A 576,716-nucleotide genomic window follows, 5' to 3' on the forward strand; every position below is an offset into this window, starting at 1 on the left:
CACTAATAGCTCAGGCTTGTAATCCTAGCTACTCAAAAGATTGAGAATTAAGGATCTCTGCTTGAAGCTAACCTGGGGCAGAAGACAGCATGAAATGTTTATCTCCAACTCACCAGCCAAAAGTTGGAAGTGGAGGTGTGGCTCAGATGGTAAAGCATCAGCCTTCAGCAAAGAAGCCAGTTCAGAAAATATGAGGCCCTAAGTTCAAGCTCTCGGGGACCATATATCAATATTAACAGTGTCCAAATTAATATTAACCCTTGTATGGTTTTCAGCTGTCAAAATATAAACCGCTACCTTCATTTTCCATCTGCATTTCACAGGATTTTTGCACCATGTTTGGGAAGAAAAAGAAAAAGATTGAAATATCCGGCCCATCCAACTTTGAGCACAGGGTTCATACTGGGTTTGATCCGCAAGAGCAGAAGTTTACTGGCCTTCCGCAACAATGGCACAGCCTATTAGCAGATACTGCCAACAGGCCGAAGCCGATGGTAGACCCTTCATGCATCACTCCCATACAGCTGGCGCCCATGAAGGTATAGTAAAGACTCTGGTATTGGTGTGGCTCAAAAAGCATGCTCTTAATGAATGCATTGGTCTGTCTTTATGGACAAACTATCAAACACCCAAACCACGTGCTTTATTCAAACATCCACATATTAGTCACCATTATAATATGCTGCAGCATTGTGTTTTATAGCAGATCCAAAGAAGACTAAAGTTCCAAGGTCTGTTGGTGTACCCTAGACTGGCCTGGAACTTTTTTTTTTTTTTTTTTTTTTTTTGGTCATAGGGCTTGAACTCTGGCCTGGGCGCTGTCCCTCAGCTCTTCAGCTCAAGGCTAGCACTCTACCACTTGAGCTACAGCACCACTTCCAGTTTTCTGAATGGTTTATTGGAGATAAGAGTGTCATGGACTTTATTGCCCAGGCTGGCTTTGAACCAGGATCCTCAGATCTCAGCCTCCTGAGTAGCTAGGATTACAGGCATGAGCCACCGGTGCCCTGCTGGCCTGAAACTTTTGACTCTCTTGCCTCACCCTCCCCCAACTAGGATTATATGAGTGCGCCATCATGCCCAGCTACACTCGAACCCTTATCCCTCTTGTCACAGCCTCACAAAAGGCTAAAACTCAGGGAGCTCTTGAATTTGGGTTCGGCCATGTGACTTAAATGGCCACTGAGATGTTGTAAAAAAAGTATGTCATGGACAACAAGGATTTCCCCTTGGGCTTTTATTATCACCTTAAGAACATACCATAGTGATTTGAGAAGAGAAAAGGGTGCTTGGAACACACCATCCTAGAATGCCTGCATCCTTGCATCCTGAAGCAGAGACTCTTCATTCTCCTCTTCACTATATGATGCTAAGTGTGGAGCTGTTTGCTATGTAGCATTATTGGACAACTAGCTGACACACTATCTTCTTTAACCCTTGAACCATCTTTTTCAAGTGAGTGGTATTAACTCTGTCTTTTAGGTCAGGAAATTAAGCTTAGCAGGACTGAATAACTTGTTGAAGTCTCCACATCTAACCAACTAGAAAATCCTAGAATTTAAACCCCAAATCCATCTAATGCCAGGAATTATTACAACACCCTGATTCTGATGATAAGGATGTGTTTATACATGAAAAAGTTTCACATGAATGATGCTAAATCAGAAAAAAAAATGAATGTTTTCTTTTTGCCTGGTTCTGGCTTTGATACTGTTGATACAACTGGCTCTTACACAGATATTAGGAGTTTTCCCAAATCCACAAAAAAAAAGTTAATGTCAGGATTGTAAGACAAGACAGGCCTTTGATTCTGGCATTTGAATGGTTTAGATTTAGCCCATGAATTCTCACTCAGTTGAGGATTTATGAGGATATCCTTTTATTATTTATCTTTTTGAAAGACTTTTTGTTATTGTATAGGTATACAGAAGGGTTACAGTTACATAAGTCAGGTAATGAGTACATTTATTTTTGAACAGCATTCCCCCTTCTCTTGCTTTCTCCCAATTTTTCCCTCCACTCCCCATTCACACGTTTTATAGTTCATTTTCAGCAGTGTTCAGTGAGTATCACTGCTGCATTTGTTCACGCCTTTTCCTACCACTTCTGTACTGCCCCCCATTACCTTCCTCCAAACAGATCAATTTACATACAAGACAAAAGGCACAGAGAGCAAAAATGGCAACAACAGGAAGAAAAAGTAAAAAACGAAAAACTTCTTGTTTCCATTTCTTGAATTTCATTTTGATAAATATCATTTTATATGATCATGTGAACATAATTATTGAGCCTTTGTGATCTTCTCCTATGCGTCTATCCCATGCTTCTATATTGTACCATTCATGAGGAAATGGAAAAACTTGGAAAAAAATTATATTAAGCAAAGTAAGTCAGACCCAAAGAAACATAGGTTGTATGACTTCCTTCATTTGTAGTGACCAAAATGTGCCCATAAATCTACAACTAAACATACTTGATGATAAAAGACAAAAATATATATACTTGGAATGTCTAGACATTCCACACAGTGACCAAAGAAAGACATCCTTTCAAACACCTTAACTGTGATTGCCTCAGGCGACATCCATGTGACTTTATTTTCTACTCATTGAGTACCCAGGACCTTCCTTTGACGGGCTGTTTCATTAGGCATGTAGTTCACGCCGTTGCCACCATTGAATCAGATTCTCTCAACAGAAAATGTCAATGAAAGCATTCGGCTTCACACGCACGCTGTTCATTCTCTGTCCACAATGGCTTCACTCCTCCTTGAGCAAACTATATTTGAGACCAAGCATCCATTCAGACCACACAGATAGCCTGCTCTGAACTCCTAACTCTTGAACTTGCCACCTGAGGAGAGTCATTATGCTTGGATAACTAGAAAATTCTACATAAAGTAAAAGGGTGTTCTCAGAAATGCTTTATTTGCCCCAGCTCTGCTTCCCTCCTGGCAGTAGTGACCTAATTAAAATAATCCTAAATCAAAGGGGAAGAAACTTTGTAGCTCTCTGTGTCTCCCACACATGCCTGCAAACTGAAATAGTTGTTTCTGTCTCTCACTTGGGCATCTTATAGAAATCGGAGCTGTAATCTTAGCTGAGATTTAGAAGATGGCAGATTAAAGTCAGCCTGGGCAGAAAAGTCCATGAGACTCCAACTTCAAAATAACCAGCAAGAAGCAGGACTTGAGGTGTGGCTCAGCTGGCAGAGCACCAGGGAAAGCAAGTGCAAGGTCCTGAATGCAAACTCTGGTACCTGCAAAAGCATATACATTTAATTACTTGAGATAGCAATTTATCGATTACCTATGAGGTTATCCTCCATCCCCTTGTGGCTTAGTGGCAGTCCCCTGCGGTACCTTGGCATTTGGTTTATGAAACATAAACCTATCTCCTTACATCATCCTCATTAGAGTGTGGTCGTATGAAGATTCTGTAGATTTGCCATGATTTTAAAAGCTCTCCTGGGGTTGAAGATTTGATCCCTGCTACTTTGCCTTTAATTGGTACATTCATTGTCTTCAAAGTGGAAGGAGGTTTTATTTGTATATGCAAATGTTCAAATACATAGTCACTAGTGATAGTTGTCTGGTCAGTGTACACCTCCACTGCACAGTTTCAGAGCACGCTTAGCCTAATTTGCTGGAAGCATCCACAGCTTTGGAATGTGTTGAATTTTCCTTCGAAATCCTCTGATCTTCATGGTTTTGTCAAGACTTTTTTTTTAATGAGTTAAGAGTGTATAAAGAAACATATTTCTAACCAACCTTGATGCTTCAAACTTTAGAATTAATAAATGAAAGCCAAAGAATTGACAAGACTTGGCAAATTAGCAACAACAGAGAGAAATTTGACCTGGGAGAACAGAGGGGAAGAAAGGATGACAACTAAAACCAACTGTGAAGTTCCTGTGATCGCTGTACACCCCAAGCCCGGGCTCCTCACCATCTCCTACGCCAGTGGGGTAGGCTCTGTTCAGGAAAATGTTGGTGCTGCCCGCAATGGGAGTGATGGTGTGTGTTAGACACAACAGCCCCGGTTGCAATTTGCTTTGCTGTGTTACTATTTCTCCAGCTTTAAACTAAGTCCACCCACTTGGTCAGCTTGATAACAGAAAAAGTCAAACAGGAGAGGAAAAAGGACAGAGAGAGAGAGAGGGAGAGAGAGGGAGAGAGGGAGAGGGGGAGGGAGAGGGGGGGAGGAAGGAAGGAGAGAAGAGAAGAAGGAAAGAGAAAGAACTTCAAAATAAAAAATGATCCATGCCAATAAAAATTGTTGGTGGTAGAGGTCCTTTAAGGTAGTGGGAGGTGTGGTTTGGGTGTGGAGATGGCGTTCACAGAGGAGTGAGCAGGCTGAGGTGGGTGGTGAACAATGGGAGTGGAAACAATATTAATAATCCTTTAACTTGTGTGAAAGACTGTCTCTAAATATATGACTCAGTCTGTGGCTGCTATAACCCAATGCACGAGGCTGGGTAACTTATAAAGACCAGAGGTTAATTCTTAACAGTTCTAGAGAAATCCAGGGTCAGTGAGCTCACTTCTGATGAAATCCTTTTTGTGCTGCGCCATCCCACGATGCGGGGTAGAAAGGCAACACTGTGTGCCAAAGTGGAAAGGGAGGAAGGGACGTCGGCCAAACTTCTCGCTTCCCCCCCATGATTCCACTCCCACAGCCTCTCACCCACTCCTGTGACTGCAGCATTATAGAACTCCCCGGAGCCCCTGTCTCTCCACACCGCTGCAGTGGAGATTACACTTCCAATACACATATTGAGGGCTACACTGGAGATCAGAGCTCACAGTAGTGAAACATCTGAATACATGTCACCTCTTATGCGCCTTACCCTGAGGGCGGGGAGAGGGGGGAGGGGGGCAGGATCAGCCTGTTTTACAGATTGGTGATCCCAGGCTCAGGGATTGGCCAATGGTCATAGACCCATCTAAAGGCAGAGTTCAAGCAGGGTGACCCCAGCTACTTAGGAGGCCGAGGCAGAATTCACTCCGGATCAGGAGTTTGAGATCAGGGTGGGAAATACGGAGAGGCTCCACTTCAAAGACAGAGAAGAAGGAGAGCTGAAGCAGGCTTCATGAAGCTCACAGGCCCGAGAGCCAAAGTTGTACGTTAGACAGCTCGTGGGTGGGTATGTGGATAGAGTGCGGCTTGACTTCTGCAAGGCTGGAGGTTCAATTCCCAATGAGAGTGGGAGAGAAGGGAGGGGGGAGGAAAGGAAAGAAGGGAAGGGAAGGGAAGGAGAGAGGAGGAAAGAGGAAGAGGAGAGGAGAAGGAAGGGGTGGAGGGAAATGAAGGGGAGGGAATGAGTTGGGGGAGGGAGAGAAGAGAAGGAAATGGTGGGAAGGGAAGGCAAAAGAAGAGAAGGGAAGGGAAGGAGTTAGTGATGGTGAGGAGCTAGCATCATAAATATCATGCTATAGGACAAGGATATGAGGGGAAAGGATGAACCTTAACTCCAAGAGAACAGATTAAGTTAGAAGAGCTCTGTCACACTTATCCTCATGATCTTGCCCAATCCCAGTCATTGCATGAAAATCCTTTTTCTATCTACTTCTGAAGCCCTCCAATTCTGTTATTTTTGAAATAATCAATCCTTCACTTGGTTGACTTTTTTTAACTCAACAAGCTCTGTGTGCTAGGATTTACCATTTGGGTTGATAACCAGACAAAGCTAAAACTTCTACAGGAATGGACCAAAGTGAATTCTCCTCATATAACTCTCCTAGGCCTTATTTACTTGTATAGCAAAAAACTTTATTTTTTTTTTTACAGGCACCCACAGGCAGTGGGATTACATACATTTCCATAGAGGCTCTCATTTTGATTTTTATTTCTTTTCTCCCTTTCTAGTGCCAGTGCCTTTGAATGTCTTTTCCTGCTTTGTTGGACCATCCATTCCATACATTGCTTAGTCACATCCTTTATCAACTTTCTTCTGTTGCAAGGATTCTTGTATTAGTAAGATTTTCCTTTCTCTTTGACTTCAAGTGCCCCCTTTGTCTGATATTTCTATTTCCAAACCTAATTTCTATTTGGTTGCATTCATCTTTTTGTCTCCTGATCAATATTTCTTTGCATAGTATTTGTGAGCATTAGCTTATAAATATCATGTAGTTATTTGGCTTTATGTCTTCAGTGCATCCTTCACTAGAAGAACTGGAAGAACTCGGTGCATTTACATTTAGTATCGTGACTCTTCTACCTGATTTTACTTGCTGTGCGTTATTTTATACTCACTTTTTGTACACTATGATTCCCACCACAACCTAGTACACTGGCTCTTTTCTTTCTCTGATGGGATTAGAGACAGGCAAAGCAGAGGCCACAGGTGGGGACCAAGGATCTAACACAGCTAAACTGTCTGGTCCCCACTGAGAGCTGTGGAAAAGCCCCCGCCTTCTTCTGAGGCCTCTTACATGCTCCCAAAATTCTGGATGACATCCAAGTTTCCTAAGATCAAATGCAACTATGTGGTGTTTATTTCTTCCAAACTTTCATTTTTACTTCTGATTCGCGTTACCAAAATTAAAAGAGAAAGAATCCAAGAAGAACCTCTGTCTACCTTCCTCACCGCCTTTCTAAACTACCAGTCCTGCATCACATGATATGATATGAAGATATTCATTCAACTAGCCATTTCTTTAATTGGCTTGTGTGGTTCTCAAAGAGAAGCTCTACCTGTCACCAAACAGATGCTCAATAAATATTTAGTGATTGATTGTAAAAGGCCCATAATAGTTCATCATATGTGTTTGTATATGCTTCAGTGATAACATAAAATATACTGAAGCTAGATTGTTGTTTTTCAATTTGATTACAATGTAGCAGACAGATAATATTTGGATACTTTTCAGATACTTTTTCATCAATAAAGTGATGTTAAACTTTATACATTAGACATTGACTCCATGTGACAAATGTTATTAATCTATTATTCACAAATTACATACCATATACTACATTATCCACAGTTAAAAGTTTGACTTATTACTGCCTTCCTTTTGAGCAGGTACACATATCATGTTTTCTGGACTATGTTGCCATCTACTGGTAATGCAGTATAACTACTAAGTTTACTTTTCATTCTGTTACTATTTGTTTAATTTATTTACATAGCTATTTAATTTCGTTTTATAGGTGCAATCTTTTCTAACACGGCAGATCGTCAATTTCAGGGCATCATTTAGGTGTTAAAGATATATTTGAAGCTGGGCGCTGGTGGCTCACCCCTGTAATCCTAGCTACTCAGGAGGCTGAGATCTGAGGATCAAGCCAGCTGGGCAGGAAAGTCTGTGAGACCATTATCTCCAATTAACCACCAGGAAGCAGGAAGTGGTGCTGTGGCTCTAGTGGCAGAGCACCCGCCTTGAGCTAAAAAGCTGAGGGACAGCACCTGGGCCAAGTTCAAACCCCACAACCAACAACAATATAAAAAAAGATGTATTTGGTGCTTCACGGTAAAATTGCTTACATAGTTCATTTTTTGTTTCCCATTATTTAGTAAAACAAACAAACAAACATTAAGTTTGTATTCTTGGGTTCTCATATAGTCCTTGAAAACTGAGTTTTAAGAAAACAATCACTCAGCCTCAATTTTCTCATGCTTCAATTAAGGGTAAACCTTTATTGTTTCTAGTGCCAGCACCTAGAACAGTTGTTATAGGAAAAAATAATCTAGAATGAATTAAAATACAGATTCCCAGGGTGGACCCTAGAGTTTTAATGCTTTTTCTTTGAGATTTCCTGTGTTTCCTTTCGCTGATGCCAGCTTTGACTGAAGTCTGGCTTTGTCTAAAAGTATGCGATGGCGCCACCTGGTGGCCATGAGCAATGTGTACAGTCTGACACTCGAATCGACTTCGAAAGGATCCAGCTATGGGCCGTGCTTTCGGCACTTCACTTTGCTACATCAGATACAGACGCATTGACACTTTAACTTGTCAATGAGCTCTAATGAGTGAGGTGGATGATCCATTGAGATGCATGTGAGCCATCAACTCACTTGTAGTCATTGATTCTGATCTCCCTCTTGATGTGTGAGTTGACCTTTCCTGGACTCATTTATGCCTCTCTGCTTCATTGTGTCTAAATCACACCGAGTTGCCACAGCCAAGCTTTTAGCAATCATTTACATAACGCCGAAAAAACTAAAGTAGAAGAATAAAGTAAAACACTTTCCTGGGGGAAAATAGCAATGTCCAACTCCTTCTAGTCCTGCAGCCAAAGAATTCAACAGTCCACCCACCACTCACACCACCACACACCACTAGATTTCTATCCCTGTTGTAACTGCCCACAGAATTGTCAAGGCTACCAGGCCCCTAAGGAAGGTGACATGCCTTTCTTGAATCATAGAATCTTGCTTCCCACATTGCAAGTCAAAATCCCTGGGAAACTTGTTAGATGCAAAGTCTCATACCCTGCTCAGGTAGACTTTTAACTGCTGCATCAGCACCTGCCTCTAAATGAGGTGCTTCAGTGATGTGTGCATGCATAAAGGTTCTAGACATACCACAACAGAGAACAGAAAGACTTAAGTCAGAGAGAACTGTGATAATGCTCTTAGTGTTCTGCCTCTCTGTTCTGGTACCAGAAGCCCAAATAGCCTGAAAGACTGTGTCCGTTCTGATACTGGTGACTTGAGTTTTCTCTCTGTCTTCTCTGCCTCCCATCTCTTGCTCTCTCCTTTTACCTTTCTACACGACCCCCCCCCCCCCATACACATACATATAGACACAAATATACACTCACTCTTGTTTTCTGTCATCTTGGCTAGAGACTAACTTGCTGAAGAAACAGCTATAAGTTTTGTCAAATTGATTTTCTGTTCTAAATTTCTAACAGTAACAAACCCCCCAAATATTTTTACATATAAATATTTGCACATTGCAAATATATACAGCTGAAGGCCAGCGACTCATCCCTGTAATCCTAACTACTTAGAAAGCTGAAATCTGAAGATTATGGTTCAAAGCCAACTCAGGTAGACTTTTAACTCTTATCTCCAATTAACCACCAAAAAGCAAGACGTAGAGCTGTAGATCAAGTGGTAGAATGCTAGCCTTGAGCAAACTGAAAGCTCATGGAGAGTACCCAAGCCCTGAATTCAAGCCCCAGGACTGACACACACACACAAAAAAAAGCAAATGGATGACTCAGTACCAGTGACTCAATCCTATAATCCTGCTCAGGAGTCTGAGATACAGAGGATTATGATTCAAAGTCAACCCAGGCAGAAAAGTCCAGGAGTCTCTCTCTCAAATTAAGCAGCAAAAAATGCTGAACTCCATGTTTTTTTCTGTCCAGCTTCTTGCTTGTTTTCACAATAGAGTAATGACTTCCAAACTTCCTATATGCCACACTTAAAATTTAATTTTGTGAGTTTGCCTTTTGTAAATAACATTTTATTGGAACACAACTAGACTCGTGCATTTATATATTTTCCATGTTTCCATGCTCTGCTGGCAAGCTGAGTCATTTCCTTGGAAGCCATGTGGACCACAAGGCCTAAAATATGAATTCTGAACTTGTACAGAACATTTTTGCGGAGCCGGAGCCAAGAACGAGGAGGCCTTAGAAGGTAGACCTCAGTGAGAACCTTACATTTGGATGTTTACCTCGTTTATTCCGGGTCAGAGTTTCATTATCTGGCATCACTGGCACTTTTCCATACTGGGTCACACTACCTTGTGCCCACAGGAGGTGGCAACATAATGCTGTTCTTTCCTGCTCAAAACATTTAAAGACGGGGATGGGATTGCTTCAGGATGGGCTCCCTGAGATGATCAGGTAATCAGTCATGTACAACAGACTTATAAAGGAAGTAGCCCCAAGGGCCTGTGGGAAACAGACAGGAAAATGAAGAGGCTGAGTGGTGTGACAACTTCAGGTAAATTCCCAGCACCATGCTGCTCTCTGGAGAGATCCAGAGCACAAATCATTCTTAGAGACCATCCTGCTTTGGGGTGAGGCGTCGGGCTATGACATGGTAGAGGAATAACTTTTGAGGAGTGACAAAAATCCAAACTCCTTCCCCTACCAGCAGGAGTCATCAGTTCCATGCTGTGCTCCCGGGGGAGATGAAAGAAATTTGTAAGTCTGGTTGACTCTTACCTATGCATCCTTTGAGGATGAGTGTCTTTGTCCAATCCTGCAGCTATAACATAATACTAAGACATGATAGAAAGAATCTAAATGGATTGCATACAGTTCAAGACACCAAAAAATACAAGATCAAGTTGCTTCCAAGATGGTGCCTTGAATTCTGATCCTCTCATAAAGGTACAAAGAGAAGGGATAGGGTCATTCATTCCCATCCAACCCTTTCATAAATTCACTTTTATATATCCTAAAGGACTCACTTCTTAGCGCATTAGGGCTTGAGTTTTAACACATACAATACATTCAAACAGTAAACATGAGTGACATGTACAGGTTATTAGACGCACAACACACAAATTCCAGGAAAGAGAAGGAAAAGCAAGAAGAGTTAAATCTAGGTGGATCTAAATAAATAATCAAAATCTTCTACAAAGATCAGAACAGAAATGCCTTGAGATCTTGCAAATATGCCACTACCTTATTCCTACCTATTATATCCTCTATTATTTTTGTTTTGATTGTGGGACTTGAACTCAGGGCCCAGGTATTGTCCCTGAGCTCTTCTGCTCAAGGCTAGTACTTTATAAGCAATTTGAACCACTGCTCCAATTCCGGTTTTTGAGTGATTAATTGGAAATAAGTCTCACAGGCTGGCTTTTAACCACAATCCTCAGATCTCAGCTTTCTGACTAGCTAGGATTACAGATGTGAGCCACCAGTGCCCAGCGATCTCCTTTTATCATTCAAATATAAAGTACATCTCTTGCATGCTATTCAACTAAACATTTTCAATGGATAATTATAAATAATTAAGATGCAAGTATGCAATACCACATAAAGATCTCTTTTTAACCAGGGAATGGAGCTACAACTACACCCCATAGCCAGAAGGGACAACCAAAGGCACAGAACCGTGGCAAACAGCCACATGCAAGCTCTGGTTCCTGGCAGAATAGCAGAGGATACAAGCTAATTCTTCCAAGTCTTTGGTGACAGTTCATCCTGAGTTTCATTGCGCTCTATGCATTCAGCTTTGTGTATATCAGTGTGACGTTCACTCTGCTACATCAAGCAAAACCCCCTTTCAGCCCTTGAGATTGTTTTTCATCTCTGTTAACACTAGGGGTCAGACATGAGTTTGGGAAATCAGTGTGCATCATTCTTAAAAGTTATGTCTAATTGAAAACAAAACAAAATACAACTTACCACACATGGCAAGGGTTATCTCAAAATGCAATTACTATTTCTATTTGATATTTGGGTCTTTTAGCTGTTATTTGCTATCTATTTTGCTGTTATTTATTATTCACGTGTCTTCTTTCTACTTGATTTGCATCTCATTTTGAAGAAGTTTTAAAGGAGATGTACTATCTGATTTGAAACGCCACCAACTAATATATGAGTTTTTAGGACCCCAAATGGATTATTTGAGAAAACTGTTTTGTTTTTGTTTTTGTGCCAGTTCTGGGCCTTGAATTCAGGGCCTGGGCACTGTCTGTGAGCTTCTTTTGCTCAAGGCTAGCACTCTACCATTTGAGCCACAACCCCACTTCTGGCTTTTTCTGTTTATGTCGTATTGAGGGATCGAACCCAGAGATTCATGCATGGTAGACAAGCACTCTACCACTAAGCCACATTCCTAGCCCCCAAACAGGTCGTTTTTTTCATGTTTTGTTTTGCTCAGGAGAGTATACAGGAAGCCTTGATGGCTTTTAATGTAGGCAGCTGAGGGTAGGCATCAGAGCTCAGGACCACCCTACTCAAGGGCTCATTTGCCTCATCAGTACTACAGATCCTGAGGAAGGAAAGTAGTGGTTTGCATGTACGCTTCCTTTGCCCTCAGCCTGGATCTATATGCAACTGTGAAGAAACTGATTAATGCTGCACCAGTAGGGAGGTTGGGAGAGGGGCATGGACCATCTCCACTGACGCATTTGATGTCTCAGACTCAACCCAAAGGCCAAGGAGAATGTTTTCAAAGTAGAGCCACTGGCTTACATGTATGAAAGCAAAGAAATGGAGAGACCACATTAATGGGGGAGACCATCTAGAGGATAATCCTCTCCCACTACAAAAGCATATGATAATCAATATTCTGTCACAAAAACCCCTGATGTTTGGCTGACAAGTCAAACCCATCTCTCATCCTGGATCCTTCTACCAGGGATCAAATGTATTTTTTCCTCAATATAGGCATGGTGAAGAGGCATCATTCATTCACCAAATCCGGAGAAGCTTTGCGTATTCTTCATCACATCAAATGCTCTTTTTTTTTTTTTTTTTTTTACACTTGCAACTCTATTTTTTTTTCTTTTTTTTTTTTAAATTTTATTTTATTTTATTTGGGAACATACTGTACAGAGGGGTTACAATTACATGGGCAGGATAATGCATACATTTCTTACCAAGCATTGCAGCCTCCTCCTTTGTTTACCCTTCACCTCCCTTCCCAGCCTCCCCCCTCCCCCCCACCCAATCATACCCCCCCTCCACCCCCCCACCGACATTGTAAAGCTGGTTTTGACATGACATTTTGTACTTCTCATTGTTGCAACAGGTCCACCTGAATCCTTAAACGACTTGTTTGTCCCCGTCTCCTCCACATGTTATACTGACATCAAATATAGTGAAAGCGGGAGTTACACTGTGGGGGAGGGACATACAAAGCAACAAAGAAATAATCTTATAAATGCATTAGAAACACATGCATGAAAGAAACAAAAACATTAAAATACATATTTGAGGGTTCGTTTTCCTAACATCACATTCTCTGACTTTTTCCGCTTGACTCATACCTATACTAGATATTGCAAATAAGGGAAACCATGGGACCTATGTTTCTTTGGGCCTGGCTTACTTCACTTAATATAATTTTTTCCAAGCCTTTCCATTTCCTAACAAATGGGGAAATGTCATTCTTTCTGATGGAGGCGTAGAATTCCATTGTGTATATATACCACATCTTCTTGATCCATTCATCTACTGAGGGGCATCTGGGTTGGTTCCAGATCTTAGTTATGGTAAATAATGCTGCAATAAACATAGTTGTGCTGGTAGCTTTAGTGTGGCCTTGTTTGTGATCATTTGGGTAAATGCCCAAAAGTGGGATTGCTGGGTCATTGGGAGCTCTATGTGGAGTCTTTTGAGGAACCTCCATACTGCTTTCCAAAGTGGTTGAACAAGTTTACATTCCCACCAACAATGAAGTAAGGTTCCTTTCTGTCCACATCCCCTCCAGCATCTGTTGTTGTTAGAGTTCTTGATTTTTGCTGTTCTAACTGGAGTGAGGTGATATCTCAATGTTGTTTTGATTTGCATTTCTTTTATGGCTAGGGATGTTGAACATTTCTTCATGTGTCTATTGGCCATCCTTCTTTCTTCTTCAGAGAAGCTTCTCTTTAAGTCTTTCGCCCACTTACTTATTGGGCAGTTGTTTCTTTGAGGATTTGTTGTTGGGTGGTTTAATTTTTTGAGTTCCAAGTATATTTTAGATATGAGACCCTTGTCCGTTGTATGGTTAGTAAAGATCTTCTCCCAGTCCGTGGGCTTTCTATTGATCTTGCTAGCTATGTCATTTGCCCTGCAGAAGCTCTGCAACCTTATACAATCCCATTTGTCCAACCTTTCTTTGATTTGTTGTGTTTCCGGGTCTCTATTCAGAAAATTTCGGCCTGAGCCAAGGAGACCTAGGGTTTCTCCTATTCCATCCTGTAATGTTTTCAGAGTGTCTGCTTTGAGTTCAAGGTCTTTGATCCATTTGGAGTTGATTCTGGTGCAGGGTGATATATAAGGATCTAGCTTTAGTTTTCTACATGTAGTTAACCAGTTTTGCCAGCACCATTTACTGAAGAGGCTGTCTGTCTTCCATTCTATTGTTTTAGCTCCCTTATCGAAGATTAGATGGCTATAGGTCTGTAGGTTCATTTCTGGGTTTTCAATTCTATTCCATTGGTCCTGAGGTCTGTTCTTATGCCAATACCAAGCTGTTTTGATTACTATGGCTTTATAGTAGAGTACATCAAATGTTCTTTATGACAATTATTCTTTCTTTCTCTTCATTCTTATTTCCATTACTTGTGGCACTGGATAATTGAGCTGCGTCCTAACAGTTTAACCGATTAGGAATATAGGATTGTCAGCCCCAAGCTGCCACTGATAATAGAACACTGTGGAAGTGAGCTGTCCTGCAATGCAAATTTAGCCCAAAGACTTCGGTAGCTTCCTATTAATTAGTTCACTTTAGACACCCCCCCCCCATTATCTTTCTTCTAGTCTGAGAATTTGTGCGTGTTACACACATATTGCTTTTTCAACAAGTACACTCCTAAATTGTACCAGAAAGGCATTTAACATTAAAAATCTGTGTTACCTGATTTCGAAATGAGACTGAAAATCAAACACCAGACGTTTCTTCTGATCACCTTATCCCACATGGAGACAGCAAAAGGTTTCTGGTGAACTTAAATCCTGTTCAGTAAAGAGCATTTCTACCGTGGGTTCTTAGATGGATTTGCTGTCCTCTGAGATCAGAAATCCTCTTATTGAAGCATTTGTGGAACCTACTTTTCATTTTTATTATTTCAAATCATCTCAAACTGTAAGCACCCTATAAAGAGCCTCTTGCTCTGAAACTGTTGAGATTAGGTTGTCAACCAGATGATCCATTGCCTTTGAACATCATAGTGTCTATTTCCTGTCTCTTATAGACGGGATGTTTGTGTGTTATTCCACAGGGAAACATTTGTATGCTGAAATGCTAAGCTCAATGTGGTCTTATTTTCAGGTACAGTGTAGGTCATGGGGCTCTGTTGTTATGAAAGACACCCAAGAGAACTCCTTTGCCCATCTGTCCATGTGCTCATCAGGACATCCATGATGGAATTGTCCCATTGACACTGTGGTCTCGTCTGTCTCTCATGTGCTTCCTGGAATTTCCTTCCAACTCAACAAGCTATGCTAAAGTTGTACTGCTTTCAGAAAAGCTCAGATTGGGACAACTATTCCCCCTATGTCTCTTTATGTAGGGAATACATCATGCTTCAGAATAGGATAGAATTCTAGAAAAACAAAAACAAAAAACAAATTTTAAAAAACCCAAAGAGCTGTTGTACAAGCTCCAGGTCTTTTTTCTCTGTGCCACATAATGCCCCGTTTTGAGCATTCCAGTGGCACTTCAGAAGAAGAACACTACCAAGGGCAGTCTCTTCTCATCCCCCAAGGGAGTGTCTGAAGAGTGTTTGTTGTGTGGGTGACAAAGGGGTGTAGTAGATAGCTCAGTGGAATTCACCAAACATGGATCCATCACAGATCACAAATTTGGATGCCACTGTCCTGGGGGAGGGGTTGGATTTATACCATTTAAGAGTAAAAGATTTAGGTCTAGAGGAATTTGATTTCAAAACCTGATTCCTCTACTTGAACTAGCTTTGTGACATTGACTCATTGAACTTTCATCATATCTCAGGTTTTTAACTTTAGGTGGTGATAACAATGCTTTCGGTCTTCATAGTTAGTTGAATAGATTGCTTTTGAAAATATATATTAAAAACTAGGTGGCTCACACTTGTAATCCTAGCTACTCAGGAGGCTGAGATCCAAGGATTGCAGTTCAAAGACAACATGGGCAGAAAAGTTACTGTGACACTCTTATCTCTAATTAAGCACTCAAAAAAAAAAAAAAAACACTAGAAGTGGAGCTGTGGCTCAAAGTGGCAGAATGCTAGTCTTGAGTAAAAACACTCAGGGATAGCGCCCAGGCCCCGAGCTCAAGCCCCATGACTGACAAAAAGAAAGTAGAATATGTAAAGCTAGTGGCACCTCCCAGATGGTAATGTATTTGTTTCTAATACTAGCAGTGAGGATGTTACTTACTATGGAGATTATATATAAGAGAAGACACTTTGGACACTGTTTCATTTGTTGTAACAACCATAAAGTTATCAGTAAATGTAGAAAAAAATGAATATAAGTCTGTGCAGAGACAGTGGATAGTTGACACAGTGAACACACACAGGAGCCATTAGTTGGCCAAGAAGAACACTGTGAAGGAACGGTCCTGAATTTTCTAATAAAGCCTAAGCTATTTGTGAGTTGGAGATCAGCTATAACAAGGTAGAAGCCTTCAGCTGCTAGTAAATGCTGTTTCTCTGATTTAAGTAGAGCAGAACTTGAATTCACCTGCAGGTAATAAGTAGAAAGAAGTCAGAGGAGTAGAAAAAAGAAAGCGGAGGAAGAATCAATAGCCATCCAGAAAATGAATGGCAGCCGCCATCCTACCAGCTAACACTTGCATTATTTTGTGAAAGCTCCATCTATCCAGAAAGCCATGGTAACATGAACAGGTAGATAGAGGAGAGTTGGCCACTTTCTTCTCTACAAGAATCTATAGTCTTTCTCTTCCCAGCTACCCTACCTACCAATTTGCTGTGCTGTGTGATGCTTCTGTGTTGAAAATGGCCCCTTGCAGTTTCCTGGGTTCTGGGCCAATACAAAAACGAGACTATATAAATCACCTTGGATTTTCCATGAAAGCCACCCCTGTCTCGACCATCTGTGACTTAGCAGAATAGGAGTGAAAAATGTATGAGTGATTATATGTTACTTTTGTTTGCTTGCTTTTCTGTTTTTGTTTTGTTGCCTCCTAGTTAACAAATTGATCAAATAAATACATATTTTTGCCCAAGAAAGCTCCATTTCATGTACATTTAAACAAGGTAGGGAATTCCTTGGACCTATTCCAAATTACTCTTTTTTCAAATGGAAAACAAACTTCAATGTATAAAGAGGGCTCTTTCTACTTCTTACATTTTGTTTAGATGCTTTGCTCACATTTGACTAATTTGGAACAACTCCAGATCACAGGTCTGTCCAATATTACATGCAAACCAAGTTTTTTTTACTAGCTCCCAATTTATCATGGTAAAGCTATGCAATGCAAAATAATAAGAGTAGAATGCACCGAAAAGAAAAACCTTTTGTGTTTCAAAAACTAACTGAGAAATCAACTTGAGGTTATATTCATAAAAACAAGTGTATGACGGGTGAGCATCTATGCTGGGAATTTCTCGGGCATGCAGGAACTCCTCACAAGCAGAATACAACAGGTGTAACCACAGGTGTGATTATTCCCTAGATTGTGCATTAGGGAAGTTAAGACACTCAGAACTGAACCAACTGTGGCCATAGAAATACCACATAGCAATCTTTTAATGGCGTATAATAGTAAACCTTTCTTTTCCATGCTTAGGGACAGACAGTTGCTAGGGTTATTCTACTTCAAGCTTTAGATCATGTGGGGTTGGTTGCAGGACTGACATTGGTTTCAGGTCTATTCTGGATGGCTCTCGCCATTATTCATGGATCAGCAACTAGCAGGACAGGTTCTTCTGAGGGTAGATCATAAGAACTCAGGGAAACTCGCAATGCACATGGCAGCCTCAGCTTCCATCAGCTTATGAGCATTCCAATGACCAGAGCAAGACATGTGGCCAACCTCATGGTGATGGATTTGCAATCTGTACTCTTCATGTCTCATTTCCCTACATATCTGTACATATCACGAAGTCACCTGCAAGGAACATGATCATTAATGGGAGAGAATAAAGATTCGAAGTGATATTCATTCAGCCTGCCTTACCACTAAAAAAGATGTGGAATCTTGGGCAGTTATTGTAACTTCTCTTTCCTCACTTTTAAAATGAGACAATAATAATAATACGTGCTTCCTGGGGCTGTTGTGTAGAACCAAAACAAGACATATGTGTTGCCATTCTAGCGATCTGGTGATGAATAATTAGTAAACTCTTTTGTTTTGAACCTTTTAATGTCCTCACTTCTTCTCTTCCATCCAGTCAGAAAGACCTTGTTTGCTCCCTGCAAGTTGTGAATTCATGACAGTCCTTCTTGGTCTCCTCTCACTTCTGGGACTAATTCGGATTGATCTGCTCATGCCATTGGTTATTATGGCAATGTTCGTGGGCTGTCCTTGCAGACTCTTGTATTTAGACTGTGGGAAAGGTAAAGGTAGACTAGATATTGGCTTTATTGTGGTGAATTCCCTTTTCTTAATGAGGCTACATAACAGCACCCTCTTCTAACTGACTTTTCCCAGTTCAGTATGACATAGCTCTGCAAGTTGGTATTGGCTCTGTCAGACAGTGAGAAACACTTCTATTCCCTCTTCACCTGCCTGCATTGGGTCTGAATGGGGCTTTTTGCCTATAGAGGGAAAGTTCTGGGTCTTTTCTACATGACGGTAGAAGACATGGTCTATCAGAAGAGTAAAGCTCTCCAGAAAAAGGAAGACGTCCCTTGAGCCATGCGTGTCCCTCAACTTTTCCCCTTTCTGTCCCATCCAATCAGCCCATTCCCTGTCATACACAGACGAGTGACTATACAGGAAGGAAGGAAGAAAGAACAGAGTGCTTGTTCTGGTGCAAGACCTTCCAGGCAAACAAGAGGGTGGCCGAGAAGCAGTTTCCTGAACAAAGAAACTTCTTTCCTGTCTTTCTGCTTTCTACTGAGTGGACACATTGGCTTAGAATTTATAGCCTGGTTTTTATTTATTCTTTTTTTTTACATTTTTATTTTTATTTTTTGTGAAAATACTGTACAGAGGGGTTACAATTACATGGGCAAGATAATGAGTACATTTCTTATCAAGCATTGCAGCCTCCTCCTTTGTTTACCCTTCACATCCCTTCCCAGCCTCTTCCCCCACTTCCACCCAATCCCCCGCCCCCCTGCACCAAAGTTGTAAAGTTCGTTTTTGACATGACAACTTGTACTTCTCATAGTTGCATCGGGTCCACCTGTATCCTTAAACGACTTGTTTGTCCCCATCTCCTCCACAAGTTATACCCACATCAAATATAGTGAAAGCAGGGGTTATACTGTGGGGGAGGGACATACGAAGCTACAAAGAAATAATCTTATAAATGAGTTAGAAACAAATGCATGAAAGAAAAAAACATTTAAATACATATCTAAGGGTTCATGTTCCTAACATCACATTATCTGACCTTTCCTGCTTGACTCATACATATACTAGATATTGCAAATAAGGGAAACTATGGGACCTAAGTTTCTTTGGGCTTGGCTTACTTCACTTAATTTTTTCCAAGCCTTTCCATTTCCTAACAAATGGGGAAATGTCATTCTTTCTGATGGAGGCATAGAATTCCATTGTGTATATATACCACATTTTCTTGATCCATTCATCTACTGAGGGGCATCTGGGTTGGTTCCATATCTTAGCTATGGTAAATAATGCTGCAATAAACATAGTTGTGCTGGTAGCTTTAGTGTGGTCTTGTTTGTAAACATTTGGGTAAATGCCCAAAAGTGGGATTGCTGGGTCATAGGGGAGCTCTATGTGAAGTCTTTTCAGGAACCTCCATACTGCTTTCCAAAGTGGTTGAACAAGTTTACACTCCCACCAACAATGAAGTAAGGTTCCCTTCTGTCCACATCCCCTCCAGCATCTGTTGTTGTTAGAGTTCTGATTATAGCCATTCTAACTGGGGTGAGGTGGTATCTCAATGTTGTTTTGATTTGCATTCCTTTTATGGCTAGGGAGGTTGAGCATTTCTTCATGTGTCTACTGGCCATCCTTCTTTCTTCTTCAGAGAAGTTTCTCTTTAAGTCTTTAGCCCACTTATTTATTGGGCAGTTGTTTCTTTGAGGATTTGTTGTTGGGGGATTTAATTTTTTGAGTTCCAAGTATATTTTAGATATGAGACCCTTGTCCATTGTATAGCTAGTGAAGATCTTCTCCCAATCTGTGGGCTTTCTATTGATCTTGCTAGCTATGTCCTTTGCCATGCAGAAGCTCTGCAACTTCATGCAATCCCATTTGTCCAACATTTCTTTGATTTGTTGTGTTTCCAGGTCTCTATTAAGAAAATTTCGGCCTGAGCCAAGGAGGCCTAGGGTTTCTCCTATTCCATCCTGTAATGTTTTCAGAGTGTCTGCTTTGACTCCAAGGTCTTTGATCCATTTGGAGTTGATTCTGGTGCAGGGTGATATATAAGGATCTAGTTTTAGTTTTCTACAAGTAATTAACTAATTTTGCCAGCACCATTTACTGAAGAGGCTGTCTTTCTTCCATTCTATTATTTTAGCTCCCTTATCGAAGATTAGTTGGCTATAGGTCTGTAGGTTCATTTCTGGGTTTCAATTCTATTCCATTGGTCCTGAGGTCTGTCCTTATGCCAGTACCAAGCTGTTTTGATTACTATTATAGCCTGGTTTAATATCAATAATGGATCATTTGTTTGTGCAAATAATTCATGTACCAGAGCACTCTGAAACTAAAGACCTAAAAAGTCACTCAAAGCTACACTGAAAGAAAAGGAATACATAAACATATAGCAAGCATCTTGTTTCTACGGAACAGACTCTATGTTGTTGGAAGGATGGTACTACAGGTTAAATGTAATTCCTGTGGGAACATGAATTTTTCCCTTTATTGCACAAATAGAAAAACAGCTCAAATCAGAGTATAGCACAATGACAGAGTGCCTATCTGTTATGCATGAAGTTCCTAATTAAATTACCACCACCACAGAAAAAATAAAAAGTAAAGAAATCCTAAATGTCTTATGAAATCTCAATGATCCCCCCAAAACCAAAGTGCTCTTGAAGAGGAAAATGTTGCATTGTACTGGCATAAGGGCAAATGAAAGTCCAATTGAACATAATTTTCCAAAAGTAAATCCAAGATTATTCATTGGGAAAGAATACTCTTTCCAACAACTGATACTGAGGAAACGATATCCACATGAAAAGAATGAAGTTGGACTCTTTTAACTTCTACTATACATAAAAATTAACTTGAAGTGGACCAAATACCTAGAAATAACAGCTAAAACTGTGAAACTCTTTGAAGAAAAACAGGAAAGAGACACATCTCAACACTAAATTTGGCAATCACTTCTGGGATATGAAACCAAAATCATAGCCAGAAAAACAATTTAAATTAATAAACTGAACTGTAAAGGCCCTATCAATATAGTGAAAAAATATGCCACAAAATGGGAGAAAATGCTTGCAAATCATATATATGTGTGTGTGTGATTCAAATATATTCATATATATGAATTTCATACATATATTTCATATAAAAATTGAATTACTATCTAGAACATATTTGTTAGACTCCACTACATAAAAAACAAAAACGAATAACTCAATTCCATTATGAATAAATAACTTGGACAGGCATTTCTCTAAAGAAGGTAGAAAGCCTTTGCTGTACTCATTACCTTGCCCGTGTAATTGTAACCCCTCTGTATGGCATTTTCACAATGAAAAAAAAGAGACACTAAAAAAAAGAAGGTAGAAAGCTGGACAACAAGCACAAGAAATGGGGATATACAAATCAAAACCATAATAAGAGGACAGAGGATATAGCTCAGACCCTAAGTGTGATCCTTAGCACCACTTAGCAGCAGCAACAAAATCACGAGGAGATACCACTTTATGCCATTATGACGGCTATGATTTATAAAACAATAATGCAAAATAACAATTGTTTCAAGGATGTAGAAAAATCAGAATCATCATGGGGTCTGATGGGAATATCTGATGCTATATAAAACACTTTAGAGGTTCCTTGAAAGTTGAAAGATACACTTAGTTAATGCTGCAGCAAATGCTACCTCTCAGTACATACTCAAAGGAATGTTGCATAGACTTAAACTCATGTACCTTTGTTCACACCAATATTCTTGATAGTAAAGGGATGAAAGCAATCCAAATGTCCATCAACAAATACATGGGTAATAACATGTGGCATTTATATACATGTGGAATATTATGCTGTCTTTTTTTAATACAGGACTAAATTTTGTGTAGTTAAAGCAAATCAACAGACCTTACAAATATGGTAAATGAAATAATACAGACATAAAACAATGCTGTATTCTATGATTCCACTTATGTGATGAACTAAGAATAAAAGCTTACATAGGCAGAAAGTAGATTAGAATTTACCAGGTGCTCAGAGCAGAGTTAATGAGTAGAGTTTCTGTTGGGGATGATAGAAAGTTCTGAAAACATTGTTTATGTTATAAATTGCATACTTAAAAACAGTTAAAGTGGCACTGTTTTAAGTTACGTATATTCAACTGCAATACTAATTTTAACAACCATGGATTGTTCCTCACAATTCTGCAAGTAGTCGCTTGGCCTGTGCCCAGCTGGCAGTTCTGGTCTCCTCTGGACTCACTCATCTGTCAGCTGCTGAGTCAGCTCCACGGCTGATTGGTCTAGGATGGCCTCAGCTTGGATGCCTTACTCTGCCCACATCTCTTTCATTTTTCACTAGTCCAGACTTGTTCTCATGGCAGCCTGAGAGGTTTCAAAGTGGCACAGCCGTTAGCATGACTTGGGCATGACATCATATTTACTGTTCTACCTGCCAGAGCATGTCATATGCTTGAACTCAAAGTCAAGGAGAGGGAAACAGACTACACAGTTAGATAGGAGGAACTGCTGAGTCACGTTGCAAAGGACTTGAAAACAGCCTGGAGAGGCAAAGTGGGACCATTTTTGGTATCACTCCATACCAGTTTTCCCTCCCAAGAGCATCTATCAGACTAGTTTCAACCAAGCCAGCTATAGTGCAGATTTAGCACTTTGTTGGAGTTGTAAGTACTTGGAACAGCTGAGACTTGGGAGAATCTTCAAAGCAACAGAATATTGGGGTTTGGAAGGGAGCAAGGCAAAGCTTCTTGGTACAGACAAGGGTAGCCTCAGTAAGATAAAGTGACGTGACAAATATTTTTAACAGTTACCAAGGATGGAACTTGTACTAAATCCAGATTGCCAAATTCATAGTCCAGTATTCTCTTTTGTCACCGTAGTGATGTCATTTTCTTGGGAATATGTAAACCCTAAGTCAAATAAATTTAATCTGCTCTTCAGAACCTTGTAACATGGGGTGTGCCCTGTATATAAGCAGCATATTAGAAGTTCAGCATCTCTCTTTTTAAAAAATTGTTATTGTAAAGGTGATATAGAGAGGGTGATGGTTACATAAGTCAGGTAACGAGTACATTTCTTTTCGAACAGTGTCAGCCCTTCCTCCTTTCTCCCAGGTTTTCCCTCCTGGCCCCATTCTGCACAAGTTGTATAGCTCCTTTTCAACACAGTGTCTAGTCCCTGCTGCATTTGTTCACTCCTGTTCCACAACTTTTGTGCTTCCCACTTACCATCCCCAAACAGATAAACATGTACAAGACAAAAGGTACAGAAAACAAAAACAGTGACAGAGGAGAAAACAAAACAACATCCTCCAGTTTCTGATTCTTTTTTTGGGAGGATGGTCTGGTTGTGGGCCTGAACTCTGGGCCTGGGCACTGTCCCCCAGCTCTTCAGCTCAAGGCTAGAGCTCTACCACTTGAGCCACAGCGCCACTTCTGGTTTTTTTTTCTTTTTGCTTATGTGGTGCTGAGGAATCGAACCCAGGGCCTCATGCATGCAAGGCAAGCACTCTACCACTGAGCCACCTTCCTAGCCCTAGTTTCCAATTCTTAAGAGTTCATTTCAGCCAGCTCTGCTTGGAGTCTCTGTGTTAGAAGCTAGCGGACTGATGTGTGCAGTAGATCTTAATAACAAACTGCATTAGGTTGCTGGTATTCAACCTGCATTGCTTATTCAAATGATCTGAGAAAGGTTTAAAACTACTGCTGCCTGGTCTCCACCATGGAGATCCTTCTTAGAGACCATCTGAGCATAAAAACTTTTGAAATCTCCCCAACACACTACGGGTCTTTAATCTTCCTGCCTTCCTTCCCTCCCCTCCCTTCCCCTCCCTTCCCTTCCCTGCCATTCCCTTCCCTTCCCTGAGCCACATCTTTTAGCTTTGGGGGGTTAATTGGAAATCAGAGTCTAATGAACTTTCCTGACTTAGCTGGCTTTGAAAATCAATCCTCAGCTCTCAGCTTTCCTAAGTTGCTAGGATTTCAGGTGTGAGTGATTGCAGGTGGCAAAGATATTAGTAGCTTGCCATCTAGTTTTTCCCTTGGTTTAATGGGCTAGTATTTCCTTAATAAGTAAACATATTGGTCAGTTGATGAACTTGCTCTAGTGTCAAGAGTTCCTAGTAGGATGAAGAAATTACTTAAGTGTGTTTTTACAAAGCATGAAGATTAAAAGACAGAACTTGTTATTGTGAACAATTAATTTGAAAGTTACTTTATAATCCCCTTTAAGTTTGCCATGAATGTGTGATGAAAGTCCACATAGCATTGTGGAATTGTGACAAGGAATTAATACAGCTAAATATTCAGGACAAAGATATCAATGATAAAAAGAAATGACAACAGGAGGTTATGAATGCGCAGGCCTTCTACATGAATATAATCTATAGGCTGTCTTTGATTTGTTTCCCCAAGCCTCTGGAGAGTTCAGTCAAATCATTACCAGATTCTTGATCAACAGAAAGCAAGAGAAAGAAAGCAATTTTCCCTGCAGGAAAGGAAAGGTTTCCAATTCTCATCTGTAAGTAAATGGTTCATGAGACCTTTCTGTGAGACCTAGTGACCTAATGAGTCAAGTCTGAACAGATGTTCTGAAGGTAAAAGCAGCCCTAAGTCTTATTTGTTTCTCAGGGTTTTTTGTTATTGTTAAGTCTACACAATGGATGGAATATGATTGTGGGCAAAGGAAATGAAATACTAATTCTTTCCTGATGTATATGTGTTGTATGTGTCCCAGATTTATCTAAGATATTTCCTAGGGAAGAGACTTAGAGATTTGCCACAGACTTCCAGAGAAGTGGATTCTTTCTCGGTGTTGGTGCAAGGGCTTGCTACTCTGTTACTATCCTGACAAAGTGAATGGGAGGATTGGTGAACTCTTCACAGCTTTCTACATTCTAGGCTTAAACTTGACCTCTGGGATATTTGAACACAATCATACTAGGATAAATATTATCTATCATTATGAAACATACACAGGCTAGGAAGATAATATCCCAGAGACTACTCCAGAGGTGTCCTTGGTCTGTAAATCGGTTGCTTTTCTATTTCTGCTTCTTTTCCTCTAAAACAAAAAGAAACCATAATAATCTGGATTTAAGAACTAAATAACATTTTATAATGTATGTACATAGATATATACATAGATAAAATTTATAATTAGTTTATATTTGAAGTGTATATATTCAATAGGTATATAAAATCATATGTGTAATATATATTAATGTATATGAAAGAATTAAGTGATTTTTCAAAATCTCTAAAGAATTGAAATAGTTTGAGTTTTGAAAAGTGAGCCACAGGAGTAAACAAAGAGAAAATTGTCTGCAGTGCTCCTTGGCCTTCAGTCAGTACATAAATCACATGGAGATTTTGATAAACTGTACATTGTGATTCAAGAGCTCCGCACAGGACTGAGACTGCATTCTACCAGGCTTTCTGCCACTGCTGCTGCTACTACTAGTGCTGGTGGTGGTGGTGTTCTGGGCCCTCTTGAGTAGTTACAGGAGAAATTCTATCAATATAATCCCAAGCATGCTCACACATTGAATTCTGGACACCCAGAAGCCCACCAGAGGTACAATTGGTCTGGAGAGAGGCTCTAGAAAAGCAAATTAAAGAAAGAGAAAGAGAAGAAAAAGAAAGAAAGGAAGAAGGAAGGAAAGAAGAGAAGAAAGAAGGAAGGAAAGAAGAGAAGAAGGGAGGGAGGGAAGGAAGGGAGGGAAGAAGGGAAGGAAGGGAGAGAGGGAGGAAAAGAGGGAGTGAGAGAGGGAGGTAGAAAGGAGGGAAGGGGGGAAAGAAGGAATGAAGGAAGGAAGGAAGCGGGAGGGGGGAGGGAGGGAGGGAGGGAGGGAGGAAGAGAGGGAGGAGAGAATGAAACAAAAACTAAAAGGTCAATTTGGGGAAGGAAGGAAGGATCACATCATTCTACATGTACTCATAGAAATCAAAGTAATGCTGTGGAGTTACCCCTTTTGCAGGTTTTTCTAGTTGGTAAAGAAGCACCACATTCGGGCTTGTGGAAATGTTAAAGAGATTGAGACTGTCCAGAGCTGCCAATTATTTTGCTGTTATTGCTGTTGGAGGCTTTCATTTGCTTTTTTCCACAGTGCTAGGTATTAAACCAAGGGCCTCATGCGTAGGAACTGTCAAGTCTTTTCCTTGTTGTTATTTGTCTGGGTGGTTTTTGTATGTGTTGTTTTGTGGTCCTGTGGTTGGAACCCAAAATCTCACCTTTTTTTATTTTTTTTTTTTGCCTTGAAATGGGCTGGAACTATAACCCTCAAGCCCTGCCTCTAAAGTGGCTACTATTACAGGTGTGAGCCACCATGCTCTGCTACTAACAATTTTTAATAGTATTAATAACATCATTTGTTAGACATTTGCAAGTTCCGGTAACTTTCGCCTTTAGTTTTCAGAGATGGGATTTCCCCTTGAGGATTCAGATACTTACACTGCCCAACATAGAGAACTGTTCTCTTTCCCTTGGACCTTCAAAGTTGGTCCATTCTGCATTATCTTTGCCTGTCAATCTTCTTCTTTTAAATAACCACCTACACAACTATACCTCCTGTAGTTGAGCACACAGTGCTACCAACTTGCTCTTATCCAGCCATGGTAATGCCTGGAAAACACCCATCTGGGGATGAATCCGGAGTGGCATGTTTCAGAATCTACCCTTAGAATGCTACACATTTGCTAGAGGAGCCCAGCAGCATTTGACTAGATGCCTTTCCAATGTATTTTAGCTAAGGAATCATTTATGTATAATAAAAGACACATCATAAACACAGCTTATTGAATTTTCACTGTGTGTGCATTCATGTCACTGCAACCTCCAGATCAGGGTAAAGAACATTGCTATCACTTCGAAAGTTCCTTTGGTGCCCTTTTCCTAGCTATCCCTCTGACTTTAATCACTACAGAGAAATATATGATGAACTACTAAGTATGATGGGTAACGCTGACCTTAGTATCTGAAGAGCTAAGATGCTTCACATTTCTGAAAGATTTGGAAGATATGGAATCCAGATTTCCTCCTCTCTTTCTTTTTCCCTCCTGGGGTTTACTATTTTTTCTTGGCATCTAAGACTAATCAATATCTGAAGTGAGAAGAACATGATTATAGCACCAATTTTATGCTTTAAAATGCTACTTAACCACCTAGCTTTTTATTTCCAGCTAGCAAGTTTTTTTTTAACATTTATTATACCTTCAAGAGATGACTTTCACATTTGTAATGACAGCTTGCGGTGCTAAGTTGGAGGGAAAAACAGAAATTAAGGTACTACAAGGTGAAATTTTGTTGAGTAAACATAAAATGAGTATGCCTTGTGCTTCTTCATACAGTGTATAAAAGAAAGCACATTATTTTGACCATTAGCATGATATATTAACAATACTTCCTTGAGTTCAATACCCCAGTACTGTCAAGAGAGAGAGAAGAGAAACGGAATATTCATTGGATGATGAGAAGGGAACCTTATTATTTCACTTTTTTTAACTTTTAAAATTATGTAATATGTTTCTACAAAAGATGAACTGAACCCAGGAATCCGTAGTTTATGTGTATAATCCTAGCTACCCAGATGACAGAGGGAAAGGATTGAGGCTTGAAGCCAGACTGGACATAAAAGTTCACAAAATTCTATCTTGAAAATAATCAGCAAGAGCAAGAGTGGAGATATAACTCAAGTGGTAGAGCAACAGCCGAGCAAGCATAAGGACACAAGTTCAAACCCCACTACCACCCAAAAACAAAACCAAAAATCAAAACAGATGTACTGAACACTTCTTGCATCCCATCTCACGTCTTTTAGGCTATGTTTATCACAACCATCACTGAGACAATCTGCCGCTCACCGCAGTTACACCCATTACTATTGACTTCTGCTTTTATGCCTGATGGCTTCTTTGTCATCACCTCGGGAAGTCATTCAGCCATCTTACACAGGAAATGGGAACAGAGAGAGAATGTGCCCGTTTGCATTCCTTCCAATGATCAGATCGAAGTCACAGTCTTCACAACTCTACAGAAAAGGCCCAGCCTGATATCACATACTTAAATTGACTTCCCCTTTTCTTCTTTTTTTATTATAGGAATATTTTTTAATTTCCTAAATTTTATTGTAAAGGTGATGTACAGAGGGGTTACAGTTACTAAGTTAGGTACATTTTTTTTTCCTTTTGAACAGTATCACCCCTTTCTTGTTCTCTCCCAGTCTTTCTCATTCTGACTTTTCTCACCCCCAAGGTGTAAAATTCATTTCCAAATAGTGTCTTGAGAGTATTGCTGCTGAATTGGTTCACCCTTTGTCTCACCAAATCAGATAAACTTATATACAAGACAAAGTATACAGAAATAAAATAAACAACAACAAAAGGGAATAAACCAAAAGCAGGGGAACAAAAACCACAAGCAGTACAATAAAAGGACTCTTGTTTCCATTTTGATAAGCATCATTTTATATAATATATGAATATTTCTTGACCTTACTTTGCAAAAGAATCTGCTTTTTTTATTTTTTAGCAAATATTGTTTAAGTTATCTCATTAAGTGCAGAGTAATCCATGCTACTAAAATCACGCTAGGGACATGAAGAAAATAATGTCCAGAAATATTTCCTCACCGCTAACCTAGCCAGTAAGCCAGAACCAACACGCAAATAATAGTAGAATACTCAGAGACAGTATTAATAATCTTTAAGTGACAAAAAATCTAAAACAAAAATCTAAACACTTCTACTGACTGATTGAACTTGGTGGCTTTTGTCCATGTGTTCAAAACAGCAAGAACCCCGCCTGCAAATAATTCTAATTGCTGTGTCCAGTTTGCAATAAACAGGAAGTCACTTTCAGGGAAGCAGCCTCCTGGGGAACTTGCTCACTGATTGTGCTGGCATCGTTATGGTATAGGAGGCAGAGAAAATTACAACCACTCGTGCATTTTCCAGTTAATGAGAAAAATCTTTGTTCCTGTAAAATCACAAAGCCTACATATATTCTGCTCCCTTGTCATTAGTGAAAAGCATAACAATATTTTTAGTTATGAAAGGAATGGGTTTATTCAGAATCCATATGATTGAAAAATATTAGAAATAGTTTGTTAAGAAGCATCTTTATAATCAGAAATCTTTATTCCCACTGTCCACTCTAAGAGATTCTGCCTAAAGATGTAGATCTCAATTGCTTACCACAATGGGTACTAAATAAAAGTATATATAGAAAATTTAAAGAGAATAGAATGCGCCCTTACAATGTTATAACGTCCAGTTTGGAATTGATATTTCCTTCTGTAAGGACCCAAATATATGATATCTCTTTTCCTTGTGGTTTGTACTCAGATGTTTCCAGTCACATGTTTTAGTACAAACAAGGACACTAATACTCTTAACAACAGGGTAAGAATTTACATGAACAGTTTAAAAGTAGCTACTTCCTAAGAGCATCTTGGTTTATTCTTCAGTTAGAAGAATGTTTGGCTTATTCTTATCCTGAGAAGCTTGTACCCAGGCAGACAAAACAAAACATACTCTTGATATGCAGAGAAGATACTGTTTTTAAAAAAGAAATAGAAGGTCTGATTAGGGCAAGGCTGTTAATTACACACTTCATTATTGTCAAGGTTAATACAGTGTATGAAAACAGAGGCACTTTTTCATCCATTCCCGGGGAACAAGGGGAGACAGCTGTTCTCCAGGACAGATCCATTATAGCTTATCACCAGCCGCCAGCCTGAGCAAGGAACACCATGAAATATGGCTGCTGTCACCAGGAGCCAGAACAGATGCCGAGCTGGTCCAGGGTACAATGGAAAAAAACAATGAGAACCACAGCTTCCAACTCAAATAGATTGGATTGCATTGATGCTTAATGCCTGGAGGTTCCATGGCATAAAATTCTCACAGTTATTGTATTATTGATTTTTCTTAAGCTGCACAATCTTGCTTTAATAAACATCAGTTGTTGGCAATAATAAATAATGGTTCTCTTCCGACACCTGATTAAACTGTGCTGGAAAAATTCTACATGTTTGGGTTCCATTATTAGTGTTTTACTGGTTATGATTTAGTATGATGAGTCAGGAGAACAAATACTCCTTTGGTTCTGGACTAACTGGCCTTCCTGGTCAAATAAGGTTTCCCTATTCTTCCTTTTTACTTTTTTTAGAGCTGGCTAAACAATTGTTTTTAGCAAGCATGTCCATTTTGGTTGCTCTTGTTTGTTTGCATTGAAATGAATGGGGTTCCAGAGAATTGAAATCGTCTACCTCTCAGGAAAAACTCACAGTCCAACAAAACAAATACTAAGAAGTTAATCTTTGAGATATGTGGGAGACCTTAAAGGAGGGAGGGGGTCAGATGAATGAAAAAGAGGAAAATGGGGAGAATGAAGTCATAATATTCATATCCTATGAAACTAGGAAAATTGAGGGGAGGGGTTGGGTTGGAAGGGATGGGGTAGGGAAAAATGAAAGGGGTGAAACTGATCAAGGTGCATTGTACTTAGAACCAATGTCTTGAATGGTAACCCCTTTGTACAACCACTGGAAGATAATATTAAATGATTTTTTTAAACAATGATATATTTGCTGGATGCCAGAGGCTCATGCCTATAATCCTAGCTATTCAGGAGGCTGAGGGCTGAGGATCATGGTTCAAAGCCAGCCTGGGCAAGAAAGTCCATGAGACTCCTATCTCCAATAAACCACCAGAAAACTGGAAGTAGTATTGTGGTTCAAGCGGTAGAGCACTAGCCTTGAGCTGAAAAGCACAGGGACAGCACCCAAGCCCAGAGTTCAAGCCCCATGACCCACCAAAAAAAAAAAAATGATATATTTACTTCATCAAGCAATATTTACAAATGCCCAAAGTGAGAACCAAGGAAGGGGAAGCCCTACTTTGAGCATCATTTTCTTAGTGCTTCTTCTGTTTTGTTTGTTTTTCTTATAGCTAGATTAAAATTTCTTCTTTTCAAATATCTCCAACAATAGGCTCAAGGCCCTATGGTTTTATTAATCTGAAATTCTGAGGGTTTCAGCTTCATAGTAGGTCCATAATGTTAAAAAAAAAAAGGGGGGGGGTGCTGCTGGGCACCGGTGGCTCACACCTGTAATCCTAACTGCTCAGAAGGCTGAGATCTAAGGATCACAGTTCAAAACCAGCCTGGGCAGGAATGTCCATGAGACTCTTATCTCCAATTAGTCACCAGAAAACTGGAAGTGGCACTGTGGCTCAAGTGACAGAGTGCTTACCTTGAGCTGAAGAGCTCATGGAAAGCCCCATGACTGGCCAGATAAATAAATAAATAAATAAAGTAGGTGCTGACATTATGGGGTCTTTTAACAGCCAAATCATGAAACCTATTAAGGTCATCATATTGGTTAACCATGAAGAACAAATTTACCTTCATTGAAAATGAGAAAACACTCAACAGAGCAACTCTCTGAACCAACCATAACATCTAGCGATTTACATATATATAATGTTTTATATATAAATATTTTGTGCTATTTTGTGTAGCATATATATTTGTGAATATACATATATAGAGCATATTCATGTGCTATTAATGTTGGCTCTTGTTATACTGAAAAGCATGTCTCAGCCTAGCATTATATTTGACAAATTACCCAAATTACAGAAAAAATGGAAAATTCATTAGTTGCGTTATTATCTAGTGTGAAATACAGACCAGTAGCCAAAACCTCAACTGAGAGTTCTTCAGCTCCAGCATCATAGGTTTCCGCCCCAGGCCTATAGAATCAGTCTATATTTTGAAAATCTAATGTTATTGATTATCAAACTGATATATGTTTAAGAAAGATACCAACAGAATACTGATCATGATTTAAAAGTATTCAGTTTCCTAGCTCCAATAAAGGTACATATTTCATATAACAATTACAATAAAGTCTTCAAGAAATTTGTGTTTTTTATCTAAAGTTACTAATGGTAATTTAAGTCTGGATCTTAAATCCTACTTCTTCCCATTTAAGTAGCTGGGATTTGTTTTCTATTGTTTGTAGCTTTTTTTCCCCTAAATGGCCTGCCTAATTTGAAAGTAAAGTTTACCGAGAAAATAGTTAAATAACTGCCATTTACTAGTGTTTTCTGAGTGCCAGAAATCAAGTATTAAACATACTATCTTATTAAGTCATCACATTAACCTATGAAATAAAGATTTATTCTCACCATTTTCTGAATTAATTTCCCTGACACCGGACATCATAAAACTCATAAGTGCTATAAGCCCAAGATTCAAAACAATGATAATAAATACTACATTTAAAAATGTTTCTTCTTCAATGGGCAGTCTATTTTTTTTTCTAAATACCATTTAGCTCATAGCAATGTTTATCTTTTTCCTCCGTTGTCAACAAACATAGACTTCCAGTTATTGAGTTAACCGCTGTAAATTTTCATGCGAGCTAAACATACTTCTCTGGACTTGCAGTGGCAAGTACATAGAAACAGCAGACTCTTAAGTTCTCAGACACAAGGACCCTCTAACATGATGCACAAATCAGAATGAACTGTTACAATGAAGGAGGGACAAGAAAAAAAGATGTTAACTTGACTAACATTGAGAAATGGAATTTTGAATGGAAACTGTAAAACCAAAGTCAAAAAGAACTAGAAGTAAATGCAATATTTTAGTTAGCAAGACATTTCTCATGGTAAAATGAGTCAGGAGTTCTGAATCTGCTGTGCAATGGTTGGGATGGAGGAGGTGAATGAATGAATGACAGATGGCAGGGTCTGTGTTTTTCACTCTTAGGAGAAAGCTAGACTGAGCCATGTGGTAATAGATTAAATTCAGAGGCATCAGTATGAAATCACATTGAGCTTAATATAAATAGAGGATGGATAAGTACAGTTTTATGTATACATGGGTTTAAGTTTATGTTTATGAATACCTATGTATGGTTTGTGCTTATGCTTATGCATTACATCTTTCCTTTTTCCATTCACTGAACCTTCCTTTCTCCATTTACTGCATGGGCCTATGAGCAATAAAACTGGCAGTAGACTAGAATCCAGACCATCGATTCAAAAGGACTTCTTAGAGTAATGGCTGATTTGCCAAAGTAACACAACAGCCAATCTGAAAGAATCCTCACTGACCAAAAGCTAAAGCCATTGATTCATAACAGCATTGGATCATAACCAAAGTATTTCATGAATATCAATGAATTCATCCATGCTGGTGAAAGTAAATGAATGGGGAACAATAAACATGTCTCTTGATGCCTTATGTAGATGAACCCTCTCTACCCTAGAGATATACAGCTTAACTCGTTATTCCTTGGGGGTGAAATGGTCTTTGCATTTTGCCTCCAAGGAGAAAGCTGGAGAGTATAGCTTATAGTGTAGACCTGGGAAATACTACCTCACCCAAGTGATCAGAGAAGCCATAAGTAATAAGTCATGTGAATGGTATATGCAATAACTAGAATGAGATGAAACTGCTACTGTTCTCTTCATTTTCTCCCCCAAACCCATTATTTCAGTGTAATCATGGAAAAGCATCAGAGAAAGGCAATTCTGCAAAATACCTGCTCGGTACTCCTTAAAATTACCAAGGTCTTCAGCAAGAAGGAAATTCCGAGAAATTGTGACAGATCAGAGAACAGCAAGAGACACAACCAATAAATGTAATGAGTTACTGTTGATGGTACCCTGGAGCCATGGGAAAAATTAATACAATTTTAATAAAGGTGGAGTTTCATTAATTAGCAATGTAAGATGTTAACTACCAGAAAAAAAACTGGGTGGTAAGTCTATGAGAACGCTACATAATATCTTCATAAAATAAAACACATATAATCTTCTAAAATAAAGTATATTTAAAAGAGGATAGACCCAGAGCATTAGTCCAGGACTGTTAGAAATAATAAATAAATAAGATGGTGTCTTTCAACATGAATACTTTGAGAAGAACTATGTGTAAAACATGACCTCTGGCACAATTTAGTATTCCTCTTCCCATCCGAAGTTGCATACTGTACTAACTGTGATGGTGTTGAATTTTTTGCCACTTGCTCAAAGGTATTTTTCTCTTAAAATCCTTGAAGTCACAACACTTTGTTCTTTCTTCTTTTATCCACCCCCGTCATATTTTGCTCCCAACCTCCTCATTATCAAGGCTTCACTGACTAGATTTTGCAAGTGGTTTGCTGTTTCTCTGTTCCTTGTATTCCAGTATAATTTTTGTTCATTAAAGGGAACAGTTTGTCACTAAGATCCAGGTACAACCACATCATTATCAAGCCATCCAAAATTCAGTGATGATAATATGTACAAGTGTGGCCAGGCCTCAGAAGTATTATAGTTATGGAGTTAATAAGAATATTGTATTGATCATGAATTAAACTCTACAAGTAATATCCATACAGTTCCTTATTCAGTTTGAAAAGTCCTTTGCTGTTGTATGAAGTCTCATATCATCATTTATATATGTCCTCCATAAACATTTTTAAAAGTGTACCCATTTCTACTTATATGACAATGATTAGTGGGGTTTTTTTTCCAAATCATTTGAATAATGTAAAAATATGCATTTTATAACCAAATCAGTCTAGATGGTTATATTTCATTATAATTAGCTCATGTGTTAGGTAGTTAGAATTTCTTTTATGTAAAGAATCAGGAAGAAAATATTTGCCAGTAAAATAAGACAATGATAACTTATGTTATATAAGTTTCTAAATAGATTTCTGATCAATGATATCTCAATGAGAATAAATAAGTACAAAGCTGATATTATTGTTTAGTAATTGATTTACTTTGCCAGTGAAACCGAACATAGTTTTTTTCTTCCTCAGTCTTTTGGAAAATGTGTCTAGGGTATTTAAAATATATTTTTTATTGTAAAGATACTATACAGCGGGTTACAGTTACATAAGCAAGATAATGAGTCTATTTCCTATGGAGCGTTGTTATACCCTTCTTTATTATTTCCCCTACCATCCCTTTCCTCCCCACCTCCCCAAATCCTCCCTCCCCTCTCCCACCTCCCACAAAGTTGTAAAATTAATTTTCAGCATAGTGTCTTGTACATCTCATTGTTACAATGGGTATTCTTATTTCAGCATTTTGTTATTTCCCTTCCTCTCCCCAAATTAGAAAAATGTATATACAAGATGCAGGACACAGGAAGCAAATACAGTGACAACAGGGGTTGTACCATGGGGGAAGAACATACAAAGAACCAAAAAAAATCACATAGTACATTATAAGTACATTAAAAAAAAAAAACAGCAGCAAAGATAAAACCTCTTGTGTCCCTATCTTGGGGTTCATTTTGCTTAGCATCAGGTTATATGGTCATATGTACACAGCTTTTGACCTCTTGTGCTTGTCCTAGACATATATTAGTTACTGCAGATAAGGGAAACCATGGGACCTGCGTTTCTTTGAGTTTGGCTTCCTTAATACAATCTTTTCCAAGCCTTTCCATTTCCTAAAAAATGGGGCGGAGGCACAGAATTCCATTGTATATAGACCACATCTTCTGACAATTTTAAGACATAAAATGTTTTCTTTAAGCAGTATTCCTTTGATTGTTTCCAGACAATCGTTAGAGGAAACAAGTCCTGTAAGGAATCTTCCATCAACGGCCTGCTGGAGGATTTTGACAACATCTCTGTGACTCGCTCCAACTCCCTAAGGAAAGAAAGTCCACCTACCCCAGACCAGGGAGCTGCCAGCCATGGTCAAGGTCACGCTGAAGAAAATGGCTTCATCACCTACTCCCAGTACTCCAGCGAATCCGACACCACTGCTGACTACACCGCTGAAAAGTACCGAGAGAAAGGTCTCTACGGAGACGATCTAGATCCCTACTATAAAGGCAGTCATTCCGCCAAGCAAAATGGGCACATCATGAAAATGAAACACGGAGAGGCCTACTATTCTGAGATGAAGCCTTTGAAAACCGACATAGCCAGATTTCCTGTCGATTATCAAGCACACTTGGACTCACTGAGCAAGCCAAGTGAATACGGTGACCTCAAATGGGGGTATCAGCGAGCCTCAAGTAGTTCCCCTCTGGATTACCCATTCCAATTCACGCCTTCTAGAACTGCAGGGACCAGCAGGTGCTCAAAGGAGAGTCTGGCATACAGTGAAAGTGACTGGGGACCCAGCCTGGATGACTATGACAGGAGGCCGAAGTCCTCGTACCTGAATCAGACCAGCCCTCAGCCAGCCATGCGGCAGAGGTCCAAGTCAGGCTCAGGGCTCCAGGAACCCATGATGCCATTCGGAGCAAGTGCATTTAAAACCCATTCCCAAGGACACTCCTACAACTCCTACACCTACCCTCGCTTGTCGGAGCCCACAATGTGCATTCCAAAGGTAATGTTTCCTACTTCTTACCTGTGACAGCTCCCTCCCCCGAAAAAGGAGGGGCTAGCCTTGTCTTCTTACATAATCAGAGTCCATAGAGCTTGCCTTGCTCTTTAATGAGAATCCCTATCAAAGCTAATCTTACTTCTCCCTATAAGCTCTAAGAACAAAAGCTTTGGGAAAAGGGATATATTTCACTAAAATCTGACCTGTGGGATTTCCTACAAAATTTCTGATTAAAAGGCAAAGGAAATTTTATTTAATCAAAAGGTTTTCCTGATTTGCCAATGACACATACTATAAGATCATATTTTTAACCAATGTACCTGTGAAATTCCTATGATTATAGGCCTTTTGAAGGGAAAATACAGGGATCGTTCTAGAACATTGATGTATCAGTTAGTTAAGATAAAAGTAAATCCTGATAAGGTGGTAAGTTGTTTTCCTTTTTTAAATTAGATTGGCTGTTTTTTTCTTTAATTCAAGGGACATTCTTGTATCTCTAAGAGTTTATTCTTTTCTATTTTTTTTGTAATGAAATAAGACTTTTGTGTGAAATTTACAAATTTTTTAAATTTGAACTAGCTGTTTGCTGGACCATTTGGGTATGTTTATTTTATTGTATTTTGTTGTGATTCTTTGTTGGCAAAAAACCCCAACATGTTAGCCATTGGCAATTTGTTTTGAAATTTAGCTCTTCTATGATTTCTCAAACTCTGAGCCATTGGAGATGTTACCAATCTGAAGCCAGACGTTACCAGTCTAGAGCCAGACTGTGCCATGAGGATATAAACCTCTAGAAATATCTTGGAGAACATGCAAGTAGTTAATTCCCTTGATAACCTTAAAATGCTTTTGTTCTTCACCTGGGCAGCAGGAGACTGAGGTTTACCTGGAGGTGTTGAAGCAACAGAACAGGATATGACTCATAGCACAGACACCACCTACATTTGAACTAAATACTTTCTCCTTAAAGTCTTGAGGGACATGAGAGAAAATTCTGGAAAGCAGTCCTACCGGGCTCCATGTGCTTTGTTGATTGTAGATAATATTTTCTCTTGCTTCTTATTTTTCATAAACATAATCCAAGATGTTAAAGAGAAGCCAGTGAGGAATATCTTAGGAATAACTTAAGCTATATTTGGGCAGGGGAAGGGGGGCGGTGAGGGGTAGGGGTGAGAATATAGCTATCAGGTTAGTTTCCAAAATCTAAAATTTAAAACAAATCCAGAGAAGTAAAGCCAAAACCTGTCCCACAGGTTAAAAATTTAAGTAATCACACTGTTTTTGGTTTTTCCCCTTCACGGTATTAATTTATTTGAACATTTTTGAGGGTATCATAAATGTCTTCATTTCCTCTCCATCTTACCAGGGCAATTGTTAGGAAGTGGTTTAGTTAGGCAACAGCTAAATGCTTCATATGTATATGTATATATATATACTCAAGGAAACTATGATATCAGGGACAACTACTTAGTTCTAGACTGAAATAAGCAAATTAACATGTCCTGTTGCTAGTATTGGCCATAGGAGTATATTTTATCTGGGAGTAAAGAATAGGATTTTGTATGTGAATATGGTATATGTGAATACAGGTGAGGGAAGCAGTTTCTATCATACTCACAGAGAACATGTTCACAGACCATTTTGGGCCACTGACATGCTTGGCTCATTAAATACTCATTTCTAAAATTAAAGTGGGAAAGTTGAGACATTTCACAGTGTTCATTTTTGAGATTCCAGGCTTCTCTTGAAAGGGAAAATCAAACAAAAAAGTCTGCTATCCTTGATCCACATTTTACTTAGCATAGGAGAATAGCTTGAGGTAAAGGCTGTAAACGGACTCTTCAGTTTAGGACAGGCCCCACCCCACCCATTTAATTTTTTTCCCCATTAGTCCAATCCCTTAGAGGCTTTGGGGACTTAACATAGTCTCCAACAGTCTCTTACTACTTATTTCAAAGAGGCTGAAACTGTAGTCCATAGAGTCACGTGGTATATTGAAACGTTCATAGCTGGCTGCGGACAAGAATCTAAGCCTGATATTTTTCCCCAGTCTAGCACCTTTCTAATATATGGTCCCATGTTATTTCAGGAGCTTATCTAAATTTGCCAGTAAAAATCATGATAAATCCTAGTGGTCACCAGAATTTTATAGGCTAAAAGGAAGAAGAGGAAAGCAGGCACAGGCTTCAGAATACAATTCTGTCCTGAATTCTAGCTTTGTCACAGCCAGAAATAATGCAGGAATATTGCACCTCAGGACAAAAAAAATAGCAGCAAATTTACCCTCTGAGAATATTTGCTGGGAGTTTTCAGCTCTTATTAGCCAGGTTTCCAAAGGAGCCAAGCCATTCCTCTGGGTAGCACAAGAAAACAGCTAAAAATTTCAGGAGCAGGTTTTTGTGGGAGGGTAGGAGGTAGGAAGCATGTTGATAATTAAGACGTAGACTTGATTAAAAATATAACATCTCTCTAAAAAAGAACTAGGGGACTGTGTCTTCAGAACCATACTCTTAAAAATCTAGCAATCACATTGGCTTTCCAGCTGAGGCAAGAAATAGCAATCACGACTCAGATAATTTGGCTTTGCCTCATGGAACTCTTTAGAGGAGTGTGGATATGATGTTCACATAGGAGAGAAAGCACAAAACCCATGTAAACCTCTAGATGGAGAAAAATAAGAAGGGGGAATAAGGGATGAGTGAGTGAGTGAGTGTGAGTGTGTGTGTGTGTGTGGGGGGGGGTTATATTTGAGCCTAAAGAAAATCTAAAACATTAATGATAATTTAAAGTTTAAAAGAAAAAGAAAAAAAAATCTTCAATGAAATGTACCTACCTCCCAAATTTCCATGTTAGCATGACAGATATGAAAAATGTTGGCGATCTGTTGATATTAACACTTTCTACTCTCCCCCACCCCCACCCCCACTCCCAGAACTGAGCAGATGAAACCTTGAAGTGGAGAAGAAAAGCCGAACCGAACTAAAAATACCCTTTACATCTCATGCTGTCAAGATTGCCCAATGTGGAAGGAGAATGCTTTCCCCTATCCACTGCAGATATATCTGCCTCACAGTCAGGGTAGCTGACCAGCAGTATTGTCACCATGCATTTGATGTTGCCAATTGGATGCTTTCCAAGGCAGCTGTTGGTTCATGGGTCTTGGTGTTGGCCCAACACTTGCATTCCTTACCTGGGCTGCAACCACTGAGAAACCTCTAGTGTCATAACAGTTGTTCTAGTTCATCAGAAACTCACGTCCCATATTGCTTTCCTGACTCCCATGGCCCAGTCACACAGAAGTTTATGTTTTCATTTTACTGATGAGAAGGCTCTGAACTAACCTGGTCATCAAGTCCTCACAGAACTAAGATCCAAATCTTGAAGTTTCAGTCCTTCACTAGATATGGACTACAAACCTGATTGCACAGGGCAACTTTTAAGAGAACCAACCCTTCAATCCACCTCTGTTCCATTCTCTAATACTTGAAGAAATGAAGTTGCATTCGCAATTAAATTAGCAGAGAATTCACCAATTAGTTTGCATCATCCTGTTTCATTTAGCAGTAAGGTTTCTCAACCTTGGCCCTGTTGATCCCAGTTTGTACCTGGTAAGTCATCGTGATGAAGGACTCTCATCATTGTAAGGTATTTAACAGTATCTCTGGCCTCTACTCACTAGATGCTAGAATCACCCTCCTTTCCTGTAGCACCCCAAATTAGCTCTAATGGATCTGGATACCACCAAATGCCCCATCAGCAGTAGATCACAAAACATATTTGAGGATATTTGAAGGTAGAGTTTTTGGAGACAAACCACGTGAGTTTTGGTCCAAATCATTACCACTTATTAACTAGGTGAGTAAATTTGCTCAATTGTTCCCACACTTCTGCCTCATCATGGTTGTGAGGGTTAAATAAGTTAATGAGTTAGAATAGCTTAATTATTAAGACATGTAACTTACATGTCAGTCTGTATGTAGCACATACAGATGATAAATTCACTATGTTCTAAACTTGGTGAGCAGCATTTTGCAGGCACTCAGTTTAGTCCTTACAACAGGTCTAGAAGAGTCCAGGTTTTTATGTTTTGCAGTTGAGGAAACTGAGACATCAAGACTAAGACATTCTTTAGAATATGAATGTCAATAGCTCTCTCTGGATTTAAAACCACATCCTTCGGATTCCAAAGTCTGTGTGTCTAGAACATTCCTACTTCCCCAGAAGAAAACTGAAGAGGGAGAAAAGTGGATATGAGGTCTTAAGACATAGTCACACGCTGCCAGCAGCCCTTATCTTGCTGGTAGGGAACAGGCAAAAATTCAGGGATGAATTTGGAATGCATAAGAAACACTCTCTACTTTCTGGCATTGGTAGAATGGAATTATCAAGTTCCCTCATATGAGCTAGGAGTAAAACTGATCTTTTTTTTGCCAGTCCTGGGGCTTGAACGCAGGGTCTGGGCACTGTCCCTGACCTTCATTTGCTCAAGGCTAGCACTCTACAACTTAAGCCACAGCGCCACACTTACGCCTTTTTCTGTTTATGTGGTACTGAGGAATCAAACCCAGGACTTCATTCATGCTGGGCAAGCACTCTACCACTAGGCCACATTCTGGTACCCTGGTATTGTGTATTTATTTGAATTAGGGAAGGGAAGGGGAACAACAGAATGGTGAGACAAAGGACAAGGGGGAACCAATACAACAGCCATATATACAAGACAATATGCTGGAAATGATCTGTACAACTTGGGGGTCCAGGGAGGGAAAGTAGGAGAAAAATGAGGGAAGAGGTAACAAGTTTGACAAGAAATGTACTTACTACCTTACTTGTGTAACTTAACCACTCTGTACATCATATTGACAATAAAACAAACAATTAAAAAAAAAACACAAAAAACTGAAACCACAAGCGGTGAAGGAACCATTAGGCGAAAAGATCCCTAGTACTTTCTTGCACACTTTTTTACCTTAAGTGATAATCTTGTTTGATCTTTTTTTTTTTTTTTTAAGATAGTCAGACACTGGGCACCAGTGGCTCACATCTGTAATTCTAGCTACTCAAGAGGCTGAGATTTAAGGATCACTATTCAAAGCCAGCCTAATCAGGAAAGTCATAATCTTGTCTCTAGCCAGCAAAAAGCTGGAAGTAGAGGTGTGGCTCAAATGGTAGAGGACCAGCCTTAAGCTAAAAAGCTAAGAAAAAGTACCCAGGCCCCTTGAACTCAAGTCATAGTACCAGCGCGCATGCGCGCATGTCCCCACACACACACACACACACACACACACACACACACACACGCACGCACAATAATCAGAAAATCGTTTTTTTCACTCATTATGGAAGAATACAAATTCTTGAATTTTATTCCAAGATTGAGCACTTATGAGCTATATGACACTCTCTATGTCTATTACTTCATCTGTACAGTGAATTTTAGTCCTTACTCATGAGGATTAAATAAGGGTAATAAACATGACAAGCACTCTGCAGTAGACCTTATTCCCAGGAATATTTCTTTTTTATTGTTATTGTAGAGTTGATACACAAAGGGGTTACAGTTATATGAACCAATTAATGAGTAATGAATACAATTCTTCTTTAAACCATGTCTCCTTTTCCATCACTCTCTTCCAATCTTTCCCTCCCCTCCCCATCCATAAGATAACCAGTTCATTTCCCACATAGTGTCTAGTGAGTGTCACTGTTGTATTCATTCATCTATGTTCTACCTTTTACGTGCCTTCTTTTTCCCTTCCAAATACAAACTAACAAACAAGACAAAAGGAAAAGAAAACAAAAACAGTAAGAATGGCAACTGAAAAAATCTCCCTTTTTCTTGGAGTTCATTTCATAGAACATTATTTTCTATGATCATCTGTACATACAGATTGAGCCTTTGTCCACCACTCCTATGCATATCCTCCTTTGGCATCTGTATGTGAATGACGAGGATCCTCTATAATTTATCATGTCCCAGTGTGTGTTTATTTATTTATTTGTTTGCTTGTTTGTTTATTCATTTCATTCAGTGCATTTACACAATGGAATTCCACTCATCCATCAGAAAGAATGATATGGTACCATTCCTAAGGAACTGGAAAGAATTGGAAAAAAATTATATTAAGCAAAGTAAGTCAGAGCTAAAGAAACATAGGCTGCATGGTTTCCCTCGTCTGTGGTAACCAGAATGTGCCTATAAGTCTACAAGTAAACACGTTGAATGACCAGGAATATTTCTTGTTGGGAAACATGTAACCAATCTTCTAATGCCAGCAACGGGAATGGTTTCTTTGTGTAATCTTTACCTATTTGCAACATACACATGACTCAAACATTGGACTGTCTTCCCTTTAGAGATGTGTGGGTTACAGAGTAGCTGAGTGCCTACCTCAAGGGAATACACAAATCTCACCGTCTGAGTTGGCCTGAGGACCCCAGCCTCACTACCAATGTTTTCTATACTCTGTCCAATGGAAATGAAATTCACAAACCTTCCCTAGCAACCAGAGGCTACAGTGAGCACTATTTATATACCTCCTACCCACAACTCCAGCTCACCTCACCACCTCTTCTGCATGGGGCTGCAACAGTGACCAAGGCTACGTCTCTAGGTGACCTACAGAGGTGGCATGTATAGGGGCACTGAGTAAAGAATGATAGATACAAAGAAAAGTATGGCCTGATTCCCAAGCCTTCTTCTTGTGGTCACCCGAGCAATAGTTTCTACCTTTTAGTAGCTACCATTTTTCTTTCTCTGCAAGGAAAAGCAATCGATAGAGTATGTTTAGTCTTCTTGATTCAGTGACTCATTTCTTGTGGCACATGACAGATTCAGCCACTGCTCTTTTTCTATTGAGGATCCTTTCAGAGACCCCTTGGGGTTCGATGTACTATGAAATGATAATTCTACTGAGGCCTGGTGGGCTACACTAAAAATCTGAAAGAGAAAAGAGAATCACTTTTATTTATTGCCTTTAGATTTATTTTCCTTATGTAAGGGCTCCTATAGGATGTACACTTAAGATTCATAGTGCATCCCAGGTGACTCAGTGCCACATCTTGATATCTGCCTTTGCTGATGGAGACTTTCCAGGTTCTCTGCATGATACATCTTCCTATAAAAGCTCTTGTGGTTCAAAGTATGTGGTAATTTGGTTGTTATGAGTGGGTTTCTCCATTACTAAACTTAAAACTAAATGAATCTCAGCGAGTATTGCCAATCCTCCAGCTCTCCCAGAGGCCCTGACACATTTGAACAGTATTTGGAGTCAATTCTCACAAGTTCAGAGTCCCTCCACAAGCTCCAGGCAGTGAGGGATGGCAGGTCAGAGCAATCTGCTCTTTAAAAGAGAATGCATTCTAGGAGTCTGGAACAGCAACTGTGGGGGGTTAATTGGATATGCCATTTCAGAGGTGGAGAGAGAGCCTGAAAAAAATAGTATGCTTGTGCATGCTGATCTTAGATTTGGTTGTTTCTTCGTAGAACTGGGCCTTGCCTATTTGCAGAGGTCATGAACTGCTTTTCTGAACTCCTTCAGCATGCTTTTGTCATATATTTTTGTAAGACAAGGAAGTAAAATGGCTTTCCAAACTTAATATCATTAGGTATCTGTTCATACATGCCTAAATGGGTAGCTGATATATGGCTGCAGGATTTTTCCGGCAAAATGCTCAACATGGCGGATAGCTTTCTGCTACATGCCATTTGGAAATCCAGACAGTGTGTCCAACCATCCAGAAGTTAACCTCCTTCTGAAGCACTCCCACATCAGATTTTTTAGAGGCTACCAAGGCCAGCCCATGATCTTTATGCCTTATCAATGATCGTACATATTTCTCTCTTTTATTACGTATACATTGAAATAGTGTACTGTATCCCCTTTGTCATCCAACTAGGGAGAATGTAAAATATTCACTAGGAAATAGGGCTGCTCCATTTTGCACATAATTGTGGCTGGGGACAAATCAAAGTTTGGATGCAATTGGAGATAAAATAATTCCTTAAGACCCTACAATAAGATAGACTTGAGCTCTTGTCAGCAGCCACCTTGGTCAGAGAAGCAGAGACTGGCTACCCAAGGGTGGAGACCTACCAGATTAGCTTGTTGGCTACAGGCCAGGCTGCACACCCCAAGGCAGAGTGATGAGTGGATGGTGGAATCACCTCCCATCCATTGTGTTTCCTGCCAGTGGAGGTTGGGGGGGGGGGGGGAACACCGGAATTGCAAAGCACAGCTAGAGGGCCATGAAACTTAATGTATCCCCTTTCCCTAATTATCAGTCTCAAATGTTTCATTTGAGGAAGCAAATTAGTGATTCTCCCTGGAGCTCTTGCAAGCTTCCCAAATCCAAGGCTGTCCCTGTTAACATCTTCCTCTGAGTCAAGTCAGGAACATTTAAGATGTCCTTTGTATGGCCAGATAATAGAGCACTGTGATTTGCTTTTTATCTCACCTTTGATTTATGCTGAGCAATAAGTAGCACTCAATCTGGCTTCTTTTTAAAGCTTTCTTTCTTTCCTTCTTTTTTTTTCTTTCCCTCCCTCCCTCTCTCCCTCCCCCTCTCTCTTTCTTTCTTTCCTTCCTTCCTTCTTTCTTTCCTTTCTTTCTTTCTTCTTTAGAAATGAGCTATCTCTTGTTTTATTATGCTCCAGCAAAAGTGTATTGGAGCATTACATCCAAGCACTGGAAGCATCTGCCTCCTATCTCTGTAACTCTCCATCCTTCACAGAACATTCCATAGTCTCCATTCTATGGGTGCAGTCTCCCACTGTGGCCACCTGGCACACCCAAGTCCTGGCATCATCCATCTATGGTCTCCTTGTTGTCAGTGCAGAAGGCCACGGTGACAAATAGATGCTGTGACAGGATTATTTTTCTTCTTTTCTTTCTCCCACCCTCCCCCTTGCTAAGGATTTTTTTTCCCCAAGCCTTGGCATAAAATGGTCAAAGGATGTTCTACTGCAGAATTCAATTTCACAGTTCAGTTGGGTCCTTGATTACACTGCCAAATTCAGATTAATGTGCATTTAACTAACATGGATCAGGGGAATTCTGGCTGACAGCCAGTCGTAATCGGAGCAATTGATAGCTGTGAGGAGTTTTATATCCTGTCCTCCCCAGTGCACTACTGCTGAAATTGATTGATTAAATGAATTCATTGCTATAATTATTTATAATTTTGATACATCGCAAGCCTATGTCTGACCCTATCCTTGGAGATGTTGCATTTATTGTAGAAGGCTGAGCTGGGAATTATTTATTCCCTTATAACACAGCCTTTTTCTCCTTTTTTTTACATTTTGAGTAGAGACATGAAAAAGTACATTTCTATAAGAATTAAGTCCTGGCAACTGAAAAATAATGGTGCATTATTAACCACTTCCAAAAGGAAGGAAACTGTGGCTGTGATGACTTATTCATGCTGCCAGTATTTTTAATGATTCTTGCAAAGAGAATTTTGCCTCCACATATATCTGATTTTCAATGATCATGAGTGCCCTCATAAGACTGGAGCTAAGCAGTTTGGCAGCCTGGACAATCATTTACAAAACAATTGATCTAGCTTCTCTGATTACATCCTGCCATATGGAAATCTTTCTTTAAACTATGTGGACTCCTGGCTTAATTCCTTAGGAGTTATGTGTTCACAAAGCACAAGATTATTTTTTTCTAGAGGAATAGGGATAGTCTTGGTGGTTTCTCTATTGTTTTCTCTTCTACATGGCAGTTTTCTACTCCTAGTCAGCATATAGAAACCCTTGTGATCAGGTCTGGCAAGGGTAAACCAGATATGTAAATTCCTTGGAAATGATTTTGAGCATGGACAATGACAGATATATTGGATTCACTTATTTAATAGCATCCTTTTCACTGGTCCAACACCACTGCATTGTCATCTGGCTAAATAATTAGATCCACATCTTTCTCACAGTAGCACGGAGAAGATACTCATATGAACTCCATGCTGGCTTTCTTTAGATTGGAGGAAAGGTTACAGAGTTCAAGCTTGACTCCTTTGCATATATAAAAGAGAATAGAAAAACAGATTCATAATTTATGTTTCACCTACTTCCACATAGAGACTATCTTGAGAAAGGAAACTTCAAAGAGGACAATTAAATAACTGTAAATTTGTTCAAGAACCATGTAAGTAAGGAGGAAGCCTCATCCCAGAAAAGCAGCTTGGCCTTTCTTCCTCAAAAAAAAAAAAAAAAAAAGCATTAAAGAAAGCTTGGACATAAATATGACAAAATACAAAGTTTTGCTTTGACCGATGCAGAAATGAAAATGATGAATTATGTGTATAGTTGTTCACTATTTTTTAAAAAAATATTTTGAGCTGATTTCTCTATGCCAAAACTATTTTTAAAATGAAAATGTCTTTAGTCCCATTCTACTAAGCATTATCATCCATCATTTTCTGGCCCAATTTTTACATCTTGCTCCAGGCTGCGCAGAATTCTTTCCTCACACATCTTTTCCTCTACTTCCCCACCCCATACTGAAGCATCCTTAGTAGGCTTAATCTCTGCAGTTGGTGTACACTCTGCTCGCCTATATCTTGGCCGTATCTCTCACTTATCATGGAAGCATATCTCTGTGAACTTACACAGGGCCCAAGTGCTAATGTGATTCTGACTGTGATTTAATCTTCATTCTAACTTCTGAATGAACTCTGGACCTTTATGTGTCCTACTTAAACACTCTGTGCCTCAATCCCCTTTCCAGTAAAATAGAACAATTATGGGGCCTATTGCCTAACTTGAGGTATAAATACAATAATGTTCATTGAGTACTTGAAAGAGTCTCTGAAATGTGGAAGGCAGCGATGGCCATTATCAACCTTAGTGTTTATTAGAGCAATCATTCCATGAGCAAAGTCCCTACTTGGGCTCCCAGGAAAATGTCAGAGCATTTTTATAAGAAGAAAAGATACTCGGTCTTGGTTATACCTGGTATGTAGGTGACAAGTCATGGTAGAAGTGGCAAGGAAGGCAAGAAAGCAGGCCTGTGTTGTCAGTGTGCTGAGCAGCTAGGATTTCCAGAAGCCTTCTACTGGGAGTACAGGTCAGACCCAAGGAGAAGAAGAATGGGGTTGTATGATCCTATCATGAATATGACAGCATTTTCCTCGCAGCACCTCACTTTTACAATAAGAAAACATGATGAGTTGCTACTTAATTGACTCCTGGAGTTAAAAAAAAATAAAAAAGACCAAAGCCTGTCAGAAATCTGTGGGCCTGGAATAGTATTCCTCTGGTATCCAAAGCTGATAGGTTATAACCCAAATGATAGCCACAGTTCAGTGATGCCCCATACAGCATCTCTCCTACACTTCTTCACAAAGTCAGAGTATATATTCCCTCACCTGAGCAGAACAGTTAATTCTCCTTTGAGTAAATCGAGATTGATTCTAAAAATTGTCTTTTATAGCAGTGGTTCTTCCTTCTTGCTTAAAGAATCTGTACCTCTTACCAGCAAGCTATGAGAGCCAATTGCAGCTTTTTGTCACCAAGACCTAATTTCAACGACATTTAGCTCCCAGCAAACAACTCTGCTTTCTTCCTGTAACCAGAAGTTGTCTTCTTCATGCAGGTAGGCATCCTCTGCTGCATGCCACAAGCTGGCTGTTCAGAGTTGACCCTAATAATGCTGCCTGACAAGAGACGGAGGGAGAATGGGGCCTAATGCTGTGTGAAGCAGTGTTTATGATTCCTAAAGGATACAGCTTTCCTGTCTGTAATATATCTACAGAGATCAGTGAGACCGGCTTGTGGAGAAGGAATACAATTTTGTTGCAAGTACAGAGCAAATTCTGTAAGAAAAACACAGGAAGGTGATAGCTTGCTTCAGGTTCCAAGACATGCCTCTGAGAGTATAAAAGTCAAAGATCTCCCTTCACCTTGCCACTGGCCTTGCTGGCTAATGAGAACTGTATTTAAAGCAACAACTCAGTTGTTTAATTACCCTAATATTTATTTCACTCCTACACATCTCTACTGTGTATACATGAGCACATGAATCAGCCTTTTTCTAATATACAGTATTTTAAATACAACATGCTATTTTTAGTGAACATTTTTATTTTTGAAAAGAATTTTATTGTAAAGGTGATAGAGGGGTTACAGTTACATAAATCAGATAATGAGTACATTTTTTTTAACAGTGCCACCCCCTCCCTCATTTTCTTCCAGTTTCTTCCCTCCTGTTTCCCAAGTTGTATAGTTCATTTCCCACAAAGTGTATCACTGCTGAATTGGTTCCCACTATTTCTATGTTTACCCTTCCCTCCCCAAATCAGATAAACCTATATATAAGACAAAGGGTACAGAAATCAAAAACAGCAACAAAAGGGAATAAACCAAAGGGGAAAAAATAAGAACTACAAACAGTACAATAAACAAATACAAATCTACAGGTAAACCCAATTGATAGTAAAAGACAAAAATTTACACGTTTGGACATGATTAATTAAACAGCACTAGAAACATTCACACAGTGACACCAAAGTGGGATATTCTTAGGAGAGGATCACAAGGGCTCAATAACTGTGTGCCATATGATCACGTAAAATGATCTTTATTGAAATGAACTCCAGGAAATGGAAATAATATATTGTTTAATATGTTGCATTCAAAAATATTTTGCCTGATTGTCTTGAGGATTCATATGCAGGAATATCCATGCCACCAGCACTTTGGGCATCTTCAATAAATAGTAACTCGTTTTACTAATATTACAGTTACCATTTATTCTCTCCTTTGGTAGAGTATGATGGGTTAGGACCTTAAACCACTTGCTTTCTTTACAGTGTCTCCCAAGATCCATTGAAAGCCAGACCTCACTGCTCTTCTTTCCTCAGTTGCACATGATGAGAGTTGTTACTCCTTCCACTGCCGCCTTTGCTTCCTTGGTATAACACTGGCCACTACTTTTTATATCTTTCTCAAGGTCCTCCTCCTGTTCTTTCTGGTCTCTAGATGTTCAAGTGTATGGACTGCCTTTTCTAGCCTCAAAGTTTAATACCACCTACTCAGGTTCTTGTTTTTAGCCTTAAATTTTTCCTGGACTTGGAGCAGGGAACATTTCCTCATGGATGTCAAATTCTTCTCTCAAGTTTAATGTGGTTATAGCAGAACTCTTGATTTCTTTTCCTGTGTCAGTTATATCTATTACTGTGTAAAAATATTGCAAAGTTTCATAGTTTAAAACAATTGTAAGCATTTATCATCTTATGATTTCTCTAATCAGGCATCCTATCACAAACTATCAACTTGAGTTCTAGAACAAACTGTCTCACAAAACAGAATGTATTACTGTTCATCAAATCCCCATTTCCCAGCCCTCTAAAAATAAGATATTCAAACTATTCACTATTTCACAATTTATGTATGCCAGGTGTTTGGAAAGGCTGAGCTAGTTAGTTCTGTCTTAGTATCTCTCCTGGGATTTCAGTCAAGATGTCACCCAGGGCAAATTATCTAAGAGCTAGGATCTCCTTCCAGGGTGGTTCACATGGCTTTTGGCTGAAGGCTTCTATTTCTAGCTAGCTCTTGGTAGTAAGTTTGTTCCTTACCATAGAATTTTCAAGTGCCCTCATGAGAAGGACCTGAAGAAAGCTAGAAAAAGTGATGAGTGACAAAGCAGAGACACTCTATTGACTGTTGTAGCCTTTCCCTTCTACCTAACACACACACACACACACACACACACACACACACACACACACACACACTTCAAGGATGCAAAATCTGAAGTATGGGAAAAGGCATCCGAGTTTGAATGTCTCCCCTAAATGCTGGCTGAACACTGTCTTCTAATGAGAGATGGAGGGCTTTCATTCCTGAATAGAAGGACTTCCTGAGTAGAGTAGCAAGTGCACCTTGAATAAGGCACGCTTGAATTAAAACACCTCTCTGTGAGCTCTGTTGGGAGAAAGGGTGCTGTGCAAGATGGTCAAAATAATTAGTTTGGTCAAAAGAGATCGATGGCATGCATGAAAACAGAGCAGTGAAACTTGCTGAAATTGAATGAAGAACGAGGGTATGGGAGAGTGATAAGGAGAAAGATTGGTTGGAATGCATTGTGTACATGCATAGAAATGTGAAAACGATATCCCACTCTCTAGAGAGCTCTCTATATTAGAACACTTCTGTGGTGCACAAGGTTAAGTAGGCGCTCACTCACTGACAGTGTCCCAGCTAGGTTTTCTCTTCACCTTTTGGTGTTCATTCTGCCACCTGTTGGTTTGGTTTTACATGGTATCTAGCATGTGACTGTTCTCCATTCATGCCTGTCTTCCCAGGTGGATTATGATCGAGCACAGATGGTCCTCAGTCCTCCACTGTCAGGGTCCGACACCTATCCCAGGGGCCCCACCAAACTACCTCAAAGTCAAAGCAAAGCAGGCTACCCCTCAAGCAGCCACCAGTACCCTTCTGGGTACCACAAAGCTACCCTGTACCAACATCCTTCCTTGCAGACCAGTTCCCAGTACATGTCTACGGCATCTTACCTGAGCTCTCTCAGCATCTCATCCAGCACCTATCCCCCACCCAGCTGGGGCTCCTCCTCAGACCAGCAACCCTCCAGAGTATCCCATGAACAGTTCCGGGCTGCGCTGCAACTTGTGGTCAGTCCAGGAGACCCCAGGGAATACTTGGATAACTTCATCAAAATCGGAGAAGGGTCAACAGGCATTGTGTGCATTGCAACAGAGAAACACACAGGGAAACAAGTAGCAGTGAAGAAAATGGATCTCCGAAAGCAGCAACGACGAGAGCTACTTTTTAATGAGGTAAATGGTGTCTTTGGGATCATCCTCTCGGTCCAATAGAATATGTATTTCTCGCTTCAAAAAGTAGCACATGTATGTTTATGAAGACATAAAAACATATTGAAAATAGAAAAGCAAAACTAATCCACTGCAATATTCTCTTCTAGTCTTCTAGTTCTCTTCTAGTGTTTTATGTGTATCAGCCACTGTGTTAAGCAGTAGACTAGTGTGACCTCTCAGCAAGCAACCCTATGAAGCAGAAAGAGGCCATTACCAGTGGATCAAGGAAATCTGAACTCAGATAAGTTAAGTGACTAGCTCAGGATCATATAAGTTGACAGCAGATCTGGGATTTAAATCCTGTCTAGCAGATTCCAGATCTCACAGTAAGTTCAAGGTGAATGGGATTTGAGCATCTTCCCTAGTCACTATTTCTCATCTTGAAATTTACAACCCCAAAATTGATTATTATAATATGGGCATTATATATACATATAAATTATTGATAACCCCAAAATTTTGCAAGTAGATATAAAGCAGCAGTTCCTGGAAGTTCCATCTTCAAGTTAAACTTTTTATACCTATATCATATGTAGCTTTCTTTAGGTTATTTTGTATTATCATAAACTAGCTATACAAAGTGGTTTCAATTCAACATATCATCACATTTAGTTTTCCCTTCCAAATACATTCTTTGTATTCAGACCAAATATTCCTCAGATTCAATACATAATTTTTCCTCATGAGAAATTAAGTTGGTCTCATATAGCCCTTCCTCTAATAATTATTCCTTTCATTCATTTATGGGACTCAAATATCAGAAAAGAAAGAAAGGAAGAGAGAGAAAGAGAGAGAGAGAAAGAGGGAGGAGGGAGGGAGAACGGGAGGGAGGGAGGAAGGAAGGGAAGAATAGTCAACTAAGGGTCCAATTTAAGTGCAAATCTTGCTGTAGTTCAACATGTTTTTATTTCAGTCTCTTTTTATCTATCCCTATCCCAATCGTGTGTGTGTGTGTATGTGTGTGTGTGGTTCCAATGTTTGACTGACCAGCCACTACAAATGTAAACTCTCTTAATTCTTCTTAATCCTACTCACTACCTTTGTCTATCCCAGCTAGCCCTTTGTCTATAGTAGATTTCCAAAGCAATTCTCCTGCAATCTATACCTCTCAGGTACAGGTGTGGTCACAGAAAATCAACAACCAGATTTCACCTTCACAAGTCAACCAGTGTTGTTCTCACTCATCCAGGTCGTGATAATGCGGGATTACCACCATGACAACGTGGTTGACATGTACAATAGTTACCTTGTTGGTGATGAACTATGGGTGGTCATGGAGTTTCTAGAAGGTGGTGCCTTGACAGACATTGTCACTCATACCAGGTAATTTTTTTCTTATTATGAATCAGACAGATAACACAAGGTGTTTATTATTCCCCTCTTGGCACATGACTTTTATGAACGCTTCATAAATTATAGTTGTTTGGAGCCAAGAAACACAAGTTGGCTTCTCCTAGGTGCCACCAATGTGTGCATTGCAGTGTTGTGCACATAGGGTTCTCTCATTGAATTAACATTCAGCCTGCCCTCAGAAGCTCCCTAATACCTATTGATTAAAAGTCAGCACTGTCAGTTAACAGATCCTCAGACTTCTCTACACATCCAATAGAGTGCTAAAATTGAGTTTTATCCACCTGAATTCTCATATGGCTAACGCCGCCACTTTGGGCATCTGGAGTGGTGGGATGGAGGTGGGGAGATAGAAGATCAAAGTTATAACAAACCTGTTAGGAGAGAGCACATCTTTAATTTTGGCTTAATACAGTCAAGTTCACCTTATGTCTATGGAAATGCGTTTGCACCTACAACTCAAAAGCTGACCAACTTTCCTTGGATTAATATTAGACCGCATCATTCTCAGCGCCAAGCCTTATATTCTAAAAATCATAGCCCAGAGACACCCCTTTCTTTGCATATTGTCCTGATATGGGCCAGCCACAAGGTTTCCCACAGAAGTGGCTTCTCTTGAGCATTAGAAAATATTCTTAAACTCATCTTGCTCTTCTACTATTTCCTTTCTAGAATGAATGAAGAACAGATAGCTACTGTCTGTCTGTCAGTCCTGAGAGCTCTGTCATACCTTCACAATCAAGGAGTGATTCACAGGGATATAAAGAGTGACTCCATCCTCCTGACAAGTGATGGCCGGGTGAGATTTTCATGTTGCATCCCCTCCACAGTTAACTCTGTCACATTGTCTGTCATGGGTATTATTCTTTTTATGAATGCTTTTTCAGGATTCTATTTTTCTTCCTAAGTCACAAGCTATTCTCCATACTTCCTAAAACATACAAAAAGGAAATTAACTCTCTATCCTCTTTGTCATCCTGTTACTCAGAATTACCTATGACTCGAGTTTGATGGATAATGTTCCTCTTTTACAATGAGCGTAGGAAGTAATGGCAAGCATGGGAAGTTCTTCATCATTGAAGGAGAGGAGGGGACTTTTCTAGGGCTGTGTCTATCCCCTTCCTGTGATTCACAGGGTATTGCATGGCTTCAATGCCTCTCAGAGATCCCTAGAATAAATAGATAACCAACTTCACTTGAGTAATTTGAGGAGAGCTTGTTAAAAGAGAGCTTGTGAACCACTGGACACTGGTGGCTCATACTTGTATTGCTAGCTATTCAGAAGGCTGAAAAGTAGAGAAAATTGTTGTTTGGGTTTTTGAGGGTTTTTTGCCTGTGCAGCCAGAAAAGTCCTTGAGATTCTATCTCCAATTAAACAGCAAAATGCTATACTGGAACTATGAATCAATTGGTAGAGCACCAGCCATGAGCAAACAAGCTGAGCAAGAATTCAATGCCCTGAGTTCAAGCCCTGGTACAGATAGACACACATACAAAGAATGGTTTACTAAAGTGTGAGCACATGTGGGAAAATAATAAAGAATAGAGTACCAGGAAAAGTTCAGTGTTCTAAAACAGACCAACAATCTTAGCACCCATTCTTGAAAAGGGGAAGTGGAGAATTAGCTGCTGAAACTTTGAAATAGAGGTTGTTAAATTCCGAGTTGCCTGGACACAGCACTACACAAGACTACATAGTGACCTTAAACATGACCTGAGGAATAAATATGCCAACTTCACTCTGCTCCTTGATTCTGGTCTCCTAGTGTTTTTACCGGCTCAACCCAGGCAGAAGCTACCAGTAAAGTCTTTGCTGTTGTTAGTCCAAAACCTCAGAATAAAGTATAGAATGATTCTGGAAGGACAAACAGGAAATACTGATCACATTAATGTATCTCCATGTTCCAACTTCTGTACTTCTCAACACTACATCCTGCATAAGGGATTTTATTGGAATGTGTTGCCCTAATAGGGAATGAAACATACAACAGCCAAAGAAACAATGAATTGACATTCCAGAGAAGGCTTACATGGAAGAGTTTGCAAGCATAGATTTTCACCATTTAGCCCTTCTGATACCCTGAAACTCCATCTGATATAACGGCCTTGGGATGATGGAGCCAAAATCCCTTTAATGTTTCTGGCTTTTATAATCCAGCAACTTCAGCCCTATGAAAATATGTTCATATTCATCAGAATTTTCCCAGGAATCATTAGAAGGTAGACCTGGGAGAAACAACCCATGCATTTTGGCCTCTTCTATTTTGTTTTAAAATTTCATTGCAGATAATTTGGTAGACTTAGAAAAGAACAGAAGACAAAAATAAAGATCACTTACAGTCTTATTGTCAATTTTCCCGTACTTGCATATACATTTATATATAATTGGCCATCTTGAGATAATATTTAATGAAAAGTTTATTTTTTATTTAATATCTTCAAGTAGTTTTACAGAGGGGTTTCAAACGAATGCATCAGTTTACAAGCACAATGCATTTGGTCAATGACACCCCTTTATCATTCTCCCCCATCTCATCCAACCCCAATTAATAGAAAGTTTTAATTTTGGAGAGGGGGGTCTGGTTGTGGAGCCTGAACTCTGGGCCTGGGTGCTGCCCCTCAGCTCTTCAGCTCAAGGCTAGAGCTCTACCACTTGAGCCACAGTGCCACTTTCGGCTTTTTTCTTTTTGCTTATGTGGTGCTGAGGAATCGAACCCAGGGCCTCATGCATGCAAGGCAAGCACTCTACCACTGAGCCACCTTCCCAGCCCCTAAGTACTGCTTTTTACATTAGTGTGGCTAAAAGTTTTTAAAGGATGGTATACGTTCAAGTATGTGTATCAGGGGCTGGGAAGGTGGCTCAGCGGTAGAGCACTTGCCTTGCATGCTTGAGGCCGTGGGTTTGATTCCTTAGCACCACATAAGCAAAAAGAAAAAAGCCGGAAGTGGCCCTGTGGCTCAAGTAGGTAGAGCACTAGCCTTGAGCTGAAAAGCTGAGGGACAGCGCCCAGGCCCAGAGTTCAGGCCCCACGACTGGACCCCCCCCCCAAAAAAAAAAAGTATGTGTATCAGTCATGTTTTGCATGTAACAAATCACTTAACACAAAATAGTAAAAACAACAATCATGTATTTGCTCACAATCTGTGTGGGTCATCAGTTTGAATTGACATGTATCTGGGACAGCTGGTCTCTGCTCCAGGTGTCATCAGCTGAGATCTCTGGCATTTGTGACCAGTCTACATTTGATGGCCTTCCTCTCACTTACCTAAATGTGGACTGCTTCTCAGGGAAGTCACTCAGTGACATATTCAATTAACACTCATCCCCAGGTAGAGCATTCCTGGCTAATTCTTATGGCAATGATCACAGGTTCTCATAAACAACAAGAAAAGAAAGTCCTAAATTTAGATGATAAAATCCAGATTTAAAGGATGAGACAGAGATTCCTTTTCTTGACATGCTAATGCATGTGGGTCCAGGAAGGAAAAGAAGGTGTGTCCCTGTTTTTTCTTTTTTGTTTTCTTTTTTTTTGGACAATATCTCATACAGAAAGGGAAGTGTAAGAAAATGGCAAGAATCCTCTCCTAGCCTGACTCATAGAACACCCAGGTGAGGCGCTATTATCTAAGAACACAATTTTCAAAACAATGAATTCATATGTAAATCAGCTCTGGACACTACTGACACTTACAGGAAATAAAAAAAAAAAAAATAAGTCAAATCCAAGCCAAGTTTTTTTTCTCTGTGTCTGGAGACTGGTAGTGTGGGCTTCCTTCCTGAAGGAACATATCTGATGTCAAAATCAGATCAAAGATGAATTGGCTAAAAAATTTATTTGAAGATCTTATGAAATAATTCAGCTGTCATTCTCAACGCCAGAAAACTTTGTCACAAATATTTCTTGAGCCCCTATGCACCTATAAAACTCACAGGGGAAGACCCATTATTGAATGGTGCAATAGTCTTCCATTCATTCCATAAAAATTTGCCAGGGATAGTTGACGGTTATAGGTCCTAAGGATGAATAATTTGAACACAAATTTAACTGAGGAGGGGGGAGTACAATAATAAGCGAACAACATCAGACAAGTGATAGTAAGTGCTAACCTTTCTGTAATTAGTTTAATCAGAGCCAGGAGAAAGAAGTGTGATAAGGTCAGAGCTCTACTATAGAGGACAGAGAAGGCCCCTCAGATACAATGACATTACAGGTCTATGTCAGAGAAAATTGTGTTCTGAGCAGAAGAAGCAAGCAGCATGTTGAGTGGACCTTGTGCCTCTTAGCTACATTGTTCAATCACATTTCAGAAGAGTGCACCATATTGATTCCAATGGACTTTTCCAGTTTCTACAAAGAAAGAAAATATATTTTTACATTGAAAAAGTAGAGAGGATGAGGGAAGAGGTGACACTCACCAAAATGTACTGGCTTGTTGAACTGAAATCCCTCTGTACAACTATATAAAGATAATAGAAATAACTTCAACAAACAGCGAAAGAGAGAAGAGTGGGGATGTACTATCTCTGCTCTAGGCAAGGACTAAAAGTACATTTTTAACTTTGAAAGGAACTGTCACACAAGTTTTCAGAGCGGATATACCACTTTACCTTATCACTAGCTGAGTATGGAGATATAGCTTTATCACTGTTTTTCATTTTAGTTATTCTTATGCAATGATTCATTGTAGTTTTAATTTGTACTTCTCTAATGTTAATTATAATGAAGAGAAATAATGAATACTTCATGTGTAGCATTCATTTTCAAAAAATGGCAACAATAATATCTCTTATCCAATGAATTTTTCTTACACCTTGACTTAATTCTCTTCCCACTGAGGAGACTTAATTCTTCTCTCCACTGAATCTGGAAGGGTTTAGCACAAAATACTCAACTAAGGTATAAGAAATAATTTACTTGGGGACACATTTAGAACTTCTTCTATTCTGCATTCTTGCTACTCAACAGATGGTATCTGTCCTAAGGCGGCAGAAAGAAGCTACTCTATAAATTGATAGCTGTTTAGTTTTGTTGGTGCCAATTCTGGGGCTTGAACTTAAGGCCTGAATGCTGACCTTGAGCTTCTTTTGCTCAAGGTTAGCATTTTATCACTTGAGCCACAACTCCACTTTTGGCTTTTTTTGGTAGTGTAGAAGAGATAAGAGTCTCACAGACTTTCCTGCCTGGGCTGGCTTTGAACTGTGATCCTCAGATCTCAGCCTTCTGACTACAAGATTACAGACATGAGCCCCCAGCATCTGGCTGAATTGACTACTTTTATTATGTCTCCACCTCCGTCCTTTAAGAATCCCTGATTCCTAGCTGGGACACATTAGAAATGGTTTGGATATTCTGTTTTAAATAGAAGCTCTGTCTGGCCCTAGACACCAGTCCTCTGGTGCTTGTATAACAAACTACATCTTCTTTTAGAGTGTGCAGTGTGCTAACTGTAGTTCTCTCTGCCTAACTGCAATAGGAAGACAGGGTGTTTTCCTAGGCTTCCAAGTTATACAATTCCATCTAAAATAAGGCTCATCCACAAGGCTGTGTGATTTGCTTTTAAGATCTGCTTAAAGTGCTTTATTATACTCATTACTTGAGTTCTCATTATCTACTTGCAGATTTATTTGGACAAATGTTGTATGCAATTATGCTCTCTTAGAAAATTGTCTCTTTTATGTACTTGGATGAGTAAAAAAAAAAATCATACAAAAGCACTTTACTCCTACAACAGAGGAACAGACCTAACTTCCAAGTGTCTAGTTTCAATTTCCTATCTTACACTTGGTTGGGAATATAATTATTAGCATGCCAGATGCTGAGAGTTTGAGGGTTGTTTTTCCCAAGTCAGCTAAGAGAAAACAGGATTAGAGACACTGACAGGCAAAGCTGCTAATACGAAAATGCTGATCCATTCACCTGCTTTAATCACTGAGATTTCTTAAATTTACAGGCAAATGGAATGTATAGGTATGATTGTTGCTCCTCTTCTATAGCTGTGGGTAGTTTTACACATTTGTTCACAGTTGAACTTTGGAAAAAATAAACACATATGCTTATAAGAGAGGCAGACAGACAGAGACAGGGTGAATACTCAGAGAAAAGCAAAGACACAGAGACAGTGTTTCCTGAAATGAATTCACCTTTCTTCACAGAACTAAACTTGCTAGATTCTTTTTTTAATGCTCTATTTTAATTCTATCCATTAAACTTAGGCTGCCTGAATACTGTAAAGTGTCTATCAAAGTTTAACAGCATTATGATAAAGCTTACCAGCTACCTAAAACTCAGTCTTTCATATTTACCTACTACCAGCACCCTTACTTCCCACCTTTGCTCTTACTCATGGTGGCCTTTGGTGGAAGGAAATGTGAGCCTTCAAGGTAATGAAGACAAGTCTCATCTTTTAACTCCTTTCTGTTCCTGGCCTTAGTTTACTTGGACTTTTCTGCTACCTGGTGATGATGACCATTTCTCTCTCTCTCTTTCTCTGTCTCTGTCTGTCTGTCTCTTTCTCTCTTTCTCTCTCTCTTTTTTCCTCTCTGAATCCAAATAATAACATTAATACAATAACACTAATACATTTGTCCATATTCATTCTCAGGAGTCTGTATCATTTCTATTATTGATGTTCATCCATTCATTCAGCAAACTATTTTCTGGACTTGTTTTGGGCCAAACACTATGGTGGGTCTTAAAGCTACAGAGATAGATATTTTTAAAGCTCAAAGAAGATTTAAGGTAAGATAAAAGAGTCAGGGGTGATTCTCATGAGTTCAGCTTCAGTGGCTAAGAGGATGCTGATGCCATTAACTGGTCCAGGAGAAATAAAGATGAGAGTTCAGATTTAGGAGTAGAGAGAAGAATACCAGGTTTAATAGAAAGTGTCAGTGTTCATCCATGTGGAAATATATGCTAATTGAATATTCAGAGACATACTGTTGTTTTTTGTTATTGTTGTTGTTGTTTATAATTGTTTGCTTATTTGTTGTTGTTGGAGTACAGAGGAATTAACCCAGAGCCTTGCTAATACTAGGCAAGTGCTTAACCACTGAGCTATACTCCTAATCCAAGATACAAGTTCTGGACTAAGGAGAGTATTCTGAATTAAGTATGGGAAAGAAAAGAACACTTGGCACAAGTAGCTGAAAAAGGAAGAAACAAGATTTGAAACCATAACTAAGAATATCCAATACTTAAGGTATAGACAGGAAAAGGATAGAAGGAAAAAGTTTAGAAGTTCATAGGAATATGAAGAATATGAAAAGAAGCCTCCTACCTTATAGACTTTATGTATGATCTACAGAAAGTTTTTTTTTTTTTTTTTTGTCAGTCGTGGGGCTTGAACTCTGGGCCTGAGCGCTGTACCTCAGCTCTTCAGCTCAAGGCTAGCGCTCTACCACTTGAGCTACAGCACCACTTCCGGGTTTCTGGTGGTTTATTGGAGATAAGAGTTTCACGGACTTTCCTGCTTGGGCTGGCTTTGAGCCTCGATTCTCAGCTCTCAGCCTTTTGAGTAGCTAGGATTACAAGTGTGAGCCACCGGTGCCGGGCTACAGAAAGTTTTAACTTCAAATAGTCATCTTAAACCATTGCAAATCAGGGCTGGAACTGTTGTTTTCTTTTGAAAACTAATAATTCTAAGTGGCCCATTGATGTTCTCTTCAATAATGACATCTGAAGTTCATAGCTGACCAGGAATTATGGCTCCCCAGAAATAGACATAATCCTAGTCCTTTCCAATATATAAGCCACCTAACAGTGCACTGTGTTTTTAAGCCTGTTCTCAAGAATATAGGACCTTTGTGAAGGAATTTTCAGGTTTTTTGTTTGCAGGGGGGGCTGGGAGGGGGAGATGGAATACTAAGAACTGAACTCTGAGCATCACACTTAAGCAAGTTTCCCAATATTGGAGCCACACTTCTAGCCTTTATGTTGTCATCTGTTTTTCAGATTTGATCTTGTACTTTTTCAACTTAGATCATGGTTCTCTTACCTCTACTTCTGAAGTAACTTGGATTAAGATATATGCCAGCTGACCTGTGCTTTTAAATACTTTTATGATATTAAAGATGAATAACCTATACTTATGCAGGGCCCTTGGAATGAACACCCTAAATGCTTCACAACCAAGCGTAATATACTTACACTAAAACATCATCTGTTATGTTAACTTGAAGTAAGAGGTTTGCAATTTAGTTAAATGTATTATTTGAGGCATATTGAATTTGTAAGAGTGTTTTTGTTGTTGGCCCATCATTTTTTTTAATACATGATGAAAACTGCAGGGATTTTGCAAGCCAACCTCTGAGTATACCTGTGTGGGATTTCCTTACTCAGCAGATCTGAGTAAACAGGATCTACGGGTCCTTAGAGGATGTGGCAACCTCTTCCTTAATGTTTCTGAGATCTGTTAATGAATTTGAATTTGAAATATTCTTGGTCCACATGCTGACGTGTACATTTATATTTCTATGTCCAGCAGGTGAAGTTTGCAAACTGTTCATTGGTCGCTTGCCTTCTTTCCTTTTCAGATAAAGCTGTCTGACTTTGGTTTCTGTGCCCAAGTTTCCAAAGAGGTGCCAAAGAGGAAATCCCTAGTGGGCACTCCATACTGGATGGCACCAGAGGTGATCTCCAGGCTACCTTATGGAACAGAGGTAAGGATGGAGCAGTCATTGTTTGAGAGGGGCGGGGCCCAGGATGGGCTCAAGGATCTAGTGGCCTTAAGACAATTGGTGGCCTCAAGAGATCATAGCAATGAATTCTCACTCCACATTTGACTCCTGCTTACTGGCTTGACTGTGGCAGAAAGGACACCAGCCATCACTTAGATTAGCACCACAGTATTGATCTAAGGGCGTTGACTGCAAACCTACAATGAACATCGGGGCAGGTGACAGAAGTGGCCACTCAAACTGTGGTCAAGCTTTCAGTGGCAGGCTCAACAAAGCAAAGCAGAACAACATGAACAACAGCTTGGCAGTGCACTGGTGACCGGTTACGATGTTACAGAGAAAAGAAAGAAGCCAGAGAAAATGCCATCGATAAAGTAATGCTTGAGCAAATAATATCTTCACACAGGAGAAAAAAGTAACTTATGTGACTATGTAACTTACATAACACACTCCAAATAACCTTCAATTTCTATTCCCCTGAAAAGGAGACAGTAACCTATTAAGGGGGAGGGATTGGATATATGCAAAGGATGAGCTGGAGGGAGTGGAGTGAAGGCCTTCTAGGAAAGAGAATACAGAAGCTCTAAGACTCATAGGCTATATAACTTAGGAAGGCCAAGATGTGTTAGCTGAGCTTAGTATGGTCTACTTATTGTGGTCCAGATAGATGGTGATTCTAAGTAGAGTCATGGAAAGATAAGTAAAAGATATCTGCCTATGTTCAGAGAGGCTCTGCTGTCCTTCCCTTTTGTGCTTGACCTCAGATGAGCATTCCATACAAATTGTTTTTACTCACGGAGATATCAGGAGATAAAAATCCTCTGTGCAGGTCAATGCAAGCAGTACAATAATAATGCAAAGGACAGACAAGAGGTGTAATGAGGCCATAATGGGAAATGACTAGAGCTGGGAATTTATAGCTGTGTCCTGCCTTCCATTCTTTACACAGACAGAAGCAATTGTCATCTCCTTTTCTTTTCTCTTTTCTCCAATGTCTAAAAATTGTTCATAAAGCCAGGTTCTAATGTGCATGCTGCTTCAATATGAGAAAATACCAAGGGAAAACTCCAATGTAAGCAGAGAAATCTAGTTTTAAAAATTAAATTAGTAAAAAAATAAATCAGACTATATTTTATACCATCCCATGTAGCTTCTTGAAGTTTGTTATGAAGATATCAAAAACTTTTATTATGGTTTAAATAAAATTTCTCCCCTATTTTCATAACATCAAATTTTAGGATTAAAATAAAAATCTTCCCTGATTTCACAGTTAGGTACAACAGTTAACCAGGTGAAAAGTAAAGTTCTAAACATTAAAACATTAAAGATATTCATTTGTTCCTAAATGGTGTGGACCTTTCATTACAGTTGTCTTTAAAAAGCAAAAAAAAAAAAAAAAAAAAGACTATTAGCAAAAATCTTGGAAAACAACCTGCAAGGTTCTGTACTGTACATGTTGAGAAGTGACAAGTACCTATTAGTTTATGAATGAGTTGGCTCTATTGGGTTCCATAGATGCATCCAACATTCCAGAGTGTTCCACTTGCCTGACACAACCAGTGGATTGTACTTCACAGGTCGACATCTGGTCCCTTGGGATCATGGTGATCGAGATGATCGACGGAGAGCCCCCTTACTTCAACGAGCCTCCCCTCCAAGCAATGCGGAGGATCCGGGACAGTTTACCTCCAAGAGTGAAGGACCTACACAAGGTGAGGAGCATTGCATGTTATGAGGTCTGGGACAGTTACTGGATCCCCTGGCTTCTCTGTTGTTTTGAACACTGCCCTATGATATCTAGTGGAGAGAAAGCTTTTGACTTTCCTGCATGGACTTTGGAGCTAACTCCAAATCTTTTTTTTTCTTCTGTTTATTAGTGGACCAGTGACCCAGCCTCTCCAAATCCAAAGCCTTTTTTTTTTTTTTTAAATCAAATGGGGGCGTAAGCTTCTCATCTCATAAAGGGCTGAGCCAGGTGCTGCACTCAACACTCCTTTACTACACACCTGTTACCTGCAGAGATTTCTAATTACTGGGACTATTTCAGCATGAGACCTCGGGTTTCCTGACTCTTGTGGACCTTGAATTCTAGTTTGAGAAGCAGATAATAAACCACAGGAAATAGCTAAACAAAATAATGGCCGTAATGACATGAGGTGAAGAGAGAACAAAGAGATGGTTTAAGTTGAAGAACAAGGGACACCTATCTGAGCTAAGATCTAGAGAAAGACGACACTAGTCGTACAAATAGCTGGGAGAAAATTATCCTAGGTTGAAGGGACAGAAATTCCAAGGACCTAAACAAAGAAAGAAGGTGTATATCGGTACAGCAAGGTGGGAAATTAGGCAAAGAGAGGATTTGTCAGACAAGTTGGCAAGGACTAGATTGTGGAAGGCAATAACAGGCATATTAGCATAATGTACATTAGGGATTTTCTAAGACTGGTCAAGAAGAATGAAGCTCAGGAAACAATGACAGGTCTAAGAATCTCTACTACTAGAATTGTCAGCTCTCTGCAGGACCTGCTGAAAGGTTCATGTCCACAGGACATCTACAGATCCTGGCCTGTCCACATTTACTGTCATCTGCTTCATGAGAATGAGAGAGAATGTTTGTGATTGAGTCTCTCCTTTCCTTTCACCCAAATCTTAGGAAAGAGCCTCAGTTGAATCATTCATACAAATTGTTTTGATTTGCATTTCTTTTACGGCCAGAGAAGTTGAACATTTCTTCATGTGTCTGTTGGACATTCTTATTTCCTCTTCAAAGAAGTCTCTCTTTAAGTTTTTAGCCCACTAATTAATGGAGTGGTTGTTTCTTTGAGGATTTGTTTTTGAGGGATTTAATATTTTTTGAGTTCTAAGTATATTTTAGATTTCAGGCCCTTGTCTCTTGTATGGCTAGTGAAGATCTTCTCCCAATCCCTGGGCTTTCTATTGGTCTTGCTAGCTATGTCCTTTGCCATGCAGAAGCTCTGCAGTTTAATGCAATCCCATTTGTCTAATCTTTCTTTTATTTGTTGTGTTTCTGGGTCTTTATTAAGAAAATTTTGATTTGTGCCAAGGAACCCTAGAGTATGAACCTGCAACAACAACAAAATCCAGTTGACTGCAATAGGAACTTGAAAAAGTTTAAATAATTTAAAAATGACTAAAGATGGAATGTATTAAAATTGTCCCATACTTATCATGCCAATGTTCTCCACGCCATCCATGTACAGTGGCAGCTTCAATCTTAATAGTCAAAACAGGAACTATTAAAAGTTGTTTCCCAAACGAGCAAACAATGTATGATATAATTAGACAGTGAACACTAAATGACAACGAAATGTGAACCTTTGTCAGATTTATCAGGAATGAATCTCACAGACAGAATGCTGAATGATAAAGCCAGAGTTCACAGCATATGACTTGGTTTCAGTAAAGCACAAACGTAAAGTATGTGCTTAGAGTTGAGGAGAGCAGTGAATTTTTTACTTATTTTCAGGAAAGGAGTCTGAGACAGCTTTTAGGGTATAGTAGCAATATTCTAGATCCTGATGTAAATATATGTTAAAAATCTGTGAGGCATTCACTCAATATGTATGCATGTAAACGTAGACAAGGTGTATTTCCAAAAAAATTATACAAAATTTAAGGTAAAAATGAGACCTCTGTCAGATGTCCTTACAGAAGCTTATTTCTCTTCAAGAAAGAGGAATCCAGAGAACCTAGTTGTATCACATATACACATATACACACATATAATGTATCTGTATATGTGAGAGATACGTATATGTCATGTGACCAAGACCCTATATGTATGATCACTTCATAAGAGTTGTTCTTATAACTACTCTTGCCATTGTGATTGTATCCAGTAAATGCATTTTCGTTTCCCCCAATTATTTCAAACTTGGGCTACAGTGAAGAAAACACTATGTGTTAATAATGACAATATTTACTTCTATTTCTGTAACATCTTTCTCCTTTAGATGATTTTCCAGAAGTTGTTGCTAGGATTAACTGGGAAGCCTGGCAGGGGACTAGGTAAGCTTCCTATTTTAGTTCTCAACACAGCATCTGTGTGTTTTCTCAGGTGTCTTCAGTGCTCCGAGGATTCCTAGACCTGATGTTGGTGAGGGAGCCCTCTCAGAGAGCCACAGCCCAAGAACTCCTTGGACACCCATTCTTAAAATTGGCAGGTCCGCCATCTTGCATCGTTCCACTGATGAGACAATACAGACATCACTGAGCTGAGGATTCTTATAAATGGCAAAGCTAGGTGAGAACATAAGAATAATTCAGGAGAACACAAGGAAAACCACAGAACATATACATGGCCTGTCCATTCAAGACCAGCTGACTGGTGGAACAGTGCCATGACCAGCAGGGTTCCACAGACCAGGGCATCTTCGTCTGTCTTAAATAGGCATCTCTCCACTGACAGCTGGCATGGTCATTGGGAGCATGGCTTTAAGAAGTCATTATTATATTTTGCAGCCCTTCATCCAGCAAATCAGAAGGACTCAGTACAAACTCCGTTATGATATATCCTAGCCACATGCAGGGTACCGCATAGGATTTTCTATATTGAAAGAATACTTTTCTGGCAAAAAAAAAAAGAAAGAAAGGAAAACAAAAAAGCACTTTTTTCTTAATGGTAGCAGTGTAATGTATTTTGCAATGAATTTGTAATTTTTCTGTACGATAGTTTTGATAATTTATAGTACTTTGATGTCACGTAGCCATTGTATCAGTTGAAGTAATACTTGTTTACTAGCAGGAGTTTGAACAAAGCCTTTCCTACTTTTTTATCCCTTTCAGAGAACCAACGATTCTTTAGGAACTTTGAATACTGAATGACTCTCAATCACCGTCAGCTTTAGTAGAATATCTTTCTTATCTTAACAAGTGTCTTATGTGATGGAAGAAGAATTAAGGGTGATGGTGGTGGTGTGCACATTTCATTTTATCCAACCAAAACTAATGAAATAAAATTTGAGCCACAGTTGCCACCAAATTATTCCTTGGGATAAAGCTAAATATGGTGGGAAAATTACTTTTTTTTTTTCAAGACTTCTAGTAGCAAAACTTTCTTTTTTCTTTTTCTTTAAGCCAGGATGTTCTCTTGGCACCTGCCCTTAAATGGGTACTATATCCCCTGTGGCCAAATTTCCCTCCCAGGGAGCAATTTCTGTACAAAGATCATTGGATACTGTTTTCCCAAATTGAATGTTTCACTGAAACCATGGGAATTCCAGGACAGTGAATAAGGCAAGATGTTTGGTTTCGTTCATCACTGTTTCTAAAACTTTGTATGCTAGCACACCAAACTCTTGTCTGTATTTACCTTTGTACCACGGTATTAATCACTTATTGTTCATGTATTGTGCTGGAAGTTTGAGCTGATGCAGAGGGTATTTTACCAGGTATGATCTGGCTTCAGTGGTGACCATGTTATAATGTGTTTCTGACATAGGAGAGTCGTGCTGCTGTCTAGATCTTCTTGAATGTTGATAAAAAATGAATGACTACTACATTTTTGTGTTGCTTGTTGGATGAATTTGCATGTTACCTGTAGGCCAATATAGATTTGCCTTTAAACTCTGGAAGAGCTACATAGTCATCATTAGTTTCTATTAATTATGCATCAGAGAAAAAAAAGCCATGTGTTATCAAACTGGAAAACCAGAGGCTTTTCTTAACGAATGACTTCACATTACTGTAACAAATATGAGTTTAAATTTGTAAAAATTCTCTGGTTTCTCTAAGAATAATTAAGAATTTTTGTAATTAGTAGGTTGGTAATTATTTATCATAGATTAAAGGAACAAAAGGCATAAAATGACCTTCTACTGATTAGGTTTTCAGGGCTTTTTTTTTCAAACTGGAGATGCTGTATCATGAATAGGAGCTATAATTTTTTCATAAATACAGCAATTCAATGTTTTATGTAAAATATTAAAGTTTTAATATAAGTAAGAATACAAGCAATTGAAATCCAGAAAATGGCAGTCCTAAACGTTCACAAAACAGCTGGTCTTAATTTAACTGGTACTATGTAAGCATAGAAAGAAAAGTAAAAGAAACTCTTCTTTGAAAACCTGAACAGATATTTAAAAAAAATTATTGCAGAAAATAGTGGATTTTGAACTCAAACATTTTTGACAGTGTCATGGAAACTTTTTTCTGTGATTTTTCTTATCATTGGATATTTTTTAAAGTATTCATTGAGTTTACCAAAAGTTACTGTAGCTAAAAATATGTGAGCACTCATGGCAGAAACTACACTTGCAAATAAAAATAAATGTTTGCCTTTTCTCATCATGTCATTGGGATCATCATGTCATGATTTTCTAAATGTGTCTGTCTTATTTATTTCTAATTCTTTTTAAGTAGTTGTACAAAGCAGTTGCTATTCAGTATATCCATTCATAAGTACAATGTGTCATACTGAGTGACCAAGGATGGTTTCTTCTGATCTTTGGAGAATGCAAATGAGTAGTTTTAAAGTTAGCCAGACTCTAGTAGCCCATACCTGTAATTCTACTGAGATCTAAAGACTGCAGTTCAAAGCCAGCCCATACAGACAAGTCTGTAAGCCTGTTCGCTCCAATTAACCATCAAAAACTCAGAAGTGGACTTGTGGCTCAAGTGATAAAGCTATAGCCTTGAGCAAGAAAAGCTAAGAAACAGCAACCAAACCTTAAATTCAAGCCTCCAAACTAGCACTAAATAAATAAGTGGATAAATGAATAAGTTATATGTAATATTATGATGACCCAATCTGAATAGGAACAGTTCCATACCCAGAAGTTACACATACTATTTGACCATTGTGTAGATACCACTATAACGAAAAAGTAAAACATTAATTCTAGAAAAAAAATTGACTTGAAATTCTTCTTTCCAAGGATTCTGAAAGAATTTGTGAGCTTTTACCAATGAAAGGTAAATAGATAGATAGATAGATAGATAGATAGATAGATAGATAGATAGATAGATAGATAGATAGATAGATAGATAGGTAGATAGGTAGATAGGTAGATAGATACAGATATAGATGGAGGTGTATTAGACAAAGTAATGTTGGCTCTATTAGTCTGAAGAGTATGCAGGGTCCATTCTCTTCCTTATGTGACAGGGAAAGCATTAATATTGATCTCATGAAATCCAAGAGGATACTTGGATAGAAGAGCTCATCTGGAAATTTGGGGAAGTGAAAATTCTCTGGAAATACACTGAGACAGCAAGATGAGATGAGACAGTTGCTGTATTCCAAGGAAGAGAAAAACAGGGGCAACCTCTCCCAGGCAGACTCTCAGCTTTTGGAGGTATAATGGAGGCACTGGATAAGTTCTGTTTGATGGAGTCCAGAAAAGTATGACTATGTCAAATCACTTTAATAAGTAATACGATGCCAAACCCACAGAGTACATTAGAGGCATTCACAATGGAAGGAGCTATGGCTGCATTTCAACAGTGAGATACAGCCAAGGTGGAGATGAAACTTCACATCACTGACACCAAGTTAACCCTAAAGAAAAGAGATTGCATTATTCAAGTGGCTTCAAGTGGAGTGAGCTCCATTTTCAAGGAAGAAAATGAATACAGAGAAATCCAATGTGGAATTGTGCAGAGGTTGATTTATGTTTGTAACCAGAAGTTTTCATATTTCTGCACCAAAATTACCCGGGGAGCATCACAGAACTGCAAACTGTAGGTTATTACTATAGAGAGTCTCAGATAGTCACTCTGGGATGACACCTTGGAACCAACACTTTTCAATAGTTTCCTAGAGTAATTCAATGGCAGAATGACTTTTTTCTTCTTTGACAGTAGTACTTGGGTTTGAACTCAAATCCTCACATTTTCTAGGCAGGCCCTCTCACCACGGAGCCATACTTCCCTGCCTTTTGCTGGTTATGTTTGAGAGCGGATCTTCCTTCCTACCTTGGCATGATCCACCCCTGCTAGATTTCCCATGTAGCTAGGATAACAGGTGTACTCCATCTCATCTTAGCTCTTTATTGAGAAGGAATCCCTCAAACTTTTCTGTTGGAACTCACCTCAGCCTCACAAGAGCTAGGACTGCAGACTTGAGCCTGACCCACCTGACTTTAGGCCATCTGGGTCAGGTCACTTGGTGTTTGTAAAGGTGGAAGATAGCTTTTTGGGTTAAAAATTGGCTTTTGCAGGGAAGTGTTTGATCCTAATGTTAATTTAGGCTACCCCCAGCCCCAACAAAATACTCTGCTATGCAAAGCAATCTGCTATGTCAGTGAGGACCAGCACAGATGATAGTTTTTAATATTGCCCCTCCAGTTTTTCCATTCACATTTCATTATGTCTCCCACACCCATGCAGCTTTACCAAGTCTTAGATAATGGAAAAAAAATTCAAAAAAGAAGTGGCTATAGTATAGAGAACTTTCTCAGGCCTCAGGTAATAAGTGACTGTCACTACTTCTTTGAAGCAGTTTTCCTTTCTGCTAAGAATCATGCTCAGAATTTAAATCAAAGTCATTGTCCCCTAAAAGAAACTTGCATGTGGTTCATTTAGCCTGGTGTGTTTCCAGGCAAACAGACCCCACTACCCTTTTGTGCTCAGAGGCATTTTTATTTAAAGTCCCAGTTTAAAAAAAAAAAAGAAAGAAAAGAAAAAATGATAGCTAAGGGGGTTAGTTGAGCATCTGTGTTTACATGTTTGTTTTCTTTTCCATTTCCTAACATGAAAACAATGCGAGAGCATTCACAAAACATAAGACAATGGCCACAGGCATAATAGAAGCCCAGAGCTTGGCAGAGGATACAGTTGGTGTCTACAGACTGTTAGTAATACTGGGAGAATATTGGACACAGACATGCTCAGACAGTAATGCCCTTACTCTGCATCTCAAGCTTCCCATTTATCTTTTGCAGTTCATTTTCAGGCAGAGTTGAGAGAAATAAGTCTGTATTCAAGACATATTAAACTGAGTTTAAGACAGCTCGATAAAAAAATGACATGGTAATTAATGATGATGATAGCAATAGCAGTAAATCTCCAGAATCATTTTTTATTCAAACCGTATATGATAGAGAGAAAAGTCCCACTCAGTTCTAAGAATTAGGAAATTTGGACTCTGGAAAGAATTAGGCAGCTTAGACTCAGAGATGCAGCCATATGTCAGTATTTTGAGAAGAGGCCTGGGAACCTGTCCTTTTCAGAACAACATGCTTCTATGTATTCAGATTTTTTGTCAGTGCTCTTTCTATGGACTCTATGTTGTCAAGATTATATGTAAACTCCAAACTAAGTCTGCACTGAGAAGGAGCTCAGAATGGTAGCAGGTGTTCATATTCTATGTCTATTGAACTCAGGAATGAGTAACAATCCCCAAACTAAAAATGAACAAATGTTTTGTTGGGGAAAAAAATAACAAAAGGAATTTTCATAAGTATGAAAAGTGAAAAGAAAATCACTTTTCCCAAGAGGCTTTCTCATCCTCAGAAACATCTAAGGCTTTTTTTTTAAAGGCATCAGAGAAAGGAATTGTGTCTTATGAAGGTCTAGCCACCTCTGTGTGCTCACTTCTCCACAAGTCCTTGTACCAGTCTAAATAAAAAAATATAAAGTTGTTCTTTAATGCATAAAACACTAAAAATAGAAAGGGCTTTTTAAGTCTGGAACATAGGATGAATGAGTCATAGATGAATAAAATTGAATTGATGGTTTTGGGGTATCTACTAACATCAAAAGTATCTCCTTTTCCTCATGTAAAATTTAAGAAGAGATTGCTCTTTTACTGGTACCAGACAGAAACCAAAGAAGACAAGCTAGAGAAGATCCTGGTTGAAGCAGCGAGCAAATGGGTTATAGAAGATTAGTGAGTTGGTATTTAGCAAAAGTAGCATGACATTTACCTGTCAGTATTTGAAAACATAGGGAGACGAACTCATTGGCAACATTGGTGAATATTTATGGGACATACAAGAAGGTTCCCACCCTTAAACTAAAGAAAAGGATTGGGGAAGTGGCGCTGTAGCTCAAGTGGTAGAGCGCTCGCCTTGAGCTGAAGAGCTGAGGGACAGCGCCCAGGCCCAGAGTTCAAGCCCCACGACCGACAAAAAAAAAAAAAAAAAAAAAAAAGAAAAGGATTGGCTCCACCCCTACTCTGTTCTAAAGAAAAGATTGTCATTTCTTTAGTTTTTGGTACATGACATTTTACTGCAAATAAAATTCAACCTAGATTACTAGGTCAAGTTCACATTTGTAATCCCTCCTTAGCCCCCAAGCCAAACTCAAGAGTCTTGAGTTTGCCAAACTCAAGACCAAGAAACATCAGAAACAATATTAAAACAATTATGAAAGATGGTGTTTGTAAAGTATGAAAACTACTTATATTTGCCCAAATAAATCAATGATTATATGTTTTTTTCACCTAGAAAAGTCAACTTCAAGTTGTGGTTTAGAATGTAAGTGTCGTCTGAGGCCTATAGGTGCTCATGGTACCACTGGGACATGATAGAACCTTTAGGAGATGAGGTTTAATAGTAGAAAGTTAGATAACTGGGTGTATCTCTGATGGAGCTATTGGAACATAGCCCTGTCTTCCCCACCTCACTTTGTTTCCCAGCCTCTGTGAGGTCAACAAACCAACCAGGTCATGTGCTTCTCTCATGATGTGCTATGCTGTCATAGAAACAAAACAACAAAGCCGAGGATCATGAGCGAAATTAAATCTTTCTTTTGTTATAAGTTGCTTTTTCAGATATTGGTTGCAATCATGGTAAGCTGACTAACACGTTTCCTTTCCTCTTTCAGAAAGTGAAAAAAAATCCAACTGTCTCATTTTTGCCCCCTGCATACCAAAGAAACTTTTTTTTGAGTTTTGCAATATTGTTCTAAGAAAGCAGCCAAAAGCCAGAGAGTAGTATGTTTTAATTCATTTTCAGAAAACAAAGTCACATGAATTGATTCTTTAGGTCCCCTTACCTTGGACCTGACAAATTATGAATCCCAAAGAACAGTGCATAGTTGCATTAGACAGGTTCTTGTGCTACAGTCATTGGTGCAGGTAGCAGTGAATCATTCCCAAGACAATCACTAGACATGCAGAATGCCAGCAAGAAGCATGGATCACTTTCAGGGGTCTTGCTGCAGGGAGCATGAGGTTGTGTTTTGTGTGCATTGAAATCTGTATAGGTAAGCTGACTGAGGCCAAGGGAGCAAAGCACCCACGATTCCTCTGAATCTAAAGAAGTCTCATTCCAGAGGAAGTATGTTTCCAATCCCTAAACATCAGGGCCAGATGCCTCTCCATGTGGACTTGTAGAGAGTCAAATCCAAGCCATCATGAGCATCAAAGCTGGCTGGCTCTCCTCCCCATCCTCTTATTTCCCAACACGAAGAGAGAAACTGAGAAATTACCATTCATCCCATGGGTTTAGAGCCACCCCTCCCCCCATCCCTGGGTTTAAGCATGGAAGCAGGCCAAGGGAGCCTCAGATGCCCAGGCCTGTGGGAGTGGAGCTATGTTGGTGTATCCTGTATACAAGGTGGAAAAGTGCCTTTGTTAGCTCTACCTGATCCAATTGGGGGACAGAGCACAGGAAGGCATGCTCTGCTGGCATCTAGCCCATGTGCTTGTACTGGGATCTGTCCCGAGGAATCTGCACTTGGTTGGCAGTCATTTTGTGGTGAACATGGTAAATGGCAAGCGTTACCACAATGACGAGGCCCAAGATAAGGCCCAAAATCAAGGGCAAGGTTTCTTCCAATTGCTCTCGCTCATCCACCGGGCATTTATGCTCTGAAATAGTAAAGAAGAAAATTGGTGAGCTGTAATCAAAACATTCAGAGTCACAATCAATTATATGACAAGTAAGCTAGAAATAGAGATAAAAGAGTCTCTCAAGGAGGCTGAGAATGTGGCTTAGTGGTAGAGTGCTTGCCTAGCGTGCATGAAGTCTTGAGTTCAATTCCTTAGTACCACATAAACAGAAAAAAGCCAGAAATGGCACTATGATGCAGGTGGTAGAGTGCTTGCCTTGAGCAAAAGAGGCTCAGGGACAATGCCCAGACCCGGGGTTTAAGCCCCAGGACTGGCAACAAAGGAAAAAAGAAAAAAGAAAAAAAGGAAGAAAAGAAAAGAAACTGGAAATGGACCTGTGGCTCAAAGTAGTAAAGTGCTGGGCTTCTGCAAAGAGACCAGGATCAGCGTCAGGCCCAGAGTTCAAGTCCAATGACAAACTATATATATATATATATATATATATGTATATATATATATATACACACACATATATATATGCATATATACACATATATATGTGTACATATATATATACACACATATATATATCCACAGGACTTTTACTGAAAATATAAACTAGAAAGAGCCAGAATGTCCATCACAGTGGAAGGAACTGAAATATATCCAATCAGTAAAGAACTTATATCCAGAAAGAATCAAGAGAAATTTTTGTTGTATTGGCAGTTGTCATATCTTGGTTTAGGCAATGCTTTGTTTTGTGTTTTTATTTTGCTTTTGGGGCCAGGGTCTTGCTTTGTTGTCCGAAGTGAACTTGAATTGTAATCCTCTGGACTTTAGTCTCCCTCTGAATGCTGGGATTATAGGCATGTGCCACCATGCCTACGTATGTGATGTTTATCTGATTCTAAGCATGAGTAAAAATGATTAAACTGTCCATTTTTTAACTTTTTATACTTCCAACATGCAAAGAAAAATACACATATATGTTCAAGTTATTCTACATTTTAAGTTATGTGAATTACACTAATATTTAAAGTAATAGTGGTTGATGAAAATTCACAAATTAATATCTCATGTAACTACCATCTAGATCAAGAAAGAAAATGTTTCAGCATTCCAACACTAAAACTCAAGATAGTTTAATGACCTTATATCTCTAGGTTACTTTCTAATGGTCAGATAGTTTGTATGGCTGACCAGATTATATTTTCTCAGGTTCATTTGCTCCTTGTGGGTAGCTAGATATTTTTTCACCAAATTTGTGAGTCATATCTACAAAATAACCTGCTTTTGTTTTCTTGGGGTTTTTGGTGTTACTATGATTTGAACTCAGGGCTTCAAGCTTGTAGACTAATGCAGTATCATTGAGCCATACCTCCAGCCATGTTTTACACTGGTTATTTTTAAGATTGAATCTTATTTTCTGCCCAGGCACTTGCTTGAGCAGCAATTGGCCTACTTGTAGCTTTACCATCATTGCTGGGATTATAGCTTTCTGCCACCTGTCCATCTTCCCATTAATGGAAAATGGAGGGAGAGCTTGGTAGAGTTTTCTGCCTAGTTGGCCTCTTACCATGACTCTCCCTATCTCAGCCTCTCATGTATCTTGGAATGCCAGCTGCACGATATTGTACCAAGCTTTGTGTTGCTGGGGGGTCATGTCTCAGGAGCTTTTCTGCCTGGGTTGGCCTTGAACCATGATCTACTTATTCTCAGACTCCCAAGAGCTAGCATTACAGTCATAAGCCACCAGCACCACACTTCTTTTAAGTCTGAAAGTCTTTAGAGCTTCAGCACAAAAGTGTTTTCCCAGATGGATAATAATTTGGATGGAAAGAATAATACCTCATACCCCAGCCCTTAAGAAAGATAGAAATGAAACTAGATGATGAATACTAGGTGGGATGTGTGTGTGTGTGTGTGTGTGTGTGTGTGTGTGTGTGTGTGTGTGTTTGAGAGGGGGACAGGGAGCTATTAACATCATTTATTTCTCAAAAAAAAATAGTCATTTGTTGCTTTAGGAACAAACTTGAACTAACATCACAAAAAAAGGAAAATACGGGAAAATGCCAAACTATGGATATGTGAAAATAATACAAAGAAGAAGGTATCAAGGATCATAAGAAAACCAAATCCTCCTTTTCTTTCATCAGGCAAATATAAGGGGCTTTGTGAGTTCCTTCTCCCTTTCTCCATCCCAACTTTTACAACATTCTGAATATTATAAGTACAATGGTATTTGGCAACAACCTGACTTCAACTGAGGCTGCCTGCAGTTCTCATCTGTCCTACTTATCATGAAGATACATGTGTCCTGGAAGGAAACACCTATATTGTTATGTTGGTTATGGAGAGCTGCCCTGACTCTTTGGGATCATACATAATAGGATGTCTGGAGTGTTTACTTAAAACTTAAAATATTCTTGACTGTGCAAAACTGTCCCTGAGAACTTTAGACAAGTTCGTACTGTAGAAGCAGAACATGCATTCCTGATGCCTGAGAGACCAGTGCTTCCAAACTCTGCCTCTATATTCCAGGACATATCTAGAATGTCTTCCAATGGCCCAGGTGTTCAACACTTGGCTCTTATCCAATGGAACAACTGGGAAGTGGTAGACACTTGCGGGGGTAAATAAAGCATGTTTGGAGGAAGTAAGACCATTGGAAGTGTGCCCTTGAAAAGCCTGTTGAAACTCTAACCCTTTGTCTTTGTCTGTCACTTCCCAGACACCATGAGATGGAGAAGCGCCCACCATGCATTCTTCTACCATGATGTACTGTGCTGCCATAGGCCCAAAGAAACAGGGTCCAAACTTCTAAAACTTTGAGTCAAAATAAACCTGGCCTGGCCTTCTTTTAGGTTGATTGTGTTACTTTGTTACAGTGTTATGTTAAAAAGCTAAAACATAATAATTTAGTCTCCGTCCTACTTTCTTTCATGTAAAACAATGCTGATGATGACCCACCAAAACAGAGGTGGTAGTATGTTGGTGCAGTTGTAATGAAATTGTGTGCATGTACTCAGAATAATGCTTCTATTGGCCACAAAATGACATAAGGTGACCAAGACAACTGACGTTCACATATTTGACTTTTTAAAAATAATTTGAGATATAGCACTCTATATACTTCTTTTTTGGTATATATGTATTTTAGCTGTGAGGACTAAGTAATAAGGTATAAATAACTCCTTCTCAAGATATGGATAAACTAACACAAGGCGAATATTTATCATTTCCCTTAAATACCACGTCATAGGTACTGTTGATAGTACTGTCAAGTATGAGCATCATTTATAAACCAGAGATTTGCAAAAGCAAGGATGAAAATTTCTCTCACTGAGATTTACAGTCCTCCTAAATTATATCCACAAACCCCATGAATTTCCAAGTTAAAATCCTCTGCAAGAAAATACCACCTACAGATTACAAAACAAGAAAGGCACCAGCTCCCTCCCAGAGAGAAGAACATCTCTTGGCTTAGTCCAGGCTACATCTGGCTTAGGATACTTCAGGACATCTGAATCCTTACCCACCTCTAGCCTATGGGGAAGTGACCTTTGCTCCGGATGGGCTCCCCTCTAGAATGCGTGACACAGAGGCCTGGGTGAGTGGTCTATGGCTGGAAAAGGTGACTACCAGCCAAGTCACTGAGAAAACCAGTAAAGGTGAGTTAGACAGCTAAGTACTCACTTGTGACCAGTTCCCTTTGCCTCAATTATAAACTTTGTATATGCACCAAAATCATATGCATGTTTTTGTACTTTTTATTGTAAAAATGCTGTACAGAGAGGTTATAGTTACATAAACAAGGTAATGAGTACATTTAACTCTGATGGATAGATGTGGCTTTTACTCTGTTTTGTTTGATGACCGTGGTATTTTAAAGCTGTATTGACTCTCTGAGACAAACTACATGAGCTCTTCATTATACTCCAAATGAACATCATCAGGGTGGGCAAAGAACCAAGATAACTGCTGTTTTGGAGCGCTCTGATATCTAAATGATTCCTGGATTGATGGAAAGACAGATTTGCTAGATAAGTATCTCTCTGCTGTCAGATGTGGCAGGAAAGAGGGAAGCATTTCACGTCTTTCTACAGGACTGGTTATAGACTCCTATAACTTTAAAAAAAACCCTATATTTTATAAGCTATTAAAAATAAGTGGCAGAGCACTATTCACAATAGCCAAGGTATGGAAACAACCCAGATATCCCACAATAGATGAATGGATCCAAAAAATGTGGTACCTATACACAGTAGAATTTTACATCGCCATTTGAAAGAGAAAAATAATGTCATTTGCAGGGAGTGGGTGGAACTAGAACAAATCATATTAAGTCAGGTAAGGCAAACTCAAAGAGACAAATGGCACATATTCTCTCTGATATATGGAAATTAGATTTAAAATGCACTGGGATTTGACAAATTATACAGGATTCTAGGAGTTCACACACAGTAAAACAGAGAATGGATAATTTTAGGAGAGAAACACAAAGGCACAATGCCCAAGTGTCTCTTCATATTCATATAAAATAATATGCATACTGAAATGAACTCCAAGATATGGAAACCAGAGACTTCTTTTTCCACCCTTTCCTTTTTATTTTAATTTTTTTAGCTTTTGATGTTTCTGTCTTTGTTAACTAGGTATGGTATATTCACATTTATATCTTTGTGAGGGTGGGAGGAGGAAAAGAAATCAAGGGAAAAGGGTGAAAAAGTATAGCCGTGGAGCTCACTGGACACTGATGAAAGTGAACTATACAACTTGTGGGTGGAGATGGGAGGGAGGGAACAGAAGACACTAGGAAAGGAAATGTACTCATTATCTGACTCATGTAGTTGTAATTCCTCTGAATATCACTTCTATAATAACAATAAGATAAATTAATTTTCAAAAGATCTAGTCATGGCTACAATAGCCACTGTAGTTTTGAAATAAAGCGATTTTGTGGGAAGATATGTATGCCCACACATGGGTACTGGAGTTTACACACAGGACCTGGGTATTGTCCATTAGTTTTTTTACTCAGGTTAATACTCCACCATTTGAGCAACAACTCCACTTCTGGCTTATTTTTTGGTTCTTAATTAGAGATAAGAGTCTTATGGAATTTTCTGACTAAGCTAGCTTTGTGGCTTTTACTCTAGATTTGTGTGTGTGTGTGTGTGTGTGTGTGTGTGTGTGTGTGTGTGTGTGTGTGTGTCTTTTACTCCTCAAGTTTCATTCCATTTCCAGAATAGTTAGGATTACAGGCATGAGCTGCATTTCTATTGGTAACAAAGTGACAGATACTGCTAACACGAGTACAGTTTGCTACCTACATTCATAGTTGAAGAGAATTCCAAATTGCATTTAGACTCATCGCATTCAGTATGCATTGTAGAAAATGGAGCTATACAATTTGTGGGTGGTGATGGGAAGGGGAAACTAGGGGAAAGTGAAGTAAGGGGTGACATTGTCCAAAAAGGAAATACATTCATTACCTGACTTATAAAATGATAGCCCGTCTTAATAACAATAAAATCTTTTTTTTTTTTGCCAGTCGTGGGACTTGAACTCTGGGCCTGGGTGCTGTCCCTCAGCTCTTAAGCTTAAAGCTAGCGCTCTACCACTTGAGCCACAGCACCACTTCAGGCTTTTTCTGCTTATGTGGTTCTGAAGAATCAAACCCATAGCCTCATGCATGCAAGGCAAGCACTCTACCACTGAGCCACTTTCCCAGCCTCCAAAATCTTATTTTTAAAAAACAAAAAAAATGCAGCTGAGAAAATAGCTTAGAGATAGAGTGCTTGCAAAGCATGCATGGAGCCCTGGGTTTGATTCCTCAGTACCACATACACAGAAAAAGCTGGAAATGGTGCTGTGGTTCAAGTAGTAGAGTGACAAACTTGAGCAAATGAAGCTCAGGGACAGTGTCCAGGCCCTGAGTTTGAAAAAAAAAAAATGAGTGGCAGATGATGTTATTGAGATGTAAGCACTGGAAATTAGCAATGATAAAAGTAATTATTATTGGATGTCACCATATACTAGGAATAAGACATACATCATATGCACTCTTCACCTCTCTCATATCCTTGGGCTTAAGTGTAACAGATACAGACAACGCCCATTCTTTCTTTGTGGCATTTATCATGTCTATATAGAGCCAGAGGATTTTAGTGATAAGACAGAACTCCCAGAACATTAACATCCATAAAATAGCCAATAATGAATGACTGTGGTGAGTAGAGACCACAGTTTTAAGAGGAATGATTCTGAGAAATGCCCTACACCATTTCTGGAGGACAGTACCTCAACATGGAGTTCTGCTGTCTGGCTACCAGGCCCTATGCTGAGGCTCTATCTTGAAGTTATCAACACAGTTCTCAGCTGTGTTCATAACTGGATTGGATTTCTTTCCCCTTTGCTGATTCTGGAGGTCCTGGTAAGCAAAGATCCAGGGTAGCACCTTTCTTGGTTGAAAATTGCCAGGTAAATCACTGATCTACATAACACTTACCAAGGCTTGACACACAGCCTTGTCTTGTGGATGGCATACAGAGAAAGATAAGCTGTATTCATTTCCACTACAGCACAGTTTTCCATGGGTGGCATCTCCCAATCTCACTGCTAGGAACCATCTTAAGAAGCTCATAGGGCCTGAGGATGTAGTGGTATAGTAGTTGTCAAGGAAAGGGATGGTAGGGGAAATATAAAGGAGGGTGTAACAATGCTCAATAGGAAATGGACTCATTACCTTGCTCATGTAACTGTAAACCCTCTGAACAATATCTTTACAATATATATATATATATATATATATATATATATATATTAAAAAAACAACTAGGTTTACTTCACAGCTCATAAAGTCAGGGTCTCCTTGGGCCTACATTTTACACATATATGGGTACATTTAACATTCACACAAGTCTGTTTGGCTCTTTATCCCTCTGAGAATTATAAAAAAAAGGTTAAGACTGTTGGTGGTGGATTCAAGGAAGAGGCACAGCGGCAGCTTTCCTGATCTATCATGTTTTTTTTCCTGACATTATCTGTCAAAGTTTCACTTAATTCAAACCATTACAATTTCTCAGGTTGCTTCTATCCTTCCTAGTGAGGAATTTCCCAACCCTTTACTGCTAGAAATCGCCCAAGCCTTCATAGGGACATAGTGTGAATTGATTGAAGAAGGCCAAGTTAAATTAACCTCAGCGGAGAAACATGGCGTGCCTTGAACTGCTGGGTGATCATTGCCATCCAGCTTGTGTCATAAATGAGCCAAAGGTGGTCTCGATATGCTGGCTGTTTATTTCTCTACTGCAACCTGAGACCCATTAGCTCAAAAGCTTGTTGGTATCAAATCCAAATATTTTTCTTTAATAGTCTGAATATGAAATGTTTAGCCATTTAGAGCCTGCCTGCTTTTGTATATCCCTTTTTTAAAATAAGTTTTTTATTGTGAAAATACTGTATAGAGGGGTTACAGTTACATGAGTAAGGTAATGAGTACATTTCCTATCAAGCATTGTTGCCTCCTCTGTTGTTTTTCCCCTACCGTCCCTGCCCTCCCACCTCCACAACTACACTCCCCTGCTCCCCCCCCCCTGCCCCTGCCTAAATTGTAAAGTTTGTTTTTCAATATAGGGTCTTGTACATCTCATTGTTACAATGGGTCAACCTGTATCCTTATTTAAACATTTTGTTTCTTCCCTTCCCCTCCTCAAATTATACTGACATCAAATGCAGTGAGATCAGGGGTTATACCGTGGGGGAGGGACATACAAAGCAACAACAACAACAAAAAAATCACATGGTACCTTATAAATACGTTAGAAACACTAGCAAGAAAGAAAAAACCACTTGTGTCGCTGTCTTGAGGTTCATTCCGCTTAACTTCATCTTATCTGGTCATATGTACATAGCTTTTGACCTTTTCTACTTGTCCCAGACATATACTAGTTATTGCAAGTAAGGGAAACCATGGGACCTATGTTTCTTTGGGTCTGGCTTACTTCCTCCATGTAGTTACAAGGCTCCAAGCCACCACTGCCTTAAGAACCTCTCTAATCTAATGACTCATCCCCCAACCCACTCACCTACCCTGACTTAGGCTATTCGGCAACACTATCTAAAGACATAAATCTTCCCCCTCCCCAGGAATCCCTTGCCTTCCTCTTCTTCTGTAATATTGTCCTCAGGCCATAAGCCTCCCTCAGTACACTCTTACACTGTAAGGGCTTCTCAGACAACTCCACCCATTAAAGTAAAGCTCCACCCATTAAAGCTGGTTAAATGGCACTGCCTCATCGTCCTTTAAATCCTCTCTATATTCTATGAGCTAGAAGAATCACTTGGAACTTCATCGTGGAGCATATTAGACCCTTCCCCAAGGTTGATTGAACCAGAGTTCACATAATAGCATCCATACAATGGTGCACACTGCAGCTGGAGATCCCTATGCAGGCTGCAATTAGAAATGTGCTGATTGAGACCTTCCTAGGGGGAATCAGTGGAGGAGTCAAGCCCAATGTGCAAAAGGGCCTTTTTGATAAAGACATCAATCCCTATTTAGGCTGTTCTCAGCTCCTGTATGTGGCTACCAATCCAGTTCACTGACCCTATTCTCATCAAGCCTATTATATAGGCAAGTGTAGACACTTCCATGTTCAACCTCCACGTACAAGGAATACCTTCTTCATGACAAACCCTTATGCTGCACTGAACCATAGCCATATTCAAACACACACAAACACACACACACACACATACACTCATACATGCAGTCCATGTTAGACGTAAGAGCAGACAGCACTCATACTCCACTCACACACAGGCATCTGCAGGATGTTGGAAGCTCCCTGAATTCATATTCTGGGAAATGGATTCCCAGTAACAAAACCTGCAAAGTTACCCTAAAAAATGAACCTTTGACATTCCAATAAATGGAATATAATGATCTCTTTAAAAACACAGTAGTAGGCAGGTATTAAAAGACTCAGTTAGCAGGAGCTCAGAACAAAAGATCACCTGCTACACCAAGATAGAAAATCCAGCAGTATTGACTAAAGCCTCCCCTCTCCCAGGAGGGTCAAGGCTTGAGCCTCAAGGCACCACACTAGAGTGAGTACACCAATTATTAGCCAGGAAAGCTTAGATGAGACAAGTATAATTTGCTTAAGCTTACTAAATTGCATTTGCAAAATTACAGGTGTTTAACACATTATGTTTACCAAGCAATGTTCCCTATCTAGAACCATGAAATGTATAAACTTGAGCCACATACACCCCAGCCTGCTTTGTTAAACACAAGATATCATTAACTTCAAGCAATGAGTCTTATTGAAAGCAAAGCAGCTCTGGTTCTTATTCAGTACTTATTTTTTGTTCTTGGTGCACAATTTTAAATATCCATTTGGTTTCTTAGTCTATGTAAACAGCTATAAGCACCAACTTAGAAATAAGCCAGAGTGAGTTAGGGTTAGATTTTTAATAAGGAATTACTAAAAGCAGAAATAATAACACCAGAAATGCCAAGAAGTAAAGAAGTGCCTAATACAAATAATCAGCACCCCCCCACCAAGCCACAGACACCATTAAAATGGTAGGAGCCTTGGACACTGATACTACACAGTCCAGTATTTTCCTAATGAATTTCTAGTCATAGATAATATGCCATCATAGTCAGTATTTCTAGTCTAAGAAAGACACTGTTACATTTCATAAACTTCTTCCATAATCAAACAGATCTTTAAATCTGTTAAGGTCTTGTTGCTGTGAGCTTACTTAGTTTCAGTCCCTAGAAAATACATTAGAATGGAATAACCTGTTCTTCCATAAGAACAGGTAAGTGTAGTAAAGTGTAGTATGATATTAGTAAATACATTGCATTTTTCTTTGCCTGGGCATATAAGCATTTGGAAGTCTCTATTAATTGAATCCTCAGCTTCAGAATATTAATGTAGTCTGAATTAATTGGACATCTGCAGTGATAGATTCTAATAATGCAGAGATAAGTAAAAACCAGGCTACTTTTTCATGGACAGTGTAAAGGTAATTCTCAAATGCTTTCTGAATAATCACAAAGCAGTTGTAGGTACAATTTATTTGTTATAGGTTGACTAGAAGCTTCATTTTATGAAAGGTGGACACCTTAAATAATGATAGTAGTTGTTATTTGTGAGGATTCCCCTATATTTTGATCATTTGAATGGCTGTGTTCACCTCTGATCCCCACCCAAAGGTAGACAGACATAAAGCAATTAGAATTTCTGTATGAAATTTTTATATATGTTCATATATGTATATATATATATATACATATATGAAAGCAAGAACTACTGAGAAGAGCTGATACATTTCAGCTTGCAGATTTTTCAGTCTTTGAAAAATTATCACAGAGACAGAGTGATTTCAACCCAGAACAAAACCAAATGGCAATATCCTGAGATCCCAGCAAGCTGCTACCTCATCCATCCTTAAAGTCAGCCATTGTTTCCCCATTTCTTGCCACTCCACCCCCACTCCCCACTTACCTTCACTGAAGACAAAATCTGAGATGATATCAAAGGGTTGGATATGAACGGCAGATAGGATCATGGTAACTGTCTTCTGTGGATCGCTGGAAGCCAGAGAAATGGTCTGCTGAGCCTGGCACTCATAGGACTTCCCAGCCGGGGTGACCAAGGCAGAAAGGTGATGGGAGTTCGCTGTGTGTTTCCCAGCTGCAGGGAAAGCACAGAGCGGTGTTGAGGTCCTTGCTGGCGGAGCCATCATTGCTCCTAACGCATTGCCTAACCCAGTGGGTACTTTGCTGTCAGTTCCAACTTTCCACCCCTCATATCCTTTGTGTTTTCATCTCAGGGTTGTGACTACAGAAATGGCATCAATTGGTGATAAAGAACAAAAAAGTCATTCGCTCTGAGCCAGGATATTAGTAGTAGTAGCAGCAGCAGCTGCTGCAGCAGTAATCGTAGTATCTTTAAACTGTTGTATAAAGAGGTTTGATTAAGCAAATCAGTTTATTGTACTTGCAATGCATCTTGGTCAATTTCACCCTTCCCATTTTGTTCTCCTTTAGCTCTCAGAACCCCACCCATATTATGTAGTTATGTACCCAAATTATGTAGTTCCATTTTCAGAATGTACATCCAATATAATGACTCTGTCCATTTGTCTCTCCTCTCTTTGATACACACCCCTGAAAAAAATACATTCCAGCAAGACTTCTGTTTAAATATTGATTTGGAAGTTCTTTTTCTGAAAAAAAAAGAGCAATAGGGACCTAGAAAAAATTATATTAAGTGAACTAAATCAGGCTCAGAGAGTCAAAGGGTACATGTTTCCTCTCATATGTGCAAGTTAGATCTAAGTTATGAGCAGTACATGAAAAACTGCAGAGGGTCATATGCAGACATACGAAAGTGAATTGGCTAAAATATGATCTACACAGTGGAGGATTCCAACGATGTAACACTTTTAACTTACAGCTCAACCAAATGAAGCTAGAACTTGGGGTGTGAGGAGTGAGGTCGAGGGAAGGAGAGTTAGACAAATGGAGAGAGGAAGGACGGGTGAAAACTGTCATTATATTCAAAGTACATACATGAAAATGATTCCAGGTAACCTGAGGGGAGAGATGGAGGAGAATGATGGAAGGGATGACATCGGTCAAGACAAATTGCACTCATAAATGGACATAATTGAAACTACTTAAAGATGCAATAGTATAACTGCGTAATGATCATTGAAAAATAACAAAAAGAGGGCGATAACTTAAAACATAGCCCTTTTTAGTACATGAAACCTGACAATAGTGATTCTAAAGACACGGGAGCACTGACTTAGTTTCCCGCATTTCCTACTAGCTCAGCAAAGAACAAAACATCTTTCTAAGCAAATACGGCTCATTTCTGCTGCACCCTGCACCTTGCACATTGGCATGCCCTTTGGACGGACGTCTGCCTTTGATCCTCCTTTTCAAGACTAAGTTTTTTCTTTTCTTTCTTTCTTCAGTGGGCTAATTTAACCAGGGGAAATGGTTGAATATGAATTTTGACGTGGAGCAAAAGACAATCCTTTTTTACTGCAGCAATAAAAAGGAATAAAAGAAGGAGGAGACGGATGCATTGTTTTTCTGTCTTCGGTTACAAAGAAAACCAAAACTCCCCCCACCCCCACCATTGTTGGTCCTTGGGAACTGGAAAGGTCATTTCAGGTGAGACACCTTAAAATTGTTGGAGGGATGTGGAGAAAAAGCTAACAAAGTAAGTCATGGAGTAAAGAATCCCTTCTGAGGTGGCTGCAGACTATGATTGGAAATAGGGTGCTCTGTGTATTGCCTGGTGTCTGATGTTGAAGGCCCTCCAAACCTGACCAAAAGAGAAATCACACTGTCCCCTTGTTTTCCTAGCACACAAAAGAAAAGGAAATGGTGCAGAAGAAAAAAAATGTCTTTGTCCTTCTCCTTGATCCTTTCAAAGCCAAATCACGAGGCTACTTAGAAGCCAGGTGTTCAGAGGACCGCTATTTCATTTAGAATCAAGCTCTGAGCTACTGACTAGTCCTTGTGTATGGATCAGGCCTGAAAACTGCTGGGCCCTCAGATCTCTTCCACCCTGGTGAGCAAGCAGGGCAGGTTTGGAGGTGACCTGGGGGAGCAAAGCCATAGGTTTCCAAGACCTTGAGCAATTTCTCTGCGCCTGCGCTCATTGCTGTGTCCACACTTTCCCAGTCTCCCTCCCCAGCCCTTGCAGGACTCTACTCACCACTGACTGCATCTTTAAAGTGGGTCTTCTCCGAAGAGTCGTAGACAAACTGTACCTTACTCATCCTCCATGTCACTTCAGGACCTTTGGAGGTGTTGTGACTTTCCTAAGCAAAAAGGGGAGGCGCGGGTCAATCGCTCTAATGGCTTCTTTGTCAGGAAACCCATAGGTCTCTACTACCCACACCCACTTGGAGTCTAAGGCCCCTCTTCTTTCCCAGCCTGGCAATTACCTTTACAAAGAGCATCTTCAGTGTGTAAGCTCGATCCACCCAGAACACCTGCAGCTCCGATTCATTGTGGCCACAGTGGCCTTTCACCTCTGCTCCTCGGGTCAATGCGATGTCAGCCTGTTCTGTGATCAGCTGGGAACACAGATGCCCCGCGCCCCCTCAGCGTGCCGAGCCCGAGGAAGGGGGGCTGTAAAAGGTTGTGCGTCCAAACTCTAGGTTGCAGGTTTGGGCGCTCCTTTTGCGCGCGTGCGTGCGCGCGCTCTCAGGTCGGAGAACATGCGCTTAGATTCTCTACGTGCAGACCCGGCCAGTAGGGAAGCAGAGAGACAGGGGTTTACTTTAAAAGCAGGCAGAGCGAGCAGAAGGCGTTACAAGCTTTAACCCCCATGCAGCATTCGGGAGCAGCCTAGAGAGGTGTGACAAGAAGGGAGGGCCCCCCTCCCAGGTCTTCCTGGGGCATTGAGGGAGGATGCCCTAGAGCCCCAAACTCTAAGACCAAGCTGGGGATGATGGGGGTCCTTACATCGACGTAATTGCTGGCCCACACATCATAAGGGACAATAAATCTGGCTGCAAATTCTGCCATGAGACACGTCGTCCCATTTTCTCGCACCACAAATATATCTTTTTCAGGGTTAGTGGAAAGTCCAGAAAGGTTTTCCACCTCTTGTTCTGCTATGATTTGAGCCACTGTATCTGCGGAACAAACAAAGCCATATGGTCAGTTTAGGACTCAGCCAGCCCACGCGTCTAGGGAACTACAGCGCAGAGCAGGAGCCGATATGGGTCTGAGGCTTCCTTGCGACAAAGTTCCCGGCTAGCAACTGTGAGCTTGGCAAAGCTTTTCTTTGCAACCTGGAGCTAACAAATTCAATTCTATGGTTGTTGGTTTATAACCAATATAAAATGTATTTTTTGAATTCGTGTTCATTTGGAATACAGCCGGCTTACCAAATATATATATATAATCTCCTGGGGGTTTAAAGCCAAATGTTTCTTGCCAATGCTGAATGCTGGAAACCCACAAAACCAGTCTGTCCAGTGCGCTTTCTCCCCCCCCCCCCCTCTCTCTCTCTCTCTCTCTCTCTCTCTCTCTCTCTCTCTGAGATATACCATACAGGTGTGTGGCTCTGATAGTAGTTCTCTGCCACTAGCAAGGAGTTCCCCATCCCCCCTCCATTATAAAGAAAAAGACCCCCCCCCCCAAAAAAAAACCCATCAAGTCCAGATTTTTAATCTGTGCTCTTTACTCTCAGTAATGAGAGCATGGAGCCCTCGGGTATCTCCCAAACACTACTCACGGAACAGCATCAGAAGCACTGGGAGTCCCTCACTGCCGAGAAACGCTCTTCTTCGGAGATCCATGCTTGCAATTGCAGCTAATGAGGCCAGCTGTGCTACTGCAGAGGCCGCCCGGAAAGGGAATCCCTCAAAGTCGCCGCCACTGGAGTGGGCCGGAGTGAGCACAGGGAGGGGGCCTAGAGGGAGGAGGGAAGGAGCCAGGAGCGCGCGGTGTGTCGGTGCCGCACCAGCCACTGCTGGAGGAACCTTGCTGCTGACTGCAGAGGCGAGAGGCGCGCGTTGAAGGAGCTGTCCACGTCTGCGAGTGCTGAATGGAATCCGGTTGTGTGGCAGGCAGGGTGGTTCTGACTAAGCTTGTGCAGCGGGCCAATGAAATTTGTGGATGGGAAGGGGGAACTCAAATTCTCCCTGGGTCTGTTTGCTGTCCTGCGGTTATATCTGCAAAGATGACTCTGTCTGGAGAAACTTAATGGCATCAGACTTATGGAATCTCCCTACCAGGTCCAGTTAGGACGTGGTTTAGACATCATACCACTAGAGTCCTGGATTCTGGAAATGTGCCTGGCTCCTGAAAGAAAACGTAAGGGTACAAATTGTGCCTGCGTTGGAGGAGGAGAAGGGGGCAGGAATCTAGAAGGAAGATGCTATAGCAACAGTCTCCATCATTTAGAGACATCTTTGCTCTCATTGAGCCAGGGATTAAAATTGAAGTGACTAATTTTTTAAATTTTTTACACTAAGTTGACACCTCCTCCGGTGGAAGCCATTAGACAATGAAGTGCGTCCACTTGGACATGTTGTCCTGTAAGTTCTTCTCTCTGGGCTCTGAGCTCAACAGAATCACCTTCTCTCCCCTCTCTCTCTCTCTCTCTCTCTCTCTCTCTCTCTCTCTCTCTCTCTCTCTCTCTCTCTCTCTCTCATTGGATTGTGATGTACATGAGCTTGAAGTTTATTAGGTCACCTGGGGTCTTTTAGGACAGGGAATTTAGAATTACACATTCAGTAATGTCACATAGTTATGTAAGAAAAACACACTGGTATTAATCTTAAGCTTCTAGTGGAACCGCAAAATAAATATTACTGGGATAATTCCCATGTTTGCATTTTTGGTAGCTTGCTTATTTTTCATTCTTGCTGTATAAATCGGAATACATCTCTTCGGGGAATAATCGCTCTGTTCTCATTAATTGTGATGATGGTCTGGTGTTTCTTTCCTTCAAGATTATATCAATTTGTGAATAAATAACTGTTGCCTTGGTAATACAATGTCATAAATGATGTCCTGTTTAAGGAAAACTTGTCAAAAATATCTACTTGTATTGTTTAATATAATCATCTATACAACTTTAGAAAGTAAGCAAGGGATGATATAGGCTATTATGGTTATATGTACCTCCAAATTGAGGCTCAAAAAAGTCAAATGACCTTCCCAAATGTTACATGGTCAGTTGAAATTAAAATAGAAATATCACATGCTTTAACTTTGTGATGATCATCTTAATTTTCCTTATATAATATTTTGACTTCAAAACACATACTATTTTGACTCCCATAAAATATCTTTATTAAATAACCAAGTGACAAGCTGAAACCTAAATTGCATAAAAAATTCACATTCCTGAAATATATAGAATGCCTATTTAAGGATAGTTGTGTCAACAAGAACAAAATTCTTCAAGCCCTCTATGTAATGGCTTTAGCTTTCAAACACATTTTGTTTCAATAATTATATATATATGTATATATTTATATATATACACACACATACACACAATGGAATTCTATGCCTCCATCAGAAAGAATGACATTGCCCCATTTGTTAGGAAATGGAAAGACTTGGAAAGAGTTATATTAAGTGAAGTAAGTCAGGCCCAAAGAAACATAGGTCCCATGGTTTCCCTTATTTGCAATAACTAGTATATGTCTGAGACGAGCAGAAAAGATCAGATAAGTTGATGTTAGGTGAAATGAACCCCAAGATAAGTATTCAAATGTTCTTTCTTTCATGTGATTGTTTCTAACATATTTATAAGATGATTTCTTTGTTGCTTTGTATGTCCCTCCCCCACGGTATAACCCCTGCTCTCACTGTATTTGATGTTGGTATAATTTGTGGAGGGAAAGGGCAGAAACAAATCGTTTAAATAGAGATACAGGTGGACCCATTGCAACAATTAGATGTACATGTCCTTATGTTGAAAAACGAACTTTACTACTTTGGCCAGAGGTGGAGGGTGGGGGGTGGAGGGAAGGGGGGATGGGAAGGGATGAGAAGGGGAAACAAAGGAGGAGGCAACAATACTTGATAAGAAATGTACTCATTACCTTGCTCATGTAATTGTAACCCCTGTGTACAGTATTTTCACAATAAAAATTATATTACTAGAAATTCAGATTATGAAGTATTAACTTGATACTCTTATTTTTATATATGTATTTGTGTATTTCATTAAAATTTTTCTCAAAAATTTTATATAAATGATTACCTAAAAGAGTAGACAAATAGGTGGATGATAAATAAAGTCAATTTTTTTAGGTAAGTGTAAGAGTTATAAGGCTTATATGCCTCACAGTTTGCATGTTAGTAATTATGGAACAATTATTTTCATACTGCAATTTGAAAATTATAAAGCAATGGCATGCAGATAATGAAGCATTTACTTTCTCTCTTCCTCTCTCTCTGCCCTCTCTCCTCTGTCCAGCCCCTCTTCTCTTCTTGCCCCTCCATCTTTGTTGCTTGCTGCTTTAATGAATAAAAAAGACATGTTTCAGTCTAGAGTTCAGTATGTGTTACTTTTGTGACCTTGAACAGATTTTACTTTTCCTGTCTTAAAACCTGGAATAATAGCTTAAGTAATGGCTAGTTAGATTAGAAGATCCAATGGATACAATATCATTCAAAACATGATACAAATTAATGTGATTCAGAGCTATTAATTGAATATCAATTAGTATTATTATGCTTAATGCCAAGATATAAACAAATATATTACAAGTAGGAGAGATATCTGTAAAGATTATAACAATTATTTTGTTATATTGCTAATTTCCTTACCATATAAATTGTTAAGAGATCAACTCAATTAACTCATGACTATTGCTTTAAAGCAAAACATTAATTAGGTATTAGTATTGATTATTGATCTTAACATGTTGCAAGTGATTTATAAATAAGACAGTGGTTCCTTTGAATGTTTTTCCATTTCCTTATTGATATTCTTTTTGGTTCTTTGTTGAACAAGAGAGCACCTATGTGAATTTAAAGCAAAAGAGAGTAATTTTAACCTTTTCTTCATGAGACAATCATCTTCAAATCATAATTCAATGCCATTTAAATCTTACACATTTTTAACTTACAAATACTAATTAATTTATTCACCTTTTCACTAGTTATTCTTACTTGCAATAGGAACAGGATCGTTAAACCTACTGCCTACATTAATTAATTAACTTCCAGGGCCTTGCATGCATGAGGCCCTGGGCTCGATTCCTCAGTATCACATAAGCAAAAAGAAAAAAGCTGGAAGTGGCGCTGTGGCTCAAGTGGTAGAGAGCTAGCCTTGAACTGAAGAGCTGAGGGACAGTGCTCAGGCCCAGTGTTCAGGCCCCACGACCGGACACCCCCCCCCAAAAAAAAAAAAAAAAACAGAGTTGACAAAAGACAAACTTTACTAAAAGCTATACTTTGAGATATTAAGATTACCCATATTTGATCCACTTTTTATTTTGTCAAATTTGAGAAATATCAACATGTACAACTGCGTAGACAGTAGCTCTGTCAGTTTTTAATCACTGGCGTGTTGATCAAGACAAAATGCAACAATAAGTGTGACCCAAACACACTGTAGATCCCCTAGATTCTTTAAAGGATTCTCTCCAAGTTGTGCATTTATTGAGTCAGTCTTTATGAATCTCATGTCATCTGATGATTGCTATTTTGTACAAATGGGGAAAAATCCAATGAAAAGCTTCCATTTTTGGCCAGGGAAAAATAAGTCTATGTGGAGGTGTTTAGAAAGACAGTCATCACATGAGAAGAGGGGTTGACATGAACAAAATGGGCCTGGTAGAAATGCTGGGTTCTGAAAGAACTGACACATTAACCTGGGGTAGAAGACAAGGAAAAGCAATGCAGATAGGAAAAATATGTGTTGAATAGATGAATGAATGCAGACATCTAATACCACATCAATTCGTGTTTATTAGATTGTAATAAAGGGGAAATTAGGCCACTGAATCCACACTGCTTTCTTTGACAATTTAGCCAGATACCAGACTTGCAAAAGAATAGCATATGGAAAGCTTGTTCCAAATAAAAGCAAACACTCCCAGCTGTTAGGTGCATCTTTTTACACAATCAACTCATATCCTTAGAATGAAGAAACAAAAGTATGAACATTGGGAAACAATACTCATTAGAAAAGCATATTTATGAGATTCAAATGGAAAAGTGTAGGCTTGGTTGCAGCTGAAATTTGATCATTGATGTTTCAGACCACATTTTAGTGTGAAAATGTACTCTGCTACCCTCCTCACACCATCAGTACCACCCCTCGCAGAAGCAAAAACAGACAGACATGTCAAATAGACATAGGGAAATTCAACCAAATTGAACAGGATGCAGAGTGGTAAAGCCAGCCATGACCATTCACCAAAACCTTTTCTTATGCTTAACATATATACCACTGAATATCTAGTTCATATTTCATTTTATCATTACCTTTAAATGGGTTTTAAAACATCTTTTCTGAGATAGAAAGAATTTTGAGTAGGAAATGAAAAATAAATTGATAAAATATTTTTCTTTTTGTTTATGCTGGCAAACATTAGGCTGTTTGGAAAAGATCTGAAAATGGAGCTTGGGCTTCAGTCTTCATGTTCTTGGTGCCATTTGCTGTATCCCATTATTTCATTGCTGTTTTCTCACATTTATCTCGAGAAAGTAAGACTGCTTCTGAAATGGAAGTGAGCAATGAAAGAAACAAGGCAGTAGAAAAAATACCCTCTGGGAGGCTAAGTTCATGTTAAGTCCTGAAGAAATGCCAGTTATGAATTTATTTTTAAAAAATGCCTTCAGCATAGAGATAAAAATCCTCTAGTAAAACCCTGGTGAGATGTCAGGCAATTATTCTTGAAATGTTCAGTAGCAAGAAATCCTATGCATCTTGCAAACCAGTAATCTGGTAACTGTTCCAATTAATTTTTGAGTTCCATATGTTATGTTCTAATGTATAGGGGCACAATTCATTTTTGCTTCTTAGTGGCAAGGCAAAGAAAACTTTGTTAATGTAGGGCAGGAGACCTTCCTGTAGAGTGAAAATAAGAATTATAAGAGAATAGTTTTTTAAAAAAATCTTTCAGAAGTTTTCTCACCCAGGAATAACTTTAATATGAGCCCTGAGTTATTAGACAAGCTGATGTACATTTAAAATTGTTTTCTAAACAAAGGGTACAGAAATCAAAAAAACAGTGACAAAAGGGGGGGGGGAAGAAAAAGAAAGAACCACAAACAGTACCCTTTGTCTTGTATGTAAGTTTCTCTGATCTGGGGGTGAGGTGGGAAGCACAGAAACAGTGGGATAAAGAGTGAACTAATGGAGCAGTGACACTCACTAGATACTATGCAAGTTAGGAGGGGTAGGGAGGGAAAAACTGGGAGAAAATGAGGGAGGAGATGATATACTGTTCAACGAGAAATGTCCTCATTACCTGACTTAAGTAACTGTAACCCCTCTATACATCACCTTTACAATAAAAAAGGAAATTTTGAGAATATTCAAATCCCTATAATTTCTTTTATGATGTGTCCTAGAGGACTCTTGTCACTGTATTTACTTTTGAAATGGTCTGTGGATGTTATTTGCATATTGCCTTGGAGATGTAGTAAGAGATATCTGTCGGATGGCTTTGGTAGGAAGGATGAGAATGGAGCTGAGAGCTACTGGTCTGGATGGAAGATGTTTTGGAACAGCAGCTGGAGTCCTAAAATGCCTCGGGTGTTCCATATGGTAACTTTGGGATTATTCTCTGTTTCTGTGAAAACAACACATAATGCTCTAGTATTAACAGCAGCCACAAAAAGAACTTGAAAGAGTGGATGAGAAACACAAGAGGGATGCGAGTCTCTAAGAAGTGACATGGTAGATATGAATTTATTTCCCCAGTAACAATAACATCTGGGGGGAAAAAATGGCCTTTACGTCTCTTTTCTTCAATATAGCTTTCCTAAGAAATACCTCCAAGACTGAATGTCCCATGCCCTTGAATAATATCAGTAGGAAGTGAGCTGAGAAATTTGTGTAGAAGGAAAACAGTTGAGAATTCTATCATACCAATGTAATATCTTTTTTCAGTATGTTTTTACTGTAACAATACTGTACAGAGGGGTTACAGCTACATGAATAAGGTAATGAGTACATTTCCTATCCAGCATTGTTGCCTCCTCCTTTGTTTTTCCCCTACCATCCTTTCCTTCCCACCTCCCCAACTACACTTCCCATCTCCGCTGAAGTTGTAAAGTTCCTTTTCAACATAGTGTCTTGTACACCTCAGTGTTACAATGGGTCAACCTGTATCCCTATTTAAAAATTTTGTTTTTTCCCTTCCCCTCCCCAAATTAGAAAAGTGTATATACAAGATGCAGGGCACCGGAATCAAATACAGTGAGAACAGGGGTTATACCGTGGGGGAGGAACATACCAAAGACAATGTAATATATAAACAGGAAGAAGGTGTACACTGCTTAGGACACATGGGCAGTTACCTGTGACCTTAACCATGGAATGACAAGGAAATGAGTAGAACTAGTTGTCCAGCAATTAGGATACTTGAGCTTGAATCTTTTTTATGATTGTTACAATACTTTCATTTTTGTATATTTATTGCAAACATGATGAACAGGGGTTTTACAGTCACATAAGTAAAGTAATGAGTACATTTCTTTATAAACACTGTTACCCCCTCCCCCTTATTTTCTCCCGCTTACCCTACCTTACTCTCCCCCCCAAGTTGTATAGTTCATTTCCAACATAGTGTCTAGTGAGTATCATTGTTGCCTTAGTTCATCCTTTGTTCTGCTGTTTCTGTGATTCCCTTTTCCTTCCATGGATCAAATATACTTATATATAAGACAAAGGGTAGAGAAAACTAAAACAGAAAAAAGAAATAACTGCATACAGAACATAATAAGAACCTCTTGTTTCCAATTCTTGTAGTTCATTTTTACATACTTCATTATGTATGGTCCTATGCACCTAGTAATTGGGCTATTGTGATCCCTTGGTAAGAATATCATGGACATATTCTAAGTTATTACAAATGAGGCGAAAGCGTGCAGCATGGTTTGGGGGCTGACTTTCTTTTTTTAATATTATTTTTTCTAGGTCTTTCCATTTCTTTACGAATGAGGCAATGCCATTCTTTCGGATGGAAGCATAGAACCCCATGAGTGTATATACTTCTCCCTGGGAATCTATTGTGTACTCCAGGCCTGACAATTCGTGCCCTTGGGATAGGAGACTCATGTTACTGCCCTGAGGTGTTTCACTAACACACATTGAGCTGGAGGTGACATCGGCCTGGTTCAGTGGCTGGGATCCCTGTCACTTGCCAGCTGCTCCAGGAATACAGATGGGAAAAGAGAAAGGAAAAAAAAATCAAATTTCAAAGATGAAATCTACATCTGGTCCTAAGCCAGGAGAGAGAATCCAATTATGAGGGTTGAGTGAATTCTACCCATAGCAGCAGCAACTGCAGTCTTTTCCTGTCTAGAAGAGAGAGAGAGAGAAAAAAAAAGAAGCAGAAAGAAGTTGAACACAGACAGTATGTCTTAGGCTCCTCTAAAATCTTTTTTCGAGCTCTTATGTCCAGGGCTGACTTGGCAAACCCTATGATCAAGCTGGGAGTACTGATAGTAAGACTTTGAAGCCAGGGCCAGTCACTGGGCTAGAAAAAAAAAGTCGAGACTGAAGGGGTGAAAATATTAAGGGATGTGTAAAGAGGAAAAAGGAAGCAATCCTGTTACAGGGTCGCTTCTCTCCTTTCCTTACCCACTAAACTCAGAAAATGTCCTCACCAAACAGCCAGGGATGTATCTTCATCTCCGTGCACTCTCCCGAAGTGCCACAGAGGTCCAGTCTCTCCAAAGAGCGGAAGACGGCTGCGCGGTTGGGTAAGGAAGGCGCAGAGATCCTTGGAGCCAGCAGCAGCTGGGTCTTTGGACAATCCCGAAGCCTGAGGCGGGTTTTCCAGCAGGACAAGCCCTTCACGCAGAGGAAGAGGCGGCACAGACTGCGGTGGAGTTTTCCAGGGCATGCCGATTCGTTTAAGACGCTTATTTGGGAAATCAGCAACCCCTTTGAAGCAGAGCACGTTCAGGCCCTGGGACCAAATAAGAGGATGTTGCCCCTCTGCGAGGGTCCGAGGCGTCTGCAAGCTCTTGGCTGAGCTGAATGACTCTCATCTTCACTCTCCAGGGAGCCCAGAGCAGGAGGAGGCTCCCAGCCAGGAGATGAGGGCTTTGTTTTGGTTCACCTCTTCCATCAAAGCCCCTCCTTCTGCCCCACACAATCGGGGGATGGGGGCCGCTAGAACAGAGGGCATTCTCTCTTTCTCCACCCAGAATAAAACCTAGTCTCTCACCATAATTGGAGTCTCCAGGGACAAACAAGGGGCCCCCGCCTTTCAGCTAAAGTTCTTCTCCCCAGAAGCAGCTAGTGAAGCCCAAATGCACTCCTAGGCGGGATCTCCGAAGAGTCTCCCTGGTGCGCAGCTCCACGCTGCTGGCACGACATTGGAGTCTAGTACCTTCTCTTGTGGATGGGGCAGATAAAAACTCGGGTGGGGTAGGGGTAGGGGGATGTCCCATAGCTGACAAGCACTGGGAATCACTCTGGACATTTTGAGGGATATTCCCTTCAACATAAAGATATATACTTCACCATGGGGGTGTGAAAGTACATTTGGCGTTTTCTCTTCCCTTCATGGTGATCTTTAGGACACAATTGCTGTTGTTACTATTGTTCAAAAGCAGATTTGGTGGTGCTCCAGCCTTGTCCTGACAGTGAGATCTCTCTCCTAGGCCTCTGTCACCCCATATGGCAGAAGTCTTCCTCTTCCCAGCAGCCCCTGGTAGGCGCCTGCAGGAGCAGTTTCCATACTCAAATCTGTTTCCCCAGGACTTTCTAATTCTCCATCCCTCCAACCCCCGCCGCAATAAAACAGCCCTGTCTGCGGAGTGCCATAGCCACGCACAGCCTTGTGAATCTCAACCGAAGCCAAACGCTCAAACAGCCCGGGATCTCCAATTTGCGGCCAGCCAAGCGCGCCAACGCAGGTCACCCTGAGGTCTCCAGCCCCAGCAGCTACCGAGGTGCTGTTATTCCCAGGTGATGTCGCTGAGGGGCACAGATGGGGAACGCCTCCGGGCTGCGCACCGGGAGCCAGCAGGGGTTCCTGGAAGCCCCCCGCTGATGGATCTTCTCATTTCCCGACTTGATGAGCTGGAACCAGAAATGGCTGGGCCGGTGGGGCTGGGGTGAGCGCAGAAGCTCTCTGCATTTGGATTTGGGGTTGGGGGAAGAAAATACACAGTTTAAACCAAACCTCGAATCCACCTCCAAAGGTCAGGTTATCCCTCCTTCAGTTTTCTGCTCTGGGTACAGGAAGGAGCAGGTTTTCTGTCGCCAAGAACGCTGGGCTGAGTGTAGTGGCAGTATGGGGAGCACGGGGCGCGCAATGCTTCTGTTTTGTGGGGGAACCCGCATTCACCAACATCCCTCCACTTGGCATCCTTTCCCACTAATGCTGAGGAGGGGGGTGGGGTGGAATTCACTCTTCAAATGCCAGAAAAGGGCCACAGGAAGGTTTGAAAGCCTCGCCTTCCTCTCTCACCCCATTGCCCTCGGGTCCATCTGAACTCCACAGCTGGCTGCAAATGAGGCATGGGTTCTCGGTCCATGCCTTCTGGGTCCAATTCTGCTGCAAGGCCTAACAAGGGCCAGATGTGTCCGACTTCTGAGCCCCTACCACAGGCGGGGAGACAGGCAAGGGACAAAGGAAGGCTGTGAAAGGATACATGGGAAAGTGCACGTTAAAACCCTGATTCTCCTCTGTTCGACTCTCCGGCAAGAGTTAGCAAGTTGTGTGCCTTTAGGGGGTGGACTAGGGGATTTGTTCAGGCAGTCTCTGTTCAGAGACTCTGCAGTCTCTGTTCAGGAGGGAATTAGAGCGAGTCTAGGGGTGAGGGGAGATTGGAAGAGAGTTCAGGAGGAGAGAAGAGCAGTTAGACTAAGAAAGTATGGGTAAGGTCCCTGGGAATTCCTGTTTTGTGCTTTTAGTGTCGTTTAACTCTGCATTTCCTCTCTCTTTGGAACTCCTATAGGGATCCCCACACTGATGCTAAGTCGGACTTTAGAACGTGATGAGGGTGTCAGGCTAGGAATCCCAATCTGGGCACATCACTTAGGCAATAAACTATGAAGGAGGAGCTGAAACAAGAGGACAATGGCAGTTCTGGAGAGGACCAGGGGACCACACCTGATTTAAGGAATCTGAACAGCATGCTGACGTCAAGTATGGCTTTTGGACCAATGACATCATTATTAAGTGGACACTGAAGAATCTCTGGCTTCTTGGGAGCCCTGTTGCTTCAGAACCCACAGTTTAGAAAACAACACTCGCGCATATTTAAGTTAGAAAAGGACTGGCCCCGTTTACAGACTTGGGAGTTTAATTATTAGCAACTTGTTCAGCCATGTTTCCTAGTCTTCATCTTCAGTCAAGGGCAGTTGTTTTGGAGGTACTAGAGGGCTCTCTGGTTCATTCATTCTTTCTTTTTTCTTTCTTCCTTTCTTTCTTCTTCCTTCCTCCCTCCCTTCCTTTCTCTCTTTTTTCTTTCCTTCCATCCTCCCTTCTTTCCTTCCTCCCTCCCCTCCTTTTCTTCCTCCTTCCCTTGTCTTCCTTTTCTTTCCCTTTTCTCCCCTCCTCTTATCTCCCCTTACTTCCTCTTCTCCTCCTTTTCCCTTTTTCCCTTTTGCTTAACATGGAAAATCTTTATTTCTTTTTATACAAGACCATATTTCTACCTGGGTAGACCTCTAAGATAGTTTTACTCCATGTAATAAGAAGGAGTTTTCATGCTCTGCTTTGTAGCTTTGTCATATTGTTACTTTATACTTGTTCTGATGTTGACTCGGAGATTTTAGTTGATGATCACTTAACTATATTCTTTTGGGGGATAATGAGGAACTTGTAGTTCATCAGAGAGGAGAGAGAGAAAGAGAGAGACAGAGAGAGAAAGACACACATACACACACACACAGAGAGAGAGAGAGAGAGAGAGAGAGAGAGAGAGAGAGAGAGCGCATTTTCCCCATGCTTTAGTCTTAGCTGACTTTGTGACTTGCTTTCACCAATAGAATGTGGTAAGAATGATGCCATGTGTTCTGACTGAGGGTTTCTGGGTTCCTAGGTCCTAGCATCTTCCTTTTCTGTCCCTTTGAGCTTCACTTTTCAGGTAAAGAAGCTTGAACTTGACCATTCAATGCTGAGAGGTCTTGTGTCTAGGGATTGGTCCAGACAACATTTCAGCTGAAGATCAGATGACATGTAAGTAAAGTTATAGTGAACATTCCACATCAGCTGGATTCCCAACCAAATAAATTCATATGGATGGCCTTACCCAATACTAAATGGAGCAGAAGGCATGGCCAGCTGAGTCTAGGCAACCTGGAGCAGCTTGGGAAATTATAAATTTTTGTTGATTCAACAAGTAGGTTTGGATTATAGTTGGTTATACGATAGCTGGAACAGCAGAAGCCAGATTCTATGAAGGCTTAAGAGCTTCAGAAATGAGTCCAGCTTTTAGTTCTAATTCAGAAGGAAGCACTACATGATTTTAGGCAGATGACTAATGCAATCTGACATACTCAAGGAGAATGCTTTTGTTACTGTGTGTAGGAATGTGTGGAAATGAGGTGGTTAGACTATTAAAGTAAGACATGACAAAGGCTACACTCAGGTTGGTTTTCACAACACTGTTGACAAGTTGTTCCATTCTGGCAGCATTCTGGAGGAAGAGTCAATTTTACTTCCTTAGTGATTACACCAAGTAAATAACACAAGGTGAATAAGAATCTCAAGCTGAGACCAAGATGATGATAATTCCATTAATGATTGAAATACCTAATAGCAGTTTAAGTCTTTAAATACCAACGAGTAGGACAGTATTAGGTATATATCAACTGGTGACTCTGACTTCAATTTTCAGGATGGTTTTTGGTATCTCAAGATATGGATGTATTGGTTTGCCCTATTCTACTTTCTCATAGAAATGCATCAGATCAGTGAATCCAAATTCTAGAATTTCATATTGAGAAGTAAATTTAGGAAAGTGCATTGTCTGTGAGACACAGTCTCATAGCTTTCTTGGCACCTGGCATGCCTATCTAGTGGATTTGGGATGATTAATGGATGATTGTTCATGACCCACTTATGGGCTGTTTCTTCCACTGTGAGTCATTTGAAATCTGGAAGGCTGGCTGGATTCCACGGAAATGGGAGCACTACCATCTTTAAGAAACAAAGCACTAGCCGGGCGCTGGTGGCTCAAGCCTGTAATCCTAGCTACTCAGGAGGCTGAGATCTGAGGATCGCGGTTCAAAGCCAGCCCGGGCAGGAGAGACCGTGAGACTCCTACCTCCAATAAACCACCAGAAAACCGGAAGTGGCGCTGTAGCTCAAGTGGTAGAGCGCTCGCCTTGAGCTGAAGAGCTGAGGGACAGCGCCCAGGCCCAGAGTTCAAGCCCCACGACCGACAAAAAAAAAGGAACAAAGCACTAAACAAAGTAGAACAGAACTCATAATCTAGACATCTCAAGAGGTTTTGATTTTGCTAAAATACAAACCACATTATAGTATCTAAATTCTTTCCTGCCTTCTGTCCTGTTGGCTAAAATCTTTGCAATGAAAAATAAGGTTTCGGGGCTGATTTAGCAACTAAGCCTGAGCTATGGAAAAATGCTAAGGAAACATAAAATGGAGGATGAAGCCATAAGAGCACTGAGAAAAAAATATACTGTAAGCTTCCCCATTTATGGGTAACTCCAGCCCTTCAGAATGGACCTAGGAATAGGAATTTCTCATAGGCAATCTCAATAAATAGTCAAATCCCAAAGGATAATTGTTGTTCTCACTCTACAGTTAATCTACTTTCAATCTATCAAAAGTGTATTTGTAACAGGTACTGATCTTCTGGTGGGGAAGTTATTTTTGCTGATGTATCAAGTCCTAATGTACTAGTAACAAACAAATATTTTGAAGACAAGGATATTATCTCTTTGCACTTTTCCTCATGTAATGGCATACATAAATTAAGTTATGATGGTAACAAAAACAGAGAACCATTGTTTCTTCCTTTCTAGGCTAATGTACTATGCTGTGGAACTTATTCAATAATTTCCCCCCTATTAGCCCACGCTAATAGGTTACCATGGCAATTAAATGCCATGTATCTTTAGCAGTGCCTTTTGTAATTGTAAAATGTCATGTGTTATTGTGATCATGATTTTAGGTATAAATATGATGATATCTGTCCCAGTGGAGTAGAGAAGATAAAGTTGGAGATTGGCTAATCAACAAAATCTATTCTTTTTACTCGAACCATGTTGCTGTTTGGCCTTGGATTCAACAGCTATAAAATGGCAGTAATGTTCTTCATTTGTCTAAAATATAGAGATTAAATTAAAGAGATCATTAACTGATGTAAGCGTGTTAACTTTAACATTAATATTTGGTATCTGCACTGGTGTGTGTTTGTGTGTGTGTCTATGTGTGTGTGTAGGCAAAAGTTCAAGATGCCTTTTTACATATATATTCTGTATAATTTCCTATTGACAGTGACTGAGACAGTGAATAACATTTATTTTACTTCCTTAATTAGGTGATATTTCTAGACAAAGCTGCAGAATTTTTCAGATACAATTAAAGTTCCAAATCAGTTCACTATGAGTTAATCAAAAGGAAGATTTATCTTGGGGGAGCCTAACCTAATAAAGTGAGTCATTGCAATGAATAGGCTTCTTCCTAAAATAGTGATAAGACAACCATTCTGTTGCAGGCCTTGACAAAGAAGGCTTCTATAACATCCAGAGGACTCAGAAAGTATGCAGGAAAATGAGACTATGAATTGCAAGCATTTTAGGGGTTAAGAACTACCCCTGACCAACTCCAGAAGAGGTGGGGGCACAGAGTTCTGTGAGGAACAGAACTCTGCAAACAAACACTTGAACTTGGAATGGGATCCTGTGTTTTAGGTGAGAATGAAGTCCAGACGACACTTTATTTCAGACTTGGGAGATTCAGCACAGATAATCTAGCCATGCTGTGCCCAGAATTCTGGCCTTCAGAACTCCTGAGTTAAGAAATGGGTTTGTAATCAGCTTATGATCATAGCAATAGAAGACAAATACAGGGTGATATTACTGTATGAATGGGACGATTGAGAGCTTGTAAGTTAATCATAGCAGATAAAATGCTTAGAATTAGTTGCTGATAAATATGATCTGGGCCATCAGTTCTGCATCCATACTAGAATGAATAATTGGGAAGTATATGGTAAGAGGAAGCATAGGAGCCCCCTACTTGAAAGAGTCTCATGGGTCTACATTTTCTCATGAAAGGAATAATAATATCCTGGAAGATACTGAGCATGTGAAGTTTGAGGGTCCATGTGGTGTAAGGTCATAAAGATTAAAAAAAAGAGAATGTTTTGAAAGTGAGGCTGTGGTTGACTATATCACCACCGTGGAGAGATTGAATTAGCATGTAGAAAACACCAAGGTAGTTTGACTTGAACAACACCAAGTGGGCATGTTAGAAGTCAGGAAGTGAGTTTACTTTCACATTTATTGTCCATTGATCTTTGACAAACATCAAAGCACTTTTTTTGTTGTTGTTTGTTTTGTCAGTTGTAGGGCTTGAACTCTGGGCCTGGGTGCTGTCCCTCAGCTCTTCAGCTCAAGGCTAGATCTCTACCACTTGAGCCACAGTGCCACTTCCTGTTTTCAGGTAGTTTATTGGAGATAAGAGTTTCATGGACTTCCCTGCCTGGGCTGGCTTTGAACCCTGATCCTCAGATCTCAGCCTCCTGAGTAGCTAGGATTACAGGCGTGAGCCATCAGCACCTGGCCATCAAAGCACTTTGATAAGGGGGAAACAGTCTTTTCAACATCAGTGTAGGGACAAGTGGCTTTCTGCCAAAAAAACAGAACTGCATTTTCATTATTTATGGTTATTTAAGACCTTTACTAACAGGTACTTACTATTTTTTCCTTTTTGGAGGGTATTGTAAACTTTTGTTACAAATTAAGTTCTTAAAAATCTAAACTTGACCAGACAGGACTACAATGAGATGCTAGAGATCTTGACCATGAGGTTTTATAGTCCAGTAAAACTCAATGGAAGAGAGAAATCACATCGCACTTATATTAGTGATACCCCCAGCTTGTAGAGTGATTTCTGGGGCTCTGTAAGGAGATTACTATTCCCAGTGCTATTGGCACAAGTAATTGGTGCATAACAAATTATCACAAAGTTCAGAGGCTGAAAATGTCATTCATTTGCTGTTTTCCATGAGTGTAAGCAACAGGTGGTTCTGGGAAAGTCTTGGCTGGCCTCAGACAAATCCTCATGGATCAGCTAGTGTGCTAGTCAGATGAATGAAATACCTCACCTCTCCACACGTGTCCCACAGATTCAGGAAGGCCGCTCTTCACACAGCAGTAACAGAGATCCAAGGGGAAGGAACAAAAATGTACCTGTGCTTATATCACGTTTGCTGCTACCCCATTGGTCATAGAAAATCACATGATCAAGCTGGGAAACAGGACGGAAAGGCATGAAAACATGGAGATATTAAAATGCAATCCATCTATTATATAAGCATGGCCTAATGCTATGTGTTCAATAGCCCAGTACTATCCAGAACAAGTTGAAAGTGGAGAGGGTAAGAGGGAACTTCTAATAATTATATGATCAATGAATAAACTAGAGTTTAATGCTGAAGATATGGGCAATATAAACATTTCCATGTGACTAGATAAGTTAGTAGATGTAAACTTATGAGTATCATAACCTGTAGAGCTTAATATTCTGTGTTATGAGCATCACACTTTAACAAAAATATTATATTGCATTTTCCAAACCAGAAGCAAAATGTTGAAATGTAAAACATTGTAAACCTTGAGAACATTAACTTCATGGCTTGTAAAAGGTAAACAGCCTTTTGATGCATTAGTTTAATATTTGCTCATTGACATTCTATCTTGAAGTTCATGAATGATCAGCGGTCTACTTCTCCTTTCTCCCGTTTTGATTTTGGTACATTCCAAATGATCTAAAGCTTTTGGGCCATATGATGATTGATTACAGTGTTAAATTGGCTTCTCATGGTAAAATTTTTCAAATTTTCTTGGTTAAAACTAAAAAAAAAAAAGAAGAAGCAGGTCAGAGACTCTTCCTTATCTGCAGTTTCTAAGAAAGTAACTCAAACAGAGGTGAGAAGTAGAAGAGGCATTATATCATTTAAATACATACAGATATACTATTTTTTTGAGAGGTCAAATTTTGGAATCTTTATTTTAGCACTAGCAGACTGCAAATGGCCAATTACAAAGATCTGCAGCCAGACATTTTATTTTTTTAATGTTAAACAGTGATGTTGCTATTTTATAGCATTTAATGGCTCACTCCTCAAATATTTTTCTTCCCTTATTCTAACATATGGAACAGAACTTTTTTTCATGAATTATCATTAAATAAGATGACTCATAAAGATCTATCAAGAGGGAACATCTTAGATTAATTGTCAGGTTAAAGATGTAATGATTAAAGTGTGTATTTGGGATCCTATTCAATGGTGAGTGAGAGATGAAGAAAAGTTGAGAGATAGTGTGATCTCTGCCGCACTCATCAGTGATGATGGGAAGCTATTTAGAGTGTGCAATGAGGCGTCCCTAAACCATCATCACAGATCAAATCATATGGGTTTTCTTCTCTCAATCTCTAGAGTCACTCTTAATGTTGATGGGTCCACCTGCTCAGTCACTGAGGGCCTTTTGTGATCATTGAGACGGATGCTAAGAGAATTGAGAAAAATTGAGAAGACCCAATGTAAAATTCTTATTTCAGATTTTCATTCAAGTTTTCTTTCCAGCCCAAGAGACCACACAGTCATACGCCCTAAAATATACTCACAGCAAAGAATTTAAACACTTATTTAATAGTCATTGACTATTTACTCTTACAAAGCAATTGAACAAAGCTTGAAGAATTAATCTGGAATGAAAGAAACATCTTTCATTTAAATGTTACACTTTAAAAGTGTAAATTACATTAAGAAAAATGATTCTGCCAGGTGTAGGTGGCTCATGCCTGGAACTACTTAAGAGCCTGCGATCTGAGAATTGCAGCTCAAAGCCAGCCTAGGCAGAAAAGTCCACGAGACTCCTATCTCTAATAAACTATGAAAGAGCCAGAAGTGGAGCTGTAGCTCAAATGGTAGAGTACCTTGAGTTGAAAAAGCTAAGGGACAGTGCCCAAGCCTGGAACTGGTACCAAAAACTAAAAATTAAAAATAAATTAAACAAGCACTGTTTGGGAGAAAAGGGAGCTTTGTGAAGGTAGTATCTTTGGAGGCTGCTTCTTCAGGTTTAAAGGACATCTTAGGTAAAGTTGCTAGAAAACGTGCATGCTGTGTGTTCGTGAACAAAGAATACTGATAAATTCAAGTTGGCTAGGAGAGTAGGTAGGCTGGGGCTAGAAGTGGATGCTGTTATCAGTCATTTTAACACTATTCTACAGATAACAGTGACTGTATTACCTACCAACAGAATGCAATATAATTAGAAGCTGCCACTTAAGGAAAGTTATCTGTGTGTGGAAGGCAACAAAACAAACAGGAAGGTTAGTCTTGGGTGTTATAGAATGAGGGAAATTGCAAAGAAGGAAGTTTCCCAAACAGTGAGAGTACAATTTATAGGATTTTTCAACAGATTGGCTATGGAAGTAAATGAGATAGAGCAGAACAACATTGCCCCAAGGTTTAGCACTGATTATGGACTATTAATAAACAGGGAGAGCAGATGGAAAAAGGGTATCTATTTTTTACATTACATTCAATGCACATATTGTTTGTTTACCTCTTGATAATCTGAAAGGAAGACCCCAGAGCTTTGGGAGGTAAGAGCAAAGTCGTTTACAGCTCTGAGAATTATTTGCGGAGAATAAATTGAAGGCATGTGATTGGAGGACATACCTAAGTGAAAACTTGAAAGATTTATGAATATGAAATATAGCTGCTTTCCCTTCTTGAATTGATTCCCAAAAAGCTCATTAACTCTGAAAAACAGCTGCAGAATCGATCCCTAATTTTGGTTTTTTGATAAAGAATTCTCTTGTGCCCTTTCAAATTTTTCCGCTTTAAGGCTTGGGGATTGATGAGTTTGTATAGTATTATTGAAATCTACCTATTTCATGGATTTCCAGGGGTTCCTATCTTTCACGTTTTGTCTTCTCTGAAATTGAGATGGGTCTTAACAGTGGCAGAACATTTGTTCAACATGTGTGAGGCCCTGGATTCTGTCCTTAGCTCTATTAAATAAAGAAATAAGTCCATAAAAGGAGGTTGAAAATTCTACCAATAGTTTAAATGGCAGCATATTTTCATTTTGTGAAATACACAAAACAATGGCATCTCAACTTGGGGCAATTTGGTACTTTCTAATGTTTCTCTGACTTGGCAAGCTTTTCTTTTCCATGAAGCCTTTTGTCTCACCAAAGAAGGAAGATGTATCTGCTTAGGGAAAAAGAAGTCTAATATTGTGTAGTTATTCTGGTTAGTCAGGAGGGAATAGTTCAATGTCCTCTCTAGTCTGATAGAAAGGGTCTAATAAGAATTGAGACTCAATATCCTGCCTCTTAAATTAGAACAAAAAGGCCTGGGTGTGGAAGAAGCAAGATAGTATAGAAATCAAGACTGTCTTGGGCCTCGGTATATGCCCAGAATATTGCTTGTTGGGGCAGAGCTTTAGAAAATGTCAAGCCTTTTGGAGATCAACACACTATAATGAGTCATATGAAACTGTAGCTGACAAACAGTCAAAGGAGGTGTTTTGATGCATGAGTCTCAGCTGGCATGTCTGGTTTCCATCAGTCCCCAAAGATCCAAGAGTTCTGTAAATCCCAAGAATACAACCAGGATAAACTATGTAGCAACCTTGATTTCTTTGCAGGACTATCATGGTGGTGTTGTAACTGCTCCAACAGCACAGAGACCTCATTCAACACCCAACTACCAGGAGAAAGATCTTCCCTTTAGAACCAGTTGCCATCAGGTGGAAGAGGCAGAGAGAATTCCTGAATGAGGAGGACTTCTAAAGGAGCATTTGACACTAAAGTGATTTAATATGCCCCTGGAATGAAGTTTTTAGTTTCTTTGTTTTACACTGGAAGACACTTAATAACTTTAATGTGCAGGATATTTCTTTCTAGAAAGAATGAAGGGATAAAGAGCAGTATAAACTTATAATACCAAGTAAAGTACATATTTTTATTGTAGATTTCTGCTGTATGTATTAATCCTACCAACCTGGATCGTTTGGAGCAAAATAACTCTAATACTCTGAGTTCAGGATATAATACTAGAAAACGTATTTATGGTGTCATAGGAGGATGAGAATCCAGAGAAGAAATGATTAACAGGAAAGCTTGTAGTATCTTTCAGAAGCAGACAAAAGGGCAAATTCAGTTACAAGTTACAGGATGGTGAACTTTCCCGATGTTTTTTCTTGGAAGAGGCTGTGTGATTTGATAAAGAAAATCTTGGAAAATGGTCAACCCCAAAGTGGCTACATTTTACTAATTATAATGTTTCCATGAGGTGAAAGTGTATAATAAAATGTAATATGGTTCTATTCTTTTACAGATCAGAAAACTAGGAGCTAGAGAAATTCTTGTAGAAATCAATCCAAGCTTACAAATATGAGAAGAAGAAAACTGAGTTCATCATAATTGAAAGTTAAGTAGAACTTACACATTTTGTGTCATTTGAGGTTAAGAGAAAGTAGGGAATATGAAATAAGTCCCCTTTTCAAACTAATGTACAGAGCATTTATGGAAATAAGGCAAAAAGGAAAATACCTTAGAAGCAAATACGCTGACAAATGTTAAATGTATTTTCATTTTTTTTATTAGAGAAGTTGGAAGTTGAATTTCAGTATTGATGGTATTATCATTTTCTCTGCTCACTTCAGAGGAACACATAGAATCAATTTGTACGAGCCTACACCACCTTTCAGTTGGTGTTTTGTGTCCTAAAATCAGTAATCTGATTAGTTCTAGGCTACCAGGTCTCCATGCACTCCTTTCTGACTTTGGCTGCATGGCTCACTCCCCAGTGTTGGACTTCTTCATGCACTGCCTGCGACACAACTACAGAAGGCGCAAGGACCATGCAGATGAACACTGTAGCAAATTGTTTGGCTATTTAACAGACATAAAAAGGTTATTTCTTGATATGAAATTCTGAAAATCTGCATAAATATTTTGTGTAAAATTAAATTAGTTTATGTATTTATTTTTCAAACTAGAACTTGAAGTATCAAGAATGCCCACATAATTCATATACACATATATATATATAGAGAGAGAGAAAGACTTTTTCATTATGCTAAAAGTCTTGATCATCAAATTATAGTCTGTGCCATACATTTAATCAGTATTGATTTGTCATTAGGTTAACTACTCTGAACCAATTAATCTTTAAATGGTGCTGTGTATCATGCAAATGTAACTCTAGTAGTCCTGTTTACTAATCTTGTCAAGTGACAATACTTAGATGATTGTTGCTCTATAACAGTGTGAATTAAGAAGTATAAATACTTTATACATGGTCACATTTACAAACGTTTGCCAATAACCACTCCATGATCTGTACAGTGCAATAGTGAATTGTAAAATCTGGACTCTGCAGAAGCAATTCCTATAAAGCAGTGTCAGATGAAAGCCTTCTCTTAAATGAACCTAACAGAACTCCCCCATTTTGAGCACTGATGAGTTTTGGCACAGATACACTTTTCTGTTATTTTTTTCTATTGTTCTAGTCATTTCCACAACTCTTACAGGAAATTAGCTTCATATGGCATGGTAGAAACATGGCACTTACTGATGAGGTAACTCAGATATAGAAAAATTCTGCAAAATCATTTCTCTAGTAGACCACTGCTTCTGCTGACGAATCTGTGGACAGAGTTTTTATTTTATCTCCTAGTGCATGCGCTTGCTATTTAATTGTTAATGCACTATTTTTGCTGCAGCTCAAACATGTTCTAATGTATCACAAAGCAGAGTTGTAAACACCAAGCTCATTTACTTGTGATGGTATCTTATAGCAAAACATGTTTAAGTTGTATTACCAATGGTTAAACTCTGCCTGACTGGAAAAGGAGATTTTTGTGGATTCATAGCTACTTTTGGTTGGCCAAGGATATTCAATATTTGAACTGTTAAATAGGAGAATATATATCATCTGAAGTCTCTGCAGTTTCAGGTAATTTCTTGTCTACACATAAAAAGAAACAGCAAGAAAACTGCTATTTTCCTTGGAATTTGTATTTGGAAGTTGGGAGTGATCTTCTGATGGTTTCTGGTTTTGCTGTTTCAATTCGAACTTTGGAGTTTCACACTACTGTTGCTGGTCTGCGGTCCATCTCGGCTTCCAATTTCACCATCTGCTGCATCTCCTTCGCCTGTAATATCAGAAACATGGCATTACATGTGGAAATCCTCTTCTATAGCACCTCACAACCCTGGACTGTATTCTCCCCTAAGTCTTATGCTGTCACTGTATTCTTGCATTTCGAAATGTGGTCCATGGCCACCAACATCTGCATTGCCTAGAACCTTGTCAGGAATGCAAAATCTTGGCTTACACATGGCCCACTGAAAACAAATATCCATCTCAACAAGACCCAGCAGGAAATTTTTATGTATATTCATCTTTGAGGATGATTGATTGGTCGCCACAGTTTTAGAAAAACTACTTGAAAAGACATTGAGTCAAGCATTTGGTATTTAGACTAAGCCAAGATCAAACTGATTTGGTTTTCACAGTTTGATACATTGCTTTGTATGTAGATAACTCTAAAATCAGTTCTAGAGTAAGTGTTGCTTATGTATGACTTGCCTGAAATTTCATGAAAAGTAATTTCCCAAGAATCTAATTGATAGAGAAAGTTAATTATGAATATATAGTACATTGATTTGATTCTAGTGGCTTATATTTAGAGCATTATAGAAATAGGATTTTAGAAATTTTATTGCTTGAACTCTGTCCTGAAAGCTCTTACTTCTCTGGGATAATTTTTTTAATGGATGACTAGCAAGTAAGCTATGTTGAATCCAATCTCATGAATTAAGACTGTCCCTGAGAGTGGTAGAAAGGAATCAGATAAAGGTAAGGTCTGGTGATAAATAATTGCTTGGCAATACAGGGAAAATAAAACAGTTCATTTCAACTTCTACTTTCCAACTGATGGTCTACATGCCTTAGCCAAAACCATATGCATGTACCTTGAAGGAGTGAGAAAATGTCCCGTTCCTTGTTTAGAGAATACTACTTTTGAAATAAAGGATATGTAAGAATGGAAACATGGAAGTATAAAGGTATCAATCAGAGGAAGACCCTGAAGTGTTCTGATGTGTCTACTAATGGAAGGTCAGAGGAAGGGGTTAGTTCATTCAAAATCATACTAGAAGCACTTAAATCTCCCAAATGAAGTCCTGTGACTGTCAGGCCATTCAGTGGTTTTCTTCTTATTATTCTTATATTGTGTTTTTCAATTTCAATTTGGTGAGGACAGATATAAAGAACATGCATCTATCTGCATAAGGTTAGAACAAATGGTTCCCTCCAGCCAGATAACTTTATGCCTGATATATAGTCATCTTCTACTAGAACAATGAAGAAATGGAGAAAAATATACAAACATGACACTATGACACAAACAGTATTCATAAGAGATGACAGTGAAACATTATCAGCACTGCAAATTAAATAACTTGATGGTCAATAGTCATAAAAAATTTTTCTATGTGTCTCCTCTTTAGCATTTAAAGACAATAGGGAATACAGTTTAGAAGGAAGAATCATGTGACATTGAAAGATTATTCCAAGAGCTAAGTTCTTGCCCAGCAAGGCGACCATTCATTTCCATTTGCAATTCTAGTATATACCTGGCTATTACAAACAGTCCTCTCTTTCTCAAACAAGTTTTTGCTCCTGATCCAAATAATAAATTACATGGTCACCTTTATGAAAGGTGATAGGAGTCCTTGGCAGACTGGACTTAGTAGAGAGCAGGACAAAAGATTGCATAACATCTGCAAACAAACCATTACTCTCTGTCATGGAAAACCATCAACAAACTTGCAGTGGTGTTCATTAAAAAAATTAACATATAAATTAGTCATATCAGCATTTATAAATGACCTGACTCTGTGACCCCACTTTAGTTGTAGTGGTTCTATACGACATGTATATACCACTGTTCTTAATGTCTGGGTTTGTCTTTACTACCATGTTTCCAGATCTGCAATTGGAAATGTTGGCTAACATGCCATCTAAAATGATTTTTTTTAAGATTTGGGGCTTTTCAGATTAAATATTAAATAGTTTCAGATTTCTAAGCATGAAATAGCCAAGCTGTTAAGTTCAAACCCTTGTGATATTAGTTATGACCAGATGTGAATCATAAATAAGACTGAACCCAGAATACTGATGTAGCTGAGAAGGAAAGCAATGTCTGCTTATCAGAATTTTGGTCCTACCTTGCGTTTGGGACACTGCATGACAGGATTTCAAAAGCTGTTTGTACAAAAATAGTAATGTCAAAATTGAGTCATACATACAAAACAAAGAAAATAAATGAGTACTGAAGTGAATTTGAGAAATGAATGCAAAACCATATATAGAAAAGCAAAAGGCTAAGAGTAAAACATGTACACACCCATCAGTGACAAACTTTCCCCAAGTCGATCTCAACAAAAAAATTAAAAAAAATTCTCTGCTCATCTGCCAGATGAGCAGAAAATTGAACCTTTACCTAGATCCCTTACTTCATTTAAGTTTTTCAATTTACATTTTATTGTTTTTGTGTTAATAGTGGGGCTTAAACTCAGGGCCTTGCACTCTCATTTGGCTTGGCTACTCAAGGCTGGTACTCTACCAATTGAGCCACAACTCCATTTCCAGGTATTTTTTGCTGGTTAATTGGAGATAAGTGTCTCACAGACTTTTCTGCTCAGGTTGGCTTCAAATCATGATCCTCTCAGATCTCTTGAGTAGTTATGATTATAGGCATGAGCCAGTGGTACTCAGCTCTTCACTTTATTAGGACAGATGACAAAAATTAATTTTTAAGACTTAATGGTGACAATAATGGAATTGTTAATGTTTGAAATGGTACATGTGAAGATGAAGAAATATTATGTGTTAGGGAAGTCTATGAGAAATTAGAACAGAAAAGAACAAATCACCAACATTTGGAATTTTAAGTGAATGACTGACCAAATAGGCTAGTCTATTAAGTGTCTTACAAACGACACATGTGGCCTGGATCCAGAATCAGGATAAAAATATATAACCTCCTGAGTTATTTCTTGACATAGTTCTAGTTAGTTAAGTACAGCCATTCATGTTTTACTTTGAAGATGATAAGAACCATATATAACAGTAGAAAAATATAGTAAAATGGGAACAAACTATGAAAGGCAATGTGAGAGGGGCTTTTTAAGAAGTCTTGAGGCTTAACAATGGTTTTAGAGACTGTTCTGGAAATCTGGAATTATATGGAAATTAAACTTTTAAGCTAGAGAAATATCTAAGGAGTTCTATTATATGGTTCTAGACCTTGAGTTTTAAAAGGGAAGAAACAGAGAGATGGTATCCCGTGTACTGCATCTACGAAAGTTGTGGCATACAGAATAATTGTGAATCCAGTGCTTCTGACCTTCACATTAAAACAAAAATATACACAAGAAAATTCTGGGACTCAATTAGTTATGGAACACATGGTCTTTACAGAGTAAAGCCTAATGCAGAAATTTTATATTTGTCAGAAGGGTCAATGTGATATCTTGATTTCTTTCCTCCCTTGAATGTCACTAAATCTTCAAGTCTCAAGTGTTTGAATGTTCTGTGTGTTCCCAAGCTTTTGTAACTCAAAGTATCAGTTGTGGGTGATAGACATTACTTATGACATATTCAACAGCAATGTATATTTTCAGAACAAAGGCCAGCCCAATTGGCTCCAATCAATACAACTATCAGTAATCTGCAAGAACTCTCATGTGGTTTGAATTACTCATGTATTCATATAAAAGCTCAAGGTGATTTCTTTATGCTGTTTTCAAAGTAAGGACAACTTAATTCTTTAGTTCTGATCTACACCACTATCATAGTGATGAGTAATTTTTAGCACATTTTCATTCTTTAGCCAAACTTGTTGCTAAGCAACACAAAAAGTTTTAAAAAGCTTCTTAATTTAGATAGTTAAAACATAACTGTTCCTTACCTTTCATCATGCCCTCCTTTTAAGGATGATTTTTTTTGAAGCCTCCTCAAAGGCATCTTTATCACCTCTTACCCCTCAATCACTGAAGTGGATTCTAACACTGCAGAGATGGTGACTTTACCCTTAATCACAGTCTTATCTTTCCCCAGGGACATTTTCTGAGAAGTACTTTAAGAGCAAAAACATAATTTATATCACGTGTGCCAGAATATGATGTATCTATGAGCTGGCCAAAAGAATTGGATCTATAGGTTCATAAGCATGTATGGTTTTCCTTGGGAATCAGTGCATTAAAGCTAAAAAAAAAGGAAATGTGAATAACTCAGAAGTATGGAGATGAATAACACTTCTGTCCATCAAAAAGTAAAGATTTTTTTTACCCAAATACACTACAAAATACAATTTTACAGTTTCTGTTTTACTTTCTTATAGATTCTTTTAAATATCAGTTTTAAGTATTCAGCAAAGGAGCCACTTACTCTGAAATAAAATATACCTTAGTATATTTTACTTTAAAATGGGAGAAGACAGAAAAGAATAATGTAGTAGAGTAGAACTTTATCATTTCTAAATGGAAGTAACTTATTTAGAAAGAATAACTTCCCAACCTAATTGCACCTAAAGAGTAAAATTTAAATGCTTACTGAGGGTCTTGTGGCTATAGAAGTCAGAGAAAACTCCATCAAGGTGAGATGGCTCTGGGGAAGACTGATGGGCTCACAGCATTACAGGCTAGAGCTCCTATGTGCTAGGGTATATGTAACTAACTAGCTGGAGTTTGGACTTTACTTCTATGTACTTCTCTTTAATTAGTTTTGCTTTGCTGGGAGAAAGCATCAAGAGGATAGCATCCATTCACTTTGGTTACTTGAACTTTTACAGAGGCACAAGTTCAGATCTCACTTGTAAACTTTAGGAAAATTTTATGACTTCATTTTCAGGTTGACATTGAAAAACTCATGGTTATTTGTTTTAACATAGAGTAGATTTCGAATTATAACGGAATGAAAATAGAGAAAACTCTTTAGTCTACTTTCCTTGAGAAATATTACTCCTCAAGTCTCCATAATATATTCAAATAGTGACTTTTCATTCCCTGCCCCCTAACTCTTCTCTCCCATTCCCAATAAGGTACTTCCTGGTTAATTTTTTTCTTTTGAAATACAGTAAAAGAGGGAGCAGATTCCTCTAGCCACCTTCCCATTTTGCTATTTAGGCCACCAGCTTTTGTAGATTTCCTATAGTTAATGGCTCAGGTATCCAGAAATTGCTTATGTCTTTCAACATATTTTAGGCAAAGTACCTGTTCATTCTGTTTCTCTAGAAATTCTAGGTGTTCCAGTTGGACTTTTTTCAACTGATCCATTTCTTTGGACTGCTTCATTGCGAGCTGTAAGAATAAAAAAAAAATCTGGTAAACTTTTGTTGTAAAGACTCATGGATGAAGGCTGAGTTATAAATTTAACAATTTAAATAATTTATATGGAGATCACAATTTTAACAAAAAAAATAGCAGTCTGAAAGCTGGGACACCTTACACGCAGAATTCTTTCTGGGAAGTCCTTTCTGGAAGATAGCAAGTGTACTTATATATAACTGAAACGAAATTTGGCTTCATTTTCTAAATAAAGTGGTGTCAAATATAATTTCCTTAAAGATCTTAGTAAAGGATTACTGTAGCTTCCTTGGAAAAGAGAAGCTGAAATGTTTTATGTACAGAAAATTAAGCAGATTAGAATTTAAATCTAAGCAAGAGGTAATGTTTAGGTTTTTCAAGGAAGATTACCAAGAAAATTATAACATACTTACTCTCTTTCTTTCTTCTAGAAACTTTTTAGTGTTGCTGCTGTTTAATTCTCTGACTCGCCTAAAAATAATGGAAAAAATAGTTGGAATGATACTGAGTGGAATTAATAAACTCTCAAGAATCAGTAATACTTCATTAATTAACTAGATAGAATTATGACTCCTTTTCTCTATTTTCATTGCAGCATTTTCAAAATAAACAACACAGAGAAACAAAAAGAGGCTCTCAATGTCCCAGGCTCAATTAACAAGTACTAAGGATTTGCTATATTCTGGCATTTTTAAAGAGAATGAAATGCAGCAAATATAGTTTAAGGTCCTTTTGTGCTCTTCCTGATTCTATTTCCCTCCTTCCTTTTTCCCAGAAGGCAATCATTGCTTGGAATCTGGTGTGGGCCTTTCCCTGTTATGATTTAATATTTTTACTTACAGATGAATGTATCTGTGTGCAATATATTTGGATACAAATCACCTGGAAGTTCTCTCTCTCTCTCAAAAACAAAGTAGCAAGTCCACTTCAACAGATCTGGAATGGGCCTAAAGGTCTACATTTTTAAAGAGCTTCCAGGCAATAGTGTTCCTGCTGTTTATCATTTCATGTATTTGCAAAATGTACCCAAATAGTAAAATACTCTGGGTTTCTTTCCAATTCAGTGACTTAATAACAGAATTGAAAAATAATTTTGACTCATTCGAACTAAAATCCAGTCTGTAATATACTTGAAAAAATGACAGAGTTATTCATGTTGTATGACATCCTGTATTTTGGACAAATGCAAATTTACATTAATGCCTTATTTTAAAATCATAACTGAAATAATTTGTTTTTGAACAGATGAAGATAGTATTATTTCTATGTATGGAAAGCCTTTAAACAAAGTCCCTTATCTCAGAAAGACATCCAGAGTTTGCCACATTTACAAAAACAAAATCAAAGAGAGGTACGACAGCATTACGTTGCAAATAAGGATTGGTACACATGATTTAAAAAAAAAAAACCTTCCTTGAGAACTCTCATTGTGATACACAAATAACACTCCATGTTAACTGAGGAATGTCTTGGCCAAAATATTCATTTCCAGGTCAAAAATCCTGTGGACTTTCCTATCTCCTTGGTAACTATTATTTGGAGATGGCATGAGGCTTTACACTTCAACATATTTTGACATTTCTTAGCATTGCTTGAAAGGTAAATGTGCTTTTTAAAAAGCAACAGCATTGAGGCAGTTGTATAGCAGCCCTCCTTGTTCAAAGTAGTAAGACCAGGTATCTCAAAATACAAGGTAGCTGGAGGGGATGTGGACAGAAGGGAACCATACTGCATTGTTGGTGGGAGTGTAAACTTGTTAACCACTTTGGAAAGTGGTACAGAGGTTCCTCAAAAGACTCCACATAGAGCTCCCCTATGACCCAGCAATCCCACTTTTGGGCATTTACCCAAATGATCACAAACAAGACCATATTAAAGCTATCAGCACAGCAATGTTTATTGCAGCATTATTTACCATAGCTAAGATAGGGAACCAACCCAGATGCCCCTCAGTAGATGAATGGATCAAGAAAATGTAGTATATATACACAATGGAATTCTATGCCTCCATCAGAAAGAATGGCATTGCCCCATTTGTTAGGAAATGGAAAGATTTGGAAAAATTATATTAAGTGAAATAAGCCAGGCCCAAAGAAACATAGGTCCCATGGTTTCCCTTATTTGCAATAACTAGTATAAGTCTGAGACAAGCAGAAATGGTCAGATAAGTTGATGTTAGGCGAAATGAACCCCAAGATAGGGATTCAAATATTTTTTTAATTTCTTGTGATTGTTTCTAACATATTTATAAGATGATTTCTTTATTGCTTTGTATGTCCCTCCCCCCACGGTATAACCCCTGTTTAAACTGTATTTGATGTGGGTATAATTTGTGGAGGGGAAGGGAAAAAACAAATCGTTTAAATAGGGATACAGGTGGACCCATTGCAACAATGAGATATACAACGGTTATGTCGAAAAATGAACTTTACAACTTTGATTTGGGGGGGGAGGGTAGGGGGAGGATCGGGTACAGGGGGGAGTGGGGGAAGGATGGGAAGGGATGGGAAGGGGAAACAAAGGAGGAGGCTACAATGCTTGATAAGAAATGTACTCATTATCTTGCCCATGTAATTGTAACCCCTCTGTACAGTATTTTCACAATTAAAAAAATACAAGGTAGCAGAGGAGTGAAAACATGGAAGTTCTACTTTGTGGCTTCCAAGTAATCTAACAGCTTAGCCTATGGTTCATTGAGGGTGAATGGCTTTGCTTATGGAGCTCACTGCCTTTGATCTTCAGAGGTGGAAGAAAACCAGACAGGTGAATGAATGTGTTATCTGTGATGACTGGCAACCAAGAACCATTAACTTCCTCTCTTAAGCATCACAACTACTGATGTTCTTCAAGTCCTCTTTAACAATAGCAGTTAAAGGTTCTTACACCTGGGACCTGCCTTCACTGGCCTTATTCAGGCCCCGTCTTGGTTCCCTCCTGTATCCACCAACTTCCCTTGGCTGAACATCTTTCTTAGTGAGACATGCACCTGAATTCCTGTGCTAGTCTCTCTTCCCAGAAAACCCACTCAGAACAAAGACAAACTTGAAAAACTTTGGCAGGAGCTTTGAAGTTCATCTCTGCTTGTCAAGAGATTAAGACATCAAGCTGGGCGCTCGGGGCTCATGCCTGAAATCCTAGCTACTCAGGAGGCTGAGATCTGAGGATCACAGTTTGAAGCCAGCCTGGGCAGAAAAGTCCCTCTGAGATTCTTATCTCCCATAAACTACTCAGAAAAGTCAGAAGTGACGCTGTAGCTCCAGTGGTAGAGCACTAGCCTTGAGCACCAACAGGCTCAAGGAAAGCACTCAAGCCTTGAGTTCAAGCTCCAGGACCAGCAAAAAATAAATAAGTAAAATAAAGAAAGAAATAAGAGAGCTCAAGACATGAATGGAAGAAGATTGCCTTCCTGCTATTCAGACCCTTCCCATCCAAGACTATGGATGATCAAGTGAGGTACTTGCAAAATAACCCCACAGAGTGCAGAAAGAAAGGATGTTTTAGAATTACACTGATTATTACATCATGTTCTACAAAATTTTTGTTGCAAACAAGCACACATGTACTGAATATAAATTTATTTTACTTGTAGTAAACAAATAGAAAACTTAGAGAACATACTTACCTTTCCCGTTCTGCTTTGTTCTTGATAGATTTATCTTGGCTGATGGCTTTGCTGTTTTCCATAGAAATCTTAGCCTGGTGGGCTCGCATTTCCTTGCTCTCTCTATGTATGAAACACAAATGAGATGAGGGTGGAGAGTCAGTGATTAATGGCTGCAAGGGCTTCACTTAGGGAAGGTGAAAGGTTCTGGAGAATGTTGGAGATAGTGTCCCCAAATGGGAATGAACTGTCACATACTTACAAATCGTTACATGGAAACCTTTTATGTTATCCATTGCATGCCTCTTCTGTCTCAGTAACTCTGGAAATAGGTTTCCTTTTTATTAGTATTATCAAGTTCATTTAGTTATTTTGTGTTTGAGAGAGGGAGGGACAGAGATCCAACTCATAGGAACGCTAATCTCTGCAGGGCAGTGGGCCATCTAGTGGTGAGGTAGCTTGTGGGGGCTGGTAACAATTTTTTATCCATCAAAACCAAGGCACCAGTAAGTGGCTCATGCCTGTAATCCCAGCTACTTAGGATCCAAGGATAGTGGTTGGAAGCCAGCCCAGGAAGAAAAAATCTGTGACACTCATCTCCAATTAACGACCAAAAAGCCTGCAGTGCAGCTGTGGCTCAAGTGCTAGAGCACTATCTTTGAATGAAAAAGCTCAGGAACAGTTCCCAGGCCTTGAATTCAAGCCCCAGTTTAAAAGCAAGCAAGCAAGCAAACAAACAAAACAACAACAACAGGAGTTTACCCTGGGTATGGCTGACTTTCCTACCTGTCATGGGACAGTTTAAGCTGCTGGGTTTGTTGCTCATGAGCATTGATTAGCAGCTTTCTCAGTAATTCACACTGCTGGTTAAGGTGCAGGTCCCGGATCTCTTGCTCCTCTGCACTGTGGGTATTGATCATTTCTGACCACTCTTTTGTGTGCTGAGCTACAATCTCTTTGACCTGTTGGAGAAAATGGAACAATATCATCTGGAATCTTCACAGTTCAGGTATGAACTGAAAGCATTATCATTCTTGCACTTCAGATTCCTCCCACCAATTTACTTGGAGAATCACTGGAAATCCACACACTGAACAAAATGATACCTACTGATGGATGGGGATTAGGAAGTCATTGCTTATTAAAAATCAATCAATTGCTTTGACTCAGTGTTTAACCATGCCTGGTATTTCACTGCCTAACTCACATTCCGCTTTATCTAAATCATAGGCTCCTCTACAAGTTCCACCTAAGCTTTGCTTCTATATGGCCACAGGTTGGAATAAAGTGAAGTGCTCTCCTCAATTACATATTACTGCATCCTCTCGAATAGACACTGGGGTAGGAAGTCCTCCAGTCCTGATAGCCATATTCTTTGCAATATGGCTGTGTAGTTCCTTTTGGTAACACATCACAGTTTCTCCATGAAATTACACTTGGCTAGCTTTGTGACTTCCTTTAGGAGATGAGGAGATAGTAAATCAAAGCAGAGGGAAACTGTTAGGTGATGTAAGCAGAGGAAAACTGTTTTCCCCTTTGTTGTGTTTGGTACCCTGTTGCTGAGCTTGCTAGAGACTACAAGTAATATACGAAAAGATAATCAGCAACCAGCCAACCATCAGATGCACACGTGAGGCCAGGAAACCCCAGCTGACTAGAGACACATGAGTGAGCTCAGCAAAATTAGAAGAACCACCCAGTAGACTATAGCCCAAACTTCACTTCACTGAGTTGTGAGCTAATAAATGGTCATTATTTTAAGGCCTTAAATTTTGACAGCTTTTTATGCAGCAAAAAACCCTAAGTATATTATCATGTACTTGGTCATGGTATCCAAAGAACTCCCTGCTCCAGAGAAGCTTACTGCTTCTATATAGTTCATATTATACCCCATGGATCGTATCAAAGTGAACATTATCTAGAACAGCATGGCTGGCTCATGTGTGCAGCAAGGTCATAGTGCTCAAAGACATAGCTGCCCACAGACATGAACACCAGATGGTTAAACCAAAAGCTGCAGTTGGGAGCTTTAAGGGTTTTTACTTTTAAATTAATTATTGCTGGAAGTTTTTATTTTTTTTAACCAAGCCTCAGTAATTAGGTCTTCAAATGTTCAAAACATTAGTTAAAGTGTTTCAAGCTTCTATTTTTTTCTTGTCGTAGGAGAAATGCAAAGATGGAGTAGGTTTTTTAACAAATACTTTCCCTCAATTTTGGGAGATTTTTGGTTATGTACTTACTGTTACTTCTTTTGAAAAATATTTTTATTGTAAAGATACTGTACAGGAGGGTTACCGTTCCGTGAGTAAGGTAATGAGTACATTTCCTATTGAGCACTGTTACCCTCTTCTTTGTTTTTTCCCAATACCCTTCCCTCCCCACTTATTGTTACTTCTATAGGAAAGAGTATTCTGTATTTTATTCAGTATTTCTTTTTGGTCTTTTTACACATTGTTTCACTTGATGCCTTAGAGTGGGATAATATAAATATTGCTAGCATATTTGTACACATAAGACAAAAATGATTTTCCATAAGGTGGATTTCCCAAAGGCAGCAAATTGGGGAACATATGAACCTCAGATCCCATCTTCCTATACCACTGTTGTTTCTGACATCAACACAAGTAGCTATTCTAAAGGAACTATGGTGTCTTCTGCAAGTCACCACTGTGGAAATGGGCATTTTCTCACCTTAGATTTGTGATCTGATGTCAGGGTCTGAATTTTAATTTCTGTTTCTTTCTTCATTTCAAGACAATTACTTCCCCTGAAAATAGAAAATTGCAAATGCATGCTAGAAATCAGATCTCTTCTAATTCCTTTAGCCTCTGTGACAGGGCTTTCTAATGAAAACAATATATTCATCAAATGTGGGATGCCCTGGCTCAATGGGGAGCATTAGTTTTTCTAGTAATAGACTGATACCTTACAAAATATTATCTGTATCATGATTACTCAATTCAATCACCACACAAAGAAACACTTCAAACTTAGCAATTATTTCATTGTTATGTCTGTTGTCAGAGTTTCCATTTTGGTTCCTGTTTTTCTTTGAGCTGATTTTTTTTTCATTTAGTCAATCAAATGTTATTTGGAATGAAAACTGGAAAATAGAGGTCCTCAGCCTTAAGTGAATTTCTAATTCTTCCATTTTGGTTGTGAAGCCAGATTTTTGTCTTTTAAACATGCCAATGAAGAAGAAAATACCATTTCTTGGCATCAGAGGGAAACTTTTTTTTTTGCTTCTTATTGTATCATAAATAGGAAATACATTTGAGGCAACTGCCCAGCAATCATTACTGCTGATTTCGGTGATTATGTTTTCTTTTCCATATGACTGTTGAAACAGGGACAGGTTCTGAGCTTCTGTCTTCAGCATGTATGCTCTGGTTTATTATAGCCCAAGTCAGAATGCTTCATTATATTGTGAATTGAGTATTCTTTCAGAGAAGCATTATTCAGAAACTTCAAAGTCTCTCATCAAATCTATTACTTCTCACTGACTGACTCCGAGTGTTTTTCTTCTGTCATCTGTCATTCAGTGGAATATTGCTGAAACATCCCCTTGTCTTATTTCTAGACACAATCTTTACAGCAAATGCAACAAAAGATTTAATTGCAACTTCTTATCTACTGGCATAAACTAAATATTCCTGATATTTTGAAAATCAAGATTGCATTTTCTCTTGTGCATTCATTTATTTATTTTCTGGGCTACGTAAAAAAAAAAATCTGTAATTGCTTTTCCTTCTCCTCCCATTCATGTTCTCTGCTTTGCCTTGAAGATGGTGAGTGAAAAACCCCATGAGAGACATACTGATATGTTTACTACAGAGCACTTGAACAAAGTTTGCTTTTTCACGTAGTCATTCCCTTCAGCTAAGTAGGAAGAGAAAGGAAACCTACAAGTGCTTCCTGAATTAGGATAGATGCCTGATAAACACATCATAAGTCTTTCAAAGGCAAAAATGCATTTAATCTACCCAAACTTCTACACATCCTATTTTGACAATATAGTCCAATGGTAGCCTACCATAGTTCCCCTGGGTGATTATATGGCTGACTAGGGGATCTGCCCAGCAGCCAAAGGTTATCCTACCACCTCTTAGTATACTAGGAAAAGATCCTCAAATTCAAAGTGCACATTCTTGTTATAAAGATAGAAATTCATAATTCAAATAGTCGTAGTCAAGAATTATCTATATTTATTTTAGAAACAGATTCCACTGAGGAAATCTCCAAAAATTATCACCACTTTTGACTTTCATGGATGATTTAGTAACTTGAAGAAAATATGTCTAGATGATCTTGATGAAGGACAGAGGGAAACTCTAGTTTGCTCTGCTGGCCAGAAGAAATCAACTGATGTCTGGTTTCACAGATCTTTTTGGGGTTTTGTTTTTGCTTTTGAGACAGGGTCTAAATATGTAGCGCAGGCTGGCCTTGAACTAGAGATCTTCTGCCTCAACCTCCCAGGTGCTGGTCTTACAAGGCATATGCCAATCATGCTTTTAATGAATTGTGGTTACTTTTATTCCTTGAAGTATTTAGGAAATACTCTTCAGAGTCTGGAGGCTGAGTGGTTTTCTTGTTCTCTCGTTTCACTCCTGGCGAAGTAAGACTTTGTCGAGAGATCTCCAACAATGCTTATTAGACTGACTTGGGAGTTAAGTGTAGAACAGGAGCAATATGTAGTAAAGGTCACTTTCATCCACTTTTAATCTTTGTGAGTAAAAATAATGAAGTAAAGATGTACTTTACCTATTTTTGGAGTTATAAAGGCATTATTATTGATTTATGGATTTAAAGAACTGCAGTATCCTTTTTTTAAAGCAAAGAAACTCTGTACATGGTGCTTGAGCCTAAAATGTCATTAGATTCTGGTTTAAACACATGAAAAGATAAAAGATAAAATGGGTGACATTGATCAAGATACATTGTAATATTAACTGATTTGTAGAATGGTAAAAACAAAACAAGACAACTTTGACATGCAATTATTCTAAGTGGAATGTAAATTAATGACTATTTTGGGAATAATTGGGAAAGTTAGCATAGTTAAATATTCTTATTCAAAAATCTTCGATTCTAAATGCCTGTAGTTTCTATTTGTAAAGACAGATGGATCTTGATCCATCTTTCATTAAGTAAGTCTTCTGAATTTAAAAAAAGGAAATTCTCAATATCGGTATCTACAAAACCCAAAGTATTTAAAAAATAATGACTTGTGAAACATTCTTAGAGAATATTATCAATTTGCAAAAAAATTTGCTCCTTAAAAATATGGTGTTAGAGCTTATTTCTACTTCTTTCAACATTCTTATCTAAAATGTCATTGGAAATAAGAAAATAACTGGAAAACAAAATTCTACAGCTGCTGATAGGGTTAGAAGTCCAGAAAAGTCATCATATGGCCAAATGAGCTGCGAGATGGCTGAGTTTGATCTAACTCACTTAAAATATGGATTGATCATAGTCAATTCATCATAGTCATATGCTACTTTTTTGAATGGCAGCTTCTTTTACAACCACTTAAGGATAAAAATAAAAGAAATAACATATGGATTGAAAAATATTCAAAGCAGGATGCCTTATTCTGCTTCTATGACATAGTCAAATCAATGACCAGACTGTGCATAATAACTATGCTTCCCAGTCAGTGCCTGGCGTGTGTGTGTGTGTGTGTGTGTGTGTGTGTGTTTAATTATATGAAGGTACCTCTTAAAGTTTGAGATCTGAGGTTAGGCTAGGTGTTATGTTGTTACTCACCATTGATCTCTCAAGGTAAATGACACTAGTTTCATGCAAAAAAGGAGAAAAAAAGTGACCTTTGGAACCAGAAATTGTGAGAAACATTCTGTTTTTAGACATTCAGTTTTCTAGGTATATCTAAAGCATCAGCAAATGAAAGTACAAAATGTAATTCTTTTCTCCCTTTCTTTACTATCAAAAGCTGTGGAAGGTGAGAAGATATTCCGCAGAAAGCTGAAGATAGAGAATAAAAATCAAGAGAAAATCCATTAAAGGAAGACAAAGCTGGGCCAAAAATTGTATTTCACAGAAATAAGACTGTAAGACTGCATAGACTTGCAGTATCTTCCCCAAGGGGAAAGTAGGTAACCTGACAGTGCAGACCCTTGTCAGATGATCAGATCAGCATCTCCTATGTTGTAATGTCAACAGTACCCTCTCCTCAATACCAGTCACTTCACAGGGCATCATTGTTATCATGCTACCCTTATCAAACATTCATAACTTCCCTTAAATCATGAGAAATACCAAAAGCCAAAAGGAGTCTCATTCTACAAAACAACTGAGAATTATTCTTCCAAAGTGGAAAAAGTCAAGAGACCATGAGAGACTGAGGATCTATAACTGACTAAGGGTACTGAGAAGTACGTAAATGCAATATGCAATTTCTAGGGTGAATCCCAAAGCAGAAAAGGGATATGAGGGAAAAAAACAAAACTGGTGAAATTTGAAAAAGCACCACAGTTTTTTGAACAGCATTTCACCAATGTCACTTTCCTGGGCTTATGATTATATTATGGCTGTATGAGAAGTTACCATTTAAGGAAGCAGAGTTAGGAGTAAGTGGGGGGCGGGGGGACATAGAAAAGGTGAACCACAGGGTTAACAAATATAGCTGTGGTACTCACTAGCCAATAAATGGAACATGAACTACAGGACTTGTGGGTGGGGACAAAAGGGTAAAGAATGGGAGAGATCAAGGTAAAGGGTGACATGGTTCAAAAAGAAATGCACTCATTACCTGACTTAGTCAACTATAATCCCCCTGTATATCACTTTTATAATAACAATAAAAATATTAAATAAAAATAAAAGAGTAAGTGGGAACTCTAGCACAGGGCATGTGGGCTAAAGTCCCATTTGCGTTCCTTAAACCAAAGACAATACTTAGCAATACTATGTTTCTTCCTACACATAGCTAAATATGATACGGTTTATTTTATAAATTAGTCTCAGTAAAATATTCACAACTATAGTGATAAAAATGGAACAATTGAAATAATATACTATAATAAAAGTTCTTTAAAGCTTATAAATTAGTATTTCAAGAAATTTCCTTTTAATATTTTTGGACTGTGGTCAACTGTGGGTAACAGATATACCAACATAATCAAACTGCAGATCATAGAGAAACTATTGTGTTTCTTCAACTTATCCTATAATTTTCAAGTTAATTACTTAGCATTATGTAAGAATAAGTTACCACCAATTATCAGAGTAGAGAAATGTTTTTTTTCAATTAGTTTTGACTGAGATTCCTTTGTTATATTTGAAGACGTTTTGATAAGTTACTTAGTTCCAACATCTCTACTGAGAACCTTCCTTAAACCACAGAAAAGTCAGTGAATGCCTTAGGCTGCTATGTTAGTATGTTTTAAAATGGCTCATGCTTTCCAGGAGGATTTTTAATGAGCCAGCATTGATGCAGTTATTCCTTGACCTTGGCAGACAGGTACACTTGGAAAAGATAAACTATAATAAGAAGAAAGCCCCTGGAAGGAAGTGAACAATCTTACCCTTTCTTCTTCATTGCTTTTTCTAAGATTTTCTCATGAGTTGACTTCTCTTTGTCATACTGAGCCACAATTTTGTCAACTTGTGTGCAATGCAACTTCTGCATGGTACTATGCTCCTGAAGGAAAAGAATTTACAGTTATTTGTTGGGTTTTTAGTGTGGCTGAGAAGCTTGACATTTGAGAAGCCAAGGATTAAACCAATCTGAGAACATCGCACACTCTCTCAGACTCCTGTCCAGCACATACTTTGTTGGGAATCCCCAGTAAGGGCCATCCTCAGCCTCAGAATAATAAAAATGCTGCTTCAAAAGGCAGCTCTGCTCAGAGGTAGCAGTGCTAATCCTCTCAAAGTCCTTTCATATACATGCACATCTTTATACATTTCCCACCTGCTTATCTTCATTTTTTAAAGAGGTCTTGCTATGTTACCTATGCTATTCTTGAACTGGGCTCAAGTAATTATAAGGCCTTAGCTTCCTGAGTAATTGGAGTGAAAAGCATATGCCACAGCATTTAGCTTACCCATTCATCATTGTTCTGTTGTCTCAGACATCTAGTCCATTGTCCTTTCCACACACTAGTCCCTAAAAACCTGTTTGGCCACCATATTGCTTCATTTTTGTCTAAATATAACTATCTGCCATGTGACATATTTCAAAATACTTGACACATTTTGGAATTTATTAATTTCAAGGAAAAAAATTAATTTCAAGGAAAAAATTCCTTGAAGACCATCCATACAGAATGAAGACTGTCATTATGGCTGCTACCATGAGCTGGACTTGAACCTATAGGACTGATAGTGTCACTGACTTCCTTATTAATGATACCAAGACTGTTCAGAAGCACTGGCCTTCAGCGTCACAGATATTTAAACTACTTTTTGTGACCTTCTTAAATCACTGAAATTAGGGTTCAACTCTTTGAAAACTGTTTTTCTCTAAGCATCATTTTCTTCCAGACAATAAGGTATGCAAAGCCCTTGGACAATTCAAATAGCATTGAAGTAGTTGTTTTCCTCTAAGTAAGCTATTCCTATTCACTAAATTTCACTTTACTCCTGTCTAAAATGTGGAGAGTATTATTTAGGTCTCAAGGATACTGTGAGGATTCAAGAATGTTCATAAAATGTGTGATGCCAATACATGTCTGATTGAGAATTCAGATTCCATACATTCCACAGAATAACAAAGTTAGTCCCATGTGTGTGTATTCAGTGTGGGAGAAGCAATTCATTCATAAGATTAGCATCACACACTTACGACTTCCATTTCTGAAGTGTAAGAGAATATAAAAACCAAGCAATGAGATGTAATCCTGATCAGAAATGCTTGGAAAAAGCAGCAGCACATGGTCACATAAATTACTGTGGCATGTTAGTCACAATGTAAAATACTTTATGGAATTCTGAAGGCTAATGCTTCTTTCACAGAATTACTGTGGCATGTTAGTCACAATATAAAATACTTTATGGAATTCTGAAGGCTAATGCTTCTTTCACAGAATGCATGATAAAGCTGTAAGAAAGTCCACAGAAATCCAGACAGTGGGCTTTAAGAAGACAGTAAATCTTCTTTTACATTCTATGATAATGGACCTTTAGAAAGTTAGAAGTTATTTTCTGCAAGGGAAGGTAATCTAATTTATCCAGTCATTTGGAATTTACTGGTTGGTGACTGATTTGAATCTTTTCTTCCTAACCAGAAAACGGATGGAATGAAGCCTAAGGCTTCTTAAGGTGAGGGAAAGGTCTACTAGGATCATTTCTAAGAAAGATGTCGTGTGTGCTGGGAGGTTTATTCGGCCACAGGAGAATTCCCAGAGTTCTCATAAATTTGCAACTGTATCTTAACATGTCTCCTAACTGCTATCCAAAAGGTTTCTTCTGAGTAAAAAAGCAAAATAAATAAATTTCAGAAGTAGTCTTCTGGGTGGGGTTTATATCACCTTGGAGGATGGGAGAGTGAGAATCAGTACCTCGCTAGGTGAAATGAGCAGACATTCAAGCTTGCTAGCATCTGTCTCCCCATAGTGTACGGGGTAAACCATGGCTAGTGACCCAGGGAACTGAGGAAATGAGCAGAAGAAAGACTTTACCTTTGCATGTTTCTTCTTTAAAGAATTTAATTCTTTCTGTTGTTTCTTTAAATGTTTCAAGTAAGCCTGTAAAGGAGGAGTGGGGAAGAAGATCTAAATTAAGTTTATTTTTCTTGGAGGCAGAATGACTACACTTAGTGAAAAAATACATTGTTTTATCAATAGATATAGCACAAGAGTGCTTGAGCAAAGGACAAGCGATTTTACCTTCATTTGCTTCAAATCTTCTATCCTTATTTGAGGGATAAGTTCAATACCTTAAAAGAAAGTCACACAAAAGTTACTCTGTATGTTAACAATTGGAGAAAATAATAGATGACACAAATTCAATTTTAAATCTTATATAAAGACCCCAAAACAGCTTTGCAGCTAAAGGATATAATATATATATATGTAAAGGATATAACATATATAATACACATATCTTATTATCCTTAAGTAGTTGTACAAAGGATTTGCCATTCAACAAAGCAGTTTGAATGAAATGCATCTTGATCAAATGTCATTCCTTTCATCTTTCTCCCTCATCCCTCCCAACCCCACTCCTTCCCTTGATTTTCTTAATTTTGTAGGATATACATTACATTTATGAAAGATATAAACATTTTAATTCTTATTGCAAAGCACTTAAGTAAACCATTAGAATGCTTAGTGTCTTAGTTTCCCTAGCAGCAGAAGATATATGCACATGTGACTTATTGAAGGTAGACTCAGGAGAAACTGCTCAGCAAGAAGCAAGGCCAGGTATTGGTGGATCATGCCTGTAATTCTAGTTACTCAAGAGGTTGAGATATGAAGGTCACACTTTGAAGCCAGCCCAGGCAGGAAAGTCTGTGAGGCTCTTATCTTTGACCCAGACAACTAGAAGTGGAGCCATGGCTCAAGTGGTAGAGGATAAGCCTTGAGCAAAACAGCTAATGAACAGCATCCAGGCCTTGAGTTCAAGCCCCAGTATGGGCACAAAAAGAGAGAGATAGAAGCAGAATAAGGCATGGCATACTTCTAGCTGAAACCCAGCCTCAGCCTGTCCTATGAGAGGTCCTCAGTATAAAAGGCACTTAGGAGAAACTTGATCTGGATAGAAGGAAATTTGGCTCCATGGGAGCCTGTGGAGAACTTCAAAGGTTCCATAAAATAATTCAGGCATTTCCAGGCAAAGGAATTCTCATAGTCTTGGTAATTCTGTAGAAGGGGCAGCTAGAATTTACAAAGAGCCAACACGAGCAGCTCAGGGATTGGCTAAGTGACCTCCATAAGGGAATCCGATCAGGCTCTGTGACACCTAATGCAGTTAGCTCTGCATTCATATGTGAAAGCATATCCTATCATACCAGTCCACGAACTCCCAACTCCATTCCCAACTTAATCATCACTAATGAATAAGACTTTTAAAAGGCATTATAAAATAATCAGCATTTAAGCCACATGTTATCTGAGTGCAGCAATGCCCTTAACACAAAGGAAATAATGAAATCAAAGCACTACATAACAGAATGCTGCCTTTAGTACCTAGAGTAATGTACCAAGTTATCTTGCTATCTGAGTTAATGCTAGGCCATAAGTTGTCATGGCAACCTCGGTGGTAGAAGACTCTCTAATGGGTTCTGTTTGACTGCAGATTTTCATCCGAGGCAAATAAAATGAATGCACACTCAATACTAAATTGATTTCCATTAGAATCCCAAAGGCCAGGTATGATACTTCAAGACAGATAGATATGAAGTCTGCATCAGATCTCTTTGTCTTTCAGTTCCGTTTGTTTTAAGATCTGAAGATCCAGTGTTGGGGGGGGAGGGGGTGTAAAAGTAATCTTGACTGAGAGAAATGAGTACTGAGAGCTCTGGCATTTTAAGATAGGATGTGAAGGATAGGCAGGAAATTTCCTGAACCCTTAGGTCATAATGTCGAAATCTACCTCCCTGCCTTATGGCAGACAGTGAGGCAGAGGCAGTATAGGATAGGGAAGTGAATCCCAGCATGGTTAAGAGCTTTATAATGTTGGTTATCAGTTCTCTTGCCTATAAAATGAACACACAGGATTGGAGGGTCTTGCACAGACCTCTAGAGAGCTAAGAAGTACAAACAGCTTGGCTGATGAGATTTCTTTTTCTTGTTTTAGTTTTGGTTCAACAAATTCCTGATAAACAGGAGCCTGAAACAATATATACTGCCCTCAATGGCATTTTTTGCACTGTTAGAAAAAGGAACAACATACAATTTAATTCCCCTTAGTGATTTAATTAAAAAATCTCATATTGCACCTAATCCATGCACATGGACTTTTCCATCAATATGCCCAGAGCAGCATGTCAAAGGCACATTTAATGATGGTGGAAATGTCTCGTGTGTGAGGTGCCTAAGAGCCAGCAGCTACACAGGCTGCTTCAGCATCTCGTGGGTAGGGAGCTCAAGTTTCAAATGTCTGAGGGTAAATTAAGTATATTTAGATAGTCACAGGTAGCTACAGGATACTATCTTCATACCAACCTCCCTGGGATGAAAGTGGGATAAGAGGCACACATTTTGGGATCTAAAGATTCGAACTGAAGTTTCAGAGGGGACATCATCCAAAAAAATGCACTCAAAACCTGACTTATGTAACTGTAACCCCTCTGCACATTGTCTTTACAATAAATATTTTAGAAAAAGAAAAATGTTTTTTGTTTTTAACAATATTTCTAAAACAATAACATGTCTTTTCTCAAATCCAAATTTCTAAGTTAGGTAGGAATTGGTTCCTTCCCTCCCTTCCTCCCTCCCTCCCTTCCTCCTTCCTTCCTTCCTTCTTTTTTTCTGAATTGGTTCCCTCCCTCCCTCCCTCCTTCCTTCCTTCCTTCCTTTTTTTCTGAATTGGTTCCTTCCCTCCCTTCCTCCCTCCCTCCCTTCCTCCTTCCTTCCTTCCTTCCTTCCTTTTTTTCTGAATTGGTTCCTTCCCTCCCTTCCTCCTTCCTTCCTTCCTTCCTTTTTTTCTGAATTGGTTCCTTCCCTCCCTTCCTCCCTCCCTCCCTTCCTCCTTCCTTCCTTCCTTTTTTTCTTTATCTCTCCCTCCCTGCTTTCCTTTCTCTCTCTCTCTGTTCTCTCTCTCCTTTGCTCCCTTACTCCCACCTTGTGTGTCAGTACTGGAAGCTGTCCCTCAGCTTTTTCACTGAAGGGAGAACCACATCTCTGTTTCCAGTGTTTTTCTGGTTAATTGGAGATAAGAGACTCTGGGACTTTCCTGCCCAGGCTGGCTTCAAGCTATGATCCTCTGATCTTAGCCTCCTGAGTAGCTAGGCTTATAGGTGTGAGCCATTGGAAACTAGCTTGGAGTTGGATTTTCTGACCCTCTTGTCTTTGGAATGAAAAGGAACTAACGCAGCCTGGGTGGGATCACTGCTGTGTGGTTGCCGGTGTAGAAGCTGTTCAGAACTTCCTTCAGAGATGCCACAGTGAACTCTGTCCACTTCACCCCTCTGTCCACTTCATGACCTCTCTACACAAGCCCTTACTTGTGCTCCTCATTCCCTAAGAGCTCTCTTTTCCAATTTCCTTCTGTTTCTTTTCAACAGTTGTTACTGTCCATCATAACAAGCATGTTTATCTCTGAAGTTGTCACACTGTTTTTCTAGCCAAGGTTTTTACCCTTATGTCCAGATATATCAGGCACAGCTCAAAGTCAAAGAATCTAGGGCCAGAATCATCATCTTCCTTACCAAAAGCAATTCCTCCTTTCAACTCTTTTACTTCTCTCACTATCAGTTTCTTCATCTTAATGCTTTGAACCATTTTTCTCCCTAAGGTCAAAATCCAAGCTACCATTTTATTTCTGTTCTGTTTCTTCTTCTTTCCATGTGATTACTTTCAGTTTAACTCAGGCCCTCCTTGTCACTCTGATTTATTTCCTAAGAAAAGAAATGGCTAGATCTTTCTTAGGCTCAGCTGCAGTGATGGTGAGGCATGGTTTCACCTGCAATAATCCTTCTGGCTAGCATCCTATAAACAGAATGTGATAAATGTGATAATAGAGGTATGAGTACCATAATTCCTAATGTCCCTTACCATCTGCCCTTTATACTGCATTCTCTGCTAAAATAGTACTAATCTTAACATTGTACATGGATCATTGTTCTTCATTGTCTCTTAAAGTGATCCCAGAATCCTTTGTAAACTTCTTACTAGTACCATGAGCATTTATGGTGCTACCTTCCTTTGTACCTAGTTACTTCCACATAGCTGACTCTGAAATGTTCCACTAGGATTCTCTCTGGGCCCTTCCACCTTTCTCTTCCTGTTTGAATCACATCTGTGTTTCAAGGTCCAAGTCAATGGCGATATTATCTGAGTCTTCTCTTGGATTTTAGCTGTAAAGAATATCTATGCTTTTTCTGTTATGAGTTGTCAGCCCACACTGCACCTGCTTGAATAGGCCATCATGTGGAGGTCTTGTCCTTATACCCCTAACCACTTAGTCATGCAAAGTCTCTGAAGATACACAGGCATAGCTTATTGAACTTAGTATTCGAGCAGGCCTCCAATAAATGCAACATAAAATGCATAAAATGCAACATAAAATGCAACATGTGTACATTCTCTTTTTCAAGTCACCGGGGGAGAAGACTGGTATAAAAGTGAGAGCTACTTGGCTTCTTCCATGCAGTCTGTCTTGGATACAAGGGTGAGTCAGCTCTATGCCCAAGCATGTTCCCTTCTAGAATGAGGATCAATTTTGTCCTCTAGAAACTAGTCACACTATGTTGGGTTTTTTGGTCGCTTACACTATAATTACTAACGTCTTTATGTACTCATGGGCATGAGGCAGGAAATTTAACACAACTTTCTGATTTTCCACTGTCTATCTCTATCTAAGTAGCAATGCTAATGACCAGGACTAATATGCAAAGCCTGTATCATTACCTTACTCAGTGTTCTTTCTAAGGGAGAACAGACAGACAGCTGCAGTGCCAGTACAAATTGGGCTACGTTTGTGTAGACTCATTTTCTAATTTGTTTCACAATGCTCAATGCACATTTGGTTTCCTGCTAAATTACTATGTTGCTTTGGTTTGGGAAAAGCCTGTCATTTCTTACCTTAAACTGAAAAGCACCGTGCGTTCTTAAGTGTATGAACAACTTGATTTTCTTATACCAGGGACACTGAAGTGTATAAATCAGAACTGTTTCTACTGAGTAATAAGTCATTACGAGAAAAAGAAGTTTTCATTATAGTTGGGAGAGTAAATTTCGTACATGATTCAAGGCCACGGTTATCCCAGTGTGGGATGGGCAGTGTTCAATCTAAAAGGATGTCAACTTTTGATAGCCAGCATAGTTGTTTCTTTACATACCAACTGGCTACATGGGACATGGAGCCTGGCAGATGGGACATATAATTCCATGTGATGACATCTCTTAGTAACCACATGGAAGTAGCCTTCAAATAAATATCCAAGAGTTTTACAAGTAAATAATCACAGGTACTATCTGTGTATAAGAGGAATTTAGAATTCCTCTATATAAAGGAATTTAAAAATATAGACCACTCCCTGTTCAGATAAGTACATGTGATGCTATCCAGAGAAGAGATGAAATTTCTAATAACATCCCGTGTTAAAGTTTCTTTTTGTCCATAAAGGGCACCAAGTTTAGATATAATATAAATCTATGGATTATGATACTGGTGCAGAGGTTCTAGCAGACAAAACACAAATGTGACTCGCTATTCAACACTTAGGGAAATTAGGCAGCTTGTCCAACAAAATATACTGCTTTACCATTGCTGGCACAATGAAAACTGACAAAACTGACAATCCTGAGTTCTCTCCTAGAAGGCACTTTAGAAAGAAACTGAAATTGACAAAAGAGATATAAAGAGACAATCACCCTCTCACCTTTCTTAGCTTCCTGTCCAGAGCCCAGGGCAGCTGTAGTTGTTGGTCTGAGTTCGGAGCTACTTTGAGGGGTCACACTTGCTTTGGCGGTGTTAGCTTTTCCTTTCTTGTCATTCTTGGAAGTGTCACTGGGCACATCGGCAATGTCACTCTGGAACAGAAACATTCAGACTGACTGACTCAAGTGAAAAAGCCGCTCAAGGTCAAACACCTAGCACGTAATCTTAGTGTACAGCTGGTACTCTTCATTCCCTGTCAGACTTCTACTGTGTTAAAGGATCTTTCTTTGCCTAATAATAGAGCTTCTATGGCTATCTTTAGGCTGGAAGGCAAAAGATCAAGACAAAGAAGGAAACTTAGCCTCTTTGTGAGCAAGATACATCTTCTCTTTTCTCTACACTGAGGAGTCTGGTAAGTAGAACATTTTAACACAAGGAAATAAACTCAAATAAACAATATAAGCATGCACTAGAAACAGAGCAAGTTGGGAGGCAGAGATAAAAAAAAGAAGCAAATATCACTTTCATTAATTCACTGAACTGTGTGTCAATTGGTATTTCAGGTATTGCAAAAGCATCCTATATTTTAAACTTTCCTCACCGCAGCATGAATATTTTCTATTTTAGGTCTAATGGGGCTGAGATCCCCAGATGTTTTATTTTTTTTAAGGTGACTCTTTTGTATATTAAAAGTGACCATATTTTATTAAACATATTACATGCTTGTGGACCCTTGAAGCCTTGTTGAATTAATGAAATCAGTTCTGAAAACCCTCTTAAAACTTGCTGTATTACTGCTTTATTTTGCTTCTGTAATCACTGACAACCAAACTCCCCAACTCAAATGACTTCAATCAACCGTTTCTACGTACAGTTTCAATACCCATTGCTCTCATTTGGTCTGCTCTCTTTTCCGTAATTGAAAGAAATTTCTTTGGATCTGATAAAGCATCCACAATATCTAGAAAGGAAAAAAAGTCAAATAAGCTGTAATTCTCTGCTTTATTGAATAAGAAAGCCAGCTAATAAATTCTTCAATAATCCTGAACATCTGTTAGGCTTTCTAAGTACTTTTCTACCAGGACTTATGACTTATAGACTTAAATAAGTACAACTGGATTCTGAAAATGAATAAAAAAGAAAAAGCAAGGGTCAGAGGCAGATAAGTTTCTTTAGTTTCTGACTAAAGTAGCAGGGGAAACAGAATAATCTGCCTTAGGTTCTTTACTCTTCATTTCTTTGTGTGACTTTCAGCCAGCCAACTAATGCCCTCAGCCAGTTTCTTCATTTGAAAATTATGGACGATACTAGCCACTCTATAGGGTCAGTAGGAGATTTCAACAGGAAGGTGGACTCAAAGCATTGTAGGTACCAATAGCACAAAGTCTTGTTTGTAGATATAGATATAGATAGAGGGGTTATCAATATAGAAGTTTATGGATATGAAGGTTAGCTAGTACATACTTAAAGCCAATTTTGCTTCCAGGGTAGATAAACTGAAATGCGTGTTTTCCCAGCTATAACTTGCACTTTTGAAACAGAAAACAATTTTTTGTGTTTTATAATGCCAAGAGTTCCAAGTACTTTTAGAGTTTCATATAATTTTGCATAATTTACCAACACTGTGGATGGAATAATTATCTCCTGAAAACACTACATAATTCACAAGTTTTAAAATTTGAGTTCATAATTTTTCCCTAGCAGAATCACCTACCTAATTACATTCCCAAGATCATTTTTCTCAACACACAGAATTCATAGAATTCAGTTTACATGTTTTGTTTCCCTTGTTATAACAGAAGATAACATTCAACTATACAAAATGGAAAACCAAGACTCCCTTTCTACCAATCCTAAACCCAAAAAACAACTACTGCTATACATTTCTTTCTACTTATTTTTATGTGGGTATATGCCAGTTCTGGGGCTTGAACTGAGGGTCTGGGTGCTGTCCCTGAGTATTTGCTCAAGTTTAGCACTCTACCACTTGAACCATAGCTCCACTTTCTACTTTTTGGTGGTTAATTTGAGATCAGATTCTCAGACTTTAACTATCTGGGCTGTCTTAAACAATGATACTCAGATCTCTGTCTCCCAAGTAGCTAAGATTAAAAGTATGAGCCACTGACACCTGGCTCTTTCTACATATTTTTAAAACTTCAAATGAGTTTATCACTTTTTACTTCAAATATCTTGGAAACACTTTCATATCAGCAATGCATAGTTACCACATTAATCGTGAGGAGCTGCTTAAATATTTTTCTGAATGGTAACAATTTCTTTGATCAGTTTACCAAAGAGAGACAGTTGTAATTCTTCACTTTTTCTCTATTAAATTATCACTATAGTGAATTTCCTGGAACATTCTGTAGCATTTTTGTATGGACATTTGGAGTAATGAATGAGAGTGTTTGCTCTATGGTAGTTACTGTCAAATTCACTTTCACAGGTGCTGTATCATTCATTCTCTTGTTTGTGGTCCAGGAGGAGTCTGCTTGTGGTTATAACCAGCAGCCCTTAAGAACATTTTGCCTCATTGTAATGGATGTGAACAAATTAGCTTTTAAGCCTTGCTGAGGACAAAAAATTAGACAATTATTTTGAGAAGTTAATATTATAAAAATGTATCTATTTTAAATCTTACAGAAATTTCAAGTCCACACCAATATAGAGGGAAAACTAAAAGAGTGACTTGTTATACTTTCGACAAAGATCTAATAACTATGAATTTTGACACATTTCCTTTGTCTCTTCTGAAATATGTTAAGGCAAGTTTAGGTATCTTGTCATTTCATTCTTAACCTTCTCTGGATACATTTCTAAAAAGGGCCATTTTGTTTGGAACCAGTCATACCAATATCATATCTGACAAAACTGATAATATTTCCCTACTCTGATGCAATATACAGCTCATCTCAATGTTTTCCCCTACATGGTTTCTTCATTTGAATCAAGACACAAACTTGACTCCACCTCTCTGACAAATCTCTTACATGTACTTTAACCTAGAAGTCTTCTACTATTTGTGAATAGATATGGTTGCTGAAGAGATGTCAGATGTCCTGTAAAGTGACCCACATGATGAGTGAATCTCAGTGTTTTCTTTTGTGCTACTTAGCTCTAAGGTTTGGATTCTCATTTTTGGAAACTACATTATAAGAGGTGCTGTGACTTCATAGGAGTCACACCAAGGGACATAAGCCTGGTGTCCCACTTGTGGAGCTAAGACTACTGAGCATCCTGCTGAGGTGACAGCTTGATCTCTGCAAAGCAGAGCTGCTTTCTCTCTTCAGAATCCACCTGCAATCTGCTGGTAATACTTCATTTCCCAATGACACTTTTAGTGGTGTTGACACCCTTCTTCAGCTGGAAAGGTCTGGGGAGACTGAGAGTCTGTTGCATCTCCATGGAAGGGCATAGGAAGTTAGAAAGGCTCTTTTGATGCCCATGTAGCTCCTTCCTGCTGAGAAGGCCTCTGATCTGTGGTCCTTGGTCACTTACCATGAGATGATGTATTAGGAGCACCCATGTGGTTTTCCTTGCTCACCAGAATGCCACAAAGTGGGTATCGTTAATCTCACTTTACACATGATGGTGTGATTTAACCAAGGTTTAAATAATCTCTGTCTGATTCCTAATGCCTCTTCCTTCCATTCAAAGTGAACAAAGTGAGGTTTAATTCATTCCTACTGAACTTTCATGCCTATCTCTGTAGGAGATACATCCAGTCTAGACATATTTGTTCACTCCTCCACTGGGTACATCTTCCCTCATAAACAATAATATATTTCAGGTGATGCCTCACAGTGCTGGCTTGTTAGGAAATAAAGGATTGTTTATTTTATTTAATCTAGAAGTCTGAACAGAGTATATTGAATTTTCAGAGTGATGAGATATTATTTCATTAAGAATAACAGATGAGTCAGGTACTCCTGTAATCTGAGCTACCCAGGCTGAGATGTGAGGATGCTAAGTTCAAAGACAGCCCAGGCAGGAAAGTCCATGAGACTCTTATTTCCAATTAACTATCCCTCAAAAAGCTGGAAGTAGAGCGTGGCTCAAGTTGTAGAGCATTAACCTTGAGGAAAAAAACTCAGGGGAAGTGCCAAGGCCTTGAGTTCAATCCTCAGAAATGGCACAAAATAAAAGAATAACAGATGATACTTTAATATTTTAAAACCAATAAAGCAAAACATTAAAGAAGGGAATGATATATAATCCTTCCATGTTAAAAAAGTCATTTTCATCTTTATGTATGTTGATGATTTTCCCCACAAGAATTCCCATTTCCCATAGCTTGTTTAATGAATAACAATTAATAAGTTACTTAAGCTGCTTTTATCTACTTATTTTTTTGGGGGGGGGGTCTGGTCGTGGGGCCTGAACTCTGGGCCTGGGCGCTGTCCCTCAGCTCTTCAGCTCAAGGCTAGCACTCTACCACTTGAGCCACAGTGCCACTTCCAGCTTTTTTCTTTTTCTGCTTATGTGGTACTGAGGAATCGAACCCAGGGCCTCATGCATGCAAGGCAAGCGCTCTACCACTGAGCCACCTTCCCAACCCCCTTTGATCTACTTATAATTGGAGCATTTAATATCTACCTCATTGCTTGGGTGAATTGATAATATCCCATTGGCTTGACATTTTAAACTACTGTGCACTGATAGATATTTAGGTGGACTTTCATTTCTTCAATGAAAGATGATTTCTCAAGGAATATCTTGGTGTAAAAATGGTATTTTCATCATTCTCTTTCATCAAAATTGAAGTTTTATAGTGATTCTATGCCTGATGGACATTCCCAACAAAATTAATTCTTAATAGGCTTTAAGAAAGCTAACAAAGAATAATTTACTGAAAAAAGTAAAGACTGGGAAAATAAAAAAGAATTAAGATATTGCATAGATTTCAATAGCCCTCTATCAAATTCTTGTTTATCCAGAAGCTCAGAAAGAGAGAGACCTTATTTATAAATAAGTTTGTTACATGTGTTTCAGTTAAGGACTGAAATGAGATCATTCTACATGAGGGTGGGCTCTAAATCTAAAGACTAGTGCCTCCTAAGAGGACTGATAGAGACAAGAAAAAGAAGGCTGTGTGGGAAAAAAGAAGACCATGTGACAACTTAGGCAGAGTATAGACTGGTGTAGCTACAAGCCAAGGAGTGAAGGGAGTCAGCACGAGGAAAGGAAGAATTATTTCCATATGGCCTCATAGCAAGCATGAATTTCAACTTTTGCCCCCTGAACTGTGAGGAATTAATATTAACATAGGAAATTATAATACTATCAATGAGGAAACTATTAATATTGCTTCAAGTCATCTAAGTTACCGTCACTTGTTAGAGTAGCCTCAGGGAATCTAACACAGAGGTGAAAAAGAAGCCAGTAAGCTCAGTTAATAACGATGATTGAGGAAAACAATGCTGCTATTAAGTCCTCTACACAGTCATGTGTTTAATCTGTAAAGACAGGTTTTACTAGTGTTAGTAGGGAGCGACCACCAACCACTGGGGTTATCCCAAGGTCATGAGTTACTCATGGGAAACCTCTATGTACGTCCTCTAATTTCCTCTCTGCTTACAAAAGTTTGCCTTCACTGTCAAGGGCAGATTGTACACAATTCTGATCTAGTTGGCTTCATAAGGAGTTCAAAGGAAAGTTGACAGATGTTCTTGTCAACCAGCTAATGTGGGATTTCATACTTGGTACTTAAATTTAAAAAATTGCTGTAGATTCATACCAACACAAACACTTCTAGAACTACTGGAACTAGATTCTGAAATTTCACCTTAGTGGAGTCTTATTTTTGAAATGTGCTATTTGGGATGTTTTATTTGCAGTTATGTATTACCTTTAAAAATACTTACATGGCCAAGTTCAAAAGAAACCTCCTGAACAACTGAGGCTAATAAAACTGTAAAAAGCTATGATCATAATTCTTTTATTTTGTTGGTTGTGGGGCTTTAACTCTGGGCTTGGGCCCTGTCCCTGAGCTCTTCAGCTCAAGGATAGTGCTCTACCACTTGAGCCACAGCACCACTTCCTATTTTCTAGTAGTTTGTTGGAGATAATGGAGATAAGAGTTTCACGGACTTTCTTGCCCAGGCTGGCTTTGAACCATGATCTTCAGATCTCAGCCTCCTGAATAGCTAGGATTACAGGCATGAGCCACCAACACCCAGCTTATGATCATAATTGTAAATACTACCCATCTTGACTAACTTAAAGCAAAACCTTCCTTTTATAGTATAAAAAATAAGGCATGCTCAAATTAGCTTAATGAGACAAATCCGAAGTTACAAAAGGACTAGAGGCTGTGAAAAGGATCAGGTTATAGGTTATTTGAAATGGGTACTTCATTCTGGACAAATAACAAATTAGATATCCATGTGGAGGCAGGGGGCCATTCACTAGAATTGCAGATCAATACTGAGGGCAATGTTTAATACACAGGAAAGTTCAATCAAAATGTCCAGCAAAGAGTGAAAGCGTTTGGAATTAAGGAGCCAAGGCATGTCTTGGCTTTTTTGGGATAAGTTTCCAAATGTTGACTCAGTTTCTCCTCTGGCTATAGGCATATACATTTGAGACAAAATGGTAGATAAAGCATATCATAAAAGGAAATTGATTTTTAGTAATCACATTTAAAGAAACGTGGAACAAAGAAATGGTTGTCTTCCCTCAAATACCTTATATTGTGGTATAACCATTTGAAAATGTTTATTTTCTCTTTGCCTAAGCACAGGAAAAGTGGGTGCTTTTTTGGCTACTGTTTTTGTACACTATTTCTGGGTACAGTGTTATTTTCACAAGACTGATCTCTCCCATATACTCTGTTTTTCCTCTCCCTTCCTCCCTCCTTCCCTCCCATTCTTCCACACAACCTTACAAAGTTGAAAGCATCAATTTAGGTGTCTTAAAGAACTAAAGAGAAGATAGCAATTCATTAGTCTAGACTTGCAGATATTTCTTGAGTTTCAGGAACATTTAGGAAAAATTTTAAAATTTAAACTTTTCTTTGAGCCATTTGGGTGCCTTCCAGGCTGAGTACAAACCTGACAACTAGTCTCCCCCTCCTCATCTCTATGAAGTTGTTCTTGGTCCTCTATTCCCACTACTATTATTTCTGTCATCAAGAGAAATAAACAGAAAAATAACGTATGTGTCCTTATTCACTACAAAATATGTCAATAAAGATCAATAAGTCCCACAGCTATGATTTTGGATTTGTTCTTTTAGCATCTACCAATGATTACTCATTTCCTCAAATACAATGCTCAGAGGACCATACTGTGCAGGAAGTTCTCAGGGTGTTGGGATCCCATGGTCAAGCAAAACTGGGAAATGTTTATGCTCACTCTTCCTCACTCTGCTCACAGGACATATCTGGGTACTTGGTAATAAGAAGCCAGTTTTAATTTGCCCAATCTAGCAATTCTTTTCTTTTCTGTTCCATCTCTGTCTTCTCTGTCTCTGTCTCTCTGTCTCTGTCTATCTCCTTCTCTTTCACCAATGCGAGGGATTAAATGAGGGCATTCTAGGCAAGCACTGTAGCACTGTGCTACAGCCCCTTCAATTTACTTTTTACCAAAATCCATCCTTCTCTCTTCCCCTCTAGAACTTTCCTTCTTAGAGTCCCTGCTAATATTTGTTGTAGTTCAGTAAAGACCATAAAAACGTCCATCTGAGTTCAATCCTCAGAATTCCTCCCCCCTCTACAAAGGATATCATTGCTAGCCTGATTATTTAATAAATATTTAATAAATTATTGGAAACTGGTTATTTAATAAATATTTAATATTTACATGATATTTTAGTGACCACCAAAGAGAGGACCACATGGGACACCATTGAGGTGCATCAAGAAGTAGTGAGATCCCATCCAGGAATGGACCTTAATTGAGGATTCTCCTTATCTGGAAATACCTGATCTAAGAGATAACCATATGTATTTAAAAAGTGATTGGAAAGATCTGGGCAGAGGTAATGAGACACACTACTCTTGATCCCAGGATACACCCTCAGTCATAAGAGAAACATAAAATGGAAATAGGCCAAGAGAAAAAGAAAGGAGCTGAGGAGGCTAATTCATCTTCTCTTACAGAATCAGCCCAGCTGCAGAAGAGAGACAACATCTCCAGCTGTAGAAACAATGGGTGGGGGACACTTCTCTAAGATCACAGTGCTAAGAAGCTCATACAACTCAGCTCAGGGAGACATTTCAATGCAGAGCTGATGCTTCATACATCGTGGAAACATCTCCTTCTCAGCACTTGGTAATATTAAGAGAAATACCGATGATAGAATTCCTCCAAAGCAACAGTGAGTGGGAAAAGGAAACAATGAGTACCTTTTAATTGTCTTTAGCCCTGAAACTGTTTACTGCTACAACAGCAATGGCTAGTGTAAAAGGCTGACCAGTGAATAAATACAAGTCATGGTGTCTGCACCCACAGATAAAGCAGCAAAGTCCACCCTAGTACCTCTAGTCACACTTGATCTGACAAAGGGAAGAATGGCTCTTTTATCACATCCTTACAGCAACCAACCTATTATTACTAGTACTAGTAGTAGTAGTATTTTGTAACAGTGTTGTGGCTTGAGCTCATGGCCTGGGTACTGTCCCTTAGGTTTTTGACGCTTAGGCTGGTGCTCACTCTACAACTTGAGCCACATGTCCTTTCTGGCTTTTTTGTTGATTAACTGGAGATATGAATCTTATAGACTTTCCTGCTTGAGCTGGCTTTGAACAGCAATCTTCAGATCTCAGCCTCCTGAGTCGCTAGGATTACAAATGAGAGAGCCACTGGAGCCTGGCTTGTATTTTAATTTTAGGCTTGAATGTGAGAGTGACAAACAATATTCTTTTTCTTTGTGTTCAACATGAAAAAAATCACATGAATTAAACCAAAGCTTGATTTATTCCAAGTCATTTCTCTTCTACGTGTTACTATTTTCTCTCTGTCAAAATTTACTTTCTGAAAAGCAGTTCCTCAATGTTCTTTAACCCTGAGACATTTCTGCTGTGGAACAGAACTCTGGAAAGAGTTCAGAAGGTCATGGTAACCAACTGCCATAGTTTGGATGTGGGTTGTTCCCTGCTGAAACTCATGATGCAATTTCATTGCCAAGGTAATGCCAGTGAAAGGCAGGAGCTTTAAAGATGTCCTTGTGTCCTGGGGGCTCCGCTCTCATTAAAAGATTAATTTAGTCCAGGAAAGAGTAGGTTAGTTATCTTGAGAGCAGGTCCCTTGTCCCTCTCCTCTCCCACTGGCTTTTCTGCTGTTCCACCATGGTGGACAGCAGCAGGACTTATAAATTACCCAATCTCAGGTGTTCTGCTAGAGAGAAAAAAGAAAAGGAATAAGACACCATCATTGCTCTGTCATTTCTTTGTGGGGAGTAATTACACTGTAGTAATGAGGAGAATCAGGTGCAATAAAATCCCTGCTTCTGTTTCCTGAGTGGTGAGCAAGGGGCATAGGCTGTGGGAACAAAGTCAGAGGGTAGCACTGGGCTCTAAACCTACCCTGTGCTGAGATGGTGTTGGGACAACCAGAGTACACTGTCTCTGAAGAGCCTCAGATGCAGGAGGGCAGGATTAATTATGAGCTATTGCAAACACAGCATATGTCACCATATGTTGACTACAGAGAGCAAAACGCCCCCACCCCTTCCATGAAAAAAAAAGTGGCCAGAAACTCCTATAAATGCCCATACCTTTTCTATGGAATTATCTTAACATGGAAAGCCATAAGAACATTTTTCCCCTTATTTATATAAAATGTTGCCACCCATATGACATTACTGAGTCAAAATAAGTTGTAAAATCATTTGGGAAATAGAACCGCTGCTACTTAATAAAAAATCTTACATCACTCATGTATTAAGAATTCTCAAATTTCTTAGAAAGGCATTGGATTAAGGGACTTTTCTTAGGATGATGAATTGTTTATTGCACAATTATTTACTGCTGGCATTTTACACAAACTAAAATGTAAGATGAGGTGATGAATTTAGATCTGGTAGACATTTTTTTCTTTAGCTCGCTAATCCTAAATAAAAATTTTAATAAAGAGGGATGCTATAGTCAACACTGTTCCAAGAGTCTATCTGATACTCAATTATAGGGTAGGGGAACTGCTGGTATCACTGGGCTTCTCGAAGAGCAATAAGAGTGAATTGTATAACTTATTCAAGGATAAATAGACACCCTACAGCATTTTTACAGAGTTGCTATGAAGGTACCACATAATGATTGCTCATTATATCTTTTAAGAAATTATTTTCTAAATCTATACACCAAAGAAATACTGTTTTACTGATTAAACTGTTTAAAAAAAAACACCTTTACCACATAATAGTTATTTGGCAATCTGAACCCAAAGCTTTAAGTAAATATATACTCCTTTGTGTGATAAATCTATTTCAAGGAATTTATTGCTAAGAAATGATGACAAACATTTGCTAGACTTTATATTGAGATTTCTTAGGTACAGTATTGTTCAGAATATTGCTTAGACTATGAAAATAATGCCTTCAGTCTCAATAGCCAAATTAAGGGATATATAAAGTGGGATCTTATGCAGCTGATAAAAATAAAAAAGGCATCTCATGATATGGGGAGAAATAAGTTCTCAGTTATATGAAGAAAACTAACATGAGTGTGAACAGTAAGATGCAATTTTAATCCCAAAGTAAAATAGAATCCAGGTGTGTTGGCTCATGCCTGCAGTCCCAACCACTGGCAGGATGATCACAAATTTGAGATTATGTTTGATAACAAGAATGTGTCTCAAAATTAAAATAAAAAATCCTAGCTATTCTTGGGGAATAGCATACTGGTAGAATGTTTGCCTAGCATGCACAAAGTTGTGGGCTCAGTCCTCAGCAATACAAATAAGTAACCAATAAAAAAATAGAAAAAGAAATGAGATTGGAAGAAGACAGTCCTTTCCTCTGGGTGGAGGATTTGTGGGTAACTCCTATTCTATTTTTTGTGCTAACAGAATCAGTGATATTCTTTCTAGCTACCTTATCTTTTACGGAATAAACCTGCCATACATATTTGTGAAGTAATGAATCTTCATTATCCACACAGAATTCTAATGCATATGAATAGCGTTATTTTTCTAGAAATTTCTCGAGTGAGATGGTATGGCTTCATTTTGGACTTGCAATCAGCAGGATATCAAGATACTAGGAAAACCCAGACTATAGATTGAACCTCCAGGGGTTCAATATGGAAGCAGACTGAATGTGGAACGTTAGCTTCAGAGATAAAATATGGACACATTGTTTAAGTGAAAAGGATGTAAGATAAAAAAATTTAGAAAAAGAGAATCCTCATATTCTTTTTTCCCATTATTTTCAGGTAAGACCTCTCAACCCCTTTCCATGCCTTTCATTTCTTCAGATATCAAAGAGATGACTAGAGAATTCTCAATCAACTGTCTTTCAATATCAAACCTGAGATTAAGACACTGGCTGCTGAGTCATGTTAAACACAGGGCAAGTATTTCCAAAACTTCTGGTAAGACTGGAAGCAGCCTCAGTGGCATGTCAGGAAAGAATACTTGCAAGATGATCGTTATGGAGATTAATTTGTATCAGACCTAAATATCAACACTGGCAGTTAAGTTGGACTTAAGAATACAGATATTTCTTCAATGTCTATCTATACACACCCACATCCATTCAGAACAAGTTCATATTTTTTTTACTCCCTTTATGTAAGTGCCTGGCAAAAAAGTAGGTGCTCAACAAACAGTCCCCCCCCCCCCTTTTTAAAAAAGAAAATGGCTTATTTCCCATGAAAAATTAATAGTTTCACTAGAAATTTAACCCATTGCAGAGGCGAAATTTTTGCATTTCCTCCTGTTAGGGCTTATGAACTATTAGACATTTAGTATGCACGTCCTACTTTCTGCTTTATTATTTTTTATTTATTATTATTGTAAAGGTGATTTACAGAAGGCTTACAGTTACATATGTCAGATACAGAGTACATCTCTTTTTGGACAATGTCACCTCTTTCTTTACTTCTTGCTTTTTAAGCTCAGATACACAGGACATGATTTTATCATCTGCTGAATCTTCAAGCCTCTATTATGGATGCTTTTATCCTAACCCTTACTGTCCGCCACAGCATCTACTATGGTTTCTTCTTCAATGAAAAACAATCTGGTGATGCGTTTCAGCACGGTGTAGGAATCTTATCTTTACAGACACACAAGTATTTTTAAATCTTGCTCTCTTGTGTCCTGTACTGAGCACTTAACCAGACTGTGTCTTTCTTCCTCTGCAGGTGAGGAAATGAAGGGTTTGCGAGGTTGTATCATCATCACCAGGCCAGCAGTGCGGAGTGAGGATTTGAACCTTGGGCTAAGTTGATACAGTTGCACTGCTCTGTTTCCCAGCAGTCCAATAAATTCTAAGGACAGAAGGGCTTCTGTGTCTTTCTTTCACTGTTACTATATGATTGTCAGCTACAAAATGTGATATGTTTTTGTGAACAAAATCCTATGACTTGATCTAGTTTTGAGTTTTTCCCATTTGTCATCTCAGTAAGGCCAAGGTAGATTGCTGACTGTTTTTTGTTGTTGTTCATGGTCGTTTTGTTTTGATGCCAGTCTTAGGCCTTGAACTCAGGGCACGGGGTGCTGCCATTTAGCTTGTGTGATCAAGGCTAGTACTCTGCCATTTGGGTCACAGCTCCACTTTCAGCTTTTTGATATTTTATTGGCGATAAGAGTCTAAGACTTTCCTGCCTGGTTGGCTTTGAACTGCAATCCTCAGATCTTAGCCTCCTAAGTAGCTAGGAAGACAGGCACAAGCCACCGCCACCGCCACCCCCTCTCCGTGCTCCCTGGCCAATGACTTGGTTCTTTAATTCAACTGAACTCTGTTGTGGATATGGAGGGAAATTCAGGCATGATAGCAACCTTGGAGTCTAAATCTTTTTGTTTTTTTGGTCCGGTTCTGGGGCTTGAACTCTGGGCCTGGGCGCTGTCCCTCAGTTCCTCAGCTCAAGGGTAGCGCTCTACCACTTGAGCCACTTCTGGATTTTTCTGTTTATGTGGTGCTGAGGAATCGAACCCAGAGCCTCACGCATGCAAGGCAAGCACTCTACCACTGAGTCACCTCCCCAGCCCAAGTTTAAATCTTTTAGTGATATCAATTAATAAGATACAGTTTCACACTATTTTTTCCTACTTTTAGTGGCAGTATAAATCTTCCCTTTATGGTGAGGCAATATTTATTAGACAGTATGTTAGAAATGAACTTTACAATGTGGGGGTGAGGGGATTCAGGGGAGGAAGAAAAGCAGGAGAAAATGAGGGAGGGGATAACACTGTTAAAACAGAAATGTACTCATTACCTTACTTATGTAACTGTAACCCCTCTGTACATCACCTTTACAATAATATATATAACTCTTCCCTTTGTAACACATTACTTGTAAAAATGATAAATAGCATAAAACTGTAATATTTTGAAGTAAGAACAGACTTGAAAACAATCTAAGTTTGATCTTTCACTTGTTCTTGGAAACCTGAGGTTACTCTACTCTTGACTTCTTTAAGTCACAGGGTGATCTGCACTGGCAGGGTGAGATGCCACTTTCAAGCATGGGAGAAAAGTAAGTCTTCTCATCCTGTAGTTGAATCTCACATATGTCATATACTATACGCAAAAGTTTTCTTACCTCCAAATCCATCAGGAACGTATGTTTTAAGAACAATATTGCAAAAAATTGTTGGCAGTGATAAAGGTTTGTTTCCCTCATTCCGAAGGGAAATGTGTCGGTAGCCTGCCTGGAGGCCATCCAGAGGGAGGATCCTCTGGCCAATCAGCCTGTTGTTGTCATCATACACTGCTATTCTCAAAACAGCCAGGTCAGGTAGGATCACCTGGAAACAAAGAACAGGGCCTTTCACTGGTTTTAGTCATGCAGCCTCCAAGAATCATGAATCTAGGACTCTGAACCAAATCCCTATTGGTTTTCAATACTCTTTTCTGATTAAAATAAATCCAGCAACCGTTTGCGTTCCTAAAGTATGCTATGTAAGCTATGATGCCCAATAGCTGACATAGGTTTCCTGGAAATTAACCCATAAAAAATGTTACTTAGCCTGGTATGTATGGCATTCACATTTATAATCCTAGCATTCAGGAAATAGATGTTGGAAGATTGCAAATTTGAGGCCAACCTACTTGAGATGTTATTTCTGTCTCTGTCTCTGTCTGTCTATCTGTCTGTCTGTCTGTCTGTCTGTCTGTCTGTCTCTCTCTCTCTCTCTCTCTCTCTCTCTCACACACACACACACACACACACACACACACCAATCTATTCCAAAATGAGGAAAGCAAAAAAAGATGGACTGTTTTAGGTAATGACTCCAACCCTTATCCTATTTCTCTACCCCACTCTATGGGTAAAATGAAGGTGTCCAATCTTAGAGATGGTCAGTGCTTGAGCAGGGATGAGAAATGGGGCTCTTCTGATCCTGGAGTCTACCTGTTACATGTGCTGGCATTTTGCTTTGGTTATTTTTAAATATCAATATTGATGTTTAAATCAATGTTTTGTTTTGTTTTATTTGCTTCCCAGTCCTAGAGCTTAAACTCAGGGTGTGGGCACTGTCCCTAAGCTTTTTTTGCTCAAAGCTAACACTCTACCACTTGAGACACAGAGCTACTTCCAGCTTTTTCTGTGTATGTGATACTGAGGAATTGAACCCAGGGCTTCATGCAGACTAGGTGAGCACTCTACCACTAAGCCATATTCCTAGCTTTAAATCAATATTTTAAAATATCAGCATATATGAAGAAATGTTTCATATCTGAACATATTTATATGTTAAATTAGATTGCCCTTTTTTGTTGTTTATTTGGCAGTATTGTCCTGCTTTTTCACTGGTCATTTTGGCAGTAGAGTCTCATAGACATTTTTTCTAAAGCTGGCCTTGAGCCACAATCCTCCACTTAATCTCAGCTTTAGCTAGTATTACAGGCAAAAACCACTGGCATCTGGCTTTACACTGTCATTATTTTTTTTACACTGTCATTATTTCTTGCACTCAATGTTTTGGACACATTTTGGGATATTAATTAGAAGAAGAGTAAGATAAGCACATTAATAAACATTGATTCAAAGGCATCTGTTCTTGCCATCCATATACTGAATGAATGGACATAAAATCTGAGTTCCTATATGACAGAGTCCCTATTAAGACAGAAAAATGTAACATAAAAAAAGAAAATCCAATTTGCTAACTCAAGAATATTTTTATTGGCTAAGAACAATCAGCGCATCTTGGCTGACCTGAGTACTGTGTTTAAGGTTATACAACGAGTTGCTGGCCTTACATATGGAGATGTTATTTAATTCCTGCTTTGCACAGATGAAAAGAAATCTAACTCAAATTCAGACAACTTCCCACATTCTTCTTCCTCATGTAGTGAAGGAGGGCCTTGGCCTTTGTCACTTTTGCCTAGTGACATTCACGCAAAAAGCAAAACCAACAATTAATATGAAGAAAGTAGACAAAAGCCAAGATCCTGATAACAGGGAAAGGCACTTTAAATTCTTAAGAACAGTGAAGACTGAACTCTGGAGAACAGTGGCATTTTGTTTTTGGGATCAGAAATATTACATAAAGAAAACAAGTGGGATATTTCTTTATTTATATCAAAATGCGGAGAAAACGTTCTGCATTTCTAGAAATACATGTCATGAATAATAATATTCATTATGCCCCAAAGTACTATTCCATACAAGCAACAGATCCAGCAACAAGAAACTGCAAAATAAAAATAAAAATGAGAGAAAGAAAGAAAAGAACCGCAAAAAATATAAATTAGGGAAAACAAACCCCATATGATATTTACTGGTCTTAGTTTGGATGTAACATCTTGCCTGACTTCTTGGATAAGGGAAGAGAACATGTTACATCCAAGGGAAAACCGTGCAGTATGTGAGGGTATCTACCTACCAGGATACACACTAATGAGAGTGCAAACCTGGAACCTGGGCATTGCCACATGGGAAGAGGGAAAGGAGAGTCAAAATGGGCCCAACCGAAAAAAATAATCATATAATAGCTACAAGAATTATCTATTAGAAGGAGGGAAAAGCCAGGCACTGGTGGCTCACACCTGTAATCCTAGCTACTCAGGAGGCTGAGATCTGAGGATCGTGGTTCAATGCCTGCCGGGGTTAGGAAAGTCCATCAGACTCTTATCTCCAATTAACCACCAGAAAGCCTGAAGTTGCACTGTGGCTCAAGTGGTAGAGCTCTTGCCTTGAGCTGAAAAGCTCAGGGACAGTGCCCAGGCCCAGAGCTCAAGCCCCATGTCCAACCAAAAAAAAAGGAGGAGGGAAAAAGAAGATATTATAGGTTGAATATCTATCCCAATGCATCTAAGTGTTAGACACTAAACACAGCTCCCAAAGTCATTAGAATAACTTTGACACATTGATAATACACTACCTTCCGAAACACAAATGATTCTTCATTGTAAACTGGATTGAGTCCATTGTTCATAACCATGCGAGTTCGAAATTCTTTCCGTATAGTGTCAGTGGGCAGCCCATACATATCCACTTCTACATACGTGCCAATTTTCTTATCTGATAAGAATTGCCCTGATATGACCTGCAGATCCATGGACAGAAGAGAGAAAAGTGAGCTATGTGTAACGATCAGAGATGAAGAGTAATTGAGAAATATAGCATTCTGTTTGATGGGGGAATTTTTTTAATTCACAAATTGAATACTGCATTAATTTGTTATTAAGCCAATTCATGGTTGAGTAACTAGTATATGCAAAAACTGTCTAGGCAGAAGTCTCATTACCTAAAACTGTCTAGAAAAAAGAATGGATCATACAACACAAAGAAAAAGAACCTATAGCATCACTGTCCTTTTTTTTTTTCTGTGACATGTACACTGGCTAGTTTTGACAGTGTTTTGTACAAACTGCTGTTAATTCTATCTCCTATAATGCTATAGAGTGATTATCTTTCATTTATCGTCCAAATGACTATAGCAATTTCTCAGTTTGCTCAAGTTATCATAGCTAAAAAGTCTGAAAAAATGTTTTTTAAGGTAAAACTGATATAAACTTCATATACAAAGTATACACTCAGATCAATTTTCACAAGTAAACACATCTATAAAATCATAAGCATTTCTATCACCTCCAAAGGTTTCTTTGGGACCTTTTGTTTCTAATTAGTGTGTACTAATTAAATGGAGGGGTTTTATGGTAGCATTTCCATACATGTGTTTATTTCGCATTAATTATATTTATCCCCTTTAGAATTCTTTCTTCTCCTTCTTCCCTAACCTTTTACAATTTTACTGTTTCTGGATGTAGTGTGCTTCAGTGATATTCACCCTGCATCATGGTTTTGCCCCTTTGCTCCCTTTGTTTCTTCTCAAAAATGTGCCCCTTCTATATTCATGGTCTATTTAATGATTTGTTTTAGGTCTAGATTTCACATACATATAAGAGAAAATATATAATATTTGTCTCTCTGAGCTCAGATTAATTTGCTTAGTTTGACGATCTCTCCAATTCCATCCATTTTTTTCTGCAAATGACTTAATTTCATTCCTCTTTATAGTTGAATAATAACCCATTGTGTGTATACATTTATATATATGGTATATAAATACATATGTATACACATATATACATATACACATATTACACACATATATAGTATCTACACACAACTCTACATGCTAATTACATACATATAGACATATGTGTTATTATACATGTGTGCATATATAATTTTCTTTATCAGTAGATGGGCATCTAAGCTGATTCTTCAGTCTGGCTTTTGTGACTAGTGCAGCATGTATCTCCATTGTACACTGACTTTCTTTTTCTTTTTTGGTGCTTTTTAAACCTATCTCTGTCTAGAGGAAACCACCGATTTATTTTGTCACTGTTGCTCATATTTTCCAGAATTTTTAAATAAATGTAATAGATAGTAGATACTTTTATGATTCTGAGTTTCATCCAAAGTAGCACAAAACGTTACCAGTGCAAAGAGATGTCTCATATACAAAAAGGATGTTTTAAGTTAAACTTGAGAACAATATAAGACACTTCAGCTTGACATTAAATATTTGAAGTATGATATCCCAGGTCATTTGTATACGTATTCACATTTACATAACCTGTGATGGAGAGGGACTGTTACCTGCACTGAGCAAGTGGCTGCAATGACCCCATCCACAGGGGTTTCGGAGAAGGGATCAAATGTCCTATCAGGCCGCCTCATGAAATCTGGTTTGAGAAGGTACCTGAAAGGAAAAGAAAGAGGCAAATGAGTTTATTTTCTACAAAGACCAAAACATTACTGATATTCTAAAATCTTTCCCATCTGTAACTGAGGAGCTAGGCTTTGGGGCAGAGAGGCCTAAGGATTGAAGAGCATGACCTATGGTATTATTCTGAAGAACATTAGACAACAAACACCTGGCCACACAGGATGTGTAGTCAAAGGGAAGACCAAGGTCCTTCTGCTTGAACAAGAAGGGCAGGAGATAACAAGTTTGGATTCAAAATTTTAGGCACACCCCTTAGTCATTTTTTTTTTTGCAGTTAGCTAACTTCATCTTTCTTTCTCTTCTGGACTAATAAAATCCAGTTTGAATAAGACTCCTGCAAAGCCCATTTGTCAGTATGTGTTTGGTCCTCTTCTTCCCAATGCTCTGATTTTGATTTCTTTCCAAGCACACAGCAATAGAGAATGCAGATTGTGTGAGGTACGTACATGGTAGGTGATTCAGGTAACAGGACTATCACTTGTCTGTGTGGATACTGGCAGAGCACCATCCATCAGGCAGGCAGAGGTACAACATGAACATTCTGCAGAGCCATTACTAACTACAACTAGTTAAAGACTCGATCTGGCCTGATTGTTTACAAGGCAAGCCACCATGAAGAACTTCCTGACAGTGAAGGGGAACTTCCTGACGTGGGCAGGGATAGTACTGCATGCACTAGATTAAACTACCATCCTCCAGGTTGCTGTCCAGATTACTTACTTACAGTGCTACTTGGGGGGAAAATGACTAGTTTCATTGAACCTCTTAATATTTCCGTGGAATTAACATTTCTCATTTCACTTTTTGATTCAGAGATTTTTACAAGTGCTATTCGAGTAAACTAGAACAACATTCATGGCATTACATAACTGCTATTTATAAGACATGCAAAAGACTCAAGAGAAAATAAAGTTTTATTCTAGATTAAATTCAACATTAAATTAATCTCCTTTCACAGGTAAAGATACACATATTTAATGCCTATGTCTCCTGTTAATGTCCAAGTGAGAAAGATCATTTACCTATCTCAGCTATAAAAAACCTTCAGTATTGAATTGGAAGGGAGAAAATTAAACCCTAGAATATGTATGATAAATTTCTTAACTTGTGGTTGAAAATGAAGCCATAAAGAAGGTATATTTGCAAATACAATCTATCTAGGAATTTCATTTCTTCTACCCTATGGCTCTAACCCAGCTTGCATTCAGCAACCCCTAATTAAAAATGACATGGTTTCATTAGAGCTGTAGGATGAAATCCTGAAACTAGGTGATGACAGTTCAAGTCACGTTACTCACCCACATGATCCATTATACTCAAATTTTCCCTGATTCAATTGCATCGCTAAATCTGTCAAGAGACAAAAATAATTCAGCATCTCATCTCTCAGGACAAAGAAGATACTGACAGAGTGATTTGAAGCAATGGTAATCAGATTATTCCCAGACCTGAAGGTCCCTCTCCTATACCAGAAGGTACTGCTGGCTCAGATTAAGGCATATCATTCTCTTCTAGATTGAAATGACCTTGTGTTTAGTTGAAATAAAACATGAACTGTGCTTTCATGGATATTATCCTGGAATTGCTTTAAAAATGGATTGAATACATGACTCATATGATTGCTCATATAATGTTGAAGATAGAGGTGTACAATTGCAATGGTTAGAGAGTATATATGTACATGCCTCATGACCCTAGAGGAAGGACACTCCAGAATACCCAGAAGGGTTAGTCTAAATGGGACACGATTAAAAAGACTACAGCATGAGCTAGGTATAGCTCACATAAAATTGGCTGACTTTTTTTTTCAGCAAGGAACTTAGAATTCATCTACAGGTGTCTATACAGGGCAATGCCTGACTTTTTTCTTAAAGATGAGTAAATTTTTTCCCTCTCTCATTCAACAAAAACAGAGTAAATGGACAGAATTTTTGGCTTCATCTTCAAAATACTGTGGTTGAATCTAACCACATGATAGACAAACATATAAGCTTGCCTAGTGAATACACTTTTCTAGAATCTTGGAATCCTTACCACCAAACCTCTGACAACGGAGAGCATAGCTTGACCCCCTGTGAAGTAAGACAAACTGACAGTACATTTTTGTTTGTTCCTGCCCCAAACATTTGGGATTGTGTAGGTACAGGGCATCATCTCATCTAATAAAGACTGTTCCCACACCATGTATGAAGGTGACCTCTGTGGGAGGAGGCTCCACCAAGGGTGAAAAACCATAACTGGTTCATAAAAGTCAAAGAACCTTCCAGTCAATCTAGATATCAAGGTGCAAGTATGGTAGAGCAACAGAAAAGTAAAAGTAGCTCCCCTTCCCCCACTTCAACAGACAAACCTGGGAGGTACTGTCTTATAGAAAAAGATTGCAAAAGATTCATCTACCAATAACCTCTATACTGGAAGCAGAGGTGTGGCTTCCTTGAACCAAAAAAGCCAAGCAATTGCACACAACCCTAAGTTCAAGCCCCAGTTCTGGCACATGAAAACAACAACAATAACAACAACAACAACAAAAGAAAAATAAATAAATAAATAATAGTGGCTGGCTTCTATCTCATTTTGATTTTGCTATCACAATTCTTAATTCTGGGCTCATACCATTTTGCCATTTTAGTGGAGTTTAGTCTGTAATATTCTGTACTTTTGTGGTACGGTACCACTTCTGTTAATCAGGGTCCAGGTACTTTCCAAGGGAGAAATGGCCTAAACTTACTCAAAATCCTAACCTTACTCAGATCCTTCTCACCCAATTCTGGGTCAGAAATCAAAGATAACAAATTTGAAAAAAAAAAAAAAAAAAGGAAGAAAAAAAGAAAAAAATAGAAGTTAAAATTTTAGACTAGGAAATAATTTGAACAGAATAGACATTTATGAAAGAAATTTGAATCAAAACATACTGTCTCCTACCACTATTTTATTGCTCTATTTTGGTCAGTTAATATCTCACAATTATCTAAATTAATGGAAATGTTGTTTGCCACATGTCTGGCTTTTTTTTAAGTGCTCAGAGTCAACTGATGGCCTCTGCCAGGATCACTCCTCCACCCCTCCAAGCATTCTCATGAAATTTGGGGTCACTGGACATCAGTGCCTACCTGGGGTTTGATAGTTCAGTGAAACCATCTGGCAGCCAGCGTTCCAGAAAATCTGAGGCATGTAATTACTGGAATCCACTCGGCCTCCCTTGGGGTAAATGCGACTCATTTGCCGTTTGTTGTAACTGTGTAACTTATTAAGGACATAAAAATAAATAAATAAATAAAATAAAAATAATACTAGAGAGATAAATGACAAAGAACTAAACCCACCCAGGCATAAGCCAAAAGTGACCAACATATAGCCAATGTGGAGCAAATGTCACATTGATAAATGGTGCTTAGGAGAAAGAGCAGGGTGCTCTGTGGATTCTGAGAACAATTCACATTCTGGTCAGTCTGTCACAGCTGCTGTGGTCTTCTACACAGAGTATTTTATTAGCTCTACCATCAAAATGATTGATGAGCCATTGTTCTATTCCAGAGACCACTGGCTAACCAAAAGGACACCACCCACCCCTACTTAGTATAAAAGGATACTTTACAAATTCAATTGCATGTGTCTTCAAGTAGCCAAGACCAACGGACTCATTAAAAGAAGACATGTTATAATGAATGTTGCGTTCTGTAAAAGAAAAGCCAAGATGATACATTCAGAACTCTGCCAGGAACCCCTTCCATAAAGACAAGCAATATATGTAATCACAACCCGAATCAGGAAACTTTGGTGGCTTCCATAGCCACCCCTTCTAATACACATGTATTTGATAAAAATGATGATAATAGCTTTTTTGGGTTTGAAATTATTACAGAAAAATTTATAAATACTTCATCTGTTTTGGAAGACTAGCACTTGATGAAAAGAAGCTTTTATAGCTGGACGCTTATGGCTTATGTCTGTAATAATATTTCCTGGGGAGGCTGAGATCTGAGGATCACAGTTCAAAACCAGCATGGGCAAAGTATGAGAGACTTTTATCTTCAGTGAACCAGCAAAAAACGTAAGTGGAGATAAAGCTTAAGTGGTAGATGCTGGTTTTGAACCAAAAGGCCAAGTGAGAGTGTGAATCTCTCTTGAATTCAAGCCTGAATACTAGCGGCAAAAAAGAAAAAAGGAGGGTATCAGTGGCTCCTATCTGTAATCCTAGCTGCTCAGGAGGCTAAGATCTGGGCATCAAGGTTCAAAGCAAGCCTGGGCATGAAAAGTCTTTGAGACTCTCTCAAATAACCACCAGTAAACTGGAAGTGGTGCTGTGGGTCAAAGTGATAGAGCACTAGCAAAATTGCTCAGGGGTACCATCCAGGCCATGAGTGCAAGCCCCATGACCAAAAAAAAAGTCTTGGGTTCTCAAACATCAGAGTGTAATTCTGCTTCACTGCTCACACTGAACATTGAGCCCATTGATTCCCCCCACTCTCTCCAGTTCCTGGAGATACTAATTATCCAGTATACATGCAAATACTATGCGTCGATAAATATGTACACATATGGAGATTTATTAAAAAGAAGCTTTGTGAATGCGCATGCAATAGAAGCAGCTAACGAGTCCTCAGTGTTGCAGAGCCACCGTGTGGAGAAAACAGGGAATGACAATACAACACAGGATCTATTCATAAAAAATGAGGTGAGGTGACTCCCCATGCCTGAAAAAGAAAATGGCAATTAAGTCATACCAGGGCTGAGTCACTAATACAAAAGAGAAGCAGACATAAAAATAGCCATTGCATTTAACCTTTGGTGTTACCTTCAGCCACATGGAAACCTTGAAACTTTACAGGTTGTGCGTAGTTGATCATTGTGGACAAATAGGGATGGATATTTGTGGTAGCACCTACGTATTTATAAGATGCCATCCATGCCTGCTCATCTTCTACTGTAACCAGGCCCTGTGTGTGAGCACAAGGAATAAGAACAAATAAGCCCACCATCTCAGGGAGTCTCATAGACAGATGCTGTGGAATACATTTCTAAAGGTAATGTGTGATTACACACAAACTCAAAGGTAAAAGATCTTTCCGTCCCTTCAACTCCATCAAAGAATTTGAAAAGTGCAATGTCTATTGTAGTTCCAACTGACGTAAGAGGAGGTAGTCAAAAAATTGTTCAGTTTATATTCCAGGGAAATGTTAAAGTTTCAACGAACTTTAAAATAGCTGAGACATTCTACTAGGACATCACAGGAACGCTGTCAGGTAAGTTCAGCTATTGTTATCACTCATGGTTTTACAAGCTGAGGCACCAAAGTCAAAAACAGTCATTCTCTCCAACTTGAGTGTGCAGGAAAGTCACCCGAAGAAGAACTTGCTGAAGCAGATTCCTGGATCTTCTGCTTACAGTTGCTGAAAAGAATCTGAGGCCCAGAATTTGCAATTCTATACCTAGTTCTCAGGTGCTGATGCAGGGCAGGTCTGAGGGGCAAACTTTATATGCTCTAGAATTTTAGGCACACGCATACATGGTCTATTGTATTTTAAAATGAGCATCGATTATTAAAATGGTCCGATAGCTTGCTACACCAGACCTATTGGAATTGCATTACTTTACACAGAGGGGAAAATACACATGTCATTTTTAATTTTTTGAGAAATCAGAACAAGGCTAACAGAACCATGAAAAATAAATCATTAAACACAACCAATATCTTGTTGAAAACTTTGCAAAGGTACATTTCTTTCACAGAGTAAATCTAGGTATATAAATGGCTTAGTCATATGATGTTGCCCATAACTAAAAATAATAGTCGTATCATTTCTTTTAACTGATGTCTTAAAAACCTCCCGAGCACTCTAGAACACCAAGCTGATTTTACCAATAAAACCTTGAGGCTAGTAATCAAAGAAAATAACTTCTTTATGTTATTTTTTTGTACCTTACCCCTAAACAAAGCTAGAAGCCACATTCATTCCTTTTGTGTGTTGGATGATAATAAATACCACCAGTGCTATCTGCTGAACACTAGGATGCACATTCCTGCCTGCCAAACTTCTTTATTATTATTTTGCTTTTTTGTGTGATACCGGGGCTTGAAATCAGAGCCTCACACTTACAAGGCAGATGTTCCATCTCTTGAGCCATTCTGTAGTCCTTTTATGTTGGTTAATTTTCAACATAGCATCTTGCTTTGAGCCCAAGATGGCTTGGATAATGGTTCTTGTATTTATGCTCTCCTATGTGATTGGGATAGTAGGCATATGCCACTGTACCCAGACATATGCTGGTGAGTATCACACTGTCTAGCCACTGGTAGAACCGAAGTTTTTGCTTCCAACCCCAATTGCTGCCTCCCAAGTAATAAGAACTATAGGTATGAGCCATCATACCCAACTCTTGCACCATCATAGTGTGTCATGGGGATTAGACTCCCATGGGGCACAGAAGACTGAAGCCTTGCAGATGGAAACAATTTAGCTAATAATTTTGCAGTGACCAAAAAAGTCAGTCTGTACACTCCTGGCTCTATGAAAGGAATGTCCTCATAAACGCTTCCAGGGAGCTCTACAATCAGATTTCTACATCATTTCTTCAAAGATAATAATAATATAAGAAGATAGGGTTTCATTCTAAACATGCTCAGACCCCCCAAGATAGGCAACATTTTGTAGAAGCTCTGAAGTCTGAGTGTCAATGTACAAGGCAAACTGCTGCCTGAGACTGCCATAGTTTCCCCACAGGTCAATGACCCACACACATTTACTTAGAATATACTGACCCTTGGGGAAAAAACTCTGAAGATGATTAAAGAAAATAAACGCATCACTTTACCTTCTTTATCATAAGGCCAATAGCTACAATATCAAATAAGACTCTAGAAACTATGCAGTGTGAAGCTAATTCATAATCTCTCATAATGTTGATGTTGACAGAACCAAGATCACCTTTCAGTTATGCTATAATTTCAATCTGATGAGCTATTGGGTCATTTTTATTTTCAAATTCAATGTGCTGATGATTAGGTAGCTCTCTCTACAAGGACTGAAATTTCTAATTTCAACTAAGAAAATACCTTGCCCACATGCAACACCTATTTTTAGGAAATTACCTGCTCTAGTTTTGTGATTTTTTTTTGGTTTAAATCAGGATTTAATAATTTTATCATTAGGATTACTTCTTTTCTATGAAAACATCTATCGTTAGATGGATAAGGTACATAAAACAAGCCTAAGAGGAGAATGTCTTCATAAACATTTTGGGAGAGGAGTATGATCAGATTTATCCATAATTCCTTCAAAATCCATATTTAGACAGTAAGAAGGTAGGATATCACTCTGAATATGGTAGGACCTACAGACCTCAAGGCCCTATTCAATACTAAGCCTGATATTCCATGGTTTGGGGAGATACAATTACAACAATGTTTAGTCTAAAAGGCCTATAATATTAGATTGCTGGCCACATGTTGGTGTCTCCTAACCAGAGTAAAATGTGTGAGAGAATTTTACCTTTTTGTTGTTTTCATGTTCAAGGTCATCTGAGGTCTAAATTAGAGAAAGAAAATGATTTGTTTACTTCTCTAAAGGGCAAAATTTCAAATTTATTAGTCATATATAATTTATCAAATATTTAAATAAGTATGTAAATGTGTTATTTTACTAATTTATTCTAATGGGAAATTGTTGATGACATAAAGCCATGAATTTAACAAAAAGAAATACTGAAAAGATGTGATGATGTAACTGGTTTTTATTCTAGGTGTTCATCTTAATGTTATGTCCCTCCTTGAGAGCCTTAACTTACATGTTTCGCTATAAAAATTTCATTAGTGCTTGTGTTATGGGGCTTGGGAAATGGATAATGAATGTCGTTATCTCCTCTGATATTTAAAGGGCAAAAAGTATGAGTGGTCACTTTTCAGTAAGTCAGCTTTCTTATCTCTATATTTCACATGGGTTCAATGATTATCAAATTCCTATCCAATTCTATTGCTAAATCCCTAATTCTACTAGGATAGTAGACAGTCTTCAATTAAATGATGACTTGACTAATGATTTTTTTTAAATTTTATGATGGTATGAACATGATATGCATCCAAGAGAAATTGTGCTTCAGTTGTGACCTTTGCTTGGACAGACAATATGTGGTATGATTTCTTCTTAAAACGCAGGGCAGTGACACTGAGTCATAAACCCATTCACTCATGTGATAGTGAGTGGAAACTAAGAGTACTCAGTAGTATCATGTGTTGCTAAGATATAGTATTTAGCTAAGTATATCAAATGTTAACTAATATTCTAGTTAAATATGTTAAATGCATTTCAAGCCTATGATACACTCAACTTACAATGGTTTTTTTTTTGTTTTTTTTTTTATCATAATCCCTTTGTAAGTCAAGGAGCATCTTGTGTTTAGCACTGAGGTGTTTGGGAAGTAATTAGGTTATGAGGATAGAGTCCTCATGGCAGTATTAGTGCCCAGACGAGAAGAGCTGAGGCAGAGTTTATTTTGTCATATTTCTCTCCATCCTAAGAAGATAGAACAGGGAAGAGGGCCTTCATTGGGAACTAACTGGCTGGCATCTTACTCTTAGATTTCTCAACCTCTAGAACTGTAAGAAATAAATTTCTGTTATTTAAGCCAATCAGTCTTAAGATATTTTTGTTATATCAACCTGAATTAGAACAATGAAGTTCTGCAACAGTCTTGAATCTTAGTAGGCATCTGGTAATCTCAATGTATTCACAAGTCCCACTGTCAGAAAAGGTAGGGTGCAATGTATATGCATTTGCTCATCAGTCAAATACATTTCCTTACTACTAAATCCAGCCATTTCCATCTTTGTCCACGCACTTCCTTGTTTCTAATAAAGAACCACATCTTCACATCATCATGATCTTTCCTACTCTCAGCTTCTTAAAGAACTACTGGCAGCTAACCTCTCCCTCCTGATTGGTTAATCTATCTCCATTACAAGCTGTTTGCAAACATATTCCACATTCATTCACCCTAAATATGACAGTCTCTTAACACCTCAAGTTTTGTTTAGCTACTGGCTCATTTCTTGCTTCCCTTCTTTGCCAAACTCAGAAACATGAAGCATGTTCTTCATTCATATGTCTGCTTTAGTTCTTTTTCTCCCACAAGCACTCCATTGAATCCTGTTTTCAAGGTCACAATTACCTCCATGCCACCAATCTAATGGACATTCTTGAATCTTCTTACCTAGCCATTCAACAGCCAGATATTCAATCCATTATAAACACTGTTCTCTTGGTTTCCTTGGTGTCCTTACTGGATTTCTGATTCACCTCCCTGCCCGCCTCCACTTTCTTTTGGGTCATGGGGCTGGAACTTAGGGCCTGAGTTGTGTGCTCACGGCTAGTGCCCTACCTCTTTGCGCCACAGCTCTACTTCTGATTTCTGCGGGTTAACTGGAGATAAGACTCTCATTGATTTTCCTGCTGGAGCTGACTTCAAAGAATGATCCTCCCATCTCAGCCTCCTGAACAGCTAGGATTGCAGGTATGAACCTCCAGCACCTGATCCCACCTCTTATTTGGACATCCTTTGTTCTTTTCTGTGAGCTCAGCAGGGCTCTACCTTAATCTTCTTCCCACAGCTCCCCATAAATCAACACAGATACTTCAAAGGCTTTAAATATAATGTCTCAAATTCTCAACTACATCTCTACTCGACCTGTCTTTTAGATACAGGTGTTAATGATGCTTGTGATGAGGATAATGACAATGAAGATGAAAATAGCAATGGTAATAGAAACAACTAATACTTTTATAGAACCTACCAAATGTCAGATACGATCCTAAGCCCATTGACTTTGCATATTAAACCCCATGAAATACTACTTCCTTCCTTTTGCAGATAAGGAAATTGAGGCACAAAAAGTTAAGTAACTTAACCCTGGTTAGAGAGGAAAGGAGCCAAGGTCATTAGATGTCAATGTTGAGCAAATCCTACTTGGTACTTTCACTGGAATATCCCACAGGCACCTCACATGATCTCTCCCATTTGAAACTCATGAGTTCTTTTCCATTCCAATCAAGAAACCATGGCCTTTCCCTGCCACCTCATTATTCTCATTATTTTCTTTTTAGCACTTACTTTCATTTTAATGAAAGCACGTATCACCGATTGAAGTGTATAACTACTGTTTACTTATTTACCCTCTGTTTCCCATCTGTTTCTCTAAACTATATGAAACCTATAGAAGCCATCTTAGGACAGGAAGCAAGTTGTTTTGCCTCTTTTAGGAAATTATTGTCTAGACTGTGTCTGACAAATAATAGGCACATAAGAATTCTTTTTCTTGGCTGAATGGCTAGAAATATTTTTATGCTTACTCTACATTAGGAAGAAGTTGTCATATCAATAGAACTGGTTCTTCAATGAAGTTGGGATGTTCAGGGGTCATTTTCCAGATATCCTTCAGCTTTATTGTTACTTTCTTCCTTCCTACTTCCCATAGTGCATAACAGTAATATTTAAAGTAACCGGCCAACTGGGTATGACTAATAAGTAATTTGTGTCTTTTTTTGTCATTTACAACATAACAGTATATGATACCAATTCTGGTACTCAGTAGAAACAATTAGAAGCAGAACGTGATTTCTCACATTTCATAACAGTTTCTATCCCTTCAAGAGTCATGAGAGACTATGTACACAAAGGCTCTGACCTTCTTGACGCTGTTTGCAACAGCTTCCTTGTGACCCAAGTCATCAGCAGAAAGTTCACTTCCAAATTTGAATTCAGGGTGAGCTTCCTCTTCTTGGTCAGCTGTGTAAAACACAAATGGAAAATCCATAAAGCCACACTGTAGTGAGCCCTGGCCACTGATCTTGTGCTGAACATTGATCCCAGAACCAACAGCTTGAAAGCAAAGTTGGGGTAACACTCATCATTACTATTATGCTGCCATTTTACCAACAGGTTAAACAACTTTAACTTGAAAATCCAAAGGACTTGGAATGCTCCTACACTTCTTGAGTGTGATGCCAGTCCTCAGATGGCTTTGCATTTCAAATTTTGAATTAAGAACACATATACATTTTTCTAATTTGGGGAGGGGAAGGGAAATAACAAAATTCTGAAACAAGGATATAGGATGACCCATTGTAGCAAAGAGATGTACAAGACAGTATGTAGAAAACAAACTTTACAACTTGGGGCGGGGAGAGGGGAGAGTGGATGAGGTGGGTAGGGAAGGGATGGTAGGGAAAAAACAAAGAAGGAGGTAACAATGCTTGATAGGAAATGTATTCATTACCTTACTCATATAACTGTAACCCCTCTATACACTAATTTTACAATAAAAAAACATAAAAAGAACACATTTCAACATGTAAAGAAAGTCTTAGATCTGAAATGATTTTGGTCCCCAGCATTTTGAATAATGGATATTCAACCTGTCTAGTCAAACCTGTCCAGCCTTTGTAAACTACCCATACAACAGTAAACACTTAATAACTAGTACTTTTAAGGAGTATGTGAATGCATGTTACTATTTCCTGAGTATGCTTGAGTACACAGATATACCATGCATACTTTTGGTATCCTGAGAGCCATGTGTCCATTTGCGTCTTAATCTAGCCTAACAATTGAACATATGCTATCACTAAGAACCTTTTCTATTTTGTACAGCCTCCAGTCAGGCCTGCCTTCTTGAACCATACTTGGTTCCTTTTGGCCTGCTGTGCTGATTACTTAAGTTAGAGACTGGAGCCACTTACAGACAGTAGGATCATATTATGCCACCAATGAAATGAATAGAACAAAAGCCAAGTATTACTTAAGGAAGCTAAGAATATATACATAACTGGTATGACAGAACCTCTGTGCTATTAAAGAGAAATGTGGTGGGTGATTCTGTCTTTTCAGGTGTTTTTCTTCTTGTACGTCATCCCATGTGATTATATCTGGGAAAAATTTAATCAAAACCTCAAGTGAATTTGGAAGAACATTGGAGTCACTAAAGGCAAATATTCATCTTTCCGGAGGAATAATGAAGAGATGTGTATAGAAGGTGATAAGTGGAGTCATATTGAACCTAATTTTAGATTTCTGTGTGTGTTCAGGAACTATCACATCTGACTTTCATCAGTTATATTTTCTTTGCTTTTAAAACATTTTTAACAACCATTTCCCGTTTTTGTGCACTCTTTTAGAGTCCTCTATATCAGAAAGAATGTCTTTTAAGCAATAAAAAGGGTCTGGAGTCAGACCATTCTAGGACTGAATTCTAGGGCCACTCCCTCTCCAACCCTAACTATTAGATTCTATGCAAAATATGGTACCCCTCTTAAGTTTCTGCTTCAGGTATCTGAAGGATAAGAATAATAAAAGTTCTTATTTTACTGTTAATATCTTACATAGTTTTGGTTACTCTCTATGAAACAACCTAAATAGATAAACCTATTTCTCTTATATTTTCAATACTTAATTCTTTTTTTTCTTTTTCTTTTTTCTTTGTGGTGTTCGTGGGGCTTGAATTCTGGGCATGGGCACTATCCCTCAGCTCTTCAGCTCAAGGTGAGTGCTCTACTGCTTGAGCCACAGAGCCATTTCCGGTTTTCTTATTGGAGATAAGACACTCACGGACTTTCCTACCCAGGCTGGCTTTGAACCATGATCTTCAGATCTTAGCCTCCTGAGTAGCTAGGATTACAGGTGTGAGCCACCGGCGCTCGGTGTCAATATTTAATTCTTAAATACTGTTCAAGTTTATTCATTTTTTTAAAAATGTGAAACAATGAATGGATAGAGCCACTCACTATATTTGTCAAAGACAGTTGCATTGATATGTGCCTCCTCTATGGTCCTCCAAGGCTGACTTTGTCACTCACTTACGCCCTTAAGCCTGAGCAGCTCTAAGGCTGTTTTGATGAATAAAATAGAAGGGAAGTGTGTTGTGCAAGATCTGTGAATATCTCTTCAATAAATTAGCAGTCCTTACTGCTTGCCTCTTGAGATATATATTTTTTGAACGATGCAACCATTCAAAAAGTAGCCACTAAGTTGTGAGACACTCAAACCATATAGGGGGTCTTCTGCTCAGGAGACCTGGTTAAGCTCGGAAGAGACAGCTGTGGGAATGAGCCATCTTGGCTCACCAGTCCAATCAAGCCTTTAGTTGATGCCAGCCCCGGACACCATCTGCCAGCAACTATATGAGAAACCCAAGGGAGAATCACCAAACTGAGCCCAGGTCACACAACAAACTGTGAGAGATAATTATAAAGTCTTGTTCTAAGCCTTTAAATTTGGAGATAGTATATTAAAGAATAATGGATTACCATTAAATGCATCAACTAACTAATATCAGACATCTTTGGCTTCATTGAACCTCTCTGACATAGAAAATATAGGGAAGTAAGCCATTATGACTTTTCTCTGGGAGTAGAGTTAAACTCACCATTTAGAGATGCACTAAAGTTATTTAGGAAGTATGTCCCATAGCTAGAAATCTTCAGTTTGTGAATTCTCACACAGCTAATTCTCACAGCTTTCAGGTTTTTAACCTATGAATCTAATTTTCTTAAAGTCATATTTCAGATGTTAAGATAATAAAAAAGAATTCCCATAAGTGCTTCTATAAATACTTGGGGCTAAATAATTTATTTAGCTAAATAATTTATTTAGCCTCAGGCCTGTATATACATCCAAGGCACTGTCTAATCAATGAACATCCAAGTTGTTTGGTTAGTCAATTCTCATGATACATAATGAACAAATAGTTTCCCCGTAAACATACCCAAACTCTCAAATGTTTTATCACCGTTCATATTTTTATTTTGCAGTATTGAGGAATAAACATGGAATTTTACTTATGTTACACACATATTCTACTGAGCTACACTCTCATCAGCAATTTTAACCAAAATATAGTAGTGGCTATATTGGTAAAATAAAGTAGGAATAAATAAAAGAAATGATAAAAACAGTTAAGTGAGGTGGCCTTTGCTGATATTATCTACTTATAATTCTAGCTGGCTATTTGAAGAAATTTGAAGTTGTTGGGAGTGGGAAGGGTTGGTTGTGCTATGAATTGAACTCAGGGCTTTAGTCATGTTAAATGCACACTCTACCCTTGAACAATACTCCTAGTCTGAACTTGAGATTTTAATAATGGCATTGAGTTTCCATTTCACATTGTGCATACCAACCAATAATTTAACTGAGGTTCTTTCACCATATGTATTTTTCATTCCTAATATCATTAGTAAGACTGGAGTTCCTGTTCACATAATGACTAGAGTTTATTATTTATAGAAATGGGTACTCTTTATTCCAACCTCCTACCTGCTACAGAAAATGCTTCAAGCTTCAGTGTCTGGCTATGAATGTCTGAACAGCTGAACACACAGTAGGAAGGAAGATGATTAAGCCATGTCCAGATAAACTGGAATAATACATGAAAATTTATTTTTAAAAAAGAAATGTACTCATTACCTTACTTATGTAACTATAACCCCTCTGTACATCATCTTGACAATAAAATTAAAAAAAACTGAGCCAGGTCCATCTAAACACACACATATGAATATTTTAGAAGTCTAATGCCATCTCTATAAAAAGGTCCAAGGAAAGAACTCCTTGTTTTCCCTGTTTCCAATAGAATCATGGTTAGCAACATATAACTCGCAGTAACAACTCACCACTTTCTATTTCCTCTTCATTATCATCCTCTAAGATACTAGCCGGGGCTGCAGACTCTCCGGCTTCCATCATGCTTTTCAAAGCTTCCAGCTGTTCTGTGAGGAAACCAAACAAGAACAAGATGGTGATCGATGCTAGATCACTCACAGAACTTGGCCTTTAAGATCAATAGCTAAGGTGGATGTGGACAAGCAAAGGCAGTCTGTTGTTTTGGTACCTACTGGCCATGTTCCTAGGGTCCCGCAGTGGCCACTGTCTTGCCTACTCCTGAGGTCTTGGCAAAAACTCGCCTTACGTACAACGTCTAGTGCATTGGGGTCCCTGGGTAAGGGTCACGAAATCACTAGGACACAGGGATGCAGTGGCAATTGCTGTTTGCACTCTGCATCCCCTGTGTCCTGGTGATTTCGTGACCCTTACCCAGGCTTAGGTCAAGCAGAAGAGCTACTTCCTCAGCTCCCAGGAGTCTGTGACATGTGTTTTGAGATAGGGAGAGAGAACATTTTCCCTCTCTAGCCTGGCGTTCCAAGAGCTTTCCTAATCCCAAACACAGTCCTCAGATAATCCTGAGGCTGGAGCCTGCATCATTCTGCCCCCTCAACATAGACCCTGAGTCTTCACACTACTAGAATATGGGTGAACTGCCCAAAATTCTCATCAACAGGTTTCGGATAAGAGCTAAAGATTTAAACAGGTAACAATTTCTCATAATTTAGAGAATGGCTCACACCATGATTTATGGGCAATTATGATTAAGTGATTGAAAAATGACATGCACAACACAATAAAACTTTGGGAAACAATTACAACTAACATTACTGGGACTATTATTCTAACAAATAAAGTGTAGAGCTCTTTTAAGCAAAATCAAGACAATAAAAGTATTTTTTGAAAGTGGCAATACATCTAAGGACAAACTGTAATATACAAATAAATTATTGATAAACATATCAGAAAAATAGAGCCTCATTTTTTATTCACTAAGTACTCATAAAGGCTGACCAACAGCCAACATTGATGATATTGCTGGAATGCAGGTTCTCAGATATGACAATGAAGAGAGTGTGGGTACAATTTTAATGAAGTATAACAAGACATATCACAATGTAAACTGAAATTTCTAGTTCTCATTTTTCCTCTAACTCATGGCATATAAGTATATACTGTATGGACTAAGTGATATGGAAACTAAACTTCAATGGAAACGCACCAATATTGCTCTGAAAGTATATGTAACATCGCCACTCAGAAGTAGTCGATTAAAAATAAATTTCTATGGCTTTGTATGTGTTTGAAGTTTGGTACTGATATTCCTCCATCACTGTTCTTCCTGCTAAGGATTGTTTCTGCTATTCAGGGTCTATGCATTTTGGGGTTACTGTCTCTATATCATTGAAGAATGTTGTTGTTGGAAGTGGCGCTGTGGCTCAAGTGGTAGAGCGCTTGCCTTGAGCTGAAGAGCACAGGGACAGTGCCCAAGTCCAGAGTTCAAGCCCCATGACCGACAAAAAAAAGAAAAAAAAAGAATGTTGTTGCGATTTTGATGGGTACCGCATTGATAGTGTGCCATTAGTAAGGAAATGGAAAGACTTGGAAAAAATTATATTAAGCAAAGTAAGCCAGAACCAAAGAAACACAGGTTGCATGTTTTCCCTCATTTGTTGTAACTAGAATGTGCCTATAAATCTACAAGTAAACACACTGGATGGTGAAAGACAAAAAAATACATTTGGACATGATAACTTATACGGGACTGTAGACATTATTCTTTGGAGAAGATCACAAAGGCTCCCTAGCTATGTGTGCATGATCATGTAAAATGATATTTATAGAAATGAACTAAGCAATGGAGATAAAAGGTGTTTTTTTTTCCTTTGTTGCTGTTTTTTTCCTGTAACTTCTGTTTGAAAGTTTATCTGTTTGGGAAGGGTCAGGGGAGACCCACAAAAAGTGCGACAAAGGGTGAACAAATGAAGCAGTGATACTCACTAGACACTATGTTGAAAAGGAACTATTCAACTTGTAGGGAGGAGAGCTAGAGGGAAAGCTGGGAGAAAGCAAGGGAAGAGGTGACACAGTTCAAAAAGAAATACACTCATTACCTGACTTATGAAAGTGTAACCCCTCTGTATATCACCTTTACAAGAACAATAAAAGAGCATAAAATAAATGTCATCCTAGATAGCTAAATTGCTCAAACAGATGCATGCGTGCTTCCATTTAGAGGTATTTGACTTACTTTTCTCAACTTCAGGTTTCAGCCGTTTATTTTTGATGAGTATTTTTCTTTTGAGGTCGTTGGGAGATGGCAAGGGCCGGCCTGGTTCAAGCTAGAGATTCATAGAAAAACCTGGATTAGATGGTTGTGCTTTTCACACTCATTCCCAGCCCAGAATGAGTGGCTGGGAGTTATATAAGCCAGCATCCACTAGATGGCAGTCAGTACAGTTTTACTGTTTCCTCCTCTAACCAAATTAGTCCAACTGTATCCAACTTCGTTTTGAATAATGCTGGGAATTGGGAATTCAGTTATCAGAAGTGTGAGCAGTAAGTCCAGCTTCCCCAGTGGTGTTGGGGCCTGATCAGGGTGTCTCTGATCAGGAGAGGGTCCTGACCCACTTCAGACCTTGTGCCTTTTAAGTTTCTGATACAATGCAAGAGATTGTTGAAACCCCTTGGGCCAAACTGGATTTGGGTTAGAGGCCTCCCTGACCTCCCTCACCAGCAGATGTCAAGATGTAGAGTAAGACAGCCTGCTACCCACTGGATGACTGAGCTAAATGCATGAAGTTGTGGCCAAGTGGTTCACTTGGAATCAAGGAGAGGTCTCAATTACTGAAATATAAATTTCACATTAATAAAATGTAAATCTATAGCATTTACATAAATAAAACCCATAGATTTTATTTACTCATATTTACATCTGCAAAGGAGATGTACCTCTGATTTACTGACCTCTGATTTATTCCCCATCCATCCATCCATCCATTCATCTCTACCCTCACCTGTCTGCCCTTCCATCCATCCACTCATCCTCAAAATCTATTTTTATCCTATGTAGGGCATGCATGTGTGTGCATTCTGCATCTAGCTTCAAGTGAAACCCTTTGCTAAAATGCTGGTTCCTATGGCCTGTCCAGTCTAACTGGTCCATTGCCCAAGAACTCCTCCAACAAATACTCAAAGTACCAGTGGCTATCTCTTTTTAGTTATACCTTTACTTTTGTGTCTTTGTTCCTGCCTCTTTAAACACTGAAAAGCCTCCGTTCAGAGAGTAGGTCTTATTCCCACTTACACAGCCTAGGAATCCTATAATCCCTTTCACAAATGTATATATCACTAAGAACACCCGACAAAAGCATGCATTTTCCTTCCACTATGAAAAAGGCAGAGGGCCCATAATAACAAAATAAATCAAGGCTGTTGCCTCGGCATCAGACTTTGAGACAAGGATTAAATGCACCACTAGGAAATGACTGTGGGGTGGTCCCAGCATGTTCCAACGGAGGAACAGGAAAGTGACAAAGAGAAAGTCCTCCATCAAGGGTGTGTTATCAAGCAAGTTATCACCTTGGGCAACTGGGGCTCAACCCTGCTGTGGAGTCCTGAGAGAAAGCAGAGATACTGAGTCATCTCATCTTGGGTGTGATGGAGTGTGCATGGAGGTGTTAATTCTCTGGCATGTCTGACCACTCCAGTAATGAGAGCAGATGCCAGTGACCCAAACTCATGCATCCAAAAAGCTGCAGGCACTAGCAACTGAGATCAGTCCAGTGTCAGGAAGACAGGAAGTGCTGGGAAAGATGGGCAGCGCTTGCAAAAACATGTCAAATAGAATCAGGTAGGGGAGAAAAGAAAGCCAACAACACTGTCCCCCTATTTTTTTTCTGATTCTCATACACATAAATTCCAGGAAATTGCTGAATTAAACCATGCAAAGTTTCACTTCTAACACAAAGTAAACTCCCTATTGCTAATCAATGTATTAGCCCGCTCTCTCCTGCTTCGAGCTACCATGATAACGGCTCAGGATGTTGAGGTGTCGCATAGGAATAAGGAAAGGAACTGGGAAAGCAAGATTTACTTCTGGAGATGGCTGCGTCAGAAGCCAAAAATCTGTTAAGCAAGCACACAGAGCAAACTGCTCTCTTTTTATACTAATCCATCAGGGCCTGCCCCTCCGCTTACATAGGCTGAATTCAGGTACACAAACGTCACAAGCATGGGGCTTAATTAACAGCATGTAACTAAAATTTAAGGAGCTTCTAACAGGATGTCTTAATTAAGGTTGAACAAGAAAAGGATGTAACTAAATTGTAATTAATATAGGTCAACCCACCTGGCCAAAGCAGGAACAGCTCAGAAAAACAATTCTCACAAAATGACAGAAGTGAAGCAAGCTACTTGGATAGAAAACAAATTTTTCTCACAAGGGGAAGGGGGAAGGGCCAAATATCTCTCTACTGTAGAATGCCTCATACTTCAGTTTCATCAACTGTCTCAGTTTCTCATAATGAACATCTTGAGCCATTGTAACAGTTTTAGGAATGGTAAAGATCATTACCATTTTAGGAAAGTAAGGAATTATCTGGAATGCTTATGCATTTTAAAACTTCAGGTAGTTAGAATGAGTTCAAAGACCCTACAAAGTTCCTAATAGACTAACAATCTTTTCTTTATGAAAAAAATCTATACATATAAAATAATGTTGAAAATTGTGCATATAATCTGGACTAAAGGTTTATTTTAGCATTAGGAACTTAAACTTCAAGATGCTGTGACATCAATTTGGTATAACACCACAATAAGATCCCATGAATTTTGAACCCTGGGCATGAATTTGTTTCTCCTGGAGAGTTTTCAAATATACCATGTTGGAGCTAGGCTTTGGATCCACTCATCATCCATACCTTCAAATAGGTGTCTCATGTCGTTGTTTGTTTGCTTGTTTTTTTTAAAATACATATAGCTAATATTATTAAAAGACTGTAGGACCTAGACTGTTGGCCTTTATGAAATTAAAAAAAAATGAGTCCCTAAAGATGTTCCAAATTAAACTTTATCAGATGTTTATTTTATGTCTCTCCTTACATCTCCCTCAAGCATGATAAAAGCTTTGTGTACCAAAGAATTTAAATAAATACTAAGTTCTTTAGCATTAGTTCTCCAGTGCCACTTGACCCTTCAAAAATGAATTTCAAAACAAATCCATTCATGTTAGAAATATTATTTGCTAAAAATACATACTGGATGTGATTCAAGGGCTTGTTTCAACAGGAGATCCCCAAATAGATCTTCGCAATATTTGGACATCTTGTACTGTTGATATTTGCTGGAGAGAATGAAGTAGCGTTTGTAAATTCAAATCTCCATTAACCATTCAAAAATAAGAAATACCCCATCCAAGGCAATTAGAGACACTTTCTCTACAAAATGCATGATTAAAATAATAATGTTAACAGGAGATAAACTTTTAAATACCACAGACTTTAACTGGAGCAATTTAGAAGGAAGTTCCCAAACTAAAAATTGGCAAGAAAAATTTTAAAAAAAGAAGTTTTTAAAGTTAGTGCCAAATTTCTCAGCTTAATGGAGCTTTGAGCTAGGTGCTCTAACCTTTGGCCTTCTGTTTAAAGCAAGCATTTCTACACCGGAAGATGACTTCCTTAGTCATTTTAGTTTTGCATAAGACTATGTGTCCTTAGTGGAGGATGGTTTGCTATGTAGTACTTCGCAAAACAAACTATTCAGTGATTTATAAAAATGTTCATCAAGAGTGAGGAGTAAGGATTAAAAAAGAAAATACCACTTAGGTACTTGAGGTACCTGCAATGATTTTCAAAGGAGAGAATCACAGGATATTCCGATGTGACAAATGCTGTTTCCTTGATAGCTTGGATTACATCCTTTAGAGACAAAGAACATTAATAAGGAAAAAGGAAAATAATTCAAGTATTTCAAACTATTCAGAGATTAGTAATTGAGCATTTCAGAAAGTTAATCCCAGCAGTTCAGACCTAGAAAAGCTATCTAACTTGAAATATGGTAGAGCCTGATGTACAATTAATGGTGATGGGCAAATGAAACTCAACGTTATCTTTTGCTTCTCCAGAGTTGTGATGCTTTCAGTTTACAAGGATTCTAACTAACTGAGCCAGTTTGTAATCTGCCAAGCCAGGTTCATGTGTGTGTGTGTGTGTGTGTGTGTGTGTGTCTGTCTGTCTGTCTGTCTGTCTGTCTGGCACCTAGGGATTTGTGCTTAGTGCTCTACCACTGGGCAACATCCTATTCTCCTTGAGGAGCCAGTAGGTTTTGGCATTGCAATATTCACAGGAGACCACTCTTCAATGGCTCCCACCTCTGGGGAAATGTGTTAGTAATAACATCTGTTGGAAGATAAAGGTATAGTTTAGTAGTACAGTGCTTTCCCAGTTAGTATGTGTGGGACCTTGAGTTCAATCTCTAACACCTCAAAAACCAAGTGAATGAATAACATTCATTGGAAGATTTTACTGACGTGCTTTGTGTTTGGAGGTTAGTCTTGAGCTCCCTTTCTTAGTTCAGGGTAGATCCCTGGGTACTGATGTGATATATAGAATAGCCTTTGTTTCATATTAGCCTAGTGAAAATAGGATCTGTCTGGAGTGATTTGTCTTTGGTCAAGAGACATGGGAGGTAAAACAGGGAAGGGTTCTGGATTCCCCTTGTATTTGGAATAACTTTTGAATGAGTTTAGCATTTTACCTCCTACTATCCCTGAAATAGAACACTTATCAAATGTTTGGTTCAGCCAAGTTTCTGCTTACCTCCAAGGGAAAAAAAATAGCTTCAAACCAGTACTACTGTTCCCAATTACAGGAACAAGTATTGTCAATCAGTGAATCAAGAAAATATTTTGTAATAGTTATCAAAGGAAGTCCACTGAGATGATAATGCTCAAGGTTAGATTACTTTGGAATATTTTTTTCAAGGAGAAATTAAACTATTCTGTATAAACTATTCTGAGTAGGATTTTTTTTTCAAAAATTGTCTTTAAGTACTTGTACAAAGGAGTTCCCGTTCAACATATCAGTTCATGAGTACATTGCATTTTGATCAATATCACTCCTTAGTCAGTTTGCTTATGTGAACATGGAACTAGATAAACTGAGGGAATGGATGAGGTTGGGAGAGATGGGGGCAAACCTTAGACTATTGTATTAAAGTATCTTTATGGCTGAGGTGGCCATTTAATTATTCTTGCTTAAAACTTCTTCCCAGGTGAAGATGTTTATGATCATAATTGTCCAGCTGAGTTAAAAACTTTGGTTTTCCCCTGGGTTCTTCTTTGGTTAGTCCAAGCTGAGAGAGAATGGCCTTCTTTTGCTATGCTTCATTATGAGACTCTCTAATTCTCTAAAAATGACCATTCTGCTGGTCAGTTTGGAATGGAACACAAATTCATGGATTCTCATTTGAACACACTCTTGTCTCTTCCCAGAAAGCATACTCTTAAGGCTTTGTGGATCAAAACTCAGCAACATCGTGCTTAAGAGAAATCATATCCAGCTAGTATCATGGGAGTGGTGTCTAGGTATCTGTGATTCTGAAAGACTCCTGAATTTTTCAAATGTAACTAGAACTGGGAATCATTGTTCCAGCTGTGATAAAATCTATGCCAAATTAAACCAATTCAGTAGAGACTGAAGTATCTGACATACTGGCCAACAATAACATTTGTTTAATTTTTTAAAATTAAGCTTTTGGCAGAATTTCATGAACATATTAAGGAATGCTCTAAGAAATTAGCCTTCAACTCATATTGGAGATCACCAAACAACAACAACAACAACAACAAAAACCATTACTGATCTATAGAACTAATGATTCCTCTCAAGGAAGATCCTTGAGAGAAAATTTCTCACTGATCAGATCTGGAAATAACTGCTTCTCTTTTCTGGATCCTGTGAATCACTTATTTCTTTCCTTGCACTGAGTCTTGGAAAGTGTGGAGGCCAATTTATGATCTGGCTTGGAAATTCATAAAATTTCTTGACAAGTATTTTTATGTCTTTTAACTCTTATTGATAAATCCTCAAACTTAGGATCTCCTACTGTTATTAATCCTATCGCTAATCTACTGCTTTTCTCTGTGCTTTTATGTACCATGAAATCCTCCACTAATAACAAGAAATGAGCAAACAAATAAGTAGGAAAGAACACGCACACCAAGTTTTAGTTAGTTTATTTTTAAGTCAGATCTCACTATGCTGCTTAAGCTGGCCTTGAATTTCAAAAAACCTGCCACCTCAGCCTCCCAAAAAGCTGAAACTACAGGTGTGCTCCACTATGCGTATCTTGAAAGACTTCTTACTTCTTTTATTATTATTATTTGGTAAGACTAGGAAGAGTCTTCTACAGAAGCCCCATTTGAAAGTAGAAAAAAAGAGCATGTGGGGAAAACTAAACAGAGGTAACTGATCAGATCATTAATTTCCTCAACTGAGAAGGAAGGAATACAAAGGGACAACTGTGTGCCAGTGGCTCATGCCTGTAATCCTAGGTATTCAGGAGGCTGAGATCTGAGGATGGAAGTTCAAAGTCTGCTTGGGCAGGAAAGTCCATGAGACTCATATCCAATTAAGTACCACGAAACCATAAGTGGCTCAAGTGGTAGACTGCTCTCAGGTCCAGAGTTAAAGCCCTATGACTGATCAAAAAAAGGAAAAAAAAAGAAAGAAATACAAAGGGATAATGTCTGAGAGAATGAATGTTTGTTTTTAGTTTGCTTCCATCTCCATTTTCTGCATTTTCACATTGTCTGCAAAAAGCAGTGATTATGTAATTTTAAGATGTACCTTAAAAAGGATATCTGTACACATTGCTTTCCCATGGGTTATTATGGGTTCTTGATCTTCACCTTTTCCATCCCAACAGTCAAGTTCAACACACCTAGGAACACAGTGAAATTATGATACCGAACCCTTATAATAAAAGTAGGCATACAAATTCAATGAGGAACATGAGAATTGTTTTCTGACAAAGCAGAAAATGGAACGAATTAAATGGTATGGCAATTTCATGGCATATTTGGGTTAAAACCAAACTGTTGTCATCATAAAGGGACTGTCTAAGTGATAGTACCTTTTGTGCAAGTAAGAGATAGAAGACATAGCCAGCAGTTCCAGCAGAATAGTTCTACATGAAATCTTTTGGCAACATGGTTCTACATGAAATTATATTGAGGATCAAGCAGCAATAAGGGAAAACTTGAAGATAAATTGGAAATTTGAATATGATTGGGGTTTAGCTGACATAAAATTTTAATTTTAATACTGTTATGTGAAATAATGTTGTTTTCACAATATTAGAAAATATTTTGGTTGATTCAGTGATTCCTCCTCAAGAATTCAGAAAAAGTATCTGAATGGAAGTAAGGATATGATTAATTTCCTTTGCAGTATTTCCATACACAAGAAAATAGTGAGTTAAAAAATTAAGTGCTGCTGAACTGATAACCAAGACAAAAATCATAAGGTGGTTATATTATTTCTTAATCTCAACTTTTAGCATTTTGTCACATTTTAAACCCGAGATATTTGCTTATTTTCTCTATTTTTTCTCAAAATACAGTAATTCCCTTTCCCAGAGAACTAAATTTTTAAATCTCTAACATTAATGTTAACTTTGCAAGCAGTTATAACCGGCAGAAAACTTAATATGACTTCTTAATACATACATGTATATCTTCTTTCTGTAATCTGTGGGGCATATATTGAATTTACAATAAAACCGTGTCTTTTGATCCACAGGATAACTCCAGACTTTTGTAAAAGAGCTGTTATCCTTCCTTACCCAAATTGAAATGATCAACACAATCTATTGAAGAGACGGGACAAATGTCTTTTTTATCTGATTATTACTTCCTATTTTGGGGGTGGGAGGAAACAAATTACACCAATCCTTCGTAGTTCATTTACCTGTGATTAAATGGGACAGTCCAGAAACAAACAGCTCACAATTTTTAAATTGCCTGTCATTGTGAGTGATGTGATGAAATCTTTACAACTCACTGTCTTGCCTGGGTTACAAAGCAGTCCACTGTCCAGAGTATCCACTAACACCCAGCAGCCTCTTAGGAGCCTTCTTGGTTAATTAGACGTTTATGGTATTACAGTGTTTAAGTAAACCTTATTTTGTTTAAAAATGGCCCCCAAATACTAAGGTAGTATTGCTGATGATTTTATTATCAGTTATTGTTGTTCATCTCTTTCTGTGCCTAACTTATAACTTCAGCTTTATCATAAATATAGGAAAATGAATAGTATATCCAGAGTTAGATACTATCCCTGGATTCAGGCATCCATTGTGGATCTTAGAACTTTCCCCTGTAGATAAGAGATGGCAACTGTAGGTTGAAGAGTATTATATACAAAAGACAACAAAACAAGTTGACCTCTTCATTTTCTAACCTGCAACCAGCCAGGAGAATTTGTCTGTACATTTCTACAGAAGACTTCCCACCGAACTGCCGGCCAGTAAGATAGGTGTTATGGGAAGAACTGATGAAGTAATGAGCCAGAGGGTGGTCCATTTCTTGGTAAAGTTCTAAACGATCTAAGAAGACTGGGGCATTTTCATCTGACATCAAGTATCTGCAAAATCCATCACTTGATATGAGGCCTGGAGAGAAAAGAACATCTTAGTAGCATTTTAGGCTCTAAAGATGCATGACTTCATGTATTATGCAGGGATGTGAGGTAGTTTTAAACAGTATGAGTAAAACCTTCCTTATAGTCTTATTGTCACAATCTCACTTTTCATAACCTGAATAAAATGACAGAGTTTGCATGTTGTAGATAACACAAAGTATTCTCCTTCCATAACCATGATGACCAAAGCTCCAAAATACTACTATGAACTGGGATGTCAAGAGATTAAAGGAACTTTTCCTAGCTCTGCATTTGCTACTTGCTTCTCATGCTCCTGGGTCTCAGCTTTCTTTTTACCCAAATGGGTTAAATACTTGTCCTTACAAGCTTCCCATGACCATCATGAATGATTAATGAGAATATGTATGCGACATGCCCTTTAACAATGGATAACATATCAATTGGAGGTCATTATTGTTCTCACTCCATTGAAGAAGCCACTCTTTCCTAGACTTGTGGCCTCCCTAGTGTGTGTGTGTGTGTGTGTGTGTGTGTGTGTGTGTGCACGCGCGCGTGCATGCTCCTATACATGCAATCCCTGGGTCTTGAACTCAGGACTTTAGCACTGTCCCTGAGCTTTTGGCTCAAGGCTAGTGTCTCCATTTGAGCGACATCTTCACTGCCAGCTGACTTGTAGTTAATAGGAGATAAGAGTCTCACAGACTATCTTGTATCAGCTGGCTTTGAACTACAATTCTCAGATCTCAGCCTCCTGAGTACTAGGTTTACAAGCATGAGGCATCAGTACCTGGCTGGCTTCCCCTAATTTAAAGCACTTTATTTTTTTTTCTAATTCATCTAAAAGGCAGAGTATGGGTCTAGTGAGAAGAGTATGCAAAGGCCATTGAAACGTGGCTCCAAGAACTGCTGTTCATTGCAATCACTGTTTTCTAACAGGGAGCAGGGCTCATGTGGTCACCGTGGGGCTGGGCATCTTCTTCTACCCTATCAATCATGGAAAGCCTCAGCTTTTATTTAAATATTTGCAAGTTATGAAATGCTTTCATACTTACAGAAATGCACAGCAAATAACATAATGTACAGTCATGGTCTTATATTACAGCTCTGTCAAGGTCTTAACTTTTTCTTTGCTTTGCTTTTTTTAAAAAGAATATAATATTAAAAATGCACTGTGGTGAGCTGTGTGGTCACTCCTCTTGAATTCAATTTTATCTTTCTTCTGCCAGGTCATAACCATTAGTGGACTTATGTGTATGACATTTTTCAAATGTTTTTTCCTTTTTAAATACTTACACATCTATCTTAGCAGTAGACCATTTTTAATGCTTTTGAATTTATATAGGTGATATCCCATGTGTACATTTGAAGTTGCTATTTTCATGGTATATTTGCTTGAGATTTTTACAGTGATTTAGTATCTATCTACCTACCTGTTTATATGTCTCGTTCACTTATATTTTATTAAATGCAAACTAGTCCATATATGGATATACTATAAACTTTTTTGAGTGAATAAATAATGGAACATTTATTAGCAGCTTACTTTGTGCAGGATCCTTGATATACAGAGATTAAAAATATAGACACCATATGGCTTTAGAGCTCCTGCTTCTGTGTAGGTCCCTATGTGTATGTGAGCATGGGTCTGTGCATCTGTGCATCCATGTGTACATGTGTGTGGAGTGCAGGCACATGTATATGGCATAAATAGGCACATGTCTCCGTGTGCATGCATGTAGTATCTGTTTATGTGTGTATGCATATGTATCTGTGGATGTGCAGGTGTGTGCTTCTTCATGTGTGTACATGTGTCTGTGAGTATGTTTATGCTTATATTGTGTGTGGATGTAATATCTGCTCATGTGTGTAAATGACTGTATATGTGTGTCTGCATGTGTGTCTGCATGTGTGAATGAGGCACACATTTACATGTACATGTGTCTGTAAATGTATTTATGCTTGTGTTGTTTCTGTGTACATGTGTATACTATGTGCAGATACAGAGACAGAGATGTGTGTATACATATACAACATGTGTTGAAGTGTGTAGCTCTCTGCATAAACATGTATGCATCCATTCATGTGCATGAGTGCATCCATGTGTTGGGTCTATATGTGTGCCTATGTGTGCATGTGTCCATGGGTGTGCATACCTACACATTACACTATAAACTTATTGTCCATTATTGTGTCAATGGACATTTAGGTCACCTCTAACTGTAATTGAAAGTATACCCTAGAAATATGTATATCTCTCTCCTAGAGTGTATTCCATCATTGACTCGTTTATTTGCTCATTCCTTCTAAGTACTTTAATGAACTGAGATAAATGCAGTGCTAGAAAAATCAGACAAGACCCACCTTCATGAAACCCACATAATTATGTGTGAGAGAAACAAGTAGCCAAACAATGTCATTAAATGACAGCAAGATAGAATGAACACCTTAGGGGAAAAGTAGCTGGAAATAAGGCTAGAGAGGTAGATAAAGACTGTATCAGCTAAACTTGATGTCTAAGTATTTGGGATTTTCTTCTAAGTATGTGGGGAAGCAAGTATGGGTGTTAAGCAGAGGAAAGCATACCTATCATTGAGTTTGCTATGACTGCTGTGTAAAGCATGGCATGAGCAAAATGGAAAAGATCCATCACAAGTCAACTGGCATTGTCCAGGGAGAGAGACTGGAGGCTGATATAGTTTAAGAGGAGTGAGATGATAAGATATGCTTTATTTGGAGGCTGTTACCTTATAGATTTGTTTATGGATTGGATACAATGTGAATGAGTGGAAGAAGTCCAGGATGATTCCAAGGGTTTTGGTTTAAAAAGCTGATTAAATAGAGGCATCAGTTAATGGGCTAAAAATGAAATAAATTCAGGCACAGGAAAAGCCAAAGCATGTTACACATGTGCATTGGAAATGTTCATTCAACATCTGAAAGGAGAGCTCTACTGCAGGCTTGTAGCTGAAGCTCAAGTTCAGACTGTAGAATGTAACCTAAAAATCCTATATATACAGAAGAGACACAAAGCCACTAGCCTGAGAGGAGCCGAGGAACAGAGGCCTGAAGCAGTGAGCTCTCTGCTACACTAACATCCTTAGTTACAAGAAATCTTTTAGCTTGATGCTGGTGGCTCACGTCTGTATTCTTAGCTACTCAGGAGGCTGAGATCTGAGGACTGCAGTTCAAAGCCAGCCTGAGCAGGCAATTCCATGAGGCTCTTATCTTCAATAAACCACTCAGAAAAGCAGAAGTGGCTTTGTGGCTCAAGTAGCAGAGCTCTTGCCTTGAGCTGAAGAGCTGAAGGATAAAGCCCAGGCCCAGAGTTTAAGCCCCATGATGGACCAAAAAAAAAGAAAAGAAAAGAAATCTTTTAGGGTACATCACTATAAGTGGAGGTTCTGGCCTAACAAGATGCATATTTTCTTCTGTATGAGCTACTGCCAACTGCCACAATGCTTGGACCTATTTACACTCCCAATAGAAGCTTATTGGTATGCCTTTTGCATCACATATTTCCCCTCCCCCCCCCCCCCACGTTAGTGATTGACGTTAAACACTGTCATTTGTGAAAGGGTGAAGCTACACTTTTGGATGGTATCAGTGGTAACGGTGTGCACATTTAGGACTTGGAAGGACAGGAAAAAATAACTAAAGACACACACCTATCACAACACTTATCACATTTCCAAATAACAGGTGAGTCTTTCCTTTTGAAAGATAACAACTGCCTTCAAGGCAGTAGGCATTTCTCACTCAGTTTTGAATTTTCGACATCCAGCAGAGTGCTTCATACCCAGTTGGTCTTCTACACATTAAAAAAAAATGGATAGTAGGCTGTAGGGGTTCAGTGGTACATAGTAGGTTTCACAAATGCAAGGCACGAGGTCCAATCCCACCAACCCAAAAAGAAAAAAAGAGGTGGAGAGAACAAAAATACCAAGATATGACTGGATGAGCTCCACTGTCTTACCATCAAGGAAACAGGCCTAGGGAATTAGTCCTTCGCTTATGGTCTCACACAAGCCAGACGGTAGCAATCAGAATCGCATCAACAATGGGTGGGATTGGGAGAGATGGGGAGAATGATGGAAGGGCTGACATTGACCAAGATGCATTGCACTCATAAGCTGAATTGAAACTCTGTTGGACAACTACTTCAGAGAAAAAAAGAATAATTGCATCATTTCCCACTGCTCTTTTGCTATCACAGTGTAGAAAACTTTTGGCATTCAGAATAAAGATGAACAGGTAAGGAGTGATAGAAACCTGTAGCCCTATTTACAAAGTATAAATACAAAACCCATCCAAGTGAAAACTTTGATGGGATGTAGTGGACCAGGCATAGCTATATATAGGTTCTAAATGAGTATAAAGAATATATAAAACCTTCACCACAGTCACTGACATAGGAACAAACGAGAATCCATTCTGAAAAGCAAGAAACCAAGGTCCTGAGATTTATGGTCACACTGGACAGATAGAACTTAAACTTTGACCTCCTTTCCACATCTGCTGAGACTCAAGGGCAGTGACCATATAGCACTTCTCTTCCATCCTCCTGCAGGCCTTTCTTCCTGCGACAGCACCAACAGTCAATACTCCTCTTTATCTGACCACTATTTAGGAAACACAGTGATTCCAAAGTTTCACTGAAAGGGGCACAGGTGCACAAATGCCAACAATTTGCTAAAGTGACTCCCGACTATTTGATTTCCTACTCGTTGTTTTTAAATCTTCCACTCCTGAAGTCAGAGGAGAAATGAGGGGCATGTCAAATCCTGTTATACTTTTAGTCTTGGAGAAACAAAAGTACAAGTTTCTAAGTGGCAGAAATTATTTTCCAAGACTGAAAACAGAGACTGTATTTGGCATTTTTATATTTTAAGCAGTACATAGAACTGAAGTCTAATATTGTAAGAAAGTACATGGTTGGGGAGGGAATATCACTGTAGTGCATGATAATATTCAATTTATGATACAAAATATCAGGTAACATATTTCAGGCTGCATGGAGCAATTTTGATGGCTACTCCATGGCTTTGGGGAACTCTACAATATGTAAGATACCTTCAATGAAAAAAATCCAAAGGTGTTTAAAGCCTCATATTTCTTTGTTTCAAAGGAAACATTTTTATCTATTTTCATTACCTTTTTTCTTTAAATCTTCATCAGGTTCATACATCTCGATGATCTGCATTGCCCTTTTAACATCATAAAATGGGAATAAAATTTCATTCAGTCGAGGATCTCGTTGATGCTATGATGGATGAGAAAACAACTCCATTTAGGCTGACATTGCTCACCCAGAGGCATTTCATATTTGCAAGCAGATAATTTCCTAACCCATATATATCTAATTACAAAGACCAGATATCACTCATTGCCTTCCTATCTTTTCTCCTAAAATATATTTTTAAGAATACAAATTTGGAAATCCTATATTGGTTCCTCTTGCTGACCAAGAATGGAAATGTGGGATTTTTTTCCACATTCAAAAATTTAAAAAAAAAATTGTTTACTATTTCCTATACCATAAGTAAGGCATTTGCCATAAATATATATATATATATATATATATATATATAAAGTGAGGTAAAATATTAAATATTAGAAAAAATAATTTAATTAAGAAGCAAGATATCAAAAAATCTTTCATATATATATAAACCGCTCATATGCTAATTTAAGTGCCAAGAAAACCCAAAATAGTAGCAACAAAACTCCAAGAATTATGTAAGAAAGTAACATTTGATCTCTCTGTGTTAATAACATTTCTTGGGCACTCAGCAAATTTTGCTTTTGTGATTATTTTTCAAATTAAACCAATTGTAAAAATGAAAATTAATTTGCACAAGGATATGTACAAGCTCTAAGCCATATAAAAATCTGAATTTAACTATCAGTACTTCAAAAACACTTTTGCCCCTATAAAGTAACTCATTTTGCCCTGAAAATTTGCCCAGGCAGAGAGAGAGAGACAGAGACAGAGACAAAGAGACAGAGAGACAGAGAGAGACAGAGACAGACAGACAGACAGACAGAAAGACAGAGACAAAGAGAAAGAGAGTATATGGATAAGCTAATTTGGGAGGCTGGCAACATTCTCCTTTTCAATAACTACTTAAGGTATTTCTGGTACTGGGGGAAACACCAGGGACAGTGATATCATTCTGACTTTCTGAGATAGTAAAAAGTCCATTCACTACTTAACTACAATCATGCAGGTGCATGTGTGTGTGTGTGTGTGTGTGTGTGTGTGTGTGTGTGTGTGTGTGTGTGTGTGTGTGTGTGTGTGCATATGTGTGTATATGTAGGCTTTGGGTTCATAAACTTCCTTATATTTCACTGTGCATGATAGGATTGCATCTTGTCTCTGGTCATCCTTCAACTAGTAAAGTAAATGAATAAATAAAAAAGCAAACTTTTATGGAATAATGACTAACAAACAGATGTGAGCAAGACTTGGTCAATAAATAGAGTCTCAGCAACAACTCTTTACCCAAATATATTCACAGACTTTGAAAAACATTACTGGGAAGGTATTTAAGAAGCAGTTATTACAAGTTCATATGAATTTTCCTGGCTCATTTGTTTGGGGATAATTGAAGAGGCCTACACATGGAATGACTGTCTTTTACCAGGGAATACATGATGTCATTTCCTAAGTGGCCCAATTCAGTTAAGAGTGTTAATTTAATTTATAAGGAAGCAATATCTTTTGGGCAATTTATCCCAATGAAGCATACTTCTGTTGTGATCTAAAAAATTATGACTCACAGTAGCTCACATCCATGCAGTTACTAGAGAAGAAACTTAAAACAGGTCTTGAGACTATAACGTACAAAAGTGGGATATGAAGAGGAGAAACTGTTAAGTGGATCATGGGATGCCAGGCAAGGAAGGGCATGCTGTACCTAGCTGGGAAACAGGATGTGCCCATGCATTAGAACCCATCATTTAAGGGAACAAGGAGCTCTACTTTGAATGAGAAGAAATTATTTTAGAAGCAAATAAAGCCATGTGCCAGTGGATCGAGCCTATAATGCTAGCTACACAGGATGAGGATCTCTGGTCAAAGCCAGCCAGGTCAGGAAAATCTGTGAGACTCTATGAGACTCCAATTAACCCCCAAAAAGCTGAAAGTGGAGCTATAGTTTAAGTGGCAGAGTGCTAGTCTTGATCAAAAGAGCTCAGGGAAGTGCTTAGGCCCTGAGTTCAAGCCCCAGGACCAGCACAGAAAAAAAAAAAAAAAGAAAATGAAAAAAACCCAAATATATAAAAATTAAAACCTCTTTTAAGCACATCCCTTCTACCATACACAATATTATGGAAGAAGTGAGGAAAAGAATCCTTTCTACTAAAGTCTGGTACAGTGAAGTTCACACCTGGTTACTTTATTTCTCTTCCATATTAAAATTAAGTCTTTTGATTTATAGATGTGCTCTTTGGTAAGTAGACTCATGGAGCAGATGGGGTAAATCTATACAAATTAAAAAGTAAGAGACAGAAGGGATTCACTAGAAGAGAGAGAAGTGATAAAGTTAGGGAAAAGCAAAGAAAGAAGTCAAACTTGTCTGTGTGCTTTTACACCTATCCATGTGTGTGGTCTAATGTGCTGCTACCTGAAGTGTGGTCTGTGAATGTTAGCAATACCATCCTACCATCACCTGAGACCTTGCTAGAAATGTAGATTTCAGGCCCTGCCCCCCACAGCTACAGAGGACTGATTCTCTAGGGTGAAACACATCATTTCCTGTCATCCTGATCTACTCAAGTTTAAGAAAGCACTGCCTTAACCTGTAATGGCCTGCATCTTAAACACATTTAACACTTATGGGAAAAAAATCCAAATAACTAATTCCTAGCAGGAAAAAAAATCCAAATAATTAATTCCTACCAGAATAGGGCTAATCATTTGAAATGTCCTCCCAATTAAACCCTATTAAAAGATAGCTAGAGGGCTGGGAAGGTGGCTCAGTGGTAGAGTGTTTGCCTCACATGCATGAGGCCCTGGGTTGGATTCCTCAGCACCACATAAACAGAAATTTCCACAATAAAAAACTTATAATAAAAATATCAAATTGAATACAGCCTTCCAATATGTCTTAGAATTTGAGTTTAAACATAGTAATGTATATGAAATAAAAGCTTGGATTGGAAAGACAAATAAAGTTAGAAGCGGTGCTGTGGCTCAAGTGGTAGAACGCTAACCTTGAGCTGAAGAACTCAGGGACAGCACCCAGGCCTAGAGTTCAAGCCCCATGACCAAAAAAAAAAAAAAAAAAAGAGAGATAGCTAGATACTTAGTATTCATTAAACTATCTACCAGAAGCTACAGCCAGGAAACCCAAGTCCTATAATGATTATATCAATAACCCTTAGTTTAAAAATTTGCCAGGTGCCAGTGGGTCACACCTATAATCTTAGCTTCTCAGGAGGCTGAAATCTGGAGATCCTAGGTTGAAGCCAGTCCAGGCCAGAAAGTCCACGGGACTCTTCATGTCCAATAAACTACTCAGAAAAAAAAAACAAACAAACAAAAAACTGTAGCTCTAGCTCAAGTGGTAAAGCCCTAGCCTTGAGCAAAAGAAGCTCAGGGACAGCTTCCAGGCCCTGAGTTCAATCTCCAGGACCAGAAAAAAAAAAGATAACCTAATTTCCCTAAAACTTTCACATTCTGAGAAGGTAGATAAGCACAATCTGAACAATCCAAAGGTAGAGAGACAAGTGATAGGGTTACATTAATGGCACAAAACTGTAAGTGTTATGTGAAAATAAATAATGAGGAGGAAGAGCTCATGTTCAGGTGATCTGGGGATAACAAGATATAGAAAGTTCCATTTAGATGTAGCACCTTGAGGCAAATGCTTTGCAGGACTCAGAGAGGGATTATCAGTTTCCACTTGGATAAATGATATACTCGGGATATTCATCCTCTGGTATCCAGTGCTTTGTAAAATAATACTCTAAATAACTTCAAAAAGGAGTAAATGAGTAGATAGATAATGGACAGGTCCCTACAACTGTCTTTACTTTTACTAAGAAAAAGCAGTAACTGGCATCAATACAAGTAGCACTGGGATTGGGAGGGATGGACGTTAATATAAGTAATACAGGAAAAAAGATGTTATGAGAAAGGAATATTTGGCAAATTGTAAGCTTACTCATAAGGTAGTATACCTCCTTCTCCTCCTCTCTCTGTGTCTGTCAAATAAAGAATAAGCATATTGCTAAAGAAAAAGGTATCGTGGGTCCTTTCTTATGTACTTCCAACAGTAAAACTAGAAAATTGAAAAACAATAAGGCTTAATCATGATGTGATCATCTGTGTGTGTGTGTGTGTGTGAGAGAGAGAGATAGAGAGAGAGAGAGAGAGACATAGGAGGAAAATACTTAGTAAGGGGAAAATAAAGCCCATTCTTGATCAATGTGGCCATCTAGGATCTGTTCCCTCTCTTTTATAAAATTTTGATCCATGTCAAAACAAAACTCTCAGAAACCCTCAGTTCTCCAGGACCTTAGATGTTCTCATCTCTGCAAGAAATCAAATAGAAGGCAACACCACAATCAATTTAGCTTTTTAGTAGGGACAGGGAAAAAGAAGGTGAAACCAACTGAAGTCTAGACATATGCAGGCATCAGATTAGAATTAATCATGTGGAAGCACCCAGCAAATGCCTCCACTAGCTCTTCTTTAACTCGAGTTGGATATTTTAATAATTTTGGTAATGGGAATCTCCTTCTTTCCATTGAATATAATGCAGAGATAAATCTGTAGCAATTTTTTTAGGTGTGAGTGAATTTCCTTAACTAAATTCTTTATGGGAAAAATCAGAAAATATATACCTACTACTCCCATGTTCTTCCATTCATATTAGGCATACCACTAGATGGTGCTACACAAACTTTCATGTGCAGACAAATGTCTATTAAATCAATTTTTCTTTCTTTAATCTTATTAAATGGGGATCCTGTTAAATGCAGATTCTGACTCAGCAGGGCTAGATTCTTTATTTTCTGTGTGTGTGTGTGTGTGTGTGTATGTGTGTGTGTGCACGCATGCATGTACACGCATGTTGTTACTAGGACTTGAATTCAGGAACTAGGCACTATTCCTTAGTGTTTTCACTCAAAGCTGGCACTCTACCCCTTGAGACATATCTCCACATCCCACTTTCTATTGGCTAGCTAGAAGTAAGAGTCTCACAGACTTTCCTGACTAGGCTGGCTTCAAACCAAAATCCTTGGATCTCAACTTCTTCAGTAGCAAGACTTACATGTGTGAGCCACTAAAACCCAACTAGATTGTGCATTTTAACACTGAGATTAAAGGATGACTAATTGAACTTAATAAAGGACATGCAAGGAGCTGGCAGAATACTCCCTGGGCTTGACCGTTTCTTTGAGGAGATGCTCACCTTTTTGCCTAGTCTTTCCTGCTCAGTTCCCCAAGACAGAAAAGGAACAGTTTCAGGGTAGACTGTTTAAATTAATGACTATACATTTTTTCTGGACTATCTGACCTAAAGGTGAGATAAAGTTCTCTGAAGAAATTGAGAACCACAAACTAATTTCATCAGTCTCATCCCCAAAGGACCAGGATAATAGAAGGAAATATAAAAGATAAAACACAACTGCAGCCAGGTACTGGTGGCTCATGCCTGTTATCCTACCTAATCAAGGGGTGAGATCTGAGGATCACTGTTTGAAGCTAGCCAATTAAGACCTCAAAACTGGAAGTGGAGCTGTGGCTCAAATTGGTAGAGTGTTAATCTTGAGCAAAAAAGCTCAAGGACAGAGCGCAGTTGCTAAGTTCAAGCGCCATGACAAAAATCAAAACAAAAAAACTAAACAATATCAAGCAGACAAACCGTCCCACCCAACTAATAATAACAACAGATAAAAACTTGCCTAATAACGAACATGAATGTCAGTCAAAAAATATGGGACTAGACACTGTTGAAAATGAACTATATACCTTGTGGGTAGGGACAGGAGGGAAAAACTGGGAGAAAGCCAGGGAAGAAATGTACTCGTTACCTGACTTATAAAATAGTAACTCCTCTGTATACCACCTTTATAATTACAATAATTTTTTTTTAAAAAATGAGGAATTGGGATGGGAAGGTGGATCAGTGGTAGAGGGCTTGCCTTGCTTGCATGAAGCATTGGGTTCGATTCCTCAGCACCACATAAGCAGAAAAAGCCAGAAGTTGTGCTGTGGCTCAAGTGGTAGAGCGCTAGCCTTGAGCTGAAGATCTGAGGGACAGCACCCAGACCCAGAGTTCAGGCCCGACAACTGACACCCCCACAAAAATTATATAGGGGAATTATGTTTTCTTCAAATTAAATACATTTAAAAAAATAGAAGCTTATAAATTTTAAAACTGAAAAATTTTTAAGTCTTATAAGAATTATAAGACTGATTATTAGGTAGAAAAATGAAAAAAAAGTCCTTAAGAGGAAATGCATCAGATAAGAGCCCATAAGGTGATACTTCTCCTTGGACTTTGGAAATGCTTCTGCATGCAAACAGCAAGATGCACTAGGTAGGTCTCTGTTTAATAAATGGCTGAAGCCAATTTCATCCCAAAGTGACAAACGGATGTTGTGTGGATTTCCTCATCTCTATTGATCTTATCTTTCTTCTTTATTAGGAAGCTGGATTGCTGCCCATCTCACCAAATTTAAGATGATCCATGAACCACGGTGCACAAAGAAGCTGAAGGAAACAAACCAAACCAAATAAACAACGAAAGGAAGAAGGATGAGGAGGAAGAGGTTCAAGGAAATAAAGGAAGGTATTTCAAGTTCTGAGCAGCTGTGGCATAAGAATGTGGATAATATCTGGGTAAAGAGTATGAACATAGTATTCACATGACTAAAATCCAGCAGAGTGGAAAAACTTGAAATGTTTTCTAGTAAAATAAATATTGTACTGAAAGGATGATTTAAAATGCAGATATATGGAGTCACTTCTCTCTCTTGGAGAAGTGCATTTAGACTTTGGTTGACAGTTTCTAAAGTACCACCCCCTATGAAGACCCTTGGCAAAGGTGTGACTTGTTTCTACAGAGTGGTAAATCAAGGATTGCATGGTCTCTTTTCTTAGGGTAATATCTTATGTCTAGTAATATATTATTTTCCCCTTCTTTTTTTAATGCTAATGCTAGGGGATTGGACACAGGGCCTTGTACATTTTAAACCTGTGTTTTACTGCTGAGCTATATTTCTCTGTCCCTCTCAGCCTTTCTAACATCTTCTCTTTATATGGTATGATGCTTAACTTCTTTTGAAACACAAATATATTGTCTAATCCTTTACAAAAACTCATATTGTTTGTGTATTAGAAAAAGAACACGAATGCTTAGTTTTGGATTAATAAAAATTTTGGGAGGTTTCGCTAAAAACACTCCTTTGTACATGTAAAAGATAAAGGTTCATTTGAATTATAATGAAGTTGCAGCCTTTACTTGTTCTCAAATATTTTTTCCCCTTGTGCTTCAACAAATTTTGTCAACCGTTTCGGTTGTTAAGTGAATCATGGTCTAAAATTAGCTCTGAGCTTGTTATAAAAATAAAAAGTAAAAATTTAACCTGCAATCCAACTGGCTGAAAAGTGTATTTTCACCCAAGAATTCAATGTTTTGCTTGTTGTCAAAATAGCCTAATTGAACCTACATATTTTTCTTACATGCATTCCATTAAAAGACAAAAAATAAAGCTTTCCAGTCCATGCAAAGGTATGAGATAAAGTTAGTAATGGAGAATCCAACTACAGTGCAACAAATTCAATCCATTCTCTAATGAGATGAACCTTAAACATCATTTTGCAAAAACACAGACACATTTAATTAAATAAACACATTACAATTTTCACACATATGCACAGAACCAGAGCTACACAACATAGCAAGAAACCAACAGAAAGTGGTGTGCAGAGCCAGAGTATAAGCAGCATGTGAACACACAGGGAGCAGCTGATTTTTGCACCTGGTAAAGCCATCATGGAAAGATCAGCAGGTGAGAAGCAAAGCAAGTAAGGGCAGATGACATGGTCATGCAATGAGGACACCAAAGGAGGCAAGCCACTGCACACAGACTTTATTGAGTTAATGTATGAAAAAGCTTACTTCATTTAGAAAGCTCACTAATTGGTCTACCGTTAAATAATCAGTTTTGTCTCCATTGCTGAAAAGAAATTTATTAAAAAAAGTAAGTTTTTGTATATGATGCTACAGAGGTACGATTTACATGTTGACATTTGTTGATCATAATTCTAATCTTAGTTTTCTAACCCTCAAGTAGTGGTGAGTTCTTAAAGTGAACCAGCGACTTTTTGGTAAGGGGAGGGAGGGCACCCAACCACAAGGACAAAGGAGAGAGGACATTCCCAGCAAGTCACGGAAAATATCTGCAGGTCTTTCTTTGTTTTGTCTTGTTCTTTTTAGCATTAGCCAAAGGCATTACTTTAAAAACAACATGTAAGTCATCCATTTGAGATAATTGGAATGAATGAACTTTTCAACAACATAGTAACATTCCAAATTGGATCTAGTTAGTTCACATCATGGGTTAATACCTAAAGGAGCAGGTTAAAATTATAGGTAGTTAGTAAAGCCAATGCCAGGGGAAGGGAGGGGGGAGGTTTCAGGTGCTGCAATTCATTTCTGTCAACGTTTCTCAAAAAGTCAGAGTAAGCTTTTACTTTGAGAAGCTAAAGGGTGAACATATAATCCTGACATTCCTAGTACTCACATGCTATTTTAAAATATTTTGGCAAAAACGTGTTCCAAAAAAATCTAAAAGAATAACATTTATATAACATTTCTTCATAATTGAAACTTACATTTTTTTAAAAAGATCTTCTATATCTGTGCGAGGACAAATCTTTTGTGTCAGTTCATAAAACTTTTCATAAGTAAAAGCAGCAGGCTCGATTTCATCGTTCTGTAAAGAACAGAAAGCATCATTAATCACACAATCTCTTTTATCTTTGCAGGACAATGTACAAGGTCATGATGCAAAGTGTGGACCATTGGGAAACTCAGAAGCCTGGAGGCCAACTTTTAGATCACACTGCTGGATCATAGCATGCTTTAATGTGTGCCTTTAGTTACGCCAAGGCCTAAGAGGAGGTATGTGAGCATCAGACTACCAGCTTCCCTGGGAAACACCCCCAAGAAATAAATAGAGAACCATTTTCTCCATCTCTCCTTAAGCTGGTAGGATGCTGAAATCAAGCCTTGTATTTAATTATGCTTACCATGTGACTTTCAGAAGATCACATAGAGGGGCTTAGGATGTCCATGTGAGATTTTGCATGTTACACTGAAATATATCTTTCAAACAGAACTTGTAAATGAAGTCACAGGCTTAAATCTTTCTTGTGCTCTATACATTGATTTCTGTTATTTTAAATCTGAAGGGCTATGAACATATCTGGTTAGTTTTTTGGTGAGGGGCACTTCAGAAAATATTGCAAGGCCATCTCATAGCCTATTTATTATTTGTGTTGATGTTGTACTTGATCTAGGTAGTGATGATGAGCTTCTTTGACATATAGTCCACAAACTATGTAATATACCAGTCTGTCTTTTGTTTCCTTATCATAATAAAGATGACAAAACCATTTTGAAGCTGGGTGGTTCATGCTTATCATCTTAGCTACTCAAGAGGCTGAGATCTGAGGATCACAGTTCAGGACAGGAAAGTCCATGAGCTTCTTATTTCTAGTTAACCACTAGAAAACTGGAAGTTGCGCTGTAGCTCAAGTGGTGGATCTTTTGCCTTGAGCAAAAGATCTCAGGGACAGTGTCCAGGCCTTGAGTTCAAGCCGCACAACCTACCAAAATATTAAAAAAAAATTTTTTTGAAGTAGACTAGCTGAATTTTAAAACACTTTAAGTTGGGATTCTCAGAAGAAGAGAAAATTAACTGAAACTAATGGAGATTCACTTAATACAAAGAAGCTGGTTTACCATAAAACGAGAATATAAACAAAAAATGTGGTTTTAGGAAAACATTATTAAATCTGTGAATACCTTTCCACTGGGAAGACCCAATTCCTTGAGTGCTTGGAATATCACTTTTTCTGTTTTCCCCGATGCAAAGGTTCTAGTAATACTAAGGCAGGGAAAAAAAGAAAGAAGGAAAGAAAATTTCAATATATTGTTCATTTTGCTTTCTCCTGCTATAAAGATCCAATGAATCCCAGAAATGTGGAGACTGAGGGGAAAAGAACAGATTAATAAAGCTACTCTTTGTAGGTGCTTTTCATACCCCAATATAGTCCCTCCCATGTCTCTGGTTTTCTGGTAGTCGGTTCTGCTACTTGATTCAAATACAAGCACCACAAGTACTTGTGAACATGAGGAAAACTGAAGGGATATATATACATACATATATATATATATATGTATATATATATATATATATATATATATACATACATATACATACATACTGTGAGAAAATAATGGCACTTTGTTGTGTGTGTGGCAATACTAAGGTTTGAAGTCAGGGCCTTGAAATTCCTAGGTAAATGTTCTACCACTTGAGCCACATGACCAGTTCTGTTTGCCTCTTAGTTTGTTTTTCAGATAGGGTCTTGTGCCTTTCCTGGGAATCACCTTATATTACCATCATCTTATCTCTGCTTTCCCAACGACCCACCAATAAACATTTTCATCCTAAGAAATGATGAGACAGCACTCTAGAATAAGTGATACAAATGAAAAAATTGACATCTCAACCTGTTGGAAGAAGCAGCTCTTTAGAATTCAGCCTAGCCTGAGATGGCTATTGTGACACACTATCAGATACGTTTTAATCGTATTTTCAAATGAAACACTCTTGAGGAACTCTGCAATGGTAACAGGTAACAGGTTACAGAGGGGCAGGGAAAAATTATTCAATGTTTCAATAGAATCTTAGCTCTGACCCAAGTCATAATATTTCTGAATACATTTTAAAATACTGTAGTGAATAAGAAGACTAGTTAAAAGCTTGACCATTGTCTCATTAGTGAAAGTAGCAAAAAGAGACCCTCTCCATGGGAATGCTGGTAACACTTAGAATGAAATTCATCCAGGTGAGGATTTGGTACCTGAAACTCATACTTGGCTTCAAGCTGTGCCTTCTTCACCCAAGAAGCCTTTATTTACACCCTTACTAAAGGCCTAGGTGGTGTGCTAGCATGGTCACTCAAAGTCTATATTCAGAAGTAGAGCTTTGACTCAAAGGTGGAACTGACTGTCACCTGTGAAGCCTGGCTTAGCAATGTCTTCTGAATACTAGAGGGTTCTTTTAACCCTGTCTCAGGCCCAGTGCTTTCATGTGTTACATTATTCATGGTAAGTGAATATAAACCCTGACAGCCAGTTAATCTTGGTGAGTGGAAGAAAGCACCACTTTAACTGCAGGCTACAGCTTCTCAACATAGATGGGGAGGAAGCAGCATTAGGTAAATGAATTATTATATGTTCATTCAAAGCTTTCTTGTTTCCTACCAGGTCCAGGAATTCTTTATGAAGTACATTCCTCAGAGTGCTTGAGACACTGTATTCAAATATTAGGAGGCCTGTGAAATGGCAGGGTACAGGTGCTTGATATCAGGTAAACTAATTAACAGATTTTTAGGGTGGCATGTCCATAGTTTCTCAGTCTTGAGAGTTCATGCAATGTTTAAACATTCCACTGAGGTGCTATTTACCTGCCCTTTTTGATTTACGGAAAGTGGTGATTCACTGTGTCTTTCTTCACAAAACTGTATGTTAACGTAAGACCTACAGATGCACAACCGAATCAGACATCTGTCATGGGGGGGGGGGGAGGTGTTGCGGGGAACCTTGGAATAATCATCTCAAGGGTATTTCAGCTCACCCAGGTCTCTGTGAGGCTGATCAGCATGGCCTGGATGAATTAAGTATGGTGCTTGAGCACTTCTGGGGAGAGTGCAGAGGAATAAAATCTTTTGGCAAGTGCTTGCAGTACCAAGATATAGGACTGAGGAGCACAGTGTAGGAGAAAATGGGAGAGGAAGTGGGGAGAGGCTGACTTCTTATGCTTAGCTTTTCATGAGGCAGGCTGGGCTTGGGAGCTTGACCACAGATTTGCTCCCCTTACTTTTAAAGGAAAACATACTCAGGATGGAGCACAGAAGTCAACAGACCATTTCTGTGGGATGTTATCTACTTCCTTGCTTCCAGACACTTATCTGATTCACTCTTGAGTCTTAAAATAGTTTCACGTAAAGTGTAGGAAGTATGAGGTGAAAGTGATTTTCCTGAGTTTTCAGGAAGATGTTCTTTAAGCAGTGTTCTAAGAGAAACACACTTACAATAGGCTGGGGACATTTTAGACATCATGGGGCATTTCCTAGGAACATGACATCTTTATAAAAGTATTGAGAGTTAGCCAACTCTTTCTGTACAGCCTCATATCCACGGAGTTTTGCTCAGTGCTTCAAAATAGCTAACAGGTGTTCCATGAAATTTTGTGGGTAGGAGAAGATAAACAGCCATTCTTTGCACACAGGAACATCATTACAACAGCAAATACCTTTGAGTTATACCCAGTTCTTTTACAGTTCAGTCTAAATATATCCCAGGAGACCTTGTCAGTGATTAAGAAAGCAACCACCCTAGAAACCAAGGGAGCCCCACTCTTTGCTTGCTTGCCCAGGGTTTGCATATACTGTAGAGTTGGCACATCATTTGCTGAAATGAAGGAATTGGAAGTACCATCTCTGTAGGATCAGACCTTCCACGCAGGCTTCTGGAGTGTCAGGTCATGGATGGGTCATATAGAATTGAATTGCCATGACCACACCCGAGGCACTGCCCTTTAGGATTCCCTCTAACCATTGGCCACAACCATTGTCTGGTTCTCCATAACTCAACACCCTAGCCATTGAACCCCATCTTCCTAGACCCTGGATCCCAATGTCTTAGCCACTAGATTCCATTTCAGACCATAAGAGATGGGAGAGAGCAAAAGAAAAGAGTTATTGTTACAACCGTGGTTTGAATGGGAAGGTATTTGATTTCAAAGAAAAAAGGGGGAAAAAAAGAAGAGAGGCTGTGTCATGCAATGAGACCCACTTTATCTGTCACTGGATTTTGGTTTACTATTCCAGGAGCAAGGGCTATTCCCAAACTCTGTAACGATGGTGAAGCCAGATCCCTTTTAACATGATATACATTATATTAATAGTTTCCACATTTAGAACTCCAGAATGATAGTGATTAAATGATATTTTAAAACTGTTTACACTTCATATCCATTAAAACATTCAGAACAATTTCCACCTAACCCTTGGCAGCTCATCTCCTAAGAGAGTCACTTGCTTTTTTTTTGTTGGCTTGGTATCAATTCTCTATCAATTCAAACAAACTACCCCCAATTTTTAACAGATGCTTTGTGTCAAACACCTGTTAGTACTGGCGAGAACCAAAGAGTCAATGTCAAAGAAAACTAAAGAAGATTCCAAAGTATGGAGGCTAGATCTGCCAAACTGGGGAGCAATCATTTTGTTGTATGAACATGCTAGATAATGATGCTCACAATCAAAAGAGATTTGTGAGGCCACAGTTTGATGAGGACAGAGGGAATGAAGCTAGGTAGAAATGCTCTGATCATAATTTACAGGTTCCCACTTTGCCCATTTTCCAGAACCTTATCTTAGAGAAAAGGTGGGACAGGAATGCATGACAAAGAGATCTGGTCTGTATTTGTGTTCATCACATTGCTATCTGTGCTCATCTCCTCTTCCCTGAATTTTCACCTGTATCATGCTTAGACGGGGCAGGGTGAAAGAGGACTTAGCAGCTCTGGGATGTTGAAATCCTAATCTGATCCTAACCTAATACCACCATGATGGCTTTAGGGACTAAGGCCTTTAGGAAGTGATAATGTTAGGGAGGTGGGTGATTCCTCCCCTGAATGGGAGAAGAGCCCTTATAAAAGAGCTTTTCTAGAACTTGCTATCCCTCTTCCTACACGAATACAACAGTCTGCAAGCAGGAAGAGGATCCTCATCAGATCATGAATCCCTTCTCCCAGACTTCCATTTTCTTTCTTTTTTAAAAAAAACATTTGAAAATGCCAAAAATAGAGAGGTTACAGTTACATAATTCAGGTAAAGAGCACATTTCCTTTTGGATAATGTCACCCCTGCCTTCGCGCTCTCCTATTTTCTCCCTCCCATCCCACTCACAAGTTATATACTTCATTTTCAACATAATGTCCAGTGAGCAACATTGTTGCATTTGTTCACCCTTTATCCCTCTATTATTTCTGTGCTTGCCCTTATACTCCCAAAGACATATAGACAAAAAGAAAACAAAAACAGCAAAAAAGAGAACATGGATAAATTATCATGTCCCTTCTCCCAGACTTCCATTTTCCCAAACTGTGAAAAATAAACTCTTTCATTTGTGAACTCCATAGTCCATGGTACTTCATTACAGCAACCTAGACCTAAGACTAAGCCAGCTCCTGTCTTCTCTGAGCAGTAGAAGAACAGTAATGCCAAGAATGGGAAGGCCCCATCCAGATGCAACAGACTAGTTAAAACTGTCCACACATTGCCACTGCAGGGACGCAGTATGGACTTTAATTTCTGCTGGTGATTACTCAGACAAGCTGGCAAGTGAAATTTAAAATTTGAAAGCCCAATTATTTAAAGATTGTAAACTAATACTATGTTTTCAGATTTTTTGTTTGTTTTCTTTTCTTTTCTTTCTTTCTTTTTTTTTTTTTTTGTCAGTCATGGAGCCTGAACTCTGGGCCTGGGCGCTGTCCCTCAGCTCTTCAGCTCAAAGCTAGCGCTTTGCCACATGAGCCACAGCGCCACTTCCATATTTTTCTGCTTATGTGGTGCTAAGGAATTGAACCCAGGGTCTCATGCATGCAAGGTAAGCACTGTACCACTGAGCCACTTTTCCAGCCCCAGATGGTTTTTAAACACTACTTATTGTGAGGGAATAGAAGGGGGCTTTACTTCTATCTATGATTTTGACAGACTGCACACCACACACACACACACACACACACACACACACACACACACACACACATCCAAAATAAGCTTGCAGAGGTATCATCATTAGCACACACTTGTAGAGGACTCTGTCTTGGGACTGGTGTCATGAGGGCTGGTCAAGGGCAGGGAGCGTGGCCAAGACAGACTGACTTACCTCCTAACTGGAATTTTTCCAGTTGTATTGGTCATAAATGCCAATTTCATCCAGCTGGAAAACAATAGCAAAAACATAATTTTTGAGTTTCAATTCAATTAGTAATAAAGAATATCTACTCTAAAAAACTAGGAACAATTATATAGTCTGGGCTGGCATATGTATAAGCTCCAAAACCCTATAGTCATGTGAACCTATATATCAGTATATTTCACTATAAAAAATACCCTTTTTTGCCCTGAAAATTTTTGGGGGCAGAAGGACTATGGCTGGAGTAAATTTTCTTAGTTTTATGCAGAGAAAGCTTGAGCCATCCCAGTGTCTGGCTATGGACAATGCCAGACACAGATCTATCTATCAGAAGACTCTGTATTACAACACAAAAGCCAATGCTTGAAATCCACAGGATTTAGAGTGACTGGAGTTCCAGGAGCTTTGGCCAGCAATTATTTGTTTCCTATGGGTCTGAAGCTTTGGATTCATCCATCAAGATCAGGAACATAGAAAGGAAGGCAAGCAGGAATTGCCCTGTCCACATATGGAATACTCTTATCTCCTAACAGGACCATGTGATAATTTCCAAGAGTGATGAGTGATAGAAACTTAACTTACTGTTTCTTGAGGCATGTCATAGGGCTGACGTTATTTGCCCTGAAGTTATGTATGATTGATCTCAGGCCTTCTACCCATTGCTGAAAAAAAAAAAAAGAAGAAGAAAACAGTCTCAGTCAGTAGATCTGCTATAGCCAAACATGGTGGATTTTTATCAGACGGTCTGTTATATTCATTTCATGTAATGAGACTATAAACTCTGTTTTTATCTCCTGCCTGCCACACTGCCATCTACATTTTGGGTGCTCATATTTTGTGCCTTAATAAAAAAATTTTCATTCTTTTTATGAAGATAAATGTGACATCTACAGTGCCATAAAATACTAGGTTTAACATGCTGCCTACTGACTGGCTTGTCAAGCTTTCTTGTTTAAATATAAGTTCTGTTTTCATTTGCTGGAAACCTCAGTTCTTTCTAAGCAATACTATATCATACCTGCTGACCTATTCGCATTTCAGAGGGCAGATAAATGCATACGGGTTGATTGTATTTCTGAATTCTCCTAATCTGGGCTTGTTACATATCTTCCTTATCTGTGTTTTCTAGCAAAGCCTTAAAAAGCAAGAGACCTTTACTGCCAGGCTGCTCAGCGCAAGCTGTGATGTGCTCACATATTTCTGTCTAAGGACTTGGACCTCATTTGTAGTTCATACCATCACTCCATTGATTTACAAGGAAAAGTGAAGGAAGATTGAGGATGGCAGTACAGGAATTTGGGTCTCTAGAAGGGCATTGTAGTACTTAAGACATGACCTAAGGTCTGCTCTGTTCTTGGATCCAATAAGTGATGCTGATGAATGTCTGACAAAAGCTATATACCCACGACACCATGCTTTGTACCCCATCCATACCAGAGAACTGTGACCTTTATATAAACTGAATTCTTACCTTCTTAGACTTATAACCTGATGGGTTAGATTTATGGCTAAGTGCTGAGAAACGGAAAATAACAGAGAATAGATAGTAATATGAATATAAACTCTACCTGCACTGTATACATATGACTTTTTGAAGTGAAAGTGAAAAATATGAAATTCAGTGTCTCGGTTACATTTTTATTTCAAGTACCCAAAAGCCAACATGGTGACCAACATGGGTGATGGTTACATATTGGAGACAAGGAATATTTTTATCATCATGGAAGTTTCTATTGGACAGCACTGTAAATATCACCAGGTTTAGCAATTAAGTTATTTAATTTTTTGGGTTTTTTGTTTTGTTTTGTTTTATTTTTGCTAGTATTTGTCGTCTGTGTCTACCTTACAGCTTCATTTTCTTAGCATAGTGTCCTCCAGGCCTGTCCATTATATTTCCAATGACAAGATTGAATTCTTTATGGAAGAGTAATTTAGTTTTGTGTGTTTATGTGTGTGTGTAAGTGTGTTGGCTTGAAAGCAGGGGCTCATACTTTTCCTTGGCTTTTTCACTCAAGACTGGAGCTCCACCTCTTGAGACACACATCTGCTTCTAGTTTTTTGCTAGTTAATTGGAGAGAAGAATCTTTAAGATCTTTCTGCCTTGGCTGGTTTTGAACCATGATCCTTAGATCTCAGCCTTCTGAGTAGCTAAGATCACAAGTATAGGCCACCAATGACAACATGATTTTTTTTTTGTAAAGGTCAGATGTAATGACTGAATCTTAAGACTTCCATAAAATTTCTTTTCTTTATGGTAAAGTACATAATATTAACAACTTCCAACATTTTCAGATGACATCCTGGTATTATTCAATTTGTTGTACAACCATCCCACCCTTCCATCTCCACAACTAAAACTCTTCACATATTAGACAGTAATTCCCCATCCTCACCTTTTCTTGGTAACCACCATTCTACCTTCTCTCTCCATGATTTGCACTATTCTAGAAACCTCAAGTAAATGGAACCATATGGGTTTTGTCCTTTGTGACTGGCTTATTTTACTTGACATAATGACCTCAAGGTTCATTTTTGTTTTAAGGTGTGTCTAAATTTCTTGCCTTTTAAAGGCTGAGTTACTAATTCCATTTTATGTAAACATCACATTTCCTTTATCCATTCTTCTGTCAAAGGTCACTTGGGTAGTTTCCATTCTGCTTACTATATAATGAGTAATACTGCTGTGAACACTGGTATATGTATATTTCTGGTTCTTTTAGATAAATACCAAAAAGTGGAATTGCCAGATCTTATGGTCATCAAGTTTCACATGTCTGAGGAGCCACTGCACTGTTTCTCATGGCCATTGTACCATTTTACATCCCAATCAACAGAAACAAAGGTGGTAATTTTTCCACTCCCTCACTAATACTCACTATTTTAATGTTTTTGATTGAAAACACTCTGATCAGTGTGAATCTAACAGAGTTTTCCATCAGCCCTTTGTGCTCCAGTCCTTCTGATGGAAGATAAAGAGGTAAGTTTCCCTTTGTACCTAGCAAAGGCTGCTTTTTAAGAATTGTAAATAGTAGCCTCAGCAAGAGCAATGGTAAAGTCTGGATGCTGAAGGAAGAAGAAAGGAAACAGCAGTGTTAGAGAAACATTTCACTTATTCCTCATTGGCAGAATTCTTCTCTGTCCATCTGAATATGGACTATAACTCTCTGGAGATGATCAAATATCCTGTTATTGGCCTATAAAACCACAGGCTGACAGAGTTTCCCAAGACCATACAGGAAAAAAACCCAAAAAAACAAATAATTTGGTTGGCATTAGCTGAAAAGGGTTCTCTAAATCTGAAGGTCTGTTCCAAAACGTGTTCCAAAACATAGAACCAAGTCCTACTTTCAAAAGAGGAAAATAGTAGAGAATAGAGTAAGAATCCTAATTCAGTTATTTTTAGAAATAAACGTTAGACATGGTGGGCTTTAGACAGTCTTAGAAAGCATTCATCTACCTTTTGAAAATGGAATGGTAGTGAAGAACCTTGTTTATTAAAATGGAAAGGTCACTGGGAGTGACCTCTGAGGTTAACACTCCAGTGATGGATCCATGCTTTAGTTAGTAGCAGATGCCACCAGCAACCTCAGAGACCCTAAATGGCCCTGGGTAGGTTAGTAGCTGCTTTTTTCCCCCAGCAGTGATAAAAGTAAGGTCAAAGGCCTTACCCAAGAGCACAGAGAGCTGTCTCAGAGCAAAGGAACAGTAAGAATTTTAGAGTCAGGCTTACCCCCAAGAAAGAGGGTATGTTCACTCAAAGGCTGTCCCCACATGTGCCTCTATACAGAATATGGTCTCTTCAGAAATCCCCTTTTCTCTGTTATCTTTTAGATCAAGTTCACTTAGCATGATAAAACTAAAGGGCAGTAGGTGAGAGAAGAATGCTTCTTTTTATAAATGAAATACCAGAAGGTGTCAGCAGAGTCTTAAAGTTTCGTTGAAAAGTTTTGTCTGGAGTCAAGTAGATGTGTATTCACCTCTCTGGCCATTGGTTTCCAGGTTAACAAAAGAAAGACAAAAGTGACTGAGGATAGATCTTTTTGAATGTCTAATATAAGCTTGTCTGACAATCATCTACATCACATCCCCAGAAAGTCATCTTGGAGCTCCTTAAATACCTTCGTTGGCTAGATTGGCATTTTAGGTGCGTTCCTTCTGGTGGAGATATCCAGAGTGGACATCTACAATCCAGGTACTCAGGAACCCCACCACAAACACACTTGTAGTAAACATCCAAGTGGGTATAACTATTCTACTTACCCAGCAGGCTATAGTTGTTACTATTCTCTCACTCTTTTCCTTTTATTTCATTTACTTTAATTTTATTTTCTGCTGACGGGGAATGAACCTAGGGCCTAGTGTGCATTCTAACCATGTGTCCTACCACTGAATCACACCACTGTTCCTAATCATTTTCAACCTTTTCTAAACTGACTTATTTCAGTCAGCTTATTTCAGTCTTCAGAGATGAGGGGTGAGGGATCCTTTCAGAGATTGTAGGGAACTTGTGTAGGGTCGACGTGGGGAGGGGGAAGGACTATAGAAGCTGCCTCTGATTTTCCACTGGGAAGTTTAGACCTCTCCTACAGGACTCCTGGAATTTATTTTCTCCATGCAAACAGCATCCAGCCTCCAGGAAAATGCCTGGACCTTCCCTTCCTTCCCTATGTCCAGTGCTGTCAGAACTGCCAAAGACAAAAAGAATCCTTTTCTTATGAGAAGAATGCAAACAGACATGGATATATAGAATAAATAAACACAGAGGAACTTTAAGGGGATATTTATAGTTTTTCCTTCAAACAACAATAGTAGATTTTTTTTCTTGGTCACACAAGAAATACTTAAATGTTCTTTGCTGAAAAAAAAGTAAAGCAAAGACTAACTGTAGCAGAAAGTAAACATCATTCTTAACCTCATTCTTTCCAAGAAGAAAGATCTACTACTAATGCTCTTTGTCATTAGATCATTTGTCTATTTACTCCAAAGATCATTAGTCCTATTATTATATATGTAGTCAGCTTCACTTCATGTAGAACTCTTGCTCCTTCATCTCCTTTCTATTGTTTTTTTGTTTGTTTGTTTGTTGTTGCTGTTCCACAAGCAAACCTTTCAGTTTGTGGTCATGAAGGCAAATAAGAACAGAGATCCCAGGGCACTCTCAAGTTTGGTATATTGGATGTTTCTCTGTTCCTGGGCAAAATGCCTCCAATTAGAATGCTGCTCCCGGTATAGTAAAAGAAGGAGGAAGAATCAGAAGACTGTAAAGAGTGATTTGCTAAGAGAGCAGAACTATACCTTGAGAGGCGAAGTGGGGGGTTTACAGAGGGACGTGATGAGTAAACAGAGACTGTGCACCTTTGGGATGAAGCAGGCAGTTAAAGAAAAGAATGAGCAAAAATGGTAGGGCTTGATGTTTTATCCCAGAGTGTGGTGAAGGTGGCAGTTAACAAAATTGAGAGTCCTTGCCTGGTAGCCCTCCCCAAAAGGGTTAATGGCTATGCAGAGGCTAGGCTGCCGGAGTGTGGGAAGGATTACACCTTCCTATTTGATCCTTTTAGCCCTTCTTCATTTGATCTTGATACAGAGAGAGGGCCCTGTAAGGTATAGAATCATTATTAAGCACTCAACCAAGTATAGGCCATCTGAGCGTTTTAGGATGGATTCTGTAGTATGAAGTCTTTTTTTATTCCTGATCGTGCCTATCTATCTTTTTATGATAAACTAATAAAGAGATGAGCAAGCCCACCTTGTAGTGCAGGCTCTGTTTACAAAGAAGTAGTGGAGTTATCTCAACTAAAGCTGCTCAAAAGTTAACTAGAAACTGCGAAGTAAACTATTCTAAAAGCCGAGTGCAGTGATGAACCCCTGTAATTCCAGCCCTTGGGAGGCTGAGTTAGGAGGAACATGGATTCCAGGTTGGTCTGACCTACATAAGAAACATTATCTCAAAAGAAAAAACGAAGGCCAGGGACCAATAGCAACAAGATCATTTGGGAACTATTAAAGTGCAAATGATTAGGCCAGACCTACAGAATCAATCTTGGTACTTGAGTTTGAACTTAGGGCCTTCTGTTTGCACTCTACCACGGCACCAGATCTCCTCTCCAGCCCTGGGTTTTTCTGAAATAAGATCTTGCCTTTTTTTTTTTTTTTTTTGCCTATACCTGTGCCTGGACAGCAATCATCCTATTATCTACTTCCCATTATTGCTGGCATGATAGGTGTGTGCATCATGCTCAGCTTCTTCTGATAAGATGGGACCTTATGGATCTGCCTTTGCCTGAAATGGGCCAGAACTATGATCCCCTCAATCTCAGTCTCCTGTTAGGTAGTATGGCAGGTACATGCCACTGCCTCCATTTACTGGTTGAGATGAAGTCTTACAAACTTTTGGCTTGTGCTAGCTTTGAACTACAATCCTCTTGATCTCCACCTCCTGAGTAGCTGGTATTACCATCTTGAGCTACCGCATGTGGCTTTTCTGGGGATTATTTTGCAAATTCACATTTCAGAAGCACTGTTCTAAGCCCAAAACACTTAGAGGTGGTTCCCAGACCAAGAGCCTTAATGTCTTCTTGGAGCTTATAAGAAATGCAGTCTTGGGACTGAGAATGTGGCTTAGTGGTAGAGTGCTTGTCTAGCATGCATGAAGCCCTGAGTTTGATTCCTTAGTACCACATACATAGGAAAAAAAAAAAAAGCCAGAAGTAGCACTGTGGCTCAAGTGGTAGAGCACTAGACTAAAGCAGAGAGAGGCTCAGGAACTGTGTCCAACCCCTAAATTCAAGCCCCAGGAACAACAAAAATAACAAATAAACAACAACCACAAAAAAAAAACAAACAACTGCAGTCTTAGGTCTCATCTCAAAGTCAGCAGACCCAATCTGCATTTTAAGCGGTGACAAGGTGAAGATTTCCTTTGGAAAGCACAGGTGGAGAAAGTGCATCTTCCTCTCACTACAACCCGAGGCAGGTCTGGATTTGGTTTCTTAGTCTGTTCAGGATGATGTTACAAAATCCCTCCCATAATCTGGGTGGCTAATAAATAAAACAAATTTAGTTCTTCTAGTTCTTGAGACCAGTGTTAGTAAATGAAATGCCTGGTGAACACACACTTTCTGGTTCACACTTTTTGCCTTCTGGCTAACAGTCTCCTCACCTGGTGGCAAGAAGACAAGGGATCTCTCTGGGAGTGTGTTTTATTTTTAACGAGAGTACCCTTTTTTTTTTTTGGTCGGTTGTGGGGTTTGAACTCTGGGCCTGGGCGCAGTCCCTCACCTCTTCAGCTCAAGGCGAGTGCTCTACCACTTGAGACACAGCACCATTTCCAGTTTTCTGGTAGTTAATTGGAGATAAGCATGTCTCAAGGACTTTCCTGCCTGGGCTGGCTTTGAACCGAGATCCTCAGATCTCAGCCTCCTGAGCAGCTAGGATGACAGGCGTGAGCCGCGGGTGCCCAGTCTGTGTTTTGTTTTTAATGAAGTCCCGCCCTCATGACCTCATCTCCTTCCAAAGATTCTACCCCTTAATGCCATCACCCTGGGGATGAAGTTCCAACATGAATTTTGAGGACACAGACACATGCAGACCACAGTAGTTTCATAAGGGAGCTAACGTTCCCTATATGCTTTTCAATTGGGATGATTGCCTCTTATTTTTGTTTTATCTCATATTCCTGTCCCCTCCCTTTTGTGATCTGAGCAAATATGTGTTCACTAGGACAGAATGCTGACCTGCACCTAGGAGACACAAGTTCATATATCCTTTTATTTATTTTTTGGTAGAAGTAAGAAAGGGCAAGATGGTGTTGGTTGTCATTCTACCTTCTCTCTGTCTGCGGGAACAGAACAATAATGAGTCAACAGAATTAACAGTGAATGGGGCCATCTGAAATATTTAAAATGTGGGAACTTCATGGTACCAGTAAGCCATAAATTTGACCCATGCAGGGTTTATTTCAATTTACTTGTTTGTTTGTTTAAGCACATAGGGATTAGAAAAAGTCAGGGAACATTTCAGTTCACTGTTCTCTGGATGTCTAAACTACTCTGTCAATTAGCTTTAGTTTTATTTGCTCAAATAATACATCAGGAATTTATATAACTAGAAATACAGGTTTGAACTCTATCAAAGGCTATAAGGAATTGCATGCATCATCTTAAAGCTAAATTGTCATCTTAGACAAATCCAGTTGATAAACTTCAAGTGGAAGGTGAAATTTGTGAATGTACATGATATAACAAATAGTAAAAAGTACTTATGAGGGCTGGGAAGGTGGCTCAGTGGTAGAACACTTGCCTTGCATGCATGAGGCCCTGGGTTTGATTCCTCAGCACCACATAAGCAAAAAGAAAAAAGCTGGAAGTGGCGCTGTGGCTCAAGTGGTAGAACGCTAGCCTTGAACTGAAGTGCTGAGGGACAGCACCTAGGCCCAGAGTTCAGGCCCCACAACAGGACCCCCCCCCCCCAAAAAAAAAAGTACTTATGAAACTGATGCCTAGAAAGCAAGAGGAAATTTGCAAAAAAAAAAAAATAGTAGACAACACAATATAAATCACAAAAGTTGCCAGGTGCTGGTGGCTTACACCTATAATCCTAATGAGTTAAGAGGCTGAACTCTGAGGATCCTGGTTTAAAGCCAGCTGCAGCAGAAAAGTCCATGAAACACTTATCTCCAATTAACGGGCAGAAAATTGGAAGTTGTACCTCAAAGTAATAGAGCAGAAAAGTTCAGGGACAGTGCCCACGCCCTTGAGTTCAAGCCCCATAACTGATAAAGAGAAAAGAAAAGAAAAAGAAATCACAAAAGCTTTTGAGAAGTCAATAATAATTTGCATATTTTTTTAAAATTCTCCAGGTTCCAGTGGCTTTTGCCTGTAATCCTACCTACTCAGGAGGCTGAGATCTGAGGATTGCAGTTCAAAGGCAGCCAGGATAGGAAACTCCACAAGACTCTTATCTCCAGTAAACTACTCAGGAAAGGCTAGAACTGGCACTGTGGCTTAAGTGGTAAAGCACTAGGGGACAGTGTCCAGGCCCCGAGTTCAAGCTACAGGACCAGAAAAAAAAAAAAAACTTCAAAAGAGAAGAAGTGAGAGGAGGAAAAGAGATCAACAAGAGACTTTTTGTTAACATAATCTGAATGTCTCCCAGGTAATACACATTGGTTGTCTGCTTTTCTCTGTCCTCAGAGTGAAGCAAAGTTAAAGGAGAAAAGTACTACCTGCCATCTGATGTTTAAGTCGCTTTTGGACTGTGGTGAAAGAAATTGCCAGCTGTAAGTACAGGTGGCTGTGTTTGACAGATAGAGCTAGAGAGGCTTGGATAATATTTATGTATTCCTAGTCACAATTAGTTCAGTCACTCACAGAAAGTCAAAACAGACTGTCAGACTGGCTGGTTATCTTGACAACACTGGGTAGGTAGGTCAAAAAGGACTTCTACACAGTCACTGGGGAAGAGAGGACCTTGTGCTGTTTTCAGTATGAGTCAGAGGCAGAAGTGTCAAATTCTCATCCCGAATGGAATGGTAATTCTGCTCTGCAACATTCTTGAGGGACAATTCTTGCATTGATTAAACCTGATGCTATAGATACCCTGTAACCCTGTCCTACCCTATCTAAAAACATCTTGTCCTCTATAAGCACATCTGCTTCCAAAAACAGATTGTCAGGTATACAGCACTGATGAGGAAGAAAATATATACACACTCGATATATATATTTATATTATATATATTTATATTTGTTTTTGCTTATATTTGTTTTTCCATAAACAACACACAGTATTTTTCTAGTGCCCTGTGTTGTTTATGTAAAGGCTGTAAGCAAGTAAAGTTCAAACTGCAACTATTTCCCTACAAACACCAGCAATTACTTTAAAAGAATTTAAGATAGTTTACTTTGTGTAACAGTTATTTGTCATCTAGATGGAACCCTTCAAAATCTTAAAAATTTGAGAAAACCAAAAGCACCTATTTTTCTATGCCACTGAGAAAACACTATCTATTTTTTGTAGTTTATTTTTTGTCTCAACTCTGGTCAACTCTGTAAAAATCACTTTAAGAATATGATTAAGAGGCTGGTGAATTCATAGGTATGCATGACTTTTGTTGTATTCTTCGTATGTACAATACCCAAGGTCACATTCTTCCTAAAACACAGCAATGGATAATGTTGGAAAATTAAGTCCCACCAAAGTAAATGGTATTTAACTTGCACAGAACATTATCAGCTGAGTCTCTGTGGCACATATAATCAGTACAGAAGCCTTTGCCTAACACTTGTCCAAGCAGGGGAGCTCTATTTAATTCAAACAAATCCAGCCTATAGGTGGTCTTACAAATTAAACAGGACTTTCCATATAAGAAGTATTATAGGATCTACATCAGTGGGCTTGAGTTTCACTACCTATCATTTAAAGAAGGTTTCCCCCATATCATCTACATCAAGTGAAGGATGCATGTGGTGGGTGGCAGCAGCAGGGAAACTGGGATGATAAGGAAAATATTCTTGGTAAAGATTAGTAAGCTCGAAGATGACATTATTGTTTTCATCCTTCTGGAAAGAGGTCTTGCTGATTAATCTATGACATCATTGGCTGATTTCTTCTGTACAGCAATAGTTCAGAAATATTTTAATTGATATTCCTTTCATAGAAGGAAAACAAGCTGTGGAAATCATTGAATAGCTGATCTTTGCTGAGGTACCCATGAGAATGATCATATTCTGAATGTGTTACAAAAAAGAAGCAGGTCTAGATGAGGCTTTCACTGGTTTAGTTGACCAGACGAGCTCCTTTATATGTAGATGTTTATATAAGGGATCTGTTGCAGAAGACCAATTTGAGATGTGCCACAGATAACTACATTGAAACTTTACCAAAGGGAGGAAGGGAGGAAGGAAGGCAGGCAGGCAGGCAAGGCAGAGTGGAGCTGTGGCTCAAGTGGGTAGAGTGGTAGCCTTGAGCCAAAAAGCTCAGGGACAGAGCCCAGGTTCCAAATTCAAGTCCCAGGACTCTAATAGGCAGAAGGGGCTGGTCCCAGGTGAGAAAAAATGAGCCAACTTATGAACTACATTACAGAGCTACTTATGAACTACATTACAGAGCTGGAGTATCTGGAGTGGAGGACCATTGCCATGGTTTAAAACATTAAACATTTACTGGCTATATGACGCTAGGCAAGTTTCTCAGCCTCATTTTACCTAAATTGGTATAGAGGAAGAAACCTTAAACCTTCCTCTGTAAAATGGGTATAATTCTCATCCCATTGAGCTGTGTGAAATGAAACAATATACACAAACACTGAAAGAACAATTGCTGCTATGACTTTTATTACAGATTGGGTATCCCTTATTTGAAATATATAGGACCAGAACATGTTTATGATTTCTTCAGATTTGGGAATATTTGTAGATACATAGGGAAAGTCTAAACACAAATTAATTTGTGATTTAAACATACTTTATCTGACTAGCCCGAAGTTAATTTCTTGTTTTTTATGTTTTATTTTGATATCATGAAGAAGTTGTTCAAAGGGAGTTTCAAATCAATGTCTCAAAGTCAATTGTAATATGCCTGTGGTTTGTCTGCATCCCTTCATCTGAGGGATTTCCTACTTCTTAGTTTTATGGGTATACTAAGAGTATTGTTTATTTTGGAGCCTTTCAGATTAGAATGTTGGGATTAAGAATGCTGTACTTGAATTGTTAGGAATAGGGATCAGCCAATTTTCTGTAAAGCGCCAAAAAATGTGTTCAGCTTGGGGACCACAAAAGGTTCCCTGTTACACATAGTGTTTATGTTTGTTTGCTTTGTTTAACAACTTCAAAAATGTCAACATAGTTCTTCACTCAATGGCTAGCCAAAGGGCTGCATTTGCAAAGTTTACATAGAACTCAGAGGCAAAGGGTCTTTTCCTCACGCATTCTTTTCTTTGTGTCAGTACTGGGGCTTGAACGCAGGGCCTCTCATTCCTGCTTGGCTTCTTCATGCATGTCTGAGTTATACTACTTGAGCCACACTTCCACTTCCAGCCTTTTGCTGGTTAACTGGAGACAAGAGTTTTATGGGTTTTTCTGCAGGGTTTGCCTTTGAATTGCAATCCTCAGAGCTCAGCTTCCTGAGTAACTAGGATTACAGGCACTAGCCACCAGCACCCAGCTACCCTCATGCATTCTACTTTTGAATTATTAAGGATTAGAAAGCGTACAAATATACATAGTCCAATGTTGCACCTCTGTTATACTCCCACTGACAATTTTTGCTACCAGTAAAAACTGGAGCTATGTACAAGACGGAGAAGCAAACTCAAGCTAGTGACAATTTTCTTCCCTAGAATCCAAAGGTGAAATCCAAACACTGCTTCCTGATTCTGATACAATTAGAAGTACTCATTCTGCATTCCCTTGGTGGAGTCATTTGATAACACCTACAATTAGGGAAAATTAAAGGCTCTAGGCTATGTCTCCAGTCTCTTCTTGAACTGGAAAGTTCACAAACACAACAGAGTTCTCAGCAGTGAAAATCATGTACCCCATGAAGGTTGTAGCATTCTAAACAGACTGTGCCCAGGAGGCAGAAGGTTTCCAAAGATAAAAGATTTAATGGATTTACAATGTCATTAAAGCCTATGACATTGTTTTAAAGACTAAGAAAATGAACACGATAAAAATTTTAAGTGATCAAATGCAGCATATTAAATTCTATCAACAACATGAGACCAACTGGATAGAATAAAAATGTGTGTGTGTATTCAAGGGGAAAAGACACATTAAAGTGGTCACCAGAGGATGTACAGGGGATGGGGGTAGAGATTCCTTTTGGGATGATAGAACTGTTTTAGAACTACAAAGGGGGATGCACTACATGGGGATAAATTGTTCTTTTTCAATGGCTAATTTCATGATACCTGGATTTTAATATAATTAGGAAAAGAATCATAAGAGCTGCAGGAATGTACTCGAAGGGATTGTCATTTGATTCCTTTTACTCTTCACTCTTGGCATGCACCCAGGAAGCAGCAGTCTCCTTGTGCTGTTCATGCAAATGGTTAAAATGACTTTCCCACTACACGCAGTGTAGCTCTGGATGGACCATCGAGGAGCCAACTCCAAGTTCAAACCTCCCTTCTCCCTTTGCTACTCTCATGGCACCATGGAAAAAAACCTGACCAGTGCCTGTGACTGATTTCCTCCGAATCTGCAGAGAGACCTCTGCTAGTGCCAAGATACTTTAACCGTATGTGCATGCATTCTGATTAGGAGCCTTAATTTTAAGTCGAGTGCTAACAAAAATGATAGGTAAGGGATTTCAATGGCGAACAAAGAAACGTATTTTCTGAATGTCAATGGGCTCAAGAAGCAGAACCTGAGGATGGTGACGTCAGTGCTGGCTACACTGACAAGCCTGAATGTCGTGTGATCTTGTTCACATTGTATGACCTGCAGCGTGTCCCCAAGATAAAGAGACTCCTAGGAGATTTATGGTCCCTTCCCCTCTCCACCTTAAACGAAGCAGGTTTGTAATATCTGATTAACCCTATCAGCATACTCTCAGTTAATCAGACTTAAATTTGGTCTTGACTTTTCATACTGTTTTAACGCCTGTTCTGATATGTTCTGAATTCTGTGAACTCAAATACATTGGTACTTAGTTATGATCAGTAAGGCTCTGTAGTAGCAACTCCACTTCAAGCTTTCTCTTAGAACACAGGCAGTATCTGGGCCAAGTTGTTGCCTGATAGTCACCTTGAAAATAGGCTGATTGACAGCTATTGTGACAAGTGGGTGCCCATATGCAAATGACTGAACTCATGTCTGGAAATAGCATTTTAATATGAGGTGCTTTGAAAAACAAATTCTAGAGTTGCAGAAACTGGATCATTTAACATACTGTTTTGGTTGTTCTTTTATGGCATAGATGGCAAAGGTGGGAGAGATGGTTTTCCAGATCTACTTGTGGCTGTATTCGGTTGAATAAAAATTTTTCTGGGCTCAAAATTGGTGAATTTTTTTGTATGTTTGTATCCTATGCTAGTGGATCTCATACACTTGACTTATCATCAGATTCTATTGGGAGGCCTGTTAAAACGCAATTCTAAGTCAGGCACAAATGGCTCATGCCTGTCATCCTAGCTCATCAGGAAGCTGAGCTTTGAGGATCAAGATTCAAAGACATCCATAGCAGGTAAGTCCATGAGATTCTTATCTCCAATTAACCATCCAAAAGCCAGATGTAGAGCTATGGTGTGCCAGCCTTGAGCCAAAGGCTAAGGTAGAGCACGTTGGCCCAGAGTTCAAGCCCTAGTACCAGGGCACATATACATACATCTAGGTTTGGGCTAGGGATGTGGGTCAAGTGACAGAGTGCTTGATTATCAAGTGCAGGGTCCTGAGTTCAGTCCCCAGTACTGCCAAAAAAGGTTGCTAGTCTTCCTGAGTTTAGGCTGAGGTCAGGCCGGACAATTCTTATTTCTAAGAAGCCCCACAGAGTTGGAGTAGCTTTGTGTTTGACCATCAGTGTAGGAACTAACTGGAAGGCTGGGAGACCTGTGGGATGTTAGCTAAGCCAATAGGAGGAATTTAGTAGAGAACCTGATTTTGTTTTCCCAATAAAACAAAGAATAAATCCCTCTCCAGGAACTATTGTAAGTAATCCTTACACTCAACATAATTCAAATGCAAACAAAGTGATTTTAACATTCACCTCAATTTGTTAAAATAGTATTTTATCACCTGTAATAAATTACCTGACCTTTTTTTGGTACACAAAAAAGAACATGTGCTATTTTTATAATCTAATCTAATTTCTATAGTAGTTATTCATGTACTTATTTGGTGACTTAGTCACAAAGCCTAATTTGCGAAGTTCGCCAAATATTTACAACCTACATAAAGTCTAACAAGCAGTCTGGAAATCATCTAAACTCAATCTCAATCTTTGCATTTTTGAACCTCATAATAACAGTTTATTTTTTGTAATCAAAGGGAAATTCAACTTGGGATGAAATAACAGATTTATTTGTGGAAATTTTAAATAAGGACTGCCTTTCAATCTCGGGTATAGTACAGTGATTCTGATTTGGGTTTGCTGTGCAGCGCCAGCTGTAACTTGATGAAAGACATCTGAACTCCCTTTTAAGTTACTACAGATGGAAATTTGCCCAAGCCAGTTGCTTTTGGAGAGAGAGAGAGAGAGCGAGAGAGGGAGGAGAGGAGAAAGAGAAGAGAAATCAGAATTTAGTTATTTTCTAACTAAATAAGTTGTTATATTTGCTTAGTTTCTGGTTAAAAAGTATTGATTAAAAAGTATTCAGCAAAGAGAAGAGAATGAGTGGAGTAGGAGGAGAGGAGCTTTATTATAGATTAGGAAATAGATGAGGAAATAATTTTGCCACTTATATCCTCAAGTTGTTTTAAGCTACAGGACATACAGTATGCACCTATATTACCCAAAGGCGCATTGGGTTTGGGGTAAAAGTGTCAGCACTTCGTTAGCAATTCTTTTAATAGAGGGGGTTTTCAGGAGAGGAAATGGAAGCTAAATTTTCAAACTGGAATGACAGGAAGGATTTAGGTAAGCAGGATATAATGATCCAAACTGGAAAGACACCAAGACACTGGGGTCAAAACCTCCAGTCTAGTCATGGATTCTTAGCTGTAGCAGACCCATTATATCCTGTAAAATGACTCTAAAAATAACACCCTGGATACCAGATCTTTTTTCTTCCTTTTAGACTATCATCAAATCACATTTTTTTTCACTATTCATGTCCAACGATCATTCTCCTAGTCTGTCCCTAGCTAATCTGTGTGAAATCAAGGTATACAGCACTGGGATGATACAATTGTGACACCCTTCCCCATTTAACTATCGACAGTTTCACTTTCCACAGCATCAATTACCCATGATCTGAAAATAAGGACTGGAAAGGTCTACAAATGAGCAAAGTTTTAAGTTGTATATCATTCTGAGTAGCATGATAAAAATCTCATGCTGTCCCATTTCATCACGCAGGGCAGTATGAACCATCCCTTTGCTCAGCAATATCCTCTTTGGGTATGCCACCTTCTTGGATAGCTCTGTAGTCACTTAGCAGCCATCTCTATTACCAGGTTAACTGTTACAATGCTGGTGTTCATGTAAACCTTATTTTAATTAACAATGGCTCCAGGCACAAAAGAAGTGCAATTTTACTGTACTCTACTTAGTTGCTCATTTTATTATTAAGTATCATTGTCTTTGTGACCCTATTTAACAAATTGAACTTTAACTGAGGTATGCACAAGTAGAAAAAATAATCTGCACAGGTTTTGATACCATCCATGTTTTCTAATATCCATGAAGAGTCTTGAAACCTATGTCCCATGAAAAAGCAAGGGACTACTACACATCTTTACACCTAGGTTAGGATTTAGTGATTTGGGCAACATAACTATTTCCAGTGAACAGGTCTTTTTTATTAAGTGCTGGGCACTGACTGTAGGCAGGTGCTCTACCATGTGACCCAAGCTCACAACTCTGTCATTGAGTGTCCTGGCTATTCAGGAGTTGGTAGTGGGCACTTTGCCTAGGTAAGTGGTGGTGAATGCTATAAAGAATAAAGCAAAATATGGAATTATGAAATGCTGAAGGGTGGCAAGATAGGGAGCTTCTGCTAAAGGGATTATTCCAGCAGGAACAAGGGAGATGAAGACAAAAGCTCTGCCTGGAACCTGCACAAAAAATAGGAAATATAACTTCTCAGTGACCTCAATTTAAGAATTTTTGCCTTGTTTTGGACTAAGCAATTCTGTCTGTGTGAATTTCATATAAATCTTCTGACTTTGATGTCTTGTGTGTTCTGCTAGAGGCAACAATAAGAGGAAAGGATGAGGAATAAAATGATGATGAAGGAATTTAGTCAGGGCAGGAGTTAGTAAATATCATGATGTGGATCAGTTATTTTAAACTTTGAAATCAGGAAATAGGCAAGATCATTCATATACAAGTTATGTTTAATTTAAAAATTATGGAAGTTTATACAATTTCATTAGTATAGAAAAATATGGTGCTAAATGTCATCTCCAAGTGTCCATTAATCAAATTGACATAGTCTAATAATGATAAATTGTGTAGACAACTGAATTTGTATTTATATATTATATCATTAATGCAATGTAAATTTTTAGGTAATGGTTATGGGTAACTAACATACTTCTTTTCTTTTTCTCTTTTGGTTGTGGGGCTTAAACTCTGGGCTTGGGTGCTAGACTTCAGCTCTTCAGCTCAAGGCGAGCGCTCTACTGCTTGAACCACAGTGCCACATCTGGTTTTCTAGTGGTTTTTATTGAAGATAAGAGTCTCATGGACTTTTCCTGCATGGGCTGGCTTTGAACCATGATCTTCAGATCTCAGCCTCCTGAGTAGCTAGGATTACAGGCTCGTGAGCCACTGGCATCCGGCTCATACCTATTTTCTGTAAGAAGACCAGGCTTTAAAAAGTATGGAGTTGGAGCTGGTGGCTCATGCTGAGATCTGAGGATTGAGGTTCAAAGCCAGCCTGGGCATGAAAGTCCATGAGACTCTTCTCTCCAATAAACCACTCAGAAAACGGGAAGTGGTTCTATGGCTCAAGTGGTAGAGCGCTAGCCTTGAGCTGAAGAGCTGAGGGACAGCGCCCAGGCCCAGAGTTCCAGAGTTCAAGCCCATGATTGACAAAAAAAAAAAAAGTATAGAGTTAGAATTGAAAATTTAGTACTGACAAAATTTTTATTTGTCTGGCTAGCTGCACTTATATTTTAATAAAAATGCTTCTAGGTTTTGGAGAAAAAAAATCCTTGAATCTTCTTAGGTATACAACCCCTTTCTCCTCTCATATATACATACATATTACCTATTTGCTCCAATCATGGTTCTTTTTTTGTGTGAGGGAGGAGGGGGCGTTGGTTGTGGGGCTTGAACTCTGGGCCTGGGCTTCTGTCCCTGAGCTCTCCAGCTCAAGGCTAACGATCTACTACTTGAGCCACAGCACCATTTCCAGTTTTCTGGTGGTTAACTGGAGGTAAGAGTCTCATGGACTTTTCCTGCCAGGCTGGCAGGATATCAGCCTCCTGAGTAGCTAGGATTACAGGCATGAGCTACTGGTGCCTGGCTTCAATCATGGTTCTTAAACACAAGAATGACTAAGACTGACAACAATGAAATGATGAAAAGTAATAATGAATATGATTTTCTGATCAAGCAGATATACTAAACCAGAAAGCTTTTTATTTTTTTAAATTGCTTCAGTGCTGGGACTTGAACTCACATCCTTGTCCTTATAAACCCCAGATTAAGTCAATGCTACTGGAAGGAGGAATAAATACTGGAAATGATGGTAGCAAGATCTCTGATAGTCTAGTAGTTAGCAAAACTCAATTCTGGTGCAAGTGATATTTGAATCTATGTTTATTAATGTTTTCTAAATGGTGTTACCATGGTATTTCCTCCTAGTCCCAAAATTTGTTATTTCTAAGGACATTGTTCTCATTCATCCAGCACTGAGCTTCTACTTGTAAGATGAATGAGAAAGTAAAACATGTTCTCAGGCCCCCCACCCCCAAATTCACCTCTCTATAATGGAGGGTACAGGCTCATTCCACTTTACACATATGATTGAAAGATAATGGATGCTGCATTCAAAGGTAAAGTTACCCTGAAAACAAATAATCTACAAAGAAAAATTAAAGTCTGAACCTTTTAAACTTCTTTGGCCAAAATCCCCTTGAGACTAGCTTGCTAAATCAATGGTATGTGGGTAATAGATCTTCACCCAATACTTAGCAAGTTATTTTGGGAGTTTGGATTTGTAGCCATCTAGAGATGTACTACCCAGTATGGTAGCCCTCAGTCATACACAGATACCAGGCACTTCTCATGGCTTATCTAATTTGAAAGTGTATACCAGATGTTCAAAGACTTAGTATAAACACAAAATGTAAACTATGCACTAAAAAGTCTTATATTGACAGCTTGTTAAAAGGATAATATTCCAGATATATCATGTTAAATAAAATGTTTTACGAAATATCATCTGTGTCACTCTTTAGTGCTAAGAATCCAACACCAAGGGCCTTGAACATGGTAGGTACACACTCTATTACTGAGCCACACACCACAGTATTTTACCTTTACTTCTTTCTTCCTTTATTTTTTTCTCTTTTCCCTTCTCCTTCCCTTCCCTTCCTTTCTTTCCTTCAGATTGAACCTGAAACCTTGGACACACTACAAATGTACTCTGTGATTAAAAATGTTACAAACCGAATCATAGTTTTTTTTCCTTTTTAAATGTGGCTCTAAGAAAACTTTAAATTATACTTATGAATCACATCATATTTGTACTGGCAGTGTTGACTGAACCACTTGTATCCAACTGTGGTTCTTAGACCAGCAGCATCTTACCACTTGAGACTTGTCAGAAAAGGAGACTCATGTCCCCACCCCAGATCTCATGAATCTATATTTATAACAAAATCCAGGGGAATCCTGTGCACAGAAGTTTGAGAGGTCCCAGGCTGGCATTCTCTACAACTCATCTTAGTAGCTATTTGTGTTTTTGACCTAGAGCAGTGACATGGTAAAAGGATTATGTCCTAAATTTTCTATACAAATGTAATGGCTGAACATTTGAATTTTTTTAAGTTAAGTGATTATAATTTAAAAATTTTTTAAAAATTATTTTAAGCATAAAATTATACAAACACATACATATATAAGGAGGGGGGATAAGAAGGCTGCTTTGATGCTAGATGCTACCTTAGTTACTTCTGGATTTTCAGCCACCATGTAGGTGAAACTAATGTTCACCAGATCTGTACCACTGCAGACACACACTATCCGCCCTTCCAGATCATTTTCGGATTTTCCAACAGCTTCAAGCGCAGCCAGGATTTTGGGATCCTGTATAGAGTCACAAAAAATAGGAAAAAAGAAAGAGAAGAGATCACAGAGCATGAAGGAAACCATGGTAAATGGAAAACACATTGATGTAAAAATATGCATGGTACAATGGTTTATTTTTATTTTCCTTATGAAAAATGCCCAGTTATTTAAAAAATCTCTTAAGACATATAGTATGGTTTTCTTGGTCAAATATACCAGGTCAAATATAGACTTTTTCAGGTGTCATTATTGAAGGCCCTAGAGTTTGCCAGTGGGATAGGAAAGCATATGATTAGAAAATTCCATGTCCACAAAGATCCAGAGTCTTTCCCCACAGGCAGGCTAATCACAGAGAGTTCTGTGAATAAACATGGCGTTACCATCACCAGTTACCACAGTATAGTCTCAAAATGAGATGAAGTCTTCCAAGCAGCCTGGATCAAAAGAGAGAGTGTTTCTCCAAGTCATGGCATCCTCAGTTGGAATGAAAGCAGTGAAAGACTGCCAAAATTCATAAATAAAACATTGTCTTTGTTCTCCAAAAGGCCTCAGAAAACATGCCAACATATAGTTACATAGAAAATTTAACTAACATAAAAGAAGCAGCTTTGAAAAAAAATAAAAACAAACTAAGGAGTGTAATTTTGTTTTGAACAGCTAAAAACCTGCAGGGCTATTACACAAAATGAAATAAATACTGTACTTGAATGTTCTATAAAGAAACGTCCTTTAAATTCCTAACACCACTATGAAAATAGCTTCTTATTCAAACCAATCAATCACCGTGAAGAACAATGATTGTCTCTGCTTGGTTTTCTTTATTCTTTCAGCGGCAAACTGAACTTTCTAGGCACACAAGTACACAGAGATATGTGGCCACCTCAGCTACTTAAATTTCCTTCTAAACCACAGATGAAATGAGCATTGCCAAAAATGTGGGGTAAAGAAGCTTGTAAAATCAACTTCTAGGTTAAGGGAACTTTTTTGTTTGTTTGTTTTTGAAGCTGATGCAAAGGCTATCCTTTCCAAGGGTTAAAAACATTTCTAATACAACCAAAAATAATGTAATCTATCACTCAAAATTTAAGAAAATCAAAAGGTAAAAAAGTGTCTGTTTTCTCACAAAGATAAGAAGATTTCTAAACTGTATCAATTCTTAATCCCCAGCTGATGACTGTGAGGAAGAGTTAAGTAGCCTCCTAGAGAGTATTTCCAGCCTGTGTACATCTACTTAGATGACGAACAAACACCAATTGCAGGTACCTTTGGTACAGCTCCCAGCCGAATGCTGTTGATGAGGGAACATTCCAACATTTGTCCTTCCTGAAGACAAAGAGGATAACCAATCCATGAGCTTAAATTCTGACACTCATTGCTCGAAGAATGTAACAAGCACCTATGTTGCTCTTTTTTTTGTTTTAAGTCCCACTAAGTAACTCAGGATGGTTACCAAACTGTTTACAAACAGAAGCTTTCTGCCCCAGCCTCTCAAATGCGGAGATTACATGTATGTAATTAGTAATTAGCAAACTTATGATGATGTTAATTGAAGTAGAAGAGGGAGTAAACATTCAAATAACAATAATAATTTTTTCCAGTGATCAGGAATAACCCAGATTACAATTTTTTTATTTCAAATCTATGAGGTTAACATTCAATAATTATTTGTAAAAATATTTATAGTCTTATCATACAATATCTCTAAGCATGTTTGAATGTCATGAAATATGTATGTACTCACACAATATTAAGTGAGAATGATGCAAATTTTATATAGCTGTAATTATACTTTTCTTAAATCCAATTAATATTTTTATAAGTGTATTCTGTGTCATGTATCAGATTAAGTCCCAAAATGTGAGGATGGTCACCCTTTCCAGGCATCTTTTAGAATTTAGTTGCAAGTAAATTTTTCTGGGAAATATTTCTAACTCACAAGATTAAATCAGACCAGCTTACTACAGGCTGTATGTTTCCTTCATAATGCTCAATGAATTATAACTTTTAAAAAATATGCCTTGCTTTGCATCTGCAGTAGGACCTATAGGAATTAGGACACTCTCCTTGACCCTTACTGTATCCTGATCCCATGTTTCAAAACCCTTGAATAAATAAGTGGAACTTCCATGCCCTCAGGAGGACCCTGGTTCACTTGTCAAGAAATGAAAACATTATATGAAGTGAAGTAAGTCAAACCCAAAGAAACATAGGTCCCATGCTTTCTCTTATTTGAAATAACTAGTATATACCTGAGACAAGCAGAAACGGTTAGATAAGTTGATGTTAGGTGAAATGAACTCCAAGATAAAGACTCAATTTTTTTTCTTTCTTGTGATTATTTCTAACATATTTATAAGTTGATTTTTTTTGTTGCTTTGTCTGTCCCTCCCCCATGGTATAACCCCTGTTTTCACTGTATTTGATGTTGGTATAATTTGTGGAGGGGAAGGGAAAAACCAAAATGTTTAAATAAGGATACAGGTGGACCCATTGCAACAATGAGATGTATAAGACGTTATGTTGAAAAGGAACTTTACAACTTTGGCCCGAGGGGGAGACTTAGGGGGAGGGGGGAAGGAAGGGGGAGGGGGAGGGGAAGGGATGGGAAAGGGAAACAAAGAAGGAGGCAACAATGTACTCATTCATGATAAGAAATGTACTCATTACTTTGCCCATGTAATTGTAACCCTCTGTACAGCATTTTCAGAAAGAAAGAAAGAAAGAAAGAAAGAAAGAAAGAAAGAAAGAAAGAAAGAAAGAAAGAAAGAAAGAAAGAAAGAAAGAAAGAAAGAAAGAAAGAAAGAAAGAAAGAAAGAGAGAGAGAGAAAGAAAGAAAGAAAGAAAGAAAGGAAGGAGAGAGAGAGAGAGAAAGAGAGAGAGAAAGAAAGAGAGAAAGAGAGAAAGAAAGAGAGAGAGAGAGAAAGAGAGAGAGAAAGAGAAAGAGAGAGAAAGAGAGAAAAAAGGAAGGAAGAAAGGAAGGAAGGAAGGAAGGAAGAGAGAGAGAGAGAGAAAGAAAGAACATGGCCTAAACCACCAAGCAAGGAGAGCAACTTCTGGTTCTTATGTCATACCTTGCCTTCACTTTTCCAGGTCAAAAAGAAACCAAATTCATCCACCTTGAAGAGGCAGTTAGGTTCAAACACGAAGGATTCCTGTTAAAAAGAAATGTGTTGGCTTTCAATATTTCAAACAATAAAAATGCAAATATCTGTGAGGAAAGGAAAGGAAAATGAGCCTTTGATTCTAATAAACTATGTTTTGTATATCAGAGAACATGTTCATTTGGAAAACTCTTTTCATTTTTCTTCTGCATTGAAAAATGGATTAATGTAACAGAGCATCATCCTGTAGAACAGATATGAAAATAAACAACAATGATGAAGATCCAACTGAAGAAAGTTTCTCTGAGGTTTTGGAAGAAGTCTTAGTCTCAGTCTACTGGTTTCTCTACGTACAAGACAAACTACTGTCTGTATTTAAGTTAATGTCAAAAGTCAGTCCCAGTGCCAGGTGTGGTGGTACGTGTCTGTAATCCCAGCATGCAGGAAGCAAAGAGGGAAGATCACAAGTGTGAGGTTAGCATGGCTCACGAAGACTTCCAGGCCACATTGGGCTACATAGTGAATGCATGACTCAAACAAACAAAATGAAGTAAATCAGGCCCAGTGATGCATTCTAGCAGCCACTCTGGTAATTCTGAAGTTTGTGGGCCACTGATGTGGATGTGGATGTGGACACAAGAAACTCAGTGCAAACTACAGAACCAAAATCAAGGGGTGTGCCAAACCCAGACAATTGGAACAGTTAGACTTTATCTGTCAGTGGACTCCTGATTGTTAGTAAGAGGTCACCAATATATTTAGGGTTTCCAAAAACTTTCTCTATGTAAAAAAAGAGACAAAGAACCCTCAGGAAATGAACCCAGATGTCCCGTGCCTTCATTTTATATTATACCTCACAGCAGACATGTTCTGGGCACTGCAGATATAGCAATGAATAAGACAAAAGAATGTTAGGACCTCTGGAATCAAAACTCAGTCCCACCACTTTTATTCTTTCTCCTAGAAAGACCATTTCTGAATCTAAGTCTGCCTGAAGTCCCTGGTAAAGACATCATTTCCAAAACAGGATTAAAAAATTAGAGCAAGAGGAAGAAAAATAAGGGAGAAAAAGTAAGGAGAGAGTAAAAGGTTTTTCCCAGAACTACCTGCCACAAGGTTCTGTACACTCTAGGAATGCTAGCAACCAAAGAAAAAAGGGGAGAGATATCCATAAGATGTGCATCTGGCAAAACCAAATCAGTTGTTAGGTGGAGCAATGTCTAGATCAGAAATTCTCCAGGGAGGCCTCACTAGGAAGCCCCAACTGAGCTGAAGACTAACTTCCTAACAAAGCCCACAATCAGGTGATCAACTGAAGCTGAAAGGTTTCCAGACCAAAGGAATTCAAACCACCAGTGAAAAATCAGAGTCAACACGAGAAATATGTTGCAATCCATTGAAAGAAACTAGAACAGAACCTATTTAGCTTTCTTGCTACCTCCTTGGCCCTTTCTCTTAGAGATTGAATGTCTTTAAATTTAAAGGGGTTTAAGTTTCACATGGAACTTGGACTGTGGCTCCTTGAACAAATCAAAGCAGTAGAAATGTAACACCCTCTATTTTCCTTCAGATCTGGGTACTGCCAGATCTTAACAGGAAGTTAGGCTGTGTCTCCTCTGCAGATCTGTTAGTCTTGCGGTTAAGAAATGCTAATGGAATTTTCAGGTAAAGAAACAAGTCATAATGGAATTTTTCCCAGGGAGCCCAGAATCTCAGCTTTCATGTGACTTGGCTAACATTCATCACAGTCACCCCGTGGAGTTCAAGGACCTGCAATGTTTCCTTATGTCACAGAGAGACAAGGGCTGGAATGGGCCAGGAACTACTTTTTATGGAAATACTGAACAAGTGATGGCCAGAGGGCATTTTTGTTTGAGAGAGGCAAGATGAATCACTTTGGGCAGAAGTTCTATTTAGATGCTCTTTCTGGCACAGGGGTCTCCCGCTCTGGGAGGGTTACAGAGACACCAGCCATCTCATAAAGAATAGTTGTAAATATTTAAGCTATTAGTTTTGCTGTATTTTCCCAACATGAAGTTTTTCCACATTAGTCCGTATCACAACTTGTCTTTCAAAGACTCAAGTTATGTTCAAATTGATTTAGACTAAAAATATATTTTTCACCCAAAGCTGGTGGCTCATACCTGTAATTCTAGTTACTCATGAGGCTGAAATCTGGGGAATGCAGATTCAAGCCTGCTGGGGCAGAAAAGTCTGGGAAATTCATCTCCAATTAAGCACCAAACAGCCAGAAGTAGGGCTGTAGCTAGTGGTAGAACACTAGCCTTGAGCAAAAAAGCTCAAGCCCCTGGGCTAGCACATGCACACACACAGACACACAGACACACACAGAGCGCTCTCTGTGTGTGTGTGTGTGTGTGTGTGAATTTTAATTCCATTCTTCTTATACAGAAAGACTGAATACTCCTCTAGTTGAAGAAAAGGAGTGTTTGGGTAAGAGATCCAGACAATGGATCACTGATTTTGTTCTAATCACAAATAACCTATGGTTATTTTTACACATTTTTTCCCTGACTTCTTTTCTACAAAGATACTTGAAATATTTTTGTTTTTATACTATGGGGTTTGCATCACCAAATAGAATATAGTAATTTTTTATTACCAGCTCCTTGGGACTAGGTAATAAAAAGGTTTAACTCCACTATCTTTCTATATTAAATATTCAAGGAATCTTTCTTGTATTTATGACTGGTCAGGTGCATTAGACAAGAGTGAAATAAAATAAGGGTTTTGAACTCCACTGGGGGTCTTGTGTCTTTTGTTATCAGATAAACAGGACCTATAAAGGAAGCAATACTCCACAATTATTGGGGAACGCAGCCCGAACTCCTCAATACAAGCTTTTTACTAGCCACCAGCTCGATAAACTCAGTAACTATTGTTGATTAACTTCATAGCGTTTCACTCTTCCTGTCTGAAGTTGGGAAAACTAATATCAGTCTCATCAGGCTCTTAGAGAACTAAAGTGGAAAAGGTCTATGTACTTGGAACAAGGTGAATGCTGATTGCATTGCCACCATTAAATGCATGGTTGTCATATGAGACATTTTATAATAGCTATAGTTCATAATAACTCTGGCACAATTTACATAGATGAACACTGTCCAAAAGATTTCAGTGGTGGTGGAAATGTGCCAGGAAGGCACAGCCCAGTAGTGTTACCATAGAGAAATGGAGTCATAAGCACTTGAGATTGTAGGGTGTATAGCAGAAATGCAGAATTTTTAATATTAACTTGAATTTCAATAGCCACACATAGCTAGATTGGCAGTTACCACAGCAGACAATGAAGTTTTTGGGAGATAGAGAATATTGCTTAGGGCTGGGAAGGTGGCTCAGTGGTAGACTGCTTGCCTTGCATGCATGAGGCCCTGGGTTTGATTCCTCAGCACCACATAAGCAAAAAGAAAAAAGCTGGAAGTGGCGCTCTGGCTTAAGTAGTAGAGTGCTAGCCTTAAGCTGAAGAGCTGAGGGACAGCGCCCAGGCCCAGAGTTCAAGTCCCACGACCGGACCCCCCTTTCCCCCACAAAAAAATGCCTGAGAATATTGCTTAGAGGAGGCCAGTGTCTTCAGTTGACAACAACACATCTAAAAGTGCAACCGATACTCTGATTTCAATGTCCATGCTCATTTCACTCTGTCATTCTTGACCTCTGGTTATTATCAACAGATTGTGAATAGGCCAATAAAGGAACTCTAGCAAGGTAGACACCACCTTGAGTATATGTCGTGCTTGCTTTCTTGTTTCTTGATGTGATAAGAACTTAGCAAAGCAAATACCTGACCATGTTTGGAGTTAAATAAGGGAAGTTTGAATTAGAAAGAAGCCATGGAAGACCTCACACAATGTAAAGCATTGTATAAGCTACAACTTCTTCAAAGAGACTTCATAAATGAAGAGAGAAGTTTGGCATAGCCTTCAGTCTGGAAACATAGATGGAGTCTCATTTAGAATTATCCAAGAAATATATCATATCCTGCAAACCCAAATGATGTGCATGGCCCATTCTGTACCTTCTCTTGGTGGAATTCTTTTTGGTTGTTCATAAATATTTCTTTTTTTCAGACATTAACACAAATTTCTATTTTTTCAAGTTAAACTAAACTCTCAGAAATGACATTCTGTCACAGGTTGAGCTATGGACTGCTCTAATATAGATGAGTATGGGTCCTTCTAATTTGTGTCTATCTTCCTTAATGGTGCATACCTTTTCCTGTCTAATTTTCAGATGCCCTGAGATGATGGATAGCATGTGCTCACACTCTATGGGAGGAGCAGAGGACACTGGGCCTGGCTGTCCAGCTAGAGGCTCCTATTTTGTGCGATTACCTTGTCAGGAAGGCAACACAGGAGCATATACAGCTTTTGCACTTCTTCTCTCAATCTTGAACTCTCTAGACAGATGTTCCTATTGGTTTACATTGTTTTAATTGAGTATAGAACTTTCTGTCTTCTACCATCTGTCTCCCCACCATCAACTCAAAGGCCTATGATTCCTAGTCACATGCTCCCTCTTCCTAGAGACCATACATAGAGCTTACTAAGCCCCAAGTACTGCCCTAAGTACCTTCTCTATACACTAAGTTATTGCCACCTCCCCATTTTCCTAAGGGAGAATCTGTTGCCATTCCCATTTCACAGATGAGGACACTGAGGTGTATCATACAGATGGTAGGATAGAGCAGGAATTGTTGGCTACACGGAAGCACACATAAAAACCACGCACATTTTATCAACCTTGTCAAGAGAGTCAGAATGTTAGGGGGAATATTAGGGGTCTGCTCTGGGGTTTGAAGGAGGCTTTGCTATCTCTCCCCCTAGTCTCTAAATGTCCTTAACGATTTATTAATGGTGAAGAGAGCTTATGAAATCTCTCAGTTCTAAGTACTGCATTTGAAGATTTCCTAGGGAATCTCTCCAAATACACAAATGAAATGTTCAGGTTTGATGACAGGTTTCCTTGTCCCCTAACACGTAGTGTTTGCCAACGCTTCAAATATTTTATAGAAGTTCTTCCTCAGACAACAGTACCAGGAAGGTCTCTGTTTCTACTGCTGTACTATTTACAATGCAGCCCCATGACAACTGTGTCCTCGACACCACTTCTTTCCTGCAATGCCATGGCCACCAAGAACACAGAAGCAAGTGACTTTCAACTTTATAGAACATTCTCCTACCCACAGAGTTGCTGGCCTGCCCATTTTGTCCTTTGCTAGATTTCCCTGTGTTTACTTATTTATTTTTTACTCAGTCTAAATCCCTAGTCCATCACTTATTATGTGAGTTTTAGGGTCAGGTGGATGTGAGCCAAATATAATTGTTAGATACTCATTTATTTATCTCTAAAATCAGAGACAATTACATTGACTATAATACACATCTCATAGGTTAACTTTCAGTATTAGAAAGCTGATACCAATCTCAACAAAGTAAATTACTATTAATGATTAATATAATAATGCAGGCATAATAATTATTAATGTTGCTACTATTGATTATTACCAATCGCCAGGGGAAAATGAGGTAAATACTATCATCCCAACTTTGCTGATGAGAAAATGAATGCTAATGGAGGTTGGGCAAGTTGCCTAATAAGACTGACATCATATGGGGCATAGCTCCATCGATGTTTTCACAAGGAATCATTTTTCATTATGTAGATCTTAACAAGAGTAGTGGTCCTACTGTGCACTTATTTCCACAGATCACAGAATGTGCCAAAGAGAAACACAGAGTTCATATATATGTAATTATTGACTTAGACTCACTGGCAGCTTGGTATGTATGTACAGGGAGATGAACTTGAGTAACTTCTTTTCCAACTCAATCATCTCTCCTGCCCAAGCCAACTTCCATCTACATTCATGTCATGCCAAATAACAGAAAAGCCAGCAGAACACAAGCCTTTCCCAGGAACATCTTAAGTAATTTGAGCAGTAGGAGAGGATCATGCCTGGATTGGGATCTACTGGCTTGTGCCCTGACCTATGCCCCTGACATGGAAGATCCCACTCTGGGGCAGAGATGACAGCCAAGTTATCCAGCAGGTTTTAAAGGTGAAGAGACCTCCTGTCTGTGTTGGTTCTTAAATCTCACAGGAACAGAACTTAAAATCTCTCCTTTAATAAACAACTGTGAACATCTAAAGTGTTCATTCCAGCAATGACCAGGACATGAAAACATTCCATCCTGGTGCCAAGTGGAAAGATTTTAACTAATCTACTCCTTCACATAATTATCCTTACTATTTCCTCCAGGCTGGCACTATATCATTTGTGTCACAGTCCCTCTTCTGGCTTTTTGTTGGTTAACTGAAAATAAGAATTTCATGGACTTTCCTTACTCATGCGGGTTTGGAATTGTAATCCTCAGATCTCAGCTTCCTAGCAGCTAGAATTACAGGCATGAGCCATTGGCACCTGGCAGCATTTTATTCTTATATCAGAAATGAAAACGGTCAGCTTTGTCATCGAGCTTGGAAGACTCGATGGAGATATTGAAAAGCAATAACAAGAAGCAACAGGAAGAAATTGAAAGTTGGCTAGATGGTATGTTACAAAAGGCCATGGAGGGTGAGGGGAAGGGTAACATTGTCCAAAAAGAAATGTACTTTTTATCTGACTTAGGTAACTGTAATATTAATTAAGAAAATAAAAAAATGCCATAGGCTGAGTATATATGTCCTCCTAAACTTATAGGTTGAAATCTAAACTCTAAAGGCTGAAATCTTAACCTCTTATTAGGAGGTGAGGGTTTTTGAGGGGATGAATGGCATTAATGCCCCCCATAAAAGAGATCCCAGGAAGACCCTCATTCCTTTTACCATGTGAAGGCATAGAAAGTTGTCATCTATGAATCCAGAAAGAGTCCTCTCTGCCTCTAGAACTGTGGAAATACATTTTGTGTTCATAACCATTTGATCCATGGCATTTTGTTGTAGCAACTTAAACAGACTAAGACACCAAGTCTCAGCAATGTCCTTTGCTTTGGTCAGGTCAATTACACTTTGTATCTGAGAAGGAAGTCAGTGCTGAGATCATCCACATCAACCTTCTTCCAATAGCTTATCTTGTAGTTATCAATAGCTGTGAATTCCGTCTCCTAGTTTACTTCTAGATAGAGATGTTTAATCTTTGGGAATTAAAATTTAAGGTTAGCCAGTCTGAGATGCCAAACTCCTGGCGTGTGTGTGTGTGTGTGTGTGTGTGTGTGTGTGTGTGTGTGTGTGTGTGTGTGAGTGTGTGTTTGTCCTTCTACCTCTCCAAGTGTAAAGACAGACATTTTGAGATTAAGCCTAGATGCTTGCTCCTCAAAGGCCTTGTATACTAGAGCAGGGCATGGAGGTGAAGTCTCTGATTTTTGCCTGAGCACACTTAAGAAATGATTCCTAAACCATCAACAACTACCTCCCAAGTTGCAAAAGGAGGTCGACATAACATCTTCAAGGGGAGAGCAGCAGTCACTCAAAGTAGCAGTCTAAAGGGTTGCCCTAGCAACTTAAATAAGGACAAATTATAAAGAAGACCAGATTACTCCACACACTATTGATGCAAATAAGTACGATTCATCATAAATATTTACAACAAATGTTAAAAACACACATGTCCCTTCATTCTCAACCCCAAACAATTCTAAAAATAGATGTGCTAGAAATATGACTGCAAGCTGATAAATCCCTCTTTTTCAGTCATGCATTTCTAATTAAAACACCATTGGCTCCAAAGTAATAAATTATACTAAGTAATTAATTGAAAACATAGTGATACAGAAGACATATTGGGAAAAGGCATGTTAAGGAAAGAACATTTTAAACCATAGCTCTATGGATAAGATCATGATGAACAGTGATTGCAAAGAATGGAATGTCATATGACTTTTGTGAAACTTCCCTTTGAATGTGTGTAATTCCCCACAAGCAATTCCCACACAAACAATGTTCCTTTTAAAAATGCTCTTCATTACTGGTGGCTCACACCTGTAATCCTAGCTACTCAGGAGGCTGAGATCTGAGGATCGCAGTTCAAAGCCAGCCCCAGGCAGGAAAGTCTGTGAGACTCTTATCTCCAATAAACCACTAGAAAACTGGAAGTGGTGCTGTGGCTCAAGTGGTAGAGCGCTAGCCTTGAGCTTCTGAAGAGCTGAGGGACAGGGCCCAAGCTCAGAGTTCAAGCCCCATGACCGACAAAAACAAACAAACAAAAAAGCTGCACAACATGTCACTGCCATTATATTTTGGTTTCTGTAATAGTTTATATTGAGCCTCAAAGATATATAGTCCCCATACTGGCTTTAGAAACAAAAGGCAGCATTACTGGGACATTATACAAGGACCACTCTTACAGCCCGGAGAGTTCAGCGGGCAGAGTCAGCAGAGTCCTGAAGACTCTTCATGTAACCTTCCTGTTAAGAAAAGGGCTGCTGCATCCCTAGTAGCATTGAGATTCAGATGCCCACATGGAAATGGGAAGCATGATAGAACCATCAGACCTGTAAACAAGGAAGGGAAGAGGAGCCCAGAGTGAGCAGGCAGAGCCTGCTGCATGCTGCATGACTAACACCCAAGAGAAGAGAGAGGGAGGACAGAGGGCTAGCGACCACAGATCTCAGACTGCCTTACAACCTGAAACAGAGCGTACCCAGTCCTTAGGAAGATGACAGCCTAGGTAACTTCACTATCCGTTTTTGAAACAAAGAAGCTGTGCTTTCGTGCTTAGTGTGGGTTTAAGACTGAGTAGCAAAACCAAAACTGAATTTATTTCTATTTCACTTCAATCAACTAACTCTGTGCATGTTTAGCTTTTGGAAAGACCCCATTTAGCATTGATTTTTAGCTTAAATCTTACTTTGTACAAAAAAAACTCTTTATTTGCAAACAGTATTCTAGCAACTTGGCCTTGATGAACATTAAAAACTAGACTTTTTTGTAAAATGTAATTTTATTTGAGTGTAAGGGTGATGTCAGAGGGGTGACAGTTACTTAAATAAGGTAAATAAGGTAATGAGTATTTTTTTTATCCAACATGGTTACCCCTCTCCTTATTTAATCCTACTTTCCCTCCTCTGAGGGAATGTTCATTTCCAACATAGTGTCTTGTGAGTATTGCTGATTCATTTGTTCACCTTTTGTCCTTTGTCTCACCAAAAACTAGACTCTTTGTGGATCTCAACAATGTTACAAGGATCCCTTGCCCTTTTAGGTAATTGGGAGAAGCAAATCCATAGAGAAACGCAGTAGAGGTATCCACAAAGTCTTCCTCAGGTAAACTCCTTAGTTATGGAATATGTTAGCCCAAACACCTGGGAAGCTAGATTGGCTTTGCTTAAAGACTTCAATAAAAGATTTGAGTAATTCCTTTTAATTTATGAGCTTTAAGAGAAAAGCCAGTTTTTTTTAAAAAAACAAACATGTATTTTGGGGTATTATATTTAAATTGAAAAGATGACTTTCCTGCTGAGAATACCTCCTTCCAATTTCTATCAACTGAAAGGAAATATTAGATACTTTTCCTAAAGCAGATTGCACTTAGGTCTTCCCCCCACTTCAAAAATAATTAGAGTTTAAAAAAATCCCTGGTTAACACTTTTCTATCCTTATAGGCTGATTTTCACTGATCATAAGGGAGATATGTTACCACTGTTAAGAGCACTGTGGGACAATTATATGGAAAATAAACTCCATTCTTATTTTCCTAAAAGAATTGGATTTAAATTTTTGTCATATAAAACAAATGGTACATAAAAGACCTAAACAGAGCTTTGGGAATGAGGATGTAGCTCAGTGGTAGAGCACTTGCTTATCATGTATAAGGTTCAGGGTTCCTTTTCCAGGAGCATAAAGCAATGAACCAAACAAACAAACAAAGCCCCCAAACAGATCTTTGGCTCTAGCTTCTACTACTGAATTTTTTAAAGATTGTTTATAATTACATTTTTTTACATTCAGGCTTTAAAAATATTTTTCTGCTTACAGTCATTTTGGGTCACAGAGCAGGTATCTATGATGAGTTTATCCACACATCCATTCTTGGAGACCAGCCCCATCACTGGTGACTAGGAGGCAGTTACTTAAATGGTCTAAGCTTGTCTTCAATCATCTGTAAACCCTGGAAAGTAATCTCACTTAATCCTGATAACAGTTCATGGCATAACATCTAATATGCAGCCTAGGAAAAGAAGTATCTCTTATTCAATAGTTTTTCCTTCCTTTATCTGCATTATCTAAGAGAGATTTGCTACAAAGAACTTTATTTGCCCCGTGTCTAGTGGTTCTCAAACTTCAACAGCATCCTTGGAATAACTGGAGCAGCTCTTGAAACATACATTGCTAGATCCCATCTTCAGTTTGACTCTGTAGGCCTGGGATGGGGACTCCTAATCTGTGTTTGTAACAAGCTTGTCGATGCAGTAGACTCTGTCGACTCTGAGAGTCTACAACCACACTTGAGACTCACTGGAGACGAGCTGCTATGGAATCTTTCTGCTCAGCCTGTGACTAGTCTATGAAACCTAGAGCAAAGTGTTCAATCATTTTAGGTCCCAGTTATGTAAACTACAAAGATGAAAATAAAACTATTATTCAACAACAACATTGCTATGAAGGTTAAATAAAATAATATTTGTACATCTTTGGTGGCCCAGTATCCAGTGAGTGATCAAGATATTTCTTGTATAAGCACAAAAAGAAAGAAGAACACCCCAAATAATACTTTGGGGGTATGGCTATAGTAGTGTTTGGGGAAGAAACTAGCCATCAAGTTGGTAGATGATGTGAAGACAATAGACCTTCATCAATACAGAGGGAATCATTCAATCAGTCTCAGGAGGCTTGAATAGAACAAGATGGCAGCAAAATGGTAGATTAAGCTGGGATACTTTTCTTCTGCTCTTGGACATTCATGCTCCTGACTCTGATTTGGACTGATATTTACATGCTATGAGCTCCCCTGCCTCATACATAGGCCTTTGGGTTTGGGCTGAAAATGACACCGCTGATTTTCCTAGGCCTTTGACTTGTAGATAGATGATCATGGGCCTGTGCAGCCTCTATAGCACAAGATTACATGATTCAGCCATTCACAATAAATCTCTCCCTGAACTTTTTATATAAAGGTATAAGCATAGCCTGCTGGCCTGTCCTAGAGAGAACCCTAACCAGCAGAGTACCTTCTCTAAAGACACCAAAATAAGTAACAATAATGAAAACATACCTCATAACTTTTAAGAACAGAATTAATTCACTTGAAATTGCACAAGTTTAAAGAAATGCAATTTTCTTACTCCATAAGGGATTTAAAAAATACGGACTTTAAAATATGCCATATAGGATTTCATTTGAGTGCCCATCCATTCACACTTAAATGGACATTATTATCTCCATGGCTAGACCAGATGCATTAACAGAGCATGATTCTAAAGAGAATATGTGAAGACAATGAAGTCAGAATAAACTATAGGTTTCTTTGCCAACAGCCTAGAGATCTGCAATCCCTGACACATCCATCTTAATCAAAAGCATACTCTGGCCAGGTATGGTCGCTCAAGCTTGTAATACTAACTACTTGATAGACAGTGATAGGAGGATTGCAATTTAAGGCTAACCCAGGCATAAAAGTTTGAAAGACTCCATTTCACACAATGGTTGGGCACAGTGATTCACACCTGTCATTCCCAGCAATACAGGGAACAAGTATGATCATAACCCAGGTTATCTTTGGAATAAAATGAGATCCTCCCTCAAAAATAATCAAGCATGTCTGTCCTGGTCACCACTGCCCGATTCACCTGCAGCAGCAAGAACTAATAGTAGCTCTTTATACTAAAGACTGAAGAGAAATCAGAGAGAATCCAACACTGTGTCTTTAGCATTGAAATTTTAACTGAATTCTTTAGGATAACGCAGTAGAATCTGAGGGGCCCAAGTATCTTCTTTGGGAGTTCCTTATATTTTAGTGATATTGACTTGTCACTTTAACACTTTGTTCCTGTTGGTTTTGTTTCCCCAAGTTCCTTGTAAATTCAGCACCATCTCAAATTTCCTTCACTGGATTCATAATGGATTCACCTCACATCTTCTCATAAACAAGTTGTCCTTCTTGTACCCTTGAACCAGAGATCTCAAGTATTAAAGACATTTCCATCGCCCTGACTCAGACACTATTTCATGGGTGAAGTCTTTCTGTTCTTCTAGGAAACAGAACAGTCTTCTATCTTTGGGAAGAAAGGAAGTAAAGCAAATCTGTAGAAACTTCACAGTGAGGGAGGGAACATAAAAATGAGAAGAGTAAGGAAAGAAAACAAAGGCGTGAGGACTCTATTATAGAGCAAAAGCAGATGCAATAATATATTAAGCAAAGGAGAAGAAATGGAGGTTGACTGAGTTAAACACACAGTAAAACCATTAAGAGGATATAAGGTGTGAAAAGTGACCACTGGAAGCTATAATGATATCATCATTGCCATCAAAATGAATTTCTTATTCATTTCTACCTGGCATACTGTGTCCTCTATGCTAGATAATCTTGTAATTCCACCTGGAGGTCAAATATTTTGTCCTCCTTTTCTGAAATACAATTTTATTGGAACACAGCCCATTCATTCATTTACATATTCATGCTATGTGGCTGATTTTGTGTTACAATGACAAAATGAAGTATCTGTAATTACATGGCTGACAAAACCTAAAACATGTACTGTCTGGGTCTTTATAGGAAAAGGTGAGGTGAATTCTGTTGTATACTTCTGCAACTCTCCTGCTGCATAAGAATACATGAGGTAAGTGTGGTGCTTGTAAATAGTGTCACCTTCTTCTCCCCTATCCTGCAAACAACCCTTTGCAATGTGACTTTTCATCTTCTCCCTCCCAGTAGTGGAATGTTCTTCTCCATTACTTGTGTCTGGGCCTGATTTGTAGCTTCCTGTGGCCCTTCAGAATGTGGCAGTAGTTGGCTGTACTGAACAAAAAGCCAGTCCTACCTCCTTATAAGAGGATGGGGAATTAGTTCCAGTAGAGGTAAGACCACTTCTCAGTTGACCCAGGAAACATCTCTGTGGGTCATGTTCAGGAAGTCCAGAGTGTTCATAACTGGATTTGTGGAGCCCCAGAATGGTGGCTATCTTAATTAACCAAGCCTTGGATTGGTTTGTTAAGGAGCAAAAGCTGATCTAATTATTGACAATATTGCAGGCCCATTAAGCCCTGTCTCTTCACATTCTGAACACATCCCTTGTCCTCCCTTGCTGGCCTCTCCATCGGCCTGAGCTCATGCCTCCTGGTGACTCTTCTGTGCATCTCTGTGACTTCACCCTGAGTCAGCAAAGCCTGAGGTTGATCATTGCCTCTCATAGCCACTGTCCTTGTCTATTCCAGTACTTTTCATATTCCTCTTTTCTTCAAATTCTAGTTTAGTGGCCTGTGCAACTTAGCATTCTGTTATGCTTTGCACTTAGCATGCATGCAGTCACTACCCCAAGGCTCCTTTCTACCAAAAGTTGCTCTTTCTTTCTTCCTAGAGCTAACATACGAAAAGGCAGATGGAGATCAAAGGCAGCTCTGCAGACTTGGCAATTGCTCTTCTAACCTCACCCACAACTAAAGAAGCACATGCCTATTAGGGAGCCATGTGGCAGATTCCACAATTATCCCAGACTTCTACTAATTAACTAGCCCTTTACTCTGAATGAAAGCACCAAATCAAAGATGGAAAAAACTAAAGGCAATTAATTACTAGAAAACGTAGAATTTGACTATTAGGAGTCTTGACTATAAACTCTTTACAGTTTGTAACAGCATTCACTGACCTACTGAGTAAACTTTATTTTTTATTGTTTATTAATTCTGGGCAAGCATTTGGAACACAACTAAACAGCTAAGCTCTCAACCCTAGTGAGCTCATCACTCTGGGAGGCATCCATACACACTGGCGATGCCTCTTGCTTTCCCACTGGAATTTCTGGCATAGGTATATTGATCCCGTTTGAGGTGAGATCAATATTCAGACATGTGAAGGGGCCTTGCTCAAGGACATAACTTATAAATGTCAGGGCCATGGCTCAAACCAAAGTCTTTTTGTCTTCAAGTCTACTTACCTTCTGGAACATTTCCAAAGCACACAGACCTTTTCCTTAAACATCTCATGCTTAGATGACAATGAGCTCTGAGCTCTAACAACATGTGAGCCCAGATAACATTATCAAAGGCTGCTCTACAGGAAGGAACTGACGTGAGTGATCTTGCACAAGCCTGGCTGATGCTAACGCTTGCTACTTTGGGTTATTTCAGGGTTTGGGCCAAGTGATGTAATGCCCAGGGGCCTGACCATTACTTTCTTACTGCTGGAGGAAGAAGTCAAATGGCTGTGATGACAAGAATGGTGATGGAAGGCAGGTGGGTGTAGAATCATAATCTTCAGGCTCTTTAGATTCACTGCTTTCACATTACTGATTTTCCACTGAAGAGATGTTAATAAAATACTGTGAGAGCCGGGGAATGGAACCAAATGGTAGATAAAACACTTACCTTGTTTGTGTGAGACACTGGGTTTAATACTAGCACTATAAAAGACAGAGAACAGGAGAGAGACCGAGACATAAGAGAAGCAGGAGTGAGAGAGAAGTAAGAGCTATGGGAATGGAAATGAGTATGGGGGTCCATACCTGTAATCCTAGTACTTGCTGAGGCAAGAGGATATTGAGGATTTTGTTTTGTTTAGTGCCAGTCCTGGGGATTGAACTCAGGCTTGAGCCACAATTCTACTCCCAAGGATAGTCAGGCTGGTCTTAAAAAAAGTAAGGCCCTAATTTAAAAAAAAAAGTCTAGAGATATATCATATATCCAAGTAAGAGACAGGATTGAAGGACTGAGCCTCTAGCTTACCTTTTTTATTAAAATGTTATCCTCACCAATCCTTTGGCCTTTGTTATGCTTAGAACCCTGAATTTTCTCTAAACACCCACAGAGAGCTAGTGTCTATAATGGCACAAATGGGAGGTGGTGAAAACACTGAGAGATGTGGCATGGCAGAAGCTCTTTAGGTCATCAGTGGTATATGTATAAAGAGGATTGGAAGGCACTGTTCCTTACTCTCATGTTCTGCTGTCCAGTCGTAAGTAATGCTATACTCTATGAGCCCTGTCATTGACACACACCACCCCCATTAGAGGTCGAAAGCAATGGATCCACTTGATTTTGGACTGGAAACTGTGAGCCACAAGAAACCTATTTATGCTGGTTTTTTTCTCCCTCCAGTACTGGGCCCATCCCTGGAGTATCTAACTAAACAAACTCCAGTGAGACTCTGGAGTTCTCATAAGATTCTAGGTGGTGATGGTGGCCAGAGAACATAGTTTTAAGAAGGTCTCTCTTCTACACCATTGGACCCTCTGTCAACTCTACCCATCTCTCTCCTTTTCTTACATAGCCAAGGTTGGCTTTGACCTTGCAATCCTCCTGCTTCAGGCTTGAGAGGACTGGCATAAAGTTGTACACATCACAATTAGCTCCCTACTTGTGTTCTCATCTTCCTCCTTTCATTAGAACCTCTCTGACCTTGGTACAGCTCTTCACTATACCTATTTATGCTCAAGTTTCATAGAATGCTTTCCCTTTAGTTCCTGCCCCAATAGGTTTCTTCTTGCTATTTCAGATATTATATCAAATGCTACAACATGCTTACAGCCTTTCCTTCTCACTAAACCCATACCATGACTTCCTCTCTCCAGTGTTTCATGCCTGTTTCTCTGATCATTCTTTTTATAATTTTACTGAAATAATTATACATCTCTGGAAATCACTTGCTTGTTTCTATTCTGACTTACTGCCCACCTCCTTCCAGGGAACTATAAAATCCTCAAGAACTGAGAATTCATTTGTCTTGTTCACTACTTTATCTCTGCCTGTAGAACATTAGCCAATGTGAGTTAAGTGGATTTATTCTGTTTAAGCATAGTTGACAAGACTAAGTGTATTTTCCAACCTATTCTAAATTTCATCTAAGAAATTACTTTTCTCATTTGTTCTACTAAGTGATGCTGCCTCTGCTAAAACAAAGCAAATTTCTGAATCACTTAAGGGTCAAATGAACTCAATATTAACTTCACTATGATATTATAACATATTCTTCTGTTGCCCAATAAGTTATATAACAATGCATATTCAATATACAAAATTTGTAATACTCACATATAAATATATACATTTTAACTTACCAATTACAATGAAAATACTTTAATAAAGCTATTTTTCTCAAATATTTCTGCATGAACAGGCTTTTAATCGAAGCTGATCAATCTTCTATATCATATTCTACCTAAGTGTGATCAAGAACTTACTCATCAGCCTTCAATAAATATGGCATGAGTAATGTGCAAAAAGATTTGTCCTTTATGTCAATAGTGCCCAACCTTAGCTGAATATTGGACTCATATACTCAGATGTTTTTTTTTAAATATTAATACCCCAGTCTCAAGCTTGAAGGAGATTTCCAGATATCTCAAGAAGGAGAAAATCTCCCCAGGTGATTGTACTGTGTAGGTAGGGTAGAGGTTGAGCTTTTGAGGACTGGCCATGGTCCAACATCCCCACTTCAGATAAATGAGCTTATTTCATTTCAGGGAGACAGGTGAGAAGCACAATACAAAAATCTAGTGACAAAAGTCTAACATAAAATAATGGCATGAAACACCTCTTCTTAAACAGCATAGGCCATGAGGACCCCATCTTTTAATCCCACCAGGATGCTGACAGTAGAGCAGTAGAGGACTGAAAAAGGAAAATTAGACCATTCGTTCAATCAAGACTGGAGAACCTTTGAACCTGACAAGGGGTGTGTGGGTATTTGTATCATCATTCTCAGATTATTCAAATTTATCGATACAGATAGCTGGCTCTGAGTAGCTGAGGTGAAGTATACAAGAAGAAAAGCAGACATGTCCAGTCTAGCCTATACCAAGTGGCTTCACTGGTCTCATAAGGACATAATGTGGATGTTCCCATTCCCTATTATAGTTTGCTATGTTATTCAATGCCCTTTCTGTTTAACTTATTTTTATACTAATCCTCATTTGAATTCTGTGTGTGTATGTGTGTGTGTGTGTGTGTGTGTGTGTGTGTGTGTGTAAGAGAGAGAGAGACAGAGAGAGAGAAAACATGCCAGTATTAGGCAGTATAAACTCAGGACCTCAAGCTCTTATTTAACTGGCCTTTTTGCTCACGGTTGGCACTCTACCACTTGAGCCAGACCTCCCCTTCAGGCATTTTGCTGGTTGCAGACAAGAATCTCATGGACCTTTCTCCCCAGACGCATTGAATCTCAATCCTCAGATCTCAGCCCCTGGAGTAGCTAGGATTACAGGTGTAATTAGCCTAGCTAATGCTTCATAAATACTACAGAAAAGATAATAATAAATAGCATCCTTGCTTGTAGATTTTCCCCACTGTGGGTGATACAAACAGCATGGGTGCGATCTGCAAATCCCCTACTCCCACAGTTTCTTTGCGTTGTATCAGAGCTACCTTGCTTTATTTGTGGGAAACCAAATCTCAGTTTTGTAATCCTGCTCTCTCTCTCTGTCTCACCTCCTATGTCTCGCATATTCTCTTATCCAAAATCCCCCCCCCCCACACACACACAACCACACACACACATTTCTCCACAGGTCCAACCAGTTTAACTCTCTGTGGGGTCTTTCAACCCTGCCCCTACTGCTACCCTTCCTACTACCAAGACAATGAGTCCAGTCATAGCCACTTTCCAGTAACTCCTCAGACCTTCCCACTTCCCTGCCTAGAATCCATCAAAGGCTTCCTCTTAGGATGTAATGCTAGAGCCTTGGGCTGGAAACTAATTATGATGTGCACAATGCTCATCTCTGTATGTAGCTCCTCAAGACAGCCTGTTACTGAACCAATTATCCACTAGCATACACAGTTACAGAGTCCTTGGGATAAAAAGTACACATTTTTAACTCTGTTCAGTATTTCTCCTCTAACTCCACTTTGACTCTTTAATATTTTGGGTTTTGTGATTGGCTTCTTTTACACTTTAAGGGTTAGGCATAAGCTGTATTTCATGCACTATCAAGAGTACAAATTCTCTGGTTTTTCTTGCACTTTTCCCCCGACTCTTCTACTTTCTAACATCTATCTAAACCCTTTACTTTACACATAAAGTTAAATGTTCTTTTTTAATTTTAATTAAATTACTTGTATTAAAGAGGAGTTCACTAGGGTATTTCCTTATACCCCTATTCTTTTTTTTTTTGGTTGTGGGGCTTGAACTCTGGGCCTGGGTGCTGTCCCTTAGCTCTTCAGCTCAAGGCTAGCACTCTACCACTTGAGGTATAGCACAATTTCCGGTTTTCTGGTGGTTTATTGGAGATAAGAGTTTCATAGCCTTTCTTGCCCAGGCTGGCTTTGAACTGTAATCCTCAAATCTCAGCCTCCTGAATAGCTAGGATTACAGGCACCTGGCTTACACCTCTATTCTTAAAAGATTGTAGTAGGTTTCATATATGAGAGCAGCATAACAAAATCCATATCTATACATAAAATGTACTTTGATCATATCATGCCCCTCATTTCTCCTTTTCTCCATACTCCTTTCATAATAGTTCAGCTCACCACTGCTACTACAATCATGTGATAACCTCATCCTCACCATCATCATCATCATCATTATCATCATCATCATCTTAGGTCTTGACTTTAAATATGAGTGAAAACATGACATTTGTCTTTCTGAACTTGGCTTATCTTGCTCAGCATGACTTTGCTTGCTTGGTCTCTAGTTTCACCCACTTTCCTACAAATTTCATAATTTCTTTTTTCTTTGTGGCTGAATAATAAATCCATTGTGTACATGTACCATGTTTTTTCTCATCAATTGCTGAGCACTTAGGTTAATTCCATAGTGCAACTATCTTTATATATGTAGATATATATATGTAGATATATGCCTGGGAATCAAATAGTAGTTCTATATTTAGTTTACTTTTTGTGGTTGTTGGTCCTGGGGCTTGAACTTAGAGCCTAAGCTCTTTCACTCAAGGCTAGGACTCTACCACTTTGAGTAATAGCTCCACTTCTGGTTATCTAGTGGTTAATTGGAGATAAGAGTCTCAGGGACTTTCCTGCCTGGGCTGACTTTGAACCCTGTTCCTCAGATCTCAGTTTCCTGAGGAGCTAGAATTTCAAGCATGAGCCTGTTTTTAATTCTTTGACCTCAAAATCTTGGCCTTTCAGCACAAATTAAATTATGTAAGGCTTAGGAGGAAGGTTTTAAAAGATGGCTATAGAGTTTTATTCAATGTCATGTGGAACATTATTTAAGAGTCCACTCAAGAATGATTTGCCCGTTCAGAAGAGAATTGGCTTTTGTTTGATTTGCTATCTTCAGTTATTTTTTAGGGCCCAGATTCTTTGAAGTTATATCGATGAGGTACAAGTTCTTTCTACAGAAAAGCACATGATTTGTGTCTAGAAAGAAAATACAACCTCCTAAGCATACAGCCTCCTTTTCTATCTAACTAGCTCTTCTGTTATACCTATGGGACTGACTTCCTCAGAGCCTTAGTGGTGAGCTTTGCAATCTTGCTGTTGTCCATGCTGTACTTAAATAAATCTTTAAAAATCACAATGCTTTTTCTTTTAAAGAGCTGGGTTTTTAGTTTCTTTGGAAACTATATTTGGAAAGGCTCTTTGCTGACGAACAGCCTGAGATGTGTAGGCCTGGGCTTTTTCAGAATTTCAATGCACAGCCCACAGTTTAAATTCAGAACTGCCTTGCAAGCAGACCACAGGTACCACCCAGCCCTACTCTAGGAGTCTGCATTTTAACACTGGGCTGGCTGTGATACCTTTTCCTGGCACCAGCTGCCATAAGGGTGAGGGAGGCCAGTGGAGGGTCGAACGTGAAGGAGACATATGCAGACCCAGATGTTGCTGGTGACAAGTAAAATGTATACAAACAAGCCCATGACGCTGACCCCAGCAGACCAGACTAGAAATCAAATGGAGCCATTCATGCTGAAGTTCCACCTCACCAAACAATAGCAGTTGTTATCTGATCCTTCCCAGAAATCAGGTGAGAGATTTAAGAGCTAATGCTACCAAAAAGGCCATTTTTGATTGGCACAATAAAGGCTGCTTTCTGCCTTAATCCTTACAAAGAAGAGGTAACCTGAAATAACCTGACACTAACCACTCAGATATTTACTTATTGTCCCTCTCTGTCTCTCTCTCTCTCCTTTCCTTACAAGGAAGGCAACTTTGAAATTACTGATCTGTTTTCTTACGCTTTGATTCTGCCTCTTCTATCTATGAAACTAACCTTCTGTGTTAGGCTCACTGGAACAGGTGTTCTGTTTTATGGAATGAAGTGTTGATGGACTCTGGAGTCAACACTAAAGTCCTGCCACAAGAGAGCCTAAGGCAGGACACTGAACGTCGAAGGCCTGCTAGAACTATATGGTGAGAACTCCAGGCTAACCAGGACTATGTACATCTAGTTGTAGTTTGGGATAATTGTTCCATCATTCAATAATAGTCTCTAACAATAAAGGAACACAGTTATGTCAGCTCCAATTAACTGACATAAAACGAGACCCAGTTCTTCATTCCACTAACCATATACATCTATGAGGCTGCTGTCACAGGCAGTCTACAAGCAGCCTATCCTCAGTACAGTAGAAAGCTCTGCTGAAAAATCCTCACTAGAAGCAGGTGCTACCTTCTTAGGGATAAATTACCTTTACATTTTTATTTATTCATTTCAATTGCAGGTTATCCTACAAGCTTAGGTAGGAAGAACTCAGGAGAGAGGCTGTGAGGAGGAGATCAAATTTTTCTTCCTTAGTTAGAAAGGGAGAAGGTTATGGCTTAAAAAATACTTGGAAAACACACTGGGATCAGAGAAAAGAGGAAAAGAAATTGGAAAAGGACTCTGGGCAGAGATTAAACTAGAAAAGACACAAGAACATGAATGTTGGTGGAGGAGTGATATGAAAGAAGACAGCGAGAGCTATATTTAGATACAGGGCTGGCTAATGACATCCACTCCATGAGATCTCTGATTTCTTAATCTTATCCTGTGTCTGGGAATGTGTTGTAATTCCTCTCAGCTTTTACAAAATCTTCAATATGTCTATTTCATACATCATTGGGCTAAGAGATCTGATGATGTGGTAAATTTCCTAAGGGAAACAAACAACTTAGACCAGGCATCAAGGATGGAAAGTAGGGGTAACAAGGGACTGGAGGCTAGGAGGATTCTTCCAAGAAAGTGAGAGTCCTGAGGAATGTGAGAGAAAACTAAGAAGAGCCAAATTGTCAGACGACAGTGTCATTGCTCCTATGACATGGTTAGTTACCAAAGGCAAGTCGAGAGATGCCCACCGTGATATTTGAGTTGTATATGTTTGCGAAAGCACTACAGTTTCTCTAGTCTGTAAAACAGAATTTCTTATTGTAGAGATTTAATATGAAGTATCACTTAGAGAACAAAATACTGTTTGCACAAACTTATAAGTCAAGCAGAGTTAGGAAAAGCAGATTTGGATATGGTATGGCAATAAAATTAGATCCAAAACAAAAGCTATGCTATACCCAGGCTCTGAAATTTGGGTTGCTGTGAAAGAAATCCTATGAATGCAGAAGTAACAAAATGATGCTTAAGTTCAAAATTTACACTGACACAAGAAGTATGTTTTAAAAGCAGTAGCTACTAAATGTTTCCCCTTGACCTGAGTCCTCCGCCACAGCTCAAAAGTCTCCCTCTTCTCTCCTGTCCTCTCCTCTCCTCCCCTCCCTTCTTCTCCTCTCCTCTCCCTATCCCTTCTCCTCTCCCTTCCCTACCCCTACAGGACTTGTGCCAGTGTTTGAATTCAGGGTCTCAAACTCTCTCTAAGCTTTTTTTATTCATGGATTATGCTCTGTCATCAGAGCCACACCTCCAGTTCCCATTATTTTGCTAGTTAATTGGAGAGAAGAGTTGGGGATTTATCTACACAGGCTGGCTTCAACTATGATCCTCAGATCTCAGCCTCTTAAGTATGTAGGATTACAAGCGTGAGCCACCAGTCTCTGGCTTCTTTGCTTTCTTTATATTAATATTCTGGACATAATTTAAGGTCACCAGGATAACATTAGTCATTTTGTGGTACTGAGAGCATTTATGAACCTTCACTGGATCAGCCCTTTGCTATGACACTTCTGGAATGCTTGGACTTTGTTTTCTCTAATTCCCTTCCCTCCCCCCCCCCCCCCCCCCCCCCGGCGCTGTCTATCTGCTGTCATCTCTGTTATTTATGCACAAACTGTAGAAACAAAACTGTTCTGCTTACATTTTTACAAGTGAATATTTTAACGGCTGTTCAGAAAAATCTCATCTTATAGAACTGGAAAGTGATATGAAAAACTGGCTGTCACCCAGCTTGAAGTATTATTTGGCTTTTTTTCTGGTTTGGTATGTTATTAGGGAGAGACGTGTCTGTTTTTTAAAGTTAATTTTTTTTGCTTCAAATCCTAGTGTAGTAGCAATCCAGAAAGATGCAAGCTTAGCTGGTTTGTATTTAATGTGTTCCAAGGTTCCTTTTCTTCTGGCTTAACCATGTTTTCAGAGGGAATTGGCAGAGGAGTAAATACTTTCAGAAGCACAAGTGGCCAGTATTTTCTAAATAGTTGTAGTGGATCATAACCAAAGAAAAACATCCCAAGAAATACAAATGATTCAAATGAAGAGAAATCTCCAATTCATCAAATCATATTTCACGTATGTACAAAGAAAGGTATTTCTTCTCATGTGTATGCTTGCTTGCATGACAGTGGAAGAGATACTCAGCCAGTGATCTTCTAAATGACCTCTGAATTAATCTTCTTTTCCCTGTCAAAGCCAGGAATATTGTCTTAGAAAACTGCCCATCTTTTGGGTCATTCTCAGAGACTAGGGAGAGATGTCTCACATGGATCAGTGTAAAGGGCAATTGTATTGCTGGCATTCAGGACACACTACCTTCCAAAATATGGCTACTGGTCATTGAAGGAAATAGCAGCAACAGTAAGGCCATACTCCCTTTCCCCTCGTCCCCTCAAGTAGGCCATAAAAACCCAGCTGACTTCTCCTGAAGTAGATCTGAAAACTTTCATTCTAGGGAGATCCTCTAACCAACCGGAAGAATGCAATGTCTTTATCGTTGAAGATACAGGGACCCAGAGAAAAATCTGAACAATCAGCTTTGCTTGCTAAGTCCCCCAGTGTGCTCTTAAATCATCATACCCATCTCTTTTGTCAAGGGGATGAGGATGAATGTATAAGAATACCTACCTGCCCCAGTTTCTTTGAGTTTTTACCTCTGAGGGTTCCTATGTCACCTAGAAACCTCTATCACACAAATCTGTATGCTTTCTTTCTTGTTAACTTGCCTTTTTGATGGGGCCTTACAATGGAGAGAAAGATATCTTTCTTCACTCTACTGTCATCAGGGTGGACATAGCCAAGACCAGCTTATCTGGGAGAAAGACTTGAACATGCTTCTGAGTTAGCCCTTGACCTTCTATGGTAAGCTATTCAAAGTGAATGTAGATAGTCTAATAAGTTACTGCCTATTAGCTATGAAATATGCAAAAATAAGATTGTGTTGTCTTGTTTTTCTAAATCCAGGGTTTGAACTCCAGACCTTATACTTGCTGGGCAGGCACTCTATCACTTGAGTCATACCTCCAGCCTTTATAGGAATAACTTTTTAAAAGTATTTTGTACAGATTTTCCTTTGAATCTGCTGAACCTCAGATCCCCACATGGATCTCAAGTATTATCAAGTTCTACAATTTTGTCATACAAGGGAATCAAGGGAAGATGGACAGAAGATTGAAGAAAGGCTGGGTGAATACAGTTATAATATTGAATGTACATATGTGCACATAGAGCTAGGAAAATTGAGGAGATGTGTGGTGTTGAGAGAGATGGGGAAGAAAGATGGAAGGGATGAGATTGATCAAGAAATGCTGTATTCATAAACTGACATGTTGAATTATACGACTACATAAAGGTAATTTAAAAAGAAAAAATGGGACATTTTAATAAAATAAAGGTTATCAAGCCTTCTCACCATTGTAATTACCAGGAAAATGGAGTGTAGCTAATTGATTTTGTGCTTGGTTTGTAAACATAGGTCCTAGGATTATAAAGTCCAGCAGAGAGAGAGAGACAGAGAGACAGAGACAGAGACAGAGAGAGAAAGAGAGAGAGAGAAGCAACAAACCTGAATGTATAGAAAACAAAACCTATGATTGTATATAAATTTCTTTTTGATACCAGACAACTACAACAACTACATATAAGTTTGGGAGTTATAGGCATTCAAGTGATTCCTGGGGAAAGAAATGAAAATAAAATATAGTCCTTGACTCACAAACTCAGAATATTGCAGGAGAGGCAGAAACATGAAATGAAATATGAAAGCAGTAGAATATATCCGGGCGTACTTTAGTGGTAGGACAAATGGATTTTTTCTTGCGCTACTGGTCAAGGAAGATACCTCCAAAGATTTTTCATCTGGGTTCTGAAGGACATGTAAAAATTTACTGGTAAAAAGACAGAAACAAATAGAAACAAATAGAAAGATTGGAAAGTACATGTTGTGTATTATAAGAGCTTAGAAACAAATTGTAAGTGCTTTGCTACAGCTATATAGTTTCCCACACAGAAAATGGGTGTAGAAACCGGTGTAATTAATATTTTATTCTGAAGAACATTCTTTATCCTATAGTGGGGGATCATGAAAGCCTATTTTTGCTAGTCCTGGGGCCTGAACTCAGGGCCTGGGCATTGTCCCTGAGCTACTTTTTGCTCAAGGCTAGCCCTCTACCATTTGAGTCCAGTGCAACTTCTGTTTATGTGGTACTAAAGAATCGAACCCAGGGTTTAATGCATGCTAGGCAAGCAATCTACCACTTGAGCTACGTTCCCAGCCCCTGGAAACTTTTTTTTTAATAGAGGAGAGCCAATATTTGATTTATATTCCTGAGATATTATTCTGTGACCACAACTGTGTGAAAGAAAAGGGAGGAAATAGAAATTAAGAAAACATAGAAGAAAACTGTTAAAAATTAAAAATGGCCTGTTTGGCCGTAGGTGGTAGGATACATTTTTTTCCGTAGAGCAGAGTGAAGTAAGCTGTTTACTTTCTATTCAGACATACAAATAGATGTCATTTCCATATTTGACCACAGCTTATCTCCTAATTTGCCATTGCAATACTGTTTAGTTAAGAAGCATCTATCATATAAATTCTGGAAGCACTATGGCATATATTGGAAGAAGCAAGTCGCATGGTTCCATAGAAGCTCCTGTGGAAAGTCTGAACCCAAGGGAGGCAGACTAACTACCTACCACACCGAATTCTCTCGCTTGAAGTGACATTTTACCTTTTACTATGCCTTAGAAGCAATGCCTATTTCTCAACACACGCTTCCATAATATGTCACCTCAAATTCACCTATAATCAAAGAAAATATATGTCTAGGGTGTACCTACTTAGCCTTTCTGAACAGTTTGGCACCCCAAAGCACCTGCCTGGTAGCTGTTATGTTATCACCTTGAACAGACCATAAATGATAGAAGAAGAAACAGGTGATCCTTAGTCAAACAGACCTGCACAAAGGAGATGAGCTAGCACGAAGGACTAACACCAAGTCTAAGCACCATCACATTTATAACAAATGGAAAATTTTTTGTGGAAAGGCTGCCAAGAGAACTTCCTGAAGCAAAAACTTACTACACAAAACCCATCTGGAAAACCATAATAACAGTAGCAACAGCCTTATAAGGAGTTTGTTGGGAGAAATTAAACAAATAACACACACAAAGTACTTAGAAGGTAATTTGGCACATGATGTGCATGCAATAAATCACACTACCATTGTCATTATTATATCTGGCCACAGCCAGCGTGCAACAAATTATAACATCATTGTTATTCTACCTCATAGCTTCACATCTCTTAGCTGTTCCAACTCAGAAAGCTCAAAGATATGGTTATTTGTGTCAAAGAATATTTACTCAACACTGTGATTAAAATTACATAATTATTAGACCATTTTGAGAGGAAGGATAATCACACTACTTTACCTCTTCATATCTGTCAAAAACTGCTCCTTCTTGCAAAAAGGAAGGGACTTCCTTCTGCCAGTTGAATTCATAAGGCTTGGCCATGGTGATATTCAAGACCTAAAAATGACCCAAAAATCTCATTAGCATATGAAATTAAAGCAATGTGACTATCAAAGATCAACCCCTTTTTATGTGTTCCTGTTATATTTCTCTTTTTTCTTTATGTCTTCCATTCATCAAACCCCAATTTTCCTTCTCTTTGTATCTAAATTTGAGGATCATCATTCATACCTTCTAGTCCAGGAACAGAATTGGAAGGAGAAATGGACTTCAGGTCTCCACAATAAATAGAGAGAATTCTACTATTAGCATATAGTCATATTCAAAATCAGTGTGCTAAGGAGTATAGCTCAGTGATAGAGTATAAGCATAGCATGTGCAAGGCCCTGGATTTGATCCCTGGCATCAAGATACACAAATAAATAAATGAGAAAAAAAATACAGTGTTCTCTGGTTTTCTATGCTGCAGGGAAAAACGTCAGTGCATCTCTCTTCTGCAGACTATCATGTAGTATTCAATAATCTTCTTTTGCCAACACTCCTTTAGATTATTTTCTCTTTGGTTGCATTTTAAAAGGAATGGCTGGGATTGGGAAAGATGGGGGAGAATGATGGAAGGGGTGTCTTTGCTCAGGATGTATTGTAGTAGCTGTGTGCTGGCGGCTCTGGCCTATAATACCAGTTACTCAGGAGGCTGAGATCTGAGGATGGCACTTGAAGCCATCTTAGACAGGAAAATCCATGAAACGCTTACCTCCAATTAACCAGCAAAAAACTGAAAGCAGATTTGTAGCTCATATAGTATAGCACCATCCTTGAACGAAAAAGCTAAGGAAGGCACTCAAGCCCTGAGTTTAAGCCTCAGTACAGATACCAAAAACAAACCAAAAAAGGTTCATTGTACTTACAAACTGATTTGTTGAATTGAAACACCATTTGAACAACTACTCAATGATAATTTTAAAAAATGAAAATGCAAAGGAATAGAAACAAGAAGTATCTTGTATTTTTTAAAAAATCCTGCAATAAAATTAAAAAAGAAAATTTCTATCCATTTACCACCTTTTATTGTCTTAATTCTGATTTCCCCAGGATCAACATAAATATTCAAGCCATGCTTCCTAGAACTCATCACTATATAATACTAATGCTTATATCCCTTTGGATAGTACTAGTACTAGTTTCATCAAAATAGTATGTGAAGGGATCTAGGGTATGGAGAGGTCGGTGAAAGGGTGTTGTATTTGGAAGATAATGGATTTTCACCTTAACTGCTAACCACAGATGTGTCCAAAAGTTAGGAAACCACTTCATTTCTTTCTTTCAGACCTCTGGGGCACAGAATGAGGTAAGAGGCATTTTGGAAAAAAAATTATATTTAAAGAATTTCAAATTTCTTGATTTTTAAGCAATGTTAGAAGATGTTCCCTGTGCCATCTCTGAAGTACTTCCTAGAGCTTGACATTAGGGGCAGGGACCAGATAATTTTACATAAATGGTACAAGATGACAAGGTTAGAAACTCCTGACAGTCAGCTGGTTTTCAAATAGGCACAAATGAAGGTATATCACACAATCCCACCTGACTGCAGAGAAAGATGCTGAGGCTAAAGTTATTTCCTGCTAACTACATGGAGTGGAGAAATAGCCCATCAATCACTACCTCCTTTTCCTCATCATTTCAGATCCCCTTTCACAGCTTAAAACATGTTCCCTGCTGGGTACAGGTACATGTACATGTACAAGGTACTTCAAGATGTGACTGTTTTCTCCGCCTCACACAGCGTCCAAGGCTTCCCCCACAGGAGAGCTGAAAGCAATCGAGAATTATACCATCCCAGGTTGATAACCCAGAACCTTTTCCAGTGTAAACACCTTCAGTGTTTACTGGAAGGAGGCTGGGAGGTTTTTAAATAGTCTCATTGTTTCTAGATTCTTAGGCCGCTGAACAGATTAGCTAAGGTATTGGCTGCAGAAGAAAAACTCTGGACTGCCAAGAGCTTAGTAGGGAAGGAACAAAAGAGGAGGGGACTCCTAAGTAGCCTTGTTCAACCAAAAATAAATGACGTAGGACTCCATCTAAAGAAGATGATGAGATACTAAGTTAGTGAGAGAACAAGGGAGCCAAAGGGAACTGTTTCGGAACCAATCATCAAATAGAACAAAACATGATCTATGAAGACAGCTTCTGATTTTTCAGCTGGTGTGAACAGAGGTTTTCTGGTCTTATTCTGTCCCGTATCTTTAACATTGCTATTTTGCTAGGCCTGTAGGGGATTAAAAAGAGCATCCCTTGCTAAACCAACAAGATGGTTTCAAGACTTATCTGTCACCCGTGTAGATGTTCTGCATTGACTGTAGAGTCAACACTGCCTCCAACGTAGTCCTGGGACTACATTGAGTCAAAATTTTGGCCAAAAAGTTTTGGTTGCTGGACACATGGTTTGCTTTCTGGTACACAGAGGATAGAGGGCTGTATGTAAAATCAAATACATCAAGGATGGATATGTAAGCTGTTCCACAGATGCTCACATACTAATTTGTATTATGAAAGAAAAATGTTGTGGATTCAATTAAGTTCCAGATTTTGAGACTGGGAAGGTTGGCTTAGTGGTAGAGTGCTTGCCTACTATGCATGAAGCCCTGGGTTTGATTCCTTAGTACTACATAAACAGAAAAAGCTGGAAGCTGAGAGACCGTATCGAGACCCAGGCCCTGAGTTCAAGCCCCAGGAATGGCAAAAAAAAAAAAAAAAGATTTTGAGATAGGGAGATTAATCTGGATCATTCCTATGGACTTTAAATACAATCACCTGTGTTTTTAGAAAAGTAAGACAGGGAGGGTTTGCATAGGGGCAGAATAATGTGATCATGGGGACAGAATGGAGTGATGTGAGTACAAATCCAGGAGTGTTGGTGGCCAGCAGAATGTGGAAGAGGCCAGAAGCAGATTCTTCTCAAGAGCCCTGAGAAAACATGGCCCTCATGGCATACTAGATTTCAAGTTGGATTCAAACTCTTGGCCTGGAGGACTGAAAATAATTTCTGCTGGTATTTTTTTTTGTAGTGATTTTTCATAGTAGCCCTAGGAAACATATACTCTGGGCCTATTGATGCTGGATATTTTCGCTAAAAGAACTAGACATTTGCAAAATCAAGCTGAAATGCTGTAAAGATAGTTATAATTCGAAGGGATTTAACTATTGAACATAGGCTTGTTCAATGGAAGCAAAGATAGAAATGAAAGTGCAGAAAAAGAAGAAATGTAGAAACGAATTCAGATAACTTCATCCTTCTATTTTGAAGTCTCATTGAACAGTAAAAATGTTAGTCCTGCAATACTTTTTTTTTCCTGGGTTCAAAATTTATTTAAACAACTTTGTATCACAGCTATAAATATATATGAATTTTATACAAACTCTGCAACATCCTACATGCCAACCAAGGTATTCTCCATTTTCTATTTTGTGAACTAAGGAAAAGTACTTGCTTAACAACCTTATGGCTTTTAACCAAAGAAAATGCACCATGCTGAAATTTTATAAATTTTATGTTTTACTTTTAACCTTATTAAAAATACAATCCAAAAAGAATTGGTCTCTTCTCCAAACCAAATAACTCATGACTTTAAATGCTGCCATTTTTGAGAACAACCAAGGTTATTTTTCATGACAGAAAGTGAGATTAAATATCTGCTGGCCAAAAGCAAAACAGTTGAATCCCTTAAACACATTTCCCCCTTTTGTTCTTCAATCTGTAACTAAGATTTCCTTGTATTTCTAAACACAGATCAAGAACCTATCATCCTGCTATCTAGTACTATTAAATGAATGGCTTTCCTTCAAGTAAGAATCTAATTTGACATTGATACATTGTATCATTAACGATAATTTTCCCTATTAGCTAAAAATATCTCCACTTTCAACAAGCCATAAAGAACTTTTATAAAAGCATGTAAGGAGAACAGACCTATGAAAAAGATAATAGGTAATGCCATTGATGGCTAAAAGTAAGAGAATTCTTAAATGCATTGGTGAAATTTTTTCCAGTGCATTTCTACAGCCTTGAAAGGCCCATATTTTTTGTTTTAGTAATTCTACCAGTAGTACTTAACCCAAAGAAAATGCATGCAAATGTTTGCAAGCAAGACTGTCTACATTTCCCTGGTAGTCTTATGAAAATCCATTCATAAAAAGCAAGTTGGCAAGTTAATGCAAATATGGAAATCAGTGGTATGGGTAAGAGTGGGTTTTCTTTAGAATATCTATGAAGTTGTGTAAGATCTTTAGCAAAGCTTACTTCATACAAAGTATTTGCAGACAATGAAGTATAAGCTGTATGCTGAGGCTTCATCATAATTGAAAGTGTAAAAAGAATTGTCATATATTGATTTATCAATGCTTTAGTTATTTACTTTGAATATTCAGGAAAGAAAGAAAGAAAGAAAGAAAGAAAGAAAGAAAGGAAGGAAGAAAGAAAGAAAGAAAGAAAGAAAGAAAGAAAGAAAGAAAGAAAGAAAGAAAGAAAGAAAGAAAGGAAGAAGGAAAGAAGGAAAGAAAGAAAGAAAGGAAGGAAGGAAGAAAGAAAGGAAGAAAGAAAGGAAGAAAGAAAGAAAGAAAGAAAGAAAGAAAGAAAGAAGGAAAGAAAGAAAGAAAGAAGGAAGGAAAGAAAGAAAGAAGGAAAGGAAGGAAGGAAGGAAGGAAGGAAGGAAGGAAGGAAGGAAGGAAATGCATGCGAATCTAGGTACATAGATAATGTTGAGCTGTTTACGGTAGAAAAATATGAGCATTATATAAACTCAACTAAGCAATTGGTTAAGTTTACTACCCTTTTAAATACTCCTGTGCTTATGAACAATAATGTTGTAAAGGAATATTTGTTTAATAATAGAAAATTCAGAAAATATTAAGATATTTGAAGCTTTTGTTAAGCAAATACAAATATACTCAATATGCTGTTAAGAAAATAAAAATGATTTGGGCTCTGGTGGCTCATGCCTGTAATCCTAGCTACTCGGGAGACCGAGACTGGGGAGATGGAGATTGTACAGGAAAATCCATGAGACTCTTATCTCCAGTTTGGCACTAAAAAAGCCAGAAGTGGTACTATATCGCATGTGGTAGAGTGTTAGCCTTGAGCAAAACAAGCTCAAGGACAGAACTTTGGCCCTGAGTTCAAGCTCCTGGACAGCCACACACACAAAAAAAACCAAGTATGATATAAATTATTATGTGTTATTATTATGGTTTAGAACTTCAACCACCCAAAAGTTCATCATGTATTGAAAGCTTACCACTACCCCCCACCCCCACCCCCAGTGCAGCAGTGTTCAGAAGTGGAACTTTGGGGAGGTAATGAGATCTTGAGAGCTCTGACCTCTTAGATGGAGTTGAATGGTTAGATTCCTAGCTTTGATGAGGTTAGGGAGGAGCTTTATTGTACAAATGGTTTCTGTGCTTTGTGGATGTTGTGAGATGAGCAGCTCGGCCCTATCACAGACCCATACCCATGGGGCCATGAGACCACAGTCTCAAACACGTAGCACTATGGGCCAAAAAGTCTTCTCAAAAAGTCCTTCAAAATTGTTTTCCCCCTCAGCTATTTCCTCAGTGATGGAGAGCTGATGAGTATAATTATATATGCATGCATATACATATATGTACATCCCAGTTTACAAATGCAAACATGCATTTTAATTTTTCTATAGAGAAAAAAGACTCTCAGAACGTGTACTAAACATAAAAGTACATTACAATTGGTGATGGAACTTGAAGTGGATTCTTTTTTTGTTCCCCTTTTCTGGTTTCCTGTATTTTAAAATCCATAAAATTTTAGTGTAATTTTTACATGCAAGAAAAAATATTCTCTGGAGAAAAAGGAGGATGACATTCTAAGAAACATTATTTCTTTTCATAAAAATCAGTTTTTAAACAATGTTTTGTTTTCCACCAGAGCTCCTGGCGAGAACAAGCTGCAGGGAAGAACTAATAAATGAAGCTGTAAAAAACGATCCTCCTTTCTCCTCTGGGATTTACATCTGTGGCCTTAAGTGGGAAGTCTTCACACAGCTCAGCGCAGTTATGACTGCTTACCAAGCAGCTTAAAACTATATACTAATTCCCAAACCTGCTATTCTTTAACTTGGAAATAAAACTTATTATGGTGGTGTTGAATTCAGCCTTTGCCATGTTTAATATATGAAAAGATACCACTTGGCTCAAAATAATTTCCAGAAAACAACAACAGCAACACAAATCATACAAGAATTTAACATGAGAATCAAAAGTAAACTACATCCACTGTTTGACTCTATCACTTCCCCTTCGGCTGTTCCTCAGAATTAAGGACAACTGTAGCTTTCTTTAAATGTAATGATTAAAGTCCAATTAAGCATAGTCTCTAAATATTCTCAGATAACTAAATATATTTTAGGCATGCTTGAAAATATGTTAATACAATGAAGCCTTTCTGATCATTAAGTAACACCTAGTACATTTCCAATGACAATTGTTTTAAATATATTATTTTTCTAATTCCTTATATTTAAAGAAATTATACAACCCAGGTTATAAAAGAGTTTATGAGACACCATCTCAACAGAAAAGCCTGGGTATGGCGGTATGCGACTACAATGGGACATGTACAAAAGGAGATTGTTTAGGCTAGTACAAGCTAAAAAACAAGATACTATCTTAAAAAAATAACCAAAGCAAAAAAGAGATAGAGGTATTTCCAAAGTGGTAACTAGCTACCTAGCAAAGAGTAAAACCCTGAGCTCAAACTTAAATACTGCAGATAAAAAGAACAAAAATACTGACAGGAAAAAGCACTGTGACTGTGGCTCAAGGGGTGGAGCATCTGACTAGCAAGCACATGGTTCTGAGTTCAAAGTCCAACACAGTCCAAATAAAACAGTAAATGAACAAGACACCAGCTCATACCTAAGCAGCAACAACAAAAAGAAGTGAAGAGTAAAACGAATGGGAAAACTTGTTCATTTTTATGCTTAAGATTCATGGACAGTGGATACACACACAGTCATGATCGGACAAACAGGATAAAATATAACAGTGGTAACCCATGAGAACATAGCAAAGCCTGTTTGTTCAGATTCTGCTAGACTTCTTTGTCTTTATTCCTTTCCTTTGGGTACCAGGAAGGGTATCTATCACGTGAGGGTCTCTCTGAGGAGAAAGAAAGGAGAGGGGCACAGTATAGCCTTTCTGCTTCTATGGTTTTCTCCATGTCCTGTTAGAATATCATATTCTTAGCCATCAGTCTACAGCCAATCAGTTTTCAAAGAGATTAGAATACAACAATGGCTTACCAAAAGAATAACTGAATTGTTCCACAACGCGGTTTTGATGCTGTTTACCCATAGCAATTCCCTTGGAAATGACACGAGTTCAAATGCAAGCCCTATAAGACCCTTCTTAAATATAAGTAGCTGAAACTGTATTAAAAATAGTTGTGCATGACTGAGGTATTCTGAGTATTACTCACCTCTGCTCTGGAAGTTCAGCTTCTTTGAAGGATGCAGACATGTCTCATGAGGTGGCCCACAAAGAGGAGAGAGGGCTCTGTGGAAGAGCTGGGGCTATTTATGGCCTACTGTGTGCAGTGGCTTCTGAGATTCCTAAATGCTTAGTAGGTCCAAGCCAAAGCTTAACAGTATTTTGATCTTTCAGAACTGGAAGGTATCATCTACATCTGATGATACCTCTTGATACTAATAGAAGTGACCATTAAATACCAATTTTTGTTTGTTAAGATGCAAGAATGACACACCAAACTTTGGAATATCCCTACAAAATGATGCTTTGGACAGTGATGGACAACCTGTACATGGTGGTACTATGTGAGTGTAATGGAATAGAAAAGATCCTGTTACTTAGTGACAATATAGCTGTCATAACAACACAACACAATACATCACTCATATATCTCTTGTGTTGTGTGCCTGGAGGAAACAATGTCAGTCATATAGAAGTGTAAGCACATAAAAATATGTATAAAGTTGATTAAATCCTGCTGCCTGGCACCCAGTCCATATAAAAGTTTCCATTCCTGCTTCTACAGCTTGGATGTGACCTATGAATAACTTGTGGGCACATATCCTATCCACACATAGATATAAGCCTGGACTTATGACTTACCCTGACCAGTGCTTAGACTGGCACCTAGCACCTCAACAAGTCCAATTAGGATGTATGGTTTTCTTATCCCTTTTTAGAAGTGACTAGGTTGCTCATTGAGTCTTCTTTCTTATGCAAGCTCTCCAGACTTTGCCCTTCATTTGTCCTTGGATTGGCTCTGACACAATTATTAGGCAAAACATTCCAGCATGAATCATACTTGTCAGGAGAGAGAGAAAAAAATCTTTGGAGACTTGATTTCTGCCTTAATTATAGGATGATTTCAAAGGGAAAATTTTTATTTCATCTTTGCGTGAATAATCTTCCTAAAGGTTGCCTCAGGCATGAACATGGGGTAAGTCTGAAGGCTGTGAGATGAAGCTCCACAAAAATAGGAAAACGTCTTGGTATAGTAGCAGACATAACTTCAAAGATTCAAAGACTCCTTTGTTTTGAAATTTTATTTCCTTATTAAAATAAACATGCACACAATGAGCTATTAAATTTAATAAAGATTCCTTGTAGTTAAACATTTTCTTCACTATCTTATAAATAGGTCAGGGCTATTATTATGTAGGAATCACATGTGAGCATAAAGCATAAGAGTATGCATATTAGTATGGAGGTTCCTCAAAAGACTCCACATAGAGCTCCCCAATGACCCAGCAATCCCACTTTTGGGCATTTACCCAAATGATCACAAACAAGGCCACACTAAAGCTACCAGCACAACTATGTTTATTGCAGCATTATTTACCATAGCTAAGATATGGAACCAACCCAGATGCCCATCAGTAGATGAATGGATCAAGAAGATGTGGTATATATACACAATGGAATTCTATGCCTCCATCAGAAAGAATGACATTGCCCCATTTGTTAGGAAATGGAAAGGCTTGGAAAAAATTATATTAAGTGAAGTAAGCCAGGCCCAAAGAAACATAGGTCCCATGGTTTCCCTTATTTGCAATATCAAGTATAGGTATGAGTCAAGCGGAAAAAGTCAGAGAATGTGATGTTAGGAAAACGAACCCTCAAATATGTATTTTAATGATTTTGTTTCTTTCATGCATGTGTTTCTAACGCATTTATAAGGTTATTTCTTTGTTGCTTTGTATGTCCCTCCCCCACAGTGTAACCCCCGCTTTCACTATATTTGATGCCAGTATAACATGTGGAGGAGATGGGGACAAACAAGTCGTTTAAGGATTCAGGTGGACCTGTTGCAACAATGAGAAGTACAAAATGTCATGTCAAAACCAGCTTTACAATGTCGGTGTGGGGGGGAGGGGGAGGGTATGATTGGGTGGGGGGGAGGGGGGAGGCTGGGAAAGGAGGTGAAGGGTAAACAAAGGAGGAGGCTGCAATGCTTGGTAAGAAATGTATGCATTATCCTGCCCATGTAATTGTAACCCCTCTGTACAGTATGTTCTCAAATAAAATAAAATAAAATTAAAAAAAAAAAAAAGAGTATGCATATTGAAACTAAGTCCAGGCCATATATGGAGAAAATAAATCACTGCTCCCTACAATTTTTTAGCTAAAAGTTATCTGAAAATAAGTCTTCTCGTGTTCATACACTTAACAGTATTACATACACCATGGTTGGTGTTTTCATTAAAGAAACAGAACCTAAATAAACCTTAAATCTCATGCTATGTCAGTTATCTCCTAATATGTTCAAATGCTTCATCTGCAATCCTCATAAGCTTAAACTACAGACATCAATGAAACTAATAAGTTGGTGGGAAAAAATTACATAGAATTCAGTTTAGACAGGTTGTTTATTTTCTTATTTGTACAAATTCTTAAAAATATCCCCAAACCTTTCTTCATCTTTTGTTTTTCACTGCTCCAAAATACAATCACTCTTAACGGAAAATCCTTTAACTCAGTTACTTATGGGAGAAAGATTATCTTTTTAGGTTTCCTTCCTCAAGGCTTGACATTCTTAATTAACTACTACCTGAAATGGTGAGTGTAAGAGTTACAGATGTACTGTCTCAAAATATGCCATATTGATACATTGATATTTCAAGCTGAAATGATCTATAATTTTATAAAGGGCTACTTGGTATTTTTTTTTCTATATGCAGCAAACTGTATTGCATGCTTTGGGAAAGAATGTCCTCCCCTAACCAGGGCTGAAGAACAGCTTTGATCACCAGAAAGTTAATGACCCACTGACAAGTTCTGCACCCTCTGCCATAAATCTCTTAGTGACATCTTTAGAGTGTATTCCTTTACTCCAGAGATCTATTTGGCTGTCATTCTTTACATATTTATTTGACAAAAATTTATAAAAGTATTTTGATTTGGTCATTTGTTTTTAGACCACTTTCTTGTGAAAATGTAAGACTATTAGGAATTGGATGTGTGTTTTTTTTCTTGTGGATCACTCTTATATTCATTTAGTTTCTAGGGCCAGCCAAAAATTAAATAGGAACTAAAGGCAATGAAAAAGGACTTCAACCTCACCTACATAAGGATGCACACAAAAATTAGGTGTCCCTATCAGAGGCTGATTTTGTTCAATAGACCAGCAGAGAAACAGAATCTGAGCCTGCTTCATTTGCTTCAGACACTCCCTCCTGACAACACAACTTCCAATGTGACATTAGAAAAGTAAATTGAAAAGATCCAGATTTTATAGCTGTATAAGTAACTTGGCCACATCTTTAAAAAATGTATAATAATACAATGATGTTTCATGGTTTCCACAGTTAATATTAAATTAAAATGACCTGTTCAGCCTCCTATAGTGGAAACAGAGAGGTAATCAGAGATAGAGGCATGCATTCCAGTCCCAGAATTCCAAACCAGTTTGCTGATCTAAAGAAAGACCATTAAACTCGTTGATCTTTCATGTCCTTGTCTGTAAAATGCATAGTATATAATCACTTTTCTGATTACTACTAGTTGAGATTCATTTGATCAAACATTATCTGGTCTACAACATTTATATGAATGGATAATAATAATTTATAAATGTAGATGTTATCGAAGGACTACATACATACCTTTCCTAAAATATATTTTACTTCCTAACGAAAGCCACATTAGACAGGTCCAGGTAAGATGTCAAACAAAGTGCTACTATTGTGTATTGAAGAGCAGTCTACAGAGGAGTGACATAAATGACATTTCTATAACAGATCTTCATTATCAAAGCACACTTCACAGATGCCAAGTCATTGCCCAATCCTTGTGAGGTCAAAAGCCTTTGAATAATTGTCCCTTTCATAAGATGTGTGCTTTTACTGGATTAAAGTATGTTTGCTTCCATGGCTTATATAGAAACTGAAAAACAAACGCCACTAACAAGGCCCAAAGGCAACAGGAAGAATATCAGAGGTCAGAGAGCTTCATGTGAAGCAATTCCCAAGAGTTCATAGCCTATATTATTTTAGCAAATGTCTCTAACTTCTGACTCAAGCCAGGCTGGGAAAATCAAGCACAACCTGAGCTGCTTTGACTAAATTTGTTGGCCCCTATTAGAGAAGTGTTTGGTTTTTTCCCCGAGTGTCCGTGCTAATAAGCAAGTTCCTGAAAGTTGCTTTGGTCTTTGTGACTATCCTTGTGACTGCAATCAATTATATTGTATCTTCAGGGGAATGTCTGACCCAGCACATTCTAAAATGCTACAAGGCTGTAGACAAGTTTGAGAGACACTGGGGAAACAAATCAACAACCCGTTCTGGGGACCAAGAGGATGACAGTCTTATTAGGCAGGAAAAGTCAGCCTTCTTGCAGCTTCTGACAAAGGCTCCTGTCATGGGCTCCAAATGCGTGTGCTGGAGGCACCGACCACTGGTCACTAAACCTCTCCAGGCTTCCCAACAGACACATCCAACGTGGATGGGATGTATTCCATTTTACAAAGTCCTTTTCTTTGTACTCTATTCAAGTGAAAAATTACCACCCAACTAGCAAGACATGGAAAGTTAAACTCAGAAAGTTTAAATCCCCTCAAACTTGGTGAAATAAGAATTTAAACCTAAAGGTGACACTATATTTTCACTGTGTGAGATGGTTGCTTCTCAAGACCCAAGTCTTGAGATTTAAATGCAATAAAACACTGAGAATGTGACCTGACAAAAATAAGGGAAGGATATCTTCTCTTACAATTATATCTAAGCTACTTCAATCAGATGTGGTTAAACCAGAAGTAAAGATTACCTTGCTTAGAGGAGATACCCATATGGCTGATGTCTTTTGTGTGTGTGTAGTAGGGGGGTGGGTGCTTGAACTCAGGACCTGGGCTTGGTCCTTTAGCTCTTTATGCTCAAGGCTAGCACTCTACCACTTTGAGCCACTATGCCACTTCTGGTTTTCTGGTGGCTAGTTGGAGATAAGAGTCTCACAGACTCTTATCCTGTCTGGGCTGGCTTTGCACCATGATCCTCATATCTCAGCCTCCTGAGTAGCTAGGATTATAGGTATGAGCCACCAGTACCTGGCGATGACTGTTGTCTTTTAGTTTCTTACCTTCAAATTAACTGAAGACAGATCCTTGCCACTTCAACATCAAAGTCAAGAAATATTATAGATTATCCTGAAGAAAAACAAATTGAAGTTTCTTTCATTTTTCTTAGATGTTCTCCAGGATAACACTATTCACTTAAGAGAATCCTGTTTTTAATTCTTAGCTTTGTTTTTAAAATTATTCTAAATGTGACATTTTGTTTAAGAAATAAAAAAGCAGCTGTAGCCCTTTGTGCTCTGACATTAAGCGGACTATTTTGACATGGTGAATTGTACAACTATTTAAAGATTAATAATAATAATACAAGTTGGACTACAATACTACATTGGAATATCTGTAGTGACCATTTTAACAAAACTAATTATAACATTTAATTCTGAAAAAAATATCACAAGTGCAATCAAATTATTATATGTACTTTATCATCATTATTTTGGACAGGTTCTTACTATGTAGCCCAAGCAAGTCTCCAACTTAAGATCCTCCTGCCTCAGCCTCCATAATGCTGGAACTATGAGTGTACCCTACTACACCAGGGTATTACATGTATTTTTATTCTATCCTTTTGAAACCAACCCCCAAAGTAGAATGGGAAAGGAGATGACATTTATTTTTGACCATTAGATGAGTAAATCAGGTTTTGTCCCGACGCCTACTGTTATTAATTACTGTGTCCATTTAATCTTAAAGAGGATATTGTTTATAATTAAAGTATATTTTTGTCACCCAAGTCTTGCCTTCCATGACCAAATTTCTTCAAAAAAGCAAAGCTTTGATTTTGGTATCACCATTGCCCATTGACTTATTAGTAAATGTTTTCAGATGAATATTCTACTTTAAATATTGTGTTAAAATGTTTTTATGAATAACTGGAGCTTTTGGTCTTCAGATTTTATCAACTTGATCTTATCTGATCTTGTTCTTCCTTCACCTCTCCACTTCTCATCTTCGGCATGTATCTATAATGCTTCCTTCCCCATGGGGCTCTCCCCATACCCCCACTCAAACCCTTTGTCATCTCCCTCCATCCTTCCTTCTACAGCTGTGTCCAAATACACCCTGAGCTAAACTCACAGCTACAAAAGAACTGCTAGGGAGAACAAATTGAGACTTTAAAATCCATATGAAAGTGGGCAACAACAAGATCTTTATGAAGGTTTCTAATATTTGGATAAATGTCTCTAAAAGACCTGTTTTTCTAATGGCTTCCTACTTAGCCATGCCTACTTGATAGAATGATAGAAATGATAGAATGATAGAAACTGGTGGGAGATTTTCAGGTCATTAAGGGAGTTTCCATAAAGTATAAAGTGGGATCTCAACCTCTTCCTTCTTTCCCTTTGCTTCCTTCTCAGAGGTAAGTGATTTTACTCTACCATATGTTGTGCTGTCTCATCAAAGGCCCGAAGCAAAAGAGCCAATCGATCATGGACTGGAACATCCAAAACCATGATCATGATCTAAGAAATCTTTTCTATTAATAAATAGATTATCTCAAGTGCTTGTTATAGTAATGGAACTCTGATTCAGGTTTTTAAACAAAGCAACTATAAGACAAAGGAAATTGGCCATTCCATATGACAAATATCTAAAATTTGTTGAACTCCAGTCTTAATGAATGAATGGTGAGGAGGTAGTTGCTTCACCTTTAAGGTTGTCTTAGGGAGGACAGTGACTAAAGAAGATCATAGTTTCAGCCAATTATCAGATCTTCCTATTTACTTAGAGTATTATACAGTACAGTATTATACAGTATTATACAGCAGAGTATTATACAGCACAGTACTCTGTGCTGAAATACTAAGCAGATAAATAGAATAGAAGGCAGGTAGAGAACAAGGAGTAGACTCTGTAATTCACACTTGATCCAAGAGCATTTTTAAGGACTTCAGAGTTCACTTGAACTCTATGAATAATGAAATGGGAAGGGAGACCAAGAAACATTAGACAAGCTGGGAAGGATCCCATGGACCTACTGATATAGTGAAGAATGAATATCTTTGAACCTATCACTTCCTCATCTGACTCACAGGCCAGGGCAAAAGAGATATGCCTCTAGGTATTTATAAACTAATCTATACAGGAGGAATACTAAAGCCATTCTATCTTTATTCAGTGGGAAAACTATGTACCAAAAAATCAGTCATCTCAGAAATGCAGAATTTTTATTTTGTTTATTTGAAATGTTGGACATCAAATCCAGAGGGCTTTGACTTTGTACTAGAGGGCTAGCCTTCTTCCACTGAGATACATTCCCAGCACGGAATGCAGATTTTAAATCATCAGAAAAAAATAAGGACTGTTATACAATGACAATGAACTGTTCCAATCCATCCACTTAAGGAATCTAATGTTCCTTTGGTTTTGGAGGTTATTGAGGAATAGCTGTTCTGAGAGGGGGGGGGGGAGATTAAATTCCTTTCTAATGTCTTTTCAGAAAATAAAGCGGGATTAGTGGTTTTTCACTAGGACATGATCAGCATCTTTCCAAATTCCTCTGAATACTGTCTAAACAATCCCTCACCGGCAGATAGGAATTGAAATGTGAAATGCTTCTTGATGTTTGCTCTATGGGAGAATATTGACAACAGTCCAAGTGATAAATAATAATCAGCTGCAGAGTGACGGCTTACCCAATATTCCACTTGCAAATAGTACTGGAGCTAAAGGAAAAATTTCAAAAGGCTAAATTTCTACTGGTTCAACAGCCATCATCTCCCTTTTGATTTGTGGATTTGAAAAGGACTTTTGAAATATTCAAACCTTGAAGGAAATCACAAAAGGCAGTTGATTCACAATGAATCTTCCTTAAGATTTTTCTTCCACCCTAAACTAGAGCTGATGACAAATATGAAGCCAAAGCTCTAGTCTTCAGATTTTGGTCATTTTTGGTCATCTGGATGCCAGTCCCTGGGAAGCAAAGAATTCCAAATTTCAGGAAGAAAGCCAACATGTTAACTTTGAGAAGGTGCCATTTATGTGCTGAATAATTGTATGTTTTTATAAACTGGCTATCAACACTTGTCATACACCATTATTCACAGCTTGGTTGCTATATAGTTGCTCCTTCCCCCACCCTATCCCTGCAAATAGTGTTTTTAAATTAAAGACCGAAGCTTACTTGTTAACTATCCTATCTTGTTGACTTGTTTTTAACAGCGTGGAGGCTATTAGAATGATCAAGACAGCAGTCTTGCCAGCCGCAGTTAAAGGAACTGGTGTGAAGAGAAACAAAACAAAACAACATGCCTGAAAATTCTGCATGTTTTCTAGTTTAAAAATATGAAAATTACTGTTGTTTGGCTTAAGGAAATAAAACACAGGGATCTGCAGAGATGAGTTATAAGATAGGCATAAAATGCAGATAAATCACACATAACTCTTATTCAAGAAAGCTCTTATCTCTCTAGTAGTTTATATCACAAAGTAATTTTATTAAGGTTTTATGGAAAGGTCACTATTGCATTTCTATAATATTAAAATCCATCTTAGTATACAGAAATCCCCAATGAGCCTGAAATATTAGCTCAACACTAAGTTTATTAAGATTTTGGCATGACTCAATATTAACTTTTTCCAAATATTACAGCCATTTTAAAATCAGATAAGCAGTGGGAGATAAAACTGTGGCTCATAAAAATAAAATCAGGGAAACAGCATCACTGCATATTAGTACTTAGAGATTAACTTTAAAAACACTCAGAAATTCTGAGGCAGCTATCAAAACAGTTCATTCTGTATGGGAACTTTCATTTCACCAAGAACCACACAGAAACAAGGTTAAGGTTTTAGCATATATTGAAGTAAACTGATGCTCTTAAGATAAAGTCTAATTCAAGTGCCAACAATAACTTTGGTTATCTTCATAATTCCTCTTGTCTCCTAAGACCTTCCTTCATCCATGAGTTCAGTGATAACTTAAATATAAAAATGAGCAAGGCAGGGTGACTCATGCTTCTAATCTAAGTGACTCAGGATGAGATGAGACAGTTGGAAGAATCATTATAACAGGCCAGTTTAGGGAAGAAGCTTGAAGGACCTCATGTCAACCAATAAAAAGTTAGGTGCAGTGGTGCGTGCTTGTTATACTAGCATAAATAGGAAGATCACACCATTCCAGGTATAAATGCAAGATCCTATTTGAAAAATAAATGAAACACAAAAGGTCCTGTGGACATGGCTCAAGTGATAAGAGTATCTGCCTAAGGGCTGCCTCCAAATTTCTGTAAATGTTACATTGTTTAATGTCGGATTATCTGCCTGCTGTATTTGCATTGTTTCCAAATTGTGGGTCTGTAATTCAGCCACCATTGACTACATCAATATCTAGTCTATTCTTGACACCAGGCAACCTGCAAAAGGCCCTGAGTTTGAACCCCAGAATCAACAGAAAAATAAGTAAAAATAAATAAGTAAAATAAATAAAATAAAAAATAAGTAAAAATTTAAAAAAAGCTTTGTAAAGCCCATTTCAAACTCATAGTAATTTTAAACACCCATTGATGCTCATCGCTGCATATGATATTTCACAATTCCATGGGACACATGTATGCAGCTCAGTGGCTAACGTGTACTCTGAATGGCACCACCAATTTGAGACCTGGTAAGATGAATTATCAAAGAAAAATTCCAAACTATATTTAAAGAGATTCTACATCTGAAAATAGCAATAAGGTTCCCAAAGTAGAAGAAATATCTGTAGAAATGTTCTTATGGGAAGGGGAAAACAAACAAAAATAAATAAACAAATAAATATCTATTAAGTTTTAAATTTAAAAAAAGACAGCTCCTTGGAGGTTTACAAAATTATTCTATTTCATCCACTACAAAGCACTTTTGTTTTCTTTGTTGGTCACGGGGCTTGAACTCTGGGCTTGGGCACTGTCTCTCAGCTCTTCAGCTCAAGGCTAACGCTCTACCACTTGAGCTACAGCACCACTTCTGGTTTTCTGGTGGTTTATTGGAGATAAGAGTTTCATGGACTTTCCTGCACAGGCTGGCTTTGAACTGCGATCCTCAGATCTCAGCCTCCTGGGTAGCTAGGATTACAGGCGTGAACCACCAGTGCCTGGCTACTACAGAGTATCTTAGCCCTTCCTAGTGAGCAAAGGGCTTGTCCTTGTCCTTGGTCATGGCCAGGCCACCATGGAACTCTTGTGCTCACTCAGGAGCTCCATGGAGCCACACTTCACTCAAAACTTTAGCTTTCCAGTCTGTCAGGAGGATTAGAAGAGATATTCCAAAAATATCTTCCAAGATGTAAAACTGAATGCACTAGTCAAGCACATCATTTTCCATCTTTTAGGCAGGAAAACTGTTTCAACCAGAGTGGCAAATGTCCTCTGTGATGCTAATTTCATGACTATACTGACAGAAACTAGGTCTATACCACAGGAATAAATCAGCATGGACCTAAACCTATACATTTACTATATAAGAAACATCCTAAATAGGCTTGCAGATTTCTTTGTTTTTTTTTGGTCGGTCGTGGGGCTTGAACTACTGGGCCTGGGCACTGTCTCTCAGCTCTTCAGCTCAAGGCGAGCGCTCTACCACTTGAGCTACAGCGCCACTTCCGGTTTTCTGGTGGTTTATTGGAGATAGGAGTCTCACAGTCTTTCCTGCCCGGGCTGGCTTTGAACCGCGATCCTCAGATCTCAGCCTCCTGAGTAGCTAGGATTACAGGCGTGAGCCACCAGCGCCCGGCAAGCTTGCAGATTTCTTATGTACTGGGCTAGGAGATGGAAATCAAGCTGTATTTACTGAAGGCCATAGCAAGTAAAAATGATAATTTATATTTTCCTTTGTTTCCACAGTGATCTATGGTAGCCATATAAAACCAGTGAGTCCAGCCAAGCACTGGTGACTCTTGCCTCAATCCTAGCTACTGAAGGGGCTGCGATCTGAGGATTGCAGTTTAAAGCCAACTCAGGCAGACAAATACATTAGACTCATATCTCCTATTAGCAAAAAAAAACAGTGAAAAGTAGAAGTATGGCTCAAGTATAAAAGTGCCAGCCTTGAACAGAAAGAGTCCAGCAAGAGCTCAGGCTCAAGCTCCGGACCCTGAGTTCATGCCCCATTATTGGCATTAAAAAACAAATCTAGAAGGTAAGCATAATGAAATTACCTTGAGGAAGAAAATAAATGTTTTCATAATAAGCCTTATTGGGTCAGGTTAAACAATACCATTATTAATTATCACTACATTTTAAAAACACTAAATTTGCTTAAATTATTTTTGTTACTTATTTTAAAAAAGAAAATAACTAATCCTACCATACTTACATAGAAAGCTTTTTGTTCCTTATGGCTTTCTTCATCGAAAATAAGCTTGTGAAAAAGGAAACATCCTTATGCAGGTCTTTTTTTTGTCACATTGAAAGCCAATGATCTTCACTTTGCACTCTTTCATGTTGAACCATGTGACATCTAGATCATCAAATATTAACAGCAGCTGACTTCTTTCAATTTAGATCATATAGTTCGATTTGTGTTTTGGTTTTGGTTTTTTTGTTTTTTTGGTTGTTTTTTTTTAACCAAAGCAACTATTTAGACATCACATTATTTTCAAACTTAAATTATAATAAAAGCAACACAGAATTAAGGGTCTTTTTAAAATATATTGAATCTGGTAAAATGTCAACATGTACTGGCAAAAGTATATATTCCATACATATGTATAAAATGTATATGTTCTGATCTAGCTAAGTATTCCCCATTGAAAAGGCAGACTATACATGTCAGATACCATTGTGCAGGACTAGGTGGTGATCAATCATTTTCTCATATAGAAGTAGTTTTACGTAGGAAGGAACAGGAGAATTGAGAGAAGAAAAGATCATAGGACACACACTTCCCATTCTCTCATCTCTCTTTCCAAACCTATGTAATTGTTCATACCCTTGTGTGACTTGTCCAGTTTCCTTAGGTACACACCTATCTAAACAGTGCACTCTAATACTTCACAGCTCTGGCCTCATCTGTCTTTGATTCCTTCTCATTTTCACTAAACTCTACCAACAGGGACTTTCTCTTATATCTCACAGAGATGTTGCATAATTCTGCTTCAGGACCTTTAACATATATCCTTCCTAAAGGTTAAGCTGCTTTCCCCTACATACGTGCTTAGCTGCTCCTTTGCCTTCAGGTCACAGTTTAAATAATATCATAATATCCTATCTTCCTGGTTACTTAGTGCAGAATAGTATCTCATCCCCACAAGTATCTCACTTTCCTCACTTGTTTTATTTTTCTACTTAACACACACACACACACACACACACATATATATATATATATCCCTCCACCAGAATAGCAATTTTGTTGACTTTTCATTCCTCTGTATTTGTCACATAAATGTATGACACATGGTCGGTGCTTAAAATAGATGGAATGAATAAATGCCTTCTGCATCCAACCTTTCTACCATGAAGGGATAACAAGAGCAATCCACACTTGACAGTGGCTTGAAGTATTGGTGACCCAGGAGGAGAACACAGTTAAGTGGAACATGAAAACTTATAATACAAAGGAACAAACTAGAGGTTGATCTTAAATCTTGCCTCTTCTTTCTTTGTAAAGGCATTGTTTGTTAATGGTTGCCTGGTGTCCCTGGTAGATTAGACATTGATATAGTCAATGGTGGCTGAACTACAGAACTCACAGCAAGGAAACAATGCAAATGCAGCAGGCAGGAAAGCCATGTGACACTTACAGGAATTTGGTGGCAGGAGAGATGATCCCCTGCCCAGGGGATACCAGTGCAGGATGGCTTCCAGGAGAAAGCTGATGAGTCATGCTGCAAGGGTTATTAATATGTTTACAAAGTGAAAAGGCAACAAGTTTGAGAGGCTGGAAAACTATAGATTAGCAGAAAGAAGGTAAAACAACCTTTTGTTTCTGAAAACTTAAACCATTTCATTCAACTTTCCACACAAATCCTGATCTATCAGAAGGCCTGCCTTCAATCACATAAGGGTTAAAGATGAGAATTCATGGAATCTCTATACAGCTGACTCTCAAAGGCTTGAATGAATTGTTAAGGATAAACAAGTTAAATATAACTTGGCCATTTGTCACAAAATACATTTCTTAATTGCAGAAAAGTCTTCACTTGCCATCCTCCTTTGCAAATCCTCACCTCTACACCCCCACTATAATTCAACAGAACATTAATTAATTAAACCACGGAGTACATGACTTATTCCAGTCAACAAATAAGGTGTGTCTTTTCTTTGCTGAAACATTTATTGCCCCTTCTTGAGGCATGGTAGACCATTCCCAAATATAGCCAACAGAGTCTACCCTTCTCTGAACCATGCATCTTTGCAATGTAACTGCAGCCTCTCCAATCAAGATATGTTTTGTTACTGGCTTCGTTGCAAATGAGAAGCATGCAAAGCACTCACTCACACACTGGAGTTCTCTCACTTGTTTCTCTTTGTAACTCTAATACAGTCAAATGTTGGAGAAATCTACTGAAAAAGGACAAGACACGGGGCTATGTCAACCCAGCCTGAAAAAGCACCCTGCCAACATACAGAATTGTGAAAAGAAAACATGACCCTTGTTAAATCAACATAATTTTAGGGTGGTTTGTTACACAGCAAAAGCTTGTTCTTATACCTACTAAAATAAGAGGAGGGTTCTCTGACTGGTTGTTGTGGGTAAGTCAGCATCCTGATTACATTCTATAAAGAAGAAAAGAAATCTAGGGAAAGTAGCAGGGAGACATTAAAATCCAAACAAGCAACTTAGATAGAATGGGAATATAGAAATGTAATAAAATTAAAGTCTGTAATCTTTCATTTTTTTTAATATATTAATGTCAGTGATCTTGATAGTTTTTCTCAAGCAAGAACACAGAATCTACACTGTTCAAAAAGAAGTGTACTCATTACCTTACTTACGTAACTGTAACCCTGTGTATATCACCGTTACAATACAATTTTTTTTAAAAAGAACCCAAAATCCATAACAACTTTTTGAATGGCATTATTATGAACAAAAATGTGATCACTATATTGTGAGACATATGACAAAGATTTGTATCTTATTTGTTTTTGGAACTCTTCTATTTGCTTCTCAAATCCTGTGTATAGCAGAGTGACAGGTACTTTATGGGTGGCTAGAGAGGCATTGAAGGAGTGCATAACTGAAGGAACAATTATCTTGTTACCACAGTGTGTATCTATATTTTATTTTCACCATTTAAGTATCAGGCCTTGGAGAATCCCCAGTTGTTCTGACCGATGGATTCTTCTCTCTTCAGAGGAAGGAGTAAGGCTGAGATTACATGATAGTCAAGAATGACTAAAGCTCTGTATAAGGGTATCTGGATTTCATAATAGCACTTTTGGGCTTGAATGCATAGCCATTTGCAACATGTAGCTGTATTTTTCACTTCTGGATGCTTTATGGTTTATTTATCTTGGTTGCCTAATATACTATTAGTAAATGTATATCTAGATAAATAATGCAATCATATAGTATTTATTAAAATGTTAGCATGTTTAATGCTATTTTTTCAATAAAGCTAAATAAGAAGAATGATAAGTACCTTACCATTGACAATTTTCCAGGGAACCTAAAGCTTTAACTCACTCCTAATTTAATTCTGTAAAACATTCAGCTTTCCACTGCAAATCAAATAGTATCATTTTAAATATAAGAATCTACACTTAAGTGACAAAATTTAGGAAATAAAATGTTATGTGATAAACATAAAACATATTAGAATTCACTTACATTTTATACATCTATTTAGCTTCACAGTTCAGTTAAATTACTCTGAAGCTCTCCTAGTGAGAAATACTTTCATTCTATGATTTTAACCTAATAAATAACCAAATTTTGAATATGCTAATGTACTTAGTTTTACAAACCTAGCTCACAGTCAGCAAAACACTGTTGCAACATTTCTTTCTACCTGCATAATATCATTTGCCAATTTGTGTATAACTTGATTTCCAATACAGTATTCTAAAATGTTCTCTTCCTTCTAGTTTGCATAAAGATGCGACAGGGGTTATTACTGTGTTAATAAAGGCAAACTAAGGCCTCAAGCAATTTCATTGCTTGTCTACAAGTACAGAACTTTTAAATGGTGGAGCCAATATTTAAACAAAGTCAGTCTCATCCCAAAATCAGGATAGCAGTTTCACTGTGAGGCAAGTCTACTTACTCTAAAAGATGTTACAGTTCTTTTGAAAAAGCAAAGTTCTTGAGAAAATCTGAAACATGATTTAATGTGGAAATTAATTCCTCAAAAACTTTCAAATCAGCATCTATTGTGTAATATATGCTATACCTTTTTAAAAAGGTTCTACAGCCCTGTGGAACAGATGTTCCTTTACCCTAAGTTAAGAGTGTCTTTCCTGTCTCCTTCCTTTGCTGCACCATAGCACAAAGATGCCTCCAGGAACTGTTATTAGGAACACATGTTTAGCCCAGGGAAGCACCTCCTTCTGCTAGGGTTTACAAACCCATTTTCAGCAGAATTTACCACAGCATGCTCAGGGAGGACTTGTGTTTCCCTCCAATTCAATTATCTTTCCCTCGAGTGTAATTTCATGAAGGAAGCAAAGGACCAAAAACAAGAGGAGTTAATGAAAAGCAGGCCAGGATCTTGATATACAGCGAACAAGTCATAAGCATGGGTGTTTGGCATCCATGCTCTTTTATTTGTTTTGTTTTTTTTCTTTTTCTTCTCCTTCTCCTTCTCCTTCTTCTCCTTCTCCTTCTCCTCCTCCTCCTCCTTCTCCTCCTCCTCCCTTTTCCTCTTCTCCTCCACCTCCTCCTCCCTCATCCTCCTCCTCTCTCTCCCTCCTCCTCCTCTTCCTCTTCCTCCTCTTCTTCCTCCTCCTCCTCCTCTTCGTCTTCTTCCTCCTCCTCTTCCTCCTCCTCCTCCTCCTGCTTCTTCTAACTAAGAAAGGCAGGTGTGGCTTTTTTTGATCACTATTCCTTCTAAGAATGCCTTCCTGTCTGCTGATGCCAACTAAGAAGGGATAGGAACCCCACTGATGTCATGCCCTTCTCCATCATTCCTGCTAGTCCACCTTTCAGAGGGGAGGGAAGATGGAGGTTTGAGCAGAATCTTTTCCTTTGGCTAAACTTTGCCTGCCTGCCTCCTCTGCAGTATTTGAGTCTTTTACTAATAATCTAAACTTCCCCAGGAAATGGAAAGAGTACCAAAGGGCTTTGAAATGCTGTGAGTCTCCTTCCTGGGGACACAAGGTCAATGAACTTCTATGGGGACATGACTAAATTGCTAATTAATCTTTCCTCCAAAGTCCTGTCAACTAATCAGGCAGCAGCTTTTTTTTTTTTTTTTGTATATAAGAAGTCTCTTACCTCTTTCTGGTTCCTAAGTGGTTGAACCTGGCAGTCTTCATGTCAGCTTTGTTACATGCAAGTGTCTCAACTTTATTGTCTAGAGATGCAAAGGTTTAGCTGGCCAACAGTCAACCTGTTGGCAGCCGTAGAAAGATGGAACACTGAAAAGCTCCAGCTATAGGACAGGGGAAAGTCAACTGTGACAAAGCCCTAAGCTGAAGCAGTGCAAGGCTATTCAATGTCCTGGTTGCAAAGAGTTTTTCAGAACATGGGTAAATGCTTGTAATATGATTGTGAATGAGAAGGTTGACTGTAACATGTGATTTCAACTACTGAAACAGATCCACAAAAACAAAATACGCAAGAGATTTGAAGGGGGAAAAATCAAATGCTAGCTGTGTGTTTCATTAGAGTGAAAGTGTCTTCAGATTTTTTTTCATTTTTTGTGTACATCCTAAATGTTTTAAAGTCACTGTTTTTATTGACTCATGATATCTGCATTATATTTATGTGGTATGGTGGCATGCTGGTATAAGTGTTTAAATGATATTCCTGGGTTTAAAATCTCAAATTTTGGGGCTAAGAAGATGGCTCAATGGTAGAGCGCTTGCCTTGCATGCCTGAGGCCCTAGGTTCGATTCCTCAGCACCACATAAGCAAAAAGAAAAAAGCCAGAAGTGGTGCTGTGGCTCAAGTGGTAGAGTACTAGCTTTGAGCTGAAGAGCTGAGGCCCAGAGTTCAGGCCCCACGATCAGATTCCAAAAAAAAAAAGTCAAATTTTTTATAAGAAGAGACTATCAAAACAAGATAGAATGAAGAAGTTGCTTAAAAAATCAGTTGATACCTCTGACGTGTAGTTCGTATCTCAAAGTTCACCGGAATTTCCTGTTAGCCACCTCTATATTTTTCTATAGCATTCTTTCTTCTTAGGATGAATGACTACCCCAATCATCTTACCATTTGACAATCCTGTCTATCCTGTGAAGTCTAGCTTAAATTTTACATCTCCCTTGAAATGTTCTAATCCTCTTTTCCTTGACTCTTTTAGCACTTTTGATATGCCTCTCCAAGACAATGAGCTACCTACTGCCATAATTATTTCAAACTCATGAAATAATGTACAAGAAAGAGAATTCATCTTTATATACCCTACCCAATCTGCTGAAGAGAGAAAGCATTCTACACGTACTTGCAGATAAACCAATACATCAGGAAATGGACTATCTAATTTTGAGTTTAAATTTATAATCTGTCCTTAGAGATTTTCTTATTTTCCAATCAGATATCATACTCCAAATTTTACCTACAATTTTAGAACATTTCTAGCCATCATGCTTTGGAGGCATTGTTAGAGAAAACCTGTTGTAGTCAGGGAATGTCAAGACAATGTTCATTCTGCATGCTAGCTGCCATGTAGGACTCCTAGAGATAGCTCAATTACTGCTGTAGACAAGAGTGCAGCTCTGGCTTATGAAGCTGTAAGCAGGAAGTAATGGTGTTTACCTGCTCTGTCCTTGTTAGGGTGATACTGGATGGTAGGTGATATTGCATTTCCAGCCATGAATAAGGCATATTAAGAAAGAACAACTGGTATAATTGTTCTGAGTCAATCTATTGGAATAACCAGGAGGGAACCATAAGCAAACAACTTTCCTGAGCCTTCATCTAAAACATAATTTTGGAACTTTATAAAGAAAGGTATTTTTCTATGTATTTCTTGAGTTACAGTACTTGAAAAAAATTAGTTTTGCGATGTCCTGTTTAAGCAACATCCACATTCATGTGAGATGCTGTTCTTATAAATCAAACCTCGCCTGGAAACTCTGCCAATGAAACATTAATATCTTTTTCAATTGGATTGACATTAAATACACTAGCATAAAAATGACAAATCCCTTCCTTGATTTATAGGGCATTTAAGCTTGTAGTGGGCCACTGGCACCTATTGAAGTTTGAAGTTCACAAACCAGCCCTCCTAATCTCCATGGACTGATGAATAGACTTGTAACACGGACAATCCACACCACTGGAATTGTTTGTTCTGATTTTAAGCACATTGCTGGTCTCAGTGTTCAAATCTCCAAGAAAGCAAGATGGAAACATTCATTGTGAGATTTAATTGAATAAAATAGCATATGGTTACCTTCTAAGGCAAGAGACATGTTGTGGGTACACAAGGTCATATGCTAGACCCAGGGTGCTGTTCCTGATTTGTTTATTCTAAGGAAATCACAGACACAGAATGAAGCAATCAAGAGAGCAAAGCTTTCAGAAAACAGTTTTATTGTTTCAAAACAGTAAGGTCTGGTCTGTGTGTTCCTTGAGCTCAGGGCTTTAGGCTCCATTCCCCTGAGACAGGAAGCTATCCACGTCACCTGTCATAATGTTTGAGTCTCTCCAGTAATTATTCCTCCCTCCCTTCTCTCCAGTGAATGATTTCCTGAAGCAAAGTGTTATCATGAGATTCACAAGGCATCTAGTCACAAAAGAGAAACCCTCCCTGACACTAGTAACTATTAAGACTGACCAGGAATCACCCTTTGGGAAATACAGTGCAAGGTTAGCAGATGATAAACCAGAAATTGGTGTACTGAGGAAAACTTGGCACTCAGGGTCAGATGATTTGATAGTGAATGTCTTTAACCTGGTTTTCCCCTAACTATACCCTGTAGAGGGAAATTGCATGAGGAGAAGCTTAAGAACTCAGTGTTCTCATGTTCTTAGGGAAAGAAAAAAAAAAAAGGCTGTTCTTTTCAGAAAAAAAATCAAATCATTGTCCACAAATCAAAACAGAAATGCTTTCTTTTCCTCTGTTTTGCTCCAGCCTGTTTGGCTTATCTATGGAAACAGCTCCTGCTTCTCAAAAACTGGGCTGATTGGTTTTTCAATATTATGTTGCTAAGTAGTCCTTTCTAGGTTAAATAGGTTTACTTTTCAGGCTGAAATTTGACGCCAGTGGATTATAACCCTGTGTGGCTGACATACAGTTAATCATCTTCTCTTCATACATGGAAGGAAGGTGGTGGTCAAACAACAGGATAGGGCTGAGAAAGCAGGGAGTTTCTGGGAACCTGCTACAGGGAGACTCTGACTTTACTGTGTAACCAAGAGACCAGGGGGATCCTCCTGCTGGAATGACCAGTCTGATTCAGGTGCAGACTGAAAGCACACCTTTCAAACATGCTTCCTGGTGATCTCAAGTCTGTAGGCCATGAGTCCTATGTTATGTTGAAGAGAATTATTTGAGGCTTGAATCTTACTTTCTAGGATTCTTCTTTTTTTATTTTATTTTTTTATTGTGAAAATACTGAAGGATTCTTCTTATCAAAGGTCTAGATTATGGCAGTGAGATAAGAGGCAGAAACAAATTTCGTGGGATGATGGCACGGGAGAACAAGGCTAGAGTTTGGGCTATACCACACACAGCCACACAACCTTGGGCAAATGTTCATATCTTAATCCTTTGCTTTGTAAAATGAGATTTAAAAAATGCCTATCTCAAGTGTGAATTAAAAATACAAATATTTATACAGCGATTCGATTCTAATGAAGGCTCATAATCTAGGATTTCCTGAGAGTTCAGAAAAATCCATGTGTTTTTCTTCTTGTGAGCCCTGGATCTTGACCTCTGAAATGCAAATGAAGGTGACTTGTGTTGGTCTAACCCAGGCCCAGAAAATCCTGTCCCAAACACTTATTCTTCTCGGTGACTTCCTCCCTGTAGTTGGGGGGTCATCTCCAGCTGAACTTGTTAAAAGATTAGTCCAGATTTCTGAATAGCTGAAAACACCCAGCAGCCTCATCTTTAATCTACCTGAAACAGTGAGAAGAGCAAATAATAAACTGGAGCTCTATTTGAACCATTATATACTTGCCACTCTCACTTATGCAACACCTTTCCTCTCCCTTTCCTTCTCTCCTTATCTTCCATAGCTCCCTACTTGTGCATCTTAAACCACAGTGCATTAGCTGAAAAGCATAATCTTTTAAATCAGAGTATCCAGGTTCAAAATTTACCTTCATTCATGCTGTTAGCCTTTTGTTCCTATGACAAAATATCTGAGCAAACTTCTATTGAAGAGAGGTTTATTTTTGGTTTACGGCTTCAGCCCATGGTTGACTGATTCCATTGCTCTTAGGCTTGAACCAAGGCAGAAACATGGTAGAAGGAGATGTCAAAACTCTATCGTAGATAAAATTCCCTCCTCTCATAAGTCTAGGAAATAAAGGCAGAAAGAGGAGATAAACAGCCCAGTTGCCCTACAATAGATGAGTGGATCAAAAAAAAATGTGGTACCTATACACAACGGAATTTTACATAGCCTCTAGAAAGAATAATATTATGTCATTTTCAGAGCAATAGATGGACCTAGAACAAGTTGTATTAAATGAGGTAAGCCAAGCTCACAGAGATAAATGGCACATGTTTTCTCTCATATGCACAAGATAGATCTAAAATACCAGGACATAATAAAGTATCCACGTCTGAATGCATTCACGCACAGTGAGACTGCTGTGAGGATATTCTTAGGGGAAGAGAAAGTCACAATATCTATGTGCATCTGATCATACAAAACGACATTTATCGAAATGAACTTCAGGAAATACAAATGAGAGGGTTTTTTTTTTTCTTTTTTGTTGTTTTTTTGTGTTTCCTTGTTTATATGGTTTTGGGAATGTATGGGGTGGCACAGAAATTGAGCAACAAAGGGTGAATAAATGCAGCAATGGTACTCACTGGACACTTTGTTGAAAATGTACTATACAACTTGTGGGTACAGACAGGAGGGAAAGATTGAGAGAGAGATGGGCTGGGAAGGTGGCTCAGTGGTAGAGCGTTTGCTTTGTATGCCTGAGGCCCTGGGTTCGATTCCTCAGTACCACATAAGAAAAAAGAAAAAAGCCGGAAGTGGGGCTGTGGCTCAAGTGGTAGAGCACTAGCCTTGAGCTGACGAGCTGAGGGACAGCGCCCAGGCCCAGAGTTCAGGCCCCACGACCGGACCCCCCCCCCCCCAAAAAAAAAAAAGATTGAGAGAGAGTGAGGGAAGAGGTGACATTGTCAAAAAAGAAATGTACTCTTTACCTGACATGTAAATATAACCACTCTGTACATCACCTTTATATTAACAATAAAACTTTTAAAAAGAAAGAGGAAAAGATATATGCTTTGATGTCACACCCTCCAATAAAGTATTTTCTCTAACTAAACTCAACTCCTAGTAATACATTTATCTATGAACACATCATAGGTTATTGTGAATTTAGCATCCCATGATCCAATCCCATTTTATCTACACCACCACCAGAAGAATTTCCAATATAGTGCTATGGGGGTAATTTTATACCCAAACTATAACATACAGATAAAATTTCCAATATTAATTTTGTCATCTGTGGGAAAACATATCATTGATCACCTCTTGGTAAGGTCATTAGCATCCTAAACAGTTGGCATACCATATGTGGATAAATACGAACTTCATGAAGAGTTAGCTCTTACTTCCATTGTATTTGTCTCCTATAAATAGTCTCATTGGATGACATATCATCCCTTTCTATCTACCAGGTGATACTGCTTCAAAAGAAATACAAACTTTTGTTTCTATGATGTTAGCAATCAGTACTGATTGGGAAAATTTGGTACTATATAGTAACATTCTCAAGAGTTCCGAGTCAGATTTCTTTCAAGCATCTTAAGAATAGTTTGATCTTCCTAACATTTGAAACTAAAAGATAAAAAGAAGAAAGGAATCAAATAATCAGTACAGGTATTAGACATATTACAAGAGATTTGTTATTTGCAAACCAGGATTGTCCAGAACGGTAAGATTGTCAGAGTTAAAAAATATTTGTGTTGTCAAGAGCTGGTGGCCCACACTTGTACTCCTAGCTACTCAGATCTGAGAACTACAAACCCAGGCAGGAAAGTCCATGAGACTCTAATCTCTAATTAACTATCAAAAACCTAAAGTAAAGCTGTGGCTCAAGTGATGGAGGACTAGCCTTGAACAAAAACGCTTAATGACAGTGCTGAGCCGAGTTCAATGTCCAAGATACAAACACACACACACACACACACACACACACACACACACACACACACACACACACACACACACACACACACACAGTGATATTACTCTGCTCTTGAGCTGTAGATAAAACCAGCCAGCCAAGACAGATGCCTTCTATTGAAGTGCAGCTTCTATTGTCCTGGTGTCTCATGTCAGAATCCAGGGTAGAGGAAAGGCTGAGGCATGGTTTTCTTAGGACAGAGTTTTTCTTTCATGCACTGTTATGTGTAAATATAGAATATCCTATCAAAAAACTACATTACCTGAGAGCCATAAAAATAGTTTTGCTGTTCCCAACTTTACACATGCTAGCTCATGTATACTGTAATGTTACATATGTGTTTGTATGTGAAAATAGAATTAAAAAGGGTCTGAGTCTATTTTGGGGAAGAGGTCAAAACCTATAATCAGGGGTAATACCTCAGGAATATGGCATCCATGTGGTGGAGAAGAACAGCATAATATCTTTAATCTTGCTTTTATATTTCATTCACTTTTTTTCTATGGTGACTTAAAGGGATTAACAATGTTACAATTAAGAGGCGACATGAATAAAACATTTACTGAAAGAATTTGACATCACAAGAAGCATGACCTTAAGAAACCATAGTATTACAAAAGTCAAGTGAGTCAGGTTCATAGAAAACATGTTTACTTGTCCCTCTAGCATTTAACTTGCCCTTTCCTTTCTTACAGTGATGAACTATATGAACAATGAAATGTTAGCCTGGAATAGAACCCATGAAATTTAAATTTTATTCCTTGTACTATTCTAAATGTGCTTCCTCCCTCCAACTCTTCTGAAGTTCTGTTGATTCTACCCCCCCTAGATTTCTGGGATTTACTTCTGGGATGATGTAAAACCTCCAAGTTAAACTTTCAGAGTCATCTTTGACCCTTTCCTGAAATCCAGCAAGCATTTCTAAAAATGTAGGCTTCAACTCTGGAAGGATTTTTCAAATCCACAACTCAGGGCAGATGGACTTATTTGTAATCCTCTGCTTTTCACACGTAGCTAGTAGATGCTAGGATATGAAAATATAGGCTTTGAATTCAGATTATATGAGTTCAAATTAGAGACATACCTTTTATAGGTGTGTGAATCTCAGCGAATTAATTTGTGCCTCTGGCCTCTCATTTGTAAAATGGGAATAATCATAGTATCTTGCCCAGCATACCCATTCTTAGGATTTAAAGGAGTTGATATGGAAATAACTTTGATGACGGTCTGACATCTATTTGTTGCTGAATAAATGTTAGGAAACAGTAATAATAAAAGTGACAGTGCTTTACGATATAGTCAATTGGTATATTCGTTATATGCTTTGCAAAAGCAGGCATATCATGATTCCTCTTGCACAGTACATATACAATATACTAAGGGTAAATACTAACCAAAGACCTTTATGAAGATTTTCTACAGCTTCCTCTAAATTACATGGGTACATTTCCTTCTATTTCATTATAAACAAAATCTAGAAAGTAACCACTGTGTATCCAGAACTGTGCTAGGTACCAAGAGAAACTGAATTCCTATAAGCAAAAGCTTAGGGGTAAATCAAGCTCCCTAACTAACTGTGAACAGGATGTGAGGGCCTTTTCATTAGATCAAAGAACAAGTTGGTTGGTTAAATGCCAACGAAGGCCAACTTTTCCTTTAAGGGTATGCTCATTGTGAAAGAGGTCCTACCTATTCCTGCTCAACAGGGGAACATACTCCAAAACAATTTGATTCATGGCCCCAAGGCTAGCCCTCCTGTAAATTACTGTTTTGCAGAGTACTGAACAAGTATATGACTTGCCACAATGAAATGTGCTCAAATCTTGCTGTTCAGGCTTATATTCAAAATGGCGGTGATCAATAAGAGATGGGAGGGAGAAACAAACTCCTGAGGGGCCATGATGGAAACTTGAAGCTACTGTGATAATCACAGCCAAGCATTTGGAATTCAGCATCATAGACTTCTGTTCCCGTGAGCTTCCTCAGTTAACAAGCATCATTTTAAGCCCATAAAGCATTCATTGTAATATTTTAGGTACATGGCCTTAATCTGATTTAATATCATCAAGTTATTTTCAAATGATACAGCAGAACCCCACTGCACAAAGTTCTGTGTTGAGAAATCTTGTATATGTCAAGTCAAATCCTGTCCCTCTAAAATCCAATAAGCTACACTCTAAAAAGCTCCACTAATTTAGTTAAGATGGACATGCAATGTGACCTCTGATTTCAGGAATGACTGTTATTAAAGAATTCTACCACACTTGCCATTTGGCCACCCTTCTTGGAAGAATCCCAATGGTTATGATGAGCAATCTCACTGGTCCATAAAATATTTTAGATGACAGGAATAATTGTCTGCTCATGACTCACATTGTTTAGTAATGGTTTAGGGAGTTAAGTCATCTGGACATCATAATAATCACAGAAGCACTATGGATGAACCTAAATTACATAGATACAAAATAGTACCAACAAAGTCTCTGTCATGAAGCCTACATGTAAAAGAAGAGATAAAACTTCGTGGTCATAAGAACAAACTTTGTTACCAGAATGCAAATATTCCTCTTAGCTTGTAATCCTAACTACTTAGAAGGTAGAGATGGGGGATCATATTTCATGGCTAACCTAGGCAAAAAGATAGTAAGACTCTATGTCATAAACAAGTTATGCTAATCATGGTTGTAAAGATGAGAATGATGGTGAGGTCAGTTGGGCATAAAAGCTTATGAAACTCCACCTCAACCAACGGCATCATGACAGCCATAGGGCAAACACAATGGCTGCCTTGTTAGCAACACAGAGAAACATAAGCAATAATGTCCCAGCCTAGGCCAACTCAAGTCAGAAAGCTAGACTCTACCTCAAATATAACAAAGGTAAAATGGCTCTGGATGCATGTTCAAGTAGCAGAGTACCTGTCTACTGAGAATAAGACATTGAGTTCAATATCCAATACTACTAAAAACACCCTCCCAAAACAAGGAGAAAAAAAAACCCAATAAGTTGAGTATGTGAGTATATGCCTCTAATCCCAGGATTATGAGGAGAACACAGTAGGACTGTTTAGATCCTAGAGCAAAAACCCAAAGACTGTATCTGAAAAAAACAATAAAAGCAGAAAGGTCTAGGGGTATGGTTCAAGTTTTAGAGCACTTGCATGGTCCAAAGGTCCTGAGTTCAATTTTCAGTACCATGGTGGAAATAGGATCCTCCTGAATGAAGATGCTGTGTTTTGGAAAGTGTACTTCCAATTCTAGTTTCCTTAACTCTTCAGTGTTGTTGATAACTCTCAGTACTTGCAGGGATGTGAACTGATGAACGTAAGATTCAGGATATCTTGGGTGCACTAAGCAGAAGCAAATGTCTTGATTCCTTTACCCTGGCTGGTTTTAATATGCCTGAACAACTATAGCACTGTCAGGGATCTGCTTTCAAATAAAATACCAACTGGACAAGCCAGAAACATGAGATAACAAAGCCGCAGAACTTATTGAAAGAGATGGAGGATAAATCCTCAAGGTCTGGATGAATACAAGCTGGATAATTACATCCTGTCCAATGAGGCCTTCAGGAACCTGAGAAAAGATGAAGCAACCTTTTCTCTTAGCTGTTGTCTGATGTGTTCTCCTAAGGCAAATGATAAGCCAATTTTTTTCTTTCAGTGACTCACCATAAATTGCTAAAATTTGTCTGGAGAAAAGGCTCCCTGTAAATACAGCCAAAAATGATTCTATTTTTTTCTGATAGAAATGTGGGTAGCCTTCACTGGCCTTTCAGTTCTAGTCTGAAACCAATCAACTCATTCAAGCTATTTCTCTTTTATAAGACAGAAACTATCTTCCAGACTATTATAGATGGGTGCTTAATACATTCTAGGCAGCACACTTGGTCCACACATTAGAATAGAAAAGTGTGTCTTCTTGTGAGATTTGACTAATTCAAATCTCTTTTTCAGGAATCAAAATTAAACTACAAAACTTGATGAATCTTCAATTTTTTTAGAAAAAACTTATTTTGAAATTATTCAGGAAGGGGAACATGTCTATGTTGGCCTCTTTTTTTTAATCACAGAAAATGAGAAAAGGAGTTTAAGATATGCATAATAATTGAAAAATATATGGAAGAATTGGAGGTGTAGCTCAATGGTAGAGCAGTACTCTAACATGCAGGAGGGTAAGGGGTTAATCTCCAGTGTATCAAAAAATATATAAAAAATTTAATAGACATTTTAAGTAGAGGGAAATACATATTCTTATTCCACAAGTAATGAATGATATATATGTATGTATACGTATAATATTCATGTGCTTATCATATATAGGATAATACATAAATACACTAGTTTGTTTTGTTTGGATCTGTCTTAATTATCTAAAATTTATTTTATTTGTGGGCCAGTTAGAAGGCCAATCTATTTTTAAAATTCTATTTTATTGTAAAGATGTGTACAGAGGGGTTACAGTTACATGAGTAAGGCAATGAGCACATTTCTTGTTGAGCATTGTTACCCCTTCCCTTGTTGTTCTCCCACTAACACACTAGTTTTATTACCTTCCACTAGTGTCAACTTCAATAGACACTGAAATTCTCTTTACATGAGAACCTATAGAAGCCCAGAATAGTAGTGCTGGAAAACAAAACAGTGGTTACCGGAAGTACAAATGGGGAGAAAACTTGAATACAAATAATTGTCAGATAGGAAGTTCTTAGAGTAATGGGACTGTTCTGTCTTCTAAGTCCCTTGGTGGTTGTACAACTCAACGCTTTTGATAAAACTCATATAACCAATATAGAACTATGAGCTTTACACTCTGTAAATTTCAAAGTCACAGCCACATTATCACAGAAAAAGATGGTTTCCCTTGAACAAAACAAGATTTTGTCATTGACAAAATCCAAATCTTAACTGCAAGATATACAGTGGAATGTCTCTTCACCCCTCCATTAAGGAGCCCAAATGCCAAACACTATGATTTTTGTGGCTCCTTTCCATCTGAAAACACCAATGAGAAGCATTTACATATTTGGAGAAAAGAAACCATCCATATTCCTACTGTAACTGCTCTGGGTAATCAAGATGTGAAAGACAGCTTTCAGAGGAGAGATCAAAGCAGTGGTAATCATGGTGAGCCCTTGAATTCCAAAGTCCAGAGGTGGCTACTATATGTCTCATCCTCTAGCTCTTCTAACCATGTTGTAAGCACTCAACTCCTGTATTAAATCCTTTCTCTTTGAAACATCTAGAGTGGTTTATTTTTATTGCTGGTCTTTGTCCATAGAAAAACTACTTTATCTATAAAATGCCCTTATGTCATTGTTCCCTAAAGAAAGGATAATCCAGAAGTGCCAAAACATTCTTTTAAATTTAAAAGTTAAATTTAAATCTATTATCAAAGTGAAAACACTCCTTATTTCACTGAAGTTTTCAGTGCTACTCAGTCCCTGCTTACTGTCTTGGAATAGTGACATTTGTTAAATAAATTGTTATGATTGACAGCTCTAAGATCATATAGCTACCAATACTAATATTCCTAATCATCATATTACTTCCCTTATGTCTCAACAAAGTCTCTTATTGCACTTGTTGATCAGATTTGGATAGTATGCCCATTCTTGAGCCAGAAACTTCCATAGCTAATGTCATTTCTGTCACAGACAAATGAAAAGATACCTGTTACCCACGGATCAAGTATTAGGATGTTCTTCAGAGGCTTTTTGTAGTTCCTTGTTAAATATTTTTTCCTTTCCTGTTAACCAGATTAAGTTTAAAATAAGTGCTGTAGACTTGTTTAAAGTAAAGCTTCCCAGGAGGCTCAGCAAATATAACCTGAAGTGGTAGGAATAAACCTTATTTTGGGACGCTTAGGGACCTAGCTGACTGCATTGCTGCACCCCTCGGGAACATGCATGAACAAATTCAACACTCTTACCTATCTTGTTCAGGCACTAAGGCAAGCAGGGCATTTGGGACAAGGCATATGACCACAGGGTTCAGAGGAGAAATGAACCAATGAGAAGAAGAAGAAAAGGACCATGCATGCAGGGTTGAAAATGCCTTGCAGGGTAGATTGGTGTATTGGGAAGTATTGTGAGATATCAGCATGTCAGTGCCATGACTGCCATATGGTCCCAAATACAGAAGAAGGTACAACAGAGAGAGAGAGAATCCCAGATCAGACCATGCAATCAGACCATGCACAACAGAGAGAGAGAAAGAATCCCAGATCAGACCATGCAATCGGTTACACTGTAGTCCTAAAGATGCCTAACCCCCTTTCTCAGCAAGATGCATCAGAAGTTTAACTCTGCTCTTGTTTAAAATTCCCAACCACAGCCAGAAGCTAGTAGCTCACACCTGTAATCCTAACTACTCAGGAAGCTAAGCTCTGCGGATTCCAAGACAGCCCAAGCAGAAAAGTCTTTCAGACTCTTATCTCCAATTAACCAACAAATAGCCAGAAATTGAACTGTGGCTCAAATGGTAGAGTGCAAGTCTTGAGTGAAAGAGCTAAGGGATATTGCCCAGACTTTGAGGCCAAGCGCCAGTACTGGCATAAAAAAATAAAACAAAAATTTCTGATACTAATGTACTCGATGATTTTTATTTGTTGATTTTTTTTGGTTGTCAAAAGAGCTTTAAATCAATTATCTGAGCTATTGATTAGTTAAAATTTCATCCCCCAATGTTTTTTGTATGTATATTTTATCGTGTCCCCAAGAGAGGTTCTTTAACTTTCCTGAGCTTTTTCAGGTGAGCTGCAACTCAATGAGATGTACAAGTCTTTATGTCGAAAACGAACTTTACAACTTTCATGGGGGGGCGGGGGCGGGCGGGGAGAGGATGGGAAGGGAAGGGTAGGGGAAACAAGGGAGGAGGCTACAATGCTTGATAAGAAATGTACTCATTATCTTGCCCATGTAATTGAAACTCCTCTGTACAGTATTTTCACAATAATAATATATATATATAATAAATTTAGAAAAGCACTTATTCACTACTCCTAATGGAAAAAAATCTATACACAAAGTAATCAGAAAAGAAAGGAATTAATTAATTATAGAAGGTCAGTATCCTAAGGTTTTTACTGCTTTATGAATTCTTTTTGAAGCTATTATCACAAATCACAGTCAACACACTGAATGGCACTCAGAGAAGATATGGTTTATATATAATACAGACAGATGGTTTAAAGATGAACCTTGATGGGTTATAATAGCTCATCTGAGGGCAGAAACTACCTTGTGCATCTATATAATTCATCTATGAAAGCTTTGTCTTCATGGATTTTATTTCATATTTCCTTTTGCTTCTTTGGGCATTAGGATTAACACAAATGCTATTTTAAAAAAATGTTTTTAAACCAAAACTATGTAAATATTTTTATGTGCTTTGTTTTCCTGGATGGTTTGGCAGGGGTCAAAACCTATTTTGCCTTCTCTTATAATAAAAGCCATCCATTTGTTAACTTAAAAAAAATTAAAGGAGGACAAACAGGATAATTTAAGTTGCAAGCTAACATAACAAATTAGTTGAAGAAGCTGGACACTAGTGGCTCAGGTATGTAACCCTACCTACTCAGAAGGCTGAGAGTTGAGGATCCTGTTTTGAAGCCCAGTCCAGTCCAGCCTAGTCCATGAGATTATCTCCAATTAACCACCAGAAAGCCAGAAGTGGAACTGGCTCAAGTGGTAGACCACTAGCTTTGAGCAAAAAAAGTTCAAGGACAATGCTCATTTCCTGAGTTGAAGCTCCACAAAAAATTTTTAAAAATCGTTGAAGAAATGTCTTATTTGTCATATATTTAATGAAACATTGTGTCATTTTCAAACTGCTGTGTCCTTCTTAGATTTAAGATGGAGAAAACTTTTTTAAAGACTTACATTTTTGAAAGAAGCTGAAAACTTACTAGGACCTAGGAACTACAACTACAATACCAAATGGATAAAGTAATTAAAAGGGTTGTTTTCTAAACCTCCACTTAACAATGCACACAAAGTGCCCTGTGATTGATTTCTCTCCGTCATACAGGATATTTGCCTGTTCTGTCTGTGAAACCCCAAGCTGTCTGTCTCTCTGAGGTGATCGTGGCATAGTTACTTCTTCACTGTTAATTTAGCAGGTTTATTAGTGAAGTCAATGTGCATTTAAACATCTATCCTGTCTTAAAAAGGATTTTTGCAATTGAACATTAACCTATGTATAAATTTGATATACTTTGATTTTAATCTTCTACTTAACGTTTTACTGTGATTGACATAGCAATGGACCAAAATAAAACTCTGCAAACAATATATCTGTATTCTACCCAATCTTTGAAAAGTGGCCTGAACACTAACAAAACACAAATGCAAACAAAATCCAAAAACATAATCAAAAAGTGACAAGGTTCAAGGTTGGCCTTAGACAAAGCAAGAGATTCTATCACAAAGGAATTAAAAACAAAAAGTTCTGGGAGTATGGCTCAGGTGATAGAGCTCTTGCCTGAAAAATGCAAGCCCCTGAGTTCAATCTTACTATGGGAAGGAAGGAAGAAGGAAGGAAGGAAGGAAGGGAGGGAGGGAGGGAGGGAGGGAGGGAGGGAGGGATGGACAAATACCTGAATTACTCACTTACTATATACGTATGGGTCTCTAATTAACCAACATTGAACCAATTGTTTTAGTACTACCAACCATTATCTTTTTTAAAAGAAATAGCCACCAATAAATTATTTTATATATTTCCTAAAGCTTCCCCTATCAATAATCAAAATAGGGTTATGTCTTGATTAAATTGTCAGATTCTTTTATTTTTATTATTATTGTATCTTTAAGTAGTTATATAAAGAGGTTTTGATCCAAAGTGTCAACGGATGAAAGTACAACTCATCTTGATCAATGTCACTCTTTCCACCATTCTCTCCCATCTCTCCCAACCCTACCTCTATCCCTTCAATGTACAGCCAGATTTTTAAAATTCTTCAGGAACTATCTAGGAATCTGCCTTTTGACAAGAACACTCATGCATCTATCGTGGCTGTTTGATAACAGGTCAAAAAGATGATGGTTTTCCATGCTAACAACACATGAGAGTCCCAGGGGAAGAATCCTTTGTCAAAATTCTGGAGTCCAGGCAGCTTCCAGAACAATTAATCTGGAATCTCAGTGCTGGGGAGGGAAGCCAGCATTAGTGGTTTCCATAGTTCCCCACCTGTTCCAGTGTTCAGCCATAGTGAGACACAGCAATGCAAAGGTCTTAACATTCATCCAAATTTTCTGTGCAAAAAAAAAAAAAAAAAAAAGATTTCATATCTCCGAAGAGACATTTTGTTTTTAACAAATACGGGTCACAAAAAATGCCAAATGCCTTCAAGCAGTTAGCATGAACAATTCCAACCTCATCCAGTTGAAGCTGTATGTTTCTATTTCAACAACAACAAAAACAAACAAAAAACTGGCAACAGTTCTGAATTTGTGAAACAAAGGTCCCACTGCCGTGTGTGGGGTTTTGCAGAGATGGGGTAGTCTTGCTTACCCTGAGAATTGAAAATACTTGTTATTTCCATCCAGTCACTTCTAGCTATTACAAAGTACAAATTTTGATAAGAAAACATTTCTGTAGATTTTTCTCGATTTCTAAGACAATATTTTTACAGATTTTTTTTCCAAATAATAAAAGTACCCATCCAATGGTCATACTGATTTAATGGTAATGACTAGTTAGAGTGACACAGATTAGCGCCCAGGGTGATCTAGGGAGTAAGTAACCAAGAGAAATTATAAAGAGACAGAATTCCTGTGAAGCAGTGTCAGAAATTTATTTCTTTATTTATTTTAGACTGAAAAGTCCAAAACACAAATGGTATTAACTTCTACATTGTTGCCAAGAGGTTGAATCTGGTGTTCTTAAGGCAGTGAGTCTATATTTAAACAGATTATCAAGTCATTTCTCCATAAGCATAATCTCAGCTCACCAAGGCCTTATGTTTTAGAGAAAGAAAAAAAAAGAAAGAGAAAGAGGCCTTCCTAGGACTTTAAAACTTGAAGAGCTGGATGCACACATTGAAATAGCTGAACAGTTTCATACATAAGAGACTTCAAGATGATTGTCCAGTTAAAAGCGAACTGACTCAGAGTTAATTTTCACAATATTAACACCATTATTGCTTTTCTCTTTCTTCTTTTTTATCTCCCAGTCCCATGCCTCCTCTGATCCACATAGAATAGGATGTGTTATGATTTCCCACATCTGGCTCAGAATGTGTTTTGTTTTTGTTTTTCTCAAGCATAAGGAGAGCTCTCCAGCCTTCACACTAGATTTCCAAGGGAAATGGCTGCAAATAGGATCTGAAGGAAAAAGACATTGTTATCTACCACAAATAACAAGCCAAAGCCATCCTAACAACTCTTATGTGTTGCTGGTTCCTAACCCTGTTCTACATCTAATCAGCCTTTCTGAGATGCTAATGCTCTACAATTACTGGAGAGCTCCTAAACTATCAGACTCTGAAGCAATAGGCTTAAAGGCTTGAGGTTGCCTTTCTGCAAACTTCTGGATAATAATAATGCTGCCAGTCCCTGCAGCACATTTTTCCTACCAAAGATCTACTCTTGGGTAGGAGAGGGAGTAAACAGCACTGGTGAAAGACTATCCCCTATCCCAGACATACTAAGGTACCAAAGCTGCACTCAATTTTAGAGAATTCACTTAACAATCTCACCACCTTCTTTGATGACTGTGATCAGATGCTGCTATAGTTTTGATCTGGAATAGTGCCCTATGGTCTAGGTGTTAAATGCTTGGTCCCTAGTCTAGAGCTATTAGTACGCAGTACAAAATTTTAAGTTGTAGGGCCTGGTAAGAGGTCTTAGTTACAAGGGGCAGGCCCTCATCTCTCTCGCTCTCCCTCTCTCTCTCTCTCTCTCCCTCTCTCTCTCTCCCTCTCTCTCCCTCTCTCTCTCTCCCTCTCCCTCTCTCTCCCTGCTTCCCTCCCCTCCCTCCCTCCCTCCTTCCCTCTCTCTTTGCCTCTCTCTCTCTCTCTCTCTCTCTGTGTTTCCTGGCTGCAATGAAGTGGGCAGCTTCTTCTGTTATGTGTTCCTATTCTGATGCCCTGCTTTGATATAGGGGCAAAAACAGTAAAGTCAACCTAGTATGGACTGAAACCTCCAAAACTGAGACCCAAAATAAATACATCTTGTTTGTAGTTGACTTATCTGGGGATATTTTGTCACAATAAGAAAAAGTTAACTGGCACATACCTTTCTTCTTGTGCTAAGACTGCCCCTGGCCAGAGCTAACTGCCTTGAGCGTGGACATCTGGAAAAAGGTTGAGTCATTCAAATTCTTCTTTTCTTAAAAGTTTGGGATAGGACTTTAGGGATATTGGTGATGAGTCTCTTGAAGTGGGAGATAGAAGAATTTGAAGTAGACACCCCAGATCATGTTGAAAAAAGAAACAAGGACAGAGAAAAACAGCATTGGAGAAAAGATAAGATATCAACTGTTCCCTTGTTTCCTCTAAGTCTGATAGTTCTGATTTTTCAGCCCCTTCTCACATGAGACTTTGGAAAGTCCTACATACTTCCAGAAAACATCCATTTGTTTTAAGTACCTGCAAATCCCAACGCAAAAGTATCATGGGCTCACTTTTCCTGTGAACTGTTAAGTCAGTCCAAGTCCAGAAGTTGCAGAAAAACATCCTGGCTTTGCCCCAAATATCAAGATCTTAGAGAACTAAATAATTCATGTTCACAGTGAATAGCTTTCTGGGGTGTCCTGGGGAAAAACATGTGGCCTTCTGCAAGTCCTTTTCAAATGAGTCTTCATTTCTTCCTGGAATGCAAAAAATAGTGCCAGGACTTCAAAGTCTTCTAACAATAAGATTCCATATAGTTTAGTCTCCCTCACCTCCTGTATCTTTCCATCCATACATGTTCCCTCACTGTTTCCTAAATGAGAAACTTCAATTCCGCCTCATGGGAGACAAATGGCCAGCCCACAGGTGTCCAGGAACTATGTGGTTTGTGTTGTTGGTTTAAACAAATCTTCTCTCTATGCATTCACTCATTGATGTGACTACCTTTTTGATTGATTTTTCTTATCACATGCCTTCTTATTATAATGCTTGCAAATGCCTTTGATCTCCCAGTTGTTTCTCTTCTGCCATCACCAGATCCTGTATTCTCATATCCATATGCCGCCACATCTTCCCTGAACCACCCACCCAATCATCCACATGGCCACAGAAGATATGAGTGTGAACTTTCACTTTCTACAATGAATACCACATTCTGTTGGTGACAACATGTATGGACTATCACAAGTTGAATTCATTAGGAAATGTTGACTTGTGTCAAATGAGCCATAAACCATAAACAACCAGCAAAGAGGACCTTACCATTTTCTGCCATACTGAGATAACTACAGAATCCATGTCATTTTGTATTAATGAAGCTTCTGGTTTCTCAACTACTGCTAAATAAAGAGGTACATGACCAATCTGTGGTCATGAAAGATATAGCCTGGGATATGTTTATATACCCTCAGGGAAGAGTTCTGTCAGCCTGGAATTGACAGTTTACAAAATTGCTACTGATTACAATACGGTTAAACATTTCATTATTTTTTACTGATAGGATAATTTGTATACTCTCAAAGTCAAGTACTGAGTAAATGTGTCCAGTTCCAAGCACAATAAAATTCTATACATTCACTTCCAATTTAGACTCTTAGATTACTTATAGTTGATTTCCACAAACTGAACCCTTTCCAAGTCAATACAACTATAACTATGCTCATGAAAAATACCAAGGTTGTAAGAAAGAACTCACTCTGGAGGTCGGGGAGGCAGAATGCAGATACAGAGTGAGTGTTTTATGCTTGTAAAATGCTTACACATATATGTCTAGAAATAGAAATAAATGCAACAAAATACTATGGGTGGTTATATGCAGGTCACAGAGTTACCTAATACTTAATTCTGTTTTGTATCTTAAGTTTTTTCAAAGGTTTCCAACTTGAATGCACATAAATGATTGGTAAAGAGACATTAGAGGGAACAGGCACATGGTCTACATTCTGGAAATTTACAAGAAAGTTCATGCATCCCTTTGACTTTACCTGTCCTCCCAAAACAACCAGTGGTTAAATCCTTTACAGCTTCTTAAACTAGATACAAAAAAATGATGAAGAGACCCAGATTTTTTTAAAGTGACTTAGATTGGAAGAATGGGGTTAGGGCTGGTTTGAAAGTGGTAACTTTGCCTCTTTGACTAACATATGTAGAGAGGAAGAGAAATAAAATGCTGGCTTTAATACTTTTCCTGCAACTAGCTTCTATAAATACAGAAAAGTTTTGCTTCCTACCTTCTAAGGCAATGTATTCAGATCTAAGAAAACCCTGATTGTTAGAACATGTTTTTAACATTCATTTTATCTCCTTAGGGATTTTTAAATTTGTAAAATACAAAGAATGATCAAAACCAAATAAATAAAATCATAATTCTATGGTCATTTTTCTATAAAATTTATAAAACAAGAATATGAAATTCTCTCCCTTTGTCCCTCTAGTCAGAGTTCTCAGAAGCATTATGACCGGTAATTATAATCATTAATGTATACAATACATATTGTATCTATTGTGTATATTCATTATATCGCTTTAACTTTCTACTGTAACATAAATAACATATACATATTGTATATGTCTACTAATATACATGCAAATGTATGCATATATGTGAAAGTCAGCATGTGTATGCATAACTTAAAAGAATATGAAACATGTATACTTTAAAAAAATTAAAAGGACATCATGCTATAAATATTTCTTCACAGTTTGCAGTTTTAAGAACAAACACACCAAGAATATTTCTTAAAGAGAAGTGTTAAGTGATACAGACATGCTAAATTTAATATTGCCAACCTACTAGAATAATAAAAATCCTCTATAAGATATCTTCCACTTAGAAACTTTGTTACAAAGTGTTATGTTTATTTATAAAATTATAACAGTCTGATAGTCTATGGTGGGAGGAAGAAATGAAGTCATAGTCAGTGGTGTTTCTTTTTCCCTTACACTAAGTGGTGAAGGAACTTTGTTGTCTTGTTTCTATTGCCTTCCATGAATGTTACAAATAGCTTTCTGAATCTTTTTAATATCTAATAAAAAAGAATTTCCAAAAAGATGTAAAGCATATAAAACAAAAAGACTTTTCTCACTGTATCCCAGTCCATTATCTATAATGGTATAAATAAATCATTTCTGATTCAATTTTACTCATATAAGTTTATATCTCTAGATTTTTATTAAGTAGCAATGTGAGTTACAATTTTAACTTAAAATATTCTAGTTGTAATTCTAAAAACAATAAGGATTTGGAGTCTAGCTCAATGGTACAATACATGTTCAGCATGTAAAAAATACTGGGTTCATTCTCCAAATGAACACACAGTTGGAAAAAAAGAAAATGATAAAAAAATTAATGTTAGTAATATTTATCCAAATATCAGGAAATATTGTCTGTGAAACCAATGTAAAATTATTGAGATCTATTTCCCATTCCTCTTCCATACTGTCAGAAATCTGTGATAGGTTTTACATGTGTGTCTCATCTCAATTTGAACTTCCATATTTCAGTGGGTTAATAACTCTAACATGGCTAGGGGCTACAGTGTTAAGAAAGATTGTCTGTAAAATAATAAACTCCATCTCCTCTCATTGTCAGCTTGAAAATTATCCTTTGACTCCCTAATTTTTCCCTTGCCTCCTTTCTTCTCTTCGACTCTGACAGAATTATGTTGCTATTATGTTTTCAACTGAGCTTTATAGCCTCATATTTCAACCTTCTTTCTTTGCTTGCTGGCTTGCTTGCTTCCTTCCTCCCTCCCTCCCTCTCCCTATTCTTTCCTTCCTTCTTTCTTTTGTGTTTTACTGCAGCTTGAACTCAGGGTCTGGCTAGTGTCCCTAAGCTTTTTTGATCAAGGCTTGGCACTCAATAACTTGAGCCATAGCTCAACTTCCAGCTTTTTGGTGGTTAACTGCACATAAGCGTCTCATAGCCTTTCCTACCTGGGATGACTTTGAACATAGATCTCAGTCTTCTGAGTAGCTAGGATTATAAGCATGAACCATTGGTACCTAGCCTCAGCTCTCTCTCTTAACTCAGTAAACTGTAATGACATTCCTACTTTCCATTTTGCCTCCCAACCTTTCTCCTGTGAGCTACCACTCCTCCATGGTCAAAGAACTATCACTTTTACCATGTTCTACATGATCACTTTTTTTCACATGTGGATTTCTTTTTAAATTTGAGAATAGTATGTTCACTGAAGAATCACAGCATAGTGTTCTGTAGAGACGAATAGTAACGATGAACGTAGAAGGAATGCTGCCACTAAATGTGTGTACACATGCTGACAATCAAAAGACTTAGTTTAAATATCACAACTCCAAGCCCCCCTGAGAACATGGTATTTTATCACATTTTCTGTTACAGAAATTTTATTTGCTTTTAGGATTGCTTTGTATTTTGACACCTTAAAAAATGAAGATGAGTCAGGCACTTGTGGCTCATGCTTATAATCCTATCTATTAAGGAAACTAAGATCTATGGATCATTATTCAAAGCCAGTGCAGGTAGACGAGTCCATGAGATTCTCATCTCCAATTAACCATCAAAATGCTGGAAGTGGAAGTGTAGTTCAAGTGGTAGAGCAGCAGCCTTGAGTGAAAGTTTCTCATGAGTGAAAAGTGAGATCATAAGGCCCTGAGATGATGATCCAGATAACTACTCTTAGAACTTTTTCCTTACTATAGGTCTGGGCTTTTTCTTCCCTCTTCTACTTTGCTGTTTTCTAACACATTGGCTCATTTAAGATTGGTCTGAAAGAGAGCAAGTATTTTACTTTTACTTGCTTGAAAATGCTTGTTTTCCCTTTCCTACTAAATTTCTAGTTTAGCTAAGAACAGAATTACAGGTTCAAAATAATTTGTCCTCTGAAACCCTAGGGTTGTTCTCTTGTTCTGTAGAAATGATCACTATGGCCAACCTTACACATTATTCCACTTCTGTAGACTTTTGGCATCCTGTCCCTTTCCTTGGTATTCTGAAATATCATGAGAATGTGCTGACTTATTGCCACATTTGTATTCTTAATGTTGCTCATCTTATTTTGCATTTTGAAGGCTCGCCTGGAGGTCTGACAAAATAAATTTTTTCTTTCTTTTTTTTTAATTGTGAGAATACCGTACAGAGAAGTTACAATTACATGGGCAAGATAATGAGTACATTTCTTATCAAGCATTGTTGCCTCCTCTTTGTTTCCCCTTCCCCTCCCTTCCCATACACCCCCCCCCACCCAATCCTCCCCAAACCCACCAAAGTTGTAAAGTTCGTTTTTCAACATAACGACTTGTACATCTCATTGTTGCAATGGGTCCACCTGTATCCCTATTTAAACGATTTGTTTTTGTCCTTCCTCTCCACACATTATACCAACATCAAATACAGTGAAAGCAGGGGTTATACTGTGGGGGAGGGACATACAAAGCAACACAGAAATCATCTTATAAATATGTTAGAAACAATTGCATGAAAGAAAAAAGACACTTGAATACTTATCTTGGGGTTCATTCCCCTAACATCAACTTATCTGACCTTTTCCGCTTGACTCAGACATATACTAGTTATTACAAATAAGTGAAACCATGGGACCTATGTTTCTTTGGGCCTGGCTTACTTCACTTAATATAATTCTTTCCAAGTCTTTCCATTTCCTAACAAATGGGGCAATGTCATTCTTTCTGATGGAGGCATAGAATTCCATTGTGTATATGTACCACATTTTCTTGATCCATTCATCTACTGAGGGGCATCTGCTTGCTAAACAAATGCCTTACTACTTGAGCCATAACCTCAGATCATCATCTTTAACTGTTTATTTCCCAACATGGGATCTGTTCTTTACTTGTAGGAGATAAAATTTAGGATTATTTTTATTTATTTATTTATTTTTGGGTCTGGTCGTGGGTCCTGAACTCTGGGCCTGGGCGCTGTCCCTCAGCTCTTCAGCTCAAGGCTAGCGCTCTACCACTTGAGCCACAGCGCCGCTTCCGGCTTTTTTCATTTTTGTTTATGTGGTGCTGAGGAATCGAACCCAGGGTCTCAGGCATGCAAGGCAAGCGCTCTACCACTGAGCTACTTTCCCAGTCCCATAGGATTATTTTAATGGTTGTCTCTTGACTGCTTCTGGTTTTATTTTTCAATCAGTTGGCAAATTGTCCATATTGATTCATCTTTTATCTCTTTAATCTTCCTTCCTATAAAATAGATTCTAGTCTGTTCAATCATATTAATGAATGACCGGAAAACAAAGGTACAATCCAGGTCAAAATATGTATCTAGAGAGTTCCGGGAAGATGGCGGAGGAGAAGCTGGAATCTGAACAAGCTCTTGCATAGAAAACAGTTTCAGAGTTCCAGTGAACAGTCCCAAGCCAGAGAACCACACCAAGTGTGCCATCACAGGACAGAGAGTTAGTCAAGAGAGGGGAAGCCAAGCAGACACATCTAAGCACCTGCCAGCAGCTGTTGCTGTGGCGGCAGGGTCGCAGCAGCGACCGCAGCCGCGGCCATACCTGAGCGCTCACACAGAGAGTCGGGGACGAAGGAGCCAGACGCAGCGGGCGAGAGAATTCTACTCAACACCAGCAAGAACCGACAAGGAGCGGACAATTTCATCCTGCACTTTGCAGACCAGAGACGACCCAGGATCCAAGACTCGGCGTGAGTAGAAGCCCCACTTCCTCACTCCTTCCCAGGGAGCAGAGGAGGGAAGGCCACCCCTCCCCCCACCCAGCACCGGTGATCTCCATCTTGGATACCGACAAAGCTCGGAGGAGCGGCTAGCTCCAGCTCAGGCCTTGGAATAAAACGAGTCATTTAGCAGGTCACAAGAACTTAACGGCGAAGTGACCTCACAGACTCAGTTCCATCCAGGGAAAAGTCACCCAGCTCAGGCGCCAGCCATTGGAGTGGCTCTCCTCACCGGGTAACCAGAGCCAGAGGCTGCCCCTCCCTCTAGCAGCCACCACAATCAATTGAAAAACAGAAACCCTGAGAATGGCTCCAGGCTGGGTGCTGTGAGTTTTTTTTCACAAAATAGCCCCAGGGAAAAGCTACTGTTTGTAGAAAGGCCTCAACTCTACCCAGAACCTAGCCTCATCACTGCATCCCCCTCTTTTGTGATTCTCAAAGCAGATCACCCTCCCAGTAAACTAACCTGGGAGGGGGATCTCAAAATCTTGGGTAAAGCAGAGCATTTTTCTGCCTGTTCCAACAAACTGACTTAAGAAACCAATCAAGCCACAGGACCTCAAGCTGACCAGAGACTCCAACCAGACACTGGTTACAGACAAAAGGGAGCTACAGGACTCTTCCCACCCCTCCCCCCCCAAAAAAAAAAAAATCAAAGAACTTTTTTTTTTCTTCTTCTTCTTTTCTTTTTTTCTTTTTTTTTGTTTTGTTTTTTTTCGTTTTTTGTTACCTTATATATATAAAAAAAATTTTTTTGCTTTTCTAAAACTTTTATTAATCTTTAATTTTTGCCTCTTCTGAAAAAATAATTGTTTTCCATTAACTTTTTTTTTTCTTTTCTCCTCTTATAATTTTTATTTTAGGAATACGTGAATGTGTGTTTTCCTTTCCTTTCTTGTCTTCTTTCTCTTTTTCTTTCATTCTTAATTATCTTTTTGTTTTTTGTCTAGCTCTACTGAACTTCTGATCTTTTCTTCTCACTTTCCTATCCTTTCCATCTTTTCCTCTTTGTTCTTCTTTATGTGACTTAACTCTTGTCCTGCACATCCTCAGATAAACCCGTAGTTAACCAGTAGACCCTACCCCCCCATTGTGTACACACTTAATCCACAAACTTATTACTCAATTCAAAACCTCTGAGACTTAAATTCATAATAGCAGTACTACCTCTTTATACCTATATAATATTTTAAGCATTTTTTTAAAGTTTTTCACATCTCCTCTATGTCCCTCCCTTTCTCTCAACATATTCATATTCCTCTATAAATAGATGGTCTTTTAATCTCTAAAATAACATTAATTTTTACGTTTCTATTATTTTTTTCTGGTCTCTTTTCATTCCCCTTTCCCTTTCTTCTTTTTCTCTCTCTCTCTACTTGCATCCTACCCAACCTATTTCCTGCATTGTGATTAGGACATAGTTAACTCTCCCTGTGCCTCCCCACACCAATCTATTCCTATTTTTTACCCACATCTCTCCCTAACCCTAATAATTTCTGGTTTTCCAAATTCTTCTCTGCGGTTCGAAGCCTTTTAACATATAGTTGTTTGATGTCGAATAGATGTATCTGTTGAACTAGATTGTATCTGTAGACTATTGACTGTATAAATGCAAACTTTGGTTGATGGTTGCCTTAAGATAGTGTTCTAGCACAAAACTGGTGCTATCTTCATCTCAAATGGGCAGAGTAAGCCGGAAAAACACAAGAAAAATGGCAAATTCGGGTATCTCAATTCCGAATCTTGATAATCAGGGGTTAGAACAGATAATGAATAATCCAGAGGAGAGTTCCCAAACAGCTCTACAAACACTGCTGGCAAACATGATAAATGAAAAGTTTGACAATGTACAAAGGACTCTGTATGAGCGTGACAGGGAGAGAGAGGAGGCATCCCAGAAGTTTATACAGGAATATTATAAGCGTGAGGAAGCTACTCAAAAACTGATACAGGATTTGCGTGAACAACTTGAGAATACTCAAAGAGAAAGGGAGGAATGGCGTGAACAGGCTGAGAACACTCAAAGAGAACTGCAGGAATCCCACGAACGGGAGGAAGCTAATCAAAGAGTAATACAGGAATTGAGAGACCAGGTAGAGAACACACAAAGATCACTAAAGGCATTCATGGAATCCATTAACAAAGAGCTGAAGGAAGTCAGGGAGACCACAAAGGGAATGCTGAATGGAACCCAACAGAAGGAATGGGAGCCCAAAGAAACCATAACCAATCAACTAAGTGATTTGAGGACAAACACTGAACACCAAATTAAGGAAGTAAAGAAATTCATACAAGACCTAAAACAGAGCTTCAACAAAGAACTTGAAGCCATCAAAGCTGACCTATTAGAAGGAAAAGAGATAAAAAACAAAGTAGAGAGTCTTGACAGCAGGTTAGACCATGCAGAAGATCGAATCTCAGGGATTGAAGACAGCCTAGATATTATAGAGAAAGAACATACAACCATCCAAGACAAGTCCAAGAAATATGATAGATCTATCCAACACCTGGAAGACACCATCAGAAGGCCTAATCTAAGGATAATGGGAGTAGAGGAGCACCTAGAAACAGAAGTTAATGGTCTAGGAAATTTGTTTATCAGGATCCTAGCAGAGAACTTCCCAAACATGCAAAAAGATAGGCCTGTCCAGATACAAGAAGCCTTTAGAACCCCAAGTAGACCAGACCAGAATAGGACATCCCACCGCCACATTATAATCCACACAGGATCAACTCAGAACAAGGAAAAGATCCTTAAAGCTGTCAGAGAGAAAAGGGTAATCACTTATAAAGGGAAACCAATTAGAATCACCTCAGATTTCTCAGCAGAGACAATCAAAGCAAGAAGAGCCTGGAATGATGTATGCCATGCCCTAAAAACAAACAACTATCAACCAAGAATACTGTACCCAGCTAAACTCTCCTTCATAACTGAAGGCCAAATAAAAACCTTCCATAGCAAAGAAAAATTGAAGCAATACATCTCCACCAAACCAGCCCTACAAAAGATTCTTAAAGATGTCCTACACATAGAAAACCAACAAGACTGCAATAAAGGCCAAGAAACTGCACCCAAACTGAGAATCCAAGAACCATAGGAAGAACCCATTTTTCGCAGCCCCCAAGAAGGTAGATAACATGGCAGGAACTCCCAAATACCTCTCAGTCCTATCTCTTAATGTTAACGGACTGAACTCTCCAATTAAGCGACATAGACTGTCTAGTTGGGTTAAAAAACAAGACCCTTCTATCTGCTGCCTGCAGGAGTCACATCTTGCCCGTAAAAACAAACACATTTTCAATGTTAAAGGCTGGAACAAAATCTACCAAGCAAACGGACGGCATAAACAGGCGGGAGTTGCAATCCTAATATCAGATAAAATAGACTTCAAATTAAAATTCGTGAAAAGAGATAAAGAAGGTCACTACATACTAATTAAAGGATCTCTCCTTCAGGAGGATATTACAATTCTAAATATCTATTCACCAAACAATGGAGCACCCAAATTTATCAAAGAAACACTACTTTCCCTCAAATCCCATATAGATCCAAAGGCATTAATTGTTGGGGATTTTAACACACCACTCTCCCCACTAGATAGATCAACTCGGCAAAAACTCAACAGAGAAACCACAGATCTAAACAGCTGCATAGATCAACTAGACTTAACAGACATTTACCGAACATTTCACCCAGCAGCATCAGAATACACGTTTTTCTCAGCAGCACATGGAACGTTTTCTAAAATAGACCACATTTTAGGCAACAAAGCAAACTTGTCTAAATTCAGAAACATTGAAGTTATACCTTGCATTCTCTCTGACCACAAGGGAATAAAATTAGAACTCAACACCAAAAGCCACCAAAGAAAGTCCAGTATCACATGGAGGCTGAACAACACACTGCTGAAACATGAGTGGGTCATGGAAGAGATTAGAAAGGAAATTCAAATGTTCATGCTATTCAACAAAAATGAACACACAAAATACCAGCTCCTCTGGGACACAGCAAAGGCAGTACTCAGAGGCAAGTTTATAGCTCTGAGCTCCTACATCAACAAATTGGAGAGATCTGAAACTAGCAATTTAATGACGCATCTAAACCTCCTTGAAAAAGAGCAGCAAGATAAACCCCAATCCAGTACACGGAAAGAAATAATCAAAATTAAATCAGAATTAAATGAATTAGAATCCAAAAAAACTATAGGAAGAATCAACAAAACAAAGAGTTGGTTCGTCGAAAAACTTAACAAAATTGACAGACCCTCAGCAAGTCTTATCAGAAAAAGAAGAGAACACACCCAAATTAATAAACTCAGAGATGAGAATGGAAACATCACCATGGAAACAACCAAGATTCAGAACATTATAAGGGAATACTTCTCAAAACTGTATGCTAATAAGTTTGAGAACTTGACAGAAATGGACCTCTTCCTAGCAAATATTGACATGCCAAAACTAAACCAAGATGAGTTAAACTATCTTAACAGGCCCATATCAAGCATTGAAATAGAAACAGCAATAAGAGACCTCCCAGCTAAGAAAAGTCCAGGACCAGATGGTTTTACAGCGGAATTTTACAAGGCCTTCAAAGCAGAGCTCACACCAATTCTCCTCCAACTCTTCAATGAAATTGAAAGAGAAAGCTCACTACCGAACACATTCTATGAAGCCATCATAACCCTCATCCCAAAACCAGGCAGGGACTCATCAAAGAAAGAGAACTATAGACCCATTTCTTTGATGAACATTGATGCAAAACTTCTCAACAAAATTTTGGCCAACCGACTTCAACAATTCATCCAAAAAATCATACACCACGATCAAACAGGATTCATTTCAGGATGCAAAGCTGGTTCAATATATGCAAATCAATTAATATTATTCATCACATCAACAGGAGCAAGAATAAGAACCACATGGTTATCTCAATAGACGCAGAAAAAGCATTCGACAAGATCCAACACCCCTTCCTGATGAAGGTTTTGGAAAAATTAGGAATCCATGGAACATTCCTCAATACAATAAAGGCTGTATATGACAAACCTACAGCCAGCATTATACTCAATGGTGAAAAACTAAAGCCATTTCCTCTTAACTCAGGAACAAGACAAGGATGCCCACTCTCTCCACTTCTCTTCAATCTAGTATTAGAATGCCTAGCTACAGCAATAAGACAAGATGCAGACATAAAGGGGATCCAAATAGGGAAAGAAGAAATAAAACTCTCCCTCTTTGCAGATGACATGATCTTGTATTTAAAGAATCCCATAGACTCCACTCCCAAATTACTCAAGCTGATTCAAAACTTTGGCAAAGTAGCAGGTTATAAAATTACCCCCCCAAAATCAATGGCTTTTCTGTATGCCAACAATGAGAAAAGTGTGGCTGAAATTAGGAAAGCAACTCCATTTGTAATAGCCCCACAAAAAATAAAATACCTAGGAATTAACTTAACTAAAGAAGTGAAGGACCTCTATGATGAAAACTTTAAAATCTTGAAAAAGGAAATCAACACAGAACTTAAAAAATGGCAAAACCTCCCATGCTCCTGGATTGGAAAGATTAACATCGTGAAAATGGCAATACTTCCCAAGGCTATCTACAAATTCAACGCAATACCTATCAAAATTCCACCCTCATTCTTCAAGGAAATAGAAGAGGCAATCCAAAAATTCATATGGAACAATAAAAGACCCTGAATAGCAAAAACGCTCCTCAACGGAAAGAACACTGCTGGAGGAATATCAGTACCAAATTTCAAACTCTACTATAAAGCCATAGTAATCAAAACAGCTTGGTATTGGCATAAGAACAGACCTCAGGACCAATGGAATAGAATTGAAAACCCAGAAATGAACCTACAGACCTATAGCCATCTAATCTTCGATAAGGGAGCTAAAACAATAGAATGGATGACAGACAGCCTCTTCAGTAAATGGTGCTGGCAAAACTGGTTAACTACATGTAGAAAACTAAAGCTAGATCCTTATATATCACCCTGCACCAGAATCAACTCCAAATGGATCAAAGACCTTGAACTCAAAGCAGACACTCTGAAAACATTACAGGATGGAATAGGAGAAACCCTGGGTCTCCTTGGCTCAGGCCGAAATTTTCTGAATAGAGACCCGGAAACACAACAAATCAAAGAAAGGTTGGACAAATGGGATTGTATAAGGTTGCAGAGCTTCTGCAGGGCAAATGACATAGCTAGCAAGATCAATAGAAAGCCCACGGATTGGGAGAAGATCTTTACTAGCCATACAACGGACAAGGGTCTCATATCTAAAATATACTTGGAACTCAAAAAATTAAACCCCCCAACAACAAATCCTCAAAGAAACAACTGCCCAATAAGTAAGTGGGCGAAAGACTTAAAGAGAAGCTTCTCTGAAGAAGAAAGAAGGATGGCCAATAGACACATGAAGAAATGTTCAACATCCCTAGCCATAAAAGAAATGCAAATCAAAACAACATTGAGATATCACCTCACTCCAGTTAGAACAGCAAAAATCAAGAACTCTAACAACAACAGATGCTGGAGGGGATGTGGACAGAAAGGAACCTTACTTCATTGTTGGTGGGAATGTAAACTTGTTCAACCACTTTGGAAAGCAGTATGGAGGTTCCTCAAAAGACTCCACATAGAGCTCCCCAATGACCCAGCAATCCCACTTTTGGGCATTTACCCAAATGATCACAAACAAGGCCACACTAAAGCTACCAGCACAACTATGTTTATTGCAGCATTATTTACCATAGCTAAGATATGGAACCAACCCAGATGCCCCTCAGTAGATGAATGGATCAAGAAGATGTGGTATATATACACAATGGAATTCTATGCCTCCATCAGAAAGAATGACATTGCCCCATTTGTTAGGAAATGGAAAGGCTTGGAAAAAATTATATTAAGTGAAGTAAGCCAGGCCCAAAGAAACATAGGTCCCATGGTTTCCCTTATTTGCAATATCTAGTATAGGTATGAGTCAAGCGGAAAAAGTCAGAGAATGTGATGTTAGGAAAACGAACCCTCAAATATGTATTTTAATGTTTTTGTTTCTTTCATGCATGTGTTTCTAACACATTTATAATATTATTTCCTTGTTGCTTTGTATGTCCCTCCCCCACAGTGTAACCCCTGCTTTCACTATATTTGATGTCAGTATAACATGTGGAGGAGACGGGGACAAACAAGTCGTTTAAGGATTCAGGTGGACCTGTTGCAACAATGAGAAGTACAAAATGTCATGTCAAAACCAGCTTTACAATGTCGGTGGGGGGGGCAGGGGGGGTATGATTGGGTGGGGGGGAGGGGGGATGCTGGGAAGGGAGGTGAAGGGTAAACAAAGGAGGAGGCTGCAATGCTTGGTAAGAAATGTATGCATTTTTCTGCCCATGTAATTGTAACCCCTCTGTACAGTATGTTCTCAAATAAAATAAAATAAAATAAATAAAAAATGTATCTAAATGTTTTCTTCATTTGTATTAATCAAAACAAGGATCATTCTATTTCTAGTAGCTTTAGAAATGGCTTTACGGGGTCTCTTATTCCTGGGTTTCTAAGAACAATAACTCTTTGGCTTTCTTACCAAAGTTTCCAAGAATACAGTAGATAAAAGTCTAATAAACATTATTTTAGAAGTCAGAATTTATCTGACCAATAAAAGATGATGGTTACACATAATTATAATGATTATATTGGAACAGCCAGAATTAATTCAGTATTACAGAGTTCAGTTGAACAAAATTTAATTAGCATTTCAAGTCTAAGTAATAAATATATTTATTTTCATACAATTCCCATTGGTGCCATTTTAGGACACCCTACCAAGGCACAGATTCAATAAAATTTTGCAGACACCTTTATTCTTGCTTAATATGGTAATCTATGCTAAAAAAAAAAAAAAGCCAGTTAAGCCCCCTGTTTCCATTAGGAGAGTAAATATTGCCAGGGTGGTGAGGGTTGAGGGGGTGGACAAGAATCTGAAGATACACAAGAAAGAACTAAAATGATCTTTGTGTGCTCTTTAATTGCCTTTTCTCTCAAATTCATATTAAACCCATATTTTAAGAAAGTTATGAGCAGCTGTTTCTGCTTACAGTACTGACTTGAAAAAAATTTATTTCTAATGTCCAAGACACCATCCATGAAGACAGACTTGCTCTCAAAGCCAAAGTATAAATTTTATCACATGGACTTGAACTTTGTTCTTTCTTCAAACCTTGCTAAGCCCCCACACTCAGCATCACGTCTAAACAAAGTCCTCCTAAAGGAAAACCTCAGGAAAATTTATTTCTGAAGAACAAGCTCAAGTGATTACATGTGCCTATGATATTTCATTTACGTAAAAATATGAATAGTATTATTTAATTTTCAAACACAAATGAAAAACAAGCTGTGAAGCATGCTGTGGATACTTAAAACTATATGTTGCTCAGGCGAGAAGATGATACAATGTTAAGTATCTAAATATAAAATATAAAAGGCACCCAAAACAAGAACAGATGCCTCAGCAGATGGCATGTAGTTTACCCACCCAACATTCTTTTTCCTAATTTTGGAGGGTAACTATGATATCAACTAAATATACTTGCTTTCTAAGGCTTCCTTACCATACTAACACCCATTTGATCCAGCACAAGAAATGTCAAGATATGAGGGAGGGATCTAAATTGCCACCTTTTCCAGGAAGTATAATGCTTTCCATGTCTTTCTTTTTCTTTTGGTTAAAAGTGTGCAAGCAACATTTTATAGTACTCATCTTGCAAGAAGTACATGTAATAGGCCTTAGAGTCTATGATTATCAACTTAGAATGTTGAGAATAAATTCAGACAGAAGCTGAAACCCAGAATTACCTCGCTTTTGAGCCAGCCTCTGACCTCGTGACATGGCATTAATCAATATGTTTAAATTCTTTTTGGTCATAGATTTCACTCTCACTAGTAACAGCTGAACCTTAGCTGCCTCTTCACTCGTTTGAAAAGAACGACTTTAATGCTTGACCATAATAGAAATGATCATCTCCTTTACAAAACTGTTTTTCTGTTTTGTTTTTGTTTTTTAAGCTGGATCACGCTTGTAATACTAGTTATTCAGGAGGCTGAGATCTAAGGATCATAATTTGAAGACAGTCTAGGCAAGAAAGTCAGAGAGGCTCATCTCTAATTAACCACCAAAAAAGCTGGAAGTGGATGTGTGGCTCCAATGGTAAAGCATCAGGCTCAACTAAAAAAGCTGAGACAGAACCCAAGCCCTGAGTTCAAGACCCAGAACTGATATCGAAATAAAACAAACAAATAATACAAAACAAAGCAACCAAAGCTTCTGTTGACTGAACACCTTGTGAAATAAAGTGGTACAAGAAGTGACGAGGTGTATTTCAGTGAAAGTGTTCCAGCTGACCAGTGAGAAGAGCCATTTCTAATCCTAGCACTTCAGAAATTGGATCAGCAGACAGCTCTGCTTGGCTGTCAGATGGGAGCAAAGAACCTGCCAAAGACAGCAGAGGACAGTGACAATTGTGTAAAATCACAACCAAGCACACGATAGTCAGGAATGATGTAAGTTATCAGACAAATCAGATATACTTCATTAAATGTGCAGGCATAAATATATTTTTTTCTAGATATAATGTGCATTTTAGTTATAAGCTATCTATTCTTGCTGAATAAAGTGTCTGCAGAAAATTTTAACATTTTCCTAGTCTTCCAAGATGTGGTTCCTCATAATGCCTGTTAGAAATTCTGGCACTGGAAAACAAATGGTGTAGTTTTTCTCTTGCCATTCTACATAAGACTTGATTCATCTTAACTACATTTCCTGGACCTTCCCTAAATAGGCACCAGATGACTTGTGAAAAACTTCCAAAACCTTCATGGGGAATTTGCCATATTCACTTAGAAAAACACTTCTTGTATGAAGATTGCATAAGGAATCTCACCTAAAGCTGTTGAAAAACAGCAAACAAGGTAGGGAGGACAAGAAAAGAGACAGTAAAGCCGGGTGCTGGTGACTCACGCCTGTAATCCTAGCTACTCAGGAGGCTGAGATCTGAGGATCGCGGTTCAAAGCCAGCCCGGGCAGGAGAGACCCTGAGACTCCTATCTCCAATAAATCACCAGAAAACCGGAAGTGGCGCTGTAGCTCAAGTGGTAGAGCGCTCGCCTTGAGCTGAAGAGCTGAGCGACAGCACCCAGGCCCAGAGTTCAAGCCCCATGACGACAAAAAAAAAAAAAAAGAGACAGTAAAAGAAGCAGCTAATCAGATTAAATTATAATTATGCACAGGTGAAAAACCATCGTGAAATTCCTTTAAGCATGTAATGTACACTAAAAGAAGAATGAAAAGTGAGTTGAGCCAGCAGGTACCCATGAGTGGGTGGGGGAACAACAAGGTGAATGTGGGCAAGGTACTTTATACCTGTTGAATCGTTTTAAGAAGGTTAGCTGGTGAGGAAGAGTCACAGAGCGGCAAGTTTAATTGAGATGTTTTGTATGTAGGTTCAGAAATGTCACAAGAGAAATCCCTCCCTTTTTTTTGTCGGTCATGGGGCTTGAACTCTGGGCTTGTGGGCTGTCCCTCAACTTTTCAACTCAAGGCTAGTGCTCTACCACTTGAGCCATAGCGCCACTTCAGTTTTCTGATGGTTTATTGGAGATAAGAGTTTCATGGACTTTTCTGCCCAGGCTGGCTGTGAACTGGATCCTAAGATCTCAGCCTCCTGAGTAGCTAGGATTACAGGCGTGAGCCACTGGCGCCCAGCAGGAAATCTCCTTTTTACAACTAATAAATGCTGAAATGAAGAAGCAGAAACTTTAAATAAATGATAATTTTAACTTCATAAAGCTTAAAAAATGTTTCTATATTAATATGACCCCAGTTAACAATAACTGAATTCTATTTATCTATGTGTCTATGTATGTATCTATATGTGTATCAAAATACCACCTATCTATCTCTATCATCTATCTTCTAACTATCTGTCTGTCTTGCTGTATTCGGAGGAGTAAGCACAGTTCCTTGTACATGTTAGGCAAGCAATGTACATTGAACCACCTCCTTGAAGCTCAGAGCCACTTTTTGCTACTACATAAGTATTAGAGAAGAATTATGTAAATTGGATATATTTTTATATAAGGGTATTTTAAGTCTTGCATCACAGCTTAGGTTTCAAAAACTCTGCTTTCTAATCTGACACTTACTTTAAATCATAAGGTCTATAAAATATTGGATAAAATACTGACATGATTTTTAACTATTGGCAGAAGAATTTATTTTGTTGGCTGACCCCTACATTTGTCCATGTATGGAATCTTCCCATACATTTTTTATACAATTGAGACAAAAGATGTTTATACCCTAATAATAGTTTGCAGAAACTGGCAGAATTCTTCCTAACATGTAGTTCTTGTCAAATATAAATACAGACCAATGTATGTTGTTTCATTAATGACACAGCCTACATTATTGAGAAGTCCTTTTTTAAAATTAGACAAAAATCATTCATAGTGGAAATTATTATGGAAAGAAATTGAGCAAGAAATACGCTCGATTTCAAAGGACTGCTGGTCAATCCCTTTGTTCTTGAGTCTGATGGGGGAGAATTCATTGTTCTAACATGGATTTGTTCATACTGAAAATAACTTGGTTGAAGATTCCTAAGAGAGGAGTTACTATTTTTTCTTTTGGTTCTCAATTTTTCTCCTCAAAGGGAAAACTCTACAAGTTTAGTTTGCAATAGAAGTGTGCCAACTCTCAAGCCTGTGTTGTGAGGGATGGGCATGTTCTCAGTCCCCAAGGGCCAGGAGAAGTGCACATAGCTGGTTACTGTTCACCCAAATATAGTCACAAGCTCACATCTCTCTAAGTGTTGGATTCTAGCATCAACACTGCTGTAAAAGGGCAGTTTGTGCCTAGCCCAGTTGAGATTTTTAACATCAAGGAAGAGGCAAACCATAATGAGCAAAGCAAGTATAGATTAGGAGGCCTTGAAGGAAACCAATTCTGGAAGCCTGCAAGGGGCTAGGTGGAAGTAGAGGCACTGTGGGACACGCCACAGAAGAACCAGGAGTAACAAGCCTAGAGCCAAAGGGAGGCATTTTCTTTTTCTTATGTCAGAATGAGAATGCACATTGGGAATAAACTGGCTGGTGGAAACAGTAGCTTGCAGGTTGAGTCAGCTCAGCAGAAGCAGGAAACACACCTGTCAACTATCTGGGTGGATAAGGAAGATGAACAATGAGGAAAACTCTGATAAGTAATGAGTGGCAATAGAAAAAGACCAAGATGGTTTGACTCCATCATGCATAACATAGCCCCATACAGGCTTAAGGCCCTGATTAGATGCCTATAGGCCAAATAGTTAGCAGATCTGCAAAACCACTGTTACTCATCCAAGAGCTGGTATGAGAACTTTTGCAGACATTACAATGTGTCCAGTTTGTATTCATGAACAGGATTGATATAGCCCAGTGGTTCTCACACTTAGTCAAGGTACTCAAGAGAAGTAGAATCTGTTGAATATATAGAGAGGTATAAATAAACAGATTTATGTAGTAATCTTAGCCTCCATGATTATAGAGACTGAATATCTCCACTACCTTCCATCTATAAGATGAGGATCCAGGCGAACAAAATTGCATCTTTCTTTATATTAATCTCTCTTCAAAATCTAGAGTTCTATGAAATTATGGGCATAAGCAATAAACCATAATAGTATTTACAGTACTCAGATGCCATCATCAGTAGAAATCATAAATATTTTATTATCACATTACAGTTAGTTAAGTACCTTGTTATGCCATGTGAATAGGAACTAATCACTACTTTGAAAACACTAGCTGCTGAACGCCAGCATCTCATGCTTGTAATGCTAGCTACTCAGGTGGCTGAAATCTGAGGATCACAGTTTGAAACCAGCCTGGGAAGGAAAGTCTGTGAGACTCTTATCTCCAATAAACTATTCAGAAAAAGCTGGAAGTGGCGCTGTGGCTCAAGTGGTAGAGTGTTAGCTTTGAGTAAGGAAGTTCAGGGACAGTGCCCCGGCTCAGAGTTTAAGCCCCAGGACTGGCAAAAAAAAAAAGGAAAGAAAATGACAGTAGCTAATTAGCTTACTGTGTAACAGAATTCATGTACCTGATAATCCCACATATCTTATTATATATATTAATAAATATTATCCCAGATGGATCTACAGTTTTCTCCAGAAGTGTATGACAGAAAAATATTAAGATACCTTCTAGAAGAAAAATTCACTGAATTGATTTCCAATACATTCTAAGAAATAAGCAGAATCACATATGACAAGGTAAGGCAATAATAAGTATTGTCCCTTTTCTAACTTATTTATTCACACAGGCAGTGGGTACTACAGTAAATCATACCTTCAAAGAACCATGCCAGATCATATAGATGGTACAAAGATAGAGAAAGCAGCTCTACCCTCAAGAGTCCATAGCTACATGGACAAAAGAACTCTGCAGGTAACTGTACTTGAAAACCTTTATTACAGATCTACTAAATATTGGGGGATAGGGGAGGGGGAACTAACAGTATCAATTGCACAACATTGAAAGATCCTCACCCGAGGTCACTTGACTGAGCTTTGCTTTGAGAGGCTAAGCTGGTGCAGAAATTAGCCTACTTACTGGAAAGAAACTTAAGATCATCAGTTAGTGATTATAATAGTTCCAAGGAGAATACCATAGGCCTGATGGAGGAAAAGGGCAAGGGGAATGAATGTTAAACCAGGCCATAGAGCTACATACTTTGTATCAGGCACACAGTTCCATCCAAAAAAGCACTTATCCATATCAAGGAAATGTGTAGGTAAAATAACTTAATTGTATAAGATAGCATGGTGGAGCCAACACCACTTAGTGTCAGAATTTAAATACTACAAGATTGAGTGCATACCACTTGGCAAATACTAAAGGGAAATTCACTCAAAGAACATACTTTTCATCAAAACAATACCAAAAGAAAAAAACTACTCTAACCCTCCTTACTTTACTTACCATCAAGTAAACTATGTAGTGTCCTGAAAAGGATGTGAAAACTGAGGCGCTACCAGGCAGCTAGGATTTACTACCCAAGTCTTCACTCAACTATAGACAAAAAAAATCCTACCATAAGTATATAGATATATATGGATATATACATGTAGTCAGTATTACTTTTTTCCTTACCAACGTTAAGAATCAAATACTTTTGATCTTCAAAATTTTAAAGTAATTACTCTCAATACGATTCACAATTCTACTAAAAAAAACTTAGTTGCCAGATTAATTTTTTTTTATGACCAAATTCTTGTTCTTATTAGCAGAACTAAACGGATTTAGAGTTCAAGTTTCTCAAAAGTACTTTGCAAATGTCATTATGAACTCTGTGACATTATATGGTATTCTGTTACAGCATTTTAATTGAATTTAATTTTTCATTGGGAAATGAAACCAATTATCTGGGGGATTTTGGAAGATGTGGGAAAGCTCATCTCAGGAGAGATAAAGAAATTATTCCTGACAAGGATGCAGAGAGTAGCTTCCCTGTGAACTTAGGCTAACACCTTAAGTTCAGGAGGTCATGGAGAAAGACAGGACATTACTGCTCACAAGGGACAACTCTTCTCTCATACATAATAATGAACTGCTGGCTTTGGGTTAGAGCAACCTCGAAATGCCTGGGGTACCTAGACTGAAGTCCTTAATAATATAACACAACAATTCACAATATCAACCTTCTATTTATACAAATAAATACTAAAACCTCAAATTAATGAGGTGAGATGACAATTCACAATAGCTCATATTTTATAGTTAAGGCACACAAATTACCCTAAGGTTACGTAACTAGTAATTGACACAGTTGAGACTTAAACCCATGTTGTCTAATTCTGAAGCATTCTCTTAGCAACTTCCTACAAGACAGTGTTACAAAACAAAAGAACAACAAAAAAACACACACAACTCAAGATTGGAAAATAAGAAGAAGAATATGGAGAAAAAACACAAAAAGGGGAAAAAGGCAAATTCAAATAATCTCATATCACTTCAAATAACAAGTCATAACAGGTCTTGAGAAATCATCTACTCCTACTGGCAAGGGTCTCTCTGTGAATTGGTCCTTCAAAATCACGTGTTGGATGTGGCGGAAAGCAAGCCACAGGTTAGGGATCCCCCTACAACTATGGATGAATTCATATGGCTCATCATTACCAGGTGATTTTAATAGAGTTTCAGAGCCGTAAATCTCACATCACAGTTGCTGCTGATATGTGTTTTACTGTCATTGCCTCCTCTTTGCCAAATAAAGATAACTGATGATTTTGGTGAATTTTGAGATGTCAAAGTAGTGTCTATGTTTAAATTTGACTTCAATTTTTGCATTATATTCAGTTACTTCCCAGTTTCAATTGTGATTGTTAACTGAACTTGAATACCTAGGGATTCATATATAAGTTTATTGTTTTACATTTAATTAATTAGTTTCATATTAGTAGGAAAATAATTTAAGTGAATATATGATTTCTGAGTCATAAAATTTATTGTGAATGTTTTAAATGTATATGAAAATAATTTTTAGAATTTTTTTAAAAAACATGATTTGGATTACTAGCTGCATGAAAATCACACAAGATTTCCAAATGTACACGAATATTGTTGAGATCACAACATCACCTAAAATCTGCACTGGAGTCAGTCACTCACAGAGTCTTGCATTGTCATGAGAGAAATTTCTTCCAGGTTATTTTGAGCAGTCATAAAGAATAACCCAGCTAGATTCCCTTTATGTAAACCTCCAACCTATTAATCATAGCAATGCATGCCACACTGGCTCATTAAGTCTAATTTCTAGCCCATCAAAGATCTTAATTGTTCCTTGAACCTCTGTAACTTTTCTATACCCCTCTCTAAGGTAGCCAGATAAAATTCAACTAAAATTTCATCTTTAGATAAACAAAAAGCAGTATTTTAATATAAGTGCATCCTGCATATTACAGGGCACATAAACTAAAAGAAAAAATTAATCACTGATTATATGAAATTCAAATATTATCAGATACCTTGTGTTTTTATTTACTACATCAGTCTAGTTATTGTATCCATTTTAAAGCTATCAAAAGCCCATACAATCCTAGCACACAATCCTAATTCATTCATTTCAAAATCAAGCATGCATCATAATCAAGAGGAACTATGGAAATACTGATTTCTGGATCCCACTCCCGGAGTTTCTGGTTTTCTGTGTCTGCAGTTAGCCTGAGAATTATAATTCCATTAAGTTGCCAAGTATTAGGACATTTATCATGTGAGACATATTGGGAATCACTGAACAAGTTATCTGATTTAAGTAGAACATAAGGAAGACACATCTCCAGTTCTATAAAAGCTTCAGCTAAACTGACTTAATCCAGAGAAGAGGAGAGTGGGATTTATGTCCAGTGAGAATTCTGGCCCCATTGACTCAGGAAATACCTAAAGTTAAGAAAGTCTAACTGCTGTTTATATTAGAAGAAATTCCCCCAGATGGGAATAGCCCTTGTCAAGGTTCAGGGAGTCATCACCACAAAGGCAGTTTTCACTGGACCCATGAGCCATTCCTTTATTTTTATTTGTCCTGAAGAGAACTTGCACCTTGTCTTTAGGAGAAGTTTCCAACCGAATTCCCTTTCTTTGAAGCAGATATACATGTAATCCCTATTACTGCTTTGTTTTCTAAGTTTTCTGTGACTTCTGAACCCTGGTCTGTCTCCCAGGTACATTAGGTCTAAGAATCTATAGCAGATTAGATGCCTCCATTGAACTACCTTCCTACACCCTTGCATTCTGTCCTGCAACCTTGAAATCTCTTCCCATTTAGACTCTGAAGGATGGCTCTGGGACTTGCACTGGGCACCAGAATGAGGATGAGGCCTTACATGCTTCACCCCTTCTTCCAGAATGTTGCTCAGATGCCATGAAGGAACCCAGACTAGCCTGATAAGGCATGAGAGACCACAGTTCTGGGGAGATAACTACACAGCATCATTGTGCCCAGAGATAACCAAATTTTTCAGGTAGATCTCATTCTGTGTCATGGTTCTCTCTTGCATGGCTCCTACCAAAATTAGCTATCTAGGAAAGGAGCTAGCCTCCTTTTAAGCTCCTTCAGGCTGCATCCTCAGTATAAAGCCATACATTTCCATGGATACTCTATATGTAGTTCTTAAATATATCTGTTGATTCATCCTTCAACCATCCAGGCCTGTGTAATCATATTCAATATTAGTCAACACTAAGCATAGTTTTTTTCCCCATTTCTTTTTTATTTTATGGTTGGCCAAATTTGTTTCTCATTTTTGCCTTTAGCTCAGTAGTTTATTTATAGTAAAAAGGTGTGTGTGTGTGTGTGTGTGTGTGTGTGTGTTTACAGTTTTGCCATGAGAGGAATGAAAGCATGATTGACAGGCTGACTTACCAATTACAGCTTCTGACTGCAACAAATGGAAAAGACTTGTAGATAAGCAAGATAAACAGGAAGAAGAGAGGTGACAGTATTTGCCTCAACTGAAAACTATTACTAATATCAGAGAAGGCTTCATTTAAGCAAGAAATTGTGTTGTCATTAAGCAATAAGCATACACCTAGTATTTTTTTTCTCCTTAACTTTTGGTTTACTTCTTTTCTTGTTATACATATATTTCCAAAAATCTAAGCCTAAATATTTCTTTTGCAGGTGTTATCTTCCATTCTATGATTTTTAAGGGAAATGTTTGAAGAAATAGATCTGAGTCAGTGGATTAGATGATATTTTGAGGAATCCAACAAGTTGATCCTTCATTCTAGGAGACAAAGTTCTTATGTATAGCAGAGCCCATCAGAATAGAGAATAAGAGAAATGAATAGCCTGAGTTGTTAGACTAAACTCCTATTTGGTCTCCTGGTCCCCTTTCTTCTACAGTCTATAAGGACTTCAATGTGATAGCAGCAAAAGTACAAAGGGAAAAATTGACAGATATCCTAACAAAAGAAAAAGAGTCAGTGGCAAACAAGAATAGAAGATAGAGACAAAAAAGCAGGGATGAAGGTATAACACTGAGAGTAAAGCATTAAACAGACTATGCCAAGAGAAGATCACAATAGGTAGACTTGTCTTAACACTGGTCCAGGGGACAGAAGAAAAGTGTCTTAGACACAGTGCAGACAACTTAGTAATAGTTATAAAAATGCCAAAAAAAAAGGCTGAGTTGATACAATTATTTAGAACACACTGGGTTGCAGAGCATAGAAGGGTTTACTTGGCAGGAGAATGGAGGGGACTGACAAGACATAACATAGCACTCAGTATTTATCATCAATTTCAAAACATACTATCCCAAAATATGGCACCTTGGCAGTCACTCTCTACTTTCTTCCACTTTTCTCCCCAGAAACATGGTCATAAAAATTTCTCTGACCTATATCTCCTAAAATGTCATAAAATCTTCATTTCTTAGGGTTCTATTCTATATTTAGAGGCCTAGGAAAATCTGAACAAATATTCCTCTAGTTTAGTATCATTAGATCAGGCAGTTTTGTCTTCCAACCATATATCTGTACAATGTCTCAATAAATAGAGTTTTTCCTGGGTTTGGGTCTGGTCATTACTTATACTCTACACCCATTAAAATCTACATTGCCATGAATACAAAATAACAAGGGAAAACTATCATGGCATAAGATACTAAAAAAGACATAAAGGAAATGTTCACATCCTCGACTATTATAAGAAGTGGGAATGAAAGGAAGGAAGAAAGCTCAAGGAATAGATAAAACACCACCATCTGCCATAGCAGCCAGTCAAGATAGACTTTCACATGTTGAGGGGAAAAGAAGTTTAAAAATGTTATTTAAACTCATAGTCACTACTGAAAAGCTATACAAAATAATACATTCAAAAGCCAGGTTGAAGTTTATATGAGCTAGATATTAATGCATTAAATAAGACAATAGCCAATTTCCAAAACTGATGAATTAAGTATTTTAGGTTAAGCATATAGGTTATCGTGCTAATAAACCAGAAGATTTAAGGCAGAAAGCATTAGTGTGACTCCCTCCAAAGATGTGAGCAGGAGTGAGAGAACTGATCCATTTCCTTATGTCTTTCTTCACTACTTTTTTAAAACATGAAAAATGAAAATGCTACTTTCCCTACTGAATGATTATTCAACCTAAATGACTGAGGTAGCTATCCAGAGGCCCAGACGTGCACTTTCTGAGATAAATCAGAAAGTCTTTCAAATAAAATCTGATTGATTTGAGTACCCTCATTTAGAGCATGAAAAGCTGCAATAAAAGCTTTAATAATGAGGAAGTGCTAACAATTTCCACTTTGCTTTTATGCCCTGAAAAATCACTGAGGTTGGTATGACTGTATCAATATCAGTCAAGGCAGCAGCTCCCCAGCAATGTGGTTCTGTCAGGTGACACTCTCACGTGTAAGGAGGATGGTAATAGCTCAGATTTGGAAATCAAAGGCCATGGTATTACCCAGAATACCTGCTCTGCAATGAAGGACAAGGATATAAAGTACAACAGGGAGGAGATGTCCCTATAGGGTGTCAAATTCCTCCTCCTCAGTGAACATGTCCTGCAGAAGCCTGCAGCTACTTATCAGTCATAAGATGTAGATGGTTGGAAAAAGATCACTTCTAGATGCCACTTCCAGAAAGCATCTTTATTGCCCATGAGCTGTTGGCTTGAAGGGAAGTGACAGCACAACTCCATTAGCATAGTTCAATGTTAAATTAATACATAGTGGTGCTATATCCACTGAATTTCCTACAATATCCCCACTGCTACACTCTTTGGCACCATTGTTCTCATTTACCTGCTCTCATTGGAAAGTCTCTCATCTTTACTACTCTAGGAGGCTTTCTCCTGGTGTACACACTCATCATTTCCTCCTTCCCAAATCTCAGCTCCTATTTCTGGCCTTCAGCCATCCCAGTTGTCAAAATTATTCATAGAGTACAGTTCTGCTCTTCCCTTCTCTTTCTGGGGAGAAACTTACTTGGCTCAACTCCTCTCACTGTAGTACATCCCCAAGAGTGTTTTACAAACAAAATTTAACTCATTCCTTACTTCTTATTAAAAATATGACAAAAGGAATGGATATTGTTTTCCACAGGAAAATCCATTTCCAAATCCCTGTATATCATAAATCCCTTTCAGTGGAATCACAATCTATATCAAAATATGTCAGGTGCTGAGAAGTCGGTAGTAATGAAAAGTATCTCACTGTGTTTAGCTCAAGCATTTCACTTCTGTGGAAAACCTTTAATACCACCACTTAGAATTCCTCTCTTTTTTTTGAGCCAGCTCTGTCCAAAACGCAAGTTGTGTTCTCAGGAACTATGGTCTAATGTGTTTTTTTCACGTTTGAATGCACTTTAGAATCATCTCTGGAAACTCCTGAGGAGTGCTAAGCCTCATCTCACAGCTGTTGAGTCAGTACGTCTGGTGTAGCATGCAGCTACAAGTTCCTCGTGATGCTTCTGGTCCACGGACAGTATCTTGAGCAATAAACTGATATTGAAAAAGGTCTAAATATCTCAACATTACATTCAGGGTCCAGCTTATTTAATCAGACTCCTGTCATCCATTTTTTTCTCTCTTCTCTTTGGTTATCTTATGCTTGCAACCCAAAGAATATCCTGTCTTCCCTCTATCTTAGTGGCTTTTTCCTGTCTCCATTATCTCTTCTGTCCAAACCCTTCCATCTTCAAGATCCAGCACACACAGATGCTGGACCATTTCACTATCTCTGCTTCCTTACAGACTTATAACTTTCTATCCCAAAATATAGCTGTATATTTGCACTGCTAAACTTTTACTGCAGTCAAGAAGCTGTAGGATGATATGCTCTGTCTCATATTTATGTTTGGCAATACCAGTATCTGGGAGAAAGCTTTATAAAAGGTAAAGAAAGGGTCAGTAAGCATTTGATGAGTGAATGGACACAGATCTGACACAACATTATAAGACAAGTGTAGGAACACTCTGTTTCAGTGAACTGTGCTGAGTTCTGTTGGCAAATCTATTAAGCACCTTTGAGGGCTCATAAACTGGCTGTACCAGATGGTTTTGTAGGTTGTTTTACATGTATAACATGTGCAGTTGTAGATGGTTACTCACATTAGAGACATGAAAAAGTGATCCATGTCTACAAGTTGCTATTAAAGAACAGAAGTGGAGGCGGGGTTCAAACATACTACAAATAAATTATTTGGATCAAATAAGGCTGTGTATTACCAAGGTGACATTTAAACCAAGACCCCAATGCTGAAACCAGATATTCAGAAAACCAGGGGTAAAACTTTCTAGACCGAGAAAATAACAAGTATGAATTCAGCATATTCAAATAACAACAGCCAGTGGAGATCATGGGAAGAACCCAACTTAGATGAAATCAGAAACATAGACAGTGGCTAGGAGGCAGATCCCCTTTTTAGACTTACGTAAAGGGTATTTTATTTTTATTGTTGATGTTTCTGGTTTGTTGGTTTGTTTTAAAGGGAATGAAAATTCTCTGAGAAACATACTCTAATCTATACTTAGTAAACTACTCTTCCAATGTAATTTTAAATAATAATATTAATAACCAAGACAAGACTGGGAGCAGTTAGGAGCCTATTGTTAGAAAGAGAAAAGAAAGGGCTTAGACCGACTGCTAGAGGTTATGATAGAAGAAAACAGGTAGGTTCAAAACTATTCTGAAATTTTCACCAAAATCAGATGAATTAGTCTCAAATATGAAGCATAAAAAAGGCACTGAGGTTGACTCTGGATCAATATGACCTGGAAGTCATGTTGAACAAGTGAGAAATGTATGGAAATGGAAAGTCAAGATGAAAAAAATCAATTTTTTTCCTATGAGAGGTTGTTAGGCTTTACACTTTGAGGTCTAATACATTTATTAAGTATTCAAGTGGTAAGATCAAGAAATCAGTTAAATATATGAGAGGTAGGGATGGAAACAGAGATGGCATGTAAAACTTGGGGACTAACTGTGATCACCTAGGAAGAGAAAGGACAGAAAGAGATGTTATTTGAATAAGGAGAAGTTAAACAATGTAAAGGGATCAGGATGAAGGACACATGATTAGTAGAGTCACATGAAAGTAAGAGGTACGGGATTACTGTCACCAAGCAGAGTGTAGGATCATTGAGTCCAATGCTGTTAAGTTGGATGATGAAGACAAGAAGGCGACTATTGGGTTTCATAACATAGAGGTCACTGAGTCCCTTGACAAGAGAAGAGAATTTGAATTGCAATTGTCTGAAGAAAGAGGTGAGGACATCAAGCCTATCGATGTTGACACTTACAAGAAGTCGTTTTAGGAGCAATGCTGTTACTGAAACACAAGACAGAGAGAGAGTGGAGGTTCGAAGTCCCACAAAATGATGAGACAAAGAAAAAAGACGAACCAATGCAACAGTGACACTAGGCTGGAAATGATCTTTACAACTTGGGGAGGGTGGGGAGTTGGTATGGAGAAGGAAAGCAGGAGAAAATGAGGGAGGGCTAACACTTTTCAACAAGAAATGTACTCATTACCTTAACTGTATTCCCTCTGTATATCACCTTCACAATAAAATGAAAATTCTATACAAAAGTCACTTCTGAGAGGCAGGTTCTGAAGAAGGATGATTGGGTCTTAACTGAGCATTCCTTTGAGATTTATATTCATGCGTTTGGAGTGAAACCTCATCAATATGGCTGTATGATGGTTTATTCTATTTATTTATTTATTTGTAGTTGGTACTAGTTCAAATCCATGAGCCCAGTGGCTGAGCTGACAGAAGAATTAGGTGTGAGTACATTTGGGGAATTAGCAAAGTAAGTGTTATTGAGAGATGGGAAACCAGGAGAGGAGAGTGGTTATAAGGTATGATAGACAATGGAATTGAGGATGGGTAAGAGGGGTAGGGAGCCTGAAGGCTATCCTGCATAATGAAAGAGCACTAGGAACCATACAGCATAGGTCTCAGTTCAACTGATAATGCCTGGACTTGCCTTTATAATACAGGTCCAAATCTCAAGTGATTCAGATTCTTAAATATTTTGAGCACCAACAGGACAACTACAGTTTGAAAAATGCTACACCTGATCTCATGTGCCCAACCTCAATCAAAACACAGACATATTAGAATGTGTATTAGAAACACATACTCCAGCTATATAAATTAGGTATGCATGAGGTATGAATGAGTTTGGTAGTTAGATTTGCCTTTCACTCCATCTATGTCATGTATATGAGAATATTTCAAAATCCACAGAAATATGAACTATGAAGCCCTTCTGGTCACAACCATTTTGGACAAGGGACAGTTAAACTCTAGTAGAGATCATGATGATTCATCAGTGAAAGTTGCTATCTGGTTTTAAAAGGTGATAGAGTTGCTGGTGACAATTTCAAATTCTTAGAAAAAGGCATGAGTAACAGAGTTGAGTGGACCAAGGTGTCGTTTGAGGTTAAGACAAGAGTTTTGATGTTATTTTCTGTATTCATCCATTTTGATGCAGTGGCTCATAACTGTCATCCTGTCTGTTTGACAGCCTGAGACTGGGAGCATCACAGCCTGGGCAAAATGTTCATGAGTCCTTTTTTTAACCAATAACTAGGCAGAGTGGTATGAACCTGTCTTTCCAGCAATGTGGGAAGATGAGATCAGGAGGATCAAGGTTGGGAAGCCAGGCTGAACAAAAAAAAAGTTCATAAGATACTGTCTGGACAGACAAAGCTGAGCATAGATACACATGTCTGTCATTCCTAATTATGGTGGGTAACATAAATAGGATTGTAGTCCAAATTGGCCTGGGCAAAAAAAAAAAAGAAAGAAAGAAAAAATCAAAACCCCATTTTGAAAATAAGGCGAGTAAAAAAGTTATGGAGGCATGGCTCAAGTATGGCACCTGCTTTGCTAGTATAAAGCTCTGGTTCAAACTCCAGTACCACCAATATGTATGTATGTATGTATATATATACACACAGGTGTATATGTATATATATGCATATATATGTGCATATAGACATATGTATATGTGTATATATGTATGTTTTATGTGTGTATATATCATATATATGAAAATATTCAATTGTATCTAAGTATTTAAGATCTCTTTCACTGTGAATCATAGAAACAATATTGATGTAGACCACAATTTTTCTCCCTATAATGGCAAACCTAGCTTCCAACAGCCAACAAACCACTCAGATTGTGCTTGAGCCATCCAGAGCAACTGGTTTTTTTCCTAATCTCACCTTCAAAACTCTCATGGAAGTCGATGAATGTCCTCCTACATGGCAAAACTCCTAAGTGTATAGATGGATGGATTGTGAGGCAAATAGTCCCATAACTGCCTCTTACAAACACCAGCTGACTCAGATCATGATGCAAGAAAGGTTCAGGCAAGACAAAGTTCATGAACACATTTTTACTGAGGAGGAATGTCTATAATTTAGACTCGTAGTCACAGCTTTTGGCTTCTTTCTTGAGTGCCTGGATGTTATTATTGGCTTACCTTTGCAGCTAAGTTCAGCAGAGAAATTGGCAGGTTATGATTGTCTTGAACTGTTTTACACAAAATATCTCTGTTGCTCAGGTACCTGGGGCTATGTCTGACTTGTTTGTGTAAATAACTTTATTCAAGTGTAATTAACATACAGTTAGAAAGGAGTACAAAGTGCTCCTCAGATTTTGAGGATATGAATGTATACAGGCAACCTGATAATGCAACAGGACCTTCGCAATACTCCAGGAGCCTCCTTGTGGCCTGTTCTTGGCACTCTCCCTTCCTTAACAGCAACCTCTATCTGGACTTTTTCCCCTTATTTCTTTTTTCTTTCTCTGGTGCTAGGAATCGGTCAAGGCTTTGCATAAGCTATTTGCTCCTCCGCTTAGTTATGTCCTCAACCTTTGGATTTTGTTGATGGTGGTGTTAGAGGTTCTGTGTGGCAGATGCTGGGGCTTGAATTCAGCCTGGCCTCTGTCCTTGAGCTTTTGTGATCAAAGCTCTTCCTTGAGCTTTTGTGATCAAAGCTAGTGCTCTACCACTTGAGCCACAGCTCCACTTCTGTCTTTTGATGATTAATTGGAAATAAGAGTCTCGTGGACTTTTCTACCCCAGCTGGATTTGAACTGTGATCCTTACATCTCAGCCTCGTAAGTAGCTAGGCATGAGCCACTGGTGCCTGACTAACCCTTTTTAAAAATCTTTTTCTTTTATTTTTTTTTCATACAGCATCTCGCTACATAACTTGGGAAGTCCTTGAGCTTGCTCTAGAATCCAGGATGCCTCCAACTCACTATCTTCCTGTCTTGGTCTCCTGAATGCAGGGATTACAGACATGCAGTATTAGACCCTACATCTCCTAACTTCTCATACCAGGGGTAATTTTGTTTCTCCATGTCTTGGTATTTGAAGGAGAGAATGTGTTATGGTGAATAGATGTTCTGGGACAGATAAAACATAGAATGTTTAAATGATGTATAGGTCTGTGCTGTATACAAGAGCTAAAATTCTTGCTCCTACCCTCTCCTTCCTCCCTGAGCAAAGAAACAACCTTCCTGGGTAAATAACCACATTACCCTCAAAGGCTGCACATAATTATATAATGATATAAATTGACAGGACACAGGTTCATTTCCTTTTATCCAGGCTTTTCCTTCTGTGTTTTATTTTTGCTTAGTGTTTTTCTTTTTTCTTCAATATGAATCTCTGGAACATTTATAATGAATCCTGCAGTGAACACCCTTCTTAGACTAGAGCTAATTGCACAAAGCAGCATTTAATCTTTCATTTATGTATCCATAATGGAGACAGCCCTTCTGATAAAGGTAGCAGACATGGGCTTAAGTGCTCTCCTGTTCTCTGCAGCAGAGCAGAGCTGGGATATGTAAGACCTGAAGCAGGGCCTTCCTAGACTCATTTCTGACAAGCAGGAACATTCTACGGAAGTTTCTATGGAAACTGGTCACATCAAATGAAATCAACAACTCAGTCCTGTTTCTTCCTAAGGGAGCTCAGGTTATATGATGCTGGATGTAAGTTGGCCTGAAGAAACAAAAACCATCTAAGACCTTTGCTGTCAAGGGAATGGACAACTGAAATACGTTTTATTTGGCCAACAGAGGATAATAGATTTCTGTTACGGGCTCACAAATGTCATCATGACACCAAAGTAACTTTCCTAAATAATACCTTAGTGGTACACTGACTGCCCCTAAAATTCAAATTATCAAATAATGTTGCAGCTTCCCATAGGTCTTAAAAGGGGAAACTAAATAAATTAATGAATTTAAAAATTCATTATCTATTATCTATTTTTCTTCATTTTCCTCCACTGTGCATTATTTATTGGTACATAGGCTGCAGATGGGGAAATACATACATTCTATCTCAAGAGTTTTTATGTGTGAACTCATATATTACCACCCAGATCAGGATGTATATATGTACTTCTGTATGTGTATGTGTACATGTCTCTCTCCTACTGCCTCTCTCTAAGCGGCTCATTACATCTCCTGTCTTTCGCTTTCTCTCTTTCTTATAGTCTTGCTTGACCATTAATCAAAACGAATCACCTATAATACAAAGTCAGCTGTTTTCATCCCAAGTTTGTATTCCTCTCTCTCTGCTGTGTCTCAGTTTCTCCACCCCCTCCCCAGCCCCCGGCCTTGCTTTCCTTCCCTCTCTCTCATTATCACAATATAGCCTGGTCTAAAACTTAGAATTCTCCTGCTTCCATAGTCCAAGTAAGGGGAATCTAAGCACACTCAGATTCAAGTTTTTTCTTAGCTTTTCCTTTTTTTCCTCTCAGAGCTAGAGATGGAACTTGGAGACCAGTGGTATGGCAGCATTCAATTAACAAACTATATCTCCAGCCTTCAATGTATTTTCTTAATGCTTACAGATACATGGAATTGTCTTGTCCTTACATCTGTGTACTTATGACCTCTTTCTCACCTCTATAAGAGCAGAAATGTCTCTTGTTAACGCTTTCTTCTAATGCTTAGAACTTAGTTTGATATATGGTAACAATAAATATTGGTTAAATGAATGAACAATAGACATAAAATACAAAAGGCAACCCCTTAGAAAACACGAATGAAGAGAGAAATTAAAATTTTTTCTAGGCCGGCATCATCATGTTTAATATTAAAGCATTAAGAAGATGAAATCTGCAACGCATTTCTGAATGATCAAAATGAGAGCAAAATGAGATACATTTTCATCATTCCAAGTAGACTGTCATTTGGCTAAGATATAAACCAAAATCTGCTTTCTATTTTAGCACTGCCAGGCTTTGACAATATAATCATTGTTTCTTGAGCTCTGGGGGCATAGATGACATCTGGGAACTAATAAACCTTTGATGCTAAGAGAAAAGAAGTTGTTCTTACTAAGTCACATGCAGTATTGCACCCAAATAAACATCTGACAAACATATTTCCCTCTCAGCTTGATCTTTCAAATAATCAGAGAGTAAACAGGCCAACAATGGATTTTACCAGGACATGTTTCACAATTAGATTAGACATTCCTAAACAATATTAAGGGACTCTTCTTCTCAATTCCTACCTTCTTCTGTCCCCACCAGAATATTCACAGTATAACTAAAACATTTGTTGTCCTCATTATGATTTCCTTCAGAGAATCATCATATTTGGCTCTTTGCTAATGTGAGCCCAAAACCTGACTCTAACTGCCTTATGTTAAATAAAATGTTGAAAATGAGTTGTTGACCCAGCTATTAACCACCATAGTCGAACAATGTCAATAAAGTTGCCACATTTCTACTGGGGGATTTCTCCAAATTTGGATTTCATGAAACAAGATGCTGGCTCAATCATATCACCAGGTCTACAGCCTCAAAGAGGAATTTTCAGGGTGAAGTCTGACTTACTGTGACTAATATATATGACAGAAAGAATGAGGCAACTCTCAGTCTAACAGCCACTTTAAAAAAGTTTTCATGCTTATATTGAAGTTTCTCCTCATGACTTCAAAAATTTCACATTGCCTATCTTGTGTCATGTATGAGACACATCAGCCATTTTCCTTAATCACCAAGATCATTGATATAGATGTTATATACAATAAAACATGCCCAAGAAGTAAATACTACAAATAAAAATGTGGAACCTACAAAGGAGAAATAAACCATCACTACTAAGGCCTACCCTGATGCCACAGGACAGATAAGGTAAGCCCAATGGAGATCAAAAGAACTTCCACCAAAGCCAGTCCGAACAATGAACCCACAGCACTGTGAGCTAAATGAATGGTCTTGTCTTAAGCCACTGTATTTTGGGAGCAGTTTATTATGCAGGCTAGGATGGGCTCTAATCTGATTTGATTAGTGTCCTTGTAAGAAGAGGTAATTTGGACAGAGAGGCATTAGGGATATGCATGCACTGGGAAGACACCATGTAAGGACACAACCAGAAAGATGCTGTGAGCCAAGGGGAGAGGCCACAAGAGAAATCACTGCTGTCAACACCTTGATCTTGGACTTCTAGCCTCCAAGACTAGTATTTTGTTATGGCAGCCCTCACTGATTTTCACTGCCTGTGGAGGGGGGAAAAATGTGGAATGAATTTTCGAGCTTTTTTTCACTGATAATCACTCTGATGATTCCTGTGTCCTTCTTTAAGAAATTCTAAACAAACAAAAAAATGTTCATAAAATCTGTTCATTGCATTTGAGGCATCAAGGTAAACAATGATTTCATCACTTTCCGTAAAAACAGATATGACTGTAAAACTTCCATGTCCAATGCCACTCTGAAAGAATCCTGCCGACAGTTTGCTACATCTCCTTGTAGTATGCAATTGATTATTGGCTTTTCCCTACTTCCTGGAAACCTTGATGACAGGCACCAAACCGTGTGCCAAGGATCTGGGCCCTGTCACTGGACATTCAGTATCTTAAAGCCATTCCTTTGTAGCTGAAATGCCAGCAATTCGTGCTACCACCTGATCTAAAATCACACTCCTAGGAGAAAAAGTAGTTTTTCCCTAACCTGTTTTATGAGATTTTACTTTTGCTAGTCCTTCTATTGCTGTAAGGAAACAAAATCTCATAGAGGATGAACTAGACAGGAGGTTGAAATACACCTTTCCCATAGAAAGTCCTAGAAAGCAACCATGCCAAGGAGTCACCTTTCAGAAGAATCCCTTTGATATATCTGGCAATAATGGTAAGCATTCATTGAGTACTTACTAAGTCTTAGGCACTAAGGCACTAAAAGTATTGTATTTATTTTATGTCATTATTTACACCATAAGGGAGTTTGAGTCTCACTAGAATGTCATAACTTCCTACCAGAACATGAACACCAGGTTAGTCTAACCTTTAAGGTGAGCATCAGCTGTATCCACTCAGGCTCTATTACCTCTGCTGCCCCTGAGGAATCTGCTTCATAGTGCTTGCTCAGCAGCCCCTAGTGAGGGCTCCAAGCAAGATGGGCTATACTTCGCATGGCACCAGCCTCATCTTTTAGAGGCAAGAAGGTCTCCAGGAGCATTCCTCCAAACTCATCCCATGTAGGACTCCAAGGAGAAAAGCACATCTCTCATACCTACACACACCAAGAAACATGTTGGTTATGGAGGATCTTCATAGGCCCAGATGTCAACCTCCTCTACCCCTGTAGATCGTGTTGGGTATTTTTCCCTAGCCCATTTCTTCCAACTGTGTTTAATATCTATCTAAGCCAGAATTTTTCCATGTAGAGTTATTAGTGACTTTTTTTACTCAGTGTTCTAGGCCCATAAGTGTCTAACACACACACACACACACACACACACACACACACACACACACACACACACACACACACACACATCTACTTCTAATTGCAGCATAGCAAGGCTCATTCTAAGTGCATTTGCTTCTTTCCTCAAACCTTGGCATTGTCAAGGTAACTAAGGGTTAAAACAATCCCCATCCATCAGGAGCAATCTTTCAGTGTCCATTAGATGAGGACCTTAAGGACCATCTGGAAATGCTTAAAGAGCAGTGGCTGAGGATTTACAGCTAAGACTTCTTTCCAGAAGGAAAATCCCACATAGTCCCTGCAATTCTCAAAGGGATGGACCAGAGGTCAAACATACTGGAAACAAATGTGACTCATCCCAGTAACTGATCCCAGCAAAGCTTCCTCCTGGCTCTGTCTTATCACAATTCCTACTTCTTCCAGATTGGAGACTTTTAACACAGAGTTCCTTAACATAAAGGAATTTTCAAAAAATTACTCAGGCAATTGAAAATGACAATCGATACAGTTGAACATGTACCCCAATCAGAACAATGTTTAGTTATTAATGCAAATGAGAAGGTTGCACATTTTAGAATGGGTTCCCTTGGAATTCTAACAACAAGCAGCTCAAACCAAGCAGTCTGTACACCAGCTTTGCTTTATAAACACCATTAATTCTCACCAAGATTTCTCGGGAAGAGTGAAAGCAACAGGGGCTTGGATTCTGCCACACCTATAACAACCCCTGGAGATTGGAGGACTCAAAGAGCAGCAAAAGAAAAAAAAATCCTTTATCAAAATATTTTTGTACATCAAGATGTATTGTGTTCATAAACTGCTTTGTTAAATGGCAACTCCTTTGTACAACTACTTAAAGATTAAAATAAAATTTAAAAATATTTTTAAAGAAAGCAACAGTAAAACCACAGTATGGGAGAGAATATGCAAGTCATATTTGCTAAGGAGCAAGTATCTGGAACAAATACAAAAAAAAGTGTTACAACTAATTCGATAACAGGAAGCAAACAATCCACTTTAAAAAATGTGCAAAGGAAGGCCAGGTGCCTGTACTCACACCTGTAATCCTAGCTGCTCAGGAGGCTAAGATCTGAGGATCGAGGTTCGAAGCCACCCTGGGCAGAAAAGTCCGTGAGACTCTTATCGCCAATAAACCATTAGAAAACCGGAAGTGGCACTGTGGCTCAAGTGATAGAGTGCTTGCCTTGAGCTGAGGAGCAGACAGTGCCCAAGCCCAGAGTTCAAGCCCCAGGACCAAACCAAAAAAAAAAAAAAAAAAAAAAGCACAAAGGAGCCAGGGAACAGTGGTGCATAACAAACAACCCTAGCTACTCAAGAGGCTGAGATTTGAGGATTGCAGCTCAAAGCCAGCCTGGGCAGGAAAGTCCATGAGACTTTTATCTCCAACTAATCAGCAAAAAGCTAGAAATGGAGCTGTGGCTAAAGCAATAAAGTGCTAGCCGTGAGGGAACAACAACAGCAACAAAAAAGCTCACAAACAGTGCCCAGGCCCAGAGTTCAAGCCACAGGACATGCACAAAAGGAAAAGAAAAAGGAAACATACATGAATAGAACATTTCTTCAAGAATATATAGATAGCCAACAAACAAATGAAAAGATACACAATACTGCTGACAAATGAAAAGATACACAATACTGTTAATCATTAGGAAATGGAGATGAAAAACATAGCAAGGTTTAGTTTCCCACAGATTAGAAAGGCAGAATAATAAAAAGAAAAAAAATCCTAAAGTAACATGTTAGCAAGGATGGGAAGAAATTGGATTAGAAAGCCCATGGTTTCTGATAAGGTACAGCTGCTATAAAAATAAATTTTGTTCACCTTGAAGTGTTAATTTTTTCCATAAACTCTTCTGTCCAAGTTGAACTCTTCTTAAATAAATGAAAACCTTACTGTAGCCTGATTGGAAATAGTAATGCTGATACTTTCCTTTTTTTGATATGCGTGTGTGTGTGTGTGTGTGTGTGTGTGTGTGTGTGTGTGTGCACCTGTGCGTGCACGCGCATGCACCCGTGGGTGTATTCTTTTGTTTTAAGTGTATGAGGATCAGATAATGGTTCTTAATGGGTGGGATGAAATTTATTGGTTCATTTAATTTGCCTCACTCACAGTGACATACCTCTGGTCAAGAACTCCAAATTATATAAATCTATAGAGATACTATGTGAATTGGTGACTCCCAGGGGCCAGCTAAAAGTAGGGAGCAAGTATTTTAATGAGTCTGAGAGGTTTTCTTACAGGGTGATAAATGTGTTTTAGAACCAGAGAGAGGAGGTAATTATCTAAGATGGTGAATGTGTTCAACAACTGTGAATGGTTCACTTAAAATGTTTAAGTTTTATAACATGGATTTCACTTCACTTACAAAAATGGAAAGGAGGGAAGTGGGGAGGAATATGCAGGAGAAAATGAGGTAGGGGGTAATAGCGTTTAAAAAGAAATGTACTCATTACCTCAGTTATGTGACTGTAACCCCCCTGTTCATCTCCTTCACAATGAAGACATAAAATTTTTTAAAAGCAGGGTAACAAAAATTGCTCAAAAAGAAATGTACTCATTCCCTGATTTATGAAGCTATAACCCTTCTTTACACCTTAATAATAACAATTTTTTTAAAAATAAAGTGGAAATAAGAAATAGGAAAATAAGAAAAAGCAACTAAGGTTTTCCAGTGTGACTGAAGCTCCTATAGTGGGGGAAAATGAACACATTAGTACTGGTGACTCTGGGAAGATAGAAGGAAGAATGGTGTAAACACAAAAAAAGAAGGTTGTTCTGTTCCTAATAGAAGACAGGCATTTAGATATACTCCAGAATCCACAAAAATGTCACTTTGTAAAATCCCAGAAAGCAAAGCATCACAAAGTAGGAGAGTACCTCAAGTTGGGACAATGTGATACATGGAGGTCATCAGCGACAGTCTTTTACAGACCTTCTATTCTTTTACATGTGTGCAAAAGAAAAAGCAAATGGCTATGCAGAAAGAAGGAAGAGAAAGAAGCAATTTAATTAGAAATGGACTGTGAGCTACACAACTCAGATTTTATATCCAAAGCCACAAAAAAGAAGGGAAAATGGGAATGCATAATTTATTTGCATTAGGATCGACCCTACCAGCACCATCTCCTTGTTGATATTTTCAAAATCCAATGAATCTTATGGTACTCAGCTAATTTTACACTTGGGAAAGCCAAGAACCCTGGCTTTAGAGCCCATGTTCTCTTCCTCTCACAGTCCAATATTATCTAGCCAGGTGATGAATATAAAAAGTCATCTGCTTTTCAGTCAACTTCTAATTGTTCGAGGAAAGTGGGTTTGAGTTCTGCTTTTTCAGAAGTTTAATAAGGATTCTTTCACCTATCCTTAATGAAATTGCATTTCTCCACTGTATTAGACCACTGTATTATTACTTGGGGACTAGAAAAAATGCACTATGACTGCATCATTTCTCCAGTCATTTGTCACAGATTATTATCTGAATCCTTACTGCAAACTCTCAAGACCTCCAGACATCCAGGAAGGGTCAGTGGATGATGTCAGCACTGTCACTGGCTGAACCACTGGAGTCTTTTTCAAATTGCCCTCTTCCTGCCTGGGTGACACTTGATTCTCCTGACAGGCCACAAAATATGGGAAAGAATTAAGCAGCTGATAGGAGAAGTGGTTGCAACCCAAAGTCACCAGCTGGCTCTGAGAGAGAGAGAGAGAGCGAGAGAGCGAGAGCGAGAGAGAGAGAGAGAGAGAGAGAGAGAGCTTATTTTAGTCCATAGGCCCAGATAAGCTGCTTTCTTCTACCTGAGGACATTAGACAAAAGGATGCCTCTTCTGTGCAGTTCAGTAAAGTAGCCAAAGGTTGCAATGACTTCCATTGACTTTAAACAATTTTATTTGATATGCATACCTCTTCCAAAATTTAATTTTTCCCTCTTTATAGAAATGGATCAAACAAGCATTTCTATTACTATTGGAGAAGGAATCCATGTTTCAGGCTTGGACAAAACTCAGGATATCCAATGGAAGATGGAATAAGAAATCCCATCTCTGGAATAATAAATTCTTATTATCACCAACACAAAGACCATTGGGCAATTGTGTCAGAACAACTTCGATGGCAGTGTCCTCACATGAAAATTCTAGTCAAAGGCAAGAGCTAAAACTTTTAGACTACTTTTTTACCCTGGACTGTCAGACCTTTTCCAGTTTCCTCAAACCTTAAGGGTAAACTGAAGCTGGAACAAATAATGCTAATATAACTTTTTAAAGGTTAAATAAAAAAATTAAAAACAAGACAAATTTTAAGCATTTGCTAGAGTAGAAAATGGACATTTGGTTTTCAAATACATCATGCTATAATTTTCAGTTGATGCTTCTCTTTTCTAACATCTTATTTAAGTATACCTAGATTCTACCATTAAAATGTTATTATATTACTTTTTTCAAATATCTAGCCCTTTATCCAGAAGAGCTTTTTCTTTAAATGCCTTTCACAGTAAGTAAGTTCCAGAACTGAGTGCACTCCACCTAAATTCTTACATGGTTGGCATTTTAATAATGTTTAGTGGAAGGCTATGAGGCAGGTATAAAGAGGAAATAAATGCTCATTATGTACCCAACAAGTGATAAAGATTAGATTCTGACAAAAGACAGGCACTTTCTCATGAATACTAGGAGGAACAGTGCTTGGCAGATTGCTGACCTTAGCAACTGGAAGACTATCTCTCAAAGGTCATGATGTTTCTCTCATGCCCATTTTTTTTCTCCTTGATATTACAACTTGGGAAGGAAACCTGGTGACCATATAGAGTAAGAAACAAAGCCAAAGAATGCAACTCATGGAAAGCCAACCATAGGTCAACATAGAAGATTTTGTCCTCTGAAGGAGATATTCTTGGGTTGTTAACAATATGTTCTTTTGCTTAGAGAAACAGGATTTAGGTACTTTTGTCCCTTTCTTTTTGCTCTGTTCTCTCTCAAATCTCAATTCTTCAACTCATCACAAAAAGAAGGAGAAAATGTGGGGCTGAGGTATGGCTCAACAGTTGAGAATGGTTCTAAAAGTAAAGAAGGAAAGATAAATGGGGGGGCCAGAGTTGGCCATTGAAGATGAAGACATAAGAATTTGGAAAAATTCTATTAAGTGAAGTAAGCCAGGCCCAAAGAAACATAGGTCCCATGGTTTTCCTAATTTGCAATAACTAGTATATGTCTGAGACAAGAAGAAAAAGTCAGATAAGTTGATGTTAGGTGAAATGAACCCCAAGATAAGGATTCAAAATTTTTTTTCTTTCTTGCGATTGTTTTTAACATATTTATCAGATGATTTCTTTGTTGTTTTGTATGCCCCCCCCACAGTATAACCTCTGTTTACACTGTATTTGATGTTGGTATAATGTGCGGAGGGGAAGGGCAAAACAAATCGTTTAAATAGGGATACAAGTGGACTCATTGCAACAATGAGATGTACAAGATGTTATGTTGAAAAACGAACTTTACAACTTTGGCAGGGGCGGGGGAGGGGGGAAGGGGGGTGGGAGATGGGAAGGGGAAACAAAGAGGAGGCAACAATGCTTGATAAGAAATGTACTCATTATCTTGCCCATGTAATTGTAACCCCTCTGTACAGTATTTTCACAATTAAAAAAAAAGTATTTTGGATTTTGTCAAGGACTATCCAGCCTAGCTTTCCAAAATCACCGAAATGTTCTCTTCCTACATTCTTCTCTCCAAGAGAAGGTGTCTTAAATCTCTTCTTCTTAAAACTGGCAGGTTTGTGATTCATTTGGAACACAAATAATGTAAAGTGAATGACAAGGCATGACAGCCAAGGCCAAGTAATACACTGATGCTACTTTTACTCGGACACCTGGAATAACCACATGGGAGCCCAGGTAAGCAGTCTGTGTGCCTTGAAGCCACCAAGATGAAAGGAAGAACATAGCTGTTCATGAGGTGAGACCCCATGTTAAAACTGAGATCATTCAAGGCCTCATGTTCTCACATTGCTCATGCTCTATCTTATTCTAATTTATTATAGAATTCTCCTTGCTCAAAATCACCTTGACATCTTTCAACACTGTAATCATTTGAGGACTTTTTAGATTTTTGAAGCAGATTACTACATTCTCAAGGGAAGAAAATGAATTGTCTACAGCTGATGAAATGGCTTAACTTCTACCAGGAAATGTCCAATGGGGGTGACAAATGTTCCTGCAGGAAGAAGGAAGCAAGTGAGATGACCTGTTATTTCATGGAACAGACACTCTCAGTGTCCTATGCAGACACAGGACGCTTTGAACAGATCTGTGTATCCACCTGCCAGCTTTTAGAAGATGACATCTGAAACTTCTTTCAAGCAGGCCCCTTTAAAGTTGCTTTATCCCAGATTCAAGAGCAGAGGTGCTTAGAAGTTCACCAACCTCAGCCAATGACTGAGGCTGGGGAACGGGAAAGCTCAGATTCATTCCCATAAATGGAAGGGGGGCTCTCCATAGCAACCACGTTCCAGTGCTCTCCCAGGAATCAGGCTGGACAGGCTTTTTTTTTTTAACTTGACTCCACCCGTGCTTGGCTTCTTCTCTTTCCTCCCCTTCCTCCAACTCACTTGTTTCCTCTGGGAGCCCAGACTTTATAAGCTGAATTGGGCAGAAATTCTCATCTAGGGAGCTCTATTCAAGATTTTCAGCAGGTACTCTATGGAAATGCAAAACTATGGATGCTCTTTACCATTGGCTGTTACAGTCTCCTGGATAAGAGCATCTACAATACTCAGGAGTTTGAAATAACTGCAACATCTACAGTCTAATTAGCAAGCAATAACTTTGTTCTATACACATCACACAGTCTAAGGCATTGCCACCCTCAAATATAGATCTGGGAAAAAAAGATGGTGATAACTGACACAACAACATATGATTCTTCAGGTATGAAAGAGGTAAAGATGATATGTAAAGTTACAGAGTAAAGGTAAAAAGAGAGAGAAGACACTATTAAAATTTGGTAACCTAACATCCATGTTGAGTACTCTATGTAATTAATATTTAATAAAAATCAATTAAAACATTTTTTTAAAAAAGAAACAAGCACCCAAAACATAATATAATGTTTTCAAGAGCAAACTAACATCCTATAGGAAAGATCTCAGGAAGGGGTTCTTTCTTTTTGTTCCCAATAAACTTGAAAATGGCCTTTGATTCAACCTAACTTTCTAGCAGTGCAAGTGAGGGGATAATTCATCCAAAAATAGTCATCTTGTTCTCTGTATAACACTTTTGATCTTAGAAAATTATTAATTCACACTGATAATAAATTAAGTTCAATGTAACATAACAAACAAGATCTATATTACAGTACAACAGAAAATAAAATATATACAGCAGGCTTATAACAAACAGGCCTGAAACACATTTAGGACTGAAACCTGGTCAGAGTCACTCACCGCTGGAATCTTGGGGCCATAAAGCAAGTATTCAAGACAAAATCAGAAAAGTTTGGTTCCTCAGATCTAGAGGTTTCTGATATTTTTTTAATATTGTAAGTTATTAGAAAAGGATTCTGACTCAAAAGTCACTATACCCAACAATCGAATGGCACTTGAAGAGGGAGCAAATGTGTTTGCTTTTCAGGGAAGGTGGAGGGACATAAGAAACAATTATTTCTTGGGAATGAGGACATGAAATCAACAACAACCAGGTGACATCAAATCCAGTCAAGACCTATAGGCCTGGAAAATTGGACAAGAGCCCATGAATACTGTCGCCTATTCTAGGACCTGGTCCTAGAATATTTGCAAAAGCAAATGTGTGGCATTTATACCACTATTAAGTGGTACAGGAATGTCTTCTTTGAAGTTAAAATTTTGAACAAACAACTGCTGAGCTCTGTTTGAATTTTGGCTTGTTTAGATGAAGGGTTTATATTCATTAAATACATAATTCTTCTTATAAACCATTTAAAATACAACTGATGAAATAATCTAGTTAAGGTCATTGTATTGCACAGGAAAAAATGGATAGGCCAGGAAAATAGAGCCAAAGGTAGATGGGTAACTCATACTGATTTAAAATCTCTGGAATTACTCAGAACCCCTCAACTCTGCTATGCCTACTAAGACAAGGTTTATGAGTCATCCTCAGGGAGTAGTAAAATATAGTCCACTTGACTAAAAATAGGTAGGAACATTCAATAATAAATCTACCTTCTTGATACTCCTATGTCATAATTAATGACCGATCATTTAGAGAGCTGTCAGATTATGCAATTCTTCCTTCCCTCACAGAAAAGCCAGAAGAAAACCAGCCCCAGGCACTGCCAGACAGACAGAAGATAACAGAGTTCCTGACATGACATGTAACACTCTGGAGAGAAAAAACACTGACAGTAAAAGCCTGGGACCTTGGCGTTCAGTATCAAGAGGAACGGTTAAGTTTGTGGCAAGTGTAATCACTACAAAATGATTTCTTGTCCCTTAAAGGAAGAAAGGACAGATAGTACGTTTTTTATGTGCAACAATAATTAGAAAATAGCAGTTTGATGAAGGGTTCAGAAAAGAACAGACTCTCATATTGGCTAGGATTCCGGCTCTAGCGTAACACATGGGTAAGATCAAATTTGTCATTAAAGTGCTTCAGCCCTACTTAAAATACTCCCATCCTATTCTGGCATTTCATGGAAGATTTGTAAAATGGAACATAAGGGAAACAGATAAAGAATTTATTGACACCTTCCAGATAGGGAGATATCCCAAGATGGAGGATTCTAACTGTCCAATGAGTATAGCAAATGTGATTCTTTTCTTCTTTCGCATCGGTGGGACTATCCCTAACAAAACCTGCCTCGTACTGAAAGGCCACATATATTCCTCCTGAAAAAAAACAAGAAAGACTAAAACAACGGAGGAAACACTACCAAACGTAGTAAGCAGAAAGTATGCAGAGGATACAGCCTAGGCCAATAGTAGAATTAGGAAAATGGAATGTAGAAAACCCAGGAAGATTCCGCTTCATTCTCCATTGCCCCCCAAGAAAAGGTGACTGTGAATCTGTTTGAAAAGACATTTCAGAGAGCTATCAGTGTGAATCCAGAGATTCACTTTAATGACGGAAAACTCTAGAACCCAGCACTTTCCGTTCCTCAATTCAGGGCCATTGAGTACTCACCAGGCAGCTCTCCACCAATGAAGACTGATGTCCACTTGGTCAAACACAGAATTTGATTCTCTGTCAACAAAACAGACACAGACAAGAGAAAAATTAATGGCAAGAACTTTCAAGTTCTCGCGAAAAGCAGCAAGTCTTTGCAGTTTAGAACCAGAATTTATAATTGACTTCTTAAAGCATATCAGAAAGATATTAACATATCAGTCAGTAGTTTTACACAATGGACATGCAGAGTTCAAATCAGAAATAGTTACTGTTCTGCCCACACAACAGGATTTTGTATCCCGACCTTTCTCCACAGTTGCTGATCTACTCGGCCTCTTCAACTAGTAAAATACTTAAGCAACCATTAAACAAGGCTATCTAAAACCTTCTTGAAGTAAATGGAATTGCCTTTTCCTGATTAATAGTAAAATGTCCTGAGATGAACTGTAATTGTTAGGAAATATGTCAAATATCCTCAGATAAACTGCAATCGGAAGAAACCTTTCCAAGCAGCATAGTTCTGAGCAGAGAAGATTTACAATGGAATTGCATCTAACTATAAAAGTCATTTTTTATGTGTATTTCTGTCTCTTCTTTGTTAATAAGTTGTTTATGTCAAGTTTGAATTTGACATCGGACTTCTGGTTTGGCTGAAATGTAGGTTTCCAGGTCTTTCCAAAGATGTAGCAAGGAGAAAAAGGTTTGAGATGGAATCAGAAGTAAAATTTAAAAGAAAAAGAAGACAAGAAGAGGAGGAGGAGGAGAAGGAGGAGGAGGAGAAGGCCTATTAGCAGCTGGGAAGATAACAGGCATAAAAAAACTGGCAAGTGAGACCTAGGGGAGGTGATGTATGTAAAGATGATTGAATTCAGAATTTATTTTTTTATTATCATCTGTATATGAAGATATCTGTGGCAGGGACTCTTGACCAGTTCCCAGGTAGGATACGTCTGTAAACATCAAGACTATTCCATGAAATATGAAGAAGCAAATCTGGAGTTAGGTAGACAGTTATGAAAATAAATTGTCAGATCACAGGATTTATTTTTCTAACTGAAGTAGGATAGTCATGTGTAAACTATGAGTTCATACATGTGTTAAACTTCACTATGCATAAACACAGAATTCCAACAATTTCATTTTTCATTATATGCAAATAATACATCTAGTTAGGTAACAAGAAACTGAAATATGACTTCCTCTGGGAAAGTGGCATGAAAGGAAGGTAAAAAAAAAATTAAGATGGGTTCATAGAAGGGGCCCTAAAGCTTTTGTTTTTAGTCTAACATTTGTCATTGTGCAGTATTTCATCACGGAATGTTTTACTTTTAAATGTGAAATTTAAGGTCAATCTAGTTCATACCAAACTACGTATTAAAACATTCCATTTTAAATATTCTACTACACAGAATGAGAGGACATAAAGTATATGTACAATGACTTTACTGATCTAGTGAATATTTAACTATGACCCAGCCAGGCTCTAAGCCTAAATTACATCATCATTTAGTATCCACATAGAAACTTGGCGTGCATGTGCTGGTTTTGTTCCTATTCTACCGTAGAGAAATCTAGGACAGAGAGAAGGTATTTAAGAATCACACAGAGCTAGTGAAAGCTAGGTAATTGTGTACCTCAAATACACTGAAACAGTTTCATTGACTCATGTGTAATGGCTACGTAGGGCCTCCTCAATGGCATTTAACATATTTTCATTAGATTTATATTTAAAACCATATATGAACATGAGTCTATAAGTGGTGTCAGGACAAGGATTATGTGCACATTAAAAACTACGATGGCTTAATACCCATAACCTGGCTACTTGGTAGACCAAGATCTAAAAATTGCAGTTTGAAGCCTGCCTAAGCGGGATGACTATGAGACTCTAATCCCCAGTTGACTACCAGAAAGCCAGAGGTGGAGCTAGGACACAGGTAGAAGAGTGCTACCAAATAAAACTCACGAACAATGTGCCTGGGCCGTGAGTTCAAGACCCGCAACTGACCAAAAAAAAGAATAATTAATTAGTCCACTTAGAGCTCTCTTATGTCACTTGTAGTTATGAGGCAAGCTGAGTTCCTAAAATGCTCATGTATTAATGACTCTGACATTCTGACATACCTTGCTTACTTTGAAATACCTCTTGCTTCCTGTCTTTTTCGAAGATGTAAAGATGAGATGCGTATTTTCTTTTTCTTTTTCCTAATTCCCTAGTGACTATCAGGCATAAAACTCCCACATTTGTTTTCTAAACCTTTCAAATTCTGTGCATACTTAGAATACTTTAGCATTTCAAAACAATAATGTTTTAATACTATACAAAGAAGTAAAGCTGTATGAACATTGTGGCACAGACTATTTAGCTTCTGGCATACTATTATGACTCATTGGGTGTTGTGTTCATATATAAACAAAGACCAGAAATTACCAGCCTTTGTAATCAAATATGGTCATTCTGGTTGCTGAAAAATTAATGGGGAGTCACTGGTAAGGAAGGACCTATGTATGAGAGCATGTGAGGTGTGGTGGGGGAAATCTATAATTAGGGGTATTCAATAAGTCTCTGTATTTTTTGGTCTTCCGAAAGAATTTTTTTTTCCTACAGTATGGAAGATAACAAAATACCTAACAGTTGAACAAAATACCTAACAGCCACATTGTATTGGTGTTAGTGAAACAATAACTGTTTTTATCCAAAGTACCAAGACCATCCAACAGGAAAAGATGGTCTACTCAAGAAATAGTATTGAACTGGATAGCCACAAGCAAAAGGATGAAGATAGACCTCCTACCTTACACTATGAACAAGAAAAAAAGCAATAAAGAAGAAGAGGAGAAAAGAAAAGAAAGAAAAAAAGAAATGAGAAGAAAAGGAAAGAAAAGCTCAACATGTGATCCTGTATCACTTATTATTGGTTTTTTTTTTCCTTCCATGATTTCAGTGACCCATGATCATAAGAAGGGTGATTACCATCAGTCAGGTATTTTGAGAGAGGGACAGTACTTTCACATAACTTTCATAGAGTATATTCTTGTAGTTGTTCTATTTTATTATGTGTTATTGTTGGCAACCTTTTACTAAGCCTAGTTTATAAATCAAACTATATAAATGTGTATGCGTCTTGAAAATTACTCACCATGGATAAGAGCGAGTACTGTAAAACATCCTTAAAAGTAAATAGGCTAATCTAACATCGGAACAAAACTTTGTCTCCTTGGGTTATACAATGGCTTCTTAGATATAACCCCCAAAGTACAAGCAGCAAAAGGGAAACCCAGATAAATTAGACAGCTCTCAAAGCTTTTGTGCTTCAAAAGATATCACCAAGAAAGTGAGAAGGGCAGCCACTGAAGAGGAGACAAGTTCTGCAAACTATGCATCTAATAAACCGACTTTTATCTAAAACTTACAGCTCAACCACAGAACAGGTTGCATGGTCTATGAACAGACAAATCTCCAGAAAATACACAGATATTCCACCAACAGGACAATGTAAATTAAAACCACCATGAGACACTACTTCATAACCGCTAGGAAAACTATAATCAAAACATAAGGAATAACAAGCTTTGATGAGAAGTTCAAGAAGTCAGAAACCTCATATACTTCTGGTATATGTATAAGGGAAAAACTTGGGAGATCAGTCTTAAATGGTAGCTCCTTAAGTGCTTAAGCATATTGTTGTCATTCTGCTCTTAAATATCTACACATATATATATACACACACACATATGTATCAACAGCATTATACACAGTAGCAAAAGTGGAAATAATTCTAATGTCCAACTACTAATGGATGGATTAATAAAGTGTTGTTTATCCTCACAATAGAATGTTTTTCAACAATAAAAACCCAACAATGATATGTAAGTCGTGCTCATCTATCCTGACACAATAGAAATGAAATTAAAAAGAAAAAGAAACATTATGCCAGTCACAAAAACCATATATTGTATCATCCATGTCTACAACAGGCAATCCCCAGAAACAAAGGTGAGTAGGAATTCCCATGACTACATTACAGAAGATAGAGATAACTGCTGGCAAATGCAGGAACTCAGGGTAATAAAAATGTGCTAAGGTTAGAGCAGTTGTACTGTAAACTACATCCAAAATCACTGAATCTGACATTTTAAGTGAGTTTTGCTTTGTATAATTTATATTTAATTAAAGTAGTTAAAAGCTTGTGCAGGGTGTCAGTGGCTCATGCCTGTAATCCTAGCTACTCAGGAGGCTGAGATCTGAGGATCCTGGTTCAAAATCAGCCCAGGCAGGAAAGTCCTTGAGACTCTTATCTCGGATAAACCACTCAGAAAGCTGGAAGTGGTGCTGTGGCTCAAGTGATAGAGCACTCACTTTGAACTGAAGAGCTGAGGGATAGCGCCCAAAGCCCAGAGTTCAAGCCCCATGACCGACCAAAAAAAAAAAAAAAAGGTTGCATTTCAGTGATCTTGGCACTTACTATTAACCAGCTGTTTTCAAAAATGATAAAATCACACTCTTCAAGGAAAACACAGAAAATGGTAAATATTCATGTTTTTTTCAAAAATTATGATGGTGATTTTTCCATGATACTCGTTAGGATAGGAAACATATAGCTGTATTTTACCTTCACCAAAGAGTAATGGACCATCCAAAACGTTAAAAAAAAAAAAAAAAAAAAAACCCAATATCTTACTGCACAGTATCACCTTTGATTTCGTGGTACTTGAGATAGTCTTATTTTAAAGCAACAGGTAATTCCAGCAGAACGTGGAATTTTATTACATAAGAGAAAAAAAACCTACAAATATCTGGGAAGAACCCAAACAACACAGAAGGGGGTCAATTCTTACTCTGTTCCCATTCCCAAAAGCCATCAAATGGAACAGTAGGTTAAAAAACAAAAAGGTCATCATGTTAGCCCAAATACTATACCACATTGCAACATCAGAAGTCTTCAATCTTAATGGCAATCACATTTCGTATTTTCAAACCTATGAACAGGTTTATGTCTCTGCAGGTTCACTAAACCTAAGATAATGTACTCAGCTTTGGAACTATGGCTGTCAGCAGAATACAACTCTAGGTACTCACAAAACTCACATTCTCCAACTCCCTCTGCCTCTCACACTTCTCCCAAATACTCACTCTTGAAAGATGCAGGAAAGTAGAAGCTGCCATGGCCTAATCTGGTCACATCTAGGTTCATATGATTCTGTGGTCATCTTTTAAACTTTGGCTTGGTTGCTATAGCTTAAAAATAGCAGATTGACATAAATAACCAAAATTTCAGCATCTCTTAGACATCTACGTGATTCTGCAACACTATAGAACAATCCAGCAGCCACTGTCACCTAACATGGAAGTGTGTAGGTGAACCAGGTGCCTCCGGCCCCCACCCTCTCAGGTCCCTCCACCAGCCAACTCCCTCTTTATGTTCTCTGCTCCCTTGAGTAAATGATCCTTAAATGGCAGGACTACTCAGCAATGTCCTTCAGGCCTAAAGGAAGTTCTACCTTCTTAGTATACATATATTCTTCTTTGTCATTGTGCAAAGGATGCCCAGCCAGAAGTGCTCAGCCATTCATTTTTCCCTCCCCAAGGCTAAAACTGCCAGTTTGAGAAACCATTCTAAACCCTGCACAGGAAAGTTATAGTTCTTGCAGCTGTCAATGGCAATTAACTGGTTCTATGATTCAACACTGGAAACTGGTCATAAGAACTCATTCCAAGTTATTTCATGAAAGTTGGAGGCCAGTTAAGCTATACAGAAAACAAAAAGCCAGTTCTCTAACCATCTTTATTATCTCTTGGAAAGGGATAGAAGAAAAATGTAAGTTGTTTGTTATTTTCATTCTTTAAAACCCCTCTTCCATGTGCTTCATTTTGACTTTAACAGATTGACCTCAGACTTGAAGCCAAACAGGGTTGGAGAATGACTTGGGTAGTAGAGGACCAGCTATGAGCAAGAGAGCTAAGAAAGAGCTCAATGCTCTTAGTTCAAGCTCTGATATCAGGATCAGAATAAAAAGGCCAAGTAGAAGAGGCACTGGATCCCAGTGCAGTAATAATAATAACAATAACAATAATAATAATAATAAAAAGAAAGTGGGCCTCCTTTAGGTAAAGAGAATAGAAGGACCACAGTCAAAATAATCTCAAGTCTTTTCCATCAACTGCACTCAGCCATAGCAGGGGTAGGCTAGCATGATATCAAGAGCCATGGTACCAAGGATCAGGCAGTACAACACCAAGAAACCCATGTTTCGTAGCCATAATCCTGAGTTGGGGTAGGGAGCACAACACAGCAGTAGATCTTGACATGTGATTAAAGGCAGATTGGTTTTCAATAGCTCAACCCAAGAACTATGTTAAAAAGTCCACCTCTCAGCAACTGATACTTGCCAGGTTCTAAACAAAGACTGTCAGCCTGTCAGGCCCTTTGCACATGGAAGTGATCATCTGGAAGCATAATTTAATCAGGCCTCTGTATTTCTGCCTATGATTCAATCTCACTGCCAGAATCTTGGTGGCTACTAGTAGAGATCACAGAAATGTACATTTATTTTGTCAGAAAACCCCTCTCTTTAATCTGACACGTTGTGGTATTATCTATTCTGAGTCTTAGTTTTTACTGGGTTTTATTTATTAGAACACACCATGCTACGTAAAATCATTTAAAATCCAAGCACTGCAGCCAGTCATTTAAATATGATTGGGATGACACATAAACTCCAAAGCCCCCACCTGCAGTACTAGGCAATGATTTCCTCAGAAAATTCCAGCAGGGTGTCTGTTTCAGAAGTCTGGCTGTGTGCCAACCCAGGTAATTATTCTATGCCTACCTAATTTCCCCAGGCAATTTTAATTGAAAATGATATTATCCTTCACCTCGGCTTTAATCTGTTCTGAACTGTCCCTGTGTCCTGTTTCCTGATTCCATCGTAAGTTAATGGAACAGGTTTCTTTTTGCAGCTTAAGTTGGATGGGAAAAAACGTTTCTGAAACTCCCAAGGGGGAAAATATCAGATAAATATAAACCATTTGATTAGTCTTAAACCAGTACACTGAATTCCACCTGCAAAGGTTGCTAAGTATCCCTTCTTGTTTAGTTACAGGAAAAGTTTCTTTCATGGAAAGAAAGAGAGAAATAAGGATAAAAGGAGGGAGAGGGGGAAATAGGGATACAGGAATGATTTTAGGGTCCTGATAAAGATTGGGGGAGGGTGTGCCAGACCTGGGGCTTGAACTCAGGATCTGAACATTGCCCAGGAGCTTTTGTGCTCAAGGCTAGTGCTCTACTACTTGAGGCAAAGCTCCATTTCTGACTTTTTGTAGTTAATTGAAGATAAGAGTCTCATAGACTTTCCTGGCCAGTCTGTCTTCAAATTGCAATCCTCAGATCTCAAGCTCCTGAAGAGCCAGGTTTACAAAGATGAGCCAGTGGCTCTCGATTTAATAGGATTTTAAGGCACACTTTTCCTGTTCATTTTTAAGTAATCTTATTTACAGTGATCTCAACAAGATATACCATTTAACCCAGGAATACTTAAAGTTAACTGAAAGTGTTATAGAAATACGCTTGTTTTTTGTTTGTTTGTTTTTTGGTAGTGGGGCTTGACCTCAGGGCCTGGATGCTGTCCCTGAGCTTTTTTGTTTTTTGTTCAAGGCTAGCCCTCTACCACTTTGAGCTACAGTGCCACTTCCAGTTTTCTGATGGTTAATTGGAGATGAGTTTTTCAAACTTTCCTGCCTAGGCTGGCTTTGAACTATGATCCTCATATCTCAACCTCTTGAGTAGCTAGGATTACAGGCATGAGTACCTGGCAGAAATATGCATTTTAATGACCTCATTCCAAAAATACTCTCAAACCAATGCTATTCTATAGATGCCTGATACAAGCTACAAGTCCAAGTTAGATAGGCAATGTTAAACTTTCTAAAAACACCATTAGAAAGGTAAAAAAAAAATCACAGAATACTATTCATCCATGAAAGGGAAAAGCTATTGGTAATACACCAACTTGGCTGAATCTCAAGGGCATGTCACTGAGTAACAAATTAACCTAAGTTATAATCTATGCACTACTAATTATTGTGGTGAAACCCTTTTGAAAAGTCAATATATACAACATAAAAATGGGGAAAAAAATTGTAGGCAAGTAAAAGAGGCCCTGTCAGGAGGCAAGTACCAGTGGAAGAAAGGAAGGCTAACTAAGAAGGTGAATATGGTTCAAGTAATTAAGTAACATGTATGAAAATAGAACAATGAAATCTGTTGAAATGCTTTTAAAAGGGGGGTGGAATGATAGGCAGAGATAGACTGGTGAGTTTGATGGGGGGTATATTGTGTGCACATACGAAAGTGTCATAATGAACTCCCAGGAAAAACTTAATACATGCTAATAAAAATAGTCATAATCCTAACATAATTAAATATAGGAAAAGTGAGTATAATTCAAAGAGTATATTTTACCAACCTCTATAGAATGTGTCTCTACAGAGTGTTTTTATATAATATGTGTGTAGTTGATATAAAAATGAAATATTTAACTTCTTTTCATTCCAAGTCTTTGGAATCCAGCATGAAGTTTATGCAAGATGTCTCAGTCCAACTCAGCCGTATCTCAAGGGTTCAATGGTCACGTGGGATCCCAAAGCACTTTAAGCATAACATCCATTCCCTTTAGGAACACATTCTCCTAACATAACATACCTCTCCTTTCTGGAAGTCTCTCACAGAACCTCTTCATAATGAAAAACTTAGAGTTTGAACTGTCACCAAAAATATGATCTTATTTGAGTTACACAGCAACACCAAATTGAATCAGTTTGGACTATAGTGTCAATGATTTTTTTAAGTAACTAATTCCTCTTAAAAGGACTTAGAATTTGTAAGAAACAATACCCAAATAAGTTTTCAAGATATAGAATATATATACTGGGTTCAACATATAAAATTTTAACTGTGCTTGTGATATTTTAGGGGCTTTTCACCTTGGCTTTCCTGGTGATTTTTTTTGAAGTAGAACTATAGAAATAGGAGAGCCATGTGGGTTTGCTGTTCAAAGCTATATAACTGTGGGGCTCAATTTTCTTCTGTAGGCATTCATGTGGAGAAAGAAACAGGTGATCAAGTAGGTGATCGCAGATTTGAAAAATAGATAGAATTAGGCCAAATCTCTTGGGAGTCTGAAAAGTAAAAGGGAGAGCAACCCAATCTGAGAGGAAACTTCAAGGGTCCATCTCAAAAGATGGGTGCAATATCTAACTCCTGTTGCAAGTGAGAATGAGATGAAAAGAACTCTAATCCCAGATGGAACGCTGGGGAGTATAAAGAGAGTGGGTTTAGGAGTGAGAGAGAACTATCTTTCAGACTACAAGTCAATTAACCTCTCCTGGACCTAGTTTCCTTGTTTGCCAAGGCAGCAATATTATCTCCCTCAGTCATTGCTGCGAAGCTAAATGGAATAAGACACACAAGAATGCCTATCACATTCCAGCAACCCTGAGTGGGTGTTCAATGGAAGTCCTCGCCCACTCCTTTATTTCACAGTATATCAATGTTCACACAGAGAAGTGATCTGTACAAATCCAGCTTAGAACAGTAACATGGGTAACTCAAGATGTGTTGCTCTAAAGAGAAAAATAAGCACTTTAATCTGCTGTGATTCACTTCTAATCTGATGGCAAAAAGTTGGTTTCTTTGGGTTAAAAGCACACTGAAAGAAGAAGAAAAGCAGAAGATACAAGAAGATACTAGGATGATAAAAACAGGGCTGGCTATAACACAACATTGGCCTCAAGAATCTGTACATATTTTCAAGCAAAAAAGTTAAAAGAAAAAAAAAAACAACCCTGTATCTTGCAGCCGGCAAAAGTCAAAAGGCAGAGAAGATGAATTAGAGATGACGTGAAGACAGAAAGCATGCCTTGTTGGTCTAAAGCAAGCACAAGAACTGAGAAATGGCATCTTAGTTTTATTTCTAAACCTTAAATTATATTCACTTATTTATTTTCTTTCTCTGCTACTGAAAAGTAGGTCCTTGAGGGCAAAAACCTTGTCTGTACTTGTTCACTTGTTGCAGCCCTGGGACCCTGTATGGGGTAGATTTTCCTTAAATATTAATTAAATGAATAAAAATACCTATATACTTATAAAGTTATATATACATATTCCTTAGGAAGAATAAATTGCAGAGGGATTTTTAAAAAAGAGTATGTTACAATTTATAAAAAGTTTTCAATGCCCAAAGTTCACTTTTTATGAATTCAGGTTGGAGTATCATTTATGGTTGGCAGGGTGTATGTGTTTATATGTGCATATACACACATGTGTGTGTGTCCCAGAGACAAATGGCCAACCATAGGCTTCATGAGACACTACAGTAGGCATGAACTGGCCCAGCTGAGCTTTATATAGAAGCAAACAGTACAAACTCTTCAAGCCCACACAGCTTACAGATGCCAGAACCCTGAGACAAGAACCATAGTGAAAGCAAAGATCCCAAATACACGACCTGATATGTATCAGCAGTAGCCTGCTCCAGACCTGTTTCCTACCATTTACATTTGGTTTTATGAAAAGATTTATGCAGCTGATGATTACCTACCATTACAACATACAAGATGAGTAACATTATCATTCCCAGTGAGGTAGGCTCTTCATGTGGAAAGATCCTTCTGATAATGAGATACATGCTCTGATGGATGCCAGGAAGAATTTCTATCACTGCTGTGTCTGACATCAGAATCAAAGTCTATCATGTTACTAGTATTCAACCTGAAGCAGGAAAACGGAAACCACAACAACCAGTGTAAAATGAAATGTTTAGCTAAGTTTTAGATGTGAGCACCCATCTGTGTCATTCAGATCTTGCCAATGGCTGATTCAGACACATAATTGATCTTAATGATTAAGAGAAGTTATTCTCTATGTGATACTTTAAATTCATATATAAAAGGTTGCTTTCTAATGTGGTTCCATGATCTATGACAAATGCATATAGTAATATGACCTAACCACAAGATCAAAGCATGATATAATTCCATAGTCCCCAAAACTCTCAAATGTTTCCCCTTGGTAGTCATACTCTCTTTCCAATCCTTATATAACCAATGTCCTGTTTCTGTTCCCATGAGGTTGTCCTTCCCATGTGAAATTGGTAATACACAGCTTTCTTCACTCCACAAAATGTATTGATAGATTTATCTATGTTGGTATATGCTGTAATAGTTCATTCCTCCTCACTGCTAAATAGTAATTCATTGCTTTGGGGATGTAGGACAATTTAGATTATCATTCCCTAATTCAGAGACACCTACATTGCCTTTACTTTGGGATACTTATAATAGAAAGTACTGCTACATTGTATAGTTTGTAAGGAAATGGAAGAAAAGGACTTGGAAAATATTACATTAAGTAATTCAGATCTAGAGAAACATGGGTTGTACCATTTTCCTCACTTGTAGTAGCTAAAAAGTACCTACAAATCTATGAGTAAACACAATTGGGTAGTAAGCAAGTGGTTACAAATAGCTGAAGTCTGGTAGACCATATAGAGAGCTCAAATAGTGTTATTCCTTAGAAAGACAAAGTAGAAGTCAAACAAAATAAGCACCAGGAAATGGGAACTTCCAAAGGGGGGGTGGGTGGGAGGGCAAAAGGAAAGAGGTAGACAAATGGAGGAAAGTAAAGGTCAAGAATGTAGTCAAGAATTCATTGCATATACTACAAAATTAAGTAAAGTAAGGGAAGGGGTGGGTTCAGCGGGGTGAGAGCGTTTAAAGGCGTGACACTGCTCAAGATGCACTATATTCATAAACTGCTTTCAACTCCTTTGTACAACTATTGAAGGATAATTTAAAAAATAAATTAGGGGAAAAGAGCTATTATAAATATGAATGCATGGAGTTGGGGTGAAACCCAGTTTGCATTTCATTTAAGTCAAGACCTACAAGTAGCACTATCTGGGTTAGATGTAAATATATGTGCAACCCTATAAGAAACCACAAAACTGTGGCACCATTTTGCATTCCCACCATTAATATCTGAGACTCCCAGATGTTCTTCATCCTCACACACTTGGTACTGTCAAGGTTTCATTCTGCTAACTTTAGTCATACAAAGAGATATGTGATATTTCCTATAATTTTAAAATTAGGAGTCTTTGAGTTTTGTAGGGTTTCAGAATAATACATACTTCTACCTATAAATCAGTAATATATTTGGAGACAGAGCCACAAGCCTATGCAATTAAATAAATTCACAGTTACAACACACAGGGGAAAAATACTAGTGCTAGAAAAACTGTTCCTTCTACACATATGCAAATCTGTAAACACTAATAAACTGATAATAATCATCAGTTTCATCAAATACTATGAGATAACTTGATACTTTACAATGTTTTACAATTTAAAAATCATAAATGATTGATAATTTAAGTATTATGCATACATTTACATATAGCCCATACAAAAAGTACATTTTATGGCAAGTGCTAGTTTAAATTTTATGGTAAAAGATTGTCTGATAGTTTATAAAACCAAGATTCAAAATTATACTGGCCACATTATTTATATTAGTCAAGAACCTGATTGCAGATATTAGGTGTTTTGAGGAAAAATTATAATTTTCAATGATTTATTGACCTTTTTTAAAATTAATCTTGGAACTTCAAATTAAGAAAAGTAAATATATGGTTGGAATCTGTACTGCATCTGATTTCTTACAACTTTGTTGTTTAAAAAATAATCTGTTCCTAAGGATGATTTTATTCATTTCTTATCTATTTGCATAGATGGAACAGGAAATTAAATGTCTTTTCATGAAAAATAACTATTTCACGCATCCAGCAAATACGTATTGCCTTGCTAGCAGGGTTAGTGGCTACTCTTTTGGATAGTGGTCTCAGGAAGGGAAACACTACTGAAGGGATGTATGAACAAAGACCTGAGAAACGGAGGAGTTGGCCTCCAGAGGAAGCAGATTCCAAGATGAGAGAGAGAGCTGCAGGTGGAAAGGCCCTGAAGAAAGTATGTGTTTTAAGAGACTGGAGAAACCATTGTAGCTCCAACACAGCAGAGTGAGAAAGGAAGGCACTAGAAGGAGACAAAATCGGCAAAACCCAAAGCCAGACACCATAAAGACATAGATTGCATCCAAATTTTCAGTTAAATATAAAGCAAGTAGAGTGTTGTCAAAAGCACAGTTGCATGATCTGAATTAAGTTTAAAGCAAAACTTTGCTGTTTGAGAATCAATTGCAACAGTAAGAATGAAGCAGAGAAACCTTAATTAAGAGGCCACTATAAGAGTCCAAGTGAACGGTGACAGTAGTCAATGCCAGTCACAACTGGTATCTGGAAAAACTTTCAGATTTAGTACTCCACTTTGCATGTAGAGACAAAAAGAATGGTTTGTATTGCATTTGAAGTGTGAAGAAAAGTAATGACTTCAAGGAGGAAAAGTAGCACTAGAAAGTTAAAGAAATGACAGTCACTTATTCTGTCAAACTGACACACAATGTCTGGGTAAGCTAGCTGGCATCCAGTTTTTGAGAGTGAGAAAGCAAGATTGCCATTTTCAATAACTAATTTTGGGAACATGTTCTGCCATCATGGAGTCATTGAGAATTCTGACTAAAGGTAAAAATCACAAAGCCTTTTCTCTTCTGTTCTTGGTGACTTTTGTGTAATATATTCCTGATCAGATATTGTAGGCTGAGTTTGACAGGGATCATTCAGCTGAATGAATGAACAACAGAGAAATGGCCTGATTATAATGTAAATAGATGAAGATTAGCATAGGGAAGCAAAAGAAGCACCCATGTAGGAAAAAATGAGGCAAAGTAAGTAAATTATAATTTCTAAACTATCATATATTTGTATCAATTGTCCGAAGTAATAAGAATCTGAACACTTGGAGTTTAGAAGATAGAAAATGGTTTTTTCCTCTCAGAAAGTTAAGAATGCTGTCTGTATCAAGACCATTTCCTAGTAAGATAACCTAGTGTTTCAAGACAGCAAATAATGAATTTAAAAGAAATTCAAGATCATTTTGAAGGACAAGAGAGACTGAAGTTATAAATGGCACTGGACAAGTTTCCTTTATATATCTGGGCCCCTACCATGTGAGATCCAAGGGTGAGCAAGTCAGTGCTCTGTTAATGTGATTCTCAGGATTCCATGAGAGATGGGATGTTAAGCAAGCTTATTTGGAATCAAGTATTCAAAGTATCACCCTTTAGGACCATTGTCAGTTACGTTATATAATGCTTCCATCCCTTATAGTGTTTAAGAAATGCTTATAGAGTGAATGAATGAATGGATGAATGAATGAATGAATGAAACTTCTCACTACTTTTGAATTAGGACCAAGTAGGAAAGTAAATCCAAGTCCATTTTTATATCCTTTTCTTCCCAAGGCAGGTTCAAAGTCCTTCTGTAGTTATGATTCTGAGGGTCTGACAAGCTGACTTAATATTATAATCCAGAAACATTTATCTATCATTAAAAGAAACAATATAAGAAGATACTAATAACAGATGCTGGAGGGGATGTGGCCAGAAGGGAATCATACTGCACTGTTGGTGGGAGGTAAACTTGTTCAACCACTTTGGAAAGCAGTATGGAGGTTCCTCAAAAGACTCCACACAGAGCTCCCCTATGACCCAGCAATCCCACTTTTGGGCATTTATCCAAACGATCACAAAGAAGTCCATACTAAGGCTACCAGCACTACTATGTTTATCACAGCATTATTTACCATAGCTAAGATATGGAACCCACACAGATGCCCCTCAGTAGATGAATGGATCAAGAAAATGTGATGATAGATAGATAGATAGATAGATAGAAAGAATGGAATTCTATGCCTCCATCAGAAAAAATAATATTGCCCCATTTGTTAGGAAATGGAAAGACTTGGAAAAAATTTTATTAAGTGAAGTAAGCCAGGCCCAAAGAAACAGGTCCCATGGTTTCCCTTATTTTCAATAACTAGTACATGTATAGGACAAGCAAAAAAGGTTAAAAGCTATGTACATATAACCAGATAAGATGATGTTAAGTGGACCGGGAAGGTGGCTCAGTGGTAGAGCGCTTGCCTTGCATGCCTTAGGCCCTGGGTTCAATTCCTCCACACCACATAAGCAAAAAGAAAAAAGCCAGAAGTGGCGCTATGGCTCAAGTGGTAGAGCACTAGCCTTGAGCTGAAGAGCTGAGGGACAGCATTCAGGCCCCATGACCGGACCCCCCCCAAAAAAAAAAAAGATGATGTTAAGTGAAATGAACCCCAAGATAGGAAAACAAATATCTTTTTTGTTTCTTGCTATTCTTTCTAATGTATTTATAATGTACCATGTGATTTTTTTTGTCTCTTTGTATGTTCCTCCCACTTGGTATAATCCCTGTTTTCACTGTATTTGATATTGGTGCCCTGCATCTTGTAGATATACTTCTCTAATTCGGGGAGGGAAAGGGAAAAAACAAAATGCTTAAATAAGGATACAGGTTGACCCATTGTAACAATGAGATGTACAAAACACCATGTTGAAAATGAACTTTACAACTTCGGTGGGGCGGGGGTAGGGGTAGGGGTAGGCGGTGGGGGGAGGTAGTTGTGGAGGTGGGAGGGAAGGGATGGTAAGGGGAAAACAAAGGAGGATGCAATAATGCTCAATAGGAAATGTACTTATTACCTTGCTCATGTAACTGTAACCCCTCTGTACAGCATTTTTACAATAAAAATGTACAAAAAAAGAAGACTATTTTGGAATTCCTTCAGAAAGTTCTAGCACTTAACCATTAAGTAACATATAGCCAGAGTCCCACTGGTACTAATTGTTCCTGCCTCCCTCCTACTTACACCAACCAAGGCTACAAAGCAAGCCAATCATACCCACACCACCGACAGAGCAATCAGACCTAAGCACCTTTAGAAATTCTAAAGCTCTCCCGTAAAATCACAGTCCACCAGATGCCCCTTTCACCAAAGGTTGAAAGAGGTTCAAGAGATTCCTCTATGACTTTTATAGATGGCCTTCCAGAGAGAGAAATAAAATGCTAAATAATAATTCAGGAACATGATGATATGCCCATAGAAGAATTCGATTTATTGACATGCCTCTCTATTTCTCATGATTAGAGTACAGTGTGAATCATTCTCATCTCTAGAACTGAAGTAATCAAAAGACAAATGAGGGACCAAAAATATTTCATTAATATGACTACTCAGCCACATCACAGTATCCATTCCAACTGGAAAACTATAACTCTATTTAACAGCACAAAGCCCTACATTTATTTGCTTCTTACAAGCAATCATTCAGCAGATTGAAACAGCCAGCTAGATCATCTCAACCTTATTTAATTTAACATTCTCCTTCCTCATTCATTCTGCTGCACAGACAGGGCTGCAGTTCTTTTTTCAATAACTTCCTACAACTTAGAACCAGAAATAACAAACTTTCCTTTTTGAGTCCTCATATTCCAGAAAGAAAGAACCAGTAATTGTGACACTATTACAATGATGAAAACTGACCCTCTTCTCTTGCTTTATTTTACAGCAAAACAGATGATAACCAAAGGAGTTTTCTTTTGCTTAAATATTCTTTTATTGTGTTGGTTTAGAGCAGAAAGTATGTTTTAGAGATGGACATTCTTTAGACAAAGCATCATTTGCCAAATAACAGTAAGCAGGTGCTGACTTAGAAAAAGGTAAAAGAAAGCCATAGATAAATGAGGTAAAAACTTTATTTTAGCTATAACCTTTACATTGTACCTGGAGAGACCTTCTGAATTGCCACCGGAATTCAGTTGTTAACTTGCTCCCGCAATGTTCTTCCACTGAGGAAAAAAAAAAAAAAAAGATCTCAGATCATAAACGCTCCCCTGAAGCAGCCTAAGGTTTCCTTTTATTTCTGGTGACAGAGAGATTAATAATTTAACCTCTCCTGGAAATTTCAATAGGGGTCCCAGTCTTGACCAGTGTTGCCCAATAGGAATATAATGCAAATGACATGTATAACTTAAAAATATTATAAGTGTTGTGTTGGAAAAAAGTAAAAGCAGGGAAAATCAATTTAAATGTGTTTTCAATAACCCAGAATATCCTAAACATGATTTCACCTAAAATTATAATGCAATACAAAATGATTGATGAGTCACTATGTTGCATTGAAATCTGGTGTGTATACCTGTAGACACAAATCAGCTTAGATTGGCCACATGCTGGCCAGGTTGCTCCAACATTAAATAGCAGAGACCTCACTGCGAGACCTAGGGATTGTTTAAAGGATAGTGAATGTGTGTGGGCTGGTAATATCAAAGTCTCTCTTTACAAGGTGACTGGAAGACAGAAATGGGATGACCTACATAATCCAAAGTCTGGATGCAGACAGAAATTCTACAGATTCTTAATAATAGCCAAAACTGAACTCTCCTCTAGTGATCACAGCCCATGGTATATCAACACATCACCTCAGTGTGCCATAAGCTCTATAAGTAAATTCTTCCTTTATCATGTATGTGGAAATATTGGTTTGCTGGTTTGTTCAGGACTTGAGCATCTCATTTACCTCACATCTTGCATTCTCTTTTTTTTTAATTTTATTTTATTGTAAAGATGCTGTACAGAAAGGTTACATTTACATGAGTAAGGCAATGAGTACATTACTTGTCGATCATTGTTTCCTCTTCCCTTGTTGTTGTCTTACTATGCCTTCCCTTCCCTACCTCCCACACTCCTCCCCACCTTTCCACCCATGCCCAAAGTTGTAAAGCTTGTTTCCAATATACTGTCCAGTGGGTATCATTGTTGCAAGGGGTCATCCTGTGTCTTTGTTTCAGCATTTTGTTATTCCCCTTCCCCTCCCCAGATTAGACAAATGTAGATACAACATGCAGGATACCAAAATCAAGTACAGTGTCAACAGGGGATATACCATAGGGGGAAGAACATACAAAGGAAACAAACAAAAAAGATATCACATATTCTCTCAGACCACAAGGGAATAAAATTAGAATTCAACACCAAATGCCACCAAAGAAAATCCATAACACATGGAGGCTGAACACTACACTGTTGAACCACGAGTGGGTTATGGAAAAGAATAGGAAGGAAATTCAAATATTCATGATATTTAACATCTTGCATTCTTGAGAACCCCTGTGCTTTGGTGCTATGGTACCAAATTGAGGAAACTCAGTTCTCATCTAGATACCTCATTCTATCTAATAACCCAAGATAACCTTCCTTTTAAAAAGCCCTCTACTTTGGAGAATGTATGTGCCAAATATTCCGCAGGGCATTTCCTGAACATCACGTCTAACCCACCAAAGGTAGGCATTGCCACCTGCACTACAGAAGACTATGTTTGAGCCATTCTTTGCCTTGACAGCACTCAATGTTCTTTAATACTAAAGTGAAATACCAGCATCTTTTCATTGGCTTCATTCTAAACTGCAATTCTTACATTATTTTCTGCAAGCAAAAATCGGTAAGAAAGCAACCACCATCTGTCACCATAGAGCTTGCAAGAAGCAGAGGAAAATCTTTTTTTTCCACCCAAAGTCCAAGATAAAGAAATTCACTGAGTACCTCACACATTACACAATCCTCCCCAGTTGTCCACTTACAAAGCCAACAGTCATTTTCATTGCAAATTAGAGGTCACCTCTGACAATTCTGGCCCTCCAAATCCATTCTTGGGGCATTCTGGTCCCCAAAGTCATTAGTGCAAACGTGTTTCAATTGCTTTTCAAGTCTACCTACACATCGATTTCTCTGAAGGGACCTCTGCTATTCCAGGCTTCTCCTCCCCTCACATAGGCTGTCGCTAAGGAGAAGTGGGCTCTGCCTCCTCTGTAATTACTGCTTCAAACTATGCCATCATCTCTACTAGGCCCTTCCTTACCACCCGGCTCTCCTACTTCTGAGAACTATAACCTCTAGTTCTTGGCATCCTTGGGTAAGGTTCAAAAGCTCCCACTCGTAGTCAGTAACAACTGATGCCCACCTACAATAAGAAATTCAGTTTTTCAAGGGCCTCCAAGCTTTGAGGAAACCCTTCCTGAACAACCATGAGTTTGGGTAGTGAATTTGGCTAGAGAAGCAGAATTGATCTGTTATCAAACGAGAAGTTTGACTGGAAGTGTGCAAAGTTCTTCCTTATCCCACAAGTCTCTATTTGATCCTATTCTAGGAAGAGAGCCCCCCAAGTAGTCACATCAATATATCTGCGCATGAGAAAAATACTCAGGCTAATTTTATTTGCAAAAAGTTCTTTCTCATTCAAAGTAGCCAATCCCTTATCCAAGACAGTTTTGTCTCCACATACAAACAAGATGGATGCTAAGGTAAGTTGTCTGAAACTATGTTAGTCGGGGTACTACTGAGAGTAGAATCAACAAGATATATATAGATATGTCTGTCTATCTGTCTATCTATCTATCTATCTCTCGAGAAAGAGAGAGAGACAGAGAGACAGAGAGAGAGAGAGAAGGCTCCCAATTTACCTGCTGAAAACTGAACCATGAAAGTCAATGGTTTGATTCTGAGTCCAAAGACCCAAAAACTTGAGGCAGGGATGGAATTAGCCATATATTTAGCCTGGTATTTATACCAGGTGAAATCAGAAAGACTAAGAAATAGAAACTCTAGTGTCCACGGGCTAGAAAACATAGATATCCCAGCTCAATCGGTAATAGAATTCTCCACCTGTTTTTTTTTATTATTTTCAGGCTCTCAATGGAGTTGTTAGTGAGGCTCACCTGCACTGGCCAAGGACAATGCAGCTGTGACTCGGTCTAGCAAGTCAAGTGGCTCATCTGCTCCAGAAATGCCCTCCACGACACAGCCAGAAATAATGTTTACCAGCCCTGTTGGCATCTCTTACCCAGGTAACTTGACACATTAAATTAAGCATCATAGATGCATTGCTCCTCAAAAGGTATTCATGGACACTCAGCGGGCGTCATCTGAAAGCTTGTTAGAAATGAATTTAATGTGGTTCCCAGGTAACTCATTTCCATGCATCAGACATAGATTTTTTATAAAAAAGGGATGTGACAGGTGAGTCTGTAAATATCTGGCAGCTAGTGCAAACAAACTATAATTTTCATTTAGTTTGCATTATGCTGGGAATTGTTAGGCTTTCCTTTTAAGTCTCATTTTTCTATCCTAAACTTAGACAAATTAGAACAGGTTCCAGACAAAAACCAACTCTCTTTATATGGTCCTGGAATCCCGCTTTCTCTTTACTTACTAAAGAAAAAGTTGATACTCTGTGAAACCCTTGCTTGCATCACAGAGGGATACTACCTACTGAAAAACTGCAATGTGCCCCTGAATACACAAAACCATGGCATGATGGCCCAATAAGCAAGCACAGGCACCCAAAGCCTCCTTGTAATTAACAAGCCCTATATATTCTACTTTATGACTCCAAACTCTATTAGAATGACTAATGAGAAATATAATGTTATTATATAACTATCAAATTTGATTAACTGAAGTAAAGAAATTAGAAAATAGGTTGATTTTAAGGCTTTATGAAACAATGCCTTACAGAAAAAATGTAAGGTGCCTAAAACCTTCAGTAGTTTTATGTCATTTGTTCATTTGTGTGTTTCTTGGGAATATATATATATATATATATATATATGCATATATATTAATATCAACATTTTACTTGCAATTCCTATAGATTAAATGAAACATTTCTTTTCCTATAAACACTTTTCATGGTACTGTGCCAACAGGTAAGTGAGAATCATATTTTTCCTAATGTGAAACTTTTTATATACTTGGTAACCCTACTCAAATCAAGTATTTTACCTATTCAGTTATTTAAGAACATGAAGAAACACCAAGTTAATGATAAACTTACATTAAAAAAAATAAGCATAATAGATCCCTTACGCTATAAAGGGGGAGGCATGTTTAATGACATTATTTTCCACACTTGAAAGAAGATGATGATTTTGCTTTTGAAAGTTATCATTAGAGGCCTATAACTGAGAAAACCCAGAATATAAATAAAAAGACGTCACACTATCTAAAAGATATTGTTAAAAACAACTGCAGCCAATTGATCAAATGTCATCTCTAACAACATTTTCAAGAATGTAAACGACACTCCCAAAGATCACAATATAGCGCCATCACTTGTCTATTATAAACTCTAAATGAATTTTATTAGCTTATTATGATTCCTGGTTTATTTTTGAAGTAGACTCCTCTCGCCATATTTTTGTCCTTTGGGTATGGCTGGAGATTGCTTCATACATAATAAACAAGTGTTCTACTACTGAACTACCCACCTACACCCCACTCTAGAGAGATGATATGAACAGAGAGAAGACAGAGGCCTCTGCTCATGTAACTTCTTCAGAAAGGCCTCTTCTATTAACCTATCCAAAATGGTGATCTCAATTTTTGTCACTCTTGCTATCTTTGCTATCTTTGTTATGACAAATATATCCAGCCCTAACCCTAAACTTACTACATGATGAAAAGTTGTTCACTAATACTTTCCAGATTAAATACACACACACACACACACACACACACACACACACACACACACACACACACACACACACACACACACACACACACACACACACCTTTCTACCTCAGTGGCTGCAACTAAACACTGAAGTCTAGAACTGGGGCCAGCTCTAATGATCAAGACCAGCTCAGGGATATTAAGCATGCTATATTTAAATATAGGACCCCTTTGTTATTAAATTTTTCAAGATAGTGACAGCACAGCACTAAATCATGCACAGGATCCCTCTGAGTCTAGGACCTGTATAAATTCACAGGTCACACACACATCCATGAAGCTGCCCTCATAAGTAGTCAACTAAGATAAACTCAAAGACTTACTCAGATACTTCTCTTGGTATTATTCTCAGAAAAAAGAGAGAGAAATAGTTTCATTTCAGGTTAAGGCATCATGATATACAACACCTGAAGCAGAAAGGCCTGTGGACAGTTCTTCAGAGCTGTTCAGCTCACATTACCTTCCAACTTCCCAAATACCCAGGAAATCAATCATGACACCCAGCTCCCCACTGTCTCCCCAGTGGATCACTCTGCTAATAGCTCTGTGGATACAATAATCCTGTGGAGTCCACAGTTTAAACACACAATTATGTAACCGACAGAGACAGAGAACGTGTGTGATTAGATGCCGGAGGATGTAAACGGTTCCAGGATCCATTTCAAGAAAATCTATTCAGGTTTACAGCTCCAGGGTCTGGTGAAAATACAGCTAAAAAGTCAAAAGTGTTTGACAGAAAAAATATGAAAGAAGAACAACACAGCTTATTAATGTCATACGTAAGCTCCAAGAAGATTTAGGAAATCATAGAGATTCCAGTGGCACCTGCACAGAGCCCTAACTGTAGCTCATCTACAGAAACATGTCCAAGGTGGGTAAAATGAGCCAGTGCCACCTGGAACTGTTGATGTGGGGACCTATTTTGTGAGAAGCGGGAAAGCAGTTTGCAATTATGTATTGTAGTTCCCTGAGAGAGACTCAATGTGTTTCAAGAGAACCCCTGATTTACCAAGCAATTGAGAAGGACTAGACATGGAAAAGACAGACTAAGAAATATCAACTCTGAGTTCACCTTAAGTACATATAACCACATACCTTATTTACTGATTGACTATATAAGTCTAGTTGTGCTACAGTAACAAAATAGTACAGTCTAGAAAATTTTCATTAATAGAAATCAATTTCTCATGGTCCTAGAGGCTTAGAAACCCAAGCTTAAGTTGCCAGGAGATTCTAGTATCTGATGAGGACCTGGTCTCTGTTTCCTCATGATACCTGGAATATTCTAGACTCCTGGGGTGCAAGAGAGGAGGCTCTAGCTAGTTCCTTTGGTTCTTTTTCTTTGGGGCCACTAATCCAAGCCCTCATAACTTTATCATGTCCTAAACCCTCACTTCTTTACACTATCACAATGGGGTTCAAGTCTTAATCTGACAATACATGGACAAATATATTCAAATGAACGCACAGGTGATTTGTATTACTATACAAAATCCTTCCTAAGGCTCATGCTTATTTTCAATCCTAGTAGAAAATGCAAGAGAAATGACTGTTGCCATTTCAAATATCAGTATTTAACAGAATAGCATGTAATGAAAAATTACTCTACTGAGTTAACCTTTGCAGAGTGTAAGAGACTGCCCTCTTCCCTTGAGAACCATTCACAATCATTGATACTGTTTACTAAGGAGCAGGAGCCTAGTTATCAAGGAATTTCTGGGTTGAAATACTGGTTCTGCTTTATAGACTGTATGACTTTGGGTGATTAATAAATCCCTCTGAGTTTTAGTGCCTTTCTATTAAAAAAAAACATAAGAGAATACCTTCCCTATGGACTCTTATGAAGGAAAAACAACAACAACAACAATTCAATAAAAGTTCTTAGACACAACACATTCGCATCAAATATGATGTCTCCCTGAAATTTGCACTTCTGCATCCTCCCTTCCCAAACCTGGTGGCCAATTATCTTATTCTGTCAGCCAATCACAATGGCCAGGCATTCACAACATCTAAATTCTAATCACTCTTTGCCATCCCAAGTCTGATTCTAAGCACTTCCATCACCAACCTGGCATTCTGCTCATGTTCCCCTGCGTTCTGTCTTCATACTCTCTCCTCTAAATTCAATTTATTTTCAACATAGAAGCCAGCGGACCCTTGTTAAAATGAAGGAAGGACTCCAAGCAATAAAGTCATTACTCCCATCTGAACCAGAGGCTCTCAACCTATGTGATTTTGTACTTCAAAGGACATTTTCTAAGATCTAGAAAGTTTAAAATATATGTCATGGTTTGAATGTTTGCTTTCCCTTCAAAATTTATGTTGATACTTAATGCCTAAGGCCACAGTTTTGAGAGGTGAGGTCCCCAGGAGGCGATTAAGCTGTGGGCCTCTGCCCTCAGGGATGGTTTTATGTTTGTTAAAAGAGCTGGAAAGAAGTCAAGCACTGGTAACTCACACCTGGAATCCTAGCAACTCAGAAGGCTGAGATCTGAAAATTGTGGTTCAAAATCAGCCCAGGAAGGAGAAAGTCCCTCAGACTCATTTCTAATAAACTACACAGAAAGGCTGGAAGTGGCGCTGTGGCTCGTGTTAAGAGTGCTAGCCTTAGAAGCTCAGACAGTGCCCAGGCCCTGAGTTCAAGGGCCAGGACTAAGAAAGGACTGGCCATTCTGTTTTACCCTTCCATTCCTGCTATAGTTGGATATAGTTTGAGTGTGACTCACAAAGCTTCATGCACTGAATGAAGTTTTATCTTCATTAAGGTATAGATACTAGTAGGATGAAAACTTCAGGGGTCTTTAAGATATGTTTAGAGAAGGTAAGCCCATCAGGGTGGAGCCCCATGATTGAACATTGGTGGCTTTAGAAAAAGAGGAAAGGAGACACATCACAACCATGTGCATACACTCACGTACACACACACACACACACACACACACACACACACACACACACACACACACACACACACACACACACACACACACACACACACACACACACACACACACCCTGTTTCTTACCATACGATGCCCTGTACTATGCTGGGACTCTTGCCAGTCATATGGTCGTTACCAGATGTGATGTTTCAACCTTTGGCCCCATGAGCCAAAATACACCCCTTTTACTTACGATTTGCCCACTCTGTAATACTGTATTAAAAACAACAGAAAGCAAACTCATACTGTCCCTTTTGCCCTTCCATCTTGATACTACAGTAGCAAGATATCATATTTGAGGCAGAGTTTTCCCCAAGACCCCAAATCTTCTTAGTTCCATCTTCTGGAACTAAGAGCGATACCTTTTCTGCCCAGTGTAAATTCCCTAGTCCATGGTATGTTGTTAGAAACTGCACAAACTGACTGTATGTGCTATCAGCATGTAAAGGATAGATTCCAACTTGTTATACTCAGAATGGCCATCTACAAGAAAAATTATCCCTCCCAAAATGTTAATAGCACTAAGGTGGATATGCTTAGGTGATCGTCTGCCTCTCTGAACTAGAGTCCTAATCCTAACCCTCTCCAAGTTTCACAGTGGTGTCCTGGCAATGACAAGTCACCCACACACAGACACATGCATCCTTCTGACTAGAAAGTTCTTCCTGTAGATATCCACAGAACTCATTACTTCACCACCTTCAGGCCCAGTTCCCTTATTTTAAGTTACCATCCCCCTGCCTCTGCACCCACACTCTCCCTCCTCCTCCCCTTGCTTCATTTCCCTCCGTCACAATCTCACCACCAGGCATCCTGGTCACTCACTGAGCTCCATCTGCCTGGACCCCTTAGTAGGTAAGCCCCACGAAATGGTAAGGTTTGATTTATTCTTAATATATAGCTGGCACAGACACTCAGTAAACATTTACTGAAATGAATGAAGAAATGTATGAATATTATCCTCAAGCTTCTAGTTTGCATGTGAAAAGAACCTGTATTTAGATTACTGGGCCTATATTCATAACCTGTCTTGTATCTAAACAACAGGAGCTGTGAGAAGAATTCCCAAATGGATCCCTAATGCCATCATAAAAAATAAAAAGGGATAGTAAAACTAGGGACCACACACCCTTGAAAAAAAGCATCTTTTGATCAAAATTCAAGCTTTTGAAAAGATGACATTTGCCTGTGGCAATTATGTTTTTCCAAACTAAAACTCATTTTATATTATTGGGGCAAACATATTAATTTTCAGAAGAGAAAGAGCTAAACTATTTTATAACAATCAAGACCATTCTAGAAACTCTGGTCTGTAAAATGGTATTATTTTGATTCCTTCCATTCAGGAACATTCCATACATCTAAGAAGTATATAGTGGATGCCTACACACCCACATCATACTTCCTGGGTCTGCTATAACAATACAAAAATGCAGTCCTTGTCTTCAGTGGGTTTATGGTCTGACATGGAAACTAAGACAGGATGGTTAACCCAACACAAAATAAATCCAGAAAACAGCAGGCAAGGCATAAAAGGAAGCATCCAGAAAATACAACTGGAGTCCGCTGCAAGAAGAGCAGGAGGGAACCCTGAGGCTTCTTGAAGAAGCACCGTGGGAGGAGACATGACTGTTTTTGAAGTGCGACATTTTGCAACTTGAGTAAAACAATGTTCACCCTAGCAAAAGGTCAAGAAGCAAGTAAGAAGGCCATGGTGGGCAGAACACAGAGGCTAAAGGCCTAAGGCAACTGGCTCAGGTTTGATCTGAAAGGAAAGGCAGCAACTGGAACCTGAAATCAAGAGACAGCAATGATGGTTTTATTCAGCTGTGTTTTCTGGCATTTTCCCAACAGGCAGTGGAGCTGCATGGAAAGGAATTTATTTAGATAAGCAGGCTATGATGAGAAGGGAAAGATAACATATTTCTAACTAGAGGTAAAAGGAACCTGGCCAAGAAAGAAGTGGAATGGGTGTATAAAGAGGGTCTGGACCATCCGTGGGAAGCAGGAGCAAGTCATCAACTTGCCTGGCACAGGGGCAAACTGCCTGAGTATTCTCACACTCACATGGCATAAAAATGGTCCAAAAGGAAGGCCCAGAAAAGTGAGTTCAATGGATGCCATGACCTCAGGGACCATTCAATCCACTCCATAAAATTACAATGCCCAACATGTTTATTTGGTTTATCAGCTGGTTTCAGAGAAGTAGAATCAAAGGTACATGCTTATTTTTCCACAGATGTTGGAATGGTCCTTTCCGGAAAAAGGGCCTCACCCTAGCTGCAAATTTCTACAAATCAGATTGGAGTTTCAGGAACAGGTTGGCAGAGGCTAAGGTCTCTCCTTAAAAGAACAAAACAATCAGAGTGGGCGAAGTTATAGTTACTTTTATCTCATGAGTGGAAATTTAAAGTGTGAAATCAGAATCCAGTACATTAGGAAACCGTTTTTAAATTTGTTAAAACTGATTCTTTTTCTTTTTAAAAAAGACAGGCATCTATGGTCCAAGGACAACAAGGGGTTTATCCATCACCCTGAAAGAGTATCCACTTTTTCATCACACATTTGAATTCTTACTACATATCAGGCACTATTCTAGGAACTTGGAAAATACCTAAGAACATACCAAAAAAAAACAAAATTTCCCTCACCATTATCTTACAGTTTAGAAGCTGGCAGAGTAATTAGGTTATTAAGTAAGTAAGTTATTCACTAAGTTGAGGAAGTGGAATGGGAGGGGAAAAAAACTAGAGACCATGGCAGGGAGATTATGTGAGAGTAAGGTTTATGATTAAATGAAAGTTTATGGTGACCTGCCATAGTCATATTGATCAATGTGGGAAGCGAGCACACCAGGGAAAGGAAGGAGCAAGGCAAAGACCATGACATAAGAACCTATCTGCATGCTTGAGAAACAGGAAAGAAGCCAGTATGACCGGAAGTCACATAATCCCAAAATGACATGAAGGAGGCAATAAGAAATCAGTCTGACTGGACTAAGAGGCCAGGGAGAAGGTTCTGACATACTCAGAATAATAAGGAACAAGTGAATGCTTATTCTGACTACAGTAATTGATGATTGATATGGAAAGAAAAACTGATGCCTCATATGACAGACATCCTGTGACATCTGCAGTCTCTTTGCAGAAATTAAGTTGAAAAGTACCAGGGTCTCTTGAAAAGACTAATATAGTGTATTTGATTATTAGTACAGGAGAGCTGTGAAGGATCCATAAGACCAAAGATCGGTAATGGTCATTCACAAAAGCCAACTGTTTGGACAATTCTGGTATCTTCACCTTGGTTAGCCATTCAAAGAACAGTCAAGGTCCCAACTGCCAAAGAACATTTCCAGCAACACAATGGGATAAGGGGCTTGCAGCTTGTGTCTCTCATTCACAGGAGATTTATCTCTACAAGTCTCACCATAACATTTGGCAAGTCCGTGTCTGAATGACATGTTCAAGGGCATTTGTTCAATTTATTGCCAAGGGCTTAATTTTGTTGGAACAGAGTTTTCCAAAGCAACTACAGCAACAGCTTCTCCACATGAAATCATATTCTAAACTCTGTTTTAATGAGATAATTCTTAGGAATTATTTAGATTTTTTTTATTGAATTTCCACCTGGAGGCTTCGATAGGTGTTCATGTGATCTCCCACCAGGGCAATGCGTTAAAAAAACTGAAGTGATCTTCAGAAGCTGTGAGACAACACTGAGTGCTATCACTTGTGTATTAAAAGTAGCAGTCACATTAGAAATCACACTTTTTAAAATGAGACTTGGTAATTCAAGGCCAGTCAGGGCAAAAACACTGGTATGACTCAACATTGCTCAACGGCTACACAAAGTGGTATATGTGCAAATAGGAAGATTATAGTCTGTCTTAAAAATAACCAACAAAGAGGCTGGCAGGGTGGCTTGCTAATGTGTCCTGCAAGTGCAAAGGCTGGAGTTCAAATCCCAGTACTATCAAAAAAAGTATACTTTTTTTCCCTTGTGCAAGAGAGGATTTTTTCAGTTGGAGCCCTGCTCATGCTAAATGAAATTGAGGCAGGATGTAATAGTAAAGAACTGACTTTAGCATGCATTTTTCACTATGGTTGTTGTTCAGGAGTTTGAGCCCATGGCCTTAAGCATGCCAGACATCACTCTGTCACTGAGCCACATCCTTACCCAGCACACATTCTTCTGCACATCCCATCACCACCTAAAAAATTTCCCCAATATGCCAAAGTAAAACAGTACCATCAGCCTCATGAGAGAAAAGTTCTCCATCAAGGGGATGGTTCTAACCAAAAAGATCTAAATCTCTGATCTGTGAATTACTAGTGCCCGTGCATGGCAAATACCTTCAGCAATACTATGTAAATTAGACTGCATGACTAATACAAACTCCTGGTTAGAACGTCCTATTTTACTTTCTACAATGCAAAGTGAGACACTTTATCATTTCCATGATATTCCCAGGCATGTGTTGATAATTATGCCTAGTGTTTAAGATGTTAAATCCCTAAACAAGATAATTAAAGCATATCATTTATTCATGTTTTACGGTGAACGGTATAGTTCCATGTTTACTAAATAAATCCTTCCATATGATTTCCTTGTTTTCCTCTTCCTCAGCAAAAACTTGGGTAGTGAGGGTTGTTTGTTTGTTTGTTTTATTTAAGGCAAATGTTCTCAAGAAATTTCAATCTAAAGGTAACCTGACATCATCTATTTTAAGCACAAATATTCAGGACACCAACACTGAAAATGAGTAAGCTTAAGTAATCTTTCTGTCACTCACTAAAGCCAGTGTCCATGCACACTAGACTGTTAACCTTTAACACATCTAACACTACGTTTTCTAATTCATCTTCCACATTAAAAAAAAAAGCTAGGTAAAGTTGAGTGTAGCTCAGTGGTAGAGCTTAGCATGCACTATATTCTGGGTTTTCTGCCTAGCACAAAAGAATGAACAAATGAAATAAAGAAGGGAAGAAATAAGGGAGGGAGAGAGGGAGGAAGGACATAAGGAAGGAAGGAAGGAAGGAAGGAAGGAAGGAAGGAAGGAAGGAAGGAAGGAAGGAAGGAAGGAAGGCAGGCAAGCAAAGCAAATCTGCTAAATTTCTTTTCTCGTGCTACTGTAACAAAAATCCTCAAACTAATAGCTATAAATAACCCTTATTCACTTGTTCTCTTATTGTTCTATAGTTTTGAAGTGCAAAGGGTTATATGGACTTAAATCGAGATACGAGCAGAGTTCCTTCCTTTCTGAAGGCTGCAGGGGTCACCTTGTCTCCTAGAAACTGTTATTCACAGCTTCCAGGTCACCCCCATCCCTCCATTCCTCAAAACCAGCAGTGCTAATTCAAATATCCCAGTCCCTTTCATGCTTGAGATTCCTCCAGCCAATTTCTCACATCCCAGCTATTTCTTTTTGATGTGTTCTCTTGAAATCAATCAGTCAAGGTTCTCCAAGGCTAATGACACAGAAGAGACACAAACCCCAAATATCCCACCCAGATCATCCAGGATAATCTCAAGGTGCTTTACTCCTATCAGTCTGCACAATCCTTGTTGCCTTGTTAAGTAACTACAAACTCTACTTCTAAGGGATCATTCTGCCTACCACACCTTTCTAACCTTTAACTCATTAAATACACCCCCCCCCTCATCCATCTAGTAACCAAATCAGAAACCTAGAAGACCACTCTATCTATTTATTACCATGTCCAGTAAATGAATAAGTATCATCACCTTCAAATCACTGAGCTTTTTTTAAGTCCTATGCCCACAGACGGTAAGCAGTCTAATATCACAAGCATTTGCAACTATCAACTAATAGCTCAAGAAGTGTTGATTTTGTCCTTCTGTTTATTTTCACAATGAAAAAAAAATACTCTATCCAGTGGGGCTAGCTCTAACTAACAAGAGCTAAATCTTGGAACAGTGAATTAGTAGCACTCATGACGATGCTTCTGTGCCTAAGGACAGACAATGCACTGAACATTATCATTCCGATTTGAGGAATTTGAGAGGAAAGCTTTCCTGCTGTAAAATAGGAGAAGAGACTGCAATTATTTTCATGAGCAGATTAATTCTATACAGAAAGAGAAAACCTGGAAAGTTAATCCATGCACAGTCTCTTTGAGCCTAGATCCACTAAAACACATTGAAGGGTGTGTGCCTAAAGTCAGGTTTGAAACCTGCCGGTTAAAAAGTTCTCTGCATATAACACAATGCCCTCTGTGATGTAATTTGAGCTATGGCTCACTCCCTCCCCTTCCCCGCTCCCCTCCCCCCCACCCCCATTCATCAACCTCATCCCTCCACCTTGTTCCCTATACCAGCCAGCTTCAGACATTGAGTTACATATAACTGGTTTTAAGTTTGCTTTCAGGGGGAAATGTGTCAAAAGGACTTCCTCTCTTGACTGCACTTTGACCCCCCAGTGCTGCTATTTTAGACTCTGGAGATGAGTCACTGAAATTTATACTGGCACCTTGCCCCTGGCTCAGTCTAGTTTCAGGGAGTCCACTTCCATAGGACATGAATTAGCAATAGCAGTTTAACGAGTCATCATACCTTCAGGATAAAACCTGCTCAACAAGCTTATGCAGCCATGTATTTTATTCCCAATCTGGGTACACAGCTTAAGAACACCAGCATTCCACAAAGATGGAGGAGGATTCCATTCTTCGGCTTTCCATTCCCCGACTAGCTCCTTTATTCTGAAGCCTCTCAATTGTGCACTCCTCACCCCAGGGATAGAATTAATCACGTTCTTCTCCTCTAGCTTGTTGCTGTCACTTCTATTGGGTATATTTCCCATTCTGCTTAGAGACACAGTGACGTATGTGAAAATCTGCTTGCTCTCTGCTGAGGGCCCTGCCCACTTTCCATCCTTAATGGATTCCTTACAATGTGATTTCTCCATCCTGACCACCTATCTCTGAGAACCTCTTTTTCCATCACATCACACCAGGGCTGTGGATCCTCACATGATCCTGCATTCTCCATTTCCACTGTTTGCCCCCTGTTCAACTTCGCTGGGTGCAATCAGTATAGAGGGGAAAGGACAAGATGCAAGATGGGTATCTTTTGCCTACCAGGTATAGTAAACTGAAGAACAGCTTCCTCATGTTACAGATTTTATTATTTTTTTAAATGACTGCTACTTAAGTATTAGTAATGGCCAACAAATGACTGGAGTATGTAAGTATTGAAGAAAAACATAGGCATCACATATTTAGCTCAAAGGTTTTTGTAATGCAGATGGATGGGAATTTTGTATTATATACAAAATAAGATCCTGCATTTTACTGGAAAAATAAGTGGTCCTTTCTCATGATATAAAATATACCCACATCTTTCTCTTTCTGAATGTATGCATATATACATATATGTAAGTATATATGCAAACTGTAATGTAAATATATATGTATAAAATGAAGTTTCTTGCTGTCTGATATCACAACCTGTAAATATGGCACAGTAAAGATGTTCAGAGATTGATGGGGGAATATAAAATAGATAACCCTTCTGGAATCTACTCTAGCTGTTTTTATTCACCTCAATATGCACCTATTATATGACTCCCTCATTCCAAACTTAAACATTCACCCCAAACAAATTAAGACATATCCATTAGCAACCTGTGCGCACGTGTTCACAGAAATGTCATCTTAATAGCCTGAAAAAAACAAGCCAGGTGCATGTGGCTCATGTCTATCTATAATCCTAGGTACTTAGAAGGCTAATATCTGAGGATCTGTCTTCCACATACAAATCTGAGCTACCCTTATTTCCAATTAACCAGCAAATAAGAGGTATGGCTTAAGTAGTCAAGGACCAGCCAAGAGTAAAAAAGCTAAGTGAAAGCATGAGATCTAAAGTCCAGGTGTATACATAGAATTAAATTGCACACAGGCATTTTATTTTTTAAATGCATAACAGCATTAACAACATTGAGGAATATCAAAAATATAATGCAAGAAGAAGAAGAAGCAGCTTAGGAGAAGGAGGAGGAAGAGGAGGAGGAGGAGGAGGAGGAGGAGGAGGAGACTAAGAAGATAGACAAAGAAGAAGAGGAGGAAGAAAGCACTAGCTTTGAGCAAAATGCCAAGCAAGAGTACAAGGCATGAGTTCAAGGCCCAGTATTGGTACAAAAAAGAGGGAAAAAATTATTTGAGAACACCATTTACTGGAATTGAAAATTATCTGGAGGACATAACATAGGTTATTAGAAGTAATCTCCTAGGTGACCGGGGCTTGTAAATGCATCACATGATTTAAGAAATGAGACCTAGAAGAGATAGTCCTTCTGCAGGGCCCCTTCTGTAAAAAGTATAATGCATCAATGGCTCTTACACATGATAGTGCTTCAGAATCTCCTGAAGAGCTTGCTGGAAGACTGCATTCTGGGCTTTATCCCCAGAGCATCCGATCTTGTAAATCAGGGGTTAAGGCCTGATGATTTGCCTTGTATAGCAAGTTCCCAGATGATACTGAGGCTACTGGCCTGGGGACCAAAATTTGAGAACCAGCACTAAGTAACTTCACCTTCTGGACCAATGCCCTAGCTCTAGATTTTCAAGGTCATACTCATAAGATAAGTAAAAAGAACTCCAATTATTTATTTCACTAGTTATACTCTCAGAACTGGTAACAATATAAACAACAAAAGAAAATTTAATAAGCCTCAGAAAATAAGATGGACAAATTGTTCCTTCAGATACCTTTGTATATGAGTTTATCTCAGTCCTGAGCTTACTAAATAGCTTCTGTGTTTCTGACATGAATTTTGCCATACTCTTATCAGCAAAAATTGAGTAGTATAATATGCTCTGCAGAGAAGGGACAGGGTCACAATTTCAAAATGTACACTATTTTCTATTGTCAAATGACAAAGCCAAAGATAAGAGTGGGAAAGACTAGAAGAAATTCCATTAAAAGTTGTAAAGACAAAGAAGAAAAGCACAAATTCCCATACAACCATGAATTCCTCAGGGGAAAAGAATGTTGATTTAAAGAGATTAACAGTCAAAGAACCAAAAAAGAGAAAAGTAGCTTAGAAAGTAGTAAGCTTACTCAAAAATCCAGTCTAGAATCCAATGTTCAAACAAGAAATGTACTTATTACCTTACTTATGTGACTGTAACCCCTCTGTTCAGCACATTTACAACAAAATAACATATAATTTTAAAAAGAGAATCCATTGTATACCCTAAAAAATTAAGAACAAGGGAAAAAGGGAACAAGGGAGGGGTGGGTGAGAATGTTGAAAGGGGTGACATTGATTGTGATACATTGTGTTTATAAACTACTTGGTTAAATGGCCCCTCCTTTGTGCAAGTACTTAAAGATATTAAAACCTTTTTTTAAAAATATCTGAAAGGGTCCTGAAAAATAAAAACAATTTTTTTAAATGTCCACTATGTAAAAAGGACTTGAAGCTGGTGGAAAAGGGAGAATGAAAGAGAAGACAAAGAGAATGCAGAAAGGAGAGGAGAGAAAAATGATTTAAAAAAAAAAAAAATCAAGCTAAGCAAGAGCTATTTGGATTCTAGCCCTGGGGTGTAAGCTTAGGGCCTGTGGGCTGTCCCTAAGCCTCTTTGTCCTCAAGGCTAGTGTTGAACTGCTTGAGCCACAGCAACTTGAGTAGTTTGTTGAAGATAAGGATCTCATGTTGAAGATAAGTCAGCTACCCCAGTTGACTTCAAACCTCAATTCTCATATCTCAACCTTCTGAGTAGCAAGGATTACAGGCATGAGCCACTGGCACCTGACAACTATCTGGTATTTAAAAAAAAATAATTCTTAATACAACGTCTTAAAAACAAGGAAGTTGTTAAGAGGGAAAATCAATTTTATTTGTTGAATAAATATCAACACTATGGAAGACTGTAGGAGTAAGATATTTCACAAGAGGTAGGGGGAGGGCAGGGCAGGATTTGGAGTGTAGTAGGCAGAATAAAGCCCTCCACTCTTTAGATTCCTGAACCCTATGAAGATGTCCTCTTCCAATGCAAAAAAAGACTTTGCTGACATGGCTAAATGGAGAATCTTCGTATCGGGAGATAATGCTGGATTATCTAGGTTGGCCTAATGCAAATACATAGGTCCTGAGAAAATGAAAGGGATGGGGGAGAAGTCTCAAAGGAGATGAGATCATGGAAGTAAAGGTCAAAGTCATGACCACCAGGGGATGACTGGCCTCCAGAAGATAGACAAAGCAAGGAACTGATTCTTCCCCTCTGGAAGCTCAATAACTCTCTAGATCTCTTTTAGACTCAAGCTCTAGAATCATGAGATAGTAAAATTCCATTGTTCTTGGCCACTGAGTGTATGGCAATTTGTTACAGCAGCAACAGGACTAACACAATGCTGTTGGGGATGCCTGGCTGAACTAAAGGGTGTTATGTCCTCTCCAATGGCAGAATATGGGTCTGGGTTTTTGCCAGATCTCTCAACTTGTTTGGAGCTATGTTAAGTCTGCATGAAGTTGGTAACTTGTAACACTATGCAGACCCAAAAACTCTGTCCACAACATTGACTATTGGTCTTTTTTTTTCTTTATTAGGTAGATGCAATCATTGGTTCATCTGCACTAGGGAAGAAAAAAATAGATAAATCAATACAACAGCTATAATTGGCCTAGAGTTCTTCCTTGGACCATGGTCCAAACTCAAAGCTTACCAAAGCGAAATGCTTGACCACTGATGGACCTCCATCCCTTCTGAGGAGGATGTCTTGTAAACTAAGTATGGTTCACGTCATCTGTTTCCAAGTCATTTGAAGCTGAACTTCAGAATGTTAAATTTTTCTTACACTCTACTTCATCAGTGAGGCCAATCTGTTTTACAGAGTCATTCTGGAAAATGAAATTATTTTAGAAAAACATTCTGCCCTTTACAGATGAAAGGAATTTTATTAAAATGCTAAATGTTAAGATTATTACTAAAACATGGCCAGACACATGGAAATAACTTTTAAAAGTGAAGACAAATACAAACAGAAAACACAAAGCTTTTGCCTTAATATAATCCTTCTGTTAATTCTAGTCTTAGGGAAAGAAGAGGAAAATGAAATTTATCACATTTGAAGAAACAAGTGGCCCTTCTTCATATGAAGGCAATCAGCCAAGCATTTTTATTGAATGGAAGCTCTCCAGGACACCAAACAAGAGATTAAGAATAAAAAAGAAGTATAAAACAAGGTTCTGGCAGATAACACTTCACAACATCACAAGAAGGCTTAGAAAGGTTAATAGGTAAACTAACTAAAGTAACTAACAGTCTTTTTTTAATTTTTATTTTTTATTGTGAACATGTAACTAACAGTCATTACCTACAACAGGAGAATGATGCCAAATAAAAACAAGCCATCAGGTGTATATTACCTGAATTTCAGGTGTATATTTCAGGTGTATATTACCTGAAAACACTGACAAGAGATTTGACTTACAATGATCAACACCTTCCAGTAAAGTTAGGTCTTAGGTGTTAAGCATTCAGAGAAAGATACATGTTGTTGTTGTTTTTTTAAAAAGATGGGGTATTCTGCACTCAACAGAAAACTGGCTTTGTGACTTCTCTTTTATCTTAGAATCTTAAATTGTCAGTTGAAGTTGAAAATATGATAAAAGCTGCATCCATGGCTGCACTTTGGTATATGGTATACTTTAATCAATGTAAGATACAGAAGATTCATTGATGCTTCTTCTTTCTATTCAATTCAGGCTTGAAATTAAAAGAGACAGTTATTTCCCATCATTCTTTAGTCCACATGATATAATACAAGATTGCACAAATGGATCCAGATATATGCTGCCCCCAAGGACATCAGTGAATGAAGTATTTAAATAAGCAGAAGTCTCAGATGGTGTTATAACTCAGTAGATGTATCACCCAAAATTTATTTTTCTTAAAACTTGGGTCTCTGAGTTAATTTTATAGAAGCTGACTTCAGCAAGTATTAGTAAAACTTGTTCTATCCTTTCCTCTCAGAGAAAAATAATCATAAATTAAGTGGCCTGGAAAACAACAATTGGGCAATTATGTATGTAGTCTTTTTCTGGTCTATAGATAGTTAACTATAGATCAGCTCTAATAAAATATAATCTCTGATTTAAGAAGGAATTTTAATACATAACTGTTCAATTATTTGTTCATTTGTGTTGTAAGGACTACATACTTGCTTTTAAGATCTGAGGAATATTTCCTTGCATCTCTCTCTGGGAAGAAGATATGGACTGGCTGGGTATTGGTGGTTGATGATGAACCCTAGCTATTCAGGAGACTGAGATCTGAGGATTATGGCTTAATGCCAGCCCAGAGAAGAAAGTTCCAAGACTTTTATCTCCAGTTAGCCAGCAAAAAGCCAGAAATGGAAACGTAGTTCAAGTGGGAGATCACCAATCTCCAGTGAAAAGCAAAAGCACAGGCCCTAAGTTCAAGCCCCACTACTGGCATGGAAGGCAGGAAGGCAGGAAGGCAGGAAGAAGGAAGGAAGGAAGGAAGGAAGGAAGGAAGGAAGGAAGGAAGGAAGGAAGGAAGGAAGGAAGGAAGGAAGGAAGGAAGGAAGGAAGGAGGGAAGGAGGGAGGGAGGGAGGAAGGGAGGGAGGGAAGGAAGGAGGGAGGGAAGGGAAGGGAAGGGAAGGAAGGGAGGGAGAGAGGAAGAGAGGGACAAAAACTTTCTAGGAAATGATGTACTTTGAAAGTCATTCTAAATTTATATATAGTGTTCCAAAGGAAGATTATCGAAGAGGTTTCTGATTACCTGCCATGTCTCTATGATCTTTTTCACTGGAAAGAGTTAAGAAACCCAATGTTATGAATCACCAGGCACTGTTACAGCAAAAGACATCTATGAGTAAATAACTGTTGGAAGAGCTGTGTGGGTTTTGTGAGGATAAGACTCACTTTCCCCTAAAGTGTGTTAAAGTGACTCATGAAAAGGAGCAAAGCAAAAATATGGGAATTTTACAGCACTTTCATGGAACATAATTTGAGCACTTTACAGCCCTCAGCCCCTGAACAACTTAATGGTGCTAGGATCACAGTTGCTTTGACCAAACCCTTTCTGCTATGCTTGATTCTCAGTAAAGATTTTAAAAGCCTTATTGATATCAAAGAAATTCTGGGGCATGTTTCCTTTCTAACTACTGGCAATTCTGAGAGTACTCCATTCTAGCAAGTCACTTTCTGCATAGTCAAGGTTTTACACAGCTCTGTGTATCTACGTCAAGGTTGAACCAAAATCAACCTGTGAAGAACCTGAACTAGACAGAAACCACAAACATGGAATGCCAGGAATTAGTATCCAGAAGCTTTCTGCTTCTGAAAAAGCATGATGAGCAACTTATATTTCAGCCTATTATAGGGGGTAGATACATCCTATAATACAGTTTTCACAGAAAAGAGGTTACTGCCTGTGGAGAGTGTTTTTTCTCTGTGTCCCTAGCAATCAAATGTCAGCCAAAAGGATCCCACAAGAAAACATGTATACCTACATGTCTCCACACAGCTATTTAGAATGACTGAATAACTCTCTTTTTTAATGTTGTGGGAATTAATAAAGTCATTGGAAAATATTTGGTTCAAGTAAAAAAAAAAATACAACAGATATCCTAAGCTAGTATGGGCCAGTTGCCTGTGGCATACCCCTATCATCTTAGCTACTCATGAGACTGAGACCTGATGATCACGGTTTGAAATCACCCTGTGCAGAAAAATCCATAAAACTCTTATCTTCAGTTAGCCAGGGAAAAAAAAAAAAACAGAAGCAGAGAGACGTGACTCAATGAGCAGAGCACCAGCCATGATTGTGAAAGCTAAGGAACAGTCCCTAGTCCATGAGATCAAGCCCCAGTACCTCCCCCGACTCACACAAATAAAAAAGTCAAACCCCATACACATAAAAGGCTCCCGACGGGTAAGATTTCACAGGAGACAGAGGACTGGATGAGCATGACTAAAGTGATGACAATGGGAGACTTATGCCAAGACTCAAGAAGCAGTGACACAGGAAGCCGCAGGCCACACCTCATCTGTTACACCATCCAGCAAGGGGGCAGTGGCCATGGGAGTCAATCACATTCTCAGTCATTGCTGGCAAGCATTTCCTGGTATGGAATAGACAATTTCTGTGAGGTTAAAGAAACAGTGTGTGCAATTTATTTGATAGTTCATGGTGTTGTTCTTTGCTAGACAAAGTGGAATCCCTAAACCATTAGTAGAAGCAGCAGCAATAGCAGCAGCAGGAACAGCAGCAGCAGCGGGAACAGCAGCACCGGGAAGCTTAGACAGGCAGATGTCATCCTGCATGGGTGGCTCATACCTGTAACTCTACCTACTCAGCAGGCTGAGATCTGAGGATAGAGGTTCAAAGCCATCACAAGCAAATCAGTCTGTGAAGACTCTTATTTCCAATTAGCTACCAAAAGGCCAAAAGTGGAGCATTGGCTCAAGAGGTAAAGCAGTAGGCTTTTTTTTTTTGAGAGATTAAAAAAATCTAAGGGACAGTGCCGAGACCCATATTCAATACACTCAGCATTTCCCCACATTCGTTATTATACATATATATAATAATATATATTATAATATATATCACAATCACAAATGATTCCCATGTACACTAAATGATTTGACTACAAGCCTACAGACTGAGCCTCAGTAACAAGGATTTTTTTTTCTTTTGTCAGTCGTGGGGCTTGAACTCTGGGCCTGAGCGCTGCTCCTGAGCTCTTCAGCTCAAGACTAGCGCTCTACCACTTGAGCCACAGCGCCACTTCCGGTTTTCTGAGTGGTTTATTGGAGATAAGAGTCTCATGGTCTTTCCTGCCATGGCTGGCTTTTAACCTCCATCCTCAGATCTCAGCCGCCTGAGTAGCTAGGATTACAGGCGTGAGCCACTGGCGCCCGGCTAACAAGGATTTTTTTATAGCAGCTTTATCTTCAGACAGAGAGGAAAGGGATAGGTAAGGAGGTAAGCAACAAGAAGCTTTGTCCATTTGGTTTCACCTAAGGATCATCCTCTGATAACTGCTTCTGTGATGCTTCCTCTGTGCTTTGGCTCTAGCATCCAGCTGTAAAAGAGAATTTAGCCTGAAACTCCTGGAAAAGCCTATGAAAATAAAGCCACAGTTGAACCTATCCTGATAATTCTGAAAAATTTCACAAACTTCAATAGATTTGAAAATATTCCATATATCTGTGGAGAGGAGATCGTTTTTGCATGTAATTGCCCTCGGAAAGTGTATAAAATGTGGTCTCCAAAAGATAATTAGCAAAGGAGTGCTCAGCTAGAGACAGCTGTGAAAGTTCTTCACTCACCCTTCAAAATAGAATGTTGCATGTTACTTATGTATAACTTGGCACAAAGAAGTTTATTTTAGTGATGTTTTGTTTGCAGTTATTACAATAAATACTGTTATGTTCAGTTAGCGGTGGCTAGGCACGGTACACACAAACTGAAAGTTATATGTTTTCTTTTATAATCACGTATATTTTCCAAGATACTGAGATATTCCTAACTGAAAAGAACAAAGCCTACAAATAGGAGATATTTTCTTAACATCATTAAAACCCAACTATTCTGTGCGATCTGCAAGTTTCATATCTCAGCATCACTTCTTTATTTATGAATAGGTACGATTTGCATGTAAGTCAGTTTTTAGAATCATGATTATCAAGTACACACACCAATATTCTAGCTTATTAATTTCTACTCTTATTTCAAAAAGGCATTTTATATGGTAGTAATTAGGTTTCCAAGACCAAAGAAAATATGTTTCCAAGAAAACAAATACCTTGTATATTTTCATTTTCATTTCTTATTTAGGAAAAGAGATTTTTTAAGTCTTTTTTTCTATGATAATATAGTTGAACCATAAAAGAGGACAAAACCACAATGAAACATTAAATCTGTTTCATGCTTTCATTATTAATTATAAAAAACAATTTAGCTTTCTCTTAACCTCATCAATGCTTATTGCATAATAGTTAAGAATTCACTAAAGGCATTATAACGACACTGTTCTTTTATTTAATAAATCTTATTTCTTAGAGCAGCTTTATATTCAAGTAAAGTTAAGCATAAGACACAGATTTCTCATATACCCTCTCATCCCATGAATAATTTTATTATTTGGGATGCTCTAAATAATAAATACAAAAAAAAACTATGTGAGAGACAAATCATATCCATAAGTGCCCTTTTGAAAAAAAAACCTATATGAGTTACAGTCAGGTTTAGAGAAATTGTATAACAAGAGGCAATAAAATAAATAAATATACATCAAATCAATGTCAGAATTCCCACAAAAATAATATTGCACAATGATGTTGGCATTTAAGGTAGATTTCCCTCTTATCAGAAAACCCAAACAGGAAGAAAAATCAACAATCAATTAAACAATCTCCATGAAGATGGGTTCCATCGGAAGAGAAGTAACTTCTATCCTCTCATTGCATATACCTTATACCTGCTTACTTTCAAGGAATCACAGAATAAAACTATATTAGGTCTTCTACAAGTTATACAAACCATGAACTCATCCGAGCTGCTCATCTATCTAAATCTTCCCTCTCTTTGTTTCAGTATGCTTCCTTACCTGAATAGGAATGAAAAGCATAAAAACTTCCCCAATCACAAACAGGCTTCTGGGAGCATGCCTGGGGCAGATTGAAGAACTTCTGGACAATCACAGTTTTTGGATAAGCTCACTCTTTCCAAAGCAGGGGGAATAGGAGGGTGGGGACAGGAGACGGAGGACAGCCAAGCCCTCTCAGTCACAGCAACACTGGTCTCACACAGTACCACCCTTTGGCCACAAAAGGAGAGGCTGGGCAAACAGTGCCCACAGCCACAACGAAGTACCCAGACAGAGCGGCCAAGGAAGGACTCTTCAACTATTCTAAGCAGAACAACAAATATAGCAAAGCGTTTTGCAGGCATATTGCCGAGTAACTCTGCCCTGGAATGAGTTAAGAAGGCCCAAGCATAACAAGAAGTGCCATTTGATCAGACATGGGGAAGAGTACATTTTGGAAGCTACACCTTCTTTCTTCCTCAAAGCAAATTTTTGCTTATTCTAGACTGAAGGCTATAAAAAAAAAAATTCCAGGTCAAAACCTAAAGATAACTAAAACTGGCTGAAGAAGTGACTTAGGTATGGATGCTCAGAATCTTTGCTTTAAACTCTCCAATCTGGCTGCCAGGTTTTTGTTTGTTTGTGTCTTTTGTCTCTTTTTGTTTTTTTTAATTTAATTTTATTTTATTTGAGAACATACTGTACAGAGGGGTTACAATTACATGGGCAGGATAATGCATACATTTCTTACTAAGCATTGCAGCCTCCTCCTTTGTTTACCCTTCACCTCCCTTCCCAGCCTCCCCCCTCCCCCCAACCCAATCATACCCCCCCTCCCCCCCCACACCAACATTGTAAAGCTGGTTTTGACATGACATTTTGTACTTCTCATTGTTGCAACAGGTCCACCTGAATCCTTAAACGACTTGTTTGTCTCTTTTCCTTCAAGAAAGGAAATGAAACCTTTTAACCTGTAGAGTTACTAGTAGCACTGATAGGGGGGGAAAAAGCAAATAGAAGTTATACCCCAGTTACCCCTGCCTATAATCCTACCTACTGGGAAGGTTGAAATCTGGAGAATGATAAGTTAGAGGCTAGCCTGGGCTATCTATAAAATAAAGAGAGAGAGAAAGAGAGAGAGAGAGAGAGAAAATATAGCACTGAATATAGCACTTCAATAATACAATACTATCATAGCAAGCATAACACTCCAAGTTCAAACCCTAATGCCATGAAAAAGGAAAAAAGAAAGTAATTAAGAACTAATGTTGAAAGGGGGATCTGAAAATTATCTCCCTTGCATACACAGTCAAATGTTGGGACTTCAGTCTGATAGATACATCTCAGGAGGGTTTTAAATGTATTTCAGAGTCACATGTGCACACACACACACATACACACACACACACACACACACACACACACACACACACACGTATATACTTATAGATAAGTTTCCATACCCATCTATAAGTGCTAGCTTTATTTTAAAAAGTTAGTAGTTCTTAGTACGTAATATGTAATGCAATATGTTCTGCAAAAGAATTTCGGTCAGATTTTAAGACAGGCATGTCTACAGATTTCTACAATCTGAGTTTTCTAGTTCTCTGAGTTTTTTCCTTAATACATTTGTTGAATCTATCGGAAGAGATAATATATGCTTTGTTTCTCAAACTTCTTTAATGCTGAGCATCCTGAGAGAACTCGTATTTTCCTGAGGCTGACTTGAAAAAAATGTTAATAACTCTCCATTCCATTTGCTAACTTTTAATTCATCAACCTGATGTGCCCATGAGCTTTCAAAGCTCCTGGGAAAGTCATTGAATTATGAACACACACACACAGACACACACACACTCGTGTGTCCCAACTTCTACATTCCCTAAAGTTCTAAAGCTATGTATTTTTTTTTCCAAATTGAAGCATGTAGAAGAAAAACATAGTGCACAGATACTACCTGAATATGTACTACAACCTTTACATTGCATGAGGAAACGCAAGGGCAGCACAGATCCCACTCTCCAGGGGTTGGATGTTCCATTGCACAACTCCGCAGCTGCCATCAAGGACATGAGGTCCTGGTCTCCCATGGGCCCTCAGAAGGTGAATGTCAAATGTCAAAGATGGATGGGGAGTTAATGTATCCTGGACAGTGGGCACCAAGCCAAAGTCCTGATACAGGGCCAGAAGCAATCATTAAAACCACCATCCAGCTGAGCTCTGGTGGCTCACACCTGTAATCCTAGGTACTCAACAGGTTGGGATATGAGGATTGCTGTTCGAAGCTAACCCCAGGCAGGAAAGTCTGTGAAACTCTTATCTCCAATAAACCACTCACAAACTGGAAGTGGAGCTGTAGCTCAAAGTGGTAGAACACTAGCCTCGAGTAGAAAGGCTCAGGCACAGCACCGAGGCCCTGAGTTCAAGCACCACAACTCATCCTCCCCCCCAAAAAAAAATCCACCATCCAGACACAATATCATTTGAAGCTATATATCACATGTCAAACACTTCTACACAGATGGACTCCAGAAAAAGAATCAAGTGACAGAACCTCCAGTAAACCATGTTTTTAAAACCCTACAGCCAATAGAATCTCCTAGTCCTCACATCCCCAGTGAGACCTGTTCTCATTGATGGGAGGAAAGGAGGTAATTTTCAGGGCAAAACCACTAGAACAGACTAGTAACTGATAGCTTCTCCACGATAAATAAGTCAGCACTGCACCCCTATTCATCCACCTGACTTCTTAAGAACAAATAAACTTCTTTCTAATAAATATGTTTACTGCATCTACATTATGTTTTTTAATAACCAGGTAAGCCTCCTTAATTCAATTATTTCCTATTGTTATGCTTTCTGGTTTGTTATTTTCTTTTGTTTTGTTCTTTGCGACATAATTTATTTGTATATGAGCTGGAAGTCTACCATCTATAGTATATGGAATGTAACAAAACTACTCCAGATCTTGCTCATAATAAAAAATAAATAACATAATCAGGAAACTGGAGAAACACGAAGTACACTAGTGCCACTTTTTCATATTTTAGAATCACTAGATATTTTCTAGAGTAAATGAACTCTACAAGTATAGGATTTTTCATATTATTGTTCACATGTATAAGAATGTGCTACAATTAATCCCAAATTACCAGACTTTACCTCCCATGCAAGCCACACTTAATAACTTAATATCCATTTGCAGCTATAACATCTAATATTAATGCTTAATATTTAAATATAATCTCTAAAAATAGAAAGCGGAATAATGTTTAAATCAGTGAAAACTTTAAATGAGTCAAAACTTTTGCCAAGCTGAGACGTTTCCATTAATGGGCTCCTGGTGCGTAGAGCAGAACCACTGCTAACAGAATAAGCAGAATTCCCATGAATCATATGAATGTAATATAACGCAAAAGCACACAAATATGGGAAATTAGATGATGAGATAACCAACTAAATCTTCAAGTACAGGTTATTTCATTGTTCCCATTGATGAGTCTTAGTTTTCTCCACAAATTGCTCTTACAGAGATCTGAGAAAGGAAGATCTCAATAATGCCAAGGAAAATCCACTAAATATCACCAGTTATTGTTATTGTAAATCAGGAGATGGAAGGAGACCTTTGACACCACAATCAGCATATAATAATCCTATATTAATCAATAATGTTGATGAATGCTTTTGTAGCAAAGGGCAGACATTATTCCTAATAATCTCTAACTTGTATTTGAACATGCATAGCACCATCTAATGTAATCAACCAATAGGCATATAAGTAGAGATCAATGGAAGGTTATATTCTATGTGGTTTATCTTAAAATGTATGGGTAGCTACACCATCTTAGATGATAACTTGGATAAAAACCCCTCAGTCCTCTCCTCAACCCACCTAAAACTAAAGTCTTCTGGGAATCAGATAAAGTAGTAAAGTAGTGAATGGCTTTAAGGTTAATAATCCAGGTGAGAACTTTACCTGAATTTGAAGAGTACAAGCCTGAATTCTTCAGAAGAGCCCTTGCTTACACAGTCCCAAAGATAATTCAGAAGACTGCACAACAGCCTCATATTTTAGGCAATTTTCAATGTGTAGGAGCCACTAACATCAACTGAAAGGTAGGATTCGGTAATTTATAGATTCAGCATTAAAAGCACAAAAATCCCTCTCCTCCCTTTTATCTTCCTTTCCATCTTTTTCTTTATCTGGAAGACCTTCTGACTTAGAGGGGTTTTTTGTTGTTGGTTTGTTTTTGCAATGACATCAGATTAGGACTGAACAACACCACTTGATTTTTCACTTTTAAATTTTTATTGGCGATTCATATATCTTACACAGGCATACACACACATGCACACACAAATACAGGTGTATAGATATATAATTACCTAGAATATAATCATTTTCCATTTAAAGTTAATAGTATGACACCAATAATACCACAAATATGGGGTATTTTAATAACAAAATACATTTATTTGTGGTTAAAAGCAAGAAACACTAAACAGTGACAGAACTGTAATCCAGTCATAGCCAGCACATGAGAGGTATCTAAATGGTTGAAATGTGGAAACACTATTAAAAGATATGTATAGCATATGCTACATGAGAGAGAGAGAGACAGGAGGATCATCATTTGAGGAGAGTCCAGGCAAAGTTACCAAGACCCTATCTGGAAACCAAGCTAGGTGTGGTGAGGCAGAGTTATAATTCCAGCTGTAATGCCAAGGTCGCAGGACCCGCCACAAGAAGACCACCGAGAGTCAGACTCTACAGCTGTTTTATTTAAACGGGCTGCAGCTCGGGCCTCGTCCTGCACTCCGACACAGGGGAGCCTAGGAGGAGAGCCCCGAGCTAAGGATTTGCAGGTCTTATAAAGGCAAACAATCAACCAGGTGTTTTGATTATCACCACATGTTGCTTTGCTAGACAGAAACAAGCAACACGTGGTGGTCACTGCCTCAAACTTTAACCTTTCACAGCTACTTGGAAGGTAGAGGTAACTAGGACCACACTGTAAGGCTGCCCCAAGGAAAATTAGCATAGAGCCTATCTGACAAGTAAACTAAAGGGAAAAAAAAAACTAAAGGAAAAGAACTAAAGGTATGACTTAAATGGTAGAGCACTTGTTAAACCAATCCCCAGTTCCCAGTTCTTCCTACACCAAAAAAAAAAAAAAAATTAAAATTAAAAAGAAAGAAAAGAAAAGAAAACTTGCATGGCAATGATCAAATAGTATAACCACTAGCTTCTGATTTTTTGCTACCTGGTTTCAGGCAATGACTTGAGATGTCTTTGCCTCAGTTTCCTCATTTGTAAAATGAGGGGAAAGGTGAGGATAAATAAGTTCTTAGTAAAATGGTGCTAAAAATAATGTTTGGAACACAGCAAGAGTTTAATGTAAATTCCTTATCACCAGTCAACTTACTAGTAGTTTATAAGTACATCCAGGTCACTACTTGTAACTTTCACGCTTGACCCTCTGGCCTGTGAATAACAGAATAAGGTAAAGAGACTTCTCCCTGTTCAAATGAAAACCCTTTTCTGTTTTGTTTTCGCTTTTTAAATTAAGAATCAACCAGTGTAAACCCATGTGACAGTCCCCTCCAGGAAACAGTAAAATCAAAGTCACTGTCTTTAATGCTATAGTATATTTTTCTTCTTCCTCTAAATTGTGAAGAGAGATTGCTGATGTATTTGTGCCCTCATCCTCTGGATATAAAATATCCCCAAAAACTCCTGTGGTGATGGCTTGGTTCCAGCTGGTGGCACTATGGAGGGGCAATTGGATCAGGAGTGGCTACTGTCATCACTGGATTAACTCATTGATGAGTTTGTAGCTGAATTAAGCTCATAGGAGGTGGGGCCTCTGAGGAGGTAGGAACTGGAAGCATTCTTTTGAAGGTGCATCTTGTCCTTAGAGTGTTGCCACTCTTGTATCCTCACTCTGGCTTTCTTTCTCTCCTTATTGCCTACCATTCAGTGAGCAGCTCTTCAACACAGGGTTCTGCCACCAAATGTCTCCCTAACCTCAGGCTCAGAACCATGGGGCCAGCTAACATTACAGTAAACCAAAAGAAACCTTTTCCTTTTTATCCTGATTTTCCACAGGTCTTTTGACATAGCCAAAGCTGACTATCACAGACACCAAACAAAATGTATTTACAATTAAGCATGCATTTCTTCCCCCAATGAACAAGTCCCAAGACTTTCTGTATACTTTCATGTTACCACAATAAATGACTTTTCATTAAAATTATAGCCACTACATGTGCAACTTTTAAAAAAATCTGCTTGAACATAAATAGCGAATGGACAGCTTTTTAAAATCTTTTTCTTTATGTAATTTTCCTCTATTGTTGGCTTCCAAGGAAATTCTTCCATTTGTTAGTGTAGCTTAAAATGAACATCTTGAATGAATCAGGAAAAGCAATGAGAAACATCACTTCAGATGCAATGATGTAGGCCTTCTTTACTCTGCTTCATTTAATGAGCATTTGGACTGAAATGGGAAAAGATAAAGGACAACACAGAGGGGTGACAGGAATCAGTGACACACAAGGCCCAGCCAAGTCCACACCCACACCCTGTGGACTAATACCACTTCTTGAACAATAAATTTAAATTGAACCACCAATCCCATTAGTTTTCAGCTCCATTAAACCAAGCCACACACATACACACACACACACACACACACACACACACACACACACACACACACTAAATAAAAACAAAAGCCAACCACCACCACCACCACCACCACTATCACCACCAACAACAACAAAAAACTAGAGGGGAGTGGGGGGAGAAAAAGACTTGGAAAAAAATTGTATTAAGCAAAGTAAGCCAGATGCAAAGAAATATAGGCTGCACGGTCACCCTCATGAGTAGTAACTAGAATATGTCTAAGAATTCTCAGCAGAGGATCACAATGGCTCAATAACTATGTGTGTATGACTATATAAAATGATGCTTACTGAAATGAACTCCAAGAAATGAAAACAATAGTGTTGTTGTTGTTGTTGTTTTAGTGTACTGTTTGCAGTTACTTCTTTTATTCTATCTTTTTTTTTTATTCCCTGTTGTCACTTTTTTTTTTTTTTTAATTTCTGTGCCCTTTGTCTTGTATAGAAGTTTATCTGAGGGCTGGGAAGGTGGCTCAGTGGTAGACTGCTTGCTTTGCATGCATGAGGCCCTGGGTTGGATTCCCCAGCACCACATAAGCAAAAAGAAAAAAGCCAGAAGTGGCCCTGTGGCTCAAGTGGTAGAGCACTAGCCTTGAGCTGAAGAGCTGAGGGACAGCGCCCAGGCCCAGAGTTCAGGCCCCATGACCAAAAAAAAAAAGAGAAGAAGAGGTTTATCTGATTTGGGAAAGGGATGGGGAATCACAGAAACAGTGCGACAAAGAGTAAACCAATGCAACCGTGATACTCACTAGACACTATGTTGAAAATGAAATTTGGGGAGGAAGGGGAGTGGAGGGAGAGGGGAGAAAATGAGGGAGGAAGTAACACTGTTCCAAAAAATGGACTCATTACCTTAGTTATGTAACTGTAACTGTTCTGTACATCATCTTTACAATAAAATGAAAATAAAGAAATAAAAATAAAGAAGGAAAAAGCCAGGCACTGGTGGCTCACACCTATAATCCTAGCTACTCAGAAGGCTAAGATCTGAGGCTCAAGGTTAGATGTCAGCCGAAGTAGAAAAATCCCCATGAGACTCTTATCTCCAAATAACCACTTAAAAACTGGAAGTAGTGCTGTGGCTCAAAGTCACAGAGTGCTAGTCTTGAGCAAGAGAGGTCTGGGACAGTTCTTACAGTGCTTGGGCCCTGAGTTCAAATCCCACACTAGGAAGGAAGGAAGGAAAAAAGGAAGGAAGGAAGGGAGGAAGGGAGGAAGGGAGGGAGGGAGGGAGGGAGGGAAAAAAATAAAAGAAAAACACCCTTTAAAAGAGCATGAAGGAAAATGGTTAACAATGAAATTAATACTGATTGCAAATGTAACCTTCAAGATGCCCAGAGCCCAGTAATCCTTCAAGGAACAGATAATACAATCTGATTGCTTTTGAATGTCAAATGTACCTGCAAGAAATAGCTTGGTAAATTGCCATGGCAGCCTATGTACTAAGAGTCTAAAGTTAATTTCTGAAGTCTAGGCTGTTGTTCCCACCCCTCTCATTGCTGTCAAAATTCTCTCCTATGCTTCCCATTGCCATCTACCAACATCCACAGGGGCAGCTCTTCAGCATGGGTACAACACAGGATAGCACTACCAGACGTCTGGGTACAAATCCCAGGTGTGTTTGACTTTGCACATTCTTAACCTTTTTGTACCTCAGTTCTGTTCTCTGAGAATGGAACTGGAATAGCATGTTCCCCATAAAACTGTGCACAACTTTGTTGACCAAATAGCAAAAAACTGTACTCAATGAAATTCCAGTATTAGTTATTCTGAGAGTAATGGTCAGGTGTTTTTAAATGGTTCCTGGAATATACTCAGGTATACTAGGTACAGCATAAACCCATGTTATGGATGAGTAGACTGCAGATTTCTGAGGGTCATCCCATACCCAACAGTGAAGAGATTAGCAGCAAAAATACTGCAGTAATTCTGTACCTTTGAAGTACCCAGGGCAGGTGACACACCATAAAAGGCCTTCCTAATGACTGCCACAGATTGTTTAAAGGGCTGATATTTCAGAGAAATCAACCTATGAAGGGAGTCTCCCTTGGTTTACTATTGGCTGGCTCAAAACACTCTTTACTTCTTAGTAACTTATCACCAGTATTGTTTTCTAGTCTCTATCCCCAGCCTGAATCCCCAGCAGATGTTATAGGCTGTGTTAAATTCTGAGTCTTAGCTCCAAGAGTCAAAAAATAAAGCACTACCTGTATTTAGATACAAAGAAATAATGACTAGTTTTGCTCTGTTCTCCAAAACCAATGATTGACATCTACTTACTACAACACCCACCTTGCTTAGGACTTAAGCTGATTATAATACTTTAGATGATGAGCTGCAGAACTAGACACTGGGAAAAGGAAACTGAGTGAATTCTGTAGCTATACCTCCATCCCTTTCAACATCCCTCACCAAATGAAAACATTCCTGGGATTTCTTTTTTTCCCCTGGACTGTGAATAACCTATTTTTAATTTAATTTAATTTTATTGTAAAGGTGATGTACAGATGGGTCACAGTTACATAAGTAAGGTAATGAGTACATTTCTTATTGAACATTGTTACCCCCGCCCTCTTTTTTCTCCCACTTTCTCTCCCGCTCCACTCCACACCACCAAGTTGTAAAGTTGATTTTTAACATACTGTCTTCTGAGTATTGCTGTTGCTTTGTATCACCATTTGTGACTTCCCTTCCCTTCCCCAAATCAGATAAATGTATCTACAAGACACAGGATACCAAAATAAAAAACAGTGACAACAGGGAATAAACCAACGAGGAAAATAAAAAAGAAAAAGTAAATAACTTCACACAGTAAATTAAAAGCAACAACAACAAAAACCTCTTGTTTTCCATATCTTGGAGTTCATTTTGATTAGTATTATTTAATATGGTCATATGTACATAGCTATTGAGCTATTGTGATCCTCTATTAGGGCTATCCTACACATATACTAATTATTACAAATGAGGGGAACCAAGGAGCCTATGTTTCTTTGGATCTGGCTTACTTCACTTAATATATTTTCCCAAGTCTTTCATTTCCTTACGAATGGGTCAATGTCATTCTTTCTGATGGAAGCACAGAATTCCATTGTGTATATATACCACATTTTCTTGACCCATTCATCTACTGAGGGACATTTGGGTTGGTTTTAAGCTTAGCTATGGTAAATAATGGTGCAATGAGCATAGTTGTGCGGGTAGCTTTAGTGTAGCCTTGTCTGTGTTCATTTGGGTAACTTCCCAGGAGTGGAATTACTGGATCATAGGGGAAGTCTATGCTTAGACTTTTGAGAAACCTCCATACTGCTTTCCATAGTGGTTGAACCAGTTTACATTCCCACCAACAGTAGTGTTCCCTTTTGGCCACATCCCCGCCGGCATCTACTATTATTTGTTTTCTTGACAATGTCCATTCTAACTGGAATAAGGTAGAATCTCAATGTGGTTTCGATTTTCATTTCTTTTATGGCCAGAGATGTTGAACATTTCTTCATGTGTCTATTGTCTATTCTTATTTCCTCTCCAAAAAAGTCTCTTTTTAATGCTTTAGCCACTTAGTAATGAGGTGGTTGTTTCTTTGAGGATTTTTTATTGAAGGGCTTAATTTTTTGAGCTCTGTGTACCTGAATTTTCTATTTGGATTTTTTCCTTATAGTTCCTGTTTAAACATCTAATTATAAAGAAACTTATGTGTTTATATATTTCCCTTCAGGGAAATCCAGAAATCAAATCACTTTGCCAACAAAGCCAGGAAAACAAATCATTTGTGTTGTAGCTGAGCCATACGGCTCCCTTGGAAAACACAAGCAGAGCCTGCACAGCTTTGCTCTCACAAAGCCATTTGGGGGAAGATTTTTATGGCAACAGCTGAACTGTTTCTACCAAAACAACACCTACACTTTGCTAGAGTTATTTTCAGAAGAGAAGGTTTCCCTTACTGACGTTTAAGTCATTCAAATGTGTAGTTAAAAGAATGAGCTCATGATGTGGCTAGAACTTCTCACTTCTGAGGCTGGATGACCCGGGCAGGTCATTTAACCTGAGTGACTCAGGCCTCCCCATAAAATGGCAATGTCAGTCCCTTGGAGAGTTGCCCTGAGAAATGATGAGGCAGTGTGTTTAGCATAGTCATGACATAATAAATGTTTGTTTAAAAAGAAAACTATACTAATGTTGTCAGATTGAATGAGAAATACCTCAGGGAATAAAGAAAAAGATATAAAAACCTATAGGTAAAGCGCATGTCAAGACCCACATTAACAGTAACACAGGAATGTGGGTTGCAGCCCACAGAACTCTATTGACCCATATTCTGCTTTTTCTCAGTTCTCTGGGACAGGGTTATGGAGAGGAAGCCAGTAAAACAATCTCAGAATAGTTAGCCATCATAAAGTCAAACCACCGGAACTTCCATAATTCACTCATGAATAATAGTTAATGCTGTTGAGCATACACTAAGCCCTATGTCCCCATTTGATGCACTTCTTTTCTTTTTTTTTTTTTTGACAGTGCCCAGGCACTGTCCCTCAGCTCTTCAGCTCAAGGCTAGCGCTCTACCCCTTGAGCCACAGTGCCACCTCCGGTTTTCTGAGTGGTTTATTGGAGATAAGAGTCTCATGGTCTTTCCTGCCTGGTCGGGCTTTGAACTGTGATCCTCAGATCACTCAGATCCTGACTTGCTAAGATTATAGGCATGAGCCACCAGCGACTGGCTGATGCACTTCTTATAAATCAGCTACTTATCTTTCCCAGGGTACACTTAGAACTATGTGTGTCCACTATCACACAGTGCTCAGACCCCACTTTCGTGTAAAGATCGGGTCCCTGGCTCTTGTGAGTGAGGTCAGCAGATGTCCTCAGCTCTCACCCCTTTCTAGACAAAGCTCTTGACTGGGAAGAGCTGCTTCCCCAAGGTCAAGCAGCTCCCATGGTCAGCTTCGGTGAATTAAAAACCCAACCTGCCTCAGAACTACCTGATGAAATTGACCAAGGCCTCTGTTAAAAGTGTACCTCAAGCCAGGAGTAATAGCACATGCCTGTGCTAATAGCTATTTAGGAGGCAGAAGTAGGAAGACCATATCTCAAAGCTAGCTCAAGCAAAGTTAGAGCCTATCTAGAAAAACAAACTAAAACAGCTGGGAGTGTGGTTCAAGTGGTAGAGCTTTTGGATAGGAAGCTTAAGGCCTTGAGTTCAATCCCTACTTTCACAAGGAAAAGGAAAGAAAGGGTGATGTCAATGGATATTTCCCTTCTGCCCAATTTTTAATTTGTCTTTACCATCCACAGTGCTGACCTCTACAGTACGCTACACTACTCTCTACACGTTAATCTCTGCTTTTGAATCTGATCACAGAAAACCCCAGATCAGAATTACTTTTATTTTTTTTATGAATTTCACATGTGCCCTGAGTCCGGTGTGTCTAAGAGTAGAACCCAACGTTCTGACCCCAGAGCCCACACTAAACCACCCTGCTCTACTCTTCAGTGGTGTTTCTATCTTTATGATGAATAAAAGTAACCAATTAGCCTGGATAATGTCCAAAAAGTTACTCTCAACAAAGAGACTGGTTACAGAGGTACAACATGGCTGTGCGATCAGAGGGAACAGGGGGCCTGAGACTATTTGTCTTATAAGAAGCATGGTGGCAGTGTGGTGTTATCACAGCCCAGCTACCTGATAGGCTAGGACACCAGCCAAGGCTGCTCTGGAGGGAGAGCAGAAGCCTGAAAGAGACACACTCTCTTCTGGAAATGCCTGAGAAAGCAGACAAGTAGAGATGCCCAGGTCTCTTGCTCCATTTTCCACCCATGCTACCTCCATTGCCCAGATCTTCCCTGGAGGACATGAAGCAAGGAAGACCTGGAATCATAGCACAGCAGGAAAAGGTCATAGAATGGAGCTAAGAACAAATCCTTTATTTAACCAACCCGAAAATATATCTGATAACTGACAATAAAGAAGTATTGAGAATTGCTTCAAAGGTAACATACAGAAATTCAAAAGGCATATATGTCTAAAGCAATTTAGCTTAATGGCAAGTAGCTGAGAATATCTCAGTACTCCTATGCAGTAACAGGAATAATGCCTAAATACCATCTGGCTCTTTGCAAGGTCTGGTTCTCTATTAGTGCACAATATGCTATCTTGTATCTAAAGGCTGAGGCTGACAGGTATGATAGGGCATGCCTTTATCCTATCACTTGGGAGGCTAGAAAACCAAGAGTTTGAAGCCAGTCTTGGTGAGAGAGCAAGACCATATCTTGAGAATAAAACAAAAAAACAAAGACTAGAGATATAGCTCAGTGATAGAGCATACTTCCCCCCAAAAAAGGAGGGGGAGAAAAGGCTCAGAATTTCTATTACTTTCTGTTTAGCAAATAAGAAACACCCCCCACCACACACACATACACACACACACACACACACACACACACACACACACACACATACAATACTGAGTTACTTATTTAACAGATAAGTAAACAAAAATGGCTCCTCAGTACTGCCACCTATATTAGGCATCTGTGTTTCTGCTATCCTAAGCTAGATCTGCCTTAACAGTTTTACCTGCTGTTCAGCAAAGTAGTGGCTACTTCTTGTCAGAAGTGCTCTGTTGAAATCTCTTATACAGCAGGTATTACGGAGGGCAGGGAAGGAAGGGAGGAAGGAAGGAAGGAAGGAAGGAAGGAAGGAAGGAAGGAAGGAAGGAAGGAAGGAAGGAAGGAAGGAAGGAAGGAAGGAAGGAAGGAAGGAAGAAAGAAATCAAAGATCTCCAGTTAAAGGAAGATGTTTAATTATTCTGGCCCCTTGTCTTTCCAAAGAAGTCTAATAAGGCATCTAATGACTCCCTACTCTTCCTATTTGAAAAAAAAAAAAAAAGATTACTTATATTACAGACCCCAGAGCAGGAATGTGATTTTTTTTAATGAAGATCACATTTCAGTCTCTTCTACCTTCCAACAAAGCTTTTTTGAGGTCATTAATAAGCTGAATGACTTGAAAAGGGGGTGTAAGTGTTGAGACCCAGCTTTGTTTCTAGCTAGCTGTTTGGCAATATTGTAAGACAGTTATCCTTGCTGAGTCTCTGTTTCCTCATTTCCGACATAATGCAACTAGAACTAGACGGTCTCCACAGTCCTTTCAGCCCTGAATGGAATAATTCCATACAGAAACAGTAAAAGCCTTTTGTACTATCACATGAACTGTCTCTTCCTTGATAAGGCCCAGACATATGTTTGTGAGGCTGTCTACCAGAATTAAAAGGACAGTCTATGGCCAAGGCAGAGAGCAAAGGAAGACCACAGTCCTTGCTCAGTTGCCTATGACCAAACCCACCCACTACAATGTTGAGTCTAGTCTGTAAGAAAGAAGGGAATTCTTCTCATTCCCTGTATCCCCACCCTGTGCTGTGCAGCCTCAAAGTGCCCCTGACTCTGCATTGGCCTGGAAAAGTTTTTGCTCAATGGATGCTAGCAAACGCGATGCTAGCAAAGACTTTAAAAGTGCTAACAACAACTGAGCTTGCTCCTATTCTTGCTCTTCCTACCTACGGTGGGTCTAGCATGCTTGAGAATCAAGGACACATATCTTGTCTCAAGTCATGCAGACCTACCAAGGAAGTCACATCAGTCTTCTTAGACAAAGCCATCCTAGATCAGCCTACAGACATCTGAACTTCTGGACATGTGAACAAACCCAGGTGAGAGCAGAAGCAGGCAGAGCTACCTATCCAACACAGATACAGAGGGCACTGGAGTCAGCCATGCCCAGATTACGATGATCTAAACCTTCTAAGCTTCTAAGGTAAATACACTTTTATTGTTCCAGTTTTGTGCTCACCTGTTATACAGCATTATCGTGGGACTAGATAACAGATACAAATTCCTGAACTACTTACTAGTCACCACACTATAATTACTGTTTCTTGGGGAGGGAAAAAAAAAAAGGTTCCTTTCTGTTTAAACTAGTTTAGGATATCTTGCAAACTTTACATTAATACTTTTAAGGCTCTACAAGTCTCCCAATAAAGAAGTGAAGCTGGGTTCCAGTGGCACATAACAGTAACCCTACGTACTCAGGAGGCTGAGAGATAGAGTATGACAATTAGAGGCCATCGCAAGTTTAAAAGAGTCCTGAGATGGGAGCCAGTAGCTCACGCCTGTAATCCTAGCTACTCAGGAGGCTGAGACCTGCGCACCATGGTTCAAAGCTTGATAGAAAAGTCTGTGAGATTATTATCACCAATAAAACTATCAAAAAGCCAGAAGCAGAGCTGTGGCTCAAATGGTAGAAGAATAACCTTGATCTAAAGAAGCTCAGGGACAGCTCCCAAGCCCTGAGTTCAAGCTCCAGGACAGGCAATACACAAACAAACAAATATTTCATGAGATTCCATCTTCAAAAAAAACCAGCAAAAACAAGACTGGAGGCCATGGCTCAAATAGTAGAAGCAAACAGGGCCTCAAGCATGAGGTTCTACATTCAAAGCCCAGTACCACCCAAAAACTATAGGTTTATTTTGCCCAACTCATCTTTCCAATAACTGATTTTATTATAGACCCCCATGTATTTTCCCTAAACAAACTATTTCCCAGCTTTAGACCTCAAGTCTGTGTTTAATCTTTATTCAAACTTCTTCCCATTTAGGCCAAATATTTTCTCTTCTGAGATGGGTCACGGACCCTTTGAGAACAAAAGTACACCTTACAAGTACTCTGACATCACACAAGCTTGCATTATTTATAATCAAACTCTAATTGGAGATGAAGGATGACTGTTCCACTAATACTTCAAATCCGCACATAGTCTTAGTCTAAATTCTCCTTTGTCTGCTCAAATGCTCTTATCATTGATGCGCCTGTTTGTGTTGGTTTACAAACTTGTGATGATCTAAGGGGATTCCTTATCTATTCTGTGTCCTTCCCACACTATTCCTCCTTTATGTTCATACAGTGCATTCAGGTCCATCAAATGCTCACTTTTGATAAGAACCTGAACTATCCAGCTTTGAAATAATATGATATAATATCATTAATGTGGTATCACATTTATTTGGATCAATTTAAGGCTCCTAATATATTGAAATTCTTCAAGTGTAATTTCGATGCTAACTGGGCCAAGGGAGCTCTAAATCATTTTTACAATGTGGCCACAAGGTGGCACCATATTAACTGTTAAGTGGAACCGCCCATCACCTTTCCCAAAGAAATATTCTTTCTTTGGGGGGAGGGTGGTGGTCCCCAGGCTTGAACTCAGGACCTGAGCACTGTGTTAGGCTAGCACTCTACCACTCAAACTACAACTGTACTTCCAACTCTTTGGTGGTTAACTGAAGATAAGAGTTTCAGGGACTTTACTGCACAAGCTGGATTGGAAATTCAATCCTTAGATGTTTAGCCTCCTAAGTAACTAGGAAAACAGGTTTAAGCCACCTGACGCCTGGCAGACAAAAATATTCTTGAACTGTGGGCATTCTATGTTTGCACGAATTTCATAAATACAACCATATCTCAAAATATGACCTCTAAAACATGGACTTTCTCCTGAAAATTCTGGGAGCTTTCCCTGGAACCCCTAGGAGCAAGATATTGACCCTGCCATGGTAGAATTTATTTGCCATTATCTTTGCCCTGATAATCATATCTATCTTTTGGTGCTGTCATTGTGAAAAGAGATATCCTTGCTGTCCTACTTAGATGTCTCATAGATGATCAATAAATACAGCATGGGTGGATGGATGCATGGCTGGAAGGATAAATGGAGAGATGGAAGGGGAAATTAATAAGTGAGATGTGGGGCACAAAACATGACTGATTTGGGCCATGCATTCTCTCTTTATCCTCTCCCTTGACCAATCTCAAGACAAGATAATTACAAACACTAGGCAGCAGCAGGGGAAAAAAGACAAGTAAAAAAGAACCTTGATAATTGAATCAGCTGGATAAATCATGACGAATCTAGAATTAACACAGCACCACATTCTTTAAAGTAAGAGCACACATCAAAAATACAGAAGAAGCTCAAGCCTGTAATCCTAGCTACTCAGGAGGCTGACATCTGAGGATTGTGGTTCAAAGCCTTCCCAGGCAGTGAAGTCCTTGAGACTTCATTTCCACTAGAAGTGCCTCAAATGGTAGAATGCCAGCTTTGAGCAAAAGAAGCGAAGGAATGGCACCCAGGCCCTAAGACCTCCCCAGGACCAGAAAAGACAAACAACACACACACACACACACACACACACACACACACACACACGACAATCAAGAAAACGAAAAAGATAAACAAATATGATGTGGTAATGTCTTTGTTTTCCTATCAAGAAAATAAGACAGATACTGAAGAAATATCTTTTTGGGAGCAGGTAAATATTTTAAGCTCTTTATTGAGAATGGAAGACTGACTCTGGGACTTGGCCTACGTAATGAGTGACCCCCAGAAGTGGCAGACATGCAGAAAAGGGCTCCTGATCTCCTACAGAAAGCTCACTTAGAGAAATACTTCCTTCTCATGCACTTTTGCCTTAGACAATGTTTAGTATTTTGATTACTCCCTGAATATACTCTTTAAAGAGGAGAGGAACAACTAAACTACAAGCACAGCCAAGGTGTTTAAAACTGAAAAAGTCTTCATCTCTGATATTTCCCCTCACATACTTCCTGAATCCGGACCCAGCACCCAATATACCTCGGGTGCTCATTGGCACAGCTAGAAAACAACTCTGCCATTGATCAAAACCCTTCCAATTGACACCATGCAATAGCCTTAGGAAATGTCACATGGATGAACTTTGTGCTGTTGATGTGTTACGGCCTTGTTTTCTAGGATCTAATTCTATTTGAACTTTCTTTTGACCCCTTCGATGCTGCATCTGAAAAACAAAGGCTGTACAGTTTTTCACAAGCTAGGAATCCTAAAACAATTTTCTATGGATTGTTTCAATGCCAAAATTAATCAAAGGCATAATCTACTGCAAAAGCTTTCTTCAGGTTCACTGTATATTATTTCCTTCTTATCTAAAATCCCTTTAAAAGCCCTATGTACTAGCATAAATTAAAAGTTGACCATTAGTTGGGTCACAGCAAACCCACCAATGGGATTAACAACATCATCTGTCAACCTGAAAGATTGGGTCTAGCCCAGCTTCTTTGTGCTGTTCTATCCTCTGTCCTTCAGAAATATTTTCAATTTTCCAGAAATCTTTTCTGCCTCCTACATGTGTGTGCGTGCGTGCGTGCGTGCGTGTGTGTGTGTGTGTGTGTGTGTGTGTGTGTGTGTGTGTGTGTTTTCTGGATTCATCTTTTGAAAGACATCTCTATCCTCCAGGGATGAGGGAAGAAAGATGATACCAAATACATCCAAAAGCAAATATCAGAGGGGCTTTTCAAGGAACTGCTTCCAACATAAAGAGCGACTCCTTTACTTCATCCTTCCCTTTCTTTAACTCCTCTGCAGAGCTAACTCCCACCGAGTTATTGATCCCCGTCATTTATAAAAGCACCCTTCAGGTAACCAACTCAAGATCCCTTTGGTGGAGGGAGGTTCAGCCAGCAAATCCACAGTGGGTAGACCACAAACCATGGCCGCCAGGGCTATGACAACACACAACCACATCCATCCTGCAGTTCTTGCCAGTGCTGTTCCTTAATTGGCCATGAACAGTTACAGTCAGCCCCGGCCATTTCTGCACCCTGTAGAGTATAATCTCCCCGAAAGATCAGCTGGGAGTTTAAAGTCCAAATTTTTAAATAGCATCCAATTAATAATCCTTGTAATAATGAAAGAATTGCCGAACTGCTATGTGAATTCTAAAGCCCAAAGTGGAGGCTCAGCTCAGCGAAACAAAATTATTCTTGGACTGTCCCTCCTCTCCACCAAAATGCCTGTCTTGTTCTTCCTTCTTAAAAAAAATTCAACAGGGTCTTGTGATATTACCCAGGTGAGCCTCCAACTTGCAATCCCCCTTCTTCCTCCGCCCGAGTGCTGGGATTACAGGCATGCACCATCATGCCTGCTCCCTCTATCATTTCTCAAATGTTCCATTTAATAAAAGCAATTTCTGGAAGTTAATCATCTCAAAGGTTAGCATTTTCTCCTTCCGGCATCCTTTGCTTATTCATTTATTGAATATTGACTGTGCCTAAATATAAAGACAAAAATGACTGGCAGTTCCCCGCAAGGATGTCACAAGTCCAGCCAAGAGGAGGGTTCTAACAAACCTGTTCCACCTGCATGGCACAGGTTCACACTTGACCCTGTCTGAGGCATTGAGATGCAACAATGAACAGTGTCGGCGGAAATATCTGTTGTGTTGGAACTTCTCATCCCCAAGAGAACATCTAACACCACCAGGTAAGAAAATGGTCTGGTGCAGAAAGATGCTAAAAGCTGGAGAGGCAGTAGAGGGGTGGGGTGGGTTATAAGCCACATACAAGGATGGAAATGTTAAAAAACAGGAAGGTAAAAGAAGTCCCCACTAAGTAAGAGGTGAGGGAACAACTTTTATAGATCTTGTAAGGAAAGGTTTGGACATAGGGAGGATGTATATAGGCCCTAAAGGAAAGATAAGAAGCAAGCATGAGGAATAGCAGCGGCCAAGGGTAGTCCACATAGAATGGAAAAGTAGACAGTAGTAACAGATGAAGTCAAAGTTAGCAAGGAAGGGATGAATGGAGCCAGGCCCCAAAGGCCCTTGTAAGGACTTTGACTTACAATCTGAATGAGGTGGGATGCTGCTGCAGGCGTGGACTAGAGTGATATGATCAAGAAGAATCACTCAGGTTGTTGTGTTGACACCAGGTGGTTGGCAGTAATCTGCAGGGCTCCATGCCACAGAGGAAGTGTTCAGATAAGAGGGAAATGATGACAGTAACGTAACATATTAATTATCCATGAGATATCTTGAATGTGGAACAAATTGAATGTACTGATGAATTGGATGTCAGTATTGGAAGATAGACATTCTGGATTTTTTTTCTTTGTAGTCTCTACTTAAGATACTTCCCCAGTTTGGACCTTGAAGGTCATTCAAGATCCAAAGGCCCAGATGTGAAATAAAGGATTGCTCCTTAGCTCAGTGTTATTGTGAGGTATTGGAAGCTCTAAAAGGTAGGACTCAGGCCAGGCGGGGGGGGGGGGGGTGGGGGGGGGGTGGGGGGGGGGCGGTCTTTGAAGGGGATGTCAAGACCTCACAACTTCCTGTTTCTCATCTTTGCTTCCAAGATGCCATCAGATGAGCCCCTTAGTCTACTGCGCATTTCCTACCATGGTGTTCTCCTTTTTTGGAGGCCCAAGGTCAACAGGGGATAAGCAACCAAGGCCTTAAACCTCCAAAATTATGACAACAAGTAATTTTTTTCTCTTTTTAGGTTAATAATTGCAGGCATTTTTCAGCAATGGAAAGCTAATTAATACAAATGCTCAATAAAAAATATTCATTACCTGACACATGTAATTGTAATCCCTCTACACATTACTTTTATAATAACAATAAAGTAAATTTTTTAAAAATCCAAAATAAAATCAGATTTGGTTATAATGCTTATAATCCTACGTACTCAGTTGAGGGAAATCTAGATGAACAGGGTTTGATGCCAGCCTGGGCAAAAAAGTCCTCCAGACTCCATCTCCTATTAATTAGCAAAATGCTGTACTGAGGATGTGGTTCAAGACATAGGGCATCAGCTATGAACAAGAAAGCCAAGTGTCTGTCAGGCCTTGAGTTCAAGCCCTGGTGCCAGAAATTTAAAAAGAAATTTAATTCAAGAGCCCTCAAACTTTGTGTTCATTGGGTTTATAGTCCAACAGCTCCAGCTGAAAAAGTGTCTTATCCCCATCTAATACCTTTCAACAAACCCAGTTGCCAATCACTTTTCTAAGATATTTTCTCCCTCTCTTCCATTTAGCCTTAGCATGACCATCCATTTCAAACCTCAGTACTAGTGATGAAGAAAGCAATCTTCCACTTACTAATGTTCAAGGTGTCTTTGTTTCTTGTTTCTCTGTTTTTCTTACTGGGAATCCAGATGTGAAAAACCTAACATTAGTTCCTCTGAAACTTATTCTGTGCAATTTCCTCCTCTTCTATTGCCACTCCTCTGGGGCTCAGTACAACATTCCATCAGATGGGCTTTCTGCCTCATCAAAACTACCTTGCCAACTGCAAAGGAAATAATGACACAAATCACAGGTGTTATGATGTGGCAACACCGGATTCCCGCCATTGGATTCCTGTACCTTGGCCTCCATAGATCTCCCTCCGTGGCTTCTATACTGATCTCTCCAGCCCTACTCCAAATGTTTTCACTGCCTTCAGTGCAAAAGGGCCTTCTGCTCACTGCCGTGCTTTTACTTGCACATGCCAGTTCTTCCAGCCTTGAATGTCCCCCTCTCTCTTTGCTCACCTTTAGCTAAATCTGCTGCTTAACCTATAAAACCTTCAGCTCACATTGTGGACCTCCAACACATGAAGACTGACTGTTCCATGCTCACTCAGGCACTATGATGCCCTGTCATGTGACCGTTTTATTAGGCCAATGTATTATGAGTACATGCCATATTTGCATGACATGTTCACTTCAAGATCACAACACCTGTTATTCATTTTTATATTCTGTACTGAAATATCTATATAATTAGCACATAGTTATTACATTGTCTTACTGAAATAAATGAACAGAAACAATATTACCTCCAATGTTTTAGCTCAATCACCAAAAGAAAGGGCTGAGAATGCTAGAATTGAGTGTATAGACTCTGAAAAAAGCAGAATCTTGGTTATCTCTTACTCTATCTTCCACTGTCCTTTCTGCCATTTTGATTCTTCCACTAACTTTTTTTTAGATAAATAGAATATCATAGGAGAAGAAAAGTTAGCCTGAGGACTTAGCTCATGGGGATTATGTTCATAGAACACTTCCTAGGCTTAATATATTCTAGCCAATCTCTGTTTTTTGGACTCAAATAAGACCATGGCTTCTTGGAAGAGTAAACAAACATAGAATCAGAACGAAGAGTTCTGGTTTGATGGTTACAATGTTCAGCTATCACTAAGATCTCTGGTATAGATCAGGACCACAGGATGGAGGTAGAAAATAAATAAATAAGTAAATAAGTTGGCTTTTAATCAGAAGCATGTGTTCCATCTCCAAGCTGGAGTCCCTGCTCTCAATAACAGGCAGATCCATCAGTGTGTCATCATGATAGAGAGTGGATTCCCTAGGGAACCATAGCCTAATATTCCTTGAAAAAGGCTATTCTTAACTTGCCTCATCGCAGTATAAATTCTCTCCCATAGTCCTTCCTTTTTCGATACAATCACATGCAATTTTAAACTCATGAAAATAACAAATATCTTTCGGTGCCTAATCTGAACACTGCACGGCTACGAGAGCCCTGAGGAAGACAGCTGTATTCCTTTACCTCCTATAGTGGGAGGTGGAGAATGATCAAGTAACTACATGCATATAAAGTTACCCAGTGTATTAGTACGGAAATAGAAATGGAACTAAGAATGAGTCTCAATCCACAGGTACCATGCCCCTCTAAGGAAGTGATATTTGACCTGAGATCTGAAGAATAAATTCCAAGCTATGGAACGGACAAAGGGTAAAAGACAGAAGAGAGCCTTCTTATCTCAAGGGCATGGTAGGACACAGAGAAGGAAGGAGAAGAGGACATGCTAGCACAAGCCTGTAATACCAGGATGGAAGAGGCAAGAAGACTGTGAGTTCAGGCCAGCCTAGGATAGATTGAAAGACCCTGACCCAAAATAAGAACAAAAGGAGGGAAAGGGGGAATGTAGAGAGGGAGGGAAGGAGGGGGTAGAGGAGAGGTACATTAGAAAAACTTCAAAAAAATAAAAGAATAAGAGCCAGTGAATGAGGAGGATAATGGCTCAAGAAAAAAGTCTGAAGGTAGAAGATAAGTCAGGCCCAGCATTCCAAACAAATGGAGGGAAAGCAGTCTTTGGGCCTTAGTGAAATGGACTCTCTCAAATAATCATCACAGTAATAATGCTCTCTATTCTTCCACCATTACTAATACTAATCTTAGTTCTTTTGAGACAATAAGCCCCATCTTAGCCAGTCAAAGGAAATCTTAAAGCAGCACAAGACTTGGTCTCCTCAACCACAGATGATTAGTGAATCAGGAACCCACGTCTCTTGGGAACATTTGAACTCTGAGACACAAAGGCCATACACAGCTGGTAGTGATGCACATTCAGTTAGGCTATGACCCACCCCTCTCCTCCCAAATAAACTACCTATATATTTTATGTCACTCTCCCTATGGATGTCAGGTCTACTTGATACTGTGGGATTTCAACATCTAGGTCTTCTCAATCTTAAAGACAGGGCAGCTTCTGCTTTTGTACGTTTGCATGGAGAAGTATTACATGGCAGAGAACTGATATGTCCCAGGTGACATCTTAACCGAACTCAACTGCTTGTCACTGAGTCATCCTGAATACCCCAGGTCATATGAACCCCCAGAAAACTATAACCTACCTAATCCCACAGACTAGCTAAGCCCATCCAGCTCATGTGACTCAAAAAAGATGCTAAATCGTGGTTATTTCAAGTTAATAAACTTTGGAGTGCCCTGTTACAAAGCAAGAGATAAATAAAACAAAAATGCAACAGGGTATGAAATAAGAGGAAGAAAGCATAATAAAGATACACAAAGAAACAGAGACACCCAACATGACAAGGAACAAAAGGTTCATCATAGATCTTGGCACCTAAGTCCCAGGAGACTGACGGAGACTTTCTTCCTGTCTCTGAGATTCATGAGACTTCAGAGTTCTTTTTTTTTTTTGTCGGTCGTGGGGCTTGAATTCTGGGCTTGGGCGCTATCCCTCAGCTCTTCAGCTCAAGACGAATACTCTACCGCTTGAGCCACAGTGCCACTTCTGGTTTTCTAGTGGTTTACTGGAGATAAGAGTCTCACAGACTTTTCCTGGCCAGGCTGGCTTTGAATCGTGATCCTCAGATCTCAGCCTCCTGAGTAGCTAGGATTACAGGCATGAGCCACCGGTGCCTGGCCAGAGTTCTTAACAATAAAACATCCTATGATAGGACCAGTTGAAAGGCTTCTGTTCATAAAGGCTTTCATTATAATTTTCATGTAATCTAGTCCACATTGCTATCATGCCTCGGGAGAAGAATTCTTATCAGTGTCCTGAATAAGCAGCACTCAGAAATCCATTCTGTCTGCAGGTGTTGTACTGATAAAACAGTCTTCATCAGGTAATCTACCATAGCATATTGAGATTATTGAACCCTGATTCTTTGGAACTAGAGCTGTTAGGAGAAATAAGCAGAAGCATCTTTTATGGTAAAGTATCAGCTATATTATGCTAGAGATGTGGGTGAGAAATATGAATGGCAACTTAATCATTAGTAATTGCAAAGGAATCCTCTGTATTTCCAAGAAACATCATATTCCCATGTTTTAGGAAGTTCTACAGTAATGATGCAAGGTAGTCACATAGCGATAAGTTTGGTATAAAGGCACCTAAAGAACAGTGGCACACATTGGTAGAAGTTACCAGTGGATCTGTCTTTCTCTCCCTCCTTTGCAACGTTCATGAATTAAAAAGAATATACTTTCCTTCATATTTAGAATGTCTGCCACATGAGATCCCGCAATATGCTTCACATTAAATGTCTAAAGATTCTCAAAACATTGTTTTCCTTTTGCTTACATTCCTCTAATACTTGGAGAGTGTGTGCAATCTGTATTATTTTAAGTGACAATGAGTCTTAAGGATTAGATTACTATTTTATCCTTGGCTTCAAGTCCTAACATTCCTCTAAAGGCCGCCAGAACTTGGCTAAATCCTATGCCCCACTGGATCTCAAAACCATCAGGAAATTCCACACCTGCTCTCATGCTAACTCTCTCCCTCTCTCTCTCCCTCCTTTATTCCTTGATAAGCTCATTACCATCCTCCAGAAATCAACTGAAGGTCATTTGCTCAGTGAAGCATTCTGTCACTCTCTAACCTCTCTGCCTTTTCTTGACAGATACCCTCATTTAGATACAATTTAGATACATATGAAGCTCATTATTTGTCAATCATATTTTAAAATACTTGTTATAATTACTTGTTTGAACTTCTATTTTCCTTAGAAGCAGGCGATCAAATATTAATCATCATTGAGTCCACGATGCTCAGAGAAGTACACAAGTGATAACAGGCTCTCTGTAAGCACACACTAAAGGAATGTTTTCTGTTGCTATAGTATCGTTTTCTAAGTGCCTGAAATGCCTTTCCCAGCAGCTTAAAAAAAAATCACCACTCGAAAGTAGATTATAACCTACTAAAGGGATGAAAAAATAAGAAATTAAGAGGAAAACAGCTAAAATTGGAATATTTGAGATGAACCTCCAAAATTTCCAGTTGGACTATCCTTTGTCCCTTTCTGTATCTGTGAATTGTGTATTCTCCCATCGTATAGACTTAAATACGTTATAATTAACTGCATGCATCATCCTAATAAGGCAGAACTTTTAATTTTCAGTTCACTAGTCAAGCAGGGCTACCCACTGAGCAGAAAAGAAAACATATTACCCATCACAGCCTAAGGCACCCTCCAAAAAAAGTCCTTTTTAGTAAGAACCCCTTCTTTTGTTAATGCATCCTACATACTGAGTAGCCTTAGGGCTCAAGTACAACTTATCCTCCATTTTCTGATATCTTCATAATGTGTCCAGCTGTTACAATTCACTCAATTCTATTTAGAGATCAAACACCTCCAAGATGGTACCACATAGAGCCTCAGTGGGATACTTGAATGATGAATGAAGCAAGTAAAGCAACTTAACACAAGGCTATTTACCAAGTTGGCAGGACTTAGGGAAAATAACCAAGGAACATTAAGTGTCCCAAGGACTGAACGATAGGAACCCAGAAAACATAGCTGTAGCTTTAGCACAAGGCCACCTGGAAGTCTTTGTGGCCAAAGGGGACAGAGACCCTTAACGGCATGCTGCAAGAAGAAATCTAAGACCTCACAGCTCTTCTCTCAGAAGTTTCCTCCAAAACTTACCATTGCCCAAACACTGACAAAAATCAGAGGACTAGGAAGCCACCAGTGTCCCAGCAATTCATACGTGGCCTTCCCACATGAAAGCATTAGACACATACAAATGGAAAAAAAATAAACAAGAACAAAAATAGGTGATTGTCTTATGGGAATTGCTATATGTGTAACAATGCTACTTATATCCTTTGACATTTTTTTTCTGTGCTAGTACTGGGGCTTGAACTCAGGGCCTCATGCTCTAGGCTGCCTTTTTGCTCAAGGCTGATGCCCTACCACTTGAACTATACCTCACTTCCAGCTTTTTGCTGGTTAAGTGGAGATAAAAGTTTCATGTTTTGATGGCCTGGGCTGGCTTTAAACCAAGATCCTCAGATCTCAGCATCCTGAGTAGCTAGGATTAGCTGCACTTCTTTCTGATCCCTCCACATTCCCACTAACTCCGTTTTTCTAGGGTGCAAGATTTTCCTGACACTGGCTTTTCAATAGGAACTCTTAGGAATAAGTCTCTCAGAGAAGTTCCTGATGATAAAGGTGGGTAAACAAGTAAGTCTCCTAGACTGAAAACATTTTAAAAAGTCAATTATTTTCATACACATAATTGTCCCATAAACATAGCATGACAACCTTTTAACCCATTCAATATAAGAAATACATTTTAAAAAATAGGTCCAAGGTAAATAATCTATTCTGGAAATTTCTTATCAACAAAGACCCTCAGGAGATGAACAGAGCCTACTTCTCATTGTCTCCTCGGGCAAATCACTTAGCTTCCTTATTCTCACAGCATAGAACCCCCAAGACAGTTAAACTCTGACATTCCATAAAGAACTGATAAATTAAAAGATCAATTGATAGAATAAAGAATAATACTTAGCCTTACTTGCTTTGAGTTTTGGTGGGCTTTTTTGGTGGGTTGTTTCTTTTTTTTTTAATGGACAACATGGCATTGGATTAGAGCCTTGTACTGGATAAGTAGACTCAATAAGTAGACTCTCTTTCTCACTCTGAAATGTTTGTATGTGTACATTGTGAAGAAGTAGAAGGTTTACACTATATATATCATTTTGGCTTTTTTTATATTGTAACCTTTCTTCTTCAGATGAAACAGAACATACTAATTTGGAATTTAAATCCTGCAGCCTAAAATGAATATGTTTTGGCCTTGGGAGCTATTGCCTCCTGCCCAATGCAGCCACTCCACAACCATGCTTACCTCTTCACCAGTGAGTCACTGCATCCTGAACTTTCCGAAGCTAATTCTAAAACGAGTTTTTCAAAATGATGCTGGACATGACATGCAGCGACATGATAGTAATAAAATTCCTATTCCTAGCTCTCCTATTGAAATAAAATGGCAAAGTTCATTCCGCCCACCAGCCCTGAACATGACCATTCTGACAGGTGTCAAGACCTCTACTCAGTAATTTTGGGGAACATATGACAAGCAAGCCAAAAGCATGTGGCTAGAAGAAGCAGGGGAGGACCCAGGGGGGAGAGAAAATTCCAAGGAATTAATAAGTTCTTTTACTTTTCTTCTTAACCAACACACTCATAACAAATGAAATGGAAAAAAAATTTTTAAAGTATCAGGTGGCAGACAAAATATGAAACTCTGATCTCCAATTAACCAGCTAAAAGCTGGAAGTGGAAGTGTATCTCAAGTGGTAGAGTGCCAGCCTAGAGCAAAAACCCATGCTAGAACATGAGGTCCTGAGTTCAAGCCCCAGTACCAAAATAAGGAGTCCTGGGGACTATTGGGAGCTTTCCCTGCTATATAGCTCCAGCTATTGCAAACAGAGGAACCAAGAAAATAGTTCTAATTTTGTATCTACTTATCTACAAAAAGAAATTGGTTTCCTTTCAACTTCCTCCAACATGAAGAATGGACAGCTGCTTCTTTATGATATTTCTCCTAAGTTTTGAGGCCAAGGGAGAGGAGAATAGGGAGATAAATGAAATTATACACTGCCATTTCCTAAAAAGCTGGATATTATTTTATTATAATTGTAAATTTACAAAAAGTTGTAAACCCTTAGTTATTACTTATATTAAAATTTAACAATGCCAAGAAGTATTTAACTACCAAGAGACATAGTAAATTACTTTGAGCATGTTAACATGAGTGGTTATAATACATTATATTATATCAGTGGTTCTCAAAGTTGGACACATAATAAAATTGACTGGGAAAAAAGATTCCATAGCCAAGGATACTCCTAAGATTAATTGGAATATCTTTGGCAATTGGATGCCAACATGATACATACACATATACATACATAAACGAACATATAAATGTATACATATATACACGCACACACATAAAAACGTGCATTGTATGTATATGCATGGCAGTACTGGGCCTTGAACTCAGGGCCTCAGTTTCTCATGGTACTCACTTTGCTCATGTTTGGAGCTCTATCACATAAGCCATACTTCCACCTCCAGCTTTTTGCTGGCTGATTGGAGATAAGAGTCAAGGATTTGTCTGTCCTGGTTGGCTTAAAACCGTGAGTCTCAGATCTCTGCCTTCTGAGTAACAAGATAGGGGTGAGTCACCAGCATCTAGATACCAATACAATATTTTTTTGAGGAGCCACTCTGGTGAAACCGAGGTACAGACAACAATGAGAGCAACTGTCTATATTATCCTAACTCAATGATACTCTGGGACCAGGGTAAAAGATGATTTCTTCACCCATTCTTCACTGTAAAATCCTTGCTTGTCTTGGCCCTTACAGTTGGCCATGTGAGCAGGAAGTTTTTGCCTCCTTACTCCTCTGAAGCAGAATCCCTAGTCCTTCAAGCCCACCTAGAAGTTAGTAATATCTGTCATGAAGATCATCAAGATTGAGGAAGGACCATCTGCCATTCAGTAGCAATAAACCCTGGGCTGCAGTACCACAGATGTCCACAAAGTTTTTGCAGGAATGATTCCAGGCCCTCCTGCTTCTCTTCTGGTGAACACCTCATTTTCTCATACCCAGCTACACATCACCTTCTCCCTCTATTTTTGCAAAGTATGTTATCTCAACAATAGACAGTGAGCTTTATGAACATGAGGAAAGGAAGAGGGCAGGGATAGCCATATCAATAGATCTATAGTGATAGATAATGGCCATAATAACAATAAAGTTAATGTTTATTGAGCATTGAATATGCACCAGGCACTGTTCTAAGCAATTTACACATATTACTACCTCATTTATCTTCTGAAGAGCTGGTAAGAACAATAATGAACTTTATTTCAGACGTGCAGGGTGAGGTTAAACAAGCTGCCCCAAGGCCCTACAGGGAGGAAGCAGCAGAGCTGGGGTATACTCAGAAGTGCTCTGAACAGAAGTTATGACTTTAGTTCTCACCGCACTGGAAGGAGCTGATCTCATTTTGTCATTCAACGGGTAAAGAAATTATAAATTCAATGATATCTTAGGAGTGAGGGCCAAGGTAAGGTTAGAATTCAGATCTCAACTACAAGGAGGTGACCTGACTCTAGTTTGGGTTTATATTTTAGATTAGAAGGTGGGAGAAAGAAAGGGGAGAGTTGAGAAGGGAAAGGCAAAGTAGGATTAGGGATTAAAAGGGTGAGAGGGAATGGAAGAGGAAATTAGGGAAGGGGAGAGAAAGGGAAAGTAAGGAAGCTACAGAAGGAAAGGGGAAAAATGGAAAAGGGAGTTAGCAGGGAGACTTGCAGGTGAGGTGGTTAATCAGATGATCAGCTAATGGATGACAGAAGGGTCAACAGCTAGAGAGAAAGGTCAAATCCTGTTCAGGTATCTTCAACATAACAGATCAGGCACAAGTAGAAATCCATCACAGCTTCTTGAACCATGAAAAGTCATCAAGGCAATGTTATTAATAGCATCCCTAAATGTTGTCTAATTTAACGTAATTTCACACTATTATGAACCAGCTGGAAAGCACAGAGTTGAAAAAAAGGTTCGAAGAAGGTGAACTGCCTTCCCTGGAAAATGCTTAGAGTGGGATCAATTTTCAAACCATTGCCTTATTTTCCTCCTTCTAAATCAGTTCTCCTATATTTTAGTGCTTTGTTCAGAGAAACAATGACCAAGTTTGCTTTGCTTGGGGTTCATATTAACTTCCTGCTTATTAGATCTCAAAACTCCAATTTATCCCATGGGGATAGGGATGGAAGGGGGAGAAGTTGGTTTTTTTCTCAAATAGTTGTCCCTGTGCAAAGTCAACAAAGATTTCCAGCCTACAAACATAAGAGATGAGGAAAAAGTGTTCTTTAACTTAAAAAAACTGGACAGTTGCAGGCGCCAGTAGCTGATGCTATAATACTAGCTACTCAGGAGGCTGAGATCTGAGGATCACCATTTGAAGCCAGCCCCAGCAGGAAAGTTCATGAGACTCTTTTTTTAATTAATTAAATTTTTTTATTGTGAAAATACCATACAGAGGGGTTACTATTACTTGGGCAAGGTAATGAGTACATTTCTTTTTTTATGTTTTTTTATTGTGAAAATACTGTACAGAGGAGTTACAATTACATGGGTAAGATAACGAGTACATTTCTTATCAAGCATTGTTGCCTCCTCCTTTGTTTCCCCTTCCCATCCCTTCCTATCCTCCCCCCATCCCCCTCACCCGTGCACCAAAGTTGTAAAGTTCATTTAAGACATAACTACTTGTATATCTCATTGTTGCAATGGGTCCACCTGTATCCTATTTAAACAATGTGTTTTTTCCCTTCCTCTCCACAAAGTATACCAACATCAAATACAGTGAAAATGGGTTATACCGTGGGGGAGGGACATACAAAGCAAGAAACAAACCATTTTATAAATGTGTTAGAAACAATCACAAGACAGAGAAAACATTTGAATCCTTATCTTGGGGTTCATTTCACCTAACATCAACTTATCTGACCTTTTCTGCTTGTCTCAGACATATACTAGTTACTGCAAATAAGGGAGACCATGGGACCTATGTTTCTTTGGGCCTGGCTTACTTCACTTAATATAATTTTTTCCAAGTCTTTCCATTTCCTAACAAATGGGGCAATGTCATTCTTTCTGATGGAGGTATAAAATTCCATGTGTATATATACCACATTTTCTTGATCCATTCATCTACTGAGGGGCATCTGGGTTGGTTCCATGTTTTAGCTATGGTAAATAATGCTGCAATAAACATAGTTGTGCTGGTAGCTTTAGTATGGTCTTGTTTGTGATCATTTGGTTAAATGCCCAAAAGTGGGATTGCTGGGTTATAGGGGAGCTCTATTATCTCCAATTAACCACCAAAAACCTGGAAGTGGAGTGTGGCTCAAGTGGTAGAGTACTACTAGCCTTGAGCAGAAGAAGCTCAGGGACAGTTGAAAAAGTTCAAACCCCAGGACTTGTAGGGAGGGAAAAGGCAACTAAACAATCTCATGCAAATATCCCTGATGGATTTCATGGGAAAACAATTCAAGCTCAGAAAACCATCTACTGTGATACTTCCTCATCAACTTTATGGGAGAAATACTTGCAGTGACATTACTGTCTGTTTTTAATTCTTCTTTTTTTTGTAGTTGAATCTACTTCCTTACTTTGAAAGCTATTCATTTGCTCTAAAATAGCTAGACAATGCATGGATTAAAGTAATTTACCTTTTCAACTCAAAAGAGGACAATGGGAGTGGACCTCCTGAAATGCAGGTTGTCATAGAGAGGGTTCGAGGTTTAATTCTGTGCTGGCAAATCACAAACCTAGGCCTCACTCACTCTCTGTGGCTCTGCGATCACTGCCTTGCATAGATTTGGCTTGCAAATGCTCTAAGCAGGCTCCAACTACATTAAAAATTCACAAGATCAATGGAAGTTCACACTGGCTAGAAATCAGACTCGGAAGCCGAGTTTTGACTTTTGTCGTCGGCTGCACTGCATTGTTCACTTTGAATAGGTACAAGAAATTTACATCTGTTCCCAAGCTTGCTGCTAAAGATATAATTTTATATTTGGAAAAAAATACACAGAAAATGTGAAAATGAGCCAAGAACAACAAACTAGTTACAACCAAGAGAAGCCTGAGGCTGCAAATGGTAGCAAAAGCCAGAAACTAGCATCTATATATAGAAAATGACTATCTTAACCTACAAGAAACCTAGTTGTTTGCAGCAGTTTTCCTGCTTTCTTTCAGGATCCAGATAAATGTATGGTAACTAAATTAGGAGAGTATGTTGTTGAACTAGTAAAGGGGCACAAAAAGAGACCTTTTGAAAAATATATATATATATATATATGTGTGTTATTTGTTTTTGTCAGTCATTAGGGCTTAAACTCTGGGCCTGGGCATGTCCCTGAGCTCTTCAGCTCAAGGCTAGCACTCTACCACTTGAGCCACAGTGCCACTTCTGGTTTTCTGGTGGTTAACTGGAGTTAAGAGTCTCATGGATGTTTCTGCCTGGGCTGGCCTTAAACCGCAATCCTCAGATCTCAGCCTCCTGAGTAGCTAGGATAACAGGAGTGAGCCACTGGCGCCCGGCTTGAAATATTTTTACTTATAAAATGTGACAAGCTTTAAATGCCACGTGAAACCATCCTGAATACCTGGCTGAGCAGAGTGGCAAGGTAGCCATATGCACCTAAGAATCCACCAGAAATATTCCAAGTTTACTACTGCTCTCTAACAACTGTGTATCTGTAAGTATAAACACTTATGTATAGTGTACCTTCTCAACTTTCCCAGTCAAGCTCCCCTAAGGGTACCTTATTTATTTTGGGAGGTGACTCTGGGAAACATCAGAAGGAAAATGGGAATGAGCCAAGAAAATAAGAAAATACAGGGCATGATATCAAACACATGGCTACTACTGGAGTCTGATCCCACTGGGGAATGCTAGGAGACAGAAGTGCAGAACACACTTCTCCATCTATCCCATCCCAGAAGCCACCTGGAGTAGTTATACACCTACTCCTAACCTCAATTGGAGTAGGTATACAACTTCTCAGTTCATATTTGGGTAGAACAGGAGGCCAGAGAAACAGGAAAGAAGCAGAAAAATATGAAGGTAGTTGAAAATGGGACACAGAAATGCTAAGTGCTTAAAGCCACACACATCAGCGTTCATAGCAAAGGCCCAAAGTGGAAACAACCTAATGTCTATCCATAAATGTATGGGTAAACAAAATGTGTTATGCACCTGCAGTGGACTATTATTCAGTCTTGAAAATAAAAGAAATTATGATGCACTAATGCGATGGTTGCACCACAGTATGAACATATTTAATGTCAATTCACTGTTTGCTCAAAAATAACTAAGAGGTGAAATACGATGGGTATTCTACCATAGTAAATCTTTTAGAGAAAAGGAAAAGCCCAACGTTCTATATATGGTCAGAACACACACAGTACCTAGCAACCCAATCAAAGATCTTCAAAAAAAATCAGGTGAGACAAAGAGAGAGAGCCACCAAGAAGGACACTAGTCTATTAAAAAAATGTATTCAGGCCAGACATCATGGCTCAGGAGACTTGTACATAGGAATACTGAGGTACCCAGGATAATTGTACATAGGAATATTGAGGTCTGAAACCAGCCTGGGAAGAAAAACAAACAAACAACAAACAAATAAAAACCTTAGCTGAAAATAACTAATACACCCACACAACACGCACAAAGGAATGAGGGTATGGCTGAAGTGGCAGAGTACCTGCCTGGCAAGAATAAGACCTTCAGTTCAAACCCCAGTACCACCCACACACACATAAGGCCTTGAGTTCAAACCCCAGTACCACACGCACACACACACACACACACACACACACACACACACACACACACACACACACACACACACACACCACACAAGTAGGAAGAAAGTTGAAGCATTTAGATCTCATAGTGGGATGGCCCTCTGGTGTGGAGCATGGGAGCATGTTCCCAGGAAGCAAAGGGGCATGTCTAGAAATAGATGCTCCCACCTCTGTGTGCTTGGGAGAGCTCAACCTCTGGCCCTGGGCATCCACAGATCTGTGGCAGGTTTGTGAGCCTGTCTTGAAATACTTTGTTACTCAAAATTGCCCAGTGATTCACCACAGAGTTTCCAAAGTGCTGGATTCACACAGCCCTTAGATTTTTGTACATGATTTCTGAAGAGTCTCTTGCTGTAGGACAAACTACCTCAGGACATTTGCATTTGAGTTCACCTTTCCCAAGGACACTCCAGATAGTTATATGCCTAATTCTTCATCATTCATGTTTCATCCTCAGATGTCTCTAGTACAGAGAAGTCTGCTCTGCCTCGCTTGAAAATGAAGGAACAAGCTAGGCCCAATGACTCATGCCTGTAATCCTATACTCAGGAAGCTGAGATCTGAGGATCACAGTTTGAAGCCATCCTGAGTAGGAAAGATTGTGAGACTCTTATCTTCAAGTAACTACCAGAAAGCTGGCAATGGAGCTGTGGCTCAAATGGTAGAGCACTAGCACTAGCAAAAAGCTAAAGGACATATCCAAGGCCCTAGTTTAAGCCCCAAGACTGGCACCAAAAATAACAACAACAACAACAACAATAATAATAAATACATAAAACAAAATGAAGAAAACATACTATCTAACTCAGAAGAGATGCTACATGAGCAGTTTAATATTATTACTTATTAATAGGACAATAACATCATTTGAATGGAACCTGGAACTTTTCACTAATGTGATAAACTTAATCTTATTTCCTGAAATTGAACTCTACCATATGGTAAGCTAAAAAGAATAAAATGAGTTTCTCCCAAGCCAAATGGTTCTTTTTGTAACATGCAATTTAATATTCTTCCGTTTCTTTCGGACTTCTAAACAAAAGAGGACATGTAGAAACTTGCCCTAATCTCTTGCATTTCCAAGGCTGCTTATCTGCTGTGTTTTAATGTCTTTTATTGCCCCCCATTTCCTACTCATTTTGTGAAAGTAGTATTCTATGCCACAAAGCAATTATAAGTGGAACTAGCCTCCTTACCCAGAGGAAGAAACTCTATAGTGAAGCCGTATAGAATATCATAGCAGAGCTCTGTAAATTCAGAAAATACTACCGACTTTCGTGTAAATTTGGAACTCTGAAGATATAGAAGGAAGAAAAAAAGGAACTAAGGGAAGGAAAGTACAATGATTTTTGAAGTAGCCATATCTGTATGTCAAAGCTCTCATATGATTGTTCTTTGCTTCTAGGAACTTTTAACCTAAAGATGTGCAAAACCTATATTAGTCCAGAGAATGATATTCCTCACAGCCCTATATAATAGGAAATTATTTTTTTATTTTTACTTATTTATTTTGTGTACATGTGTACTAATCCTGGGGCTTGAACTCAAGGCCTAGACAATGTCCATGAGCTTCATTTGCTTAAGGCTAGCAGACTACCACGTGAGACACGGTTCCACGTGAAGCTTTTTCTGATTAGCTTATTGCACTGGAGATAAGAGTCACATGGACTTTCCTGCCCCTGCAGGCTTTGAACAGCTATCTTCAAACCTCAACCTGACATGTAGTTAGGATTACAGGTGTAAGCCACTAACACCCAGCATTTTTCTTTACTTCTTTTCTTTTTTTTTTCTTTTGGTGCTGGTCCTAGGACTTGAGCTCAGAGCCTGGGTGCTCTCCCTGGACTTTTTTTTGCTCAAGGCTAGCACTCTACCACTTGAGTCACAGCTTCACTTCTGGTTCATTAATTAGAGATAAGAGTCTGATTTACCTTTCTTCCCCAGCTGACTTTTGAACCACAATTCTCAAATCTCAGCCTCCTGAGTAGCTACAATTACAGGTGTGAGCCACTATGACCGGCAATCTAACAGAATTTTTTTAAGAAAAAAAATATGTAAAAATACTGGACATCTACTTAAAAAACCTAACTCAACAATATGTCGCAGTACTGGACATCTATATAAGAAAACCTAATTATATCTGAGTGTATGCCATTCCAAATGATATTTTCTTAGAATTATGCTAATAACAATACGCTAATGGTATGCTTGGTGCCTGTGACTCATGTTTGTAATCCTGGCTACTCAGGAGGCTGGGATCTGAGAATCACAGTTCGATGCCACAATGGCAGATTTTTATTTTCAATTATCCATCAAATGATGGAGGTTGGCACATGGCTCCATAAAATCAGTTTCAAACAAAAAGGCTGACTGATAACTCAAGGACTAGAGTTCAAGTCCCAGAACAAGGACAGACAGATGGGAGGAAGGAAGGAAGGAAGGAAGGAAGGAAGGAAGGAAGGAAGGAAGGAAGGAAGGAAGGAAGGAAGGAAGAAAGTTTTTATTTAATTTATAGATACAAACTAATGGGGTAATGGTAGTACAAATCTGATTACAGTTCTGTATATCAATGTGTGAAATGTCACAGTGAAACCATATTAAATTTAGCACACACCAAAAAACTGATGAGAAGACTATAAAACAGGTCCTGTCCAGATTGTGGGTTCTAGTGTGAGAGGGGAGAATGCATGGAGAGCTTGAAGAAAAGTGGATATGGTCAAAATACTTTCTGTGTGTGAAAATGGAACTGTGAAACTTTTGAGATTAATTTTGGAAGAGGGAGGGAGAAGAGGGAGCATGATGGAGGGATCATGTGATCAAGAAACATTGTATTCATACATCAACATGTCAACATGAAGTCCCCATGTACAATTAAGTGAGGCTAGTAAGAAATGTGGGAGGCAAAACAGAATGGATGGACTAACCCATCACTATCTTTATGTATGTACGAGAGAGAGAGAGAGAAAGAGTATTGGAAGCTAGTTCCCCAAATAGTAGTGGAGGCTACCAGAGAAACATATGCTTTCAGTCTCTTTATATGATGGCCCAGTTTCCAAATTTCACAGCATGCATTTCTTCTTCAAAGAATAAAATCTATGACCTCTTTTCACTTGGTTGCTTTTGTATGTGTGTAAAAATATAGATGTAGCCACATAGATGAATACATGCATATCTATATAGTCTGTGCAATTATGACAATAACTATACATGATAAATATATATTTTAAACATTTCTATTTTATATGTATCTGTATATGCTTTTATAATATAGATATAAGCAGTTAATATTTGGCGATTGAACAAGAATATTCCTTATTCCTCCAACTGCTACAATGGACAAATGTGAAATACTATTTTAATTCCCACAAAATATGGAACAAGTGGCTTATAAACAAGAGGCACAACAAATCTCAGTACCATCAAAATAACCAAATAAAATAAAATAAGCACACAACAAATCTACTTTTTCTTCTTGCCACACAAACATGTTTCATCATCATTAATAAATGGCTCTTTCAGGAAAAAAATAGATTTTATGAGTTTGGCATGCATTGCAAAATGTAGATGCATTTTGGATCCTGACTGCTCATAGGCATTCCAATAGAAGGCCTATTGATTAAAACAATCAACTGTTCCAAAAAGGAGCAAAAAGGACCAATATGTTCCCACTGGTCTGAAAGCAGAAATGTCATCAAGAAACACACCTGAGGGCTGGGAATATGGCTTAGTGGTAGAGTGCTTGTCTGGCATGCATGAAGCCCTGGGTTCGATTCCTCAGTACCACATACAAAGAAAAAGCCGGAAGTGGCGCTGTGGCTCAAATGGTAAAGTGCTAGCCTTGAGCAAAAGAAGCTCAGGGATAGTGCCCAGGCCCTGAGTTCAAGCCCCAGGACTGGCAAAAAAAAAAAAAAAAAAAAGAGCCACGCCTGACCAGAGGATCAAAGATCAACTCAACGGCATCTTAAGACAGAGAGCAGCCCTTGCTCTCTGCTGAAGCGGTCAGCCTTAACCTCACATGACATCTCCTCCAGGAGGTGTAAATGTAATATAATTCCTGGGTGATCTTCAACACTTCCATAGTCTCTGAAGACATATAAAAACTTTATAAGCAACAAACGTTTAAAGATCCTGTTCAGAGAGTACACAAAATCATAGATGACACTTGTCAACTAACATTGTAAAGCTTGGCTCATCCAAAAAGATCCAAGCAAACAAGTCTCCAAAGGAAGCCAAATTCTCAGAAGAACCCAAATATTTCTCCTGGAGGAACAGCCAAGGGAGACTGTCAACTCTAATAAAACACCAGAACCACCCTTGATTTGTCCCTTTGTGATCTTAGAGCATCTTACTCTTCATCTTTATCTGTTTTCTTCTGCTTCCTGAATATTTCCCTTCATTCACCATAAAATGTCAATTGACACTTTCATTTCATTAAAAAAAAAAAAACTGCTGGGGCTGGGAAGGTGGCTCAATGGTAGAGTGCTTGCCTTGCACGAAGGAGGCCCTGGGTTCAATTCCTCAGCACCACATAAGCAAAAGAGCCGGAAGTGGTGCTGTGGCTCAAGTGGTAGAGTGCTAGCCTTGAGCTGAAGAGCTGAGGGACAGCGCCCAGGTCCAGAGTTCAAGCCGACTTTCCCCCCTCCCCCCTAAAAAAAACCCTGATTTCTTTTTGCATCTTGTGATGCTATTTGCCTACTAAAATGTGTGATGTAGTGTTGTAAATGAGTTGGTTTAAATACTGTAGATCAAAGATGGGCAAACTATAGCTTGAGGGTCAAACCTGTCACCTGCTTTTGTGCAGTCCATGAACAAAGTCTGATTTTACACATTTAAATGATTGGGGAGGGAAAATCCAAAGAATAATTCTGCATAACACACGATAATTATATGTAATTATATGAAATTCAAATTTTATTATTCATAAATACAGGTTTGTTGGAGCTCAACCACACCCATTCATTTAGACATCGTTTATGCCTGCTTTGAGACTGTAATACTGAATAGTCTTGACAGAAACAACATAGCCCACAAAGCCAAAAATACTTACTTTTTGGCTTTTAGGGAAAAATTTTGCCAACTCCTACACACATTATTGAATGCAGCTGTATTGAATGCAGACTTCTATATTCCTGTGTGATTGCTTAATGTACAGTATTTGGGGGGGGGGGGAATGAGTTAATTTATATAGAAAAATCTATCCATAGCTATTTACCCACCTACCTATCTACCTGAATGAAAGATCCAGAGAAACACCAAGTGAAAGCAAACTGGATGCCAGTGGCTGACCAGCATAATCCTAGCTACTCAAGAGGCTGAGATCTGAGGATCAGAACTCAAATCAGTCTGGGCAGAAAAGCCTGTGAGACTCTACTTCCAATTAAGCAATAAAAATGCCAGAAGTGGAGCTGTGATTCAAGTGGTAGAACATCAGCCAGAAGCAAAAAAAAAAAAAAAAAAAAAGTTAAAAAGTTAAAAACTCAAGACTCTGAGTTCAATCCCGGGGGGTAGGGTATGTGTGGAGGCATCGGCAATGAAATGGAAGGAGGAGGAGAAGGAGGAGAAGGAAGAGAGAGAGGAGGAGGAAGAGGAGGAGGAAAAGAGAAGGGGGAGGAGGAACAGAAGGGGGAGGAGGAGGAAGAAGAGGAGGAGAAGTAATTTTTTATAAAGATTTCCGAGTTTCTTAAAGTAATTGTTGACAACAGGCATGTTCAAAACAAAAGCTAGCACTACCACAAAAAATATAAAATATTACTCAATCATTTCAAACGCACACAGAGTTTAAAAAGCCATACATTGTTTAGAAACTAATGAGGAATATACACTTTTAATACTTTGTAGCTTCACTGAGTGAGGTATAAAGAAAGAAAATTTACGTATCTCTACTTGTCATCCTCCGCTCACTCCAAAGAACTAAAAAATGCTGGCTCATAATTTTCAGTTTAAAAAATGATTTTCCCAATCTACATTATGAGAACATAACAATTCTGTAGTCCCATGTCCATCTGGTTCCTCTTTCTTTATGTAATGGGTAGAACAATGTTTCAGAGACCAGATTCAGTGTCCGGACAAGATATGATACAGTAGCTCCTCGCTGAACCACCACATTTATAATTCAATTCCTCTGAATATATAAATGTTGGCTTTTAAGCTGCAAGCCCAACGGTCCCTAAACTATACTTAGATGCACAATAATTGACGGCTCATTACGACAAGCGGTCTCAAGAGTAAAGTATTAGAACTAATGGTCTGTAAATGCTTTGGTCTCCAAACTTGGGCCAGCATTCAGGAGAGTAAAACTGTCTTACATGGATTTGATTTTTAAATGCTTGCATCAAACAAAACTAATCACCTTATGTCTAAGCTCTAAAATACTATTTATTGAAACCAAGGCCATGCATGTAATTAACCTGTTTTTTGTTGTTATTGCATTTAGGAAAAATGCTACAGCAACTACCAATATCCAAATCTTGAAGAGGAACAGAAATGGCTTTTAAAGCAAAAACAAAACAAAACAACAACAACAACAAAAACCCTTATATCCAGTAATAGACAATTCTTCAAATAAGTTACATTATTGCCATCTTAAAAGTAAGATGCCATAGGGCTGGGAAGGTGGCTCAGTGGTAGAGTGCTTGCGTTGCATGCCTGAGGCCCTGGGTTCGATTCCTCAGCACCACATAAGAAAGAAAAAAAAAAAGCCAGGAGTGGCGCTGTGGCTCAAGTGGTAGAGCGCTAGCCTTGAGCTGAAGAGCTGAGGGACAGTGCCCAGGCCCAGAGTTCAGGCCCCACGACTGGACTCAAAAAAAAAAAAAAAAAAAAAAAGTAAGATGCCATCAAAAGCCATGTTTAACTAAATTACATAAGCAAAGTTAGGTAGGAAGTAATCACGGCACAATGTCAAGAGGAAATAAAGGACAAAATTTGCATGCTTGATGTCATCCTAATTTTATTTTAAAATTATATTTCCCATAATGCATATAGCCTTAAGTTAGGGTGACGGTTTGCATGGGGACAGTGAAACAACCTGATTTTATTTTTGTTTTCCTGAATTTTCAAAGCACTATGTTACAATCAGAAAAAAAAATGAACATGATAATGTTCCTTCATCTCCATTCCTACTGGTAAAAATTTTTAAAAATTAAATATTCTACTATTAAAATTGAAGTCTAGCCACAATTAAGTCTAAGCCACATGTTTTATGTTAAATTTTTTCTTCACAGAGTAATCACTAACAAAAAGAGATGTAAATAAATGATGCTGCTATTCAAAAGACTTAAGGAAAACAAACTAAAATGATACTGATAAGTTATTAAAATTTTTAGATCTGGAAGACAAAGAATTAGAAAAAAGTTAACTTCTGTAATTACAAACATCACATTTCTAAGGCTGACGTTATTTATGTCACACTTTGTTCAAAACTCTGTACTAAAAAAATGGCTTCAGGGATGGGAATGTACTCAGTGGTAGAGGATTTGACCAGCATGAACAGAACTGGGGATTTGATCCCCAGCATCATACAAAATAATATTTAATAAATGAGATGCTATTTTCTCTACAGAATTTTCACCTTTGAGGTAAAAGAAAGTAACTCTTCTCTATAAAGCAGTTCAAACTCTTCAAGCAGCATAATTTACCACAGTGTGTTCACTAACTGGCCTGCTTGCTATAAAATATTATAAACACCTCACTTCCTGTTTTTAGACCAGATACAAGACAATCCAGGAGTATGTGATCATGAAAGACGCTATTGAGGTGGCAGAGAATAAAACTGGCAGCTCAGAAGAAACAGTTTATGGACATGATAAGAAATAAGGGCACCAACTAGGGAACAGGTGGAGCCCAAACCAAAACAGAAGATCTAAGATGTCCATTGGTACAGATAGTGATTGGTTATTGAAGATCTAAATGTCCATTGGTGTAGATGGGGATTAGTTACTAAGCAAAAAATAGCAAAAGACCAAAGAACTGTAGGTGTCTCTCACCAAGGCTTATAGAAGTTCAAGAAGCACCTTTCCTCACTTTTGTCAACTGCTAGCCTGAGTTGATGAGAAACAAGGAAGTGGGCTGATCCCACACTGCTTCAGAGGAACTGAGGGTACAGCTTCTAATGGTATGTAGATAAATCCCCTCAAAGGAAAAGCTTTGCAAACTTTCAGAGAAGTTTAAACAGACCGGAGACTACTCAGACGGGCAGATCATCCAGACAAAGCCCAGCCTGACTATGTCCACACGTATGGAGTTTAGGTGGGAGCGTATGTGTTAGGGAGTGATACAGTACCTCATTTGATTAAGGGACCAGCTAGTTTGAAAATAAGATTAAGAGGGAAGCAGAAGAGAAGCCTCCTGATGACCAATTCAGGACTCTTCACCAGGTAATGAAAGGAGCCAGGCATTATGGTGCATACCTGCAACCCCAACGCTTAGCAGACTGAGGCAGAAGTCTCGTGAGTTCTGGGTCAGCCTCAACTAAGTGGCAGAACTCTTGTCTCAATTCCTCCACAGACAAAAAAAAAGGAAAGAAGGAAAGAAGAAGAGGAGAGAGAGGAGAGCAGAAGGAAGAGGGAAAGAGAAGGAAGGAAAATAAAAAGGAAAGAATAAAATAGAATGAATAGAAAGAATAGACTTGAATAAAAAGAAAAACAAAAGGAAAAAGAAAAAACAAACACCACAGAAGGCTTCAGCAGGGGGTTCTGGGAACCATGAGATGTGTAAAGGAAGGTGAGGCTTGGGACTAGGGAACACAGAGCCAAGGGACAGTGGAGAGAAACTTTGGAACTGGAATGGAGTACAGGTGCTAATTACCTGCTCCTGAAGAGGCAGAGAAAAGGAGATGGCACACTGACAAAAAGACAGGAAGAGAGCTGGGAATGTGGCTTCATAGTAGAGTGTTTGCTTCATGCATGGGTTTGATTCCTCAGTACTACATAAACATTCTGTGGCTCAAGTGGTAGAGTAATAACCTTGAGCAAAAGAAGCTCAGGGACAGTGCCCAGGCCGTGAGTTCAAGCCCCAGGACTGGCAAAGGGAAGGGGAAGGAAAGAAGAGAGAAAGGAAGGGAGGAAGGAAGGGAGGAAGGAAGGGAGGAAGGAAGGAAGGAAGGAAGGAAAGAAGGAAGGAAGGAAGGAAGGAAGGAAGGAAGGAAGGAAGGAAGGATAGAGGGATAGAGGAATGAAAGTTTAGAAAACCAGTAATTTAAGGAGCTCAGACAGAATGGGACTTTGATGATGAATCCTAGGACCTGGAGGCCAGGACCTTGCAAAGCCACTTTTGCTTGTGATATGGTTCTGAGTGTCATCCATCAATAGCAGAAGCTGCACACACTAGGTGCTCAGAAAAAACTGCTCCATCCACTCACTTCCTTCTAGCGTGCAGAAGAAAATGGGAGTACAAAGAGGGCATCATTCTTAGAGCAGAATAAGTAACACAGATACCTTAGGCAGACTGCTCCCTGCCACAGCAGATCCCTGGAAGACAGGAGTCCACCAAGCAGCATCACCTATGCCCAAGAATGTTCACTGATACGCATGGGGCTTTTTAGAGGACCATCATCTGATATCCCTTCTAGGTTATCATATGCCAGAAGATTAAGGGAAAGAGAGTCAGGTGTCAGTGGCTCACTCCCATAATCCTGGCTATTCAGGAGGCTGAGATCTAAGGATCACGGTTCAAAAGCAGTCCAGGCAGGAAAGTCCAAGAGACTCTTATCTCCAATTAACTACCAAAACCCCAGAAATGGAGCTGTAGATGAAGTGATAGAACATCAACCCTGAGTAAAAAAGCTAAGACACTGGCCCTGAGTTCAAGCCCCAGGACCAGCACAATTTTTGCTAGTTGGGCCACCACCTAAGGCAGCTGCAGGGATGGTGTTTGTAAATTTGTTTGGTGGCAATGAAATCTCCTTAGAAAACCTTAAAAACTGAGACACCGCAAAACACAAAACCCACAATCCTGAGTAAATAGTAGCAGATGGTTGCCAGCACCTCTTTAATTATCTTCAACTCATTCTGGTGACATTACTCTTGACAAATTAATAAAGGTGAACTAATAAGCTGCTGAGTTTCTCCCATTTAAATAGTTCTAAATCACAAAGAATAGAATAGGGATCTGCTGATCAGATGCCTTTGCAATGGGCTCCTTTGCATCCTTAAGACTATAGGTAAAATTGATATGATGTGTCTAGATAAGGTTTTTTTCTTTTTTCATTTTTTTTTACACAGTAAGAGAGACCAAGATAGGTTCCAAGCTATTAAACTATTTGTGATGTACAAGTCATCATCATAATTGGGGGCACGCTTTCTTTTGACCTTTACAAAACTTTCATTTCCCAAATGTGACAGATAAGAAGAGCTTTTATAGCACCAATAATGATTTTTTCCTATGGGAACTTGCCAATTATAAGTTGAAAGTGAAGGAAAGACCATATTAGATATGATTTAAAATCTCAACGTACCTAAAATACAGCAGAAAAAAATGAAAAAAAAATCACTTTGGGAGGACAGTTGAGGAGAGTGAGAAATCTATTCAGGAGACAAAGACGTGAAAGGAGAGTTGGGCTGGGTGCTAATGACTCATTCTGTAATACTAGCTACTCAGGAGGCTGAGATCTGAGGAACATGGTTCAAGCTAGCCCTGGAATGAAAGGATGTGAGACGCTCACCTCCAGTTAACCATAGAAACTCCAGAAGCAGAGCTGTTGCTCAAATGGTAGAGCACTAATTTTGAGCAAAAATGCTAAGGGTCAATGCCCAGGCCCTGAGTTCAAACCTCAGTATAGAAAAAGAAAAGAAAGCATGCTATGCCTCCCTTTCCTCTAATTACAAGTCACCACTTATGAGATCTTGATTTTACATTTAGTTTGACTCAGATTTCCATTATTATTCAGATGGCTTGACTTAGACCAAGTTTATGATGATGCAAGACAATATTTATTCTGCAAAAAAAATGTACTTTAAGTATTAACTTTTCCCTAGCTAGTGATAGGCTACTCCCCCTCCCTCTCAATACAGAAAATAAGCCATTTTCTTGATGGACAATAAGAAGAATTTAACATACGAGCTGCCAGCATATCCCTAGGTAGATAGACTCGATAATGTTAAAAGATGTCCTCCTTCCTCCACTTAATCTATAGATTCCTTGTTATCCATGTCAAATTTCTGCTGAGATTTTTGTCACAGAACTGGATAAGCTGATTTTAAGAATTCCTTTGTGGCCTGGTGCTGGTAGCTCATGTGTGTAATCCTAGTTACTCAAGAAGCTGAGATCTGAGGATCACAGTTCAAAAACAGCCCAGGCAGGAAAATCTGTGAGACTCTTATCTCCAATCAACCACCTAAAAACCAAAGTGGAGCACTACAAAAAAAGCACACAGGGACAGTGGAGGGAGTTGCATGGGGGGGGGGGGGGGGGGCGAGGTTGGAGGGGAGGAGGAGGAGTCCTCTGCACTTCAACCAACTATATGCCAAGAGCTTCTATTAAGTTCTATTCAAGGTGAGCCTAGGTAATCAAGAGGTGCTCTAAGAGTCCAAGGACAGAGGCTTATACCCCTTCTGTCCCCTAGGTCCTCATCCTAAGTTGAATGAATGAAAACTTAATAGTAGTCAAAATGATATTGCTTTGTTCCATGTTTATGTTTGAGACAGAATCTCACTATTTAACCTACACTGGTCACAAACTCACTGTTTAGCTGGGTTTGAACTAACAATCCTCTTGTTTCTGCCTTCCAAGTGCTGAGATGATAGGTAAGTACCAAGATATCTAACCCTAACCCAGATAAGTAAATATTTAGAAAAGACAAAATTGTATGTATACAATATATATGCATGTATGCACACATATGTATGTGCCTCTAATATATACACACATATATCAGAGGCACAAAAAATGATGCTAGAATATAGGAATTCAAAGAGAAGCAAAAAAAAAAAAAAGGAACCCTGAGAAGAGGAATTTCTTCTGGGATATGAAAAATTGATTGGAATAAAGCCAATGGATTGAGCACTAATATAATTATAACTTCAAGTTTTCTTTCACAAAAGACTTAAAACCATACATACAAACTAATACATATGCACATCACGGTGTCAAAGATGCTAATAAATGTAAGAGAGGAATGCACATTTATTCATACTGTAAACATAAACATGTATGTTCTATGTGGAGAATTAGAAATTCATAAAATGGTGTTGGTGCTAAGTTGAAGTCCTAAAATCATGAGCGATTTCTTCTGCTTTCCAATCTCCTATTACATTTTCAAAAAGATAGTAAATATTTGATGAAGATAGCTTATTACAAATGTAGAAAAGACCAAATTTACAGCCTAAAAATGAGGCTTCAAAAATGTAATTTAGGACACACTTTATTAATTCAAAACAGCAACTTGTCACCAGCAAGTATTCACCAAGAAGAGGGAGATTCCAACCCATCAATAATTTAAATTAAATGAATAGATTCACATCTATTATGCTAAAATTACATTTTAATTATATTATATGAAGTTTTTTAAAAAACATTCCATTATTCATAGGCATGAATAAGGTGGAGGCAATTTTATTATTAAATAAGACATAATACCATGGTTACCTAAATAATAATCTCACCACACTTCACTTTCGATGAGAAACATCAGGACTGTTCTGGGTTTGATTTATTACTTGGGGATCTACAAAATGAGTAAAAAATTTATGGAAATGTTAAAGGAGTCTATAAACTCAATATTCTTGATAAAGGAAGTAACAGAATTATATTTGCTTTTTTTAAAAAGGAAGTTACTAAAGGGAAATGAGTATAAAATAAAGTTCCTCACCTTTGCTTGAGCAAAACAAGGTATCTGAAAGATGACTGCAGAACTAATACCTCAGCATGTAGTATAGTTAGGTAGGGATATACCAGCCAGCTATCCTACAAAATTCACTGTTCTTAGGGTGGATTCATAGCCAAACAGAAGGCAACATGGACTGCAGTCACATCTCACCACTCCCAGGCAAAAGGACAATGCACAGGACAGTCAACTTGAGGTCAGTCCAGGCTACAGGAAGGAAGCCTGTCTGCTTACAGCAGCATGCCAGGACAGGAAGATGTCAGTATTCAGGTATGTTAGGAAGCTCTATTAATTCTCCAGGGGTGCCACAAAGGGTTCCAGAGTATTTCCTTAAAGGAGGGGGCAGGGAATCAATCACAAAGAGCCAACCATTCTAAGTGTGCATCTCCCCTGAATCTACCCTCCTTGATTAATAAATGTTTAGTAGGAGAAAGAGAAAAACTCTACAATATGATAGAACACATTTACTAACTGCTTCCTCTTAATGCCCTGAGCTCAGATGCTCTTTCTCCTTGACAAGCTCCATGTTTACACTCCCATCTGTTTCTCTCCTTTTCTGACTTCTTCACATGTTATATGAACCCAGCTACTGCCCTTCTAAAAGCTGCATCAGTCTTCCTCTCCCCTGATGGCAGCCTCTGCATCACACCAAAGACCTGATTTCACAAGGACCTCTCTATTTATCTCCTGAACAATTAAGAGTCTTGATAGAAGCAAGTCACCTACTTCGTGACATGATATCATGGGTACATTGTGAGCTTAGCTCTGGCACTTCCCTTCCAATCCTACTACATGTAACGTAATTCAAGGTAGAAGTGCCTGATTCAGTATGTTTGGCATTCAATTAACAGGGACACCAAATGTGTAGAATTTCACATTAATGCAATATTGACAATGACCCTGTGGGGATGGGGAAGGGAGAGATCACAAAAACTGTTCAGAATCAGATGGAAGTTTAATTACATTTTTAGTATTCTTTTAGCAATTTAAAATATTTGATTACCTAGCAGTTTAGCAACTTGGGTTATTGAAAAGCAAATAACAGGAGGGAGTTCTCAAGATGGCGACGGGGCAGTAGGGAAACGCCACAGCTCTCTCCAACCAAAAAGAGAGTTCGAGTTCCAACCTTTAATCTCCCCAAGAGACCGACAACAACAAAAAGACGAACACTCAGAGAAAAACCAGAGGTGGAAAATAACAAAAAAAGAAAGAGAGGAAAAGAAGAATTTCAGAACAGAGAAGAGCGAAGACCCCTCCCCCAACCTTTACTGGCCGCGCGGCAGTGCGCCAAGCCGCCGGCCAGCCGGCCCGGCAGGGGCTGCCGGAGCCACAGAGACACAGGGGGCTGCTTGCAGATCACCAGGTACCGGATTGCAGAACAGCAGATCGCCAGGAACAGAGAAACCTACCAGCCGGGAGTCTCCAGGAGGATCCCACCCCACCCATCACTCTCCACCGGAGCGGAGAGGCTCCATCCCGCCAAAGCCGCCCGGCACCAGCAGCGCCACAAAGGGACCTGTCGCGATCGCAACGACCCGGCGGGGGGCCGCCCAACCCAGCCCGCAACCACCCCAACTGAACTCGGACTGCAACAACAACTGACGGACTGCAACAACAACTGACGACCTACAGGGTGAGTACCCATCAGGGGACAGGGATCCATCAAGGGAGACCAGAGCTGGAGGGAATCCCCAGACCCTGACCTAGACTCCCTACCCCAACACCCGGACCACAGGACCCACTAAAACTGGGAACTGTTCGAGAGCCCCACCAGCCGGTGGAGCACACTCTGCTGGCCAGGCCAGAGCAAGAGCGCCCCGGGAAGGGAGCTTAAATGCTCAAGCCAGGAACAGTGCCCCTGGGTCAAGACTACCAACAGTAGAAGAAATTTGAACTGTGCCCTCCAGGCTGCATAACCAAGGTGGTATACACATTAGCACAGGCCTAACGAGCGCGCTCCAGGCTGGGGCCGGAACCAGGCCAGGGGACCGGCGCCTGAACAAAGCAAAAAGGGTCAGAAGTGGGGCTGTGGCTCAAATGGTAGGGTGCCAGCCCTGAGCTGAAGAGCTGAGGGACAGCACCCAAACCTAGAGTTCAAGCCCACAACCAGCCCAAAACAAACAAAAACACATCAGGAGCCCATAGCAGACTCCAGTATTTGGGAGAGTGCATCCAGAGCATCTGATCTTCCCAAGAGCACCCGCAGGAGCAAACACAAGCAGTCTAGGCTGCTCAACCCTTCCAAAGGCGGGAATTGCTACAGCAGAGAGCTGAGAATCCTAAGTGAATAGCAGCTGGAAATAGGCTCCCAACAGAATCCAGATCAGACACAGACTCTCTCTACCAATAGAGAATCAGCAACCAAGCAAAGACAGACACACCAAAACAAGATTGAAGAGCAGTCTCCTGAACCCCCATGCGAAAATCACAGAGAAAAATCACAAGGTTTACCACTACCCAGGACAGCAAGCTCACCTCAAAAGCCAGCAGCCACGCAGGGGAGAGCCCCAGTGGGAGCAAAGCAGGAATGGAAGACAAAAACTACATCCAAGGGTTGCTGGAGGCAATGACTCAAGAAATAAAGCGAGAAATGGATCAGAAATTGAAAGAGCACAAGGATGAACTATCAAAAGATATACAGGATATCAAACAAAAATTGGATGCAAAAATAGAAGCTGCACAAACCTCAGTAAGAAGTGAGATAAACGCCAAATTAGAGGTAATGCATACTGATATCACCTCATTGAGAGGTGAGATCAGTACTCTGAGAACCAACATTGAATCCATAAAGGGATCCATTTCCATCATGCAAACCACAATAGAAGCCACGGTCAACAGAGTGAATGAAATGGAAGGTAGAGTGTCAGATACAGAAGACAGAATACACCAACTGGACCAAAAAGTGACAGATATGGAAAAATCACTCAAATTAAACCAAAGGGAAATTCAAGAGCAAGCAGATAATGCTAAAAAATTTAACCTTCGCATAATCGGAGTGGACGAAGGTGAGGAATTCCAGAGCAAGGGAATGCAACACCTATTTAACAAGATAGTCAATGAAAATTTTCCCCACCTCAAAAACGACCATCTTAACTACATCACAAAAGCTTATCGAACACCCAACAAGCAAGATCCCAGGAGAAACACTTCTAGGCACATAATAGTAACAATGATGGATCTGAATAATAAGGAAACAATCCTGCATGCAGCAAAAATGAAGAAGGAGCTATACTACAACGGGAAAAAAATTAGAATCACTGCAGATCTCTCCACACAAACAATGAATGCAAGAAAAGCCTGGGAAAGCACCATACGAGCCCTGAGAGCCAATAACTGCCAACCCAGACTGATATACCCGGCAAAGCTAGCATTCACATTCGATGGAGAACTGAAAACTTTTAATAGCAAAGAAAAACTAAATGAATACATAAACATTAAGCCAGCATTACAAAGAATTCTAAGAGGGGGGACACAACCTGAAGAAAGCAACCAGGAACTGGGACCTGCCCCAAACAGGCATTACTCAAAGTCTAACTGAGCAAGCACAGGAGGAAAGGAAAGAAGAAAAACTTAGGAAAACGGAATGGCAGGGACAACAATGCATCTCTCTATACTTTCTCTTAATATAAATGGGCTGAATTCGCCAATTAAAAGAAAACGAACTGAGGACTGGATCAGAAAACAAGACCCATCCATCTGTTGCCTTCAGGAGACCCACCTCTCAGCCAAACATACAAACAAACTCAGAGTGAAGGGGTGGAAAAGGATCTACCAATCAAATTCCCCCAATAAGAAAGCAGGTGTAGCTATCCTGATATCTGACAAAATAAACTTTTCATTAAAATCAGTACAGAAAGACAAGGACGGACATTACATATTAATAAAGGGAACAATCCAAGAGGAGGATATAACCATCATCAACTTATATGCCCCAAATATCGGTGCACCCAGATATGTTAAACAAATGCTCTCAAACTTACAGAATAAAATAGATCCCAATACGATAATACTAGGAGACTTTAACACGCCACTCTCACCAAAGGACAGGTCTACCAACCAGAGGATTGGCAAAGAAGCTACCGAATTAAGTGAGGCCATACTTCAAGCGGAATTAACTGACATCTACCGAGTATTTCACCCTAAAACAACACAGTACACATTCTTCTCAGCAGCTCATGGAACTTTCTCCAAAATAGACCATATCATAGTTCATTCAAGGAACTTAAGCAAATACAAAGGGATCGACATAATCCCCTGTATCCTATCTGACCACAGTGGAATCAAGCTAGCTCTCAATAACAAAGCATACCGCAGAAATTTCTCTAATACATGGAAATTGAACAGCACACTCCTTAACAAGGCCTGGGTAACAGAAGAGATCAGAGAAGAAATAAAGCATTTCCTAGAACTCAATGAAAATGAAAACACCTCACAAAGAAACTTGTGGGACACAGCAAAAGCAGTCCTGAGGGGCAAATTTATTGCCCTCAGTGCCCACATCAAGAGAATGGAGACAGACCAAGTAAATAATCTCATGTTGCAACTAAAACAGCTAGAAAAACAAGAAAAAATGGGACCTAAAGCTACTAGACGAAGCCAGATAACCAAATTGAGAGCAGAGATTAACCAATTAGAAAATCAGAAAACCATAACCAAAATAAACCAAACAAAAAGCTGGTTCTTTGAAAAAATAAACAAAATTGATGGCCCGTTGGCAAGATTAATTAAAAAAAGAAGAGAGGAAACCCATATTAATAGGATTAGGGATGCCACGGGAAACATCACAACACGTACCCAAGATATCCAAACAATTCTAACAGACTACTTTCAAAAGCTATACTCTCTAAAGGAAGAAAATCTGGCGGAAATGGATGCATTTTTAGAGAAATACAAGTTACCCAAACTGAGCAAAGAAGAAGTTAACCAATTAAATAAGCCAATATCCTATAATGAGATACAGGAAGCTATCAAAAGTCTTCCAACAAAAAAAAGCCCAGGACCAGATGGATTCACAGCAGAATTCTATAAGACCTTTAAAGAAGAACTAATACCCATACTCCTCAAGCTCTTCAGAGAAACAGAGAAGGAGGGAGCTATCCCAAACTCATTCTACGAAGCCAATATCACACTCATCCCCAAACCAGGCAAAGACCCAACCAAAAAGGAGAATTACAGGCCAATCTCCTTGATGAACACAGATGCAAAGATCCTTAACAAGATTCTAGCTAACAGAATCCAGAAACACATAAAAAAAATAATACACTATGATCAGGTAGGCTTCATCCCAGAGACACAGGGATGGTTTAACATACGTAAGTCAATAAATGTAATCCAGCATATCAACAGAGCCAAGGTCAAGAATCACATGATTATCGCCACAGATGCAGAAAAGGCCTTTGATAAAATTCAACATTCATTCATGCTAAAAGCTCTGGAGAAAATAGGAATAGAAGGAACATTTCTAAAAACAATAAAAGCCATTTATGACAGACCAATAGCCAATATTATACTTAATGGGGAAAAGCTACAACCAATCCTCCTAAAAACAGGAACAAGGCAAGGATGTCCACTGTCTCCACTCCTCTTCAACATAGTCCTAGAACCCTTAGCCAGGGCAATAAGGCAAGAAAAAGACATTAAAGGGATCCGCATAGGGAAAGAAGAAGTGAAACTATCCCTTTTTGCAGACGACATGATACTATACCTCCACGATCCCAAAAACTCCATCCCCAAACTTTTAGAAATCATAAGTCACTTCGGCAAAATAGCAGGATACAAAATAAACCCACAAAAATCAGTTGCCTTCCTATACACTGATAACGCACAGGAAGAGAGGGAAATAAAGGGAGCAACCCCATTCACAATAACCTCCCAAAAAATAAAATATTTAGGAATTAACCTAACCAAAGATGTAAAAGAACTATTTAATGAGAACTATAAAAAGTTAAAGAAAGAAATTGCAGAAGACACTAGGAAATGGAAAGACCTCCCATGCTCCTGGATAGGCCGACTTAATATAGTAAAGATGGTGATACTTCCAAAATTAATATACAAATTCAATGCAATTCCTATTAAAATCCCAATGACGTACATCACTGAAATACAGAAAACAGTCCAAAAATTTATATGGAACAACAAAAGACCTAGAATAGCCAAAACAATTCTAGGGGATAAAGACAATATGGGAGGGCTATCCATGCCGAACTTCAAACTCTACTACAGAGCTATAATCACAAAGACAGCATGGTACTGGCACAAAAACAGACCCGAAGACCAATGGAACAGAATAGAAGATCCAGATATAAATCCACAGGCCTACAGCCAGCTGATATTCGACAAAGGAGCCAAAGACATACAATGGAAGAAACACAGCCTCTTCAACCGCTGGTGCTGGGAAAACTGGGCAGCCACATGCAGAAAACTAAAAGTGGACCCCAGCCTATCACCATGCACCAACATCAACTCAAAATGGATTAAAGACCTTAACATTAAACCTGAATCTCTGAAACTACTGCAGGACAGAGTAGGAGAGACACTTGAACTAATAGGCACAGGAAGGAACTTCCTGAACAGAGTCCCAGGGTCACAACAAGTTGGAGAGAGACTCGACAAATGGGACTACCTTAAAATAAAAAGCTTCTGCACAGCTAAATCTATCGCAACTAAGCTAGAAAGACAACCAACTAATTGGGAAAAAATATTTACCAGCAATATATCAGACAAGGGGTTAACATCCTGTATATACAGGGAACTCAAGAAACTAATCCCTCCCAAACCTAACAAACCAATTACTAAATGGGCAAGGGAACTAAAGAGGGACTTCTCAAATGAAGAAATAAAAATGGCAAAGAAACACATGAGGAAATGTTCATCATCCCTGGTGGTGAAGGAAATGCAAATAAAGACAACCCTGAGATACCACCTTACCCCAGTCAGAATGTCCCACATCCACAAATTAGCCAACGACAAATGCTGGAGGGGATGTGGAGAAAGAGGAACCCTATTACACTGCTGGTGGGAATGTACACTTATACAACCACTTTGGAAAGCAGTCTGGAGGGTCCTTAGAAAGCTAAAGATTGACCTCCCTTACGACCCAGTCATACCACTTCTAGGCATCTACCCTGAACAACAGGAACCAATATACAAGGACACGTGCACCTCCATGTTTATTGCAGCACTGTTCGCAATAGCTAGGATATGGAAACAACCTAGGTGCCCCACCACAGATGAATGGATCCAAAAATTGTGGTATCTATACACAATGGAATATTATGCAGCCATTAGAAATGACAAAATAATGGCATTTGCAGGGAAATGGATGGAGCTAGAAGGAATCATGTTGAGCGAGATAAGCCAAGAACGAAGAGACAAACGGTACATGGTCTCCCTCATAAGTGGATGCTAAATCCAAAAGGTTAGTGATACGACAAAACTAACAGGACTTAAGAAACAAAGAACTCCCGCTCATCTGGTTGAACCACTACTAAATATCCTCATGCTGCTGATCACAAATATGGTATATAACATGTGAACACTGTTATATATTACAGACTGTGGTAGACAATTTGCTCCAGGGAAGTTAGAATGAACCTGTGACTTTGAAATTATGTAATCATTTAATCACAATCAAAAAAAAAAAAAAAAAAAAAAAGAACCTCGGGGAAGGGAGGGAGGGAGGGGATGGTAGGGGGAAAACAATGGAGGGGGTAACAATGTTCAAGAGGAAGTGTACTCATAACCTCACTCATGTAACTGTGACCCTCTGTATAGTAGCTTTACAATAAAAAAAAAAAAAAGAAAAAAAAAAAAAAAAGCAAATAACATCAAACATTTTCACAATTTTGGTTATTAGAGAACCCATAACAGAGGTAATTAAAGTGTTTTCACTAGTATGTAACCCCCACACACCCCAATAGACTAATACCCTATATTTTCAGACCAAAGCTGTTTATTTGGATATTCTCATCGATAACATAGCTGAGAAAATAATAACAAAATGCTGGCACCCTTGACATGGATGACAACATGCAGTCTTTGACTGTGGACTTCTCAGCCAGTCTGTACTCTGTACCCAGTGCCGGTGAGGTCCTCAAAGAATGCAGTCTTAGGGGATTGCCAGTGTTTTGTGTTGCTGTCTGAGGAAGCATTGATGGAGGTGCCCAGGAACCAAAACAGCAAAAAGTTCTAACTCCGAAAACTTTCTGGCATTAACATTTTTATTACAATTTAAACTATGTAAGCAAAAGAACTCAGGAACGGGGGGGGGGGGGGGGAGGATAAAAAGGAAAATTTGCTTATCAAATTTGACTTTTTCCTTTAATGGGTTCACTATTTTTCCCCCCTCAGGATAAGCCATTGGGTGACGTCTGGTATGCTTACATAAATTGATATCAAGGCATACCAGACCACCATCCCTTGCTTACCCGCACCCCCCCCCCCCCAAACCAATGCAATTCAAATCTTATAATGTCCCATTGTCCTTGCTGTAGGGAGCTGGCATGAAGTTTTACAGCAGTCAATTGCTTCAGCAAGGCCGTCTTTGTGGAGAAAAACCATATACTTAGCACACTGAGATGTTGAAAAAAAAAAAAGAAAGAAAAAGGAAAAAAAAAGGAGGAGGAAATTGTTATAATTACAGTGAGAGCTTTTGCATGCAAATTAAGTTTTCCTTGGGAAAAATTAGCATACTCTCTAAAAGAAATCCCCAGGCCAAAAGTACACATTCTGCTTTTCAGCCATCTTTAAAGCAGTACATGGGCCCAGAAATTGTCCTGGGGAACAATCTATGGACTGCTCCAGCCCTGGTTCAGATAAGCTGTTTATAAAAGAAAGCACTTTACAAAGTGTTTTATAATATTTGAAAGATGTATTGCTTGCCCTAGAGGTCTTGACAGTTACCAATCAGGCTGAAAGAAACAATAAAAAGTAAAAGTGTTTATGCCAACAGGTCTCGAAAATACATCTAAACCTTTGTTCAGTAAATACAGTTTTAGAGGCTTTCTTTCTCCTGGGATCCTTAAAAATTGGTAACAACTCAAATCGTTGAATTTTTATGGCAACAGAAATGAAGAATAGAAAAAATAAACATCCAAAATAAGGACTAACTTGTACTTTGGTTTAAATGTGTCTGCTTTTCATCGTTAGAATATTTTAGTGATCTAAGCACAGTGACAGGCATCTGTAATCCCAGCACTCAACCGGCAGAGCCAGGAGGATCACCAAGTTCCCTATCAGCTTGGGCTACATAGCAAAACCTTATATGAAAATTTTAGATAATCAGCCTTGAAGAAAGTTGATACTAATAATCCACATTGATAAGCTTTAAGGAATACTAAATATACATTTTCATCTACTATAGTAAAAAATAAAATACTTGGGGAAGGCCATACATCCGTTTAAAATAAAGCAACTGTTTCTGTATGAAAGCAAAACCTATGTTCTACAAGTTAGATGCAGCAGGCCATTCTTCTCCAACACGTTATTCCAATAGTATAATAAAATACTTTTCTGTGAGCTTTCAGTAGAGAAAAGTATTCATTCACATTAAGGGAAGCCTTCTTTGGCAAAGCATTTTCACAGCAAACAAGTCAGCAGTGTCTTTAGGAACTGAATCCACAGCTACAGTTGGTCAGAATGGATTGGAAGGGGGCTGGGAAGATGGCTCAGTGGTAGAATGCTTGCCTTGCATGCATGAGGCCCTGGGTTCAATTCCTCAGCACCACATAAGCAGAAAAAGCCAGAAGTGGGGCTGATGCTCAAGTGGTAGATTGCTAGCCTTTAGTTGAAGAGCTGAGGGACAGTGCCCAGGCCCAGAGTTCAGGTCCCATGACGGACAAAAAAAAAAAAAAAAAGAATGGATTGGGAAGGGGCGAAGGTGTAAACAAAAGGAATATACAGAGGCAACAATGCTTGTTAGGAAATGTACTCATTACGTTGCTCGTGTAACTGTAACTCCTCTGTACAGTATTTTCACAATAAAAAAAAAACTTATTAAAAAAGGAATATACATATTTTGTATCTCCAGAACCTTTCAAGATGACTTCAGAGGGTTGAAATATCTGTCATCTGAGATAGGCCATAGTTTTATAAGTGGAACTTCTATAATTGAAAGACCCTCAAGAAAAACAGTAAGGAAGCCAAGTAATAGAGGTTTAGAAGTTGAGATCTACATTACAGTACGAGACTAGTATGGATTTAAAAAAAAGTTTGCTGCACTCCATCTTCAAAATAACCAGCAAAGAAGGCAAGGCTGGGGGTGTGTCTCAGCTGGTAGAACACCAGCTTAAGCAAGCACCAAACCCTAAGTTCAAAACCCAGTACTGTAAAATAAATAAATAAATAGATAGATAGATAAATATGTACACATTTATACATACATAAGTACAAGGAAAAGCAAAAGTTTAAAAAAATGTGTTTTAAAGTGGAAAACATTCATAATATATTAGGTATATAAAGGACACTTGAATAGTGAGAGATATCAACTTTATATAACAAACAATAAACCAGTGAACTCCACATTGTCCTCTGTAGAACACCTTGTGATGTTAGTAGATGCATTGTTAAAGCTGACTGTATGTCTAACACATTACCTCCATAGGGAGCTCTGCCCTAAGAATGATGGTGTCTGTGATCATATCAGTCTAACTTTGCTCAGTCTGACATTTTCCAAACATGGAGAGATGTCTCTTTTCCTCCCAAAACACTAATTAGAATTCTTAGAAGATCTCCTAGGGAACAGTTTGTAAAATACAAATTGAATGATTTCTTAATGAGTACACGTAGATTAGCTATAAAGCCTGATCAAAGACTAAAGAAAACGATAATTAAATGTCCAGAGTAGTCATCTAAATGACTGTGAGATTTCAGATTATATTTTTTCCTAAATTTTACACAATAAATATTTTCGACAATTGGGGAGGAGGGGGAAGGAACATTTAAAATGACCAAAGTACCAAACTACTCAACTTGGCTCTATTTGAAACCACTCATTGATGAAAAGTACATTTGGTACTTCCAAAGGAAACACACTACATTGTCAAGAAGGAGAAATATCTGGCAGTCCGCAGATTGCCACATGTACACCAGGTATAAAAGACCAACTCAGATTTCTGGTGTCCCATGAAAATAAATGGAGCAAACAGTCTGGCCCTGGCAAAAGATAAAGGACAATCTCAGCATCCCTAATTTCCTGTTTATTCTCTCAGATGCCAAGCATTACAAAGCAGTCTTCAAGAGGAATTTTAAATGTGTAAAGATAATCTAAATACTGTTTAGTCTCTTTATTTTTCCCCACAAGAGATAGTGCAAATAAAGTATAAATCACAGCCTACAAGACATTCCTATGTATCTGAAACAATAATATACTTATCAGTTGAAAGATGTTTAAACCCTAGATTTTAAAGATCCAAGTTTTGTGGAGATACATGATAAGCAGTACAAACATTCTTCCAGTCAAGAATATAGTTTGTTAGTGGGAGAACACCAAAGAGGGGGTAACAATGCTCTAAGAAATGTACTCATTACCTTATTTATGTAACTGTAACCCTCTATACAGCATCTTTACAATAAAATAAAATTTAAATTTAAATATAATTTGTGTATGCTATTCAGCTCTGGATTTTAATTCCTATTTTTGGGGGGGAAATAACTACTACATGTAATCCTAACTACTCACAAGGCTGAGATCTGAGGAATATGGTTCAAAGCCAGCCCTGGCAAGAAACATCCATGAGATTCTTATCTCCAATTAAACCACAAATGAGGCTGCTGTGGCTCAAGTAGTAGAGTACCAGCCTTCAGCAAAAAAAGTTAAAGGGCCAGGCACTGAAATCAAGCACCAGTACTAGAACAAAACAAACAACAACAACAAATTGCAATTCCAAACAATAGCATTGAATAGTATATTCATTTACTACATTGGATTTCAATATGTTCTACAAATTAACACAATGCAAAAGACTGATATTCAGTAAATGTCCTCTTACAATTTTAGAAAAGCTGGAAACATTATCTGCTGAAACATGTTCATAAGCGCCAATCCTAGATTCACAAAACATAAGACCTTGATGTAAGAAAGAGCTCAGTTTGCCCTTCATGCCCCATCATTCCCAATTCTGAGGACTAAATTGGGCCAAGATCACACTGCAACTTAGGGATAACACAAAGCCAGATGACAATTTCCAGAGACTAAGATTTTGGACCCGTAACTGAAAACTCCCCGAGTTAATTAAGACAATGAATGTGTTTCAGCCCTGGCAAGGACAAAGAGCTAATATTCATGAGAGAATGAACTTGGTCCATATGAGCCTGGCACTCAAATCCTTCCCTTCACTGTAGTAGGCCATGCACATGGATTTGTGCTGCCTGTCCACTGCTGATACTCCAGCTGAGCCCAGCTCTCCTAATCTAATAAGCACTAGAATATGTGCGTTGTGCATAGGGGGAAGAGGGGAGATTTATTAAATCAGGAAGCAATCATTGTACTTCAATGCCAAAATAAAAGCAATCATTTCATTTCCCAAGTTTGTGCATGAAGTAGGGTGAGATACTTCCTTCTAAACAAGGAAATGGCTCAAAGTGTATTTTTTCAAGCTCTATCTTTATATTTTTATTAATATTTTCTATAGGAAAGACTAATAGCCTGACAATTTCTTTATACAATCAATTGGATGGGGAAGAAATGTATGCAGTTATACTCTTATAGTACCATTTTATTGACATTTAATAGCTTAAGACCCAGAGACATGAATATACATTTTGCTCTGAACAGGGATGGGATTATTAATCGTTGAAATACCAGGGAAATTATTTATCTATATTTTACATGTTCAGGTATATTCAGGGCAAAACATTGTGGAATGCAGTTAGTTGTGTGGGGTTTTTTTTTGGAGCGGTATGGGAGGGGAGTGGGAGAGTCCAGGGGTAGAATCTTAGGTTTATGAGACTCAGTGAAGTCTTACTAGGTACCTAAGATTTTTGTTGTAGTTGTTGTTGTTGTTTTGCTGTGTTTTTTTTTTAAACAACTACTTAGCTATATTTCTTCTTTTCCTCCTCCTCTTGCTCTTCCTTCTTTTATTTTATATTTTTAATTGCCTGCCTCTTTCTTTCTCTCCTACAATTGACATTACTCACTAGGCTTTTGCCACAGTTTTGGACAGCTATGTGTCCATCAGCCAGTTTTGAATTAAATCAAATTTTCTCAGAGGATATGGAAAAAGTTGCCTTTCAATAATACCAGTTTGAGTTTTGTGGGGGGGGGGGGGAGGGGGCTACTATATCCAATTTTAATGGTAGGTTATGTATTTGTCATTCCTGATAATAAAATAAGAAGACAATCTTCATTTGGGATTAAATAATAGCAATTAGTATCATCATCACCATCTCCATGCTTCTCAATTCACATACCAACAACAATGGTATTGGTTTAATTTGTGTTTGGCATAATGTTTGGTCAAATTTCAATTCTCATCTTGTTTGACAAGGTTATTTCCCCCTGCTTGAAAGAATTGTCGGTTGGCTTCCAAGACACTAGAGACCTTGCTTTATTCCTACTATGTTATTCTCTCATTCCTGCTCTGTAGTATTTATTCTTCCTAATCCTCATTCTCCTAAGAATAAATATCTTTAAAATCATTGCTCAGGCATCTTAGTTTTCAGTCTCCATTTGTTTCTCAAGAAGCCTTACCCAGAGCCACAAATTCCATATTTACACTTCTTCAGCCCAGATTTTTCAATGAATTCCAGACTCTCATATGCAACCAACTGCTAGCTAGCTTCACTTGAATATCTAATGGAAATCTCAAGTCTTACAGATCCCCAAACACCTCCTCAGCCTGCACATTCAAAACTCTTCTAATCTTTACCATTCTAGTAAACAGCCAATCTGTCCTCTACTTGCAGAGGCCCAGGCCCTGGGATCCACCTCCCCAATTCTCCCTGTCCTGTGCTCTATAGGAAAATCATGAGCAAATTCCATTGACTACCTTCAAATGAGAGTTTCTGACCCCATCAACGATGACATTCCTTCCACTCTTGTTCAAGTCTATATCATGGTGTCACTATAACCTTATTTGATTCTCTCTCATCTGGACTTGGCCTCCTACTATCTGTTCTGAATGTAATCAGGTAATAGCCTGGATGCTATCTCTGAGCTCTCTGGCTCAAGGCTATCACTCTGTCACTTTGAGCCACAGCTCCACTTCCACTTTTCTGGTAGTTAATTGGAAATGAGTCTCACAGACTTTCCTGTCTTGGCTACCTTTGAGCCATGATCCTCATGTCTCAGCCTCCTGAGTAGCTAGGATTACAGGCATGAAACATCAGCACCCAGCAATGACCCACAGTTCTATCTTCACAATTTAGGGCCTTTATGCAAAGACCACCTATACCTTCACAAAGAAGGTTTTCTTGTGCATCTCTCTGAACTACTATGCACTCTCTTCCCATTTTTCTCAGAAATAATTACCACTAATTATATTCTGTAATTACAATTTATTTTTGTGTTCTCATTTTCTCTGTTAGCATGTTAAATCAACCCTGATTTTTAACTTCATAAATTCACTTATAAATCCTTAGCATCTGGAGCAATAAGGTATAATTGCTGAATAAATAAACTCTTCTGTATAATCTCTTTTGTATTTACAAATGATCACAACCATCTTTCCATACAAGTAAAAACTCACAAAGCAATGGCTCACACACAAGATTGGGCAGTAGTGGCTCATAGATGAAGCTGGGCAAGTGTGTATAGGAATTCTTTATATTGTTTTTTCTACCGTTGTGTGTATCTGAGATTTTCTAATATAATACAGATTTGCTTATGTCTAATGATTCCATAGTATTCCATAGTCTGCCATTGAACCATTAGCTTACTGTAGGCCATCTCTTCTGTCTTTTTCACTATCACCAAAAGCAGTACAAATAAATCATCTAAGACAGCTAACCATCAGTTAAACACGCAGTGGGAAAAACAACTCCATCACAGTTTGGGAAGAATCCACACATTATGTGCTTACCCATACCACTACCAGTTTACAGTCTTGCTTTGATTTTATTGTCATGCCAGTACCTCAGCAAGAAGTTAACACTGTAGGTTTCCCTTGCATTTTTAATTGCTGCCAGGTTTTCCCATATTCTCATGTGTTGATGTTTTCCCCATGACTCTATTGTTAAGCTGCTCATATTAATCATATTAATTGTAAGACCATGAGAGCTGATTTCAAAAGCTCTTTGAGTTTTCTGGATGTTAGCTATTTCTTGATCTTAGACTTTTCTAATAACTTCTTACTATACTGTATATCTCTCAGATAAGTTAAGGTGACTTTGTATTATACCAAAGGGTTCTATTTTTGTTTTTTCTTAAATAAAAAGGATTTAGAATTTCGTGTGTAGTCACATTATTTAAACTTTTCCTTCATGGTTTCTAATGAGAGATACTCTCCCTCTATACCACAAGATTATAAATATATCATATTTTATGTATATTCAATAATTTATACATATGAAAATCTGATTTCTAGAATTATTTCTGTGTGAATGATAGTGGCAGGAAATCTGTTTTATTTCCTCCAGATGACTACACAGGTGTTCCAACACCTTTTAATGAATTATTCAACACTTCCCTACCAAACTGAAATACCAGCCTTATCACATACTGAATTAGCATATATCCGGTTTAAAAACAGATTCTCTAAGCTTTGTTCATCAATTTAGACTGGTACCAATACCAAAGCTCAGTCATCATTCATTAACAACATTTGGTAATCCTTTAAGTACGAAGTGGTCCTGATAAGTAGTTCTTATAATTCAGACTAAAAAAGAAAAAAATCTAAGTACAAGGGCTAAGGCATAACACCAGGGGAATCACGTGAGAGTTGTCACATGAATACAGTCACGTTGGTATCACCTGCTGGAGGAGGCTCATGACCTGGAGTCCTGCGATGCGAGGATCACATGATGGTGTAGCTTGACAGTGTCACTTGACAGTAGTCAGGTGGTGGGGATCATGTGCGGTCACGTGACACAAGGGGTCATGTGCCATGAGGTCACATGACACAAGAGGGTCATGTGACACAAGGGAGTCACATGACACATACGATGGGAGGGGTCACGTGACCCCCATCGTGTGACATGAAGTGGGGGTTTCATGATGTAGGGGTCACGTGACCTAGTGTCATATGACAGAGGTCACCACTGTCACTGGTCAAAGTCACTGTCTCTGGTCAGGGCAACCATCCTTCTGCCTGTGCCAGTGAGAGACAGAGTTCTAAACCACCAGGTGCCTTCCTGAGTCATCACTCCACAAACCCAGTTTGCAAAAGTGAGCTACCATCAGTGCTCCCAGCCGAAGTCTGTTTGGCACCTGGAGAGAACTCAGTCACTCTTACTCCCCCAGCTGCAAACAATGCTGGGTTCCCACAAACACAGTGTCCCTTGCAAGCGTCCTAAGCCACTTAACCACACCCCTCTGCCCAGGAAATTCTTAAAATTAAATGACCGACCAGATATGGCTACCGGTTTTCCTAGTGAAGACTGGTGACTCTAACCAATCCAACATGTTAGAACAATTTTGGAAGGGTGTCCTCCACAGTTCCTGGTAACTCAATCTCAATACTTTATTATCTATTTAGTGTCAGGGAATAGGATTTGCTAGAGTGGCCCTGATTCACAGAAATGTCAGGGAAAAAAGAGAGATAAAAAGGCAAAGAAGAGAAACCTTGGATTCTTGGATAGTACATGGCCACTCATGTTATAGTACAGAACAACAGCTGTGCTGGGCTGGGTTGCTGCAGGTGAAAGTGATCAATACAACTGAGATCCAGCTCCCAGGGATTTGGTTCACTGGGTGCATGAGGAAATGAAAACTAATGAGAAAGAAGCAAAACCTACTTGGTTATCATTATCTGTAAGAGCTAAAATGAAAGACACAGTGCAGAGTCCAGTCTTGAGGTTGACCCATGTTCAGATGTCTATCTGCCAAGTGATATAAGTAGAGATGATTCCTAAGCCTTTATCTACAGGAATGTTTCATGTCAGAATTCCTAAGGTCCCGATGTGGATGGCAAAATGAGGACACTCTCTGACAAACTTACGTTGGCAAGCGATGTCTGAAGGGGAATGGACTGAGAGGAGACCCTTGCTAGCCTCCTATTGTTGCCTGCAGTCTAGCCCACCTGAGAGGCCATTGCTCAGGTCCTTTCCAAAAGTGAAAAGGTTCATTTCTGGTGGAGAGAAAGAGGAATGGTAGCTGAAGGAACAGAAAGAAATAAATGCATTAGGAATGGAGGAACATGTTACATGAAAACCTCTAAAGAGGCCTGGTGGGAGAAACAGTATACTTTTTAGCTCAATTATACTAAAGGCCAGAAGGAATGAGGTTAGGGAATCTAAAGGAAAAGAATAAAAGCTTATAAACTGGACTAGCTCACACTAGGAGACATAACATTGAATACAGCTACAGACTAGATTAATAATAAGCAAATAAGATCTCATCAATGTAGCAGTGTTTTTTGAGTTGTATATCTGTATGTCTGCTGTCAGGGTCCATGTTTGCAAACCAGAATGTACTCTGTGATAGATGGCATATAGCTCCTGACTCAGAACTCCCTTCCTAGTGTAGGATTCAGGAACCAGAATTTCTCTTCCCCAAACCAGATCATAGAAACTCTAGTCTTGCTTTGCCTTTTCTAAAACAATTCACTGACCTATCCTTGTCCCCTGGTAGGTCATAGTACTCTCCACATTCCAGCAGGATCCTCTCCCCTACCCTGGAGGAAAGAATGCAGCATAGAGGCCCAGAAGAATCAGAGTTGACACACCTTGCTGATTTTCCTGCCCTCATTTATTAACAATCTAATCTTTAAAAGAAAAATCTTCAGGGCTGGGAAAATGGCTTAGTGGTAGATTGCTTGCCTAGCATGCATGAAGCCCTGGGTTTGATTGCTTAGTACCACATATACAGAAAAGGATGGAAGTGCTGCTGGCTCAAGTGGTAGAGTGCTAGCCTTGAGCAAAAGAAGAAGCTCAGGGATAGTGCCCAGGCCCTGAGTTCAAGCCCCAGGCCCAGAAAAAAAAAAACATAATACGTCCATAAAGACAAGGTTGGGAAGGCTTCCAGACCACTGAACACTTATGTGAAGGTTCCCTGAGGGCAGCATTCCTCGAGAGAGTATAGAAGCTCTGCACTCCTTCCTCAGATTCACTCCTACCCACCTTTTCATCTGTATCCTTACCAAGATCCCTTGTAACAAACCAGTGAACTTAAGTAAATGTATCCCTGAATTCTGTGAACTGCTCAAGCAAACATAGTGAAGCGAAGGAGAAATTTGGGATAGCACTGATTAATAATCTGGGACAGAAGTATAGGTAAAACAACTTAAGATTGTAACTGACATCTGCAATGGGAAAGAGAGCAGTCTCCAGGATTGTCAGCTGTAGGAGATAGAGGCAGAACCATGCTAGATCAAAGGACACCTCATTGGTGTGGTCTGCAGGGCTGGTTGCTTTCAGGACGGTGAGCAGAAAGCCCCACATTTCCAATGTTAGAAGTTCTCTGTGTTTGATGCGGTATCAGGGGACAAAGGAGTATGCTGGCACTTTGTTGTTCTAAAGTCACAAACGTCCACAGAAATAATAAGTGAATGTTTCTTATTTTAAAGAACATGGTGGCCTTGTCCTTGGTTTAATCCAACCTGATTCTATATTCTAGAGCAATAATTCTCTACTTACTGGATCTTTTTTTTTTTCAATAGATTCTAGGATCTATTTTTAAGGTCAATAAGAATTAACCATTTACAATTATTATACTTTAATCCCTGTTGATGGAGAAAATATAGTTCAGTAACTCTTTATAGTTGAAGTCTATGAAACTGTCCTATACATACTAACTGGATGTAAGCAATCCTTAATACTAGCAAGGCCTCTGGGATACACAGTATAGTCCATATGCTTCCAGGCTCCTGGAAGCTATAGAAATTAAGAGTCTATCATGGTTTGGATAAGTGTCCTTTAGAGGCCCATGTGTTAAGAGGTTGGCTCTCAGCTTCTGGTGTTACAGGGAGGCTGTGAAACTTCAAGAGGTTGTGGAATCTTTTAGAGGAGGAGCCTGGTGGGAAACTGGGATGGCCACTTCGAAGGAGATATTAGAAACCCTGTATTTCTCTCTCCCTTCTCCCTCTTCATTTCTGTCCTACTCTCCCTCTCTTCCCTTCTCCATCACCTCTTCTCCTGGATCCCATGAAACAAGTAAAATCCTTTACCTCCTTCCTATACGACATAATCAACACCATGATGTACTGCCTTACCACAGACCCAAAAGGCAATGAGACCAACCAACCAGAGACTAAAACTTGCCCACTTGGAGAAGATAAATCTTTCCTCTTTTTAAGTTTTACTATCTCAGTTTAAAAAGTTACAGAAAGCCTGACTAATCCAGAAACTTCTTGTAAAGATTGGGATCAAAGTGTTGCACTACTGCATAGATACATAGTTCTTGATTTCTTTTTTTTTAATTTATTTTCTTGTAAAGATGTTGTACAGAGAGGTTACAGTTAAATCAGTAAAGTAATTAGTACATTTCTTGACGGTCATTGTTACCCTCCTTTGTTTTTCTCCCACTATCCTTTCCCTCCCCTACCTCCCCACCTTCACCCCCAAAGTTGTAAGATTCATTTCCAACATAGCAGCTTGTGAGACTCACTGTTGCAATGGGTCATCCTGTGACCTTGTTTTAGTATTTTGTTATTCCCCTTCCCCTCCCCAAATTAGATAAATGTATATACAAGATGCAAGTTATCAAAATCAAATACAATCACAACAGAGATATACTGTAGGAGGAAGAACATACAAAAGAAACAAAGAAAAAAATCACATAGTACATTAAAAACAACAACAAAGAAAAACCTCTTGTGTCCATATCTTGGGGTTCATTTCACTTAGCATCATCTTATATGATCATATGTACATAGCTTTTGAGCTTTTCTGCTCATCTGATACAAGCATCCTAGACATATACTAATTATTGAAAATAAAGAAAACCATGGGACCTATATTTCTTTGGGTCTGGCTTACTTCACTTAATATGATTTTTTCCAAGTTTTCCATTTCCTAACAAATGTGGCAATGCCACTCTTTCTAATGGAAGCATAGAATTCATATATATATATATATATATATATATATATATATGTAATATACATATATATACATATATGTATATGTATATATACATATATATCATACTGAAAAAAATTAAATCCTCCAATAACAAATCCTCAAAGAAATAGCATCCCCATTAATAAGTGGGCTAAAGACTTAGAGACTTTTCTGAAGAGAAAATAAGAATGACCAATAGACACATGAAGAAATGCTCAACTTCTCTGGCCATAAAAGAAATACAAATCAAAACAACATTGAGATTCCGTCTCACCTCAGTTAGAATGGCTATAATCAAGAAATCTAATAACAACAGATGCTGGAGGGGTTGTGGCTACTGCACTGTTGGTGGGTGGAATATAAACTAGTTCTTAATTTCTAAGAGGAGTTTTAAGCTATTGTTGGAGAAATGAAAAAAGAAACTTTCCTAGTCCCAGGACAGAATTTCTTTTTACTGTTACTGATTACTGAAACTTTTAAATATATATTATTAGATACATAGTACAAGTTATTTATTTTACAGGTAGGTCTATCATCTTATCATCAATGAAGACCAACCACCAAAATTTTGGATTTCCTAAAAGTCTTTTTTTTTAACCTTAATATATATCATGTATATTCACTATGTCTTTTATGATAATCATTTTATCAGAAATTATCCTCACTCTCAGTCTGTGTTTTAATTCTCACTTCTCTGTGAGTTATCTCAGAAGCTAAAATCTAAACAAATATTTTTGTGGGAAAAATAAATATTTACTTAATAATTTTGTAGTCATTTCATTGTAAGCAATCTGTACATAACATATTTTTGAAGTCCAATTTTGAAGCAAATTAGTAGCAATCTCTCAGTCTGGTGTCTCCAAAAGTACACACTTGAAATGCCCTCTTGTTATGTTTACATTTAAAGTGCTCACTTTACACTTGTGGTTCAATTTATTTTAAATAGGCTGAAATATTCACCTCAGCTGCACTCCTCTATTTCTACTTCAGAAACTAGACTGTATGTGAGATTTCCAATGATTTACTGCTTGCCATAATTTCTTCTTTTGGAAACTTAGGGAGTAAGTGGGTGACTTACAAGTAATATGTTGGTAACTATTTTGGGAGTTGTCTGAGAACATAGTCAATTCATTCCAAGGATGGTGATGCCCTTGATTTGCACAAGCCACTGAAAACTAGAGAGGAAAGATACTATAATAACAAGAGAGCAAAGAGGTAAGACCCCATAAGCATCAACCATCTGTGATTATAATTACAAAGGGAAGGAAAGCCAGGGACCACTTGCTTACTCCTGTAATCCTAGTTACACAGGAGGCTGAGATCTGAGAATGTAGTTTCCAGTCCAGCCTATGCAGAGAAGTCCATGAGACGATTATCTTCAATTATCTACCCAAAAGCCAAAAGTGGAGCTATAGCACAAGTGGTAAAGCACTAGCCTTGAGCAAAGAAAGCTAAGGGACAACACCCAGATCATAAATTCGAGACCGAGTACAGGTACAAAAAATTAATTACTTAAATAAATAATAAGTGTAAAACAGGAAGGAATGTTTATATACCTCTATCCAGAACAAAACTAAAATCTTAGCAAACAAAGGAAAAACCAGAGGGCAGCACTATAGAATGCTGCTGTAATGTCAGGAATAATCATCACTATGATTTTAGGACACCCCAAAAATCTGAAGAGATCCTGCCATTTGGAATGATAGCCCTATCAAACACACCATGTGTCTATTATCTGGGGCTTTCCCAGCATGTACAGGACACATGCTTTCATCAGAAGCAAAATCTACAAATATACCTGTCAGATTGACAAGACAACAAGCAGATGTCAAACTCATTGAAGAATAAAAAGTATCAGTCGAAAACAAAAGCAATTTCAGAGCTAAAAATAGCCTCGTCCATGAGATTCAGAAAACACTTAGATCACCAAAAGGTCTACTACTATCCTTGTGAATGTCCACAACCTTCTAATTATAGTCAATAAAGTATCAATAAATCACAACTTAGGATGACAAAGAAAATACTAGAGAAAGAAGTGAAATATATCACAACTTTTTTCTGGCCATCAACCATTTTAAATTACCAAACCCTGGGCTTCCTAGAAAGATGTCACAGACAGAAAAGGGAGGAATATATTTCATCAAGATGAGTTGAAATAAATCTATTACAGTAAAAAATGTATGAATCTGCAGATATTCCTTTATTATGTCTCACATCAATGGCAACAGAGCACATGGACTATTCTTTCCCAATGGTTAGTTGTTTTAAATGCCTGACAAACTATTGAATGTAGCAATCTTAAATTCAGTTCAAAATGACATATGTTAGGAAGCATAAAAACACTTTTCAATTGAACAGCCTGAGTTTTAATCAGAATATTTTTTTAACATTATACAACCTATCTTTTTAAGAAAAATCACGTTCAGAATTCCATATAATAAAAAATCATCTTTCTTGTGGAGGACAAAAATAAAAGATTTCCACTAGCAATAGGAAGTAACAAAGGTCAAATTTAAGACCTGCAATAATCTGATTATGTTTTGGGTTTATTTGCAGAATTAAACAAATAGTAATCTTTAAATTTGACTTAAAATATCCCTTCATTGCTATGTGAATGAAACATTTTAAAGACTTTTCATTCCATTGATTTGGTTTCTAGAGAAGCAAATGAATAAAATCAAATTGAAAGCATAAAATAAATTTAAATTTACCCAAAATTAGAACTAAAGCATTTACTTCAGTTCTATCCCCAAAACATATTTTTAACATTTTAATTTCATAATGTAAATCAGTAACTAAAGATGTAAATCTTAAAAAACTTTCTATTTAAAAAAAAAAAACCAACATCTACTAATAGCCTAACTGGGCTAGATAGTGTAAAGAAAAAAAAAAAAAAAAAGTAAAACATAAACAGAAATAATAGCTCCCCCCTACCCCTTTTTTTAATTGTCCAAGCCAATGAGCTCTATTTATGGTTTCTGTATTCCTTCGCTAGGAGTTTTGGATTGAGAGAAAAATGTAAAGGAAGTAATGGTTTAGTGTAACACAAGTTAATTATCCACTACTATAATTGTTTCTAATCAAGTCTAATTAAAATGCATAATGGAAAAATGTCCACAAGCCTGTAATTCTGCCTCTGACCCTGAACCTGATACTTGAGTTAAACATGTCAAGTAGTTTAACTTCTAATGGGAATAATATGGTGTAGATTCAGAAACCATGACAGAGATGCTATCCCAAGAGAGCTCCAATTATTTAAAAAGATTCCCCATATATTAATTGCAGGGGAACAGATTCCAAAGGAATCACCCCCCCCCCCCCCCCCGCACAACCCAACAAATAGAAACATTGGGGCAGGATACACAGATGAAGACACAGAGATATTATATTACTTTTAACTAATATCAAAAGGGCTAGACTTCCTGGTTGGTTAAAACCAGGAAGTTCACTTAAGGAAGTAAATTGAAAAGGCGGAGAATATTAAGTTACAAGATTATAAGATATAAGAAGGGCTATCTAAATCTGTCTACACTTTAAAAATCTGTCTTTTGCAATGGTAAAAATGTGGGCACTCTTAATGAATAATAGAAAGAATGAAAAGTTATATTTGGCAAAAGGGAGTCCAAAGGCTATCTGTGTTTTGGATGAGCCTCACTCAACTCTTTCTTTCTTTCTTTCTTGTTTTCTTCTTTCTTTCTTTCTTTCTTTCTTTCCTTCCTTCCTTCCTTCCTTCCCTTTCTTTCGTCCTCCTCCTCCTCCTCGTCCTCCTCGTCCTCGTCCTCGTCCTCGTCCTCCTCCTCCTCCTCCTCCTCCTCCTTCTTTTTTCCTTCTTTTGCCAATCCTGGGGCTTGAACTAGGGCATGGGTACTGACTCTGAATCTCTTTGTGCTCAAGAATAGTGCTCTACTACTTAACCCTTAACACCACTTCCAGCTTTTATTGAGTAGTTTATTGGAGAAAAGAGTCTTTTGGACTTTCCTACCCAGGCTAGCTTCAAACCATGATCTTCAGATCTCAGCCTCCTGAGTAGCTAGGATTACAGGCTTGAGCCACTGACACATGGCTTTCTTACTCATCTTATTCACCCAAAACCATTATCTAAAGATCAAGAATTGCTAGATTAACATGACAACTCTGAAAGTATTAAAGCTAAACAGAGTCTTTAACTCTCATTTTCTGCATAGAGAACAGTAAATGTTTCTCTTTTTTTTTTTTTGTATTTTTCCCTACTTTAACACTGTTATACTAAAATAAATCCTTGCTAAAAGGTCTCACATAGTGACACTCTCCTTTTTTTGTGTGAGACATCTTGAAATGTCTTTCATGAGTAGATCTCAAGGACCTGTAAGTTTGTGTGGAAAGCTAGGAAGCTAAAGGAACCCTCATCCATCTTCTAGTGACAGCAATACATGAACTGTGCCTACTTCAGTTGTCTCCTTCTTTTCAGGCTATTATAAAGATGGACTTTAAGTAAGAAATTCCCTAATAGCTTACTGAAAGCCTGAGTCCTGAGACCATGCCCATGTCTGCATAGAGCCAAGTTTGAGTTCTAGCTTTCTTGGTCATATGTAGGTTCAGAATATCTTCCCTTCAAAGCAACATCATTTCTGTACATCAACCTCCCAAAATAAGCTTTCATCTGAGACCTATCCTCTCAGTCTTTTAGTCAGCTCTGATGTCCACCAGCATTCTATGATTACCTCATTTCCACGGCAATACAATCAGAGACATACTTACTCTATTTTCTGAAAATACAGTTACAGGTAATCTCTGTTAACAAAGATGAGAGAGATTGATCATTAACATATAAACACAAGTAATGGAGCCTGCCTTGAGCAACATCATAATCCATGGCACAGTAAAACAACTGGAAGGAGGCCACTTGTAGCTCTGAGGTTCAAAACAAAAAAAAAAAAAAAAAAAAACCCACAACAACAACAAAAGAAAAACAAAGAATAATATGGTATATCTAACATCTTTTTTCAAACCATCCTGTTGGGGTCACTAATGAGGAAAAGTAATAGCCAAGAGTGTTTTGTGGTTTCATGATCGACACATAAAAGTTCCTTGCAATATCTGGTTTAGTTCTATGCATATTTAAATTTTTGTATAATAAGGGATTTAAATGGTCATCCAATGAAAATTGAGTAAAAAATATACAAAAATATGAATCTCATAAATATCATCACATTTCTGTTATCAAAGATTCCCCAACAAAAAAAGTGGGGGACAGCTTAAAAATTATTCCAAGCAAAAATGTTAAAAATGAAATATCACATAATAGGAATTTAACAGCTTGGACCTATGGTTTTATAAACACCATAACAATAGTCTTGAAGGTTTATTCCAAAAGAAAAATATCATGTTTATGCTTACTTGTAATTTTCTTCTTGTTATTTCAAGAATCTGTGTTCTGAATTAAGTAATAACAATAGAGGAACACTGATCATCGTATACTTGGAAGAAACTATTGGTAGTTAAATGTGTCTTTTATTAACATAATTGGCAGCATGGATGATTTATAACTGCTAACAATGTGATCTATTTCATTAACAAAAACCTTTGTAAATAAGAGATTGGAAAATAAACAAATCAAAAATGAAAAGATCTTTTACTGGTACAAGTGTTGGAACCACAGACATAAATTATTGGATCTGCAACCTGCTTGTGCTAGCTAAGTGATTTGTCACTGGAAAACAGCCAAAGACAGGCACTCCACAGATTACACCACTAATGTCCGCTAAAATGCACAAGAGACAATCAGGAGTCATGAGGAAAGAGCTCAGCTTTCAATATAAGCAGGGAACGTCACAGACCACACATAAAACCATTCTCCAGGCCTCAAAATTTCACTTACTGGCACTACAAGTACCACTGCCAAAAACTTGACCCTAAAGATAACATAAAAAGCTGGATTTATGTCATGTTTTGAGGAATAAACAGGTGTACAGCTGTGCCAAGCCTTTTTTAAAGATGTACCCTATGCAAGAACAAATTTAGATTCCTTCTGAATATGCACAAGAATATGCCCAAGACATAACATGAGATAAGATGATTTAAAAAGAGAGACAGATAGACCGACAGACAGAGACAGAGCCTGGTGTCAGTGGCTCACACCTGTTATTCTAGCTACTCAGGAGGCTGAGATCTGAAGGACTATGATCAAAGTCAGTCTGGAAAAGAAAGTCCATGAGACTCTTTGGTTACCCAAAAAGCCAGTGGCTCAAGTTGTAGAGTCCTAGCCTTAAGCAAAAAACAAACAAACAAAACCCTAAGGGATAGCACCTTGATCATGATCATGAATTCAAGTCCCACTCAGCACCAGACAGAGAAAGAAAAAGATAAAGGGAAAGAGAGAAGGGAATGAAGGGAAGCATTCATCATTTTCTGTTTTGTCAAGTTTACCTAGCCTAAAACAATGTTTCCTTTCCAATAAACAATGCCAAGATTTATAAAGATAATTTGTCTAACTTAACAGATAAGCTGGAAAATAAGAGTACTGTAGGAAAATCAGAGTAACTCAGCCTTAAGAGGCAACTTTGGAAATTTATTGTGGAAAGGATCTTCGGTCAGAGAGAGAAGCATGTCGATAATAATTCTGAATGAGTTATACAAAATTCAGTTGTTTTCCATGTGAAAATCATCTGTCCAGCAATTTGCTACATGAGCTAGGAGAAACTTCCGTTAGTTTACATCCAACCTTAGATATTTTTCATCCATAAAGCTACATTCAATGTCTAGTTTTTATTAAGTTAAGGATGCTATATCATGAGCCTTATATCTTTAACAAATACTTGTCAAATGAATGAAGTAGCAACCAAGATTCACCAAATCACAAACCCTCAGAAGTGATGGAAATAAAAATTCCCAAGTATGATGTAATGACTGCTTGTCTATTGAATAATGCTGATTTTCTTCTGAGAGGAAACATCCTAAGCTAAAATGGTTTGTCCTGGCCATCATTTCACCTGATTGCAATATGTGAGATCACAAAAGAGAGGAAACTGAGCAAGTTTATTCCCAGAATATGAGCACATTCCCTATGGCCTTCCATGGGAGGTTCATGGGCATCACATGACCATGGATGAGAAGGAAGCCCAGAGAAAAAGGGAAAGAAAAGAAAATAGATTCTGGGTTTACAGTTGCATTACTGAAATGCTGTCTCTGCCTCAACTGTTTGTTGGTGGTGGTGGTGGTGGTGGCTGGTTGGTTGGTTGGTTCTGGGGCTTGAACTTAGGGCCTGAGTGCTGCTTCTGAGCATTTTCACTCAAGGCTAACCCTCTCCCATGTGGAGCTACAGTGTTACATCCAGTTTTCTAGTGGATAATTGGAGATAAGAGTGACAAGGACTTTCCTGCTTGGACTGGCCTCAAACCGATCCTCTGATCCCACCCTCCTGAATAGCTAGGATTACAGGCATGGGCTACTGGTGCCTGGTCCCAAATGCTTCTTAACCTTCCTTTCATGTTAGGTGTGATGAATTTCTGTGAACTTAAGCTGTTTTCCCCTTAATACATTGTCTAAAATGTTCTAACAGACATCAGTTTCTGAGTTCTCAGAAGTCGCTCCTGTTTCAGATCAGGTGCTCCCGCAAACATCTAATAACACAATCACGTCATCATCCCAACAGTTCCCACTTGTCAGAAGAGCACGGCTTACCTAAAGGTCAACCAGCTGAAGGAGGAACAGTCAGTAGAAAACCTCAAAAACAACAGACCATGCCATTCTGCCATGATGAACTGCAGCCCCTGTGGACCATCACACTCTGATGAAGAATCCAAGAGAATAATGACAATTTTTTTTAAGGGAGCAATACTCTTCCATGTTCAAAGAACTGGAAAAGCTTCTGATTGAAGATCAACTTCAAAACCTGTGTGTCTCCACAGAGAAAAGCAAACATTTAGACGCCTGGCTAGATTAAATATCAGAAATGAAACAGCATAAGAAAACAAAAGCAACACAAAAGGTACCCAGTTTTCAGGGTGTAAAGGCTGACCTGATTCAAATGCTGCTACTTTGATTATATGAGTCCCCAGGAACACACTCTCTAAGGAAAGGCAAAATTCTACAGTCATTTCTCTTAATACAGCAAACTATTGTTAAATAAATCAATGTGCAAAACAATCTACCGGTTACTTGACAAAAAGTATGAGTATTGTCAAAACTGTGAGCCTGATTTCAAGAAATGTAATAATGAGTGGATGAACTGAGACAGCTAGCATGACATTTTTTTACACTGTAAAATGTATACAGAAAGAAGAGAACTTTCTCTTTTACACTTCTCTTTGAACATTTAGGATGTAGTTATTATAAACAAGACAAAGGGATAAGGACTCCACAACCTTTCTTTAAAAACTCTCCAGCTAAGTCACTAGTGTCTCCCTTTTCTATTAGGACAATGTCAGGAGATGGCCTCAGGTCATATTTCCAGTAAAAGGCAGATTAGATATCCAAACCAGGAAGGTCATCTCTTCCTTTTTTGCCATACCAGGCTGCTTCTTCACTTTGGCTCTTACTAAAACATTATTTACAAACTTCACATAAACACTAGCTGAGGAAACATTCACAAGAACCTTAAGTGTGTGGCCTCAAAAGCATACAGAGTCAGTTTCCCCTTTAGCCTCAAGTGCAATCACACTTGCCCCAGATTATAAACAAGATGCTGTTCTACAGAGCCCAGATGGTGATTCTTTCCAGTGACGCTTACAGCTAGAGGTGAACAATGAAGGGGTACTTATGCAAGGCATTTCATTTTGTGTTTAAATCCACCTGGCAAAAGCATGACCTATAAATTGTCAAAATTAACCTGAGTCGATGGCTCCAGTTTCTCTCAGAAATCTTGGCTCTTAAACGGATCCCGAAAACCCATGTGTTTACTAAAGGCTTGATCCAAGCCAACAGTACTAAGGAGAGGTCACAGGATCTTTAAGAGGTAGGAACTAGTGGAAGAAGTTAGGTCATTGGGATGGGCCCCTGAATGAAGTAAGATAATGAGACCTATTCCCTCTCTCTCCCTCTTTCTCTTAATTTTTCTCTTTTTCTTTACACACACACACACACACACACACACACACACACACACACAGCACCTCTTCCTCATTTATAATTGTATACATAAATTCAGAATACATATATAGTATCAAGACCCCAGTCCCTGAGTGAGTGGGCTTATAAATAAAATCTACCGCATCTATGCACATAGCATATCAGATCAGATGAAGCAGTATGAAATAGTAAATGCATTCAAGCCAAACTAGGAAAGAAATTCACTGCAAAAAAAAAAAAGAGAGAGAGAGCACATATTGTAACAGATTCCTCACACTTTCAATTGAATAAATAATACCTCTTTAAAGTTGATGAAAATCTTGGTGAAAATATTTATCCAGCCAACATCTTTAGTGACATAAACTGTTATGATTCCAAAGACATTAATTTAGCAACTTCATCAATGCTCATGGAGAAGAAATAGACTTAACCACCCCCCAAACATTCAGTAATTATTTTCACACAATATGTGCACTGTCTATAAGGTACATGCAGAGACGGAAAAGCTGACGGCAATGTATCAGCCTGAACATGAGCTTCTCTGCTCTGCCACTTCAGGTTGACTTGTCTAGCAATTCCACATCCAAACTTACTTGTGCAAGTCTTCATTTCTGTCATAACAACTATCAAATACCCATTTGGGGGGCGGGAAGACAATAAAATACATCATTACTTTGGGACAGTTTTTAGGTAATAAGGCATACTGTCATTTCCCCATTTTTATGAATTGCTCATTAAATTTTTCCACATGCAGAGTTTAAAGAAAAAAATAACTCATGTGTGTATGTGGGAGGGGGAGGGATGCCGGTACAGGGACTTGAGTTAAGGGCCTGATGCCCTTGCTTGGCTCTTCCTTGGCTTTTCTGCTCAATGCTGGTACTCTACAACTTGAAGCACTGCTCCATTTCCAGCTTTTGGCTGGTTATTGGCAGATAAGAGTTTCATGTACTTTTTCACCCTGGCTAACTTTGAACCTTGATTTGGGAATCTCAGCTTCCTGAGTGGCTAGCTAAGATTATAGGCATGAGCAAACAGTGCTCAGCTTGATACAAATGAGTTAGCATAAGGAAATCAATATGTTTTTCCAAATGACAACTCAATTCTCTTTAGAAAGATAAATACATTCTTTTTCTGATGAACTCATTTCAATACTTTGCCATAATACTAAAACGAAATAGGATTGTCAGCATTGTAGTAGCATTATTTTTTTCTATAAATTTACTTTTCAACATTTTCCTTCTGTTCCAAAGGCCAGTTACTCCAAAAGAAAGGCTTAAGAGAAGACAGAAGAGGAGAAAAATACTTTCAAAACATACACACACACATACACACACATACACACACACACACACAATATCTAGCAGCAAAGGAAAACTGTATTCAAATCTCTAACTCATATCTCCAAGCTTTCTAGCAAATTAGGACTCCTTTAGTATGCGTACCTTGCTTAAAGAATACCCTGAAAAATAGGCCAAAGCATTTATATTCCCCTTTGCATTTGACCCCATATGAGAAAGGCACTGCCCCATTTACAAAATGAGATATTGAAGTCCATATGAAATTAATTGTCACCAGCTATCTTAGGGCTAGAAGGGAAAACAGCCTCAAGTGTTAAAATTACTCTTTCCTATACATGAACAATCTTTCCTTCCTTCCTTTTCTGCATTGTAAAGCGATTCTTAAGAACGGATTAAGTTTCAAAAAAGATATAAAAATGTTGTCTACAAATAAATTTTCAGGAGTTATATTTAGCAGATTCTTGATTATGTTGGATACAATCTTGGTGCAGCTTCCTACACACTTAGTCTAGACAAAAGGAATTTCTATTAGTTCTTAAAAGAAAAAAAAAAGGTAAGTAAAGTATATATAGATTAAAACAAATTTCACCAAGAAAAGGGTTTGCGGGGAGGCGGTTTACTTGCTTTGTATCAATAAACAAAAAGCAATCAGAGTGACCTACAGTACTTATTAGGAATAAACTATGCTTTCTTCTCCGTGCTTTTCAGTTATTCAAAATTTTTCCAGTCATTATATAATAATTTCATAGGCTACAAAGTTATTTTAAAATCTTAAACACTACTGAATGATAGTATCTTTTCATTCATTTAAAGTTGTATTCTATAATAAATAATACGTGCTAATCAATGTTTTTAAAACATATTGATAAATAACTCTAGTCAAAATTAATTAAATTTAAAGTGACTTATTTTCATAGTCTCATTTCATTATATATCAGATTCTGGAACAAAAATCACATTAAGTGATTTGAGGTTATTTTTAATTCAAAATTAACTAAACTAATAAACTGGAAGATACCTTTACATATGCTACAAAAATATAGAAAAATACCTGCTTTTTGGCCTAACTATTCTCCTTTACCAGTGCTACTCACTCTTTGCCAACTACTAAAATGTATTTGTTATGTTTTATTTATCACATCATCTCTGACAACCATATGGGGACTATAACATATTTATGTCTACAAACATGCAGACATATGTATATATTCATCATATAAAATAAACCTATGCATATATACTTACATGTGGGCTTTTAAATTTATATGGTACACATAAAATATGTAAATGTAAATATTCTCAGCATTGTTCTGAGATTTCTAACAGAGATGCCTGTCAATCCAGTTTCAAGTTTTATCTACCTTAATCAACCTGACCAACTAGTTTGACTATGATAACAATAGCTTTGAACTATTTTTTCCACTTCAATGTTCTATTCTTTAACCAAATTGGTAAAGAATGTTGTAGGTTAGAAAAGTCATTCCTCTCAGTATATTGGTCATCTTTCCCTTCCTCAGAGACCGATATCAAGCAGCAGCCATGAATCTATTCATTAAGCATTTATTTGCTGCTAAGTCTTTATCTTTACCTTGAAGGGAAAAAATTAAGAGGATAGGAGCTCACAAAATACAATTAGAGCTGAATTTATCTGCCTATTGTGCTTTGGACCTAATAATATCTCAATTCTTTTACAAGGTGGTTAGAATGAGAACTCTGAATTGGATCACTGAGCATTGAGCTAGAAGCTCCATTCCTATATCCCCAGAACTTGTTACAACAAGGCCAGACACGAACAGAAATCATTCACAAAGTCACTGAATAAGAGGAACCTTCATTGCAGGAGATGATTGTTAAGGAAAAATTGATGATTTTTCTTTCCAAATCCTCTCCATGAGCTCAAGCAAATGCCCAGAATAACCCTCATAAATAGGGTGCAAGCACAAAGATGGGGACTGATATTCTACTCCATCCATGCAGAAACTCCTGGCTTGCTCTCCATAAAATGGAGCCTCAAGCCTGGCTGGTACTACTTGTAATAACAGAACAAGGCAACAAAGCTTCAGGAAAATTGGAAATACGATTGTGCTTCAAAAATCTGGCGGTACTAAGATGTGAGTTTTCCTATGGGCCAACGCTATCCCATGGGAGGTCATCAGCTCTGAAGGATCTTATAAGTGTACCACCCAATGGACTTCCTGGGCAAAGATACAGAGACACTCCAGTGATATAACACTAGAGGACAGGCATTGAAGGGCATGAAGAATCATCCAAGGATGGCCCACATCACAAAATGTCATGGTGTCAATGGATCCTGCAACAAATCTTCAAAAGCATGTATAAGAGAAACAGCCATGGTTGAACACCAGTGCCTCACACCTGTAATACTAGCTACTCAGGAGGCTGAGATCTGAGGATCATGGTTCAAAGCCAGCCCAGGCAGAAAAGTCCATGTGACTGTCATCTCGGATAAACTACTCAAAAAAGCAGGAGGTGGCTCTGTGGCTTAAGTGGCAATGAGAACAAAGAGGCTCAGGGACAGTACCCAGGCCTTGATTTCAAGCCCCAGGATTGGCAAAAAAGAAAAGAAAAGAAAAAGCAGCCATGGAAACAAACAGCACCTTCTAAGTGCAGCTGCCTCAGCCCCTTTTCTATCTCCCTATCACCTCTGGAAGGGCCAAGGCCACGCCAGTGGGCAGAGGAGGGTACAAAGTGTAGAGTAAAACTAGAAAATGTCCTTCTTCCTTACTGTTGATCGCCAAGCCCAGGATCAGGTGTCAGCATTGGAAGGGGTAAAAGCCATAAGCTGGGTGGGAGAGGGACTTTAAAAAAAATTTATACTGTCCTATTTTGAAAACTGTTATTCCTATAACTTCAAATGACTCAAAAATTACAGAATGTGCCAAAAATATTATCCAACATAGAGGAGAGAGAAGAAAAATGGTATTTTCTGTTTGTGTTTTACTAAGTATAGCTGGTTCAATAAACCAGTTACACTAACGATCTAAAATGTACAATATTTTTTGTGTGTAAAGGCAAGTCAGGAAGAAAACTGAAAAGACATTAAAAATCAAAGTACAAATTTAATATGCCTCATCAACTTTGAATCAAGAATATAACCATAGCAAGAATGGCTTTATGTATATGGAATAAAGACTCCATTTAAATGGCAAAGCTTGTCAGAATGGATTTTTAAAAATAAAAACAAACAGCAAAATTTAACTATACAAAGACACATTAAGTAGGTTGAACAGTGAAAAAATAAAATAAACCAGGTGAAACGTAAGCAAGAGAAACTTGAGTTACCTATATCAATAAAAAGACAAAATAAGTCAGGCACCAATGGCTCACACCTGTAATCATAGCTATTCATGAAACTGAGATCTGAGGATGGTGGTTCCAAACCAGCTTAAGCAGAAGTCCATGAGATTCCCCAATTAACCACAAAAGCTAGAAGTAGAGCTGTGGTCCAAGTGGTAGAGCAAAAAAGTGGCCTTGAGCACAAAAGCTCACTGACAATCCCCAAGACCTGAGTTCAAGCCACAGAGCTGGTACAAAAAGAAAAAGAAAAAAAGGACAAAATAGACTTTAATGTAGAGCATTACAAGAGAAGAAAAGGAACTTCATGATAATAAAGTAGACTTGAAAGAAAAAGCTAGCCTAAGTCCTTTACTCAAGAGTAAAAGGAAACTTAGGGGAGGTAGATATGGGTCATAGAACAATGGCCAGCTATAAGTTACTCCTCATAATCTCCTTTTCAGGGTCTCAGAAACAAAACAAAACAAAACAAAAACCTTACCCGGACCTCTAATCTGAGCTTGTTCAGCAAAAAAAAAAAAAAAAATCTATTTGGTCAAAACCCATCAAATTAGTAGCCAGGCAACAAAAGCTGTGGAAAAGAAAGCCACAGGGAATGACAGAACTGGTACACAGATAAATGAGTTTTGGAAGGAGGGGGTGTCTGTGTCACATTTTACAGTTATAATATCTTTCCCTCTCCGTAAAGTTGTGAGATCAAAGTGAGCAATGACAGCAGGGTGGGAATTTCAATGATAATTTAATTGCTATCACTTCTTATGTTCCAAATTGAGTCATGCAATGGACACATTTTTAAATATCCCTTAAAAAATTTAATCATAACATTCTGCTCAAAGGAAAAAAAAAGAGCCATTCCTCATTTTGTGGTTCAAGTATCATGTTCTCAGGACTGCATGCCCAACCTTCCACATGGTGGAAGATTCTTCAGACATTAAACTATTCCCATTAGGGAAATCTGTCCTGTCTAAGACCAATTCCTGTACAAAATGTTTATGACCCTTGATTATGTTCTGGATTATTTTATCATGTAATTGAAGATATCATAGGAAAAGGTATTTTCAATCACACTGGGCTCTATTTTTTCAAAAACCTACTCAACTATTCTAAATGTCAAGGTTACAGTCTATATCAGTACACTTTCAACCTGGGAAAGTAGATGTCTTGTCTGTCGGCAAGGTAGATAGTGCCCATTTATACTGCCTTATGTAACCACATGAAATTTAAGACTAAGACAAAACTTGATAATTAATGCTAAAAAATGCATTGCTTAAATATCAAATTTAGAAACAGCAGAATGCATACAAATCCAAAATAGAATATTAAAAAAATGAAATAAGGAAAAGAAGTTGCAGAACAGCATATAGCCAGTGTCCTCATCTTACATAGTAATATTAGGACATATCAAAGAGTCTGTTGTATGCTGGCTATTGTACAAATTTAGTTTTAAAATTGAAAATGAGGCTGCGCATCAATAGCTCATGCATGTAATCTTAGCAACTCAGGAGGCTGAGCTCTGAGGATCAAGGTTCAAAGGCAGTCAGGGCAGGAAAGCCCATAAGACTCTGATCTCCAATAATGTACTCAAAAATAGCTAGAAGTAGAGCTGTGGCTCAAGTGGTAGAGCACTAGTCTCAAACAAGCAAAACTCTCAGGGATAGCACCCAGGGCCTGAGTTTAAAGCCCCAGGACCAACACACACACCACACACACACACACACACACACACACACACACACACACACACACACACACACACACACACACACACACACACACACACACACACACGAACAGAGAGCAGGAGAAGAGAAAGAATGAATTGTGGCCATTTGAAAAAGCCATATAGCTCATAATCAATGTCTTCAAATACATTCACATGAGCATATACATTCAGGTGAATCACTAAAATTTTATACACATACACAAAGGAAACTAGACAACACAAAAGAAGCTAGACAACTTATTACCCTGACCCTATTCTATGCAGCTGTTATGTTCTGTGGGTAAAGTATTTTAAAGAAAACATACACCTACACCGTGAAATTTCTACATGATTTAACTAACAAAATAGCACCATCACACCTCAGAGTCTCACTGAAATAATAATATTATGAAAAAGAAAATTTATTGTAGTCCTTTGTTATTTAAAACATATCATATAATGCTTTCTAAGATGTCTTTGTAGATGACAAATATGTAATAAATATAAACCTTTAACGGGCATGTTTCCTATTTTGTAACTTCCAATATTTTACTTCCCTATTAGTAATTGACAAAGAGAAAGTTCCAATAAACTAAGTCAAATTTAAATTATTTCCAGACTATTGTTGAAATACTAAGAACAAAAAGCCAACACAACTGTAATTTTGTTTGAGAAAACTATCCCAGAGAAATACAGAAAGTAAAATGTTATTTACCAAATTATAAACTAGGCAATAATTCAACTTGTTAATCATGTAAAGAGATTTAAGCTCAGATGCATGACATGATTCAATTTTCAGATGCATTAAAGTATGTGGAACTCAGATAAGAAAAATAGACAGAAACAGACTAGAAGAAATTCATCATTCATCTCCTCTCTGCCCATGAAAAGAAAAGTAATATAAAAGCTCACTGAAAACCAATAAACACTCTGTCATCTAAGCCAACTTGAGACAAAATCATCTTTTGAAATTGGTAATATATGTTCAAACATAAAAATTAATGTCTGGAAATGATAAAGAGGCCTACAAGTTTTTATATTATTATACTAATAGTCTGATTTGCCAATTCTGTTTTCCTAAATTGCCAAGTACATTCCTTTAAATAAATTATTAACAAGTAAATATAAAGTGCCTGTTTTGTATCAAATATTGTGGAAGGTTAATGAGAAATGAAAATTAGGCACCTTCAGCCTGAGGGAGCTTCAGTGTGGATGTGTGATTGTATACACACACACACACACACACACACACACACACACATCAGTGGTAGGATATTGAACACTAAATAAATAAACAGGGAAGGCATAGATTCTTGAGTACTCTAGTAACAGCATTTGTAAAATTCATTCAAAAAGAAACAGCACTGACAAATTATTTATACTCTTTTGTTCTGTCATACATTGGCTTTTGGTTACTATTTCAATAGGATTACTTTCAGACACATGTTTAAAAAAAAATGAGGTTTTTTGTGACTGCCATACAAAAAAATACAGTAGATTGTGTGACCTAAACATAAGAAAATTGTTTCTCACAGTTGTGGAAGCTGGAAGTCCATGGCGAAGGTGTTTGCAAGCATATCCCCTACTGAGGCCTAGCTCGTAGGCTGCAAGACTGCTACTATCTCACTGTGTCCTCTGTACATAACCAGCTGCAGACAGAGCGGTGTACATTCACATCAATTTTATTCCAGAGCCCTACTTGTATCTCTAATCAACCTGTGAATGTCAAATAAATGTTTTAATGGTCTGCTTTCTTAGGACCAAATGTAGTAAAGCTAGGTCATGATACCCAGTGAAACAGGGTGGTCATTCTAAGGCCCAGGCACATTGCGTATGCCCAAAGGACCGTGGAATTTTTAGTTCGGTCATGAGGTGTTTGGGGAGATCACAGTATTGTAAAATATGGCAAAGCCTCCTTGAAAATATGAGACATATAGAAGAATTAACTCTTCCACTTCATCAGCATGCCTTACCTCCCTCCATAGTTTACCCCATTTACCTGTGGAGCGTGTGTGTGTGTGTGTGTGTGTGTGTGTGTGTGTCTGTGTGTGTGTGTGTGTGTGTGTGTGTGTGAGAGAGAGAGAGAGAGAGACAGAGAGACAGAGACAGAGACAGAGACAGAGAGACTTCCATTCTGAAGGATGTTCGTACCTATACCAAGAGATAGGCAGAAACCCTGGTGAAAAGTAAGGTATACCTTCCCAGTTAATTAATGTTGTCCCCTCTCCAACAAACCTGGGAGCACCTCCATTCAATACAAAGTGAAACACTTCCAGAAGGTTTTTCAAAAGAAATCTGCTGCTCCTAATCAAGACACAGGTTCCTCCTGGCAAACAAGCTTTAAGGAAAACCTGTCGGTATGTGCTGCTTATAACATCCAAGATTAGAAAATAAAAATTAACATGTAACTAGACAGATAAGAAGAGCTTGGTTCTGGTCGAGTCGCCTTCAGGATATGAATTAATACCCAAATCATCCTCTCGTTTCATTTTCTTTCTTTCCCTCTGGTAGCTGCAGGAGAAATCCCCTGTATATTACTAATGACAGATGGAGAAGAACTTAAACCAGTTACTTTGAAATTCCTTCAAAGGGAATGAAAAATGGACAGAATGAGGCCAGACTTATGATTCTCAGAGGACCTCACAGGTCCAAAAGAGTCTAAATAAAAGGAAATATCTTCTGTGTTTCCAAATGTTATTGTGAAGTATTTTCTAAACAGCTGCAAAAAAAACCCTAAAAACTAAACTTCAATCCTTCTGAATGTTGTCTCCATTGAAACTTGAATAACAATATATTTAATAATTAACATACTCAGCCAGCACATTTGAGAAATTTGTTAAACCAAAAAGATGCCAAATTGTGAAGATGAATTGTCTCCAATATTACTAATGCTCCAAGCTTAGGAGAAGGACTCTGGTTATAACGGTGAAAGTCATTTTTCACAAAATTCAAACCATTAAAAGCAAAATGCTGCCTCCTGATTTGGAACTATAAAACATGCTCCGTCACAAACAGTATTCAGCAGACTATTTCCCTTTAATTAATTAATAGCTTTCTCTATTTGGCACTCAAATTGTCTCAGGTCATTTTGAAAATATATACAAAGCACTGTAAATTACCAAAAGTCCAACTTAATAAAATAATCATATTAAATAATTTCCCCCTAAAATTCTAGCCAAGTTTGAAGTAAAAAATGTTTCTGATTCAAAGCTATATTATACTATTAAAATGAGCATGAAAAATAAGCACGATCTGTTTAAAATGAAACTTAATTATATGGTGAAAACAAAAAACTGTGTGTGTGTGTGTGTGTGTGTGTGTGTGTGTGTGTGTGTGTGTGTGTGTGTGTGTGTGTGTGTGTGTGTGTGTGTGTGTGTGTGTGTGTGTGTCCACCAAGAATAAATGACAAATTATCTTCAGGGAAATATCTACTCTAGATGTAGATTGCTAATATATTACAATGTCAGGGGTTCTGTTAGCATAAATAATGAATACAGAATTTTCAAATTACTGATCATCTTCCCAAATTGATCATTCTGCTCCTTTTCAGGGACCAGTATAAATAATCATAGAAAATCTTTTCCTCTTTAATAAGTCTGTACATAGCTTCATTTTTATTAATTATAGTGTTTCTTTTGTTTATACACCATTGCTTTTCTAACTTCTCTTCTGTGAAGAGTTTTCAATAATGGCATTTAAATATTCATGCATTTCAGAGTTGGCACCAGAGTCTTGCACTAACTAGAATTTTCCATTCCCCAAGAGTTATGCCAGTGGCTAAAATTTGCAATACATCCAACAGGAGGTCAGTGATGAGGCACTGATCTGGGCTGAAACTGAAAACAAGGATGGCTTTTCAGAGAAGATGGACACTATGCAGGGTCTTTGAAGATCTGTAGAATTCAGCTAGTTAAATTAGGGGATGGAATACAAAGTCAGCAAAGTCATTATGGACTGTTACATCTTTTTTTTTTTTTAAATAAGTCTGAGCACAAGTGAAGCAAAGGATGGAGTTAAAACTTCGTAGCAGAGATCAGGTCATGAATGGTTTATTTTTGACAAATTAGAGAAATAGAAATCAATCTCTAAAGTAACAGGGAGCTGTTGAAGTATTTCAAAGATAATGCTATATAATGAGATTTATTTTCTTAAATTACTTCAGTTGAGTGAGGAGAATGGAATCAAGGGGCAAAGATGTGAAGTTATAAAGTATCTATTTACATGTCTGACTCCTCCAATAAACTGTAAACCAGAGAACAAAAGTGGCAACTCCATCACTATTAAAAGTGTCTGATGTTCCTTTACTAGCCAGTAAAATACATGATGGATGAATGGTGGTAAGGGAGTGGACTGAAAATTCTTGGAACAATCAAGACACGAAACAACAAAGGTATAAATTTAGTTAGCAGCATAGGATTGGCTGGAGAAAAGCAGACAGAAAAGAGATACAAATGAAGTTCTAGAACCCGGTAAGACATATATATGGGGTGAAATTGAGGACATGTTTTTTTGAACACTATGACTTGAAAGCACCCACACAACTTCAAGGTCCACATGGCTACCAGAAGAGATGAATCTGGAGCTCAAACAGAAGTCATGGATAAAAAGAACTTCCATGAATCAGGTTTTAAGAATTGTAGAAGTCAGTGCACTATCTCATGAAGAAGGTGTTAACAGAGTAAGGAGCACCAAGAGTAATGTAGAAACTTCCAGAGAATACCATTGTAAGGGATGGGTGGTGGAAACATGAATCTCTTCCATAATATATAAAAATAAGTGTGTGGGGGCTGGGGAGGTGGCTCAGTGGTAGAGCGCTTGCCTTGCACGCCTGAGGCCCTGGGTTCGATTCCTCAGCACCACATAAGCAAAAAGAAAAAAGCCGGAAGTGGCGCTGTGGCTCAAGTGGTAGAGCGCTAGCCTTGAGCTGAAGAGCTGAGGGACAGCGCCCAGGCCCAGAGTTCAGGCTCCACGACCGGACCCAAAAAAAAAAAAAAGTGTGTGTGTGTGTGTGTGTGTGTGTGTGTGTGTGTGTGTGTAAGGAAAAATCATGCTCTCAGACTCAGGGACTTCAATGACTAAGAAGGTCCTGGCAAAAACTAATTAATGCAGTGTGATTCCTTCAGATAAGAGTGATGATGTGACTTTCCCAGAGTCATCAACTCTGCTAACAGCTAGTGCCTTGTTTCCTTATACCGTAAGATTTGGATGTAAGAAAGAGATGAACTCCTTTCAGCAGTGTGGTTTCATGATTCTAATCAAGTTTCACTGCTTGTTAGCGAAGGACAAACACACAAGCCAAACAGAGCAGTCTGCACCTTTCCAAACAAAAGGAGCAGGAAAACAAGAGAATACATGATTCAGGTGTCTCGGATTTTCACTGCCACACTGAACAAATGGGAAAATACAGCTTGTTCATTTCTACTTAGTGATGCTAATGATTCAGTTAAATTGACTTCTATGAAAGAAAATTACTGTTAATAACCTTAATTTCATTCTAGTCTCTTCCCCCAGGTACCTGACATTTCAGATAAAATATTTTCACAAAATATTAAAAACAAAGAAATTATATCTTAGGTGTCTAATTCTATGTTGACAGACTTTATGAATCCCTTCTAGCTCTAAGTCTACAGTTTGGGTACACCACATATAATACATAAGATTTCTCATTCTAGGCATTTCACATTCCAAATGACATTAAAAACAATTTTTATTGACTGATTCAGATATATATATATATATATATATATGTAGATATATTTTTTTTGCTGGCACTAGGATTTAAACTCGGGGACTTGAACTTACAAGGATGGCTTGGGAGGCTAGTGACTTACCACTTGAGCCATGCCTCCACCCCTGCTTTTTGTGATTATTTTGGAGATGGTTGTCAAAATTCTGTCCAGGTAAGCTTCAAACCACAATCATCTAGATATCTATCCTCTGAATAGTTTAACTACAATTGTGAATTGTGCCCAGGCTAAAATCAATTTTTAAAATTGATTAAAAGTTACTCTAAGGCCCACCAAAAATTTTAATGATGCATGACCCATGTAACACTATGAAACATTCCCAACTTTCAATGTGACTATCACAGCTGCAGCTTATTCCTCCACAAAACCAGACCACAGACTTTTGACCTTGGCCTAACCTTTTACCCACATCTACCTTGTTCCAGGAGGGCATGTGGGTGAGGACTGCCACTTGCCTCTCCATATTTATTTGCCAACTTTTTCCTCAGGACCTTTTCTTTTTTGAGTTTTTACTGTTATTATAAAGGTGATGTAGAGAGGAATTACAGTTACCTAAATCAAGTAAAGAACATATTTCTTTTTGGACAATGCCACAGATTCCCTCTCTCTCTCCCAGTTTTTCCCTCCCATTCCCACCTACAAGTTGTGTGGTTCATTTTCAACATAATATCCAGTGAGTACCACCGCTGCATGTGTTCACCCTTTGTCCCTCCATTACTGTGGCCCTCTTTACCCTCACAAAGGCAGATAACAAACAAACAAGACAAAAAGGAAAGAAAACTAAAACAACATGGGGGGGACAAAACCTCTTGTTCCCACTTCCTGGAGTTCATGTCAATAAATATCATTTTATATAATCAGAGAAGAGTTCCTTTTTTGAGCCTCCCCTCAAAGAAGTAGATGTCCACATGCTATCTGCTTCCTAGCAAGACCCTGAAGACACGGGATTACAGAGTCACCAGACCCAGTGGAGTGGCTCAACCCTATAATTCTAGATCATCAGAAGACTGAGAGCTGGAGGATCATGGTTTGAAGTCAGCTTGGGCAGAAAAGTCTTTGAGGCTCCATCTCCAAAATAACCAGGGAAAAAGCAGGGCTAGAAGCATAGTTCAACTGGTAGAGCACTAGCCTGAGTTCAATTTCCTGTACATATATATCTATATGTATCTATATATGACCCCATCTATGAGACTTCATCTCAGCCAATGACTAGGCTTGGTACATACCTGTTATCCTGATTATGGGAAAGCTGAATATGCTTGTCATCTCCAGAGGCACAGGAAAGCACACAGAAGGAGAATTCAGCTTAGTCTAGTATGATATAAAATGCAAGACCCTACCTCAAAAATAACCAATAGAAAAAGCAGGTGAATGTGTGGGTGAAATGGTATAGTTCCTGACTAGCAAGTGCAAGTCCTAAATTCAATCCCAAGTACTGCCGAAAGAAAAAAAGAAAAGGAAAAAGGGTACTATCAGGTGGCACTCTTTATTGGGCTTGGATGGATATTATCTAAGGATATTGTCTGTAAACTGTGAAACACGATATAGCATTTCCATTAGCAAAACCCAGCACAGACTTTCCTTGAATACACAAGGTTTCGATGCCAAGGAAATACGACTGAATCCTACCATATTTCTACAATTGGCAATGTGCTGCAAAAATAAACATGCAGAAGGCATACAATCAGAATGTGGATGTCATTGCCAACCTAACCAGAATCTATCTATCTATTTTTCTTTCTTTCTTTCACTTTTTTTTTTTTTTGCTTGAACTCAGGGCCTGGGCACTGCCCCTGAGCTTCTTTTTGCTCGAGGCTAGCATACCACCACTTGCGCAATAGTGATACTCCTGGGCTTTTTCTGTTTATGTGTTACTGAGGAATTGAACCCAGGGCTACATGCATGCAATACAAGCATTCTACCACTAAGCCACATTCCTAGCCCTAGAATTTTTCTTAAAGAAATAGAACCAATAAAAGATCAAAACCCATTGTGGAAAACAGAAACAAGATTTCATTTTCCTGCCATTTATCCACATCAAGATTTACTAACCATGATACTGTGACACATACATCATAAAATTCTGAAATGTAACCAATAATTGGATTTACATTATTGATAACAATTATGTCACTTCTAAAAGAAGTTTCAAATCAGTGACCTAGATTTTGTAGATTTTTTTTCAAATCTTTCTCTAAATGAAAACATTGTGCAGTTTCTAATTTACAGAGTTACTTGACTACATATTGCTTTTAACATCATGGAAATTAACTCCAGGTATCTATAAATAAAGACACATGGTAAGACAGCATTATCTTGGAATTTTCTAATTCTCTAAGAGGATAAAGCAGATTCTTAATTAAGTACAATCATTCCTCAATACTCACAAGGGTTTAATTCCATAACCCCTCACAGATACACAACTCCCTTATATAAAATGGTACATTGTTTGCCTATGACCTGTAATCTATGTACACCTCCTATATCCTTTTAATCATCTCTACATTACTTATAATATATAATATAATTAAATGCAATGAAAACAGTTGTTACACTGTATTGCTTAGGAAATAATGATAAGGAAAAATGTCTAAGGCAAGGGATGAAGCTAATTAATAAAGTAGCTGGCCTTGCATTTAATCCCCAGCACAGCAACAAAAATAAATGAAGAAGAAAAAAGGAGAGAATCTGTTCATATTCAGTAAAGACACAATTTTTATCCACATATTTTCAATCTGTGGTTTATTTGAACCAATACATTTAGAATCCATGGATACAAAAAGCTAACTGTATTAGAAAGACTAAAGCTACAAGTACACCTGAACAAGATTCTCAGCTTTGAAATTAACTGTCCCAGGTGAAGATCATCCTCTGTTCTGTGTGGCCTATGCAAGGCCACAGTACTCTGTCCACATATTCCAAGGTACATATGACATGTCCTTCTAGACAGAGGTCAAGAATTTTGCAAAAACTCTTCAACTCCAACTCTACAAGATATTTCTGAATTGCCGGGTGCCAGTGGCTCATGCCTGTAATCCTAGCTACTCAGAAAAGCTGAGATCTAAGGATTGTGGTTCAAAGCCAGCCTGGGCTTTGAGACTCTTATCTCCAATTAACCACCAGAAAACCGGAAGTAGCAGTATGGCTCAAGGTTAGAGCGCTTTGTCTTGAGCTGAAGAGCGCAAGGACAGCGCCCAAGCCCAGAGTTCAAGCCCCATGACCAACAACAACAACAAAAAAAAAGATATCTCTGCATTGTGGGGCTTTTCCAGTAGCCTCTTAAATAGCAAATTCTTTTTTATTAAGTATGATCTTCTCAAGGAATTTTAAGAACATTCTATGTCTATGTTTTAAAGTCACTGGAATCTAACTGAGTTAATAGAACTGTGTAACCATTGTAGATCATGCTTGACTTAGAAGACACAGTGGCATAATTTGAGGTTGTGAGAGACAGAAGTTTCACAGAGACCTTTCCTTCCTTCCTTCCTTCCTTCCTTCCTTCCTTCCTTTCTTTCTTTCTTTCTTTCTTTCTTTCTTTCTTTCTTTCTTTCTTTCTTTCAGAGGCAGTTTGACAGTGCTCTCTCAAAATTTAAAATGTACAAACTTTTAGGACCAAATAACTCTATTTCTTGGAATTTAACTGCAGGAAATTTTCACATGTGTGCACAAAGCCTAATGAGAAAAGATCTTCAATCTTTCCACTTGCAATAGTGAAAATAGAGAAATGGTCAAAACATGGTATGGACAGCCTACCAAACTGTACACAATGTTAGGAAGAACAAAGATAACAAATACAATACCATGACAAAATCTCCAGTTAAGGACAGGGAGCAAGTCAAAGGAAAGCGTACAGAGAATGACCCAGTTTATATAATAAGGAAGAAAACTGTTTATATGCTGCTATATGTAAATTCACACACAGAAGAGGGGAAAAAGGCTCTCTCCACTGTGTGGATGGTTCTCTATCCAGGGAGGCTGTAGAGAAGGGAGAAGAAAAAACACTCTTTCTCACAGGGAGTAGGATTTCATTTGTATTGAGGGTGATCTCTGCGTCAAGGAAAATGAGGGCTTTTAAGTGGATTGCACCTGGAAACACTAACCTGCAGAAACCTTGTATTCACTCCGAACAAATATAGCAACTACCAAATAGCAGAGGGACAATTGTGGCTGGTTAGAGCTGAAGTCAGTGATGCAGGCCAGAGAATCTCCAAGTCCCCATTAGTGAATCCACCTATCTCTCAACGTTGAGGTATTCATAGATTAAAAGACTGCCATAGAATAGAAAACTATGTCCTACCCGTCTCAGCTTGGTGTATATTTTGCTAACATCTTGGGGGAAACAGCAGAAAAAAAAATCAAGCCGAAATTCAGAATCTGAAATCCTTTCACTCTCAAAATGAAAGACCATAACAACGTTTGCAATTGAATAATAAATACATTAAAAAACAATGTCAAACAAAAGTAATGTGTCTTTTTTTCTGAGCATTCTGAGCATGTTTCTGAGCATTCCACTCTTGACAAAAACCTCAAAAATGGGAGTTGGGGCAGGGGGGTTAACTTTATTTCCCAGATGAGTTTGGTTTGGCCACACCAGAGGTTGACACATTTGTCTTTATTTTCATTTGCATCCAAATATATGTAAATGAGGATATATAACTGAGGAGATTGAAATCTCCCTGGATGAATGCTCCAAATAAATGTAGAGTTCAAGCTTCTCTTGAAAATGTATAGCTGTTGGCAAGGCTGAGTCCCAGACCCACCTGTAGAAATCTGATGAGACATTACCTGCCCTGCAGCTGCTCTCCTGAGAGGGACTTAGCACCACATGACTCCTTAAGGTATCTAAAACCCAGTCAATAACTCTTGTGCAAATTACTTAGCTGGTCACTAGTGGCATCAGAGACCATGCCAAACGCAATGAAATCAGGAGAAAGTTGGTCAGATAAAGCACAGGTCCCTGAGAAAGCTAGAATTCATGTTTAGGATCCCAATTATCCTGCAGTAACCTCCCTGTCAGACTGTTAGCGCATGTAACTGCAGAAAGGAAAGCTCCTACAATGAATCGGTGACTCAGACCTTATCCTCATCTGCCAGTTCAGTTCCATCCTCACAGCTGCAATGCCAGAAGCTTAGCTGTGACTTCACCCAACTTCCAAAAAAACAAAACTTTCTGTAGCATGTATACCTGAATGGCAAGTAACCCAAAGCTATGGTAGTAGGCCAGGTGTGGTGGTACAGGCCTAGAATCCCAGCCTGGGGAAGCTGACACAGGTGGATCATGAGTGTCTTTGTCTAACCAGTGTAAGTCATAGAGGGGGAAAAAGTTGGATTTTAACTCCCTGGGGTGAATAACCTAATTTCTTCATGTCAGTTTCCTCAGTGTAAATTGAAGAGACCAGTGGTACTCACCAAAAAAAAGGCTTGTTGGGGGTGAGGGAGTAAATGAAGTGATTTTTTGCAATTGTCAATGACTGTCTGTGATTTTGTTTTACTATCATTGTGTATTATTGTTCACAGTAGGGAAGCTGAGTGCTCCCACTGAAGACCTATGGATGAACGAGAGCCATGGTACCCTACAAACATCAGTGATCCCCAAATCTTCTAGTAGATAGTTTCTCTTTTAGGCTCATAAGACAATGAATATAGTCTTAAAAAAATTCAGGTGCCAGTGGCTCATACTTGTAATCCTAGCTACTCAGGAGGCCGAGATCTAAGGATTGTGGTTCAAAGCCAGCCTGGCCAGGAAAGTCTGTGAGACTCCAGTTAACCACCAGAAAACTGAACGCGGCACTGTGCCTCAAAGTGGTAGAGTGATACTCTTGAGCATAAAAAAAAGCTCAGGGATAGTGCCCAGGCCCTGAGTTCAAGTCCCACAACCAACCAAAGAAGAAAGAAAAGCCTAGATAGGAGATACAGATGCTTAGGAAATAACATCTCCATCAGAGATAGGAGACTAGGAGCTAGTGCTAGTTTCCTCTATCGAAATGAAGTCACAGGGAAACAGGTCCAAAGAAAGATATAGCATTTCCAAGGAGCCAGTGGAGGGCTGCTAAATCTTTGAATAAAAAATAAATAAATAAATCCTCCAACTGGTCTGTATGGATACATCAGTGCCATTTGGAAAATAAATAGCATGAGTGATAATACTAACAGCACTTGTAAGAGGAAAGGCAGAAAGCTGCAGCAGCAGCAGCACTTACTACAGTACCCTGGATCATTTAGCATGTAGTCCAGGGCACTTCAGCCTAGATCTTTATTCTTCTTGTACACATGGGGCAACTAAGGCTCAAAGGGTATGCCCAGGGTCACATGGCTGGCACAGCACATTGTTGGGATTACAGGTCAAGACTCCCTGATCCCAGTGTCTGAAGATCTGAAGGGCTCAGAAGCTCTATGTTATTGGAAACAAACCCAGTATGCAATTAGCATCTGTCCATCTGTCCACTGACCACCTCCCAGAGGGACCATTTCTAGAGCTGATGTGTATCACCTTGTGTGGGTCTTGGACCTCCTTTCTAACCCTGTTAGAAAGCCTTTGGAGCATATTTTAAATGCATACAATTACTTTCAGATACATTAGAAACAAATCATATTAAAATATATATGTATCACAATAAAAATTTTTAAATTGGACCCACAACACAGTAATACTTGTTACTTCTGAACCCATTAAACACCAAGGTCTAGCAATGCCTCTAAGTCCTGCAGTAATTGTCACTTGGAAGTAAGTACAAATAAAAACCCGCCAGTAACACTCATGAACCCATTAAACTGCATCCTCCAGCTTTTATGGGGTGGACCTGAGGTGAAAAATGCCTGTCCTAGTAGAGGAAAGGAGAAGTCAAATGCAAAATAAATGGTCTATGTCTTCTCCGCTTATGAGCTGCTTATCATTGGTTTGAGTGACTTTTTTCTTCCAGTTTCTACCAAAATGTCTACTTAAGATTCTTCATGCAAGAATCAAGCAATTCTATCTGTGCAGAAAGAAGACATGCAATGTTCTGGATGTAATGCTGTTACTTAAGTGGATGCATTCAATGCTTATATTTTCATGGAATATCCCTAGAAGATAGTGGTTGTCTCCAGGCAGAAAACTAGGCAGTGGAATAAGGTAGGAAGACCAGTACTTTTCTCTGTGTAACTTTTAAAGATGGTATTGTATATATGTTTATCTGAATTAGGGAAAGGAAGGGGAAAAACAGAATGGTGAGACAAAGGATAAGAGGGGAACCAATGTAACAGCCATATTCACAAGACAATATGTTGAAAATGATCTTACAACTGGTGGGGGGAAGTGCGGGGAGGGAAAGTGGGAGAAAAATGAGGGAAGGGGTAAAAAGTTTGACAAGAAATGTACATCTTATGTATGTAACTATAACCCCTCTGCACCTCACCTTGACAATAAAAAATGGTTTAAAAATGTTTTAAGTAAATGAACACAAACCCAGAAAAAAATAAAATTGCTGTGAGATGTCAAAAAAAAAAAAAAGATTCTTCATGCCAAGGAACCAAAACATCCTTTAATTGTTTAGGAGGGAAAACGTGCTTCAGAAGAGTAATACATCCTAAAGTAATGATTTGCCTGGCCCCAAACTGTTTCAATAGTAGAAGGTAGAATTCCCCAAAGGATCATGGGAGAAGAGCTATGAAGGAGACTCCCACACTAGGGGAGAAGATAACATTATCTTGTAGTCATGTGTTGTGCATGTGCTCACCAAAGACTTTGTAAGTACTAGATGAGAAAAGTGTTCAGAGGAAAACCTTCTGATTTATGGCCTCTTTCAACTGTTTTGATTCCTTAAAGAAAAAGTGGATTACATGTAAATAGCTGGTCATTCATTGCCCTGAACATAATAGTTTCTTAGATGAGACTTGAAAGGAAGGCAAATATGACTTTCATCTCCTCTAGGAACTTGATTATACCTTCAGCAGAGAAGAAAGCATCCAAACACATGAGCAACAAGATAGACATTGAGAAAATGAGGTTTCACAGGTTGTGCTTGCAATGGAGTGAAAAACAGACTTTGCAAATAAAACTGATTCTCAGTTGGTTATTTTGAAAGCAGGATTAAATCCAACAAAGACAATACAACCTCTCATTCACCCGCTCCAGTAATAGATTATTACCTAGTCTACCGCTACCCACTGCAGGAGACGCAAACACATTTATATATTTGGGGAGGGGGGCAACAGCCTCTAGATAATGCAAAACCTTTATATCATTCGAATGTGTTATTAGATAAGTGATATTACAAGTTGAGAAAGTATTTCTGCTTCATAGTATCAGGCTTATCAGAAGAAAAACTATTAAACAGAAAAAGCAAATACTATGCATACTAAGCAAGGTTATTCTGTCTCTTTCCTAAGCCTGACAGGGAAACAGGAAAATGTAGAGTGGGCAGCCTTAAGTATTAAGCAGTATCCTTGCAAACAAGGTTAACATTTAAATGCCAACAGCAAAACCGGACAGCCACAGCTGAAATCCATCAGTGCTGACACTATTACCTATGTGCTCTGATCCAAAAAGATATAATGTATTTATTTATCAGTAGGTGAGTATGTGTTTCCTGCAGACATAGAATGTGTCTATACGCTCATATTATAAAATGGAAAAAGTCACTACTTGAGGAATTTCAGTCTGGACATGAAATATCAATGGTGTTCATTAAAGCACCGCCATTAGTCCTTGACCTAATTCTGCATTTCAAACACAGAAATTCTTGATCTTACAGGAACTCACTGTGATGAGAGTTTATTAAAAAGCTGGCTCATCTGTGCTAACACACATGCTGTTTCATCCTTACATCAGAAGTGACCACCAATGCCAATAACTTAGTCCCAATCTTACTATAAATAATTACAGGTTTCAAAGAATACCCTTTCCCAAAAATATTTGAACTCACTCAAGTATTGAGTTCCTACGGACACCGTAGGAAACATGAGAAATATATCATCTGCCTATTCCTGCCTGACACTATTACTTATGTGCTCTGACCCAAAAAGATATAATATATTCTCAACATAAGATGTGAACAGTTTTATGTTTAAAAGTCTTTAAAATAAAAGCAAATGTGGTAGCCACTCACTAACTTTACAAAAAAAAAAAAAAAAGTAGCCCTCAAATACTGTTCATGCAGTCTGATAACTGAGTTTGCAGTTAGATTTGAAAAAACTGGGACTGGAAATCCAGACCCTGAACCCAAAGCTAACTGCCTTAAATCACAGCCTTTCATGAGTTTTCATCCCCAAGGGGGATGGATTCAAGGACAACAATGGAGTAGCAACAAAGCTCAATTCACCTCCATTTTCACTTCCAGGACTGGTACCAATGAATACAAGACAATTGTCATCATTTGAATTCTTAATTTTAATCCTTAATCTTTAAATGGATTTAGCATTATCCCAGGTTGGAGGGGGGGGCATACTCATTGAGATTGTGAATATAACAGTCCCATGTTACCAAAATCAGCAGCAGTATATACTAATCTAAAGGCAGCTACATATGTTCTTGGAAAAGACAAAACAGCAGCACCAGAAGGACAGACTGGTCTCTGCAAGTCTGCTGGGATGCAGTTTTTCAGAAGTGAGACAGTTTTTAAAATCCATTTCTGCAAAAAGCTTTCTGTTAAGCCTTAACACTGTGTGTGTGTGTCTGTGTGTGTATGTGTGTGTGTGTGTGTGTGTGTGTGTGTGTGTGTGTATCTGTCTGTTTGCCTATTTGTCTGTCTGTCTGTGCATATTCTAGTACTAGGGCTTGAATTCAGGCCCTGAGTACTTTCTCTTAGGTTTTCACTCAAAGCTAGCACTTTGCCTCTGGAGCCACATATCCACTTCTGGCTTCTTGGTGGTTAATTGGAAATAAGTCTCATGGACTTTCATGCCTGGACTGGCTTCAAACCACGACCCTCAGATCTCAGCCTTATGAGTAGCTAGGATTACAGGAGTAAGCCACAGATGCCTGACCGTTAATACTTTTTAAATTCCCGTATTTCATCACCTCCTAAGACTCACACATAGCACCTCAAGATTCTGGGGAATGTAAGTAGTTTCACATCACTCACATTTTCTCTGGCACGCAAATATAAAACTTCCCAAAGAGTATTTGAGAACAAAGCTCTTCTGCGGGGGTGTGCACTTGTAAAATAAAGGTAGAATTATTCCAACAGACGTGAATGTGCACCCTTGATCAAACAGAGTCTTTGAAATTCTGTTTTGACAGTTACTTGCAGAATAGCATTTCCACCTCAGATTTAATTCAGGGCTTAATTTATCAAAGCTAAATCAAAACTAAGTTCTGATGGCTGAAGAATGATATAGTTGGAGGGAAACGTAATCAGTAATTCAATACATGGGATCTTTAGACAGAGGTTATGTTACATTCAAAGAGTTACTAGTTCCAGAAGCAAAAGTCACTTATGCATTAAAATGTTGATAAAATGCTACCCATTTAAAACTGGTATTTTTAAAAAACAAAAGCAGGTGTTCTCCCAAGACAGCAATCATTTATTAAGCTTCTCCAGTTCAAAAGAAAGATGATATGATGGATCAATACAGCAACTGAAAAATAGGCAAGACTGTTATACGAAAAACACAACCCAGTAGATTATGTAACATAGTTGGGGATTACACCACCCTGCTCCAACTGATTTTTGATCTGTTTGACAAGGAACTTAGGCCACTGAAGTTTGAAGAGTATAAACCAGTAGATTCTTTGTCACTTCAATCATACAGTTCTCAAAGCAACATCTTGAAAAAAGATAGAGTTAACATTTTACACACACACACAATTTTCCTACTGAAGAGAACATTTCTTCAGACCCTTTCTTAACGTTCTTGGAGAATGCCTAGGTTAAAGTCACTAGTTGCTTTTCCTGGTCATATTTCCTTTATGAATCTGAGTTCTCTTTAAAGAGGAAGTTCAATTCCTTTTTGAGCTGTTATACAGTTGCCTATGCTTGGATGACATTAAGAACCAACAAGATCATTCAACAGCTATGTCCACACACCGTTAAATTTATAGACCATTCTAAGCCTTAAAAAATATGGTGACCTTCTATGAATAGTTTTGCCTCAATTTAAATCTCAAACACTTTGTTTTCAGAACAATAGCTAGAATCACTACAAGGCTTTTTTATTTTTTTAAGAAAAAGTTAGAGGCAGCACTCAAATGCATGTGTTATTTGTGGAAATATAATAGACATCTGCCTTTCTTTGTGGGGAAAAAATACTAGTCTTATGATAGTTTTATGATTGTAGGTAAAGTTGCACTGGGGCACATTTGGAACTTGGAGAAATCCATGTTTTCATACTTCGATTCCACAGTCTACAAAGTCTAAAACTCGGAAACACACAAGACTTAACTGGTTAAGAAAAAAAAAAAAAGAAGCAACTTTAAAATTCTGAAAATAAGACACCTATACTATCTTTCAGTTATCCGCTTTTAGAAGGGTCAAACACGGACCCACACTCTCCGCAACCCCCTCCCCTCCAAGTGCTGCACCAATCAGGGTTATTTTAAGTGGAAAAGGGTCCACCATTTCTACAACGTCCCCAAGAGAGGTTAGGACCCACACGCACACACATTTACATGCTTAGCACGATGCCAACTATTTCCAACCAAAATAATCAGATACACGTCGAGCCAAGCTATTTCTAGTCCAGAAGAGGGTGAACGTTTCAGAGTCTGAGGAAAACCCAGTAAGAGATGACTACAGGCAAACAGAGGCGGGGAGGGGGGAGGGGGTTGGGAAAGGAGGGAAGGCGACGGGGTCCCCTGGCTCCCTTGTGTGCGCGCGCGCGCGCGCGCGCGGAGCGTCTGGCACCCGGGCACCTGCACCCGGGGAACCCGACCGGGCATCCGGGTGCGCGCGCGCGCGAGCCCGCGCGTGGTCGGGACGCACCCTCCGAAAGCAAACAAGCCCCCAGCCAGCCACGGGCCGGGGCGGGCGGGAGCATCCTTGGGGCGGGATCCGGGAATGTCTTCTCCTACCTGTCACACTTTGCTTGGAGGAGCTGCTGCCAAAGACGCGACCACGGCCGCCTTGCCTGCCTTGGAGACCCCGTGTGTGTGTGTATATGTGTGTGTGTGTGTGTGTGTGTGTGTGTGACAGAGTGTGTGTGTGTGTGTGTGCGCGCGCGCGCGCTTGGATCTGTGAGATCTTGTTTGCGGTGCAGCTCACTTAACTGCTCCCGGCGCCACTAACCCCCTCCCCGCCATCGAGCGCCGCCGCCGAACCCCCTCCCGGCGCACCCCAGTCCCGCCCTCCCGCCTGCCTCCGCCCCCCTCCCCGGCCTCCCCGCCTCCCCGCCGCGCGGTCCTTACCTCCGCAGATGAAGGGAGTGGGGGGGTCTCCGCGGTCCTTCCCGGGCAAGCCCACAGGGCAGCGCCCGCCCGCCGCACCGCCCGCCGGGCTCAGCGTGCCCCCCCACCCCGCTCCCCGCCACCCTCCCCTGGCCCACTGCTTCCCCTTCCCCGGCTGCGCCCGGTTCCCCCGGTCCCCCGAGTCTCCCTCCTCTATCTCGCCTCCTGGCTCCGGAGCCCGAGCTGTCGCCTCGCAGCCCCAACCTGCCCGGGCTACGGAGCATGCCCAGTGCGGCGCGCCCGGGCTGTGCTTGGGGGGGTGGGCAGGGGCCGAGCCGGCAGCGGCGGTGCTGGGAGCCCGCGGGGCGGGGAGGGGGCGCCGGACGGGCTGAGCCCCGTGGAGGGCGGCGGAGCGCTTTGGGAGAAGGTGGGTGGGGCGTCCGGAGGAGCAGACCCCCCCCCCCCCGTGAGTGCACCTCGGGGGGTCTCCCCCGGTAGTTCCCTGGAGTTCGGGGTGCGTCGGGAACACAAGCCGGGGCCGGGGACACCCGGCTGGGGTGGGCCCAGGCTGGCAGAGGGCCGTGGGGGGCGCGGTGGGCGTAGAAAGAGCTGTGGGGTTGAGACCCGCGAAGCCCGGGCCCCGGCGCCGCTGGCCGGGGCAGGCGGCAGGGCTGTTTTCTGTGTGTTGTTTTGTTGTGTTTTTTAATAAATAAGGCGTGTACATACTGTGCCAGGCACTGTTCTAAACGGTTTTTCTTCATTTAATCCGTGCAACAATTTTCCAAAGCAAGTACTACTGGGATCCTTTCTAATTTTTTTTCTTTTTTCTTTTTTTAACTTCCAGGCTTAAGCTGAGCCTCAGAGAGAGATAAAGTGGACCCAAAAAGTCTTCTCCCGAGTGCAGCCTCAAATGTGCCACACTCCCCGCACCCCGCCCCCAGACTCTGCTCCCAGGGGTTCTGGGGGGTACTACCCCTAGCCCAACCACAGCCCCGGGCACCTCCAAATCACCCCTGCACTTAGGCCCTAACCGCCTTTGATCTAGTTAGCGTAACCCTTTGTGCAGACCCTAAGTAGGAGAGGCTTTAGGAAGGACTCCGGGAGGGGGCTACCCCGCCTCCTCCCTCTCTGCCGGCGGCCACCAAAACCCGGAGACGTGGCACCTGCGCATTGGGAACTGGGGCCATGCTCGCAGACAAACTGGGCATGCTCAGCCGCCTGAGCAGGTCTGCCTCTCTAGAATGAAAGGGTGTGTGTGTGTGTGTGTGTGTGTGCACGCGCACATGTTGGGGGAGTGTGGGGAGGGAAGTGGGGGGGGGGGACTCTGGGAAGCAGGGGGAGGAGAGGCAGTTGAAGATGCAAAAGGCTCATTCTCTTAGTGCATTCTTGGTCAGGAGATAAAAGACAGGAAGATAACCAAGGAAAGTTTGCCCACTGAACATCTTTAAGCAAGAGAGGATGAGAGTCCACTAACCACTCTCCAGCTAAACTAATACACTACAATTTTAGCTGAATCCTGGTGGGCTGGGGTGGGGGAACTCTTTTTGGTAGCTCAGCCTGTCTGCCTGTGAAGAAGCCAAGAAAAAAAATATCCTAGATCAAGTTTCCCAGGAAGATTGGAAAGGGAAAAACAGATCCCAGGGAAAAGCTGATAGTTCTTTGTTCAGGATTCTTCGAGATGTGTTGATTTGGGCCTATGCCAGGGTGACCAGGTAGTACTTCTTAAGCTGTAATGGACACACAAATTACCTGTGCATGTTATTAAAGTACAGATATTGAGCAGGCCTAGAGTAAAACCTGAGATCATGCATTTCTAGTAAGTTACCATATCATGTTTGTGTTGCTTTCTTTAGATGAGACTTAGAGTAGCACAAAGATAATGTTTTTAAGCCTGTTCTCTTCTTTATGTATGTGAAAACTAAGGTTCAAGAGAGGTTACACAATTTGCCCAGGCCACAGAACCTGGAAGTAATATATAGCTAGTAATATATAGCAACATCTAAATGAACTAGAAATATCACCCAGATCTAAATGAGCTAGAAGCTACAATCTATGTCTTAACAATTTTTCCCCTTCAATGTCTTTAATAGAATTTAGCTTAGTACATAATGCAGCTGAGCTTACTATAACAGATTTTGCTGTGTAACAAACACACTAAAAGTTAGTAATTTGAGACAATTATTCATTAACTCAAACATCTGTGAATCCTCAATTAGGACTGAAATCAGCTTAGCAGTTCTGATGTCTCTCTGATGTCTTTCTTGAGCCCACTCAAAGCAGCTGCAGACATGTATGGCTTCATTCAGATGACAATGACAGGGTATTTCTATATGGATTCTTCATGCAACAAGCTTCTACTTTGAAAGGTAAGGAAGGGCAAGCCCCAAACCAGATATTTCCAACTGATACCATCTAGGGATGAGGTTTATTTTCTCTAGTCATTAAAGAATTGAAAGGCAGGAAAAGTATTTAAAGCATACAGAGCAAGTCTTTTTTTTTTGGGGGGGGGTTGGTCATGGGACTTGAACTCTGGGCTTGGGCACTGTCCCTGTGCTCTTCAGCTCAAGGCGAGTGCTCTACCGCTTGAGCCACAGTGCCACTTCCCAGAGCAAGTCTTTTGAAAGTGAAAATAGTGAGACTTTTCAAAAGGAGAAGCTCCAAAGAGAAGTCCCATGGAGTACTCTTGGAGGGCAGGCTCCTCCCAAATCCCTTCCTTTGAGCTTTGTGCTGATTGCTTGATGGATTATGCTTGTGCTGTCCTGGCTTTTTCCCATCCATTGAGCAGACACCCAGGGCATTATGAAAAGAAAAAGGTTTTAATAGGAGCCCAAGGCATTGTGGGAACAAGAAGCACCATGATAGGTCACATGATATCTATCACATGTTATGTTTACCACTCTTTTTTGGTTGATCATGGGTCTTAAACTCAGGGGCTGCGTGCTGTCCCTGACCTTTTCTGCTCAAGGATAGAGTTCTATCACTTTGAGCCGCAGCCACACTTATGATTTTTAGGTAGTTAATTGGAGCTAAGAGTCTGATGACCATTCTGGCCGAGGCTGGCTTTGAACCATGACTCAGATTTCAGTCTCTTTTGAGTAGGTAGCTAGGATTACAGTCATGAGCCACCAGCGCCTAACCTTCACCCCTTTTTCAGTTATCCTCCTAACAGTTCCCCTTTCCCTCATTACTATCTTTTAATGGCTAAAGAAACTTAAATACATTCATTTAGATCGAATGCACAGGAAAGGCACTCATTTTTAATGGCAGCATATGCAAAATCCTTTTTTTTAAGCTGCCATGTGTATCAGTTTCCCAAAATTTTGCTCCTTGTCTTGGACCTCACTCTAAATTTTATACATTAGGTCAATCATTTTATGTATTGGTAAAGTAACTCACAGCAAACTCAAATGTAATCCATGTAATATTGATGTTTTTAATGAATCATTGTGGTATAGAATCGGTGGTATAGAAACTTAGTTTTATACTAAATCTTAAATTCATGTTGATTCCCCTTCATGATACCTCAGGCAATCATTCATTCAACAAATTTCTGAAACCTTTCTTCGTGCTAACCACTGTTCTTTGTCCAAGATGTTAAGATAAGTGAAAGACAAAAGTTACCCCTCCTATGAAGCTTAGATACTATCAGAAGAAACAGACAGTGGCACATTATGAAAGCTAACAGTAGAATGCTAACACTTCCTGAATTAAGAACCGTGGGAAAAATGGAAAGGAAAAAACTTCCTGGAATGGGCTGGAGGGTGGGAATTCCTGCTTTGGATAATAGTAGCTTCTCTAAAGAGAGTGGAAAATTAATGGGAAGATAGATGCAAATTCTCAGGAAACCATTTCCAGCAGCGGGAACAGCAAAAGCTGTGAAATGAGCATGTGCTTGTTACATTCAGGGAAGAGAAAGGAGGCCAGAGTGGCTGAGCAAGGCATAGAGTGAACAGAATTGGAGTCACAGAAGCAGCAGGAGGCCAGGCCCTGTAAGGACACAGAAGGGACTTTGGACTTTAATAGAAGTGTGATGTCAACCCATTGGAAGATGTTGAACAGGATTATAAATGGCCTACTTGATCATGTAGAGAGACTCATATTGAAAAAATGCCTAGGGCAAGTACAGAAAGAAGGAATCTGTTCTAAGGATGCAGTAGTAGTACAACTAGGAGGGCTTGATAAACCAACTTTTTAATAGTCGAACCCAAACCAGGTTAACTCTTCAACTTCAATCTCATTTTATAGCCAACCTTCTCTCTTTTTCTGCCACAAGCCCAGCGTGTTCCTTCTTAAATAGAATTTGGTGGCATTTTCTAGCTCTCTTTCCTCTCCCACACCTGCCCCTGCCACATGACCTAGTTCCTCTAGTGTGTTGAGGAGGAAGGAAAAGGCAAAGAACTGAATATATCTGCACTTGACCTGTGACTATGATGCTTCCCTTGCTTAGTTCACTTTATTAGGGTACTAATGTCACTGTCTATGATAGATATCCAATGCCAGCTCTTTGTCATGGAGATCACAGGGAGTACTTTGGAGGATCTTTCTAGAACTTCACAGGGTTCTATTCCCTTTTATTTCTAAACTCCACAGCATCTCAATGCAGGGGTTCACATTCCAGGGAGGCTACCCCACTACGTGAGCCTTCCACAAGAAAGTTAAACCCAGCACTAGGTCCCCAAGAAGCCCAGAAGAAATGGAGAAATTACTCATCCCAGCCAGGCTAAAAGGTTGACAGGAAAGGAGGTAGGCATGCATAGGGGTCCTATACACCTGGCCCCATTTATGACACTTTCCCTAGAACACAGGTCCAAGAACACCTCTTTGTGGTTGGCTGAAAAGTCCAATAATCAGATTTCTGGCAGTAGCTTTTTATGTAAATTAATATTCACCACAAGAAGGGCCCAAAACAATCAAGATGCAACCAGTTCCTCACCTTGATGACATTTTATAATGTACTTGTTGTTTTTGTGGTGGAAAATGAAAGCATCAGGTTAATAGTCTAGACTATATTAGCAATGACCACATTGTATCCCTTTTAGAGAAAAGGCAGTACATCACTTGTCCCAATTTAAAGTGACCCATTAATCACTGTTTCCTCCTAGGTCTTTATTTGCTGCCCTTTCAAAATGAAGAGGTCATCACTGGCCCATTTGTTCAGTTTGCCTTAATTGGAGACATACATCTTTGAAAAGTGGGCAGCTCACAGACGGGCCTGACATGAGCTTTCTCAGCCCCAGGGTACTCTCTCACCTTGTATCTGGTTTCTCTGTGTGCTGAGGAACTAAAATGACTTGTTGGAGGACATAGGGAATAATAATAAGGGAGAAAACAAAGAATGTGGCAATAAAGTGCTCAAGGACTGAATTTATATACAACATATGGTAGATGGGGGGAAAAAAAAGCAACAACATTAAGCTTCCCGTTAAATGGTTGTTGATGGGAGTATAAAGGGAGACTGGAAAGAAAATAGAATAGAGCTGAGGTTAAGCCCTTCCAAACTACTTGCTTAAAACATAGAATTCTCTATATTTGAACAAGACTTAGGATATGACGTACATGGTAAACATTTAAATATACAGTGATGAGGATGATGATGATTGTTGCTAGAGAGGCATAAAATACATACAATGAAGATCTTTAGTAGGAACTCGGGTGACACTTTCAGTGATACGGTCACCTTTGTTATCAACACTTAGATCAAGATACAGCATCTTTTCAGCACCCCCAGAAAGTTCCTTCATGTTCTTAGCAGATCATTCCTCTCCTAAGCTCTCACACTGTCATCGCCAGGACAGTACTGATAACCACCATCCTGACACCATGAAATTGCTTTGTCTTCTTTTTGAACCTTGTAGTGATGGCATCATGCAGAACATACACTCTTATATCTGCCTTTTTTCACTCATCATTATGACTTGGGGACCTATCACTGTTGAAGCTTGTATCTGTGATTTCTTCCTTTTTTATTGTCTCATGTATCATTGCCTAAATAAAGTAAAATGAATTTATGAAATTTGTTCTGATGATTAAAAAAAAAAAACAATAGGTGGGGTTTTAGTTCTTGCTTTCTTTCAGTGTTCTAGTAGGTCCCTGAAAGCTCTTCCTATCCCAACACAATGACTTCTTTCCCTATTATTAGCACAACATAGAATCTTAAGTACTCAATTCCCCTGTTAATGGATTGTTCTGCAAGAATAAAAGCTATTCTGTATCATGATAAAGTGAATTCTGAAGTGTTTCATGAAAAAAAGCATCAATAAAAATGATGGCATATTTCTGGATAAAATATAAAACATTTTTTCCAAATAAGCCAACAATTAAACTGTTTTTTCTAACACCCTAATATTCACAATCATTCCCTTGAAACCTGAGGGATATGTGCTGTTGGGTAGCAATTAAACAGCTTTAAAAATGACATCAGCATTGAATCTATGGCATATGACATTCAAATGAGTGTGCTGTTCCTATTTACCTGATGTTTATGACAAGATTACATAAAATGAAATGAGAGCATATGGAAAATATACACACTATTTAATGAAGCTGCTTAACTGCTGGCCTAATTGCATGATTTTATGTTCTTAGCCATTCTTTAAATGTGAACAAATCAGTTTTGTAAATACAATGATTCGTTCCTACTATTTCTGCTGTGCTGCAACAAGATTAGAAAAATACATTAATTTACAATATAAATATCAATTGTACACTCCACAAGACTCAATGTTCTTTTCTTTCCTTCCCCAACTCCATGTGGCTGGAATCACAACAAAAATACAATTCAGTTAAATTTATTATTTTGCTATGCCTCAAGAAACCCAAAATCTTCACCCACACAAAAATAATTTTTGACCTTCCTTTTTCAATCAATTTTTCCATTGTGATTCATACTGACCAAGCTAAAAATAATACATTATACAGCTTCCTTCCTAGAAGAGGTTTACAAGATCATGTGATCTGATCACTTCAACTAATCAATTAACGTTTTAAATTCCAGAGAAGGAGTAGCTGTGTGACTTGCTCAGGTTGCCTGCCTGGCTAATGTCATGCTGGGATGTCACTTTCTTTTACAAAAGGTGTAGTCTAATCATTTCCACAGACTCTAGAAGAAAGAAACAAAAGATTCATTGGATATTTACAGCACTCTACAAAGCCTTATGTTAAACAAAATACTCCTTGCTTGGCAGTGATGGTTCATGCATGCCTGTCATCCTAACTACTTAGGAGGCTTTGAGAGTTAAGGGCTACAGTTTTAGGCTAGCCTGCGCAGAAGAGTCTGTGAGACTCATCTTTCATTAACCAGCAAGAAGTCAGAATTGAAGACAAGGCTCAAGAGATAGAGCACTAGCCTTGAGCAAAACAAAACAAAAAACTAAGAGACAGTGCAAGTTCCAGTACATACAAATTAATAATAATCCCTGAAAGTTATAGATGCTTCCACAAAGAACTTCCCTTTTCTAGGTTTTTAAGATGAGCTGACAAATGCCCTAGTACTTCCCTGATTGAAAGAAAGAGTTTGGGGCACTTACGGATGCCAAAGCAAGGCCTCTCTAGGACTTAGGCCTAGTGGAATTGTCTACTGCAGAAGACTGTTTTGACCATGGAAAACTATTGGATGAGATGGCTTCACTTTTCCAGGTGTAGAAACCTTTTTCCAGGCTTAGAGCTGAATCAGCCACACCAAAAAAAGGGTACTATTTCCTAACTTACAAAAGTCACAGCCTAGAGGTGACCCCAGGGAGCAGATTCAGCCATCACATTTATACACACAAAGCGTTCTGTTTGTTGCCGCTGATTTGCAGACCAACAATTAACAACATAGGATCTGTGTGTCTCTTTGTTCCTCTGTCAAAATAATATTCATGCAACCTGAAATTAATCTTTTCATTTTGGCTGATTCAAAAAGGACTTTATTCTATCCCAACATTATGGCAATGGCAGAGATGCTAGAGAACGCAGGTGCCAACAAAGGAAGTCATTTCACATCTCCGTTCCTGTCTGTAAACATCTTGTTGCCAAAAGCAATTTTCCTGGGATTGGGATCAGTACTTCAGTATACGAAAAAAGTAAAAAGCAAACTATTATTTCACTTAAGTAGTATTTAATTTCTCCCCAGAGGGAGGGTCCTACATAGGGCATGAATACAGGATATTGAATAACTGAGGCATTAGACTTGACTATGAGGACAGGGATTGTTGTTTATTTAACTTTCATTCCCCAAGTCACAAGATAGTGATGGGAATATATTGAGGTAGTAATAAATGTTTGTTGAGCTTAAAATGGCCTTGGAATCCATTGAGTAGCTGAACCCAGGACCAATGAGTCCTTTTTTTACTTCTGGAGCTTCATATTCCATTTCAATTCCATCATAAAGTAGTATTGATTACCATTGCTTTATAAATATCACTTAAATCATTTTTCCATTGAAATTTCAGCTTTTCTTTTCTTTTGCCAGTCCTCCTGGAGCTTGAACTCAGGGCCTGAGCACTGTCCCTGAGCTTCTTTCTACTCAAAGCCAGCACTCTACCATTTGAGCCATAGATAGCACCGCTTCTGGCCTTTTCTGTTTATGTGGTACTGAGAAATCGAATTCAGGCCTTTATGAATGCCAGGAAAGCACTCTACCACTAAGCCACCTTCCCAGCCCAAATTGCAGCTTTTCTAAACCCTGCAGGAAGAATTAATCCTCTTATGTTTTCCAACGCACCGAGTGCACTCCTGTTAATAGCACTTGCCTCATTGTTTTACAGTTATCAGTTTATCTGTCTCACCTCAAAGAAGTGTTAAACTTTGGAGGGCAAAAATGGGATTCTAGTTCCTGTCTCCCTTACCAAAGAAATAATAGCATGTATTTCGAAATGATTACTACATATGCAAGATACAAAACTCAAAGACCATAGGAAAAGGTTCACAGTGAGGTATTTTAGCCAAGATTCCAATAATGAAAGAAAATTGTTGTATTTCTATATGCCTTATTTGACTTGTCTATGAGTCTACACTAGTGTTTTTCCTGTTATATATTATTCTGCTTTCTTTTTTTTTAATCTTAAATTTCTTTTTTAACATCTTTATTGTAGAGGGGGGTTACATAAGTGCATTTCTTTTTAAATACTGCTACCCGCTCCCTCATTTTCTGCCACTTACCCTTCCCCACTTCCCTCCTCCCAAGTTGTAAAATTCATTTCCAATATAGTGTTTAGTGAATGTCATTGTTGCATTACTTTATCCTTATAGCATTTTAAAGATCTAGTTTATTATACACTGTTTATGTACAAGGGGGTTATCATTTAAAGTGTCAAGTTCTTCTTAATCACTCATTCCTTCCATAATTTACTCCTCTGGTTTTTTTAAAAATATCAATCTCCCACAGTTACATGATTTGAACACTTAATCCCCAGCTAGGGGCAATATTTTAGGAGAAGAAAAACTTGGGGAGTTGGGTAAAACTGGAGAAAGTGGGTGTCAGCCTTCAAAGATTTTATCTTGCTGCCAGATAAAATCTTCTTTCTGCTTCCTGTCTGCCATAAGATGAACAGCTTCTTTCTCCACATAGTCTTTATGCCATAATGTTCTTGCCGGGATCATGGGTCCAAATGACCAGAGATGAATGCTATGAAACAATAATTTTTCCTCCTTTAATTGTTCTCACAGATATTTTAGTCACAGCCATGCAAAAGTCACTAATACACTTTTTAAAAATGTATAATATTTTGGAAGTTACATCTGTACACATAGAGCTGCCTCAATCTCTTAAATGGTCTTATCGTTTTATTGCATGAATATGCCATAATTCTTTTAATATTTTATTTACTTTTTGAGAACTAATTCTAACTATGTTATGCAAGAGCTTGTGGCTCATGTAATTCTGCTTTACTCTTTCAAGTAGTTAGAACTACAAGCATAAGATATTTTGTCAGGCTTTTGGATGTGCCATAATTTAGCTTATCTGTAGAGTTAAGAACCATTCTTTACCTACAGAAAATAATCAAATAACCAGGTGCCAGTGGCTTACACCGGTAATTTTAGCTGTTTGAGAAGCTGAGATTGTTGGGATTGTGGTTTGAAGCCAGGCAGGTACCAAATTTTTCAAGATTCTCTCTTAATGAAGGACAAAGCAAAGATGCCCACACCTTCTAGCCACCAGGAAGCCAAAATAAATAATGTCCCAGCAGACACACAAGCAGAAAACAAGGCTTTATCTAAAAAAGAACCACCAAAACCAAGACTGGAGTTGTGGTTCAGCAGCAAGAGAAACTACCTAGAAAGCAGGAGGCTTTAAATTCAAAACTCTGGTACCACAAAAAGAAAACAAAAATAGGAAACAAAAATAACAAAAAAACAAAATAATAGAAGTAACATACTTGCCCTTTTTTCTCACCCCTCTTCCTCCTGTTTACCATCCAAAATTAGGTTGTTCATGTTATTCTTTGAGTGTTGTTCTTTGTAGCTTTACTTCTATTACTTGAATTAGCTAACTACAGTTATAAAGTTATCAATATACTTATACTACTTTCTACCTCTTTTCTCCTTTCTGTCCTGGTTGTTACTTGAACTATTCCTACTTTTTCTGACTTTTATTGGTATTTGAATTAGTGTTTCTGACTTTTATTGGTACTTGAATTAGTGTCAGTCTTACAATTAAATGGTTTTGGTGATGTACCATTTTCTGTGTTTTCTCCATTCAGATCTTGATTTTTCTGACATTTGGCCTATAATAATTATGAATCTATATTCCTTACGTATTTTTTGTCAAGATGTTTCTTCCAGTGAATACACAGATGATTGCATGACTTCAAATAAAATGTTTTAGCTTCTTACTTCAAAGACATTATTGGTATTGTCCCATGGTATTGTGAGGATTTTAAGTTTGTCAGGATGGTTTCTCTTAAAGATAATTATTTTTTAACCAAAATTCACACAGGAAGTTTTTAAATCTTTGAGGTAATAAATTCCATTGGAATATTTTCACATCAACCATAATATTTAATGATGAAAGATAATGTTATTTCAAATTTTAGATTTAAAGTTTACTGTGAAACTAACATTTTCTCACGTTACATTTTTAAATATTTTATATCCTATTATTTCAGTTTTCTATTTCAGAGATGAATTACATGTGTTTTAGATGGTCTTTGTTGGTCATCCGATATCTCATTTTCTTTCTAATTCTTAACTCTGTTCTTTTACATTTTATTTTGCTCACTGTTTTTTTTTATTGTATCTTCATTTCTGTCGTGTCATTGAGGAAGATATTGTTTGCCTTGTACTGTGGCTTTCATTTTATTATTTAACTTTCTTTCTTCCATTTTTTCCCCCTTTGCTATGCTGACTTGTCTCTTTTTCTATGTCTCATAACCTATGCTGAGGTCTTCGTATAATAAGTTTGTTTTTTTCTTTTTCCCAGCAGCCCATAAAGGCAACTTCAGGGCCATCCTTGCTATAAATATTAAATGCTCATGTGAATCTACATCAGCCTGACTTGTAACAAACTATGTAAGGAAGCTCTCATAATCAGTTGATAGACTTCCCAGTAGGTTGAGATAAAATCACACATACTTTATTATCTCACCTTTTAAAAATACCTAAAGTTGGCCTGTGTTCTTTGGAGAGCTGCGCTCTTTTTTCCTCAGTCTTAGGTCTATTCGCAGTGGAATATTTTGTCTTAGCATCTTCCTGATCTGCTATTTTACCTTCCTTCTTTCAGTGTTACAGCCCTGATTTACATATCTGTTAAGGGTTATGGTATCACCTTATGGACTTTCTAGGGGGAGATAATTCCCTTGTTTTTTCCAGCCTCTAGAGGCAGCCTCCTTCTTTGATTCTAGTTCTTATTCTGCCTGCAAAGCAAGTAACATTGGTTGCAGGTCAAATACCATTTGTGTAACATCACTCTACCATTCTTTGGTTCCTCTTTGACTTTAAAGGAAATGTGAGATTACCTTGGGCCTTCCTAGATATTCCAGGATAACCACTAGTTTCCCAGAATCGCTCATTTAATCGTGCTGGCAAGTCTGTCTTGCCCTGTATCAAAGTAATTCTCTTAGATTCTGGAGATTAGGATGCGGGTAGCCAGGTTATTCTATCACAGAGAGAAAACAAGAGTAAAAGGAAAGGCAAGTCATTTTTACTGACGTAAAAGTGAGGATTTATTTGACATTAACAAAAGCTTATATTTTCATTGCCCACTTGGCCAATAGATAAGTGAAAACTTATGTCTTACATATTTAATCTAAAGTGATATCATGCCTCATATAAATAGATAGATGCTCTCACTAATTTTGTTTTTGAGAGGAATGACATATATAAACATAAAACATTATTTGAAAGGTTTGTTAAGTATCTCCTAGATATACTGATTGCCAATCTGTTAAATAATGCAAGAGATCAAATAGAACTATAAAATTAAGTGCAAAAAGAGAAGATTACATATAATTTAAGTGTTAGCATAAAATATAATTTTAAAATATACCATATAGTAGATGGAAAAAAAACATAGATATAAAAATTACTAATCACAAAACCTTAAGAATAAATGAGGAAATATGTTTTGAAATCTGAATTTATCATGGAAATTACGAAGAAATATAGAATACTTTTGAATGGAAACGCAAAAGTATTGTTAACATTAATGACATTCAGAAACGATGCAACCTAAAAAAGATAGCAACTATTTGAAAATGTATTTAAAGGGATAAACAACTAATTACAAGTAGGATTAACTCTGACATCTTGAAGAAATAAATATATAAATTATTTTATCTTATTTTTTTAGGCCCAAAGTTGGGACTCGAACTTGGTACCTGATGCTTTTTCTCACTGGGTGGTGCTCTATCAAGAGAGCTACATCTCTAACACTTCATTATTTTATTTTATTTTTTGTTTGTTTTGGGCCATATTGGGGCCTAGACTTAGGGCTTTATACTTGCACAACAAGGGGGACACTACCACTTAGATCATGTCTCCAGCATTTTTTGAGATAAGGTTTATCTTTTTTACCTTGGCTAGCCAGGACTGCAATTCTTCTGTTTACACTTTTTTACAGTAGTGGTTATGGTAGGTACCCATACCAGATCCAGCTTTTTCCTTCTGAAAGGAAACTTGTGAACCTTTTTGTATGAGCTGGTCTCATTTCCTAATCTCAGTCTCTCATGTTGATGGGATAATTGTAATTTGCCATTATATCCAGCTATTGATTGAGATGGGGTTTTGAGAACTATTTACTAGGACTGGCCTTGAAACAAAATTCTCCAAATCTCTGTCTCCTGAGTAGTTAGGATTTCCTATACAAACTTTCATCTTACATTCAGTATTTTGTTATTAAAATCTTGATAATAAAAAATAAGAAGGTTAGGGTTTCTCCTATTCCATCCTGTAATGTTTTCAGAGTGTCTGTTTTGACGCCCAGGTCTTTGATCCATTTGGAGTTGATTCTGGTATCGGGTGATATATAAGGATCTAGCTTTAGTTTTCTACAAGTGATTAACCAATTTTTTCAGCACCATTTGCTGAAGAGGCTATCTTTCTTCCATTCTATGTTTTTAGCTCCCTTATCGAAGATTAGATGGCTATAGGTCTGTGGGCTCATTTCTGGGTTTTCAGTTCTATTCCATTGGTCCTGAAGTCTGTTCTTGTGCCAGTACCAAGCTGTTTTGAATACTATGGCTTTGTAGTAGGGTTTGAAATTTGGTATTGATATTCCTCCAGCACTGTTCTTTCTGTTAAGGATCATTTTGCTATTTGGGGTCTTTTATTGTTCCATTTGAATTTTTGGATTGCCTCTTCTATTTCCTTGAAGAATGAGGTTGGAATATTGATGGGTACAACATTGAATTTGTAGATAGCCTTGGGAAATATTGCCTAAGTCTCCTTGACACAGGCCGAAATTTTCTTAAAAGAGACCCAGAAACACAACAAATCAAGGAAAGTCTAGAAAAATGGGATTGCATGAAATTGCAGAGCTTCTGCATGGTAAGTGACATAGCTAGCAAGATCAATAGAAAGCCCCCGGATTGGGAGAAGATCTTCACTAGCCATACAACGGACAAGGGTCTCATATCTAAAATATACCTGGAACTCAAAAAATTAAATCTCCCAACAACAAATTCTCAAAGAAACAACTTCCCAATAAATAAATGGGCTAGAGACTTAAAGAGAAACTTCTCTGAAGAGGAAAGAAGGATGGCCAATAGATACATGAAGAAATGCTCAACCTCCCTAGTCATAAAAGAAATGTAAATCAAAACAGCTTTGAGATACCACCTTACCCCAGTTAGAATGGCTATAATCAAGAACTCTAATAACAATAGATGCTGGAGGGGATGTGGACAGAAGGGAACCTTACTGCATTGTTGGTGGGAGTTTAAACTTGTTCAACCACTTTGGAAAGTATTATGGAGGTTCCTCAAAAGACTCCACATAAAGCTCCCCTATGACCCAGCAATTCCACTTTTGGGCATTTACCCAAATGATCACAAACAAGACCATACTAAAGCTACCAGCACAACTATGTTTATTGCAGCATTATTTACCATAGCTAAGATATGGAACCAACCCAGATGCCCCTCAGTAGATGAATGGATGAAGAAAATGTGGTATATATACACAATGGAATTCTATGTCTCCATCAGAAAGAATGACATTGCCCCATTTGTTAGGAAATGGAAAGGCTTGGAAAAAATTATATGAAGTGAAGTAAGCCAGGCCCAAAGAAACATAGGTCTCATGGTTTCCCTTATTTGCAATAACTAGTATATATTTGACACAAGCAGAAAAGGTCAAATAAGTTGATGTTAGGTGAAATGAACCTCAAGATAAGGATTCAAATGTTTTTTTTTTTTCTTTCTTGCGATTGTTTCTAACATATTTATAAGATGATTGCTTTCTTGCTTTGTATGTCCCTCCTCCATGGTATAACCTCTGTTTTCACTGTATTTGATGTTGGTATAATTTGTAGAGGGGAAGGGAAAAAACAAATCGTTTAAATAGGGATACAGGTGGACCCATTGCAACAATGAAATGTACAAGTAGTTATGTCAAAAAACGAACTTTACAAATTTGGCATTGAGGGGGGGGATGGGAAGGGATGGGAATGAGAAACAAAGAAGGGGGCAACAATGCTTGATAAGAAATGTACTCATTACCTTGCCCATGCAATTATAACCCCTCTGTATGGTATTTTCACAATTAAAAAAATGAAAGAAAAAATAATAAAAAAGTCTCTAGCAATTGCTGCCAAAAAATAAAGTAATAAAGTATAAAAACAAACAAGGTTAGAATTGATGTTAAATAATGCTATTAGTGATAATAAATAAAAATAAATATATTATTCTTGAAAATAGCTTTGAGAATTTTGAGAGCTACTATGTAATCTAATGTAAATGTAAATATTATGGCAAATCATTTATTTCAAACTTCTTCTGGCATGTGGAAAATATTTTATTGTTTAAAATTCTACTCAAAATATCACTAGCAGGAGGAAAATGGGAGAGAACAGGGCGATACTGGCCAAGAAGCATTGTACTCATAACATGACATGGAATTGTAACTGTAACCCTTTTTTAGAACTACTTAACAATAATAAATTAATTTAAGAATATTCAATAGCACGTACTTGAGGGTATCAGTGGAGCTGGGAAGGATGAGGGAGAAAGACAAAAGGAGTAATCAAGAGTCATTGTACTTATAAGCTGATTTGTTGAATTAAAATTCCTTTGCATAACTACATACAGATAATAAAAATAAAAGTAAAATATCAGTAGCTTCTGTGCTGCTTCAAGGTAGTTCTAGGGGCACAGGTGTTGCTCAGTGGTGGAGTGCTTGCCTGACACATGTGAGGCACTGGCGTCAATACTCAATAACATAAAAATAAATGAATTAATAGATGAATTAATAGTGCATTCTGTCCCATTATCATCAATATCATCATCATCTTCATCATCATCATCAATAGCGTAATCATCATTTTGTATCTAGATTCCACAAATGAGAAAAAATGTGATACTTTTTGAGCTTGAGTTATCTTGCATTACATGGTGATTCCCAGTTCTATTCACTTTCTTGCAAATGACATAACTTCATCTTTCTTTATGACTAAATAATGGTCACATCTTTACCTTGACATTCCAGGTCTCTAGAACTATGAGAAATAAATATCTGTTGTTTCAGTCACTGACTTAACTCAGCCTCTGGCAATTTGTTATAGCAATTCTAGTAACTAAAATAGGAATCCCACTCTCATGCCTTCATTTAAACCTAGTTACTCCCCCAAAGCCCCACATCCAAACACCATTACAGTATGGTTAGGACTTCCACATATAAAGAACAGGACTCCACCATTCGATATGTAACCTGTCTTCCTCATACTCAACTCCTGGGACCCACTAGTCTGATTTCTTTTTCTCACTATGTATATATACACATACATATATGTGTGTGTGTGTGTATATACATATATATGGAATCATATAAGAAAGAAGAAAGAGAGAGAGAAAGAAAGCAAGAAAAGAAAGAAGGAAGAAATAAAGGAAGGAAAGGAGAGAGAGAGAGAGAGAGAGAAATTCTATTGCTCCAGCACTTCAAATCCAGATCTTTGGGAATGGGATCAAGATACTAACACTTATGGATGGACTGCTGCCTCTCACTACTTTTCAACACTGCACTGATATTTTTCCAAGAAAGTAGAACCCATGCTTCATATAGCTAATGATGTGAGGCACAGTTTTCTTTTGCCTACTTTAATGTTATTTCCATGAGGGCACAGTGGTGAGCCAGGCCACACTGATTATCAGCATTAAGGCTGGGTTGACTCAGCCTTCAGGCTAAATTTAGAAAAATGAAAATAAATAGAAGCAGAAATGAGTTAAGTAAAATCACATGTAGGTACTGATGAAAGACAAAGGAGCTCTCCAGGAGCAGACGAAGTACGGGTGACTGTAGATAAGGACCATCAAGGTGGCGTCTCTTGTTTCTGTTTCTCTACAACCTTGTTAAGATCAGGAAATATATTGATCCTTTATTAGATGCCCAGGCAACGGTTGAGCTCCATGGAAGCCATACAGAATAAGCCTCAAGATTTGATCCTGTAGAGAAGCTTTGTTTGCATAGATTTATTTTTTACTTCTTGCAATTCAACCTCAAAATATTACAAAGTATCTTTTTTGTTCCTCTGACATAATCTTTCCTTCTAAAAGGCACCATGGTAAGTTATGTAGGAAATTTAGGCAAGGTATTTTTCCTGGAATTCTCAGCTCTTGGGGCGTTTATTACCAACTCCATCCTGTTGAGAGTCTCTCAAGAGAATGTCCTCTCTCTTCCCACTTCCCTTTTATATTCTTCCAGGGCTTGCTTTCTTCTTTCCAATAGTTTGAATTTACCAGGAAGCTGATTCTAAAGGCTAATCTGTACCTCTTTCTTCCATGGTGGCTTGAACCTCAATTTACTCACGTGCAAAATAAGGATGATCAAATCACCCTACTCATCAGATTAGTTTGAAGATTAAGTTAAAATGATCTATCACTCAGGCTTCTCCAGAGAAACTGAGCCAGAAACAGAGAAAGAGGGAGAACAAAAAATGCAGGGAGAGGAAAAAGAAGGAGAAATATTAGAAGAAATTGATATGGATGCACATGACTACAGAACTAAATGTCAAGAGCTTTAATCAACAAGCTGAAGATCCGGGAGAGTTGCTAGTGAAACTACCAGTTGGAAAGGTGGCCACCGAACTCTCAATGGTTTTGTTAAATTTCAATTCTGAAAAAGACCAGTGTCCCAGGCCAACCATTTGGCAGTTATTTATTTTATCCTATTTGGATTTTTAGTTGATTGGATGAGACCCCCCCCCCCCCAATTATTTGACTCAGCCCACCAAATCTAGAAGTATTAATCTTATCCACAAGCATCTTTACAGACACCTTGATGATACTTAATGTAGGGCTGAATGTATGCGCATTCTGTGATTCAATCAAATTGACACATAAAATTAAGAATTACACAGTACTTGGCACCTATAAGAATTCAATAAATCTGTGTGTAGAAGCTTATGCCTGTAAGCCATGCTACTCAGGAGGCAAAGACCATGAGGATTGCAATTACAAGCCAGCAAGGCAAAAAGGTTAATAAGACCCTGTATCCATCAATATGTGAAGCAGAGTGATTCACGTCTGTTGCCTCATTTATCTAGAAGGTCGTAGGTAGAAGGACTGCTGTTTGAGGCTGAATCCAGGCAAAAACGTGAGGGCCTATTGAAAAAATAGTTAAAGTAAAAACGTCTGGGGATGTGGCTCAAGTGGTAAAGTGTCTGTCTAGCAAAGGTGTAGGCCTGAATTCAGACTTAGTATTGCCCCCAAACTCCCCCAAACCACAAACAGCAACAATAATAAAATTTGAATAGTAACTCAAGATACCTTTCAACCTACTTCTAGTTCTCATTAATCTCCTTGTGTCTCGGAACGTCTATAATGTTTTCATGGTATAGTCCTATAAAGGAATGACTTTTATATATCACTTATGGCGCTAATGCATTTTATTGATTGTTGATGTCCATTTTGTTTCCTCAGAGAAACTGGGTTGAGAGGGGCAAGGACGACAACCATTATCATTCTCAGTTGTTGAACTAGTTAAGAGATCTATGGACTTTCCCTTCTTTCTCATTAGACAAAGGAGAAGGGTCCTTGTCTCACACTGTGCCAAAGAAAGAAGATGCTCTGATTAAACCATTTCTTGATGTTGGGTTTGTCCAATAGAAAAGAATATTGACACCGGGTGCCGGTGGCTCATGCTGCAATCCTAGCTACTCAGGAGGCTGAGATCTGAGGATCACAGCTCAAAGCCAGCCTGGGCAGGAAAGTCTGTGTGACTCTTATCTCCAATTAATCACCAGAAAACTGGAAGTGGTGCTGGGGCTCAAGTGGAAGAGTGCTCACCTTGAGGTGAAGAGCGCAGAGACAGCACCCAAGCCATGAGTTCAAGCCCCATGACTGACAAAAAGAAAAGAAAAGAATGTTGACATCTTATTGAGTATCTAGCTGGGAGACTGTTGCACTTCCTAACCTGTTGGCCAATTGTGTACTCTCGTAACAAATTGCAGCTCAGGAAAGAAACTCTTGGAAAAAGCTCAAGTATAGGCCTAGGGTTGGGAAGAAAGAATAGACCTTTAAGTTTAGTGTTTTCTTCTCACATGAAAGTAGAAATCAATGGCAAGAATGTGGAGTGGACCAAAGGAAAAGCCTAGTAGGAAGGGACAATGGTGTAGAGTTGTGGTACAAAAGTAGTGCAATCTTCACCAGGTCTCATTTCTCTGACAGTCTTAAAAGACATGGAAAATTTGCTTCAGCAATTCCCATGCATGAGGAAAGAAAGAAAGAGAGAAAGAAAGAAAGAAAAAGCAAGAAAGGAAGAAAAAGGAAGAAAGAAGAGAGAGGAAGGAAGGAAGAAAGGAAGGAAGGAAGGAAGGAAGGAAGGAAGGAAGGAAGGAAGGAAGGGAGAGAAAGGAAAAAAAGGAAAGAGACAAAAAAGCTTTTCTTATTCCAAGTCTCTAATCGTCCAAATCAGAAAGAACTCCAAACTAAATTTAAATTAAAAACAATTTATAAACTAGAACTCTAAATTGAATTCCTTTCAAATAACAAAATGTAGTAAAGCTGTATTAATAATAGCCAATGAACTATGAGGAAAAATGGCAAGCATCATTTTTGAGCTGAGAAAGTAAAATTGTTTGGAAATGTTCCAGTGTTTTCTTCCTCTGCCATAGCCCCCTGAAAGATGCATATTAGATTAAACAGAGTTGTTAGATGTAAGCAGGCTGCATCTCTGAGTCAGCCTTTGGAAGGAAGATGACCTGGAGTTCTGGGGGGATCTCAGCAGGTTTTCCATGAGTAAGAAATAAACCTTGGTTAAATCACTGATTATTTTGTAATCATGGGATAATTTAACCTCATTTGAATAATGTAGGAATTGATACTGGGAAGGGGATGTTGCTAAAACAGAAATCTAAAGTACATGGCACAAATTTATCAGTTGCGCTGTGATGAAATATGCCTGTAATTTAGGAAGCAGAGGCAGGTAGATTGAGACTTCAAGTCAGCCTGGGCTACATACTTTATGTACCCTAGCCTATGTTTCAAACACTATACCCCAAATAAAATATTTATCTATTAGGTAGGGGACATGTGCATCAGAATCTTGAAAGATAGAGATGCATGTCTGCTAAAACTGTTGTCACTCAGAATACTTAGGGGCATGTCTTAGGTTTCTATTACTGCTTTAATGAATTACCATAACTTAGATAAACTTGGCTTGAAAGCAAATGTATTGTTTTCTCTTTTCTTTTCATGGTAAATACCATTTTATTGTGGTGGTAGTTAATACAAGTCAATAAATATTGATCCCCTATGAAGAGCTCCATTATACAACGTCACATCACTGGTCCAGAGAGAGATAAACGACACTCTACCAGGGGAAGCACTGCAATGATTCCAGTCAATTCTGATTTTGGGGAAAGGAAGCTATACCCAGCTATACGTTGTGGCTCTACATAGAGGAGCATCAGCCACCTCACTTATCTGCTTTGCAATTCCATTATTCTCCTGAAATAGTTTTGTTTTTTTTTTCTGGAACTTTATTTTCCAAATGCTTGCATGAAACAATGCTGATGGGCCTCTGGGCAATTTGACATAGAACTAGCAGATTCCACAGCATCTTGGCTCAGTATCTACTCAACAACCAAGACCACATAATGTCAAGAACCTAAATGTATTAAAGTTCTATGGGGAAAATGTCCTGTGGAGTCTCACTTCTTGAATAAAGGTGTCCACAGGCTGCACTTTCCTCTGCAGGTTTTAGCTGTTGAGTTGTTGGCAGAATCCAATTTCTGGTGGTTGTAGGACTGAGGTTTATGTTCTCTTTGTGGCTCTTAACTGGTGGCTGTCCAGCTTCTAGAGACCTCCATAGTCCTTGACTTATTACCTCCTTCCTACACCAAGACAGAGAGAAAAAGTGGGACATTTTGTGTTGAATTTTTTGCTGAGCTTTCTCAGGTTCTTGTCTCAGGAATTCAACAAATAAAGTCTGTAACAATTGGGGATGAGTGTGGAGAATCTTATTCACAAGAGAAGTATCCAGTTCAGCTGCTGCTTCTGTTGCAGCTATTGCTGTTCTACCTGTCTATCCTGTATTCTCTCTATCAGTCATCCAACCTCTTTTCTTCAGGTGGCTCTCTCTGTCTTTATGTCTCTGTGTGGTCAACTGCATGTCTCAATCTCTGAATCTATTTGACCTTTATCCTATGCTCTGCTTGGTTGCCCCTAACATAATCAAGTGTTTTAGAAGTTGACAACACTTTATTAGTCAGATCTTACAACATTTTGAGAGGGTTTGCAGAAGGAATGGTAGGAATTAACTTATCACATCCAATGATGTGATACCTTCTAAAACACTGAATTATAGGCTGACTCAAGTAATTTGGGTGGGTTTCCACCAATCAACTGAAAACCCCAATAGAATAAAAAGCTTCCAGATTGCTGACCTGTGACACTAGTCTTAATAAGAATGGGTATTTAACTAAAACATTGAGAGTTGGGTGGCCAACTTTCCAACTGGAAGTTTCACTATCAGCATTCTTGGATCTCCATCTTGTTGGTTACTATGCTTGACACTGAGGTTCTGTTGTCATGGGCAGCAATTTCTTTGAATTATAAGGAAAATCAATCAGAGCAGAGCCCAGAGTATAAGATCCCTTAGGCTTACAGTCATCTAGAAAGAAACAGAGACCACACAATGGATAGAGAACAGCAGAGACCTTCCAGCAAGATACTTCTCTTATGAATCCAGTTCTTTGCTTTCATCCTCTGTTGCTCTGATCATTGCATTTCTGAGACAAGAACCAGTGATGCCTATAACAGCAATGGACAGCCACTAAAACTGCAAGACTGGTAGGCATTGCCTACTGCTGAGCTGCAACACTAACTAGACATTGCCTGCTTCAGGGCTGGCTGCAGCTCTAGTTTCCTCGGAAGGTCTGTGATGCCAGAGGAGCTGTATAAACACAGCCCACTGTGAGCAGCTGCAGAAAAATTCTGTTACTACATCCAGAGAGTGTCATAATCTCACAGGTTGAAGTCACAATCCCCAAAAATGCTCCTTTGCATTCTTGTAGATGCCTCTGGTCAGTGTGCTATAGATTAGGACTTCAACTCTCTTTTTGAGTCAATTAATTTCCTCTAGTAGCTCATAGAGGAACTAAAGAAGACAGTTTAATGTTTTACTGGCTTCTTACGAAGGTTATTACAAAGGGTACAGATGAAAATATGGCTAGAGTGAGTTCTAAGAGGACGAATTAGAGATTCTATGCTCTCTGTATGCACACCACCTTTCAGGAAGTGACGTGCTGAGTTACCCGGAAGCTCTCCAAACCTATCAAAACCTAAAGCAGACCTTTTGGAGATTTTTGGAGACCTTTTTTTTTTTTTGCATAGGTGTAATTGAAGCACGGACAACCCTGTTCTAATGCAATTGATAAAATGGGTTTTCTCTATATCTAAGAGACTGAGATACACAAAAAAGCCTGTGTGTTCAGATTCTTCTTCCTCCCTATGCAATATGCCTTCCTCCAGAGTAGGAAACTTCTGGAATGAGTTGAGACAAAAATAGATCAAAGACTTTATGACAAACACGAAAGACAAAAAGACAAGGGAGGGGCTGGGAAGGTGGTTCAGTGGTAGAATGCTTGCCTTGCATGCCTGAGGCCCTGAGTTCGATTCCTCAGCACCACATAAGCAAAAAGAAAAAAGCCGGAAGTGGCGCTGTGGCTCAAGTGGTAGAGCGCTAGCCTTGAGCTGAAGAGCTGAGGGACAGCGCCCAGGCCCAGAGTTTAGGCCCCACGGCCGGACCCAAAACAAAAACAAAAAGACAAGGAAGGATGAGAGTTTCTATAACTTACTGTGGAAATGAATTTTTGTTGAAAGGAGTTATGGGTCGAAGCATAGATTAAAAACAAAGTATATACACCATAATTTCACAAAGGTTAGCTTTGTGTAACAAGATTGGCAACCTTATCCCATCTGTAACCTTAGTTCACTTTTGCCTTGTAAAAGAAATTCAGTTTTCAAGGATAAGAAGAATATAAACATTTTTTTCAGAGCCATTAGTGTGCCTAACACAGAAGGAATATGAACTTAATGGGTTGTCGTTTCAGAGGAAGAGGCTATAAAATAGGACTTTGGGAGTTTATTTCTGTTGGCTGCATTTGGCAAAGGTGTTACAAGGAAAACGTGAGTTCAAGAAACTATTGCCAATTTGCAACTAGAAATGAGTGGAAATGAAAAATTTCAAGAAATTCAGAGTCTTCTGAGTCTGGAATGCTCTCTACTTTCAGTCCCCAAAGAAAGAAATGTGATTTTTTCCCCTTTAAAACAAAAAAAGCTTTATGCACCTAAACATTAGAATGTATTTTCAATTGATTAAATGACCTCACAGAAAAGCAAATATTAAGAATAGCAAAATGCGTCAGATATAATGTCTCAGGACAAAGATAAAAATGAGTGGGCTGACTTCAATGCAGGCCCCATACCCTCCAAGGGTGAAGTTGGCTATGGGGTAGGTAATGAAATCTGAGCCCACAAAGTAAAATAGGGCATAAAGAGTATAACCAAGGCAGATCTCAATTGTAGCCATTGGTCACATGGAACTGACTACAAGCAAATCTGAGTCTTTCAGGTTTAAGGGAGAAATGCATTTCCAGGAAAGTATTAGTTTTTAGATTGTGTTAGATATGGTGAGTCTTTGTCCAAATGTCAACATTGGCTGGAAAGGAGATGGAAGAGGAAGTAGTCCCAGAGGTCAGATCTCATAACCACAGATCTATGGACAGGCACATGAGCAAGGAGTATTTCTACCCACGGCAAGGCTATGACTAGAGAGAAGCAAATGAAAAAACATGTGTTTCAGGTGTAAAATTTAATGGGACTATCAGAAAAAAAAAACTTGGCCATGTGAACGATGAATGCTTAAATGAAATATTTGGAGACATAAAACTTAATATAAGGAAGTCTACAATAAAAATTATCCATATTTGAAATATGATAGAATGCATGGGCAGGGATTCAGTCAGGGAAGTGTAGGTCTCCATTCCCTGTCGGGAGCCATATATTGAGATAAAGCATGTACAGAATGTGAAATCGTTGCTTAGATATCTGCTGTCTTGGAGAGCCATTGACCCTTCATAGACTTCATGTAAGCAAGACATGCATAATAAACCACTCGTTTAGTCCATTTAGTCCACTTGGACCATAGTTTAGGTCCATTTGTTACTTTATTCTAATGAAACCTATCTTAACAAATCAGCAAGTGGCTAAAGTTTTAGAATCAACCCAAGATTCTAGTAAGAGTTGGAGAACAAATTTGGCCCAGCACCATGAATATAGTGACTTAAAAAAAAGGGAAATAATTTCATGTTTTTGGTTTTATTTCAGTGTTCTATTTTATGCCATATAGATATTTACATTATTTATTAACAGTAATATTTTCATGTGATTTTAGAGGAGTTTTAGCTTCACTGCAAAGTAAGTTGAAAGTGTTCAGATTTCCCATTTACCCCTGCCCCTCCCCTCCATCGCCTCTTCCACTACCAGCATCCACCACTAAAGTGACATCTGATACAAATAATGAACCTTCACACCATATTATCACAAAAGCCCATCATTCACATTAGTATTTGGTCTTGGTGTTGTACATTCTGTGTGTTTGGACAAATGTATGACAAAAGTTACCACTGCAGTATCAGCCTGTGCTCATGTCTATAAGATTCTCTGTGCTCCATGCATATTCTTGCCCTTTCTAACCCTAACCACAAACCACTGGTCTTTCTAGTGTCACCCAAGTTTGGCTTTTTGCATTTTTTTTTCTTGCAGTGCTCTTTTCTTGGGTGCTCTTTACAAATGCGACTTGTTCCCTTAATAAGATGCACATATGATTTCTCATGGCCTGAACAGTACAACATGCATAATATTCCACTTGCTGGATGTACCAGCACTTATTTTTCCATTTACTTCTGAAGGACATCTTGGTTGCTTTCGAACCTTGACAATTCTGAATCGAGCAGCTATAAACATTGATGGTTTTCTGTGGACCTCAGTTTTTACCTTTTTGGATGAATACCAAGGGGTACTTGTGCTGCAGCACATTATGAGAATAAGTTCATCCTTGTAAGAAACTGCCCAAATGCTGGATCATTTTATGTACCTACTACTAATGAATGAGAGTTCCTACTGCTCTATGTCTATATTTTTAAGATCCTCAGAGGAAATAAATATATAGAAATGGGTATTTTGACTTGTTATATCATGTTTACAAAAGACACTGGTGTGGAAGAAATCCAAGGAAATCTAAATGTGTTTTCTTGTGAACCACTGGAATACCAATGCAGCACCATCTCTTTGTGAGTCAGTCCAATGAGGTAATGCATATAACCAGCCTTCTAATTAATTATATACAGTGTATTCTGTCTTTTAAGGAATCTTAGTTTGAGAAAGGTGATGACTGGTGTGGCCAACATTAGCTCATGTTGAGATGAGGAGAAGTCAGGACAGGAAGGCTGATTTGCTGCTTGTTATTGCTTTATAGTTTCTAGGTAATAATCACCAAAGATTCCCCCAGTACGATGTTACCTTCCACCATCATTGTACAGTTTCATCCCACCAGTGCAACTCATTTTACTGTCATTATATTGGCAGGCAATAAATAAGTATACTTCTACTATGAAGAAAATACATACATTTTCATTGTGAATTTTAATAACTTATCCTGCATTCTAAATTCTATTCCTGAAATGAGTTAGAAGAAAAATAAGTTCAAGCCAGGCACTGGTGTCTCACATCTGTAATTCTAGCTACTCAGGAGACAGATCTGAGGATCATGGTTCAAAGCAAGCCTGGGTAGGAAAATCTGTGAGATTCTTATCTCCAACTCACCCCTAGAAAACTGAAAGTAGCACTGTGGTTCAAAGTGGTAGAGTGCTAGCCTTAGGAAATGGAAAGACTTGGAAAAAATTATATGACGTGAAGTAAACCAGGCCCAAAGAAACATAGGTCCCATGGTTTCCCTTATTTTCAATAACTAGTATATGTCTGAGTCAAGCAGAAAAGGTCAGATAAGTTGATGTTAAGGAAGTGAACCCTAAGATACGTATTCAAATGTTTTTTTCTTTCATGCAATTGTTTCTAACACATTTATAAGATTATTTCTTTGCTGCTTTGTATGTCCCTTCCCCATGGTATAACCCCTGCTTTCACTGTATTTGATATTGTTATAATTTGTGGAGGGGAAGGAAAAAAACATATCGTTTAAATAGGGATACAGGTGGACCCATTGCAACAATGATATGTACAAGACATTATGTCCAAAACGAACTTTACAAGTTTGGTGGGGGGGGGGGGGGTAGGAGGATTGGGTGAGGGGGTGGGGGGAGGATAGGATGGGAAGGGGAAACAAAGGAGGAGGCTACAATGCTTGATAAGAAATGTACTCATTATCTTGCCCATGTAATTGTAACCCCTCTGTACAGTATTTTCACAATAAAAAACAACAACAACATAAAACAAAACAAAACAAATCCAAAAAACCCCACAACACCTCAGGGGCAATGTCCAAGCCCCAAGTTTAAACCCCAAGACTGGTAATAAAAATAGTAACAGGTTTTAATTCTAGCAGAATGATAAAATTATATTCCCTGAGATATAAACTCATTAAAGAAACTTCCTTACCTGTCAGTTGGATTTCCTGATTTGTCTTATTATATTGGACTAAGATTGCCTCTTGATCTTTTCTGTGCCTTTATCGATTCTTGAAAAAGCTATTGCTGAGATATTCATAATCAACTTAGGATAAAATGTCTCATTAAGTTCTTATTGTATATATTATTCTACTTGAAATTTCTCAAGAATTTAGTTTCCTTCTTAGTGACCTCAGTGAATAGAAGGAATAGAGTAAGAGTGCACAGTATTTGAATGGATGTCTTCTTCCACATGAGTTACACAGATCATATTGAGTTTTTCTTTTGCTTTTGTTTTTGTCTGTAGCAAATTCCACAATTCCCCAAATATCTAAAATGTCTGGGGCTGAACAACATGGCTCTAAGCTATTTAGGAAGTGAAGAGTAAAAAAAAAAAATTCTGGCTAACACTAGCCCAGGCAATAAGTTAGCAAGACTAACTCAGCAAAACAAGCCTGGCATGATGATACACACTTGTAATCTCAGCCACAGAGGCATTTTAGGAAGAAGGATTATGCACCAAGAATAGCCTGAGATCAAAATGTGAACCCTATCTGAAAAGTAATTAAAGCAAGCCACGCAGGGGGTTAATCCCTGTAATCCTAGGTACTTGGGAGGCTGTGATTTGGGAGGAATGCAGTTCGGGAGCAAAAACTCTTTTCTACCAAGATGCCATCTTGCTGTTGCCATGACTTCCCAATGATATGAGAAAGCAGATGTACTGATATCTATTAAATATTATGTACACTCAAAGGGTCCTATTACTCATCATACCATAAGAATTTGAGAGCTATAAGTCAGTCATTTGAGGCTGAGCCATTGTACGTACCAGGTGAGCTGAATTTCTGAAAATGCACACTTAGGATCAGTTCCCCACCACCCAATAGAAAAACCAAATAAGGTACCCACTGTATTATTGAGCAGAGAGATCATCTTTCATAAAGGAATACATTTTCCTTGAGTTGCTTTAGCTCTAACCAAACCAATAGCCAGACAGTTCTGTGATTCATTGAGATCCATCATCCCATACACTGTGTCTTCCATAGTCCAGCAGACATTCATGGTAAGAATACAACCATATTTACTATTTATTGTGGATTGAGTGTCTCCTCCAAAACTCATTTTGATATTTAATGACCGTTGAGACAGTATTGAAATGTGCTGACTTTATCTTTCAAAGGTGTTTGAAGTCATGGCCCTCTGCCTTCCTGGATTAGTGGAGTTCGGATAAAAAGTCCCTCCCTCTTTCTCTTTCTTCTCACTGTCTTTCTCTCCCCCCACCCCATGTGATTACTCTCATCCTGTTATGGCTCAGCAAGAAGGCTCATGCCAGATGTAGTCTCTTGATTTTGAATCTCTCAGACTCCAGAACCATTAGGCAAATAAACTTCTGATGTTTATGGGCTTCCCCAGTGTGTATCCTGTCACAGCAGTAGAAAATGCCTAAAACACTGATAGTCCTCGTGCTTTCGAAATGCTTCACATCATGGCATTACAGAAATACCTCTGTAGGAGTTAACTTTTAAAACTAAAAGTACAACAAAAACCTTCATCTATCAAAGAGCTGAACCTATTATCCACAGTAAGTGCCCCTCCCCTCTCCATAAAAGGGTGCTCTAAGGTTTCCTTTCTCTGTTCTTATAGCCACCTTTTTGATCCTCTTACCGGGTGATCATTTGTCCTCTACTTTTCTTCTACTGCCATTCAAGATTGCATTAAGGGGAGGAGGGATCCTATAACCTCATTCACATTAGGATGTAAATTAGTAATTCCCTTCAAGGCTTAATAGGGTCCTTCCCATGGGGAATTTATATTTTAATGTGAGCCAAAGGACCACATCTATAAAAGTATAATTTCAAGGATCAGAAAGTAAAGTAGAAGAGGTCACTCAAGGAGGCTGTAGGCATTTCTCAAGTTTATATATGTGTATGTGCTAGAAGCACAGCAAAGTACTGTGAGGAACATATAGGAACTGAGGACCAGCTGGAACTGAGCCAAGGCAAAGAAAGAGTTGGAGAGGGCTTGGTGGCAGGTGTAAGTCAGTGGTCAGCTCCTCCAGAGGTCAGCTTAGGGGAAGTCCAACAAGGGGAAGCTGCTAGGCATCCTAGAAGACATGGGTAGAGATTGGCCACAGGCAATTTACAGATATCCAGATGAGAGATAACAATATCAGGAAGTGTAGATTCCACTGGTAGGCTGAAATTTAAGATGAGAAATTCTGAAGCTGAATTTCAGAAGCAGAAATCCAGAGCTAGGAGTCACTGTCATCCTGGTGACACCAGTGATGCATCTTCCCAATTTCTTGGCTCTAGGATTTACAAACTCATAACATCCAGTCCCGATGGTTTAGAACAACAGGCCACAATTCTGATCTCTATTCGGTTGTACATGTGATTTTGGAACATCTTAATACTTTATTTTCCTGACTGTCTTTCCAAGACTCTTCACTTTGTTTCTTCTTGTTCCTTGTTCCTCTTTTTCATCAGTTGACATCTCTCTATTCTTCAAATATGGCTCAATTACTCACTTCCTCTGGAGTAATATATGTTTTATATTCAGTGATGAAGGGCTGCCTCTAACCATGTCTAAGTTAATTTTTTTTCTTCTGGACGTAACTTCAGCCAACGCTCAGTTGACACTAGTGGGAGCACTGGAGAAACTTGTTCTAGAGAGAACGTCAAGTAGGTCAGCTAAGCTGTAAAGATGAGCTCAGTTGTTACCTGAGCCTTTCACCTTTTAGTAGACCAGCAGCAGATGTAGAGGTCAGAGTCCACTGGTCTGCCAGTCCTTCTGCTATTACTCGTCCTATCCTAGGTGTCATGGATGTCCCCAGAGCATGTAAAACCTCGAGATTCTATTTTATTGTTGTGTTTTGCTATATTTAGTCAGTTTTCTCATGGTCAAATGCTGTGTAACAAATAGTTCCTATAAATCAGTGACTTACATGAACAAATATCCATATCTACATTGAGCCTCCACTTCTGTAGACTTTAGCACCAGCAACAACATGGTTGACTGGGCCAGTTCGGACTCAGATTTCAGATAAGGATTAAGTCTTCTCCTTATGGCTCTATTCCAGTACCCAGGACGAAGGATCAAGACTATTTGGAATATGTTCTTCTCATGGCAAATGATCAGAAAGAAAATCAAAGTGTAAGGAAGAATTCAGAACCTTCAAACAAACATACCTTACATTTCACAGTACATTGAATGAATCAAGATAGGTGCTAAAGTCATCCTATTAAGTAAAATCATCAGGGTGAAGAGTAATATGAACTATTTGTATGAGCCAAAGCACATTTTAGAACAAGGATAGAATTGTGCAAAAGAATATAATCTACAACAACAACTTGTGTAGTGATAATGTATAGATAATAATAGGAAGAAAAGGAAGGATAAAGGAGAAGAGGAATTATGCTTTGTGGAGTGGTTCCTTTGGGTTAGTGAATAGACTATGTCATGCTTAATGACATATATTTAATCTTAGCTATTTTATTGGTGATTCTCAAAATTAATATAATTTTTTTTGTTCTAGTTCTGGGGCTTGAACCCAGGGCCTGGGTGCTGTCCCTAAGCTTTTGAGCTTAAGTCTAACTCTCTACCTTTTGAGTCACATCTCTATTGTACGCTTTTTTTGTTGTTTTGATAATTGGCATTAGAGTCTCACAGACTTTCCTGCCCAGCTGGCTTGGAACTATGATACTCAGATCTCAGCCTTCTGAGTAACTAGGATTACAGGCACAAGCCAGCCTCAAAATAAATACCTTTTTATTCTCTACTCAATAGATCAGAACACATAGAGACAAAAGTAGTTGTAAAAGTCTATAGTTTTACATCAATATAGTTTACATCAATTTAAGGCTTTTTATACTACAAACAATGGAAAATAGAAGTAAGTTTGGCTTTAATCATGGCACAAATTACAGTATAGAATGTCTGGGGGGAAGAGATTCCAGGTTTGGCAATCAGTGTCTCATTATTATCTCCCAAAGATCCAACGGCATCTTTGTTTCTATCCATCATCCCTAGTGTGTTAGTATTATACAGTCATGGTACAAAAATGGTTGCAGTAATTCCAGTCTTCATGCAGGTTACATCCCCCCAAATATCCCTACCAACTTCCCATGGTTTAACCCCTTCCCCCCACAGAGTTCACCTTGCATCTCATTGGTCAGAATTACATCATGTATTTATGCTAAATAAGTTATTATCTAGAGATCAATCAGTCAGATTGACATAGGCAAAAGTCTTAGGGAATTCTGGTTTTCCAAGTGGACAGGGTTTGCTGAGGTAGGTAGGTGAATAAAAATTAGAGTCCTGTTAATGAGGAAGAAAAGGAAGAAATGCTGAGCAGGCAACTGGAACATCTGTCAGCATCTCCTTCTTTGTGCTGAGCTTTGTGTCTGCGTCAGAGCATAGAATATGCCCAAATATGTACTGTGGTTCTTAACTCTACAAATTTTAAGTATTGTTATTAGCTTCAAAGTTATATTTGATACTAGAAGGTGAAATGAAATTTCTAAGATCATTCAGCTAGAAACTGATAGAGCCAGAATTTAAACACTGAATCAAAATTAGCTTCCAAAAACAGTTTGGATATTCCAATATAGTGTTGATGTAACATAGATTTCCTTTACCTCTGAATTTAGAAAACTAACAAAAAAAATGATGTTTTAAAGTCCTACTGCCAACATTTCCTTTCCTGAATGATTTGTAAAACAAGATAATGCAATGATGTATCTACCAATCAAAAGCATAGCTGGGAAGAAATATTGGTCTTCTAGATTATAGTAAAAGTTTATTTATTTATTCATTCATTCATTCATTTATTTTGGGTTGCTTGTAGGGCTTGAACTCAGGGGCTAGGCACTGTCTCTGAGATCTTTTGCTCAAGGCTTGAGCTCTATCACTTCAAGCCAAATCGCCACTTCTGGTTTTCTGGTGGTTAATTGGAGATAAGAGTCCCATGGACTTTCCTGCCCAGACTGGCTTTGAACCGGAATCCTCAGCACTTAGCCTCTTATGCAGCTAGGATTACAGGGGTGAGCCACCAGCATCTTGCTAAGGTAGGGGTTGAAAAGATGATATTAAACTATCCAGGTCACACATCCAAAATACCCGCACCCTGATTAATGGCTATACTACACATCTAAACAGCTTTTACTGGTTATTTTAGAAATGAAGTCCCACAGACTTTGCCTGCCTTGGGTGGCTTTGAACCACAATCCTCTGAATCTCAGCTTCTAGCACTCGTAGAATTACAGGAATGAACCATCACCAGTGCTTGGCTTCTAATGAGCTATTCTTCCTTGTGTAAGTTCAAGTCCAATGTTGACACTTTCTCATGAATAATTCTCTCCTATCTTATATTGTACCTTTAAAAACTCATGGGAAACAAGACAGAGAGCCATGCCTGTTCTTGCTGCCCTCTGCTGGCCCGTAGTCTTGAGGCCATGGTGAACTGATAAGGACCTGAGAATTCTGTGACCACACAATGAACACACCAGCAGCTCAAATTACCATCACCTGGCATGTTTCTGCCATCTGTCTCACCCAGGAGAAGACATAGATACCATCCTTCTAAACGATCAGAGCTTTAACTGTCCACAAATATATTATAGAACTCGGGCAAATCAAGGCTTCCTTCTGGTTGATCCCATTTCCTGTCTTCTTTGGCTTTACAACCTCCATAGTACTCAAGTGAATTAACCTCATTTGATCCTTTGCTGTGCTCTAGAGTCTTGGGCCAACTCTGCTAAAAGCTAGAGAAATTTAAAGGGCTTCCAAACTACAGCTAAGAATCCTTAGCAGTGCATATTATTGGTGTGTATCCTGAGAGGGAAATTACAGAAACACTTGAGGGTCACAGGCATTAAATAAATAAATATATATAATTGTAAGAAAGACAAACATGGAAACACCTGTCTACAATAAATGCTGATTAATCGAAGGGTCAAAGAAGAATGCTTTATTAGTCTGGTTTGGACTGATAAGCCAGATTGTGGGATAGGAGTCAGGATAAAACATTTTTAGTAGGGGTATAATGTGCCAATAATGCTATCCTATACAGAAAACACAAGATTTAGAGGCTTACAGAGTAGAAAGATGAAGGTCATTTAGAAGGAAATCGAAAGGAAGAGATGAGTGAGAGGTATGAATGGGCTAAATATGATCCCTTTAGTTAGATTCCTCAGAAGCAAAAACTGAGTTGTCCTCAGGAGAAACTTTCAGGATAGCACCAGGAAAGGAGGGAAATTGGATCAGTTTCAGCTGAATATAGCTCCGTTTGTTCCTCTAGGGATCAGGAGTATGAACAGTATGACCGTCAGTTGTTCTCTCTTAAAGCAAAGGGGTGAAGGGTTTTTTGTTATTCATTTTTTGTTTGTTTTTCTAGTACTGAGGCTTGAACTCAGGGACTGGGATAGTTCCTGAGATAGTTTTTTGTTGTTTTTGTTTTGTTTTTACTCAAGGCTAGGGCTCTACCACTTGAGCCACAACTCCACTTCTGGCTTTTTGGTAGTTAATTGGAGATAAGAGTCTCATGAACTTTCCTGCCTGTATTCCTTAGATCTCAGCCTTTTGAGTAGCTAGGATTACAAGCATGAGCCACCAGCACCTGGCTGAGGTAGGTGTATGTGGGGAGTGGGGGAGGCTTTTACCACCCATCTGTCACTGATAGGAGGCTCTCACTTGGAGAAGGCCCAGCTTTGCAGGCCATTCCAGGTCAGATGGCTCCCATCGGCCAGGGCAATTCTCTAGAAGAGAATGCACCTAAGAACTGAGTGCAGTGATCAGTTGAACACCACAGTTATCCACAGCAGGAGAATTTCTAAGAGAGCTAGAGGCAAATTAGCTGATTATTTGTTCCCACAAATATATTTCTGCTTTCTGTTATTTATTTACAGAGTCAATGGAGGGGAAAACCTGGGAGACAATGAGGGAGGGGTTACATGATTCAAAAAGAAATGTACTAATTGCCTGACTTATGTAAAGATGATGTACAAAAGCAATAAAAAATAAAGCCAATATAGGTGTTTTAAAGCCATACGACAATGTATTAAAAAATAGAATGAGAAACATTCACTTGCTTCCTACTAAAAACAAAACAAAATCTGCCTTCTCATTCTCTTTCCATTCTTGTAGAGACAGAGAATTCCTTGCACTTAACAAGTAGTGTGTTGTAGAGTAAGTCAATCGTGACCAAAGATGTCTCTTTAAAACTGGTTCAGGTAACTGGAAAGCAGTATGGATTTGGATTGAATCAGCAAGTCAATTGATGCAGGACTCAAAAGGAAGGGGTTATGACCCATTCAGTTACTTACTCTTTTTCTTTTATTCTGTGGAAAGGGTAGAAAAGGATAATGTAGGACAGACAACTTTAGGATAATGCTAGTTAATGACCTTTAAAATATGGCATGACTTCAGAGACCCCCATTTCAGTACAGACAAATACATCCCCACCCCCCATCAATCACTATGAGTAGGGTATATGCCACAGACTGATATGAGTCGACAAATACCATTTTTCCCTTGCCCTGGGACATACACCCATACTTCCTTTCCTAGCCTCCTTTGAGCTTTGATGTAGCCATATGAGTGTGTTCTGAACAAGAAACATGGATTCTTCATTTGATCATTCAGATATTCTCTCTTTCCTTGTGTGCTAAACAAAGGTAGGCAACCAGAAGATGTTAAGGCTGAAAGCACAATAGAAGCACAAGATGGAAGAGCTTAGAACCTGGCATGATGTATGGAAGTCTTCCTTTTCTCCATAAACATCACTATGGTTCTTACATCTGCAAGGAGTTAGTTTTGCCTCTGTTAAGGTATCCTATGTTACAATAGCCAGTATTCCTTACGCTAATCAACACAAAGGACCATGAAGTGCTAGACTGGCCTTGTGTTCAGTTTTACGGATAAGTGAACAATCTGACTCTTGGTGCTAGGGTGGTTTAGTCATTGCCTTTGGTTTTATTCTGATGGACTGTTCTTGAGTCGCATCACTTTGTCCATGATGATGGTCACCAGGATAGATTATTAGACTCAGTTGGACCTGAATAACAGACCTTCTCTTATAGCCAAAGACATAGGGCTTCATGGTTTATGGTATACCTGAGACCACATAAAAGGGAAGAGGAATTATTCCTCCCCTCAAAAAAATGGGAGCACCCTGTAGTCAAGGGTGACAATGTAATAGCATCATCTAAAGCGAAGGCATTGAAGCCCTTTGCAAGCTCAATAACCATGAAAGAATATGGTTATCTTAAAAATTATTGTTATTATAAAGGTGATGTGCAGAGGGATTACTGTTATATAAGTCAGGTAAAGAGTACATTTCTTTCTGGATAATGCACCCCTTCTCACTCTCTTTTCCATCCCCACCTGCATATATGATTGTTTTAGAAGGCTATCATCCTTAAAATATTTTGAGCAGAAAAAAAATCACATTGACATTGTCATTGCCTAAAAACATGAAAACAGGGGCTGGGAAGATGGCTCAGTGGTAAAGCACTTGCCTTGCATGCCTGAGGCCCTGGGTTCGATTCCTCAGCACCACATAAGCAAAAAGAAAAAAGCTGGAAGTGGCGCTGTGGCTCAAGTGGTAGAGTGCTAGCCTTGAGCTGAAGAGCTGAAGGACAGCACCCAGGCCCAGAGTTTAGGCCCCACGACCGGACCCCCCCCCCAAAAAAAAAAGAAAAAAAAAAAGAAAACAATCACCTTAACCTGATGGTTGTGCCTGTTCCTCTCTATGACTTAAAAAAATTTCTACCAAGCCAGGCACTGTGGCTCAAGTAGTAGAGCATAGGCCTTGAGTACAAAGAGGCTCAGGGACAGTGCCCAGGCCCTGAGTTCAAGCCCCAGGACTGGAAAAAAAAAATCTACCTACCAACATATTCTCCCTTGTCCAACCAGAAATACAAGGCAGATCTCTCTCTTTAGCCAAAAAGCGAGGGTTCTCAGCCTCAGTGTGCACTGGACTCATCAGAGCTGCTTGTGACATACATATTCCAAGTTGCTACACTCAGAAGTTTTAATTTGGTGGGTCTGGGGTGAGAATGTGTATAGTGTGTGTGTGTCTGTGTGTGTGTGTGTGTGTGTGTCTGTGTGTGTGTGTGCTGGCATTGGGGCTTGAATTTAGGGACTAGGCCACTCATCCCTGAGCTTTTGTGCTCTAAGGTACCTCTAATACCTGAGCCACAGCTCCACTTTTGACTTCTTGGGATTAATTGGAGATAATAACAGTCTCACATATTTTCCTTCCCAGACTGGCTTTGAACTACAATCTTCAAATCTCAGCCTCCAGAGTAGTTAGGATTATAGGCATGAGGCACTAGTGCCTAGCTTCCAGCCTTTAGAATAACTTTTTAATATAGTTAATTGGAACTGAGAGTCACATTGATTCTCCTGTCTAGGCTGGCTTCAAATTGAGACCCTCAGACCTCAGCCTCCTGAGTAGCTAGGATTTCAGGTGTGAGCCACTGGTATCCAGCTGAGAACATGCACTTCTAAGAGCTTTCCTGTGATGTAGGTGCTACTGACCTGGGACCCAAGTTCTGAAGCCCACTGCTTTAGGAAAAGTGGAGAGCAAGGCCAGTGTGTTTGTGTGTTGGCAAGTTTCAGCAAGATATTAGGTCATAATAAGTTTAAACAAGAAATGGTTGTTTTTTAAGCAAATATCACAGGAAATTGAAAAAAAAAATCCCTAACAGTGAGATGGACCCTCACATAGTAATAGCTCAAACTAAAAAGGCTTTGAGTGACAGAGTTTCAGAAAATATTTGTATTTGAACAGAATGCGTCAACCAGAGTCTAAGCCAGATATTTGTCTTCACCCCACCTGAGTGTGTTCCTTCCATGTTCTCAAAGAAGTTGTCCTTAGCCAGAAAGAGAAACATTGAGTCTAAGACACAAACTATTTTTCCACTTTTTAAAAAATTTCATTTTTAAATGTTTTTTTTTTATTGTAAAAATAGTGTACAGAGGGGTTACAGTTACATGAGTCAGGTAATGAGTACTTTTCTTATCGAGCATTGTTACCTCCTCCTTTATTTTTCCCCTACCATCCCTTCCCTCCCCACCTCCCCAATTCCTCCTTCCCTCCCCCCACCACAAGTTGTAAAGTTCCTTTTCAAGGTAGTGTCTTGTACATCTTATTGTTACAACGGGTAAGACACAAACTATTAAATAAGCAAACAATAACAACAAAATTGCAATATTTCAGAATTGTATTGGTATCAACAATATATAATGATGGGAGCATACTCATTTTTTTAAAAAATTACTTTATTGTTATTACAGAGGTGATATACAAAGGGGTTACACATTGACATTTGTCAGGCAATAAATAAGGACATTTCCTGTCATTCAGAGCCATTTGTTCCTCATTCTCTCCCTTTCCTTCCCTCCATCTCCACCCACGAGTTGTGTAGTTCACTTTCATCTATGTCCAGTGCCATCCACTGCTGCAATTTTCACCCTTTTTCCTCTGATTCCGTGCCCTCCCCCACCTGCATACAGATATGTATATGAATGCACTGTGCATAATGTAAAGAATACAAAAATCAGCAGCAAAAGGAAAAACAAATTAAGAAGAGTGTCCTTCGCTTCCATATCTTTGCATTTCAGTATACATATTATTTTATGTACATATGAAGAGGCGCTTGAGCATTGTGTAATTTGTCATTTCCAGTGTATTTTAGATCCAACTTCGGCATATCAGAAAGAACAGAGCATATTCAATTTTAAAAAGACTTTTTTTTAAAATTGGCATGTCAGTCATGGATAGGAGAGGGATTTACTGTGATATTCCAAACACGGATACAATGTACCCCGATCAAGTTCACCCCCTCCCCCAACTCTCATTCCTCCCCTTCTTTCAACAAGTTTCATTTTATTTTCACACATGCATATAAAGTTCTGCGACTACATTCACCATTATTGGCATTGCCAAAGTAATTGTGAGGCAGGATGTAGCAACTTGTACATCTTCTGAACTAGAAGGTAAGATACACTGGAGAAGAGGAAAAGGTCTTAACCTCCGTATCCAGTGGCTAACAGATTTTCACACATAATAAATACATACCAAAAAAAAAAACATAGCCATTAGAAACCTCAAATTTGCTGTTAGAATCAGGTTATGAAGGCTATGTATCCCCCAGGAAGGTCTAATTTCTACTATCCTCTGCAGATATTGTCATGGAGGTGGGTGGACAAGAAAGAGATTTCCTGAGGACAGATCTTGAGACATGGAGAATGTGGGCAAAGCCCAGACAATCAAATCACATTCTAGCTCATCCTCATGGTACTCAAGGGGAGAGGAATCAGTGCACACAAAGTGAGATTTCATCTGTGTGCGTGTGTGTGTGTGTGTGTGTGTGTGTGTGTGTGTCCCAGTAGTTCCTTTTATGGAAAAGGAGGTTTATTTAGTTTCTGCTGGATCATTCTGCATTGTGTGCTGTGGGGATTTGCATATAAAAGTTTATCTTTGCAGATAAATTTTGTAGACCTTGGACTACAACCAGCTACTCTGAGTGGAGTTGGGTGTACCACCATTTGTGATTTTGCAAATGAGTTCGTTGTGGTGAGTGGATACAGCTTTATGCTGTTTGTGGCCATATCAGTCCAATCTTGAAGGCTACCCTCCTCAAACCTCACCATGCTCCCTCCTCCTCCCTCTTAAAAGGATATTTGTGAATGCCTCTAGTACCCTCCTGATTAATTCCGTATATTTTTTCAGTCCTGAAGTTTTTGACAAGTACTTATGGATCATATTACATACATAACTGCGCTGTGATAGTATGTTGTGATGCCGATGGAGAGACTCAGAGATCGCATTCCATTTTTTTGTTTACAGTTGACTGGCAGTCATGTAAATGAGACAATGTCCATTAGTTCTTTCTCAGTCCAGAACTGGCCCACGCCACTCTGCTCACATTCTACTGGGAGAACTTTTTATGTGGCCTCAACTAAATATAAGAGCTGGGGATATCAGCCAGTCTTAACCATAGATTGTTCCTATGATAACATTCATTTAACAATATTGTTATTAGTTAAAACACATCTTTCTTATGTTTTGATTGACTTTTTTTTGGTACTGGGGATCAAACTCATGATGTTGCACTTGTATGGCAAGTACTTTGCCACTGAGCTACTTGGTTGCTTCTTACTATAGACATTGTAAGGAGTGGGGAGAGATCCTTGTTTTCTCAATATTAATGATTCATTTCCTTATAGTTGCAGAGGTCACTCTGACCATATTGAAAATTAATTCTGAGTCATCTGTTTCTTCTTGCTTATTAGTATCTTTCATTTTTACTCATCTGATAGATGACATTCTATAGTGCAATGGAAATATAGTGAAAACAATTGCCAAAGAAAATTATAAATCTTACAAAAGGTGCTAGATTTTATGCTGTGAGAAATATGATTTGGGTGATAGAAGGGAATTTGATAGGGCCAACAAATGGAGGAAAAAAGGGTAGATTTGGGAGTTCTTGCCTGCAATCCCAGGTACTTGGGAGACAGAAATGTGGAGGATCTAAATTTGAGGCTAACAGGAGCAAAAATCTTAGCAAGACCCCTATCTCAGTCAGTAGCTGGGCAGGGTAGTATGATCCTATGATCCGAGCCAAGTGAGGCTGTAGGTAGGAAAATCTCAGTCTAAGGCTAGCCCCTGGCAAAATGTGTTAGCCTCTGAAAAATAACTAAAGCAAAATAGGCTCGAAATGTGGTTCAAGTGTTAGAGTGCCTGTCTAGCAGGTACAGGGCCCCAGAGTTCAAACACCAGCACTACAAGGAGATTAAAAAGAGAAATAAGATCAGATATTGTACCAACGTCTTACTTAGAGGTAAATAAATATCAAAGTTAAAGAAGCCAGTGAGAAAGCTGGTAAAACACTCAATCTTATTTTTAATTTCCCTTTTTATCATCATGCTACAGAAAAGTCAAGAGTGTTACATTGCACTCAAATAATTTCAGTTATACTACATACATACAAAAAACTCAGCACATGCTTTAGTCACCAGCTGGTCTAATAACTCATGCAAAACTTTGATATTCATCCAGATTTAAAAAAAATGTAAAAACAAAGTAGCTGGGCCTGGGTGGCTCACCTCTGTAATCCTAGCTACCCTAGAGACAGAGATTCAGAGCATCCTAATTCAAAGCCAGTCCTGGCAGAACACTCTATGAGACTCTATCTTTCAAACAACCAGCAAAAATCAGGGCAGGAGGCATGCCTCAAGTGGTAATGTGTTAACCAAACAAGCAAATCCAGCAAGAAAACATAAAACAAATTAAATAAAAACAATGTAATGGTTTTTCTCATCAGGCTTATTTCTTTATCTAATCCTTCTTGGTTTTTCAATGCTTCCTATGAAAATTTTTTCACAACTTTACTGGGAAGAGATCAAAATTTTGAGGACAAAACCAGAATAAGCTCAGGTCTAGAAGGGATAGTTGACAGGAGACTAATGGGGCATTCATGTGGCAGGGCTGGAAGACAGAATAAGGGACAAAATCACCCTTTTGTTTGGCTCATTAGAATCCTGACAGGCCTCTTCCATTTTTTACAAGTAAAAGAAACATTCTGGGCATATAATGACACGATGAGTATTTATATCTTCTTTTCAGTGGTTAGGCTAAAATGTCAGAACAGATGTAAACTGTAGAGTCTTATAAACGCTTACATGTGTTTAAAAATCATTGTTTATTTTTATATCATTGTATGATATTAAAGATGCCTTCACATGAATTCCTATTGAAACTACTTTTATCATTCGGTTAGGTATATTTTTAATATCTTTTATGTTGCTGTGAGCCAAGGGTTATTTATAAGCTTTTCAACTTTATAAGCTTTTCAACTTTCAAATATTTGAACTTTTAAGGATATGTTCCATCACAGGCAGAGAACGTATTCTAATCACTTGAAATTTATTGACTATAAAAATTATTAAGTATAATCTGGCATTTTGTCTATCTTTATGACTATACTGTTGCACTGGATAAGAATGTATTTCACAGTTATTGGGTAAGATGGTCTATAAATATCAATTGGGTCAAGGTGGTTGATAGAGACTCTTTAGTTTTAGAAAAAATTAAATGCCTAATCATTTGGGGAATAGAAATTAAATATGGTAAATTCATATACAAGGCTATTTTATTGCTAAGCACACAGGACCAATTTTTCTCTGTTGACTTCCTCAAATTTGGAAAATGCTCTCATTAGCTCAATATAGCTCACTGAATTTTCCTTTCAGACAGATTTCCTGAGTGGCTGAGAATGACTATAAACACAGTTCTTGATGCCTAGTGTACAATTCACAAAGAAACATGTATTGTCAGAACTCCTGAAGTATCAGCACTTTAAGCCTCAGCTTTCTAAGAATTCCCTTGAAGGACTATTCAGAACTCCAGTCACCCATAAATTTGGAAACAAGACCTCATATTTTTGGGCCTGAGCTTGCCTTGGAACATGATCCTTCTATCTCCAATTTCAACCTAGCTGGATTACAGGAGTGTGCACCACTAGTCTTTATATTTCTTAATAATGGAAATGTGCAATTAGCACATTAAAAAATAGCAAATTTTTCTAAGCAAGTAAGTAGCTTAAGGGTCTGAGCATTCTATCTTCTACTGCTGATGTTCAAACTATGAGTTATATTTCCCCCAGAAGCCAGAGTGATGGCCCTGATACCCAAGGTTCAATATAAACTAAAACAACAGGGAACGTCTATTGGAAACTGAATATATCACCCTAAAATATGCTACAGCATAAGGACTATAACACCTCAAAATATGCCACTTTGGCATAAATATTAGTTTGAGCTGAAAGCAACTGAGAGAAAGAAATTTAAGATTTTCTTTTTAAAAAAAATTGTTAAGGGAGTTTTTTATTGTGAAAATACTGTACAGAGGGGTTACAATTACATGAGCAAGGTAATGAGTACATTTCTTATCAAGCATTGTTCTTTTTCGTTACTTCCCTCCTATTTGCCTAATACAGAACATGTCTGCAAATGTCCTCCCCTCCCTCACCTTTCTCTACCAAAAGGAACAGAAGCTAACTGAGGCAACTCTAGAACCTTTTCAGCTCATAAGTAATACCAAAGGAAAATGTCTGCCACACCTCACAACTTGCCAGGTCTCAATGTTCCAATTCTTTTTCTTTTGTCTGTCATTCCTACATAAATTCATTGCATCTTTACTCAGGTGTGATATAAAGTCCAAACTCTCTCTACCCCTTTGATTGCTTCCTTGTACATAAGCAATGCATGTTAATAAACTCATTTACTTTTCTTTTGTTAATCTGACTTTTATTGATCTAGTTTACAGAGCTCGAACCAAGGACTCTAAAAGTGGAGAAGGAAAAGGACTCCCCCCGCAACCCTCACCTAGTCTACAAAATCAAACAAGTTTGAACTTGATTGGTACATTTTTATCAAGCAGAATTTTTAGCTGCAAGCAACAGAAATGAGCTCTGAATGAGCTGAGCTGAAAAAAAAACAACAAAATTGAGGAATTACAGGTATCTTGTGCAAAAGTGGTAGGCAAGCTAGACAGTTGAGACTTTAAGATGGACAGGAAATGAGGGGTAAGTCTGAGTCAGATGAACCTGCAGTTGCAGTGGCCTGAGGGGACATATGTGGCTGCCATCTTCATGTTTGTCTCCAAGATAATTCCTGCATTCTGCAAAGGAGCATAGGACCAGCCACAGATGTTCACAAATCCCTTTCTCAGCTACCAGAAATATTCAGCTGGGGATTTTTCACCTTTTAGAAACAAGTTAACCCAGTATTTCACCAAGTGTCATATGGCAGGAAATACCTTCTAAATAGGAAATGCGTTCAGACAATAGCAGGAAAAGGTGATAAATGTCTGCTAGATACAACCTTCCCTTCTGTCTTTATAATTGGCTACATTCACACCGTACAGCAAAGGGAGAACTTTATGTGCTTTGTTTTCTTGTTTCCTATTTTCATATGTTTTAAAGAATTAGCTCTTCTGTAAAATGTTCACTCTAAAATGTTCACTCTAAAATGTTCACTGTAAAATCTTCACTCTAGTCTGTGGAATGAGATGAATTGGCTTCAAATGCTGAATTGGTAACTGACTAGGTACATAGTACTTGAGTCTCTGTTTCTTCACCTGTAAAACAAGGGACTTGGAGTAGATGAAACAAAATTTATCAAGAGATACACATCATCAGTATCTAATAGAAATGTCTTTTCTCAGGGGTTATGAATAAAGAAAAAAGAGGCCAAGAAGCCTGAAAATGTTTTTGGCCAAGAAAATAAGAACAGAGTTAAATTTCATGGATGGGGATGCAGCAGACTTGGGAGTAGATCCTGGGAAGCAACTAGATTTTCATTTGGCATCTGCTCAAGTTGAAATGTAGAACAAAGAATTATTACGCTATCTAAATCTTCTAACTCCTTGGAAACAGGAGGAATCTGTCCTTCTAGCAGGAAGTACTGGCTGTCCACCTTAGGGGATCCAGCAAAAGCATGGTGCTTGGGAATTTGCTCTACTTGGCTGTGAAGGTGTGTATTCTTCTACTTCCCTGCCTCCCAGAAATCCTAGCTGCCTATGACTACCCATTTCCCAGAGGGCAAAGTGTCAGCTGTGCAGTAGAACTGGTTGCTCAGTCTGAAGGAAGACATCTAGACCATGCCTTTCACTCCTTGCTGATATAGTTTTGCTCTTAAAAATTTTTTTCAAAGTGATAAATAGAATGTATTGTTTGTTCCAAGACACTTATCTTTTACAAGGAGAAAACGTAATGCAATTCTAGTACCAAAAAAAAGGTGTTCAAGTTGTATACTTGGGGACAAAAATATTAACTACTAGAGAGGCTCTTTAGAGATAATTTTGGCTCCCTGGTATATGTTTAAAACCACAAACAAACGGATAGTTTCCAAAATGACATAGGAAGTGAACACACTTAACTTTGAAAATTGTGTTAAAAATAGATGCCTGAACATACACAGATTCTTCCCACCTTATCCTTGGAAAGGATTTCCCAGGTTTCAGAATCTTTAGTTCATGAACGTCTGGAAATCTGGCATTTGTTCATTCTTGGGGTGGTGCCAACAAAGGATGTTTGATATCTGATAGAACAGAAGGCCTCTTTGATTTCCTGGGAGAGCACAAACTTGGGGAACATGGAGCTTGCAGAAAGGTAACTAGAAAGGAAAACCCTGTGGAGTTGGCCACAGCTTTTCGCTGAAGGATTTGCAGAACAGGGGCTGCATTGTTAGGCTAATCAGCTAACCAGGACTTCTTAGTCCTCTCCTGGCTTTCCTGGCAAGTGAGCCTTATTCAGGATCCAGAGATTTGCTTCTGGGTCCTAAATGTGCTCATGTTTCATGCTCAGGGATGAAGGCTAGCTGTTTGCTTCTCTTGGGGGGCCTCTCTGGGCCTGTACTGTCTCTGTTCCTTGCCCTTCCTAAGTACCTTGTTTATTCACTATGAAGAGGCATCTCCATTTTAAGCAAACTGTGTCATTGGCCTATCCATTTTGTAGGGATAGAGTGTTAGTTTTCTGCTCTTACCCCATTTACCAATCCTGACATTTATCCTTCAGCTACAGTGAAACCTGCCAGTAATGAGCTATGTCTGTAATTTTCCTTCTCTACAGCATAGTGATTGGCTGATGGCAGTCACCTATCTTGGAGATCCTGGCAGATGAATTCTCTCATCATTAATGACTGATGAATAAGAAGGCACAAAACTCTTTGCTTTAAAGTTAAGACAGACCCAGTGCTGGTGGCTCAGGCCTGTAATACTAACTACTCAGGAAGCTGAGGATCTGGGGATCACAGTTTAAAGCCAGCCTGGGCAGGAAAGTCTATGAGATTTTTATCTCCCATTAACCACCAGAAAATCTGAAGTGGTGCTGTGTCTCTCGGTGATAAAGTGCTAGCCTTGAGAAAAAAAAAAAAAAACAACAAAACAAAACAGAACAAAAACTCCTCAGGGACAGTATCCAGGCCCTGAGTTCAAGCCTCATGACCACCACCACCAACAATAAAAAAGACAACTCAGTACTGCAACTAATAGTCTCCAAACTCCTGCTTCCATTTGTCTCTGTCCTATGGGGCTTCTCACAGCACTCTATTCATTATGTGTACACACATCTCTGGTTCAAACTTTGCTTCTAGAGAACCCAAGACCATGGCACCCTATCTTTTGAACTGGAGGAGCACTTGACTAGTTTGGGCTCTGGCAAACAGATTTCATTGATGTGTACAAATGCAACATGTAGTGAGAGAGCAAAATTATCCTTGGCAAATTTTCTGTTGTCCTTCAAAGAGATTTTGGTGCTCATTGGCATTCACAGGCTGCTCCAAGGTTAAATTTGTGATAAAGGCTAGCTAGTGAGAACCAAAATGTGAAGATACAACATAGACTGCCATTATAAGGATTTATTTATTTATTTTTTGACAAGATGTCTTTATGTAATCTAGGCTGACCCGGGGCTCATGATCCTCCAACTTCTGACTTCTGAGTGCTGAGTTTATAGGCATGTACCACCATGATTGGCCAAAAGACAGTTGATTTTAATCTGTGAATGTTGCAACATTTTTTGCAGATCTATTGGGAGTTTCTTTATAATGCCTTATTTTTTTTAATGAAGTCAATAACTTGTCTGGGTAAAGATATACAAAGACAACATCCAATCTCTTTTTTTCTTTGGAATTATGATCTGGCTCTCTATGGCTCTCTCTCTCTCTCTCTCTCTCTCAGAATTCTGGTGATGCTTAAATTTTGCTTCCTCTGTCTTGGAGGAAATAGAATGAGATTGATGAAAGGGAAAAGGAAGAAAACAAAATACTGAGCAGCTTGAGAAATCCTAGAATGACCTTGGCTTGGCTAAAAGAATGAGAATGGGTTTCAGTATGAGGAACTAGACTTCACAAAGACAGTTGAGAAACAGCTACCTAATCGGGACATAGATTTCAAAGTAAGGTAGAGAACATTCTAGAAAGGCAATGAGGGAATCGTTACAGGAGTTTGGCTTTTGTACTTCCACAAGATTAGGAGTCATGTATTTCTAAGTGGTAGAGAAACATGGTTAAAAGGAAAATAAATGTGAGGTTAAAGGGGGAGGATTCCATTGTCTAAAGACTTAATTTATCCAGGATGTTGAATCAAGGAGGCTCTATTGCATTCAGTAAAGTCATGAATGCCGTGTAGATAACTCTGAAGTCATAAACACCAAGTATAGCTGTAACAGGATCCAGCCGTTATGGGATTTCATTTGGAGATAGGAATCATTCCAGACAATGAAAACGGTTGTGCTAATATTTCAGGGCACTGTTAATGTTCACTGCATAGCTGTATCTTCTTTTCTTTGAAGAGAAAAAAAACTTTTCTGTATTCTAACAATATTTCTATAATGTAAACTTCATTTTCCTGTGCTCCCTTCATGCATTTATAATTTACTCAATATTTAAGCCACAGTTAGCCTCTAAGTGCAATTGATTTAAATAGATGCTCCTTAAGCTAATGTGACCATACCTTTTTAAAAATTTTATTTTATGGTAAATGCTGTACAGAGGGGTTACATTTACAGGAGTAAGGTAATGAGTACCTTGTTGCTCCTTTTTCTCTTACTATCCCTTCCCTGCCTGCCACCATATCTCCTCTCCTTCCCCTGAAGTTGTGAAGTACATCAACATAGTATCTTGTGAGCATCATTGTTGCAATGAGTTATGCTGTGACCTTGTTTCAGCATTTTGTTATACCTCTTCCCCTCCCCAAATTAGATATATGTATATTCAAGATGCAGAGTACCAAAATCAAATACAGTGACAACAAGGGATATACCACAGGGGGAAGAACATTACAAAAGAAACAAAAAGGAATCACATAGTACATTAAAAACAACAACAACAAAGCTAAACCTTTTGTGTGCATATCTTGGGGTTCATTTCACTTAGCATCATCTTATATGGTCATATGTACATAACTTTTGAGCTTTTCTGCTCATCTGATATGGTTATCCTAGATGTATACTAATTATTGCAAATAAAGGAAACCATGGATGAAACCATTCTTATCATGGTATGAGGTACTCTACTACTGATTGGATTTTCTTTCTTTTTTTGGGGGGGGGGGTCTGGTCATGGGGCTTGAACTCTGGGCCTGGGCGCTGTCCCAGCTCAAGGCTAGAGCTCTACCACTTGAGCCACAGCGCCACTTTCGGCTTTTTTCTTTTTGCTTATGTAGTGCTGAGGAATCGAACCCAGGGCCTCATGCGTGCAAGGCCAGTGCTCTACCACTGAGCCACCTTCCCAGCCCCTGGATTTTCTTATAATCAAAAATTTTTTGTTTGTTTTTGATGAATATTTAGACTGACACAAAATCAGTCACCATATCATTCTGCCCAGAGTAGAGCCAGGTGACAACACTAAAACAGAACGTTCAGAATGTTCTAAGAATGGAGAGATATGGTGGACACATTACAAAGTATAATTTCTGTTAGAATGATTTAGTATCTACTCTGCTTGGTAAAGCCTTGCTTTAGGTTTAGATTGCTGAGAAGTGTAAAAAAAAAAAAAAAACCACCACTAAATGATGGCTTAGTGGCTTTGGAAAGTGAACTATCTGCTCTGATCACTCTCACTGGAGTGAATAAACCCTAAGTTGATCAGGGTGTACTGATTCTGGGACTACTGTTGTAGGTGAGGAGCTTGTGCTTCTATACTTATTAAAGACAGTTCTAGTGGATACGTGCCTCTGTATCTACATTCAACAGTCTCACTGTGTGTTAGTTAACACCAGTAGAGAGCTTCTTGCAACACAAAAGAAAGGTTGCATTTGATGGCCTTTGCTAATACTTAAAAAAATTCTTTACAAATTTACATCATACTGCTAGTATTTTTTTTCAAATGACAGAATGTTCTCTTCAGTTTTTATTAACAATGGTGGTCTTTTGTGTGTTGTAAAATGGGACAGCCACTTCTATAACTGGAACAAATAAGAAGCACATTGCTGATTGTCTTGTCTAGTGGTTGTTATATAACCCTTCAAGAGTAAGTAAGCTGTTTTTTATATTGGGTCACAGAGAGGCATGAGGGATATTCCTTTCAGAATATAAAATCCAACGTTTCTATGAGTGATATGGCACTGCATAAATTTACTGTCCTTTTTACTATTATTAGTAGTAAAATGATTCAGGGAATAATAGGATAACGGAATATATTTTGACAAACCAACTCTGCAAATATGTGCATTTGCTTGCTTTACTGTTTTGATTCTGTATTAAATAGGACATGAAAACATAGGCTTTAATGTATACTCATGTTTACATATTCTATCTTCTTCAGTCATTTTTTTCCTTAATTTTCTTTAAAATTAATCTCCCCTTTGCTATCCTCTTGATACTTGGAAGAATCTTAATGTTTTGATCCATTTGAAGCAACTTTACCCAGATTCCATTGCCATTTTCTTTTGTTGGAGCATTGTGGGTTCAGAGAAAAGAAACTATTCCATGTGGTTAGTTCTCAGAACAAATACATGTATCTTAAGTCCAATATGGAAAGAAAGAGGCCGGAACCTATTATGCTGGATAAAATATGGATAGAGTTGGTGTCTATTTAATGCATATCATTTCTCTCTAGTCTCTTGGCTTGTTAATCATAGGGGTAGATTTGGGATGATCCAGTCACACACACAAAACAACAACAACAACAAAAACTCTATAACATTTCCCTATAGATTTCTATCCTTAACAACTTAAGAGATTATGACAGTTTTGGATGTAAGTTGTTTTTATACCTGCTTATTGCATATTATCTGTCAAAGGGTAATCAACAAAAGTGTTCTTGATACAGCCAAAATAAAAATAAACTGTCTTATTCCTTTCCTAGCAAAATATGGCTCCCATTCTAAGGAACATGGCATGTGTCTACGTGTATTGTTCACAAAACCATGGCAAATACCCACCTTTCTAAGGCTTTCACCCCAGCAATTCAATGCTTACCCATTCACAGCAGAGAAGTCATTGTTCCTTTGAATACACTAAGAAACAAGAAAAAGGCAGGGAAACAGGAACAAAGGGGTACTTTTTAAGCCACAGAAAATCTTGGAGGGAGAAAGGGAGGGAGGTTTCTGGGGCTTCCCTTTGTTAAATAACCTCTTTGTTCATTTGCTCTGTCAGTTTTCAGTAGTAGCATTAATTTTGTCTGTACAAGTGAAAGAGGTTTTCATCCAAAAAAAAAGAAAAAAGAAGCTAGAACATTGATAAAAATCACTTTAGATTTATTCCAGCTAGAGATAGGAATTTATAATCTTACCAATTACCTATGTATAACCACAGGGCTAAAACACTGAATGAACTTACAATTACACCATTAATATGTCCATGCTGTGCTACTCCATGGGAAGGTGAATGTGTAGGAAAATTTATCAACAGCACATAACTAAAGGCCATTTAAACTCTTTAAGATCACCTGACTAGACAAGACTTTATCATCTATGCTTGTAAGACAGAAGCCTAAGAATTAATGGTCTGTTCTTACAGTAGTTCACTAATTTAAATGAAAGGATTTCACCATGGACATATATCTGTCTCAGGAAAATGAAAAGATATCAAAGCTTCTCAAAGAGTTTGTGGCATTTAGGAAGAAAATGCAATGGCAGAAGAATGGGACAAAATTAAATCTCCAGCTTGGACAAGGCTAATAATATCTAATAAAATGAGTAATGGAAACATCCAATCAAATGGCAATTATTATCCTCAGAGAATCTAAGCCCATTCAGATGGCATCTGAAACCTGTTTTATCAAACATATATTTTATTTGCATGTTGTTATTTTCACACCATCAGTTTAAAGGATTATTAACGCATGTATCTCCTGGTTTGGAAGTCTATTGCCATTTGACTCAGTAGCTTGTATTTTACAAAGATGAAGATACCCAGGGTAAAAATAGTTAACATTTATCAGATATTTTTCACTTTCTCTATCTTTTTTTTTGGGGGGGGGGGGGGTCCGGTCGTGGGGCCTGAACTCTGGGCCTGGGCACTGTCCCTCAGCTCTTCAGCTCAAGACTAGTACTCTACCACTTGAGCCACAGTGCCACTTCCGGCTTTTTTTCTTTTTGCTTATGTGGTGCTGAGGAATCGAACCCAGGGCCTCAGGCATGCAAGGCAAGCATTCTACCACTGAGCCACCTTCCCAGCCCTTCACTTTCTCTTCCTTTCTTTCTTCCTTCCTTCCTTCCTTGCTTGCTTGCTTGCTTGCTTACTTGCTTTCCTCCTTCCTTCCCTCCCTCCCTCTCTTCCTCCCTCCCTCCCTCCCTCCCTCCCTCCCTCCCTCCCTCCCTCCTTCCCTCCCTCCTTCCCTTCCTTCCTTCCTTCCTTCCTTCCTTCCTTCCTTCCTTCCTTCCTTCCTTCCTTCCTTCCTTCTTTCCTTCCTCCCTCCCTCCCTCCCTCCCTTCTCCCCTCCCTCCCTCCCAATCCTGAGGCTTGAAATCCAGGCCTGGGCATGGTCCCTGAGGTTTTTTGTTTTGTTTATTTTGTTTTGTTTTCCAAGTTTAGTGCTCTACCAACTGAGCCATAGCTCTACATCTCAGATGCTATTTGCTAAGCACTGGGCTCATGTATGTCAACCATTTCATTTCTAAGTATACTATAAAAGTATTTTTAAAGTTCTTGTCTTTATAAAAAAGAACTCAATGTTTCAAAAATAAGCAATTAGCAAGCACATAGAAAATATTTACAAACATTTATGAGGAAATGACAGAATAATTCTGAAACCAACTGGTTTGTTTCTAAAACAGGTAGCTTTGAACAACTGGGCTGTATTGTTTCACACATTAATTCAACTATATATGATAATCATTATATGATCAATTCTAGTTTATTTATGACTGAGGATTATTCTAGAATGCACACAATTGTAATATTTGTTATAAAGCAATTTGTTGCAGAACTAATATGTGCTCTATTTAGAGGGAAGTTTGTGGTTTAAAGTTTATACTTTTAAATTCCATTTGCTGGCTACCTACTATGCAAACAAGTTTCTCCATATTGAATGAATTCAACCTTAATGTCATAAATAATGACCATTATTACCCATATGTCTCCGCTCTGGGGCCACATGCAAGAACTTGGTTGGGTGGTTCTCAGATGTGGCCCTTCATTCACCTGCAACCCAGCAGGAGTTGTGTAGTCAGAGAAAAGACAGAGCTGGGTCATCTTGAAATCTTCACCCTCATTTCTGGACTGGCTAGGTCTCCACATCTATGTCACTTCTCCAGAATGGCAGAATGGAAGCTTCAGGTACTCAGAGATTGTATCTCACGGTCCAGAACTCCCAAAGCACATGGCCCAAGAGAGTATTGAAAGTCACGCGATTTATTTTCCTATTGAATCTAATTTTTTACAATGGGGGTCACTAAGCCTAGCCCATCTCTGACTGAAAAGGTGACAATAAGTTTTTTTAGGCAAGCTTTAAAACCATCACAAGATGCTGGGTATTATGTTTCACACTTAACAGTCCTAGCTACTCAAAAGGCTAAGATCTGATAGTTGGGGTTTGAAGTCAGATGGGGTAGAGTATCTCCAAATAACCAGAAAAAAGCAGGCCTTGAGGCAAGGCTCCAATAGTAAAATGCCAGCCATGAGTGCAAAAGTGAGCAAATGTACAAGGCCCTTAATTCAAGCCTCTATACCAGCACAAAATAACTCAACCAACCAACCAACCAACCCACAGAAACAACCTCCTCAATAAAAAAAATAAACAAAGCAGTTACAATCCTGAGCATTTATATACAGTATCTCATTTAGTTACTATGTTATCAATGCAAAATTAGATTATGTTTAGTATAGTGGAGGAAGTAGTTACTCACATAGGAAAGGACCGAACATTGACTTAGACTATTGTCTGCCCCACTCCAAGAAACAAGCTCATTCTCTTAGTTACAGAGTCAAATACTAGAGTACAAAACATTAGAAATATCCATCAGAATTTAAACTGAAAATTTAGAAATAAAGAGAAGGATAAGTTCAGAGGGGAAGAGTTTGTTGGCCATACCAATTATTTACTTACTCAACAACATGAACTAAATGCTTAATATGTGCCAAGAATTAGGGATAGAGGAGTAGAGTCTAAGGAGAGTATGAGTATCAACTTTGAAATGAAGTCATTAGTATCAGAGGATCCACCACAGTCCCTGTTGCATAGATGTTAGTGTCTAGTGAACTGACCTTTAGCAGATAATCAAGGTACACTAATGTTTTAAGATAAATTACGGTGAGTGCTTAGAAGGAAAGTAAAAGATATGACAAAATTTATGATGAATGTTTCACTTCAGGTATAATATTTGGAATGAATAATCTTATTACCTAACCTACATTTGCATGGAAAATAATGTGGTTCAGGCCAAGCTAAAATCTGAATTGCATTGACAACAGGAATCAGTACCATTGAAACTGTGATTCTATCTATCTATCTATCTATCTATCTATCTATCTATCTATCTATCTATCTATCTATATCCTTTTTGAGAACTGAGTGAATATTTATGTGAATTGTTAGTAACTCTAAAGATAAAATGATGATGATGTATAGAGAAGAAAGAAAGCTAGGTAGTGTGGGTGGGGAATGGAAAGTAGAAGACAAGGGAAGAGAGAAAACAGAGGAGAGGAAATAGAAGAAGAGAAAAGAGGAGAAAGCACAAAGCAGGAAAACAAAAAGATGAAAAAAGACACAGAGAGAAAGAGAGAGAGAGAACTGGTAATATCAACTGGGTTGTGGGGTTGGTCACATGATACCCTTGCATTGTTCAGAGCACTCTGCGCTTGGCTCTCATAGATTTACTTTGCAGTTGCTTACTACCCTTTCTATCACACCCACATGACTGTGAGGTTAGAATAGGACTTCTCTTGCCCATTAGTGTCTTGCTATGGTCTAATAGAGTGTCTGGGTTGTACATGGTACCCAATGAGTATTTATCCAATGATGAAAGGTTTCAAGAGATGGGTGGATGAATGAGTAAATGACATGGAAAGAAAAACTTTAAAAATATGTCAAGACAATTTAGTTTCCTCTATCAAACAGAAAAAAACCTACCAAATTAAAGAATTTTCATATGTAAAAATACACTAATAAAAACTATAGACCCTAGATTCAAATACTAGGTTAGTAATAAAGTGATCAAATAATAGCATCAAATATTCATAGAAGATGCTACATTTCTCCAATATATGAATATAAATACAGCTTAGCTAATAAAAACAGCTAATCCAAACTCTTTTATTTTTTTTCTTATTGGCTGTGGAACTTGAACTCTGGGCCTGGGCGCTGTCCCTCAGCTCTGCAGCTCAAGGCAAGTACTCTGCCACTTGTGTCACAGCACCACTTCCGGTTTTCTGGTGGTTAATTGGAAATAACAGTTTCACGGACTTTCCTGCCCATGCTGACTTTGAACCAAGATCCTCAGATCTCAGCCTCCTGAGTAGTTAGGATTACAGGCATGAACCACTGGCACCCAGCTAATGCAAACTCATATGTGTGTGTGTGTGTGTGTGTGTGTGTGTGTGTGTGTATACACAGTTAAGTTTGGATACATATAAATATATAAACATGATATAAATATATACTATAAATACAAAACAAATATATAAATATATATAACTTACATATAAGACATATATGTATAGCACATTTAATTCAACTTAATTCATAGAAACAAGATACAAAACACAAAGTCCTCAGAGAATTAAGAGCTAGTTAAAAAACTTCATACTTTCTAGCTTTCCACCAATATTGATTTTAAGCCTGAGAAACAGTAGAACTTTATTCCAAGTCAAATGGCACTGGAGTTGCTAAAATAAGAGAAAACCCAGGAAGGCAGAGCGTGAGGACCAAAACATAACCAGACTGGCTATGCCTTCCTGAAGTCTCTGAAGTATAGTTTTCAATGACTGGGTTAATTTGTTTTTCTATAGTAAATGGTCTCTGGAAACGATTGTGTAATTTATCACCCAGGCAAGAGGATGAAAAGTTCCTGGTAGGTAGCCAGGCTTTGTCTGATCTCATAAATTCTGACATTGTGATGCTTCCTCCATCCTTGGTAAGTTTATGGATACAGTAGATTTCCATGATTTCACCTTTCACTTTAGTTCTGGACATCGAGGCTAGTTTTCTCTTAAAAAAATCAAAACAAATATAAAAGCCAATAAACACTCAGCAATAAAACTCAGAAAGCATCAGATATAGGAAGGTTAGTGTTGGTTATTTCTTGTCATTGTACTTAGATCGTCATTCTTTTCCAGTTAACGCAGGAGAGTGCCATTACTGCAATGTCCTGCTACCCCAACGTCACCTAGCTTAAACTATCATCCACAGTAAAGAGTACATCACAGCCGGCAATCAGAATCCCTCTTCCAAAGTATACTGGTGCCTTAGTGAACAAAGCTCCAAGATGGCCCATTCGACATTTTGAAGTTCATTGTTATTTCCAAAATATCTGCTTGGTATTTTGAAAGAGTAGGTTTTACAAACACGGTCGATAGCTTCTTCAATACAAATAATATGGAGAGATTAATATTTAGTTGAAGAGAAATTTTTGTTTCTGAAGTAAAGTTGGACCTAAGGACTTGGATATAGGGATCTGAACAGTTTGGACAGATGATTGAGATTGGGGAAGTGTAAGCTGACAAGCAGTGGGGAAAAAATCACTGAGGCAGATGAGGGTCTTCACCCTTTTTTAAACTAGGCATGCTACTTGTGAGATTTGAATTAATATTCCTAACAAAATGTAACTGCAAGTGTTGGGAGACCACAGTTCTAGCTATATGGGATGGAGATCAACAGCAACACCGGCTTAACGAAGATACACATTTTCTCTTTTTGAAGTATTCTACCGAATATAGCCTAACTAACAAATGAAAGAACAAAATCAGATAGTTCCATTTTGCAATCTCTGAAAATTGCAGATAAACACAGTTTAAAGCTCCTAGAAAATTGTAGGTAGTGATTGATCCAGACAAAATCTACTCACATTATATGAAACATAAAAATCACCTGTGCTTCCCAATTGAGAGTCATATATCACTGCTGTGCTCTCCTCCGCCCCCCGCAAATACCTTTTTATTTTTTCTCTTGGAGGCTAAAAGGTCAAAGCCAGGCTAGATGTATGTATGGTTGGTAAAGAAGCAGCCATCGATTATTAGTCACAAGGGGTCATGGTGAAGCATTTTAGGACATCAAGTTGACTCTGTCATGTTTATGTACTGTGGGCATTGTTTATGTTTAGTGAGGAATCGTGTGGATTTGTTACCAGGACAATCTTTTTTTTTTTGCTTTCTTAGTCCTCTGTGCAGAGTTGTATACTAGAGTTGCAGACCAAGATAGCAAGGATGTATGTGTGTGCAGCAGTAATGCTTACTGGACATGGTGTTGAAAGTAAACTATATAACTTGTAAAGACAGGAGGAAGGGATTGGGAAAGAATGAGGGATGGGATGACACTGTACGAAAGGAAATGTATTCATTATGTGACTTACATAGATATAATTCCTCTGTATATCATCTTTATAAAAACAATACAGTAAAAAAAAAAAAAAGATGGCGGAGGACTATAGCTCCAGAGAACATCAGAGTCAGCTTGGGAGTGTCAAGTCTAACCAGATAGATGATGTGAAAGACACTGTAGTACCTCACATGTTAGGTAAACTTAATTGCTAATTTTGCTCTTTAATAACAGCATGCACGCTCATCTACTGCGACAAAGGGGAAACGACAGAGACAAAAATGGTTCCCAAATGATGTGAATTAGCATCAATCTCACAGTCGTAAAGTGGAATGAAAACAGCATAATCAATTACCCAGAAAAATCCCATGTAGAGAACAGATAACCCATTAAAATAAAAAATTAAAGGGAATCTCATTAAGAGTTACAGCAGTCGTGTAGATTGTTTTAGAAACTATTAACAGGAATTCAAGTCGTGTTTCTTTAATGTACTTCACACCATTAACTTTACATAAAGAGCAGCACCATCAAGAAATAAATGAAACAACTCAACTGGCATGGAGTGCAGGATTATTTAAGGAGATCAACACTTAAGAATTAAAAATCCCAGATGTTTTTTCATTCATATTTTGGCATTGGCCATGTCAAGCAAGCTCAGCTAAAAGGAGAAAGAGTAAAGTAAAATAACCTTTCTTGATATTGTAGTAAGTGGGTTCCGCCGCTGACTGTTTTTTATCTCCTTGGACTTAGATCACTTTTTGTTCTTTTTCATATTTGGAATTGTGACTTTGTGATGGAACGCTTTCTGTGTTTGATGCTACAGTTTGGATCTTCAGTATCCCAAAGGCTGAAATGTTATGGGCTTGGTCCCTAGAATGGTGCTATTGGGAGAAGTTGCAGCCTTTCAGATGCAGAGCCTGGCGGGAAGTCTTTAGGTCATTGGAGGCCTAATCTTGAAGGGGACAAGAGGGTTTCAGTCTCTTCCTCCTCTTTTGGCTTCCTGGCCATGAAGTAAGCAGTTTTCTTCGGCTATGTGCTACTGTCATAATGTTTTCTCACTGTAGGCTTAGCCTCTTCCATGGCCTGGAACTTCTATAAACTTAACCCCTTCCCCAAAAGCTCTTGTCTACAAACAGATTATCTCAGGTATTTGTAACAGAAAGCTAAATAAAACATACATGAAACTCATTCTAGAAGTCCTAGATCCAGAAAATGGATCCTCTTTCTTGGTCTGAATGAAACATTACATATTTAAAATCTCAGCCCCTAAGAGGGCGGTGAGACCTACTAGGTTGACAGGCTTATCCTCATGAACAGGATTAGTGTCCATATTGAATAGGTCTCAAACCAGGTGCCAGTGGCTCAGGCCTGTAATCTTAGCTACTCAGAAGTTTGAGATCTGAGGATCATGGTTTGAAGCCAGCTTGGGCTGGAATGTCTGTGGGAATCTAATGTCAAACCACTAAAAAGCTGGAATGGAGCTGTGGCTCAGTTGGTAGAGTGCTGTCTTTGAGCAAAAATGCTCAGAAGCAGCACCAAGACCCTGAGTTCATGCCCCAGGATAGGTATGTGCGCGTGTGCATGCACACACACACACACACACACACACACACAGAGGTCTCAGAGATCTATCTTTTCACTTTCGCTATGAGGAGAGTAAGAAGGGGGCATGGGTAAACCTGAGAGCAACCTAACCATACAGAATCTGCTGGCACTTTAACTTTGGATTTCTCAGCCTCCAAAACTGAGACAAAAAATTTATATTGATTACAAGTTACCCTGTCTAAGTGCTTTGAAGCACCCCCCCTTTCTTTGCATGCCACAATAGCTGAACAATACAATAAAATTCTACCCCAGATGAGGGTGGAGGTAGGGGCTGAGTCTTATCCAGGGGAGAGTGAGTATTGGCATTAAGAACTGAGCTGAGAGTTAGGTCCTTCAGGTATGAGGCCTTGAGAGGAAGGAGAGAAGGGGAGAGAGAGAGAGATCAGACATTGGAGAAGAAAAAGACAGTAGAGCTAAAGAAAAATAGAAGAAAGTGAAGGAAGAGATAAAGGGACAGGAAACAGGAACTTGAATTATCATGTTTGCAGGTACTTGTACCGAGTGCTTAGGACTGGGTAGCCCATTAATTCTCACGAAATTCTATAAATTAGATGTTACTTCTTATAATTTAGAGGAATTTTAGACACAGAGAAGTTAGCTTGTTCATCTAGTATATGGCTGGGGATGCTTTGAAATTCTTCATTCGTGGGTGGGAAGCTGTATTTTCATTATGTATCAGCTGAAACTTGGATTCCTAAAAGGAAGCAAGCAGTTAACATGAAGGGGTGATTTGGATTGTAAGTTGGGAACCATGTCTAAATGGAATGTGTTAGCTAACAAAACAGAAAATAAGGCTACACTAATTTTGCAAAAAATATTCTAGATGCCTATTTGTAGAAGTTCAATATAAGACTCATGGATAATGCTGTTAATCTAATTCTCTTCCTATCATCCTTGATCCGGACTGTCTTACCTTGGCCTTGTTGCCCTTTGTGCTTTTATCTTGCCTCTCATTTCCAAATATTCATTCCAATTAGGAAAATTTTCTTGTCTCCTCTAATCCTTCAGAATGCTTGGGTCAGTTAAAAGGTTGAGAAAATCAGCCTGGCTCTCAGCAAAGGCCAGCACCAAATTTTGATGGCCAATAATGTTTTCATTATATTCTCTTGTATTGTCTAGTTTTTTTCTTTTCATTTATTTCCTTTCATGCTCCTGGTTTCTATTTTCAATTCGTCACTCACAATGAAATTCAGCTCTCATCCTTTCTGGAGTAACTTTCACAGAATTGTAGCTAATATTTTCATCATTACTACTATCATTAATTATTTACTCTTTGTAAGATGTCACTAGCCAACATTTTCTCTGGATAAATATGTTCCATCTGCCACAGCATTCTCTATCCTGGTTACCATGGCATCTGAAGATACAGCCCCTTGCATCTGGCTAATTTAGCAGCAGGTTCTAAGGAAATAGTTCATTGCTGGGCCTAGACAAGGTAGTAGGAAAGCATTTTCACCAACAGTTTGTTCTTGTGGTAGTGTTGTGTGGGGAAATGAACCCAGGACCTCCTGTATGCTAAATGTAAGCTCGACTATTGAGCTATATACCTCTGTCCTACAAAGCATTGTCATGTTGTGGTCTATAAAGTGACAGAGGACTTCCTTCCCTTGATTCTATGTTTTCTTGTAAAGGCATTTTAACCAGACAAATACTTCTGGCCTTTCTCAAGCCCTCCATCCTCATTTCTCCTCAGAGGAAGAGAGACTCAATTGACAGAAGAATGTAGATGCGAACACTGGGCATGTTTCACTCAGTTTCTACCCTGTGGGACCAGCTTGCTAGCCAAGGGCCTTCATTCTCATTATTTCAATTATGTAAGTTTTTCTAGAGCTTATTTCATGGGGGAGGCTGTTGTACCTCAAGAACCAATAACTCATAGATAAGTTTCAGTCAGGAAAGCCATGTTGAAGAACAGATCAAAAGTACTTCCTTAAGCCTAGCATTTCTCATTCATAGAAATTATAATTTGATCTTTATCTAATGCTTACATCTATGTCTCAGTTGGTTCCAAATTTGGATGGACAAATATTAACACTAGGCATTAACTTCCTTCAATCTTTATATGACTTTTCTTTAAAAGACTTCTTAAAGTTGAGATAAACTTTTCAGGACCAACCTCTACACAGTGGCATCACAGAATGGCTAGATTGTGTAATTTATTCTAAGTGGCTGACCATCTCTCATGAAAAGTTAAACGCAAAAATCCAGACTTTATGCAACTCCTTTATATAGTCAACTCCTCTATATATGTGGCACATCTATGCAGCAAGCTTTGACTTGCTGTTCTAGACTCTTTACAGGGAAGCCCCTAAATCACATTTCTAAATTATGAAACCCAAACAAACATCTTCAGTGGAATTTGTGTAATAAATTTAGCTTTCATAGATAGTTAATGGGAAAAAATTCTTGTTCTTTTTCTAATTTGATTGTGAGCATGCTATCTGGAAGCACGGCAGCCATCTTGTACCCACGAGGATAAAAATTAATAATGATGGAATAAATTAGGAATTAAAGATGTCAACTCAGCAAAATAGAAAAAGCTAGTATTTCTATTTGGACTGTATACAAATCAAAGCCACCATTCACCTACCTCTAGATTTTTTTTTTTACTTTGAGAGGGGAAGGAATAAGCCTTTATTTATGAAGGGTCTCGAGTGCTTTTCTAGTATATTGAATACAATAATGAATAAGTCACTGTTTCTACTCTGAAGCTGCCCAGTGTAATCTTGTCAACGTAGGTGGACAGTATTGTAATAAAAGTTAAAAAACAATAAAGATAAAGATAGAGAATGGACAACTAGCTTAGTCTGGAAGTGTTCTATTTTGGAAAAGTTGCATGCAAGACAAAACTTGAAAATAAAAAGGTATTGATGTGTAGGGTTAAAGAGAACTAAAGGCTCTGCTGGAAATGATGCCAACAACAAGACAAGAGTTAGAAGTGGAGCCAGGAATAATGATGATTTAATGTTTGTGATTATTTAATGTATAAATCTCATAAGCATTCCACTTAATAGGAAAAATGGTTAAAGCATATTATAAAAGTCATGAGGTCATAATTTGTGGTCATTTTTGGGTAATCATCCAACTAAAGATGCATGATAAGATTAGTTGGGGAAGATGTCTGATGCATAGATGGCACACTGAAATGATTCTAAGATTTAGTATCAGCATACATGGCGTGCATATATTCAAACAAATGGCTTTTGAGAAACTGACTTCACAGTTGGTAAAGTAGCCCTATGTTTAGTCCAGCTAACTTGGCTGTTGAATTTAAATAGTCTATGCTGATTGGTCTATATAGACCAGATTTCCTCAAATTTTAGAATCATCTGGAAGGCCTATATTCATAGAATGTGATGATTCAGTCTGGGATAGGGCTGGAGAAAATGTATTTTAGATGCTGCTCCCCCTTACTGATTGGAAATGATATTTTGATAAACTCTTCATGGAGATTCTGCCTCAACTCAATATGATGATCAGCCTCCTTGGTCTCTGCCATTAGAGGGTCCTTGTTAATCACTGTTAGCTCAAGTGGTTTTTGCCTTAGTTCTCAAAATCTGCAACTCCCAGGCATTTAAATATGGCTAGACAGTAGGTAATTGCTGCCACAGGGAAAAGGTCCTATGCTGAGATGATTATGTAGTTGCTTAAGACCATGAAAGTCCCTGTATAGGATTTCTCCCTGGCAAACAATTCAGTTTTTCAGCATCCCTCCTGGCTCTCTAGTTGCTCCTGCAAAGAAAGCTGAAATCTAGAGTACCCAACAATTTCTGAAAGTCAGGGCTGTGACAGTGAACTCACAACACTCAGTTAACAGCATCAATCAGAGCACACAAAAGAGCCCAGATGAATCTTCAGAGAGTTTGAGTCTGACCCTCTACTAATCAGGTACTAGTAAGAATGGAGACAAATCACTTGCTCTCTCCTGAATCAGAGCAAATGCTCTTCAAATGTAGTATTTGTAGTTCATGCCCTGATAGGAGAACCAAACCTTCTCTTATATCCTGGTAATTGCAATTCTAAGAGGTTCTTACCAGCACTGGCAAGAAAAATTACTTTCTCTTCAATGTACCAGGAAACTGTTTATAAGACACATCTTCCACCTGAGTATTCTCACCTTCTAGGTATCGGAGTTTGAATATTTTACTAGACAGATAGTTCATCACCTTCAGGAATTCTCTAAGAAGACAAGGATGCCTTTATATAATGTTGGCATTGCCTAGTAGTTTGTTTTTCTGTGAGAAGCAATATTCCAAGCTGTGCCAGAGTACAACAGCTTAGCCCAACCTCACATCTAAGCAACATTCAGCATAGGCCATTGTGATAATACTGACCTGTCTTGATTCCAATCGTTTCTTCACTTTGGGGCTCCTGAGTTTCTTTATTCCATGTACCTGAGTCTCCAGTATGTATTTGGCCATCCACAGTACTTCACCTCTCTCTCATAATTTTCACCTTTTGCTCCATGAGTTGCATGTTATTTCTTTATTTTTTTCCACTTGGGATTCTATCTAAGGTTTTGCGTTCTACCATTACAGTCCTGTAAGTTGCATTTTAGATCATCTCACCGCTATCTGATTTTTCAGCTATGTCTAATCTCATTGCATCTCCTGTTAGATATGTCACTTCTAAAGACTATGTGATATATTTTCAAATTGGCCTGATAAACATGAACAACCTCTTGTTATATTTATTCTTTAAAAGAAAAATCTATGTGAGTTTATTTTCTATTCCATGTATATTAATATGAACATCTGTTATTTTTAATGTCTCATTCTGGTGACTTCTCACTCTACTCTGTCCTTTGTTCATTCAGTAAAACCAGAGATCATAGATGCTGCTCCCTTCCCCACTGAATCAAAGACATCTTTGTCCGTGGTACAGATATAGCTTGTTTACCTCATCACTTTCTAGAAGAGGGAGACCATATGGTAGATCATTCTAGGCAGAACTAGTCTAGTATCCTTACTTCGTGGAGACAGAAAACATAGTGCCTGTTGTACCTAAGCTGAGGAGGGAAAGGGCAGGATACAGGACCAGCTGAGTCTGAGTTTAGGTGGTAACTGACACAAAATATAGATAATATTTCTGCTTTGGAAAAACAAAAACATAGCCCAATAGTAGAAAAAGGCCCAATGAAGATCATTATCTTCCCAAATAGATCAACCAATCATCCTCTTTTGGAGAGAAGTAAATAAAGTCTGCAGGGTGGTGGTAGTAGGCGGAGAAAACTACTGGTAAAAGTCTTGTCCTGAAAGTGGCTGATAAAAGATGTTTTGGTTGTTGTTCTGGTGGAGATAGAGATTGAACTCAGGACCTTGTGCTTGATATGTAAGTGGTCTATTACCTGAGCCATGCCTTTAGCTCTGGAAGACACTTTTGCATCTTGGGTCCCCATTGATTGTAGCTAGTTCAGTCTTCTTACTCTTAGCCTTACCTAACGCTCAAGGAATTGCCCAATATTGCAGCAGGATGATGACACTCAGCCAATGGGGAAAATAAAATAGTCACTATTCTATCTACTTCTCTGGGAAATATCCATTGAAAGTATCTGTATTTTATCCCCTGGACTTTTAAGATGCCCTAAAGATTATCTTCTGGTCTCTTACCCTTTGATAGCTGATATGAGGAGAAGGCAATATTCTTTCATTGGATATGTGTATGCACTTTGCAGTTCTAAACTGTTCTCAATTGCAGAATCAGGAATCATTAATGATTATGAAAAGCAAGTCTTCAATAACATTCACAGAAACCAGCAACACGCAGTGGTTGAATATTTTCTATTGATGATAACACTAACATATAGGCCCTGATTTTACATTAGCAATTGTGTGTGTGTGTGTGTGTGTGTGTGTGTTTTGAGTGCTTAGCTCATCCACTGGAAAAAAAGTGTCATATTTACTGCAATTACATTTACTATAACGAGAAAAGAATAGTTTAAATTTAAACACTGATACATGTGAAAATATCTTAACAGTGCTCTCATATCAGAATGTAACTAACATTAGCTGTACTAACATTTTTAAAAAACATTTTAATTGGGAAAAACTTTAAAATTTCAAAACTAGCACAAAAAATCTTATATATACTTTACAGAGAAATCTTTTAACATTCTTTCACATTTGTTTTCTCTCTGTTTCCGTGTATCTGTCTCTGACTTTTTCCTCCTCTTTTTCTCCCTTGCTCTCTGTGCATTTAACTTACTCTATATCCTCACGTTTTTCATCTGCAGGTTCAACAAACTGTGCATTGGAGATATTTGGAAATAGAAGAAGAATTTTCATCAGTACTATATAGGGACAGATCTTTTTCTCATCATTATTTCCTTAACAATATACTACTAAGGATTTCTGTAGTAACTTTGTATTTGGTATTGTAAGTAACTTTAAGTGCATGGGAGGATGCATTCAGGTTATAATGTAGCTATTACACCATTTTATCAAAGGGACTTGATCATCCATGAAATCTAGCATCCATGAGTTCCTGAAACTCAACCCCCACCAAAAAATGAAGAGTGATTGGATATGGGCAAGAGCCATTTGAAACAAGCCATTGAATTGCTTTTTCCCTAGATACTTCTGAATACAGATAGGTTTATGTTAGTCATAATACAGTACAATGATCAAAATCAAGGAATATAACACAATGTTATTGCCCAAATATATGTTCAAACTTCAATAACTGAATGTCTTTAACAATAAGCTGGAAAAAACCCTGTTGGTCTTCTTTAATCTGGAGTTCATTATTTTCTTTCATGACATTTACATTTTGAAACAGTGCAAGATAACTGTTTATATACTCTGCTGTCAGCTGCTATATATCCTCTCAAATGAGTACACTCCAAATGTATAGGTGTGAGTGCTATTTCTTCCTATTGTGCCAGCTCATGGGTTGAATTTTGAAAAACTCCCACATCCCTTTGTCTTTGACATACTCTGTTATATATTTATATCTGCTGCTCAATTAGAAGAAAATAAATGAACTCAGGGCTTTGAGACACTTTCTGATATAATTGGGGTCAACCTTTGGTGTCACAAAACTGTGGTTAGGGATCAATGGTCTATTATGAAATACAGATCACAGTTTTGATAGATCAATCACCTGAATAAACCCCTCCTGAGAACAACCCATACTTGAAAATAAAGCTTTTTAGTACTACATAAAGTTAAAGTTGTATCAAGTGATTTTCAATTTTAAAATAATAAAAAAATTCATTGCATACTTGGATAATAAGACTAGTGATTCTATATAGTTTGTACAATATATATATATATATATATATATATATATATATATATGGTAACCTACTTTTCAAATGATTTCCCCTTAGAACTAAAATCCCAGTTATAGTGAAAAAAGGATATTACTTATTAAAAATGTTCTAACATCAAAAGCATAGAAGGTGAGCTACATTTATATATAGCAGTCCAGCTCTGTTGGACCAGAGCTCAATTGTTGAAATGTCATTGAGAAACATCCTGCAGAAGGGTTTCCCCTTAAGAATTTTTTGAAACTAAATGAAGGACAGCTACCAAACAAGGTGGATGAGCAAGACAAAGATCTGTGCAAGCACCTTCATCGCTGGAATCCTACAGGTTAGTGGACTTGGAACCAGGATTTGCCACCTTGGAGGACAGCAGGTAAATTATATTTGCTTTATATGCTGTGAGGTGTGGAATTTCCTCATTTGCTCTGTGCTGGGTACAGGTCTTGTGTAGTGTATTTAGAAAGAATCAAGCATCTATTATTACCTTCGGGTGTTATGGAGCTCCAAAGTATTTCTCATGTAATTTTTTTTAGACAAGTGATGCTTGGATATTTTAAATATACTTACTTTTCCAGGCAGCCCACTGTCCTGTTTCAGTGACATAATAATAAATACCTATGTGCCTACTTTATATAATATGTCTAATTTCAGTGAGTTTCTGCTTGGTTATACAACTATAATGGTTCCTTGAAGCTTTGTGTTGAGTCACTCAGTATTCGTTGCATTTGCTGGTGCTTATGCTACTAACCGAAGGATCAAAGTGTCTGTAAGATGCAGAGAAACAGAAATTCCTTTGAATAATTGGTGTGTCATTCTAGATCTAAAGAGGGGAGGAAATTGTTAGCTTAGCCATTGCCCAGGGAGCATTATTATTCACTTTAGACTGAAACTGTAAGAAGATACTTTATAACATGTGCTTGTGTAATTTAGCATGAGCTAGAATTATAGAATTGCATTTAGCTGCAGGTATTATTAATCTTGCTGATCGTATTATTTTTTGGTCATGTTAGTGAAAGAGAACATTGTCTTTGCTTATTTATGTGGAACACTGATGAAGACTACATGGATGCAAGTGACTCTGTGGTCATATGTGTTCATGGATTATTAATTTGCTTACCTCACTTGTATCCTTTCCTTTATACTTGTAATGGAATTGTGGAAACTGAAATGAGTTTTAATCCACAAAATTTAACTCCTTTGGATGAACCAAAAATACAAGTTATCTATGAAATATATTTGGTTTATCTGTTGGAAAGGAAGGTGCTGAAATTGCTTTTCTTCTTGAGAGATCAGTAACAACATTCAAAAATACCAAATGTTCAGACATATCACAGAGAGAGAAAGACTGCCTAGCCTCCCTTTGTTCCCATTAGCGGTCTTCTTGTTTTATTTTTGGATTCTCTTCCTTCCTATTCAGAGCAGCAGTATATAACTCAGAATAAGCTTTTCTATAATGTTTGAAGCTGGAGCTTTAGGAAGATGTTCAATGCACTAAAAACACCAAAGACTGCTCTCCTAGAGAGCACAGGTGATTTCTGAATCAAGAGTAGAAAGGAAAAAAAAAGGAAGGGGGGAAAGATGTAAGAAATATGTTCAAACATTTTTAGCTTGAGACTCACCCTGTTAAGCTAAAATGAAAGTCTCCTTTTACTTTTCTTATGCCTTTCTTCTCTTCCCCATGTGCTACCTAGCACAGCATTGAACTACACTAAAGTGTGGGTGCATGCATGTGCACCCCCCCACACACTGGTAGAATATGTGACTGTGTTGGAACCTAGTTTAGACAGGTTATGGGAAAATAAGATTGCTATCCCACTGGGGGATCTGTGATCTTCAGGCAAGGTGTTAGCAAATTAGAGATTCCAATCCATTGGACAAGCTCCATGCACACCTTTTCTTTCTTTCTTTCTTTCTTTCTTTCTTTCTTTCTTTCTTTCTTTCTTTTCTTTCTTTCTTTCTTTCTTTCTTTCTTTCTTTCTTTCTTTCTTTCTTTCTTTCTTTCTTTCTTTCTTTCTTTCTTTTTCTTTCTTTCTTTCTTTCTTCCTTCCTTCCTTCCTTCCCTTCCTCCCTTCCTCCCTCCCTCCCTTCTTTCTTCTTTCTTTCTTTCTTTCTTTCTTTCTTTCTTTCTTTCTTTCTTTCTTTCTTTCTTTCTTTCTTCCTTCCTTCCTTCCTTCCTTCCTTCCTTCCCTTCCTCCCTTCCTCCCTTCCTCCCTTCTTTCTTCTTTCTTTCTTTCTTTCTTTCTTTCTTTCTTTCTTTCTTTCTTTCTTTCTTTCTTTCTTTCTTTCTTTCTTTCTTTCTTTCTTTCTTTCTTCCTTCCTTCCTTTCTTTCTTTCTTTCTTTCTGTAAAAATTTATTGTGAGCTGGGTACTGGTAGCTCATGCCTGTAATCCTACCTACTCAGGAGGCTGAGATCTGAGGATCACAGTTCAAAGCCAGCTGCCTGTGAAACTCTTATCTCTAATAAACCACCAGAAAACTGGAAGTGCTGTGGCTCAAGTGGTAGAGCGCTAGCCCTGAGCTGAAGAGCTAAGGGACAGCACACAAGCCCTGTGTTCAAGCCCCATGACCCAGCCCCCCAATTTTTTTTTATTGTGAATAGAGCTACATCTATTTGTTTACATATTATCTGTGCTTGCTTTCAGGATACAACATGGACTACAAAGCCTAAGCTATTTACTTCTTTTGTGGTTAAATGTTTGTATTGGTATAAGAACATTTAACATGAGACTTGCCCTCTGAGAATTTGTTGAACTATATATAGTTAAGTAGTGTTACCTGTAGGCAAAGAGGTTGACAGAAAATCTGTAGGACACTTGAATCTTTCTTGCTTGCTTATTATAGTAAGAACATTTAATGAAATCTACCTTCTTACAAATTTCTAAGTGTATCATACTTTATCGATGACTTCAGGTACAATATTATATAACAAATACCTAGAGTTTAACCCTCTTTATTGACTAATGAGTAACTCATTTTCCCTCTCCTTCTAGCTTTCCACTTTCTGATTCTATGAATTTGCATTCATTTTCCTCCCCTCTCAGCATTCCACTTTTTGATTTGATGTTATCTTAGACAAGTGTGATCATGCAAGTGTGTTTGGCTTTTTGTGCCTGGCTTATGTAACTTAATATAATATCTTCAATGTCCATCTATGGTTTTGCTTATTGTAGAATTTCCTTCTTTTTAAGTTTGGATAATATTCCATTGAATGAATGCACCACAACTTCTTTTTCATCCACTTATGGATCCTATTGCTTCCCTATTTTGACTTTTGTATACTACTTCAAAACACACACACACACACACATACACACACACACACACACACACACACACACACACACACACACACACACACACTGAGAGATTATCTCCCACCTGTCAGGATAACTACTGTCAACAAAGAGGAAAAGAGAAAACAATTCAACAAGTGTTGCTAAAGATATGGAAACTTGAGGCTCTTGAACACAATTGCTGACCATACAAAACAGTGCAGCCACTCTGGAAAAGATAGGAGTTTCTTAAATAATTAGAAACAGAAATCTACTTCTGAATATTTTCCCAAAGGAATTGAAATCAGATCTCATAGATAATTTAGCATCCCTGTGTTCGCTGTAGAGATTTTTCTCAGTAGCTAAAATATATGGCCCATGACTTAAAAGAAAATTAACTGCTGACCCTGCTAAAAGTTGAACCTATTGTTTTTCTGCTGGCTCCAGACTACCAAATTCAACATCAACTAAGAATTTGTTGGAATATTAATTCTCTTCCTTCTATCCCAGATAGAAGGAATGACATATAGTGGAGATCCAGAAGTCTGTGCTTCAACAAACCTTCTAAGTAATTCCAATGCATACTCAAGTCTGAGATTCCTGTGGGCCAGATAATGCTAGTAGGTTGTACATGTATCAAAGACATTTGCCTACAGGTGGTGGGTGGCTTTTTGTAGGATCACACAGAATCAGATTGTAGGACAAGACATCACTGCAATTACATTTTAGGAAATTCATTCAAACAGATCAACATGATTTCCACAAAGCATCAATTCCTTGTCAATCTCAGACTATTTTCTGATAACAAAAACAAACACTTGACTGCACTTCATACTTTACAAAATCATTCAGGGTGGTCTTGAAAGGCCTCTCCAACTTGAAGAGGGCATGTATCTGTGAATACACTGGGTGCCTTTAATACCTTTGCTTCAACTAAGGTTGATATCTTTAAAGTGGATTCAGTAGGGGTGCATAAAATTTTATTTTAAAAAATATGCTTAATGCAGTCCCACTGTACTGTGCTTTGAGCAAACGTGACAGATGAAGATCTAGTCTAGACAAACTAACCTAGGGACCCACAGTGTTCAACAAGTAATTTACTTGTAAAAGCAACCTCCCCTAGTGTACCTAAATAGGATTCCACTGACAACAGTTCATCACAAGCCATGTGTTAGAAACATTTGTTTTGGCCAGGCATGCTGTGGTTACTCAGTTCATAGCTGGCAAGTGCATGCTTGAATGTAAATTGACTAATAAACCATGGCTTACTGCACATCTATCAGCAGGGCAGAGAGTGCTGACTCAGTGGTATATAGAATAGGACCCTAACAAAACCCTTGTATTGGAAACTGGGCCCACAACCCCACTGATGGTAGGAATTCAGATTTTGTTAAAAACTCTTTACTCCTGGGCTTAGATCCATGACAGGATCCCCAGAACTGTTTCAGACGCTCAGAGTCAGATCTGTTGACTCAGGTTTTGGGCATATGGGGATTTCTATAGCCCTGGACCTACATTGCTCTTAATCTAGTTTGGCCTGAGCCAATTACTTAATTTAAATCATGCTTATCTGGCCCTTGCCCACTTATACATACATACGCAATTGTATGGAATTACCTCTACAATAACAATTACAAAATAAAAGAAATCTGTGTTCTCAAATCTTATCAAGCCAATTTGAGGGGCCAAATCCATAGCCCAGGGAGTGGCTATCCTAGGACAAAACACCTAAAAAAGATTGTCACCTCTAGACTGATTCTGTGAAAAACAAACAGGGAAAAACCACCCTCTGGGATTCCATTGACTCTAAAGAAAATCCAAGAGATGAGTGGGGGAGGCGGGGGAGGGAAAGGATAGTAGGAGAAAAACAAAGGAAGGGGTAACAATACTCCACAAGAAGTGTAATCAGTACTCATGTAACTGTACAGCATCTTTACAATAAAATTAAAAAATCCATTTGGTGTAATGAATCCTAAGTTAGAAATAAATTTGAAATGTTCAGACTAGAAATGTTCCTCATTGAAAGAATATAAAAATGAGGAAGTGGCGCTGTGGCTCAAGTGGTAGAGCGTTCGCCTTGAGCTGAAGAGCTGAGGGACAGCGCCCAGGCCCAGAGTTCAAGCCCCATGACCGACCAAAAAAAAAAAAAAAAGAATATAAAAATGAATGTTGCATTCACTTCTGATTTTAACATGTGCTTAACTCCTAAAGAATAGCATTCAACTGGAAATCATGATTTTATTATCGTCACCATTACCAAAAATTACCAGATATCCACTTATCTCAAGCGAACAGTATTGACATTATTGACTTTTAGCTCTGTTACCTTTTTTCTTGTGTCAAAGATGATTATTAATTAATTAACGAGTTAATTGTTGTTGTTAATATTGGCAATACTGGGGTTAAAACTGGAGGCCTTGTTCTTGCCAGGCAGGTGTTCTACCATTTGAGCAACAATCACAGTCCTTTTTGCTATTTTGAATAGAGTCTCACTTCTTGTCTGGCCAGCATGGATTATGATTCTCCTATTTACAGTTTCCCTGTGGCTGGCCTAAGAGGTCTTAGAGGCCTAGAGGCCTAAGAGCTTTTTATTGGTTGAGGTGGGGAAGCTCATATACTTTTTTGCCTGGTCTGGCCTCAAACCACAATTCTCTTGATCACAGCCTCAGGAGAAGCAAGGATTACGGGCATGAACCACTTTGCCCAGTAAAAAACGTGATTAAAATTATAGAAGAAATTTCATTCCAAAGGCATTATAAATATAGAAAACTTTACATAGGGGAATGACTAGTAAATGATAGCCTATAGGCCAAATCCAGATATCTCCTGCTTTGTAAATGAATATTTTGGAACATAGCGGCTGCCTCTCCCTCCTCCTCTCTCTCCTCCTCTTCTTCTTCCTCCTCTTCTTCCTCTTCCTCCTCCTCCTCTTCCTCTTCTTGCTCTTCTTCTTCCTCTTCTTCTTCCACCTCCTCTTCTTCCTCCGACTTTTCTTTGTTGTCCTCCTCCTCCTTTTCTTCCTTCTTCTCGTTCTTCACACTTGGGATTGAGCTCAGGGCCTCCCATTTGTAATATACACTATGCCACTTCAACCACACATACATCCAGACTTTGGTTATTTTCAAAGTAGTGTCTCCTTTGTTCCAGGGCCCAATCTGGGCCTTTATCCTTTTGTTTTTTTTTCTTGTGTCACTAGGGATGAAAGGTGTACATTGCTGCACTCAGACTTTGTGCTTCCCCCACAGCTGGGATCACAGGCACAAGCTACCATGGCCAGCCATTGAGTGAGACTGAGTCAACTTTATGTCTGAGATGGCCTCAAACAACTATCTTTCCATCTGTACCTCCTAAGTAGTTATGATTATTGGCTTGAGCCTCTGTGCTTGTCTATTTCCATTTTTTGTGATCAGTTTCATCATCAAATAACAATTTTGATTGGCTGTAATTATCCAAGGCTAATAGTCCAAAAAGCTGAAAATATTCACTATTTTCCCTTACTTATATTATCTTTGTTTACAGGAAGGATGTAAAATGTCTCTTTGGATGGCTTTCAAATATTTAAATTTATGTTTAGGTAACATCAAACCACATTGTGAGTGAATTGGGTTTTGTTTCAGCTTATTTGGGCACTATAACTCATGGGTTGAGGGGGAGGATGTTGTATTTTTCCATGAATGAATACAGTTTGTTTACAATCTAGATGATTGTCATAGGAGGATCTTGGTTAAACATACCATTGTGAATCCTTATAAAATCATATCAATTCAATTAGACATATAATATGTAGAAAATGTACCAAGTATTGTACTTTGGAATCAAGAATTTTCCTCTTTTCTTAAAAGCTCTATTTGCACAATGCTTATATTTTCTCCTTAATAGCAAGAAATTCTTCTTCCTGGATTCCTTGTGCTCATGTAAAAGGAAGGAAGTTGGCTGTTTTAATGTCTACCATTCATCACTAAGATGATTGTACCGTTATTTCATGGCATTTTAAAATTCGACTTTTGCTTTTCTGATAGAAGGAAAATCATGGATAGAATTCTATTATGATGTTTCTTTGCACTTTCATAAGCCTCAAGCCATCTATAATAATTTGTCAATATTGTGTTTAAAGGATGGAAGAATAGTAGAAAAAACTTAGGAATTAAGAATGAAATACTTAGATTCCCCAATCTACTTGGTAATATATTGTAGAAATTTGTATGCCACAAACGTATGGCTTTAGTGTGCTCAGCATTTTACATATCAAGATCAATAATACAGATTGAAGTACTAATGAGGCTTGGTATATATATATGTGTATGTGTGTGGGTGTCACACTATTTATGGGTAAGAAGGAACTGCTTGTCAAGGTTTTTGTTTTTTGATATAACAGAACATGGTTACTGACTCTGCTGTCTTTGTGCAGTTTAGAAAAAAGCTGATTAAAATAAATCATTCTTCACCACCCTACCTGCCTTGAGCTTTAAGAAACGGATTGCAGAGCTGTGCAATCCAGTGGCTCACGCCCGGAATCCTACTACTCAAGATGCTGAGATCTGAGCATCACGGTTCAAAGTCAGCCCAGGCAGGAAAGTCCGTGAGACTCTTATCTCCAATAAACCACCAGAAAACCAGAATTGGCCCTGTGGCTCAAGCGGTAGAGTGCTGGCCTTGAGCTGAAGAGTGCAGAGACAGTGGCCAAGCCCAGAGTTCAAGCCCCACGACCGACTAAAAATAAATAAATAAATAAATGGATTGCATTCCTTTCTTTTGCATTTTCCCCTGACTTTTCCTTTAGCCAACTCTCCAAAGCATGATTCCTTGACTTTCATCCCCACTGCCCCTTCCCAACATTTTCGGTGCTGTCTTCTCTGAAGGTGGCTGCAGAGGCAGCATTTTGCTGAATTTTCAGCCTTCCTATAAACATGATGTGCTTTGATTCCAATCCATTTTTTCCTCTCCATTTCCCATTTTTCCAGTACATCACCATCTACTTGTCTTTATGCAAAGGAAGACAGAAAACAAATTATGAGAAATAAAAGAGAACATTCAGACCAACTCTAGCCCCTGTCCCAACCCCAGAGTAACTCCCACACAAGCCAAATGGTGATGCCATCTTTGTGTTTTATTTCATCTATCTCCACACATCACCTCCTGCAGACCTCTTAGTACAACCTCCTCACCTTCTGTGATCAATCCTGTAAGCCCACATTGTGAGCTGCCTGGGTGAAAGTACTATGTCTTGATTATCATTCTATTCTCCAGAGAGAGTATCTACACATGGCCAAGGACAAATGAATATTTGTTGAGTGAAAAGATAATTAAGCACCAATTTTCTGCTCCTTCTATGAGAAAGAGCATAAGTAAACAGTGGATTCCAGGCCGATTTAACTGGCCTAGTCTCTGATATTAAAATGTCATAGCTTTGAAATGATTCCCAACATTCACATTGCTGGCTGCATGACATTTTTTGGGAGTGTATTTTCCCATCCCTTTGAGTGTGCAGCATCTTATCAGAACCTCCTATGTGAGAAATTAGAGCGGACTTCCCCTGCCCTCCGGAATGTTACGTCAAACTTTATCTTACCCTCAGTGGGTTACTGACCTCCACTACTGGACTGCAAAATATGCATGATCTTGAGTTTGACTGACTGACACTTTGAGGGCATAGGCCAAAGTAGGCCTACATTCTGTTATCTGCTTCTTACAAGAGCGTGTGGAGAATCACCTCTCTAAATACCACCAACCTGGGGGTAAACCAGTGCACCAGCCTCAGAGCTTTGAAGTCTCACCTTTCAATACCACACTACCCAGTCACATGGAGCCATGTCTCAGATGTCCCAAGAAACTCTCAGAACAAGGTCCGCCTCAAACTTTAATTGGACTTTGCCTTCTACAGAGGCCTGCTTCCATCCTAACTGAGCAGTTGGACTTTAATACATTTTGGAACTCACACTACGAATTTGTGTAGCTTGTCTGTAGAGTGTATGCCCTATGAGGTTTGCTTATTATATTCTCCATTAAACATCCTCTTAGTATGGAAACAAACAATATGATTCATGAAATCCTACTATGGTTGCCTTCTTAGTTCTGCCCCATGTAACATAAGATTCAACCGAGGCCATAGAGTTTCATTGCTGGAAGGGAAACAGGCCATAGAGTCTAGTCATCTCAGCCAACTGTCAAGAAATGTAAATCTGAGAGAGAAAAGGGGAAATAAACCTTTGAATGGTAGCAACTGCATGCTAGAGGGGTACTTTGCAAATATCTGATCTTCATGATTACCTCTTACATAGAAGCTTAACGTGAGAAATCATGGTGTGACAATGTTCAGCCATCAGGTTTAGGTTTGGAGAACCTGAGCAGGGCTGGTTCTGCAGTTTCAAAATCATTCTCCCTCCCATAAATCTTACCCCGAGAAGCTTTTTTCTTAGTCAGTTTGGGTTCCATAACAAAGTGCCACAGGCAGGATATCTTATCAGCAACAGAGAATTGTATTTCTTTAAATTCTGGAGGCTAGAAGTCCGAGATCAGGGTGTCGACGTGATGGGGTGCAAGTAAGAGTGCATTTCTGGGGTGAGACTGATAACTTCTCATTTTATCTTCACAAGGTACAAAAAGAGTGAATGGGCTGTCCAATGTCACCTGAGCCAGAGTGTGAATCTATTCACCAGGGATCTACCTTGATCCAACACCTTTTGAAGGTCCCATCTCCTAACACTACCCCATAATATGTTAAGATTTCAACTTAGGAATGTTTTGTTGTTGTTGTTGGTGGTGGTGGTGGTGTTTTTCCAGGGTGTGGATCAAATCCAGGACCTTGATTATGTTAGCATGTTAGGGAAAATGCTCTACCAGTGAGTTATATCCACATCCTTTAACTTAGGAATTTTAATAATGGACAACATTTAGTCCGTAGTACCACCTAAGTACTAAATCTTTGTTTTGTTTAATATAAACTTAATATCTTCATAATGTCTTACAAAAATACTGACAAAAATACTGATATAATGCAAGACATCAGAAGGAAGACATCAGTCCTATCCTCAATTAAGAAATTCCTGTATGGCAATATTTGTGTAACTCATAAAAAATAGCATGAAACGCCGGGCACTGGTGGCTCACGCCTGTAATCCTAGCTACTCAGGAGGCTGAGATCTGAGGATCGCGGTTCAAAGCTAGCCCGGGCAGGAGAGACCGTGAGACTCCTATCTCCAATAAACCACCAGAAAACCGGAAGTGGCGCTGTAGCTCAAGTGGTAGAGCGCTCGCCTTGAGCTGAAGAGCTGAGGGACAGCACCCAGACCCAGAGTTCAAGCCCCACGACCGACAAAAAAAAAAAAAATAGCATGAAAAAATTGAATAGGGACTGTTACATAATAAGACACTTAATAGGCACATTAAATGTGCAAAGCTTATGGATCTTGGACTCTGAATAAATGAAGCAAATGTGAAAAGAAAAAAAGGAGAATACTGGTGAAATTAATGTGAAATGGTATTAAATGATATTAAATACTGTTGTGAATTATCTTGATATGACACTATCATTTTGGTTATCTTAAAAATCCCTTCATATTAGAGATACGTAAGTAACTATGAGTGAGAATATATGATATCTGGGATTTACTTTATTCAGATGAAATCACATACTAGTGGTACAATTATAAGATTTTACAGATACCCAAAGACATGAACTTGGGCTGGCTTTAAGTTTAGATATTTGTTCTATCTTGGGAGTCTGAAGCAAAAACAAACTTCATCACCCATATTTAGTATGATTCAATTGTAAAACACAGTCAAATTCCTTTAAAAATTTTTATTGTCAAAGTGATGTACAACTGGGTACCAGTGGCTCACACCTGTAATCCTAGCTACTCAGGAGGCTGAGATCTGAGGATCGCGGTTCAAAGCCAGCCTGGGCAGGAAAGTCTGTGAAACTCTTACCTCTAATAAACCACTAGAAAACCAGAGGTGGCACTGTAGCTCAAGTGGTAGAGTGCTTGCCTTGAGCTGAAGAGCTGAGGGACAGAGCTCAGGCCCAGAGTTTAAGCCCCATTACAAAAAAAAAAAAAAAAAAAAGTGATGTACAGAAGGGTTACAGTTACATAAGTCAGGTAAGTTAATACATTTGTTTTTGAACAGTATCACCCCCTCCCTCATTTTCTCCCAATATTTTCCCTCCTGACCCCCATTTCTCCACAGTTGTATAGTTCATTTCCAATATAGTCTCTAGTGAGTATCACTGCTGAATTAGTATACCCTTTGTCCCACTGTTCCTGTCCTTCCCCTTCTCATTCCCAAATCAGATAAACTTACATATAAGACTAATATGCACGGCCAGGAATGTGCTAGAGTGCTTGCTTAGCATGCATGAGACCCTGGATTCAACTTCTCACTACCACATAAAAAAATAATAAAGAAAATGGTACAGAAATAAAAAAAACAGTGACAAAAGGGACAAACAGGAAAAAAGGGAACTGCAAAAAGTCAAATTAAAAAAAATGTGGGTGCTAAGCTCAGCTGTAATTAAAACAATGAACTCTGCTCCTGGGATATAAGCATCCTTTTGACATCAGGATAGCCCATGCTCAATGCAAACCCTCCAAAATCTTTGGATCAATTGCTCTTCAACTCAGAGCAAGGACATCTCCATTCTAAAGTGAGATCAGAAGTTCTGATGTAAGAATTGATGGTTGTTTTACCCTTCTGTTCTTCAATTTCCTTCTCAGACATCCCTGGAAAAAAGAAGCGAATGGCTCACTTCCTGTCCTCCTCTTCCCCTGTAAGTTTAGGTGGGCAGCCCTTATTTGTTGTTTCAGAAAGACCCCATCTCAAGACAACATAGAGCAGAAGAGTTAGAGGCAGTGGAGGTGGAAGTCTAAGTGGCAGAAGCAGGAGGCAGGAGGCAGTGGGTGGGTCAGGAGAGACAGGACAGGGATGCTGTAACAAAGGCAGTGAAGGTTATGTGACGGTAAATGTGAAGGCTATGGGAGCTGAAGCTGGTATTGAGAAAGACAGCCAGATTGGTGGGGATGCGGGTGGCAGGCGTGGCAAGGATAGATCAGGGAACAGGAGGCATGGGCACCAGTAACCAGGAAGTCAGAGATATACACAGTATTACTAAATAGCAGTATTTTATTTGTTTCAAGCCTTATACTCCCTCAATAAGTGAGAATATTTAGGGGGAAAAAAAGGAAAAGAGCAGCTGTTTTCCTGTGACCTAGACTGCTTGTCAAAATGACTAAAAACTCTCTAGGAACTGAAGAAGGATAGCTTAAAGAAAGACACCTATCCAAATAAACACATACCTACTCCCTTGATCACAGCAGTGTTTACATTTATCTTCAGGATGGTCACTTGTCTTTAAAGAGAACACTTGGAAGGACCTATCCCCCAAAGTGATACTTAAGTAGCTGCTGTTATGTCTCAAGTTACTAAACAGATCTTCCTTGAAACTCAGGAACCAACTTTCTGAAACATGGTTAACACTAAGAATGATCAAGGAACATTAATGTTTCGAATATCCATAGCAAATGGAGTATCTATCCTTTAGCAATTCAGGCTGACACTTCCTACTCCAACTTGTGACCATAATGTCCCTGATATCAGATAGGTGAGGATGTCTTCCTCAACCTCATGCTGTAATGTGTCTTTGGTTTTTGCTTGCTTGCTCAATAAAGCTCTGCTAAAGAAAAAACAGCAACAACAAGAATAAGAACAACAACAACAAAGAATTGGGAGTTGTAGCTCAAGTTGTAAAACAGTTACCTAACATTTACAAGACCTTGAGTTCCTTTAGCATGATTTTCTTTCTAAAGATAAATATTCAAAAATCACATTTTATTCATGTTTTTCTAGTAGCTGAATAAATTATACACCTTCAGACAGTATTGGAGGAAGAAGTGCTTTGTAGGAGTGTGAGAAGAACTCTGATCTTTGAACTCTGATCTTTATTTTTATATTTACTAATTTAAGCCTGACAAAAGCTCTATTAGGTGTATGTCATTCTCTCTGCCTTACATAATAATAACATAAAAAGTAAGCCATAGGTGCGTAAACATCAAGCCATTAAAGCAAAAAATAGGAAATTCTATGGGAAAAGTGACCCAATTTGTTCAAAACTAGATGACATGTAACAAGAAGGGACAGAACTTCATAGACGAAGAGATATTAGGGATATAGGAAGCAATATATTATCTGAATCTGGTTAGAAACCTGATTTGACTTAAAACATCAATAACAGACATTTTGAGACGTGACAAAATAGAACAGGAACTGGGTAATAGGTGCTAAGGATCTGCGAATTCTGTTAGCTGTGGTCATGTTATTACAATCACATTCCTGACCTCTTACCTGTCAGAGGTCAAATGCTGACATTATATCCTGTCTGGATATTTCTTGAAAATAACAAAACCAGAAAAGATTAGGGAGCCAGTGCTTGGGATGTAAGGCAGCCTGGGCCACACATTGAGACTATCTCAAATAAACTCCATGGACTGGGGAACATGGCTTGGTGCTAGATCACTTGTAACATTCAAAAGGCTCTGGGTTTGATCCTTAGAACTGCCAAAAGAAAAATAAACAATCAGGAGGAAGGAAGGAGTAAAGAAAAGAAGAATGGAAGACAGGTAGTATCATTTTAGAGCTCTTTTATTTTAAAACTTTGAATCCATTTTAGATTTACACAAATATTCTCCTGTATTTTTTAGCATCTAAGCTCCAGTTGATATCACTCTGTTTCTCCAACGGAACATCCTATGTCACTGTGGTATGATGATGAAAAGCAGTAAATCAGCAATGACATACAGACAGCATAAACGGATCTAGAGATTCATTTTAATTTCACCTTTTGCCCATTGCTAATGTAACTTTTCTTTTCCAGAATCCAGCCCCAGTTCCTCATTCTATTTACTTTTTATGTCTTCTCAGTCTCCTGTAGTCTGTAATGGTCCTTTTGTCTTTCCTATCATTCATGCTGTTGACATGTTTGCAGAACATTCATTTGTTATTTTGTAAAAAGCCTTTCAATTTGGGTTTGTCCTACGCTTCATTATGAGTGTATCATTGATAGGCATTCATGCATAGCTAGGTTTCCATTACGTTGTTCCCTCTGCATTTGGGTATGTTTGAAAATTTGCTGAATGGAAATGGAGTTAAAAAAAAAAAGAAAGAAGCAAAGTAAGGTTACGTAACTTCACCACTTCCTTAAATTGACTTTGTTATTAAATAATCAGAGCTAACATTACAATTTGGATTCATTTAACTAAAGAAATTCAGCAGCCTTTATATTATAAAGAGTTTGTTTGATGCAAAATAAATTATCTTCAGTTGTTGAGGTTGTGTTCATGGGTGAGCCTTGCAGAGAAGAGTTACTCTAGTTCTAGTTTATGATTATATGAGATCAAGTTTGAATTTAGTTTTGCATAGTGCTTTAGCAATAATGCTCTTTGGGTAAGAAAACTTAAAACTCATACGAATAAGACGGTAGGGTGAAACATAGAATTTAAAGTTAGAATAGCAAGCCGGGTGCGGGTGGCTCATGCCTGTAATCTTGGCTACTGAGGAGGCTGAGATCTGAGGATTACGGTTCAAAGCCAGCCCGGGGAAAAAAATTCCGTGAGACTCTTATCTCCAATTAACCACTAGAAAACTGGAAGTAGTGCTGTGGCTCAAGCAGTAGAGCGCTTGCCTTGAGCTTAAGAGCGCAGGGATAGTGCCCAGGCCCAGAGTTCAAGCTCCATGACCAAAAAAAAAAAAAAAAAAAGAATAGCAGTCTTCTTTTGAAACAAGAGCTCAGAAGAAACTGTACTCCCCTGCCTGTATGTCTGTTTCTGTGTCTTGTTCTGGAGGCAGGTGATTATCTCTTCATTCCGCTGTGATCTGCTTCCTGTTCCTTACTTTTCTCTGTAATCATTCTATAGTCACTTCATCTTGAAGCTACATAACCTCAGACATAGAGATCATTACCCAGGTCTTTTCCATTTGTAGACTTCATTCTAAATCAGGAATTATATAATCCAGTTTTCCCAATCTTGTGAATTAAATAGCCATGCTGATCTGTGACTACGGAGATGTGGGACATAGGGTATTCATAGCCATAGGAGCTTTGTCTGTGGCTGCGAGGTAGATCAGGGAGAAGGTAGGAGCTGGTTAAGCTGAGAAGCAGCTCAGTTCTATAGTGCCTCAGTTCCATAGGACCAGCTATTGATGACTTTTATCCACATTTTCTTTATGCTAAGGCCTAAGAAAAGGTTACAATAGACGATTCTTGGTTTCTACTTATAAATAGAAAATGCCAGTGCACACAAGTGAGAAATTGGTGCTGTAGTTTGTGTACATCCAGTTCTTGGGTGTAACATTGGATGAAATGATTAGCTATGTCTAGAGAGGGCAGGACAAGGAAGTCTTTAGAAAAAAAATGGGGAACAGCTAACCTGGAATTTGAAGGCCAAATTTGGAAGTAAAATACTCTTCTAAGAAGACTCTTGATGCAGGTTTGGTCCTCAGGTCTTTAATCCACGAGGAAAGGCAAGAACTAGGCTTCTCCTGCAAGAGCAGAGGCTTTCCTGCATTTTTGTTTGTTTGTTTGATCGTTTGCTTTAACTATGAGAGTGCTTTAGGATTAAGTCGTGAGCATTTATGTCTCTTGCTCTCCTGAAGGCTGACATATTTGAAATCCACTCTTGTGGATTATGATTTTTCCCTTAACTACTTAAAAATAGTGATTTGTTCAGCTATGAGAAATCCTTACAAGGCATCAGTGTGTGTGTGTGTGTGTGTGTGTGTGTGTGTGTGTGTGTGTGTTTGAGGATTGTTATGAATAGACTATCTGAGCAATCCACATGAAGATGCCTTAGTGATTTTACTTCTTTCTTATTTACACTGTGGAACTGTGTAGGGTTAGAAGAGTACTTCCATAGAAGGTAGTTTTATTAAATTTTCTAGTTTTAGAAAAGCAGACACAGAAAGAGAGTGGTATATAGGAAAGCAGTTTACATCTGAGCTCAAGAAATTCTAAGAGCTAGATTCATTGATAGGAGTCGTTCATTGAGCCTCAAGCAACCATTTTGCTCACAAGGTTGTTGAATTTCAGGGTGGAGGATAGAGTTAGTTATCAAGTGTGTTGGGTGGAGGAGAGTATGTGTGTACAGTCACTGATTGACTACTGTCAGTAAAAAAGTAAAGTAGTAATAAGGGAGAAACACAGCTGGTCCTAAGGAACAATGTGATAGTCACACCTTTCTTCCTGTAACACGTACAGGTGCTAAGCAAATGATGTCAGAGTATAAAATGAGTAGGTCTGTGTCCTTCCCTAGGACCACTTGCCATCTGGTGCACACAATAAAAGGAAACCCATTAAAAGGAGATTTCTGAAACATTTAAACATTGTAACGTCACTTTGGAAAGCTTAAAGGAAGAGGACAGCAGAAGCAGTTCCTACTTGGAATGGAGATTGTTTACTTATTTGAAATCAGAGCCAATGACCCTAATGGTTTTGATTAGCTCTAAGAGCTCCTTTGTTTTTGTCTACTAGGTTACTTAGGCTGGGCTAGTTTCTGCAAATGTGCCTTTATAGGTTGCTCAGGACTTTCTGATTTAGCTTTACAAAGGATCTTCAAAATTCCTGGGAAATCATTCCTGAAAGAATCTATTAAAAAAAAAAAGCTGCTTAGGGTCATGAAGAAGAAAAGGCATTCCTTAATTCATAACCCCTGACAAAGTCCCTGCTGCTATAGAAGCTATTATGGTTATTGCTTTGTAGAGAGGGGAGGAGGTATGAGGAGTAATAAACTTCAAACCAACTAAGATATGTATGTGTGTATGTGTGTGCGCGCGTGTGTGTATGTGTGTGTGTGTGTGTGTGTGTGTGTGTGTCTCCAAGTACTGCATAGGACTTTGCCAGAAAACATGAGAAGACAGGGACGCGGGGGAACCCAGACATTGATCCATATTTCAGTAAGAACATTAGCACCAGGAACAGTGCACTGCATATGGATAGTTCAGAGCACTGATCACGGAGCACTGATCATCCCAGGGTAGAAGGCCTGCTTGTGTATATATCCTTCAGTGTGATCAATACCTGGAGAGACTTAGACCTTAGAGTTTTTACCTGTGATGAGAGCACAGCTAACATGTTCTGAGGGTTTCTACTCCAAACGGTTAAGCTGGAAGTAAAAAATCTAGCTTGGAATGACTTCCAATAGCCTTCAGTTTGGCACAGATACAAGCCAACAAGGCATTTACCCTATGACCCCAGATTCTTTACTGGCAAAACAAGAGACTTGGAATGAGTAGTTTCCCGATGGTTGTTGCTTTTTTTTTTTTTTTTTTTTTTTAAGGCAATTAAGAATGCATCTTTCAAATACAATATTATTCAAGCCTGAGATAGAACATAGATCAAAATAACACTGTGGTTGCTGAAGCCTGTACAGGAATCAGAATCTTTAGCTTCATCTAATTTCAGATGAGACTTGTATTATCTGTGTTATTCTCTCTCTCCTCTCCATCTATGAAGAGGTCTTCCTACCACCCATTGGTGTTGGGCTTGCCTTTGTAGCTTGTACTGTTCTATGGAGTAGAAGGAATGGGTATTTTACCCATTCAAAATGAACTTACATGGCCAAGATAGCTTGGCATCTTGAACTCCTGACCTTTACAGTGACAAACATATGTACCAACAATCAGTGCACTTTCCACCTTGAAGGAAAAGACTTCTAGAGCATATATATATATACATATATATATATATACATATATATATATATGTATATATATATATTTATAGATAGATAGATAGATAGATAGATAGATAGAGATAGAAATAGATACAGATATAGATGATTTTTTCCTATGTGTGTGTGCTTTAATTTTTTATTGTTATTGTAAAGGTGCTGTACAGAGGGGTTACAGCTACATAAGTCAAGTAAAGATTACATTTCTTTTTGGACAATGTCACTCTCTCCCAGTTTTTTCCCTCCCATCCCCACCCACAAGTTGCACAGTTTATTTTCAACACAGCGTCCCATGAATATCACTGCTGCATTTGTTTACCCTCTGTCCCTTTGTTTTACTCTTATTGTGGCTAAATTGTAAATTTATGAGTGAGAAATAAAAGGTTTGTTTTGGAAATTCTGAGATGTTAGAGATGTTGCTTACACATCTTTATCATAGCAAACACTTAGTAATGTCAAGTCTCCAAACTTATTTTCAGAACCTTTGTGCCTGAGAGCATATATCTAATTGGTGTAGACAAGAAAAACACTAAATGACTTTTAAAAAAAGAACATAGCCATCTTAACAACAACCCCATATTTCTTCCACTGATAGAATTGGTCAGGCAACAAAGTTGTTTTTGCTGTTCACATGCCTGGTACTGTTTCCTTGTCTTGATTTCCTGACTGATTTTCCAGAATCTTGACCATTCTGGGAGATTTATAACAAATATTTCTCAAATAAATTACTCAATAAATAGCCCATAAGGACTTGGCTTCTGTTGCTGATAACCAGAGAGGTCTAACAAACACCTACAACCCACTGTTAGGATCATGATTGTAACTTTATGCTTTCATACCAATATTATCCATGAAAAAGAGTACAAACAATGAGAAAGGGTGGTCATAACTACTCAAGTAATTAGACGTTGACTCTGTCATAGAATAGGGAATTTCATCACGGCTGCATCTATTCCCAGGAGATGTACCTTCTCCCAGCTGATGTGGCAGACCTGTTGCAATGACATAAAGTTGTCTCCTCCCTGGAGCTTTGCTCTGGGTGCTGTCAGCCCTCTCCCCTCCCCCCAGCAACCTGAAGCCTGAGACTTAACTATCCAATGCCATTTCTTTCTGCAGAGCTTCTATAGGATCAAGCTAAAGCCCAACTCCAGCTGAGCCAATGTCCTCAAAACTCTCTCCACTATGTTACACAGTGACCCCTCTCTTAAACACACTTCCTCAATAAATCATGGCACTTGATTTATTGTATCTCAGGCCCTGGTTATAGGGAAATAAAGCTTACTTAGATGGCATTTCACCTTCCTTATCCCAACTCCTCTTTCATACTTTTTGTCTCTGTGGCCAGAATAATCTTTAGGGTAGCTATTTGTTTTATACTGAAGTTTTTAGGGGAAATTTTTAGGGGAAAAATGGAGGGGGCTATTACTTGCACCAGGCAAAGTGGTGGGTGCTTACATTCTGATCCCTTCACCAGATTGGTAGGATTCTCAGCCACTGGCCACCAAGCCATGGCAGCTTTTAGAGGAACTGATGTAGATGGTATAGGGGTCACTGTATTTATGAAAATAATAGTCAATTTCACATCAGTGAAGCTGGAAATGCTTCAACCTCTAGTGCCTTTCATAGTATGGGACCAAGAGGCCTCTATTATCTGGCTTCTGTGGGCTTTAATTTTCTGAAATATGTTCAGGAAACTGGTCTATCAGCTTAGAGCGTATAATGATAATGATAGAATAATAATCATAATCATCATAATAATCTGATATTTACTGAGTAGTTATTACTGATCACATATGGTTCCAAGAACTTTAAGCTAACTAATTCAAATTTCCCATTTTATTATCTTTATTTTGCAAATAAGAAGTGAGGCACAGGAAAGTTAGATAAATTGCCCGAGGTTACACAACCAGGAAATGAGTCAGACAGGTTTTAAAACCCGCAGAGTGTGGCTTTCAATTTCAGCTCTTTAACCTTATCAATGATCCTTCACCTAGTATCCACAGAGTCCAGGGATAGAATTTAGGGGGGAAAGGCACTTACAAAGGGATGAAAAAGAAAGTAATTTTTGTATTGAATCTTCTTTTTCTAATGAATGTAGAGCAGTGTTTGTAAAACCTGGAACAATGGTTACCAGTAAACAGCCTAGATTCTTTCCTTTCATGTAACAATTGTGACTGTAATGTCCAAATACTGTTTACATGCTTCACTATTTAGTAGTTAAAATATTCCCCCCGCCACATGCTACTGTTTAGAACATTAATAAGGAACATATCAGAAATTTGCTTCTTAAAAATACTTTAACTGTATTTCAACGAGTCATTTTCTTTTGAAAGCCTATTTTCTTCTTATTGTATACCTCAAAACCATGCTTCTGAATGAAGTATGGATACATGCTACAATGTGGATAAATCTCAAAAACATTATGTTAAATGAAAGGCTGCCACAAAGATCTGGCATTATACCATTTCATTTCACTTTGGAAGTTTCCAAAAAAGGCAAAACCATGGAGCCAAAAAGTATATTCGTGGTTGCTAGGGACAGTGGGAAAGGGAATTGGGTGGTAAGTGCTAATGGCCACCAGGTTTCTGTTTAGGGTGAAGAAGATACTCTCAAATTAGATTCTGATGAATGTTACATAGTTCTGTAAATACACCAAACACCATTGAATGGTTCATTTGAACTGAGTGACATTTAGGACAAGGAAATTCTCTCTCAAAACAAGCTCTATAACATTATTCTGTAAGTAAGGGTGGGGGACTATGGCTTTCTAGAACTGTTTGCAGAGTCCAAAATAACAGATATGAAAGTTTAGCGGCTCTGCCAATGGCAGTGTTAAAAAAATGTAGAGAAGTTTCTGATTTAATACTTTTAAATGTACCTTTTGGTAAAAACTTTTGTGGGTTTAAGTAAGTTAATTTATATATTGATAGAAGTCAGTAAGGTAGAACTGACAGGATAGGATGTGAATATCAAGGAAAAAATTCCAGAAGTCTTGCTAGAGGACTAAAGTAACAAAACCAGAGCCCACATCTCACATCTGTTTTCCCTTAGTGCTTCTTATTCCCTGGCACCAAACTTCCTTCCACATTTCCCACTAAGCCTCCAACCCTCAGGATACCTCAGAGGCAGGAAATGGCAACTTCCCTTCCTTTCTACAGCAGCCTACCTTGCAAATATGCCTCTGTGTTGAGTGCAAAGTAATTCTTCCCTTTCATTGAATCACCATTTGTGCCAGGAAAAAGTACATTTTCATGGCTTGTTTCTTAGGATGGTTGATGGTCAGCCTGAATGAAGAGGGTTGTGTGTGTGTGTGTGTGTGTGTGTGTGTGTGTGTGTTAATCAGGTAATTCTTACTGGAAATGCTTTCCCCTTCTCCTCACACTTAAGGGATATCAGGGAGCTTGTCTGCTCCAGGAAGATTTCCATGGTGACCAAGTTCAATCTACTATGCAAGGAATGTCATCTGTCATGGCTCATTGGTACTTTATATTTTAACCTAAGAAGAGGCCCTGTTGATGTCTTACCTGTGGTCTTTTGTAGTTTTCAAAGAGAATTTCTAAACATATTGATAGTTTCCAGTCTTAATCACCTGATACTCTACTGTCCAGAAGAGTGGATATAGGTGGCTCAGCATACTACAGTCAGGGATTTAATGAGCACAGGAACAATCTATGACCAAAGAATGAGAGTCCTAGTGGACTAATTGCTTGTTGTTGTCACTCTTTGGAGTAATTATTTTGTTGTGTACTCCCAGAAGAACTGAGCTGCAGGTGTTCAAGTGGCAATATGCTCATTAAAACACTCTATGTCACTTTTTCTTCATTCCTTGCTTCATTCCACAACCCTCTCCCTTCCCTGCTGACTTCTGCTTGTTGTAATCATCTCCCAAATAAACTACTTGTAGCCAAGTTCTTGTCGCAGTTTGATTTAGGGTAGGTCATGCATAGACACGTTCAGATGGCTAGACATTAGTATAACAGATCTTTAGTGTGATGGAAAGTAGAGGGATGCATCAAGTAACAAGCCAAGGGTCAGTCCAGACATACTGGGATGGGGAGTTCTTATTCCACTGACTTTCATTATTCAAATATTTGGGAGATGTCTTTCACTTGTTTGTTTTAGGACTCACTGACTACTGGGTTGTGATCCCTACTGGTATAGGTGCTTCTCAGTTACTGAATACTAAGAGAGTCGTTTTAATTCACCAAGTGTTAATCGGGCCAAGTGTAAAATACAAAGTTGATTTTCATGAGTGATACAACTTTATTTCTGACTGTGAATCAAAAATGATCAACGAGTATTCTAAAAATACATTCCCTCTAACTCAGCAGCCCAAAGGCAGAAACAACCTAAATGCCTCTCAATGGCTCAACCAACAAATATGGGTAAATGGATAAAGAAATATATCCATAAAATGGAATCTATTCCTCTATTTTTTTTAAAAAGAGAAAGATTTAGTTCTGCACTTCTTATGGCATGTATGAACTTTGAAAGCAATATGTTAAGCTGGTTGCACAAGACTATTGTGTGACGCCATTTGTATAAAACATGCAGAAAACAAAGAGGCAAATTCATAGAGGAAGAAAGCAGATTAATGTTTTTGAGGAGGGGTAGACAAAGGGGATAGAGTTTCTTTTGTCCAGAATTAGGCAGAGACAACGACTATATAGCATTGTGAAATTTACTATGCGCCATAGAATCGTATACTTTAACATAGTTCATTTTACATCATCTAACTTTTGCTTCAGTCTAAAAGACAACATGTTGCCCTGCAGTTACATCCTTCTCTCCCTTTTCCATGGGTAAGGATTACAGTCAAGCTATTTAGCAAGATTAATGCAAGTCAGCCACGTGTTGGCGGGAACATCTGGGGGAGACCTAATGTGGCAGGTTCTCTACTATTGGGTCCAAGAAGCCTGACTAACTGGACACTTCGTGGGAATTGTTACAGAGACTGTGTGTATACCAGAAGGAAATTTGTTAATTTTACTGGAGTCCTAGGCCAGAGGCTCCATTCTGAGAAGTTACAACAAATTAAATCTGGCCACTCACCCCAGAAATCAAATGGCAAAGTAATAGTGGAAAGACGGAAAAGGAATTAGCCTATATAGCCATATTAGGAGAGGGAGAGATCAAACATCTCAGACCATCTTTAGGGGCTGATTACATTTCAAGGAGCTTCAGATTACATTGGGTTGGAACAGAAGCAAGGATGCTGGTGCTGATAAGAAGATGTATAGCTGTGCTAGTGGCTCACACCCGTAATCCTAGCTACTCAGAACTTGGGTCGGAGTATTGCAATTTGAAGCCAGCCTGGATAGGAAAGTCCATGAAGATCTTATTCTAATTAACCACCCAAAATCTGGAAGGGGATCTATGGCTCAAGTGCTAGAGCAGTAGCCTTGGGAAAAAAAGCTCAGAGACAGTGCTCAGACTCTGAGTTTGAAGCCTAAGATCCCAGGACCAGTACACACACATACACATCCAGAGAGAGAGAGAGAGAGAGAGAGAGGAACATCTCAACAAACCAGATCAACTCTAATGAAGACTGGAAGAGGGATTCCATGCTTACAAAGGGGAGTCAGGAGACTTGAGTCATGTTACAAAATGGCAGCTGCCGAGGTGGTGGAGCCTAAATAGAGTCATCATCAGGTGGCAGGGTCACAGGGAGCTCCAGAGTTTGAATCTGGAGAGTTCACTGTATCAATCTGGCAGGTCTAATACCCTGTTGACCCAGTCCCTGCCCCTGCCTCTAGTAATTCAGACAGGCCTATCACCTGGGGGTGGGGGTAGGATTTCACCTGTAAGAGTTTTCAAAAAGTCCCCAACATCCACCAAGATACCAAAATGGTACCAGTTAAGCCCAGTATCCATATTCCAGCACCATTCCTGAAGTCAGCATTAGAAAGCGAGTTTTTAAGTCCTCTATTTTGTCTCTAAAATGTGGGGAACCTTATTTCCTTCCTTGGCAGTTCTCTTACTGACAGGATTCAGAAGGAGGACATCTCAGACTTTCTTTTTTGGGGGGCATATTATCCATTGCTTTTTTTTGGGAAAAACTACAAGTAGCTTATAGAAAGCCTACAACATTTGAAGCCTACCATTGCATTTTAGAAATTTATGTGAATTTTTGTACTTAATCCCATAGAAAAGTGATATTATCTTAACCGACAATTATTTGCTTTTCACCTTCCAGATGTTGATGATGCTTCAGGACAGGAGTCCTGATCAAAAATCCTGGCTATTGTTTGGTTGTGTGCCCTAGAATACATGTGTTAAAAGCTTAGACATTTGCTTGTGGTATTGCTGGGGAGGCAGAGGCACATTTAAAACCTGGACTTAGTGGGAAGAAGCTAGCTCACTGTGGGTATGTTCTTGAAAGGACCTCAGCCTCTTCTTTCACATTCTTTGCTTCCTGGACAGCATGAAGTGAACAGCTCACTGCACAACACAACTCTACACAGGGCCAAAAGCAACAGTGCCAGTGAATCATGGACCAAGATCTTCAGAACTTTGAGCTAAAATAAACCTTTCCTCTTTGTAAGATGATTTTCTCAGGTGTTTTGCTTTGTAAAACAGGAAGCTGATAAATTAAATTCCTGGTCTTCCAGCATCTTATGTATACTAAAATGGACATAAAGTAACTCAGGAAATTAACGATTCAACAAGGAACCATTGGTCATTTCAGATACAATTATTAGAATAAACATAAGGATACAAACATAGGATTACAATGGAAAGCCTTTATATGAATTCTTTGTACAGGATACTGACAGCAGAATGGAGCAAAAGTTCACCACGTGCTGGCTTCTCCTAGGGCAAAAGCGATTCAGAACAGCCTCATTGAAAACAAAATGAAACAAAACACCTTTTGAAGTCTGTGACTGTATTAGGCTCGGTGCCCTCGAAGCAGAGCCTGAGGCAAGGATTTATATGTGGTTTGAGGGGAGAAGAGAGTAAGGAAAGTAGAAAGAGCCTGGGATCTGAGCAAGGTGGTAGCCTTTGTAAAGTCCCCGAGAGCTGTGGAGCACAAATCATACCACCAAGTTTTGTCACTTGAGGCAAGAAGGGTCATACTGCGTCTTCATGTCAGCTAGCTGTTGGCTTTGAACAGCTTGCAGAGGAGAGAATAAGTGTGAGGAAGGTAATTTTTGCTTGTTTCAGGTCAACTGATAGGGTAAATTAGACTTTGCTAGAGAACCACACAGACATGCAGGTACAGAGAACAAAGAAAGGTTTGTTGCTGGGAGAGGGGCCGGCAAGACCTCTTCTCACAAGGGAGAAGTGAGAAGAAGCACTGGGTATTGACTGAGGTGACCTATAGAACCTAGGAGGTTCAGGAGGGGCTAGAAGGGGCTAGGAGGCAGAGACACTGGTGTGGACGTGTGGGCCAGGGGCTTCATCATGGCAGACTGGGATTTATGTCTGTTGTCCAAATAGTTGATAAGGGGTCCTGCAACTGCCCAGAATCTGAAGGTCACTCTAAGGGGCTCTTGTTGCCTTATATGGTGGTAGCTGCCCCAGAGAAGTGCCATCCCAAGGTAGAGGGGGTTGGAGGCTGCTTATTTACTGCCGTGACTACATGGGCCTAGTGTTGCCTAGGAAGGGAGCATGCTAAGCTGTGGAGAGGGGAAAGAATGTACTAAGTTATGGGAAGGGAGCTCATTACGCTAACATCAACTCTCTGGAGAAGGAGATCTTTTTATTTTTGTTAGCAGTTAAGTCCCTATAGCAGTTTGACAGAAGCCTGGGTTGGTGAGCAACAACAGTGTCCACCATAGCCTCCCTGATGGTTGAGAGTGTTGCTATTTCATTATGCTGCTCTCTCACTTGAGATGGTTCTCTTTCTGGCTTAGTGTGTTAGTACACAGTCACATGGCATGGGAAAATAAGAATGTGTTCTAAGAAATGTGTTCCAATTAGCATGACTGTAGCATCACTAGACCAAATACTCTTTTAGGATCACAGCAGTAGAGTGGTCAGTGTGTCACTGACTAAGACACAGGGTACATGGCTTTGTATTGGTGTCAGTTTCTTTTAAACGGTCACAGGATATGACCATTGACGTTAATCACTGGTTTCTGCGCTTGAAAACAAACTACCCAAAACAAACTATCCTGAGAATTTCTACCCTACCCAATGCCTTACTAACTTGTCCCCTTATCCAGATGACATGCCTGAGGTGGCTGCCTTCCTTCCCATTTTTTTGAGTTCTATTGTGATCCTGCCCTGGATACACCCATCAGTCAGTCCTAAGGAAATAACAAAAGGAGCAGCCCCGGTCTTATCGGTTTAGTTGATTATTTAAACAGCTGCCAGAATGCTGCAGCTGCCTTGGCAAGTGTTCACAGAGAGGAAGGGAGTGAACCAATTTCTGACAGAGCAGTGATTGTCTTTACCAGGCAAAGAAACATCCTTAAGCATCAAGTGGCTTTTCAGCATGGAAATATGATTTTTCTGTGATCACCTTGAATGACCTGGTGCTGGGGACGGTGGTCTGTTTTCATGCTATGAAAAGCCTGAAAGTGGTTTCATCTGTGCACTTATTCCTTAGAGATCTTAAATCCAAATTATCAGCAAGAAAACATGCTGCTTTTCTTCACTCTGTTTCCTTCTCTGTACCCTGTTTTCCTCTGTGTAGTTTCTGTTCTCACAAGGCTGAGAAACATATACCAAAACTGACTTTGCACATTGCATTATTGGAAACTGAAATCATCTAAGCAGGCCTTAGAACTCTGAGATAGATCCTGAGAACTTAAAATTAAATTCTCTCCCATGCAACTATTTTAATTTTATTAGTCCAAGAACCCACTCTAAGGGATAAACAGTATGTCTGTTACATATGAAGAGTAGCTTTTATAAAAAAAAATTATAACAATTTTATGTTCTCTGCAATGTTGAGTAATTGCACTTGACCATGAGTTCTTGGGAAGTTTTCATTTTAGTGCATATAGTTTGCCAATTTCCTCAGTTCTTTGTAAAAAAGAATGTGGAGAAACCAGAGGTGACCAGTTATTCAGCCTGCGAATAGATCAGAGAAAAATGACTGATGTCTAAGCTTGTGCACGTGTTGCCAATTTTCAGTGGTATTTTGTGTGGTCCCCAACAAATGTTCATCAGTGTTTATAATACTGATATCAAGATGGGGGGCATGTTATTTTCTGGAAAGAGTTGAAGAAGATAAATAATTAGGTCAACTTTATTCAGTGTATTGGAAAGTCACCTCATGACGTCCCCGGGCCTGAGGAAATGTCACTTTCCCAAGTGTCCTCAGGGAAGCCCTTTTGTCCCTTGCTTCCTGAAGAGAACAGCATGTTAAGAAGGTTTCCTTCTCCCTCTGCTCCAACTAAGCAGTGACAACAGGGCCACTCCATAGCCTGTGTCCAACACTGGTTGTAATCCTGGGAATAGGTAGGCCTATGACTGGAGGTCCAGTCCAGCCTAATTTCTTATAAATCATTGTTCAAGCTTCATGTCTCCATCAGACTCAGCGACCAACACAATTCTCAGATATTTGAGCTTTGTCCTGTATTTTGGGATCATAGTATCATGGTAGGGTTTCTAAGAAGAAAGATGAGTTTGGATACAGATGTATACAGGTCTCTTCTCTGAGAATCCTCTTCTTCCAGTCCAGGTGCACTTTGAATGTTGCTCAAGAGTTCAGTTCCTTTACTCTTGGGAAGAAAAACTTCTGCGCTTGTTCGAGCTCTGGGTCGGACAAGCTATCTACATGTTTTTCTCTGGCTGCCTGGCACAGGTCTGTGACAAAACAGACGCCCATTTGTGAAGAAGATGAATGGATAATATGCAATGGATATGAATCAGCAGCTTCATCCTGGGATAAGTGAGACCTTTATTTTATTTTATTTATTTATTTATTTTTTGGGTCCAGTCATGGGGCCTGAACTCTGGGCCTGGGTACTGTCCCTCAGCTCTTCAGCTCAAGGCTAGCATGCTACCACTTGAGTCATAGCACCTCTTCCAGCTTTTTTTTTCTGCTTATGTGGTGCTGAGGAATTGAACCCAGGGCCTCATGCATGCAAGGCAAGCGCTCTACCACTGAGCCACCTTCCCAGCCCCAAGTGAGACCTTTAATTTCTTCGTTTCCCCACCCACCTGTCTCTTCTTTCCTTTATTTATGGGATGTCCTAGGAGCTCCATGTTAATAATGTAGAAGAGCAAAGTTATCTACATAGAAATGGGAAAAATTTAGTTGTAACCACCTGGTTGATGCAAGGAACATTCCTAAAACCCTGGAAATCTCCCTGGTCCTACTTAACTACTTGTTTCTCATGCCAATCTTTAGATGACATCCTGTGCTGGTTTTTATCACCACAGATTACTTTTCGTTGTTTTTGAACTTCATTATTGTAACATGGGAATTTGATTGCAAGATACAGAGGAGCCACATTTTGAGAGGTCGAATCTGGAGTCTTTATTAGAAAGCCAGTGATTGCAAGTGGACACATGTCCCCAGAAAACTTTCAGCCTTAAATACATTTAGCAATGTTAGGAAACTGAGCCATGAGAGTAGGAGAGTAAAGAAAGTACAGAAAAACAATCCCAACCAACCAGATCAACTCTAAGGGAGAGCAAAAGTGGGTTGCCATGGTGACCTGAGGAGAGTCAGGAGACATCAGGCATGGCACAAAGTGGTATCTGAGCTGGTCAGGGCCTAGATAGGGTCATGGTCGGGGGCAGGGTCACCAGCTCAGGAGTCACCTGAATTTAAGGCACAGGACTGGCAGGTCCAGTAGCCTATTGTCCAAGTCTCCTCCCCTGCTTCTAGGAATTTGGGCACGCCCATCACCTATCACCTGGGGTTGGGACTTCCCCTTCCTCCACCATCCAACATGTTGCCAAGATGTCACTAGTTAGACCCAGTATATACTTATTTTAATGTAAGTGTTTGGCTTCTTTCACTCAACCAAATATTTCTGTGATTCATAAAACACTTTTACATTCTTCCTTAGAATTCAAATTACTATAACACTGAGGTGGTAGACATTCTTCTGAGTCAGTACTGGGCTCCTGTCTCCATTACTAGTACAAGGCATGGCAGATCTCCATGGGAAGGAGGGAAGAGCTCAGGCACAGAAATACTTGTTGAGACCCTTCTCTTCCTCTCTTAACATCAGTCGACTGTCTTATTGCCACTGACGGAGGCTGGATGGTTTTGAAAATTGAGATCACTGGGGATCTCATTGGTCTTTTCAAGGACTCAAAGGAAAGAAATCTGGAGGAAATCAAACCATGTTAATAGTGCCAAAGTGGATATTTTGATAAATACAAATGCATTTGTGTCCTTTTATGGCATTCTTGTCATTAAATTAAAATGTCATTTATCTAAAGTACTTACTCAATTTGTTTGAACAATCCAATATTTTGCTGCTTTTATTTTTTCATTACTGAGGTTTGAACTGAGCTTCATGCTTTGAAGCAGGTGCTCTGACACTTGAGCTGCACCGCCAATCATTTTTGCTTAATTATATGATTATAGTTTGAACAGAATCTTGCTTTTTTCTTTTAAATCCAAGATGGTTTAGACCACAATGCTTCTCCTTATACCTGCTGCATAACTAGACAGCAGGCATCAACCACCAGCCCCAGATTTATTGGTTAAAATGGCATTGTGCCAATTTTCTCACTTTGCTGGCCTTCAGACATGCCCTTCTCTAGTTCTACCTCCCAAATAGCTCTAATTTTTAAATCATAAATAATCCATATCTGCAGAAAGCATAAACACAATAAACGTAAGAAACCAGTGAGAAGTGTACCAGAATTAAGTCTGTGGAGATGAACTTTCTGAAGGAAACCATTTTCACTTTTTTGCTTGGTTGTGAGGCTTGAACTCAGGGCCTGGAGACTGTCCCTAGTTCTTTTGCTCAATGGCAACACTCTACTACTTGGAGCCACAGCTCCACTTCCTGTTTCCAGTGGTTAATTGGAGATAAGTGTCTCACAGACTTTTCTGTCTGGGCTGGCTTTGAACTGTGACTCTCACATCTTAGCTTCCTGAGTAGCTAGGATTTACAGGCATGAGCTACCAGCTCCTAGCCAGAACCCATTTTTCTAAATGTTTTACTCCTTCTGAGCTCTACATAGTCTTAGAATGATTATGACTATTGATCTGGGAAACATCTGAATCTGAGATGCTACCAAGAAATAACTGCTTCAAATACAAGATGAGACAGCAAAGTTGAACCAGTTATCTGAAGTCAAGATGTGGATAATGTGTTTGTGGATAACTTTCTGTGAAGGATGACTAAGATGTCATGAAAATATAACTTCAAAGACATGGTAATCATATTCAAATATCCAGTGCTGATCCTGGGATAATTGACCGGAACTCTTTGAGATTATCTTAAGCATCTGGTGACCTTAAATACCTTATCTAAAATTCGAATGTAGGTTATTGTAATTTGCTTGAGTATTGACTTAGGAGAGTGACCTGGAAACAGGGAAGAAATGATCAAATTTCAACTTCAAGATTTACTTTTGAAAAAGATCCATAAATACTGCAGAAAATATTGATTGATTTTTGTCTTGGGGAAAATCTTCGTACTTGTTCCGTTTTTGCAGAACTGCAGGTCATTATGAGCAATAATCCATGCTACCAAATCTTTAGTAGAAACACTTTGTCTAATAGCTGTGCTATTTTGTGAGACAATTTTTCCTGGTGGCACCAAATAATTAAAAGTGACCACAGAAAATCAATTGGCCCAGTTAATCTTGCCTCTTGCAAACTCAGAGAGAAATCTATGACAACTTGTTTTTATTTTGTTGAGGGTGGGGCACACAAAAAACCATCAGAAGTGGACTTCTGACAGCAAGAGTTAGCAGAGATTATCTTTTGGTAATAGTACAATAAATATGTATTTTTGCTGCAAACACTTAACTGCCTTTGTAATACACAAACACTAAATGCGTACTTAAATTTGAGTTACAAGATGATGGTGTGATTCCACGAAGTGCTACTCATAACCCTCTTTTAGGGTTTTCCAAGCAAATAGTTCAGTCTTGAGGATTGTTTTCACACACACACACACACACACACACACAGAGACAGACAGAGAGAGAGAGAGAGAGAGAGAGAGAGAGACAGAGAGATTCAGAATGTCAAATTTAGAAATGACAGAGGTAAAATGATTTGGAAAGATATCGACCCAAACAAAATACTCAGAAGTGATGAAGTGATGTTAGTTTTACTTGGAAAATAGTGGTTTTACAGTTACTTTTAAAAGTCAAGGGCATATATCACTTTCCCAAAACCAACCTGTATAGAAAACTTTAAAGTACAAAAGAGATGATAAAGATACTGCTGTACTGAAAAAGGGAAATGGATGTTCATCTCTTTTGCACTCTCTAACATTGCAGTGTCTCCTGAGCAGTTTAAAATCTACCATTCCCATGGAGAAGAAAGCCTACTTTACCTCCAGGGCTATAGGATTTCACAAGTAGGAATACTGTTATGTTTTAATTTTCATGGCATATGTACGACTTGGTGAGTACTTGATTAAAAAGCCACTCTTCAGCTAGGTGCCGGTGGCTCATGCCTGTAATCCTAGCTATTCAGAAGTTTGAGATCTGAGGATTGTGGTTCAAAGCCAGCTCAGGCAGGAAGGTCCATGAGACTCTTATCTCCAAAAAACCACTAGAAAACTGGAAGTGGCACTGTGGCTCAAGTGGTAGAGTGCTCGCCTTGAGTTGAAGAGCTGAAGGACAGCGACCAGGCCCAGAGTTCAAGCCCCCATGATCAATAACAACAACAAGAAAGACACTCTGTTGATCTCTTTTAATTTATCATCATCATCATCATCATCATTGAGACAACGTCCTCCTCTGTTACCCAGACTAGCCTGGATCTTGCTATGTAGTTCAGGATGCCTCAAATAGACCATCTTGCTCCTGCATCCTATGAGTCACCATGCTGTTTCATTACTTGGATACCCAAATTGAATTGGCTGTCCTGAATTTAATTAGTTACCCTATCTGTACTTGTGTTGTTGTTCTTTTTCAATTAAATTTAATTATTACTACTTATTTATTTATCTTGTTGCTGGAAATGGGGATCAAATCCATGCCCTCTCCATGCTAGCAAAGTACAGAGTTACATTCCCATCCCTTCTTCTTTTTTTTTGAGATAGGGTCTCAATAGAACAGTCTGGGCCTAAAACTCGTGTCTCAGTCTCTTGAGTGTTAGATCTTCATACTTGCACTACCACACACAGCTTATACTTCTTTGTTTAGCTTCTTCATGCTTAAAATTGTTCATCTATAAAGTGGGGAAAATTATATACATATAATATACACATACACATACACACACACACATTTAACAAAAACCCATAAAGTAAGATCTTGGCACCTAGGGAGTGCTGTCTTAGTCCCTGTTAACTATTATTATTTACTTTATTAGATAATAAATATTACTAGTATAGGTGTTAGTTGTAATTGTAATACTATTTAGTGACTGATATAGGTATTGATACTATATTTCACTCACCTCAAACTTTGTATGCTGAAGCTCCAAACTCCAATGTGATTCTAAAGATATATTTAAGGTGAAGAAGGATCACCAGAGAGGGGCCCCTAATCCAAGATGCCTTGTGTCCTTACAAGGAGGGGGTGAAATATGAGGACATGTGTGAGCAGAGCAAAGGCCAAGTTAGGGACACACTGAGAACATAACCATCTGCAAGGAAAGGGAAGGGGACTCCAGGGATAGCAAACCTGCCGATACCTTGATCTTGACTTTAGCTTCCATATGTGTGAGGAAATAAATTTCTGTTACAGTATTTTTCCTTGTAATCCTTACGACTTTATACGGAAATCTGGTATATGTCTGAAACAGTATACTTTCACTGGTCACTTTGGGCGCTGAGATATTGTTTAAGTTTGATTAAACATGATATTATACCCTCTGTACATTACCTTTACAAGAAAATTTAAATAGAAACAAGAAAAAACAGGAGAAATGCCAAGAGTAACAAAGAAGCAATAATGTCCTTGATCCTATTGTATGGATCTGGTTTAATTAGGTAAATGTAATAAACTTTACCAATGATTCAAAAAACAAAAACAAACATAATAGGGTTATCTGATCATTTCTTTTATTAAACACATTCTGATACATTACTTACTTTTAGACTTTGAGACTTGTTCCTTGATGTTCACACATCAGTGTAAGTTTGCTTTTCTGATTGTTTATTTTGTGATTATAAGTAGTTTCTAAGATGAGAACAGTATCTTAAAGAAGAGAGGCTTTAGCCTAAAGCAATACATTTTGAGTCCACAGATAAAACAATGTTGGTTTGCATCTGAAATTCCATTATTGTAAATTTTTTCCTGCTACTAAGATTAATGAATAAGATGAAGAGTGTTTACTCTTTTCTTCCTTTTCATTTCTTTCTTTCTTTCTTTCTTCCTTCCTTCCTTCCTTCCTTCCTTCCTTTCTTTCTTTTTTCTTTCTTTCCTTCTTTTCTTTCTTTCTTCCTTCCTTCCTTGCTTCCTTTCTTTCTTTTCTTTCTTTCTTTCTTTCTTTCTTTTCTTTCTTTCCTTCTTTTCTTCTTTCTTTCTTTTTTTTTTTTGATGTTGTTCATTATCTGAGGCAACCCAGGCAGTTAAATATAAGCCTCATTAATATTCAGGGTAAACCGCCCCCCACGTGCAGTGTCTTGGAATTGACTTCTCTCTTTGTTGTTAAATATGCATCTGTGTTTTATTTCACACCATGTTGACATACTAGTTCTATCGCCTTCGTTATTTTGTAAGCTCTTTGAGGTTTAAAACATACCCATCTCCTGCAAAAATATGAATTCATTTTGTTCCCTTAAAGGCACTTATCAAATGCAGGATTTGCTTCCAAATAATGTGAGAGTGAGGAACGGAAGGAGATAAGAGTTGGGAGGTGGTTGTTGTAACGGCACACTGGGGCATATTACGACATGTTGTCTACTTTTGGGTAGGTTTACGAATTTGCATACTGCAGTAGGTTTCCAACCTTCCCTTCCTCTGGGCAAAAGAACTATATATATACTCTCTTTGCAGTAGACTTATCAGTGCATCACACTCCTCTGTGTACTGATAATTCTCTTCTCAGATATGGGATAAAAGCCACCCCCAGCCCATGGAGTGAGGGGAGATCTAATATGGGCTATTTTCAATGATAGACATTTTTGCATCTACGATTTTTATTTATACACAAAGAACATCATTTTTTGTATACTTTAAATATTGACCAATAAAAATTGTATCTATGGAGCATACCATTCTTTATATACATACACAGACACGTTGTGGAATGGCTGGATTGAGCTAATTAACAGAGACTTCAAATGTGTTTGCATGATTTGCCTTGGATTCTTTAACTCCATGCTCTGCTATGGGAAAAGTTTGTCCAGGGTAATTGTCTTGTCAGCCTGTATTGTGGAATAAAAAACGTGGAGCCCAGCTAAACGGGACTCACAATTTGGCCTCTAGCCCTGTCCAATCTTGATGAATATGGCCAAATCAGAGCTAAACTATAGACCCACAAAAGTGTAATCAATGTTTGTTGCATTAAGCCGCTGAAATATTTGCAGTTCTTTGTTATGGAGCATTAATACCAGAGGAACCTGACTAAAATGCATATACATTTTTAAATTTAAAAAAAAAATTTTTTTGGGTCCGGTTGTGGGGCCTGAACTCTGGGCCTGGATGCTGTCCCTCAGCTCTTCAGCTCAAGGCTAGCGCTCTACCACTTGAGCCACAGCGCCACTTCCGGATTTTTTTCTTTTTGCTTATGTGGTGCTGAGGAATCGAACCCAGGGCCCTCAGGCATGCAAGGCAAGCGCTCTACCACTGAGCCACCTTCCCAGCCCCTACATTTTTTTAAAAAATAAAGAAATACATCCTTAAAAAATCTATTCAAGGGCTGGGAAGGTGGCTCAGTGGTAAAGCACTTGCCTTGCATGCATGAGGCCCTAGGTTTGATTCCTCAACACCACATAAACAGGAAAAAAAAAAAAGCTGGAAGTGGTGCTGTGGCTCAAGTGATAGAGTGCTAGCCTTGAGCTGAAGAGCTGAGGGACAGCACCCAACCGGATCTCCCCCCCAAAAAAAATCTATTCAACATTAGCAACAATAAGCTCCATAATTAGTTGGCATAATTAATCTTGACTACGTTGTTATGTAACTGCATTCTTACCTGGAATTCATTAATATCTGTTTAACAAGTTTTAAAGCTATCAACTGATTGTACCACTGACCCCTAGTAGTCCTGTCCTGCCTAAAACATTTGAAAAGGTGACTGAAGACTCTTCTAATGTCTTAAACTCAAATGAAAGAGACCTACGTAAGGTCCAGAAAGAATGCAATGCAGATTTTCACCAGAATCCAGGAGCCATTCTCTAGCTGCTCCTTCGGGGGAATAGGAGTTAGGTGTAAAACCAAAGTATCGCAATCATAGCCTATGATTGTGAAAAGTTGGCATCTTGGAGTCAGTCTTTCACATCTCAGCAAACATTTTGATATTTATTATGGCAATCACTTATCTAACAATATGAGGTGTTTCAACAGATGAAGGTAAAATGCCTGAAGAAGCAAAACCTTTCAAACTATACCACACAGGCTTGTAGAGGTGGTGGCAACTTGATCTCTCCTCCTCTTTCCTATCTGGCTTTCAGATGTTTTATTTTTCTCTCATAATTTTAACTTGTGCCTAGAGCATTGTCATAAGATAACGCTAACGGGCTTTGACAGAGCATTTTATTTTTCTACTGAACCATGTGCTTAGGGAGGGGGCACCCAAAGGCAGACCCTGAAAACAAGTCTTGGCTATGAGTAGTATATTTGGGAGGTGATCCCAGGAAAGCACAAAGAAGTGAGGTAAGGAAAAGAGGGAAGACAAAAACGGGGAAATGACAACGGGCAGTTTCTCATTGTGCCACCTGGGGGTGGTCACCCAATTGGGGCTCTCTGGCATGCCAAGAAACTCAGTAGATTTGTCTCTTGAGAAATGAAGAATCTGAGGACTCTTGATCTATTTCTCATTAGTTGAGAGCTTCTTCTGGGGGCGTTAAATCCCTGACTTCCTGGCTTCAAGTATAATGAGCCCCGTCCAAGACCCTACCAGAAACTCTCAATGAAAAAGAAATAAACAGCTTTCCCAAGGGAGGCGCTGATGGTGTTTCTAGAATCAATTCCCAACAACTACAGGCAAGGCAAGGGTAGACTGAAGGAGCATAGTGGGACATCTGGATAGCAGTAATAACATGCTATTTGATTAGACCCCACATGTATTAATTAGATGCTCTGCATGGAATGAGTAAATTATCTCTCAATTTATCAATTGAATTAATGCTTCCCCCAAACTGATGGTATTGAAAGCTAGGCCTTGAGAAATGATTAGGTAATGAGGACATAGTCCTTATGAATAGGATTTACTAATCCCTTATTATGAGAAAAATGGAGAGCCCTTGCCATGAGAGTACAGCCAAAAGACAATATTTGTGCCAAGAAATAGAATATGTTGGGGGCTGGGAATGTGGCTTAGCGGTAGAGCGCTTGCCTAGCATGCATGAGGTCTAAAGTTCAATTCCTCAGTACCACATAAGCAAAAAGTAAATAATGATGAGAACGCTGGGATGAATCTGGGTCAGAAGAGGTGTATGGAAATCCCATGAAATACCACTGCTGGGATGGCCTGGATGTTCGAGGTCCAGGAGGAAGCCACCTAAAGTAGCTGAGAATGAGGTTTTAATAATTATTTAGTAGCCCAAAGAAACCAAAATAGAATCCAAGGAGCAAGTAGATAAGGACACTGGAAACCACAAATCCAAAGACAAATTCTGAGCTGATGTTGCTTAAGGAAAGCCTCTTTAACACAATCAAGTGCTGTTTCCCCATTATGTCCAATTTTTTTTTTTTTAAAAAAACAAACCTCTATGCTGGCAATACTTGTTTTAATTCTTTCTTGTAAGCCCACTGATTTTCTTCTTGCGCATAGACAAATGTTTTGAAAGTGAGCTGTCTTCATATGTGCTGCTCAGAAACTTTCCAGGAAAATCTGCAATCAGAATTCTCAGTCAAGCCTGTCTTGATGAAGTCTGTGTGCACAGTGGCTTATCAGCAAGAGTCACAAATGGTAGTCTCTCAATGAGACTGCAAAACGCCCATGGCTGCCAACTATATGGAAGGAAAGCTGCACTCAAAGCATTTCTGTCAGACTGCATGCATGCTGCCTCAAATGAGGTGTTCCCAATATCTGCTTATATGTCTGGGTCTTGGCTCTGTTTTTAATTTAAGAATAACTTGCTAGATTATTCAGCATGCATCATGTGCTGAATGCAAATGGAACTCTTGTCTGCTTCCAGCCCCCAACCTGGGGCCCAGAGGTCTCCTAATAGCTTAATCTCTCAAGTTAGGAAAAGAAAAAAAAATCTGCAATTAAGTTAGCATTCTGTGTACTTCCTATCTTGGAAAGATCTAAGTCAAAGATCTAAAAAGCATTTGTTCCCAAATGGTGATGGCAAGGTTTCAATTTCCTTACCTGTACGTAGAGGTTACAAGAAATATTCTATCTTGATCAAAAAGATAACTAGAGTAGATTAAATAGTGAGAAAACAAATAGAAAATGCCCATGTTTTGTGCAAATAGGAGGTTTAATAGACATGCACCCCTATTTTCCCCTGAAGTGATTCACTTATAGTGGAATCTGAAAAACCTGGAAATATGGGTGTCTCTACAGTTCTTCACATTGTGATGTGTTACCGAATTAAAATTTTGTAATAAAATGCATTAATTATACATTCTAATGGGATTCTTTGTGATATTTCAATACACATAAATGTGTATGTTGATTGGATTTAACTTCTCCTTTCTCTTCTTTTCTCTCCTGCCCATCTTTATTCTCACTAGTCTATATTTAGATCAACTCACAAATGCAGAAAGAACATGTGGTAATTGTTTCTGTCTGGCTTACAGCTTAGCTTACTTAGCGTAGTGTCCTCCTGTTCCATCTATTTTATTTCAAATGACCAAATTGCATTCTTCTTTAGGAGGAGGAATATTCTACTAGCAAAATGTACCATATTTTCTTCATCTACTCATCCATTCCTAGACATGTAGAATGACTCCATATCCTCAATATTGCGAGCAATAGTAAGTGTGGGATTGCAGATTAACTTTTTGGTATGTTGAATTTACTTGTTTTATCTGTTGTTATGGCTGAATCTGTCTTCCTCATGGCTTCAAATTCCACCAGAAATTTGTCTGGCTAAGTTATAGCA

General features: G+C 38.7%; 3 protein-coding genes across 3 annotated transcripts; 1 reads left to right on the forward strand and 2 right to left on the reverse strand.

The window, feature by feature from the left end:
- Nucleotides 1–335: 335 nt before the first annotated feature.
- Nucleotides 336–65,561, forward strand: Pak5 (p21 (RAC1) activated kinase 5). The gene is made up of 8 exons (XM_042694718.1): nt 336–539; nt 35,677–36,462; nt 50,770–51,261; nt 52,490–52,623; nt 53,323–53,449; nt 61,184–61,309; nt 62,905–63,039; nt 65,406–65,561. Exons 1-8 carry the CDS (start codon nt 336–338, stop codon nt 65,559–65,561), a joined length of 2,160 nt encoding a protein of 719 aa, XP_042550652.1.
- A 7,363-nt stretch (nt 65,562–72,924) lies between these two features.
- Nucleotides 72,925–87,419, reverse strand: Lamp5 (lysosomal associated membrane protein family member 5). Its single transcript, XM_042694812.1, has 6 exons — nt 87,356–87,419; nt 86,578–86,750; nt 86,055–86,186; nt 85,823–85,928; nt 83,591–83,779; nt 72,925–73,103 (listed from the first exon to the last, which is right to left on the reverse strand). Exons 1-6 carry the CDS (start codon nt 87,417–87,419, stop codon nt 72,925–72,927), a joined length of 843 nt encoding a protein of 280 aa, XP_042550746.1.
- Nucleotides 87,420–107,578: 20,159 nt separating this feature from the next.
- Plcb4 (phospholipase C beta 4) lies at nt 107,579–474,113 on the reverse strand. The gene is made up of 40 exons (XM_042694597.1): nt 474,033–474,113; nt 350,150–350,214; nt 333,394–333,453; nt 246,535–246,633; nt 220,362–220,442; nt 218,554–218,613; nt 217,165–217,308; nt 197,971–198,050; nt 197,359–197,412; nt 192,202–192,283; nt 191,007–191,107; nt 190,291–190,348; nt 182,306–182,414; nt 176,954–177,164; nt 175,340–175,433; nt 172,329–172,408; nt 171,750–171,834; nt 168,742–168,832; nt 166,502–166,597; nt 162,523–162,623; nt 159,335–159,370; nt 156,640–156,781; nt 155,435–155,519; nt 154,955–155,079; nt 153,143–153,194; nt 151,715–151,817; nt 149,988–150,152; nt 147,200–147,404; nt 134,364–134,452; nt 133,493–133,643; nt 127,833–127,882; nt 127,626–127,691; nt 125,529–125,644; nt 120,673–120,748; nt 118,768–118,943; nt 118,003–118,104; nt 114,794–114,851; nt 114,288–114,374; nt 111,240–111,276; nt 107,579–109,159 (listed from the first exon to the last, which is right to left on the reverse strand). Exons 4-40 carry the CDS (start codon nt 246,616–246,618, stop codon nt 109,071–109,073), a joined length of 3,621 nt encoding a protein of 1,206 aa, XP_042550531.1. The 5' UTR covers nt 246,619–246,633; nt 333,394–333,453; nt 350,150–350,214; nt 474,033–474,113; the 3' UTR covers nt 107,579–109,070.
- Between the last annotated feature and the right edge of the window lie 102,603 nt (nt 474,114–576,716).

The sequence above is a fragment of the Dipodomys spectabilis genome, unplaced genomic scaffold (assembly GCF_019054845.1).
Source record: "Dipodomys spectabilis isolate Male_0828 unplaced genomic scaffold, ASM1905484v1 ptg000175l, whole genome shotgun sequence".
NCBI classification, from domain to species: Eukaryota; Metazoa; Chordata; class Mammalia; order Rodentia; family Heteromyidae; genus Dipodomys; species Dipodomys spectabilis.

Excerpts from the sequence above, each read along its gene's own strand:
- Plcb4 (XM_042694597.1), bottom strand. The coding sequence starts at position 246,618 with ATGGCCAAGCCTTATGAATTCAACTGGCAGAAGGAAGTCCCTTCCTTT. Across the intron at positions 217,309-218,553 it reads GGCTGGGAGCTGTACCAAAG|GATCCCAAAATCCTGGCTGC; the intron begins GTACCTGCAATT and ends GACTCTATACAG. Across the intron at positions 114,375-114,793 it reads TTCTAGAAGAAAGAAAGAGA|CTCGCAATGAAGCAGTCCAA; the intron begins GTAAGTATGTTA and ends TTATTCTTACAG.
- Pak5 (XM_042694718.1), top strand. The coding sequence starts at position 336 with ATGTTTGGGAAGAAAAAGAAAAAGATTGAAATATCCGGCCCATCCAAC. Across the intron at positions 52,624-53,322 it reads GACATTGTCACTCATACCAG|AATGAATGAAGAACAGATAG; the intron begins GTAATTTTTTTC and ends TTTCCTTTCTAG. Across the intron at positions 61,310-62,904 it reads GGCTACCTTATGGAACAGAG|GTCGACATCTGGTCCCTTGG; the intron begins GTAAGGATGGAG and ends TGTACTTCACAG.
- Lamp5 (XM_042694812.1), bottom strand. The coding sequence starts at position 87,419 with ATGGATCTCCGAAGAAGAGCGTTTCTCGGCAGTGAGGGACTCCCAGTG. Across the intron at positions 86,751-87,355 it reads AGTGCTTCTGATGCTGTTCC|ATACAGTGGCTCAAATCATA; the intron begins GTGAGTAGTGTT and ends TTTGTTCCGCAG. Across the intron at positions 85,929-86,054 it reads TGAAGATGCTCTTTGTAAAG|GAAAGTCACAACACCTCCAA; the intron begins GTAATTGCCAGG and ends CTTTTTGCTTAG.